The sequence below is a fragment of the Schistocerca americana genome, chromosome X (genome assembly GCF_021461395.2).
Source record: "Schistocerca americana isolate TAMUIC-IGC-003095 chromosome X, iqSchAmer2.1, whole genome shotgun sequence".
Lineage (NCBI taxonomy): Eukaryota > Metazoa > Arthropoda > Insecta > Orthoptera > Acrididae > Schistocerca > Schistocerca americana.
The window spans coordinates 652,899,340-653,426,975 of NC_060130.1; the positions used below are offsets into that span (position 1 = coordinate 652,899,340).

The window sequence follows — 527,636 nt, forward strand, 5'->3', positions numbered from 1 at the left end:
CAGGCTAGAAGTTGTTTTTGACAGGAGAATCAAATTTAGCACACTCCAATCCATGGGATATCATACACAAACATAGGTAATAGATAAAATGATACCAATGGCTATGCCTTAAAGGCTGTCACATTACTATGTCACTTGGAACATGGATCACATGACTACCAGATAAATTAAACAGATCAGAGATAAATCATAAAAAGGGCAAACAAATTATATGCCCCAAATATGTCTTCTTTTATGGATGACTCTTCTAGCAAGCAATGATTGGTAATATCATTAGTATAATCAATTATTCCTTCTGTCTGCATGTATTCTGCCTGTCACAATCCTGTAAATTCCTAATTTTTTTACACAAAATACTAATGATATATGAAACACACAAATCAAAAAGGAGGAAATCAATAAAAGCAGGTCCTTTATATCAATAGTATAAAAGCATATATTTACTTGTCATACACAATTTCTTTTTATAAATTTCTATGACAATAAAAAATACACTTGAATCAGTTCTGGAAAAGCTTATCACTAAACATGTGTCAATGCACATAAACTTTAGAAAAATGAGCTCCTTAAAGGGCTTTTCACTCATATTTCACATTTTCGAGTGTTTATCAACACACACAACAGATATTTCACATTAGTCCATTCTCTTGTTCTTACAAAATATTTCAAAAAGTCAACTGTTCTAATCAACACTTTCTTATGCAAGTATGTATGACAAAATACACTTACTTTCATGTGACAGGAATGAAGTAGTGTCTGATGTACATATAAATTGCACAAAACTTAGAAACACACTGATTTGTAACTCAAACACATTCTTAAATCATGTAAACTGATAAAGAGCAATAATCATAAAAATTAACCACATAAATGTGTAGCTAGATTTATTAACACAGAAAATACACACTGCAGTGTATTCTGATTTCTTCATCTTTTGGAAATATTACTATAACTGAGTATTTTGTATTGGATAACTCTCTCTTCACAATACACCACCTTCCATTACAGTATTCATTAGAATAACTTATTATTATGAAAATGTCATAATTACAGTTATGTACATTCAATATAATCTTATGTGTTGTGAAATGTGTGAGCATATGATTTTATAATTGTTGTACTAATAACTGACAATTTGGATTTGTAACACCTGCACTGTCCTATCAAATATAGTCACTACGAAATCATTGCGAATAATAGATGCAATAAAGAAAAGAAAGTTATACTGCTGTATTTCTTAAAGTAATACTACTATTATTTATAAATGATTGGGGGAGGGAGAGGAGAAGGGAGGGGGAGGCGGGAGGGGGGAGGGGGGGGGGGGAGGGAGAGAGAGAGAGAGAGAGAGAGAGAGAGAGAGAGAGAGAGGCGGGGGTGGGAAGGTGGGGGAGTGGACTATAAGAAACCAGTAAAAACATTAACAAGAATGCCACTAGGCACTGTGCAGAGAGGTATTCCAGTTAAACCACACATGAACATTTGTTTTTCCATATCTGAAAGCAGAAGCAATTATGAAGGAATGTAAAGAGCAAGTGTGCAGCATATTTTCCCTATATACTGATTCATAACAACATTGTATTCAGGTTGAGAAATGTATATGAAAGGCACGAAGATCAAAACCCATGTGTGTGAAGTGCAAAAGCAATTTTAAGGAAACAAATAATCTTGCAGAGTGGAGTATTTCTATGCGTAACAGTCTCTACAAGTGTACAAAAAGGCATTACAGAAGAAGCCAGATTGGCTGAACTTTTCTTGTATTTACACCAAGTCTGGACTAGAACACATAGGATATGACAAAACACTTCTAAGGGCATGCTATGCAAAATTAGAATGTGAGTGGTGATGTAATTGCAGAATAGTTGACACAGAACAATAGGAATGCTTTCTGAACTGAGTAACTACAACATTAGTGCATTTACGTAATATTGGAAAAGGAATTTAGTTTCCATAAATAAAAAAAGAACACTTTTGTTTAAAAAGACGTAATACTTATGATACCAGTTTCATTCAAAATGATACTCCAAATGCAGAAGAAAAACAAAAGATACTATCACACAGACGGCAGTCTGCAGGAATTGACAAAAAGTATTTAATTACTTACACAACAGAACACTAGTAATTGTCCTTTTTAATGAACTGCAGTGAACTAATCGAAAACAGTTGCACTGTTATTTATGATTCCTACATGACTGTACATATGTCATCGAATCATTCCAGCTAATATACAGTTTCTTCCACAGGGACATTGAAGGTGCAGCTGACAAAGCAAATTTTCATTATACCTAATCATACAACTACCCATCACAATGTGTTCGATACTATTCATGTTATTTCTCATCCAGTTATCCTTTCTCTATTTATTTGTCCCATGCTTGTTAAATATGTATTCACCTAACATCTCTTATACATCAATGTTTTAAATACAACAACTAAATTTTACATAACTTTCTCATCCAGTTATCCTTTCTCTATTTATTTGTCCCATGCTTGTTAAATATGTATTCACCTAACATCTCTTATACATCAATCCTTTAAATACAACAACTAAATTTCACATAACTTCAATCTCTTTCAATTAGCAAATACAGTAACACACAATGACATTAACTGCCATCACAAAAAAGAATGTTTCTTGCTACTGTTCGACTAGACCAGTATTTCATCGTTACACTATCATAAGATGCTCCCAGGATGAACTAAGAATTAGAACAACTGGCCACAGTAGACTTCATCCTACAAGTTAGGGGCAGAAATTCACATGGCGACAATAGTGGTAGATCTAAAAGTTATGGTAGAAGAAATTCATCTGGCAATCTTAGTGGTAGAATACAGTGCACAGCAGCTATAGACGCAGTTTCATTTTCAACCTAGCGTATGGTATCATGAAATAATTAAATCAGAGAAACAGCCTCTAATTATCTACTTTCATCAGTGCAGTAATTTTGAATTGAAAGTCAGAATAAAGTACAGCACTCACTATTGCTCACTCCACTCCGATTAGGTCACAATTCATAAGAACGTGTATCATTTATTAAATATACTAAAAACCTACAAGAATTTTTTGTGTGACAACTACTAGGTAAGGGGCATAAGATGAGGACAGGTAGAACAGGAAACACTGGAACTAAAGATTACATCACATACCAGAAACACAGCATACCCTGTGCAGAAGAGCAGCAAAATTTCACTGCCGTAGCCACTGCATCGTGAGTGAAATACAGATGACTCAAAAGAACCAATTCAGTAAAGCCAACTATACTTCATGGTGAAACTTATCTACATTGGAGACAAAAGAATGGCAACCCTCAACTGTTGCTTCAACCACACACAAATGACACAGAATAGTATGACTCAGCCCATACTTAAGTACAATAAATAATTGGAATTAAGAAAAAAGACCATATGCTCAACAAAATGTAAATGAAAACATATTTTTATCAGTTACTATCATCATGCAAGGACATAAATAATAAATTCATTAAATTCATGAAATTCATGCATCTAATACTACGCTACAGATATTTAAATGATATGTCACTTTCATGGCTTGTGTATCAGACATCTTTACTGTATTTATTTCCATATATGTGAGTGATGAGTGCATGTAGAAGGTTTGTGGTGGTTTTTTTGTTGTTGAAAGTAATAATGATATGCTGCTGAGGAGAGTGAAAGAAGTGTGAGGTCCCAGTTATGATACAATCCATCAGGCAGCACCAATGAAGTCACCATGTCCACATTCACCAATGGATGACAGTCAATGGTGTCACAGTCTGCTGATCAAGAATTGTACATCTCTCCTTGTGTAACAAATACAGACAATGAAAATTTCCTCCACCGCCAGGGTTCATACTGCCTACCTCGGGGTTCCATGCCACTACACTACTATGGATTATGCAAATGTGTTACAGAGGTGGGTTTACATATGGGAGACAAAACCTCTCTGCACAGATATGTTAGCTTAATGATTTATGAGACAACACTGACAGAAAGTAACCTACTAGCCCTTAAAATTAGTGAAAAGCTGTCAACATAAGAGATTCATATACCACAAAGATGTTCACTTAGCTGCCAATGTTAACAAAGTAATTTGTGTGTCACGACAAGGACACAGAGCTGCCTTCAGGCCTTCACCTTAAACTAATGGGAAAAAGTCTGTTAATGTAGAGATTCCTATTCCATCCACTTGAACAGCAGGTCATTATGGACCTTAAATGTGAATAGATCTATTACACTAACAATCCATATGGAAAGAGAGACATACTGACAAAGCTATTCATTGGCCCCAGAACTATGCTATACATTAAATGCTCACACATTATGTTAATACTCACATATTATGTTACATATGGATTCATATTTGGAGCTAAATTTAAGATTTAAAAGAAATCCAAAAGTATGAGCAGTAATGCTGCAAAACTGAACTAAAAGATTTTCAGGAACTGAAATAGAATTAGCTGCAGGAGTAGCGGAATATGAAACTTCATAATTTTTATGGCAAAAGAAGTTACAGGAGCAGTGACATGTGGAAAAGTTATCGGTAAATAACGTCCTTTTGAAGGAATTTGTGCATAGTTATGTAGGCTGACTTATTCCAGCATGAACTGCTAAGAGGGTTTAGTTCTACATTAAATACATAAATAATGTGAGCAGATATTTGGCCTTAACTATCTTTCACTAAATTAGTCAACCATTATGAATTTCTCACTGTTCAATAATTATTACTTCTATTCAATGTTCTGCACAGAAAACAAGAGAATTCATAAAGAGTTGAAAAACTACACATTACAATGATGTATCCAGCAAAGCAAAAGAAAATAAGATGAAGTATAAAGTTAGTACAAAAATATACCACACAATGATCTTACTAGGCTTTATACACTATGTTTATGTTGTATCAAAAAATACAAAGCAAAACACTGATTTCAACATATTCAAAGCACAGTCTACAATGATACCATTTCACTTTATAACATAATACTGAAAAAGAGGCAGTTATAATTATTACAAATAGCAAGAAATAATGGAAAGAAACATGGAATGGCACAAACTGAAGTTAGCTTATTAATGAAAATACCAGTCAAATGAAAATACCAGTCACTGATGTAAATACTGCACATATCAGTTAATCACAAAAAAGCATTCAACTAATACTGAGGTTGTAGGACTCTAAATGCAGAGGCATTAAATAAAAGTACATTTTTTAAAATTGTAAAACCACAATAAAAATGTATATAAACTACACAAACAGGGAGAAATCTGCTTTGAAAAGGCAAATTAGGACTTATCATCTTATTCATGACTCTCAATAATCAGTCAATCTATTGATGATTATCACAAGTACCATAAAATACACACAGCCTGTACCAAGACTGCTAAATAATTTACATGAAAAATATTCATCTGTACCCCTCTTGGACTATTTTGAAGTTGTTAAGTGACATCAATGAAAGATCTTATTGTCTGTAATCACTGTAATTATGAAGATTTAAAACTAGCAAGTGAAATTCATATGGCATTGCTGATATGGATATACCACAGAGCAGATTCACTCATCTCTGTATAGATAAATATGGCACACAGAATTAGGGTCATTGGTCCTTGTGAACCAATCCAACTGGGCTAACAAGGATGTTATAACAGGTTATTACTTCAGAGTAAATCTGAAATCATATTCAATATTTTACTAAGGCTGGATAAAGAATAACAAACTGAGTAATATTTGCTGCACAGAGAAGGGGAGACAGTTTAAGTAAAAGGAAACTGTTAGGCCAAAACTGGCTTTCAAGCTGCACAAAACTACTGCACTCTCTGTAACCAGTCAGTCAACCAATAGTTCACAGTGATAGCCTATAAAACAAATAATGAACTATTTACAGCACTAAAATGTTTGGAATGGCAATCCCACTGCTATGAATTTTGAGGAGATATGAGACTTGAAGATCAAAACATATGCTGCCAAGCAAAGTGGTAACTAAAAAAAAAGCATAAATGCATAAAAGTTCTGATTAAAACCATTAACGGGAATTGCAAGATGAGTGTGAGTGACTCTAAAGCAGCTTCTGCAATTAATTCAAGTCATTTCACAAAAGGGAAAAGAAAAGGAAAAAGGAAAAGAAAGACATATACAAAAGCAAAAAGGAAAAGAAAGACATATAGGACTTTTCTTCAAACATATACGGAAGCAATGCAAATGTCAATGCAGTTAAGCAGGCTGTTTTTCTAGTATCTTAATATCACTGTCCCAGAAATATTTAACTACAAAATAAAACAATACTTTTAATAAGCCTTCCCACGGATCACCACTGTCTCACAAAGATAATGAATGAAGCAATGTTTTCAGAAATGTAAGAGAAGTATGCACATATTTTACAAAGGCACTACTTTATACTTTCTGGAAATAACACAATACGAAATATCAGAAGCACAAATATAATTTCTATTTTTTCCCCTTATTTATTTGTAATAAATTTACAAGAATAAAAGAGGCTCAATGTCTGCAGATCCAAACAATATTCTCTAAAAAAAAAAAAAAAAGGGGGGGGTGGGGGGTGGGGATCAGATACCATTACAAGTCAGGACTGTACATCAAATTATTTAATGTCAGTATATGTATAGCTGCAACTGTGAATTGTCTAGTGTCAATCTGAAAATGCACACAAGCTTCAAAATTTGAGATCATTAATATATTTTTCAAAGCTCATGAAGCCATGATTGTACTTATTAATGTGGTTTAATATTACATCTTGGCAAGATTTACTCTCAGTGGAAGACTGAACTGAAGCACCTATGAAAACAGCAAAAGAACTCATTCAAATATATCCCATCCTTTTCACATTTTCTCACAAATACAACAGAAGCGGACTAGTTACTGCTTCGTTGTAAATTGCATAATACATAAAAAACCAATTTCTCAGTGTTTAGGCCACATTCATCTATGACAACTTTCAACTGAATAACACTTCACAAACATATCTCATTCAATATACACCAGACTGACCAACACTCACTGAAAATATGTGGAAACATCTTTTCCGTTTATAACAAAAACAGCAGGGTACTAGAAGTCAATCGTACATAATATTAGAGATGATTATTGAAACTGCAAGCCACAAGAGTTCATTCTTGAGACAATACAGGAGCTGCCATTATTGACTAATCTCATTAAAAGATAAACACAGAATGTTTTTTTGCAGTACTTAAGCAGCAACTGTATTTTGTGTACATCTTGCACCTCAGCAGAAGCATTCCCTGAATGATGTGGCAGATCCATTCTCAGCATTCAAATTCTGAGGCAGTGATAGCATTCAAATCCTTCATTAGACCTTCCAGATTAGCCATCTCTTGGTTTAGCTCTTCTGTACTGTAGGAAGGCTAGGGATAACACCACATCATTAGTAACAGTCTTAAGGAATTTCAACCTACAGTACTAACACTGATTAAAAATTCCTTATGTTTCTATGCAGTAAAAGTCAGTAAGTTATGCAAGCAAATTTTCAATATAATTAACTTTACACTGTTACCTAGTATACCAAAGAAATGGGCAAAAAGCATACTATGGATGCAACAAGAGCACATGTCATGATCAGACACCGATCAGTTCACAAATGAACAGTGTTGTTGAACACAAAATGTCACAAACAGTATCTTATATATTCTAATGTGTTATCCCAATTAGCCCATTCTTAACTAAATATACTGCATTTGAGTAAGAGATTTGGTTAGCTTCACAAAAATACCATTGTAGGTAACTCAAGTACACAATTCTATGAATTCTGAATCTGATACAGTAATAATTTGAGAACATAGAAGTGAAACCTGTTTGAGTTACACTTTAGTATTATGGAAATTCCATTCTGTCACATTTAAGCTTCTGTAACAGTGTGAATGACAACTTCATAGTGTGGAGAGATCTAAACCAAACATCATATGTTTCAAATACAAACACATTTAAACAAATCTGAACTGATGACAGAGAGACCAAATAGTTATCTACACTGCCTAAGGGGCGGGGGGGTTAAGCACTCATTGCACAACCCCCCCCCCCCCCCCCCCCCCCCCTGGACTGGATGTCCGCATGGATTCAGTTTTGAGATGGGTGTCATAAATCCATTGTATTCTCTTCTGAGGCAAGCTGGTTCACAAATGATCTAAGTGGTCCTTGATATACTGGAGGTGGAACAGAGTTGATGTCTGAGCTGATCCCATACTTGTTCTACCAGGGACAGATCTGAAAATCTTGCTGGCACCAGAGTATCTCAAAATCACATACACAGTACACAGACATATAGCCCATGTGTGGACAAACATAGTCCAGTTGAAAAATGGCACCATGACACTGTAGCATGAGGGGAACACAGAGGGTGCAGGTTGACATACTGTTATGCCATCAGAGTTTTGGTGCAGGTTGGCATACTGTTTGCCATCAGAGTTTCCTCAATCACTACCAGCTGTGACATGAAGTTATATCCAGGGGCTCCCCACACCATGATTCAAGAAATAACATTGTTGTAGGTTTCCAAAACAGTGGAAGAATGGGACCTCTCACCAGGCTGCTACCATACTCACTGACAATAGTCATTTGGAGTAGTGCACAACTGCAATTCATTGCTAACACAATGTGACATCATTTGTGAGTAGTCCATGTTTACTGGTCAGGGTACCACTCCAAATGAAGCCATTTGCATTGTGGAATTAATGGCAGCATACATGTGGGACAACTGCTGCTCATTTCTCACCAATGGTGCCAGATTACACATAATGTTGCAGAGAGTCCAGTAGTCATTCTTGGATGGCTAATATAGATGCTAAGGAGTTACGATGTGCTCAGTGCACAATAAACAGCGATCCTCCCTTGTGGTAGTCAGATGTGATAGACTGGAACATTGACAACACATATGCTTGCCTCACGTTCCACTGCAGTCCAACATTGGGCCACTGTCTCATCCAAATGTTCCACAAATCTGGATACTGCACGATTTGACACACTGGCCAAATGGAGACACACAATGATGCCCCTTTCAAACTCTGGCAGGTGCTGAAAACACTGTCTCACACAAGTATACGTCCTCTCTGCCTCTTTCACAGTGATCACTCAACACAAACACTGTTCTCACCTCTTATATAGCTTACCAGGCCTGGTAACAACACTAAACACAAACAAAACTAATGCTCTCTGGTGAGTGTTCTATTTGTTACAGAGGATTGCAACTCTAAACATTTATATACCCACCAATGGTGTGTACGTGTACAAAGTAATATGGACATCCAATGATGTCTTCTGGGTGTTTCACTTTTTTTGTGAGGTAATGTAAACATATCACTAGTTTGCAACATACATTACACTAAAACGGTTCTGTCATGCTATGGTGGAGTGTAGGCTGCTATGAAATTTCCTGATAGTTTACATTTTGACAACACTCAATAAATACAGCTCACTATTTCACAAACAGAAACTATAACTGTACTCTATTCAAACAACTGCATACAGGAAATGGATACCATGCAGTTTTTGGGATTAAAATTAGATCACAGCTGATTTGGAAAACCCACATTGTAGATTTAGTATGCAGTTTCCATCACTACAGCTTCACTAGCTGTTCTGTAATTTCAGAAGTAACAGGTTTTCATATGAAATACTTTGAAGCATTCTGATATATAGAGATGCATACTACTGTCAGGACACCAACAGCTTGTTTTCTTGCCACTAGTTTTGCAAGTAGTTTATTTCAAATTTCCCAAACAAATTTTACTAAGTTTAATTGGAAATTTTTCTGGGACATGTCTTCCTAGAAATTTACTATTGTCTGTTGGCATTGGGGACACTTTCTTGAGAGAGTGTTGTGCAATTCTGAATAAGTCTGTCACCAAGTTAGATGCAAAATTTATTGCAAAAGAAACATATGGAACAACAGTTTCTTCCATGACCTCATCTGTTTCCTCTGTAGCAAATGTAACATATTTGTGAAATGAATTATAAGAAACAGTCAAAACTACCATGTAGAAACACAAACCTAATGGTCCTATCAGCACACAAAGGATATACTACAACCATTCTGGGTTTACAACTGCCTCTTTCAAAGTCATTACAGCAACTGCAAACAGATGGAAGTATCTCATAACACATAACAACTGGAAATTTGTACATTGCTCTCATATGAAAGCAGCCTTGTTCTGTCTTATAACTAGATCCTATGTTGCGTAACACAGTGATCCGAGTAATTTCTGGGAGTTTCATTTGAAAGCTTTGTTGTAGCCCGAGCTGTGTTCTGGCTGGGTTTCCAAAGTGTTGTTATAATAGAAAGGAGTCCGATATGTGTGTAAATATGCAGAGCATATTAAATTTCTTGTGGGTATTATATTGGTGATTACATGTGAATTCAGGAAATTTCTGTTGCCCAACCTGATCTAGTTCATAGGAGATTAACTACTGAAGGATTTTTAAAACAAATCTATTTGGTTATGTTATAATTCATATTAGCACCATACCAGAGACTTGATCGGTAGGGTACTGCTCGTGAAAAGTAAGATCTGGGTTACACTCTCGCACAGTTTTAAGCTATTAGGAAATTTAACATATAACACTTCCTGGTGATATGTTTGATAATGAACACATGCAATGGACACACACTTGTCATGGAAACCATAGGAGAACAACATTATCTAATTTACCTGGATAGTGTTAGGATCTTCTACAGATGCCGTTCTCACTTTTGGCACCGAACCAACAGATGAAGCAGGGGTATTGGTTAAAATGCCTGCTTTTTTGTATGGACTTGATGACCCCTGTGGTCGCACTGCAGAAGAACAAGACACTAATATATAACATTACATTATGCTGACTCTTAGTCATAGCAGTTAATGATTTGCACATTTTGCTGATTCATCTAATACTTGTGAACTGAAGAAACCTTGACATTAATAGAAATAACAAATGAAATTATAGAAGCAAACCTAATAAATTATATGACACAATGAGATTTTAAAAGCACAGCAATTTTCAAAGAAACTAATGGATCAGACGTATTACATAACTTATTGCTGATAAGAATTCATGCAGACAGACATGGCAGTGAAAGCATCAAATCACCACGATCATAACTGATGCTGAGTAGTCTGATGACGTGCTCTGTGGTTACCCTTTCTGAAAATTATTTTATATCCCACTTTTGGGATAGACTTCTTTCTCACTCTCCTACATGATTAGTGTTATTTAGAGCTATTCTTTCTCATTCCATATCCATTTCTCAAGCAGATTCAGAAGGATGTAGGTTGCAGTACGTACTCGGAGATGAAGAAGCTTGCACAGGATAGAGTAGCATGGAGAGCTGCATCAAACCAGTCTCAGGACTGAAGACGACAACAACAACATCCATTTCTCTCTTTCTCCTGTCTAGTTTACTACAGCCTTACCTCTGTTCCTTAAACCTAACTTACCTATTCACAAACACTGACAACAATTTGAGTCACACAGGCCTAGGTGAGTAGCATACCTACAGTCTTCAGATGCCTCCATTACTTTACTCACAAAGCTAGGTGATACATGCTAAGGGCAAAAATCACTAAATTGATACATAAATCTTGGCATAATTCTTGCATGATTCATTATTGATAGCTGCTTTCAACTAATATTTCAGAAACAAAACTACAATTTTCTTTCTGGTCCTGATACCTACTAAGAATTCATCTAACGACACCAGACATTCAACAAACAACTTGCACAAAATTGTCCTTGGTGTACCTGAATTGAGTATTACAAAGAAGGTACATGAATTAGTCCTTTGTGTAAGCCTCTTGCTCTGTACTTAGTCCCTAGTACACTGCAATAAGCACCAGAGGGTGACACCATCCAGGCACTCCAGTCATGGCGTCACACCGAGTTCCACTCCATTTCCACCCAGGTGGCACTCACAATATGAGATGATTTCTGCTTCCACTACAAGGCTGTCAAAGCATTAGATTAATCTTCTGCTACTGAAATCAGCTGCCACAGCAGGCTTTGATATCTGGAACTAATTTCCTCGATGCAGATGCAGGATTATACTGCCGATCGCAGGATTGGTCATCCCGATCACATATAAGTTTACAGCAGTTCAGTTCCACTTCACATGCTGCACTAACTACACTGTAGGTCACTGTCTATTGAGGGTGCTGTTCATAATTTTTATTTCAACGGTTTCTTTAATTTTATTGCTTGACACTGTCAGAAAGAAGAGAAGCAATATAAAATACATTTTTTATATAGAAGGTGTCCCACGAAGAATAGTCAGTATTCAGGTATATGACAGGAATAAGCACTTAAAGCAAAAAACTTAATATGGACATACACCCTATTCTAAATGGTTTCTGAGCTAGAACACATTTAATGTACATTGTTATTTATTTTTTGGATTATTCAGTACACTGTCAGGTTTACGCATTTACAACAGTTAGTACACACTACAACATGTGTTATACAAAGTATCAAATAAAAAATACACATTTTTGACACATTCATGTCACATTACATCTATTGTACGGTTCACAAGAAATGTTCAAATTTCGCACCATCAACTTCAATGCATTCGTGCACTCTTGGAAGAATGTGTTGCTTCTCTGAATGCCTCTACATGTTTTCTAATGAGGCCAGCAGCAGCCATGATGAGAGCAAGCAGTTCATCTCGTGTATTCACCCTTTATTTGTACCCTTCAGACTTCATCCAATCCCATAAACAAAAATCTAATAGCATAGGGTCTGGTGACATTGGTGGCCAGTTAACTGTAACACCATACCCAATCCAGCGATTAGAGTAAGTGCGGTTGAGATGTTCCCTTACATGTCTGGTAAAACGTTGAGGGACTCTGTCATGCTGGAAGTACATTGCAGTCCATGTGGTCGAAGGAACATCCTCAAAATGCTTAACAAACAAATTTTACAAACAGTACAAGTGATTCCTTCCAGTCATTCATGGATCTAAAATGACTGGATCTATCAATGTGTTACCAATCATGCCACATCAAACATTGTTTGAAAAACGAACTTGGAAATTGGTTTACACAGTAGCATGTGAATTATCCTGCTACCATAATTGATTATTGTGTATCCACTGTTGATTCCATTCAAAGTAAACATGTATTCATCAGTGAATAGTATTAATGGAAGCAAATGATGATTGTCATTTAACCAGTGACAAAACTCAATTCACGAGGCATTGTTGCAAATGTGAAGACTGTGGACAAGCTGTATGTGAAATGTGTACAAGTTTTCCACATGTAATGTTTGTGATACACGTGCTCGTAGGACATTGATACCTGCAGAAAATCACTGAGTGCTGGCAGTAGGACTGTGCTGCACCATTCAATGTGTAGCTGTTCCTGCATAGGTTGTTAACTACACATTAAGAAGAAAAATGGAAACTTCTATGCATACCTATTACACACACAACGTGCTGAAGACACTGGTAAACACTCTATGATCAGAAATTAGACATGGTGGAAAGTACCGATATTAGTCTTTGACTGTAGTAAGAGCACTGCTGCTGAAGGCACCACAAGCACATGCCATATCTGCATACTCTTCATTAGCGCAAATGTACAGCATTTTAGCTAGAGCAATGCTTCTCTCTGATACACTCTCAATCCCTTGCACTGCTGCACTCAAAACACACCATAGAGAATGGTACATTCAATGGGCTAGTTTAATGGCAGGAAGATATTCCGAGGAGGTAGGCAGGACTAGAATAAAATGTCAGAGAGGTTGTGGGGTAGGACAAATACAGGCATGCCACTAGTCCAAAAACAAATGAGTGTTACTGTTGTATCCCTGAATACTGACCATTCCTCCTGGGGCACCCTATACAAATATAGCAGGAAAGTTCTGGTAGAATGTAAATTACAAATATAGTAGGCTGGTAGAATGCAAATTGCAAATATAGTAGGAAAGTTCTGGTAGAATGTAAATGTGTGTCTGCCTCAGTGAAGGGGGTGTGACACCATTGCCCAGGTAACACCAATGGTGAGCTGGCTTTCCCTACCACGCAGTCAGCAGTTTGGCTGCAAAAGTGTCCCTGTTGTCATGTTTATTGCATTGGAGTTGCATTAATAACAATAGTGCAGCATGTCTGAACATGAGATTCACAATAAATGAGGTTGTCCAAGGATGCATTCACTGGCTCCAATGACACTGAGCACAGGAAAGGGAATTCTGATCTGTGGACAAGGTCTCAAATTTATGCTCTCGGTGCTCATTTATTCTGAACTCAAGTGCAATAATGGTGGTCCAATTTTAGGTGTTACAACAGTGGTGGACAGAACACCTGCAGCACTTAACATTCATGGTCTACAGTGCTGAGAATTAGGGAGGAAATGGAAAGAAAGGAAAACGTGATTGACGAAGCACCGCCAGGTCACTCTTTACAAGAAACTCCAGGCGAGAAAAGAAGTTATGAGAGACAGGTAACCAAGATGAACATGTTCCAGCAGGATGCAATGCAAAGATACGTATGGTTATCATCAACATGAGGAATACCCTACTTCAAATAAACTTCTTTTCAGCCTTAAAGAAGCAGATATGTTCACTGGAAGTAGGTTGTCATTTCAAAATTGTCTTCACAAGCTCGGTTTCCAGCACAAAAAGTTTTTGTCTCAGACATTTATCATCCAGAGAGGTGACATAGGTGGCCTAGAGAGGCCAATATCTGCATACACTGAGAAATGTTTTATTCAAAGACATTTTGTTGCTGCGTGAGACGTGGGTTAATGCTTGTCACAAGTTTACAAAGGGGTGGATGGATCACAGAGCACAAGGAATGACAAAAGCACCAACATGCAAGGGTGGCATGATAATCAGCTTCCATGCTGGCTCTGCTTGCTGCGTCATTCCAAACTGTTTTTTGTTACTCCATACCAGGAAGCAAAGTGACTATCATGAGGAAATGAATGCCAAGGTTTTCATGGAGTAGTTTTTGTACTGTTCTGCTGTAAAATATTCCTCCAAATTGGACAATGGTAATGGACAATGTGCCATACAACTTGCTGTAATAGATAAAGCTTTGACAATGCAGTGGAAGAAAGAAGATATTTTGCTCTAGGGCAAAGAAATGTTCCATCAGAGAAAGTTGAACCTGGCATGAATAAGATGAAGTTAATGGAACTTGTAGTGCTTTACAAGCCAAAACTCCATGCTAGCAGGTCAACAAACTGGCTAACAATGAAGGGCATAATGTAACCAGGGTTCCACCATACCACAGTCATTTAAATCGACTGAGAATACATGGGCCCAGGTGAAAGGTAATGTGGCATAAAACAAAATAAGTTTACGACAAAAGAAGCCATTGCAAATGTTACTCCACAGGATTGGTCACGTGTTGTCACCAAAAAGGTAGTTGAGAAGACCTGTACTTTTGAAGGACTGCTGGACGAACAGACTGAAGAGATGGTAATTTCAGTCAGTGCCAGTACCAGTTCCAGATCCAAGGAAGAGAACAGAGATGGTTCTTCCCTTGGGGTCACTCCACTTATGCCGTAACTGTGAGTATGAATAAAAGATTCATTTATTTAACTACTCTGTTCAGTACTGTCATTTCTTGACTGTCAAAAAATATATAAAAATATATAAAATTAACATTTGTGTACCACAGTGGAATCTAATGAATGAGATATGTTGATTAAAAATATATTATATCAACAAAAGAGCAACAAAGTGCTTCTAAACCTATAAAAGTAAGGAAATAAGAATGGCATGACTAAGAAACAAACAGAAATATAATATAAATATAAAAATTAACTACACAGTTTGAAAAGATGTTAGAGGGAGATATGACACACGTATCATCAAAACTGATCTGGTAACTGTGCTCCAGAAAGCTTGTGGCATTTTAACCACTTGACATGGCTGGAAGCTCAAGAAAATTTTATTGAATGTTACTGCCATGAGACTCTGCATGCTTACATTAGAGGGACTTTTCAGTTAACTGTTTTCATAAAAAGATAATTAAACAACATTAATAACCTTATTATCTAAAATATATTAACAGGAAATAGTGTATATGTAATTACTACAGTTTGGAAAATTTGTCTTTGAAACCTTGAGCTTTAGGATATGTATAGATTTCACAAAGGAAGATGTCATATTGTAATAGTGGGTGGAAAGGCAATAGCACAGAGAGAGCACCATCAAAGGACACCTAGTAAAGATACCATCAGTATCAAGGAATATCTGCCCAACAAATATTTATTGCATTCAGTAACATTGTAATTCAATTTAATTCCTACAATAAACTCTAGAAATGTTATTGTTTGTACTGACATCTTCAGTTCAAAGACTAGTTTGATGCAGATTTCCACACTAATGAATCCTGCGCAGGTTTCTTCATCTCTGAAAACTACTGCAAACTACACTGACTTAAATGTGCTTACTGCAGTCAAAGTCTACAATTTTAGGCAACTGTTCCCACCATACCAAATTAACTACTCCTTCATGCCCCTGGAAATATCCTATCAACTTGTTCCATTTTACAGTCACATCTAAATTAGTTATCCGACCTATACCTATAATTCTCTTGTATGTACAGTTTACCATTCACGTTTCACTTTAATACTGTGTTACACACCACACAAATGTTTGCAAAACACGACATCTAAACACAATTCCTTCAGCATCACCTGATTTAACTAAACTACATTTTCTTACTCTTGTTTGACTTTAGATTTGTTCATTTTATAACCTCATTTTCAAGACACTGTCCATTCCGTACAAATGAAGTCCATCCTTTGCTATCTCTGACAGAATTACTATGTCATCAGTAAATGTTAACTATTTTATTTCTTTTTCCTGACATTTCCTTTTCCAAATTTCTCCTTGGTTGCCTTTATTGTTCACTAGTTAACTTTTTGCCCCCTGTATTTTATACCTAATAACTCTGATATGCCAAAGAGTGTGTATCAGCCAACACTGTTAAAAGCTTTTTCTAAATTTACAAATTCCCTAAACATACCTTGGTGCAAAAGGGGGTCCAATATTCAGGAACACACATTTTCAATAAATTGCTAGCAACCATTAAAAACTTGGTTTTGGATAAAGCACGGTTTAAACAAAGCTTGAAAGACTTTTTGATAGGCAACTCCTCCTACTCTACAGATGAATATCTTAACAGAGACCGTTAAGCCAGCTTAAGTAAAAATGTCCGTAATGGATAAGCATAATTAAGTAAAAATGTCTGTTAGATTTTGGTTTGACAGCACTTGGTCACAACAGTCAAGATTAGGTATTTTGTGTATAATAAATTTATTCATAGTGAATAACAATGTTTTATTCTGACAGCACGTTAATTCTGTAAATATTAGCTGTTCCAATTTATCACACTGTAATCACTTATTTCAACAATCTCCTCACAAATGATCAGGGTAGTAAGTATTATATTCAAATGTTTTATGTTTTTATGTTATACTTTCTGATATGTTCCACATCCACGAGAATTATCTCATTTTTTGGGTCTATGGAATGAAAACTGAATCTAATCTAATCTAATGAGGTTTGTCTTACTTCAATCTATCTTCTACAGTAGGCTGTGGGGTGAGTACTGCTTCACCTGTTTCTATATTTCTCCTGGAATCAAATTCCTCCAGGTCACCTTCTACAAACTGTTTCATTCTTCTGCAGATAATCTGTGTTAGCAACCACTACTTACTGAACTGACAATTGGTCATACACAAACTGTTCTGATACTGACTTCTTTGGTACTACATTCTTCTTGAAGTCTATGGGTATTTATTCCACATACCACTACAACAGTTTTGTCAAAGCTGGTTCTCCCAAGGGTTTTAGTAATACTGACGTAATAATGTCTTATCCAGGCACGTTTGGTCTTTCAGTGCTTTATCAAATTATTCTGGCAGTATCACTTCCTACAGGTTGTCTTTATCTACTTCTCTTCCTTTTCCATAACATTATTTTGAATTTTTTCCTTTATATAGCCCCTCTATACATTCCTTCCTCACTTCAGCTTTCCTTTCTTTGCTTACTACTAGCTAGTCAGCTGAGTTATAGATTTCATACAGCTCCTTATCTTTTCTCCAAATGTTTCTTTAACTTTCCTGTACACACCATCTATGTTTCTCATGGTCATGTATTCTTCTACAGCTTTTATTTCTACTCTGGCCATTCAAGTTTAGCCATTTTGTAGTTCTTGCCAATCTCATTTTTTAGATGTTTGTATCCTCTTTTGCCTGCTTCCTTTGTTGTATTTTTATATTTTATAATTTTATGAATTAAATTTAATATTGTGTGTTATCCAAGGATTTCTGCTGAGTCTTGTTCTTTTGGCTATTTAATCCTCCACTGCCATCTCCGTTTCACCTCTCCAAGCTACCCATTAATCTTCGATTGTATTTCTTTTGACCATTTTAATTATACTTGAGTAAATTTTTCACAGAGTTCTTACCACATCAGATGTGTCAGTATCGAGGTTTCAACAACTTCCTCCATTGTCACTGTCAGGAGACTTGATTTCAATTGGTTGTTAGTTATTTTAATTGGCCAAATTATGTCACAGAGGTGTCACAAAAACATGGAACTTCCGTATGCTAACATTATGTGTTGATGTCTATGACTAAAGAACATTGGTAGTTAAATGATTCGTTATAGGGCCAATGATTCAACAGATTTCTCCGTTGCCTTTCAGCTTCGTGCACATGTTTCCATGCACCACTAGCTGCTGTCTCAGTTGAAGTTGTTGCTACACATCCTGGACTCAACAGCTTCATACTAGTAGGCAGATGCAGCAGGAGACAACATTTCCATTTCATCGACCTTAATTTTATGTTTGTTCACATGCTGTTCAGCAACAACAGATTTGTCAAAATCATGATATTTAATGTGGCATCTCTGTACAGAGTTTTGAAATTGTTGATATCAACTGGCCAATGCAAATGCTACCACATTCACAAAGTATTTTATACATACCAAGAACACTGAGACCAAGGCAGTCTTTTACTGGGGACAGCATCTTACTTTCTTGTGTATTCAGAAAATGGAATGAATACTGTGTCTGCCCAGGTCTCTGCCTGTTTTATTTGTTGCAGTTCCAAAGACAGGAAGAGGAATGCTATGGGCTGATCATCATCTGATTATTGAGTATCTCTGTGTTTTTGTTTCTTATAGATGGTTAACTTAATATCTTGAGTGCTTTAGCTGGTCTTATGGTATTTGTTTCTTAGATTCCTGACCTCAGAGAAACAAAAACAAAGAGATACTAAAGTTCGCAGCTCGTGGTCTAGTGGCTAGTGTTGCCGCCTCTGGATCATGGGATCTCAGGTTCGATTCCCAGCCAGGTTGGAGATTTTCTCTGCCCGGGGATTGGGTGTTTGTGTTATCCTCATCATTTCATCATCATCATCATCATTGTTCATGACAGTGGCTCAATTGGACTGTGTAAAACAACTGGACTGTGTAAAAATTGGGACTTTGTATGTGCGCTGATGGCTGCGCAGTTGAGCTCCCCACAAACCAAACATCAAAGAGAGATACTAAATCACCAGAAGATGATCAGTCCATAGTATTCCTTCCTTCCTTTCCACAGATACTCCTATTATGTGCTACTACGTGGTTGCACCTATTGAGCAGTTACTTGTATCGTTGAGGAACGCAAGGCATCTCACCACATCAATGTCTATAGTTTGTTGGGGTACTATAAATATAATATCTAAATACTCTACAACAATAACTGACAACATTTTTATGGAGCTGTTTAATGACCACAGTCATATGACCTATAATCAATTACCTTTTATGACCTAGTGTTAATAGTAAACAAAACAGAAAATCTATCAAATCTGAGTACAAGGAATAATCTAAAAGCTGAGTGTTTTAGGAGATTGCTCAAAGAAATAAGCTAGAGAGTGTTTACCATACTCGTGTATGAATGGAAAGTACAGCACATTCACTTACAAAGATAACTTAATATCAAATCTCTTAAGAATTCTTCCTATTTTTCAAGATATGCTTCTGGGCGAAAGGTAGGAACGCCACCAATCTGCTTGTATCATGAAGGTCAAATCTGTAGAGCACAATGGATCCAATTGTTGGTGTAACGATTCTGCTTGAACACTGCTTTTAGATGATCCGGTTCTTGTGTCAAATTATCTGCATCTGAGATGGAATAAGCTCTTTTTACCAATGTACGTAGGACCCCTTTGTGTTGGTGCAATGGATGAGAACTTGATCCATGAAGATATCGGTCTATGTGCATGGGCTTACGATAAACACTGTGTCCTAATGTCCCATCATCTTTCCTGTAAACCAAGACATCTAAAAATGGAAGTTTTCCATCCTTTTCAATTTCCATCGTTAACTTAATATTGGGTTACAGACAGTTAAAATGATCTAGGAAATGATCCTAGCATCCCTCCCATATAACCATACTGTAAAAGTATAGTTGATATATCTCCAAAAACAAGTTGGTTTTAAGAATGCCTTCTTCAGTGCTGTGTTCTCAGAATCTTCCACAAACCAATTGGAGAATATAAGGGATAATGGACTCCCCATAGCCATTCTGTCAGTTTGTTCAAAGTATTTGTCATTAAATAAAAAATATGTTGACGCCAACACATGGTGACAAAGCTTAGTCGTTTCTTCATCCAATTTTTCACCTATTACGTGCAAAGGATCTTCAAGAGGAACTCTGGTAAAATGTGACAACATCAAAATTAATGAGCAAATCCATAAGACTGAGGCACAAAGACTTCAAATGCCGAATCAAAACCAGAGAATTCGAAATATGATGTCCACATTTTCTGACACAGAGGCTGAGAATGGATGCTAAATATTTGGTTGGCCAAGTTATAAGTAGAAGGACCCAAAATGCTAACAATAGGCCAAAGAGGAACCACTGCTTGTGTACCTTATGCAAATCATGTAATCTTGGCGGGACTGCAGTACCAGGTCGAACTTTTTTTAAGATCATCGTCAGATAATGAACTTTTCCTGAAAAATGAAAGTGTCTTGCAATCTCTATGTTCAGTTGACTCATTCTGTAACCTTTGATATGCAAAGTCTGCAAGTAAAAGATCCATTTTACCAAATAATACTCCCACAAAAGAAGAACCATTGCACTGTCCTTGTCCGCTGGTAGAATTACTAAATCCTGGTCTTCTCTGATGGATCAGACAGCGGTTCTTTCAAGCGAGGAGGTGTTACTTTGTGGGGTGGCACCTGACACAACGTATGTGAGACATCTTGCCCAACATCAACTAGATCCTTTGGAAAGCTGGACACTGCTTGTTTAACCGCAGAGATGAATTCAGTAATGGTAACATCCAGCATAGTAGCATTGTCCAGTTGTTGGGTTGTGAGATTAATCACATGTCGACAGGCGTCATCATCCGTTATTGTAGACTGAGAAGAAAGCCGATGAAACTTGGAAGACTGTCTACTTGATGGCATTTGCATGGACCCAGTCTGATGTTGCCCCAGCAAACTGTCAACCCATTCCCAGGATGCAGCAGACAGCAGTGCTGGTACCTCCAAATGCAAATAAAATAAATCCTTGCATATGAAATCTAGTGGTCTGCGTGTAAAATGAATGCACTCCCTGACTAAGACAAAACCAGCATGTTTCTTAATGTTGTTGGCCATTTTTGTCCCAATGTAATGAACAATTCTGACAAATTTAGGTATTACAACTTCATTCCAGCAACTTAGCAGAAAAGCGAGGGTGCTCAGCAACTTCCTCTTCTTTTTACAAAGTTTATCAAACTTCCTTACAAGTTGAAACATCTCCTCCCCATAGAGGCTCTTGATGTAGCTCTGTAAACTTTACCAGCGTAAAAATTGATGATATTCATATCGGGTCTCCATGCAAACACCATCAGCAGGCAATCTTTGAAGTTTCAATGGCTTTCTTCTCAGTCCCCAATAACAGACAATGACATCTGTCGACATGCTGCGATTAATCTCACAACCAAACAACTAGACGATGCTATGCAGGCAGTATTGGAAAGGGGGTTAAATTTTGTCCCTGCGCCCAGGAATGTTCCCATTACTGAATTTATCTCCGCAGCTGAGCAAGCGGTGGCATTGTTTCCCGAGGATATAAGTGACAAAGGTGGGCAAGAGGTATTGCATATGCTGTGTTCGGTTCCACCTTCATGAAGTAACATCTCCTTGCTTGAAAGAGTAGCGATATGGTCCATCAGAGAAGACCAAAATTTAATAACTCCACCAACGGACAAGGGCAATGCAAAAGTTCTTCTTTTGTGGGACGATTATTTGGGTAAAATGGATCTCTCACTAGCAGACTCAGTGTACTGAAAACCACAGAATGATCCGACCGAACATATAAAATGCATGGTGCTTTCATTTTTGAAGAAGAGTTCATTATCTGAAAATGTTCTTAACACACTCTGACCTGGTGCTGCAGTCCCATCGAGATTATATGGTTTGCCTAAGGTACACAAGCAAGGGGTTCCCCTACAGTCTATTGTTAGTAATGTGGATGCCACTACTTACAACTTGGCTGAATATTTAGCATCCATTCTGTCCTCACATTCCAAAATGTGAACATCATATTTCCAATTCTCTTGTTTTATTCAGCATTTGAAGTCTTTGTGTCTCAGTCTCATGGATTTGCTCTTTAGTTGTGATGTTGTATCACTTTTTACCAGAGTTTCTCTTGAAGATTCTTTGCACGTAATTGGTGAAAAATTGCATGAAGAAACGACTAAGCTTTGTCACCAGGTATTGACACTGATGTACTTTTTATTTACTGACAAATACTTTGAACAAACTGACAGAGTGGCAATGGGGAATCCATTATCCCTTATATTCTCCAATTTGTTTATGGAAGATTTTGAGAACACAGCACTGAAGACGGCATTCTTAAAACCAACTTGCTTTTGGAAATACGTCAACTATACTTTTATAGTATGGCTATATGGGAGGGATGCTTGGATCGTTTCCTAGATCATTTTAACTGTCTGCATCCCAATATTAAGATAATGATGGGAACTGAAAAGGATGGAAAACTTCCATTTTTAGATGTCTTGGTCTACAGGAGAGATGAAGGGACATTAGGACACAGTGTTTACCGTAAGCTCATGCACATGAGCGATATCTTCATGCATCAAGTTGTCATCCATTGTACGAACAAAAAGGTGTTATACATACATTGGTAAAAAGAATTTATGCCATCTCAGATGCAGATAGTTTGTCACAAGAACTGGATCATCTAAAAGCAGTGTTCAAGCAGAATTGTTATATCGACAATCACATTGGACTTTCGCAGGAACCAACAGAAGATACAAGGAAGTCAGTGGTGTTCCTACCTTTTCTGGGAACCACATCTTGAAAATTGGAAGAATTCTAAGGAGATTTGATATTAAAAGCATATTCCATATGCTAGCAAAGACCAGAGTGCTGCTTGGCTCAGTGAAGTATGATTTGGGTTTGAGAAAGCCCAGTGTCTACAAAACTCTGCCATTCCAGAAAAAGCCTATATTGGACAGAGGATTTGTATTGTCCAGGATTGATGCATGGAGCACCAGTGCCACATGCGTTTATTGCATCCAGAAAAATTTGTGGTTGCAGAAGACTGTCTTACTGAAGGACATAAAATGTTATATGATGAGACACAAGTGGTTGCCCCTGCATCACTTTATTGGGACTGTGTAGTGAAAGAAGCTATTGAAATCCAGCTATCTGACAATATTGTAAACAGATGTAAGGGGGTATCCCTTAAGTAAGAGTTGGTATCCTGTTTTGTTTGAAATTAAAAAACAATGGAAATTGTTTTGGTCGTCAAAAGGTGTCAGTCAATACTATTTGGTACTGATTTATCATTCCCACAAGTTTTCACCACCGGTGCGCTGTTGTGCTTTGCACTAGAGAGCAATTACAGTCGTGCATACATGGTGGGCCTGCAAATAATGTATAAAGGAGCCGCCGTTGTGGTTTGATTTCAGTTCCAGTGAGTTAGTGTGACACCTTACTCACCCAAAGATGGCGGCCCTGTGGACCACCGAAATACTGTGTCAAGATGAAGTTATGTTCCGGCTGGAGACCCAATACAAATATCATCTTGGCCATGAAAGTTTATGGATCCATCTCCCAGGTGGCATAAATATGACACAATTAAGCCCCTGAACAAGAATGCAATTAAAATTCTGTCCAGTTCTACTTTTGCCAGCATTCTTCGACATTTAGAAAACATTATGAATAAGATACATTAATTGTATTCACAGTTACTATGGACAACCATCAGCTGTATAATGGAATGACAACAATGAAAATTTCTGCTGGATTAGAAGCCAAACCCAGATTTCCCACTTATCTCAAGCGGTTGCCTTACCATTTGGCTATCTGAGCATGATTCATGGCCAGACCCAAACCTCCATATGTCGTCAACCATGTGTCTACATGGCTGCACGTCCAAAGGAACTTTGCATCGTATTTCTGAATAACACAAGCACTGCAATATCGTATTATGAATAAGAGGTTTTTTAATCATCAGATTTCAAATAACATACTGTCAGAGGAATTTGGATTTATAAAAGGTTCCAATATTGAGGTGGCTACAAACATACAGTGAGAATGTACTTAATTTATGAGATAGGCTATGAGTATTTTACAATATCTGTCAAATTACAACAGTTTTTTAACTGAAATGGTATATTATGGTGTCACAGGAATCTCCAAGAAATGGTCATATCTACCTAACAGGAACAAAGGGTGTCATCAAATAGAAAAGCTTAACTTTTCTAGGAACAGCTTTATATAAGAATGCTGAAAAGTAATTCCTCTGAATTTTTTTTGTGAAAAATCTTGAAGCTTTTAAAATAAAAGTGATGTTATTAATATTCTACCTCTTTATTCCTCATGTCCAAATATTTGCAGCCCTCTGCCACAAGAAGGCTCTGAATTACAGTGTACCATGGTGATGTGTAACGTTAATTTTGCAGAGTGCATGAGACAGAGCATGCCGTAATCGAGTTTCAAATTCAAAGAATTTGTCCATACATGGAGCACCTTCTCCTTCAGCACGACAACGTCAGACCACACTTGAGCACTGTGATATCTGCAACAACCCACCACTGTAATTGATCATCCTCCATAAAATTCCAACTTGACCCCATCTGATTTTCATCTGTTTCCAAAAGTTAAAGAACACCTTCAAGGACTTCACTTTGATAGAGATGAAGTGGTGCAAGCAGGGCTGAGGTCGTGGTTCCATTAATAAAGTCAAACATTCTCTAGTGATGGTATCAACAAAATGGTTTCTCGTTGGGAGAAATGTGTTTGTCACCAAGGTGACTTCGTTGAGAAATACATACGTAAGCATGAAGAATAAAGATATAGAATGTTAATAACGTTCGTTTTATTTAAAAAGCTCTAAGAGCTAATTCAGTGGCATTGCTTTTCAGCATGATCTCATATATATATACTGTCACGTTGAAACCACAATCAAGACCAAATCTGAAGGCAAAATGAAGTACAAAACTTAGCACTGAAAGCAAGTTTACTCCTGACATCAACGTATAGCCAGAACAAAACTGGCAAACAATGAGTATTCCAGGATGCTGGGATTTATACAAACATTGAATATACAAAGATTAAAAATGTAAGATATTTCAAAAACCTTCCAGAAATGATAAACACCAAATAAAAAATGATTGCTAGTGGTCGGGTTTGAGCTGTTGACCTGTGGCACACCAGCCAGCGACACTGTTCACTATGCCACACTGCGTGCACCACAGATTGTGGAATTGCTCCAAATCCTGGAGAAATGGTGACCCACTGCTGAAAAGTTCTCATTGGATCCTACTACGGCACCCAGGATCTAGATCTTGCCAATGGTCCTCTACATGACAGCATTGGTGGACCCTTAAATTCTGCTCATCTTGTCACATTGGCTTCACTACAACAGATATTGAAGGTAGCCACTCTGGTTGAAGTTTCACTATTATTGAGTGGGTCTTAAGCTTCCTTGAACCTCTCATCATTGATCTGCACTTCAGGACTGCATTAGAGCCTCATATGCAGGATAGGAAGAACCTCTCTGTACTTTTGACTTCTTCATGAAAAGTCATAATTCTTGACTTCATACACAATGTCTGACGGAGTGATGAAGAACATGGTACAGTCCAAAACAGCGCTTTAGTAACTTTTCCAATAGTCCTAGTTTCTGTAAAGACATAAAAATCAATATCAGGACTTCCAGACCGTATCTCACTGGCCTGGCCTGAGCTTGGCATTATTGTGTTCTCATCTTTCTTCTGGATGTTCAAGGTCTGTATGCAAGTCAGCTGCTTTGCTTCTTCAATCCTGAGTATCACCTGGTTGAAAAAGAAACAGTGTACCTATTGTCATTTTGGCCTCATAACCATAAAGCAGAAAGAACAGTGTGAAGCCTGTAGTGTCTTGTTTCACTGTGTGGTATGCAAATGTCACAACAGTCAGTATTGTATCCCAGTCTCACTGATAGACATTAACTTACGACCAGTCTACAGGTACCAAGATTGCAGTCAATAACTGGACTTCCCTTGTAGCAACACTGGCAGATGCACTGAAAGAAATCAATTTCCATGTGACTTAGGTCATGTGATCCGGCATCACAGTCACTCAGTCTACGAAGTGCAAAAAGTGTAGGTGTGTGGTTACTGAAGTGTCGACGTTAGCAATTTAACTTTTGTGGAGTTATGGCATGCAAATGTAGAAAGCTTACAATTTAGCAAGAGCTGATGATCATCCACAATGTCAAGTATAATCTTAACATAAATCTTTGAACACGGCAAAGAAATACAATTTAGCACTGTCTACAAGTGCAGTATATACCGCAGGGGTCTAGATCCGGTGAGTATGAGGGGGGGGGGATGACGATGACGACAATCAGTGTCATGCTGTTTTGGGCCAAAAACTGCTTTACGGAGAGAGCAGTGTGGGCCAGCGCATTGTCTAATGGAAGAACCAGTCACCTGTGTGCCAACGATCTGCCCTTTACTTACAGTTACTCTCCCTCAGGCTTTTCAAAACCTCCAAGTAGAATTCCTGGTTGTCGGTTTGGCCCAGGTGAATGAACTCCGCATGTACAACACCTCTGCAATCGAAGAAACAAATGAGCATTGTCTTGATGTTTGACTTCACTTGGCGAGCTTTTTTGGGACGAGGAGAGCCACTTTTCTTCCACTGGCTTCATTGCTGCTTTGTTTCAGGGTCGTATCCATAGCACCACAATTCATCACCAGTAATCACTTTAGAAAAAATTCAGAGTTCTCTTTGAGCTGATTTTGAAGCTCAAAACATGCCTGAAGTCAACGCGCCTTCTGCTCATCTGCAAGAAGGTGAGGGACAAATTTGGCTGCAACCCTTCTCATGTGCAAATCTTTGGATAAAATCCTCTGAATTGAACTCCATGATATTCCAGACATCTCACAGAGTTGATCAACGGTTTGGCGATGGTCTTCACAAATGAGGGCATTGCTTTCGTTAACGTTTTCATCACTTCTTGACGTTGAGGGGCATCCTGAATGGGGTTGGTCATCAATTGACATTTCTCCATTTTTTAAATGTGAAAACCACTCAAAGACTCTGGTTTTACTTAGGGCAGCATCCCCATAAGCAGTCTTAAGCATTACAATAGTTTTCACGGACTATTTCCCCAATAGGAAACAAAATTTCACAGCCATGCGTTGCTCACGACAATCTGCCATCACGTTTTCACCGTAATGGAAAAAGTTGTTTTACTAAAAAAAACTCTCACGGGCAAACCGATGCACTCACAGCGACACAACTTCACACACTGACTCAGGTGGCGTGACCGTGACGGACACCAGGCTGAACAATTGGTTCCCCCATTCTTCCTCCCCACCACACCCCAATATTCCCATTACTTTTGGGTACCCCCTTGTAATTCCTACATGCTTCCAAACATTAAAAAAGTTACTTTGTACTTATGAGTACATCAGCAGTCCTTGATGATGTCAGAAATATTTATGACTTTTTGAGGCATTTAGACGCCAAGATGGGTACAGCAGGAAGGGAATTTGTACTTATTATTGACCTATGCCCTGTACATCCCAAGAAACACAATTTATGAAGAAGATATGTTGTGTTCCTTACCCTGAACAGCACAAGTCATCTGCAGCCTCTGGACCTGGGCGTAACACACTCTGTTAAAGCCAAATACAGAGTAGAAATTGTGTAGAAAACAATTTCATTCTTTGAGACGAAGAAACCAATGAGACTCAGCAGTGGTCAGGCTATGAATGTTTGCTGCTGCTTGGAATTCTGTAATACAACAGACCATGTTGAATTGTTTCACAAAGGCTGGCTGTGGTAAATCAGTTACTGTTGAAGAATACATTGTTCTGAAAGAAGAATGCAGTAGAAAATTGATGTTTCAGAAAATGCAACATTCCAGGACACTGTTTGTTGTGAGGTTGGCATCATAATTTATATACCTGAGAGTGATGCAAGTGAAATACTTATGAAGGAATACAGGCAGAAGCTGGTAGTGCCATTGACAAAGAAAAAGAAGAAAATGAGTGTGCTGCATAAAGTTTTGCTACTGATGTGCAAGGAATTGATACTGTTAGGAATTTCTTTTCCTCTTTTAATGAAGAGTAATCCATTCTAACTTGAATCTATCAACTGGAGTGACAACTTATTTCACTAGAATACACTAGAAGGACGAAACAAGACTTCTTGATATAAAAAAAGAAATAATGTGTTCTGTAAAAAATTTAATAATTATATATTCACTTTGTTTAAATTTGTAGCACAGGATATCAGTAATTTTGTAACTAAATATCACTTATATCACCTAAATATGCTTAAATTATGATTCTGGGTCACTACTTCCATGTACTCTGGCAAAACACCCATTTAAGGAAAACCCCTACTTCAGGAAATGATATTTGAGTCTCCGAAGATTCGTTAAAAAGGGATGTCTTATTACAGCATTCTGTGAGGCCATTTGTCTGTGGCTGATAGGCAGCAGTCATTCTACGAGTAATGTCACAACATGAAATTATCTCTAAAACTAGTCTCGACGGGATAACTTTTTCACGACCAGAAATTATCAGACAGGGTGCTCTGTGCTTCAAAATGATATCTTCTACACGGAAATTTTGTAATCTCTGAAGCTTCAACAGTCAGAACAACTCTGGTGACAGCATTTTGGGTGAGATAGAGTAGAAATCCATTGATTCTCATTTGTCGACTTCGCAAACCTCCACATGAGATCAATTCCCATTTGGAGAAATGGTGCTGCTGTAGGCAGGATTGGTACTAGATGCCCCAGAGGTAGTTCTGGCGCATGCTTCCACTGTTGGCATTCGTTATGGTGGGTCACACAGTGCGTAATTGAAGGTAGAGATATGTCAGTGATACCTGCACCTGATTCTGCTTAGAGCATCGTAGAAATACTTTAGGATAGCTGACTGTAGATAACGTGGGATGATGAGCTATCATTTCCACTCTATTGGATCACAGTTCTTATTACATAAAGTTCCATTGATTAATTGGGAGACTCCTTTGGTCTGTTCCTCCTACTTTAAGATGTCAATGTTGTTCAGCAGTGTCAAATCTTCCCTCTGTTTAGCAGCAATATCATTTAATGAAGTGATGATTGATATTTCATCCATGTTGCTGTGTTGCATCAGAGGATTCCTTGAAAGGCAGTGGTATGTTTGTTTTTGTGTTCACTTTTGTATACCACTGTGACAGCGTATTCTTGAAGCCCCAGTGCCCATCTTGCCAGTCGACCCATCAGATCCTTCAGGTCAGTCGCCCAGCATACAGAAAGGTGGTCCAGCACAACAGTGAATGATCTGTCAAATAAATTTTATTATTCTCTTTCCAGGACCTTCCTAAATTTGTAATAGAAATGCCCCTATCCTATAATGGCTAGCATTCATGTGAAGTGCTTCTCGGTATTCTCTTCACACATGCTAGGACTGGAGAAGATGATATCACCTCCTTAACGACAGGGAAAGAGCTTTCCTGTGCCTTGTTCCAGAAAAAAAATTTGGTTTCTCCCTGCGGTGCTTCTTACAAGGGGTGTGCTTTGGTGCAGAAGTCCTTTATGAATCACTAGTTGTACGAGTACATTCCAAGAAAAACTTCTCACATCATGAATGTGTTGAGGCACTTGAAAATCTGTAGCTGCTCTTATTTTCTCTGGACAAGGATGGACTCCATCACTATTAACTAGGTGCCACAAGATTTTCATTTCTTGGGCAATGAAAAGGCACTTTTTTGGACTCAGGTGGGTTCTGCAATCGGAAAAAAGTTCAACATGGTCATCAGGCAGCTTAGATGTTCTCCAAATGCCATAAAAATGATTTTCATCTATGCAGCAAAGACTCATCATCCATTTAAGGTGTCAAAGCAGATTGTCCATCATACATCTGAAAGTGGATGGTGTATTACACAGGCCAAACAGCACAGATTTCAGCTCATGGAGGCCGTCACAAGGTATGAAGGTAGTCTTTTCCCCATCAGCTTTGTCAACCTCAATTTGCCAGTTCACAAATACTTTGCTCCTTTCAAGCATTCTAGGGTATCATCAATACATGGCAATGGGTATTTATCTTTTTAAGTGATTCTGTTCAGTTGACAGTAGCTGATGCAAAAAGTTGCATACCATCCTTCTTCATAACAAAAACCACAGGGCAGTACCGAGGACACACTGAAGGTTCAATGTCATCATACTGCAGCATTTCCTCCACTTCCTTCCAAATTCTATGTTGTTCTGGTGATTATACCGTATATACGCACTGAATAATTGGCGGATGATCCCCAGTGTTGATATGGTGTTTTACTTATGGCTGCTTGGTTTGTCTTTTCCCTAATGTGGATTTAAAAGCACCTGATAACTGTTGTAGAACAGCTTACACTCGCCAACATTGTTCCTTAGTCATGCCACATCTTACTTGTAATTCAATAGTAACTTCCTCCACTGCATTGCCTGCAGTGGTAGCATAGCACAATTCTTCGTCAATGGAAGTGAGCTGTACATCCTGGATTGGTTCAGTTGTTCCTATGAACATATCTTCAGGGATGATTTGCAGCTTCATCTACATCTATATTTATACTCCGCAAGCCACCCAACGGTGTGTGGCGGAGGGCACTTTACGTGCCACTGTCATTACCTCCCTTTCCTGTTCCAGTCGCGTATGGTTCGCAGGAAGAACGACTGTCTGAAAGCCTCCGTGCGCGCTCTAATCTCTCTAATTTTACATTCGTGATCTCCTCGGGAGGCATAAGTAGGGGGAAGCAATATATTCGATACCTCATCCAGAAATGCACCCTCTCGAAACCTGGCGAGCAAGCTACACCGCGATGCAGAGTGCCTCTCTTGCAGAGTCTGCCACTTGAGTTTGTTAAACATCTCCGTAATGCTATCACGGTTACCAAATAACCCTGTGACGAAACGTGCCGCTCTTCTTTGGATCTTCTCTATCTCCACCATCAACCCGATCTGGTACGGATCCCACACTGATGAGCAATACTCAAGTATAGGTCGAACGAGTGTTTTGTAAGCCACCTCCTTTGTTGATGGACTACATTTTCTAAGCACTCTCCCAATGAATCTCAACCTGGTACCCGCCTTACCAACAATTAATTTTATATGACCATTCCACTTCAAATCGTTCCGCATGCATACTCCCACATATTTTACAGAAGTAACTGCTACCAGTGTTTGTTCCGCTATCATATAATCATACAATAAAGGATCCTTCTTTCTATGTATTCGCAATACATTACATTTGTCTATGTTAAGGGTCAGTTGCCACTCCCTGCACCAAGTGCCTATCCGCTGCAGATCTTCCTGCATTTCGCTACAATTTTCTAATGCTGCAACTTCTCTGTATACTACAGCATCATCCGCAAAAAGCCGCATGGGACTTCCGACACTATCTACTAGGTCATTTATATATATTGTGAAAAGCAATGGTCCCATAACACTCCCCTGTGGCATGCCAGAGGTTACTTTAACGTCTGTAGACGTCTCTCCATTGATAACAACATGCTGTGTTCTGTTTGCTAAAAACTCTTCAATCCAGCCACACAGCTGGTCTGATATTCCGTAGGCTCTTACTTTGTTTATCAGGCGACAGTGCGGAACTGTATTGAACGCCTTCCGGAAGTCAAGAAAAATAGCATCTACCTGGGAGCCTGTATCTAATATTTTCTGGGTCTCACGAACAATTAAAGCGAGTTGGGTCTCACACAATCGCTGTTTCCGGAATCCATGTTGATTCCTACATAGTAGATTCTGGGTTTCCAAAAACGTCATGATACTCGAGCAAAAAACATGTTCTAAAATTCTACAACAGATCGACGTCAGAGATATATGTCTATAGTTTTGCGCATCTACTCGAGGACCCTTCTTGAAGACTGGGACTACCTGTGCACTTTTCCAATCATTTGGAACCTTCCGTTCCTCTAGAGACTTGCGGTACACGGCTGTTAGAAGGGGGGCAAGTTCTTTCGCGTACTCTGTGTAGAATCGAATTGGTATCCCGTCAGGTCCAGTGGACTTTCCTCTGTTGAGTGATTCCAGTTGCTTTTCTATTCCTTGGACACTTATTTCGATGTCAGCCATTTTTTCGTTTGTGCGAGGATTTAGAGAAGGAACTGCAGTGCGGTCTTCCTCTGTGAAACAGCTTTGGAAAAAGGTGTTTAGGCTTTCAGCTTTACGCGTGTCATCCTCTGTTTCAATGCCATCATCATCCCGGAGTGTCTGGATATGCTGTTTCGAGCCACTTACTGATTTAACGTAAGACCAGAACTTCCTAGGATTTTCTATCAAGTCGGTACATAGAATTTTACTTTTGAATTCATTGAACGCTTCACGCATAGCCCTCCTTACGCTAACTTTGACATCGTTTAGCTTCTGTTTGTCTGAGAGGTTTTGGCTGCGTTTAAACTTAGAGTGAAGCTCTCTTTGCTTTCGCAGTACTTTCCTAACTTTGTTGTTGTACCACGGTGGATTTTTCCCGTCCCTCACAGTTTTACTCGGCACGTACCTGTGTAAAACGCATTTTACGATTGCCTTGTACTTTCTCCATAAACACTCAACATTGTCAGTGTCGGAACAGAAATTTTCGTTTTGATCTGTTAGGTAGTCTGAAATCTGCCTTCTATTACTCTTGCTAAACAGATAAACCTTCCTCCCTTTTTTTATATTCCTACTAACTTCCATATTCAGGGACGCTGCAACGGCCTTATGATCACTGATTCCCTGTTCTGTACATACAGAGTCGAAAAGTTCGGGTCTGTTTGTTATCGGTAGGTCCAAGATGTTATCTCCACAAGTCGGTTCTCTGTTTAATTGCTTGAGGTAATTTTCGGATAGTGCACTCAGTATAATGTCACTCGATGCTCTGTCCCTACCACCCGTCCTAAACATCTGAGTGTCCCAGTCTATATCTGGTAAATTGAAATCTCCACGTAAGACTATAACATGCTGAGAAAATTTATGTGAAATGTATTCCAAATTTTCTCTCAGTTGTTCTGCCACTAATGCTGCTGAGTCGGGAGGTCGGTAAAAGGAGCCAATTATTAACCTAGCTCGGTTGTTGAGTGTAACCTCTACCCATAATAGTTCACAGGAACTATCCACTTCTATTTCACTACAGGATAAACTACTACTAACAGCGATGAACACTCCACCACCGGTTGCATGCAGTCTATCCTCTCTAAACACCGTCTGTACCTTTGTAAAAATTTCGGCAGAATTAATCTCTGGCTTCAACCAGCTTTCTGTACCTATAACCATTTCGGCTTCGGTGCTTTCTGTCAGTGCTTGAAGTTCCGGTGCTTTACCAACGCAGCTTTGACAGTTTACAATTACAATACCGATTGCTGGTTGGTCCCCGCATGTCCTGACTTTGCCCTGCACCCGTTGAGGCTGTTGCCCTTTCTGTACTTGCCCAAGGCCATCTAACCTAAAAAACCGCCCAGCCCACGCCACACAACCCCTGCTAACCGTGTAGCCGCTTGTTGCGTGTAGTGGACTCCTGACCTATCCAGCGGAACCCGAAACCCCACCACCCTATGGCGCAAGTCGAGGAATCTGCAGCCCACACGGTCGCAGAACCGTCTCAGCCTCTGATTCAGACCCTCCACTCGGCTCTGTACCAAAGGTCCGCAGTCAGTTCTGTCGACGATGCTGCAGATGGTGAGCTCTGCTTTCATCCCACTAGCGAGACTGGCAGTCTTCACCAAATCAGATAGCCGCCGGAAGCCAGAGAGGATTTCCTCGGATCCATAGCGACACACATCATTGGTGCCGACATGAGTGACCACCTGCAGATGGGTGCACCCTGTACCCTTCATGGCATCCGGAAGGACCCTTTCCACATCTGGAATGACTCCCCCCGGTATGCACACGGAGTGCACATTGGTTTTCTTCCCCTCTCTTGCTGCCATATCCCTAAGGGGCCCATTTACGCGCCTGACGTTGGAGCTCCCAACTACCAGTAAGCCCACCCTCTGCGACCGCCTGGATCTTGCAGACTGAGGGGCAACCTCTGGAACAGGACAAGCAGCCATGTCAGGCCGAAGATCAGTATCAGCCTGAGACAGAGCCTGAAACCGGTTCGTCAGACAAACTGGAGAGGCCTTCCGTTCAGCCCTCCGGAATGTCTTTCGCCCCCTGCCACACCTTGAGACGACCTCTCACTCTACCACAGGTGAGGGATCAGCCTCAATGCGGGCAGTATCCCGGGGAACCACAGTTGTAGTCCGATCGGGGGATGCGTGGGACGAGCTGGCCGTCCCCGACAAACCCCCATCCGGAACCCCACAGTGATGCCCATTGGCAACAGCCTCAAGCTGTGTGACCGAAGCCAACACTGCCTGAAGCTGGGAGCGAAGGGATGCCAACTCAGCCTGCATCCGAACACAGCAGTTGCAGTCCCTATCCATGCTAAAAACTGTTGTGCAAAGAACGTCTGAACTAATCTACAGAGAGCGCAAACAAATCGACACAAAATTAAAACGGTCATTAAAATACAAGATTGCCTAGTAAATGCAGTAATGCTGCTACTTGCGCACTGCTGACACACTGCTCGGCGGCGGAAGGAGACTACGCGATTTTACACTATTCAGGTACTAAAACGTGATGCTACAACTCTCAAATACTATAATACACCAGAAATTTATGAATTAAACAATGCAAGTACCAAAAACACGCAAAGAAATTAAGAATTAAACTATGTAACAAATGAGTGAGCTAGGAGTATACGACTTGCTGCTGCAGCTGCTTATCCAACGGCGGCAGGGAGCTTCTTGTGACAATTATTGATCAAAAGTTCCATGTTACCACCTGTAACATTTATGATCATAACTGGTATGTAGATATTCCTTGAAAGCCTGAGTAAGTTTGCAGTCGACAAAACATTCACAGTTCAGCTGAGCATCTTGACTGACAACTGGAACTCATCTCACTGACGACAGTGGGATAACAACATCTTCAATGGCAAACAACCACTCAGAGAAAACTTTCTTGTGTGTGCTTGTTGGTACAGTTTTGTCAATCTGGAGCTCTGATCTTCCAGACTTCAACTGCTTTTAATGCCTGCAAGAATTCCTACCTGAGAATAAACAAACATCTTTGTTGGTGCTTCACATTCGATGTTTGTTCTGTGCGCCGGTGAAGTTTCGAAACAATCTGGCAGATGGCAGAGCCATAGTACAGCGTCAAAATGGTGTCTAAATACGGCTCATGTCACAAGCCATGTGCTGTTATTGAATTCTTGTGTGCATAATAGGAAACCGCGATGAACATCCATAAACATTTGTGTGCAGTGCATGGCGACATTGCTGTTGATGGGAGTACAGTTGGGTGATGGGTAAAGAAAGTTACAGCCTCAGGAAATGCAGAAACAGAGCTCCACGACCAGCCACGCTCAGGACGTCCTGTCACAGCCACTGCTCCAGACATGGTGAATCATGCGGATGCCATTATTCATGCTGACCGGTGCATCACAACTTGGCAATTGGCTCCACAGTTGTCAGTCAGCATTGGAAGTGCGACTGCAGTGATCAAGACTCTCAGATATTCAAAGAGTTGCTCATGATGGGTTCAGTGGACCACAAGATTCAAAGAAAGACCATTTCATCTGAATTGTTGGAGCGATGGAGAGGCTTTTCTGTCATGGATCAATATGGGAGGCCAAAGCTGGGTGCATCACTTTGTGCCGGTAACAAAAGCAGTCCATGGAGTGGCATCATCCTCATACACCACAAAACAATAAAGTCAAGGTAACGTCCTCTGCCGGAAAAGCCATGGTGACAGTATTCTGGGATTGTGATGGCGTCATTCTCATGGATGTGATGTCAAGAGGGTAAACCATCAATTCGGAGGTATATGTGAAGACTATGAATAAACTCAAGAACCATTTCCAACGTGTTTGGTCGGACAAGGACCCAGCAGAAATCTTGCTCCAACGTGATAACGCATGCCCATACACAACTCTGAGAACCCGGGAACACATCACCTGATTGTGTCGGGCATCACTGCCTCATCCACTCTACAGTCCTGACCTGGCACCCTCGGACTTTCTTCACTTTGGGTTCTTAAGGATTCTCTATGTGGAACACATTTTGAAGATGACGAGAGTGTCGGTCATGCAGTGAAAACATGGCTACACCTACAGGACATGAGCTTTTACCAGCAAGGGATGCTTCATCCCACAGGTCAACTACAACCATCTGCAGGTGAAGCGCACATGAGAATGTTGTGAAGGTTGACACCTATTAGTGTAGTAGTCAAAAACTCGTCTGCCATCTCTACAGTAGCCAACAACATATCCAGGGTGTCTATAGTGAAACATACCAGCATGTTGCCCTGTCCCCCAAATGTTTCTTCTTCTACATGGCATAGGAGTTGGTTGTATTTGTGTTGGTTAAGTGCTGGGTTGTTGTTTGATGGCTTTAGCGTAAGCCTGAGTTGGCGAAGTCTATTCTTCCTGGCATGTTCAGCTGGTGGCAGAGACAGGTTCCAATACATCTCTTTGAGATTTTATATTACCTCCTGATGCATGGGGTTGACATTCTTGTGTACTCAACTCGACATTTCTGCCTGCAATACACTGCTCTACCTCCTCTTTTACTATCTGGCATATGTGAGAGGCAAGCTCATTGTGGCCTTCCGCAACAGCCATAGGCACCACATTCAGCAGCTGGACGTACCTTTTTCATCTGATTCTTTTCCTGTTGCATTTCCTCAATTTTGCTGACACCAATTGATCAATTCATCTGTCATTGTGACATCCTCCAGCATGATGACTTGGAACATTTCTTCTGTGACTCCTTCCATCATATGTGATGTTTTGTCAGCTACTGTCATATTCAGATTCACGATGACAATATGGGACTGTGTCATTTCTCCATGATGTTGGGCCATGTTCTTCAATAGTTGTTCTGCTAAGTGGACTTGCCACTGGGTCTTACCAAACATTTTCTGCAGTTAGGCCTGGAATTTGCCTGGGCTACTGAGCTTCTCTTCAATATTGCAAATGAGTGCTGGGCTTGGGTACTGACTAATATCTCCAGAAAACACAGATGTATGCCTGATTTGTAGCTCACCTTTTGCTGCTTTGGAATTCATCCATCCTCTCAATACACGGATCTTAGGAATGATGTACTGTTTGAATTCTGGTTCCCGTCCATGTAGACAATGGCTTTTATTTTGCCTAACAGGAGCCATGGTGATAGAGGTGTTTTGAAGAACCTGACATCTCCACCAAACAATGTCACATCAGAATGAGACTCAAGTCCAAAGAAAGGGTCATCAATGATGTACAACACTTGGCATTGAAAGCACATTAGTACTGAAACCCATGTAAAACCAGAACAGAACTGACATCTTGAATGGATAATGCAACTATTTATACAAACATCAAATATTCCAGAATACACAAACATAAGTATATACTCGATGCACCACAAAGGAGTTATGCAAAGTCGTCACAAACTGATATTCAATGGAAAATGCAAAATTGTAATCATTTAGTGGCCGATGGATGAATGTGTAATGCTGCAGCACAATTTCATTGTACTGGTGGCAAAAATAGTAAACAGGTGACATGTCGATACCACGATGTAAAATCTTTGCAAATTTCATTCTGTGCACTCAAATGGACGGTAGCTATGCCTCACAGACAGGCACATGAACAATATACACAGATGTCAGTATTTGAGACAGGAAGTGTATTTGGGCTCAAAGAAATTGGTTGGAGTAATTGGCAAATCACTCAACATTTGAATATGAGCAATGCCATTATTCGACAATGTTGGCAGGAATGGGTGAATCATGGTCAAACACAGCATCGATAAGAAAGTGGTCGACCTAGAGAGACGAAAGAACGTGAGGTTCAAGCAATCACCGGAGAGGCACTCAGAGCCCAGGGTTCATCATTATCAGTGACTTGATGTGCGACTGGTGGTTCAGTGACCACAAGGACTACTCATAGGTGACTCACAGAAAGGTGGCTGAGCCCACGGCACTCTTTGTGCTGACTACCATTGATCTCTGTACACCAACAAGCCCGTATGCAGTGGTGTTGGTGATATTCAGCCAGGAAGCTCATTGACTGGACAGGGTGTATATGCGGACAAGAAAAAAAAATTCCTGGATTTTTCCTGGATTTCCCGGTTAAAATTACACTTTGTCCTGGGTGAAAATACGCTTTTTCCGTGTTAAGTGACAGTATACTTTTCCTCGGAACTGTAAAACTTATCCATCCTTTGAAAGGTTATGGTTTTATACACCAGCGTAGAACTTCCTGGACCTTTAGGAAACCAAACTCAGTAAAAGAAAAACATGTTTTGGAAAGATCTTTGATGTGCAGCATCATGTATGCTGCATATTTTCATATTAAGAAAGTGTAAACTTAAATTCCACCAAATACCGCATGTTACTTTCTGAAGCATTGAAATCAAGATTACAATGCGCTTTTGTAGCCAGTCATAGCTCGTCACGTGATCTCGCCAGCCGATGACAGCAAATCATCTAGCGTAGGATATGTGATGATGTCAGCCAATAGCAATATCACTGTTAAGTAGTGCGTACACACAAATAGGAAAAGTTAATGGTTTAAATTAACATACACAGCGTTACTACAAGAAAAGAAAAGCTTTCACATATAATGTTGATTTTTTTTGCGCGTGTTACACTTTAAGGTACATCACACAAATGTGTCAGTAAAATTTTTTAATAAAGACATAAATGTCTGATTTTCTGAGCTCAAAATTTTCCTAAATGTACATCCTCAAAGACTTGATTTTTAAATGAGAGTAAAACGCTCCATGATTTAAGAAATTCATCGTATATTCTCGCACATAATTCATCTTGCATAAAAGGAAATTTACTTTGAAAGTAATGTTTTTCAAACAACCATTCACAATATTTTCCCGTGACCTGTTAGAAACAGGTTTGTTTCAGTAGTTGCCAGAGAGCGCCAGAAACAGGCGTCACCGCTTGCGCAGCTTTGATGCAGGAAGCCCGTATGTCCATAGGTGTAAAACATTAAAAGATCTTACACTATGTCATAAAAGAAACAAGACATCAGAGGATACTCCAAGAACACTGGAATTTCGTGAACCATACTACAATGCGTAATACGGCTTAAAGTGCACATCGTATGTCCAGATTCGGATGTAAATTTTCTTGAGTATCAGTACTGTATTATCTCATGTTCAGTTCTTTAATATAGCTTAATGCCATACGTGCTAGAAGATGAAAACATGCACTTTTGAAATGCAGCGAACCGTTGAAACTAGCCCACAGTAGGGAATTAAACACTTCGTTTCAAATAAATTGGCTACCCCAGCAGAAAATATTAATAAAAGCCAAATTTCTTTAGCAAACAGAAAAAAGTAACTTCATTGTTCTGCAAGGCAATTAATGCTTGACTGTCATAAAGGTGGAGATAAAACCTGAAACTAATAACATATTTTAGTCTTCCGTAATTATACGAACGTACTTTAATTCATTTGATAGCTCACGGCCATAGATATCCATTTTGTTTTCATTTAATTTAAGAGCAATAAATGAAGAGGAAAGAGCAAAATCACTGAACGTAAACACAGGTCACGTGGAGACTCCCCACTACAACTCAGACTTCTCCGTGGATCAGCCCCGGATCTACGATATTTCCGAACTGGGGCAATATTAGATAGTGGAGCCCAACCACACGTCTGTAGCCAGAAGCGGGAGAAGGTACTTCTCATACGCGACTCAACTGCACATGCACAAGAGACCGCCTGCAACTGCTCAAATGAATCTAAAGTAAACAGTTATGACGTCATGCTCATCGGAGGCAATTTGTTGTTAGGAAGCATTGCATAGTCTTCCCAAAGCCTTCGACACACTTTGCTCTTGGCAAACGCTTGTATGAGCACTGTGTTTTATTGTTGTATATGGCATATTCCTTTTGCGACTTAAGTTTTATTTTCGTTTTTTTTTCTCTTGTTCATGTTTTGTTGCTGCATTATTATTCTGCAGAAGCGGGATACAGTAATATCCTTTGTTAGAGTATTGGTTCTTACCCGTCAAAATCACAAAAATTTAACTGAAAGCTAAAACAATGAAAAATTCCCGGAATTCCGAAACATTCCCGGGTTTATCCCGGTTTTCTCCCGGATGAAAAAATTCCCGGGTTTTTCTCGGATCTCCTGGTTGTCCTGGGTCATATACACCCTGCTGGAGTACAATTGTCTGCAGTAAAAATCCCCCATTGAATTGAACCCTGATGACCAACAAAGGTGCGTCTGGAGATTCCTCAGATTGTGGCGGGATACGAATCTGGTAGTCACCCACCCAAGGCATGACAACCAACGATGATGATTTGGTGTGCCATTTTAGTTCATAGAAGGCCCCTTTGGTGTCGTCCATGGCACCCTTGCAGCACAGCAGTAGATTGACAATATTCTATGCTCTGTTTTGATGCCCTTCATGACAAGCCAACCTGGGCATACATTTCATCAGGATAATGCACACTGGCACACGCCAGGAGTTTCTACAGTTTGTCTTCATGCTTGCCAAACTCTGCCTTCACCAGCAAGGTCTTCAGATCTCTTCCAATTGGGAACGTTTGGAGCATTATGTGCAGGGCCCTTCCAACCAAATTCCATCCAATTGGCATGATATCCCTTAGAGGTGGACCAATGCGTTATTGACTTGCTCAATTTGTGAAGTTCTTTCTCTTGAATACTTCATCTAATTTATCTGAAACTGTGATCATTTGTTTGTCTGTACATATACCTCACATATACTGATTCTTTCGTAGTGCGTCGTGTAAATCCCCCCCCCCCCCCCCCCCCCAAAGAGTGTTCTTTACTGTACAATATTCTTCTTACTGATCAGGAGGCTCCCATTTGTTACTACAGCACTAATAATGCACCTGTTATCTCTCCTTGAGAACCATCCCGATGGTATCTCACACATCAGTTGATTTAATGGAATGGTTAGTGGAACCCATAAATGGTTTCCACAATCTCTTGCTGCTTTCCTCAATCATACAACAGTTACACACCAGAAATGCTGACCAGGTGGCCTGCCTTGCAACTTCCACAGGGCTACTAACCTGTTACTGAACACAGAATGATACTTGACATTCCACTAAGGCAAAGGTAGTCTCTGCAATTATTCAGAATACTTTGGCATTTAATACAATATTCTCAGTGAGAAAACACTGTCTTCCACTGTATTACAGGGACTTTTTTTCAGTCTACAGCATAGAAAGCTAAAGATGTCTTTCAGCGTTACAGGTTTTAGTTGCACTTGTCTTTATTTCCCCACCCCCTATCTTTATCTTAAGATGGACAAACAAACATAATGATGAGACTATTATTATAAGGACATACTATATAAAAAAAGCAATCAAACATACCATTATGAGTAATTTATGTATTTCTTCCTCTAAAATGCTTTGTTAAGACAGACTGAATTCTTTTGTCTGGCACAGGATTCAAAAATATTTTTCAGGTCTTTACAGAATTAGTTTCATAGATGAAATATGACTATTTTAAAACACAGCATTATAAGACATGCATAAAAGAAGACACATATAATATGTTGACTTAACCGTGTCAAATCATGGACTATTTTTCCTTACACAAACGTTTCTGAATCTAGTCAGTAGCATATAATGCAATTTCAGACTGCATCACCAAACATGAGCTTCACCAAAATATACTAACGAACGCAAAAAAGTGCACGAGTGCATGTCCCCCCCCCCCTCCCCCCTTCACACACACACACACACACACACACACACACACATCAGTATATGTGCAGACTCTTCCATCAGTAATCTGTTAAATAAGAGTAACTTAACTACTCAATAAACAATATAATTTACAGTAATCAAACAAATCTTACTAATATGTTTCTGTTGAGGTGTTGATGGTGCAGATTGTGGAGGGGGAGCAGGAACACTAAAGCTTTTCAGTGGATGACCCTGAAGCCTTTTCCCTATTGTACCTGAGCCACCAGGCTCCTGGGTGCTGGCTGCTGATTGCTGCAATCCCGCACTGTAATATCATACAACAGCTCTTTATTAATATGTACTGTACTGACAGGGAAACACTGGATTCAAAAGATGACAGTAATGTAACCAACCTGTATGGACCCTGCTGGTGTGAAGTTGATGGTTCATAGTTGCTCTGCATAGAATACGGATTTTCCGGAGACTGTGTTGCTGCAAAACCAGGTACATAAAACAATCATCAATTTTTCAAAACTACATTGTGAACAGCAGTTTATACTAACAAATATTGAGAAAACTTAACAAAAAAAAACCTATCCAAGAAAATTTGCATGAGCAAAGGAATTAATTGCAACAAAGAAATAAGACAGGATTTGCTTCTTAAAGAAAGAAAAGAAACTGAATCCTTAAACTAACAACCCTCAGAAACGTCCCTGCACAAAATCAGAAACCCAATACTTTTGCCACTTTTCAAATTATATTACGACCTATACCTGAAGCACTTATATAACTTATATGCTAATTATAGAGATGGCTTTCTTTACACAGAAAAAAGAAATGGTTTCAGTAGTGAGTGATAGTGGTTGTCAGGCCTGCAGAAATTACTACATACCTTTGGCACCAGAGGACTTGGTCCCACTGTCTGTTCTGTTATTTTACAGAATATACATGTCTGCTTCAGTTAGTATGAGAAATGTCTAGCATTCAAAGTTAATGACTTTAATATACACTGGTTTCCTTCAATTCAGACGCAATGACAAAACACCAATAACTTAGAAAAACAAAGTAACTGAAAGGTTGAGTATTTTGTTATCATGTTAGTGCTGCACAAAACCACATCAAACAACATTTTGAGTTAATATTATTTTGCGGTGTTTTAAGGAATATTGAGTGTGACACAATTTCAGCTTATTTCTGTGTCCATTTATTAAAAATTCCAATATTTGTATAGTATTTGATGCTATTTAATGAAAGGCTACATACATGCTATTTCAGTTCAATGACATGCAACAATGTGGGTTTTCTTTAGTTCTGGCAATTACATCACTATAGTATTGCTACTGCTCTCTTCAAGAATGCCATGACCAGAAAGACAGCACATATATGTGCAGTGTCTTCTGATGAGAAGGATAAGGAATCACACAAAAATGGTGAGTGGTTTTAATGTTTACAAAGCACAGCGATTGGAAGCTTGCATTGATGTTATCACCCTTATAAAATTTATGCCTGCTGCATATCAGATGTTCAATAAAAATCTTGAAACAGTAACTGAAAACACACTTAAATGTATTATAAAGGCTATCCATTGCATCACACACAACTAAAAATTAATGTCTAAAAGACATATGAGTCTTCCTATTTTGGCTATTTATACTCGGAATGTGCCTTGTCCTACTGAGGAACTCGATCATTATTTTTGAATAGGCTGATGATGGCCATGTGTGTGTGTGTGTGTGTGTGTGTGTGTGTGTGTGTGTGTGTGTGTGTGAGAGAGAGAGAGAGAGAGAGAGAGAGAGAGAGAGAGAGAGAGAGAGAGAGATTTAGAAGTTAACTTACCTCTAATTTCTGTTCATGAATTTCTCTCTGTCATAGAATGAGCTGTCAAAGATAAACAACTTTAAACTGCATTTGAAAACATTACTACTGCCTGTCATCACACATTTCTGTTTCTATGAGTAGACTGTCAAAGAGGTTTTATGACTGTGCAGGAGGAGGAGGAGATTAGTGTTTAACGTCCCGTCGACAACGAGGTCATTAGAGACGGAGCGCAAGCTCGGGTGAAGGAAGGATGGGGAAGGAAATCGGCCGTGCCCTTTCAAAGGAACCATCCCGGCATTTGCCTGAAGTGATTTAGGGAAATCACGGAAAACCTAAATCAGAATGGCCGGAGACGGGATTGAACCGTCATCCTCCCGAATGCGAGTCCAGTGTGCTAACCACTGCGCCACCTTGCTCGTAGACAGTCTACTCATATAAATAAAAATGTGTGACATGCAGTAGTAATGTTCTTCACTTCTTCCTGTATCCAAATAAATTGTACAGTGAAGGTAATTTTTCAAATGCTGTCTGTCTGTAATCATGTTCTCAATTGCTTACGCGGATGCTACAAAATGTACATATGTGAGCCCAAGCACAATTCTAAGATTTTTCTTTTTTGTGATGATTACTTCTTGCCAAATACAGAGTTGCATCAAAATATTATTTTGTAGGACATCAATGAATGAAAATATGAAAATCTGTTAAGTTACTGGTTTCAATAACACCAAGGTTGGCAATTATGCTACGGCAAATATAGTGTATTACATGGTTTTCCCAGTTTAAGTTTTTATCAATATGGATGTTCATGAGCTCTGAACTGTCTACGCAGTTCTTTCTTGAGAGAGAGAGAGAGAGAGAGAGAGAGAGAGAGAGAGAGAGAGAGAGAGAGGTGGGGGTGGAGGAGGGAGGGGGAGAGAGAGAGAGAGAGAGAGAGAGAGAGAGAGAGAGAGAATGAATCTCAAAGCTGAATGGAATGGTTCGGCACATGACATGAATGCAATGTTGCCTAATATTATTCTCGCCACTGTAGCAGCCGCGTAGTTCCGGACTGAAGCACCTAAAACCGCTTGGCTACTGCGACCAGCGGCTACTGCTCAATACATGTACCTCTCTCACCGCATGCCACAGAGAACAGCACCTGGCATGGGCCACTGGATACTCGATACTTGGAAAAAGATTGCCTAGACTGATGATGAGTGATACATGTTGCCACGTGCTAGGGGATGGGTATTACAAAAACCATATTTTACAGATTTTGTCTGAATTTAATCACTTTGGCAATATGCACTATTTTTTAAGAGGATAAATAACAGAAGACGCCACTATTTCTGTCAAAAAAAAAAAAAAAAAAAAAAAAAAAAAAAAAAAAAAAAAAAAAAAAAGAAAAGGAGCTTTATAAAAGACAATTCATGTGTAGCAGATATTTTTAATATTTTCTTTAAGAGATGAGAAAATCTGTGCAATTGCAGTAGCAAGATCAAAGCAGTAACATGGGTGGAGAGAACATTTAGTGGAAGTAACATCCCTCTCACCTAGGGCTGTCAGATGTCCTGGTTTTCTGGGATAGTACCAGTTTCACATTAAAGAAATTGGTGTCCAAAAAATTCTTTGGGATGGCAATTTGCCCTGGATTTTGGAATTCGGAGAAATATTCTCATACTGTCTATTTTTCATCCACATTCTTGCCTGGATCTATATTTCAACTCTGGCTGTTGAGCAAAATAACAAAAGGTTTTATAATCACAGGTGACAGAGTCCCTTAAGAATTACTGCATGGTAATGCTGCATAGTTTCCATTATTGTTGCTTAGCTTTGTTCAGTTTAAGCTTTGCAGCAACATGGTTCTCTGTTTCTCTGTCTGAGTCATATCGTGGTTAATTTGTTGTTAAAAGTGTTTGATTATCTCAAGTGAATTCAAGATGCCAGAGAGAAAGTGTTCATTCCAAGAAAAATATCTAGAAGAATGGTTCTTCAGAAAAGAAGAAGTCACTATGAAGCAGAATGTGTAATTTGTGTTGTTTTTCCAGAACACGTGGGAGAAAGATCAGATATTGAGGATCCTTTAGCTGGTGTAAAGCATAAATCAAATATGTACTCTGCATGCACTTTAAAAGTGGACAGCTAAACAGGACAAGTTAGTAACAGCAATGGAATTACTGATGTGCTACCATACCTTTAAACATCATATGTCTTTGAAATGAATGGACTGTACTTCTACGCCAAGTTCCAAACTTTTAAATGATTTTGAAGCAGCAAAAAATGTGATGTTGGGCAGAATAAAATCAACAGCAATTTTGAAAACAGTGTTAGCATGTGACACTGTCAGACAAATATGAGATGATCTTTCCAAGGACTGTTATTTTGGTATAGTTAAAGACGGTAGTAATCACAAGAGGAAATATTTCCATTAATTATTTCAATTCTTAAGTTTACATGAAGTGTCCTGGTTTGTCCCAGTTCCTGCTTCCCAAATTATGTCAATTTTTAGTCAGTTTAAGAGAAATGTCCCAGTTTGTCAGACAGAAATTATGGCAACTCTACTCTCACATCCCCTAACAAAATGAAAATAGTCCCTCAAATGAAAAAGTTCATATTGGGTTGTTAACATCTCCTACAGGGAATCCAAAAGGTATTGCTGTACAATATGTAATGTTCTTCATCAAATCTGTAGACATAAGTTAGTCACGATAATATCCCAGACAGATTAAAATATGCCATTGTTAAGCCTCTATAAGAATGGTTCCACATGGGTCAGTAATTATGGGTCAGTCTCTCTCCAAACATTGCTGTAGAAACTTTCTGAGAAGGTAATGTACTGAAGGCAGCTTGCATGAGTAATAAAAGGACACTTAGTCACAATTTTGATATCAAAAGAGCTGATTTGCTGATACAGCTACATAAGCATTTTACTAAACACATTTTTTTTAACGACAATATGTCACCAAATTGAATATTTGTGACTTATCCAAAGCTTTAGATTACATCAGTCTTAAATATTCGATTAGATAAGTTAATATTTGTATGAAGATAGAATGCTGCTCACCACATTAGAGTTATTCAGGAACATAATGGCATATAGAAAGACAGAAAAACACTTTAGGTTTCATATAAAGCCCTTCATCAGAGCACACACACACACACACACACACACACACACACACAGACACACACACACACACACAGACTGTGAGTCAGACTGCCAACAACTTGACTGCACTATTTCTAGCAAGATTCACGATTCAATATAAATTTAGATGATCTGCACACGGAAAAAGCAATGTCCTTTACATCCATACGAGGCGCAACCCAAAATATCTGAGAATTCCACTGTAAAAATGAGAAAACTACACCTATGTCCTAATTTTCTCCATCACATTCAAAGTAATCACCTCAGGCATGTATGCAATGATTCCAGCATTGTTCCCATTTTTGGAAGTGCTTCTGAAAGTCTGCAGGGTGAAGGATATTCAGGAGTCGTTATAATTCCCTTTGGATGTCTTCAATCGAAGTAAAATGTCACCCTTTCAACATGGTTTTCATCTTCGGGAATAGGAAGAAGTCACACAGGACTAGGTTGGGTGAGTAGGGAGAGTAGGGCACCATTGCCATATTGTTTTTGTCCAGGAATTTCTTCACAATGTGTGGGGTGTGAATGGGTACAATGTCATGGGGCACCAACCAGTCCTCCTTTTTCCACAACTCTGGCCATTTCCGCTAAATATTTTCTTTTAGTCACTTAAAAATTTCGCAGTACAACTGCCCATTGACTATCTGACCAGATGGAACAAAATTCTTTATGCACTATTCCCCAAATTAAAAAAAAAATATATACAATCAGCATTGACTTCATGTTGCAACAAACTTGTCGAGCTTTTTTCAGCCTTGGAAAAGATGGTGTTTTCCAGTGTGATGATTGCTGCTTCATTTCAAGGTCATAAACATAGACCCATGACTCATCACCTGTTATGACTCTGGATAAAAATTTTGGACATACTCAAACTCTCTGTTGCAGCTCAGTGTACATCTGAAGCCTGAGGTTTTGTTGGTTGATGCTGAGAATGTGAGGAACAAACTCTGCTGCAATTTGTCTCATGTTTAGTTCGTCGGCTAGACTTCAATGACATGTACCATACAACAACCTAAGACTGTTACAAACATTGTGACTTGTCTGTCTTCGGTCTTCGCGGATCATATCATGCACTTTCATGATCATTTCTGGTGTTGTGCTTGTTGACAGTTGACCCAGAATGTTTGTTATATCTTCCACAGATTCTCAGCCTGCATTGAAGTGCTTGAACCACTCAAATGTTCTTGACTGACTCACTGCACTCTCACCAAATGCCTCTGTCAGCATGCAGTGGCTTTCAGCTGCAGTTTTCTTCAACTTGAAACAGAATTTGATGCGCATGTTATCCATTTCACAACTCACAGAAGTGCTGAAACGCATTCTGGCATACACTGCTACAACCCCCAACTGCATGCACCAAAGTTGACGCAATTTTGTACCATTGTAGCTAAGACACATACCTCGAGACATCTAGATGTCATACTGATACTTGTTTAAAGAGTACAATGAATTTCTCGGATATTTTGGGTAGTACCTCGTATATTATGAATTATATGTTGATACCATAGATCAGGCTGCTCCAGCTAAAGTGCCCACCTGCAAGCAGCCAAGTGCCAGCAGGCAACAGTAGGCAACGTGAGCAGTCAGGCAGCTGGGCCACAGTCTGTGCAATCGTACTGTCCTGGCTGAGGTCTCACAGACAGGGGTGGCCAAGTAAGTCACGCGTGCACAGAAAGTGTACAATCGGCTCCCAAGAGTAATTACGGGTAAAGTTTAAACAGATAGTAAATAGTAGTCCAGGGAATTACGTGCCTAGTAAGTGGATTAAGGACAGAAAAGAATGACCATGCTTTAACAACAAAATTTGGAAAATGCTGACGAAGCAACAGAAAGGCTATTGCGCTCTTCAGTTCAAAAGAGAACGCACAAATGATGACAGGCAAAGGTTAGTACACATTCGTACATCTGTGAAAGATGTATGCGTGAAGCATCCAACAACTACAACTGTCACACTTTAGCAAAAGATGTTGCTGAGTACCTGAGAAAATTCTGGTCCTATGTAAAATCGCTAATCAGGTCTAAGGCTGCAATCCAGTTACTTGTTGACCAGTCTGACATGGCAGTTGAAGGTAGCAAAACAAAAGCCAATGTTTTACATTTCGCATTTAAGAAATCATTCATGCAGAAGAATCACACATACATACCGTCATTTGATCATTGAACAAACTCCTGTATGGACGACACAGTATCCCTGGTGTAGAGAAACAACTGAAAGAGTTGAAAATAAATGACACCAGGTCTAGATGGAATTTCAATTTAGTTTCACAAGGAGTACCCTAACAGCATTGGCTCCTTACTTAGCTTGCATTTACCGCAAATCTCTCACCCAGCGCAAAGTCCTAAATGACTGCAAGAAAATTAAGGTGACTCTTGTATATAAGAAGGGTAAAGGAACAGACCCACAGAATTATAGACCAATATCCCTATGTCACTTCGGTGCAGAATCCTTGAAAATATTCTCAGTTCGAATACAATAAACTTTTTTGAGAAGCTTCTGTCCATGAATCAGCATGGTTTTAGAAAGCACTGCTTGTGTGAAGCTCAGCTTGCTCTTTTCTCACGATATATGGTGAACTATGGATGAAGGGTAACAGGCAGATTTCATATAGAGTTCCGGAAAACATTTGACAGAGTGCCCCACTGTAGGCAGTTAATGAAGATACAAACATGATGAATAGGTTCCCAGATATGAGAGTGGCTCAAAGACTTCTTAAGTAATAGAGCCCGGTATGTTGTCCACAATGGTGGGTAATCATCAGAGACAAGCGTATGGTCAAATGTGCCCGTGGAAGTGTGATAGGATCATCATTATTTTCTACATACATAAATGATCTGGTGGACATGGTGGGCAGCTCTTTGCAAGTTGAGTAAAAATAAATGTCATGTGGCTAGGGCCTCTTGTCAGGTAGACGGTTCGCCAGGTGCAAGTCTTTCGATTTGATCCCACTTCCGTGTTGATGGGGATGAAATGATGATGATCAGGACAACACAACACCCAGTCCCTGAGCGGAGAAAATTTCCGACCCAGCTGGGAATCGAATCCGGGCCCTTAGGGTTGACATTCTGTTGCACTGACCACTCAGCTACCGGTGGCGAACTGCAAGTTGAGTGACTGCAGAAGGATACAAGATGACTTAGACAAAATTTATTGTTGGTGTGATGAAAGGCAGCTAGCTCTAAACATAGAAAAATGTAAGTTAATGGGGATGAGCAGGAAAAACAAACAAATTTGTAATATTCAGATACAGCATTAGTAATGTCTTGCTTGACACAGTCACGTCATTTAAATATCTAGGTGTAACGTTGCAAAGCACGATGAAATGGAACCAGCATTTGAGGATTACAGTAGGAAAGGTTTATTGGGAGAATTTTGGAAAAGCATGGTTCATCTTAAAGGAGACAGCATATAGGAAACTAGTGTGACCTCTTCTTGAGTACTGCTCTAGTATTTGGGATCCGCACCAGGTCAGATAAGGGAAGACATTGAAGCAACTCAAGAGGCAGGCTGTTAGAATTGTTACCAATAGGTGAACAATATGCAAATGTTAGAGATGCTTCAGGAACTCAAATGGGAATCCTTGGACAGAAGGCGATGTTCATATTCAGAAGCACTGTTGAAAAAAATTTAGTATGTGAAGCTGACTGCAGAATAATTCTACTGCGACCACCATACATTTTGCATAACGATCACAAAGATAAGGTACGACAAATTAGGGCTCATACAAAAGCATATAAACAGCTGATTTTCCATTACTCTATTTGTGAGTGGAACATGAAAGGAAAGGACTAGTACTGGTACAGGGTACCCTCCGCCACACACTGTACAGTGGCTTGTGGAGTACGTATGTAGATGAAGATGGAAGGTAGCCTACACAACCTATGTGGGCAAGCTGACGAGTGCTTGCGGGTGCCTGTGCCCATAAGGCAGCACTGGAATAGCCTGTCACAGATTATGTAACTTTGTTTCTAATTTGTTTTATTTGTGTCATTAGAGTATGTAAAACAATGGATCGTAGACACTGACTAAAGCTTTACAAGACAACTGAAACAAATTTTGATGTACTGGCTGTAACATGTGGAGTGCCACAAGTACAAAACACATTTTACAGTACTTTCTGCACTCAGTTTATCTCTAGTGTCACGAGATATACCCATGTTTCAATATCATTATTAAATGATGTGACAGAATAACAAATTTTACTCATGATATCAGATGAAGTAAATACGCCAATCTCAAGTGCCTTTGTTGGCATGGCACATAGTATAAACTTGTTCTCCAGAAGAGGAACTGATAATGAATTATAGTGAGAACACATGACACTCAGTAATGATAAGTTTGTAATGTAACAACACTACACCCAAACATATACAGATCACATTGTCTTTTCCTGTTAATGATATTTTATGTAAACATTTTTATTAGGTTGTGTACAGCACATTAGGAGTGCTATTTTTTGCATTAATTATTTCTGAATGCATTGTTTCTCAACTGTAAAAGAAATATTGTTAAAGTTGCATGATGAAACTTAACTGGTTATGAAATTGTATCTTAACTTGTATTGTACCTTACTGTAACCTCTGTACAAGCTGATTTTTCTGTGGGAAAAATACCATTACTTTCGAATGTGGAAAGTACTAATGCATCACATCTTGAAGCAAGCAGGCAAAGTATAACTATTACGCAATTACAAGTACTAAGTTGCCTTACATGGAAGAATATTGAGACAGGCAAGTCATTCTGAAGTTTGCTCCATAATAGTGATGATGAAAAGCCAGATCTAATATAGTGGAACAACTACACCCTGGAGACCACCAAATAGTTGTGTTGAGTTTGTGTATGGTTTGCTTTAGATGATTCCAAGACGCTACATTTGCTGACTGAATGTTCTATATAATATTTCAATTGTAATCAGATAAGATCATATATCACTGGATCATGCTTTTAGTTTATTTCCCATTTGTAAAAAGGACAAGCAGTTACTATTGCGAAAGTGTATCTGTAATTACAGCAGTATAGATTTTCTACATAATCCTCTCTTTTTCATGTTTAATCATTCTGAGTGTTCTGTTTAAGAAGTAACTTCATTTTTGTCGTAGTCTTTTCTTCTTCTTCTTCTTCTTCTTCTTCTTCTTCTGCAGTTCAAGTATTTATCTTTTGCCTGTTATGGCACTTGTCTTTTCCTTTGCCTTCTTAGGCTTCTTTGGTTAGCCATATTGTAAGTTCTGATCCTGTAAGGTAATCTGCCGCAGTTCATTCTGTCAAGATGTTCACTCCATTTTCTTCTGGCATCTTCAGTTTTGTTTCTTACATTAAATATGTTTAATTCCTTCCTAATGTCGTGTGTGTTTTTGAGGTTTACGGGCGCTAAACAGCGTGGTCATCAGCGCCCAAACGCATAAAAACAGGAACACATGCAGTGAAGGGACTAAGACGAACAGTGAACAAGGAGAACGGCTAAAAGACACAGACCTGACGCAGGTCCAAATCCTCATATACAGAGGCAAAACAAGAGGAGAAGGAACACACTAAAAAGGAAGGGAAACAAGGAAAAGAGAACAAAACCGAAGGGAAACAAGGAGGTAATCGTGACTGGCTGACCTCTTACCTAAAACCTGGGTGAGCCAGTCACCCAGCAGCACATTAAAACCCTCTCCCTAAAATCCGAGGCAACAAATTGGACAGGACACAAAACCGTAAGACCTTAACTACAGTCGTTGCGTCATCTTGTAAAATAGAGGGCAAATCCGGTGGCAAAGAAACCACCGCCCTCTGGTCAGAGAATAAAAGACAGTCAAGTAAAATGTGGCGGTCAGTAATCTGGACGCCACAAGCACTGCAGATTGGGGGGTCCTCCCGCCGGAGTAAAAAACCATGCGTTAAGGGACTGTGCCCGATGCGGAGGCGAGTGAGGAGAACCTCATCCCGCCTGCATGACTGGTAGGACGTACGCCATGGCCGCATGGTGGCCTTGACCAGACGCAGCTTATTTTCACCGACTGCCAGCCACTCCTCTTCCCACCGACGCAGAACGCGAAAACGCAGGAGGGAGGTAACAGCATGGAGGGGGACGGCACATGCAACAACATGGGGGAGGGAACATGCAACTTTGGCAGCCACATTCGCCAGTTCGTTTCCCCTAATACCCACGTGCCCCGGCACCCAGCAGAAGGAAACCACCTTCCCCTGCCGTTGCAGGTGGAGTAAGGCAACATGGATGTTCTGGACGACTGTATCCGCTGGGTACAAGTGTTGCATGGTCTGTAGGGCACTCAGGGAGTCAGAACAGATGAGGAATTTAAGACTGGGAACACATCTCATCTGCTCCAATGCCCGCAAGATCGCAAACAATTCGGCATCAAAGATGGTAAACGCTGCAGGAAGCCGTAACTTGACGACTCAATCAGGGAAAACAACAGCACAACCAACAGAGCCCCCCTGTTTAGAGCCATCCGTAAATACTGGTGCATGGTCGGGATGCTGGTTTAAAATATCATAAAATAAGGAGGTAAAAACAAACGCAGGAGTGCAGCTCCTCCTGTACTCCGGCAAGTCTAAAAGGACGCTGGGCCTCTGGAGCAACCAGGAAGGCAGGCGAGTAAAACCTTGTCGTTGGGGGGCCACACGCTCCACACCAAGGGACTCAAGCAAATGCTTGGCACGAATCCCAAATGTTCTCGTTGCCCTGGGACGACTGGAAAAGAGACGTTCCATAGGCAGTCGGGCAACGGTAGGGTACGCGGGGGAGGTAGGACAGGCAAGGAATTGACACACCCGTCGCACCATGAGGAGTTTCCGCCGGATGGCGAGCGGCGGTTCCCCTGCCTCAGCACACAGGCTGGGGATGGGACTAGTACGGAAGGCACCAGTGGCCAGCCTGATACCCTCATGGTGTACTGCGTCAAGAATCTTCAGATACGAAGGCCTTGCTGACCCATACACGGTGCAACCATAGTCAAGACGCGATCGGACAAAAGCCCTATAAAACTGCAGCAGACGCGCCCGATCTGCTCCCCAGGACCGATGGCTCAGACACTTCAAAATATTCAGTGCCTTCAGGGCCCGCACCTTGAGGTCTTTAAGGTGAGGCAACCACGACAACTTGGAATCAAAAGTGAGGCCCAGGAACCGCACAGTGCCGCTAAAAGGAAGAATGGTGTCCCTCAGACACAATTCAGGGGAGGTAAAAAGACGTCGAGAACGATTAAAATGAACACACACACATTTGTCTGCAGAAAAGGTACAACCCGTCTTCGCAGTCCATGCCTCTAATCGCTGTATCGTAAGCTGCAACTGCCGACTAGCAGTGACAAGACTGGAGGAAGAACAGAAAACAGCAAAATCGTCCACAAACAAGGAGCATTGGGCAGGACTCCGGATAGTGGACGTGATACTGTTAATGGCGACGGCAAAGAGGGTGACACTTAAAACACTTCCCTGAGGAACACCATTCTCCTGCACATACAAATCAGATAGCACATCACCAACCCTATATCGAAAGAGGAGGTGGGAAAGAAAGGACCGAATGAAGATGGGGAGACGGCCACGAAAGCCCCACTCATGGAGTTGATTGAGGATATGGCGGCGCCAAGTAGTGTCATACGCCTTATGAATGTCAAAGAATACACCTAGACAATGCTGGTTATGCAGGAAGGCCTGCTGGATGGCCGCCTCAAGCAGGGTCAAGTTGTCTATAGTTGAACGACATCTCTGAAAGCCACACTGAGAGGGGCTAAGGAGCTGCCTGGTCTCGAGCAGCCAAACCAGGCGACGGTTGACCATGCGTTCCAACGTCTTCCCGACACAGCTCGTCAAAGCAACACTTCGATAACTACTGGGATGCGTTCGGTCCTTCCCCGGCTTGAGGAGGGGAATCAAAATCTCCTCCCGCCACGAGTCAGGGTACGTGCCGGATAACCATATCATATTAAAACAATTCAGGAGAACTCCGTTGGAAGGCAGTAACAAGTACTGCAGCATGCTGTACCGGATTTGATCATGACCAGGCGCAGTATCATGAGCCACAGACAGCACCGAATCCAGTTCCCACATTGTGAAGGGGCAGTTGTAGGGTTCAGAATTAGGAGACCGGAAGTCCAAGTGACCCCTCTCGATGGCAGTGCGGTAGCAGCAGAAATCTGGATCACAGTTAATAGTGGTGGTAGATGCCGCAAAATGCATGGCCAGTGTCTGGGCAATGTCTCTCGGCGCCGTGAGAAGACTTCCCTGATGCAGCAATGCCGTGACAGGTAGTTGGCTGCGTTTCCCAGAAACCCTCCTGATGGCTTCTCATACTTTCGTAGAATTAGTGGAGTGGGAGATGGAATTCAAGAACGATTGCCATGACCGTCGTTTGCTTTCTTTAATCACGTGCCGCGCTTTGGCCCTTGCCACCCGAAAGGCCGCAAGATTGTCAGCTGAGGGACAGCACTTGAAGCGGCGCAGAGCTGCACGGCAGGCTCGGATGGCTGAGCGGCACTCAGTGGTCCACCAAGGGACAGGACGCCTCTTGGGATGACTGGATGACCGTGGGATTGACAATTCAGCAGCATGGGAGATCACGGCTGTAACATGGTCTACCCATTCGTGGACGCTGGCAAGGTGTTCCAAAACAGCCAGTTGGCTGAAAAGTGTCCAGTCAGCTCAGCAGAGGTGCCACCGGGGCGGCACTGGTAATGCCATAGCCTCATCCAGGAGGCGATCCAAAGGGGAAAGTGGTCACTAGAATGGAGGTCAGCAGCAACCTCCCACAGAGCAGAATCCGCGAGTGCTGGAGAGCAAAAGGAAAGGTCAATAGCTGATGATGACCCAGAAGCAGTACAGAAATGAGTGGGAGCACCAGAGTTGAGGATGCACAGTTCTTCAGACATCATGAGGCTTTCCAGAATGCGACCCCTGGGGCAAGTAGTCGAAGAGCCCCATAAGACATTATGAGAATTGAAGTCCCCCAGAAGAAGAAATGGGCGGGGGAGTTGGCTAATAAGGTCTGCGAGAACCTCAGAGTCTATCGCATCCTGAAGTGGTAAGTAAAGTGAACAGACTGCGAGCCTCCGACCCACAAGAAGGTCAACCGCAACTGCTTGCAAGTCTGTAACGAGAGGGAGCTCAGATGAGGGGTGCCTGTCACGGACAAAAACCGCAACACCACCCTTTGCCCTTTCTCCCGTCAGATCATCTTTCCGATATACGGTATAGCCCTGTAAAGAAGGAGCATCAGTGGCCCGAAAATGTGTCTCTTGGAGACATAAGCACAAAGGGCACTCTCGTGCAAGGAATTGTAATTCGGCCACATGCGTCCTGAACCCATTCAGGTTCCACTGTAATATGGGAGCCAGTGATCAGGGGGGCTGAACTCTCACCCTGCCTCTGTGCTTTGGAGGAGAGCCCGTACTGGCTGGAGATTTATTCCTGGGGCGAGAAGATCGCCCCCGGTCGACATCAATGTCCATCAGCTCCGATGACGACCCACGGGAGATGTCAGACAGTACGATGACCTCGTCATCGGACCGACCCTGACTAGTCTCCTCAGGTGGCAAAACCTTCACCTTCAGCGTCTTTGTCTTGGGGGGCTTAGAGTGCAGAGCCTTGTCAACAGTTGGAGCTTTACTCGTCTGGGCAGAAGGCGACATATGGGGAGAGGCAGGAAGTACCCCAATGTCAGCAACCACAGCCTTGTCCGACGTTGCAGGGAGAGCCGCAGGTTGCAAAACAACCGCAGCAGCACAAGTGCACTGGCAAACGCAAGTATTAGTGCTAACACTAGCAACCTCCGTTTGCGTAGCAACAGTGGCCATTTGTACCGGTTTTTTCAGAGCGGAAGCGAAGGATGTTGTAAACACAGGAGGTTGCATGGCCTTAAAGAGCTTCTTGGCCTCACCATAAGGGATACGCTTAGATGTTTTAATCTCCTGTATATTCCGTTCTTCAAGATAGATGGGGCAGACCCGGCTCCAGACAGGGTGACTCCCAGAGCAATTCACGCACTTCACAGGCGATGAACAATCGGCTCCGTCATGGGCAGGCTGACCACATTTACCACAAGTGGCCATCCCATTGCACCCCAAAGTAGTATGCCCAAAGCGCTGACATTTAAAACAGCGCATGGGGTTGGGGAAATATGGCCGTACTGGCAAACGTAAGAACCCTGCTTTAACATGTTCTGGGAGTCTCGGGCAACTGAACGTGAGAATAAACGAGTCGGATTTGACTAGGTCCCCATCAACTCGTTTCATAATATGCTGTACATCAACAATACCTTCAGCAGCCCACTCAGATTTTAACTCGTCGGTGGGGATATCCACGAAGTCCCTACATGTCACAACACCCTTACTGTAGTTCAACGTGGAATGGAGCTCAGTCTCGATAGCGTACTCTCCGAGACAGGTTGCTTTCTGAAGAGAAGCGACTTGACGGGAACTAGAAGTCTCAATCAACAGAGTACCATTGCGCAGTCGCTTAACAAATTTCAGTGTACCTGCAATTCCCTCAAGACCCTTGTGGATGTAAAAGGGAGAAACCCTCTCAAAGTTACCCTCCTTCCGTTTAATAATCAAAAAGACATTCTGATTATCAGCATGTGCTCTGTTACGACAGTCTGATAAATCTCGATCAACACTAGGCGCTAGAGGACTCACAGCATGAAGTCGCTTCTTCGACGGGGTGTGTTTTCCTACCAGTGGCCCACCCAAGCCACTGGTAGGGGGGAATGTAGAAGTCGAAGGGTCCATTGCGGTCCCACGAGCAGCTAAGGAACTAAGGGTCCGCTCGGCAGGTGCCCCAGAGGTTGCCCGCTTGCGACTGTTCCACCTCAACAGCCATGCATCTCATAGGCGCGGAGCACACCAGAAGATTGAGGGGTTTTTATAGAGGTTGGCCTTCCTCGCAATCCAGGCGGTCAAGCCAAGATTACCATTCCCCGCAACACACAACATTCCACCGCCGCGCCATACGGTGGTCGCTGAAGCATGTCCGGGGGTTACGGTGACAGGAGACTGGCGGCGCCGATCAGTCCCCAGCTCAGGACCCCGGGGTCGCCAAGCCCGTACTCAGCAAATGAATGCTGAGCCCCTGGAGGCCTTCCTAATGTAATTACTACTTCATTTGTCTCCTATGGTGCAGCAACTCACAGCCCTAAGAAATCTCATTTCAGCTGCCTGGAGCTTACTTTCTCATCATTTGGAAATAATCCACAAATCAGTTCCCTGGAGTAGTGTGGGGACAGCCATTACTTTATAAAACTTCATCTGTGTGTGTGTGTGTGTGTGTGTGTGTGTGTTTGTGTGGGTTTTTTTTCCTGTCTCGTTTCTGAAGTACATGTTTACTCCAAATTTTGCTACTTTCTCATCTGTATCTCTGTCATATTTGTATGTGATACCACATTACAGATTATTAAAATGACTGGCCTGTGATATTACTGTACTGATCACTGCTATTTTTCTTTTTATGAGGTCCCTTCCTATAAAAACCATTATTTTAATTTTCTTTGTGGTTACAGTTATATTATAGTCTTTGTTTGTTTTGCTTAGATATAAATTCCTTTCTGCAGGTCATTCTCTTTCTCTCTTAAAATTTTAAATTGTAAAATTGCCCGGGAGCACAGTTCAATTTCAACAATGTTAGCTATTTCTCAACATTACTGACACTAACATCCACATCACTCATCTCTGCAGTGGTGCAGAGAATTGGATCGCAACAGTAATTCTGGAGCCTCCTTTGTAAAGGAACATTCAAAAATGGAGTGAGAGATTATGTGTGTCTTTACATAGTTGCTGTCCAATGATACTACACAAAAACTTCCAGTACTAATGTTTGTTTTATTGAATGATATGTTAATCTGACCTATGTAAATAACTTTGTGAAGTAAAAGCCTTTGTAACTATTTTCATTTCATTAGCTGAGGTAAGAAATTCTGATTTGAGCATAACAGCATTAGGCATTTGTACAGGTTAGTTAATACATTCTTTGCGTGTTTCCCTTGCGTTATCTAGGCACTGACTCGTGTTTCAGTAACTGTTGTTCAACATCGATTAGAATGAACAGGGACTGTGGTTGCTGTGTTCGGATGAGGGCTGAGTTGGCATCCCTTCGCTCACAGCTGCAAGCGGTGCTGACTTCGATCGCGCAGCTTGAGGCTGTTCCCAATGGGCACCACTGTGGGGGGCCGGACTTGGGTATCACGGGGATGTCAACCTCGTCCCGTCTGTCCCCAGATCGGTCTGCTGCTGTGGTTGCCCCGGTTGCTGCCCGCAGTGGGGCTGAGCCCTCGCCTGTGGTTGATTGGGAGGTCGTTCCAAGGCGTGGCAGGCAGCGAAAGACGTCCCCGGAAGCTGATCAGAAAGCCTCCCCAGTGTGTCTGACAAACAGGTTTCAGGCACTGTCTCTGGCTGAGCCAGATGCAGCTGCCTGCCCTGTTTCAGAGGATGATTCTCAGTCTTCAAGGTCCGGGCAATCACAGAGGGTGGGCTTATTGGTAGTTGGGAGCTCCAATGTTAGGCACGTAATGGGGCCCCTTAGGGATACGGCGGCTAAGGGGGGGAAGAAATCCAGTGTGCACTCAGTGTGCATTCTGGGTGGAGTCATTCCTGATGTGGAAAGGGTCCTTCCGGATGCCATGAAGAGCACAGGGTGCAGCCAGCTGCAGGTGGTGGCACATGTCGGCACTAATGACGTGTGTCGCTTTGGATCTGAGGAAATTCTCTCTGGATTCCAGCGGCTATCTGATTTGGTGAAGGCTGCTGGTCTTGCTTACGAGATGAAGGCAGAGCTCACCATCTGCAGCATCGTTGACAGAACCGACTGCGGACCTTTGGTGCAGAGCCGGGTGGAGGGTCTGAATCAGAGACTCAGACGGTTTTGCGGCCGTGTTGGCTGCAGATTCCTTGACTTGCGCCATAGGGTGGTGGGGTTTCGGGTTCCGCTGAATAGGTCAGGAGTTCACTACATTCAGCTGGCGGCTACACGGGTAGCGGAGGCTGTGTGGCGTGGAATGGGCGGTTTTTTACGTTAGAAGGCCTCGGGAAAGTACAGGGTGGGCTGCAATCTCAAATTGTGCATGGCAAATACAGAACGTGCTTGGATCAAGGAACAGTCGGAATTGTAGTTGCAAGTTGTTGTAGTTGTGCTGGGAAAGTCCCTGAGCTTCAAGCGCTAATAGAAAGCACAGAAGCTGAAATCGTTATAGGTATAGAAAGCTGGCTAAAGCCTGAAATAAGTTCTGCAGAAATTTTTACGAAGTCTCAGACGGTGTTCAGGAAAGATAGATTAGGTAGAATTGGTGGTGGTGTGTTTGTGTCTGTCAGTAGTGGTTTATCTTGTAGTGAAGTCGAAGTAGATATTCCGTGCGAATTGGTATGGGTGGAGGTTATACTTAACAGCCGAACTAAGTTAATAATTGGCTCCTTCTACCGACCCCCAGACTCCGATGATATAGTTGTGGAACAGTTCAGAGAAAATTTGAATCTCGTAACAAATAAATACCCCACTCATACAGTTATAGTTGGTGGGGACTTCAACCTTCCCTCGATATGTTGGCAAAAATACTTGTTCAAAACCGGTGGTAGGCAGAAAACATCTTCTGAGATTGTCCTAAATGCTTTCTCCGAAAATTATTTCGAGCAGTTAGTCCACAAATCCATGCGAATTGTAAATGGTTGCGAAAACACACTTGATTTCTTAGCCACAAACAATCCAGAGCTAATAGAGAGCATCATAACTGATACAGGGATTAGTGATCACAAGGTCGTTGTAGCTAGGCTCAATACCGTTTCTTCCAAATCCGCCAGAAACAAGCGCAAAATAATTTTATTTAAAAAAGCGGATAAAGTGTCACTAGAAGCCTTCCTAAGAGACAATCTCCATTCCTTCCGAACTGACTTTGCAAATGTAGACGAGATGTGGCTCAAATTCAAAGATATAGTAGCAACAGCAATTGAGAGATTCATAGTTCATAAATTGGTAAGAGATGGAACTGATCCCCCGTGGTACACAAAACAGGTCCGAACTCTGTTGCAGCGAAGTTCAGAATGCGAAATCCCAAAGATTGGCTAAAATTTACAGACGCGCGAAATTTGGCACGGACTTCAATGCGAGATGCCTTTAATAGGTTCCACAATGAAACATTGTCTCGAAATTTGGTAGAAAATCCGAAGAAATTCTGGTCGTATGTATAGTACACAAGCGGAAAGATGCAGTCAATACCTTCGCTGCGCAGTGCCGATGGTACTGTTACCGATGACTGTGCCGCTAAAGCGGAGTTATTGAACGCAGTTTTCCGAAATTCCTTCACCAGGGAAGATGAATGGAATATTCCAGAATTTGAAACACGAACAGCTGCTAGCATGAGTTTCTTAGAAGTAGATACCTTAGGGGTTGCGAAGCAACTCAAATCGCTTGATACGGGCAAGTCTTCAGGTCCAGATTGTATACCGATTAGGTTTCTTTCAGATTACGCTGATACAATAGCTCCCTACTTAGCACTCATATACAACTGCTCGCTCACCGATAGATCTGTACCTACAGATTGGAAAATTGTGCAGGTCGCACCAGTGTTTAAGAAGGGTAGTAGGAGTAATCCATCTAACTACAGACCTGTATCATTGACGTCGGTTTGCAGTAGGGTTTTGGAGCATATACTGTATTCAAACATCATGAATCACCTCGAAGGGAACGATCTATTGATACGTAATCAGCATGGTTTCAGAAAACATCGTTCTTGTGCAACGCAGCTAGCTCTTTATTCGCATGAAGTAATGGCCGCTATCGACAGGGGATCTCAAGTTGATTCCGTATTTATAGATTTCCGGAAAGCTTTTGACACCGTTCCTCACAAGCGACTTCTAATCAAGCTGCGGGCCTATGGGGTATCGTCTCAGTTGTGCGACTGGATTCGTGATTTCCTGTCAGGAAGGTCGCAGTTCGTAGTAATAGACGGCAAATCATCGAGTAAAACTGAAGTGATATCAGGTGTTCCCCAGGGAAGCGTCCTGGGATCTCTGCTGTTCCTGATCTATATAAATGACCTGGGTGAGAATCTGAGCAGTTATCTTAGGTTGTTCGCAGATGATGCTGTAATTTACCGTCTAGTAAGGTCACCCGAAGACCAGTATCAGTTGCAAAGCGATTTAGAAAAGATTGCTGTATGGTGTGGCAGGTGGCAGTTGACGCTAAATAACGAAAAGTGTGAGGTGTTCCACATGAGTTCCAAAAGAAATCTGTTGGAATTCGATTACTCGATAAATAGTACAATTCTCAAGGCTGTCAATTCAACTAAGTACCTGGGTGTTAAAATTACGAACAACTTTAGTTGGAAAGACCACACAGATAATATTGTGGGGAAGGCAAGCCAAAGGTTGCGTTTCATTGGCAGGACACTTAGAAGATGCAACAAGTCCACTAAAGAGACAGCTTACACTACACTCGTTCGTCCTCTGTTAGAATATTGCTGCGCGGTGTGGGATCCTTACCAGGTGGGATTGACGGAGGACATCGAAAGGGTGCAAAAAAGGGCAGCTCGTTTTGTATTATCACGTAGTAGGGGAGAGAGTGTGGCAGATATGATACACGAATTGGGATGGAAGTCATTACAGCAAAGACGTTTTTCGTCGCGGCGAGATCTATTTACGAAATTTCAGTCAGAAACTTTCTCTTCCAAATGTGAAAATATTTTGTTGAGCCCAACCTACATAGGTAGGAATGATCATCAAAATAAAATAAGAGAAATCAGAGCTCGAACAGAAAGGTTTAGGTGTTCGTTTTTCCCGCGCGCTGTTCGGGAGTGGAATGGTAGAGAGATAGTATGATTGTGGTTCAACGAACCCTCTGCCAAGAACTTAAATGTGAATTGCAGAGTAGTCATGTAGATGTAGATGTAGATGTAGATAACACAACATAAGAAATGGACTAAAAATAACAAAGGCGCCATGTCACAAGTTTATTGTTAATATCACTAATTCAAATGTGGTAATTATAATAAATCTGATCTTTATAGAACATTGAGACCTTCAGCACAGATGACTACCTGACTGTAATTCTGCTCATTGTGCAGATCTATTTTGCTGCTAATGAACTCTGCACATCAAACCCACTCCTGTTTCGATGACATGACACTCACATAGTATATTTCAAAAAGTGATGTGCATCAGTTGAGTTTGTGGATCATATAAATACAGAATGAAAGTAAAATGTATGAGACGAAGAAAAAGGAAAACATATATACCTGACTGGTCAAGTGTAACATGAGCTCGAGAAATACTGTATTGAGTACGAGGATACTGTGGTCGGCTCACATCTGTAGCAACTGCTGGCTGCCCTGCAGCAGCACCACCACTGGCCACTGCAAAAATCACAGGTGAACTATTTAAACAGAGAAATTACTGAATTGTTACTTACAGATACTTCCAAATATTACTTGTACTAAAGGATGAGTTACAGTAAACAAGAATTGGTTTTGTCAATGGAACATGGCAGCAAACAGAAACAACATCTTCATTCAGCATAACAGATCTGAGAGGAAAAAACTAACTGTAAACACCTCTCCATAGATTCTAATGTTGGTTTCATATTATCAAAGGACTACGGTTTGAAGCCCACATGAAACTGTAGGCTCTGCTACAACTATCTAGGAAAATAGATTCAAAGGTCAGAGGAAGGCAAGGATATACATTCTGTAATACCACAGTTACTAGTAAAGCACTGTTGTGTCCAAACAAAACTTCAGGTTGAGGTCACCTTAACCTCATTATGAAAGCAACATACAAAGACCATCAATGCATCGGATATTATGAGAGCACATACTCACTAGTATTTTAAACTGCATAGTTGATATGGGTATTAAAAGTAAAGACAATAAATTTCTAGCTTGTGAGTATGTTTTTAGGATGCTCAACAGCGAGATTAATAATGATCTTGCTAAACTGCATGAGACATATGTGATTAAAAATCTGGGTAGTGTACCAATCGGAAATCTAAAATAACAACACAGGAAAGTTTTACTGGTCTATCACTCACATTTCAGTATTTCGCAGAGGGTTCATACAACTGCATTAAAACTATTTCTTGACTGCTCCATTCTTGAAGAGCATGTGCAAAAAATTAACTTAATCTTTCTGTATGAGCTCTAATTTCTATTATTTTATTATGATAGTCATTTCTCGTCATGCAGGTGGGACTCAAAAGGTTTGGCTCTCAGAGGAGAAAGCTGATGAATGAAATTTCATGATAAGATGTCGTTGCAGTGAAAAAGCTTCCGTTTGCATGAATGTCAGCCCATTACACTTATCATATCCAGAATACTCTTCTCTATTTCAAAGTAATACGAAATGAGCTGTGCTTCATTGAAATTTTTTGATCTCCTCTACCAATCTATTTTGTAAGGATCTCATATCACAAGGCAAAACCCCAGAAGAGGTCAGACAAGTGTAGTATTTGTTGGCAGTATCTTTAGTAGATTTGCTGCACCTTGTAACTGTTCTGCCAATAAAACACAATCTTTGATTCACTTTCCTCACAAAATTTTCTGTGTGATGGTAGCAATTTACATTGATTGTAATTGTAACCTGCAGGTATTCAGCTGTATCGACAACCTTTAAATTTGTATGATTTATCATGTGATCAATAATTAATATAATTTTTTGACTATTCATGTGATTGACTATACATTTTCTATTGATTAACGTCAACTGCCACTTTTTGCACCATACAGATACCTTGTCTAAATACTTTTGCAATTCATTTTGGTCTTATGATGACTTTACTAGGGAGTAAAGGACTAGGGACTGCGACCTTTCTGTTAGGAAATCACAAATCCAGTTGCACAAGTGATCTGATAATCCACTTGCACGTAATTTAATTCAAAGCCGTGTGTGACGAATTATGTCTAAAGCCTTCTGGAAATCTAAACATATCGAATCAACCTGAGACCCCTGTTGACAGCACTCTACTACTTCAGGGAATAAAGAGCCAGTAGTGTTTCACAAGAATGATATTTTCTGAATCCATGCTGGTTGTGTGTCAATACATCATGTTCTTCAAGGTATTTCATAATGCTGGAACACAGAGTACGTTACAAAATACTCCTACAAAACAATTTTAATGATATGAATCTACAACTCAGTAGATTACTTCTCTTCCCTTTCTTGTGTATTGATGCGACTGGTGGAACTTTCCAGTCTTTAGGTACAGATCTTCCATCAGTCAAACAGTTGCATATGTTTGTTCAAAATGGAGTTATTTCATCAGTAACTCCAAAAGGAAGCAATTAGTATACAATCTGGACTGGAAGACTTATCTTTATTAAGTGACAAATTGCTATGATATACTGAGAGTATCTACTACCAAATTACTCCTGATGGAAGCTGCTCGATTTGAATTCTGGAATATTGGTGGAAAATTTCGAAAAACTCTGCTTTAATGCCACTGTTGTCAGTAACATTACCATTACTACTGCACAATGAAGGCAGTGGTTGTATCTTGTTCCTGGTATACTTTACATACTAGTAGAATATCTTGGAATTATTTATCACATTTCAAGACAGTTTCCAAAATACTAAAAATACTCCATACCTCCAGATCTTGACCCCCCCCCCCCCTACAAACTGTCATATGGACACTCCTGACAGCAACTGTCTACTTCAATTTCACTACAAGATAAAATACTACTAATAACAATAATCAGACCACCACCAACCAGTTTTAATCTGTTCTTTCTGAATGCTGTTAGGTTGTTGGTAAAAACTTTGGTTGGACTGTAACCAGCATTCTCTACCTAATAAAATTTCTGCTTTAGTGTTTCCTATGAGTGCTTGGAGCTCTGATTCTTTCCCAACATAGCTACAACAATTTACAACCATAATATCTGTGTTTCCTAGGTCTGTCCCCTTCGAGTCCGCATCCCTGTTTATACTTTTCCCAGAGCCTCTAACCTAAAAAATTGCCCAATCCACTCCAAACAGCTCCTGTTACCCATGCAGCCACATGCAGTGTGTAAAGGTCCTTTGATATAGTAAGTGGATCCCAATAGCTCTCGTCCTCTGAAGCATGTCAAGGAATCTGCAGTCAACATGGTCACAGAACTGCCTGAGCCTCTGATTCAGACCCTACACTAGGTTTTGTACCAGCAGATCTGTCAAAGGTGCTGCAGATGTTAAGCTTCATTTTCATCTTGCACACATGACTGACTGTCGTTACTTCAGACCGCCACCAAAAAACCAGACTGAATCTCTTCTGATCTGAAGCAACATACATCACTGAGTACTGACATGAGCCACCACTTTCAGTTGGTTACATCTTTTGCTTATCATGGCATCAGAAAACATCCACTCCAAACCTGGGATGACTCCACCTGGTATCCACAATGAGTGCCGATGGATTTCTTTCTCTACTTGGCATCCGTGTCTCTAAGGGGGCTTAGTCACATGGCCAACACCAGAGTTCCCAACCATCATTAATCCCTACCCTCTGTGAATACCTGGACCTCACACACTGAGTGGATTTCTCTGAATCAGGACAAACAAATGCAGCTGGCACATGATCTCTATCAGCCACAAGCAGCAGGCCTTTTGATTGGTCTCCTGGAATGTCTTTTGCTGCCTGCCAAACCTTAAAACAACTTCCCACATGACCATGTGTGAGGTGTAATCTCAATATGGGCAGTAACCAGTCTGACCACAGCAGTGGAACTATCAGTGGATACACGGAATATGTTGGATGTCTCTTGGATCCCCACATCTGGCCATCCACAACAAAGGAATGTATGGAGGATAAGGAAACAGGAGGACAACTGGAGTACGCAGCTGGAATGTTCTAAACAAGCATAGTGGTAAGTTAATAAATCTTCTTTTGCAATTTATTGCAAACCTGAATTTTCATCATTCAGGTACACTTTTCTTCTACATGACTGAAGTTAAACTCACAAAAATTGGTACAGATATTTAGAATGACCTCCTCTACCTCCCTTGCCCAGTACTTCCTGAAACATTTATAAGATGATGATGATGTCCGTGATATTTGAGCTACATTTTAAAATATTTTTGTTGTAGTAAAACAAATTACTTGTCTTTTTTACAGATCAGCATCAGGGAAGGAAATTGGAGGCATAAAATACTTATGTGAATGTTGCCTTTACTCTGACTCTTTTTTCCAAGCTGTGAGCCTACAATACGTTTGCTCGCAACCCTAGCCAAAAAACGAGTGCCCCAAGGTGCCTGCGAGACCTCTATTTATACTTTTGTTAACAATTACCTGCAATGAAAATTACAATTTTATGTAAAATCACAATTAAAAGTTAAACCAAATATGAGATACACATTACTAAAAATTTACAATCACAGTGCTGAACAAGGTGAACCTATTTTCAACTTAGTTATGAGTTAATATAACATTTTCTGACTAATTATGTTACAGGTAACAATTAAATTTCTAAATTTGTTTATAACAAATCAACTAGTGCCTGAATTTTAGTGCTAACATATATCGGAGATTCAATTAACGTGCTTTATTTATATGTTCTATTTAATTTGCTGTAGTAATTTTATAATGATAAGTTTACTGGTACATCCTGACCATATGCTACATTTTTTTCGATTAGTTACAGTATTAATTTCACATTTATATTGTGTTTTTCACATAAGAACAATGTTAATCAGCAAAGAATCGTTTTAGAATTATATGTATGCTGAAATAGTGGTTATTTTTGTATGTAATTTGGAAACAGGTCACTTTACAATCATGCAATTAGAACTGGTGTTTATCTTTAATGCTCTCCGAGGGGTTCTCATAGGTAGCAATGAGATACAGCAATATTTCAGTACCCTCCGAAGAGTTTTGCCTAGCCTGATAGACGAAACTCTTCTCACAGAAATATTGGTGTGCTTGATGTGATACAGTACTAGCTGGACAAAATAACACAAACTGCATATATTTTAAAAGGTACAAAATTGAATCATGAAACTTTACAAACAGATAAATTTTCCAAATAGCTACAAACATATACATCAAGAAAACAAGAATTGGAAATATGAGATTACAAATAAATTTCCAAACTTTTACAAAATCAATATTTACATCAAATTTTCTGAATCAATGTTTTTACGAAACTATCACTTCTAGAGCGTCCTTGTTTTTGTCCCTCCTTCAAACCCTCAAACACAACTAAGCTAACAAATTACAAATTTGATTGAAGTGATTACGTTGCACTTTCAAAGTGTCCATATGACATGTTCTAGAATAATAGTATCATAGAAAAGACAGAAGAATAAAATTTATCCTAACAGTTTGCAATACCATAAAATATTTTACAAATCTTATCAAACATGAATATTCAAAATTATATTTGTATATTTATATTGTGACAGTATAGAAACTGTTCATTTATATCCAATCCGGGTTGCTGTCACAAGTATCTGAATATACTATGTATAGACAATATTTCTTGGCTTTGTACATCAAATGCAATAACGTTTCAAAATTTTTACCAGACATCCAGAAAGTCAGATCAAATTAACACTGAGAAACAGCTTTAAGATTTTATAAATTGTGACAAAATAAGTATTACGTCAATAAAATTCCTGAAAGTGGCAAGATACACTTAAGCAAGTGAAAATGTAATTGTGTTATAGTTAGCAACCTTGCAGTAAGGAGATTCTGTAAAAAAATCCAGAACTTTGTCACATGGCATCTTATATTTAATTTTGTCAAAGTCCTCAGTCTGTCTATTAAAGTTGTCATTTCCTACCCCTCAATACCAAACTAGTCTCCAGATTGTGTCTTGCGATATGTGAGTAGTGTAAAATAATAGTTTTTCAATGTGAGTTGTGCGCTATGCATTGTCATAGTTGTTCAAAATAACTCTCAAGTTTAATTTCACATCAGCATTTCCTTCAATCAAAATGTATAAGAGTTCTACTTCATGCGATTCAAATGATTCATTAGTTCCCTTATGTGTGACTGCACAGTACCATCATCATCACAATCCTCTCAATTAAATTAATCATCAAAACCATTAATAAATGAGGGTTGAATACCACCAACCACCTCAGCAGCATTGCATATCATATAACCTAAACCTATAATCATCATAATCTATGGGTGATGCCTCTGCATGCACATCTGCCTTAACTACTAAGTGTTCAACATCTGAAGTTACACTACTGAAATCACTACCTGTTTCATTATCTAACTCAGGTGTTATGTCCTCATTTTGGCTACCAATTTCTACTAATATAGATACTTCATTATCCTTACCTTCATCAGGAAACAAGCTAGTGATACCATACATATCATAAGTTCTGTCTACATCAGGTGTTAATGTGTCATCAATTAATGCTAAGTCATGTTCATTAAGTTCAAACTGTGGTCCTGCTTGAGTATGTGCATTATTCAGTTCACTCAATATGTGATCCCAAAAGTTTTGCTTATAACTAGTATCATCTAAGTGGTAGTCCCTATTTACATTACATTTACGATTGCTTTTCGGTTCTGTCTCTTTAACCTCCTATTTGCCTGGTTTGTGCCATAACTATTCACCTCAAATTGACAGGCTTCCAACGAGGTGGTTACCTGTTTCCCTGGTAGGAATTTCTGTTGTGAAGCTGGTTACTGTTTCTCTGTTCTTGATGGTTTTCGTGTCTGTTGTAACTACTGTTTTGGTTACCACACCAGTTATTATTTCTGTGTCCATTATATTGTTGTGACCCCCATTCCTATTGTGAGTGTTTATGAGGTTTTGATTGTACTGTCTGTCATCATTCTTCCATGCACGGTCAATTTTGTCTACATAATGTAAAAATTCGTCAACACTTGTCATCTGGTCCATATACAAGTCCCCACTGAAAACGGTGTGGTAGGCGCCGCTTCAGTGCGTCAATCTGTATCAGTTCATCAACAGGTTTGCTCAAATGTGACAATGTCCCTAATTGTTTTTCACAAAATTCTCGCATGCTAATTGCAAGACCTGTGTGACATTTGCTACCGTTAAGAAATTCGGATTTTATTCTTGCCTGTTTGTTTTCCAACCAAAATTTTGCCAAGAATTGGCGTTCAAAATCGGCAAAAGACGTAGTATTTGTATCAATGTTTTGGTTCGCCCATGTAAGGGCTTCACTATCCAAAAAACGTTTCGCAAATTTAACTTTAGGAGACTCTGGAATGTAAGGTTGGAAACTGTCTTTGCACTGATGCGCAAAGTCAACTGGATGCAATTTCGCATCACCTGGGTAACATTTTAAACTAACAATGTTGCAACTATGCACAAACATCTGACTTGAATCAAAATTGGACATTATATTATTTTGCAATTTTGAAACTTTAGAGCTGACTGTTTGCAGTTCTATTGTTACACTTTCTACTTTCTCGTCAATACGAGATATCTTATCAGAAACTACTTCAGAATTTAATTTCAATCTTTCCCCTACCAATTCTTTTTCTGAAACAATGAGTTCCTGCAACATTTTTAACTCATCTTTTCGGTTCACTAATTCATTTAAAACGACTACTTCCGTGTTTTTGACACGTTCGTTAACTAATTCAATGCTTTTGTTTGTTTCTTTAAATTCGGAGATTGTGAAAGCCTCCAAACAGTCAACTTTGGTTTCTACCCTTTCTATGTCACATGCAACAATTTGTACTTTGTTATTTGTTGCATTGATTTCTTCTCTCAATGATTTTAAATTTTGGTCCAGCTTTTCTGTGACCTCTTTAATGTTGCTACCTAATTGGTTATTTTGAGTTACCAATTGTTCTAGTTTATTATTCAACAACTGAGATATCTGATCAATTAAATTCGGTTGCTGATTTGCTCCCGAAAAACCACGAAAGGGCGAACAACTACTGCTCGCGGAGCAGATAACTGATCACAGAACAGAAAAGAAATTACAATCACTTAGTAATGGAAAGGTATTAGGAACCGATAAAATACCTGTAAGATTCTACAAAGAGCATGCAAAAGAACTCACTTCACTTCTAGCAGCAGTTTATCGCAGATCGCTGGATGAATAAAGGGTACCTAGCGACTGAAAAAAAAATGCAGGTAATTTCCACATTCAGCGTGAGCCAATCCTCACCAGCTACAACAATTGTGCATCACATGCCTAGCCTGTAAATCTGCCACCCCTCCCTCCTGCATTTCTACCCAGCAGACCAGCTGCCTCCCACCAAGCCACTAGTGACCCACCCCCAACCCCTCTCCCTGCCTCCTGACTATCTCTCTTCCAGTCCATCCCACCCAACAGGACCCGCACCACAAGCTAGCCCATCTGCCGAAATGCAGCAATGTGTGTGCAGATGTTTGTGTTTACTCTAGCTTGAAAAAGGATTGCTTCAAAAGCTGGCAAGTTTTCTTTGTTTTTGTGTGTGCCTGCCGTTGACTCAACGCCTGCTTTTCGGTGAGTGGTCCCCTTTAATCCGAAAGTATTTACATTCTACCAGAACTTTCCAACAAAATTACTGTAATATTTATTATACTCACATTCCCTGGAAGGCTGGCTGCTTGCTGTTATATTTATAGGTTTGGGTTTGATCACCCTCCTAGCTGTCGAAGTTTTTTCATCACTGTTTGGTCCAACTGGTGGTCATGAAACAAGCAGAAAGCAGTGATAGAGGCAAAAATACAGCTACATAGTGTTCAAATAACATAACATATTTCTGTAATACCATGAAGCCTGTAGTATGAGATATTCTGGTTGTCATCTTGTTCAACTTATATTACTTACTAATAAAATGCAGGCAATAACAAATGCAGAAACTTCATATTTTCCATTATGAGAAATAATTTTAATTATTGTACTGTAATTTCCTGTTTTAGCTGTGATTACACACACACACACACACACACACACACACACACACACACACACACACACACCTGACACGTACCACATCATTACGAAGTGTTGTATTCATGATCTATGGAACAAGTACTAATCTAATCTAATCTAATCACACACACACACACACACACACACACACACACACACACACACACAATTTTTCCCAACAATATAGCCTAAATGGGCCCCAGATGGGCCTAGAACTGAAAGAATTACTCAATGTGTCTTGAAAAAGAATAGAAGATCGAAAGCCGAGTTACAAAGTATGACTACCTGATTATGTAACTGTCTACAGGTCAATGCTTTCCGTATATGCTGAGTGATTGTTTTTACTAGTATGACATGTTTATGTTCTATGTCTACATTTGTATAAATAACTCAACAACACTCTGTCATAATCAGTTCGGTACTTGTACATCAAGGGTCATGCATCTTTCTGTTAGTGGGCAGTTAGATGCTGCAAAATTTCTTGGCACCTATTTGGGAAAAAAATTATACATGGCTTTGCCACACATTTACACACTTATTCACAGAAAAGTTGGTTTGTCTCAGTTCTTCATACACAACATAGCTGATATTTCTTCTGGGAGAGCTTGGATACACTGTAGGAAATCTCCTACTATAGTGAAATGATGCCGTCTTTCACTTCTCCAGTATGAGCCCTACAGATTTTATGTTTACAAGTCAGTGAGAAAAATCTTTATATCCACAGGCCACAATCAATAATATAAGTGTATATACTGCTGAAAAGTGAAAGTTTCATCCTGAAACAAAATCTTCAGCTACGGTCATGTCATTCTCTGCAAGCCTCTTTCACAGAGTTAAATATGACCAAGATACGTAAGAGTGTCACTGCAGAGTTTGCTTATATAAGGGAGATGTACCGACATCAAAATTTTAAAGCTGGGTTACATATGATGCTTGAATAACTCAGATGGTACAGAGTAGCAGCACAAAGAGGCCTTGGTAAGTATTCAGGTCCTGATGTGGTAAGACAGTATTAATCCATTGGTACCATTCATTTCACGGCATGCTCTACTCAAACTGATTAGTTGAGCCACACGTTTCTGACACAATTTTTCGACAATTGCAACAGTCACCTTTGTTTGCCACAATGAGCTGTGTGTTCAGCATCTGGGCTCCAACTAGTCTGTGAGATGTCCTTTGACACACGCTGATTTGAACTAGTAATTGATTGATTTTCAGTGTGGTCCCTTGTGACTTCTACTTCCATAGATATGGTTAATTCAGCTGGGTCTAACTTCTAGTGAGATTCTGTCTCTAATGACCTTGATGTCAACAGGGTGTTAAATGCTCATCTCCCTTCTTTCCTTCTAGTGAGATTACCACATTTACCCAAGAATAAGAGATGATGCCAAATATAAGATGATGCCAAGAATATGATGATGCCAAATATAAGACATCATCTTTTACTGAGTCTCCTTGTGAAAATTTTATTTTTAACATCTTCTGACTAATCTAAATCATAAACTGTTTTATTAATATAAAGTACCTGCCTAAAAAACTTAAACAGTATACCTATTCTAAACTTATGCCATTTATTGATTGTCTGCATTATGATAATGCAATGAGAAACAAAATCAACATAAAGAAATGGTTTAAATCAATTTTCACCTTCACTTCCTTTTTTGTTTACCAACTTAGTTAGTCATCTGTGGTATTGCTATTTTTTATCATATCATCATCATCATCATCATCATCATCACCACCACTGGTATACTCATCTGGGATGTTAGTTCCATCTAACCAATAAGAGGTGAGAAAAGAAGCAATGTATTTCTACATATGAGCAGTGATGATACATATAATCTTGATTGTCACACATATTTGGCTGTTTCTTGCTAGTACATTATGATTTCCAAAGTGGAGCCCCTACTAGCACAGCTTAAATTGCTGCGAGCGAAATGAGCATCAATAAAATTTATAATCTTTGTTGTCATAAATATTTGTCTGTTTCTCCAAATATATTGCAGTTACTGAGGTTGTGGTTACAGTGGAACTTGAGAACATAGCTGTCTTTTTCCAAATACATAGTGGATTTTATATCTACTCTGACATGAAAATGTGACAGTATTTCTTCTCGCTTCCGAACGTGTCGTCTGTCCTGTGCTCTCTCACTGACAATGTAGAACCAGTATCTGACACACCCCTTTTCATTCTCATCATACATCACAGTGAGCATTGACAACACTGCTGCATGAAATATGTAAGTACCCCAGTGGCCCATATCTAAACTTTCAGTGTCTCCAACAGAAATGTATACTATTGTAGAGTATTTGTGAAATTTTAAAGCAAATTCAATTCCCACTACAAGTGGATAAAGGCAAACTGCAGTTTAAATGTGGTAGATGTTCATAAAAACCAAAGTACACAGCACATATTTACGTGATTGGCAGTACAACGGAATTTGTTGCCCACTCACCACTCCCTTCACCACATTTAAACTAGTTGTCAGCCAAGCTGGTGTCACTGTTCCCTCTTCAACTCTTCCGAATCCTTCAAAACAAATCTTCACATGAAGCCAATTACCAAAGCTTCATCTGTAACTCTAAGACAACCCCTACAATAATCTATTACATGAACTAACCATGTTGATTTCAGTAGTAGTAGTAGTTTAATCTGCTAATGTAAGATGGCCCAGTATTTTTCTAATGACAAATTTGTGAAAAAACCTCATTTTATAATCAGGTAAATACAGTATATTATATTTAATGTCATATCTTTATGCTTTAGTTGAAGCCATCCCACCTCCTTTTGTTTGGTTTCCTGATGTTCTGAACTTCACAGACTCCTTATTTAAAGTCCCCATAAAACTGTGTCCATCAGTTTTTACTTATTTCTTTCTCAAAAATGTTTTGATCTTCAGCACTACCTTTAATAGTCTAAAGCAGCACAAAACTGCATAAATAGCCACTATATGAACACAATTTAATGTAAATGTTCCTGGTAATGAAGATGTCCCCTCAAAATATTTAATGCTGATGAAATAAAATTAAATATAAAAATTGCCACTGATTTAGCAAAAATTTTCATTCACCCATTAAAATACTGTTCTCCAAATGAAATCTCAAACTTCGACGTAGGCCTGAAAATTAATCTAATATGATTCACACTGGAAAACCCTGAAAGATTTCACATTTATACATGCATGAAGACAATGTATGGCATGAACTTTGTGATGGTCTGATAACTGCATGTTCTTGTTGATCACAGCTTGGCACTGCACTTGAGATCCATATAGATGGGAACCAATACCCTTTTAAACTTTTTTTTAAATTCTTTCACACAGTTCAGATTATTTAAATTTATGCTGGGAATTTACCTTTTCTGTTTCACTCCTTTTAATGTTACACTTCAGTATACATTGTATATCATCTTTTCTACTTATCTTTCATGCAGAATGCAATGTGTTCTATATAACTGCTGAAATCATGCTCCCAGCAGCTACTGCACAACTTTCTAGGATCAAAGATGAAATTACTACTAAACTGAAAATAAAAATAAATTTAACTCACAACTTTATTTACCTTAAAAATTATCATTATCTAGACAAGGTCATAAAATTATATCGATATATAAAACATCCATTTGTAAAAATATCTGTCGAGAAACGTTAGTAACGCTTGTCTTAATAAGTTTTTGATCTCTGTATAAAAGACGCTACTTTACAAGATCTAAAGTTATGAGCTCTAATGCGACAATGTCTAAATTGTTCTCTGTAGGCCATTCCAATATTGAACATTATCCTTAATTTCATTCCTTTATGGCATATGCGTTTCTCAGAATAATGTGTGCAATGTTTTTGACATTCCATACTCTCATGCTCCTACAGTACAGAGTGCAGAATCTTACAGTAAACTAATCTTTGCTCATTGTGAATCTGGAGCTGTGTGGACTTTATGATTCACCAGTATTACACTAATTTAAAGTAAAATATTTCCTATACATATGTCGTCGAATTAAATTAAATTAAATTCTGTTTATTCTTATGTCTGTGCTGTTGTTGTTGGGTCATTCCATGTCAAATTATGCAGGTGATGTCACCAATCATGTCAGAGTTTCATGAAACTTCACACATTTGCTTAGACTTATAACATAAGAGCGTGTGCAAAATCTTTTTCCTATCACAGTAAAACTTTTTTTTAATATTCAATTTTAAATGTAGTGATATTCTCATAACTGGACTCTGCAAGAATGTCAATGCAAAATGGCACTTATATACATAAATGCCCATAACCCAGGTGTTTATGAAGCTTTTGATTTGGAATTTTTTGCACAAGTTAAGAGAAGCACATACTTAACAGACATGTAATTATTTAAGCATTAAAGTTGCAAGGAACACTACAAAAAATTTAATATGTGCCTGCAGCAGCCACCAGAAAGATCGCGGGAGGCGCACATCGGCACAGTGCGTCACGGACGGTAGTTGCCGCAAGTAGAGTCCCATTCGCCAGAGAGCACGCGAGAATTCGGCCGCAACCTCTGCCGGCGGAACAACTACAACAACTCAGGCAGCACGGACCGTGCCGACAGTTCACATCGGGCATGCCTAGGAGACAGTTCCCGGTCTACACTATGTGAAGTGCGACGGAAAACTTGAACCGTGTTACTACACAATTGGCGACGATTTAGTGCGGGTTTTCGTTGAGCAGCAGACGAAGCTCATGGCAACCATGAAACAAGTGCTTCCGGCGTTGCTCTCCACGCAGTCTGCTCCAGCGCTGTTCCCCACTCCCTTTCCCCCATATGACGAGACAGCGGAGGATTGGGACGTATATGAACATCGCCTTTGGCAGCATTTCCAGGCGTATCATGTTGCCGATGTGGAGGTATGTCGTGCTCTTTTCTTGTCTTGGATATCTCCCTCGCTGTATCAAGTTTTGCGGCAGCTACCGCCGTTGCAGGAACCCTCGTCCTTGTCGCTTGACACATTGTGTTCATTGCTGTCTTCATATTATCACCGCCGCACGCATGTTGTGGCGGCTAGGGTCGAGTTCTATCAATGCAAGAAGCAGCCCCATCAGTCTTACCAGGCGTGGGCCGCTAGCCTGCACGATCTTAGTCGCAAGTGTCATTTTGTCACAGAGCAGTCGCGAAAGTAGTATTCCCACGTTATGGTGCGCGACATCATTGTTCGTTCGGCCCCTGATAGGGAAATCCGGCAACGGGCCCTGCAATTAGAAGACCTTTCCCTTGAGGAAGTCCTGTCCATTGCTCAGTCGTATGAAGTCTCTCACACCGCAGGTCAACAGTTGGAAGTGTGGTGTGAACTCGCGGCAGTTCAGGGCGGCGCGGCCGTGTCCACTGCGTACGGGGTGGACGACGTGCGAGTGGTACAATCCGGCCATTACGGCCGCACCCACACGGCGCGTAAACAGAGTTCCAGCCGCCAGCCCCTGTTACCGTCCTGTGCATCGTGCTATATACATTATGATCGGTCAGAGTGCCCCCAGCCTTGGGCCATTTATCGCAAATGTAGTAAAAAAGGACACAATGCTACAGTTCGCAGCTTAGCCTCAAAAGAATCAAAGGAAGCAGGTACAGAGGACATGGATGTTGACATTCAGGAAGTTTCATCGGGCCAGGTTCCCGACGCATCGGCACACAAACTCTTTATCGAGGTGTCGGTTCGGTTGCGGCGATTACAACTGCAAGTAGATACGGGCGCGGCAGATACTTTGTTGAATGCACAAACTTACTCCGACCTTGGGTCGCCCCCATTGGCACCAGTTTACCAGCGTTTCCGCGGTTATGGTAAACAGTTCATTCCCCTACTGGTCAATTCACTACCGACGTTATTTACAAATCAGTCACTCGGCCTCTTACTTTTATTGTTGTCAGTGATGCTAGCTCCGCTAACCTTTTTGGTTTGGATGCCTTTCAAGCCTTCGGTTTTTCTATCGCTGACACCATACAGTTGGTCTCCGAAGACGTTCCCTATCAATCATTGGAACCTTTGATCTCGGACTTTCCGGATATCTTTGAAGAGGGCCTGGGGCGTGTTTCAGAGTTTGAAGCTCACTTAACATTGAAGGCGTCGGCTCGCCCACGTTTTCTATGCGCGAGGCAGATCCCCTTGGCTCTCCGCATTCAGGTAAAAGAAGAGCTAGACCAGCTGATAGCCCTCACGGTCGTTCTTCCCATTTCTTCTAGTGAGTGGGCTTTGCCCCTCGTTATTGTCAGGAAACCTTCGGGAAAATTACGACTTTGTGGCGATTTCAAGGCCACCATTAATTCCCAATTGGTGGTGGACACCTATCCTTTGCCTCATGCTGACAAATTGTTCTCCGCCATGGCGGGAGGCCAATATATTTCGAAAATCGATCTTTCAGAGGCTTATCATCAGATACCACTTGATGAGGACTCCAAACGGCTGGCGGTCATCAACACCCTGTTTGGCCTTTACCAATACCAGCAGTTGGCCTTCGGAATATCCAGTGCCCCAGCGATATTCCAGCGTTATCTTGAGCACGTCACGTCGACAATCCCCCATTGTATTAATTACCTGGACGACATAATTGTCACAGGCCACAGCACGGAGGAACACTTGCACAACCTTCGCACCCTCTTTCTCAAATTCAGGTCCGTGGGCTTGCGTTGCAACCTGCGTAAGTCAAACTTCTTCCAACCGTCCATTGAGTATGTGGGCTACACCATCTCTCGGCGCGGCGTCCAGCCGCTAGGAAGTTTGGTCCAAGGTATCGTCGACCATCCGCGGCCTGCTTCACTGAAGGAGTTACAAGCTTTTTTAGGCAAGATTGCCTATTACCACCGGTTCATTCCCAGCGCTTCTACCATAGCCTGCCCCCCTGTACTGCCTTCTGCGCAAGGGTGTTCATTTGATTGGTCGCCTGCATGCGAGCGAGCGTTCACCTCGTTGAAGGGCCTCCTCACGTGAGCCCCGTGTTTGGCTATTTTTGACCCCCATATGCCATTGGTCCTGGGTACCGATGCTTCGCAGTATGGGGTGGGGGCGGTCCTGGCCCATTGCAACGCGGATGGTTCCGAGCAGCCACTGGCGTTTGCGTCTAAAACTCTTAGTCCCGCGCAGGCCCATTACTCCCAGGTGGAAAAAGAGGCTTTGGCCATTGTCTACGCTGTTACCATGTTTCACCCTTTCTTGTACGGCACGAAGTTTCAGTTAATCACTGACCATAAGCCGTTAATATCGTTATTTGGCCCCGCCTCTCAGATTCCGGATAGGGTGGCCCACAGACTACAGCGCTGGGCCTTGTTCCTCGCTAAGTACCATTATGACATTTTCACCCTACCGGACAGCATGCCAACACAGATGCTCTTTCCCATCTTCTGGTGGGCCCAGATCCTAAGTTCGATCGAGAGGAGATTATGTGTTTTCATTTGGATGTGGCGTCCCGCCAAGCGGTTGATGGCTTCCCAATCACTAGTTCTAGAGTCACCAGGGAAACTGCAGCTGACCCGGTTCTCCAGCAAGTAGTTCGCCTCATTCAGCAGGGGTGGTCATCCCGACCTCCAGGCCGGGCCTCGGACCCTCTTCGTAATTATTTTGTTCTACGAGACCGCCTCTGTGTCTTGGAAGGAGTTCTCCTTCTGGCTACCGATGATACAGCTCCTTGCGTGGTTGTTCCTGCAAGTTTGTGAAGGGAAGTCCTCACGTTATTACATGAGGGGCACTGGGGTGTTTCCCGTACTAAAACCTTGGCTTGCAGACATGTGTACTGGCCCTGTATTGACAGAGATATTGAGCACTTGGTGGCCGCCTGTTCCCAGTGTGCGAGCCAACAGGCATCTCCCAGGTCAGCATTCTCTTCATGGCCACCTGCAGCCCAGGCATGGGAACGTGTTCACATCGATTTGGCGGACCTGTTTCTCAATGGCTTATGGATCATTGTCATTGATGCTTATTCCCAATTCCCATATGTGGTTCTCTGCTCCTCAACCAATTCAGAAGTTGCAATCCAGGCACTCGCAAAAATCTTTTCTGTGGAAGGTCCGCCAGTCACCCTGGTCTCGGACAATGGACCTCAGTTCATTTCGCAGACCTTCCAGGATTTTTGTAGGCGCTTCGGTATTCGGCACGTTTGCTCTCCCCCCTTTCATCCACAATCGAATGGGGAAGCTGAGTGCATGGTGCACACATTTAAGACGCAGATGAAAAAGTATGTGCACAAATTTCCTGCAGAGGAGGTGTTGACGTTTTTCCTGACGGCATACCGGACCACACCAATGGGAGAATGCAGCCCCGCAAAGCTCCTCCACAGGCGCCAACCTAGGACTCTACTGCACCTCCTCCGGTCTGGTCCTCGCCAGTCTTCGCAAAACGGAGTACCCGGCTTTCCACCAGGTATGTCGGTCTGGGCACGTGGGTTTGGTCGCAATCGACGTTGGATACCGGCGGTGATCCTGCGCCGAAATGGCCGCCAGCTCTATACCTTGCAGGCGGGGGACCGGGAGGTATGGCGTCACCAAAATCAGCTACGTCCACGTTTGGGCACCCACCCTCCGACCACTAGGGCACTGGCTTCCCCATTGCCGGCACCCGTGTTGGTTTCTCAGGAGAAGCTACCGCCCCTCCCCCCTGTGATTCCGCCGCACTACGATGGTTCTCAGCCTTGGCAGCCTCCAGTAGCTCTAGCACCACCATCACCATCGTTCGAGATGCCCCAGTGAGAGCCGGCCCCCCTGGCAGGCCCAGTTTCTCAGGAGGCGGTTCATCTGTGGTCGTCCCTTCCCCATCGTCCCTGCCACTGGGTCTTGCCCCTCCCGAGGTGGACCAGGATCCGGTGTTCAACGGCTTGTCTCTCGTTCTGTGCCAGGCTCCGGTGGTGGTACGACGGGAACTCTGCATGTGGGTCACTTCCAGCTGTATTCGAAGGTTCCTGCCTTTCGATGGATGTGGAGGTCATCGCTCCTGCACAACACACCACCTTCCGACGCAGTGGATCACAATGGCTTGACCCCCCGAAGGAGAAGGAGTGCAGTAGCCACCAGAAAGATTGCGGGAGGCGCACATCGGCACAGCGCGTCACGGACGGTAGTTGCCGCAAGTAGAGTCCCGTCCACCAGAGGGCACGCGGGAATTCGGTCACGACCTCTGCCGGCGGAACAACAACAACAAGGGAACAACAACAAAAACTCAGGCAGCACGGGCCGTGCCGACAGTTCACATCGGGCATGCCTAGGAGATAATTCCCGGTCTATGCTATGTGAAGTGGAAAAATGTGAACCATGTTACTACAGTGCCACTTTACAATTTCCAGAAAAAGTATACACACATCGAAAAATGCTTATACCACATTTCTCCAACCTGGTGGGAACTTATAATTGGGCTTAAAAAATTCCCAAGACAGTACATATTATTAACAGGTTTTCTACGAATGGACACACAAATAAATCTGAAATCACAATACTTTGTGCTGTGATGGAAAAATAATTCTAATTAGGATCATCCATACCTGACACTCACTGCTCCAGAATTTCATGAAACTACTTCTAGTTGTTAGTTTCTGCATGGCAATAGTCAATGCAGAATTTCTCCACATACTTCATGTAGTTTGAGGTGGAAAAATTGAAATGTTTTACAAATGTAAATGCTGCAACTGAAGTTTGTCATTTGGATTGCATTACTTCAGGCAATAACAATAATAATAATAATAATAATAATAATAATAATAATAATATGAAGTATCTTATTTTCAACACATCACTGTCATATTTTCCCATATGTCACAGGCGGGATGCATCTTTATTGAGAAAAAATTAATAACTCTTCTTGACTTATGGGAATGCAGAAAATCAACTTAAGCTGTTGTGGTCCAGACAATTATATTTAAACATCCAAAACACTCTCCGACAGCTGATACAAGATTTATTTTTATCGAAACTCTGACACTTTTAAAAAAGAAAAAGAAGAAGAAGAAGAAGAAGAAGCACCCTGAGTTTTACTAGATATTGGATGTTCATTTAACATATATCACATCATTGTTCAGAAAATCATTCAAATCAGATTATGTAAACTGACACCCTATAGTAAGGCAGCCTCATTGTACAGAGCCAAGAGGTATAAACTTAATTGAAACATTTTCATTACACAGGTTAACTTTATTTATGGTGTCAAATTAGTACCTTTAAATGACAATTATTCTAGTCACACTAATGTTAATTTAAAATGTACATGTTCAGCAGTGAAGATCCCTGAAACTATCAAAGAAACTTCTTAAGAGCATCTCTGTATTTAATCCACTGTGACAAATTACATTCTGTTAACCTCGTATCTTTTTCATTAAAGTAATACATTCTTCCTAATTATGTTGATTGAGGTACACCACCAGCACATAAAATCTTTTCCAAGGGCACAAGACAAGAGTCTTCCTTCTCAGGCCAAAAGAATGACACTGCTGGTCCAGGCGAGTGGAGAAAAAGTAGTTCAATGTCTCCTTCTTCACCACAGACATTTCTGATGAAGGTAAAGTACCACCTGTCAGCATACACAGCTGCTACAACAGAATTTTGTTGAGGACAAGTATGTGTACATTGTGAGGCACTTTCACTGAATGAAAAAAATCAAAGAAGGCTTTTCAGAAGAAGATACTCTTCTAATCTCTAAAGAATCACCAGAAAGTGGTTTTTAATGGTGAAAATTCCTGGTTCCAGGTATTGCGCAGCTTGTCGAAAATCTATTCTTGAGGTTCTTGTGTAGGAAATCTACATTGACTTTCTCTTGGAAGTGTAAAAAACATCTGTCAGTATTAGCTTTACAGAAATCGTAAACACCAGATTGGTGTTCTTATTTGTGCATCATCTGCTAGTTGAGGACTAGCTTTTCTCAATATATGTTTTATAGTTCCTCCCAAACCATTGCACACAGATTTATCATGGCTAGTACCAAAAAAGGAATGCCCAGCCTCAATAGAAAAATCGGTTTTGTGCTCACACAAATTTTTAAAGCTTTTTCTATTCTTATATTGAGCAGCACAAACATCAGTGAAATAATGCACTTTCTTCAGGCTCTGCCAGCCACTTACCCATTTCTTTCTGGACAGCATATACAAATCCTACATCATGTTCCATATCATCACTTATAAAGCAGTGGTTCATTATTACCAATTTACTTTTTTCATTTACCACATAATTAGATTAGATTAGATTAGGATGGATTGTATAGCTGCTTCTTGTCCAGTGGTTACTCTGAATTTCATTCTGAATTACAAAACTGTAGTTTTTAGCAAAGTCCACTAACAGAATTGCTTTTTCAATAGTTTTGACTGATACTTAAATATAATTTAGTCGGGTTTAATTGCCAGTAATTTTGTAATCAGCAAGTCTATGTATTCAACAACAGTTGCAGACTGCTTTACCAATTCTGTCCGATGATCTGTGTTTATCCACTGGCTGAACTCAATTTCATCATCATCTTTGTAAGCTAATTCAGGGTGTATAGGCGGACCGGATTTCCCGGTTAAAAATACACTCTCTTCCGGGTGAAAACACACGCCTTCCATGTTAAGTGACAGTATATTTTCCCTTGAAACTGCAAAACTTATCAATCCTTTAAATGGCTATGGTTTTATACACGGGTGTAGAATTTCCCATCACTTTAGAAAATGAAACTAAAGGAAAATCTTTGATGTGCAGCAACATGTACGCTGTGTATTTTTGCATTACGAAAGTATGCATTGGAATTCCACCAAACACCACATGTTACTTTCCAAATCAATGAAATCGAGATTGAAATGGGCTTTTGTAAGCCAGTCATGTCACGTGATCTCGTCAGCCAACGACAGCGAATATTCAGAGCATAGGACACGTGATGTAGTCAGCCAACAGCAACATCACTGTTAAGTAGCACAAACACACAAACAGGGAAAGTTAATACTTTAAAATAATATACATAGTGTTGCTACAAGAAAAGCAAAGCTTTCACATATAATATTGGTCTCTAAGGTTAATAAGCTAAGCTTTCACATATTGTTGGGGATATGTGAACGAACATTTTCCAGCGTGCACAGCGGCGCACAAGGTATGATGTGCAGAGTGCATTAGACTCTGTGGAATATACATGTTCCGTGTTCACTGATGGGCAATGTAATATATTTGCACTCTCTAGCAACTGCTGAAATGAACCTATTTGATGTTTTTTTGGGCATGTTACACTTTAAGATATACCACACAAATGCGCCAGTAAAATTTTTAATAATGACATTGTCTGATCTTCAGGATTAGAAATTCTACTAAATGGCTCATCATCAAAGAGTTGATTTTTAAAATGAGTCAAATGCCCTGTGATTTAAGAAACTCACGGTACATTCTCGCACATAGTTCAACTTACGTAAAAGGATATTTACTTTGAAAGTATTGCTTTTCAAACCACCATTCGCAATATTTTCCCACAACCTGTTAGAAATAGGTTCATTTCAGCAGTTGCTAGAGAGTGCAGATAACAGGCTACACCGCACTTGCGCAGCTATCATGACATAGGAAGCCCATATGTACATACATGTAAAACATCGAATTTGAACCATACTAAAATGTGCACATTTAAAGTGCTTGCTTAAAGTGCACATTTGTATGTCCAGATTCCCACTGAAGTAGACCTCGGCCTCCTGTTAAGATTTTCAGTATTTTTTTTTATGTAAATTTTCTTGGAGCACCAGTACCGTATTATATCATGTTTGGTTCTTTATTACGGCATAATGCCATACGTGCTAGAAGATGAAAACGTGCACTTGAAATGCAGCGAACAGTTGAAACTAGCCATTACCGCGGAATTTAACATTTCATTTCAAATACATTGATTGCCTCTGCAAAAAAGGTTAATAAAAGCCAAATTTCTTTAGATAACAGACAAAAAGAACTTCATTGTTCTGCAAGGTGGTTAATGCTTGCCTGTCAGAAAGGTGGAAATAAAATAAAATCTGAAACTAATAACATATTTTAGCCTTCCGTAATTGTGAGACTGTGTCTTAATTCCCTCGATAGCTCCCGGCCACAGATATCTGTTTTGATTTCATTTGACATGAGAGTAAACGAAGGGGAAACAGAAAAATCACTAAATGTAAACACGGGTCACGTGGAGACTATAGCTCAGACTGCTCTGCGCATCATCCCCGGATCTACGATATTTGCTAACTGGGTCAATAATAAAAAAAATCGAATTTTCAAAAATATGTTCATCTTGTATTGCACATCTTTCTGAAAAGTCTGAAACATGAAACATATGTGTTCGAGGAAATGTAAGACATGTTATTTGGTCGTAAGTGTGCCAAAGTGCAGTGACACGCCTCTTCATACAGCATTCTTCTATCGCACGCCACTGTATTTCGCTCTGTGGAATTGAAACATGTATATTTTGTAATGGATGCCATCAAACTATATTCAGAACAGTGGAAATTGAAAAGTCCTGTGGTGCCTCTCCTGCTCCCACTCGCCCGGTTTGACAACCTGTCCCTCTCTTTTTTTTAAAAAAAACTCAATATTAATAGCAGATGGGATTATTTGTAATTGGGAGAACAAGAACTCTTAAGAAAATTTGTACTCTTTTTTTGCCTACTAGCTAATAACCTGCTGTTTTGTGTGACATAAAATTAAATATAGGATACATAAAACCAATAAAGACAAGAGACAAGCAAGAAAGTACACAATTCTTCAGTCCTTAGCTCCTGGCATTTTTTTCTCTCTAATCTTGCTACAGTTTTACATGGTGTGCTTTCCTTTCTGCAAAAGAATCTATTACCTCATCAAAGTTCATCAAATGTTTTGCTACATGAAAAATCAAAATGTCGTTATCTAATACAGAAAAAGCTGTTAATACAAATAATATACAAGACAGGTGTGGTTTCTCGATCTGATTACGTATATTTTGTCACTGTCTGCTAGATAAAACAAAATAGGCCTTTCTAATATTGCAGCAGTTTTCTAACACACATCAAATAAACGAGACTGTTTTGGCACAAATGGTCATTTTTATAACATGACAGAATATAATTCATGAAGCACCAATATGAAATGCCTATTAGGCCTTCTACAAGCAAAAAGCTTTATGTTAAGAAATAGTTTCACATTTCATTCCTACACACCATTTTCTCAAGTATGAGATAGAAAAGTATTATTACGAAACTTTTATATACATTTGGAACCGTCTTATTCTTCCATAATTTACATGATGTCCCCATTTCTTCTCCTTCCTCATTCTAACAAACAATCCTGTCATCACCAATTCTGTAGCTATTCCTGCCATTGTCAAAATTTGCTTTAACTTCACTAACCCTGCCATAATCACAGGTTTAGTTATACCGTGATTATTCTCCAGTTAGGCGTTGTTAAATGTTCGTACAACACTTCCAGAATAGAGCTGAAGTGACTGATAGCTGGGGCTGTACAACTGGTCCTTACTAGTGTAGCGACCTGGCCAAAAATATGTAATCTTGCTCACCTGTTATTTCTGTTAGTCGTTTATTTCCATTCTGGTAGTCTGAATCTATGGATTTCGCTAGTAATTATAACAATGCTGATCATTCACAAACCCAATCAACCACATAATCAGACAAAGATTGGCATTCATCCGTTCGGCTTTACTCTGCTCAGCTCGTATAGGCCCGTCCCCTTTTGTCTCCAGAAAGTTTATTTCTAGATGCGACGAGGATTCTCCTGACAGAGACATCACACACACTATTTACACATTCAAAAATCAACTTATGATTCATTCAGAAATCAGATTAAAATGTGTTCAAAACTGTTCAAAAAACAACAGGGATGCATTTCAAAATCATAAGAATAATCGATAGACCAACGTGCGCTGGATGCTAGGCACTTTGTGAAACAAGTTTTTCTTCGTCAAGAATATGAATTTGGCACCCCCTTTTCCCGGTAGCATCTAGCTACTTGCTGCGACTGCTTATAGAGCCAACAGCCACATTCCTGTAGCCAGAAGTGGGAGAATCTACAACTCAAACGCGACTCACCTGCCCATGCGCATGAGCCCACTCGTAACTGCTAAAACGAATCTAATGTAAACAGTTGTGACTTCACGCTCAATGGAGGCAATTTGTTGTTATGAAGCATTGCATAGTCTTCCTAAACCCTTCGATACATTTTCCTGTTGGTAGACGCTTGCATGAGCACTGTGTGTCATCGACGTATATGGCGCATTTCCTTTGCAGTTTATTTTCATTTTTTTCTCTCGTTTATGTTTTATTGTTGGAGTATTAGTCTGAAGTAGTGGGATACCGTAATATCCTTTGTTGGAGTTCGGTTCTTACCAGTCAATTTACAAAAATTTAACAGAAAACAAAAACAATGAAAAATTCCTGGAATTCTAAAAAATTCCTGGGTTTTTCCCAGTTTTCTCCCAGATGAAAAAATTCCCAGGTTTTTCCCAGTTTTTTTCCCAGATGAAAAAATTCCTGGGTTTTTCCCTGTTTTCTCCCGGATGAAAAAATTCCCCGGTTCTTCTCGGATCTCCCGGTTGTCCCAGGTCATATACACCCTGTAATTTCTGTTTTAATGATTCTGACAGTTTGTAACTTTCCTCTTTTTTGGTTTAGGAATTGATAAAATACCCATTTTTGTTTTCAGTTTCCTTGCTTGTCGAACCACGTACCCACTAACATTGAATTCTGACATTACGTTTTCTTTTGACCTAGAGGGTGGAGCTAAAGTTAAAATTTGAATTTTTTCAAGTACTCTTACACTAGACACTTTTTCTTTCATTAACAATATCATGGCATCAAAATATTTGGCTTTCTTAACAATTTCGTTATCAAATTTTTCTTCTATATGGTCAGAATCTTCAATATTGTAATCTAACATCTGGCACACTTTCTTTCCAAAACATGCTTCACTTTTTCTAGCTTCTTTTTGCCATATGAAGCCTTGGTGTGATTTGGAATGGAGTGAAGTTTTAATGGAGAGCACCCCAAATCATGTAAAGTTTTCTTTGCGTCCTCAGTACTTTGACTTTTTAGTACTGATTTGTGAAATGTCACCTCCAGGTCGACTGCATCACTTTCATTTCTATCACTGATGTCAGTTTTCTGTTCACAAATCTTACAACATGTTGTGCATAGTTTTTGGCCTGGTTTTACATAGACTCTTTTAGCACTTAATGTTTTGGACAAAGACAAGCAAACTGACTTCAAAGATTTCTTAACTATTTGCCTGTGTTTTTTGAAAGGATCACAACAAGCTCTTTGATGACTTTCAAAAACTTTTAAGTAATAGTATCTGTGATGTCCACATATAGTAGCACTTTCTTAATATTGTGGAAATCTTATATTGGATTACAGCAATATCAAATTTGATTGGTCTTCATTCAGCTCTTCTATTTTTCGTACAGTTATTACTAAGGTATAGGTTGTCAAATGACATGGTAATTTAGTAATTTTCCAACAGTGCATGAATTCACATTTTCCATTGCAATTAACTGAGCACTAATTCACTTAAAGCATATTTTATACATGTGGAATGATAGGGCCACACCACAAACAGATATGACCTGTCTCACAGAAAGACAAAGTGCAACTGAGGCCAAATAGACTAATTGTTGCATGCCAGTTATTCTCAACATTGAACTTCAGCAATTGTTGCATTGTTTTCATACCTACAAAGGTTTCAAACAAGCTACTGCTGTCTAAGAACACTTTTTTATCACTACGAGCAGTGATTGGCTGAACATATAAATCATATATATTACAGCCTTTCAAAAATTAATTACTTAATTAGTAAAATCAAAGGAAATAAATTTTCACACTTAAAGTTAGCTTGCCTGCCTACAATGAGTTATACTCAAATATGTTAATCTGATACCCTTGCATCTGAGGCAGTGAGACAGTGACTGGATGAACTTACTTGAAATTACCCTTTTCCATCGCAGCAATTTTGATTTCAATGTGTGTGTCAATTAGGAGAAGACCCACTAAAATTTTTTATTTTATTGGAAAGCCTAGAATTTAGGGGATTATTTAAGACCAAAATCAGATTACCATCAGGTTGGAGAAATGTGATATACGCATTTTTCCACACCATCGCAATTTTTTTTAAATCGAAAATTGAAATACATTGATATATTTTTTTAAAATTTTCTTTGTAACTTTACTGCTTCAGTAACTGGACATCTGTTAACTATATGCCTTACTTAATTTCTAAAAAATTCCAAATCAAAAGCTTCATAAACACCTGAGTTATGGGTGTGTATGTGCATGAGTACCATTCTGCATTGACATTCTTGCAGAGCCCAGTTATCAGAATATTACCACATTTAAAATTCAATAAAAAATAAAGTTGCAGTGTGAGACCAAAAAAAAAAAAAAAAATAATGCAGAAGTTCCTACATTACAAGTATAAGGAAATGTGCAAAGTTTTGTGAAAATCTGAGATAGAGGGTTACAAATCCTCGAATTATTGTGTGTTGGAATGACCCTGCATCTAAATAAAGCATGCATTTATAAGGAATCACTTAGTTATTCCATCCATTGAGTTGTGTTTAGTAACCCACCACGATCATTTTTCTTATTTTAAGTAGCAAGCCTTATAATTCAACTCGATATAACTGAATCACTATATGCCATTAAACTAACAGGATTTTGCAATATGGGCACACTAGACAAAATATAATGTAATACCACTTCTAACCTTGATAACGGCCTAAATTTGGCAAGAAAGAGTGTCCACAAGTTCTCTCAGCTATGCCATGTCCAGATGAAGCCACTCATTGATGGTTAGATCCCATAGAGCTACCAAATTATGGTAATGCTGATTGCTATGTTTCACCCACTGTTCCAAGTAGTACCAGACAGTTTCATTGGGATTAAGACTGGGTGATATAGCAGGCCAGTTGAGGTGTGATAGGGTGCATGATTGTTCATCAAACCGGGAATGTGTGCAGGTAAGTCCTGTGAATGGGGCTGTTATCATGGAAGATGGGTGTTTCCACAGCATACTCTCCATGGAGATACAGAAGAAGGGCAACACTCAAATCACTGGGAATGTCGAAAGAAATCCAGGTTCATGTGCATGGTAACCTGGATGACTGGACCGAAATTATGCTATGAGAAACATCCCCAAAACCTCACAAAAATCACTTCCAACTACAATTATACTCAAACTTTGAGTTAACACCTCATTAGACTGTCAGTCCATTGAATACCTTGCATCATCTGAATAATGGCCAAATCGTGATTTGTCAAACCACATTACACAACTCCAGTCAACTATTATAGAGCTTGTGTTGTTTGGTCCACTGAAGACCTGTTGCTTTATGTGCCGCTGTGAGAAATGGCCTTCACAAGGTACTCAATTGCACTCCACTGCTCACAGTTCCCTCCGCAATGTTCACTCGGAAACTGGCTGAGATGTACCTGCATTCACAGACAGCAGCAATTCCTGTTGAGTTTGAAATCGATTATCAGTGACAAGGTGTGACACACATCTCCAGTCCTAGTTGGTTAGAATCTTTTTGCTGTCACTATTCTTACAGCATGTGACTCAGCTGCAAGTGGTACGTCAGTCCCTGTAGACACACTGGACAGTCTGCACTGATATGTCAACAAATTGGGCAACTTCATTCATGGTGTAATCATGTGCATGTCTGAACACGATAGGTCCTTTATACAACCACCAATGTTAACCTACCTTACTGTGCTGATTCCATACTACTGACATGCACATACACATCAGTTCACAGCTGTGGATTATGTCAGCAGTGGAGGGTGTGTTTTGTTACACTAAACCTAATTTGAGTAAAGTTGGTTCAATGGTGCCAACCATTCTTTTGGATTGATTTCATTGCAAGTAACCTCATCAGACTGCATCAGTAACCACAAAGACTATTTCCTGTATGACACTAATCGTCCACTGGTCCTGTCATCTGATCTTAATGAACTCACAGTCTCGTATCACCCACATTTCCCATCTCATACATACTGCAATTGTGAGTAAAAAAGAAACACAAGACAGTACTGTACTTCAATAGGAGATTAATACCTATATATGGAGCAACATATGCTCTCTTATCAAGAGAGTTTGTAGCAGTACTTGGCTGATGGAACTTTGATTCCTGCTCTGGCTCATACTCCCGTGAACTTTGGGGCAAAGTTGCTACAGCAGCAGTCATCTCATTTGTTGCTGGTGATGACTGTGTTTTCTCCAGGGCTTTGAGTTCCATCTGATCATGGTGGATCCATAGGTCAGGGGGCTTTATATTTGTTTTTCCTGCTTTACTCTTTGTATTTCCTTTTATGTACCTAAAAGGAAAATGTTACAATGAATTATTTTTTCAATTATAAATGGAAAAGATTAAATGAGAGATACAAAAGAAACACCAACATATTTCATATTATGAACGTCATTCTTACCCTTTCTTGCTCCGCTCAGTATTCCTGCGTTTGCAACAGATAACAGCTAGTGCTGTAGTTACTGCCAGTCCTAAAAGAAGACTGCAGCCCACAATAATGTACATCATTGTGTTGGTGATTCCTGGGTTATCTACAACAACAGACCTTTTGTTTTACTGTCAAACAATTCCAAGCTTTTAAGTAACGTTCTGATATCTCCTACTTGATAAATGCTCACACATACACGGGGGTGAACAAAAATATGGAAACACCATAAACACAACACCTTACCATGCCTAATACAGTGCAGGAAAATTGTTGACATTCAAAACAGCTTACAATTGTCTCAGAATGGATAAATGCATGCCCTTTATGGATTTCACGAGAATCTGATACCATTCTTCTTATATACATGGCACTTGTTCAAAAGAACAAACACCATTTTGATCCTGCAGGTACTATGAGTTAACACACAAAGGAATCAAGGACATTAGCTGCCAGTGGGCATTGATTTATATCAATGGGGTAAGTAGAAAATCTGTGCAAGACTGGGATTCAAACTACGGCCTCTTGGTTACAAGGCAGATGGGCTCACCACTATGCCATCTGGACACTGTGGCCACCAAAACTGCACAGACAACCTTAGCACACCTCCCAACAGACCCAAATTCTCAACTTATACCACACACTGCTAATGAAGTGCTCATGCTCATTAACCTCATTACCAACGACATCTCGCCAATTCCTGTAAGAGTTCGAGCTTGGTGTGCATCTGCACTGAAGGGATCACTGGTCATCATTGCCTTCATTATATATTTTGTGTCTGTTCTTTCAGACATATCTCAAAGAACAGACACCATTTTGATCCTGCAGCCATTATGAATCACGACACATGATGATGGAGGTGAATAGCGATCTCTCACACTTCTCTCCAAAGTAGACCACAAAGGCTAATATTGAGATCTGGTGACTATGGTGGCCAGGGCAGATGCAATAATTCATCTTCATGCTCACAAAATCAATCCTGGATGATGTGAGCTGTGCAAAAGGCGGTCCTGCCACCTTGGAACACAACATAACCATTGTACCCTGGGAGGGAAATAATCAGCCAAAATGGTGACATAATTCTTGGTAGTATGCAAGCTTGCCGAGAACGCATGAGGATCATGGAATACCACCATATGGCTGCCCAACTTATCACCAAACCCCCACCATGTTTCATTCTTGGGACATAAACTCGGCCAGAAGTTGGAAACAATGTGAAACAAGACTCATTCAATCAAATGACTTTTTTCCATTGCTCTATAGTCCAGGTTTTACAGCTTGGGCACCACATTTTCTTGTTACAGGTGTTTATATCATTGATGAGTGTTATCAGAACTCCAGTTCACCCTGCAAGTCCTTGCTTATGGAGCTCTCCTTGTTTTGTTTTGGTGCTAACAGGGTCCATGATTGCAACAGTTAGTTCTGCAGTGACTTTTCTAGCTGCCATCCTATTATTTTTCATCACAATCCTCTTCTGTCAAGATTGCTGAACACTCACTTTCGTCTGCATCATGATTTATCTACTTTACATGGAATGTGACCGTGGTTGGTTGAAGACTTGAAGAAAACCTATACCAACAGCTGCAATTTTATTTAATAATTTTATTTAGTTACCAGCCTCATTGGCACCATCTTTAGCCCCCTATATGCATAGTTAAACAGATCATCTAATCATTTGTGCTATTATAGGGACCACTATTTCCAGCTGGTTTCCATAGACTACTTCTTAGTAGGCATAGACCTTTCACACATTTAATGACAACTCATTTGTCTTTAGAGGTGTGAAGAGTCCATGTCCACTGAGAAAACGTCCACAATAACCAGTTGGATATCGTGGTCCCTACAATAACACAAACGATTAAATGATTAGATGACCTACCTAGCCACATCTGTAGGAACCTGAAGATTGTGCCAATACAGCACCAAAACTGGTAGCTAAATGGCTCTGAGCACTATGGGACTCAACTTCTGAGGTCATCAGTCCCCTAGAACTTTGAACTACTTAAACCTAACTAACCTAAGGACATCACACACATCCATACCCGAGGCAGGATTCGAACCTGCGACCATAGCGGTCTCGCAGTTCCAGACTGTAGCGCCTACAACCGCACGGCCACTCCGGTCGGCAAGGTAGCTAAATAAAATTACAGCTGTTGGTATCTACCATCTTCAACACCCAGAACACTGTTCTGACCATGATTGACACTTCAACGTACTGGGGACATTGCACAGGTGCAGTTTGTCATCAAATACAACAGTGAAACCTGTAGGCTTGGCTAGCATCTGCATGTATGTTCAAGCATGCAATTCTCACAGTGTTTCCGTATTTTTGTCCAATCCCTGCATTTACAAAGTAAAACAGAGAAGAAAATTTCTTTTGAGCTAAATCGACAATAATACTAGTCAAATTTAATAGAACAATAATAAACACTGACACCTCTTGCATCAAGGTACATTAGGTCTTTTGTACATCCTGGTTCCCATAAATGGGGGGAAAAAAACAAAAGAGGAATTGGCCAGCAAGGAAATGAGAGGTTGTGGTATACATTTACTGACAGACACTGCAATTGTATATTAACTAATAATGACAGTCTTTCACAACTGAGCAGAGGCACTATAAGACAGAAATGGGGGGCAGGGGTGACGGATGGGGGTTGGAGCAGGGGTGAGAAAAAAGTGGGAGAGGGGGGTGAGACTCCTACCACACTATGGCAGAAGTAAAAATTTTAGGGATGGTGTCATTTTTCGGAAGCCTCTGCTGGGCCAGCAAGTGGTTCACAGATAACAAAGAGAGTAGCAGCATTGTTATCTGACTTCCCAAAGTATTGCTTTCCTGTCAACAATGGTAATATTATACTTGGCCTATTTGGTAAACTTTAAAGGAATAAGCTATGTGCTGATGCCCTCTCTTCACCATAACCAACACTACCACAGCGTTTATTGCAGTCCACTAAACTCAGATTTCTGAGGATGAGATTCAAATCACCATCTGTCATGCATATTTATGTATTAGATGTTTTCCCTGAATATTTGATTTTATCCATGATTAGGTGTGAGGCCATGGCTATATTCACCTTCAAAACTAAAATGCAGACTTTCAAATTTTGCCTTGTGGGCAGTTCAGCCTACATTTTGGTTTTCAAATTCACTAAATATTCCTTATGGAATATGAGATCTCTTTGAAACACACTATGTCTGACTACAAGCCTAGAAGTTCTTAAAAATGACTCTACGAACACAATCAAGACTACCCCAAAATTCCTCAGATTTTAACAAACAAGAAATGTGAGATCACTGTGACCATATTGTTTTCTGTGTAACCCCTTTGTCACACACAATTCACTCATGTTTGGGAATCACTGCAGACAGCACTGCCCAGATACCTAATGAGATCTATCAGCATATGACTGATTCACTCAAAGCTAATTTAACTGTTGTATGTGCTGCAAACTGCAGCAACTCTTCAAGTTAATTAACTGATCGTAATAATGAGACTTGACAGTGTAGAAGGTATACAGCCCTGATTATGCTTCCCAGAAACAGATATAAAGAGGATCTCTTTTTTGTGTGAACATAAAATAAAAAGCAGAAGCAAGTCATTTAGGAAATAAAAACAGTTTCCCTCCTGTATTTCCATTTTAATAATTTTTATACCAAAGATACAAGCAGAGTACTTTCTACAAGATATTGTTACCAAACACATCAACATGACTGGAGACTAATTTTTATCACATTTACATGATAATAAGTCCGTGAGATGAAAATTGTTCAAATATTTCTGCAATATAAAATTATTTGTAATGTGTAATAAAGAAACATACCTTCTTTCATAGCAAAATAATTAAATACTTTTATGTTCCCCATTGTGTACAGATTTATATGTTTGTGACAAGTGTGGTATTACCTCTTAAATGAAAATATGTTACAGATTTTTGACTTGTTTTTTGTTTAAGATTTGTGGTAAAATCATTAAAACATCTGTTTTTTAGTGAATAGGTATTATGTATTCTTGTTTTATGACATATTCCATATCCTTGAGCTTTTCCTCACAACAGGTCTAATCTAATCTACTTAAAATGAATTAACTGCAACTAAGATTTTTGTTTAAATGATTAACATAAACATAGTGTCTTAAATAAATAGATAAATGTGTAAATATGAAGTCAGTATCTAGACAAAGCAGTCAAGGAGCATGCACCCATTGCCTGTTCTAGAAGGATAATATGAATAATTCACATGCTAACACCCGGAAAAACTGATGGAAAAATTCAGTACACTGTTGTGCAGAATCTACAGCTGAGCATATCACAGTAGCAAAACATACATTTTTCTTTTTCATATTTATTTAGCATTCTATTGGAGGACGGAGGGGGGAGAGGGTGGGAGGAGGAGGAGGGAGGGAGCACAGAACAATTAAATACGGAACTGCAAAATTATTGAGTGAAAATTCTGAAAAAAATAATCATATGAACATACAATGTAATGATTTACTTGAATTTACATGTATTGATAATAATGAGCATTGAAATGGGAAATGTTCACTGTAGCCTCTTAGTAGAATCCATTCCTCAAGGGTCGGAAATGAACTGGGAAAACACTGAAAAACCCTAATCACATAGGCTGAATCGAGTTACCAAGCTCGTGTTCTCTTTACATGAATAAATGTCTTACTTCGAAATACGTTTTTTATGACTCACAATGGAGGGAGTCAGAAGCAAAAGGGTACAAGTGGCATTTACCAGAAAACTGAGACAAAAGCATTTAGAACATGGTAAGGCATATAAAATTATTGTGGCAAAGGGATACAAGTGAAACCCCACTCTGTGCTGCTACATGGCAAACAAAAAGAAAACTAGTTACAAGATGTCACAAAACAGTTACGTACTTGTAGGGTTATACTGATTTTTTTGTGATACACGGAGAAGAGGAAAGTGGCCCAGGTGGCATGAAATTTTTTCAATAATGGGATAATGCATTAAACAGTATTCTTTTTTATTTTGTTTCACTATTGTAAGTCACAAAAGATATGGTGCCCATGTAGCATTATATAATTGTTTTGTTTTGGCTCTAAATAGCAATTTCATGATAAATGAATTTATAATAACCAATAATAAAGCATTACAGAGAAAACATAAATCACATTCTATTGAGTTCACAATATTCAGGACGCAAAGGGCTACAAGTGCATACAGAATTTTACAAATTCCAACATGTGAACAGAAAATGCTACAAAGTATTTTTATGTCTAATATACGAAAAATTTAAATTCCATTTTGCAGTCTCAACATAATTCTGAAACCTTGTGAACTGTAACTTCAGTTTTCTCAAAACTACAAGAAGTGTATTTATACCCTTTTGCTTCTGACGACGTCAATTATAAAAACATAATCTAGCATGCCAAAATTACTAGTACTCACACATTACCAATATTTTCCTAGTGTAGTATACAACTCATTTAAACAAACTACATTGCTGTAAAAAAGATCAGTGGTCACAAAGCATTTCTGAAGGGAACAGGAGGAGATTTCTTAACATAAGACCTTTCCAGAAAAAAAGATTTGAATGGGGATTTAAGAACCCAAAATCTGTGACTAACAGACTTCCACTCTTCTGTATGCACACTGAAAATGTATTTTGTAGAGTGCAGCAGGAAACTTGTCTGGACAATAGTCAAGGACATGTGTCAACTTAAAGATTAAATTGTACAGGAAGACTGCAGCCCACCATAAAGTACATAATTTTGTTGGTGATTCCTTGGTTACCTACAACAAATGACCTTTCGCTTCACTGTCAAGTATTTCAACTTTTTAGGCAACATTCTCATATCTCCTGCCTGACACATGCACACTCATACACACAAACAAAAACAGAGAAGAAAATTTCATTTGAGTTAAATCAACATTTAAAATGACATTATGTAAATTCAACAGAACAATAATACACACTATCCTGGTTTCCATAAACAAGAGGAAAAAATGACAAAACCAACACAAGAAGAATTGGCCAGAAAGGAAATGAGAAGTGGTAGCACACATTTCCTGATAACTACATAGATTTTACTTACTTGTTCTGTATTAAATCTCAAATATGCCTATAGTGCCTCAGACTGAGGACGTGTGACATGGTTGAAAAAAGTTGCTGACCAACCAACTGACTGACACTGACACTAATATGACAGTCTTTCACAACTGAGCAGAGGCACCATATGACAGAAACAGGGGGACAAGTGTAGAGAGGGGTGAGAGAGGAAAAAGCTCATGTTGTCAACCTGCACCTAAAGACCTCATTACTGATGGGATGTCAAACTCTACTCTTCAATATTTCCTTCACATTGTTAACAAAATATCTCATTATGAGTAGATGTACTGTGATGTTACTGTAAGAATTCCCAGTTTGTTAAATAGAGGTTTACACAAGCCTCATGAATTACACAGTATTTGGTGCAGGCAGCTTTAATACATTACTACTAGAATTTGGCAACTTGGAACTAATAATAACAAAGTGCTTAGGCCTAACTCAGAAAGTCATGATAGCAGCTGGATGATAAAAATGTTGTTATTCACTTGGAAACTTATGCAATGGTAAGGCTTTCAAAGTATTAAAGTATAACAAAAATGTATCATTTGCCATGAACATACATGATAGTAGAGATTTATCAACATTAAGAACCATTCGGTAACAGTTACAAGAGCCATTATGTGATGTATTGGCATGGGTTGGAAAGTAAATTACGATGCAGGAAGAAAACACACGGTAGGGTAATGTGGTAGCTCGATGGAAGAGAGGTTAGAGTTTAAAAATTTGATATGAAACACTAGATTCACTGGACAAGAATGGGATAAGAAATTATGGATGTATTTATCGAAGGAATCAGCCTAACGTTTCCCTGATGCACTTTAAAGGGAACCACAAAAACCTAAATCAGAAACACTGGTCAGAGATTTGATCTTCACGTCTACATTTATATCTAAATCTACATAGTACTCTACAGAGTACCATACAGTGCATGGCGGAAGGTACCTAGAACCACTGCTAGTCATCCCCTTTCCTGTTACAGTATGAACTATTTTAATGAATGAAACTCCAGAGTTTTAACCAATATGGCTGGCTAAAATATGCCGAACTTAAGCCTCTTTACAAGAAGGGGGATAAAGAGATACCATAAAACTATAAACCAATTTCACTTTTGCCGGCTTTCTCAAAAAATATTTGAAAAGGTTGTGTTCAAGCATCTCCTTACACATCTGACTGCAAATAATATATTGTCCAAGTCACAGTTCGGATTTCTTAAGGGTCCTGATTAGAGAAAGCTATTTACACTTACAGTGAAAATGTACTCAATTCATTATCTAATAAATTAGAGGCTACTGGCATTTTCTGTGACTTGTCAAAAGCCTTTGACTGTGTGAACCACAGCATTCTCTTAAGTAAATTAGAATATTATGATGTCACCGGGAATGCTGCAAAATGGTTTGAGTCTTGTCTAACTAACAGGAAACAAATGATGTCATAGTGAAATACCTGTGCAGTAAGTAGTCAGCCTTCATCTGATTGGGAATTAATTAAATGTGGTGTTCCTCAAGGTACCATCTTGGGTCAACTGCTTTTTCTTGTGTACATTAATGACCTCTCATCTGTTACATTGCCAGACGCTAAGTTTGTTTTGTTTGCAGATGATACAAACATTGCATTAAGTAGCAAGTCAAGTACAGATTTAGAAATAGGTGCTAATCAAATTTTCACTATCATTAATAAATGGTTTAAAGCTAATTCACTGTCATCAAACCTTGAGAAGACCCACCATATGAAGTTCAGAACTTGTAAGAGATTTCCTTCCACCAGGTGTATAACATATGAAGACATGCAGATCAAAGACAGTGTTAAATTTCTGGGATTACAACTTGATAATAAATTCAGTTGGGAAGGGCATACCACAGAATTGCTTAAGCACCTAAACAAGTTTGTATTTGCAGTGAGAATGATGTCAGATGTAGGAGATATGCATATAAAAAACTTGCACACTTTGCTTACTTTCATTCTATTATGTTATACAGGATCAAATTTCTGGGGTAAATCATCAAACCAAGTGAAAGTTTTTAGCGTGCAAAAGCGCGTAATAAGAATCAGTTGTGGTGTAAATTTAAGAACATTATGTAGAAACCTGTTCAACCACTGCTTCTCAGTATATTTATTCCTTAATGAAATTTGTTGCAAGTAATATATCTGCATTTCCAACCAATAGCTTAATACGAGGGGCGTTTGAAAGGTCCACGCAAAGTCCGAGAGATGGCACCACCGGCGCGTATTGAGGTCATGTTTAGTTTTTTGGTCATTTTTAGTTAGTAGCAGCTATGAAAAGAACGCACACCAAGTTTCAGCCAAATGGTCTATTTCTTTGTGTTTGGCATTCGTGTGAATCAAGGAAGCTGAGTGATTGTCAAAAAATGGACAAAAAAGAATTTTGTGTGGTGATTAAACATTACTTTATGAAAGGCAAAAAGCCTCAGGAGACTAAAGAGAAGCTTGATAAACATTACGGTGACTCTGCACCTTCGATTAGAACAGTTTATGAGTGACTTCAAAATTTTCGGAGTGACCATATGGGCACAAGAAATGCTGAACTTTCTGGATGCCCTGTGGAGGTTACGACTCCAGAAATCATTGATAAAATCCATGATATGGTGATGCATGACAGAAGAGTTAAGGTGCATGAGATTGTTAGTGCTGTGGGCATCTCGAATGAACGGGTACATAATATTTTGCATAAACATTTGAACGTGAGAAAGCTATCCGCAAGATGGGTTCCGCAATTGCTCACACTTGACCAAAAACGGAATAATGTGAAGTGTTGCAAGAATGGTTTGCAGCTGTTCAGGAAGAATCCGCAGGACTTTAAGCATCATTTTATCACTGTGGATGAAACATGGATGCATATTATTCATCATTATTGGACTGTTTGGAAACCGAGCAGCAAGAAAAACGCTGGCAACTGGACCGCAAAAAGTCCTTTTCCATCACGACAATGCACCAGCACACACCTCGGCAGTTGTGGTCACAAATGAGGAGGTGATTCCTATTATTCGGAAGGGATCAACAAATTAGAACAGGGTTGGACGAACTGTATAAGTCTAAATGGAGACTATGTCAAAAAATAAAAAAGGTTTACCCCAAACACGTAAGCAGTTTTTATTTTTGCACGGACTTTTCAAACGCCCCTCGTACACAGTATCAGTACTCGGTATAAGAACAATCTACATAAAGACCTAAAATCACTTACCTTTGTCCAAAAAGTGGTCCAATAATCAACCATTAACAACTTGGTTTCAGATAAAGCACGGTTTACACAGAGTTTGAAAGACTTTTTGATAGGCAATTCCTTCTACTCTATAGGTGAATATCTTAACAGGGACTGTTACACCAGCTTAAGTAAAAATGTCTGTTAAGATTTCAGCTTTGACAGCACTTGGTCGCAACAGTCACAATTAGGATTTTGTGTATGATAAATTTATTAAAACCGCATTACAATGTTTCATTCTGACAGTGTATTAATTCTGTAAATATTAGCAGTTCCAGATTACTGTAATGTATTCACCTATTTTGACAATCTCCTGACAAATGACCAGTGTAGTAAGTATTATATTCAAATGTTTTATGTTTTTCATGTTATACTTTCTGACATGTTCCACACCCACGAGAATCATCTCATTTTTTGGGTCTATGGAATGAAATCTTAATCTAATCTAATCATATCTATGTCACATTGCTCAGTGTTGCTCAACTAATGAAGCCACTCCTTGACAAAAGCTCATTTACTGAAAATATAAAGAACTAATTGCACAGTCACTTCAAATATGAGCACATCTATTTTATCAACCTTATACATGACTGTTGAGGAACTCCACAATAAACAGAAATAGTTCTGTACACCAGTTGTAATGTTCAAAATTAATTGTGTTGACCTACTTCACTTGTAACAAAGTTACACTGCACACACAAAGTTACACTTCAAGTGAGCGTACACACACACACACACACACACACACACACACACACACGGTGTTAAAAAAAAAAAGTGTTGAATACTCTGAGAGATGGTAGTACTCATTGAAACAAGAAAAACAAGTCCAATAAACATGGATTCGGAAACACATACCTTCCAAGATAAACAAGTGTTTATAGAAAGGGCTGTGTGACGCTTCGTTGCAGATATTAGCATAGTCAATGGATTGGTGCTCCCTCAAACTTGTTGGCAGGGTATTATGATGTCTTACTCACCATTAGGTGATCTGCTGTCAGTTATGTGGTTTGAATCTTGTTGTAAGCTATGTTAGTTTTCGTTATGTTAGTGTGACCTATTGTACAGTACTGTCACCCCTGGGTACGCATCATAGTGTTTTACCTTCTTCCAAATGCAGATTCACTTACGTATGTACTGTTATTGCGCTGTTTGTACATATAAATTGTGTATCACATTTACATTTTCTGTCTTCCACCACTTGTTAGCCATTCACGGCAACTACTCGATACGTGAAATGGCAGATATGATATTCTGTTATGGTTTAGCAAGTGGATGTAGCTTGCGAGCCTTTGCCCTCTACGCTGAAAAATGCCCCCCCCCCCCCCCCCCCCCCCCCTCACCGATAAGCTGCTCAGCAGACATTTCCAGTGTCTGAGGGATGCACGTACCCTTGCAACCTGGGAAGAATGACACTGGAAGGCCCTGCACAGTCTGCATGCCTGTCATGGAGGATTGTGTGCTACATTCAGTGGAAGAAACCCCTGGGAACAGTGTGTGATGATTAGCAGCAGCAGAAGGGGTGTCTCACTCTCTTATCTGGGAGGTACTTCATGAACAATTGCTGTACCCATATCATCTACTGCGCATTCAGGCCCTAAGGTCACAGGATCATCATGGCAGAGGCGGTTCTGTCAATGGCTGTCACAGAAGTGTGCCGCAGATCCACTGTTCACATCCAGATTTTATTTATCAATGAGGCAGGGTTCACAAGACATGGTGTTGTGAATTCCCATAACCAGCATGTATGGGCAAGTGTAAATCCTCAAGTAATTCAGGAAAGAGGGCATCAACACCAATTCTCAATCAATAGACAGGCAGGAGTACTTGACAATAGATTAATATGGCCATACATGCCATCACAAAGGTTAACTAGGGTGCATTATCTGGATTTTCTCATTGATGTATAGGGTGCACAGTGAATCAAAATAGAATGAATTAATCAATAAATTAATTAAAAATGAGATTAATGTGTGAATGGATCTTCTGAATATATCTGTGTGCAACAGCAGCTGTGGTGAACAACTTATGAGGAAACGGACAGTTATATGTGTTGTTAACCTGTAACATTTAAGCAACCAGAGGCTGTAACCACATAAGATACACTGAGACAAATATTGTTTGAATCATGAGAAATAATACAGCACGCAGATCAGTGAGCTCTGACAATATACATTACTGACTTACCTATTCCAGTGGTAAATGTTACAACTGCAGAAAAAGGCCCGTATCCTTTATTATTACGCGCCTGTATCTTAAAATAATACGTTGTTTGTGGACTAAGATTCTTCACTGACGTCGTCATTTTATCACCAACAATTCCTTCTGCCACCCAATCACGATCATTCAATGTGTTATCAGAGGTATATAGAATAACATAGCCTAAAATAGAACAAAACATCAAATAAAAAATTTAGAAAATGAAAGAGAACACAATTAATTATAATTATTTTTGGTGATAGCTCTTAAGAGCCCAAGGGAATAAAACAGGCTTCAGTATCTCTGAGAACACTATAAAATAAGTGCTCTTGCCATTGTCAGGATACTGAGAGGTTTCAACTTGACTGTCACTCTAAAATTTGTAAAATCCTTACTGTAACAAGTTGTTCTCCCACAAGCTTGCAAGGCACATTCAAAACAGTCCAGCATAACAGAGTTCGAATTACAGTTCAATTCTGATCCCATTTTTTACTAGAGGATACATCACATTAATGTATATAGCACACCTTGAACCATTTATGATTATTATTAGAAAAGAAACACATATTATCATTACAGTATTTTAAATTTACAACATTTCTTCCTTCTGGCATTTGGTACTAACATCTTAACCAGACAGAGCAATGCATAAACAACAAGAATGTAAGCCAGACTGATATCCTAATAGCAGCTAGGCGAGATTTAACAGAGCAAATTACTAAATAAAACTGGCTAACATTTGCTCACTTAACTCTGTGCTGCTATCAGTTTGCACCCGTGACCATGTGATCGCACCTCTGGTGGCACTGAACAAATACTAAGTGTAGTACTTCAGATCCGCTATAGATATCCTTCACCAGCAGTGTCAGTTTTGGCGAATTGGGGCGTGTGGAGCGGCAGCAGCAAGTGGAGCGGCAGAACTCTCTGCTAATGGAGTGAGGACCATCCCCTCAGAGTTGACCTGTCAGGAAGATCAACCCACGTGGGGGAGGCGGCAGTGTGCCCAAGGAAAGGGGTTGCTCAGGGGCCATTGAGGTAAGGGATGGAGAATTTGGTTCTGCCTCCATGCATTCCCAAGCTGTGATCCTCTTACTTGGTCGTGTGCGAGTGTGGGTGGAGGTTGTACCTCAGCACAGGAGGTGGCAGGACAGAGCAAAAGAACCGGCTGGAGGCAACCCTCTTGTCCAGTATGTGGGTAACAGGTGGGGGAGATAAGAACAGGGTGCCTATTGCAACTATGCTCATGACAGGAGCTGGTTGCAGTAGTGGGTCAGGTGAAAATAACCCATCACAATGTCAAACAGCTGACGACCCCTGTGGCCCAGAATGAGGCCTTCAGTCCACCCCAGACACTGTCCAAATGTGTGTGTCCAGATACAAGAGCACCGAGTGTAAGTGGGCCTGTATGCAGGATAAGAATGCTGCATGGGATACAGGTGGTCTAAAATGGCGAGTCCAGACTGACCCCACTAATTGAGGTGGACCAATATGCTATCAGAGAGCTGTGTAATGCATTCTCGGTCAATGATGTCTGCAAGGCATTCTGCATTTGAGTCTCCAAGGTGCGGATCATCCACTCAGCTTCCATGTTGGAGGCATGGTAAGAAGGGGCAGTGGTCGGGTGGTTGATACCGTTGTTGCGACAGAAAGCCTTTTGCTGAGCAGACGTAAATTGGAAGATTTAAGATGCCCCTCAATGGAAAAAATACTCTCAAGGGCACTGATGGTAACAGAGGTGATGGTTGACAGCGACAAATGGAAGGTTCAAGAGGGCGTCCACTACCAGCAACAACATAGTGTCCTGAAATAGCCCTACAAAATAGATGTGGACATTCTCCTAAGGGTGTTCAAGATGGTGCCACAGCCAAAACTGTTGAGCAGAGGATGCCTCGTTGAGAGAGGCATGGCATGGCACGGCACGAATTGCACATGCACTCAATATCAGCATCGATGGTGGACTAGTAAATGTCCTGTCTGGCATTCACGCACATTTACATCTACATCTACATCTTCGTTGGTACTCCGCAATCTGCCTTACATCACTTGGCGGAGGGTATCCCATACCACTACTAGTCATTTCCATTCCTGTTCCACCCACACACAGAATGAGGAAAAAAAGACTATCTATATGCCTCTGTAAGAGCCCTAATTTCTTATATCTCATCTTCATGGTCCTTATGTGTTAGAGGCAACAGAATTGCTCTGCAGTCAACTCAAAATGCCTGTTTTCTAAATTTTCTTAAAAGTAATCCTCAAAAAGAATGTCGCCTTCCCTCCAGGGATTCCAATTTAAGTTCCCAAAGCATCTCCATAACACTTGTAACATTTGTTACCTACCAGTAACAAATGTAATGTCCCGCCTCTGGATTATTTTGATGTCGTCCTTTAATCTAACCTGGTACAGGTCCCAAACACACGAGCAGTACTCAAGAATGAGTCACACTAGCTTCCTTTATGCTATCTTCTATGCAAATGAACCACACTTTTCTAGAATTCTCCCAATAAACCCAAGCTACCATTCGCCCTTCCTACCACCCTCCTCACATGCTCGTTCCTTTTCATATCACTTTACAACATTATGCCCAGATATTTAAGAACATGACTGTGTCAAGCAGAGCACTACTAATGCAGTACGCAAACATAACGGGTTTGTTTGTCCTACTCATCTGCATTAACTTACATTTTTCTACATATAGTGCTAGCTGCTATTCATCGCACCAACTAGAAACTTTGTCTAAGTCATCTTGTATCCTGCTCAGCAAACAGCTCCACATTGCTGCCCACCCTGCCAGCCAAATTATTTATGTATATAGAGAACAATAGTGGTCCTATCACACTTCCCTGGGGCACTGCTGATGATACCCTTGTCCCTGATGAGCACTTGCTGTCGAGACCAACATATTGGGTTCTATAACTTAAGAAGTCTTTGAGCCACTCGCATATCTATGAACCTATTCCATGTACTCATACCTTCTTTAACAGCTTGCAATGGGGAACAATGTCAAATGCTTTCTGCAAATCTAGAAATGTGGAATCTGCCTACTGCCCTTCATCCATAGTTCACAATATACTGTGTGGGAAAAGGGCAAGCTGAGTTTCACACGAGCGATGCTTTCTAAAACCATGCTGATTCATGAACATGAGCTTCTTGGTCTCCAGAAAATTTATTATAATTGAACGGAAAATATGTTTAAGGATTCTGCAGTAAACCAATGTTAGGGATATTGGTCTGTAATTTTGTGGGTCCGTTCTTTTGCCTTTCTAACATATGAGTCATGTGCACTATACAAATAACAGTACTGTAAAATGGTGCCTCTCTCTTTGCATAGGCTACCCTCCAAAACAAGAAGATGAATTTTCATGGGGTTTTCACAGGTAATGTAAGCATAGCTTGTGGTGTTTACATTTGCAATGGTATGTCAATGAACCAATAGAGGTCAATGTTAGATTTTTTTTTACCTCAGTGACAGAATCAAGTAACGCAATCTTATCTTTATGAATACCAATTAATATTGAATTTAGTTTCCTATGATACATCGATTTACTGATTTTGCTTCGTGCTTAACAAAACTGCTTTGCTTCTTTCATGAGGTTAATTTATATTGGAATTTATTGACACAGCGATCCTGTAAGGGTTCCATTTTTACTGACTGAGGTACAGAGCCATAAATAGCAATGGTATGCAAAGACTCTTCTCTAACTTCCATTGCGAAGCACAGGCATATAGCTAGTCTCCCAACATGATGGATGGAGGAGATGACGGATGTGCGACCCAAAGGGAGGGCAGAATGACAACCTGGCAGTCAGAGTCCTTCGTGTCCAATTTCAAGACACCCTGTGTGGTGCTGAGTTGGTAGTACAGTGCAAAATAATTGCAAAAAACTGGGTTGGTCTGGTGAAATGCTCTGTCCACCTCTTTTGGACTGCCAACAAAATCTTGTGCAGGACTGGGTTGTGGCAGGATGCCAAGGTGACCTTGCAAGTTGTGAGTGGGAATTCATCCAAGGCTGTTTGGAGCTGTTGATCTGGGTTGGGGGTGGCGAGACGACAGTTTTCTGACGGTTAAATTCCACATTGGTCCCAAGAGGAAGGCAGGACACTGGCGTATTGGGCGGTGGGGTGAAAATGGATTTCATAATGGTATTCGCTTGAAAACAGTATCCAGCACTGCAGTTGCTACACATTCATATTCAAACTTAGACTGATGCCCAGACAATGGTTTGTGGTCAGTCAACAGGTGAAATTGCTGGCATACACACATACATGCAACTTCTTGACTCCGTAAATGATCGCTAAATCTCCTTCTCAATACGGTAATAGCTGAGCTGCTCAGCACTGAAAGTTTTGTAGGCAAAGCACTTAAGGTGCTCCAAACCACCTGACAAAACCGCCACAATCAGTAAACTGGGACATGCCTGTCGCCAGAGTCAACAGCAGACCAAGCATATAAGGCATCAGTCATGGAGCTACGTTGAGATTGTCCATAAGGTGCCGAAAAGCCTGTTGAAAGGCAGCCCATCATAATAATTTGATTACCTTCTTTCGCAGCTGATTGAGAGGGTGTGTGATCTGCGATACTTAGAGAATAAATTTGGCGTAATATGTTATTTTCGCTAGAAATGACTGCATCTGTTAAAGGTTGGTTGGTGTTGCCATCTTTATCATCATGTCGACATGGTCACATGTGGGCATAATATTTTCATAACTAAGAATGTGCCCCAGCTAGCTGATGACGAGGGCAAAGAAACTGTACTTTTCCAACTGGCAATGTAAACAATTTTTCTGGAGCAGCTTAATAAGGGATTCAAGATTCTTGCGGTGTTTTGCATGCAACCCCCGCCCCCTGTTATGGTAATATCGTCCAAATAGTTGACATAGTGCGGAATATCTTGAATCAACTGTTCCAAATACTTTTGAGAAATGTTGAATGCACTTGCAACCACAAACAGCAATCAATTATACCTGTACAAGCCAAACAGCATATTTAAAACTAGGAACTGCCAAGACAACTCATCCAGCTGCAGTTGGAAGTATACATATTTTAAATCAGTTTTCAAAAAATCGTGTCCTCCAGCTAATTTAGAGAACTCCTCTGGTCAATAGAGTGGGTACAGATCAATGTTAATCTGTGAATTAACCATAGACTTCAAGTTTACCACAAACACGTAACGACATGCTCGTAATATTAGGTTGTCTTCAATGATGGAAAGAATGCCATGTCCATTATATTACAGGCTTCCATGCCCATAATATTACAGTCAGGACTCCTCATTCAACTGTTAGCTCTCATGAGTAATATTAGTTGTCTTACAAATACAAGAAGGCACATAAATACTCCTACTATACATTTCTGCCACTGTGGTTCATGACAATGCAGTCTGGCAATTGAAACAATCAAACTAGTCACATGAATGGTAGATGTCACTATTAGCACATTGTGCACTCAAGGCAACAGTCCACTCAGTGATGCAAATATTCTTTGCATTCTTGAAGAATCAGAAAGGTTGTAGCAATTGTTTTGATGCTGATGACATGGATGAAGAGGCTACTTATTATTAATCTAATTCAGGAATCGAAAACAGTCAGCCTGGATGACATTTGAAAATTTATTGCAGGCATTTTGCATATAAGCATTAGTGAGTGACCATCTATTGCAGATCACTGGAGCACAAATGAAATATGTCATTTCAGTGTGGTATGTATGCAAAGTGAAGTTTTGTGTTTCTGGCTCTATCACACAAAAAAGAACTATCTGAAATATTCAGTCACTCTTATTTCAAAGTAAGAAAAATAGTTTCATGTTGTTTCTTGAGTCTGTACCAGGGAGTGAAATTATAATTCAAATTCCAGCACTGGATGAAGGAGATGGCGATAAAAAGCTAGATTTACAAAATTGACTGGCACTTGGGTTGGGGTTGGGTTGTTTGGGGAAGGAAACCAGACAGCGAGGTCATCGGTCTCATCGGATTAGGGAAGGATGGGGAAGGAAGTTGGCTGTGCCCTTTCAAAGGAACCATCCCGGCATTTGCCTGGAGCGATTTAGGGAAATCACGGAAAACCTAAATCAGGATGGCCGGATGCGGGATTGAACTGTCGTCCTCCCAGATGCGAGTCCAGTGTCTAACCAGACTGGCACTCAAAGTGTTAATGACCACCACAGGTGTTTTCCACCGACTGGTGGAAGCTGGGAGAAAACGGTTTGGTTCTGAAGCTTCGCGAGTTTTGCCTGAACAGCCTCTTCGGTACTGCAGAAGGTTTCAAAGAAATGTGAGCCATAAAGCTATCTGCCCATCACATCCTCGATTTGAAAGTCTCATAATACAATGTGCACAGGGCATCAAGATTACAGAAAGGCACTGTGGCTGACATTAAATTAACTTGGTCCTATACTGTAAATACAAAACAGGTATAGGTGTCTATGCCAAAAAAATTTGTAGCAGTATGGGAGTAAGTCAGCACGCATTAAATGTTTTTGTACTTAGCTGCCAGCAACAGCTCTTCGAGGAAAGGAATGGACCCTTGGTTGTAAGATAGGACACCATTCTGGGCCTGTCACCAGGGAGGCAAACTGAGCCAGCAATGTGTGTCCACATTGATTAAACTAAACGGCTGTGCCTGTGTCTAGTTGGAACTCCACAGACTGACCAAGCAGTGTAAAAGCCAAAGTGAGCTTGCATGGCAGCAAGGAGATCGCCAGTTCTGCAGCCGTGACTGTATGTACCACAGCTTTGTCTTCATATTGCCACTGAGTACATGGCTGGTTGGCAATCTGTTGACAGACGATGGCCACGTGACTGTGATTACCAACAGTTTGCTGCATGATGCGGGCATCAGCTTCTGTTATGCTCACTGCTGCATTCTGGACAGCACTGAAGGTTCTTCGACATGCATGATACGAATTGCAACACCAAGGAGGGACGGTGTTACTGAGCCACAAACATTACAAACACAGGTCATTCGATGCTGAGCAAGGAACAGAATCATTGACATATGTAAGTCTCTCATGAAATGTCAGTGATCTGGACTCCCCAGTGCTTGCGACAGTTACTAACAACTTGGGAAACCTGAGTGTAGGTTGTAAAAACCTGCTAGCTTTCGAGGCAGCTCCAAAAACTTAGCAATTTGAAGTACTTCACCAAGACTACGAGCAGGTTTAGCTAAAGCCTTTGTGGTGATCTCCCTGTGAGGGGTAAAGCATACAATCACATTTCAAATAAATGATTCTGCATAGGAGACTTTACCGTTGACATGTGAAATTGCACGTGTGTGAGACCCTGTACGTCAGCAGCACATGCTGCGTATGACTGTCCACATTGTTTATAAAGGTACCTTCACACTGAAAACCAACTCAGTTGACAACTGTTTTCAACTGGACGTTTGACTTAGTTTTCGCCTGTTGTCAACAGTTGTTTAAAGTCACGAATCTGGACAACTAGTTGAAGGAACTTTTGTCTGAGTTTGCAGTTTATGCTCAGTGAGCAAACACGTGGCAGGGTTGTGTGACTTGTGCATGCACATTTGCCATATCGTCTGCTGTGTTTCTTTGTTTGTCTGATGTGTTTCTTTCGACAATGGCAACTCACGAGCTCTCAACAGATCTAACAATTCAGTTTTTATTAGAAATTGAAATGAGAAAACCTCTACAGGATCCTTCTGATTCTGCATATAAAGACAGATATAAAAGGAAAGATTTGTTGAAAGGAGTTTCGGATAAAGTTGGTGTACCACTTGTGGAGTGTGAAAGGAAATGGACAAATATGAAAAAACAGTACAATCGTGCCCATTGCAAAATGGTCAAAACTAAAAGTGGGTCTGGGACAACTGAGATCTATGTTCCGAAATCAATATTTTACAAGCATATGAAGTTTTTGGAAGGCGTGAACAAGCCAGGAAGACAAATATTTACAATCGTAAGAAAAATGTCATTCATAGCGTAACAGAAGCTGTAAGACTTTTGGTTGGAAATTTTGTAATTACATCTGTATTTTTGCTGGAAATTAATTTATTTCTCTTGTCATATCATTTTGTCAACATCTGATACAAATTAGTTTGCAAATTAATAGCTTATATTGTTAATAACTAAAGCTATACAGGTTTTGTTCAGAAATTTTTAATGGCATTTGCCTTTTCACTCGATATTTATGTATGCGTATTTCTCTTGCCATTTCACTTTACCAACATCCAACACAAAGTAGATAACAAATTCGTTCTTTACATTCTTTGTGGTTCTTCCTGTGTTGCCTCCCTTTCTCTGAAGAAATTTATTTTGCGGAGACATCCTTCAACTGATATCTGAAACCCTGACTGTTTCTGGACCTTCCACATCAAAACTGCAAAGTGGTAAGTAAACTGTGGCACTTCCTTTAGTTCTTCTAAGAAAACTGTGCAAAGACACAGTTGCAGAAGTCACTAATGTTGCTTTTTCAGGACTTAAGTGCGTAATTGTTCTAAAACACTGAAAAACTGCTTACAATGTTCCAAAAAATATTCTCCACAATTCTTCTAGCGCGAGATATTTGGTAATTAAACATTCTTTATGGCTGCCTCTCTCTTGCCACCCTGCGTATGGTTTCATCATGTACTCTGAAAGAGCAAAAGCATCATCTCCCGCTATAACAAATGGCAGATCTTCACAGTCAGAATCCATTTCTATTGCTTTTTTGTAGCAAAAAATAAAAATGCCGAACATTTGTTTACAAGAGCTTGAAACTGTTGTCAACATTTTTCAACAGTTGTATGTCTGCCAAACTCACAGCAGTTGCAGTTTTGCCAAACTTACAACAGTTGCATGTTTTTGTTTGTTGGAGTTGGTTTTCAGTGTAAAGGTACCTTAATACTGATTAATCTGCAATCTAAACACAAAAAGCTGTGTCTGCTGACTGTGGTATTCGGTTAACAGAAAACACAGATGGCTGAAAGACAATTCACTACTATCTGAGGGTGGTTTCAATTTTTGCACCATTTCGTATAAACAACTACTCGAAGACAAAAACAAAGCACTTTGCTGCCTACCATAAATGTTGTAAGCAAAACGGTAGAGTTCAAAACAATGGAGGTAGGCTTCCCAGTTCTTCAACGACTCGTCAAATGCAGCATATAGTGGTGGGGTGTAGCTACAGCCATCGACTGATGTGGTCACTGCTACCGAGACACAGGCTGGAGAAGAGTGGCCTGCTGTACTTTGTGTCATTGCTTATAAGCCTCAAAATACTGGTGTTGTAGCTGCTGCTGCAGTGACAGCTGTTGCTGCTAATGTTACATAATGTTGGTGTCTCTAACACAGGAACCACAGGCAAACACGTCAGCATAAACACAATAGGATTAAAACTCATCACCACTAAAGTAACTGCCCTCGGCACGAATGCGTAATGTGGGAACAAAGCCAAAATTGTCCTGAGCAGAGCACTGTATAGACACCAGAACATAAGCCGGAAAGTCTACGTCCAAAGCAGGGTAGATATCCAAATAGCAGCTAGGCGAGACTTAACAGAGGTCATGTGGCGTACTAAAGGGGACTGGCCCACAGGCGCATGCTTAGATCTGTGCTGCTATTGGGTCCTCTCAAGTGACCCTGTGATTGCACCTCGGGTAGCAACTGACAGGTGCTAACTGTAGTGCCTCAGATCGACTATCAGTATCCTCTGTTAGTGAGTATATTAACCCTCTCCCCAAGTATAATGGAAAACCTAGCCTGAAGCAACAATTGTAAAATGCAACAGGGGCTACGTCTCACCCAAAACAAATTATGACACAGTGTCTTTAGATTTATATGCACAATCAAGGAGAGAGCGAGGTGAAAAAGCTTGCCGTATCTTGTGTGTTCAGAATTCCAGTTTAGTTATTCAGTTTTTCTATTAAAAGAATGCTCTTTCACCTGACTTGTTCATGAACACATAACATTTCTAATATATGCATGTCTTCTACAGTGATACCTTTTTTCCCAGCTTTATAAGTTTTCTAACACATCATCAATGATATACTGACAATAATCAATATTCTAATTAATGCCTTCCAACAGTTTCCATCGTTAGTTTATGATCATTTCTGTTTTCGATTTTTATTCTCTTCCAAGCAAATGAGATGGTTCTTAACAGTCTATCCTCAGTGTGGTCTACTTTGACAGACAACATGACATCATGTCAATACATAATTCATAGGTTGGCACCAGGCATTACACCACCAAAGGCAGCCATATAGCAATCATGTTCTTCAACGATGACTGTCCTACAGACACACTCCTCTCAACCAGTGCACACATCACTACTATTAAAGTGCATAAGAGGCCACCACAGCCTATCACCGGCCCCTTCTGTATCATGAACAATGCCTGCGAGTACTCAACCTCTCCCCATCACTGACTACAGTATAAAGGACTCAGCTATGAACATTGGCACTCTCTACAATACACTGTTTCAATCTCACTGCATTTGTGTTCAATTCACTGAGTTAAATAAACATTTTTTACATAATTGTTATTGTGTTGTTCATTGTCCATTTTAGAACCCACACATTGCAACATAATATAGCAATCAGTATTTGGAATTTGGTCCACTGATGGTAAGTATTGGGCAGCCAAAATATGTTCTTGAGTTAATTTTGCAAGACACTAAAAGAGGAGAGCAAAATAATAGTTTCCTTGTGAAAACATGTCCTGAAACAGTAGAACAAGCAGTTTAATCATGACAAGTTATAGCTATACATTGGTCATCTTCAGAATCTATAACAGAAACAGGAAGAATATCTTAAATTAAAATCTTAGAATTTTTCAAATATTGTCATTTATATTTATGAGTGACAAAAAGTGAAATTAAAAATACCCAATAATCATAGGTAGCACAAGGTGACCGCAGTGATCATGATGTGTCATGGTGCCGCCAATCTGGCAGACTACAATAATGAGCAGCATAGGGGGTAAATGTCAAATATGATGCTTCTGTGTGTCACTGGATACAACTCATGATCTTTAATCCTTTATAGTGAGAGCAATTCAAACAGCAACCCCTATATCAATGAAGTCTCACAGCTCAATAAACTGTTGCTCCTTTAGACAGCACTGCATGCCATATTTCAGTGGAATAATGCCAGGTCATGTGATGTGCCAACCTTGCAGGTCATCCTCAAAGGAAAAACAGTACCACTGATTTCCTGGCCCCACTTGTCATCTACTAAATACATCCGGGATTCTGTTGCTTTGCAACTTGTTTTTCATGCTTCTCCAACAACCACCATTGATGTTTTGTTGACATGTAAACAAATTTTATGGTGGGATATCTCTCAGGATATTTCCACACTTTGTTTGATTGCATGGTCAAAGTTTACAGGTCCCAGTTAAAGCATGCAGAAGGGCTTCATGCCCCACTGAATTCCCAAAGTTAGATATCAGGTACAATTCTACATTCCTTATCACTGGTGTATTGTCACATCTCTAATTTGCAGTATCAAGTTCATTTCAGTCACAAATATGCTTCTTGGTTTCCAAATTTTCACAAACATGACTGTAAAGTAAATCTACTCACCAAGTGGTGGTGCGAGAACACACACACACACACACACACACACACACACACACACACACACACACACAAAGGTTTAAGCTGTCGAAGCCAATGGCTCCTTCTTCTGGCAGAAGACCTGAAGGGGAAGGAAGAGGGGTGAAGAAAAAGGAGCAGAGAGGTTTAGAGGAAGGTGGAAAGGTCTACAGTTCAGAAAAGTCCCCCAAAACTCTGGGTCACGGGAGGATTACCAGACGGATTATTGTTGGGGGACTTCACTAGACGAGATTTGAAAACCTGAGAGCTTAAAAGTGGAAGACAGGGTAATATGCAACACAGAGATTACTACTAAAGCATTGTGCACAAGTCGATAAGAGTGAAAAGCTAAGTGCACTGTATGTAGTAGAGGTGGGAGAGGGACAGTGAAAAATAGTCAGAAAATGAAAGATGTGGAAAACTAAAATGGAGGGATGAAAGGGATAGTTACTGTGAAGAAATTTTGAGATGGAAAGAATTAACATAAATTAAGGCCGGGTGGATGGCGAGAATCAAGGATATGTTGTAGCAGTAGTTCCCACCTGCTGAGTTCTGAGAAACTGGTGTCTGGGGGAAGAATCCAGAAGGCACGTGTGGTGAAACAGACACCGAGGTTGTGACTGTCATGTTGTAAATCTTGTTTGTCATGTTGTAGAAAATGTTCTGCAACAGGATATTGTGTGTTGCTGGTGTACACCCTCTGCATATGCCCATTCATCCTGATTGATTGCTGGGTGGTGGTCATGGCGATGTAAAAGGCTGAACAGTGTTTACATAACAGCTGGTATATGACATGTCGTTTCACAGATGGCTCTCCCTTTGATACTATATGTTTTTCCAGTTACAGGGCTGGAATGGGTGGTGGTAGGAGGTGCATAGGGCAAGTCTTGCAGCAGGGACAGTCACAGAGGTGGGAGTTATAGGGTGGGGAGATGGGTAGAAAAGGAAGCACAGGGTCTGATAAGGATATTGCAGAGATTGGAAGGGCAACAAAAAGGTTTTCTGTGTGTGGTGCACAAAATCTCAGACAGAATGGATCTCATATTAGGGCATGATTTTAGGAAGTCATGGTCTTGTCAAAGTAGCTGATTAATACATTCAAGACCACGATAATACTGGGTGACAAGTGGTGTGGTCCAAAGTGATTTTTCGGAGGGATCAGCAATACGAGGATTGGTTGTGGTGGTCCGGGAAATCTGCTTTTCAACTAGGCTGTTGGGATAATTACATCCTGTGAAGGCTGAGGTGAGAGTGGTGGAGCACACATTTTTCTTACATGCCTTTGTAAATGAAATTGGAAGGAAACACTATTGAATGGTACAGATACTCCCTACAATGTATTTCTCAGTACTTGCAAAGGAGGGTTTTGACTTAAGAGGGTGAATGGACATACAATATCACATACCTGTTATTGGGCCATTTGACTGCTTTGGTGGCTGCCAGTTCAAATTCACAATTGTTGGATTGTCTTCAACAGGAACAACAGTCAGATCTCGAGGCTGAGAAGATGGTCTTTCTTCTTGCGTCATATTCATAACAACCATGCTCCATGGACTAGATCGTCGCCCCTATCAGGAAAGATTTATAAAGACTTTAAATATTTGATATATGGAATCTACATTGCTGGCCCCAACATTACAACACCAGAACTGTCACCTCTGGTAAAAACAATGGCTCTAACCAAGCTGGGCATCAAGTCATACCAAGCTCATATTAAGGATACAGATAAGTCATTCCACACTATTTCAGCTCTATGTTACAGTTCATCAATCTTATGGGTTGGCAAGTGTGTGTAAGTCTCCAGTAACAAACAACTAGATGTTTCCAAAGAGAGAGATCTGAGAAACATGCTGGCCACAGCAACAGTCAAAATCCCTCTGTACATATGTCAGTCAGGACAGCATGAGAAACATGCTGTTTTGTATTATCTTGTTAAAAGATAAAGTGACAGAGACCTCAAAGATAGGGCACAGCCATCAGCCCTAACACATTAGAAGTGTAACGACTGCTATCCAAATTCCAAGCTGTGTGAAACAGAGGTGATCATGTCATGTACCCATAGGCAATCCATATCATTACAACAGGAGCTAGGCCTGTATACTGACAATGAACACAGTCTGGCAACATTCATTCTGATCAGAGCCTCCACATATGGATATGTCCATTGTGAAGCTCCACATAGAACGAGGATAAATCTAAAAAGATTAAATGGTGCCACTTCTACTTCCAAAGTTGTCATTGGATCTGGCATTGTCAGTGCCTTCCTCTAACATCACTTCAAGTAAGGCGCAACAATGATTGCTGTGCTGACAGTCCATGGCACTCAAGACGTCATCATGGGTACCTGTCTCCCTGCAAAATAGGCCATTTTGTGAATCTTGGTATGTGACCATCTGTACAACAATCCCGCACAGATGAGTGAATAATATCTCTCTCTTCTCAGGTGCTAGTCATTGGGCTGTTGACATCTTGCATGATGTTGAGTGTGCTCCCCCCCCCCCCCCTCTCTAAATCCATCAATTATATATTCTCATGACAGTCTTGACATCCTTACAAATGTTAGTATAAATATCTTGAATGATAAACCACAGTCTCAATAGGCCATGACCCTGCCGCTGTTTAATTCTGACACATAGGGGTAAACAAGGCATAAACTGATTTTCTCGAAACAATTTTCTCAATGAGAAACCTAATGCATAATCTTTCCTTGTATGAAGAATGTAGATGGCATTACACTTATCTACCTTGTGAAGCTGCTCTGAAATGTTAGTCATTTGCATATCATATCACGTAGCACACTTTACATCAATTTGATGTCCGTTTCATGCCTCATGGTGTTACAATGTCAGAAATGCCAGCAATGTATGAGTGATACCACAGCAATGTATGAGTGATACCACAGCACTGTATGAGTGATACCAAATAACAAAGTACGGCAGTGACTACAAATAGAGAGGAATAATAAAAGGGAAACAGGTAGATAACAATTCTATCTCAGGTGTGGAGGTTGGAGAGGGGAAGGGGAGTAAAAGAAGACAGAGGGAAAGAAGTTGCACCACACTACTAAACTGAAGTTCAAAACAGGTAGTTCAGTTGCCCTAATTAAAAATGATTTTCTGCGTTTTTCACTGATGAATGAGTTTTTGTAAACACGTACCGCAAATTCTCTGTCTTTAGAAATAGCTGGCTTAGACACAAAAATTATTTTGTTAATATTGTATCCACAGAGAAAAGAGTAAGAGTGAAGTAAATTCAGTTTTCCAGAATTAATTTTCACTCTGCAGCAGACTGTGCACTGAATACAGTTTTTTTTTTTATTAATTTGTGTTTGTATTCAAACAGACTAAAAATGTGAAGGATGATTTCAATCATTCCCTAATTAAAAATGTGTGATCTAATGACGTTAAACGAGCGAATGGCCAAAAGTCTGTAAAAATACTTCTACTGCTAAATTGCAAAATCCATGCCACATACTGCATTTTAGCACATTTAAAGAGGTCATAAAAATATTAGGTAGATAAGCCATGACTTTTGGCATTTCGTGGTATATGCAAGGGATATCTGCACTGCTATCACTTCCTATGTACTGCAGTGTGAGTTTCTTCCACCCCTCACAGATGAAATAGGTTCATGGTATTGGGCATGTTATGCACAAAAAGCTCACTGGAAGACGAAACAGGAAGCAGAAAAAACAATGAAGGGCCATCATAATGCTCAAACAAGGTCATTTATGACATTTATAGATTAGATTTTAAAGTATGATGAACATTATTTTAGTACTTCACTTAAGAAAATCAGAGTTCTGGTGAATTTTCAGTTAACAAATACCACGACAGGACAAAAATTGACGACTAGATTTGATGTGGCGGTTAGAATTAATCAAGTCTATATGTGAGAAGAATGTCTTTAAAAAGGATGTATAAGATGTCAATATTTTTGTACATTTGCCACTGTATGTAAATGAGCTGACAACAAAAACTATTTATCTGGTGCAAATTTTCTAGGCTTTAGTAGGAGGAATGGATACTCCTTGCCATAATCCAAGCACTGGTGTTTTCTGGGTAATCTGATACTTACAAAACATTAGTAGCAGCACACAGCGAGCTGGAGGACAGCACAATTACTACGGTTAATTACATATCAGAAATAAGTTATAGTGTTTCAAAAAATTCAACAGTGCAACTGCAAAACCCAATAATTAAAAATCATGGCTGAAATAACAACAATACAAAACAGGATTGATTGAGGAATAAACCACACACACACACACACACACACACACACACACACACACACACACACACACAAACACACACACCTGCTAGCCCCTCAGTGCACCAGTGTAGTCCTTTCCCCTTCTATGTTTCTCTACTCTCCCCATGCCTGCAACACAGCTTACTGATGCTGCACCTAGCAGTCCACCATACTGTCCGCATCACATCCCTGCACACTATTACAGCATTTCCTCCGCACCCCTACCCTACTATCCCATACCCTCCCTACTCCACGCCTGTTCTCAAGCTCCACGCATACCTCAGCTGAGATCACTGCTCACCACAGTTGGACCTGCCTCAACTCCTGGAGACCATCAACAGTGCCGCTTGTGTGTGTATGTGTGGGAGGGAAGGGGGGACGCAAATGTATGTTTTCTATATCTGAAGATTTGAAGGAGGACTTTGTCTGATAGCTTAGTCTACTTTTAAATGTACTTTAAATGTGGCTGTCTACCACTCAAAAGTGCATCTCATACAGTCCAGAGCAATAAATAATGCAAATAACAATTTTCATATTGCTATGGAAGTCTACTAATGAAATACAACCAAGATGAAGAGACTACATAGATGTAACTTTACAATGGCTATCACTACAAGTTAGGGAAATCTCTACTTTTTCTTGAACTGGCTACTCTCACTTCTGAAGCAAAATAAAATGTATAATCACAAAATATGGCATAACTTAAAAGTCACAACATTAAATTATCACTACTGAACTACAGTGATACTGTAGTTAAGAGGATTCACACAAATGTAGTCCACAGGGGTATCCCAGGGGTACTTCCCATATTTACTGTAATTACCCATATCATGTAAGATAAGCTTTTGAAGTTAAATGTTAATGACAATCTATGGCTCAATGATAAACTACTGTGCTTACAATTTTGTGTCCACAGTTACTTACCTTGACCACCTTCACTGTGAATTCGTACTGCGTATTTGGTTTCAAATCATCTATCATTAGATTCAGGTCTGAAGAATTCAAGTACTTGTAACGAGGGTTAGGTGAATGATGTGAAGATGTGTATCTTACTACATAATACCTATTGTCAGTCACAAACTGTAAATGAAAAGTGCAACATTAACACAGCATTAAAAATTAAAGGGTTAAACATGTTTGTAAGTCACAAATTCAAATCTATATAAAATGTTTTAAGTTTAACATGCTTATAATTGAAGTGACTCAATAATATTTAATTGAAACAAATAAAATTGATGAGTTTTGTAGGTTTCTTGATTAAACAAAGAAATAATGAGGCAATGAGAAGTTTTGTGCTAATTAATCCCATGTAACTTTTTTGTAATCAATTTGGCATTGGTCAATACACATCATAAGTCATGCACAGTGTTCATCTGGTACCTCACTTTTGTATTTATTGCTACAATAGCCAATGCTTCACCAAAATACTGTCTATTCCACTTTAACAAAATCTATTTCCAGTGCAATCTAGTCTTGGAGTCCATGAAAATGTTGATTTTCTAAACCAGGAAAAAAGCTGCTAATAAAAATTATTAATGATGACAGGTGCTGACTACCACAAGATGATACACACCAAAAGAAATAAACAGAAAAGTGTAAAAATTGCCTGGTGTTCGTTTCATAAACTGAATACAGTTTTCAAAAACAAGCATAAATTTTGTCAAATTGAAATTTACAATCAGAGTGTATTAATAGTTTTGAATCAGAGCAGTGATACATGGCCTTCTAACACAAAAATGATTTAAAAAAAAGAGGGGTTGCTAAGTGTTCAATAGAGACACACGTTCGAAATTACAAGGGGAGAGAGGAAAACAGGCATCAAGGACCAGGCTAGAAAAGAAGATGTAATTACAACCATTATGAGATATAATTGCAGGTGGACAGGATTTGTAAACAGGCCAATGGATGATGGACAGACCAAAAAGTTCTTTGCCAGATTCTAGAAGACAAAGGAAGAGCAGGACTATGAACAAACAGGCGAGTAGATGACATTAAAAAAACACACTATCAATGTTACTGGGTATAACTGAAAACTGTAAAAAATGGAAAAGTTTAGAGAAGGCTTTTATCAAGCAGTGGTTACCAAATGATTGATGATGATTATGGTGACAATGAGGATCCAATATATATTATGGCCTAATGAAATAGTAATACCAGAGATTATTTTTTAAATAATTTAGTCATGGTTAAACCATAATCAAACCATTTTTGTTTTCAACCTTCAGAAAACTCCATTTTATCCCCAAGGGGGTCATTACCTTCAGGTTGGGAACCACTGGTCTTCATGAAGCTACGTTTCATGAAGCCACATTTCATGAACCATCACATGTAACCTAATTTATGTGTGAAAGACAGGCTGTCACATTACATTCACATTTATGGACCCCGAGAAGGTTATGTACAACTGTTACAATGGAAATTTTGAATTGTGAAACTTGAGGTGGACAAGTCAGAACGTACTTCAGCGCACTTAAAACTATTAATTATCGGTACTATAAAAATAGTTTAAGTCACTCTTAACTATTTTGCTAGAGCCACTGACCAGCTACAATCCGAAGAGTGCTCAGTTGATGGAAGAAAAGCTGTGAGTAATGTTACAATATTTTTTTTTAATGGACTGACAAGTTCACATCATTGCCACAATGATACTCTGATCAAACGCCGATGCCTGAAGATGGAGAGGTGGGGAGGGGGATGGAGGCTGGGTGATTTGGAGAGGAGCTTATATAACAGCTGAAAATAGTGACTACTGTAAAGCAACCCATATTCAACAATTCTGTGTATTGATCTATCCTTTCAGACAGAAGAGGTCTTCGTCGGTCCACAAAATCTTCCATGGCCAATCACTGTCCACTTCTATGCGAGCAAGAAATTCTAAAGTAAAGGTCTCTCTTGCAGGCAGGTCAACAGGAAGCAATTCGTGCACATCGGTAATTTTGAATGGATATCAAAGAAGGATGTTTCGTAGGATTTTAAGCACCATGCTCACGGGTATGTCCAACGTTCGGGCAATTTTCCATGCACTACACGTTTGCACACCACCACTCATTTCCTCCTGCATTTCTGTGGCCACTGCTTCCACTGACTTTGAATCAATTCTTTTCTTCTCTCTACCAGGTTGCACACCAAAAGACATCGTCTTTTCAAATTTCCGAATCATTTTCTCCAGACCCATTGGACCAACGGCTTTTTTGAGGCCCTTCAGTGTCCGGAACTTCTGCAGAGCGACGTGTACACAGTCATCATTCTTGCAATACAGCTTTACAAGCAGAACATGATCCTGCATTGAGAAAGTCATGGTGAACATCGCAGATGTGAAAGGAGGAAAAGCTGTGTACCCGGCGTGTTAATACCAACTTCAATAGGTCGTGCGCATGACTGGTGTTTTCGTTTACGTCTTCTGACACATACAGCACCAGCTATTGATCAATTTTCACACTATTTTTTTTTTCTTCTGCCATATGTTTTTCCCCTTCTCCGACAATATTTTGTTGCAATTTGATGACATTTTGACCAGTGGTGTTATTTATACAGTGTTTTCAAAGTTTAATTTTATTAATCACCCTGTACGTAGAGAGGGATATGTAGAAAAATGTCTGCTTCAAGTCACCCATTTTTAAAAGCATCCATGTGAGATCAAGAATCAACAGAACATTATTCCACTGCTTCACATAATTCTACTGACAGCAGCAGCAGCAGCAGCAGAAATGGAATGTTTTGAACATACCCCTTGTAGCCTTATGCATAGCTCATGTGACTGACATGTTTCCAAGTGCTTAAAGTAGCTATTTTATATGAATGAAGAGCCCCTGCAGATATGCAGCAAAAGTTATCCTCTTCTACAAGAAGAACCTTCAGGTTGATTCTATGAACATTGCCGACTAGAGATCAAATTTTGATCTTAGTTCTCCTTTTCCAAAGAAAGAAGACAGTATCCGACAGGCGTGAATACTATGGAATCTCCAGTTTAAAAATTCATGGATGCAAAACATAAGACACAAATTATTTACATTAAATGGAAAAAACTGGGAGGCTGACTTTGGGGTAGATCAGTTGGGTTCCAGAGAAGTATAGGAAGACATGAGGCAATGCTGTATCTATGACTTATCTTACAATATAGGCTGAAGGAAGGCAAACCTATATTTATAGCATTTGTAGATTTAGAGAAAGATGTTGACAATGTGAACTGGCCAACACGCTTTGAATGTTTAAGTTAGAAGCTATAAAATTCACGGAACTAGGCGTTGTTTACAATTTGTAGAGAAACCAGACTGCAAGTGCAAGAGTCGAAGAACACGAAAGGAAGCTACAGTTGAGGTTGTAGCCTATCCCCAAAATTATTCAGTCTGTGTGCTAAGAAAGCTGTAAAACAATCCAAGGAGAAATTTCGAAAGGGAATTACAGTTCACGGACAATAAATAAAAACTTTGTGGTTTGCTGATAACATTGTAATTCTTTCAGGGATGGCCAAGGACTTGGATGAGCAGCTGAGTGGGATGCATAGTTTCTTGGGAAGATGAGTGTCAAGAAAACAAGGGTATTGGAAAGTATTTGAATAAAATCAGATGATTTGAACAGTTCTCGGGTATCCAATCGGGTGGCGTCGTAATTTCTCCACAATATTTCGGCAGACGTACATGCTGCCATCTTCAGGTGGTTCCTGATGAATGCTGTGCTGTTCCTCTTGGCGCCCTATATATACTAGCCGTAACCCCCTCCACCGTTCCTCTCCTCGTGTCTCTGGTGAGGCCGGAGCAGCGGCTACTGGAGGTGGTGGGGGAAGTGGCACCTGGCTCTGAACTGGGGTCTGCAGTCTCCGTGCTGCCGCCATCGGGGGCGGTCCTCGATCTCTGGGACATCATCTTTCTCTCCAGGCTGAGTGCAGGGTTCCAAGCCTGACTAAGTTGAAGGCCGCTGTCTTTATTAATTAGATCATCCTGTAGTCGGATTTCGATGGCCTCTTTAGTAACGCAGTCCCAGAAGTAGGAGGATTGACACAGTATTTTTGTTTTTTCATAGTCCATAGTATGGTCAGTCTTTATACAATGGTCAGCCACGGCTGATTTAGTGGCCTGGCATAATTCAGTATGGCACTTGTGTTTGCGGCACCATTCTTCTACAGTGCAGACTGTCTCCCCAATGTATGATTTTCCGCACTGACAGGGAATTTGATAAACACCTGGTTTTCGAAGGCCTAGGTGATCTTTCACTGAACCCAGTAGAGTCAAGGTTTTTGCAGGGGGTCGAAATACACATTTCACATTGTGTTTCCCCAGGATTCTGCCGATTTTTCTTGAGGTGTTTCCGGCAAACGGAATGCACGCAAACGACACAAGAGTGCGGAAAATCATACATTGAGGAGACAGTCCACACTGTAGAAGAGCGGTGCCACAAACACAAGCGCCAAAACGCCATACTGAATTACGCCAGGCCACTAAATCAGCTGTGGCTGACCACTGTATAAAGACTGGCCATACTATGGACTACGAAAAAACAAAAACACTCTGTCAATCCTCCTACTTCTGGGACTGCGTTACTATGGGACTGCATTACTAAGGAGGCCATCGAAATCCGACTACAGGACGATCTAATTAATAAAGACAGCAGCCTTAAACTTAGTCAGGCTTGGAACCCTGCACTCAGCCTAGAGAGAAAGATGCAGTCCCAGAGATCGAGGACTGCCCCGGCCGGCAGCAGCAGGGAGACTGCAGACCCCAGCTCAGACCCAGGCGCCGCTTCCCCCACCACCTCCAGTAGCTGCTGCGCCAGCCGCACCAAAGACACCAGGAGAGGAACGGTGGATGGGGATAACGGCTAGTATATATAGGGCGCCGAGAGGAACAGCACAGCATTCGTCAGGAACCACCTGAAGATGGCAGCGTGTACGTCTGCTGAAATATTGTGGAGAAATTACAACGCTACCCGGTCAGATACCTGAGAACTGTTCAAATTGGAAATACGTCGGGAAAACTTCAGATCGCAAAATCAGATGATGCTGGGGGAAGTAGGAAACTAGATGCTAAAAGCAGTAGATGTATTTTGTATCTAGGTGGCAAAATAATTGATTATAGTTGAAGTAGGGGCAATATAAAACGTATACTGGTAACACCAAGAAAATCATTTCTGAAAAAGAGGAATTTGCTAATATCCAATTTAATGTAAGTGCTAGGAATTCCTTTCTGAAGTTATTTGTCTGGAGAGTAGCCTCGTATGGAAGTGAAACTTGGATGATAGGCAATTCAGACAAGAAGAAAATAGATTTGTCTTAAAATGTGGTGCTACAGAAGAATGCTGAAGATTAGATGAGCAGATCAAATAACAAATGAACTGGCGAAAAAAGAAGTACAGGACACATCCTTAGGCATCAAGGAATTGTTGATTTGGTAATGGAAGAAAGAGTGTGGGATAAAAATAGTAAACAGAGACCAAAGCTTAAATTTAGTATTCTGGTGCAAGTGGATGCAGCTATGCAGAGATGAAATGGTTTTTGCAGGATAGGCTAGCATGGGGAGCTGCATCAAACCAGTCTTCAGACTGACGACCACAACAACAACGGTTTAGAAGATGAAGCCAGTTTATGAACACATTATGTTGTATAACACTTCATTTGGATTATATTAGCAAGGTTCAGTGTTGATATGAATTAGCACGGTACACACTTGAGAACATTGCTAAGTCAGCTATCAACAAAATTATCATGCTTCTGCCGCAGATATTAATCATACATTGCAGATATACAGTATTAATTCTTAAATGTTTTGCGTTGTAAAGGTGGACCAAAATAAGTGAAAGAAACTTCTCAGGCCTCAAGAAACTTCTCCCAAAGCCAAAAAACACTGAAACATTTAGATGTCAGTAAAATAAACACAAAGAAACAATATAATTCTCAGCACTTCACAATCTTGAACACAGAATGCTGCTCACCACAGTGGTCTACAACAGAATGAGAACAGCATGTGGGATATTCAGGAGGTGGGGGAAAAAAAGGGTGTTGTCACAATTATGTTTATAGAGAATAAATGGGTGGACAACTGATAACCGACGGCTGCCTAGGTGGCAAAGCGAATTTGACAATAAACACAACCCAAAGAAGGCAGTGGCATTACATCTGTGTTTCAGAAATTTGCTAAGCATGATGAATACATACATATTACAGATCACTGGCGAAGGATACTGGAAGCTTTTTGTGCATACAAAAGTTTCAATAGTTCCCAGGTTTTCGAGACATTGTTCTTCAACACTAACGAAATTATCGACACAGAGAGTGGAGGAGATATACCATTCACATTGTCTGCTCAGCCCCGAACCCGTTGGCTGTACCACTATAGTCATTTACTAGGCATAATCATTTTGGAGGTGTATTCTTGCCATCCTCAAATTTCTGAGCCATGATGCAACTTGCCATTTTATTCTTTAACAAACATGGCCAAACATGAACGAAATGATAAAGGAGTAGGAGTCGGGGTGGGGGTGGGGGTGGGGGGAGGTTGGGGAAGAATAAGACTAAGAAGAAAGGGTTGACCTGGAACTGAACTCCAGCCTTTTGCAACCACAGCCCTGTATGTGGATGCTGAGTTAGTGAGAAACAGTTCAGTCATAAATTACCCAATAAACAAGACACTGTTCATTGAGTTTTATGTGCTTATTATTTATGTTCATCAATGCACGTGACCTTCTCATAGCAATTTAAGAACATTTGAGAGTTAAAAATTTAAGATGAATTGGGTAGCTACTGTTATTCAAGCCTAGAGAGCATTTCTGTAATAGGTGTTCAATCATTACTAGCTGCCTCTGAATACTGTATAGTTAACGGTTTACAATAATTAGTTCAAATTTCTCTTTCTCAGCCTGCCACTAAATGTCTATGAAATGCCTTTACGATTTTTCACATTAACGATGAGTTATCTACAAGAGCTTCTATGGGAGCAATTATTATTTGCAATCATTAATTACACTGCCAACATTCTTTTACCTTACAAATCGCTAGAAACATTTCGAACCTCAGCAGTCTGAGAATGTCAACAACAACTTCCTTATTATTTACTGCTTTCCATATTACATTTGTGCAAAACGAAATTTTTCTTTTCAGTGTCACTATGATTAAAGACTACAACTGAACATGGTCTGTGAAATGTTTTAGTGAAAGGTGATCCTAGTTTACAATGAAATAATCTTAGATTAACATTTGTACAACACATATTTACGAGTTAAGGTTGATCCAGGTTCATTTTCTGTGCTATTGCTTTATACAATATGACCCTAGAAGGATTTTTAATGTGGTGGTTTCAAATAGTAAAGAAATGAAATAAATGTAGATGAAATCATTTTTAAGACATACAATAATACAGGGGTGTTGCAGAACTTTGCTGGGTGAAAGCCTTATCCCGACCATTCTATGGTTTCCTAAATCATTTTGTGTGTTTGCCAGAGTAGAGCAGGCTGTGAATAATTTGTTGTATTCTTCAGTTTTACTAGCTATGTAGAAGTTACCTATGCTACTGACCATTCTCTAAGGTCAATGTCAGTAAAATTGAGCAGCAGCACCCAGGTAAACCTGTTATATATTTACTGCACATCTAAAGAAAATGTGACATACATTCCTTTTCAAGAGAAACTCTTTTAAAAATAGATTTATAGTTGATGTACAGGTGTTTCATCCAGTTACTAATGAGTTATATTTTCTCTACACTGAACACACCTATTTAATTTCAAAGCCTCCTTTTTGTATCTCTGTACTGAAATCACCTGAAGTGGTAATGTTACAGTTATCAAGCTTCTGACGCTGTTGTTCTGAGAAAAACACAGTACTAAACGACTTGTGCTGGCTACAGACTAAATGTATCTAGATGGTACAATGTGTAACTTTCTACACAGGTTGACATTTTTAATCCTAGGTCATAATTTTCCTGTTTCAGCATCCCAAAAATTCAGAAGATAAAATACTATTGGATGTTTGGTTCATTTCATATAATGAACACGGGTACAGAAGAGTGGTGGCTTATTTCCAGTCCAAAAAATTTCTGATCATATCACTGTTCTTGCACCAACTATGTTTCTGTATTTAGGTCATGATATATTAAATAACAACGCAAATGAAAAAAGGGGAAAAGGAAGAAAATTAGATAGTATACACAAACATAATGTTCACTCCTCAATGACACTGGCAAAAAGTAGGAGCAGAAAATTCAAGTTATGACTTGTACGGTGGTAATGGACTGTTGTATCCCACATTGTATTACAAGAGAAAAAATTTATTTTATTTGATACTAATCTGTACACTATCAATATTTGCTTTCAGAAGTCAGTGTCAACAGAGGAAGTTTATTTTTCAGCTGCCTCAGAATCTTAGTGTTTAGTGCGAGTAATGTCTGTGCCTGCATTCAATCAAAAGAATTTATTTTGAATTGTCCTAGGACAAAGATTGTACATCCAAATGCTAATAGAAGCAACATATTATTTCTTCCCACATACTTCTTTTGAAACAACCACAATGCGAAAATAAGATAAAATTGTGCTCGTACAGTGGCTCACCAGCAGGCATTCTCCCCACACCATGTGTGAATGGAACAGGAAAGGGCGGAAAAGACTGTGGTATCAGGAGTATCGTTAACGACAACCCGTAAGGCAGTTTGTCAAGTATAGATGTAGATGTACAGTAATTTTTGTCAGTTTATATTTCTTTCATGTGAATGGCGTTAGCTCAACAAAATGCTTTGTGTTTAGCCATTCAGATATGGTTGTTTGTCTGCATCAAAGTAAAGCAACATTTTTCCACTTCATTTTCAGCATTTCTGTTAACAGAAGCTACCTAATATTCCCATAAGCCTCTGTCTACATTTACATCTGCATTTATACTCCACAAGCCACCCAACGGTGTGCGGCGGAGGGCACTTTACTTGCCACTCTCATTACCTCCCTTTCCTATTCCAGTCGCGTATGGTTCACGGGATGAACGACTGCCGGAAAGCCTCCATGCGCACTCGAATCTCTCTAATTTTACATTCGTGATCTCCTCGAGAGGTATAAGTAAGGGGAAGCAATATATTCGATACACACCCTCTCGAAACCTGGACAGCAAGCTACACTGTGATGCAGAGCGCCTCTCTTGCAGAGTCTGCCACTTGAGTTTGCTAAACATCTCTGTAACACTGTCACGATTATCAAATAATCCTGTGACGAAACACGCTGCTCTTCTTTGGATCTTCTCTATCTCCTCTGTCAACCCGACCTGGTACGGATCCCACACTGATGAGTAATACTCAAGTATAGGTCGAACGAGTGATTTGCAAGCCACCTCCTTTGTTGATGGACTACATTTTCTAAGGACTCTCCCAATGAAACTCAACCTGGCACTCGCCTTACCAACAATTAATTTTATATGATCATTCCACTCCAGATCGTTCTGTATGCATACTCCCAGATATTTTACATAAGTAACTGCTACCAGTGTTTGTTCCGCTATCATATAATCATACAATAAAGGATCCTTCTTTCTATGTACTCGCAATACATTACTTTTGTCTATGTTAAGGGTCAGTTGCCACTCACTGCACCAAGTGCCTATCCACTGCGGATCTTCCTGCATTTCGCTGCAATTTTCTAATGCTGCAACTTCTCTGTATACTATAGTATCATCTGCGAAAAGCCGCATGGAACTCCCCACACTATCTATTAAGTCATTTATATATATTGTGAAAAGCAATGGTCCCATAACACTTCCCTGTGGCATGCCAGAGGTTGCTTTAACATCTGTAGACGTCTCTCCATTGAGAACAAAATGCTGTGTTCTGTTTGCTAAAAACTCTTCAATCCAGCCACACAGCTGGTCTGATATTCTGTAGGCTCTTACTCTGTTTATCAGGCGACAGTGCGGAACTGTATTGAATGCCTTCCAGAAGTCAAGGAAAACGGCATCTACCTGGGAGCCTGTATCTAATACTTCCTGGGTCTCATGAACAAATAAAGTGAGTTGGGTGTCACACAATCACTGTTTCCGGAATCCATGTTGATTCCTACAGAGTAGATCCTGGGTTTCCAGAAATGACATGATACACGAGCAAAAAACATGTTCTAAAATTCTACAACAGATCGACATCAGAGATACAGGCCTATAGTTTTGCTCATCTGCTCAACAGTCCTTCTTGAAAACTGGTACTACCTGTGCTCTTTTCCAATCATTTGGAACCTTCCATTCCTCCAGAGACTTGCGGTACATGGCTGTTAGAAGGGGGGCAGGTTCTTTCGTGTACTCTGTGTAGAATCGAATTGGTATCCCGTCAGGTCCAGTGGACGATCCTCTGTTGAGTGACTTCAGTTGCTTTTCTATTCCTTGGACACTTATTTCGATGTCAGCCATTTTTTCGTTTGTGCGAGGATTTAGAGAAGGAACTGCAGTGCGGTCTTTCTCTGTGAAACAGCTTTGGAAAAAGGTGTTTAGTATTTCAGCTTTACGCATGTCATCCTCTGTTTCAATGCCATTATCATCCCAGAGTGTCTAGATATGCTGTTTCGATCCACTTACTGATTTAACGTAAGACCAGAACTTCCTAGGATTTTCTGTCAAGTCGGTACATAGAATTTTACTTTTGAATTCACTCCTTATGCTAACTTTGACATTGTTTAGCTTCTGTTTGTCTGAGAGGTTTTGGCTGCGTTTAAATTTGCAGTGAAGCTCTCTTTGCTTTTGCAGTAGTTTCCCAACTTTGTTGTTGAACCACAGTGGGTTTTTCCCGTCCCTCACAGTTTTACTCAACACGTACCTGTCTAAAACACATTTTACTATTGCCTTGAACGTTTTTCATAAACACTCAACATTGTCAGTGTCGGAACAGAAATTTTCATTTTGATCTGTTAGGTAGTCTGAAATCTGCCTCCTATTACTCTTCCTAAACAGATAAACCTTCCACCCTTTTTTTATATTCCTATTTACTTCCATATTCAGGGATGCTGCAACGGCCTTATGATCACTGATTCCCTGTACTGCACTTACAGAGTCGAAAGGTTCGGGTCTGTTTGTTATCAGTAGGTCCAAGATGTTATCTCCACGAGTTGGTTCTCTGTTTAATTGCTTGAGGTAATTTTCGGATGGTGCACTCAGTATAATGTCACTCGATGCTCTGTCCCTACCACCCGTCCTAAACATCTGAGTGTCCCAGTCTATATCTGGTAAATTGAAATCTCCACCTAAGACTATAACATGCAGAGGAAATTTATGTGAAATGTATTCCATATTTTCCCTCAGTTGTTCTGCCACTTATGCTGCTGAGTTGGGAGGTTGGTAAAAGAAGCCAATTATTAACCTAGCTCGGTCCACTCATAATAATTCACAGGAACTATCCACTTATATTTAACTACAGGACAAACTGCTACTAACAGCGACAAACATGCCACCACCGGTTGCATGCAATCTACCCTTTCTAAACACTGTCTGTCATTGTCTTTAGAACTGGAAAACAATAAAAATGTTGACCACTTCACGGATGATCTCCATGAGCATTTTCCGCACAGAAAAGGTGTAGTAATATTCATTTGCATAAACATCCACTAGTATCATTTTATATAATATAGTCAATATATAGTTTTATATAACTCAGCATTACTATCTACATCACATATACTGATATTTCATCCTTGATAGCATCATTCAAACTGCTAGACATAATAATTCTTTTCTTGAGACTTCACACCTTTCTGACAAAGATATTCATGAAGTTTGAACATAGATCCCTCCTGCAAACTGATGAAGAAATGTAACCAACTGCTAACAGATAATGCAACAACACACTTATTGGATGTATCATATTTGGGGAACAGCAGGTGTGTAGCTCACCACATTGATACTCATGGTTTGCACATGTGACAGCAACATTAATGTTCTCCAAATAATTAGACATTAAATCAGATAGAGTCAGTAGAATTTAAAGATTGTTTGTTGATGACAGTTGGCTTTATGAAAATAATGTTATGGCTGATTGTAAAAAACTACAGACAGTATTTTTATTTGATTACTGAACAGTGAGAAACAAAAACAAAAGAATGGACCTGATAGTCTCAGATTAAAACATTTGTGAGGAAATTCTGCAGATTGTCACACTGTGTACCAAGGGGTAAAGCTACAACAGAATATAAAATGGAATGAACACAAGAAATTAGTAGTACCAAAGGCACATAGAAAGTTTACAACTGCCGAGAGAATTCCGGAAAAAGTACAGTGCATGTGTTAAGCAACCCACATACAAGATGAGTGCAACCTTATAGATTTGGGAATTTTATCAAGTTACCCAAACAGAAGCAACAAAATTAAAAGATTCTTTGCCAGGATTGGAAGAAATTATTATTGCTCATACAACTGGGTAAGAGAAATGCCCTTGGGTACTGCCTGCATCACATATCTCTTGTACAGATCATGAGAATAAGTTAAGAGACACTGTAGTACAGAGGCTGACAGTCAGCCATCTTCCTCTGATTCACTATAGAAACAGCCTAGGACAGGAAGTAACTAATAATAACATGAAATGAACTGTGCTACATACGGTAAATTGTAGAGTATGTGGACAAATATTAAAATGTTGTCTCAAACAAATTTACAAAAGTTATCTTATTAAATAAAAGTTGTAAGAAAGTTCTTGGAGAATGTAAATATCTTTGGATTAAGGGAGACCACTCACCGAAAAGCAGAACCATTAAGTTGTTGATAGGCACACACAAGAGAAGGAAAATTTGCTAGCTTTCAGAGTTATCCTTTGATGAGCTAAAGTAAAACAAACGCACAGTGCCAATGTTTCATTTCTTGGCAGGTGGAATGGTTGTAGGGGGGGGGGGGGGGGGGGGGGGAAGGGGTGAGGGGGGGGAGTAGTGTTGGGTGAGGTAGGGTGGGTAGAGGGAGATGGAAGACAAGGAGAGGGACTAGGGGGTGGGTGGCTAGTGGCTCAGAGGAAGGCACTCAGTTTACTGGTCAGGAATGCAGGTGGGAGGGATGGCACATTTATGGAACAAGCATGTAATGCACAATTGTTAGGACTGGTGGGGAGTGGCACACAATGAAGGTGATGTGGGAACGTGAACTGGGAGGAGGTGACAGGATGGGGGAAGGGGAAACTGTCAAGAGGAGGGTGTAGGGAAGGTGGGTTACCTGAGATTGAAGCCAGGTAGGAGCAGAGGGTGTATTGTAAGGATACCTCTCATCTGTGTAGTTCAGAGAAGCTGGTGGTGAAGGAGCCACATGGCCTGGTTTGTGAAGCAGCATTTGAAATTAAGCATGATAGGCTCAGCTGTGTGTTGTGCCACTAGGTGGTCAGCTTTGTTGTTGACAACAATTTGGCAATGGCCATTTATTCTGGTGGTTAGCTAGTTTGTATAGCTACCAGTCTCTACAATCTTGCATTACATGCCTAGTCCATATACTTGCCATCCCTCCTGCACTCCTAGCTGGCAAATCGACTGCCTCCCGACAAGCCGCTAGTCACCCACACCCAGTCCCTCTCCTTGCTTCCCAGCTCCCTCTCCGCCTGCCCACTCCACCTGACACTACCTCCACCAACCAGTCCAACTGTAGACAAATAAAACAATGGTGTGTGTGTGTGTGTGTGTGTGTGTGTGTGTGTGTGTGTGTGTGTGTGTGGTGTGTGTGTGAGAGAGAGAGAGAGAGAGAGAGAGAGAGAGAGAGAGAGAGAGAGAGAGAGAGAGAGGGTGGGAGGGAGGGAGGGAGAAAGAGAGAGAGAGAGAGAGAGAGAGAGAGAGAGAGAGAGAGAGAGAGAGAGAGAGAGAGAGAGAGGGGGGGGGGGGGGGGGGGAGAGATTGTTAGTCAAACTATACCTCCAAAAGCTAGCAAGGTTTTTTTTCTGTTGTTTGTGCCTATCGGCAACTGAATGTGCTGGATTTTCAGTGATTGGTCTCCTTTAGTCCAAAAGGATTTATCTTAACAGAAAGATAAAAAACTATCTACTACATGCTAAAATTGAGGTTGTGTGATGATTCCATCATAACATAATAATGAAACAGACCTGGTTTTTGGATAGTGTTGTATCTGTCCAGTAAACAACAACTGATCTAGAAGATAGAACAATAGCCATAAGCCCAACAGGAGGAACAAGTGGAGTGAGTGGTTCTGGGGCCATCTCTTCTCTTGTTCGCACAGATGTGTAAACAGGTCGACCATCTCCCATTTCATTGTAGGCTCTTAGGCTAATTACATACTCTGAGTTTGGGGCTGAAAAAAGAAACTACAATACAGACAATAATCTACAACAGAAATGGTATATGACAGTACTGAACAGAATACAATAAACCTACCTAGTTGTTCTATAACATAGTATCGTTGTTTGCCATCTAGAAGCTGTGTATATGCATCTGGGATTCCTTTTCCCCAGCCAATGGTATAACCACGTACCATAATATTCTGGTTACGTGGAGGGTTCCATGAGACAGTAATGCTATCTGTCATTGGTCTTGCTGTTGAAACAAAGAAATAATAGATAAAAGCTTTTTCCACTCTTTTAGAATAACATGATTTGTAATAACAGACACCATTTAAATTGTAAGGAATGTTTTATATAATACTTAATGGCTATTTCACAGAATTGTCCCGAAATTCAAAGAGCAGCCACTGTGTACCCAATCACAGCACTGATACATGAGCTAAAACCTCCACATTAAACATAAAAACAAAATTTTGGACACTGTTTGGGTGTATTTCTTCCTTACAAAAACAAACATCTTCAACATGTGTGCACTCTATTTAATTACTTCAGTTTTACTACTACAATTGTTTAACAAAGAGTCCCTGGAATTGCAGGATATTATAAATTATAATCTAAGGTAACAATATTAATTGTACAAAAATTACACACTGGACAAAGAAATGAAAAAATATGGAAGTAATTACTATGTGGTAAACATAATATATGAAAACCAAAGGTCATTATCTTAATAAACACTGTGAGGACCACTAACGGCTCCAACCCTGCAGTGATTTACAAGAGGCCTAGCTGCTCATATGCAGTAATAACAAATAAAAATTAAGTAAAAAGTAGCATTCAGCATAAGGACCTACTTTAACAATATCTTTGACATCAGAGTAAAAAGTAGACACTAAAATAATAAAGAGCACTAAACATTCACTACAATAAAAACTTAAGAAAAGCAATTTGTACACAATTTATCACCAATACTTTCAATAGCGAAAATACATTTAATACCAGTAGCCATTTATTTGATGTAATGACTTCTATGAAAGTAATTAAGGAAAAGATATATTACATTCAGTCACAGCAGACACTTTTTACACAACTATTAAATACTTTTCCTTGAAGCATACACAGACCCAAGGATTTGGATGCGTTAGATACAGGGTGCATCCGGAAAGTAATATGTTGCATTTTTTTGGTGACGTGACTATACAACACAGAGTGGTTGGAACTGTTGGGGAAGGGGCCCCCAGCAGTAGGTTACTTAACTGCCTCCATGCTCTTGGAAGGTTAGGATGGCTTCTTATGTGAACCTCTACATAGTGGCCGCTTCAAACGTATGATGGGAGAAAACTTTAGAGCAACGCTATGCAATTAAGTTTTGTGTGAAGCTCAAGAAGATGGTGCAGGTAGCTTTTGGAATATTTAAGGAAGCCTTCGGGGATGACTGCCTTTCCAGACTGCAGTCGAACAAGTGGCACAAAATGTTTAGAGGAGGTCAGGAGCAGGTCACTGACAAGGCCAGCACAGGACACTCGTGAACATCGTGAACAGATGACCATGTGACTCGTGTGCACCAGTTACTGAATTCACACTGTGAAATGAGTGTTCACCTGATGTCAGAATTAATGGACTTGCCAAAAACAATTGTTCATGAGATTGTATCAGATGACTGGGCGATGCAGAAGATTTGTGCATTATGAAAACTGCACAACGACAACATGCTGGCTCATACCACATTTGTTGTCATGGCCTACCTGATCCATATCGGTGTGAATACAGTGCCACAGCTGCCCTATAGTCTGAACATCGCTCTAATGGAATTTTCTTTTTTGTTTACTCGTTTCAATGAATTTTAAGTTATTAAACCTATCTCAGCAATACTTTCTGTTACTTTCCAGACAAACCTTGTATAAGAGGTAGATGCATAGCTAACAAATTTTCAGCATTCATTATGACTAACAAGAGACATATGCGCCACACAGTGTGTACTTTGAATAAAAATGATTAAAGGCTATAAGGCTATGCCAACCAAGTGAGAGGGGGGAGATAGGAGAAAGAAAGAGGAAAAGGAAAGAAGGAAGAGAATCTTCATAATAATATAATCTATAAGTGGCATCAAGAACAAAATAAGATTATTAAAACAAAACCATGTTTTCATTTCTGAGAACATCAACATTGGCAGAAAGAATAACAGTGAATAGAGAAAGAAAAATAAGGAAGAAAAGGCTAATAGTAGTAATGCATACAAGATACTGAGAAAGTAGAATAAGCGAAGAATGTCATTCTGAACTTAAAAAGTTATCACTGAGCATGAAATCAAATAGGTTTCCAGAGAAAGTTCCATATCCACAGTTGTTTACAATATAGATTACTGAGATAAGGTATCTTATGCACCTAACCACGAGTGTTTGTAGATGGTGCTTTTATCTACAGATGGTGGAATCCTAAGAAAATTCTTGTGAAATTCATGAGGATTTGAAATCAATAGTTTGTGCTATGACTAAGAGCTGTCACTTACTATTAATGAATACAAAAATAAAGTGGTTTTTGTTTTCACTATTGTTATGTTAAAAACACTTTCTGACATACAAATACAAATAACTCTTGGTTTAAACAATTTTTGGTTCCATTCACAATTTTGTGTTTTCCTTTCCTCACATATGTGCCATGAAGGAGCTGTGCATAGTTGTTCTATAAAGTTCATACACAGTATTCTTTGTAAATGCAAGCACATGCATTCAGTATTTTCAAAAATGTGGATATACTCTGTGCATTTGCTATCTGTAGCATTGCAAACTGCTGCAGTGCACTCTTCCGTCATCTTAAGTTGAAAAGTGTCTAGCAATCATACAAACAGTGTTTTATTTAGTTGCAACAATGGCCCTTATACAACGTGGAGATACTAATAAGCATTCTGGAATTAATAAATAGCAGCAGATACATAAAATGATGTAATATACAGCTAGTTTGCACTCACTAACAATGAGAACTATAAGATGAGAGGTCTTTGAATCTATTTTTAGTGGTGATACGAACCTTTGAGTCCCACAGGTGTGTCCGGTACTTGTGATTCATCCAGATCATTCTCAAATGTCTCAGTAGTGTGCCACTCAGTTGGTGGACTTGAACCATTTACGTTTAGAGCCCAAAGTCGCACCTGATATACAGACCGCCTGTCAAGATTTATTAGTGCATAGAGTCGCCTGTCACCAGGTGTTGTGACAGTGTCACCACGTTTGCGGTCTTTTTTACGATATCTCAACTTGTAACCTGTGATTATTCCATTCTGACTCTCTCTGGGAGGCGGTTCCCATCGTACTATAACACTCTGCAAAACAGAGAAATGTCATAACATTGATTAGCAAATGTGGCAGGAAGCCCATCAGCTTGTATCTATATGATTTTTCTAAGAAGAAGAAGAAGAAAACAACTACTTTCTAATACTATAAATCAGCAGATTTAGGAAAAGAAAAGAAAGAGAAATCCTTTTGGAACACGCCCCCACCCCTCAATGCAGACACAAACTATTTAGCAATGATTATTGCTACACAAGGTAATTAGTTTACAACCTAACATCCAATTGATGTCAGCATCTTAACTGTTGCAATAGGTTGCTGTATTTCACAAGGGATAACTTAATAGCTTATCAAACTATGTTTCTGATTTGACTTAGCACCTTACAAAGACACTGAAAGAGTCATACAGCACTTTAAAGGCATTTATACCTACACCCTTATATAATGCAAAGATATTTCATCTTCCAGAAAGTTTCTTATTTTCTCCTGCCAACTTTGCTAACACAGAACACTCAGTTTTGTTTCATTTCTTCCTTTACTAAGATACATGCAAAAGCAACACTGTTGTATTAACCCAGCTTCACAACTCTATTACACAATGCTACCTATATTTGATGCGTTACCTACTACAGCACACAGTACAAAAGAATGCTGACCAGTTACTTGTTTATGGATCCAAACATCAGATGGCACAAAATACAACAACATAGAAGCAAGAGCCGGAGGTGATACCGAGTCAGCAGTAACGTCCTGGGCCAGAGTAGTGTTGCAGATCCGTAGTGTAACTAACAGCAAAGTCCAAACAGCGAAGTGTATCTAAATTTTGCGTGCGACATGATATGATGGCACTGAATGTCGAGACAAATAATACTGACTGCAGGAGCCTAACACGGCATCTGAGTGGCAGTAGAGTTGGCCATGATGGAGCCAATCACAACCAGCAGCAGAACTTGCATCAAGGGTGCTTGGGACTCCTGAAAGGAGAGAGGCAATGTCTCAAAAGAGCAAGTGGATGCCAAAGCAAGAGATAACAGGGGCAGCATAACGAGCAGCGAGCCGATCCCACAAGTGGAATGTAACAGAGGGAAGAAAGGTTGACTCCACAACTAAGGGAGAGAAGAAAGCGATAAAAGCAGCGGACTAGGAGAGGACAAGACCTTATTGGCAACAGTCCTCGTTGATGGCAAAGGCTACAAAAGATTATTCGAGCCAATCAACGAAGGCAGATCACAGCTCTAAAGTGTAACTGAAAATGCAAAGTGTCTGAAGTCATCGTGTCCATGTTTGGTAAAGGGCCACAGCCGGGTGGGCGACCTGCTGAAGCAGAAGTGCAGCAGTAGGCCGTGGTGAAGGTCTGTCTGCCTGTTTCTGAATCAGTACCTCAGTCAGGAGCTCGTCAGTAAGTTTATGTCTTTCCATCTGCTGACCCATCAGCTGCGTCAGAACAGCTGCCAGGTGGTTTGTAAATGGTGACTGGAAAGGAGGGGAAACAAAAATGTACTGATTGCCATACAAAACATAGAAGACCAAGTTCCACTTTTCATAGAAACGTTCAAAGTCCAGGTGCCACTGCACTAAGGAATTCAAGGTCCTAGCACAGAATAAATGTTCACAGTTCTAAAAAGTGCACAAAAAATTGTCACAGGTTGGATGATAGAACACATGCAAAGTTCAAAGTGCCTGAAGCTGAGTCCGCACTCAGCAACTGTGAGGACCGTAGTCTGAAACACACAAAAGAGATGAAATCCCGAGAAGCATGAAGTCGGTACTGTGAAAAACATCGTGAAACCAATAATCCTCATCGTCAACTGCATCACACAATATGAAAGAATGCAGAACAGTTTCCTTTTATGGAGCCAAATGCCAAACAGCACAGAATACAACAACAACAGGGAAGCAATAACTCAAGGCGATCCTTAACCAGTAACAACATTCTAGACCAGCATAGCATTGCAGATCTGTAGCGTAACCAAGAATAAAGTTCAAACAGTTTAGTGTATCTGAACCTCACGCGCAATCCAGTACGATGGCAGTAATGTCAAGATGAAGAGTGACGACTCCAAAGATAGTCTTGCAATGTATATTTATTGTAGCATCACCACTAAAGACAGTAATAACACAAATAATAGTCCCTGATCAGAGGTATATATATCTCAAAGTCTAAAATCAAACAATGGAAAATCCTGGATGGAATGTAACAATATCATGAGAAGGAAAGTTGCTACTCACCATATAGCACAGATGCTGTGTCGCAGATAAGCACAACAAAAAGAGTTTCACACTTAAAGGTTTCGGTCAATGGCCTTTGTCAATAATAGACACTGTGTGTGTGTGTGTGTGTGTGTGTGTGTGTGTGTGTGAATTGTTGACAAAGGCCATTGACCGAAACCTGTAAGTGTGAAACTCTTTTTGTTGTGCCTATCTGCGACTCAGCATCTATGCTATATGGTGAGTAGCAACTTTCCTTCTCATAATATTGTTATAATACATGCAAATTATTTTCGTGACTCAGCTGAGAAACTAGGATCTATGAGTTCGCAGTTGCCAAGTGGTTCACAAAAGACAATACAATGCTAATTTTAAGTTAGTGGTGATCCACTTAAGAAGAAACCCCAAACAACAGTGCAGCAAGAAGAAAATTTGGTGTCACAAAAGTGAATGCGCACAGGTGGCACCAGATAAAGAATAAATTAAAGAAAACTGGTACAACAAGCCAAACTTTAAGCGGACTAAAGCACAGGAGGTTTCAAAGGTTTCGTGACTTGGAGGAAACATATGGTTCAATACATGAAAGAGAAACACCAGTAGGGCTTCTTAATTACTCAAGAAATTATCCAAATGAAGGCATTGGAGATAAAGAAGAATTTTCCAACTGCATGTGTCTCAGAATTCAAAGCAAGTATTTGCTGGTGTGTGTGATGATGATTAAGAGAGCATGGCTTACATTACAACACAGAACTATGTTAGCTCGGTGACTTCCCATGGTGTATGACAAAAAACTCGTTACATATTAGTATCACATATTCGATTTTAGGAAACAGCATGATTATTTGCTAGGTCGTATGGGCAATGCCAATCGGACACCTTCTTATTTTGATATGCTGTAAAATGTTACTGTTGATGTGAAGGGTATTAAAAGTGTTCTTATAAGGACTTATGGCAATGAAAAGGCCAGAATGAGAGTAATTCTGGGTGCATTAGTAGACGGAAGCCCCCCCCCCCCTCAATATGTGATTCTTTGCAGAAAACCAATACCAGAAGAAAAACTGTCTTGACTTTAGATGTCAACAACAGAGATGGATGACAAATGACCTGATACTAGCCTAGTTGAGGGTTCTTCTGAGCAAGGATACCACGCATTTTGTTGAACAGAAGAAAAATGTTGGTGCTAGATTTTTTCAAGGGACACCTCACCCAGGAAGTTAAGGATATGATAGCAAAGAACAACAAATGCCTGGTAATAATCACTGGTGCATGACCTCACAACTTCAAGTAATGGATGATGCTGTGAATAGACCTTACCTTTTCAGGTTCAGCCACAACAGTGTTACAGTGAGTGGCTCCTACAAGGAGATTATGCCCTCCCTCCAGGGGGAAGTTACAGAAACCATGAATATCCATGCTGGGCCTATGGAACCTTACCACTGGGGGTAGGACCTCAAGTGAATCTATTATGAAAGGATTCAAAAAGTGCTGCATGTCCAATGCTAAGGATCACTCAGAAGATGACTTACTATCAGGGTTGCCACAAGTTTCTCCAAGTGAAATTCCCTGATTTCCAGATAAGTTTCAGCATTTTTTCCTGACAAATTTTGAGATTCAAGGGTAAGTAAAGACATAAGTTCACAAAAAAATGTAAGGACTTTTGTATTTCTAAACGTATGAGCAAAAATCGTAAGTACTACCATCAACATCTTTTGTAATGAAGTGTTTTTACATGGAGAAAGCAAACCAAATGGTATATATGTTTCATTACAACCACTGATATTATTTTATTTCAATGGGAAAAACACATTTGGTAACAAAAATACACATTTTGTTGGAGCCGCAAGACAGATTTAAAATACATTCACAGCGTTCAGAAAAAAAACTCAGAAAAAAGTAGGCCTCTTGAAAGCAACGTATAAGGTGGGGAAGAGTTTTGTAAATCAACACTATAGGTGACCGCCAATAAAATATTGGTTCTACTATGTTCGTTATTGTCGGTTATTACCCACTGTGTTATGTGTATTATTCTATCAGTATTGTGTGATTTTTCTTTCAATGAATACATGTCACACAAACTACCAACAACAGCCACAATTTTCTTCTTCTTACCATCCATACTTACTAATATAGCAACTCCTTTCAAAGTGCCAAAATGTACTAGAACAAATAAAATGTTTATAAAACACCACACTGTACAATACACTTGTGCTGAGACGGTTGTAATTTCTGAAATCCATTGCCCGTGGCCTCTGGCCTGCTGAGGAGCACCACAGTCCTGGGTCCATGGATAAACCATGAAAATACACCGCATTATGCCACACACAGACAGACAAAGTCTGCGGGCAGATTGGTGAGACTAAATCCGACAGGCAGCGCTCTCACATTAGTGGGAAACTATGGGCTTCAGATTGGCAGGCCCAATCCATTACAGATATCCACAGAAATGGCCTGTGGTTTTCGTCCATCATGGAAGTCCACTAGTGTAGCCAGCTATTCACATGTCACAGGCACCATGTTCATGAAATGAGACCACAATGATCACGAGGATAGGTTTGCTGAGCCACAGACAGGCACATAAAAAAGACAATCACATTATCACAACTAAATTTTTGGCCATAGCCTTTGTCAGAACACTAGAGCTCATACACACTCATGCAATCACTCAGACTCGTGCACACATGACTGTTGTCTCCAGCCGCTGTGTCAACAATCTCTGAGAATCAGAACCAAACAAACCACTCCTCATGCCTCCCTGCCCCTCATCGGCAGTTGCTAGGCTAGCAGCAAGTAATGGTGGCAGCACTGACTGCAAGGTGAGGGGAGGGATGGGAAGGAGAGAAGCAGCAAGAATGAGAGAGTAGGTAAGCAGCACACACACTCAGCTGCGCCCAGCCAGCGGTGAGGCATAACATCTCAGCAAACAAACAATTTCCTGATTTTCAGAACTTGTGGTAACCCTGACTATGGGAGGAGTGTTAGGCAGGAAGAAATGTCAGTAGGTTTTCAAATGAAGATAGTGAGTAATACCAGTGATGAAGATGATGATTAAAACTACCAATAACACAGAGCTAGTGAGCAACACAGGGAGTGAAAATAAAAATTGAGGTAAACCTTCTTTTTCTTTATGTCTCCTTTTATTATCAAAATCTAAACAATCAATAAATGGCAGAAGTTTAGACTAAGTATAATGCCAACTTTTCAGTGACATACTTTAGATCCATAAAACAGTTACTAATTTTAATTAGTAGGACTATGTTAAAAATAAAAATTTTCTCAAGAGGCCTCTTACAAAAAGGGCGTCATGTTATGTTTAGGGTAGTCTTATACTTAGGCAAATATGGTTTATGAATGATAAAAATATAGGTAAAAACATCTGAACTTGTTTTGTAGACTTTAAAAGTGAACCATATGAACACACACAGTGGATCATAGAGAATCAAGCTTCAGGTGTTTCTTCAATCCAAAATGTTCACCTTCAACGATAAAAACACCATTAAGGGGGTAGGACGTCAAATGGACCGACTTGGAGCAGTAAAGGCACCACAGGACATTTTAATTTCCACTGTCTATACTTTTACAAAAAAATTCATAAAACTTTGTCAGCATGACCAGGAAGGATTCAGAATTCACACTCATAGCAGTGCAAGTTCGAAAACATAATGAAATAATTTTTTTTACATGTGAAATTTCATCATTTTTTTCACTCACTAATGGCAGTATTTGTTGCTATAGGTACACTTTTCTTCATAAGTAAGAGAGATTCTTTGATGAATTGTGCACAGCATACAAAACATACTTAAAGGTATATGAAACTCTAGAATTTTCGAAATCTATTAAAAACTGTGGTAAAAATTGAGGTAATTAACTATAAAATTTGTGTTTTTCCTAAACATGAAGTTTAAAATATAACAGTTCATACGTTTGTTCATAAATTAAATAAATTATAGAGTTTCATACACCTGTGAGTATGGTATGTATGATGTGCTAAATTCATCGAAGAATCTGTCTAACTTATGAAGAAAGTGTACATATAGCAACAAATGCAGCCATTAGTAAGTTAAAAAATGATGAAATTACACACGTAAAATTTTTTTATTTTGTTATGTTTTCGAACTTCCACTGCAATGAGTGTGAATCCGGAATCCTTCCTGGTGATGCTGACAAAGTTCTGTGAATTTATTTGTAAAAGTATAGACACTGGAAATTAAAATGTCCTGTGATGCCTCTCCTGCTCCAAGTCGGCTCGTTTGATGTCCTACCCCCCCTAACGCACTAATACATCACTGGATGATATGCCCCAGCATTGACAGACGTATATAGTCTGGTTCACAGAACAACTTTCGTGTTGAGGTCCTGTTTTCTATAGTTTTATTATACAATCTATCATTTCATACGTGTTAACCCGACACTACCCATGAAATATCATGACAATGTCAATGAGAAAGCAGAGGGGGAGCAGAGAGCGAGGGGGAGGGAAGATGGAGGAGGGTGGGAGGGGCGTGCTAGGGTGGGTGAGGTGGAATTGGGGCAGGAGAGGGAGTAGGGAGAGTGCATTGAAGAGGGGGTAGGGAGAGTGCGTTGGAGTGGGGGAGTGGAGAGGATAGGGGTAGGGGTAGGGAGGGTGACATGGAGTGCGGGATGGGAAGAGTGAGGAGGATAATGGGAGGGAGGGGAGAGAAGGTAGGGAGGGGAGGGTGAGGGGAGGGAAGCATAACCCACCTATGCCTATGGATACTGGCACTGTTAGCTGAGAAAAATCTTATCATCTTAGTGTAACCAAAACCGTCATAGTACAACAAACATATCATACAATATTATGAAAAGGAAAGTTGCTACTCGCCATATAGCAGAAGACAAGCACAAGAAGAAGACTGTCACAAATAAAGCTTTCGGTCAGTAAGGCTTTCATCAAAAATAGACCACACACACACACACACACACACACACACACACACACACACAAAACTGCAGTCTCAGGCAACTGAGGCCACACAGCAAGCAACAGCACCAGTGCATGATGGGAGTGGCGACTGGGTGAGGATAACGAGGAGGCTGGGGCGGGGAGGGGGAGGGACAGAATGGTGGGAGTGGCGGACAGTGAAGTGCTGCAGGTTACACAGAGAGCTGGCAAGAGGTAGATGGGGCGGGGGGTAGCAGAAACAGAGAGAACTAAAACGACTCAGTAGGATGGTGGAATGAGGGCTGTGTAGTGCTGGAATGGAAATAGGGAAGGGGCTGGATGGGTGAGGACAATGACTAAAAGTTGTGGCCAGGAGGATTATGGGAACATAGAATATATTGCAGGGAAAGTTCGCACCTGCGCAGTTCAGAACAGCTGATGGTGGTGGGCAGGATCCATATGGCACAGGCTGTGAAGCAGTCATTGAAATGTAGGATGTCATGTTTGGCAGCATGCTCGGCAACAGGGTGGTCCACTTATTACTTGGCCACAGTTTGTCTGTGGCCATTCATGTGGACAGACAGCCTGTTGGTTGTCATGCCCACATAGACTGCAGCTTAGCTTGTATATCACATGACTGGTTTCACAGGTAGCCCTGCCTTTGATGAGATAGGTGGTATTAGTGACAGGACTGGAGTAGGTGGTGACAGGAGGATGTATGGGACAGGTCTTGCATCTAGGCGTATGAGCCATGATGTAAGGGATTGGGAGCAGGGGTTGTGTAAGGATGGACGAGTATATTGTATAGGTTCGGTGGAGGGCGGAAAAGCACTGTAGGAGGGGTGGGAAGGATAGTGGGCAGGACATTTCTCATTTCAGGGCAGGACTAGAGGTAGTCGAAGCCCAGGCGGAGGATGTAATTCAGTTGCTCCTGTTCCGGGTGGTACTGAGTTACGAGGAGAATACTCCTCTGTGGCTGGACAGTGGCACTTTGGGAGGTGGTTGGAGACTGGAAAGATAAGGCATGGGAGATTTGCTTTGTACAAGGTTTGGAGAATAATTAGTCTGTGAACGCTTTAATGAGACCCTCGGTATATTTCGAAAGGGACTGCTTGTCACTGCAGATGCGATGATCATGGGTGGCTAAGCTGCATGAAAGGGATTTCTTGGCAGGTGGCAGCAGTCATCTGTTTTTGATGAAGGCCTCACTGGCCAAAAGCTTTATTTGTGACAGTTGTTTTCTTGTGCCTATCTGTTACTCAGCATCTCTGCTATATGGTGAGTAGCAACTTTCCTTTTCACAATAATGTTATGTTCCATCCTGGTTTTTCCATTGTTTGAAATACATCATACAATGTCATGAAGTACATTTTGAGAAAGAGCACAGACTGTGTTTGGACACCAGATTTCATTTTCATAAAATACAACAAGAATTTTACAACTTTACAGTGGAAAACTGGCACTAACTACAATTTTGGACAAAATTAATCCATATCATTCATGAGTAGACCAATGAGAGTCCGTACAAACAGCCATACACTGTGGTGGTGGCAGTGACAGCATTATTATTATTATTATTATTATTTTTGTTGTTGTTAGTAGTAGTAGTAGTAGTAGTAGTTGTTGTTGTTGTTGTTGTACCAGTTGTACTGCATTGGTTAGTAACACTAAGCAGAAAACACAAGACAAAGCTACCACAAGTAGTGAAGCTATAACACTTTTACAGTTCACTAGCAAATGCACACAACATAGCTGCTCTTCACAGAAATAACAATTAAATTTGAAATAAAAAAGTGGGTGAGAGAGAGAGAGAGAGAGAGAGAGAGAGAGAGAGACATACGGTAGAACTGCTTGCTTCCAGTGTGACGTTTTGGGGTGGCTCTGTTGGCACATCAGACAATGTCCTTGCTGTTTTCTCTTCTGTACTTGACCCTGGGCCATTCTGATTAACAGCAACAACCCAAACACTGTACTCGGTAAACTTATTGAGATCTGTCAGCTCATACTGCAAGTCTGGTGTAACAATGTGGTGCTCTTCTACCGAACCTTCCTGAAAGCATAACTGATTATGTCACAATAAATTTCATACATCATCTTATAAACATATTCATACATTATCCTATAGTAAAAGTGAGATGTTTTTTTAGCTCTTGTGGTCTAAATCTACAGATACACTCTGCAAATCACTGGAGAGTCCTTGGTGGACTTTACAAATGCACTGCCCATACCCAGAACTCTTCTAACAAATTTAGGTCTTCCATTTGCTTTACATACTACTTATTTCATGTGTTCACCAATTTTGTATCTCTTCTTAGTATTAACCCTAAAATATTTAAATGATGTTATGTACTCTACGAGTTTTCCACTAATTCTGCAATCTGATACTCTTTCTTTGTCATGGGCATTACCTTGCACTTACCATGTGCAGGAGGGATAGTCTGACTTTTAACTATCACCACAAAAAATAAAGTTAGTTAGTTAGTTTGTTTGTTTGAAATCCTAGTAAATACTGAAATCTCTATGCTAAAGTGCTGCAGCATGTTGGGGGGTGGAGGTGGTGGTGGTGGGGGGCGAGGGGGGGGGGGGGGGGGGGATCGCCCACTGATACACTGGAGTACCATGCAGTAATTGGTTTCCAGCAGCAACAAAAATATAGCTGTATTAGACCATTTCAGATGAATTATTTAGTGTCAGTGGGTGAGAGATCTGGAGAGTGTGCTGGCCAGGGCAACAGTCATACTCTCTCTGTATCAATTTATGTCAGCACAACTTGCGCAACACACACCCTTACATTGTCTTGCTGAAAGATACTGTCATGGATATCTCAAAGATAAGGCACAACCTCCAGCCTAAACACGCCAGAAATGCAGCAGCTGTTGTACAAACAATCAGCCATGTGAACAACAGAGCTACGTGACTGTGTGATGCACCCAACACCAATGCATACCATCACACCAGGTGTTGAACCTGCATGATAATAACAAATGCAATATGGCAACATTTGTTCTCCTTAAGAGCCTCCAAACAAAGATATATCGACCGTGATGCTGTACGTAACACTGGATCTAATGTGAAAACATGAAGAAGTGCCACTCCTGCTCATTGTTAGAGCATCTCTCTTGGCTGTTGTGTCAAGGGAAATAACAAAAATGGCCACTGTGTCGACTATCCATGACTCACCGTCACACTGTCCATGTGTATATATTTCCTAATACAAACAAGCCCACTTCCTGATGCATAATCTCAGAAACAAACAATGTTCATCTGTGATTTCTGAATGAGAAAACAACTGCACAATCTCTCCCTACATACAGAATGTAGATGGCATTACTCCCCGCCTAGTTTCTGGGGTTATGCTAAAACGCGTGTCAGTTGCATATTGAAGCACACATCATATTTCATGCCACTTTGATGGCTGTTATATGGCTCCTTCATGGTGTTGCGATTTTAATGGCCACCAGGATTTTTTTTTTAATAACAATTATTATCTTGACCAGCGTCACATACCTGAAAGTTCTTCTTGATGGGCTCTAAGGAACATGATGAAGGAAATCAAAAAATGACTTCTGAATAATGCTCATGACATATAATATTGACTCATGGCAATGACAGGAATTTAGACCACCAGGAAAGAAAAAATATCCTGTAGCAGAAATGGAGAGCTTGATCATATAAGGCCAAGCAGATGGCACACATAATGAGAAATCTATTTTCTTTGAAATGTTCACAATAGTAAGAAACTAGTTGCAGTGTCATAGTATTGCAGAAATGTTTATTGATCTTTAACTATGTACTTATGCTGCAACAAGTTTATTGAAAATCACACAACTCATTGGAAATGCTTGAGTAATTTAAAGCACTCCACCATCAGGTAAAATACAACAAAGAAAGAGTTATTGTGCAGTAGAAGAAGAAATTCAGATCAGTGTTGACTTAAATCCATCCTACTTTGAAGGCAAACACCCCTACCAAACATAACTAATAAGCAGTGGCAAACTAGGGGGAGGGGTGTACAGGGTGGGGTAGGGTGGAGCGAGGAGGAGTTGGGCAGGGGGAGGGGGAGGCAGGGCAGAGGTGGCAGCCCACTGAAGGCCTCTAGTCCTTTGGGGCCTCCAAATTTCGAGGGTCTTGGTATCAGAAGCCCCCTCCAGGACCATAACATTTATCATCAAATCCCAAACAAGGCCAAAACATGCAAATACACTTCTCGGGTTTGCTGATTGTATTGTATAATTCGTGCAATATTTTATCACTGCAATTGCTCAACATCATCAGGTGGTGGTAGCTGATGCTGTCACTGCCGCAAAGTGCAGCTGACAATAGTCGCGAGTCCAAATCTATCATTCCAGGAGCAGGCAATAAGCATGCGCAGGAAGATGCTCGTAGTCGGGAGGAAAGCAGTGCTCCTAGTGCCCCCTGCTGGGAGCCGCAGGAAGGCCATCCGAGTGCATGTGCTATGGGCAATGACTGTGCTGCCAGACGCTTCTGTGGTTAAAGGCTGAATTAAATCTCAGTAGTTCATTGCGTTGCATGATGAATCAGAAGTTCTTGTTTTCCCTGCTTTCCTTTAATGGCAGCCAATGCTGGATTCCAGGCAGTGCTTAGTTGAAAACCTGATTCCCTGTTGATAAGATTGTCCTCCGTACAGATATGTATGGCCTCCTTAACAACACAGTCCCAGAAAGATGACGCTGGGTATAAAATTTCAGTCTTTTCGTAAAACATACAGTGTTTTCTGCCTGGACAATGCTCTGCTACTGCAGATTTATCAGGTTGCCCCAGGCATGTATGACGATGGTGTTCGATGCAATGCTCTTGCACGGTTTGGCATGTCTGCCCAATATAAGATTTTCCACATTGGCATGGGATTTAATATGTTTTCCTAAGGCCAAGGTCATCTTTGACTGAGCACAATAAATTCCTCAATTTTGCTGGTGGCCTTTTGAGAATTCTTTTTTATTCTTCACGACATGCCGCCAAAATAGGGCAGGAACTCTGTTGCAGTGGGTACCTCCGCATCTCCATTTACATCCCTGCTTCGAATTTGCTTAATACGGAATGCATCGCGTATTTGCCTATCGGAATAGCCATTCTGTTGGAATATCATTCTTGGGTGTTGTAGCTTACCAGGTAGACTCTCGGTATCTGAGACTGCATGTGCTCTATACACCAAAGAGCGTAATACGCTACACCGTTACACAGGGTGATGACAACTTGCAGCCTGCAAATATAGCTCCGTATGAGTTGTTTGCTATAGATGCTACGTCCCAGTGTACCGTCAGCTCTTCTTCTGGCTACGATGTCCAGGAATGGTAAAACGCCATCCTTTTCCTCTTCCATTGTGAATTGTATATTGGGATGGAGCGAGTTCAGATGCTGGAGAAACACATGTAATGTCTCTATCCCATGGGGCCACACCACAAAAGTATTGTCTACATACCACCAGAAGCAGGAAGGTTTGAGACATGCCGACTGCAGTGCTTTTTCCTCAAAGTCTTCCTCAAAAAAGGTGGCCACCATGGGAGATGGAGGACTTCCCATGGCAACACCATCCACTTGTTCAAAATAAGTTGAGGTAAGCACATGTTTATATAATGCCACAATGTCTTTCTCAAACTGGCTGCTGATAAGCTCTAACAAGTCCTCCAGAGGTAGTTTTTTGTGGAGTGGCCCCACAGAAGTTTGTTTATAAACAATTATGAAGCAAATAATGACAACACTAACAAATAATCAAAGGTAAATAATGAACCATGTAATTTTAGGAACACGGTTGGCAAGAACAGTTCACTATATATATGTAGCATGTCACAGTCACATAGTAAAAGTGCAGAAATACTGTGCATGGAGTGGTTTCTGTGTTTCTCTGGCAACTGAACTCACTCCATGCCCATATACAATTCACAATGGAAGTGGAAAAGGATGGAATTTTACCATTCCTGGATGTCATAGTCAGAAGAAAATCAGATGGTACAATGGGACCTAACATTTATCGCAAATAAACTCATACAGAGCTATATTTGCAGGCCAGAAGTTGTCATCACCCTGTGCAACATGGTAGTGTCTTACGCTCTCTGCACATGTGATCTCAGATGCTGAGAGTCTACCTGGTGAACTACAACACCTAAGAACGGTATACGAGGCTGAGTCAAATGAAAACCTTAAATATTTTTTAAAATATTATGTATTGTGCAGAAGTGGTACACAGCTGTATCACTTTTCAACACAATCTCCCCCACACTCAATGCAAGTCCTCCAGTGCTTACAAAGTGCATACATTCCTTTAGAAAAAAATTCTTTTGGTAGTCCGCGCAACCACTCATGCACCGCGTGGCATACCTCTTCAACAGAACGGAACTTCTTTCCTCCCATTGCGTCTTTGAGTGGTACAAACATATGGAAATCACTTGGGGCAGGGTCTGTTGAGTGTGGTGGATGAGGAAGACACTCAAAATGCAGGTCTGTGATTGTTGCAACTGTTGTACAGGCAGTGTGGGGCCTTGCACTGTCATGTTGCAAAAGGACACCTGCTGACAGCAATCCATGTCGCTTTGATTTGATTGCAGGCCACCACAGATGATTTTTTAGATCTGTGTATGATGCACTGGTAACAGTGGTCCCTCTAGGCATGTAATGCTCCAAAATGATGCCTTTTTCGTCCCAAAAGAGAGTCAGCATAACCTTCTCTGCTGATGGTTCTGTTCGAAACTTCTTTGGTTTTGGTGATGAGGAATGACGCCATTCCTTGCTCGCTCTCTTCGTTTCCAGTTGGTGGAAGTGAACCCAGGTTCTGCCCCCAGTAATGATTCTTGCAAGGAAGCCATCATCTTCTCCTTCAAAGTGCCGAAGAAGTTCTTCACAAGCATCAACACATCGTTCTCTCATTTCATGAGTCAGCTGCTGGCTCCCATCTTGCAGACATTTTGTGAAACTGGAGCACGTCATGCACAATGTGATGTGCTGACCCATTACTGATCTGTAAACATGCTGCAATTTCATTCAGTTTCACTTGGCAGTTTTCCTTCACTATGGCTTCAACTGCTGCAATGGACGAGAAGGACCTTCCACTGAAGTCACACCATCTGCGAACTTCCTACTACATTGGTGGACTTGCTGCTGTGACAAACATACATCACTGTAATGAGCCTTCATTCATTGATGTGATGAATTTCAATAGGTTTCACACCTTCACTACGCAAAAACCGAATAACAGAACGCTGTTCTTCCCTGGTGCAAGTCGCAAGTGGGGTGGCCATCTTTATACTGATACTGTGACAGTACGTGTGCATCTGCACTATGCTGTCACCTACAGGCCATTCTGCACACTGTTTATAGCACGCTTACCAACTTACAGGATAACAGCGCAAATTTTGATTTGTTATTACAAATTTAAGGTTTTCATTTGACTCACCCTCGTGCCAACCGAATGGCTATTCTGATAGGCAAATATGCCATGCATTCCGTTCTAAGCAAATTCGAAGCAGAGATGTAAATGGAGATGCGGAGGCACCCACTGCAAAAGTGTTCTTGCCCGATTTTGGCAACATGTCTTCAAGAACAGAAAGAATCCTCAAAAGGCATGACATTATGTGGGTTTTTCGGACACCAGCAAAGTTGAGAAATTTATTGTGCGCAGTCAAAGACAAACTTGACCTTAGGAAATGATGTGTGTATGAAATCCCGTGCCAATGTGGAAAATCTTATATTGGGCAGACATGCCAAACCATGCAAGAATGTTGTGTTGAATATCATTATCATATATGCCTGGGGCAACCTGATATATTTGCAGTAACAGAGGATTGTCTGGACATGGGACACTGTATGTTTTACGAAAAGACTGAAATTTTACCCCTGGCGACATCTGTCTGGGACTGTGTTGTTAAGGAGGCCATACATATCCATTCGACAGACAATCTTATCAACAGGGATCCAGGTTTTCAACTGCCGTTAAATGAAAACACGGAAAACAAGAACTTCTGATTCATCACGCGACACAACACACTACTGAGATTTAATTCAGCCTTTAACCTTAGAAGCGTCTGGCAACGCAGTCATTGCCCACAGCACACATGCTCGGATGGCCTTTCTGTTCCTCCCAGCAGGCAGCACTTTGAGTGCCCCATTCCTTCAACTATGAGCGTCTTACCGCGCATGCGTGTTGCGTGCTCCCAGCACGATAAATTTCGACGACGATGTGTGATTATCATCAGTTGCACCTTGCAGCAGTGAGAGCAGCAGCTACCACCACCTGATGATATTGAGCAGTTGCATTGTTGAAATATTGTGCGAGTTACACAATACGACACAGTGGCAAATCTGAGAAGCGTATTTGCAACAAGCAAGGCATTAAAAGTCACAACAAGGCCAAAATATGTTCAATAAATAAGAGGCAGTTAGGTGTAGGAGGCCCCATATATATGCAAAATATAAACTTAGGTACCTATCTACCCATTATAAGGCCAGAGCATTTGTCAGTGTCAGTGTTCAGAATTGTTAGAACTTTTGTAAAACATTCCATGGAAGTTAAAAACTGTAGAATGATAATCAGTTGTTTGCTAAACAAAATTATTCTACATGAAACACTCTAGTTGTAGCACTGGAGAATCTGGTGGAAATTTATGATGAGTTTGAGAAGGAGCAGGTGCTGCAAGAAATAAAAAGGCATCGTAGGTATCTACATGCAATGAATATGAGTGTAGATGATGTTGCTAGGTGGACAGCCCAGGATATCCTTTAGTTTATAATTAAATGGGACTTCAGTGAATCATTACTCTGTACACCACTTACAAATCCAAAATTCTTGAAAATTTGTGTCTCAGTCACATTTTGCAAAAGTTTCTCTTAACTGAAACTAATAAAAAATTATCTTTGCTCTACAATGAATCTGGAACGACTACGCAATCTGTCCATTTTATCAACTGAAAAAAAAAGTTTCAAATTAAATAAATTTCAGGCATTATTGTGAATTTCAGTAAAAATAAAGGCACCAAAACATCTACTATAATAATATCAATAATAATTACTATCTTGTCCCAAGATCAGGAAAGTAACTCATATTATAATTGTACAAGCCTTGCTTCCAGACAAATAAGATCAAAGGTACTTTGCTTATTCTATTCTTTATTATTTCTTTGCTTTCTACCTGATGGTGGTTATGCTAAATGCTGATTTGTATTCTAAGTTTCTCACCAATAACTTTAAATATGTATATTACAATTACTAGAATGTAGAGTACAAAGATAATAAATAGTTTCTTTTTTCCTCGACCATTACATCTATATAATCATTTTTTACAAAATTTACACTACAGAAAGATCAAGTTCTAAGCAGATCAAGGGTCTCATTTAGTTTTGTTGCCCTGGACCTCAGACAGGTTTAGTCTGCCTCTGATGGTAAATACATAGATTTGCAGCATTGGTCTTGTGTATTTTGTCAGACATCTTACATGACACTTCTGGCAGAACATAACATATTTCTAGTAAACTGCTTACCCACTGTCACTGAGTTGATCAACTTTCATGAAACCTGTCACAGTATCAGGGCACAGCTCAGGGTCATAAAACAGTTGCATTCTTAATTGCATACTTATATACCACAACAAATAATTCTTTAGTAAAACACTTATTTGGTGCTGAGGTAGTATCAGCTTTGCATTTTAACCATTATTTTTGTAGTGGGGATTGCATCTCTCTCAGATATGAATATGGGCAAGAAGTTTGTTTATAAACAATTATGAAGCAAATAATGACAACACTGACAAATAATCAAAGGTAAATAATGAAGCATGTAATTTTAGGAACACGGTTGGCAAGAACAGTTCACTATATATATGTAGCATGTCACAGTCACATAATAAAAGTGCAGAAATACTACGCATGGAATGGTAGCATCTGTCCAAATGAACAAACTTATTTCTTTTGAACAACTGGTATGTACAGGATATAAAGTTGAAATGAATATCAATCAATACTGCTTATTTCAGAATTCCATATTACTGCACCTGCATGTAAAACATCTTGTAGTGCTGTACAAGCCCATTTGTCAGATCTGGTGGTTGCCATTGAACAAGAAGACTTGTAGGACTCGTTGCAATCACTGTTAGGCCCCTGGGAGGTCCTGGTACATGCACTTCAGCTTGAGTTTTCACTCTTAAAATATCTGAACTTGCACCAGGTCCATGCTCATTATATGCCACAACACGGAAATGGTATAATTTATCTGGCATCAGTCCAGGTATGTTGACTTCCTCAAGTCGTGATCGTGTTGTATTCATTATGCGTTCCCTGAAATTAAACTGTTTGTTGTATAACAATGTGACAGATAAATATTAATATGTTCACTGAAGAAATCTAAAACTTCTAACTGTACTTATGTTCACAATTTGAAATATGAATAATGGTAAAAGGCTCTCTAATAATGGTGCTGTGTCACAAATCCGGCTGAACATATAAAAATGATTTTTTCCTTGTTATGTGCTGCAATGTTGCATTTAAACAGGAATGCTCAACAGCCTAAGATAATGAACACAGTATCATAAAATGGAATTTTATTACAACATGTGTTTAATCTGCCATAATACTTCAAATCTTGTTTTGCTCCAATGGTCAATTTTATCTTAATACTAGCTGAGTATGCAGGATTGCCCAGGTATGTATTTATTCTATTTCTATTAGCCCATCTTGCTATTCTATGAAGCCTTGAATATGAAACATTAACAGTAGAGTAACTGATTTTGTCCATTCGATGTTTTCAATTCAGATTGCTCCCTGGACTGTTTGTGCATGCTTACTATGATTTTGTAGCACTCTGGACTTTTTGGCTAGCCATTCAGTTTGCAAACTCCACCACCGATTGACCTGTATGTTGCATCAGTCTCTGCGCTGCCGCCATTGTAACTGATCATATACTGTGTTCTATCTGTGCAGAGTATGATAGAAAACAAAAATAGGCACAATAAATTCAGCAACTGAGCTTTTTTAGTACTAGTAGTGTAATGTTCAATCAATGTCGATATAATTGCAAGCAAAACAATATTGATAGCAAGAGATACTATCGCCATTGATGATAAATAGTCATTTACTCTATATGAAAGAATCACAAGTCCTCACATCAATCTTAATATAAGGCAGATTAGCCAAATAAAACTCTGGGATAACAAGTTATTTTAAGAACAGATGCATCTAGCTCAGCATAGGAGCATTCTGTCATGCAAGATCAATGATGTTTTGCATCAGACACACTAATGATAATGCAACAAAATTATTTGTGGAATCAAAAGTAAGAAACAGAAACATTTATGCAAAAAAACCTGTAAATGGTGTTAGATCAGGAGCCATTAATAGCTTTCTTTGGCCACAAAATCCAGTTACCAGAAAAGAAGATTCACTTCAAGTGGCTCATTTTCTTAGCAGATACCATTAACAAATGCTTCATAAGCCAATGTGCTAATAAAGATGCCTTTATGTGGCTTTCTTTAGGTTCAGACACAGGTTTCAACAGGCACGAAGTGGCTTGTTTCCAGATACACTCCTGGAAATGGAAAAAAGAACACATTGACACCGGTGTGTCAGACCCACCATACTTGCTCCGGACACTGCGAGAGGGCTGTACAAGCAATGATCACACGCACGGCACAGCGGACACACCAGGAACCGCGGTGTTGGCCGTCGAATGGCGCTGGCTGCGCAGCATTTGTGCACCGCCGCCGTCAGTGTCAGCCAGTTTGCCGTGGCATACGGAGCTCCATCGCAGTCTTTAACACTGGTAGCATGCCGCGACAGCGTGTACGTGAACCGTATGTGCAGTTGACGGACTTTGAGCGAGGGCGTATAGTGGGAATGCGGGAGGCCGGGTGGACGTACCGCCGAATTGCTCAACACGTGGGGCGTGAGGTCTCCACAGTACATCGATGTTGTCGCCAGTGGTCGGCGGAAGGTGCACATGCCCGTCGACCTGGGACCGGACCGCAGCGACGCACGGATGCACGCCAAGACCGTAGGATCCTACGCAGTGCCGTAGGGGACCGCACCGCCACTTCCCAGCAAATTAGGGACACTGTTGCTCCTGGGGTCTCGGCGAGGACCATTCACAACCGTCTCCATGAAGCTGGGCTACGGTCCCGCACACCGTTAGGCCGTCTTCCGCTCACGCCCCAACATCGTGCAGCCCGCCTCCAGTGGTGTCGCGACAGGCGTGAATGGAGGGACGAATGGAGACGTGTCGTCTTCAGCGATGAGAGTCGCTTCTGCCTTGGTGCCAATGATGGTCGTATGCGTGTTTGGCGCCGTGCAGGTGAGCGCCACAATCAGGACTGCATACGACCGAGGCACACAGGGCCAACACCCGGCATCATGGTGTGGGGAGCGATCTCCTACACTGGCCGTACACCACTGGTGATCGTCGAGGGGACACTGAATAGTGCACGGTACATCCAAACCGTCATCGAACCCATCGTTCTACCATTCCTAGACCGGCAAGGGAACTTGCTGTTCCAACAGGACAATGCACGTCCGCATGTATCCCGTGCCACCCAACGTGCTCTAGAAGGTGTAAGTCAACTACCCTGGCCAGCAAGATCTCCGGATCTGTCCCCCATTGAGCATGTTTGGGACTGGATGAAGCGTCGTCTCACGCGGTCTGCACGTCCAGCACGAATGCTGGTCCAACTGAGGCGCCAGGTGGAAATGGCATGGCAAGCCGTTCCACAGGACTACATCCAGCATCTCTACGATCGTCTCCATGGGAGAATAGCAGCCTGCATTGCTGCGAAAGGTGCATATACACTGTACTAGTGCCGACATTGTGCATGCTCTGTTGCCTGTGTCTATGTGCCTGTGGTTCTGTCAGTGTGATCATGTGATGTATCTGACCCCAGGAATGTGTCAATAAAGTTTCCCCTTCCTGGGACAATGAATTCACGGTGTTCTTATTTCAATTTCCAGGAGTGTAGATAAGGAATTTTTATAATCAGTTAGTAATTTCCGTTAACTGCATCCCTTATTGGCAAAGTTTCGGACTGTATACTCCAGCATGTGGCATGTTATATTCCACATTGATATGCCATATCTCTTTATAATGACAATGGTCAGTTCGAACAGAACCCTGACAACATCTAAATTTCAATTTTGTCAGCATTTACTGGGACTCATTGTGATCGATGCATCAAATTAATTTCTTTATGTGGAGACCTTGTTGTCCACTACGGCTGAGACCACAACAACTGCCACAATGGAGATTTTTGTGATAAAGACTTACACCTCACTACTGTTTTTGTTAATGACCATCAGTTTACAGCCCAATATCTCGAAGATTTTTGTGGACAAAATGGCATGATCTATTAGTGTCTCCTAACAAAGATGCCTTTCTGTGGCTTTCTTTAGGTTCAGACACTGGTTGCAACATGCACGAAGTAGCTTGTTTCCAGATAGATAAGGAATTTTTGTAATCAATCAGTAATTTCCATTAACTACATCCCTTATTGCCACAGTTTGGACTGCATTCTCCAGCATGTGGCATGTTACATTCCACATTGACATGCATGTTTGACTACTAGCTAAGATTTTGTATGGTACCTTGGTTCCGGATAAGCCGCTTTCTTTGTCAACGTCACTTTGTATTAACATAACGCTGCAATGCGTGTTTGACATTATCATTGTCGGTGTTGGTGTCGCAGTGTTCCTCTGTATAAGTCTTTGAAGGCAGTAAACATTGACCTTAGTGGGCAGTTCAATAAGCAGCAGTTTATTGAAGGTCCATGTGTCTTCCGTGGACTGCTAATGCAATTTACCTGTGATGTCTCAGCTGTGTTTGGAGGTAGTACTTGGTTGACCTTGGCTGTTGTATGGGGCAGTTATGTGGATTGTGGTAGCCTTGAAGCTTTTCCTGATGCAAACATTCTGGTTTGGAAGACTTGGAGTATAACCGAGAGTACAGAACTACTAGCTAAGATTCTGTGTGGTACCTTGGTCCCAGATAATAACCCTAAATTTAGTGATAAGACAGTGAATCATGTACTCCTCTACAGGGCAGACAAAAAAGGGTACCGGTAGTGAAAGACAGCCACAAAGTAACACTGACTCTGTTTCTAAATTATGAAGATCCACAACAGTTGGTGAAAAAAAGTGTGATATAGATCCTACATGGACAATAGCACCATCCACTACAGCATTCCTGTGGCACTGGCTATAAGAGCCTATCCAGTGCCAGTCACACAGATATGGCTTGGCCACTTATCTTTGAGCATTTACACATAATCATTAACTTGGATGAACCCAAGCTACAGTATCCTACAACTATGCCACTATTATTTAATGGCCATCAGTTTCGTTTAACCCAAGCTACAGTATCCTACAACTGTGGCATTATTATTTAATGGCCATACAGGGTAGGTGCTTGCATATGCGGCTTCCTATGTGCAGCCAATAGCTGCTGCTGCTGCAAGCACCCCGTAAGTTATGGTCATTTCCAGCACTCACTAGTATGGCTTCAGGCTGATGTGCACAGTAGCACTCCACTGTCACCCTTCCTATGGGCCAATGGAAGTTGACTACATGCCACCACCAGCACCATGCTGCTGACTACTGAGAATACCAAAATGGAGCCTGCACTGAATTGTCATAAATTCCTCCCCTCCTCAACAAAGCCGGCCGGAGTGGCCGAGCGGTTAAAGGCGCTACAGTCTGGAACCGCACGACCACTACGGTCGTAGGTTCGAATCCTGCCTCGGGCATGGATGTGTGTGATGTCCTTAGGTTAGTTAGGTTTAAGTAGTTCTAAGTTCTAGGGGGCTTATGACCACAGCAGTTGAGTCCCATAGTGCTCAGAGCCATTTGAACCATTTCCTCAACAAATCAGGGAATGACTGAGGGAGGTAGTGTTTCCAAAACTACTGATAACATGTCAGTTGTTATAGCCATGATCTACTCAACACGAATGTAATTTCTGTGGCAGCATGCCTCCAGAGTGCCCAATGACACAAATCCACACAGTTACCCTGAGTCACCACGAGGACTCGTTATTATGTGACCAATGAAGCTCAAGAGACAGTTCAGTATATTACTCAGTTATTCTGCTACTGCCAAAATTATCTGTAATTTTGCACACCGACTTAGGCTGCACTGTAGATTGTGATATCATCAACACTATTACGATTATAGATTTGCAAGCCTTCTTCTATAAAGCGTAACTAGTGCTACGACAGCCTAGCTTTGATGCAAGAAACCCAACCCAGCTCTTATGCAAGAAACCCATGACTACAGATTTGGCTCTCTTCCTCTCAGCAACTGTGCCCACTGGTGTGATAGCATACAGCCTTTGCTACATGTCCATAACTTTCATTTGTACTACAACAGCTCCTATCCAATTGCATCGATCCTCTTCTGCAACACACCTAGAACATTCAATGCACAACAGCAAGTATGCAGTGCAAAGTCACAGACTCAGTCTTCTGAGTATTCTCATATTGTACTACAAATTAATTGCTGAACAATCATGTGAACTCAGTACTATGACAGCCAATCTGGGAACACAATTAAATGAAGATTCGATTTTCCACCTGCTGATCATTGCAAGTATTTGAAAAGGACACTCACCTCTGATCTCAATGCAATCCTATTCATAAAACTTATGACAAGGGTTTATTGTTTACCAATTTTGACACAAATCTTAGTGCTCTTAACTCCTGTGACTCTGAAATAATAGGTTACAGTCTATACATTTCACAAGAAATTAGATGTTTGGGATACCCAGTATTACTTTCACTAAAGAACAGTCACATTACTCTGTGCATTTTGCTGGGATGTTACAATGTACACTGTCCACATCACAATGCATTTCTATCTTTTGCTTTTAAATATCTATTGTAGTATGTCCACTGGATGGGGATTAGAACACATTGCACTACTTCACGAGTTGCCAAATCTTACAAAGCAATTAGAAAAAGCATCTCCCACATCAAAATGGACACAACTAACCTTCTAAGATAACAACAGAAACATTCTTGAACAATATAGGACAAAACTGAATGATTTTGCAATAGGAGATTCCTTCATCTGACAAGAGAGATTGAAGTATTGGGGAAAGTAAGGCTAGTCAGGAATTAAATTAGACAAGGAAGTCCAAAATCACCACAGGGGAATGATGGCACACAGTCCTGAGTGCTTCCACCTGCTTGATCAAGAAAAAACCTGTGCAGGAATACATCATCACTTTATAAACAGGTGTTCTGCCTGCACGTGGTCCTTAATACATCTCAGTCTAGTTATTAATTAGGAGCAGTAAGTGGCATAACTGATACACTCAAGACACATTTCCCACAGATTCTGAGGCCACGACTGTGCTTAACGGGGAGTAGCATCTCCTTTATCTTTTTAGGAGATCGGAAAATAGGTCTTACACCTTCTCTTCCCAGGACTCAGCCAATTTTGCTCGATGTAGTGCTGCAAAAAGGAAGGAATACAACTGGTGGCTCATCACATGAATGTTCAACATTTTCACATTTCTTTTTCTTGGAGAACACTCAATTCACATCATATGAACCATAGCCATTCTTTCAGAACATGTACTTCAGATGATTAATTTCAGAATCCAAGTAGTCCTCATCAGAGACAGTTTTTGCTAAGTGTACCAACATATTTAAAACTGGTCTCTTCTGGACCAAATGACGAAAACTCTGGGCATTAAGATATAAATCAGTGTACATCAGCTTGTGGTGCACTGAGTGGCTGAGATTTCCATTCGACTTTCATTGTACCAAAATATCTAAAATGGGCAGCCTTCCTTCTTTCTCTATCTCAACAGTGAACTTGATGTTTGAGTGCTCACTGTTCATGTGCTTAAGAAGCGCTCAAGAGCTTCTATACTGTGTGGCCAAGCCACAAATGTGTCATTCAACAATAAAACAAAGATGGACAAAGAGGAGCTAAATTTTGCCCATGTTCCTCAAAATGTTCCATAAAATAGTTGACTAGTGCTGGATACGATGGACAACCCATGGCCTTTCCATTTGTCATTTCATAAAATTTGCTGGCTCACAACAAGTAGGTGGTCATCATAACATGTCAGAAAAACTTTATCATTTCAGGAGGAAAATGCTCTGCCAACAGTTTCAACGCATCCCCCACAGCAACTTTTGCAAACAGTGAGACCACATGCACGCTGACTGAAATATCATTTGGACCAACGCTTATCTATTTAATTTTGTCAATGGGAGCTTTCGATGTGATGTTCGCAGCGGTCAGCCACCAGAGTCATTAACTTAGTTATATATTTGGCTAGCCTATAGGTTGGAGAATCAATAGCACTAACAACTGGTCTCAATAGAACACCTTCTTCATGGACTTTAGGTAATCTGTACAAAAGAAGATGCCTCAGAATCCCTGGGATTTATAACATCACTTGTGAGTGTGGAAGCAATTACATCAGTCAGCCCATCTGTACTGTTTTGACTGCTGTGCAGAATATCAATAGCATATTAAAAATCAAGAACTGGATAAATCTGCAGTTGCTGAGCAGAGTCTCATAAACAAACACAAAATACTGTTTGTTGAAACAAAAGTTTTGTCCCAGGCTCCTATATATAGGGATTCTGTAATTAAAGAGGCTCTAGACACAAGAATGTGTGAGAGGAACTTTAACAGTGGCAGTGGATATAATCTTAGCAGTGCATGGAAGCAAGCTCTCAATGCAAAGAAGAGACAGAGATATTCATCACAATGTTTTTGCTACTACGGGAGTGGTGGCACCCCCAGTACAGACACTGACATCATTTGCAACAGCATTGTGTAGTTACTGACCAATCAGAAACCAGCTAAGGGCTATATAATGCCACCACAGCAGCAGTTTAGACAACCAGTGGCACCTGACGAAGTCAATGGGGGTAATCATGAAAAGCTTGAGGTTTTACCCTGAACTAACATGGAAAGAAGTCCAAGAATGTGTTATATTTGGCACCACACAAGACTTTGTTCTCATAAAACTGAAAATACTCACTAATTCTCAGTAATTAGCAAACAGATTCTAATAATTTAAAGGATCATGTCACTCCACTGTCAGTTTTTTTTAAGTATTTACACATTCATATATGCTTTACTTCATCAGTTCCAATAATCTTTTCCTTTTCTTATTCCTGGTCTTATTCTGTCTCTTGATGGTATTGGCATATTGTTCTGAATTTGACTTTATTAGTTGTAGACGGTGGCCAGATGCCCTTCCTGTCAAAACTCCTTCACCCCCTCCTGGGGATGAGATTTGTGTACCCCATTTATCAGTATCTAGTGTTGACCCATGTGAAATTCTGAGAATATTTTCAAATTGTGTAGATGAAGCAGCACATAGGTACCAGCTTGGTATTCACCTAGTCAGATGTAGGAAATCCCCTAAAAACACATCCACGCTGGACAGCACACCAACCCTTGCCATTAATTTGCCAGGTAGATTCGATCCGGGACTGACACTCCTCCCTGAATCCCTAAAGGGGCATGCTAATGTGCAGTTATCTGGGAAGATTCATCAGTTCAAACAAACACTTTTTTCATGATATAATAATTCTTATTGTCAGATACAATCATATTTTTACCAATTTCAACTATTACACGCACATTAACTGAAGTGTTCAATGCTGCTCTGCCGGCTGACAACCAAACTGTCACCTTTTAACCTAACCTAGACTTGTGCTATGCAACACATCAGTTTGTCATCAAATATAAGATTTTGTATTCCCAATCGCTGACTTTGCCAAATCACTACCAAACTTTCATCTTTGAGCCTAACCTAAACTTTGTGCTGTGCTAAAGATCAGTACATCATCACAACCTACATTTCAAAAATTAGTATGGATGCAGAAGAAATAGTATCAGTGTTCTGTTTTCTTTCCATTTGCACATGTATGCATCACATGCCACATCATCATTATGTTATAGGACAAAACCAACAACCTGTTTTGGTAGGTTCTGCTGCTCCTCACAAGCAGTCAGATCTATGTGCTGCACAGAAGAACCATGTATTGTCACTATTATAATGCAAATTATCACCTATTCAAATTGACCAAGTATATGCATGTATTGAAGTTTTAAGACAATTACATAAATCATGTTCTTCTATTTCATTTTATTTTTTTAATTAAATAGATAATTAATTATTACACATGTAACAACATAGCTACATTTCAGACTACCGTTAGAAAAGTATTAAACATGAAGTCTTTTGCAAATCTGTACATCAAAAATTTAGTTAATTACTCACCTTTGTGATCCCTCACGCCGATAATAAACTGAGTATGCAAGAATTTCACCCCGAGCATTTGCAGGAGGTTTCCAGCTCAATGTAACAAATCGCGTGGAAACAATGACTGCTTCAAGGAATTGTGGAGCTGATGGAACATCTTGCACTGGTGCCCTTTCTTCATCTATGGGAGGGGCTGCTGAATGTGGGGATTGGGTGAAATTTGTTAGTACAACGTCAGAATGAGACAGAGAGTTGTCATGGAAATCCACTGTTAACATGCAAAACAATTGCAATAAACAGGAAAAAGGGTTGGATATGATGGTTACAAGTTTAACAGATAATTGATGGAAGAATTTGAGTTAATCGAAAAAAAGTTATTTTAAAGTTAGTAAGGAAAATGAAATTGATACAAAACAATTAAAAGTATGAAGTTTTTGTACAGGAAAGGAGAGTTAGTGAGGAAAATGCCCATGAAGATGGAAAGCAAAGAATGCAGGAAGGAGGGGAAACAAAAAGAAAAAAAATTAATCATTTGTTTATAGTTTCACGTAAAAATAAGTGTTTAAAATAAATCAGCAATATAGATTTTTAATATTATTTACATTTATATAATTTGTTATATAAGGAAAATATACAATACAATACAAATGAATAATGGTTTGGAAAGTAGGAAATAAGTCATACCTGACTGTGATACAGTTAACTGAGCAGCTGCTTGAATGTTTCCCGCAGGGTTTGATCCCATGCACTGGAAAATTCCTGCATCCATTGTCATCAGGCCAAGAATTTTGAGGTTGTAGCCATTAACCATATGAATGTATTCATTTGGCCATATCACATCACCATTCTTTTCCCAATGTACCTTAGGCTCTGGCTTGCCATACATTTTACACTCAAGTTCCAAATCTTGTTTCTCAGAAGCATGAGTATCAGCAGGCCGCTTCAGAAAATGTGGTGGAACTGACATAAAGGAGGTAATTCATTATACAAAACAACCTGGTATTTTACTGCTTTCCATTTATATTCAGTGTTAAATTCTCCATTTTCTGTGTACATCCTATGTAAGACTGAAAAATCTATAAAAATGTATCATTACCTTGGACCTCAAGGGTGGCTGCAGCATCTACAGAATCTGCTCCATTTTCAGCTCGGCACTGGTATGTTCCTTCATCTGCCTCCTGAACATTAGATATCTGAAGACTGCCCTGACCAATTTTTTGGAATCGGCTATCCAAATTCCTTCAACAACGGAAAAAAATATTAATACATGAGAAAAGTAATTTACAGAGCAAATGAAGGCTTAGGGAGAAAGAGAGTGGGGTGCGGTAAGACAAAAGTTTGCCATAACCATGAGAGAACTTAACTGCTAAAGTGTCTGTTAACAATTTGCTACCACACTTCAAAAACAGCATGATACTTCTTCCACATGCACGTGCACGCGCGCGCGCACACACACACACACACACACACACACAGGTCTATTCTAATGATGATGAAAAGCACAAATTAATACTGTCTAGATGTGACTAGAGAAATATTGAGCCAAATGAGGATAACAAGTATGAACGATTTGCAGGCGAACATGACCACAGAAGAGAGTCAGTAAGGTAATAACTTTCAATGCTTAAAAGATAGGAAAGGTAGTTAGTAAATAACACAAAATTATATAAAAGACTATGTATACTAGCCATGTAAATTGTGAACTATCATCCAGTGTTTTGATGGTCACTGTTATACTCTGCATCTGGAATGAAAGTCACTATTGCTGCTGCTGTGCATGCCTTGTTAAAATTACTGCTTTAAGTGGCAAAAGACACCACGAAGTCATCGTGGAAGAATGAAAGAGTGGGAGCCACCGCCCATGCCATTCTTTCCTCCAAATGCAGAGTTATAAAAATGACTTGATTGATCAAAATTTTGTCTTAGACCTGGACCTAAATTCAGATCCTTCACTTTTGTCAGAAATACCTAGTCCAACAAGATTTGCAGGTAAGCTTCCAAAAAGTTGGAAAGTAGGAAAAATATGTTAGTAGAATTTAACCTATGGTGAGTCATGACTGAACAGGTCATCTGGTCGGAGTACTACCAGAAAAGAAATGGGTATGTGTATCAGCCCCATATGTCAGCACACATTTGACTGCAGAGTGAAAGATTTATTCTGTAATGTCAGTATTGTCTATGCTTGTTGAAAATGACTTCAACTTTAAATGTCCAGGGGCAATCTATTTATGACCGTGTGAATTGTTTACATCTCTTCGACTGTTCACTTCAAATGCTGTTGAAAACACATGATTATGTCAATAGATCAACATCTAAAATTGCTCCATACAATTATTCAGTTTAGGAAAGGGGTACAAAAAGATTGTAAATTACAATTTCTGGCAACGTTAGTGCAAAGGTAAGTTGAAAAAATGCTGGAATACGGTAACTATCACAAATCTACTAACACTGATCTGTATTAGCATGCACTCAGCTGTCAATATTCTGCACAATGTGGATGTGCATTGCACATTATGGTCCAGAAAGTATGTGTTGTTTCCCAGTGAGTTTCAATACTAGGATGGTTTTGCAGCAAAACTTATATTCACAACAACAAATTAATCACACATTCCAACTGAAGCAAGTCTAGGCCACGGGAACACTGTGAAAGAACTGAGACTTCCACCATGTACCTTTCTGTTGCACTTTGAGGGTAACACACGTGTCCTTTGTGCCAAAATAGTACACAAGAAACTGGTGGACCCTATCAAAGACGACAACATTCTCTGAAAAGAAGTTGTATATGTGATTTGAATCCAATGTAGAATGTCAATACTGTCCAAACATTTAGAAAGTGCAGGAATAATGCTACAGACACTTACTCATAAAGCAGGGGGAGTAATAAAGAACATTACTTTACAAATGTGCATCATAAGATCTATACGAAGACAAAGATTGTACCGTTACAGGGAGTATGGATTCATACACAGCTGTCCCTTCGTCACAGCAGATTTCAATGAGTAAGGCAAGACTTTCCAATAGACACCCTGTCACAAAATAGTGGACAACCCATAAATTTTGAATCATGACCTGGGCAAAGTGATGCATAGTAGGTAGCAGCGGTGGTGGACAGTTAAGTGAGAGTCCCAGTTAATTGTTTCAATAAAATAGTGTGAAGCTCTCACCATGCGATCTGGTGGCAGATCTGAGAGCAATATCCTTTAATATACCTAATCAGGAGCACACTACCATATGCAAGTCCACTTACATGCAAGACTTTGACATTTTTTTTACAAGAATAAGCTGTCGCTTCTTTCTCATCCTAGAACTGTAACACTTCAGACTCTTTTAGCAGCTCTACCAAATTTACAGTACTTAGGACTGCTGCTGGGTCAAATTGCGTAGCTCAAAACATTTCAATGAGAAAAATGCCTCACACCTTCGAGGGATTGTGACACACAGAGAGCAGGACAACTCAGATCCTATCAGACTGGCTACAGAGAAGTATGTCAAGAGCCCTCTACAGACAACAGAGGTGAGCCCTTCTACCCACCAGCAGCATCACCAGTACTGCTATCAGGCATTCTTTTGGGTAGGAGCTAAAACAACATAGACTGCTATGTAAGTCCTACACTATGATGTGACAGAAATTCTTGTCAAGTTTGTCGTGATTTGATGGTAGAAAATGCAGGGTTGCAGGCTGTGCTTCATTGGAATTTAGAATGCTCACTTATGAAGTTCACATTAATATAAATATGTGTCATCTCCTTTACAATTCAGTCCAAGAATGTTGAAATGGCACAGGGATGGTATCACCTTTGACATAACTCAGCAAATTCCTCAGCTGTACAGGTGTATGAAACACACTTTTAATGTTGTGTCTATTAAATATTTTTCTAGATCCTGAAGATTTACTCAATTACAGTAAGAACGTCAAGATGATGGGTGCTCCCATTTCTTCAAAATTTTCTGTGTACTGGACTAGCTTCAGTTGGAATGTGTAGTGAATTTGTTTTTCTGAATAGTATTTTTGTACAAAAATCATAATTGCAAGTGTAAGCTGAACCATAAGAGATTTTGAACCAGAAAAATATATCTTCTCTGGACTAGAAGTACACAGTACAACACCAAAGTGTGGAGGGTGGTGACAACTCATAGTCTGCATATGTAGATTGGTGCAAATGCATTATCTGTGAATGCTAATATCAAGTGTTATGCTGTGTTTCCTTCATACAAAAATGTCCAAAAACAATGATGTGCAATCTTCTATTACCATCATTGTAACCTGAATAATAAAATTAAATTCAGATGCTGAAGAAACATGGTTAATATGTCTGCTTCATGAGGGCAGACCCCAAATGCCATCACATAGCACAGACATAAAAGCAAGATGGTTTTTAGGCTGCCAAGTATAGTGCTTTCTTTCCACTTGTTGAGCACCAATGGAGACAAAACACTTCCCATTCTAACCAAATGTACATGCTGAAAGTAATGGTTATTGAATAAAAAGTACATCAAAGGTAGTAGATGTTCAAAGAGTGCCACAATGTTCTCACAGACCTGTTACCAGTAAGTTATACAGAGTCATATAAAGTAACTCTTGTAAACAGAGACCAGGGTGTATGCACAGACAAGAGAGGAAAAAAGAATCTCAGATTTTCTGGTTAAAAAAACACTTTTTCATGGGTCAAAATACATTTTTTGTAGTGTGAAAATACACTTTTTCTGTGTTAAGTAACAGTATACTTTCCCTCAGAGCTGTAAAACTTTTTAATCTTTTGAATGCTAAAGGTTTTATAAACCAGCGTAGAACTTTCCAGCACTTTGAGAGACTAAACATAGCAAAAAACAATATGTTTTGGAAAGATCTTTCATGTGTAGTGACATGTTCACTGCACACTTTCTTATTACAAAAGTATAAATAGAAATTTCAACAATTACAGTACACTGGTTTCCGAAGCACTGAAATCAAGATTGAGATGTGCTTCTGTCAGCCAATCACAGCTAGTATCACGTGATCTCACCAGCCAATAACAGGTAATCAGAGCATAGGACACACGATGTAGTCAGCCAATAGCAACATTACAGTAAGTAGCAAAAACACACAAAGAGGAAAAAATAATGGTTTAAATATACATATATTATAGCTACAAGCAAAGCTAAGCTTTCACATATAATATTGGACCTTTTTTGCTTATGTTACCCTTTAAGATATATCAAACACAAATGTGCCAACAAAATTTTTAAAAAAATGACATAAATGGTTGGTCTTCTGGGCCTGAAATTTTTCTACGTGGCTGGTCCTCAAAGTTTTAAGTTTTGAATGACAGTCAAACATACTGTGATTTAAGAAATTCATTGCACATTCTCACACACAACATAATTCATCTTGTGTAAAAGGAAATTTATTTTGAAAGTAATGCTTCTCAAACACCATTTGCAATATTTTCCTGCAGCCCATTAGAAATAAATTCATATGAACAGTTACCAGAGAGAACCAGAAAACAGGTGTTACTGTGCGTGCGCATCCACAATGACTTAGGAAGCCCATGCTTGGCGTTTGCTCCACTCATACACCTTTTGTCGCATTTCTGTTTGAAATTTCGTGCATAGTGGGGCAGCATGTGACCACTGCACCATGTTCGGAGAGGACATATGGAGTTACTGTACTTAGAGCAATTGTTTTATCACATCACATCCAGATAAGAAATACAAAATAAGAAAGCAGTCCTTGGCATAATATTCATTTCAAAAGTAGACTCTACAACTCAAAGTACCCTAATGTTTTGCTATGTGGCGACATTAACATAGTTTTTTTTTTTTATTCATACTTTGCAATATTGTTATCTAGCATCCAATCAGGTTTAGATCCACACAGCACGGCAAAAAGCTAGGAAGAAGAAATAAAAGTTTCTTGCAAAAATAAAACAAAATAAAAAACAGTTGTTTGTATATGCTAAAACTAAAGACAGTAAGTTTTTCATTACTTTTTCTAATGGAGTAAGAAATTAACAAGGTTATCTCTGAAGCCAAAAAACATGTATAGCTGGCAGTTGATATTCTACTCCAGATGTAAGAATAAAGCCTTGTGCGGAATTACAATGATAAAACATAGTGTGCTGCCAGTCTATAATTTACTGAAGAATGGTGTTCTGTAAATTTAAGATGTAAGCACAAATTAAGAAATAATGTCAAGCCTAGAGGAGGGACCAGGCAAGTGTTGAAACACATCTTGTGATCGAGAAACATAGTGTTTCATGGAAGGCATATCTGTAATATATTTGAAACAAAACATTTTATTCAGTACTACTGACTAAATTCGATTACTTGGTCACCTCCAAGGGAACATTTACATATGTTCGCATGTATATACCATTAACAGATCTTAAATTACAGCATAAAAGAAACAGGACATAAGAATACTCCAAAAGCATCGTAATTTCAAAAACAATACTAAAATGCATAATTTGGCTAAAAGTGCACATTCATATGACGAGATTCACACTGAAGTAGACCTCTGCCTGATACTAAGCTTTACAGTGTGGTTTACAGGATGCCAATTTTCATGGAGTATCAGTAATGTATTATCTCATGTTTGATTCACTATTATGAAATTATGCCATACATACCAGAAGATGAAAGTGTGCATTTGAAATTCAGTGAACAATCAAAATTAGCCAATAACGTGGACTGAAACACCGTTTCAAACAAATTTGCTGCCTCTGCAGAACGGATTAATAAAAGCCAAATTTCTTTAGCAAACCAACAAAAATAACTTCATTGTGCAGCAAGACGATTAATGATTGCCAATAACGTGGAAATAAAATAAAATCAGAAAATTTAAATTAATTCTGTAATTATGTGACTTTATATTAACACACTTGATAGATCCCAGCCACAGAAATTCATTTTGTTTTCACTGGACGTGAGAGCTGCAAACAGAGACAATACTGCAAAATCACAAAATGTGAACACAGGTCACTTGGAGGCTACCCCCACTACAACTCAGATTGCTCTGTGCATGTGCAGCTCTGACAGCTTGGACGTGCAAGAAAAAAATTTTTGGACTAGCATCCAACTGCTTGCTGCTACTGCTTATACAGCTAACACACACACTTCAAGTAGCCAGAAGCAGGAGAAGGCACTGCTCATATGCAACTTCAGCTCTGCGCGTGCACATGACCCTGCTGGCAACCGATCAAACAAAAGTAATGTAAACAGTTGTGGCGTCAACTTCATCAAAAGCAGATTGTTGTTATGAAGTATTACATAGCTTTCATCCTAAAGCCTTTGACTCATATTGCTGTCAGCAGATGCTTGTGTGTGCACTGCATTTTGCTATAAGTTTCATTTTTGTGTTTTTTCTATCTTTTATGTTTTATTGCTTCAGTGTTATTCTGCAGTAATGGGCTAAAGTAAAATTCTTTGCTAGAAAATTAGTTCTCATAAGTAAAAATTACGAAAAGTTATCTGAAAACCAAACAAACGAAAAATTTCCAGAATTCTAAAAAATCTGAGTTTTTCCTAGATTTTCCAATTGTCCGAAGACGTAGACACTCTGAGAGACGCTACTTTGATATAAGAAAACAATGTGCTGCCTTAGCGAAATGTACTAGCTCATCATTTGGAACGAATACTCTCATATCTGCATCCAGAAAAGGGATTTGTAAAATAAAGCAACACACAAAATGGTAGCATCATACATACGACATATCAATAGCAATTCCATCCTTCAGCCAGACGATGGATGGATTAGGATTCCCAACTGCAGCACAGTCAAGAGTCACAGTGCTACCTGCGATAACAACAGATGGCCGGGGCAGTGCTACAAAAACAGGTGGTGTAACACCATGAATACCTGAAAAATAAAAAGACACAGCCTGTAAGAAATGATAGGCATAATATAAAACAAAACAAAAAATGTAGTGGTTTGAAACTACAAACTTTTCAACACACATTTTTTTTTCAAGGGTTTTCATTTTGTTATTCTCTTCTAAAGTACCATATTTACCTTACTATAAGACAACCCTGAATATAAGACAACCCTGAATATAAGACAACCCTGAATATAAGACAACCCTTGACTTTTTTTAAGAGACTTGTTGAGAAAATTTTATTTTTAACATAGTCTGACCAATCAATATTACAAACTGTTTTATTGGTGTACAGTATCAGCCTAAAAAAAGTTAATATTATACTTACGCCATTTACTGGTTGTCTACATTTTCATAATATAAGCATAAATATAACAAACAAAAAATGGTTTACATTAATTTTTATCTTCACTTCCTTTTTTGATTAATATCTAAACCAGCCATCTGTGGTATCACTATTTTCAATCGCCACCACCACCACCACTAGTATTGTTATATGGGATGGTAATTTCACCTAACCAATGGGAGGTGAGAAACAAGGCAACATATTTCTTTACACAAGCAGGAATTAAATTTATAATCTTGCTTTTGTCACCAGTTTTTGGCCGTTTCTTCCAAATATGTTGTAATTTCTGAGGTTGTGCTTATGGTGGAATCTAGTAATATAACTGTCTTTTTCCAAATACATGGTGGATTTTGCGTCTATATTCACATGAAAATGTGACAATATTCCATAATGTCGTCTGCCTACTACTCTCCCATTGACTGCATAGAACCACACGCTGACACCCATCATATCCCACTGCTGCACAAAACATTTAAGTACCGCACTGGTCCCTATCTAGACTTTTACCGTCTCCTATAGAAATCACTCCTAGTTCTCAGCCAAGCTGGTGTCACTGTTCCCCCTCCAATCGCATTCATCCTAGTTCTCAGACAAACAAGTGTCACTGTTCCCAGTCCAACCCCTCTGAATTCTTCAAAATAAATCTTCATGTGATCTCAATTGTCAAAGCTTCATCTGTAAATATATGACAATCCATATATTAATGTATTACACAATGTAAAAATTGTGACCTGAACAGCAATTGTTTAATCTGTGAATGTGAGAACAATTCTGCATTTTTTGAATGACAAATTTGGGGAAAAACCTCATCTTATAATTGGGTAAATATGGTAATTGCAGACGAGATTTCCTCAAATTTATTTTTTCAAGAATTTAAATTCGAATTTGGATACTTGCTGCAAATTTACTCCAAAGAACTATCATTAAAATGTTTATTTGGGAGACAATTAGCTTCAAGTGTTCCATTCTCATTGTCAAATGTCATGAAGAACAGTCATAGATCCACTATCAAAAAACATAACACAACATTTTAACATTGACATACAGAAACATCTGGAGCAGCATATGAAGTACACATGATTATTTAAGTTGACAGGACAGTGGGCGCAGCAACTGCACACTATTTAACCTGTGGCTCCATACCCATTAGTCACAGTGTACAACTGTGGTATCACGAGAAGACCTGCAGAGCCGCCAGCATCAACCATAGTGGTAAATGCTACAACATTTCTTTAAATTTCTTTTAATGCCACATATAGTAGCACTGTTTGTAACTCTGCTGTTCCTACCCTTACAGGACCTAAAAAATATGAGGAAGGCTTTAACATAAGCCAAAACCGGTAATAATAAACAATTATTGTGATCTTGGCTATTGTTTTAATCTTAATAACTACAGAGGAATAGTCAAAATGCAGTTCAGATGCCATGCAGTCAAGCACACTGGTTCTGTACACCAAGTGTCTGTAATGGATAGTTTGGTCCACTCAAAAGTCCATATTTATTATGAGTAACATTTTATAATTTCATTTCAGCTCATCTAAACAAAAGTGGCTTAGGAATGTGTCCACGCCTTTGCTGAAGTAACCATTCTAGCATTTGTATGAGAGACAAAAAATTAGCTTGCCTGCTTTTAAGGTGGTCATGGTGACCTACAGTGTTTACGCAAATCAACTTGTCTTCTCCCAGACACACACACAGGTGTGATTGGTCATAGGTTCAACTTTCTGTTGTCTGCCTATTGGTGCAACATGTTGGAGCTGGAAGTTTTCATCCTTCAGTGCATTAGCTGCCTGTTTGTGGATGAGCCACCTTATCACCTCAGTCTGCTACATCCACTGGTGCCACATTTCTGTTCTAAATGTTCAACACCAAGTTTGGAATTTCCAAAATAACCATTCATTTGCCCTGTTCCAAGAATGCCTACAACTACTCTGTGAATTTTCACTGTAAACCATGAAATACAATAAAATCTACAAGATCACATGTAACCATAAAATAATTTTACAGCAATTTCTGTTCCAACGAGCCCAACATACTCAAAAAAATGGACCTGAAGGAAGATGACAATTTTTGTTAACCAAGTTTTCATTTATTTTGCACAGAAGACTCAAGTATAGTATTCATCAGTTATCATTATTCTTGTCTGCAAAGTAATCAGTAGGAAGAATCTCCATGCCACTCCCAGAAACATGTCCAAACAGATGAAATTGACCCTTCTGATATCACTCATAACAAGTCACAACACAAAAGCTGTTAGGTTCTTTCTTTGTGGAGAAATTAGTTTCTGGATTTTCGTTTGGTTGGCAGTCAACAAATGAGGCACCCATCTTGCACCACACTTTCTTATAGATAATTCATCATGTAAAATACATCATACCATTTCCACTGACACGCCTACGGCATGAGTTATTTCATACACATTTAATAACCAATTGACCAATATCAAATTGTGCACCTTGTAGACATTTTCATTTGTGACTGCACTGCTTGGATGTTCTTCATGTGAATATCACCAGAAGAATTACAAAAACATTTGAATACTGCCACCTACTTCTTAACCATTGAAAATGAACAGAGAAAGTACAGTGTGGCTGTAACTGATGTAGTGAAATATAAACTCTGTTAAAAATTCACTACACTCTGGAGTGGTTAGTCTTTTGTTTCTGTATATCGTGTCTACTGCAATGTGACTGTAAGAATATACAGGGTGTTTCAAAAATGACCGGTATATTTGAAACGGCAATAAAAACTAAACGAGCAGTGATAGAAATACACCGTTTGTTGCAATATGCTTGCGACAACAGTACATTTTCAGGCAGATAAACTTTCGAAATTACATTAGTTACAATTTTCAACAACAGATGGCGCTGCGGTCTGGGAAACTCTATAGTACGATATTTTCCACATATCCACCATGCGTAGCAATAATATGGCGTAGTCTCTGAATGAAATTACCCGAAACCTTTGACAACGTGTCTGGCGGAATGGCTTCACATGCAGATGAGATGTACTGCTTCAGCTGTTCAATTGTTTCTGGATTCTGGCGGTACACCTGGTCTTTCAAGTGTCCCCACAGAAAGAAGTCACAGGGGTTCATGTCTGGCGAATAGGGAGCCCAATCCACGCCGCCTCCTGTATGTTTCGGATAGCCCAAAACAATCACACGATCATCGAAATATTCATTCAGGAAATTAAAGACGTCGGCCGTGGGATGTGGCCGGGCACCATCTTGCATAAACCACGAGGTGTTCGCAGTGTCGTCTAAGGCAGTTTGTACCGCCACAAATTCACGAAGAATGTCCAGATAGCGTGATGCAGTAATCATTTCAGATCTGAAAAATGGGCCAATGATTCCTTTGGAAGAAATGGCGACCCAGACCAGTACTTTTAGAGGATGCAGGGACGATGGGACTGCAACATGGGGCTTTTCGGTTCCCCATATGCGCCAGTTCTGTTTATTGACGAAGCCGCCCAGGTAAAAATAAGCTTCGTCAGTAAACCAAATGCTGCCCACATGCATATCGCCGTCATCAATCCCGTGCACTATATCGTTAGCGAATGTCTCTCGTGCAGCAATGGTAGCGGCGCTGAGGGGTTGCCGCGTTTGAATTTTGTATGGATAGAGGTGTAAACTCTGGCGCATGAGACGATACGTGGACGTTGGCGTCATTTGGACCGCAGCTGCAACACGGCGAACGGAAACCCGAGGCCGCTGTTGGATCACCTGCTGCACTAGCTACGCGTTGCCCTCTGTGGTTGCTGTACGCGGTCGCCCTACCTTTCCAGCACGTTCATCCGTCACGTTCCCAGTCCGTTGAAATTTTTCAAACAGATCCTTTATTGTATCGCTTTTCGGTCCTTTGGTTACATTAAACCTCCGTTGAAAACTTCGTCTTGTTGCAACAACACTGTGTTCTAGGCGGTGGAATTCCAACACCAGAAAAATCCTCTGTTCTAAGGAATAAACCATGTTGTCTACAGCACACTTGCACGTTGTGAACAGCACATGCTTACAGCAGAAAGACGATGTACAGAATGGCGTACCCACAGACTGCGTTGTCTTCTATATCTTTCACATCACTTGCAGCGCCATCTGTTGTTGAAAATTGTAACTACTGCAATTTCGAAAGTTTGTCTGCCTGAAAATGTACTGTTGTCCCAAGCATATTGCAACAAACGGTGTATTTCTATCGCTGCTCATTTAGTTTTTATTGCTGTTTCAAATATACCGGTCATTTTTGAAACACCCTGTACATGCATTCATTGTAGTTTTGTTTCATGTTGCTAAATAAATAGTTATTTTAACTGGAACCACAACTGGTGACCCCATGTCATGATCATTAACACTCAAAAAGCGCTGACATTATTGCGTTTCTCCCTGCATCAATTTAAATACACGATTCCATGACAAACAAAACCCAGGTGAAAATATCACGCATGGGCATGAAAATGCCAACTTTCTGGTGGAAAAATGAGGGAATATTGTTTTTGAAAGGGGCATCTCAATTTGTTACTTCAAATATAAGCAATGAAGTGACAAACTATCATTAAATTTTACAATCACTAGATAGCGAAGTTGCCTAGCTAATTTCAGATTTTATGCCCAAACTGTTACCCCATATACAGGCTTAAAAACATGCCTTACTTTGCTCAGAGAGATGCTTCCTTGAACACAATTAACAGAACTTTTTTAAAAACTATATTTCTTCAGCAACTACCAATCATGCGCATATTCTACCTGAGCAGCAAGTCAAGATGTAAGTCTCAATGTAATGGCTTCCATGGTTGGTAAAATCTTAGAGGTCATGGCACCCAGTTAGTTCATATATAGTGCTGGAACAGTTTCACCATAAGCTCAAGATGAAACACTTTCCCATCTGGAAAATCCATTTTCAGAACTAAACAGCCAGATTCAGAAGCTGCGGACTTGGACACAATCAAGAAACAGATCAAAATCACCGTGGCATACATAGAAACATACCGTGTTAGAATCATCATAAATTCAGGCAGAACATGTAGAAATGTGCACCACCGTGTTCATTTGTTTCTCAACAGTCCACCAATGCTCAGACAGTAAACTAGTATGTCTCCCTCTAGGTACAGAACAATCTGCAAAGGCTAAATCAGCTCGCCATCTGTTCATAACTCATTGCAACACAACTCTTCAATTTTTGATAGATTCCGGAGTGAATCTTTCGATACTGCCAGCAACAGTATTAGACAGCAAAAACATTCAAAAATAGCAAGTCTATACTGCAAATGGTTCTGTAACACACAAATATGGTGAACGTCTACTGAACTTCGAAACAGAAGATTTCCATGGCTATTTATTCTTGTAGATCATCACCAACCAATTACTGGTGCTGAATTTTTGAGCTATTACAATCTGTTGCAAAAAATTGTGTCACTAACAAGTTTTAATTGCTAGGACAGGCTCTTCGTTCATACATGCTGCCAGTTTAGTGTTTCTGATGGACTCACAGCACAAATATTGAGACTTTTTAAAGAGATATCCTAAAAATATTCAGAAACTTTCCTCCACTTATAACATTAGTAGTACTATTCTGTTTTTTTAGGGCTGGTGAATTTTTACAGACCATTGATACCATATACTGAAGAAATCCAACAAACTTTCTTTAACTAATGCAAGAATACCAAGGGGAAGGGTAGTCAGTCTATCACATGGACTGACACAGCAGAGAAATCATTCAAGAAACTAAACTTGCTCATCTCTCAACAGATTTTCCCTTAATTTTGGTGACTGATGCATCGGACTATACTATAAGTATTTCTTTATACCAAGTGCAAGAAGGAACACCTGAAACACTTCTTTTTTCTCCAGGTCTCTCACTGACACACAATGTAACTACAGTACTTACAATCACAAATGGTTGGAAGCATATTCAACAGTCAAACACCAGCCAACAGTACCACCTGGAATTTTTGTCAGTTCACCACAGATATTTTATACCTTTCCAGAGGAGGGAATGTTGCTGCTGATACATGTTCCAGAGTTGCAGACACCATGTTAACATCCAGAATTTCATATGCTATTGTTACATGACAGTTCAGAGTTACTTTGTTGATATTCATACAGTTAAACTCAGGTCATATGTTCCTCCATCCTATCAACAACAAGTCTTCCATGATGCAATACATGGCTTGAACTCATTCTAGCATCAAAGACACAGCAAACTGGATTTGACAGCATTTCATTTGGCCTCACTTGAAATGAGATGTACAGCTATGGGCAAAAACATGTATTTACTGCCAAATGTGTTGAAATCCATGTGCTGATATTTTATTGCCCTTAAAGCACGCATGTGTCCAAGAAATAAATGTGACTCTAAAATGATGTACACAAAGCTACTTACAGTAGATCATGCTCTGCAGGTAATAACAAGAGCTTCATAATATCAAGAAACAACATACAAAATCACCACATATCAATTTGTAGATTTCACAGCAGAAATTAGCCTTCAAAAAGTCATTCTCATTATTGTCTGGAAAGGGAAAAAAGGATTCTAACATTTCTGTAGCATCTACAGGTTGCGGACTAATATTGTACTGTCATCGACCTCTCACTGCCTAACTAAAACTGTCGTATCCAACTGTAGCCTCAAACTCAACACGTTTATGATGCTCTTATCAGACTATTAAAGCATGTATGTGCACACACCCATGCACGTGTGGCCCCCCCCCCCCCAATCCCCCCCCCCTCTCTCTCTCTCTCTCTCTCTCTCTCTCTCTCTCTCTCTCTCTCCCCCCTCCCCCCCCCCCCCCCCCCCTCCTGACCCTCAGACTGGTATAGAGTCAAACCACAAATTAACGAACCCACTTTTAAGGAAATCCTGCTTTTATAAATATTTCCATCAGTCCCAATTAAACTCCGCCCAGTTTTTACACAATTCCTAACATGTCCAAGTGAGTTTCTGATTCATTTCTGTCTCGCACAGTTATACTTTGTGTCATGTGGTGACAGTATCATGATAATTGAGTCTTTCAGTTGGTATGTGTGTAAATCAAATTTGATTGTAGTAATATCGAAAAATGCTTTGAACAAATTGGAAAACAATTTCCATCCTGCCTACCATGTGACTCTGGCCACATGATCTGATATAGCAGTCACTGGAGTTACAAAGAATGACCCATGAAGTGCTGTCTTTGTTACAGTTGAATTTAACAATTTTATACTTTTGTGGAGTTATGGCCCACAAATGTAGGAAGCTTATGACTGAGCAAAAGCTGATGACCATCCACAATGTCGATGACAATCACATCATAAAACTTTCGGACATGCTGAAGAAGTGCGATTTGGCTCATCATTGTAATGGGGCATTCTCAAAAACAAGAGTGTTGTTAAATGTTGAAGATAATGGTTCCTCTGGCTGCAAACAGATGACTATTTACCTGTCAACATTCAAAATGATATGGAAAATATTATTTTAAAATGGTTTCAAAGGCAGCATTCCTATTAGTAGAAGCATTCAACAAGAGAAAGCTCAGGAAACTGCCCTGAAGATCACTGTTGAAAATTCAGCACATCGAATGGCTAGTTAGAGCATTTTAAGGAATGTCATAATCTCTCATTTCCGAGTGTAAGTGGAGAGAGTGAGGCTGTGGGTACAGAAACTGTAAACCATTGAAAGAACTTTATACAGGGTGTGCAAGCAGACAAGAAAAACAAATTCCTGAGTTTCCAGATAAAAACATACTTTTTCCTGGGTGAAAATACTGTATATGCTGGGTGAAAGTATATTTTTTCCCATGGTAAGTGAGAATACACTTTCCTTTGGAGCTGTAAAACTTATCAATCCTTGAGTGTCAAAGGTTTTAGACATTGGCATAGGACTTTCCAGCACTTTAGGAAATGAAAATTGGCAAAAAAACAATGCACTTTGGAAAGACCTTTAATGCATGGCAACATGTACACTGCATATTTTGATATTACAAAAGTATAAATAGGAATTTCACCAAATACAGCACGATAGCTTCCGAAGCAGTGAAATCAAGGTTGCAATGTGCTTTTGTCAGCCATTCATAGCCAATATCACATGATCTCACCAGCAATGTCCAAATATTCAGAGCATAGGACAGATGACGTAGTCAGATAATAGGAACATCACTGTTAAGTAGCATGAACACACAAATACGAAAAGTTAATTATTTAAATTAATATGCATACAACATAGCTACAATAAAAGCTAAGCTTTCACATGTAATACTGGTTGTTGATTCCCCCCACTCCCCCCTTAAGGATGAAGTTTGACAATATCCTAAGAGCACAGATTAAATTTGAAGCAGCTGAAATTTCTGACAAGAACAGTTATAAATTTCACTTCTATACACTGAACATTTCATGGATTACCTAGATGAATACGTGTTCCCTCTAGCACTTAGACTTTTCCATAGAAAAGCCAACTGCAAGTGAAGCTGTTCAAGAACTCACCTCACACCTCCTTTTTTGAAGGATAATAATATGTTTTGCCACTGTTATTGCACAATTTGTAATCCATGAAAGAACTAAAATAAATATGAAAAACTAACCTGAAGCTTGGTCTTTTTTAGCATGTATTATGGTTTAAGATATATCAAACACAAATGTGCCAGTAAAATTTTAAAAAATGGCACAAATGGCTGGTCTTCCGTGCCCAAAATTTTTCCCTATGGCTGGTCTTCAAAGCATTAAGTTTTAAAGAGTGTGAAACCCTCCACGATTTCGGAAATTCCTTGCAGATCCTCTCGCATAACATAAGTCATCTTGTGTAAAAGGAATTTACTTTGAAAATAATGCTTCTCAAACCACCATTTGCAATATTTTCTGCGACCTGTTAGAAAGTTAAACATGTGTGACATCACGCTCATCAAAAATGGTTGGTTGTTAAAAACTGTGCGCTGACTGTGTTTTGTTATTGTAAATGGTGTATTTTCTTTGCAACTTAAGTTTTATTTTGGTGTTACTGTCTTGCTTATGTTTTTGATGCCGTATTAGTTTGCAGTAGCAGACTAAAATAAAGCTCTTTGTTAGAGTATCAGTTCTTACGAGCAAAAATTACAAAAATTTAACTGAAAAGTAAAACAATGAAAAATTCCCATAGTTTTCACAGATTTCCTAGTTGTCCCAGGTTTTATACAGCCCGTTACCTTGCCAGGATTAATTCACGGTTATGAGCCCAAAGACATTTTTAATGTAGCTGAAACTGGTGTTTCTTTACAGTTTACTTCCTTTGAAAGCTTATTTCATTAAGGGAGAAAAATGCCATGGAGGTAGAAAAAGTAATGAAAGAATAAGTTCACTATTGTGTGTAAATAAAGATGGAATGAGAAGTTGCCTCCATTGTTAACAGCGAAATTTTAAATCCTCAGGTGTATTAAAAACCTAAAGACACTACCTTGTACTTACAAGTACAACAGCAATGACATCGGAAATCGACACAAGATTTCTCAGCCCTTTAGATGCCAAAATGGGTTCAGCAGTAGGAAAATAGTACTTATGATTGACTGTCACCCTGTATACCCCAAGGAAACATTTCTGAGAAATATTAATGTTGTGTTTCTTGCACCAAACTACACAAGTCATCTGCAGACTTTGGACCTGGGCACAATACACTGTGTTAAAACCAAAGACATGGTAGCAGTTGTCCAGAAATCAATTACATTCCTTGAGAGGAAGGAAATGATTAGGCTTAACATTTTACAGGCCATATACATGTTTGCTGCTGCCTAGAACTGTGTGACACAACAGACTGTGTTAAACTGTTTTGCGAAGGCTGGTTGTGATACATCAGCTGCTGATGAAAAAGACATTGCTCCATGAGAAGAATGGAGTAGATTCACAGATGTTCATGAGATTGTGACATTCTAGGACTTTGTTTCTTGTGATGAAGATGATTTGACCTCCGCACCCAAGATGAATATGAGTGATACGTGAGAAATTCTAGTGAAGAAACACTGTTAGATAGGAGGTGGTGCTGATGGTGGTGGTGGTGGTGGTGGTGGTAGTGGTAGTGGTGGTGGTGGTGGTGGTGATGATGATGATGATGATGATGAATAAGAAGAGGAGGTGAAGGAAGACACTGCACCAAGTTTTGCAGCTGCTGAGCAAAGACCCGACACTGTCAGGAACTATCTTTCCTCTTCTAATGTAGACGAGTCAGTTGTAACAAACATCAACGAACTGGAGCAACTTCTGTCATTACAGTATGCTGGCAGAGGAAAACAAACAACTCTTCTTGATTAAAGAAAATAAAGACCATGTTATGCAAAACGTGTGATATGTATGTATGATGTATTTAAAATTGTAGCATATTACTGGTAAGTTGGTTACTAAACAGCTCTTATTCACCTAAACATGCTTGAATTATGATTTTTGCTCACTTCTTCCATGTACCTATGCAAAACCACCATTTAAGGAAAACCCCTATTTAAGGAAAAATAATTAGGTCCCCTGAGATTCATTAAAAGGTGTTTTACTGTAGCTACAAATGGAATTCACAAAAAATCAGTTACTTACAACTTTTGGCCCACTTACATGGTACTCACCTGCATTTTTATCAACTTTAAGAACTGCCTTTTCACTAATCTGATTTTGTCCTAACATTGTTACATTACACTGATAATTTCCTTCATCCAACAGTTGCACTTCATCTATTTCCAAAGCACCTGAAACAGAAAATGTGATCAGCCTTATTAACAGCTCACTATGAAAAGAAATCGTGATGTTCCCACTTTATTCTCATGACTAGCACTCCCAACACAAAACCAGAACATTATTATTATTTCTTTCTTTTCTCAGATGTTATGTCTGGTCAAAAATGGAAAGTGACGCGGACCTTGATCAAGCGTGACTTCCTTTTAACTGTACGGTATATGTTATACTGCATTTAGGAACTTTCGGGTAATTGAACAAGTATCAACAATTACAGATTTCTGTAGTTGTCTATATAAGTTTGGATGTAGCTGTATTGCTTTGATGTACTGGTGGATATTGTGTGGTATGACTCCTGTAGTTGATAGTATAATTGGTATAATGTCAACTTTATCCTGATGCCACATGTCCTTGACATCCTCAGCCAGTTGGATGTATTTTTCAATTTTTCCTCCTGTTTTCTTTTGTATATTTGTTGTATTGGGTATGGATATTTCGATTAGTTGTGTTAATTTCTTCTTTTTATTGGTGAGTATGATGTCATGTTTGTTATGTGGTGGTGTTTTATCTGTTATAATGGTTCTGTTCCAGTATAATTTGTATTCATCATTCTCCAGTACATTTTGTGGTGCATACTTGTATGTGGGAACGTGTTGTTTTATTAGTTTATATTGTATGGCAAGTTGTTGGTGAATTATTTTTGCTACATTGTCATGTCTTCCGGGGTATTCTGTATTTGCTAATATTGTACATCTGCTTGTGATGTGATCTACTGTTTCTATTTGTTGTTTGCAAAGTCTGCATTTATCTGTTGTGGTATTGGGATCTTTAATAATATGCTTGCTGTAATATCTGGTGTTTATTGTTTGATCCTGTATTGCAATCATGAATCCTTCCGTCTCACTGTACTTATTTATTTATTTATTTCTTGTTCCGTAGATCCAGTTAGTGAGTCAATCACAAGGATATGGAACTTTTCTTACCAATGTGTTGGATGCGTCTTGATTGATGTGTGGCTGTGTTAGATGATACGGGTGCTTGCCACGTAGTGTTTTCTTTTTCCAATTTACTTTCTTCGTATCTGTTGATGTTATGTGATCTAAAGGGTTGTAGAAGTGGTTATGAAGCTGCAGTGGTGTAGCCGATGTATTTATATGAGTGATTGCTTTGTGTATTTTGCTAGTTTCTGCTCGTTCTAGAAAGAATTTTCTTAAATTGTCTACCTGTCCATAATGTAGGTTTTTTATGTCGATGAATCCCCTTCCTCCTTCCTTTCTGCTTAATGTGAATCTTTCTGTTGCTGAATGTACAGGGTGCTATATTTGAAACGGCAATAAAAACTAAACGAGCAGCGATAGAAATACACCGTTTGTTGCAATATGCTTGGGACAACAGTACATTTTCAGGCGGACAAACTTTCGAAATTACAGTAGTTACAATTTTCAACAACAGATGGCGCTGCAAGTGATGTGAAAGATATAGAAGAGAACGCAGTCTGTGGGTGCGCCATTCTGTACGTCGTCTTTCTGCTGTAAGCATGTGCTGTTCACAACGTGCAAGTGTGCTGTAGACAACATGGTTTATTCCTTAGAACAGAGGATTTTTCTGGTGTTGGAATTCCACCGCCTAGAACACAGTGTTGTTGCAACAAGACGAAGTTTTCAACGGAGGTTTAATGTAACCAAAGGACCGAAAAGCGATACAATAAAGGATCTGTTTGAAAAATTTCAACGGACTGGGAACGTGACGGATGAACGTGCTGGAAAGGTAGGGCGACCGCGTACAGCAACCACAGAGGGCAACGCGTAGCTAGTGCAGCAGGTGATCCAACAGCGGCCTCGGGTTTCCGTTCGCCGTGTTGCAGCTGCGGTCCAAATGACGCCAACGTCCACGTATCGTCTCATGCGCCAGAGTTTACACCTCTATCCATACAAAATTCAAACGCGGCAACCCCTCAGCGCCGCTACCATTGCTGCACGAGAGACATTCGCTAACGATATAGTGCACAGGATTGATGACGGCGATATGCATGTGGGCAGCATTTGGTTTACTGACGACGCTTATTTTTACCTGGACGGCTTCGTCAATAAATAGAACTGGCGCATATGGGGAACCGAAAAGCCCCATGTTTCAGTCCCATCGTCCCTGCATCCTCTAAAAGTACTGGTCTGGGCCGCCATTTCTTCCAAAGGAATCATTGGCCCATTTTTCAGTTCCGAAATGATTACTGCATCACGCTATCTGGACATTCTTCGTGAATTTGTGGCGGTACAAACTGCCTTAGACGACACTGCGAACACCTCTTGGTTTATTCAAGATGGTGCCCGGCCACATCGCACGGCCGACGTCTTTAATTTCCTGAATGAATATTTCGATGATCGTGTGATTGCTTTGGGCTATCCGAAACATACAGGAGGCGGCGTGGATTGGCCTCCCTATTCGCCAGACATGAACCCCTGTGACTTCTTTCTGTGGGGACACTTGAAAGACCAGGTGTACCGCCAGAATCCAGAAACAATTGAACAGCTGAAGCAGTACATCTCATCTGCATGTGAAGCCATTCCGCCAGACACGTTGTCAAAGGTTTCGGGTAATTTCATTCAGAGACTACGCCATATTATTGCTACGCATGGTGGATATGTGGAAAATATCGTACTATAGAGTTTCCCAGACCGCAGCACCATCTGTTGTTGAAAATTGTAACTACTGTAATTTCGAAAGTTTGTCTGCCTGAAAATGTACTGTTGTCCCAAGCATATTGCAACAAACGGTGTATTTCAATCGCTGCTCGTTTAGTTTTTACTGCCGTTTCAAATATACCGGTCATTTTTGAAACACCCTGTATGTGATGTATTCTATATTTGTGGCATTGTGATCGTGTAAGTGTATTGAGTGCTTCTAGGTCTGTGTTACTCCATTTCACTACTCCAAATGAGTAGGTCAATATTGGTATACCATAAGTATTTATAGCTTTTGTCTTGTTTCTTGCTGTCAATTCTGTTTTCAGTATTTTTGTTAGTCTTTGTCTATTTTTTTCTTTTAGTTCTTCTTTAATATTTGTATTATCTATTCCTATTTTTTGTCTGTATCCTAGATATTTATAGGCATCTGTTTTTTCCATCGCTTCTATGCAGTCGCTGTGGTTATCCAATATGTAATCTTCTTGTTTAGTGTGTTTTCCCTTGACTATGCTATTTTTCTTACATTTGTCTGTTCCAAAAGCCATATTTATATCATTGCTGAATACTTCTGTTATCTTTAGTAATTGGTTGAGTTGTTGATTTGTTGCTGCCAGTAGTTTTAGATCATCCATGTATAGCAAATGTGTGATTTTGTGTGGGTATGTTCCAGTTATATTATATCCATAATTTGTATTATTTAGCATTTTGGATAGTGGGTTCAGTGCAAGACAGAACCAGAAAGGACTTAATGAGTCTACTTGGCATATTCCACGCTTAATCTGTATTGGCTGTGATGTGATATTACTTGAATTTGTTTGGATATTAAGTGTGGTTTTCCAATTTTTCATTACTATGTTTAGGAACTGTATCAATTTAGGATCTACTTTGTATATTTCCAATATTTGTAGTAACCATGAGTGGAGTACACTATCAAAAGCTTTTCGGTAATCGATGTATGCATAGTGTAGCGACCTTTGTTTAGTTTTAGCTTGATATGTCACCTCTGCATCTCTAATCAGTTGCTCTTTACATCCTCGTGCTCCTTTGCAACAGCCTTATTGTTCTTCATTTATAATTTTGTTCTGTGTTGTATGTGTCATTAATTTCTGTGTAATAATAATAATAATAATAATAATAATAATTATTATTATTATTATTATTATTATTATTATTATTATTATTATTATTACTATTATTATATCAATGGTAATATTACTGTTGTTTTATTATATTTAATATTGAAGGTCTCTAAGAGAAATAAAAATCATATCATGGAAAGTTGTCACAAAAACCAGCTATAATTTAATCATACATTTCTTAATTTAAAGACTGAAAAATTATCATTAGTAGGTATATAGAATGTGTTTCTTGCAGTTTTCCAGGTGGATAGAATATTCAATCATCTTTCGTGCATGGACAGCAATATTCCTTCTTCCAATATTTTTGTTGATAACTGCACAGTGATCTTCAAGCTGAGTCAGTGACTGACTTATAACCACATGACACAATGACATACTGTAGAGTAAATACATGCGTATCAGAAGTATGACAAATTTCTGTTGATGTGATTAAAATACACTGTGTTACGATATGAATTACTGATAATATAAAAGTGATTAAGTTTGCAAATCAGAGATTTTTTTGGGTGAACAGAAAGCCATGCACCACATTCCTATGATCACTTCAGAGATGTCAAAATAGTACACATAGTACAGAGTCACTTCATGAGTCAATTAAATGTGCTTCATGTGAAAACAAAGACTCAACGCAGAAACAAATAGTGCAATGGATGAAATCTGAACAGCTCATAAGTCAGTTTTGTGCACCAAACAGAAGGACAGAGCATGATCTATCAACAAAGTTGGTATCAATTTTGAGTGTAAAACATGAATGTGCAAATGTGGAAAAACTGTTTCATGGGATGATCTACAATTTTGTAAATTATGTGTTGCACAGGATAGATTAGCATGGACAGCTGCATCAAACCAGTCTCAAGACTGAAGACCACAACAACAATGTGTAAATGGCTTAAAACTGAACACACACACAGAGGCACTGCAACGACTTCCTTCCAACAAAAACGAAGACATCCCACCACCAGATAATAAATTGTGTTAGGTGTCCAGGTGGATCACTAATATTGACTAGGGGAACAAAAACAAAGCATGTTTGAAAGAAAATAACTATTCAGACAGGTTTCAAATGCTACAATTAACAGGGATTGACATATCTTCTGAAGAATGAACAGCTATATGCATAAACAAGAATAAGGATTATGCAACAGACTGGAGTGGTAGGATATCAAGATGATGTACTGCCATTCTTCATGACAGCTGAATTTACTTTCTCAACGGTGTACATGGCTTTGTGAAAAACCACCTTATGAAATACACCACATGCAACATAGAACGTCTTGTGCAGGGAATGACTGGAGATTTGTTCATCAATGGTGGGCCTGAAAGTTTTTGGATGAAAATTGCTTTCACTTTCTGGATTACTCACATTATGCACAAAAACAAATTTATGTAAGTAAAATGCCTACAGATTTTTCAGATGTTAGATTTGCCTTCTGAACCACCAAAATTTCAATAAATTAATTTCAGTTCAATCATGACAAGTTTTACAACTTCTGTGATTCCACTGGGCTATAATTCACTATATAGTCAAGCAAAATCATGTTACCTATATGAAAATGTGTCTGTTTCTTAATGTTCACTTCTCCTTTTTTCTACTAGGGTTGCTGATCCATCATAAAACAAAATTACTGTCAAACTTACCAGAAGGCAAAACGAGCATTCTTGTCTCATCCAAGAGGAGAGGCCGATTGTCTTTCAACCACATGACACTGACTTCCAAAGACACATCAACAAAACAGTTAAAAAAAGCTGTTTGCCCTGGAAACACAATTATGTCTTTTGGAGGTGTTGATATCTGCAGTTGTGCTAAAAGGAAGAGAAAAGAAAATGGTATATATCAAATGAAAATATAAGTACACATGATTACGAACTGTGATACAAGCACAAAATTTTATTCTACTGAATGTCTCCAGGTGAGGCTATATAATTAACATATCCTCTTATGTTTTATGCAAGATATCTTAGAATATACACAGCAACACACAACAACAATTTATACAATCACTTATACATTAGCAAACATGACTCTACTACTGTATCCTGTAACAGTAACAACAGTGAATAGCAACCTGGCCCAGCTTTGCACAGGTAACTACAGCCAGGTGACTTGTCAGACATAGTGGTAATAAACTGCATACACAAACCTTCCTCATGAATCAGCCTGCCTGTTAGTGAAAGCCATATCAAAACTCCTACAGTAGTTTCCGGAATTAGCTTTCACATACAGACAGAAAAACATGGTGAGGGACTTAAAATTGTAATATGTATAGATACGACAAAAGGTACAGCTCTTGATTTCTTGGCTCCAAGTAAGTGATAAGTTAAATGTTAATCATAATTTCGGAAATTGTACTGTTTTAATGGAATGATTGTTTAGTAACTGCAAGTATGTCTGTCCACTAAAGTAACTGTAAGTAGTAGAGTCCGTATGGCGAAACAGCATGAGCAGCACTTGGTACCCATCACTCACTATGGAAGCACACACAAATGTATGCAGACAGCAGTCAGGAGTGTCTCATACCAGTAAAATGCCTGGCTGCACTCACATTCTGGACCGGAAATTATCATCATGTGACTTAACCCACCTGACTTCAGAGAACTGGTTGTATGTGTTCTACCATCCTGAAAGTAGCTTCAAAGAAGCTAGGTTTGTCTACTCCCACTATGCTGGCTTATTCTCATCTTGTTTCCTATTTTACTTATGTTTTATGTGGTAAACTACTACTGCTACTACTACTAAGCTGTTGCTAAATTACCCTAGAATAAGGCCCATATTAAAGGTGGGAAAAGAAAGAAGGCATAATAGGTACTCTTAAATGTGTCCCCCCCCCCCCCCCCCACACACACACACACACACACACACACGCACACACGACATCCATATTTTAAGTAGCATCGAAGCTGATGCTATTTAAATTTTCCACCATAAACTAACTGACGGAATTAATAAACACGCTCAGACAGATGGCTAGTCATACACTTACATCTCAAACTAACATGGTTGGCACACACTCGGCAGATATAAAGAAAGCTATTAAAAGTGGTTTCATCCTTCATAAATTAGGAACCAGTGAAAGTGAAAAACAGTTATGTAAGTGAAAAACAGTTGTTTACATGCTACACTTTCTTCTCTTAAACTTTTCTCCTTTGTATTAGTCTTTGTGGAAACCATCCTGTACATTAACAGTATTCCAGTGGCAAAAGATAACAGCCCAAGCTATCAAAGAAATATTGAATATGTGATTGAATCATATACGGTAGGCCATGCTTCTCAATGATTTATGATATTAATTGTATTACCACAGAATGCTTAAAAAAAAACACTTATTCCAAAAGCAATAAAATTTGGGTGAGTCATTATCATAAAGACATGATGAACACATTTGATAATAATCGAGATTTCGGTTTTAGTTTGAATAAATCTTCATAGTTTTAACTTTGCTGGAATAAAATCATGTAATACATAGTACTTTTGTAAAATGACTTTTGAAAATGAGGTAAGTCTATTTTTAAAAAAAGTAAAAACCATCTAATAACATACAAAGACATCAGAGATTTATTTTTTAAATTTTATAATGTTTTAAAAATTGGAGCAAAATAGCCCCTGGAGTGAGTTACTTTGCTCCACTTAATATAAGCGTTACTTTATGACAGGACAACAGCTCGTGGCAATGTTAACCTCTTTAAAATTTATTATGTTTTCTTATAGGACCAACATTTATGTATTTTTTGGTATTAAAGGAACAAAAATAATGAACATTCAGGATAGTGCAACTTTTTATTTTATTTCAGATGTAAAAAAGTAACAAACATGAACAAAATTTAGTGTTGTTTTGTTATCAAAGAAAAGGTCAGTGTTTCATTAGGTATGTTGGTGTGTCAAAATGTCAGTGACTACACTAAGAAAATATTTTGCACGAATTCATCACTATCGACCAACTTTAGAATTGAGAAAATGCCTGTTTCACTTATCCATTTTGAGGTGTTTATACCTTCAACTATTAACCATTCTGAGGGGTTTATACCTTCAACTACATCATCTCATTTCTGAAAAACACATCTTTATTTACAGGCCATTTCCAGTTATCAAGAGATGGCATCCTACTTTTTATGGTTGCACTATCTTCATTAAAACTTTCAATAATACCATGCTAATGTTTATTTTCTCACTGTGTAAGACAAACACACCAATCTCCTTTCTGATTGGCTTCAGTTTTTCCTATGGTTTTGATAGGCTCTCTTCATTCTCTGTAGATGCTGCTAACACTTCCATTTGATTTCTTCTATACAGTACCCAATCTTTGTCTAAATTTAACCATGAATTTGTTGTTCTAATAAGTCTTCATCACTAGAATAATCATGCACTGGCTGTATTTTTCCTTGTCTTAAGTCATTTACTAGTATCTGGCACTGGTTTAGAAATCTTGTGACATTCCAAAGCAAGTGTTCCATTTCTTACGGATTCCAGGTCCTAGCTCCCATTTACATTTGCATCATACTATAACAACATTAATCTCTTAGTAGTAATCATTTTCAATGTAATAAGATTCATCCCAAGTTGAATCAGATATAAAACAAAGTACTGAAAATACTGTTGTGGTTTTCTAGTAGAAAATACCGCATTTAATTGACAACAATTACCTCAAAAATACAGCAGTACACATTTTGTTAGCAGAAAATATCCAAGATAGTGAGTCGCAGAATAACTCAAACATATAAGCTAGTAGAAACTGTCAACTATTGAACAGAATCAAAACCATTCAGAAATGTTTACTAGAATATGTACTAGGCAAGGCTGAATCTTCTGTCAGAGTTCAGAGTTGGAAAAATGTTAACCTCCTATGGGCAAAGTACCCCCACTTTATGGTAATACATTTCTCAATATTTAACGGACAATGACAATGAACTTGACCACATACGTTACAACAAATGTTGACTACTGACTAATTTTGTGTCTATTTCTACAATGGGGACATGTGTGTTACAAAAATAGCAATCACGCGCTTTCTGTATTTCAGACAAAAGTTCTTAAGCACAACTGTAATTAGCATAGTACTTTTCCCCTTTCATAGCAGGCAGTCATCTCTCTCTCTCTCTCTCTCTCTCTCTCTCTCTCTCTCTCTCTCTTACCCTCACACACACACACACACACACACACACACACACACATATTTATTGGCCAACTGACCGACCAATTTCATCCCAACTGACTGCACTCAGTGATTCAGCACATTCATGTTGTTGTGATTTGTTTATCTTAAGTTCAATGTGTTTATGTTCTACGAGATCCTGCTTGATTTTACACAGAAACAAAAATGGGGTTTGCCCTGGTTGTTTCAAAGGTAACAAGGCCAAAAATGGCCGAGAGAAGGAAGTGGGCAAAGAAGTGGCTAATGCAAGGAAAGAAATTCACCCACATTCTGTTACTTAAGCAGTTGGGATCTCACGATTTTCATAATTATCTAAGAAGGGATGAACCATGCATTTTGGAGCTGCTGGATATCATCAAACCATTCTTAATGAACAAAAATACAGTCATGAGAGAGGCTGTAAGCTGCAAGGAGAGGCTGTTAACTGCTTTATGATTTCTAGCAAGTGGCAGAAGTTAAGAGGACTTCAAATTCAGTGCTGTTGTATCCCTACAATTTTTAACTAAAATGATTTCTGAAACCTGTAACTTGATTTATAAATGACTGAGGAAATACACCTTGTTAGAACAAAATAAATAAAACAAAAGATGTTCACATAAATGTTATTAATTTATTTATGTATGTAGTATAAAAGATGAAATACAAGTTTAACAAAAATTCATTTCAAATTTGAACATGGAAGGCTACACATGGTAGCACACATTATCTAATAAATACAACAGACACATAAGAAAAGACGCACTTAGTAACTGTTTGACCTGTAAAAAATAAAAAATAAAAATAAATAAAAACCACATATTTTCTCTTCATTGCAGAGAGACTGGATATAGACTGGACTCTTCTTCCTAACACTTATAGCAATGAAGCAAATGTGTGTATTGAATTAACGGTCATTAAATGTCGGATGTTTCAGTTTTTAGAGTTCATTTCCGGCAAGTATCGGAAATAAAACTGAAAAACAGAAATACAGAAGGTCGACAGACTTTTATTTTCTCTATACGCCACACGAAGACGTTATGGATTCACTAAAAAAAATGAAAAAAGTGCTTCATTATAGGGTTGAGAACTGTAGAATCCCGCCCAAATAGGTCAGGTGTGCACTACACATCAGAGGCTGCCACTCAGGTAGCTGACTGTGTGTAGGGTGCACGCAAGGATTTTTTAGATTAGGCGACTCTCCATCCAATTCAGATACCAATAGCTGTAGAAAACGCAAAAGTATCAGCATAAGAGTGAAAGAAATGCATCCCACAGGGGAGAGTATTAAATGCCTCGTGGTAAACTGTCGAAACATTCGCAACAAAAGCACTTATGAAAAGCAGGGGATCTCACATAATACTATGTACAGAAGGCTGGTTGAAACATGAAATTGATAGAAGTGAGACTTTGGGGGAAAATTTAAGTGTATATGGAAAAGATAGGAAAATGGGAAATTGAAGTGTATTTGTCACAGTAGACAAGAAGCTCAAATCCACCGAGATAGAAACTGAAGCTGCATGTGGGACTGATTGGGCAAGACTCAGTATCACAGGTAGTTATAACACAATAATTGCATCTTTCTATCGCCCCCCATACTCACCTCCTGATGTAACCAAAAACTTTACAGAAAACCTTTAGTTCACTTGTACGTAAGATCCCCAATCATACTGTAATCTTTGGTAAAGACTTTAATCGTCCAAAAATTAATTCGAAAAATTATAGTTTTGTTAGTGGTGGGCATGATAATACATCCTGTGGAACTACTAGATGTCTTCTCTGAAAACTACTTAGAACAGACAGTTAGGAACTCCACTCATGATGGAAATATATTGGATTTAATGGCAACAAATATACATGACATCTTTGAGGATTTCCACATCAAAACTGGTATCAGTGACCATGGCACAGTTGTGACAACAATGAAAAACAAGCAGAAAGATATATATTTTTTGTAAACTAGATAAAAGAATCAGTAATGTCATATCTCACTGAAGAACTTGAAACTTTCAGCACAGATCAGGAGCACAAAGAGAAATGCTGGCTCAAGTTTAAAAAAATAGTTGACCAAGCACTGGAAAGATATGTACCCAGTAAGGCAGTTCATAATGGAAGAGAGCCTCCATGGAATACAGTCAGTGTAAAGAAACTTCTAAAGAAACAGAGATTACTGCATAATATATGTAAAACAAAGTGTAGGACCATAAATAGAGATATTCTGAATGAAACCTGTTTGACTGTGAAGAGAACAATGTGTGATGCCTTCAATGAATACTGCAGCAGAATACTGTCAAATGACATTTCCCAAAATCCAAACAAATTCTGGTCATATGTAAATGCTGTTAGTGGCACCAAAGTTAGTGTCCAGTCCCTAGTGAATGAGACAGGAACTGAACTTGAGGGTAGCGAAGCAAAAACTGAAATGCTTAACTCTCTTTTCAAATGCTCCTTTACAAAGTAAAACGCAGGAGAATTGCTCCCATCTTAACCTGATATCACTGAAAAGGTGAATGAAATAAGTATTAGTGTTGAGCAACAGCTGAAATCATTAAAATTGGACAAAGCTCCAGGCGTCGATGGAATCCTTGACACTCTGTACTGAATTTGTGGCTGAGTTATCGCCTCTTCTGACTATAATCTATCATAGATCCCTTGAACAAAAAACCATACCCAGTTCTTGGAAAAAGGCACAGGTTACACAAATCTACAAGGGGGGTAGTAGAAGTGACTACAGCCCAATATCCTTGACACTGATTTGTTGTAGAATCTTAGAACATATTATGAGCTCAAAGAGAATGTACCTTTAACAGAATGACCTCCTCAATGCCAACTAGCATGGATTTTGAAAACATCAATCATGTGAAACCCAACTCACACTTTTCTCACATGACATACTGAAAGCTTTGGATCACGGCAACCAGGTAGATGCAGTGTTTTTTGATTCCCGAAAAGCATTTGGCTCAGTACTGCACCTATGCTTATTGTCAAAAGTACGATCATAGTGGGGTATTAAGTGAAATTGGTGACTAGACTGAGAACGTTTTGGTAGGGAGGACAGAGCAGGTTATCTTGCATGTAGAAATTCGGATGTGCCCCAGGGAAGTGTGTTGGGACCCTTGCTATTCAAGTTGTATATTAATGACCTTGCAGACACTATTAATAGTAAAATCTGGCTTTTTGCAAATGATGCGGTTATCCATAATGAAATACTATCTGAGAGAAGTTGCATAAATATTCAGTCAGATCTTGATAAGGTTTCAACAATGGGGGGGAGGGGGGGGGGGGCGCAGAGATATTGAACATAAACAGAGAAGTGCAGCATGAATGGTCACAGGTTTGTTTTATCTGTGGAAGTGTGTCACAGAGATACTGAAGGAACAGAACTGGCAGACCCCTGAAGACAGACGTTAACTATCCCGATTGCACTACAACCTCCTACGTATCACTCACCTAGGGTTAATGAGGATAAGCTTAGAATAATTACTGCATGCACAGAGGCATTCAAACAATCATTCTTCCTGCACTGCATATGTGAAATGGAACAGGAAGAAACCCTAATAACTGGTCCAATGAGACCTACCCTCTGCCATGTACCTCACAGTGGTTTGAGGAGTACACAGGTAGATGAAGATTAATGACATGTCAAATAATGTCAAAAATGAAATTTTGGAAAGAAATCGTGACAGTCCTTCTTCTGCGATTCAACTTGACGGATCGTCTGATGTTGCCAACTTAGCCATTTTGTCACTTTTCATCCATTATACACTGAAGCGCCAAAGAAACTGGTATAGGCACGTGTATTCAAATAAAGAGATATGTAAACAAGCAGAACATGGCGCTGTGGTCGGCAACACATATATAAGACAACAAGTGTCTGGCGCATTCGTTAGATCGGTTACTGCTGCTTCAATGGCAGGTCATCAAGATTTGAGTGAGTTTGAACGTGGTGTTATAGTTGGTGCACGAGCAATGGGACACAGCATCTCCGAGGTAGCAATAAAGTGGCGATTTTCCCATACGACCATTTCACGAGTGTACCGTGAATATCAAGAATCCAGTAAAACATCAAATCTCTGACATTGCCTGGCCAAAGAAGATCCTGCAAGAACAGGACCAACGATGTCTGAAAAGAATACTTCAACGTGACGGAAGTGCAACCTCTCCACAAATTGCTGCAGATTTCAATGCTGGGCCACCAACAAGTGTCAGTGTGCGAACCACTCACTGAAACATCATCGATATGGTCTTTCAGAGCCAAAGGCCCACTCGTGTACCCTTGATGACTGCACGACACAAAGCTTTATGCCTTGTCTGGGCCTGTCAACACCGACATTAGACTGGTGATGACTGGAAACGTGTTGCCTGGTCAGACGAGTCTCGTTTCAAATTGTAAGGAGCAGATGGATGTGTATGGGTATGGAGACAACCTTATGAATCCATGGACCCTGCATGTCAGCAAGGGACTGTTCAAGCTGGTCGAGGCACTGTAATGGTGTGAGGCGTGTGTAGTTAGAGTGATATGGGACCCCTGATACGTATAGATAAGACTCGCGACACGTATGTAAGCATCCTATCTGATCACCTGAATCCATTCATGTCCAGCAAGACAATGCAACACCCCACATGCCCAGAACTGCTGCAGAGTGGTTCCAGGAACACTCTTCTAAGTTTAAATACTTCCACTGGCCATCAAACTCCCCAAACATGAATATTATTGAGCATACCTGGGATGCCTTGCAATGTGCTGTTCAGAAGAGATCTCCACCCCCTCATACCCTTACAGATTTGTGGACAGCCCTGCAGGATTCATGGTCTCAATTCCCTCCAGCATTACTTCAGACATTAGTCAAGTCCATGCCACATCATTGTTGTGGCACTTATGTGCACCTGCAGGGGGCCTCAACAATATTAGGTAGGTGCACCAGTACCAGTTTCTTTGGCTCTTCAGAGTGTTAATGGGGGGCCTGTGGAAGAGGAGCAACTATTCTGCAGACCCTTAAAAGAGAGAACTATGGGAGAAGATACATTTCAGTTAAGCAACAAATACTTTCACGAAAATTCAACAGACTGGACTCATTGCTTAAGCATTTGTTCAGATGGTGCAAAATCTATGACAGGCTGTTATGCTAGGTTTGTTGCCTAAAGTGAAATTGGTACCACTGAACATATCTTGGACACACTGTTGCATTCACAGATAGGCTCTTGTTTCTAAAAGCATGCCTGATGGATTGAAATCTGTGCTGGATAATGCAGTGAAAATAATTAATTTTATTAATGCTCGCCCTAAAAATTCCTGCATCTTTGCAGTGCTTTGAGAGGAAATAGGAATCATTATCTCACACTGAAGTTAGGTGGCTATCTCCAGGTAGAACTACTTCCAGGCTGTATGAGCATAAAGACGAAGTTTAGGAAAAACCTTGAGAGAATATTTCCCTGCTACGTCCAATAACAACAACTGCATTTGCAATCCCTTGAAAGAGTATCAAAAATAAGTGTGTATGTACGCTAACTAAGCTAAACTGGAGGGGACTCCATTGGCTGCTCTTTACATACAATCATGTCTTCATGATCTACATAATCACCAAATGAATGTACTACTGAGGTACGTACAGTATGGAAGGACTGTAGCAAATGAGACAGCCTGGAAGTAGTTCTACCTGGAGATAGCCACCTAACTTCAGCGTGAGATAATGATTCCTATTTCCTCTCAAAGAACTGCAAAGATGAAGGAATTTTTAGGGCAAGCATTAATAAAATTAATTATTTTCACTGCATTATCCAGCACAGATTTCAATCCATCAGGCATGCTTTTAGAAACAAGAGCCTATCTGTGAATGCAACATTAATAAATGCAACATTAATAAAGGCAACAAAGTTTTAGAATCCACATTAAGCGTAAATGAAAAAGAGTACCTTCTTGAAATTTCCATTGATTTTCACTTACAGAAAAGTTATAAATCTTTGTCATTAATCGGGTTTTGGTTAAGTTTAATGGAGTTTCCAGCATTATCGAATAAATCCATAACAGTTTTATTACCCATTTCCTCCACATATTTGTGCAAAACGTCAATTTCTTCATGTGACTATTTAAGAAATAAATACAGAGAAAGACTTTGTGCTGAAAGCAGTTTGGGACTTTGTTTAACTTCTGTGGTTCCTGACTTCAAAGCTCTGTGCTATGGAAAGCAGACACAACCTTCTCACTGAATTCCAAGCGACAGATTATTGCAACTAGGCCTATAGATCATGTAACTTTCAAGCTGTAACTAGAATAATTTCTGATTTTAACCATTAAGGGTTAAGTTAAAGTTATTAAACTTTTTGCTTGGAATTAAATTTTATGCATGTGTGCTGTATGTATGTTTAAAAGTCAGTGGTTCATCCAACCCAGATCATCATAGAAGCAGTTCATGAGTCGAAAAAGGTTGGGAACTGCTGCTCTAAATGAACAGACTCAGGAGACAAATTTTGTACCTCAAATGTGTCTCATTTGCTACAGTCCTTCCATACTGTATGTACCTCAGTAGTACATTCATTTGGTGATTATGTAGATCATGAAGACATGATTGTACGTAAAGAGCAGCCAATGTAGTCCCCTGCAGTTTAGCTTAGTTAGCGTACATACACACACATTTTTGATACTCACATAACATTTTGTAGAATATTGTTGTGATAATATAATTTGGAGTGCTCTGCCTCTTGTATTAGAGTAGCTATATTCACAAACATGGCTGAAAGCAAGTACAGTACAAACCCGGTTAACCAAACTAAAGGGAGGTAAGCAGTTGCGGATAGAAATTTTTTTCTGTTAAGCCGTGAACATCTAATACTTGTACAATATTTTGTTTTGTTAATACAATACAGATTTTTGAAAGGTTTTGAAGTGCTGAAAAACTACAATTTCTTGGTTTGTCATTTCTTGCAAGTTGTCCGCGACAATCCATTCATTCGTCTTGCACATATCCAAGTCTTTGCATCTGGAAATTCTTTTTAGCATTTCAGTCAAGTTTTCAAAATTTTCCAAGTCTTCTCTGTAAAGAGCATCATACAGTTTTCTCCAGAAATTTTGAAGAGTTTCTGCTTTCACATTATTCCACACTTGGGCAAACCAGTAAATTATTTGTTTCTTATTTACTGACTTCACAGATTGATTCATGTTTTTGTTTTGCATGTCACTATCTTGCAGGATGGTTCTCAAATATTGCACATGGCTGTGCCTTTTAAATGTCATTATTATGCCTTATCCAGTGACTGAATTGCACTGGTAACACAACACAAATCAACATGTTTTAACTCTTAATGATACATAGGTGCATTTCCAATAAGTTCACCTTTTTAAGGAATTTTTTTTAGTTAATATCTTTACAACTTTCAGTACTACTGATCACTAAAACATTTGGCAAAGCATTCAAGAAGTTTTTGGTCTCTATAAAAACCTGGTAATGTATTTCAGGAACACTCTTAAATCCTAGAGGCTTTTCACCTTTCTGATAAGTATTGAGGGTAGTCTATGTGCCAGAAGTGATTGATGCCAAAAGAATCATTTTCTGTTCTTTTTTCATTTTGTGTGCTGGGGCAGACAATTCTTTGAAGGAAGTTAAGGATCCCGTAGGCAACATCTTAAAATCATCTTCACATTAACACCTGTTTCATCAGCAATATAAATATGGTCCTTAGTGTAGCCCCAACTATAATCATCAAACTCGTTTTCCAAACATCAACTGCATCTGGATCTGCAGATAACTTGCTGCCACATATATTAAGTTACAGAATGCCACATCTATTTTTAAACCTGTCTAACCATCCAGAGCTGGAAAATTGAATTTTTTCATCGCTCACCAAACAACTAAGTTAACATTTTTGCTTTTTCTTCATTTATACGGCCACTGAAAGGCATACCTTTTTCTCATTGTCAGGTGAACCAAAGATATAAAGAGCTTCACCAACATTTTGAAAGTCGTTGAAAAGACGTGGAATGATAGTAAAGAGATAGTATCGACAGCAATTGAGATATATATACTACATAAATTAATAAGTGATGGTACTGATCCCCCCCATGGTACACAAAATGGGTCAGATTGCTGTTGCAGAGGCAATGAAAAAAGCATGCCAAATTTAAAAGAACGTAAAATCCCCAAGATTGGCAAAGTTTTGCAGAAGTTCGAAATATAGCATGTGCTTCAAATGCGAGATGCTTTTAATAATTTCCACAATGAAACTCTGTCTCGGAATCTGGCAGAAAATCTGAAGAGATTCTGTCATACATAAAACACACCAGTGGCAAGACGCAATCAATACCTTCACTGCGCAATAACAATGGTGAAGTCACTGATGCCAGTGCCACTAAAGCAGAGTTATTAAACACGGTTTTCCGAAACTCCTTCATCAAAGATGACAAAGTAAATATTCTTGAATTCCAATCAAGAACTGCCAAGGTGAAAGACATATGAGGGGTGACTGAAAAGTAATGCCTCCACCTTCATAAACTCTTCAACAGTTGGCAGCATTGGTATGTGGCAGGTACTGGCTTCTTCCTTAGCCTCTTCTCTACAACTCCAGTTGGCGGGAAGCCTTAGCATTGAATGGTTGTGTTGTTACAGTGTGAAGTATGGAACCCTGCACAGACTGTCAGTCAATGTGATTTAAGCAACATGCAGTCACTGAATTCTTGACAGCAGAAGGTGTCACCCAAAGGAGATTCACCAGAGAATGAAAGCAGTTTATGGTGATTGTGTTGATGTGAGTACTGTGCATTGTTGGGCGAGTAAGTTTAAAGATGTTGAGGTGGGAACATCTGATCTGCGTGGCAAACAAAGAGTTGGAAGTCCTGTGACAGCAACCACCGAGTTTCACAAGCGAAATGTTGACAGATTGATTCAGGATGATCGTCGTATCACTCAGCGAGAAATTGCAAGCACAATCGGCATTTCACAAGAATGTGTGGGTCACAATATTGCTTTGTTTGGCTATCAGAAGATCTGTGCATGATGAGTACCCCGGATGCTTCACGCGCCACCACAGCAGAACTTCAGAGACTGAATCTCACCACCGTACGGCATCCTCCAAGCAGTTCAGATTTAGCACCATCTGATTCTGATTTCCATCTGTTTCTGATAATGAAAGACAATCTGCGGGGACATCATTACGCTTCTGATGAAGACATTGAGAGAACTGTGAGACTGTGGTTGCGGAAACAGTGTGTCAACTTCTTGTGTGACGGCTTCAGAAAACTTGTTCAACGTTGGCAGAAATGTATCCAATTGGCTGGTGATTATGTGGACAAGTAAATATTGGTAATTAAAGATGACATTCTAAGGATTATTTCTGCATTTGATTTATTAAAATATACCCATCCAAACCCAGTTAACGAAGGTGGAGGCATTACTTTTCATTCAACCCTCTTAGAAGTAGACATCCTCGGTGTAGCAAAGCAGCTTAAATCACTTAATAAAGGCAAGGCCTCCAGGCCAGATTGTACACCAGTCAGGTTCCTCTCAGAGTATGCTGATACAATAGCTCCATATTTAGCAATTATATACAACTGCTCGCTCACGGAAAGATCCGTACCTAAAGAATGGAAAATTGCTCAAGTCACACCAATACACAAAAACGGAAGTAGGAGTAATGTGCTGAATTACAGGCCAATATCACTAATGTCGATTTGCAGTAGGGTTTTGGAACATATACTGTATTTGAACATTATGAAGTACCTCAAAGAAAACGATTTATCGACACACAGTCAGCACAGATTCAGAAAATATTGTTCTTGCAAAACACAACTAGCTCCTTATACTCATGACGTAATGAGTGCTATCGACAGGGGATGTCATTGATTCCATATCTTTAGATTTCCAGAAGGCTTTTGACACCATTCCTCACAAGTGTCTTTTAACCAAACTGCATGCCTATGGAATATCACCTCAGTTGTGCGACTGGATTTGTGATTTCCTGTCAGAAAGGTCACAGTTCGTAGTAACAGGTAACAGATGGAAAGTCATCGAGTAAAACAGAAGTAATATCCGGCGATCCCGAAGGAAGTGTTATAGGCCCTCTATTGTCCCTGATCTATATTAACGACATAGGAGACAATATGAGTAGCCCTCTTAGATTATTTGCAGATGATGCTGTCATTTACCGTCTTGTGAAGTCATTGGATGACCAAAACAAATTGCAAAATGATTTAGATAAGATATCTGTATGGTGCAAAAAGTGGCAATTGACCCTGAATAAAGAAAAGTGTGAAGTTATTCACATGAGTACTAAAAGAAATCCACTGAATTTCCATTGCGCAATAAATAACATAAATCTGAAGGCTGTAAATTAAACTGAATACTTAGGGATTACTATTACAAATAACATAAACTGAAACGATCACATAGATAACATTGTGGGTAGTGCAAACCAAAGACTGCGATTCATTGGCAGAACACTTACAAGGTGCAACAGATTTACTAAAGAGACTGCTTACACTACACTTGTCCGCCCATTCTTGAGTACTGCTGTGCAGTTTGGGATTCGCATCAAGTAGGACTGATAGATAACATCGAAAAAGTTCAAAGAAGGGCGGCTCGTTTTGTATTGTCGCTAAATCGGAGAGATTGCGCCACAGACATGATATGTGAATTGGAGTGGGAATCATGAAAACAAAAACTTTACTGTATGTACATGTGTATGTTGTATGTATGTATATATGTAACACGAGTTGGGTAATATTTACTGTCTGTCAATGCGAGGGGATCTTCTCATGAAATTTCAATCACTAGGTTTCTCCTCCGATTGCGAAAACATTCTGTTGGCACTCACCTACATAGGAAGAAAAGATCATCACAATAAAATAAGAGAAATCAGGGCTCGCACAGAAAAATTTAAGTGCTCGTTTTTCTCGTGCGTCGTTCTAGAGTGGAACAGTAGAGAGACAGCTTCAAGGTGGTTCACTGAACCCTCTGCCAGGCACTTAATTGTGAATTGCAGAGTAATCATGTAGATGTAGATGAGATGTTTTCCGGGTTGTTCTGTGAAGATTTTTTACAGCTTGCTCTAGAAAGTTAGACTTCACCCATTCAGAAACAACAGAAACACCAACTCCATAATTAGCAACAACAGTTTTCAATAAACTTCCTTTTTCAGTTTCTTTGACAGCAACTAATTTATCAGGAAAAGTAGTCACAACATAATCCCGCTTAGGTGGCATAGCACAAAAAACACATGTATAACAGAAGTAAACAACCACCTGAATGATCTACTGTAGAAAGTGTAGCTATATTTAGACTGGTGAATCGGTGGCTGGAGAAACAACTCAAGGTTGGGCACCATTCTCTTCCCACTAGCTATAGAACACTCTCACTTTCTAATTATTTCTGTGCAGCACAGTATTAATTTTTTGTTTTGCGATGTTTCGAGGTGTTTTGGATAAGCCAAGTTTTGGATGACCTGAGCTCAGTTAACCGGGCCTTTATTGTATGTATGTTGGGTAATATTTACTGTCTGTCAAATGTTTAAGTATTCGCTACTTGGGCATCAGTCATCATCAACATTACTGGTTGTGAAAAATCCATATTTCTAAAAAAAGTAATAGTTTTTGTGAGTGATACTGTTCAGTATAGAGCATCATGCAAGAAATGTGAGAATGTTAATTCAGAAAAGCTGACATAATGTCTGATAACTGTCCTCATTAGTAAGGTAATTTCTCAAATCCTTCATACATCCATCCCTTAAATTCTATTGCCTTTTTCTACTCCCATTCGCCTGATTTCAGTCAATACTTTGTTCTTGCCTTTTTACTTTATGATTTATTGGGACAGGGCAAAAACACAATTTTCACCGGCATTATGGGGATGAAATGGGTCATCTGGCCAGTTAATCATTTGACATATGATCATTTTAGCATTTTAATTAGAGTTATTTCTCAGGAACCCAGAGGTTATCATAATAATTATTACTATGTGGGGGGAGGATTTGCAGATACAACTAGTACAGGCAACAGATGCCACTGAAATGTTAAAATACTGTACTTACGTGCCAAAGTGAGTGATGCCTTTCGGCTAACAACTGATCCAACATGTGGGAGTGAAGCAATACACTGGTAGTTTCCCTGTAATTCATCATAGGCAGCTGATCCAATGTGCACTGACAATGACCCATTATCAAGCCGTGACCTTTAAACACAAAAGAATATCACAAGATCAGGAATATTAAGGACAAGAATTGATCTTGAGGTTAAAACACTAAATAGTCAGTTTTGCACCTCTGTTTATGAAGCTGTCTACATGCAGAAAAAGAGGGTAAAGGAAAGTGTATAGCTCTCCGAAGTAAAGAATGAAGAACGCAACAAGTCCTGGCTGGAATGTAACTATACATGACCACAATCACATGAAAATTAAAACATTATATTTAAGTCTAAAATACATTTTACATTATTCTAATGAAATGGTTAATTTTACGATATCTACCTTTCTCATGTAAAGAAATGATAAGTTATAAAAATGAAGAAAGTTTAAAATGATATTACAACAAGTGACCAGTTAATAACAGATAAATATCAGTAATAAGAGTGAGGAATGGTGTGTAAATATAATTAGTTCACATGCAAGAACTATTTGATGTTGGTGAACTCCTGAGCTCATGACCTGGGTTTCAACATGAAGAAGAGTCTGAAAGTCTTGCAGATGTAGTGTCATTCAAAGCACACTAAAGATTATTCAATACTTAAGTAAAGCAGTCATCAATCCGAAGATTGTATCAAACACCACAGTGCTTTACTTGGGCATGGGCCTGTAGAGGTGGTATGTTATTGTCTGCCTCTGACCTCTGAACTGATTTATCAAGCCAGTTATGGGGGACCCACAGTTTAACGTGGAGTTTGAACCATCTACATCTACATCTATACTCCGCGAGCCACCTTGCGGTGCGTGGCGGAGGGTACTTATTGTACCACTATCTGATCCCCCCTTCCCTGTTCCATTCACGAATTGTGCGTGGGAAGAACGACTGCTTGTAAGTCTCCGTATTTGCTCTAATTTCTCGGATCTTTTCGTTGTGATCATTACGCGAGATATATGTGGGCGGTAGTAATATGTTGCCCATCTCTTCCCGGAATGTGCTCTCTCGTAATTTCGATAATAAACCTCTCCGTATTGCGTAACGCCTTTCTTGAAGTGTCCGCCACTGGAGCTTGTTCAGCATCTCCGTAACGCTCTCGAGCTGACTAAATGTCCCCATGACGAATCGCGCTGCTTTTCGCTGGATCATGTCTATCTCTTCTATTAATCCAACCTGGTAAGGGTCCCATACTGATGAGCAATACTCAAGAATCGGACGAACAAGCGTTTTGTAAGCTACTTCTTTCGTCGATGAGTCACATTTTCTTAGAATTCTTCCTATGAATCTCAACCTGGCGCCTGCTTTTCCCACTATTTGATTTATGTGATCATTCCACTTCAGATCGCTCCGGATAGTAACTCCTAAGTATTTTACGGTCGTTACCGCTTCCAATGATTTACCACCTATGGCATAATCGTACTGGAATGGATTTCTGCCCCTATGTATGCGCATTATATTACATTTATCTACGTTTAGGGAAAGCTGCCAGCTGTCGCACCATGCATTAATCCTCTGCAGGGCCTCCTGGAGTACGTACGAGTCTTCTGATGTTGCTACTTTCTTGTAGACAACCGTGTCATCTGCAAATAGCCTCACGGAGCTACCGATGTTGTCAACTAAGTCATTTATGTATATTGTAAACAATAAAGGTCCTATCACGCTTCCCTGCGGTACTCCCGAAATTACCTCTACATCTGCAGATTTTGAACCGTTAAGAATGACATGTTGTGTTCTTTCTTCTAGGAAATCCTGAATCCAATCACAAACCTGGTCCGATATTCCGTAAGCTCGTATTTTTTTCACTAAACGTAAGTGCGGAACCGTATCAAATGCCTTCCTGAAGTCCAGGAATACGGCATCAATCTGCTCGCCAGTGTCTACGGCACTGTGAATTTCTTGGGCAAATAGGGCGAGCTGAGTTTCACATGATCTCTGTTTGCGGAATCCATGTTGGTTATGATGAAGGATATTTGTATTATCTAAGAACGTCATAATACGAGAACACAAAACATGTTCCATTATTCTACAACAGATTGACGTAAGCGAAATAGGCCTATAATTATTCGCATCTGATTTATGACCCTTCTTGAAAATGGGAACGACCTGCGCTTTCTTCCAGTCGCTAGGTACTTTACGTTCTTCCAGCGATCTACGATAAATTGCTGATAGAAAGGGGGCAAGTTCTTTAGCATAATCACTGTAGAATCTTAAGGGTATCTCGTCTGGTCCGGATGCTTTTCCGCTACTAAGTGATAGCAGTTGTTTTTCAATTCCGATATCGTTTATTTCAATATTTTCCATTTTGGCGTCCGTGCGACGGCTGAAGTCAGGGACCGTGTTACGATTTTCCGCAGTGAAACAGTTTCGGAACACTGAATTCAGTATTTCTGCCTTTCTTCGGTCGTCCTCTGTTTCGGTGCCATCGTGGTCAACGAGTGACTGAATAGGGGATTTAGATCCGCTTACCGATTTTACATATGACCAAAACTTTTTAGGGTTCTTGTTTAGATTGTTTGCCAATGTTTTATGTTCGAATTCGTTGAATGCTTCTCTCATTGCTCTCTTTACGCTCTTTTTCGCTTCGTTCAGCTTTTCCTTATCAGCTATGATTCGACTACTCTTAAACCTATGATGAAGCTTTCTTTGTTTCCGTAGTACCTTTCGTACATGATTGTTATACCACGGTGGATCTTTCCCCTCGCTTTGGACCTTAGTCGGTACGAACTTATCTAAGGCGTACTGGACGATTTTTCTGAATTTTTTCCATTTTTGTTCCACATCCTCTTCCTCAGAAATGAACGTTTGATGGTGGTCACTCAGATATTCTGCGATTTGTGCCCTATCACTCTTGTTAAGCAAATATATTTTCCTTCCTTTCTTGGCATTTCTTATTACACTTGTAGTCATTGATGCAACCACTGACTTATGATCACTGATACCCTCTTCTACATTCACGGAGTCGAAAAGTTCCGGTCTATTTGTTGCTATGAGGTCTAAAACGTTAGCTTCACGAGTTGGTTCTCTAACTATCTGCTCGAAGTAATTCTCGGACAAGGCAGTCAGGATAATGTCACAAGAGTCTCTGTCCCTGGCTCCAGTTCTGATTGTGTGACTATCCCATTCTATACCTGGTAGATTGAAGTCTCCCCCTATTACAATAGTATGATCACGAAACTTCTTCACGACGTTCTGCAGGTTCTCTCTGAGGCGCTCAACTACTACGGTTGCTGATGCAGGTGGTCTATAGAAGCATCCGACTATCATATCTGACCCACCTTTGATACTTAACTTAACCCAGATTATTTCACATTCGCATTCGCTAATAACTTCACTGGATATTATTGAATTCTTTACTGCTATAAATACTCCTCCACCATTGGCGTTTATCCTATCCTTGCGGTATATATTCCATTCTGTGTCTAGGATTTCGTTACTGTTCACTTCCGGTTTTAACCAACTTTCCGTTCCTAATACTATATGCGCACTATTTCCTTCAATAAGAGATACTAATTCAGGAACCTTGCCCTGGATACTCCTGCAGTTTACCAATATTACGTTAACTTTTCCTGTTTTTGGTCTCTGAGGACGGACGTTCTTTATCAACGATGATAATGTCCTCTCTGGTAAGCCGTCAGGTATTTTATCGTTTCGCCCAAGGGGGGGTCCCTCTAACCTAAAAAACCCCCGTGTGCACGCCACACGTACTCTGCTACCCTAGTAGCTGCTCACCATTTTTCATGTCAACAATCACTGTCGAGGTGAAAGAAGCAATAAGTCACAGATAAAAACCCTAGGACTGATCGGGGATCAAACCAGAGGTTTTTGGTTTTGTAGTCTGGTACTTACACACTGAGCCACACACTACTCAACACTAAGGACTAAAAGGAAATGCGACAAAACAGTCCCATACTCCAGACTCAAGAATTGTATCTCATCAGAGAAATAATTTAAAAAATCTGAAGCCCTTGGGTGGCGGAAGATTCATTATGATATGTGTAGGATTAACAATGTAGGTAAAGCAAAAGTTCAACAGACTGTCATTATATCTTAAATACAACAAGATTAAAACATTGTGGATGGCACCTAAGTAGGATTTGGGTGATAGCACTTAGTCAGGCACGAGTCTGGCATGTATTGTGCACAAAAATTTAACTGTCACTGTGGTTCATGTCCTTAGTTGAAAGTTATCTAGTTTGCAGAAGGTTGTGCTATTACCTAGTTACCAGATTCTAAAGTACCTGCACTTCACAGCATTAATTTGTGTGTTGCTTCCCTTTATTGTGTTTCATGTTACTTTTGGCAGTTACTTGTGTTTTTGCTAATCTGCTGTTGAAACAACTATAGCTTTGAAATAACTAAATTAGATGCCACATTTTCAATGCCCTAGAAGTTGTACTCGATGATTCTGATCCAAAAGGACAAGTGGATTTTTCTGATACTAATCCAGATTTCTATGCAGCTGAGTGCTCAGGAAAGTAACAAAGAGGAATAATGTATTCTCTAAATGAACATTTGCAAAATTATTTTGTTAGTAAACTACGTTATATTGGACTATGGGTAGGAAAATGACAATGTAGAGTATTTTGAGCTGCCACCATAACTGCCTACGAGACTGTAGTCAGCAGATGAGATACTTGGATGGTGTGCAGCTGATGACCCTCTTCTTATGGACCCTTTTCAGAAAATTGCCAGTGCAAAGGCATCACTTGACTTGAATTGACTTGTGCACAGATGAATTATTTCTCACATATACACCAATGGAGAGAAAAAAAGAAGAAGAAGAAGAAGAAGAAGAAGAAGTTAAAAATCAGTAGGCTGAATCAATAACAGTCCAGCAAAGAAGATAAAATAAGTCAAACTCCAACCGTGTTTGGGGAAAGAGCAGATGGCAAAATTTGACGATAATTACTTGTTTCTCATGGCAATATTTCGAAAGTGCCTTGTGAAGAAGGTAAAAATCAGTGACTATTGGTCAAAAGCATCAGTACTTCATAATCCCTTTCCTGCAAGTAATGCATATTGAGAAAGATTCAAAGAAATTTTATCAAAGTTGCACCACAATAAAAATGAGATGTCAGGGTTGCCACAAGTATCCCCAAGTGAAATTCCCTGATATTTCCCTGGTTTCCAGACAAGTTTTTGGATTTTTCCCTGACAAAGGTAAGTTAAGACGTAAGTTAACTATCTGTCTTTGCTGATATGGTACAAGAAACAATAGTCATTACGACCACTGATGTTATTTTATCTCAATAAAACAAAACACATTTGGCGACAAACATACGGATTTCCTTGGAGTCGCAAGACAGATTTAAAATACCTTCACTGATTTCAGAAATAACCTAAAAAAAAGTAGGCTCTTGAAAGAAGTGTATAAGGCTGGGAAGAAATGTCCAAACCAAGACTGTAAGTGACTGCCAATAAAATGTCGATTCTACTATGTTCTTTATTGTCGGTTATTACCCACTGTGTTATATCTATTACTTTTGCAGTAGCCACCTGAAAGGTCGCGGGAGGCGCACATCGGCACGGCGCATCACGGACAATAGTTGCTGCAAGTAAAGTCCCGTCCACCAGAGGGCACGCAAGAATTCGGCCGCGCCCTCTGCCGGCGGAACGACGACTCAGGCAGCACGGGCCATGCCCAGTAAGTTTGACATCGGGCATGCCTAGCAGACAGTTCCCGGTCTACACTATGTGAAGTGTGACGGACAACGTGAATCGTGTTAATACACAATTGGCGATGAGTAGGGTCGTTCTTTCGCGTATTGCGTCATTGTTCCAGTTTCGCAGCTTATCCACGGCATGGAGGATTTAGTGCGGGTTTTGGCCAAGCAGCAGAATGAGCTCATGGCAGCCATAACACAGGCGCTTCCGATGTTGCCCTCCACGCAGTCTACTCCAGCGCCGTTCCCTCCTCCCTTTCCCCAGTATGAAGAGAGGCGGAGGATTGGGACGCATATGAACATCGCCTTCGGTGGCATTTCCAGGCATTTCATGTTGCCGATGCAAAGGTATGTTGTGCTCTTTTCTTGTCTTGGATATCTCCCTCACTGTATCAATTTTTGCGGCAGCTAGCGCCGTTGCAGGAGTCCTCGTCCTTGTTTTCTGACGCATTGTGTTCATTGCTGTCTTCATATTATCACCGCCGCACTCATGTTGTGGGGGCTAGGGTTTAGTTCTACCAATGCAAGAAACACAAGAAACAGCCCCATCAGTCTTACCAGGCGTGGGCGTTGGAAGCGTGGTGCAACGTCGCGGCGGTTCAGGGCGACGTGGCCGCGTCCCCGTCCACTGCGTCCAGGGTGGACAACGTGAGAGCGGTACAATCCAGCTGTTACAACCGCTCCCGCACGGCGTGTAAACAGAGTTCCAGCCGCCGGCCCATTACCGTCCTGTGCGTCGTGCTATATACATCATGATCGGTCAGAGTGCCCGCAGCATTTGGCCGTTTGTCGCAAATGTAATAAAAAAGGACACATTGCTAAAGTTTGCTACTCAGCCTCAAAAGAATCAAAAGAATCAGGTACAGAGGACACCGACGTTGACATCCAGGAAGTTTCATCGGGCCAGGCTCCCGACGCATCGCCACACAACCTCTTTATCGAGGTGTCGGTTCGGTCGTGCCGACTACAACTGCAAGTAGATACGGGCGTGGCAGTTTCCTTGTTGAATGCACAAACTTACTCCGACCTTGGGTCGCCCCCGTTGGCGCCAGTTTACCGGCGTCTCCGCGGTTATGGTAAACAGGTCTTTCTCCTACTGGGTCAATTCACTACCGACATTACTTACAAATCAGTCACTCGGCCTCTTACTTTTATTGTTGCCAGTGATGCGAGTTCCGCTAACCTTTTTGGATTGGATGCCTTTCTAGCTTTCGGTTTTTCTATCGTAGACACCATACAGTTGGTCTCCGAAGACGTTCCCTATCAATCATTGGAATCTTTCACCTCTGACTTCAAGGATATCTTTGAGGAGGGTCTGGGGCGGGTTTCAGACTTTGAAGCTCACTTAACGTTGAAGGCGTCGGCTCGCCCGCATTTTCTACGCCCTCATGTAAAAGCAGAGCTGGACCGGCTGACAGCCCTCGGGGTCATTCTTCCCATTTCTTCTAGTCAGAGGGCTTTGCCCCTCGTTATTGTCAGGAAACCCTCAGGAAAATTACGTCTTTGTGGCGATTTCAAGGCCACCATTAATTCCAAATTGGTGGTGGACACCTATCCCTTGCCTCGTTCTGATGAATTGTTCTCCGACGTGGCGGGAGGCCAATATTTTTCGAAAATTGATCTTTCTGAGGCTTATCCTCAGATACCACTTGATGAGGACTCCAAACGGCTGGCGGTCATCAACACCCCATTTGGCCTTTACCAATAACAGCAGTTGGCCTTCGGAATATCCAGTGTCCCAACGATATTTCAGCGTTATCTTGAGCACGTCATGTCGACAATCCCTCATTGGATTAATTACCTGGACGACATAATTGTCACAGGCCACAACATGAAGGAACACTTGCACAACCTTCGAACCCTCTTTCTCAAATTCAGGTCTGTGGGCCTGCGTTGCAACCTGCATAAGTCAAACTTCTTCCAACCATCCATTGAGTATGTGGACTACACCATCTCTCGGCATGGCGTCCAGCTGCTAGGAAGTTTGGTCCAAGGTATCATCGACCTTCCGCGGTCCGCTTCGCTGAAGGAGTTACAAGCTTTTTTTGGCAAGATTGCCTATTACCACCGGTTCATTCCCAGGGCTTCCACCATAGCCCCCCCTCTGTACTGCCTTCTGCCCAAGGGTGTTCCTTTTGATTGGCCGCCTGCATGTGAGCGAGCGTTCACCTTGTTGAAGGGCCTCCTCACGTCAGCGCCTTGTTTGGCTACTTTTGACCCCCAATAAGCCGTTGGTCCTGGCTACAGATGCTTCGCAGTATGGGGTGGAGGTGGTCCTGGCCCATCGCAACGCGGATGGCTCCGAGCAGCCACTGGCGTTTGCGTCTAAAACTCTTAGTCCCGCACAGGCCCATTACTCCCAGGTGGAAAAAGAGGCTTTGGCTATTATCTACGCTGTTACCCAGTTTCACCCTTTCTTGTATGGCACGAAATTTCAGTTAATCACTGACCATAAGCCATTAATATCGTTATTTAGCTCCACCTCTCAGATTCCGGATAGGGCGGCCCACAGACTGCAGCGCTGGGCCTTGTTCCACTCTAAGTACCTTTATGACATTCATTTTTGCCATACCGGACAGCATGCCAATGCCGATGCTCTTTCCCGTCTTCCGGTGGGCCCAGATCCTAAGTTCGATCGGGAGGAGATTACGTGTTTTCCTTTGGATGTGGCGTCCCGCCAAGCGATTCATGGCTTCCTGATCACTAGTTCTAGAGTCGCCAGGGAAACGGCAGTTGACCTGGTTCTCCGGCAAGTAGTTCACCTCGTTCAGCAGGGGTGGTCGTCCCGACCTCCAGGCCGGGCCTCGGACCCTCTTTGTAATTATTTTGTTCTACGAGACCGCCTCTCAGTCTTGGAAGGAGTTCTCCTTCTGGTTACCGATGATACAGCTCTTCGCATGGTTGTTCCTGCAGGTTTGCGAAGGGAGGTCCTCACATTATTACATGGGGGGGGCACTGGGGTGTTTCCTGTACTAAAACCTTGGCTCACAGACACGTGTACTGGCCCGGTATTGACAGAGAAATTGAGCACTTGGTGGCCGCCTGTTCCCAGTGTACGAGCCAACAGGCGTCTCCCAGGTCAGCGTTCTCTTCATGGCCGCCTGCAACCCAGGCATGGGAACGTGTCCACATAGATTTTGCAGGCCCGTTTCTCAATGGCTTTTGGCTCATTGTCATTGATGCTTATTCCCGATTCCCATACGTGGTTCGCTGCTCCTCAACCACTTCAGAAGTTGCAATCCAGGCACTCGCAAAAATCTTTTCTGTGGAAGGTCTGCCAGTCACCCTGGTATCGGACAATGGACCTCAGTTTATTTCGCAGACCTTCCAGGAATTTTGTAGGCGCTTCGGTATTCGGCACGTTTGTTCTCCCATCTTTCATCCACAATCGAATGGGGAAGCCAAGCGCATGGTGCGCACATTTAAGACGCAGATGAAAAAGTATGTGCACGAATTTCCTGCGGAGGAGGCGTTGACGTTTTTCCTGACAGCATACCAGACCACATCGATGGGAGAACGCAGCCCCGCAGAGCTCCTCCACGGGCACCAACCTAGAACTCTGCTGCACCTCCTCTGGCCTGGTCCTTGCCAGTCTTCGCAAAACAGGGTACCTGGCTTTCCACCGGGTATGTCGGTCTGGGCACGTGCACACATGACCACTGTCTAAGGCCGCTGCATTTATAGTCACTGAGAACCAGATCCAAACAAATCACTCCTCATGCCTTTCATCGGTAGCTGCTAGGCTAGCAACAAGAAGTGGTGGCAGCACTGACTGCAAGCTGAGGGGATCAACAGAAAGGGGAGAAGCAGCAAGAATGAGTGAGTAGGGAAGCGGCACACGTACACAGCTGCACCCAGCCAGCGACAATGCACAATACCTCAGTAAACAAACCATTTCATCTACTGAGACAAAAACGAGATTTTTCCAGTGTTTTTCTTTTCTTTCTTTTTTTCCAAATTTCACTGACATTTCCCTGATGTGTTTGAAATTCCCTGGAGGAATTAGTAAGAAATAACTCCCTCATCTGAGAACATGCTTTAAATTTTATATTCATACATAACTGAAAACTTTCTCAGAGAATGTTCTTTTGCTCTGAGAACCTTCTCAGGAGAATTTTCTCATTTTTATTCATTCACTCCTATATCAAGAGGAATTGCATAATGGCAAGTGGATCTGCAAACTTGAAAAGTGCATCTACGGGTTGCATCAGCCCGGCAGCAGAAGGTGGAATGAAACACTCCACAAGTTCCTGCACAAACAAGGAATGCTGTAATCAGTAGCTGACACATGCATTTACTATAACCTACACCATGAACTCATAGCAACTGTATATGCAGATGACATAATGTTGTATGGTGAGAAAAGTGAAGTAGAGAAAATGAAATATCCTAGGCACTGGATTTGATATAAGAGACCTTGGAGTAGCGCGACATGTACAGTCAATTCAAGTTATGACACTAGATGGAACAGAGATTTTAGACCAAACAACATGTGCAAAAGGAATTCCAAATGGAAAACTGCAACTCTGTGGGAACTCCTCTTGTCATGAAAGTAAAGATATAAAATGTGTCTGATGAAGGCAAGCTCACGGAACAGGCTGCATCAGAATACAGAAATACAATTGGAAATCTTCAATACTTGGCAACAGGTACAAGGCCAGATTTAGCATATCAAGCGATTTATTTACACCAGTTCAGCAGCAATCTGAGGAGCCCAGACCTGCTGTCACAAGATTATTTTCACGGAACATTACATGATGCACTCACTTTCCACAAGACCAGTATGAAAATCGAACACAAGAGTCTTGACTCATGTGACAACATAGTGAGATTCGATAATAAAAGAGGAAGCTGAGAGTAGAATGAATAACAACAGTTTTAATAGAGACCACGGGTACACGCTACATAGAGGGTGGGAGCGGGCTTTGGATGCTAAAATGAAGCAATAACGGATGCTTAACACTTGTGGGGAGGCAGGAGCAGCAGTCTCAAATGTGTCACCCGCCCCTCGCGCCACCTGACGTCACTTGGTCCTGCGGCTGGCCGCAGCTGCTATGATCTGTCCAACTCACCTTCCACACCCACATCATTTTGGCCATCTCTGGTGCTAGTGACCATAATCATGACTATATAAGCAGAAAATCATGCCAGCCCCGCCAGTCAGTAGTTTTACTTCTGACAAAAGTGGCAGAGAGAGCCATCAAAAGCTCAAAAATTTTATTCGAATTGATTCGGCTTGAAATACCAACAAGATTTTATTCAGACATGCTGCCATGAAAGACTCCCAGGCATACTTTTAACTACTAAAAAATGGTGTCCACTGCAAATTCAGGTGAGACATAAATTCTGAGTGTCAAATGTGTGATGAAATATCAGTTCCAAATAATCTGTATAGAATTACAATATGACAGTAATAACTTACTGTTTTTGTGACAACCGTAAATATTTATTTAGGGTAATCTACATAGAGTCAGCCACACTCACCAGCCAAAAAATGATTTCTGTTTTCCAAATGGCTACACTGTGGACCAATTGATGCCCAATCAATTGCTTCAACACAAACGGATAGTGATGACAGTGATGATCTGCTAGAATGATAGATATGGAACTGTAGACTATTTCAAAACCTACTTATTTCAATGAGAAAAGTGTTTTGTGTTTCACTTTCTAATATGGGTAGTGAAACAAATTTCTGTGCAGCAGAGAACCTCTTCTTGGACAAATGAAGCATACTAGATTCGAACCTAGTCTATGATATCAGGACAATTCTTTAGAATCACCATGCTAACTGCTAACTGAGAATAATTTGGAGACTGTTTTGTTTTTGTCAAATTTTTAATTTTTTAGCTGGTAATATTCATGGCAGTGTTGACAAAGTTTTGTATGTCAATTTTAATTATGAAGTACATGATGTTATAAAAATAAACAGCTCTGTGATATTTCACTCAGAGACTGATAGTCATTACAAAGGCTGGTAGTTACTTTGTTCTTCCGTGAAACTTTTAACCATCTGCAAAATATTACTGTTTCTTATTCTTTTCATGGCTAAATTAATTAAACATATTACTGTAAAAATTGGAGTCCTGCTTTCGGAAGGGATACTGAGTCTGGCCTGGTTTCTAAATTTTGACCGTTGTTAATAGTTTCATAATTACTGTTAAGCGAGACATACATACCCCACTGGACTCAAGGAAGGATAAATGTTTCCCTAAACTCATCCCTCCACGAGTCTAGTGAGACGTATATGTCCCACTTAATTAACTTTTTTACTAGGAATTAGGATCTGCAATAAGAAGAAAGTAAGTGCTGTGTCATGCAAACAAGACACAGCCAGGAAAAAAACGCCACAGGCGCAAAGATGCAAGCTGGTGTCAGTGCCATAGAGACTCGCCACTTCTGTGAGTTCCACCAGTGTTACGGGCAGCACTGAAGCTGAAGATATCACCTTCGCCTCGGCCAACTGCCGACCAAGTACAATATGCCAATGACTGGACAACAATGCACAAAAGCCTACTCAAAAGACAGAACAGCAGCTCTCGCTCACTTGGTTATAGATCATCATCCATGGCTGACTTAGACAGGGAACATCATTTAGTGAACTCTTAGACGTGAAGAGACAGTTGTTGTAAATTACATTTGCTATGTACTTTGAAGTTTAGCTACGATTATTAGCACTTAGCCATTGTAGACCCTTTTTGTGTTGTATTACAAGCAGTGTTGCAGACTTTATTATTCAATGAGTCACAAGGACAAGTAAAACTTTTAACTCATTTGTGTGACTTTGTTACTAATTTGTTGGAGTGTTGTAGAACCTGTGTTGTCCTATCCTGATACCTCACTCCGGGGCATATCAATGTAATAGTGGCAGGAAAAATTGTCTTGGTGGTGTACTGCACCAGAAGCTGTTTCACGTACTCACAAACTCGGCCTACAGTAACAACAGTGGCAACTCAGCTCTCACAGCAGTAGCGACGAGGCCTTTACAAATCTGGCGATAAGGATTTACAAAAGTAAGTATACTTATTATATTAAGCAAATTAATTTATTTACAGCTTAACATTTTTATGAAATTTTTCAAAACATGATTGACAACATAGTAGTACTCTGCAGTGGCTACATATGAAATTAGTCCTTATCTCTTGCTTCCGAGTTCTGTATCACCCCTTTGTGCTCTTTGCTGGAAAATGTTTTCCAACTGCATATAAGTGCAGATCATCACCCATACAAAAGTGTGTGTATCTGCAATAAAATGGCAAGATGAGCCAGTTACAGTTTGTTAACTGCCCACCACCCAAAAGATATAAGATTCATCACAAGAATTATTGAGATGGGACAACTTCAGCTATATCCTGCCCGGTATCCGTAACAGACTACACATCTATCACAGGATCTGTAGACCACGTCCGACCAGCAGAGAGAAAGATAATTATGCTATTGGTTGTTGGTCACTCAACTGGTCACATCATTTTCCTTATGCTGCAACAGTAAACAGTTTCATAAGGTGGAACTGTAATAATGGGGGGAAATGTGACCAACTTTCTTTTCACCTTGCTCTTGTACGGCAGTTTTGGGAGAAATGTAAAGAGAAGGGGAAGGCAAATATTCATCACAAAAAAGAAACCAAGAATTTGTGGAGTTTTCCATTTCATATCAAGTCAAGGGAAGTAAAATAAGATTATCGCACCAAATAAAATATAAATGTAAAAGTTTAGACACAAATATGAACAAAAGGTACAAATAGAAATTCTCTACACACACTGGTCGTAAGGCAAAATTACTGAACAAATTTACACGTGTTTATTAATACAAATGTGCACACCTCGCTATATTTCTAATAGACAATATAAAAAAAGACAATAAATACCTTTGCTGAGTTATCTATTGCAAACAGGAAAAAAATTACATTAAACCGATAAAACACAATGCAGACAATGAAGAACTGAAACAATCAATTGATATCTTGTGCATTAGGTAACAAACAGTTGATACATTCAATGCTAGATCACAGCACCACACAGATGTGGGACTCTCATATTCCTGCGAGCTCTGGGAAATAAATTTGTAGGTGGGACACATATGTCCTGCTGGTTGTGAAAGGGTTACGACAAGCTTCTTTTCTCTTATGGAGCATAATAATTGTTTTATCCCTGATCTGTTTGTATGTCCAATGTATGTTTATAACAGATCCTCACTTGCGCTTGCATAATCAATACATATTATAAAAGTGTATGCCTGTTTGTATGTTGCATATCTGTTCCTAAACCACTAGTTCCATTTCAGCCAAACTTGGGAGGGAGGGAGGGAGGGAGGGACTAACAGAACTGGAATAAATACACATTCATGCAACACCAGGTACTCAGCTAATCTCAAATCGATTTATGCTTTCTTACTTTGGTGAGCAGTTGTAACATTGCAAGTTGGGGTGATGCTCCGTGGGACGAGACAGCATATCACATCATGTGCATTTTCTCATGTAACTATAGATTCAGGATGGCTGTTTTGCCATTGTAGTGTTCATTGTGTGTGAAATGAAGAAGAAGAAACAATTACTACTTGATGAAAGCATACTATGAGTGCTGAAAACGTGTTGTCCCCATCTCAAGGAGGAAAAAGTTGAAAACTGGACATTGCACAGAATAGCAACATTTGTATGGCCACACTTCCACCTACTAGAAATGGTGTTCACTGCAAATACAGGTGAGAGACAAATTTAGTGCATCAAATTTGTGATGAAATATGTTCCAGATAAGCTAGATAGAATTACAATTTAACAGTAATAGTGATATGTTGCGCATACAGGACTTTTTGAGAGAGGATTAATAGAAGAAACAGTACATCCATACAAAGCATGTCTCAGCACTGCCAGTTAGTTGGAGAAAAATGAGCTAGGGCACACCATGCTGGACTAAGATAAGCAGCAAACTGTCATCACTGTAAAGCAGTCTCTGTCTATTTTGACACAGAAGACATCACACACTAGCCCTGCTTCACACACACCAACACCAATCTAACTACATATTTTCTCACTGCACTAAGAGTAAAATGAAAACTTAACTGCTTTGTAAAAGAAGGAAAAAACATAAAAATTAAAAATTTACCTGTGTGTGTCTCCAATAAATGTCAAAGGCTGGTCACCGTTTGCTCTCCACTTGATTTCTGGCACCGCAGTCACATCTGAACTCTCAGCAGCACAATCAAGAATAGCTGTACCGTTCAAAACGACAACTGTGTCCTTTGGCTCTATTGTTAAACGAAGATCCGCTGCAAAAAAGAAAAACAATCTGGACACATTTTCATGTTGATGCACACTTTATTTCCTGCAGTTCCTTTATTAAAGAACCCAAATCAGGCAAGTTTATTGCTCTCACTACTCATATCTAATACTAGATTGTCTTATTAAACTGCTTAATATTTTACCAATCAAGGTTTTAACTTATCAGTTACTTCTTGGTTCTGAACTTTCTCTCCCTCAAATCACAGTAATATAGTGCATGATGATAGCGCCAAGACATAAGCTCACTGTTGTTCCAGTGAATGAAGGAAAAGACATCATATTACTCTAACACTGTATGTTTTGTCTTATGAGTCTGCAAAACTATAGTATCAGCATCACTGAATTTTTAAATCTCACCTATGATAACAATGGTGCTATATATACTTATTTTAAATGCCTGCACTGATGAGACAAAACAATATGACCAATGTTCACTGCAAGATTGAATGCCACTTGGTGGCACTGTGGGTACATAATGTGATAAATAAAGTATATACGCAGAGCAGAGACAAATGGGGAATCATTCTAGCAATGGTACCAGCTGAAAATGGGGAAGTTCACAGACACAAGCAATTTTGGCTGTTATGGTTTGGCATTTAAGAAGGAGCATTTCTTAAACAGTGAATCATTGGCAGTTCGCATGCTACTGTTGTGCGTATATATGAAGTGTGGTTGAAGTAAGGTGAAATCTCAAGTAGATGACGTGGTTCTGCTTGCCCTATGCCCCTCCCCTTGTAAAACAGTATAGGCAAGTGCCCAAAAATGGTGAAATAGTGAAGTTTCACTAAAAACACAAAAGTCAGTTATATATATTCTGACACAAGTGCCAGAACAGCCAGAAAAAGTGTTTACATCTGTTTCAAGATGGCACTTGGGTCTAACACCAACACTGATGTCTAAATAATGATTCATGTGCCAACACGCTGTTCTCTATTAGTGTCTTGGAGCCAAGCTGTATGAATTACTGACAACTGAAGCAGCTCTGTGGTTTGTTCTCAACAATAGCACATTGCTGAAGTAATTACTGCAGAGACATAATACACAATATAGCAAAATGGAAGGGAAAACTGCATGAAAATGGAAGAAGACAGGTGAAGGCAGTGCTCAAAGTGAAAGGAAGAAATTACACATCGAAGGAAAGGAATATACTCGAAAAGGCAATATTGTGATTCCAGCCGAAGAGGCTCCCAAGCACTAGGTAGGCCTTCACTATCATTTTAACATTTATTATAAGGTGTGGAATGAACATAAGTAATGTTCAAGAATTTCAATGCATTTAATTTATAATTGAAATGAACTTCTTATTGACAAAAATTATCATTCTTATTATGAGGTTACAGTTAACTGCTTGCATGGAATCATTTACTTACTTGCAAATACCTAGATATCCTGATTTAAAAATGTTATACCTAAGTGAAGACCTAACTGTTTTCAGTTTATTCAAGGAATTTCTAAAACAACATGTAGACACCAAAATCACATACCACTTCTATGCTAAAGTCTTTGAAGACAAATTCCCCACACTAAAATTTCAGCATTTGTCAAGCAACCCATGTTCTACACGCCACAATCTTAAAGACGATTTGAGGTGTGGCACCAATAATAAAGACACTAAACTGAAGTTAGAACTCCATTACTGATAATCAAAGAAAGCTATGGATTCCATGAAAGCTGACACAACCAAGAGCCGAGGGCCCAACTCTGAAGCATGTACAGCTGCAATGGATTTACAAGAAATCATTCATTAAGGCACAGTGAAATGTACTATTTACGGCCACTATCAAATTACAACTTTTGATTTCACATTGTGGTAATCAAACCAGTCACATGTTTCTCTGACACGAGGCATAGGTGGCAGGTGTGGGAATGAAATTGTTTCCCGTGTGTGCAAATCCTTTACACTGAAACTTACGTGTAAAAAACTGATAATATGGAGTGACAACTGCTGTGGGCAGAACAAAATAAAATGTTTCTTTGGGTTTACCTAACAGTAAAGAGTTACTTAAAGGAAATAGAACACAAGTTTCTGTGAAAGGACATCCTTTTACTTCTTGTGATTGTGACTTTGTTCACACTGAGAAAAGAAAGAGGCTAACTGCATGCGAAGTTCCAAAAGGTTCAGTTCACCTCATCACTGAAGCTAAGCATACAACACCATTCACAGTGCAGATTTTTACGACTAAGTCAGCTACTGAAAAATATATGAATTTCACCAACGTGCCACATTTCAAAAGGACAGTGGATCAGACTGACTGTTGAAGGCTAGGAGTACTGCAAGTTTGGTCGAATTTCAAAGCAACTGAAAAGCTCAAGGAATATTGCATCTTGATGAGCAATGTGCAGCCTTCTGATTTTCAACAGGTGCAGCTTGGAACACTACTCAGTGAACCTTGGTTGTCTGAAGAAAAGAGAAGTGATTTAGCTAAAGTGATCCCATTTGTAAAAGAGAAAATAAGTGGTTTTTTTGACAACCTTGTGAAATGAGTGAAAAATGGGCATGATGAATTTTGCATCATTATGTTAAAGCCACTGCACACACAACATTTCATTTTCTTCAAATTTTGTATCTTTTGTCTTAAACCTACTAACATAGAATAAAAACACATATATGACAAGAAATCATATATGACAAGAAACTTATCTAGTTTTTGTGTTTGTGTGGAGAGCCCCAAATTTTATACTGCTATTGTATAAGTGCTATACACATTTTGTTGATTATCTCTAAATCAGATTTTTTGTGCTTTACTCATTATTTCCTTACAAGCCACATTTGACAATACAGTCCCAGAAAGGCAGTTACAGGAGAGAGGATCTTCACATAATCACATATTCTACACAAGTGTTGTAATGAAAACACCAACCAAATGATCTATGTGACAAGCACAGTTAATATGAAAAAAAAACCTTTACAACAATTACAGCTGAATAGCATTACACTTGGGCAAAATCTCCATTTGATGAACTCCCATGCCCTAAGTTTAGCTCAGTTCACGTTTTTGCATGTTCCGTGGATCATATTCACAATAACTTGATTTGATGTGGAATGGTCAGTAAGTTTATACATAAAATAAATTTTCTAGGCAAGTGGTCAAATATCTTTATGGCTGTGTAGATTCGCTCCGTTTGGGGACTGGGTTTTGTGTAGTCCTAACATTTGTATCGTCATTACTGACAAGAAAATTGTCTCAAACACACTGTCACATCGTCTTCCCACTGCTGAGATGGCTGCATGGGCATGAACTGAAAGCCAATAAATTTAAGTACAATATCTACTTCACTCCTTTCTGTGCAAGAGAAAGGTTAAATTGTGGATCATGGAGGCTATTTTTGTTCATAGTGATATATTTATGAATGCTACAATTATTTTAAAAACTGTTCTTGGGTCTTCATCAGCCGTATTGTGAGGCTGCTGTTAGTACACCAAATTTTTTGAACAGTTGACTTCATGAAATTCTGGGATGGACACCGGGTATTATTCTTATAGCATGTTTTTATGCAACAAATACTGTGTGTCCAGGTGTGGATATGTACCAATTGTTTCATATGAAAGCAAAGAATAGAAGTGCACGAAGTAAGCTAATATTCTAATGCTTTCACCATCAAAATCACCTACAGATGGAGCAAATATAATGGAATCTACTAACGTTTGAGGAGATCTGTATATGAGATTCTAATTCAAGTTCTGGTCAATAAGCACACACACAAATTTGGAAAAATCACCACAAATTTGGAAAAATCAGTTTCACACATATCTGCTCCCTCATGCTGTATTGTTTTTGGCAAGTACCATCATCAATCTTGTCTTTTGCAGAACTGAGTAATTTGTGTTTTTTTGTAAGTTACAGTCATTTACTGCTGTGTCAGGTGTTGTGGCACTGTTGGGCTTGATTACAATGAGTCCATCATCTACTTTACTAATGAAGACAGTCATTTATACAGGGTATCTGACCATTCAGTCAGGTAGGCCAGATAGGAAATGTGGCCCTATCAACTGATCACCTACAGGATCTGCCCAAACATTATGGAAAATCTCCACTGATGTGGCTTCTCAGTGGTAGTGTGTGGGTTCTCTTAAGCCTAAATGTGTATGTAGTAGATGTTCATAATACTGCCTCAGGTAAAGCATGAGTTGTCTGCAAATAACAAAGGCATGAGGAAATGTGGATCATTCTCACATTGTGTAAGGATCCACTGGCAGATGATAACATGAGGTGGAAAGTCAATTGAAGCCAAGGATGATACATTTCGCATATGATATGGGTACAACTGTCCCTCATGTAATATCTGCCATATGGTGGAGGGTGAAATACATATTGCTGCAGCAGTCCTTCTGGTACTTGTGCCCAGGATATCCATTTGCAATTTTCATTCCTCCATTCATAGCCCACCTGCATGTTGGGTTTATTTATAAACAAGTCTCTCATAGGAACTGATGGGCACTAACACATACTCTGCTGCTTGGCCGTCATCTCTGTTGACACACTTCATGATACAACTGTGCTGCCTCCAACACACACACATTAAAATGACCATGTATGACATGGATGTCAGCCATTTCTTCATTTGAAAACGTGTATGGAGCCATGGCAACCACTTCAAATGGTGCGTGTGCGCACTGTACTTGCTGTTCACAGTAGAAAATTGTACACGGAACACAAGGCCGTGTTTATGCTGCAGCCTTGCTGCTCATGTATTGCCAGCACAGCCCAAAGCTTCAGCTGTGATTAGTCGCTTCAGCTTTCCTCTTCACTTCACATCAATGAAAGTAATATACTCAACTAACTGAGAGTGATGAGTCAGCAGTGAAGCTGCAGCATAAACAGACCCTTCGACTTTAACAGTGTTGTAACATGACTGCACTTGTGCATATGTTGTATTGGGAAAACCATTGGTTTCCAGACCTATGTTTATTGGGTTATTTGCTTGTTTCGTTGTCCTCTGCTTGTTACTTTTGTCTGTAACTATAACAGTCAAACACTCTGCATATAGCAAGAACAGCAGCAGTCCTGGAGTTGAACTACAGGGTACACCAGTAGTAGTTTGTCTCCACTCATCAAGAGGGCTACATGAGCTAATTAACTAGCATGACACTTTACTTCCTATCAGTTAATACAAATTGAATCACTTATTTACAATACCTCAGAAGATATAAATTTTAAGTTTCTTTGAAAGAATGTTGTGATTTGCATAGTCCAATGCCTGTGATAGACCAAAAAAACTTACAGCAGATGAAATCTTGTTATTCAAATACAGGGTGTATATAAAGTTCAGGAACACTTACAGTTATTTATTGCACAGAAACCAAACATTCTACAGATATCACGCATACGTCATTTTGAAGAGAAACCCTGAAAGTTATTTTTCCACATATAGTGCCATAGCGTGGTTTGGTAATTTGCTGACAGTCAGCACTAGTAGCAAACATGCCGAGTTCAAGTGCAGAGCGAGCTTTCTGTGTGTTAGAGTTAAACAAAAATAAGTGTGCTACAGCTGTTCAATGGGTGTTTAGAACCAAGTACGGTAAGAAGCCATCAACGAGGAAGGTCATTTACCACTGTCACAAAAAATTCATTATGATGGGTTGCTTGTGCCCGGCAAAGACAAGCACGCATCCCAGTGTGAGTAACGTGAATGTGGAGCGCATACGAGAGACATTCATAAGGAGCTCAAAGAAACTGGTGCGCCGTGCATCCCATGAACCCAAAATGGCTCCAATGACAGTGTGGAAAGTCCTGCGACAGAAGCTAGCTAGTGCAGAAGCTCAATGACGATGACAAAGACAAGCGTTTTGAGGCGTTTTTTTTTTTTTTGCAACAACTGATGAGGATGGGGATGGCATTGTTGATTGATTAATTTTTAGCGATGAAGCCACTTTCCACACTAATGGGAAAGTGAACAGGCATTATTGTTGAATCGGGAGTACAAAGCATCCATATGAATGCATTGAATTTAAGCGTGACTCCCCAAAGGTAAATGTTTTTTGTGCCTTGTCACATTGCAAACCGTGCAGGCCATTCTTCTTTGCCGAGAGCACTGACACTGGATATTCCTACTTGCACATGTTGCAGCATTGGCTGATGCCTCAAATGCAATCGGACTCTCCATTCATCTTTCAGCAGGATGGGGCTCCACCCCATTTTCATCGTAAAGTTCGTGGGTACCTGAACACGGAGCTGCTGCATCGATGGATTGGCTGTGCTACAGAAGGGGACAGCTGTTTCATGAAATGGCCTCCCCGATCACCATATCTCACTCTGTGTCACTTTTTTCTGTGGGGTAGCTCTGGTATATGTACCGCCTCTACCACATGATGTAGCAGATCTCCGGGAGAGAATACAGGAAGCGACTGCCACAGTCGACGATGCCACGATGCGATGGGTATGGCAAGAATTCAGTTCCCATATTGATGTCCGATGGGTCACTCGTGGTTCATATATCAAATGTTTGTAAAGGAAAACATTCTGAGTTTCTCTTCAAAATGCAATGCATATGACACCTGTACAACGTTTAGTTCTTGTGCAATAAATAATTGAATGTGTTCCTGGACTTTATGTACACCCCTTATTTTACTACACAGTCTGTGAAATGGTAGATAGCATATTCAGTAGAGAGACCCTTTGGGTAGCCAACTTGTCACGGACTTAGAATATTATATTTATCAAATGTGCTCAATCATTCTCAAATATATTATCTTTCCGGAAGCTTTTTGAGACAGAAGTTATGAAACAGGTCAAGAGTTATTAATATCTGTCGTAACATCTTTATCAAACAGGGTCTAACAGTGGCATACATTAGCAAATCTGGAAAGGTATCTAAATGCATTAAATATATGGCTCAGTACAGTAGACAGAACAGAAAAAACATGCTTTTAATGTTTTACTTGAAATATTACCAAATGGTTAAGAATTTTTGCTTTTAAGAGGATTATTTATTTTGCTGATTTCAATGGAAGAAGTTGAATCTATAGGATTAATAAACACGAAAGATAACAGGCAACAGTAGTGCGAACAACACAGATATCACAGCTACAGCACTGTCGTGTCTGCTGAACGTGTGTAGTGTGGGGAATTTTGCCAAGAACTTTCCAACAAGAGGAGGAGAAACTGATTTGGAAATATAATAAGTGCCAACACAATATGTTGCCAATGCTCTTAAAATCAAAACTGTCAATGCATAAGACTCAGAAACTAAGTATATCAATAACAGAGTAAAATAAGTTAGTTTGTTATAAACAAAAAACATAAATACTAATCTTGTCTGGCAAGGCAAATCATCCACAAAGAAACAGTTAAAGTTCTGCAATTATCGGTACAAGAATAAAATTTGAGTGTATGTTTATTGTATGAAAAGTTGGAAATTAGTGTTGTAAAATATGACACTTGAATAATGCAGTGTGGAAATTGTAGCAGTAAATAAAGTAAGTGTCTTGACTATCGTGCATCGATTCCAGTGACATGATAATCTAATAAATAGTAAGAAAGTGAATTTTATAAAAATTATGAATTAAATGAAAGAACATTTAAATATTTGTGCTAATTGATTTTCAACAGATATATTTCAAATGTTAAGAATAAATGAGTGTGATAAAATGTGGTTGACTGCAGATGTACTTTTGACTAGAGTAGTTGGTGACCAAGATGAGAGCATGGAGGGGTTTTCAGGGTCTTTGTCAGTGGATGCCTATCTGGAAAGATCACTTAGGTGGCAAAGTGCTGGGTAAGGTATTTTCGGGAGTTAATGTTTTAACATTTAAACCGAGAGTTAGAGATTTGAATGCTTTAATTTACTGGTTGAGATATAAGTAGTTGGTTTTCTTTTTTGTGCACAATATAATGTTTTTATATTAGTGTACATAATTTGCCTGCAAACTGCTCTACATGCACTGCTAGACATATGACCAACTTAATTTGTTCTTGGTAAGATAATGTGGACCCGATTCCAGTAGTTTTTTGATATCATCAGATCTCACCTATTTCATTTTTCATGTTGGAAACTCAAGGTTGGAATATCAATAACATTAGCAAAGGGATAGATTGCTACTCACCACAGGGATGACCCATCATCTTTACAGTGAGTAACAGTCTATTCTTTTCCTAATATTATTCATTTTATACCTTCGTATCAATGCATCCTGTGCTGAACCAGTGCTCAAAGTAATCTGATCTGGTGTGAATAAATCAAGTGTACTTGAAAAGTGTGATTTCACATTTGTCAGAATCAGGCAAGAGAGTGATTTGTTTGAAAGTGTATGCCACTCGCCTGGTGTGTTGCAACTACTGCCATTTACTCCACAGCTGGGTGACTACTTAGAAATAATGGGTGACCACGTCACTCTATGATACATTAAAAATCTCACACCCAATATTTAGGGAAGAATTCTGGACATCACAAAGAATGCTTAAATACAAACCACACTCGCCTCATTATTAGTTAAGACAGAAAGCAGCAGGTCCTGTGGCAGACTCAAATCAGGTCTCCCTGCCCTCTCAATTTATAGCTCTTTAAAAAGACTAGTAATTTATCAAAATATTAAAATTACCATTTCCTTCAAAATCCCATGATCTCAGTCTATCTATAATGCATTTCCTACGAATGTCCCACATTAATTCTTTTTTGTGGGTGAGGGCACTAAACAGCGAGGTGATCAGCACCCTTAAATGAATGACATAAAGACAAATGTTGTGAAAATCTATTAAAAAAATAATAACAAATTGGAAAACCAAGTTGCATTCACACACAAGAATTGAAAAGACAATCACAATAAGGCGAGCATCAGCAAAGCCCTCAATAAAAGTCTGACGAAACTAGTTAAAATCAAGGTTAAAACATCAGTCCAGACACAGTTAAAAAAGGGACAGGTGACTGTGGCTGGATGACTACTTAGAAATAATCAGTGCCCAAGTCACTCTATGTCACATTAAAATCTCACATCCAATATTTTGGGAAGAATCCCAGACATCACACAGGATGTTAAAACACGAACCACACTTGCCTCATAGTCAATTAAGATAGAAGGCAGGTCCTTTGGGAGACCTAGATTAGCCCTCACATCATCATATAAAACACACTCAATTAAAACAAATCTTACTGACAACTGTGTCGGTAACACACTGGTTACCGATGATTTAGGGAAATCACGGAACACCTAAATCACAATGGCCAGACATGGGCTTGAACTGTCACCCTCCCGAATGCAAGTCCAGTGTGTTAAGCACAGCACCACCTTGCTCGGTAACAGCAAAACATTATGCGTACTAAATGAAAACTGCTCTAAGAGCCCTATCCTGAGGACAATGCAGGTGTAACATGAGAGAGTAGCCAATAAAATCCACCGGCTTAGACCTATCCACTAAACAGTAATAAAATCTGAGTGGCGATGTAAAATCTCCTTAAACTGAATTTTAAAAACACAGCCTGGTGTCCAATTCTTCCTGTAAGCAGCCAGTTCAAAAATTAACCTACACCTGTGCAGTAGCCAGAGGGATACCATATTCTACCACTAATTTTGGACCTTAACGACCCCTTAATGACCCCCCCCCCTCCCCCCAACTTGCAGTAAATCAAGGCTCTCCCTTGCACAGATACCAAATAGCCTCAATGCCTGTGGGCAGTGAGGGAATGGTTGTGGTGGCTGTGCAACAAAGATGGATGTTAATGATTTTGGAAAGAACAAAGCCCTTTACGCTTGGCTTACATACAATAGACAGTGGAGGCTCACCAGCCTCTGCACACAAGCTAGCAACTTGACTCGTGGAATAAGCCCTGCTGACAACCTAATACCACCATGATGAATCACATCCAGCATTTTGAGGTTGGAAAGACTTGCTGATCCATAAACCTGGAATCCATATTCAAGCTAGGGCCACACAAAGGCCTTATAAAGTTGAAGCAGATGTGCCCTGTCAGCTCCCCAAAACCTACGACTGATGCATCCAACCTTGAGACATCTAAGTTTTAGTTCCTTAAGATGTGGCACCCACGTTAGCTTCTCATCAAAAGTGCAGCCAGTCTTTTCCTTAAAACTGAGGTCAGAATCCCCCGTTTTAAAATGTGTAAATTAAAAAGAGAGCAGGGGCAATTCAAATCAACACAAACAGTTCTCCAAAGAGAATTTAAAACCTGTAGTGTTAGAGCATTCCTCCTAATGCCTGATCATCAAATGCAATTGCTAAATAGTCACTGCAAGGTTGAAGGACACACAGAAGATGGAGAAGTCGTCCACAAACAAGGAACACAGTACAGGACACCGTACTGCAGACACAATACTGCTGATCGCAATGGCGAATGCCGTGACACTTGTAATGACCCCTCGTGGGACACCATTCTCCTGCTTAAAATCGTCGTACAAGACATTTCAAATCTTGTATCAAAAATACCTGTCGGGGAGGAAGGACCATGTGAAAGTGAGTACGTGTTGACAGAACGCCTACTGATAGAACTGCAGCAAATTATTATGCCTTCAGGTAGTATTGTACACGTGTTTCTTATGGACAAAAGCTTTTCGAATTGCTACTTTTGAGAAGGGTAAGGTTATAAAGTGTGGAGTGATACCTCCTGAACCTGCACTAGGAGTGACTTAGTAGGGACCTGGTTACAAGAACCCACACTAGGCACTGGTTGACCTTACTCTCCAAGTGTCTTTCCTACACAGCTTGACCAATTAATGCTATGATAACTACCTGGGTTAGTCCTATCCTCCTCTGGTTTTAAAACTGGGATTAAAATATCTTTTTCCCACAATTTAGGAAAGTCTCCTGTCACGGAAATTTCATTAAAACACAGAAGGAAGACCTTCCTTTGGGCGCGGGTCAAACTGTTTCAGCATACAATGATGTGACAAGAGTCATAGGACACCTCGTGATATCTTGTCGGACCTCCTCTTTCCTGGTGTAGTGCAGCAACAAGTTGTTGGGAGGCCCTGCAAAAATAATGAGCCAGTCTGGTTCTATAGCCATCCATAAATGCAAAAGCGTTGCTCATGCAGGATTTTGCACACAAACTCACCTCTCGATTATGTCCCATAAATGTTCGATGGGATTCACGTCGGGCAATCTGGGTGGCCAAATCATTCACTCAAACTATCAAGAATGTTCTTCAAACTAATCAAAACTATTGTGGCCTGGTGACGTTGTGAGCTGTTATCCACAAAAAATCCATCGTCGCTTGGGAACATGAAGTTCATGAATGGTTGCCAATGGTCTCCAAGTAACCCAACGTAACATTTCCAGTCAATGATCAGTTGAGTTGGATCAGAGGACCCAGTCCATTCCATGTAAACACAGCCTACACCATTGCGGAGCCACCACTTCCTTGTTGACAACTTGGGTCCACGGCTTCATCGAGTCTGGGCCACAACTGAAACCAGGACTCATCTGATCACGCCACAGTTTTCCAGGCATCTAAGGTCCAACTGATATGGTCACAAGCCCAGGAGACATGCTCCAGGTGGTGATGTGCTGTTATCAAAGGCATTCGTGTCAGTCACCTGCTGTCACAGCTCATTAATGCCCAATTTCACTGCACTGTCTTAATGGATACATTCATTGTATGTCCCACGCTGATTTCTACAATTATTTCACACAATGTTGCTTGTCTGTTAGTACTGACAACTATGCAAACACCACTGCTCTCGGTCGTATTGTCCGTGGTGAGAGGTAATGCTTGAAATATGGTATTCTCAGCACACTCTTGACACTGTGGATTTCAGAATATTGAATTCCCTGAAGATTTCTGAAATGGAATGTCCCTTGCGTCTAGCTCCAACTACCATTCAGCATTCAAAGTTTGTTAATCCCCACTGTGTGGCCATAATCACATCAAAAACCTTGTCATGTGAATCACCTGAGTATAAATGACAGCTCTGCCAATGCACTGCCCTTTTATATCTTGTGTAGATGATACTACCACCATCCATGTATGTACATATTACTGTCCCATGACTTTTGTCACCTCAGCACAGTATCACGAGCTACGGACAATGCAGAATCCAACTCCCACAGACTGGAAGGCTGGTTGTATTCCTCAATGTTGGTGGAATGGAAATCAAAACCAACCCTCTCCTGTGACTTCAGATATTGATGGAAAGCTGGATCCTGGCTAGAATGGGTCATAACAGTCCTATATGATTGAGTCATTGTCTAAACAATGTCTCTTGGTGATGTTAAGAGACACTCTTGCCCCCATAAAGCTGCAATTGACAGTTGTGCAATCCGCCTTGAGATCCTCCAGATGACTTTCCATAGTTTACTTGTGTATGTAGACCTATTCTACTACGATGGTCGTGTTTGCAAGGGTAGGGAAAGGGGGAGAGGGCAGAAAGAGTCCTCTATGGCCGTAGACAAGCCAGTAGCGGTATTAAAATTCGTAGCTTGAGCCATGTTCATTAACAAGATGTCTATAATTCATGTCAGATCCTCAAGGATCCAACCCCTCCAGTTAAGTGGTGTTAGAATGCCATAGTGCACTATGTGCATTTTAAAGTCTCCAAAGCAGAAAGTGACAGGGTAGTTCATCAAGAAGTTGTGTGAGGACCTCATGGTCAACAGGCTCCTGGGGTAGTAGGTAAGCAGGGCACACCATGACAGCAATATGGTCCACCATTCATATAGCGACCACTTGTAGTGCTGTGGTTATGGGCACAGGTGAGGAGTGGAATGTGTCCTTGGATAACACTGCTACCCCACCATTCTCCCTGTCACAAGTAAAGGTCATCTTTTCTGTAGAGGTGATAACTGACTCTTGCCAAGTCCTATGCTTATTCTCCTCACTTTTGCCCGCACCATTTGAAAGGCTGCAAGATTTGCATCTATAGGTCACCAATTGATTCTTCCCAAAGCAGACCTCCTGTCCCTGACTGCAGAATGACATACATCATTCTACCAAAGGATAGGCTACCTCCTACGTGCTCCTGCTGACCTCAGGATGGATGCACCAGTGGTATGGTGGATCATGGCTCTAATGTAATCCATCCAGTCCTGGACGTCGTCACACTGCTTGAAAACAACTAACCGCCTGTAAAGCATCCAGTTAGCCTTTCTGTACAACCATCTCGGCCACTTCCTTTCAGGATCTTCTCCATCGGACAGATGGATCCAAATATGGTAGTGGTCACTACTACGATGGTCGTGTTTGCAAGGGTAGGGAAAGGGGGAGAGGGCAGAAAGAGTCCTCTATGGCCGTAGACAAGCCAGTAGCGGTATTAAAATTCGTAGCTTGAGCCATGTTCATTAACAAGATGTCTATAATTCATGTCAGATCCTCAAGGATCCAACCCCTCCAGTTAAGTGGTGTTAGAATGCCATAGTGCACTATGTGCATTTTAAAGTCTCCAAAGCAGAAAGTGACAGGGTAGTTCATCAAGAAGTTGTGTGAGGACCTCATGGTCAACAGGCTCCTGGGGTAGTAGGTAAGCAGGGCACACCATGACAGCAATATGGTCCACCATTCATATAGCGACCACTTGTAGTGCTGTGGTTATGGGCACAGGTGAGGAGTGGAATGTGTCCTTGGATAACACTGCTACCCCACCATTCTCCCTGTCACAAGTAAAGGTCATCTTTTCTGTAGAGGTGATAACTGACTCTTGCCAAGTCCTATGCTTATTCTCCTCACTTTTGCCCGCACCATTTGAAAGGCTGCAAGATTTGCATCTATAGGTCACCAATTGATTCTTCCCAAAGCAGACCTCCTGTCCCTGACTGCAGAATGACATACATCATTCTACCAAAGGATAGGCTACCTCCTACGTGCTCCTGCTGACCTCAGGATGGATGCACCAGTGGTATGGTGGATCATGGCTCTAATGTAATCCATCCAGTCCTGGACGTCGTCACACTGCTTGAAAACAACTAACCGCCTGTAAAGCATCCAGTTAGCCTTTCTGTACAACCATCTCGGCCACTTCCTTTCAGGATCTTCTCCATCGGACAGATGGATCCAAATATGGTAGTGGTCACTACTACGATGGTCGTGTTTGCAAGGGTAGGGAAAGGGGGAGAGGGCAGAAAGAGTCCTCTATGGCCGTAGACAAGCCAGTAGCGGTATTAAAATTCGTAGCTTGAGCCATGTTCATTAACAAGATGTCTATAATTCATGTCAGATCCTCAAGGATCCAACCCCTCCAGTTAAGTGGTGTTAGAATGCCATAGTGCACTATGTGCATTTTAAAGTCTCCAAAGCAGAAAGTGACAGGGTAGTTCATCAAGAAGTTGTGTGAGGACCTCATGGTCAACAGGCTCCTGGGGTAGTAGGTAAGCAGGGCACACCATGACAGCAATATGGTCCACCATTCATATAGCGACCACTTGTAGTGCTGTGGTTATGGGCACAGGTGAGGAGTGGAATGTGTCCTTGGATAACACTGCTACCCCACCATTCTCCCTGTCACAAGTAAAGGTCATCTTTTCTGTAGAGGTGATAACCTTCAAGTAAAGGTAAGTAAGTGTGTTTAAAATGAGTCTAAGAGATTGAGGTAGAAAGGTCTGTCCTGTACACAAAGTCTCAATTCCTCCAGAAGAGTCATGTACCAATTAATATTCCATTGGAGCATGGGAGCCATTACAGTGGAGTGGTTTTGATTTACTCCCATATGTGCACTGTGATTTTGAGGCATTTGTAGAACAAGAGGGAGTGGAGGGGCTGCCTTGGTCCAGTGATATGGCATCAAAATCCATTATGTTCTCCTCATCAGTCAGCTGTGCCAGAATGACGTCTGATGGCACCCAGCACAGCTTTTGATCTGAATGCCATGACCCTTTCCTGCTCCCTTTCTGAGGACGATAAGGAACTGAGACACTGACTGGCACTCTGCTTTTGGAGTGCCTTCTCAATGTTCACTGCAAAATGTTCTTGGTCTCTTCTGTCATAGCTGCCTGGATTGCTGCACCTTTATTCTCTTTGTTTTGGTACGTACAGGTACAAGTACAGGCACTGGTGGTGGTGGTGGTGGTGTGCTGTACGTCATCTGGGTCGAAGTGTCCACCTTGGGAACAGGTTTCTGCACCATGGAAGCATACGAAGTGGCAAACACAGGGTTTATTTTTGCCTTATATTCTTTTCTGGCTTCTGTGTAGGGGATCTGCTCGGTCACCTTTATTTGTTGAATTTTGCGTTACTCAGCAAAAACAGGGCAGTCTTGGCTCCAGACTGGGTGGCTCCCAGAGCAGTTCATGCATATCGCTGGAGATGGGCAGTCAGTCCCAGATTCATGGGCTGCCTCTTCACACTTCCCACAGGTCACTTCACCTCCACAACATGGAATGCCAAATCAGTGGCATTTGTAGCACCGCGTAGGGTTAGGTAAATAAGGCCTGAGTAAAAGTCAGAGGAACCCTGTCATAATAGGTTCAGGCAGCATTGGAGAACTGAAGGTCACAATGAAGGTGAGACTCTTCACAATTTCTCTGTTATACCTTTGTGTCCTTTGTTCCACATCCACTATACCCTGTGATGCCTGTTCTTTTTTAAGTTCTGAGAAGTCTATGTCCACAATATCACAGCATGTAACCACACGTTGCTTGATTTGGGTGAGTTATACAACTCAACAATTATGTAATAGTCATCCAGTTTTTTTTTTTTTTTTTTTTTTTTTTTTTTTTTTTTTTTTTTACTAACTCCCACGTGCTTTGCCCTGTTGACGCCACCCAACACGGAACCACATCATAACCACTTAATAGACTCTATAAGGTACCAGCAAACCCTTCTAAGCCTTTATGAATAAAGAAGAGGGGACACTTTTTCAAATGTTCCCTTCTTCTGCTTTATCACTACAAAGACATTCTGATTTATGATTCCTTGAGCCCCATTACTAAATAAATTTGATTATCAGGACTAGCTTCCGCATTTGTTTAGATGAGTGGGCATGCGTACTCCAAACGGTACACCTATCATGCTGGAAGTTGATAAGTTTAAGTTCGAGGGTTCCATCTCGGTCCCACAAGCAGGTAGGTAAGTAGGGTCCACTTACACAAGGGCCTGAGTCAGCCTTACACAACTGAGGTGCAGCAAGTCCCTAGAGGTCGAGCGCTAATGACTGTACTATCTAAATAGCCATGCTTCTCATTGACATGCAGCATACCTTAAGATTGAGGGTTTGTTTTAGAGAGGTTTTTGCTGTCATCAGAACCCTGACGGTTAAGCTGAGATCTCCAGGTCCCTTTGACATACAGTATTCAACCACCACACCACGTGGTGGTCACTGGAGCATGCCCAGAGGTTACGGTGACAAAGAGGGTTGGCGGCACTCACCAGTCCACATCTCAGGAACCCTGGGGTCATCAAGCCTGTACCCAGAAAATGAATGCTGGGCCCCGGAAGGCTTTACAGGAACAGCTAAATACCAGCTCTGATAGTCTGATAAGACTTGCTCCACATACCCTAGCTAGACTAAAGCAGTAATTATTTTAACTAGAATCTCAGAGTTCTGTAAGATGTTTTGGTGACTTATGCCTAATAACCTTGAAAGATTTTCCCATGGATTCCCAGAGTAGTTATCTGTGTACAGGAGTGAATTAACTTTTTTTTAATTAATTTTTACCGAAAGAATCAGACAACCTAAAACTCTCAGCTAAATAAGCTGTCCAGCGAAGTTCTATATTACGCAGAGCAGTTAACATTGCTACAACCGTGACGTCATAGACGACTTTTTATGATCATTCAAAATCAAAGCTGCTGTCACGAAACAGTCTCATTTAATATGGGATACTCTTGCTTTATTCTTCTCTCTCTTTGTCAACAATTCACACACACACACACACACACACACACACACACACACACACACACACACAGTCACTTAAGTAATTTATCCCATTTGCAGAACTCTTACTTTCCTTCACTGAACAACAAAATCAGTAAGAGTTTATATAGCAATTATAATACTGAACATCAGTTTTTGAAATGACTAAAATTAAATGCTTCAATACACTAACAGATCCTCCAGCAGTAATTCAAGGATGTATCAAGTTATATGTAAAAATGACAGCTTTGGTTTACAAGAGAGGAGGAACTTTAACTAAGGCCCATTCCCTTGCTGTCATCGTTCTCAAAAATAATAGAAGCAATTATGAATCACATATTAATGAATTGCTTGAATAAATACAACTTTCTAAGTGACTATGCTTGGTTTCTGAAGTAGCGGAAGTACAGAATCAGCCCCAACAGAATTCACAAAAGTGGTACCTGATGCTCTTGACAAGGATGAGTGTGTCACTGACATATTCTTAGACTTTTCAACGGCTTTTGACACTGTTAACCATAAGATTCTCTTAAATATGATAAAATCATTAGGAATAGGAGGTGTAACTGATGACTGGTTCTGATCATGTGTAGCAGATTGGATAAAAACGGGAGTGAGAACAAAAACATTATGTAAAGCTACACTTTTAGTGCAAAATCAGCACAAAAATACAGGGACTTATCTCTGGCACACTTCCCGTGAGACCCACATTTCCAACTTATTGTCCACACACTATATTTGTAGCGCCCCTGCTCACTACCCTCTGTGTCCTCGATGGCTCAGTCGAATAGAGCATCTGCCATGTAAGCAAGAGATCCTGAGTTCGAGTTCTGGTCAAGGCACACATTTTCAACTATCACTGTTGATATTTATCAACATCTGTCAGCAACTACAAAGGTCTGGATTTCACTATAATTTCATTCTTTGAGAGCTGCAAGATCACTAATGGTGTCTGTTCTTTCGGACACCACATTCATATAGATGGGGCTTACCGGTCAATGACCATCTGTAGTGCTGATGCACTCACATTGCTCAAACTTTTACGGGATTTGGTAGATTGACTGCCATGAGTAATGAATACAGTGAACAGGGGCACTACAAATGTAGTGTGTTGACAATAAGTTGGGAATGTGGGTCTAATAAGAAATGTGCCAGAAATAAGTCCCTGCAGTCACACTATCCCCTGTGTCCTTGATGGCTCAGTCGGATAGAGTGTCTGCCATGTAAGCAGGAAAACACGGGTTCGGGTCCCGGTCAGGGCACACATTTGCAACTGTCCCCACTAATATTTATCAACGACTGTAAGCAGCTACAAAGGTCTGGATTTCACTCTCTGAGAAAAGTTGCATGGAAACAAGAGACTTTGAGGTCCCCCATAAAAAAATTGATGAATATCTCCTACACAAAGGAATCCACCATGTTCAAGTCCACAGAGGGCAAACATCACCCAGACCACTATTTAACAAGAACTGAAGTGATGTTTACCCCGTAGAAACTACATCAGAAAAAAGAATACCTACAAAAATTCAACACACGCAAAATCAGAGATCTCAACCTCAAAGAAGAATGGGAAAAACCTCATACAAAATGCCAAACATTTAATGTCACTGAAAAAGAACTCCATACATCCCTTGTGGGATTCCAAATGTGAAAAACTGCTGGAAGAATTCAAAGAAGCTTCTCTTAAGTGTAACAGTAAAAAATAATCAACACTTTTATGAAAGCAGGTACAAACGACAAAACTAATCAGACAAATCAAGAGGAAACACATGACGGAACAACTGGACTTCACTAAACAAAATTCTTCTTTCCTGAACTCAACTGATCCAAAGCCCCCCCCCCCCCTCCCCTCCTTTACAAGACTCCACAGGGAAAGCTATACTTAAACATACACTGAACCCCACCACCCTCACAAGAAGAGTGTCACAAGATATCCTCAAACTCAAAAATAACAGAGCTCAGAGAGATGATGATATCACTGCAGAACTGCTTAAAAATCTTGAACTAAATTTCCTCAGAGAACTCTCACAAATCATGACAAAGATTTGGCAGACAAAAAAACTCCCAAAAGACTGGAAATGTACACCCCCCCCCCCCCCAAAAATTCAGCAACTGCACAAAACTGGTGCCAAAATAAGTTACATACAAAATTCTGTCAGCCTGCCTGCTCCAGCAAGTTCAGGAGCAACTCGATCACAAAATTGGTGAATACCAAGCTGGTTTTGGCACTGGTTGAATTTGTACAGAATAAATATTACATGTAAAAGTGACAGTAAAATACAAAGCACTCAGGAACAACCCAATCATATGCTCCTTTCTGTACTTCAAGAAGGCACACGATTCAATCGCTCATCAACCCCTCTTTATCATTCCCAAAGAACAAGGACTTGATCTGAAAACCCTAATTCTCATGAAACACTCACCAAACAAAACTTCCAAAGTGAAATCTCTGGGTGAGGTATCAGGACCGTTTTTGATACTGGTGTTCAGTGCAAAGACAGTCTGACTCCTGTCATCTGTAATCTGGTTTTGGACAAAGTCATCTGAGAGTGGGAAAAATAACTTAAAAATCAAAACTGTCGGTAAACCATACTACTTGGAAGACCTAAAACTAACATCCAACTTTCTTGCCAAGATTTCACAGACAGCGAGACAACAGTTATCAAACAGACAGAAACTTTCCTGGAATGCAATGAGAGAGTTGGACTCCAAATATCCTTCCAAAAAAACCAAAATACATTTACTTAAAACATCCTACTCAAAAACTAATTACAAAATATGGACAAATCAAGTGTATTTCAGCAAAATCCTTGAACCTACAGGGAGAGAAAATGGCACAAAAATTTGCATGCAAGAACTTAGGGGAGCTTATGGTAAAACCTACATCTGCTGCAACAAAAACTGTGTGCCCATTCACAAGAACATCAAATTGCAAAACACAGTCAAGCTTTTACAGTAGTGAAACGGTTATACTCCAGAGAAAAGATGATATGGAAGATTTCTTCAAAGAAGAAAGCAAAATTCTGAGAAAGATCTTGGCCTCAAACAAACAGAAGATATATATATAAGAGTAGAATTGCGGTGTAGTGGTTATGATACTAAACTATTGCACGGAGGGTCGCGAGTTCAAAACTCACCTGGACTGTAGAATTTTAATTTCTATATTTGGTTCGAGTACATTCTAGAAGTATCCACAAATGTCAAGAATCATTGTACTGGAATGTTCTGTAGCTGTACGTATACTGTGTGTGTTCTGGTCAGAGGCAGTTCGCTCCGCACTCTTGTATGTGCAAGTGCTGAATAAACCTTCGTTAAGTGAAGTTAGTGTTCGTCATTCCGCTACTTACACCTTCTTCTACGTGACAATATATTCAATCTCACAGCAGACATCAGCAATAAAAACTGAAATTTTATAGACATACTCACAGACTCCCAACAAGATTTGCAAAACTGTGACGTACATAAAAAACTCAAAGCCGTATCCAGGATCCAGAGGGTCAAACAGGATTTCGAAAAGGGAGATATAAATCCATCAATCATTTTCCACAGAAACTCATACACATACTAAAATTAGCAAATAGGAAGTACTGCCTGTGAATGAGGTCACCAAAAGACCAGTGACAAACTGGATTGAAGAATAAATAAGAATCTGTTGTTTACTAACATTCTTAGGGTGGAGACAAGCAATCTATGAAAATGTTAAACATTTAAGATTTTTTATATAAACTCCTTTAATGGTCCAGATTACAATTTTTAACAATCACTGATTACTAGTTTTGGTTGAGCAAGCAGCCATCTTCAGATCAAGCAATAAAATGAGTGCAGTGTCTAGCCACAAGAGCAATGCGCAGATTTCTTCTTCTTCTTCTAGTAGTAGTGTTTGTGGGGAAAGCAGAAGTTGAAGAAGAAGAAGAAGAAATCTGCTCATTGCTCCAAATTCGGCGCACATCACTGTTGTTGACTGATACTCTGTTACAGCTATAAGTTTCTTCACTGTCCTGTATTGTGTACATTAACACACGTTGCTACTAGTAGTATAATGTTACCATACAATACGTATGACATTCTTATGTGTTTGAATATGGAAGGTTTGTCTCCATGAACTTACAGTGGCGTAATGGTGCACTGTGTCACAGTTGCTATTACTGAGTTGTGCCCCCCCCCCCCCCCCCCCGGTCTATAAAATGCAAAACTTTTTCTGTGGTCACTTTCGTCCATAAGCATAAGTTATATTGATGACAACGTGGGGGCATCCAATCTTGTGATTTATTTTATTTATTGATCTGAAGACAGCTGATTCTCAGCTGATAATGGTAACCATTGATCATTAAAATATTGCAAACTGGACTATTAAAGCATTTTATATAAAACACTTTAACATTTAACATTTTCATAGATTGCTTGTCTCTATCCTGACCAAGCCAGGAAACAACTCAAACACAACCTGTCAGGCGAATGGAGATTCCAAACAACTCTTGAAGTTTAGACAGAAAATTGCCAAAGAACAGATTAAATCAGTTTTCATAAAAAATGTTTGGATTTGCATATCATACCAAACTACACAAGGGTTAAGATAGGCAACAGATCTAAGATGGATCAAATAATGAAAGCAAAAAAATGAGGGTTGAAATTATAAATGTGCAACTTCTATAAAAGTACAGATGTATTGTGTAAAGAAGCTGTACAAGTAGAATCTCAACTGAAAAATGTATTACCCCAGGACCAATTAGGACAACTGACACAGAAAATTTGAGAACCATGTTCTTAAGATGTTGCACATAAAGCTTGGGGATGAAAAAAAGCAACTGTCGCCAAAGTGGATAATGGCAATACAGCTATGTGAGACCTGAGTTTCTCCTGGCGTATACAACTTTCAAATAACTTCCGGGAATTCAGCCAGGTAACACTTTCAGCGACCGCTGAAAGTGTTACCTGGCTGAATTCCCGGAAGTTATTTGAAAAAAAAATACAGCTATGGTGATCTATGATGTAGATTATATAAAGAAAACTGAAATTTTCTTCTCGCCCAATGGTATCAGTGAAGTTCAGAAAGATCCAATGAAAAGTATTCACAGCAATCTCAAATGAAAGATAGATAATACTCTATTCCTTCTCACAGAGAGGGGAGAAGGGGGAGGATCAGCTAAAATGATGAATCCACATATCCCATGCCAAAGACCACTGGTAAAAATACACAAACGAGAAAAAAATGACATATCCTATAATTAACAATATCTCTTCACCTAACTGTAAACTTAACAAATACTAGGCCCACACAAAGAACTTCGTGGTGCATATGTTTTCAGAAATTCCGCTACTGTTAAAAAAGTTATGAGCTTGCTAGTGTATAACATCACAATACCAAATGATGCTGACGAAAGCAGATCACTCACTTGGTGTCGTCTGTTAGCGCCAGATGAAGTGTCTCAGAAAGTCTAAGGTTTCACCATACGGTGGCCTAGTCCAGTAGGATGTGGACCACCGTCAGATGGGCACCACATTGGCAGTGAGGAGGTTTTTCACAACGTAGGATGTGGCCATTGATCAGCCAAGTGTGGCCAATACAAAGTTGACACAGAACAGAAGATTCCCCGCATGAAACATGAAGGGAAGACTGCCACATTGTCCTCATCCCCTTCATTGCTCATAGATTGTTCGAGGAAACCAGCGCACATTAATCAGTGTTCCAAGTCTCCAACAGTTGACGACATATAGTCGACCGAAGGTCTGGTTCTGGTACCCATATCTCCAAAATCTGCATCCTGGTGGCCACCTGGTCAACATGTTCAAACCCAGGGATCCCAACATGACTTGGAGTTCAGACAAAGATAACCAACTGCCCAGCTTCATGGAGGCCAAGGAGGAGATTTTGGATAGTTATGATAACTGGATGTCAAAGATAGCATTGGTCAATAGTGTGAGATCTACTCAGGGAGTGATTGTAGAGAAAGAAAATTTTGCCAGTGCAAGAACAAATGTGACTGGTCTCGAGCAACTGCCACCAATTCTGTGGTGATACACTACATCCATTAGGCAGGGAGCTTTGTTCATTGCATCTTGCATGTGTGTAGGCAAAGCTGGTTCATCGACTAACCACAGAGCAGTCAGTGTATACCACTTCCGAACCCAGAAATGCATCACGGACTGCTAGGAACAGGCGGCAAAAAAGCATGACATCAACAGTCTTTTGGTCCACAGGACAAGCCGAGACAAATCTGAGGATGGGGTACACACTGTGTGGGTATAGGCGATTGCTCCCTCACAATAAGTGGACATGGGGCAAGCTGGAGTTTAGGGCGATCATGACTCCAGTCATGGGTCTCTGTTGTCAGAGGTGGATCTCCCTATCAGGAAAAAGGACACAGTAGTTCGGATGCTCAGGGGAGCAGCAAATGTGTATTGCACAGTTCAGTAGCAGCAGTTGGCACCTGATCTTCAGTGGGGGGACCACAACTTCCACAAGTAGTCTGTTCACAGGGCTGGTCCAAAAAGCACCTGTCACAAGTCTCATCCAACAATGTAATATCGGATCTACAATGCTGAAGGTGATACTGAGCCATATATCTGACTCCTACAATCACGACGGTACAGGATAAGAGCTCTGTGAAGTGCAAAAGTGTACAGTGGTCTGCACCCCACTTGGTGTTACAGAGGCAGCGAAGAGTATTAAGGTGTGACGAGCAGGTTCGCTTTGAAGACCAGTCTCGAAATGTGATAAGACTCCACCACACTGAGCAATTGGACACTGAGGTAGAGTTCTCATTGTTGATGGACAGTACAATGGCAACAAAAGTTAACAACACACATCTTGGTTGCTGAAAACTGGAAGCCATGGGTGATAGCCCATGACTGCGCCTTTCATACGACACCCTGCAGTTGACATACAGCAACATCCACAGTGGAGGAGCAACAATAAATGCAGAAATCTTCACCACACAGGGAGGGTGACACTGTATACCCCACAGCTACAGCTAGACCACTGATAGCCACTAGAAATATGAGGACACTCAATACAGAGCATGCAGGATCTATTGTCCTGTGTATTGAGGGTACTGTGGAAAGTACCAACTTGAACCTGGAAAGTAAGGCATGACAAGAAGTTCCAGACAAAAATCAAGAGCACAACCCCGAGGCCCCATTCATGTAGGGTAACGAGGATGTGATGATACCATGTGGTGTCATGAGCTTTTGCAAGTCAAAGAAGAAAGCAATAAGGAGTCGATGCCAGACAAAAGTGGACAGGATAGCATACTCCAGCCAGAGCAAATTGTCAGCAGTAGAATGACTTTGGCAAAAACTGCCCTGACACGGGGTCAAAAGACACCGAGACTCAAGGTACCAATGCAGCCATTGGCTCAACACAAGTCCGAGAAACTTGCAGAGAATATTAGTGAGACTAATTGGGCAATAGCTGTCTATCTAAAGAGGATGTTTCGCCAATTTCAGTGGTGGTGGTCACAGATTCTCACAACTTAGATCGGAACTCACACTAGCTTTGAAACGGTTGAAAATGGTGATGACATGATGTTAGCAATCTACCAATAGGTGTCCAAACATTTGACTGTGGGTGCTGTTTGGTTCTGAAATTGTGCCAGGGCAAAGGACTAAATCCCCACTCTCGAAATGGAGCATTATATGGCTCAGGGTGATGAGTAGTAAAAGATAAGTGAATCAATTTCACCCACTTTTTGAGGACACGAAATGCAGGCCGATAATTCTCAGACAAAGAGGCTCAAGCATAATGCAGAGCAAAATGTTCAGCGGCAGGATCTGGGTCAGTGTAGACAACACCATCCACAGTAACACCGAATACACCTGTGGAGGACTGGTGTCCATAGAGGTGTCAAACCTTTGTCCAAACCTGCGAAGGAGGGGTACACTATCCAACGATAGTAACATACCATTCCCAGCATTTTTGTTCCTGTCCTTTATTAAGTAGCGCACACTGGCACAGAGCCGTTCAAAGGCAATGAGGTTCTCTACTGATGGATGTCACTTATGGCGTTGGAGAGTCAGTCTGTAATCTCTAATGGCCACATTTATTTCCAAAGTCCACCAAGGCACTATCTTCTGAGAAAGGGGGGGGGGGGGGGGGGGGATATCCCAAGGAAGAGGGGATCGGAAGAGGGGGTCATTAAGTCTGCTTCCAACAAAATCAAACAGCAAAGGCAACCCAGTCAGCATTGTTGAAAGCCCATATGGGTGGATGCCCAGGCTAGTGATGCTGGGGGAGGGACAGGAAAACTGGAAAATGATGACTGTCACACAGGTCATTATGGACTCTCCAATGGATGGAAGGAAGAAGACCAAGACTGAAAATGGAAAGAGCAATTGCCAAATAAGATCCATATGCCACACCAAAGTGTGTGGAGGGCACCAGTATTCAAGAGACAAAGATCGAGCTCTGCATGCAAAGTTCCAATAGCTTTACTGCAGCCAGTGGCCGCCGTTCCACCCAACAAAGGGCTGAGGGCACTGAAGTCACCTAAAATGAGGAAGTGTGGGGGGAGCTGAGAAATCAGTGCAAACAACGCGATCTGAGACACTTCACATTATAGATGGTAAAGTCTAGAGACATCAAAATGGTTCAAATGGATCTGAGCACTATGGGACTTAACTGCTGAGGTCCTCAGTCCCCTAGAACTTAGAACTACTTAAACCTAACTAATCTAAGGACATCACACACATCCATGCCCGAGGCAGGATTCGAACCTGCGACCGTAGCGGTTGCGCGGTTCCAGACTGTAGCGTCTAGAACCGCTCGGCCACTCTGGCCGGCCCTGAGACATCCTCACAAGAACAGCCACAGCCTTTGAGTTTGTATCGAGCGGCATGTGATCACTGTAGACACAAGTCCAAAACCTATGTGCAAACTCCACCAACACTGTCACAGTCACCTCGATTCTTAAAATAGCACAGATAGCCAAGCAGGGTAGAGGTTCAGAGTGCCAGGAACCAGGTATCTGGAGGAAAACGCGGAAATGCATGAGAAACATTGTCGCTCAGCTAGGTGGTGGAAGAACCCACTACAGTTCCACTGGAGGATCACACTATCGGTATCAGTGGCAGCTTGTGAGTATACATGCTGGGTGCTCACAAACTTTTAGATAAATTTGAGAGTGTGACTGTATAACAGTTTTGCTTATCAACAAGTTTATACAACTACAGCCACTGCCAGTAATAATAATAATAATAATAATAATAAGTTGCACCTGACAGAAGAAAGAACTGTTTTTGCGTAATTTTGTTGTTTTGTAAATAATTAAGTACAGTTTAGGGCAATAACAAAATAATAGGGCTATAACAAAATAATGTGTAAGCTTTCGCAACTCTCCATTTTGCATTTTTGTGTAAGTGGGAGTTTTCGTGTTTTCCCTTTTTTTTGGACAAATGTATAAGATCCCTAGCACACGTATTAGTTCATGAAATTACTTCTAGGGTGAAAATCAGATACTCTTACACTGCATCCACACAACAACTTGTGCTAACTGTACACTTCCTTGTTAAATGTTTCCTTACAGTCACAATTATTTGATTTAGTCACTCTCTCAATCAAAACATCTATTCTCGGAGGTCCTGGTTCATTTGCGGCTAACTTTTCCTGGTACTTTACTTTTCTGTTCCCAGAGTGAGATTTTCATTCAGCAGAGGAGTGTGCGCTGATATGAAACTTCCTAGCAGATTAAAGCTCTGTGCCCAACTGAGGCTCAATCTTGGGACCTTTGCCTTTCATGGGCAAGTGTTGTACCAAGAAAGTTACCCCAGCACGACTCGTGACCTCTCCTCACAGCTTTACTTTTCTGTTAGCATTTAAAATAGATTCAACATAATTCACGTTCACACTGAATACGAAAGCCAATTCTCGCACAGTAAACAACCAACTCAAAACACAAAGAGCCGTTTGTGGAAATGATTAAACTCAAGTAGTAATGTCTACCAACATAGTCACTTGAATAGAATACAAATGAGGCACTGAGATCTATAAGGGCCTAAAGCACATCGCCGTCGACCCCACATTTACATGAATACCAGAGAAATCAGTGATACACCTTTTCGTAAAATTTCATATATGAAATGTGAGCCTACAGCACAGATAAACCTGACTCACCATAAGTTCAACAGATTTCAGAAACATGAATAGATGCTACAATCTCACTATCTACAGTCATGTGGCCCGCATCTCGTGGTCGTGCGGTAGCGTTCTCGCTTCCCACGCCCGGGTTCCCGGGTTCGATTCCCGGCGGGGTTAGGGATTTTCTCTGCCTCGTGATGGTTGGGTGTTGTGTGCTGTCCTTAGGTTAGTTAGGTTTAAGTAGTTCTAAGTTCTAGGGGACTGATGACCATCGATGTTAAGTCCCATAGTGCTCAGAGCCATTTGAACCATTTTTTTACAGTCATGTGCTTTAGGCCCTTATGGTTCTCAATGCCTCAAATGCATTATTGTATGATAAAATTCATAACTTAGTATACTATAACTCATTCAGAAACCCATAAAAAAAGTTTACTGTCAGTACAGCTTTAACATATACTGACATTCAATTTAATTTTACTACAGTATATAGTGAGCAAATTAGCATATCTGACAAGTGTGCTATGATGTAGCAGCATTTACACTGAGAGAGTGGGGATAAATGTCCACAGCAGTGTGCTACAACTTGGTGGCACTGACATATTTTTAGTTGAGTGGCAAAGGCTAGCTGTGTACATCCTGAACTGTGCACATAGTTTATCAAATCCGTATGTATTTGCCTTATAAGTAATTACGCCAAGCGAGTTGCGCAAGTGCAAAAGTTCCTGAAACGTGCACAACTGAAGGTGTGCTCATGGCCCTGACGCCAAGTTTCACACAGCGTAGGAGAGCAGCAGCGTGGTAAATTGAAATGCCATATCTTTCAGATTGCAGCATCTATGTTGCGTTTAACAGCATTCAAAGAAAATAACCAATAAATCCACAAAGTGTCGAAAGTTAGGGTGTTTACGTGCTCTTACACAGCAGCCACCACTGATTGTATCCTGTGGGGGATGCACAAGAGCCAAGGAGGCAGGTCGTGCCCCAGAGTCACCTAGTGCAAATACACTCCTGGAAATGGAAAAAAGAACACATTGACACCGGTGTGTCAGACCCACCATACTAGCTCCGGACACTGCGAGAGGGCTGTACAAGCAATGATCACACGCACGGCACAGCGGACACACCAGGAACCGCGGTGTTGGCCGTCGAATGGCGCTAGCTGCGCAGCATTTGTGCACCGCCGCCGTCAGTGTCAGCCAGTTTGCCGTGGCATACGGAGCTCCATCGCAGTCTTTAACACTGGTAGCATGCCGCGACAGCGTGGACGTGAACCGTATGTGCAGTTGACGGACTTTGAGCGAGGGCGTATAGTGGGCATGCGGGAGGCCGGGTGGACGTACCGCCGAATTGCTCAACACGTGGGGCGTGAGGTCTCCACAGTACATCAATGTTGTCGCCAGTGGTCGGCGGAAGGTGCACGTGCCTGTCGACCTGGGACTGGACCGCAGCGACGCACGGATGCACGGCAAGACCGTAGGATCCTACGCAGTGCCGTAGGGGACGCACCGCCACTTCCCAGCAAATTAGGGACACTGTTGCTCCTGGGGTATCGGCGAGGACCATTCGCAACCATCTCCATGAAGCTGGGCTACGGTCCCGCACACCGTTAGGCCGTCTTCCGCTCACGCCCCAACATCGTGCAGCCCGCCTCCAGTGGTGTCGCGACAGGTGTGAATGGAGGGACGAATGGAGACGTGTCGTCTTCAGCGATGAGAGTCGCTTCTGCCTTGGTGCCAATGATGGTCGTATGCGTGTTTGGCGCCGTGCAGGTGAGCGCCACAATCAGGACTGCATACGACCGAGGCACACAGGGCCAACACCCGGCATCATGGTGTGGGGAGCGATCTCCTACACTGGCCGTACACCACTGGTGATCGTCGAGGGAACACTGAATAGTGCACGGTACATCCAAACCGTCATCGAACCCATCGTTCTACCATTCCTAGACCGGCAAGGGAACTTGCTGTTCCAACAGGACAATGCACGTCCGCATGTATCCCGTGCCACCCAACGTGCTCTAGAAGGTGTAAGTCAACTACCCTGGCCAGCAAGATCTCCGGATCTGTCCCCCATTGAGCATGTTTGGGACTGGATGAAGCGTCGTCTCACGCGGTCTGCACGTCCAGCACGAACGCTGGTCCAACTGAGGCGCCAGGTGGAAATGGCATGGCAAGCCGTTCCACAGGACTACATCCAGCATCTCTACGATCGTCTCCATGGGAGAATAGCAGCCTGCATTGCTGCGAAAGGTGGATATACACTGTACTAGTGCCGACATTGTGCATGCTCTGTTGCCTGTGTCTATGTGCCTGTGGTTCTGTCAGTGTGATCATGTGATGTATCTGACCCCAGGAATGTGTCAATAAAGTTTCCCCTTCCTGGGACAATGAATTCACGGTGTTCTTTTTTCCATTTCCAGGAGTGTATATGACATCCATACACATTAGTTCTGAATCTGGTCATGTGGGGGGATCTAGTGCCAAAGGTGCCACCAGGAACTCTGCCAGGGGTACTGAGGTGGAACACACAGAGTCCAGTCCCTCTTTTCCTCACATGATTTTGATATCCACAAGAGCTTGTCTGCCCAAGTTTCAGGAACAGAGGAGGAATGCAAAGCTCTACAACCAGCAATCTGCTCCTCTTTTAGTTGCTGGCTGGTATCCAGTTACCGATCAGCAAAATCCTGGGAGGGGAGCACGCCAAGGGACCCCTTCCTCGTGTGACATGCCAGAGGAGAGTGTTGGGTTTCCAGCTGGGTGTTGGGGATCGACATCTCCTGTGGGTCAGCACTCCCAAAGTGGGTATGGGGGAAACAGTAGGAGGGCCCTAACCACCACAATAAGGGGTGTAGTTGAGCAGCTCCAAGGGTGATGTAGAAGCCACAAAGGGTAAGTGTACCATTGCTTCAAAAGATGACATCCTTGAAGTTGTAGCAAACATCACTGTCATATGTATGGGATACAAATGATCATATTTCTTCCTGGCCTCCTGATAAATGAGTCAGTGAAGAAGAGTCTTGTACTATTTGATTTTGTTTTCTCTTTGGAAGACAGTGCAGTCTGGTGACCAGGGGCCTGGTGATCTCCGCAGCTGATGCAGAGGGGGACACACAAAGAGCGAATGTGTGCAACTGACAGTCACAATTCCTAATCCTACAGATGGAGCTGGTGTTACAACACAAAGACATGTGCCTGAATCTCAGACATTTTCTGAAGCACCGTGTGGGAGGGAGAACATAGAGTTTCACATTGCAAAGATACAATATCACCTTGACTTTTTCAGGCAATGAGTCGCCTTCAACGGCCAAGATGAAGGCTCCAGTATAAAGCTTTCGTGTCCTTTGATCCCCGCTGGACACAACGGATGAAATGCACACCCCATTGCTCTAAACTGGCATGTAACTCATCATCAGTCTGTAAAAGGAAGTCACGGTGGAAGATAATACCTTGTACCATAATGAGGCTGATATCAGGAGGACGGAGGGTGATGGTTACAGGAAGGTCACCCACCTTGTTACGGGTAAGAAGTACCCACAACTGAAAGGTGTATGCCGTTTCAATCAGAAGAGAACCATTTTTTATTTCTAAAATCACTGTACTTCCCCAAACCCATCCTCAAGGTGTTCAACAAAGAATAACAGCTTTGTGATGAAAAAGGAATCTTCATCAATTCTAGAGTAAACTAAGTATTTTGGGGAGTATTTCTCCCTTTCTCTCTTAGCTCTATATTTCTCCCACAATGTACCCAAGGAATGAAACATTGTGGGCTCATGTGTCTCCACATTGTAGTAGTCCTTTCCTTCAGAAGATACTCTTCGGGTCGTGAGGCCAAAAGTGGAAGAAAGTTTGATCCACTGCATTTGCAAATCATCCATCTTACTGCCACTCACTCCACTCAGGGGCTCTCCCCATGGGCACCACCCAGCCACAGCAATGACAATCTGGCTGGTTAATCGCTATCTGGAGACCACGTTCTTCAGCCATGACAAGCACATACTCCTTGGCATACGCAGAAAGTTTCCAGCTTAGTTGTGAATAGTGCGATTCTTGCGTGCTCAGGGGTCTACCACCATGCAGGTACATCCTTCTTCAGTTAAAGATTACAAAACAATCCTATGAAGACTCCAATTTAAAAAATTCCAGATAAGTCACCATGTCATTATTACCAACATGCCATGTACCAAGAAAATTTTCATTGAAACTGAATATACTCAACTCATACTGTAAGAAGTCATCACTCAGTAATTAAGTTTAAATGTCATATTCAATCAGTATAGGCTACTGGAATCAAGATGATGCAGAGGATGGAGCATTAGAGCGTGAAAAATAGCAAAACTGGTTTGCGATGTTAACTGGGGACAGTAAGATTCTATCAGTGTGAAAAAGATGTTAGTAATTTGTTGAGTGATCTTTTCTCTATGCTAGTTGCACCTTAAGCTCTTTGTTTTGAACTTATTATGTTGGAAATAATGTATTAAATTACATAGCTACCATTACATTTGAAGTATGAAAAATGACTGGGCACAGGAAAATCAGCTTTTAATAAATAGTAAAAAATACCACTGCACTTAGATTTTACAACGGTCTGAACCAGGACATTCACAACCAATTTTTCTCTATCAATGATGAACCAGTTTGTAACAGCACAGAAATGAAATTCTTAGGATTATGGCTGCAAAGCAATGTAAAACGCAATAAGCATATAGAATATTTTAATGGATAATTGAACATGAGCTGCTACCTTCTTTGCAGATTAAAACCTTACTGTGCTGAGAAAGTGGTAAAGAGTGCATATCCTGCATATCACCTTAATCTTGGGATCACATTTTTGAAAACTCTAAAGCAACTATCAGTACATTCGAATTGCACATAATGGCCATTAGAACTGTGTTTTGATGCAAACTACTAAGAGACTTATGTTAAGCACTATGTAAGATCTCTGGTATTCCTCCCTTGACATGTATCTACATTATAGGAACTGTTAAATTCTTTAAAATATATGGAACAGATAAGAGCAATAAGTGCAAAACAACTGTGATATTCACAATAACTTTACCAGACAAAACAAAAACTTATATATGACCAAAAAAAGAACATCACTGGGCCAAAAGGTACTTTTCACATGGGAGTTAAACTTTACTACAATCTTCCCGAAAACATAAAAGCAGATAATCAGCTCAAAATGTTTGGATAATATTTGATAAAATTATATTTAGAGCACCACTGCTTTTACTCCACTGAAGAATATTTAAATGTAATGAGTGTATTATATAAATATTTAAATGTGTGAAGTGTATTATTTGTAATTTTAAATATGTATAGATACACATAAATGACTAGTACAAGTAACAATTAAAAGTACAAAAAACCATACATATAACAATAGTGACAATATAGCCTTACCCTGCTTAAAGGTAATGGCTACAGCTCTTTTGTATAAAAACTTACACAATATGGATGTGATTTAAAAAAATACAATTATGCATCAAACCACACTGCCAACAGACCTCAAGAAATTAAAATTGTTGAATGAAAGAATTTAAAGTTACTTAGTTTCCACTATTCTCTTTGAAGAGGACAACCTCTACTTCCCCTCCCCCCAGAAAGTTACTTGAGCATCACCTACATATAGATTCTTCATGACACTGTACAGTGTACTACACGGCAAGGATGCTTAGCATTACTATCCTGGTTTCCTGTGCCATTCACAGATTTTAGGTAAAAAAGTGTAAGAGTGTGTGTGTGTGTGTGTGTGTGTGTGTGTGTATATAATTCCCATGACTACCAAATAAATCCAGCACTAATAAAACAACTTTGTACGAACTTTTTCAATTTCTTCAATCATTTGATCATCATAAGAAAGGCTGACAGACAAGTAATATTCATACTAGGTGTAAATGTGCATCATATAATACTATCTACTCAAACAGGGTGCAGGTGCCCAACATCTTCCCACAGTTTCACTGTGATTTCCCTTCCATACCAAAATGTTCATTCCACTTGATATAGTTGTGAACATTCACACCCATTTATTTGACTCATGTCACTGGCCAAAGCGATTTATCAGTGAGGCTGTAGCCAAATAATGTTGGGGTGGTTTCCATACTTACAATAACTATGTCAAATTTACATTATGTTGTGAATTCCATAACAGTTCTTTTAAGAGATTGTTCCTCTGTCCAACATATTATCAATGACACACAATCTTGAAGACCCAGATAAACATGATGTTCTAGATCATTTATACATCCAACAAATACCAACATTCTGCTAGAGTGTGATTGAACCCCTCTGAAATCTTGATTGTAATGACACACTGGCCTACTGCGTAGCCAGAGGTCTAGGTTAGCTTGAAAGGTTGATTGTGAGTTGGCAAAGCCAAGAAATCTGAATGCCAAATAAAGATTGTGGTAACAGATTGACCTGTAGCATAACCTAGTAATTATGTTTGAGCAACATTTATATGTTCTTTTCATCATGAAAACAGAAAGCACTACACAAATTCAGAAAATGTATATTAAATAATGGGCAAGTCTCTGACAAGTATTTTCTGGCACATTATAGACAAACATAATAGATAAACTGCAAAAACTGTGAGTCACAGTCTACTACACAGCTTTTACCCCAATGCCCACAGTTATATTTCTTTCTGATGCTGACACTCCATCAGAAAGTGATAATGAGCTCTACTTGCAATTAAATACTGACCTAGCCACATGTTTGACTGTAATTCAACAAACACTCATCACATTTATTAAACAGTTTGGTATAACTCTACACAAAGCCTTCGCCAGGTTAATAAAGATGACTTTTCACTTTCTGAAGATTTATGCGACTGAATATTCCATCTGGGTACAATTACAGTAGAATTGTTGCATTTTGTACAATTACTTTATATTTCCCAGTTTTCCAAAGAAATCTTATTGTTAGTTTGAAAACACCATAAGAATGAAATATGCACAAGGTTCGAACATCATGAAAATATTAACGTTATGCTTTGGAAACTCAAATGGGAGTCACTGGATGGAAGGTGACATTATTTTCAAGAAACAAATATCGGGAAAATTTAGAGAACTATGGAGGCATATACACAGTCATTTCTCTCTGGCTTTATTTGCGAGTGGAACAGGAAAGGAAATCACAGAAGTGATACAGGCCTACTTCAAATAAAAAGAATGGCAAACTGCCTGGTATAGTAAACATGTTTGACTTTTCAGTACCATATATTTGGCAAGAATGAGAGCTTACTACATTTGATTGTTTGCACATAATTGCAGGCCTAGTACTTATGTCTCGAGCATCTCAGATTAATTTTTCAACTGAATGTGAAAAGCACACTTTGCTTTAGTGTAGGTGCCATACTACAAAACTGTACGAGAATGTTGTACCACCTCCATAAACACTGTGACAATAGTCCACTGCAATTACCATATATAGGTCTGCTTTATGCAATCGCATCTGGGTGAACAAATCTGATCACTGCATAAGGGTACATGGTAAAGCTGTTGTCAAACTGAAGTTGTCTGAATACCACAATGCCTCACAAAGTAAAGTCTTATTGCAGTGGCAGGTCAAGGACTTCCTCCACCATTTGAAATGACCGCCGCAGCCAGCTATAGGGATGTCTACTAACCACGACGCTACATGGGTTTCCATGTAAACAAACACTGGTAGCGGTGACAGATGCGGTTACTTAAGCACAATTTAATTTTAACTGAATCTGTTCTTACGCTCATTTAGGAAGAAAAGGAAGAACATGGATTCGATTCCATTCCTACTCCAAGGCACGCGATATATTTTTTGTAGAGCACTTGTATGCTATTAACGAATACAAAAAGAGCAGGAACAACCTAGTGAACTGCCAGGTGAAAAACAGCGGACTATAATCGTCAACATCGTATGCAACGGTTTGTAATTGACATGGCCAAGAATTTACTTTGCGAACTGTACATCTACCTTCGACTTTACGTATTGTTTAAATGCAGCACTGTTAGTGTCACTTATACGGGTCTTAATCACAAGACAAAAATACTGGGCACTTTTAGGACCTTGGAACGCCATAATATACAAGTTTTTATTTTACACTTGACAGTGTATTAACAATTCAACTTCACAAACATCAAATGTTAAACGAAGTACATAACATGTAGATTAATATTTCAAAAACGGAATACATTGCTATTATGTTTGGATCTTTCCTGGTAGCCCAAATCAGACGTGGCACTGGAAAGTAAATCTGCCTGAAATCAAACGACAAACGTACAAAGATTAATCATTCTTTATCGCTTACCTGCATACGTTAGCGACGAGGGACCGAACTCTACCATGCCTGTCCATATTTTCATGACTATTATTATCTTCACTAGCCACCTCATTGTGGTTAAAGACGTTCACGGCAGTAAGGTGGCATTTAGATAATATTGCATACAACGCGACAGCTCTCATTTGTAAACAATTTCAAAATTCCACAATTTGAATAGGGGTAAACAGCGTCCATTGCACTCGACTACTATTTCACACTTCAGTTTCCACACTCTCACTTCGTACATTGTATTCATATGCTTTCAGCTTTGTTCACGAGTACATTTAAAAAAAAAACTAAAATGAACACACATATTTTCTTTTCCCCTGCCACAAACAATAACTAAATAATACAAACGTCAACATTACAGAACCCGCACAACACACTCTTTGATTACTGCAACAACCGAAGCAAGCGCAATCTATGGTCACAGAGATAAACTAGATACTCTCACACCTAAACATCTCTGGTATTCGTAGAGCTTAGTTTAAATAAAGCCCGATCCACACGCAACGATGTGTCTGCGCAGACATCGGCGCAGATTTCTGTACATGCAAAAGATCGCTGCAAATGTGGTGTGTTCACACGACACAAACCCCAATCTACTACTCGCCCGCCATCTGTCGGTGTAGAAAAGAAATATCAGTGGCAAACGACTACGCTCACCGTAAACGTCATAAATTTAATTCAGTTATTTTGAAATATGGAAATGGAGGAAGTTCTGTTGTGGTCTGTGTTCGCAGCTTGTGTTGCAAAAAACATTCACACCAACCGCAGGAAACAGAGAAAGCGGTCAAAATGGTGTAGACAGTGGCTGCTAAAGCGAAAGCAGTTTTCTCACGTACATTTAGTGCGAGAGTTGCAGGGCGAACCTGTTTTGTTTTACATTACGTGGTGTTCCATTTTCTGGCACATTGACACCCCAATTTCATGTCCTGCTTGGTCTTGGCATTTCTTGATCACTAAGAAAGCCAAGCAGATCAAAATACCATAACATTGGCTGGCATACTTGATCTACTCTTACACCAGATCTTCTAGATTTCTGAACTTTGGATAACTCTTTTCGGTAAACAGTTCGCTGACAGACTTAATTTACTTGACTTGCCTTCATGGATCATCCTTCAGGAGAGCGTAAATAGCTTCAAATGTGTTGGGTATTATTTTACTCGACGCTCGTTTCGATATTGCAGTTGAAAATTCCAAATCCTTGTAGCTCCTTCCTGTTGCTAGGAATCTTAATGTTACCGCCAGCCGTTCATGAGAAGAAATTGCCCTTCTCATACAAGTATTTTTTCTCATAATATGAGGGGTTACAAGCTTTAAGAGATAATTATAAGTTTCGACATCCATCCGCAAATAATTTCGCCAGTTCGGAACGAATTTTTTTTTAATTACCGTTTCTCTGTTTGCCGAGGCGTCAACTGCCCGCAATATTTCAATTAAAGCATTGTATGCTGCTGTCTTTTTGTCTCGGTCACTATATTCTTTACTTTTAATCTTCCACAAACATGGGTGGTTTCTATATATTTCAATGAATTCACTTACAAACTCTCGAGAACACTGACGAGTATCAGCCATTTTAATGCCCTGTGCGCACAAATCCAAACACTAGACTGAGTAAACAACTGTTTCGCGCCAAACCACATCTGCACAGACAAGTTGGAGCGTGTGTACAGGAGATGTGGTTTGAACCCACAGATTTGAGAGGTTTCGCTCAAACCTCCAACTCCAACTTCCAAGTTTGCACACACCTCAGGTTGGTGCAAATCTTCTGTCCACACACAACGATCTGTCTGCGCAGATGTGATGTGCGCAGGCATTTGCACAGACAGATCGTTGCGTGTGGACGGGCCTTAACGGGAGGATACACCATACTCTATGCAGTACACCACAGAGTATAAATATCTATGGAGTGAGCATTCGGATGCAAACAACGAGAATTATGTCTGCAACATCTTCTGCAGCTCAAGTCGTGTGATTTTGGGACGGGGCTTTGTAGCCCGTATAGAGCTTAGCTTATTTTGAGAGTTACTATTTCGCTGCTATAGACAGATCACCTTCAAAAGCACTGTGAAACTGTGTATGCCTTTTTAAGAAGTCTTAACAATTTGATACCAGGAACTAATGTTGGCTAAAGATGTGAAGAGCTATGGTACTGTGCTTTTCGCTGTAGTATCATAGGTCAGATTCGGCCTAAGAAGTGACAGCTAACAATGTTTTTTTTATCTTTCCTATTGCTTTTATTTATATTGTCGAGTCTCTGTTCTAATTAACTACGTTACAATGACGCCGTAGATGGTGCCGAAGTTTGACGAAAAAACAACACAGCTGAACTATGAAATTGGTACATTAAATACAGTAAGCAATTTGTACCACATGTTTGTGCATTATTATTATTATCATCACTGCTTCTTTATTTAACCTTCTGCTCTTTGTCTACTATAACATTTTTTCGCCATATCATCAGAAAAGTAAAAGAATATGCTACGCACAAAAAATAAAAAATACAAGATCAGTCCTCTAATTTTGGAGTAATAAAAGAAGTGACACCCAATAATATTTTTTGAGGTTTTCTATTGCACTGATTCATTTCGTCGAATCTGTTCTAATTAATTACTTTCCAGTGACACTGTAGATACTTATACAGGGTGTTAAAAAAGGTACGGCCAAACTTTCAAGAAACATTCCTCACACACAAAGAAAGAAAATGCGTTATGTGGACATGTGTCTGGAAACGCTTACTTTCCATGTTAGAGCTCATTTTATTACTTCTCTTCAAATCACATTAATCATGGAATGGAAACACACAGCGACAGAATGTACCAGCGTGTCTTCAAACACTTTGTTACAGGAAATGTTCAAAATGTCCTCCGTTAGCGAGGATACATGCATCCACCCTCCGCCGCATGGAATCCCTGATGCGCTGATACAGCCCTGGAGAATGGCGTATTGTATCACAGCCGTCCACAATGCGAGCACGAAGAGCCTCTACATTTGGTACCAGGGTTGCGTAGACAAGAGCTTTCAAATGCCCCCATAAATGAAAGTCAAGAGGGTTGAGGTCAGGAGAGCGTGGAGGCCATGGAATTGGTCCGCCTCTATCCATCCATCGGTCACCGAACCTGTTGTTGAGAAGCGTACGAACACTTCGACTGAAATGTGCAGGAGCTCCATCGTGCATGAATCACATGTTGTGTCGTATTTGTAAAGGCACATGTTCTAGCAGCACAGGTAGGATATCCCGTATGAAATCATGATAACGTGCTCCATTGAGCGTAGGTGGACAAAACTAAAATGAGCTTTAACATGGAAATTAAGCGTTTCCGGACACATGTTCACATAACGCATTTTCTTTATTTGTGTGTGAGGAATGTTTCCTGAAAGTTTGGCCATACCTTTTTGTAACACCCTGTATACAGACATGAGTTTGAGAACCTGTGTAAACTGGAGGGTATTATTCAGAATGCCATGCAAAAACTTTAGCGGCCTACGAACATAGCATCAGTATCTACACACTGACTCGCTGTTTACTGAGACACACTTGCAAAATATCTAGAACTTGTCTCGTAAACACATGCCCATAAAATAGCAGAAATTATCCTTGCCACACAAGACTTTAGAATACCACATCTCGATGTTTTTCAAAGTGCCTCATGTCAATATGACATTTACAATTAATCGTGTTTGTACATATCTACAAGAAATAACTGATCCTCCTTTCATACTTCTCTTCACATCCGTAGCAACGACAATGCTACAGCATACCTGTTACTAAAACTCAAACTTACAAAAAACGTATATAAAACAAGCCAAATACGTGTAATATTCTAGTTTCGCTATTATCACAAATTGTAAACAAGCAGCGTCGTCCCACAACCATGTGACTAGCCCTGTTTGATGTTGAAAACATGCGCAATAGACTATGCTTACATGCTGTATGGGGCACACTCATGCCCGCACTATCATTATTTACTGTCTGGAGAACACCTGTTCCTTGGGACAGCACAGTCAAATACCTAGGCAATACCATCGATCGCCGCCTCACTTGGAAGCAACATATTGACAATCTTTTCTAAGCGACCACAGGAAGACTACAGGATCTATATCTGTTCCTGGACCTTCAGACCATGCTTCTACCTTAGCTGAGCACTGCAATCTACCTGACGCTCTTTTGTCCAATTTTTGAATTTGCAGCGATTGCATGGGGCAATGTGGCAGACATGCACTTCAGTCGTCTGCAGAAGTGTTAGATTCATACCCTCTGCCTGGGCCTGTGTACCTGTCGCGACACTTCCCAACCGATGACATTTTGCGAGTCAATGAATTACCTCCCCTTCATGAATGGTTCCCCCAAACTGCATGCCTCCTCTGCAAGAAGACTGTGCAGTCAACCAAACTGCATATGCATGCCCTTAGCACCCAAGGATAGCGATTCAGTTCCACATGTTAGCAACATCTCCTGAAAAACTGATAAACTGTCAGAATGGGATGATAAGAAGTCATTTCTGCAGAACATCACTGAAGACAACTAGACCCATAGGACACTAAATTACTCTATATCCAATTTGCTCATCAGCAGCAACCAGCACCGTTTTAGGAAACAGTGGTCATGCGAGACACAGCTGGCCCTCTTTGTGCATGATATCCAACAGGCTCTAGATACCGGTTCCCATGTTGATGCCATATTCCTCGACTTTCGAAATTCGTTCGACTCACTTCCGCACTGTCACTTTCTCCAAAAAGTGCACATTTACGGTCTATCCAATCACATATGCTGTTGGATAGATAGTTTTCTAACAGACAGAGAGCAGGATGTCGTCCTGAATGGAGAGACTTGAACAGAAACAAGCGTAACATCAGGTGTGCCTCAGGGCAGAGTAATAGGTCCGCTGCTTTTTACGATCTAATAAACGATCTGGTTGATGGTACTGACAACGGCATTAGACTGTTTTCCAATGTTGCTGTTGTCTACAGGAAAATAGTAGCACAGGAAAGTTGCGAACAAATCAATGAGGATTTGCAGAAAATAAATCTGTGGTGTAATGACTGGCAGTTATTTCTCAATATTAGTAAGTGTAACCTACTGCATATAACAAAGCAGAAATCCCCATTAATGTACGAGTACAAAATAAATGCCCAGTCTTTGGAAGAGGTAACATACGTCAAGTATCTGGGTGTGACTACTCGAAATGATCTCAAATGGAATGATCAGACTACACAAGTAACAGGTAAGGCGAACTCTATATTGCGGTTTACTGGTAGAATCCTGAAGCGATGCAGTCATTCAACAAAGGAAATTGCTTACTTCATCCAGTCTTAAGAGTATTGTTTGTCTGTATTGGACCCTTACCAGTTGAGTCTGATTCAAGGGATTGAGAAGATCCAAAGAAGAGTGGCAAGATTCGTGACTGGTACATTTAGGCATTGCGAGAGTGTTACAGATCTCATAGAAAGTTTGAAGTAAGACACACTTGCAGATAGACGACACGCTAAATGGAAGGGGCTGCTCACTAAATTCCAAAATCCAATCTTCACCAAGGATATAGAGCATATATTATTACCATGAACTTTCAAATCGCGCAATAATCACCATTCAAAGATGAGGGAAATTAGAGCTCGTACTGAGGCATTCAGACAGTCGTGTTTCCCTTGGCGCGAATAGTGACCTCCAGCACATAACACTTGGTGACTAGCGGAGTATATATGTAGATGTAGAAATCACAGCTGTGCCACAGTCTGTCATGAGAAGCAATCCCACAGTTTGCAGTGCATGCACCATACATACAGGAAACATATACAGCCAGTCATGTACAGTATTATTTTTGAATAGCATGTTCAAATTTTTGCTTTTTCTAAGAATAACAACTCATATTTCATTTCTGTTTGTTTTTTAATACCGTTATCAGCTGCATTACATTTTTGAGCTGCCTGTCAATGAAATCAAATGTAGTCACCTTGCTGATGAATTTCCTGTGTAGTAGTGACAGGAGCTGATGATGCCAATTGACAAATCATCTATTGCATTACTTCTAGAATGCAGTTTTGAGAAGAATAAGAACTGAAGCTTTGGAGATGAGACATGCTGGAATACCTAAGTACGGATAGCATTGTAGACTAAGGATATGACTGTTGTTTATATATTAATTAGACTCACAGTTTTGATCTTCAATAAGTATTTTTTCCAAACAGTGCTCCACAGTTATTAAGAAATATTTAGTTCCTCATACTGACTTCTTACAATCAATCAACAGTGCTATTTTCCTGTTGTCCATGAACAACCTAAGTGTGAGTTTGATTTTATGTGATGAATGATCTATATATACCACACTGTTACTTCAGTTTCTGTTGCCTATTCACTGTTCCACAACATATACTTACTTCAAATAATTGCAACTGTTTCGAGTAATTTATATATTTGAGAATATAGCATTACTGTATGTTGGTCATCAATGGGCAGTGTGAAATGGGTCCAAAATACAACAGTTCCGCAAAACTTCAATGTATTTAAATAACAGCATCATGGAACCGTAAAACCTGTCACAATGCATATTTACTAACAGATGGTCAGTTTTGGTTAAGCAACTTGAAGATTGTCACTTGACTAAATCTGGTCATCTGTATGTAAACAAACATTACAACAGATTTTGGTGCTTCAATGATGCTGTCCTATGAGTGTCAAATGACTTATGAAAGTTTAGGAAGATGGAATATACACTCCTGGAAACTGAAATAAGAACACCGTGAATTCATTGTCCCAGGAAGGGGAAACTTTATTGACACATTCCTGGGGTCAGATACATCACATGATCACACTGACAGAACCACAGGCACATAGACACAGGCAACAGAGCATGCACAATGTCGGCACTAGTACAGTGTATATCCACCTTTCGCAGCAATGCAGGCTGCTATTCTCCCATGGAGACGATCGTAGAGATGCTGGATGTAGTCCTGTGGAACGGCTTGCCATGCCATTTCCACCCGGCGCCTCAGTTGGACCAGCGTTCGTGCTGGACGTGCAGACCGCGTGAGACGACGATTCATCCAGTCCCAAACATGCTCAATGGGGGACAGATCCGGAGATCTTGCTGGCCAGGGTAGTTGACTTACACCTTCTAGAGCACGTTGGGTGGCATGGGATACATGCGGACGTGCATTGTCCTGTTGGAACAGCTAGTTCCCTTGTCGGTCTAGGAATGGTAGAACGATGGGTTCGATGACGGTTTGGATGTACCGTGCACTATTCAGTGTCCCCTCGACGATCACCAGTGGTGTACGGCCAGTGTAGGAGATCGCTCCCCACACCATGATGCCGGGTGTTGGCCCTGTGTGCCTCGGTCGTATGCAGTCCTGATTGTGGCGCTCACCTGCACGGCGCCAAACACGCATACGATCATCATTGGCACCAAGGCAGAAGCGACTCTCATCGCTGAAGACGACACGTCTCCATTCGTCCCTCCATTCACGCCTGTCGCGACACCACTGGAGGCGGGCTGCACGATGTTGGGGCGTGAGCGGAAGACGGCCTAACGGTGTGCGGGACCGTAGCCCAGCTTCATGGAGACGGTTGCGAATGGTCCTCGCCGATACCCCAGGAGCAACAGTGTCCCTAATTTGCTGGGAAGTGGCGGTGCGGTCCCCTACGGCACTGCGTAGGATCCTACGGTCTTGGCGTGCACCCGTGCGTCGCTGCGGTCCGGTCCCAGGTCGACGGGCACGTGCACCTTCCGCCGACCACTGGCGACAACATCGATGTACTGTGGAGACCTCACGCCCCACGTGTTGAGCAATTCGGCGGTACGTCCACTCGGCCTCCCGCATGCCCACTATACGCCCTCGCTCAAAGTCCGTCAACTGCACATACGGTTCACGTCCACGCTGTCGCGGCATGCTACCAGTGTTAAAGACTGCGATGGAGCTCCGTATGCCACGGCAAACTGGCTGACACTGACGGCGGCGGTGCACAAATGCTGCGCAGCTAGCGCCATTCGACGGCCAACACCGCGGTCCCTGTTGTGTCCGCTGTGCCGTGCGTGTGATCATTGCTTGTACAGCCCTCTCGCAGTGTCCGGAGCAAGTATGGTGGGTCTGACACACCGGTGTCAATGTGTTCTTTTTTCCATTTCCAGGAGTGTATTTGTTTGTCAGCATCTACAATCTTTGTGAAGAAAGAGAACAGTATTCCAGATGAATAGTTTTTCATGAACCTCTGCAGATTTGTTGACAGAAGCTTATTTCCTTGCAGGTGTTTATTATGGTCATACTAACGATGTACTCCACCATCCTGCGATGGACATATATTATATATACTTGTCTGTAAGTCTGTGAACTTGTAAATAGTGGTAACCTCTGTTCCTCCCTTGACAAACTGGGCTATTCATTGGTGTAATTGGTTGTAAAATCTGAGCTAGGAAAAGGGATACTTCCACTGCATATAAAATGTAAAGGTTAATGCAAATTCAATATTGTCTTATGGTGTTGTTCACTTTGAGCAGCTTCAAATGTTTTCAGTATCACAAATGCTTATTTCAATAGCTCCCTGTTGTGAATTTGTCCAATTGTCAAGTATCAACATGTGGAAATGCATTTTTAAACCCAAGATTTAATATTTCGAATTTTTGTTTGCAGTTTTCTGTATCAACACCCAGTATCCACAAGTGACTGGACTGAACTTTTTGATTTGTTCATCGACTTTACATAGGACCAGAGCCTCATGTGGTTTCTCAGCAGATCTATTGTCAAAATCTGTGTGACTTGTAAGCTTCAAACATGGCCCATCATACATTTGAACGTGTTGCTATTATTTTTTAGCATACACCATCTTTTCAATCAAGTCTGTATCAACCTCTCTTCCCTCTGTATTTTCCTAATGTTTTCATTAAGTCAAACTATGTCTTCTTTAGTTTTTATTACTTTACTTTGTATATACTTATGCCTACCTCGATTCACTATGTGTTAGATCTTTGACCATAATTCTAGTCCATATGCCACATTTGAAGTAAAGTGTCAAAACGTCTTCTTGATTACCAATTATCATAGAGAGGCAGCACCATAACGACACTGAAGCAAACTGAACAAACCTCTACCATTTGCAAACATACTGGTCGTACGGGAATGTGGATGTGGTCTGGATGACGAAATAAAATACAATTTCTCTCATCAGCTCGCCTAAAATCAAAGTTCTAAACTGTTCAAAAGTTATATACCAGCTTGGAGCCCCCACATGCCATTGCACAGAAAGATTTATCCACACATTACACAGCACAAACACTTCAATGGGCCCCATAAATGTGGTTGGACTTACAAGTTTGGCTACATTTCGTCTATGGGGCGCAACTCGCATTCATCACAATGTACCCAACGTTCCACAAAAGTATTTAATATAAATGCAGGTAAGATTTGCTATGCAATAATCATATAAGCACTCACATACTTTTTAAAGTTTCACAAATTCGAGTTTATTTCCAATAAGAACATAGAAAAATCGAAAGTCATAGTTCACAATAAATTAATTTCATAACCTGACCGATTTTCTTAAGATCTTGGAGGCGGTTTAATAAACGAGAATATGAGTTATCTTTAGAAAACTGTTAAAGCTCCACAGTATCTCAAAACTATAAATTCCACAATGGCTACACACTTAAACTCTCTAAGTGCAGCTTGCATTACATGCAACACGAAAGTAGGAACTCTGAAAAACTCACATACACCAACTAGTGGCTATTTCGCTGCTTCTCGAAACACAGACTAACACAACCTGACCATCTCCAATGGCGCCCAGACATAGACTCTGTCCAAAATGCCATTGTTCGTCCAGGAAACTTAGGTCAAGCACTACTGAAGTCAGTTAAACTACTTAACAATAATTTTAAACTTATTCACACGTATGATACATCAGATCACATGGAAATTTTACGAGGAATATTATGCTGTTATCAGTTTTCTTTTATCTGCCATACTTTAATTATGAACAATAATTTATATGGTTTTCTTCTATTTTTGGATTTATAAATGTACGTATTAACAAATAATTTAAATCACACATTAAATAATTTCCTATATATCTTAAGTTTACAGCACTGCCATTAGTTTTAATGTGCCTCTTTATTTAGTAAGAAAAGCTGTTTTTAATAGCATGAAATCTAATTGTCGTCCTCTCATTTAAATGTTTGAATAATTTCAGTAAATCTACACTCACAGTCCAATACAGTTCTATGAGATGTATCCATAGACACGTCGTTTGCTGCAATTGCGTAATGTGTTGTCGAGATATTCACTTTTACGGATAAGGTATTATTTATAACACTTAACTTACAACAACTGATAAACTAATGCGGATATCGGAGGCGCGTCTTCACACGCCTAATCGTGCATCTTTTCCGCTTCAAATCAGCCTGCTGGCTCTTCAGTGACACACATGGTTCAATATTTTTGGGAAAGATTTAATGTTTCACTGGACGCGAAAAGCGGCAATGTGAAACAAAAAGCCCAATGAACGGGGTTTCCCGGTCACACGGTCACTTTGGCGGCCGGTAGAAGTCCAGAGATAATCCCAGCTGTGGAGCATAGTGTGAAACTGGCCCCCCAAGTGCTCCTGTCAAGCTGATTTCAGCTGTCAACACGGATATGACCCGATCTTAGCCGCCGCCTGTGCGTCCTGTCACGGGTTTGTGACTGAATAGAGTGTCAGTTCCCTTTACAATAGGCTGTCGTGTTAAACATTTTTTATGCTGTCAAAACCAATGGGTATAATACAGGACACAGGTAGCTAATGTGTCAAATAACTACGTAATAACACCCAACAATTAATGTTTATCGGTTATAGCCAGATGGGAAACTACCCCTGATTATAGTGGATGAACACTTGATATACATCGTCTTTCATCAGTGACTATAACACATATATTCAAACACTCCAGTCCCAGACGATCTGCTGCGAGACATTCAGAATAAGAAGACATGGTAAGGAAAATTCAGTTCAAGATCAGTCTCCAAGTGGTCTAATACACCGTTTATATGTAAGACACATCCAATAGAGAAAAACTCCAAAATCAGTTCGACATATGTGTAACCTAGAAGTACCGGAGAAAAGAGGTAAGTGAAAAAGTTTGCGTATACCAGGTGTCTCTCCTAAGAGTCGTCAGGCGTATTTCCTCTGGTATTTCGCCAGGTATTTGCAATTTCATTTTTGCATTGTGTAGCTGCAGTCAACTCAAATAATTACTGCTGGTTATGTTTTCCATATGACATGCAGTGTCAATAGAAAGTGTTGCTTTGTTTCCCATTACTAACAAAATTATTTTTAAAACGGAATTTTAAGTACCCATTCAATAGAGCACTTCAAAATTAGTCTAGACCGATATTAATTTTATCGAATAAATATTAACACCGACAATAAAAAACAACGAATGAAGACCAACCCAGCAGCAACTCAGTAATGCTGCAAGTTTGGCAGCTGCAGTCAGCACGGACCAGGACATTGCTGTCGCTACTGGAGTACTGGCTGTTATTTCTGTTTTATACTCTGTCTGTGAACTCATGAGCGAGTAGCGCTTTTTGTGGGCGAGTGGCCTTTCCTAGAAGAATCCTGCAAGTGGCCTATATAGGTGCACAAACTCAGTTGCCTGTTACCTGTCTGTATTGTATTCAATTGTATTTATTGGTCCTGTTGTCTACAAAGCAGTTTATGCATAAGATATTGGACAAGTCAGGTTATGAGTATACAGCTGACAGTCATATCTAGGCAAGCTTATTTAAGGTTACAATTATACACTGTATACATAGGTAGTTCTATAACACACTTAATAAGTTTAAATTTTCTTCAGTGGAGTAAAAGCTGTGATGCTGTAAATATCATTTTAAAGATTTTCCAAAGGCATTGATCTCAGTAATAGCTATTATGTTTTCAGGAAGTTTGTTATAAAGCTTAACTCCCATGTAAAAAGTACCTTTTTGGCACAGAGCTTTCTGATTTGGGTTATATGTAAGTCACTGTTTCGTCTGGTGAATTGATCATGTATATCACAGTTTTTTGTAGTCTGCAGTCCTTACCTATTACATTTATTTTAAAGAATAAAAGGGTTTCCATAATGTATACACATGGTAATGGAGGAATACCAGATCCCTTAAACACAGGTTTACAAGAGTCTCTAGGCTTGCACCCGAACAAGATTCTAATGGGAATTTTCTGTAGTTCAAAAGTGCTATTGCCTGTATTAGAGTTTCTCCAGAAGGTGACCCCATATCAAAGACAAGAATGGAAGTAGGCATGATATGCATGCACTACTGTTTTCTCACTACAGTATGACTTTACTGAGCAAATAAGGTAACATGTTTTGCACAGTTCTGCACTGAGACATTCAATATGCTTAATCCAACTGACGTTGCTCTGCAGTCAGAGTGCTAAGAATTTGGTTTCAGTACTGTTACCAACTAGTTCATCATTGGCAGAGACCAATGGGATAAACATGTCCTTCTTAGGACCATTGTGCAACTTTAGTGCAATGTATTTTTACTGTCTATTACAATCTGATTATTCTGTGTTCAGTTGCTAAGTTGTTTTGTGACCATGTTTGCTGACTGCTGTAACTGTTCATTGCTGTCTCCTTTAAAAGAATTGTGATGTCATCTGCAAATATGATTTTTTAAATGTACAACAACATTTAAGTTTAGATCATTTATGTACAGAAGGGGTAACATACTGATCCTTGGGGTAAACCACATTTAATTTGTTTATAGTCAGATAAGTGTTTGGATACAGTTTTTAGATCGATATTTGTGTGCTTGATGCACACTGTCTGCTTACGCTTAGTCAGGAAGGAACTGATACAGTTGTTGGACAGACCTCGAGTACCATATCTTTCAAGCTTTGCTAGCAGGCTTTTATGATCCACTATGTCAAAAGCCTTTGACAAGTCAATAAATACACCTATTAATTCCTATCATTTTGTCCATCAGGTTTAGGATGTAACTAATGCACTCATAAATAGCAGTTGTCGTTGACCTTTTATTTCTGAATCCATGTTGCTCATTACATAGAATGTGGTATTTATTTATAAATTTCATAAGTCTGTCATAACTTTTTCTAATACTTGAGAGATGCAGGGGGAAATTGTGATGGGTCTGTATTTATGTATATTATCTTTCTCACCTTTTTTTATATATTGAATAACTTTTGATGTTTCCAATACATCAGGAATAGTACCTGCCTGAAGTGAGCAGTCTCATAAGTGAGTGAGTATTGATGGATTCTTCTTTAATATTGTTGCAGGTATACCATCAATGCCTCCAGAGTTGGAATTTTGTAGTCCTTTCATTGCTTTGGCTACTTCATCTTGTGAAACAGAACTGATGTACATTGATCCTCTACATGCACTTATTTTATATTCATTTGTGTGGGTGCACTTATGTAAGTTTGATAGTAACACATTATCAGCAACACCTCTGAAAACATTGTTAAATGAGTTGGCTTCTTCTAAGAGGTTTGTTACTCTTTTTTTGTGATAGTGTTATATTTTTGCAAGATTGTCTGTATTCTACAGATTCATTCTTATAACACTCCACATAGCCTTTGATTTATTAGCTGAATTATAAATCTATTCATCATTATTCATTATTTTTGGTGCTTTTATTGCTTTTCTTTATATTTTGGAGTAGTATTATAGTCTGCTTGTACTTCAGGTGAGGAATTTTTTGAGTTACATATTTCATGAAATAATTTGTTATTCTGGTATAAAACCCTTATTCCCCTTGTAATCCAGCTATTTGTTCTAGAGTTCCCCCATATGGCTACAGTTTTCTGTGGGAATGCAATTTGGAAGAAATGGTTTAGTGTATCAATGAAGGTGTTGAATTTCTCATTTATATTGCTCATTTTGTACAGTTCTGACCATTTATCTTTCTATACTAAGCTGTTGAAGTAGTTTATATTATCCTGATTACAACTCCTACATCAGGTTCTTAAAGACATGCTGCTAATAATAATGCCTTTTACTTTAATACTTAATATTTTAGCAAGACGGTCACTAAACCCTGCATTGAAAATTTTTAATGAAGTGTTGTGTAAACTCTTCTTGACTAGAAATTGATCTAGAGCTGTTTAGCAAGTTCCTGTTACTCGGGTAGCAGCATTTACTTCAGCCTATAAATAATAGGAAGTTGCAAGGTTTAAAACGGTTTATCTATTTCCAGTATTTGTGATGAAATCAATATTGAAGTCACCACAGATTATCCACTTACAATCCATTTTCTTTACTTTATTTAGCAGTGACTCCATTTTCTTTAAGAAGAGTTCAAAATTTCCAGATGGTGATCAGTAAACTGTAGCAATAACCAGTTTGAACTGAATAATTTTTTATAGCTGCAATTTCATAATACTTTTTGACATTTGTTCTAGTTAAGTCACGTAAGATAACAAAATCTATATTTTCCTTTATGTAGATTGGCATCCCACCCTGCTTACTGTTTTTCCTGCAGGAGTAAGAAGCCAAAATGAATTTGTTTATTTTCTTATTCTGGATTAATTCTGGGTTAATCCAGTGCTCATAAATGAGTAACACTGAGATATCTTTAAGTTCATCTGTTAACAGAATGTTAATTTCATCAATCTTATTATGCAGGGATTGCACACTACGGTGACAACATCACATACCTTGAGTTTAAATTAGGGTCGTCAGTAGTGTTGTATTTTCGTTCTTCTTTCTTGTTCATTTTGTTTTCCTCTTTGTTGTTTGAAGGATGTACAGGGAGCTGATACATTGTTCTATTCCTTAAAAGTGTTTCTTTAATTGTTTCACTAACACGATTGCAAACAAACTTTTTCCCTTCATAGTTCAAATGCAAATCATGCTTCATATGCAGATTTCAATGGAGCTTATATCCAGTACTGGTGCATCGCACTTAGCGTATTGTGAACACAGCTTCCTTATTTTTATGTTTGTTTTCCTAATTTCTTTGTTTACACACGACCTATAAATTAGATTGTACCTATGAGGCGGTGTGGCAACTACTGTGTTTCTTCATTTGTTAGCTTGTAAAAAATTCTGCAGCGTTTTCATGCAAACCTCTGCTTCATTTTTTGGCACACCGTTTGATCCTATTATACAGATGATGAAGTCATAATCCTGCATTAATTTCGCCTGAAAGTTAGTGTCTACAATATTTTTACATCCCTGGTGGTGTAGTTCAGTGGACAGTGATTTACGTCGGTTCTGGTCGTGGGACCTTAATTACTAGCGCCAGTCAGTTTACTTTGTGTACTTATTGACATACTTAGGTTTCCAGAAGCGACGGATAATCACACTGTATTGCAAGAAAATGTGCAGAATATGAAGAAGAGGAGATATATGAGAAGTAACGAGCCTTCGGTAGTCTGTAATGTAATTACAGCTTGTGTTAAAGAGGCAACATAAAAAGAACTGTTGGCTAGCATTACCAGTCCCAATAAAAGGGCTGCAAGTTATACAAACGTCAGCCTCGTCACAATAGGACGCATCAAAAAGGAAGGTGAAAATAAACCACATGGTTTACTGGAATCACCACGAAGGAAAATTAAGAATTTTTGGGAGGAAACCACTCATTACAGAAAGTTTTACGAAATCGTTTATTTGACAAACGATGGAAGAATTTTGTATACATATCGAAAAATTGTGTAGATATTTCGAAAATTACTTGCTGTTGTAAAACAAAAAAAAAACATTTTTCTTGGCAGAATGATGCTCTATACAAGACACGGCGTGAAATGGGATTTACCTGGAAAAGATCTAGTAGTAAAATAAAGATTCTGGTAGAGAGAACGGATCTAATTGACTGGCGATGTAAATACTTGATCCAAGTGAGGAAATTGAGAGAGCAAGGCACAAACTTCTTTATATTGATGGAACTTGGGTGGACAACAACAGTACTTACAGAAAATGCTGGGAGGGTCCTGGTATTGATCCTATCATGGACAATGTTTGGAAGAATTGGATTATTGTAGTCAATATTGGATCTAAAGTTGTGTTTTCACCCAACGCACAGTTGATTTATGAAGTGGGATGTGCAACAGAGGACTACCAGGGCCAGGTGAATTACGAAAAATTTTCAAATTGGATCGGAACTGAAGAAATTCCTAATCTGCCACCCAACTGTGTTATTGTTACGGACAATGCTTGATATCGCAATAAAGAACTTAACAAAGTTCCTCAAATAAAAGGGAACTGATTAAGTGGTTATTAAGAAATATGGTGGATGCTGATTTGTCAAAGAGAAAAACAGAATTATTTGACTGAATTATACAGCATAAGCCGAAAAACGAAGTATTTGAAATTAATTAAATACCTTAAGCTCATGGCCTCACTGTGCTGCTGTTTCTACCATATAACTGTGATCTAAATTCAATTGAAATGGCGTTGACAAAACTCAAAAATTTCGTCACAGGAAGAAATAGTCTTGGAGATATTTGCATAGCGAAGCTACTGCCGTTAGTGAAAGAAGATATGTAGCAATTTTCTGAGTTTTCATTTTTCATTTCAAACTAAATTTTGCAGTAACCGAGAAAAAGACATATATCTCTTTTGTCGCAATTATTTCAGGTTTTAAAACTACAACTCAAGACGACTGGAGCACATACTGCCTCCACGTAGAGAAACTTGAAAACGAGTACTGGGTTAAGGATGGCATTATTGAAGATATACTAGAGGCCATAGTTACTAATGTAGAAAGTGATGATGATGATGTTGTTGTTGTTAATGATGATGATAATGACGATAATCACAGTGACATGTTTTAATGATGACATACAAAACATGTAAATAGGCAATGAAAATTTAAAAAAAAATATGTTTGTATGTTTTCAAATTTGACTATGTTTATACACTCTTGTTTGGGTAGAACTGTACTACATGGTAGTAAAAGTACTAAACAGTTTTCCAGAATAAATCCAGTCAAATGCAGCCCAAAGAAATAAATATCTTAATCACTATTTGTACAAAATCAGCAACAATTTAAGGACTTTTTTAATAAAATTAATTACTTTTTCGGTAATACTGTGTGAGTCAGTCACAGAAGAAGAATGTAATTCAGTCACATAAAAACTTTGCTGTTTATGGAACAGGAGTGTTTGATTGTATTCTCTCGCTAAATCTCTGTCTTGTTTACTATTCGGCTGATTCTAAGATATATTTCTTAAAAAATGCACGTGATAGCTGTGCTAAATACAGCTGCAATTTTCTTCGAAAAAGGTACACTGGTTGTCAAATTCTATGTTAAAAGCTTGAAATACAGGTGCATTAAAATATTAAGGGAATTTTTATTTTTGGAAAGAACTTTATTTGTTATTCTTCAAAATATTCCCCATTAGATATTATTCAATTATGCCAGTGCTCTTTCCAATTACCGAAACATTACTGGAACTTTATCTTCGAGATAGTTTTTAGCTCTCTCAATGATACGTTTTTAATCTCACCTGTGATTGAAAAATGGCTGATCTTTAGGGTTTTATGTATTTTTGGGAACATAAAGAAGGCACATGGGGTGAATATGGAGACTGGAGCATCATTGCAGTGTTGTTTTTTATTAAAAAATCACGAACAGCAATCGTTCCGCCACAAATGCAGACTTTTATTAGGATTGCTTCACGCAAACGACGTTGAACTTGTAAGTAGTACTCCTTATTGTACTTTCCACGTTGTAGCAATAGCTCATAGTATACTTTAATGTTAAAATCGAAGACCACTGTGAGCATACCCGCACGACCTTAATATCTGTCCGCACTTGAGCTTTTTTCGGTCTTGGCGATCCAGGATTCTTCCACTTGGACGACTGACCCTTAGTTTCAAAGTTCCATTCCCTATCCAGACAACCAGACTTAGGTTTTCCGTCATTTTCCTAAACTGGTTATGCAAACGCCAGGATGGTTCCTTTGAAAGGGCACATCCGATTTCCTTCCCTATCCTTGACACAGTGCGGACTTGTGCTCCATCTCTAATGACCTCAATGTCAATTGGATTTTAAACCCTAATCTTCCTTTTTATTCTTCCTTAGTTTCAACTTCATACCTGTCAACTCGTCCCTACTGTAACTCAATGTCAACAGTTCGTTATCGCTGTTGACCTTATCTAGTGACTCCTGAGAAACTTTTAATCGCCACTGCTTTTTTTTCCAAACTCAACAGTTTGGGAACAAATTTACCCGAAACATCCGAAACAATTACGTGGCATGAGCCAACTGATACGCCAACATCATCACCGACTTCTCTGATAGCAACCTGGCGATCTTTCATAGCATTTCTCTCACTTTTGTCACAATTTCATCGGTTGATGTGCTTGGACGTCTAGGGAGCACGTTATTTTCAACGTCCTCACATGTGAACCTTGGTTTTACTCATGGCAGACTCATCAAAAGCAACATTTAACATTTTTAAAAGTTCGATGGACTTTATTCCATTCTTATACCAAAATTTAACACAAATTCTCTAACCTATTTTTATACAAAATAAATGATACTACTTAATAGAAATATAAGGTGAGAACAAGCCTTAAATTCTACGGAATAATTGCATCAGATAAGATTTAAAATTCTATCTACGTCTATATGGTTACTTTGCAATTCACACTTAAGTGCCTGGCAGAGGGTTCATCGAACCATTTTCATACTACTTCTCTACCATTCCACTCTCCAATGGTGCGTGGGAAAAAGAGACACCTAAATCTTCCCGTTCGAGCTCCGATTTCTCTTATTTTATTATGATGATCATTTCTCCCTACGTAGGTGGGTGTCAACAAAATATTTTAGCATTCGGAAGAGAAAGTTGGTGATTGAAATTTCGTAAATATATCTCGCCGCAAAGAAAACCGCCTTTGTTTCAGTGACTGCCACCCCAACTCACGTATCATGTCAGCGACGCTTTCACCACTACTGTGCGATAACACGAAACGTGCTGCCCTTCTTTGCACTTTTTCGATGTCCTCCGTTAATCCTACCTGGTAAGGATCCCTTACCGAGCAACAATATTCCAGCAAAGGACGGAAAAGTCTAATGTAGGCTGTCTCTTTAGTGGGTTTGTCGCATCTTCTAACTTGTAAGTGTTCTGCCAACAAAGTGTAGTCCTTGTTTCGCCTTCCCCACAATATTATCCATGAGGTCTTTCCAATTTAAGTTGCTCATAATTGTAAATCCTAGGTATTTAGTCGAATTGACAGGCCTTAGATTTTTGCGATTTATCGTATACCCAAAACTTCCTCGCTCATTTATATAAATCAGGAACAGCAGAGGGCCTGTGAGACTACCTTGCGGAACGCCAGATATCACTTTTGTTCTACTCGTCTGTCACTATGAACTGTGACCTCTCTGAGAGGAAATCACGATTCCAGTCACACAACTGAGACGATACTCCGTATGCACGCAGTTTGATTAATAGTCGTTTGTGAGGAACGGTATCAAAAGCCTTCTGGAAATCTAGGAATATGGAATCGATTTGAGATCCCTTGTCAACAACACTCATTACTCCATGGGAATAAAGAGCTAGCTGTGTTTCACAAGAACGATATTTTCTGAATCCGTGTTGGTTATGTAACAATAAGTCATTTTCTTCAAGGTGATTCATAATGTTCGAGTACAGTATATCCTCCAAAATCCTACAGCAAATTCAGGTCAGTGATATGGGTCTGTAATTCAATGGGTTACTCCTATTTTCTTCCTTGAATATTGGTGTGACCTGTGCTACTTTCCAGTCATTAGGAACATACCTTTCGTCAAGTGAGCAGTTGTATATGATTGCTAAGAAAGGCGCTATTGTGCCTGCATACTCTGAAAGGAACCTGATTGATATACCATCTGGACCGGAAGACTGGCCTTTCTTAAGTGATTTGAGTTGTTTCGCAACACCTAAAATATCTACTTTTATGTCACTCATGCTAACAGCTGTTCTGGTTTCGAATTCTGGAATATTTACTTCGTTTTCTTTCGTGAAAGTTCAAATGGCTCTGAGCATTGTGGGACTTAACATCTATGGTCATCAGTCCCCTAGAACTTAGAACTACTTAAACCTAACTAACCTAAGGACATCACACAACACCCAGTCATCACGAGGCAGAGAAAATCCCTGACCCCACCAGGAATCGAACCCGGGAACCCGGGCGCGGGAAGCGACAACGCTACCGCACGACCACGAGCTGCGGACCTTTCGTGAAAGAACTACGGAAAACCGTATTTAGTAACTCCGCTTTAGTGACATCATCATCGGTGACATTTCCATCGCTATCGCGCAGTGACGGTATTGAGAGTTTTTTGCCACTGGTGTACTTTACATACGATCAGAATCTCTTCGGGTTTTCTACCACATTATGAGACAATGTTTCATTGTGGCAACTATTAAAAGCATCTCGCATTGACGTCCGCACTAAGTTTCGAGCTTCCTTGAAACTTAGCCAGTCTTGGAGATTTTGCGTTCTTCTGAATTTGGCACGCTTTTTTCATGCTTCTGCAACAGTGTTCTGACGTGTTTTGTGTACCATGGGGGATCAGTCCCATCTATTATCAACTTATGCGGTATGAGTCTATCTATTGCTGTCGATACGGTATCTTTGTATTTGAGACATATCTGGTCTACACTTACATAATTAGCTTGGAAGGAATGGAAACTCTCTCTTAGGACGACTTCAAGCGAATTTTTATCTGCTGTTTTAAATAAGTATAATTTGCCTTTATTTTTAGTGGTTTTAGTTGATATTGTTTTAAGCTTCGCTACAATGACCTTGTTTTCACTAATCCCTGTATCCGTCATGACGCTCTCTATTAGATCAGGATTATTTGTGGCTAAGAGGTGTGTTTTCGCAACCATTTACGATTCGTGTGGGCTCATGAACTAATTGTTCAATGTAATTCGCAGAGAAAGCATTTAGTACAATTTCGGAAGATGTTTTCTGTCTTCCAACGGCTTTGAACATGTATTTTCGCCAACAAATCGAGGGTAGATTGAAGTCCCCACCAATTATAACTGAATGAGTGGGGTGCTTATTTGTAATGAGATTCATGTTTTCTTTGAACCGTTCAGCTATTATGTCATCTGAGTCGGGGGGTCGGTAGAAGGAGCCAATTATTATTTTGGTATGGCTGTTGAGTATAACCTCTACCCATAGTAATTGGCAGGAACTATCTATTTCAATTTCGCTACAAGATAAACTGCTACCAACAGACCCAAACACACCACAAACTTCTTTATTTAACCAATCCTTTCTGAACACGGTTTGCGCCTCTCTAAAAATTTCGACAGAATTTATCTCCAGGTTTAGCCAGCTTTCTGTTTCTATAACGATTTCAGCTTCAGTGCTTTCTATCAGCGCTTGAAGCTCTGGTACTTTTGCAGCACAGCTACGACAACTCACAACTACATTACCGACTGTTGTTTGGTCGATTCTGGTCGTTTCTTTGTTCTGTCCCTTTGAGACTGGAGCCCTTTTTGATCTTTCCCGAGACTGACTAACTAAAAAACCGCACAGTCCACGCCACGCAGCCCCTGCTACCCGTGTAGCCGCCTCCTGTGTGTAGTGGACACCTGACCTATTTAGCGGAACCCGAAACCCCACCACCCTATGGCACAAGTCGAGGAACCTGCAGCCTACACAGCCATCTGAGCCTCCGATTCAGGCCCTCCACTCGGCTCTGTACCAAAGGCCCGCAATCGGTCCTGTCGACGATGCTACAGATGGTGAGCTCTGCCTTCATCTCGTTAGCAAGATTGGCAGTCTTCACCAACTCAGACAGCCGCCGGAAGCCGGAGAGAATCTCTTCTGTTCCATAGCGACACACGTCATTGGTGCCGACATGAGCCACCACCTGCAGCTGGCTGCAACCTGTACCCTTCATGGCATCCGGAAGGACACTTTCCACATCTTGGATGACTCCCACCAGTATGCACACGGAATGCACACTGGCTTTCTTCCCATCCTTATCTGCCATATCCCTAAGGGTCTCCATCATCCGGCTAACGCTGGAGCTCCAAATGACAAGCAATCCCACCCTCTGTGCTTGTCCGGACCTCTCAGGAAGACGGCTACAGCCGCAACATGCGAGGCCACCCTTGCTGGCTCAGAAGTACTTTCAGCAATGGGCAGTACCTCAAACCAGTCACGGTGGCGTAAGGGTACAGCCTTGCGGCCAGCACCAACTTTCGCCTTCCGCCCAGGGATTCGTGACCCCACCACAGTTCGCCAATCACCGTCAGGCAAGTGTCGACCGTCAGGGACGTTCGAATCTGAGGGCGCAGTGGCATCAGAGATCCTAGGTGGTTCTACAGCTTCCAGAGGCGCCAAAGCGCTCACCTCGGGTGTCCCAATGTCACTGCGGCCCAGGGCAACAGCCTGGAGCCCGTCGACCACGGCCAACACAGCCTCCAGCTGTTTATGGACGGTGGCCAATTCCCCTGAATCCGTACACAACAGGTGCAGCCCCTATCAGTCCCCAACATTTTTTTTCCTCTCTTTTATCTCACAATCCGTCAAAACAAATAGATAACTGATGACTACGCGAATTTACACTGTACAGGTACTAAAACGCGGTGCTACAAGTCTAAAATACTATAATACGGCCGAAATTTGTGAATTAAACTATGCAAGTACCCCAAAACACGCAATGAAACTAAGAATTAAACTGTAAAACAAATGAGTGGGCTAAGAGTGCGACTTGCTGCTGCTTATCCAACGGCGGCAGGGGGCTCTATCGGGATACATCCAGCGTTTTTGAGCCACTTTGGTGCTGGCTCGATATCGAGTGCGATAGCTCGATTTGGTTTTACGCGTGTTATTAGTCGCCTAAAGGTGGCAGCGGCCGGTCAGGTGGCGTCGCCGTGAGTTTTGGAGAGGTTTCTTCTAGCGGTGAGTTGAGGCGCTCACATGGAGTCAACCGGCAAGCGAAACATAGAAGTTCTTCCCCTTGACTGTGACTGCTTGACGGCAGCAGTCAGAGTCTATCTGTGGAGTTGCGTGCAGAGTCCGCAAGGAATGACGGCACAGCTGTGGTCACGCTGATGTCTTTATCTTCTAGGCGTAAGGGGGAAACCTCATTCTCACTCAGCTGTAGGCAGCCTGTGTATCCTCGTGCCCAGCATCACTTGTGAGTTTACGGGACACTATGGCGCCTTGGTAGGGCTGAGTCATTTGTTGGATATTGAACGTACTTAGTTATTTTGGAATGAGGTGTGACCTGGTACATTCTGCAGTATGGTGCCTGCAGATGAGGCAGTCGTTTGCGGAAACTGTAGCATCAAACCGCTGGACGCATCATTTGGCAGGGTGCTGTATGGGAAAGGTGAGTATTGCATGTGTTCCCTTGAAAACGAGCTGTTTGCCTGAGCCATTTTCTGCACTTGTTATTGCCCTAAGGATTCACCTCGAATATCATTTGTATATTTTATTGTGGTTTTAGCAGTGTCTGATAGCCATTTGCTCTCTGCTCATCTTCTAAGCTGAACACTAATCTTATCATGAACTGTAAGTTGTGGAATTCCTTTTTTAATTCTTTGTGAACTGTTGTGCACTAGAACAAGTATGTAATCTGTTTGCTATGAATCATTTGTCTGCTGTGGTGTAGCAACAGAGTTACTGAGTTTGCTGCAAAGTTTACCTTGGTTAAATTCATTAAATTGAAGTAGGTCAGTGATATTTAAATGTTCTTAAAGAGTTATTTATCTACAGTTAAGATTACAAGTCTTAAATTTTGCTTGTTACTGAGTTTATTTTCGGTTTCCTGCTTTAACGATTTTTTTAAATTATCTGGAGCACAGTAAAAAAGTGTACTTGTTGCTGAGATTTTTATGGTTCATTGTTTTAAAAATTTATTAAATTACATAGAGCTAATTAAAAATGTTTACTTGTAGCTGTGTCCTTTTAAGATTCCTGTTTTAAAGATTTTTTAAATTATCTAGAGCAAAACTTAAAGGTTTCATTATTTAAGGTCTTGTTGGTCATTTGTTAAAAATAATCCCTAGAATTTCACTATCTCGGTTGTTTGTGGCTGATTATGGCTGGCCTTAAGATTTTAAACTGTGTATACTTTACAATGTACCTTCCCTCTGTTTTAATTATGCTTTAAACATTCAAAGGTCCAATTAGAGAATCTGTTCCCTGAGGGTCGGAACTGCTTCACTGTAATATGAAATTTGATGTCTTCTACCTGTTATGAAATACTAAATTTGGTAATTGCCCTAGACGCTTATCGCTCAACCTAAATCCGCACTCCATACCAGTTTTACGAGGCGATAGGAGACGAACATGCATTCAGATAAACTGGCATTCGGTTCTATATTTGTAGTAGATATATGAATCCTGACTCCTGTGCCTCTGTTAATATTGTTTACCCTATAATGTTGCATTTCGGAAGAAGGCAATCGTCTTTTGTATTCCGTATAGTGTTAATGCATTTATTTAAAAATGAATGCTGCCTGGACGGTATCTGTACACTGAGTCCTACATATTTAAAGTGGTCGCCCCGACAGAGCAGGTACAACTTTGTGAAACACCCTGTAAAAGTACCTTATGAAGCACTGGGTGGCACAGTGGGGACTCGCACGCTCGCTCACGAGTTTACCGACAGACTACGCTATCCCTGTTAATACATAACGATAAAACAAATATCGCACTGCACTAATACAAGAGCGCTCTATTGAATGGCCATGTAAAATTATGATTTATGAATTCTTTTATTTGTGATTGGAAACAAGCCGAAGCCTTCTGTCGCCACGGGGCATCGCATGAAAGACGTGATGAGCAGTATCTGTTTGGCTGACTCCAGCTTCAAGAAGCAAAATCGAAACTGCAGATATCCGCTGAAACACCAGAGAAAATGTGCCTGACGAATCTTAGGCGAGACACTCCATACATAAATTGTATTTAATATTTGGCTAAATTTGTTTTTGAATTTGAAATAAATGAAATAAACTGTGTGTTACATGCATCAAATATGTAAACTCTGACTCACAGATCAGGTACTTTACTATCTAACCGACCCAGCTAGTCGAATACACAATTAAGTTGTTGGATGGTCGTAACTGATACTTAAGTCACTGACTAAATAAACTAACTTCCTCCTGAAATAGGTTATCATTTGCTCATTATATAGATCCAAAATTTGCAATAATGAATACCCATGTGCAAAAGCATTTCAATATTATTTCATGGAGTGATTTGCACTTATTACTTTGTATACAAATTGATACTACGATAATCTGAAACTATAATTTACGAGGTGCATTCAAGTTCTAAGGTTGTTTCGGTTTGTTGTCACACGATGTTCTGCCTTCATTAAACTGTCGCACCCATGAATGCACTTTCGACATATCCATAACTCCATCACCACATGTCTCCTTCAACTGTCGATGAATTTCAATTGGTTTCACACCACGCAAATTCAGAAAACGAATGATTGCACACTGTTCAAGTAAGGAAAACGTCGCCATTTTAAGTATTTAAAATAGTTCTCATTCTCGCCGCTGGCAGTAAAATTCCATCTGCCGTACGGTGCTGCCATCTCTGGGACGTATTGACAATGAACGCGGCCTCATTTTAAAACAATGCGCATGTTTCTATCTCTTTCCAGTCCGGAGAAAAAAAAATCAGAGGCCTTAGAACTTGAATGCACCTCGTAAAACAAGTAACTATCTGTGTAGCAGACCCATAGAGATGATGATCTTGCTGTCAACCATTCAGATTTATGGGAGGCATTTGATTTTCCATAGTACCTAATTGATTTACCAGACTTCAGTTTCCCAACACCCGATTTTTCTTCATTCAGCTTTGAGCATTCAGCACAACAGCACCAGCAACGCACTGGTGATATATCGCAACAGGACATAAAAGAACTCTACTTCCAGGGCTGTAAGTATCCACATTGTAACCATCGATTGTGGTTACGATGGCATACCTCACCCATTAGGGTGATGTTGTTCTCGTTTCTGTATAATCTAAGAGTGGGTGGGAGTAAGTGTGTGATCGTGGGCATGTCCTCTAGTGAAGAGTTCAACAGTGTGATAGCGTTTGGAAATGCTCACTCTAGCAGTATGAAGGTTGTTCTTTCAGTATATGACTGGTGGATGTTATGTGAGACTTTGTCAAATGTGGCTTCTCTAATCAACAATCAAACGTCCTGCACTGTGTTACTTGGTTTTCATGTGTGTTGAGGACTATCCAAAAACAGTTAAAAGGTACAACAATGAGAATAGTGTATTTTCAGGAATCAATGTTTAGGAACTTGATGTGTGCTAGTTGTGCCATCCAGTATGCTATGAATGATTGGCTCAGATGGTGGGAGTATATCTACAGACTTTTGGTATTCTCTGGTAAAGCTCGTTAATGGATACACTTTGGAGGACATTTCCACTGAAAATTTCGATATATGCTTTGAATCTGTGAGCAGTATGTATGGCGCATCGCCAGTACCTGAAATGCATGTATACCTGCATGTTTTCATTTATCTACAGAGTGTGTATATATTTATTGATGTGTATGGCAACTGTAAATTTGTATGTTTCTGATTCGAGAATAAAATAAATTAATCTACAGTGTTATCTGAAATAAGGAAAAAAAAGATTTTTTCTACCTCTTATAGACTGTTCTACTTTATTTCAAGTATGAAAAGATGCATATCTGTTTTAGCTCGTTGAGTAGTGTACTTTCACTAAAAAAGAGAAAGAGTGACACCAGTACCAAGTAGCTAAGCTATAGCTGCTGGGCATTTTTACATGCAGTGGAACTACCCAAATAGGTGTGTTGTAGAGTTTTGTTTGTAATTAAAGGTGATCAAGAGGGTTATATATCTGATAACAGAATAATTTGATTTATTCTTCAGCTATATAGACATATCCAATATTTTCTTTTGTACAGAGAGATGCATAATACTGACTAAAAAACAGAGAGACACATTTTCCTTTGGTAGATGCTTTAACGATTAGAAACAATCCAATACAAGAGATCACAAAATACAGAAATACATTTTTTCTTTGGTAATTAATGACCATAATTTTTTTACACTCGTACATCTCCCATGGCGGTTTAAAAGACATTCTTCGATACAGACATTTTTACAGTTATCATTCTTTTTGAAGTAGCTGTTTCAATACACACTCTTTTTAATGCAGCTATTTCTTCTCTGATAATATAGGGTATCTATAGATGGGAAATGAATGAAAATAAAATATTTACACTGACATGACAGAAGTCATTGGATAGCGATATGCACATTACAGGTGGCATTAATATCACATACACAATTGTAAAAGGGCAGTGCCTTGGTGAAGATGTCATTTGTACTGAGGTGATTCACGCGAAGAAGTTTTCGACGTGATTATGGTCGCCCAATGGGAATCAACAGACTTTGTATGTGAAATGGTAGGTGAAGTTTTGTATGTGGAAGGGTAGGTGAAGTTGGATGGGTGGGACATTCCATTTCAGCAACCATTAGGGAATTCAGTATTCAGAGATACACTATGTCAAGAGTGTGCCAAGAATACTACATTTCAGGCATTTCCTCTCACTACAGAAAACACAGTAGCTGACAGCCTTCACATAATGACAAAGAACAGCGGCGTTTGCATAGAGTCGTCAGTGCCAACAGACTAGCTACCCTGTGTGAAACAACAGCAGAATCAATGTGGGATGTTCAATGAATGTACCCGTTAGGACAATGTGGCTTTAATGGATTATGGCAGCGGTCGAGTGCCTTTGCTAAAAGCATGACATCACCTGCAGCGCCTCTCCTGGGCTCGTTATTATATCGATTGGACCCTAGATGACTAGAAAACCTTGCCTGGTCAGATGAGTCCCGATTTCAGTTGGTAAGAGCTGATGGTAGTGCAGACCCCACGAAGCCATGGACCCAAGCTGTCAACGAGGCACTGTGCAAACTTGTGTGATGGTTCCATAATAGTGTGGGCTTTACATGGAATGGACTGAGTGCTCTGGTCCAACTGAACCGACGATTCACTGGAAATGGATCTGTTCGGCTACTTGGAGACCGTTTTAGCCATTCGTGGGCTTAAGGTTCCCAAACAGTGATGGAGTATTTATGGATGGCAATGTGCCATGTCACCAGGCCACAGTTGTTCATGATTGATTTGAAGAACATTCTGGACAGTTCGAGCAAATGATTTGACTATCCAGATCGCCCGACAGGAATCCCATCGAACATTTCTGGGACGTAATCAAGAGGTCAGTTCATGCAATTATGGACGGCAATAAAGGCGGCATGGCTCAATATTTCTGCAGGGGTCTTCCAACGACTTATTAAGACCGTGTCACGTTGAGTTGCTGCACTACACCAGCAAAAGGAGGTCCGACACGAAATTAAGAGGTATCCGATGACTTTTGTCACATCAGTGTATAATACTGGGTCAGCTAGCAGCAGGTGAAGAAAACTATGTACAATACACACACACACATACACACACACACACACAAATAAATTGTGTCGTCACTGGGTGGCAAATGTTACTCTTAGGTAGGTATACATTTAGAGTTTAAGACACACAAAGTCCGCAATCTGCAACCCAGTCTCCTCACCTTTCATCAGGCCGATAACCTGGTTGTGGGGTGTAATATCATAAGGATTATTGGCCACATATCCAGACGTGTTGAATGCGCCTGGGTGCCATCCTATTATTTCATATGGACCACAGCTTTCAACCAGTAGATGAAACTGTCTGTATCCATACAAAGTAATTCTGGATTAGTGAAGTCTGGTTTTGCAAAGTAACAGTGAAATCGGTACACGCAGCATTTGGAAAGGTGCAGTATGTACATACCAACATAAACAGGTTTTTTGAACCGTACCAAAATCTTAGCCATCTCAAGAGCAGCTAATTCTTGATTTACGATTGTGGTCTGTTTAAAATTTGGTTTGATGATATGATTTTGTGCACCATAACGCGCCTCCCAGTAGTAAACTACACGAATTTCACGGTGGTTTCTTAAATTATCCATTTCTTTCCAGACTAGCATTATTCATTAATTTTAAAAAAATCTTTTACAAAGTCACATGTTTTAAGAGCCCTCTGTTTGGCATTAACATCAATATGCTCTTTCAACCAGCATGACTGCTTGAAGGACATATTGCAGGTGACTAACCAGTTTCATTCCCAAACAGAGACACTGTTGGAGGTTTCTGTTGTGGATCATGAGATAATCTATCTCTGTTTACCCCCCTCCCCAGTGCCATAATCATCTTGGGGTTGGAACTGTTGCATGGGACTAGGCGCTCTGGACAAAAGTGCAAAACACTATGAACGTCATGCAAACTAATAGAATATACCAGGTCATATCCTTCACCGCAATCCACTGCTACACCAATGAAATCATCTTATCTGACGATTTCCTCACCGGACAACCACTGAAACCCTCCAACAGGAAGAGATTGTTAAATGGCGAGAGCACACAGTTTGTTAACATCAAGGTACGTGATGTATCTCACATCCTCACATGCTTTGAACCGCCCACCCATTCACAGGTTATTTGCCTTGGTGTGCCTGTGGGTATATGGGCAATTCTAACGAGAATTTTGTGTTTGAAAAGAGCGGCATGTCTACATTGGTCAATAATTCGATTCTCACAAATTTCCATTTTAAGAATGAGTCCCATGAAAGCCCTGGTGCGATGTAATAGAATATAGGATACAGTGTGTATGTGGCCATGCAATCACTCCAGAATTTCTCACAAAATATGCACAGGCAGTCGTACATCTGTGTCAATATTAGCTTTGTATACTCCCCTAAATCAGAAATGTTGAATCCCTGGCAAACATTCACCACATCCTCATAATCTGCATCTGTTACGGGATTGCCTGTAGGGTTACTGGTGAATGAGGCTATATCAGACAATGTGGTTTTGCTGAGTCTCACTGTCAAATCCAGGTATTCGCAAGGGAAACCCCCATCTTCATCAAGAGCTGCATCATCAGAATATGCACCTCTAGCGAGGTGCATGTCCCCCTGACACAGTGTCTCAGCAAATTTCTGAAGCAGCACTTGCACAAAACATAATGAGTCCAGCAACCACAAGCTAATATTTGGCCTCATCCGATTGGAGAGTTAAAAGTATCTGCCAATGCCTTCCAGGACTCTAACTCGATTGTTGGGAAGCCAAAATCACCCAAGGGCCCAATAATGAAGTGATCTTCACACCCACTCAAATTGTGGAACAAAATGGAAACGTATTATGATACTTGGTAGTTTGATTTGCATGCATTGTGTGCTGCACTGCAGAACTTACCCAATAGATGACAGTGGTTTCTTGATGGAGTTACCGCTTTTCTGTCCAACAGCAGCCCAAAATATGAAGGTTGACAGCATTCTCCCACGCTACGGTCAAAGGAATATTGGTGATATAAATGCTATTAACATGCCACGAAAGTTGTTCAAGACCGGGAAGCAACCATCTTACAGAATTTTCCCTGATGTATGATTTGAAATTACTGAAATTTTAGTAATACGATCATCCAGTTCGATATGTCGCCACATGTTGTTCATGTCGTTCTGTGAGGGTTGTATGGGAGGCAGTGGGGTCGCCCTCATAGCATGCCACTGTAGTGAGTAGGCTCTCGAAATCAGCTTATACTATAAAGGGGCAACGCTTCTGGTGGTGGAAATTCTTAAACTTTAACTTGTTTTCCTCAATGGGCAGTTCCACACATACTGATTCCTGGCTAGGGGAAACTATCAGATATTCTACTAAACATTCGCTCTTAGTAAAAGAGTTGAGGATTCTAGAGAAATAATGCTGTTTATGATTATGTTTACTCTTTTGAGAGGAAAGTAAGTGGAACATGTTCTTGACCCATAAGTAGTGTTGCTTCTCCCCCCTGGAAGAATAACATGAAAGCTACACTTTCCTCATGCTGCCCAGCTATTTTGGAAAAGTAAATATGTCTGGCAACTTTATGCCTTGCTCTTTTCTTTCCTGTATATCATGTTCATCTTCTTCTGGCTTGCTTTAATCTTTTTTCAGGTCATAAACGTGAACTGAAATATGTGGGTTCTACCACTGGAATTAAGACATGTCTTGAAGTTTAAAGGGAAAACTGATGCTGTCAAAGTTATAAAGTCTACATACATTGTCTGTCACGGCGTCTGAGGCGTCTTGTCACGGTTAGCGCTGCTTCCCCCTCTTTCCCGTCGGAGGCTCGAGTCATCCCTTGGGCATGGGTGTGTGTGTTGTCCTTTGCGTAAGTTAGTTTACGTTAGATTAAGCAGTGTGTAAGCCTAGGGACAGATGACCTCAGCAGTTTGGTCCCACAGTAACTTACCACAAATTTGCAAAAATTTCCAAAATGGCAAACTGAGAGCTCAACTGACGCAAATTACTGACATTGTACCAGTCCTCAGGAAAATGGGGTGGTTGGATGCACGAGGATACATATTTGAAACAGTGTTTGGAACGACGGATAACAGACATATTCAGGAGCTGAATAACACAATTAGGCATGAGCAAACGATGGTAGGCACTACCAAAACCATAGTGGAGATGCGTACCTCGCCATTGTCTAATTTAGAACAGAGAGTTCTGAACAACATCAAAATGGTACGTGAGTTAACCACTGAGTTAGTCCAGTACACCGGGGATACAATGAAAACAATAAACAATGATTTGGAGGAAATACAAAATGACTGAGCCGGCCGATGTGGCCGAGCGGTTCTAGGCCCTTCAGTCCGGAACCGCGCTGCTTCTACGGTCGCAGGTTCGAATCCTGCCTCGGGCATGGATGTGTGTGATGTCCTTAGGTTAGTTAGGTTTAAGTAGTTCTAAGACTAGGGGATTGATGACCTCAGATGTTAAGTCCCATAGTGCTTAGAGCCATTTGAACCATTTTGAACAAAATGACTGAGCTTACGAAACACCAAACTAGCAATAGCCAGACGGGAGTTAGCAGACAGATTAAACGATGCGAGAATGGGAGCGGGATCATTACAAGAAGCAGTCTCGCATACGGTAAACAGACAATTGAGTTCAGTATTATTACCAGCACAATTCCTGATAGGATTGCTTGCGCCTAGCAGAAAAGGAAATTCCCGCAGAACTAAAACACGCGACAGAGGTGTCGGAAAAGAACTTAGCGATGTCTTACCACATAGCAGCCATGGAAGTGAATACAGACAAAGTCGTCTGTACCGGTCCGACTACCAATGCTAGTGATGATTCCGCAGTATCTGTGTTATACGGTTCATCCTTACCCTGTAAAATGGGGATCCATGGGTAAATATGTACAAATAAAGACGTGAGAGGTGTTAATAATTTCGAAGAATGGGGAAGCTCACGTTCTTATATCACTAGGGACGGGTACGACTGTTCTCCAATTATCCCACTCTGGGTTGTATTGGTCATAGAAACCGTTGGAAGTACTGCCAAAGCAAAATCTAACATACCTTAACAACACATTGCATGCTGATCTCATACACTCTTTAGGTAGACTAATAGCATGTCAATAAGGCAAAATATCCATGAGATAAAGGTTTCAACATATTCAACGGTATAAAGATAATCGCCGCTTAAATGCGATAACCATAAGCATTATGACCACTGGTCTTGCCGGGTTCTGATGGTGTTCTACTTTTGTGTCGGACGTAGAAGCATTCATTCTCCAGACCTACCGATACATCGGACACCTGTCGAGTGGTTTACAGTCACAACCTGAGAAACTTAGACTAAGCAAACTGTAAATTTGTTACACCTTGTAAAGAGGAGAATAGGACTTACGTAGCTCATCTTCGAAAATGGTTCAAGAAACGAGAATTAGGAATAATGGTACAGGAATAGGGAGACCCATGTTAGTCAACTGAAAAAAAAAACCAAATAGTGCAATGGGCACAATATACAAATATGTTTGTAAATCTGTGAGATTGTTGCAGAGAATAATAAAAGGCGAAATTCACGAACTGTTTGGAACAGGTGAGCAGTATGTTACGCCGCAGAATATTTTCGTTGTACATGCTTAAAATTTGTAAACTTCCACCTGGTGAGCTCAGAAAAGAGAAGGCTAATTCTGGCCCCGTGTGCCAGTCGGAATGTCAACAGGACACACTGCCGATGTAACAGATGTCAGGGCGCCAGTCGAGCTTTGCTACACAACCACCGAGTGAGGGAAGCAGAAACGCAAACGCCACAGTCCTATTTAACAAGATAGTGTGAAGTAACACATCGTAACTTCAGCGTCATAGCGACACTGAAATAATGAAATGTTGCAGAAAAACCCGAGCTCGGCAACCCAGAATAAGTATTGAATTACCACAGTGAGGCAAGGATTGCTAACGGGACCAGTAAATGAGGGCAAATTCGATCATATACCCAGAGCCACCGCCTCATACGTGCAGGCTCGGCACTTCAAAAAACGAGGCTTTCAGAGCTCAAAGACACATCCGGTCATGCTGCCAGTCTGGATGTGTTGCTAGAACCACAGAGAATGTTGGTCTATTGAACTTCAGTGAAACCATGAAAAGCTGATCGATGATAATCTGCCTGCTACCCCCTTACTGACTTCAACACCGAGAGGCAGCCAACCTGATGCATACCACAGCCGTGGTCTGCCATTGCTGCCTATTGGGACATCTAGATGGTGAGAAGACTGGTGCGTGGCCAGCCCTCCTCCACTGTGGGTCAACCGGGGATAATCCGCAAGCTGTCATCGCCACAACGTCTAGGAGCGGCACGTTCATGAAGCCTCTAATCTCAACATCACTGATAAGGACTTTCAGTGTCAGGTTACATGCTTGAGCGACTTATAATCACGGTAACACCCACACCCCTTCCCCTCGGGAATCACTGGTACCTGATCAAGGTCACCCTGGGGAACCCCCACACCCTCCACTCATCGCCCTCTCCACACCCTCACCGCTGGACTATGAGACTCAAGCACCCCACCCCATCCACATCCTTTTTAACTGTGGCACTTCACTGGGTGGCTTCATTCTGGAAGTGGACAGCATAAGGAGAGAATCAGGCTACGTCTATTTGATAATATCAGTTTATTGTAATTATGTTAAGTCATGTCACTTGAGGTCTAATTGATAATAACCATTTAATATTACGTGATTTTCGTCATTCGAGGCACCAGCAGAAACCACATACAGGCAGATATGTAGTCGCTCTGATTTTTTTGTATTTTCCCTATCTTCCATAATTTTATGTATTTTTCCACATTTTTACCGTTTTTACAAAATTTTACGTATTGTATCCAATTACGTGAGTTCTTCTCACAGCTCCCATCACGTAAACATCGCATCGCATCGTGTAACGTCATGACGTCACCTCAGCATCTTCTCGAAGTCGTGATGCTCTCAGTCAACCACAACGCAGCATGTGTTCAAAAGTATCCGAATTATTTGTCATTGCTAAGCCATCACCACATTACTAGTGTGGGTTTAATGTCATAGTGTATGTGTTAGAAATGAACATGTACCTCTATTGGTAGAAATAAGGACACCACGGCATATTATGCGAAGTGGCTGTATATTTTAACGTAATTTATGGTTTAGGACACTATGACAATGAAATGTATGGCTAAATTAATGACTTCGCGATACATTATGCAGCGGAAAAATTTTTCCAGTAAGGTTGAAGACCCAAAAATGTTCATTACAAAACAAGACACTGTTTCTAAATTTGATTCTTGCAAGTTATTAGAGGTTTTTTCAGATGGAAGAAAATGTTAATCCATCTACATCTACATCTACATGGTTACTCTGCAATTCACACTTAAGTGCCTGGCAGAGGGTTCATCGAACCTTTTTCATACTACTTCTCTACCATTCCATTGTCGAATGGCGTGTGGGAAAAAGGAACATCTAAATCTTTCCGTTCGAGCTCTAATTTCTCTTATTTTATTATGATGATCATTTCTCCCTGCGTAGGTGGGTGTCAACAAAATATTTTCGCATTCGGAAGAGAAAGTTGGTGATTGAAATTCCGTAAATATATCTCGCCGCAAAAAGAACCGCCTTTGTTTCACTGACTGCCACCCCAACTCGCGTATTACATCAGAGATACCCTCACCCCTATTGGATGATAACACGAAAGGAGCTGCCCTTCTCTGCACTTTTTCGATGTCCTCAGTCAATCCTACCTGGTAAGGATCCAACACCGCGCAGCAATATTCCAGCAGAGGATGGACAAGTGTAATGTAGGCTGTCTGTTTAGTGGGTTTGTCGCATCTTCTAAGTGTTCTGCCAACAAAGCGCAGTTTTTGTTTCGCTTTCCCCACAATATTATCTATGTGGTCTTTCCAATTTAAGTTGCTCGTAATTGTAACTCCTAGGTATTTAGTCGAATTGACAGCCCCTAGATTTGTGCGATTTATCGTATACCAAAATTTATCGGATTTCTTTCAGTACTCATATGGATGACCTCGCACTTTCCTTTGTTTAGTGTCAATTGCCACTTTTCGCACCATACAGAAATTCTCTCTAGATCATTTTATAATTGGAATTGAACGTCTGTTGATTTTACTAGACGGTAAATTACAACGTCCAAAATGGTTCAAATGGCTCTGAGCACTATGGGACTTAACATCTGAGGTTATCAGTTCCCTAGACCTTAGAACTACTAAACCCTAACCGACCTAAGGACATCACACACATCCATGCCCGAGGCAGGATTCGAACCTGCGACGGTAGCGGTCGCGCGGTTCCAGACTGAAGCGCCTAGAACCGCTCGGCCACAGCGGCCGGCAATTACAGCGTCATCTGCAAACAATCTAAGGGGGCTGCTCAGATTATCACCTAGATCATTTGTGTAAATCAGGAACAGCAGAGGGCCTATGACATTACCTTGTGGAACGCCAGATATCACTTCTGTTCTACTCGATGATTTACCGTCTATCACTACGAACTGTGACCTCTCTGAGAGGAAGTCGCGATTCCAGTCACACAACTGAGACGATATTCCATGTGCACGCAGTTTGATTAATAGTCGCTTGTGAGGAACGGTATCAAAAGCCTTCTGGAAATCTAGGAATATGGAATCGATCTGAGATCTCTTGTGAACAACACTCATTACTTCATGGGAATAAAGAGCTAGCTGTGTTTCACAAGAACGATATTTTCTGAATCCGTGTTGGTTATGTATCAATAAGTCATTTTCTTCAAGGTGATTCATAATGTTCGAGTACAGTATATCCTCCAAAATCCTACTGTAAATTGAGGTCAGTGATATGGGTCTGTAATTCAATGGGTTACTCCTATTTCCTTCCTTGAATATTGGTGTGACCTTTGCTACTTTCCAGTCATTGGGAACATACCTTTCGTCAAGTGAGCAGTTGTATATGATTGCTAAGAAAGGCGCTATTGTGTCTGCATACTCTGAAAGGAACCTGATTGGTATACCACCTGGACCGGAAGACTGGCCTTTCTTAAGTGATTTGAGTTGCTTCGCAACTCCTCGCTATCGCGCAGTGACGGTATTGACAGTTTTTTGCCACTGGTGTACTTTACATACGATCAGAATCTCTTCGGGTTTTCTACTATATTATGAGACAATGTTTCATTGTGGCAACTATTAAAAGCATCTCGCACTGACGTCCGCACGAAGTTTCGAGCTTCCGTGAAACTTAGCCAGTCTTTGGGATTTTGCGTTCTTCTGAATTTGGCACGCTTTTTTCATGCTTCTGCAACAGTGTTCTGACGTGTTTTGTGTACCATGGTGGATCAGTCCCGTCTCTTATTAACTTACTTATACGGTATGAGTCTACCTATTGCTGTCGATACAGTATCTTTGTATTTGAGCCATATCTGGTCTACTCTTTGCGTTTATTTTTAATGGTTTTTGGTTGATATGGTTTTGAGACTCGCTACAGTGACCCTGTTTTCACCAATCCCTGTATCCGTCATGACGTGGCTAAGAGGTGTGTTTTCGCAACCATTTACAATTCGTGTGGGCTCATGAACTAATTGTTCAAAGTAATTCTCAGAGAAAGCATTTAGTACAATTTCGGAAGATATTTTTTGTCTTCCAACGGCTTTGAACATCTATTTTCGCCCACAAATCGAGGGTAGATTGAAGTCCCCGCCAATTATAACTGAATGAGTGGGTTACTTATTTGTAATGAGATTCAAGTTTTCTTCGAACCGTTCAGCTATTATATCATCTGAGTCGGGGGGTCGGTAGAAGGAGCAAATTATTATTTTGGTACAGCTGTTGAGTATAACCTCTACCCATAATAATTCGCATGAACAATCTATTTCAACTTCACTACAAGATAAACTGCTACCAACAGACCCAAACACACCACGACCTACTTTATTTAACCAATCCTTTCTGAACACGGTTTGCGCCTCTGTAAAAATTTTGGCAGAATTTATCTCCAGGTTTAGCCAGCTTTCTGTTCCTATAACGATTTCAGCTTCAGTGCCTTCTAACAGCGCTTGAAGCTCTGGTACGTTTCCAGCACAGCTACGACAATTTACAACTACAATACCGACTGTTGCTTGATCGATTCTCGTCGTTTCTTTGCCCTGTCTCCTTTGAGACTGGAGCCCTTTTTGATCTTTCCCGAGACTGTCTAACCTAAAAAACCGCCCAGTCCACGCCATACAGCCTCTGCTACCCGTGTAGAGGCCTCCTGTGTGTAGTGGACACCTGATCTATTTAGCGGAATTGGAAACCCCACCACCCTATGGCGCAAGTCGAGGAACCTGCAGCCTACACGGTCGAAGAACCGTTTGAGCCTCTTATTCAAGCCCTTCACTCGGCTCTGTACCAAAGGCCCGCAATCGGTCCTGTCGACGATGCTACAGATGGTGAGCTCTGCCTTCATCTCGTTAGCAAGATTGGCTGTCTTCACCAACTCAGACAGCCGCCGGAAACCAGAGAGAATCTCTTCTGTTCCATAGCGACACACGTCATTGGTGCCGACATAAGCCACCACCTGCAGCTGGCTGCACCCTGTACCCTTCATGGCATCCGGAAGGACCCTTTCCACATCTTGGATGACTCCCACCAGTATGCACACGGAGTGCACACTGGCTTTCTTCCCGTCCTTAGCTGCCATATCCCTAAGGGTCTCCATCATCCGGCTAACGCTGGAGCTCCAAATGACAAGCAATCCCACCCTCTGTGCTTGTCCGGACCTCTCAGGAAGACGGCCACAGCCGCAACAGGCGAGGCCACCCTTGCTGGCTCAGAAGTACTTTCAGCAGTGGGCAGTACCTCAAACCAGTCACGGAAGCGTAAGGGAACAGCCTTGCGGCCAGCACCAACTTTCGCCTTCCGCCCAGGGATTCGTGACCCCACCACAGTTCGCCAATCACCGTCAGGCAAGTGTCGAACGGCAGGGACGTCTGAATCTGAGGGCGCAGTGGCATCAGAGATCCCAGGCGATGCTACAGGTTGCAGGGGCGCCTAAGCGCTCTCCTCGGGTGTCTCATTGTCACCGTGGCGCAGGGCAACAGCCTGGAGCCCGTCGATCACGGCCAACACAGCTCCCAGCTGTTTACGGGTGGTGGCCAATTCCCCCTGAATCCGTACAGAACAGGCACAGTCCCTGTCTATCCCTAACATTTTTTCCCCTCTCTTTTATCTCACAAGTCGTTCAAAACAAACAGATGACTGACGATTACGTGAATTTACACTATACGGGTACTAAAACGCGATGCTACAACTCTCAAATACTATAATACGGCCGAAATTTGTGAATTAAACTATGCAAGTACCCAAAAAACACGCAAAGAAATTAAGAATTAAAGTATAAGACAAATAAGTGAGCTAAGAGTGCGACTTGCTGCTGGCTGCTGCTTATCCAACGTCGGCAGGGAGCCTCTAGGTGAATTATGTACGTCCATCTGCGCGGTGATGTTAGCGTTGCGTGAACACCTACCAGAAATGCTACAGTTCGATATATAAACTCCTGCTAAGTCGTCCTATGTTACTAGTGTGTGTGTTAAAACGAGCTCGCTCTGATATTCGTATAAATAATAATGTCACGGCATACTTCAGTAAATATTAACAAAATGTATGACACTAGTGTATGATGTCATAAGAAAATTCTGTATGCACCCCTCCTCCTCGAGCAGTTGCCAATGAATTCCTGGCCGTGTACGAGAGAGCTCCACATGACTGCGTAACGTTATGCGAGACCATCTCCTCAGGAATGGTATAGAAATTTGCGTTATTTACACAATAGGTATGTGTAATCGTCTGTGACGGGCAGGAGAGGGAGAGGGCAGCCCCTCACAGCAATCGAGTCGCAACTCGCCGACGCCTACACGTTCAACAGCGGAAATCAGTGGGCGACTTTGTAGGTAAACGATGCTAACAGTTTAAGCGCCAAGCACTCCCCTCCCCTTCCCATTTCTCTCTGGACCAATAAGAAACAAGCACCCCCTCCTACCCCAACAATCCCGTTTTTAATATCATGGACCATGCATGGGTAGCATCTTTCATGTTCTGTGCACCGCAAAGAGTGGATCATTACGAAGAACCAGCAACAGTAGGGATCAGCCGGAGCTCCCAGGTGGAACACAGACAAGTAACATGATATAAACTACTGCATTGTTACTACAGAGTGTTTGACATTGCCAGAAGACACGTAAAAAATTCTAGTAGGAGAGCTACCAATCCTTCTGTCTCCATCACATTGGTAAGATTAGTTTGGAGTTTCCTTCAGACTGTGGCAGAAGTGTTCCAGTGTAACGAAACTGTTATAGTCCCCCCTAAAAGTGAACCATAATGTGCAAGTGGAAAAAATTCACCAACAAAATATAATTCTGTGAGCACAATGACGGTGGGCAAAATCCGCCGGTTTACGCAGGTAGAATAAAAAGACATGAAACTTGAAATGAACTCTCGCAATATGAGTGTAGGATGTCACTATACGCTTCGTAAACAGATATGGAGAATGCATATACTAGTCCCCTTCGGCGAAAATGAGACTGAGCAACGGCCACTGCGCAGAAAAAATAAACCATTTCTACATAATAAGTCATCGAGTCACAGAGTTCACGAGACCTTCCTCGCTCTACGAGAATATGCTACCTTAGAAGAGAAATTTGTTAACATCGAGTATTGATTTAAGTGTCAGGAAGTCGTTTATGAAAGTATTTGTATGGAGTGTAGCCATGTATGGAAGTGAAACATGGACGATAAGTAGTTTAGCCAAGAAGAGAAAGAAGCTTTCGAAATGTGGTGCTACAGAAGAATGCTGAAGATGAGATGGGTAAATCACATAACAAATGAGGAGGTATTGAATAGAATTGGGGAGAAGAGGAATTTGTGGCACAACTTGACTAGAAGAGGGGATCGGTTAGTAGGACATGTTCTGAGGCATCAAGGGATCACCAATTTAGTACTGGAGGGGAGCGTGGAGGGTAAAAATCGTAGAGGGAGACCAAGAGATGAATACACTAAGCAGATTCAGAAGGATGTAGGCTGTAGTAGGTACTGGGAGATGAAGAAGCTTGCACAGCATAGAGTAGCAAGGACAGCTGCATCAAACCAGTCTCAGGACTGAAGACCACAACAACAACAACAGAGAGCTACAGATTTCACGCACAGTTTGTCGATAAGCCGATTCTCCAAGGACGTACACACAAATGCAATTAAGCTTCCGCAAACAGGAGTTAATTTGCGAATGACACACACGCAATGACTGCTGAAAAAATGTTGTGCACATACCTGACAACAGTTGAATCACCATCGTTTCATCTTGATTCCTGCGATCAACTCGAGTGAATGCTACCATCTCTCTGAAAACTGCAACGCGTCTGTACTTAGCTAGCACACACGCAGCCGCTAGAGCATGGGAGTACCGCCAGCTCGCTGGCGCCAGGTAACCATGGGAAATCACCCTAAACATCAGAGGAATCCCGCCCTGTGTGTCGTTCGCGGTAATAGTCGAATTCCATTTCTCCAGCCTGCGAATCTCCATCGCACCATCGAGATTACAGAGGCTGCTCTGGGACCAGTAGAAAACAATAGCTGAAAACTGCCTATGCACAAGCGGTGGCATCTCTGTTATGATCAACCAATATGGTTCATAAGGTCGCTAATCATACTTCGTTGCCTCTGAAAATGCTGTAACACACTCCTTACTAACTTAGTAGAGGACTTTACCAAAAAACCCGTAAAGCACCATGACGTCAGAACTTCCGGCCCCCACTCGCGCGCACAGAGCCAGCGCGCCTTATCAGTGTTGCGCAATCTTGATTTTCCAGCAACATGGGCCTAGTAATACTAGGGCCCGTGTTGCCCGGCAGCCTCGCTCAGCGGCTAAGTCCGCTTCAAGGTCACACGATTTACACAGCAGCATAAGGCAAATTCACACAGCCATGAAAAAAACCCACCCACCTCCCCAGGGGTCGTAACCCCTGCAACCCACACAAGAAAAAGATGCTTCAGTAGCTGATAAGATATTTTTTTAGGATAAGGATCTTTATTAGGAATGGTAATACAAAGTGATATCTCCTTGTACAAGAATATATTTAGTTAAAACACCAGACAGTTTGCACCAAACATTTATCTTCTCATCTGCATTAATCTGTTGGATTTATCACCTATAGGATCGATCAACACGCTAATATTAAAACTGAACAATAGTCTTTTCGTGAAAACACTACTGAGAGCTGACATTCACAGCAGCCGTAAATACGCAACCTATAGTTCAAACAAGTACTAACAAACATGATGAACCTGTGTGCAAGCATATGTCTGAAATTTGTTCAGAAATATATGTGTGTTAACACTGGACTGGCATACAGCTCTATACAAGTAAGCTATAACAAAGAGTTATCGACCACATCTATTAATCAAATTGCTCTGAGCACCATGGGACTTAACTGCTGCGGTCATCAGTCCCCTAGAACTTAGAACTACTCAAACCTAACTAACCTAAGGACATCACATACATCCATGCCCGAGGCAGGATTCGAACCCGCGACCGTAGCGGTCGCGCGGTTCCAGACTGTAGCGCCTAGAACTGCTAGGCCACTCCGGCCGGCATCTATTAATCGAACCTGGTATTGGCCTCAAACTGAGGATAAAATTCCATAATGCGTTTTATTGGCAGAACACTTAGAGGATGCAAGAGATCTACTGAATAGACTTCCCACACTACGCTTGTCCGTCCTCTTTTGGAGTACTGCTGCGCTGTGTGCGATCCTTACCAGATAAGATTAACGGAGTACGTCGAGAATGTTCAAAGAAGGGTAGCACGTTTTGTATTATCGAGAAATAGGGGAGAGAGTGTCACAGACATGATACAGGATTTGGGATGGACATCATTAAAACAAAGGCGTTTCTCGTTGCGGGGAATCTTCTCACGAAATTTCAATCATCAACTTTCTCCTCCGAATGAGAAAATATTTTTTTGCCGCCGACCTACAAATGGAGAAACGACCATCATAATAAAATCAGGTAAATCAGAGATCACACCGAAATATGTAAATGTTAGTTTTATCCTAGCGCTGTTCGAGAGTGGGACAAAAGAGAATTAATGTGAACCCTCTGCCAGGCACTTAAATGTGATCTGCAGAATATCCATGTAGACATAGATGTAGATAAGGCTGCTGGCCAACCTTCGTAGTAGTCAATGTTATGTTTCTTGTGGAAATGCTGTAACACAACCTGGAAGGTGTCTCAGACTGACGAAGAAATCCTGTATTTTGTCGTATCACACTGCGAAAATCCTATACATGTAATGCATCCGACAAACAATTATTGACTGGATGAGTAATCATAGGCATTTATTTAAAATACCATACTGACATTAGCGCTTCGTGTTGGAACCATAACACATCTGGGAAGCCTATTTTTTTGCCAGCCATAACTGCGAGTGCACAGTGTAACTTGTGTTCCCAATCTTGGTTCTGTGGGAAGTATGCAGTGTCAATATCGTGGCTGATGACATGGTTTCAGTCGTCTGAGTAACATTGAATTCCGTCACTGGATCGCCTAAAAAACAACCAGTTATTGGTCCTGAAACTTCCTGGCAGATTAAAACTGTGTGCCCGACCGAGACTCGTACTCGGGACCTTTGCCTTTCGCGCGCAAGTGCTCTATCAACTGAGCTACCGAAGCACGACTCACGCACGGTACTCACAGCTTTACTTCTGCCAGTACCTCGTCTCCTACCTTCCAAACTTTACAGAAGCTCTCCTGCGAACCTTGCAGAACTAGCACTCCTGAAAGAAAGGATACTGCGGAGACATGGCTTAGCCACAGCCTGGGGGATGTTTCCAGAATGAGATTTTCACTCTGCAGCGGAGTGTGCGCTGATATGAAACTTCCTGGCAGATTAAAACTGTGCGCCCGACCGAGACTCGAACTCGGGACCTTTGCCTTTCGCGGGCAAGTGCTCGCAGGAGAGCTTCTGTAAAGTTTGGAAGGTAGGAGACGAGGTACTGGCAGAAGTAAAGCTGTGAGTACCGGGCGTGCGTCGTGCTTCGGTAGCTCAGTTGGTAGAGCACTTGCCCACGAAAGGCAAAGGTCCCGAGTTCGAGTCTCGGTCGGGCACACAGTTTTAATCTGCCAGGAAGTTTCATATCAGCATACACTCCGCTGCAGAGTGAAAATCTCGTTCTGGAAGTTATTGGTCCTGATTGCCTGGAACATATGTCAACAATATTTATTTTAGTTCTCCAGAAGATGCTGGTTTAACTCCCGTGTCTGTCAGTAATCGTAAATGTATAAGACAAGCATTGGAATGCGTGTTGGAGTAGCAGTATGATCAGAATGACCACCACCAGCAAATGCTTTTCTTACTGATGATCATTATTCATACTGGTATACATCCGGCCATGTGTGATCTTTTGGTCGTACCTTCTAAACGTGACTCAACTTGCAATAGAATTACACGATTTTGTGTGTGCTACAACATCGATACCCCAGCACCATGTGTGGAACGTGGGTCCAGCAACTACAGGCAACGCGCATACTGTTACTCTGCACACCAAGAAAAGGCATACTATGACACCTCTGCTGGTGACCACTTTCGCCAAATCACAGTGCCAGCAGACCAGGACGAGGAGAAAGGCGGACCCCATGCAGCGAACGCCCAAGACGCGGACATAGGAGTCATTCTACAGCAACACAGAAGGTAGACAGGAGGATGCCTCCGCCTCGCTGAAGAATGGACACCTTGCGAAGATCCTTGTAAACAATGAGAAGCGTGCCGAAAACTGATGAACTCCTGCAGCAAATGAACGAAGCGTATACAAAAAAGCACCGAGAGTGCGCACGTAAAGGCGTGTGAATCTTCTGCCTGAGAGCAGCCGTTTTTATCTGCCTCAAAAAGTGAGAACGTGTCCAGAATTCAATCAACCCACACGCACTGGGAGGAAGTGCAAACACAAAGTGCCAAAAATTCACACAGAGAGACAATGGAGATGAAAGAACTACAGCAGAAGTCAGCCTGCTTAAAAAGATGTTGTCTGAAACGGAGGGACTTCGCATATAAATTACGAATGCCAGCAGATTCCTAGACGAAGCACAAACGTCAGGCTGTCAAGGCCTTGCACAGAGAGAGCTGTTACAAAGAACTGCTGTATGACTGCTTTCACTGCAACATAGAAATGTAGAGGAACATCGAAACAACGTGCGGCCAAAGCTGGAAACAGCCTTGACAGTGAAAGCGTGAGGAAGACGCCAATTCTCGACTCGCACAGCAGCTCACGTAAGATAAGAAAGTTGCACCCTGCACAGGGAGGCGTGGTCATGAAACGGCGATCACTAATTTGGAGGCAATGCAGATTTAGTCCGCTAATGACAACGTCGAGAGGATGGATATTCCGAGAAGCAGTTGAGCTTAGAGCTGGATGAAGACGGGGAAAAAAAAAAAAAAAAAAAAAAAAAAAAAAAAAAAAAAAAAAAAAAAAAAAAGCAGTCTGTGAGACAGCGCGGAAGCAGAGGACATGGGCGATCCATCGCCTCCATCCGCCTTCCAACACCGGGATTTCTCGGCTTCGGCCACGTAACACAAGGCGAGTAGTCAACGCGGAGACCGTATCTGCGCCTTGCTGTAAAGCCGCGGGTCGCTGATGAAAGTTACCAAATCCCCGCCGCTGCTACGTGGAGACACGCCGTCCCGGCACAGCGCCTGCCGCCGTCATCACCACGAGATAAATGACGATGAAAAATGGTGAGGTGATTCATTCCCCCCTCATTCCCCTTAATAACTGCGTCGTGTCCATGCCTAGTCAAACAAGCACTGAGATTTGTAATTTTTTGTTTTTGTTGTAGTTGACGGAAAGTCATCGAGTAAAGCAGAAGTGATTTCTTAAGTTCTACAAGGTAGTGTTATAGGCCCTTTGCTGTTCCTTATCTATATAAACGATTTTGGAGACAATCTGAGCAACCGTCTTAGATTGTTTGCAGATGACGCTGTCGTTTGTCGACTAATAAAGTCATCAGAAGATCAAAACAAATTGCAAAACGATTTAGAAAAGATATCTGAATGGTGTGAAAATTGGCAATTGACCCTAAATTTTGAAAAGTGTGAGGTCATCCACATAAGTGCTAAAAGGAATTCGTTAAACTTAGGTTACATGATAAATTAGTCTAATCTAAAAGCCGTAAATTCAACTAAATACCTAGGTATTACAATTACAAACAACTTAAATTGGAAGGAACACATAAAAAAATGTTGTGAGGAAGGCTAACCAAAGACTGCGTTTTATTGGCAGGACACTAAGAAAATGAAACAGATCTACTAAGGAGACTGCCTACACTAAGCTTGTCCGTCAATTTTTAAAATACTGCTGCACAGTGCCGGCCGCGGTGGTCTAGCGGTTCTAGGCGCTCAGTCTGGAGCCGCGCGACTGCTACGGTCGCAGGTTCGAATCCTGCCTCGGGCATGGATGTGTGTGATGTCCTTAGGTTAGTTAAGTTTAAGTAGTTCTAAGTTCTAGGGGACTGATGACCATAGATGTTAAGTCCCATAGTGCTCTCAGAGCCATTTGAACCATTTTTGCTGCACAGTGTGGGATCCTTACCAGATAGGACTGACGGAGTACATCGAAAAAGTTCAGAGAAGGGCAGCACGTTTTGTATTATCGCGAAATATGGGAGAGAGTGTCACAGAAATGATACAGGATTCGGGCTGGACATCATTTAAAAAAAGGCGTTTTTCGTTGCGATGGAATCTTCTCACGAAATTCCAATCACCAACTTTCTCCTCCGAATGCGAAAATATTTTGTTGACACCGACCTTCATAGGGAGAAATGATCACCACGATAAAATAAGGGAAATCAGTGCTCGTACGGAAAGATATAAGTGTTCGTTCTTTCCGCGTGCTATACGAGATTGGAACAATAGAGAATTGTGAAGGTGGTTCGATGAAGCCTGTGCCAGGCACTTAAATGTGATTTGCAGAGTATCCATGTAGATGTAGATGTTTTATGTGTAAAATTACTGAAATAAATGCAGTCAATTCACCTTTTATTTATCTAAAAGCCTGTTCCATTCGCTTATTAATCCCTTAATCTCATAATTATTTGCTGGATGTATTCTAATCTCTATTTTCAACTACAGTTTTTAAGAAAGTTATTCTGTGATGTCTTAACAGATGTCCTACCATCCTGTCCCTTCTTGTCAGTGTTTTCCATATCCTTTCCTCTCCGATTCTCTGGAGGATCTCCTCAGTTCTCACCTTATCCGACCATTTAGTTTTCAAAATTCTTATGTGGCACCACATCCCAAGAAGTTGCCAAAAAAGATAATGAATTATTGGTCGGCTGGAAAGAGAGAATTTTGCAGACCTCGTAAAAGATGGTTGGGTGGATAATTAGAGACCGCAAAAGGTGAATACAACACCTAACACCTACTTTCTTTTTGATGTCAATTATTGCCGTCCAGTTTATGGTGATCTCATTGTTCATTTACACGTCATTTCATGTCAGAGAGGAGAATTTCACAGTTCACTACATTTCATTCTCATGTTTTTGCCAGTGTGCGAATGTCTAGAGTTTTAGACAGGACTTAGAAAAATTAACGTTCCTTACCTTTAATAGACTATGCTAACTTCTTTGTGTGTGATGTCAGGCGCAGGGATGATGTGTTTGAGTGTGCTGACTGTGTTTCACACGAGCAGTAGCAAGTACACATAGCTGTAGCTCGTGTACATTGACGTGACAAAAGTTGTGGGACTCCTCCTGATATCCTGTCGGACCTCCTTTCGTCCGGCACAGTGCAGCAACTCGATGTGGCACGAATTCATTAAGTCGTTGAAGTCCTCTGCAGCCCTGCTGCCTCTATAGCAGTCCATAATTGTGAAAGTGCTGCCGGCACAGGATTTTCTGCACGAATTGAACTCCCGATTATGGCCCATAAATGTTCGCTGGGATTCAAGTCGGACGATCTGGGTGGCCATATCATTCGCTCGAATTGTCTGGAGTGTTCTACAAACCAATCACGAACAAATGTGGCCAGGTAACAGGATGCATTGCCATCCATAAAACTTCCACTGTTGGTTGGGAACATGATGTTTGTCTATGGCTGCAAATGGTCTTTGAGGTAGCTGAACATAACTATTTCCAGTCAATTATCGGTTCAGTTGAACAGAGGACCCCGTCCATTCCATGCAAACACAGCCCACATCGATATGGAGGCACTGCCAGCTTGCACAGTACCTTGTTAACAGACCGGGGCCATGGCTTCTTAGGGTCTGCGCCACACTCAAACCCTACCATCTGCTCTTACCAACTGAAATCGAGGCCCATATGACCAGGTCATATGGTCACGAGACCAAGAGAGGCGCTGCAGGCGAAGTCGTCTGCCCATTAACACCAAATTTCGCCGCACTTCTAACGGATACATTCGTCGTACGTCCCACATTGATTTCTGCGGTTATTTCGGGCGAGTTATATTGTCTGTTAGCTCTGGCAACTTTACGCGAACGCCGCTGCTCTCGGTCGTTAAGTGAAGGTCGTTGGCCAGTAACCTGAAGTAATGCCTGAAATTTGGTGTTATCGGCACACTCTTGACATTGTGAATCTCGGGATATTGAATTCCCAAAAGATTTCCGAAATGGAATGTCCCATGCGTCTAACTTCAACTACCATTCTGCGTTCAGAGTCTGTTAATTACCGTCGTGTGGCCATAATCACATCGGCAATGTTTTCACACGAATCACCTGAGCACAAATGACAGCTCCGCCAGTGTATTGCCCTTTTGTGCCTTGTATATGCGATTCTGCCACGCTCTGTATATGTGCATATCGCTATCTCATAACTTTGTTTTAGTTTCGGTTCCCACAACCTCCCCCGTATTTTATGGTGGAGTTTTAGAATGTGTAGTTTGTTGTTGCGAATATTCTGTTCCACGTTTTCATTGTTCTGGTTGCGACCAGCGAGGTGATCAGCATGGTATTGTCGGTCTCAGTTTGTTCTTTGGCGCATTTTTTGCACGTTTTTCTACATAACTAAGGTCTGGCAGATTGATGAATGTGGAAACTGTCAGGCCAATGGAGGAAAATTTGGGTGTGAGTAACGGAACTCGAGGTACGCCTGTGAGGAGTACACCAATTCAGCGTACACTAAAAACCACGAGGTCATTTAAGGAAAGTTCGAGGGTGAACGAGAAAACACAACGTACGTCTGTAGGGGATACGCAAAGTCAGAGTCCACTGGATAGAATTCTCGCGTGTTAGTAAACCACACATCTCAGTTAATCGCCAAGAGAGAGAAGAATAAAACACGATTTGAAAAACGGGAAGCTGAGCTAAGACTTTGCAGCCAGAATATTGATGGACAGATCGCTGAAGTTGGGGGCGAATTGGGGACGGAAACCAAAAATATACAGACGGAGGTCATTAACGGCCAGGACGAGGTGAGACAAGCGTGTGAAAAGAAGGTAGACAACCTAGAAACGTGGGTAAACGCGAAGGTAACTGACATATCTGTGCACTTTGACGACGAAAGTAAATCGTGCAGGGAAACACAAACGAGAGTGTCAGCCCTCGAGCAAGAAGTGTCTGTAATACGATAGGAGACTATCCTTGTAACACAGGTCACGCCAGCGAATTTGCAGGCCGCATTCCCGATGCATGGTGTGGACATACCACTGCCTAAGTTCGATCGAACGCGCTGTACCAATCTGCATGCGAAAGGAGTCGGGGGGGGGGGGGGGATGAAATGCCTTATTTGTTGCACGGCAGGCGCTCGAACAGGAGGAGGCTGTCTGGTTTGACGTAACAATTTGTGAGAACAGTAGTTACAAGGATTTCTGCACCAAATTCTGGCAACGTACTGGAACCTGGTCGCACATGCATGTGCAAAGACAAGAATATATCGGGGACAGTATGTGCCACAGTCACGCCAATCCATGGCCGCATACGCTGCTCACTTTGTCATTCTGGCGGGTCACTTGGACGACAAAATGACAGATAAGAAATGCACGCACATTTTACTGCTCACGTAGAACGTACACTCGTGGGGGCATTGTCGGCGGAACAGTTCTTTTATAGTTTAACGTCTTTAGATGACACTGAAAAGAAGGAGAAACAAAGAACGGCACACGCTAGGACAAAAAATAGGGCGCCACAAGGGTTGGTGCCGCGTAATGATAGGCAGAAATGGCACAATAACGGAAGAAGGAGAGAAGAAGGGAATCGGTGAGAGTGAGATAGAAGCCATGGTCCACACGAGGGAGAGCAGGGCAGAACGAAGTGACACACTACAGACGCCACGTGAATCGCGTGCAAGTATCGCGTATTGAGAGAGAGTGAGGGAGTAGTGCATGAGATCGCACAAGTAAATTATCAGAGACAATGAGATATCGTCGGGGACACCTCAGTACAGAAGGGAATCACATACGCAATAGGTAGTACTGGCAATCAAGTGCAATACAACACTGGCCAGTAGTATGGTGACACAGAGCTGACCCGAAAAGCAGAAAATCGGTGTCCCCTCATTGAGATAATCATGGATGGAATTAAGACGAGAACATGTCTGGATTCCGAGTCAGGAGTGACTGTAAAAGAAATCTCAATAAATCCCGGTTTTTGGGCGAAAATGAAGAAGGTAGATGAACAGGTCTTGGTGTCGCTAAGCAAAGGAATAAGTGGCTTCCAGGTGAGCCGTCATCTGTGGGTTGTCACTCGATTTTATAACTGGTAATGACATACTCTCGAGTAGATTGGTGGTCATGGATTGGACCACTAAAATCGTGGACAGTTTGTTCAAAGATCCGTTCGCGTGGGGTGCAGAGAGCATTAAGGGCACTATTAATTTAGTAAAATGTAAGAAAGTCGAGGAAATTTTCATTGGTGGGCCACGGGAACTAAAATGTGATTTATTAGAGGGAACATGGGTTCCAGATGAAGTCAATTTGAAGTCGTTATGAGGATTTTCCATACACAGTCGACAAAGAGAATCTGATGGACATGATGTGACTGCTCGTAGGTTAGAGACCCTCGCACATTTATTTTTATGATTTAGAGAACCAGAGACCGTTAACGAGTTCGCTCCCGTGACACCCAGAGCCGCCCACGCGAATACAGCAGATACGCTCCAAAAGGAATCTAACACAGAGAGAGAGACCAAAGTCAGATGCCGTGACAACAGTAGCGCCGAGACAATGACACAGGTTGAAGGTGAAGCCCCTACAGCAACTGAGAAGTCCATATGGAGCGGAGAATTGAAGGAGATTGCAGAGTGGCTAAGAAGCATTGTGGGGTGTACCACGAAAAGTACGAGTGCCGTATACGTCCATTCTCCAGCAGTAGAAGGTAATATTGTTCCGCCCACGGTCGAAAAATGTGCAAAAGTCAGACGGTTTTCTGAGGACCGTAAGTGTTTTCATGCGTCGCAGTGGCGAAATAAATTTATCACGTCTCACTCAGAAACAAGAGGCATGGTAGATGGCACCCTGTGCACAGGCAATCAACCAGAAGTGGATGTAGAAAACCGAGAGGCTGATCCGAGTGGAATACCTAGAGAGCGTATTCACGATAACCCTCGGCTGAGCCGGGAACAGAGACAGGAGGTGGAGAAAACAATCACGGAATTCAGCGATACATTCTAGTTCCTACCCAGAGGATTTCGGGGAGCGGTCCGTAAAGCGTACTCAGTGGCTTGGAAGCACCGAAAAAGCTACCAGGGAAGAAATACTGGTGATGGAGGCAGCGGGATTCATATCGTGGACCGCAATGGAAGGTGTAAATTCGCTCGCGATTGTGCCTAAGAAGGACAGATCACTCTGTTACTTCCTCGATGCGAGGGCGTTAAATGATCGCACTGAGGCAGACGGAACAAGGCCAGAACCTATCCAGGACGTACTACACCAATTCGCTGGAAAAATTTGGCTGTCGACCTTTGAAATTACAGCCAGTTTCAGTCAAGATGAACTCGATCCATCCTGTTGAAAGTACACTGCCTACATAATCGAGAGGAAACAATGCGTGTACAACTGAGTACCATTCGAGCTTAAGGACTCAAGTTTGGCATTTGTGAGGGCCCTGAATAGTATTATCACACCAGAGACAAGGAAATTCTTTGTTGCCTACACCGACGATATGACTGTCGCGTCTGTAACATTTGGAGAATACATGGGCCACATAAATCACTTGCTGGCGGTACTCCAATGATATGGCGTAATGTTCAAGTCGGACAAAGCAAATCTGTGAACAGATAGAGTGGTATATATCAGGTTCGAGATCTCGCCAGAAGATATGCGTTCGGAAGAGTACAAATTAATGGAAATCACGAAAATGTAACGGCTGTCCTGCGTACGGGAAGTACGACAGTTTTTGGAGTTGATTTCATTTTACAGGGGCCACATTGTCAACTTTGCGCACATGTTGAGCTCCCTATGCACCCTGTTGAAGAGGGGCAAGAGGTGGTGCTGGAGAAACGAGGAGGAAAATGCATTCGAGAAGGTAATGATTGTATGCCATGACAGTATTTGTTTGGCATACCCTGACTTCTCAGCACCTTTCCAACTCTTCACAGATACAAGTGCGGATGTCTATAATAGGAAGACAATAATAGGAATGTGGACATTGTAGCCACATATGGATGGAAGCTACTGTACGCAGAGAGACCGTATTTCACTATCAAACTAGAAATGCTGGCCATTTTCTATGCGACAAAACAGCTTACGAGTTACTTGCTCAGCCGGGAAACTCGATTATATATAGACCATCACGCTCTAGCGTTCCTAAGAACTGTGAGATACATGAGTAACAGAGTGATGTGTTGAGCTCTGTCAATGCAATAAAACGCTCCAGTAATCGCATATTGCCAGGTTAAACATAACAAATTTGCAGGCTAGTTCAGCCGAAATCCTTCGCGGAAGGACGGCGATGATCACATCGAGCGAGAAAATAATGAGGTTGTAATGGCAATGTCACAGTAATGGGACCAGGTGTGCATCCGACAGTATAAGAGTTAGCAGCAGCACAGGACCAACAGCCAGAAATCCGCAGAGTAAAAGACTTTCTGCCATACGGCTTTGGTGGAGAGGATGTGCGAATGTGCACGTTCGAGCGGAGGGTATGTTTTCGGTGATATGTGAAAGAACGAAGGTGTAAAATAGGGTTGACGCACTTTTGGAGGATTAATAGAGCACTATCATCAGCACCTTGGCCATTGCAAAGCGACGGAGAGGAGTGGAAACATGCCATTCTCAGATGGAAGGTTGCAGTGAAAGCTAGGAAATGTGAGATGTGGCAACAAGTAAGACAACCGAACGTGATTGTACGAAGTGAAAAGCATGCCATCACGCCAGAAGCACAAAATGACCTGGTCTGAGGAAGGGACAGTTCGGGCGGCAGTTTATTTTCGTTGTCGAGGACGCATTTACTAACCACGTCACGCTTTATGCCGCAAACGACACTTGCCATCCTTGTCCATCTGTATAGCAGATTTGATGTTGGGATGGACATCGCTAATGTGATCGACGAACTGCAGCAGTGTATTTTCGTCTTGACACCATATCAAGAAGGTGTCGTCAACATACCGTAGGAAGCAAGGCGGACGCATCGTCACTAAGTTCAGAGCCTACTCCTCAAAGTGCTCCATGAACAAATTCGTGACTGTCGCAACCAGTGGTGATCCCATAGGTGTGCCGTCCGTCATCTGTTAATATATATAATGAAACAACTTGACGATCGTAGGTGGAAACTGTTGGACCAAAAAATTCAACTTGCCTTGTACCGGCACCCTCGTAAAAAAGTGACGCTGCATGCTGTTGTGACGCCACCTCTGGATATAAAACACACCCTCGATCTTTTGGCCCTGCAGTTTCTACATGGGTCCATCAAGTTGTTCTGTTATGTCCTAATGACAACACAATTTTTATGCTTTGACGAATACTGTGATCTAAGGAATGGCACGGCGATGGGTTTACTACCGTCTCTGGCGGTCGCAAATTTGTTTGTGGAGCACTTTGGGAAGCAGGCTCTCTACTCTGCGGCGTTGCATCTTTCTTGATTCCTACAGTACACTGATGGCAAGTTTCTGATATGTCCTCATGGTGAAAATACACTGTATCAATACGTCGATCATACGTACGGTGTCCATCCTAGCATTAAATTTACTACCGAAATGGACACGGATGACAAGCTACCATTCTTCGACGTTTTAACTGAGTGGAACACTGGAGACCTACCCCATCATTCTGTGTACTGGAAACAAATGTACACTGCTATGTACTTTAACGCCAATAGTTCTAACCACCCGGTACACAATAAAGCGGTCCTGAACACTTTAGTACACAAATAAAACATTAATTCTGGCAGAGAGCACCCACAGTCTTAATTGCAGCATTTGAGAGGCATGTTCAGAGAGAATGGTAACAGCAAGGGAACCACTGCAAGTGCGTTCAGATGCCACCAGCAAAGGATGCATTGTGGACTGGCAGAAGAGGCCAAGTTGGCGGCATTCCTGCCATACTGTGGCAACAAGGAGCAATTTAGGACGTGTGCTACAGAGACATGGGCTCAAACCAGTGTTACGGCCCAGTCCCAAAATTCACTGAAGAGCCAAAGGAACTGGTACACTTGCCTGATATCGTTTAGGGCCCCCGCGAGCATGCAGAAGTGCCGCAATGCGAGGTAGCATGGACTAAACTAATGTCTGAAGTAGTGCTGGAGGGAACTGACACCACGAATCCTGCAAGGCTGTCCGTAATTCCGTAAGAGTACGAGGAGGTGGAGATCTCTTCTGAACAGCACATTGCAAGACATCCCAGATATGCTGAATAATGTTCATGTATGGGTTGTGTTTAAACTCAGAATAATGTTCCTGGAGGCACTCTGTAGCAATTCTGTAGGTGTGGGGTGAAGCATTGTCTTCTTGGAATACCCAAGTCCATCAGAATGGGCAATGTACATCAATGGGTGCAGGTAATCAGACAGGATGCTTACGTATGCGTCCCCTGTCACAGTTGTATCTAGATGTATCAGGGGTCCTATATCACTCCAACTGCAAATTCCCCACACCATTACAGAGCCTCCACCAGGTTGAACAGTCCCCTGCTAACATACAGGTTCCATGGATTCATGAGGTTGTCTCCAAACCCATACACGCCCATCCACTCAATACAATTTGAAACAAGACTCATCCGACCAGGCAACATGTTTCCAGACATCAACAGTTCAATGTCAGTGTTGATGGGCCCAGGCGAGGTTCAAATGGCTCTGAGCAGTATGGGACTTAACATGTCAGGTCATCAGTCCCCTAGAACTTAGAACTACTTTAGCCTAACTAATCTAAGGACATCAGACACATCCATGCCTGAGGCAGGATTCAAACCTGCAACGCTGGCACAGGCGAGACGTAAGGCTATGTGTTGTGCAGTCATCAACGGTATACGAGTGGGTGTTCAGCTCTGAAAGCCCATTCCGATGATGTTTCGTTGAAAGGTTCACATGCTGACACTTGTTGATGGCCCAGGATTGAAATCTGCAGCAATCTGCAGAACGTAGCCTTTCCGTCTAGTTGAACTATTCCCTTCAGTCGTCGTTGATCTCATTCTTGCAGGATCTTTTTACGGCCGCTGCGATGTCAGAGATTTGATGTTTTACTGGATTCCTGATATTCACAGTACACTTGTGAAATGGTGGTACAGTGAAATCCCCACTTCATCGCTACCTCGGGGACGCTGTGTCCCATTGCTTGTGCGCCAATTATAAGATCACATTGCAACTCATTTAAATCTTATTAACCTGCCATTGTAGCAGCAGTAGCCGATCTAACAACTGCGCCAGACACTTGTCTTATATAGGCATTGCCGACGCAGCACCATATTCTGCCTGTTTACGTATCTCTGTATTTGAATACGCATGCCTATACCAGTTTCTTTGGGGCTTTAATGTATAAGGCACGTTGCACCCTGTTAAAAACGACATAGTTCTCCAAGCGTCCAGCGTGAATGGTTTCTTGTGACTGCAGTACCCTCTCACCATGTATAAGTCGAACAATTCGCACATTTGCAGATCGTTGTACTGAGCACATGTGACAAATTAAACAAAGGTCATAGCCGAGAACTGCCTGGAAAACGGACAAAAAAAGGACAAACTGAAGAGACGAGAGTCTTGTCCCATGTATCATCAAACTGGGATTCCATTATAATTCAGCCAACCGAGATTAGAATAAACAGCAACAATTTTAACAGAGACCAAGAATGTACACGTACTGGGGCATCGAAGTGGGCATTGAATATCGAGCAAAAGCAATGACAGATGCTCAACGCTTGTGTGGTTTCAAGTGAGGAGATTGCCCTTCTGCATACTTAATGTCACTGGTCCTTCGGAAGACCGGAGCTGCTGTGAGCTACGCAACTCATCTTCTGTGCACGTGATACTACGACCTGCTCTTATTGGTTCCAGATGCTGCTATCGTTCCCATATAAGTGGTAAAGCGTGCCAGCCCCAGCAGTCAGTGGTTTTATTTTACCCAAAATGACACTGGCAGTGAAGCCTATGGACTCTGAGGACACACAGAGCCACCAGGTTTGTCAGTTGTTTGTTATTGTGAATTTGTTGTTTACAGCAAAGGAGAAGTTGACAAATGAGTGATCTATGATTTTCAAACTTGTGTTTCATCTATCACCAGAGCTATGGGATATGAAAAGTAATGTATACAAATATCACCATCTGAGTAATTATTTTAATAAAAGACATTTTTTAATATACCACATTTTTAAATTGGACTAAAAAATATAAAACAATTTCCTGTAGATTCATACAGATTTTCAAACTCATGGATATAGTCTTGAACATTTGTGATGTTAACTTTTAATAGCTATGAAAATACTTGTAAGATTTACAACAGATAATGGTAAGGAGGTGAACTACTCATAGAACAGTTATGTATTGCACGTGCCCCACCTTTTATCTTACAAGCAGTTTCATCTGTATCTATTAAAAATTCACATTCACTAGTTTTCAGGACAATCTATATGGTGTTAGGTAGTTGTAATAGTCTAGGAGAAATTGTTTTATCCTTTTCAGTCCGCTTTAAAAACACTGTATATTAAAAATTGAGTCTTATGTAAATAATTATTACTTGCTTTTTAGTTTTATGTGTGTGAAATTTTTCAGTCGATTTCTAATATTTTGAAGAGAACCCTGCAGACACATGTAGTAAATTTCAGGTTTATTTCAGATTCCCATCACCTGCTATGTATAGCTCCCAAAAATATCGCGAAGGTATTAATTAGAGAGATTCTAGCTTACATGGGGGCTTGCCAGCAATCCTTTTCCTGCAACTGCAACAGGAAAAGAGACACAAAAACGAGTTAAAACAGCACTGCCATCCGGTTTTGCGCTTGTTGAAAGTTTCGTGTCTCTATCACTTCGAGTAGTCAGCTTAAAATCAATTCAAAATTTTTATCGCTCAGTTACACAGACAGACAAGAAACTGACATAACAAAAACGCGTTAAAAAAGGTCAGCTGGCAAACCATGGCCGATGAGGTTCTAATCACACTGGATTTTGTTGTGAACTTTATCACGTGTGTTTCTGTGTGCTGGTGAACAAAAAGAAAATATAAAAAAAACTGTATTCTAATCTCCAAACTTACCATAATGAAATATTTTCATCCTACCAAACCACTACATACTTCTGGTAACTAGAGGCTTACACTATATGATCAAAAGTATCCAGACACCCACAAAAACATACGTTTTTCATATTAGGTGCATTGTGCTGCCACCTCCTGCCAGGTACTCCATATCAGGGATCTCAGTAGTCATTAGACATCGTGAGAGGGAGAATGGGGTGCTCCACAGAACTCACGGACTTCGAGTGTGGTCAGGCGATTGGGTGCCACTTGTCTCATACGTCTGTACGTGTGATTTCCACAGTAGATACATTTTGTAGCTTACGGCACACTAACACGATAAAATAATTCGGTATTTTATAAGTAAAACAAATGAATTTTAACATTTAAATTAAAAATTCAGTATATTTAATTAAATAAACCGATTATAAAATTTTATCTAAATACTCATTCTTTACAATAACACAACTAAATACAATAAACAACTGATTTCTTACTACAATATTTTATTTGCAGCACGATTGTAGCAAAATAACATGGATTAGTTAATAAAGGTAAGTTATTCTTTCAAAAAAATCACATTGTAAATGTAAGTAAATTAATTAAAATGTATTAGTTAACAAAAGTAAATTATATTAAATTTTCAGTTTTAATTTTTCCTATTTTTCTTAAAATGTTTCAGAAATGTATATAAGCATGAACTTAACACTTTTATAATTTTTTTAAGTTTTTCATTCATTTATTTAGAAGCAAGTGTCAATAATTAAAAATTTTCGGTAAGTAATCTATGTTGTGCACAATAAGTAAGATTCTTTTTCTCATACATAATTACATAAGCAGGTGTATCATTTGCAATTTTATTATTAAAAGTTGCATATTGTTACATATTTGTTTTTTGTGTAGTTATAACATTTTTCTATGTGTCATATTGATTACAACAATTGGACACAAAAATCGGATAATAAGTTATAGAACAAATTGGATTAATATCAATATCATATTTTAGTAAAGTAATTCTTTTAAAATCAAGAAATGCATCACATGCTTTTAGAAAATTATTTGGTGTATTAATATTCCACATTTCTTGAGGAAAAACTTCATTTTTACTATTTTCGAAATATATATTCTATAGTTTAACATGATCAAATAATGATGAATCAACTAATTGATTATTTTTACGATATGTCTAAAATACTAAAAAACAAAATATGGCATGTCAAATTCAGTAGAGATATAGAAATTTGTTATATCTAGTTCAATACTATTTCTACTAGATAGACCAGCAGTTTCTTCTGTCTGAAGTTCATAAAAAGAAATAGGAAATTTTAGATTCTTAAAAATATTTTCACATTGTTCAAGTTCATAATTTGGTTCATATTTAACAAGTGGTACACGAATTCCTATAGATTCTATAATAATCTTTTATTTCAAAACCAGCATCATTTTTTATGAAACAAATGCAGAATTGAATCTTCAGAAAATGAACTATGTGTAAAAACTACAGTTAAGTTTCCTTCAAACATAATTCCTTTATAATCATTAAAAAATCCACCAAGCATTGACAAAGATAAAGTACTTCAACTATTTTTCCTGTATTAAGAATATATCCTGATAAACTTATTTTGTCAGTAACAGATGAAGTTGAATGTAGTGAAACTGTTGATGAAATAATAGGATGTTCAATTCTAGATAATATGTCATTCCCTTTTTTATTGTCATAAAGTCAAACAATTTAGTTACATAATTATTATTAATTTTTTGTTTGATTTTGCATCATAAGTTGGATAATCTGTACCATGATTTCCAATAATAAAAAAATTCATGTATAATTCTGCATGATTTGGATGAACCCATCCTCAACAAAATTTATTTCAATTTCTGTATCTTTGTCAGTAAAATTTAAATTATTATTAGATTTTTCCCTAACAGGAAATGAACAAAACTGATATGTTTCAAATTAGTTTATGATTGTGTTAGCAATTATTTATTTATGAAGGAAAAAATTCATTAAGATAATTTTAAAATAACTGTTACAGTAGCACCATTAAAGTCAATTAAATTATCATTTTCATCAGTTATAGTAACTTCTAAAATTTGAATTGTATAAAAAATAGGAACATTTACAGGATAATTTGGTACCTAAATTATCGATCCGCCAAACTCTGCATTATTCATAATTGAAGCAGTAGTATTGGATCCTTTAAGAAAATAATCATTAAATTTTACATACTTCCAACAGCAAGATTAAAATTTATATATCTTTAATTCAAAACTATTATTTTAGGAATATCTTTAGCTACAGCTTTTTTATTAGCTTGAACAATTTTATTATTAAAACCAAATAAACTTCCAATACTATCTGCTCATCTGCTTTAATGTGTATATTAGTTTTTTTCAAATTTATAATTTTTTTTAAATTTTTAAAACTATACTAACCTACAGTAATTTCTATTGTTTCTCCATAACAATAAAGTTCATTATATGTTGTTGTAAAATTTGGCGTTAAAAAAAGTTGAATAAAAACCAACTAATGAAACATTAGTGTAATTATCACATATTCGAACAGTTAACGTTTATAGAAAATTTACACAAAGTTTACATAATCTGTTCATTTACTACTGTAAAATTGTTAATAAATGAAAAAATATTAAGAAATGAAAAAATATAAATAAATGAACAAAATATTAATAAGTGAACAACACAAATTAAGAACCTAAAGCAAGAATTCCAGAAAAAAATTTAAAAGACAGATATGGTAAACTTCTACCAAATTCTATAAGATATACAGTAACTGGACCAAGTGGTTGTGTAAAAACATTATTAATTTTTAATTATTATATTTTAGCTCCAGGATGGTTAATTGGAATAAAATTAATCATTTTTATATTTATTCAAAAGGTTTAAAACATCCAAAATATCAAGAATTTATAGAACAATGTAAAAAAATTGAACATAAAATTAATGAGAACATTGTTAGTTTTATTGAAAATAATGAAAAAATTATTCCATTAAATGAATGTGAAGGCAATTCAATTTGATGATATTATTCTAGAAAATCAAGATATCGTATAAGAATATTTTACTAGCGGTAGACACAAAGATGTAGATTGCTTTATTTAGTACAACCTTATTCAAAAATACCATAACACTTGGCTAGAGACAATTTACATTGGTAAAATAATTATTGACAAGATGATTTAAATCATATTTATCAAGAATTTGTAGTGGAGATTTAAAGTTATGTAATTTTTATAAAAATGTTGAGTAAATGTTGGAATGATGAATTTGGTTTTTAACAATATATATGTCTAGAAAACTAAATGAAGGTAAGTTTAGATATAAAATACATTTCTTAACAACATAAACATTAAACATTAACTTTAACACTAAACATAAATATTAATATTAACATAAATGGAAATATAAATACAATTAATGTTTTTCATTAATAAATGTTTGAAAAAGGATGATGAATAATTGTTAAACAAGCTAAACTAAATATAAAGAAAGCTGAAGAACTAAAAGAAAAATTTAAACTTGGAAACAGCAACAAAGAACAGAATATCAGAAATAGAAAAAAGGAGGATCAACCTGTTACTGATGTTATTCAAAAAGAAAAACAAGGTATTAAAGGTTTAGGTGATAATGTCTTAAAACCAATTGAGGAAAATAGAGAAGTTGAAAAACAAATGATTCCATATCATCATATAGATTTATGAAAAATTAAAAAATTAATACATTGGTCTGATGATATTGCTGAAAAAGACGATTACACATTACGTGAATCAGAAATTATAGATGTATATAATAAATATGAAGAAGAAAGAGAATCAAGTATTTGTCAAAATGAAACTAAAAAAATAAATGTTAGCGAAAGAACGTTAAAGTATATTAATCAGAATGAAGATAAAGTATTTGGTTTAAAACCTGTTGGTATGTTTAAATGTTGGTAATTTACCTGTAGAATTTAATGGTGATAAATTAAAGATTGGTGGAAAAACATATGAAGCACAGATGGATTAATGAGACTTTAAACTGAAAATCAAATTACCGTAGATGATTTAAATGAAAAGTTAATGGTGAAGATTTACCACTATATGCAGATATATTATATAATTCATGAGCATTGTATTCTGATAATAATCCAAATAAATAAGGTCAAAGAGAGGAAAAAAATTTAATTACTTGATAAAACCAATTGTTTATAATTATTTTCCAGACTTAAGAAGAAAATCAACTATAGAGTCTTCAGAACTAAGTTTCCTGTAAACCAAAAAATAGGTGAAAGTGTAGTTAAAAAACATACAGATAAAACAATTGAATATGTTTGGTTGAATGATGTTAGACAATTAATTGTTAGATTAGCAGTAATTCTTGGTGAAGAATTAGCTGGAAATAATAATAATCATAATGATAAAGATAGTATTTCACAAATGTTAATAAATAAATTTAGAGAATTTATAATTAATAATCCAAAGGAAATTCCATATTTGGATGGATTTTTGGATAATCTTACACATCCATTTTAAAAAAGTGATACATATGGAAAAGGATTAGTAAACAGTTTAATTAAACAATTATTATTTTAAATGCGTCTACCACGTTATAATTATTGTGGCCTAGGTACAAAATTACAAGAGAAGTTAGCTAAAGGTGATAAAGGTATAAATGTATTAGATGAACCTTGAAAAAAAATATGATATTGCTTATAGACATAATAAAGATATAGAAAAAAGGCATATAGCTGATACAGAACATCAGTTAGCTGCAAAAGAGCGTATGCAAATGATGCTTCATTTTGTGAAAAAGTTGCAGCAACTAATGATTCAGGAATAATGTATGAAAAAGAAAATTAGGTATGGAAATCAATGTTAATATTGATGAAAATGGTTGAGGATTATAAAAGTCTTTAAACTATATAAAAATCTATGTACATTCTTAAGCTATATAAAATTTTTTATGCATTTGTAAACTGTATAATAAATCGTTATAAATTTCTAACTATATACAAAAATCTTTACTAAATTTTTAACTATATAAATAGAGAACTTTACAATTGATTGTACTTTGTTAACTAGTGATAAAACTAAACCAAAGTCAATTAAATTAAAGTTAAATAATGAACAATTAAATGCAATAGAACCATTTTAACACAGATGTTCAAAACAGTAAATATGAAAAGAAAGTAGTTGGAAATTTACTTGTTACAATAGCTATTCCATTTGTTAAAAAATTATTGAATATTTAGCAAAAAAGGAAGATGACAAGGGATTAACACAACATGCAGGTGGATTTTTACAAATATTATTAGGTTCATTACCTTATTTAGCGACAATTGGTTCATTAGCTGGTGGATCTGCAACAATTGCAAATACAGTATTAAACCAAAAGAAAAATTATAAAGAATTAGAAGAACACAAAAGACATTACCTAGAGACGGAAAAAAAGTTACTAATGGAATAAAGAAAACAAAAAAATTTAAAAAGTAATTAATAAATATCCTAAAAATATCCTAAAATCCTATAAATATCCTAAAAATAATAATTAAGTAATTTTGATATGGAAAAACTAACTAAACAATTAAAAATTAAACACTTTTGTGGTCAATTCATGACTGATGAATTAGTAAATAAACCATTACAAACTGAATATGCTAAAGTAAATTTAGATACATCTGATAATCCTGGTACTCATTACATTTGTTATTACAAAAATGATAAAAAAGTGTTTTTGATTCATTTAGTGGTAATATACCGAAACAATTACTTAACTATTTAGGAAGAAATGAACTATACTACAATGCAGACAGAATACAAAATGTTGATGAAGTAATAACTGGTCATTTATGTTTATTCATTTTAAAATTGCTATGTGTGGATTAAAATTTTAATGAGATTTTAAATTTAATAAATGGTCATTTTTGGAAATAAGACATATCCATATTAGCAAACTGAACAAGTAGTTAATACAGCTACATTCAATTTAGAAAAAATAGAAAATATTATTAAACAACTTCAGTCATCAATAGATCCAACGATAATTATAGCAAATAATCAATTACAAAATATTATTAAACAACGTCAAATATCGATACATCTAAGATTAAAATTCAATTAAAAATTTCAAAAAGAATTTCAAACAGTATTTAAAATAACTAAATACTATATTGCTTTTAAAAATAGAAGACTTGTTAAACAAAATGCACAAATAGACACAAAAGATGTAGTTAACAAACATTATTTTGGTAGTTCATTATCAAATTTTCTTACAAAACCAGAATACACAAGCATTTTAACACAGTTTAATAACTATGTTAATAATGAAGATTATAACAATTTTCTTTTGCATTTAAAGCAAAGGAACGGAGTTATGGATGGAATTATGCAACATTATAATAAAGAAATAAACAATACGAAAAATAGTCATTTTAATGGATTAGTTACAACTGATTCAGTAGATATTTACACTAATTCATTATAATTACATATGAAAAAAAGCTTAGTTAAGAAACTATGTGATGATCTAGAAGTATTGAAAACATTATATTAATTTCAACTTTTTAATTTATATAAATTTTTTATATATAAATGGCGAATCATACTTCACATGACTGTCACATTTATTGTTTAAAGTGTAAAAAGTTGACAGAAACAAATAATTCACATTAAATAACAACTAAAAATGGAAGACAAGGAATTGAAAATATTTGTAAAATTTGTAAATCTAAAAAAAGTAAATTTTTAAAAAATTTTTTGTAGATGGTGAAGATTTAAATAATATTCATGAAAATATAATTAATGAATTACATACCACCAATTAGAAAGAATTTTAAAAGAAGCAATGTTGATCATTTTGTATAGATGATTTAAGAGAATCAGGTCTAGTAGAAATGGATTCAGGTATCCAGAATGAGGTTCTCACTCTGCAGCAGAGAGTGTGCTAATAAGAAACTTCCTGGTAGATTAAACTGTTTGCCAGACTGAGACTCAAACTCGGGACTTGGATTCAGTTAATTTAAAAGGAATTTTGAAATAAATAAAAGTTATAAATATTTTTAACAATAACGAATGTTTTTTTTTTCAAAATATTCATTTGCTGTTCCTATTTATAACAAAAAAGCTAAAAATATAGTTGATGCTTTTCAAAAAATTTTAATAGTTAGAAAACCAAATAATTTACAAACAGATTAATGGAAAAGAATTCTATAACAGATGATCATAATGACGAACTTACTTGTTTCTTCTTGTATAATTCATTTACACAATGCACAAAATTAAGATGTAGTAAACTTAAATCACAAATAAATGTTACTGTTTCATGTTTGGTGATTTGATGTGATACAAGTCTAGATAAATTTTTTATATAACAATAGTGTAAATTATTATTTTTCATTAAATAGAGTTACATGTTTTTCCATTCTAGATTTTGTAATTTTTAATGGCTACACTTGATATTTTTCATCTTCATCATCAAATGAAGAAACATTTATGGCTGCATTACTTAAATTTTATATTTTTGGAATATGATCAACTAATGCTGGAAATTCAATATTTTCAACTTTTTTATCACGATCAAGTCCAACATTTTTATATTTTGTTATTCTCTCAGCATCTTTATCCACATGAAACAAAGGTGCTTTTATAGCCCATAGAAAAACATTTTTCATCACTATTTTTTACACTAACACAAGCTTTATGTTATTATTATTTTAGGTGAATCATTATAAGATATTGCTTTTAGTGGAATTTATTTATTAATTGCTAGCTGTAAACCTATAATTCTATTTAATGACCATCCTGAGCCATGAGCTTGAAAATTAGATGTTTTTTCTAAAATATCTCTTTTCCTGTGTTTAAATTTTTAACAAAAATGTTTTGTGTTATAATAGTATAGCTTCGTGTTTGTTGTCTAAACTCTTGAACTTTTTCATTTATACCACTTGTTTGCAGTTTAAATTCACAATATAAATTTAAATTTATCTTTAAAACATGATGTACTTTCAAATAGTTTTTAACAATTTTAAAACTTTTTCTTTTTATTTAAGTTAAGAAATGATTAGGATCAAGTATCTATGCTCTTATCTAAATTGATAGTTTGTAATCTGTCTTCAAATGCTTTATCAACTGAGTAATCTTTAATTTTTTTCTATCTCTTGGTTTCAGTTTTAGAAATATATTTGTAGAAAATGTTTTATCTTCTTTAGTTAGAGAAACCTCATAAATATCACAATATGGTAACTTATTCCAAACATTATCACTTACTTCTAATGTATAGTTTTTAATAATATTTGTATGATTTTTCACTTATTTCAGGTATATAAATTTTAACAATATTTCTACAATTTTAACGTACTTCTATTATATAATTTTTGTGACATTCACTTACTTCAGCAACAGCTGTACCAGGCTTAGTAATGCATTCATGTGTATAATTTTTAATAATATTAATATTATTTTCAATTACTTAACATGCATAATTTCTAAGAATATGTGGAAGATTTCTAACAATAATTGAACGATTACTAATTATAAATGTAATTAAATCAGCTTTACATATATTTCAATATCCTTGCAAACTATTTATACTACAAAATTTTTTATTTATACTACAAAAGTTTGGCGACAGTAAATTGTTGTATTTGTTGAGCAGCACTGTAACTTTCCATTTGCTCTTTTATTTATTCCAAAAAAATTCATTACATTTGTAAAAAAAACTTTTTTAATTAAATGATAATTATTTAATAGTTACATAAGGAATATTATTTTATACATACTTAATAAAAAAGAGAATTAGTTTATTATTTAGTTTAAGAATTAGTTTTTAAACATTGGTCAGTCATAGTTAAAAATAAAAAGATTTAGTTTTTAAAAGAATACGTTTACTATTTAATTTAACAATCAATTAGTATACTATTTAGTTTAACACTTAATTAGTTTATTACTTAGTTTAACAATCAGTTAATTTTAGTAGTTAATTTAATTAATAATAAAGATTATTATTTAAAAAATAATGAATCATAAAGTTAAAGCTTTCTTATTCTTATTATATTCTAAAGTACATTTCTTACATTTATTATTACGTTTATCTTAATGTTAAGGATGTATGTAAAAAGAATAAAATCTTTAATTTCTTGACAACTTTTACTTTTTTGTTGATGTAGTTGTTTCTTCAGTTACAACTTCTTCATTATTCATTGTAGAAGTAGATTTCTCTTCATTATCCATTGTTAATAATATTTTTGTATGTTCTTCACTTGCATTTCGTCGTAAATGTTGTTTGAAATAATATTTAGCAACACTTTTCAACACATGGACAAGGAATTCGATTTTTATTGTAATTTTGCACATGATATTTATTTATACATGATCTACATATAGTTCTATAACAATCTTTTGTAAATTTTTATAAAGTAAAGTTATCAATTGATTTCGCTGTATTATAATATTTACAAAATTTTCACAGAAGATTCTTGTTCCATTTGCTCCATTTATACACAAAACAATTTATTAGATTTTTGAAAAAGTAAATTTTTGTAATTGTTTTAATTTTAATATTTAATTTACTACTAATACAACCATACAATGTTGCTTCATTATGACCACCATAATTTGTTGTTGCATATATTGCTCAGCAAATATAACATAAATATCAATTATACCATCTTGAGCATCAGATATAGCATTAATGTCAGTTATTTCAATTTTCTGGAACTTTATTTTTAATAATAGTTCTACAAAGTGGATAGTATTCTTTTTCCTTTAACCATTTATCAATACATTTCATAAGAATAATATGATTGCAACTTGTTTTAACAAGCTGATTATTATTTTCATCATATAAACAAATATGACAATCAATATCTTCTTCAGATACCTCAATTAGTTCGTAAGTTTCTTTTTGTATAGTTTGCATTTCTTTTAAGTTCTCCATTTATAAGAAATAATTTTTATTAGATTTATAAAAAAAATGAAAAAGAATAATTTTCAATGAATCAGTTATAAGTTCAAAATTACCTGCTACAAAACAATTTTTTAAAATTATGTTAAATACAAACTACAAATTTATTTTTGTGAAACTAATAAAATTGTTTCTATATAAATGGAAACTACTTTAATCAAGAATCTCAACAATCTAAGTATTTCTAAAGAAATTAAAAAAGTAAATGAGCTAGAGCTAAGTGTTTTATATAATATTATGAACTGTTAAGGTTTAGCACTTGACAGAGACCTTAATGTCATGGTGGGGAAACAAAAGTATGGTGATGTAAAAAGTTTTGGTCATACACTGCTTGGGTGTGTTAAAGCAAAAAAACAAAACAAAAACTATATATCAAACTACATATGAAAGAACAACACAGGAATCCTCTCTTGTGATTGATAGTCTGTGGGATATGGTCCTCCTACAGTATGGGCAACAAAACCTTACACAGGTCTGTGCAAGTGACTTCCCTCACTGGCCACCTGCTCTAGTGGACCGATACATGTATATTTAATATGCTAAATGTCAACACACAGATGGTATCTGTTTTCGACTCATCAGAAGAGAGAGACATAGTAATATGTTATAGAGTTCTCCACTGGGTGGCATTAATGAAGTTTTCATTTTTTGTAGCTTTAGTCCATGGCATGTTATATAAATAAAGAGGGGGGAGCATGTGGGAGAGAGAGAGAGAGAGAGAGAGAGAGAGAGACAGGAGAGAGAGAGAGAGAGAGAGAGAGACTGTGGTAATTATAGGAATATGATAAAAGACATCAGGACATGTAGAGGGTGATATTAATAGAGCATCATACAATATCGATGAATTGTAGGTGTTACACTTCTCAATTTCTTTGTGTCGTCTCCATATACTCTGCATGGTTGCAAATTTCCTCCTGTATGTTAGTGTGCTCTTTTTCTCGTTGTGATAGCTCTCTATCTAGTCAGTGATGGGTGGAGGACAAGACAGCGTTCTAACTAATGGAACAGTGGTGTCGGAACATGATGGAATTTCGAGAGAATTAGCAGGGGTCTGTGACTTGGCTGGGCATATCTCTTACTCGTAGAAATCATGTGGATTCAAATGTTATATATCGCAAACTGGAAGATTTGTGAGAATACTACAGGTAAGCGATACTCTGACGTAAGAGAAGAGTTCTGCTTCTCCTATGTGTTGACGGCATACATATTACAATCTCTGACATACATCTCATGAAGTGACTACAATGAGAAAATTAAGAGCTAATATGAATATTTTTCCCAAGAGAGAGCAGAAGCTCTGCCTTTTGTTTTCTCAATAAATAATAGACAACATTTTTCCGTGTGCTTTGTGTGTCTATAAATGGATGGAATGACATCATAATATGTAGGCTAAATTTACTTTTACAGCTATACGCTTACTTCGCAAGAAGTCACACAGAGTGTGTCGGAGGGTATCCGGTACACTACTAGTCATTCCCTTTCTTATTTCACTCGCAAATAGAGCGAGGAAAAACCACTGCCTGTATGCCTCTTTTTGAGTGGTAATTTCTCATATCTTATCTTCATGTTCCTTATGCAAAATGTATGCTGGCAGCAGTAGGATCCTTCTGTGGTCAGCTTTAAATATTGGTTCTCAATAGTGATTTTCAAATTAAATCATCTTCATTCCAGGGATTCTCATTTTTAGCTATCTGGGGAGTGTAATCCGACAGCTCGAAAAAAAAAAAATTACTCGCCATACAAAGTGACTCTCAAGATCACTTTAATTAATTAGCCTTTCAACTTAATATCAATGACATGCTACCATGTGGGTAGAGGCGAGGGCTAGAGTACACTGATATTATTTGGAAGTTGGAATGATAATCAGCGAGATCTTTTAACGAAATTTTAATCTCCCACCTACACAGAGAGATGACCCATCGTAATAAAATCATTTATATTACAGAATTTATAGTGTGATACATAAGATAAAACTGATATTTACAATTTCTCTGTGCTGTTACCTTAAAAGACCTCGTATGTGATGGAGCACTTAATTACTTTAAGAGAGTTCGAAAGTGAGGAAGCATCCTGTGATAGTGATAGATTTTAGCACTTTGTCACAAGCCAAAAATTAGTTCAATATTCTAGGCTTGTGATGCAGGACATAGTAGATATTTAGCTGATTAGAATAGATATTTTTACTTAATGAGAGAATATTTTCAGAAAATATAACTTACGCCAAATTGATACAGGATTTTCACTAGTTATGATACTTTAGCGATGTGAAAACGACGTGTGTGTTGTGTGAGAAGATTCAATATGATAGGTGTTTGCGCTGGACGCTTATTACCCTAAGTAAAATGATCAGCTGATTGCTTGGTGACAGTCTCTCCAACCTCTGAGCGTTTGGTAGTGCTGGTATGTGGGTCCCGGGTGATGGGCATGCAGCTGCAGGTATGACCGATGTGTGTGTGGCCCCCATGAGACAATGCGAAGTCCCTGCCGGCAGCGTAGCCACAGCTCTCAGCAGTTGGCAGGTGGTGCACTCTGCACGTCCATGGGCACCACATGAACACCAACACACATTCCATCCACGCTTAGTTAACAGATATGCTCAGACTGACAACTGAACAAAACTACTTTCAGTTTGAGGAAGAATATTATCTACAAACTGATGGACTGCCCATGGGATCCCCAATATCAGGAACACTAGCAAACATTTTCATCAGTCACCTTGAAAATCAGATATTTGATAAGATAACCACAAATGAAAGTGTCAAAATCATATATTGGTACAGATACGTGGATGACATTATTTGTCTGGTAGACGAACCAAGTGAAAAAATAGATGAACTCCATTCAGAATTAAACAAAGCTCATAAGAACATAAAATTCACACTTGAAAAAGAAAAAGAAAATCAAATAAATTTTCTTGACATTACAATTAAAAAAGAAAATGGAAAACATACATTTAACATCTTTAGAAAACCAACAGCCATGGACACAATAATACATTCCACATCCAACCACCCCCAAAGCCAGAAACTTGCAGCACTAAGACACATGTTACATCGATTAAACAGAATCCCACTCAGCAAGAGAAACTATGAACAAGAAATGAACACGATCATACAAATACCTAGGAACAACGGGTATGACACACATGTGGTACACAGGCTCAATCAAAAAATAAAAACACAAATAAAAAACAAACACAACATTTCCACGATACAAAAGAACTCACAAGCTGAAAACTTACAAACACACTCAACAAACACACACAATGACAACATCACACAGAAAAGAACCAGATGGTACACCATGACCTACACACATAAACTAACACACAGAGTTGCAAACATCCTAAAGAGACAGGGCTTCAAAATAGCATATAAGCCTGGGCAAACCCTTCAATCACACCTAAGCCAGCCAGCTACCAAGAGGGACAAATTCCAACAATCAGGAATATATAAACTTGAATGTCAAAGTTGTGATGCAGTATACATAGGCATGACATGCAGGAATTTTGAAACAAGATACAAAGAACATATCAGATGTTGGAAGTATGAAACAAACCATTCCACATTTGCAGAGCATTTAAAACACTACAACCATCATCCTACAAACATGGAACAAGAAATGAAAATAATGAGAATAAGCAACCATGACAAACATCTTATACAAATGCAAGAAAACTTCCACATCCAGAAAGCCATAGCAGAAAACAAACATGTGATAAATGAACAAACACACATCAGCACAGGCTCCCTACTACACTTAATAAAGGAAATGATAACTTATATATATATATAAGTTATCATTTCCTTTATTAAGTGTAGTAGGGAGCCTGTGCTGATGTGTGTTTGTTCATATATATATATATATATATATATATATATATAACACCAAAATACACACACACACACACACACACACACACACACACACACACACACAGAGAGAGAGAGAGAGACCGCCCCCCCACCAAAAAAAAATAAAAAAATAACGTAACACCAAAATACAGACAGACACACACACATGGCACAAAAAAATATATATCACACCAAAACACACACACACACATGCACAGGACAAAAATAAATAAATAAATACAATAAAATAAAATTAAATTAAATTAATACCACACCAAAAAACACTCACACACACACAAACACACACACAAATGCATACACGAACAGACCACAGATACTTCAATAGTTACACTCATAAGTTTGGCAGTAATATTCGATCTTTGGCAAAAACATTTGACAGTCGGCAACAGAAACCAAAACATTGCATAAAAACAAACGTTCAGTGCATAGTGCTGTGGAATGTGGAAAAACAGCAAATTGGCGCTCATAGGAAGAACAACAACACCAAAAATGCAACAGGAGCGTAATATGTAAGAAACTCTCTACGCAACCTGTAAGTACAGTTCAAAACATTACTACTTAATAGGAAATACCAACTACCAGAACTGTTTATAACCTATAGGCACAGTGACAAAAATGTAAATAAAATAGCTAACATATGTACATATTCCAGGCCACTGATGATTCCTTGCAGAAAATAAAGGCGAAACGCGTATGGCACTAAAATTGTGTTTTATTCAGTTGCTGTCAGATGGTCCATAAGTGAAATTTATCAATATACCGTAGCAAAAGATTCAACCTATGAAAACTGAATTTTATAAATAAATGGTATATCCTGTGCCATGTGATTGATATTGACTTCAATTTGCTATCATGAGATCGTTCCTCTCCATCACAGACTGAATCTTTTCACCACAAATTTCCAGATGGGATGGGAGTGGCGGATAGGAGAGGAGGGCTGAAGGATTAATCAATTAGTTTGATATCAAAATTGTGTTTTTTATCGCCGAGGGGAGTGGAGAAAGATTGGGGAGGGATGGAGGAGGAGGAGGAGGGGGAGGGGTCGAGGGTTTCTCAGAAGGATGGATTATCCACAGGAGGTCATAATTCAACCATCAAGAGGTCATAAACCACTTAGCAGAACAATAGGTTAGGGGAGTTGGAGGGGTAGGTGTTACATGAATTCTATTGAGCATAACAATGGGTTAAGATCATAAATCAATCAATGGTCACAATTTAATTGATTTGCATATCAAATAGATTTCAAAACTATTCCAGAACATAGTTTGCGTCACTACTGGCACTCCCTGCCAAGGTAATGTTAGATATGAAATCTTCTGATGAAATAGTGCACAAAAACATATAAACAGTGCTACGACTATTACTTCTAATAGAGTAGTATCGATAACAAGATTAACAGTGCTTGTGAAGTGCTTCTATGAACATACGAGACATGGTCTGATCATGTTACAGATAGTGTGTTTTTCGATAACTTAAGAGCATTGAACATTGCATGGTAGTGACTAGTTTTTAATTTTATTTTCAAACAACTTTTGTTGGAAACATTGGTTGGGTAAGTTGTGTGCACCCATTACACACAAGTAAATTCATATAGTTTTCATCAGTTTCGATAAGTCACACATGGCCAACCATGTTGCTCGAATCCAAAGAGAGCCATTAGCACAATCAGAGAGCAGCATATTTGAATGTATCGATATTTGACTCTGAGAAGTTATAGATCCAGTTGCAAGACACAGTTGATCACGCAATTGTAAGAATGTGGAACCTATCGCTTCTCAATTTGAAGGAAGTCAAAGTCATGAAAAAAGATAGTGTCAACTGCATTCGAATGAAATTTCAAAAGGTATCGTTTCTCAAATTACACAGATGCAACTGAGCTTGACAAGGCAAACATGAGGTCACAGTCTGATAGCGGTGATAAAAGGATGGTGCCCCGGGTACAAGTGAGCACTGACACAGAGAAATATGGGTCCTGCCGCAAACTTGTGACGTCGCACTAGTCGGCTTGTCTGTCAAACTTCGGGAACCCTTAGCACCGTACAGGGTCACAGGAAGCCAATACGCAACTTAAAAAGTACTCACTGAAGGTCTTAACTTTGTCGTATGCCGTCGAGAGCTTGCATGCATTTAAACTTGCAGTCAAGAATTCTTAAATTCGCCTGAAATAATTATCGCTCTCCACCAGAAAAGGGCTATTGGCAGACATAAAAGCTGCCGCCTAATGTGCTGTCACATAGGCAACACAGCCTGTTTTTCTAGTGGGCCTCGTGACACAGTGACGTGACATAATGGTCCGCTATCTGACATCCCATCAGTAACCACTTTCAGTTGACTACACAAGAGTATGACCCCAGCGACCTTGGACGAGGCAGTAGCCGACTGGTGTTTAGAAGGGGACTTCCTCCAAGCAAGGTTACTGCAGTTGTAAGCATATATAGACAAGTGAAAATACGCAGTAGTGGGCTTCTCACTAGGGGTATTTGACGTTATGTCACTGCGTCAGTGCTCGTGTGTGCCTGTGGCAGTATGCGTTTATCCCCAAGAGTGTGACGTCATTTCTGCCTTGTCAAGCTTCGTTTGCATCTTTATAATTTGAGAATAGATACCTTATGATGTTGCATTCAAATGCTATGACAGGATCTTTTTCCGAGACTTTGACTTTCTTCAGATCAAGGACCGATAGGTTTCATGTTCTTACACTTGTATGTAGAGATGGGGGATCCGCTCCTGAACTAATTCATAGAGTTGAATCTTTCAAAGGAGTGAACAACCAGTGATTCAGGAAAAAAGAACGGTAGCTCCAAACGTTTCCCACAGCAGAGAGAGAGAGAGAGAGAGAGAGAGAGAGAGAGAGAGAGAGAGAGAGTCGGAGCAGACCAGTGGGGCCTCTGCTGGTCAGAGCACACTGCACGCCACACAACACAGCCAGCGCCGGCCTCTACCCTGCTTCTGCCTTGGCTGCCTGCATTGTGCAGTGCCCCATTGGATTTTGTGTTTCACATATGCCATGCCCTCTCTGTGCTTCCTCTGCCCCGTGCAGTGTCTGGCGCACCTTAACTTAGCATAGCACTCCGTCGGCGATCGTTCCAGTCGCACGTCCTGCCCTCTGGGCAGTTGATGCGAGCAACAGGACAGAGAGCCTCCTAGCGGAGAACATAAGAACAATTTGCAACAACCTGCTCGCAAGAGAACGGACGATTTGTCTCCGAGCGGGTGAGTGGTGGCCGTTCACCGCTCCCCCCACCCTCGGAACTCGCCCGCTCAACGCTCACCCCACCGTTCTCGACTCTAGCCAGAGCGTTGAGCAAAGCAACTCAGGTGTCACTCTGGTCTCTGCGGTCTTAGCTCACGCAGTAATACAGCTCGCAGCTCGACCTGCTTGACTCAGCGCCTCTGCATCGGAGTTCGTCTCTACTAGATATTGTTCTTTGTAGTAATACCGTTATGTATATTACATAATTATGTTATGTATACATCATTTGTTTTTATTTTATTTTTATTTGTTTAAACTGATCAGATTAGGTTCCTGACGGCTCCTCTTACTATAGGATTTTTTATTATGGTCACTCGAATTTACACTTTAATTACGAGCGAACCGATAAACGTATAGCAAAAGTGATACACCAATATTTTCCTTGTTTTATTCTGCGGAAGGCTATATGCAGCACTTTGGTCTTACAGTCAAATGTATATATTTTTTTCTTATTGTAGTACGGATTTTGCGATTTTAGGCGTCTTCGGAAGGAAATGGTCACTTTAAAAATATACGGCTTGCGATGTATTTGTACGAGGTTAATGAAATTTTAATACATTATAGCCAAATATATTGTTAATGTAAATCTCAAGTTACATTTTCCGATCACCCAAAAACCCACGATAGTGCAAAATAAATCAATAATCAAAAACTTTGTCATATCGTGGAAACTTCAATAAACAATACAAAATTCTTACTCATTATCTGTGTTACTTCAAAATAGGATCAAATAAGATCAAAATACAGGTATAGTACTGGAATAAACCAAGTTTAAAGGGCAATGTGCCTTCCATTTATTTTCTGATGTGAATGAGTGGTGAGTCATGAAAAAGAGCTGTATAAAATATTCTCGGTATTCTTGCCACGTCAGTTCTGGATAAAATCTCGAGCTTTCGACGATTACCTCCATCGTCATCGTCAGGAGCTGACTGTCTCTACTGCTGCTATGGTAGCCTCTATATAGCCCGAAGACGGCTTCTGATTGGTCGGATTCTGATTGGTCGGCGATTACGTGCTGCTGTCTCAGACGGTGTCACTGTGTGCGCCGGTGGCGCCACCGCTTCCGTTTAAACGTAAACCTTGGAAGGAACGTCTCTGCTGCTTCTCTGCATCAAGCGCTCGTTTCCACGCACAGCTCAGATGGTATCCGCTATCGCGGTTAAAGTTCTTTTGGCTCATTCTGATTTCAACAGCCTCCTTAATAACAGAATCCCAGTACGTGGAGGCATGGGACAGAATTTTAGTTTCATCGAACAATATTTTGTGTTTGTTCGTGAGGCTGTGCTCCGCAATTGCCGATTTCTCAAGCTCTCTATTTTTAATGTGGCGTTGGTGTTCTGCACAGCGGTCGGAAACGGTACGAATAGTCTGACCTATATAATTGCTTCCACACTCACAGGGTATATTATAAACACCGGGGACCCTGAGGTCGAGATTATCCTTAACAGGGCGCATCATCTCCTTAATTTTCTTAGGAGGACGAAAAATCGGTCTAATACCCCGTCTACGCAGGACTCTTCCTATTTTGCTGGAAATTGCGCCACAAAAAGGAAGAACCGCAATCGGTGTTTCATCCTGTGAGGTTGCAGCATTATCACGTTTCCTTCTTTTGGAGAACGCTGCCTTTATATCGCGTGCACTATAGCCGTTCTTTCGGAACACGTTCTTTAGGTGATTAATCTCGAACCTTAAGTGGTCCTCGTCAGAAACAGTTTTGGCTCTATATACCAACGTGTTCAAAACGGCTCTCTTCTGAGCAGGGTGATGGAAACTCTGTGCGTTAAGATATAAATCGGTATGCGTCGGCTTACGGTATACAGAGTGGCCAAGACGCCCGTCCGTCTGTCGTTGTACTAAAACGTCTAAGAAAGGCAGTCTCCCTTCCTTCTCCATCTCGACAGTGAACTGGATGTTCGAATGGATGCTGTTCATGTGTTCAATGAATTCTTTAAGAGCTTCTTCGCCGTGTGGCCAGATCATAAATGTATCGTCAACGTAACGATAAAATAAGGACGGACGGAGGGGAGCCGAATTTAGTGCACGTTCTTCAAAATTCTCCATAAAAAAGTTAGCCAATGATGGAGACAACGGAGAGCCCATTGCCATGCCGTCTGTCATTTCATAAAATTTATTACCATACAAGAAGTAGGTGGTCGTCATCACGTGCCGGAACAATTTTATAGTTTCAGGAGGAAAGAGATCCACCAGCATTTTCAAAGTGTCCTCCACAGGAACTTTTGTGAACAGCGACACCACATCCAGGCTGACTAAAATGTCATTAGGACCAACTCTAATATCTTTGATTTTCTCAATGAACATCTGGGAGTTTTTGATGTGATGTTCACACCGGCCAACTATCAGTGGAGTAGAACAGGCTGTGCGGCATCTTGCACAGGACGACGCCGACGAAGTGAGACTTGTTACCAGTCGCTTTTTGGCCTCAGCTAAGCCTCCCAGGTCTAATATTAGTAGAGAGGAGAGGGAGGGGCTCCGTTTACTTCAGAAGGATGAAGATCTTGTCATATTACCAGCTGACAAAGGAAATACCACCGTGGTCCTTAATACTACCGAATATCATAGAAAAATGACTTCACTGTTGGAGGACAGTACGTATAAGTGTCTTAAACGGGACCCAACTTTGACGTACAGCAGAAAAACCATGAAGTTACTGAAGAATTCCGGGCTTCCAGACGATATTACAAAAAATCTCAGAGTCCGAGCTCCTCGACCGCCTAGGTTGTACGGACTACCGAAGCTCCATAAGGATAATGTTCCCATGAGACCTATTGTCAGTGCAATTGGTTCTCCTACTTATAAGCTGGCCAAATACTTAACAAAGTTGATGACTCCTATAGTTGGCCGGTGTGAACATCACATCAAAAACTCCCAGATGTTCATTGAGAAAATCAAAGATATTAGAGTTGGTCCTAATGACATTTTAGTCAGCCTGGATGTGGTGTCGCTGTTCACAAAAGTTCCTGTGGAGGACACTTTGAAAATGCTGGTGGATCTCTTTCCTCCTGAAACTATAAAATTGTTCCGGCACGTGATGACGACCACCTACTTCTTGTATGGTAATAAATTTTATGAAATGACAGACGGCATGGCAATGGGCTCTCCGTTGTCTCCATCATTGGCTAACTTTTTTATGGAGAATTTTGAAGAACGTGCACTAAATTCGGCTCCCCTCCGTCCGTCCTTATTTTATCGTTACGTTGACGATACATTTATGATCTGGCCACACGGCGAAGAAGCTCTTAAAGAATTCATTGAACACATGAACAGCATCCATTTGAACATCCAGTTCACTGTCGAGATGGAGAAGGAAGGGAGACTGCCTTTCTTAGACGTTTTAGTACAACGACAGACGGACGGGCGTCTTGGCCACTCTGTATACCGTAAGCCGACGCATACCGATTTATATCTTAACGCACAGAGTTTCCATCACCCTGCTCAGAAGAGAGCCGTTTTGAACACGTTGGTATATAGAGCCAAAACTGTTTCTGACGAGGACCACTTAAGGTTCGAGATTAATCACCTAAAGAACGTGTTCCGAAAGAACGGCTATAGTGCACGCGATATAAAGGCAGCGTTCTCCAAAAGAAGGAAACGTGATAATGCTGCAACCTCACAGGATGAAACACCGATTGCGGTTCTTCCTTTTTGTGGCGCAATTTCCAGCAAAATAGGAAGAGTCCTGCGTAGACGGGGTATTAGACCGATTTTTCGTCCTCCTAAGAAAATTAAGGAGATGATGCGCCCTGTTAAGGATAATCTCGACCTCAGGGTCCCCGGTGTTTATAATATACCCTGTGAGTGTGGAAGCAATTATATAGGTCAGACTATTCGTACCGTTTCCGACCGCTGTGCAGAACACCAACGCCACATTAAAAATAGAGAGCTTGAGAAATCGGCAATTGCGGAGCACAGCCTCACGAACAAACACAAAATATTGTTCGATGAAACTAAAATTCTGTCCCATGCCTCCACGTACTGGGATTCTGTTATTAAGGAGGCTGTTGAAATCAGAATGAGCCAAAAGAACTTTAACCGCGATAGCGGATACCATCTGAGCTGTGCGTGGAAACGAGCGCTTGATGCAGAGAAGCAGCAGAGACGTTCCTTCCAAGGTTTACGTTTAAACGGAAGCGGTGGCGCCACCGGCGCACACAGTGACACCGTCTGAGACAGCAGCACGTAATCGCCGACCAATCAGAATCCGACCAATCAGAAGCCGTCTTCGGGCTATATAGAGGCTACCATAGCAGCAGTAGAGACAGTCAGCTCCTGACGATGACGATGGAGGTAATCGTCGAAAGCTCGAGATTTTATCCAGAACTGACGTGGCAAGAATACCGAGAATATTTTATACATAAGTGCCGCCGCGAAAAACTTCGTTCTCATGAAAAAGAGCTAGTTCATTTCAGGGAGTGAACAGTTCTGATTCGATCTCTGAAAAGAACAGTTTTGCCCATCTCTACTTGTATGATCAACGGTTCCTACTAATTCGATTCACAACTTCTCTGAGTCAGGTATCGATACGTTTAAAGATGCCGCTCTGTGACTGTAACATCGTTTTTCTGGATTCAAGTGTACTGATTGGCAGGGTGTGACCTATCAAAACTCATGAAAACTATGCATTCACTTGTATGTTATGGGTGCACACTAATTATCCGACTAATGTTTCCAGTATAAGTTGTTTGAAAATAAATTTAAAAAATAGTTCAGTTCACTTTCAATGGTTTTAAGCTGTCCACAACCAGAATACTGATAACATGATCAGATCATGTGCCTAAGATGCACTCGAAGCCCTTCATAAGCATTGTTAATGTTGTTATTCGATACTACTATATTACAGATATTAGTCGTAGCACTGTTTATAAGTTTTCATGCATTATTTAATCAGAACATTTCAACTCTAACAGACACTGAGGAGACAAAACTCGTGGGAGTTTGCGGAGTATGGATGTAGATGTAGATGTATCACATGCACAAGGTACAAAAGAGCAGTGCATTCACAGAGCTGTCATTTGTACTCAAGTGCGTCATGTGAAAAGATTTCCGACCTGGTTATGCCTTCACAAGGGGAATTAATAGACTTTGAATGTAGAATGGTAGTTGGAGCTAGATGCATAGGATATTCGTTAGGGAATTCAGTATTCTGAGATCCACAGTGTCAAGAGTGCATTTGCATTTTAAGCATTACCTGTCACCAAGGACAACATAGTGGCTGACGGTCTCCACTTAACAGCCGAGAACAGTGGCCTTTGCATAGAGTTGTCAATTTCATGGGTAGGGTGTGGGTGATAATTATCCTATTGGAACAACATATCACCTTCCTGTTGCAAGAACAACAAAAGAATGGGAATAATTACATACTGCACAAACTGAAGACTGCTTATCATCACATCCAGAAACACAAAAGATGAACGAGAATTGTAGTGTATCGCTTCCCAGACCATAAGGCCTGGGCTGGGGCCCGTGTGTCTCGGACGAATGCACTCTACAAGAATCGCTCAATGGCTCCAAGTCATATGTGCAAACGACCATCACTTACATGTAGGCAGAATCTGCTTTCATCGCTGAAGATCATAGCCCGCCATTCCATCTTCCAAGCGATCTTCTGATGGCATCAGTCGAGCCATGCACGTCGATGCTGTGGCGTGAGTGGAATATGGCTAGAGGTGTACATGCTCGTAGTCCCACTGCTAATAACATTTGGCAACAGTTCGTGTTGACACGCCTGGGCTCACAAGCCCTGATATCTGTACTGTGGTAGCGATCTACTATTGCTGCCCTTATAATACGACGATCCTGGCGGGCGTCCGTGCTGCAAGGATGTTCAGAAGCTCGTCTACTGTGTGAGAATGTTCACATGAGCACTAATACCAGCATCATTGCACAACTGACGCCGCACATTACAACTTGTGTGGCAATTCTTCAAACGGACCATTTTGCCACTCTGAAGGTCATAATTTGATTGCTTTCAGACTAGCTCAGTTGGCTGTAGGGAGCATGAGTGTGTATCCGTGCATGGTTGCCTACTTGCTTCACATGTTAGCACCACATCGAGCCTTCTGGCTGTGAGCATTCACCATGAAAGGGTAGACACAGAGGGTGCACTGGTAGCTATGCCACTATTATATACGTTGGTGGATGACGTTGAAACCATTAGCAGTACATCTGCTATCACCCAGGGGGCATATACTGTCATCTGACCAAATTCAACATCGTCTTTCCAGGCGTACTATTTTATTCTAGCAGTGTAGTTGCTCCATCACAATCCGACCATTCTGGACCACTAGCATGTGGTCCACTGAGGCAACAAGTTTTCATACCAGGGTAGTGTTCAGATAAGTCAGGTATACTCTAGGAATAATTTCTAAAGAAAGTTCAGGTAGGTAGAGTCGTGAATAGGTGGATTTTAATGTTGTGGTTCTGGTAAAATGAAAATGATCATATGGCACTATTGCCCAGGATATTCCATTTGGTTTCGGCCGCCAAGTGCAAGTCTTATTTCATTCGGCACCACATTGGGCGACTTGCGGCCGATGATGAGGACAACACAACATCCAGTCCACAAGCAGAGAAAATCTCCGACACGGTCGTAAATCGAACCTGGGCCCAGTGAATGTGAGGCAAGCACGTTACCACCCAGGCGGGTGGACTGTGGTTTTGGTAATTGTGATAGAGAGCCAAAATGAGGGATCAGACATGTCACAACAGATACCGCTAATTATTAGACCTTGTCCTTGTAGCTCTAACCACTGTGTGTTACTTAAGTGTCCTTAGTTGTAGCACATGCAAATGATAATTACTGGGTCTGCCACTGAGAAGAGGCAATGTGAACCCATCCCCCAGAAGTATTCAGTTTTATTGCAACCGCTTCCTGAGGACACAGACACATGGGCTTATCTGTGCAGTACAGCAAAGAACCTGGGACATACGTATCATGTTTTCCGGGGATATTGCGACTCTCTCGGCCTGACACTGTAGCAGTTGTGTGGTGGAAAATAGTGCATGGGACTCTTTGTTGGGCGTAACTAGTACTATGTTATGCAACCTCAATCGTACAAACTTCTTTAGAGTCCTCCATACTACTGGGTGGTTGTGGACAACATGGCACTAGAACCAGCACTCTTTACATGAAATAGAAAATACATTATATAGATACACTCTTACCATAGTAATATATTATCAGGTGGTATTATTATAGCTCTTCGAAAATCTGATTTACATTTCTATCCATCAAGTTCTCATTAACAAATACAAAACTACTGTCTTCAAAGACTCTACCAAGAAGGAAAACTGAAAATCCAATACTTATCACTAGAGACCGGATTATATGCATCAGAAAAACCTTAAAATATGCATGCAAATATACATTAAAAATGCTTAAAAATCCATTAAAAGTGTCGAAATATGCAAGATCAAATAATAAAAAAACACTGTACTTACTACATGGATTATATCTCAAAGTCGAACCTGTGCATATCAGTTACGAGGAAGAGCGCCGGCCACGTGAAAAATCGGTACATTTAGAACGCTGATATTTTCTGAGTATTTTCTGATATAAGTTAAGAAGGGGGCCTTTCTGGGAGTATTTTCTAAAAATTTGCAAAATGGGACGCACACTGTGTTTCGAGAATTGTTTCTTCTTTGCTGTTGTTGTTGGTAACAAGCGGATGCGATGCGAGTGAGTCGCAGCGATACGATCGATTTGTACATGACCAACTTCGAGATATATCGCACGCAGAGGGGCAAACTCAAAAACTCTGTAATATTTTATTCAAACAACAACATGCAGTCATGAATTTTTTAAGCAACAACATGCAATCATGATTTTTTTCTGAACAGCATTAACTTTTAATTAATATTATTGAACCAAAGCATAATTTACAATTTATTTTACATTTTTCTACTATTGCAAACATAAACGACTAAGTACTGTTCCAATTGTTCGGTAGTAAGGTTGTGTCTTTGATCACTCAAAACATTTTTATAAGCAGAATAGAACCGTTCTACATCGACTGAGGTAAATGAGCAATATTGAATTTGGGTGCTTTGTTGGCACTTATTGTTTCTAATAAAAGTTCACCTGCCAATTAATAAAACTATCAATTTGGCACAAGGGTTCAAAGCCTGTGTTATTGATTAAAATGTTTTCAAACATTTGTTTAAGTTTCCTTGGGAATACCTCTGGAAACGAGGAGTTCACTAGAATAATTTTATTCATTAACTGAATAGATTCATTCAGCGTCAAACCCTGAGTTTCAAGCTTTCTCATAGCTGCAGTTATATGGAAAAAATGAGTGCTAATCACAGCAATGTCTTTTTTAATATCGGAATCATTGAAAAGCTTCCTTGCACTGGCAAACTGCCAAAGCCTCTGCACTATCGAAGTCGTTTACTAACCCTCTAATGGCCCCGAAATGTTCATTGTAAAGCAACACAGCTTTGATCCACGTACCACAACGAGTTACCACTAGTTCGGAGGGAAGGGCACATTTGGTAGTTTTTCTTTGTAGGTCTTGATGCGATCATGAACCTTGAGAAATACTTTCTTTGTGGATGAAAACAGTTTATTTACATTCACAAACGTGGAACGTACTTCTTCAGCAAGCAATGTTTTCCATGAGCAAAGCAAGTCACATGAATCAAACTGGGATAAAATACTCGGAGGGCTTTTCCTGCTTTGATAATATAGGAAGAAGCATCTGAAATAAACACAAAAACCCCTTTATCTGCAGAATATTCTGGAAATATTTTTCTAATACCCTCATTCACAAATCTGGCGATCGTAGAATGATTTACTTTTTCAAGTTCTTTACAGGCCGCTAAATAGGGAGAAGAAGGTTCTGCTTTTAAAGCACCTACAATTACATTTGCAATGTAACGGTCACAAGTGTCTGCAGTTTCGTCAACTGATATCCAGATAGTGTAGTCCTTGAGTTCACTGCGTATTTATTCCAGAACATTTACGTAAACTGCCGGACTGTAATTTTTACGCAATGTTGATTCATTTGATATATTTTGATTTAAGCAATATTTGTGCAGGAAGCCTTTGAGGACAGGATTTGTAAGTTTGTGAAGAGGAATATTGCTTGCAATGAATGCTTCCCATAGATCCATGTCAAACCGATTTTTTGGTTACCTTTGGACAAATCCCTGCTACTTCAACTTGCTGTTGTCGGAATTGTCGTGGTCCTCTCTTCTGTATTCCTGCGACTTGTCTTGACATGCTGGTCTTTTTTTTTGCACGAAACGTTTTTCTCGCAGACTCGGCAATATAAAACGATTCCGCCAATGTAAACGTTCCACGATGGTCAGCTATCCACGAAACGACGTTTCTTTTTTCGGGAGGCATGGCGCACAACACCTTACACACTACACGTCATAAACACGTTCAACTGTGTACAAGTAAATAGAAAGCTAAACTGAAACAATGAACGTGCGACTAAAAGCTTGCGTAGTTTAATTTAATTGTTGCCGATGCGTACGGTATGACAGCGGAGGGGATTAACCGGGGGCTCGGGCGCAGGGGCATTGACTCGCTGTGCCTGTTCCTGTTCCCCTTCTCTAATGATTTCGCTAGGCAGTGGCATCTCGGTTAGCGATTGCACGCAGTTCTAGGTCGCGATCAATCTCAAAACTAGATCGAACTAGAGATCGGCCGTCTAAATTTTTAAAATAGTGTAAACATTGAACGAAAATATGCATCGTTACTGGTTTTTAGTTACAATATGCAACAACCGATGAAAATGAGTCAAATATGCAACATGAAAGATGCATATAATCCGGTCTCTACTTATCACACAAACCCTAGGTTTTCCTTGTCGCCATTTACTACACCATGATCAAAAGTATCCGAACATCTGGCTGAAAATTACTTACAAATTTGTGGCGCCCTCCATCGGTAATGCTGGAATCCCGTATGGTGTTGACCCACCCTTAGTCTTGATGACAGCTTCCACTTTCGCAGGCATTCTTCACGGAATGCTGCACAAAGGAAAGGTATCGATGTCGGACGGTGAGGCCTGGCACGAAGTCAGCGTTCCGAAAGATCCCAAAGGTGTTCTATAGGATTCAGGTCAGGACTCTGTGCAGGCCAGTCCATTACAGGGGTGTTATTGTCGTGTACCCACTCCGCCACAGGCCGTGCATTATGAGCAGGTGTTCGCTCGTGTTGAAAGATGCAATCGCCATCCCCGAATTGCTCTGCAACAGTGGGAAACAAGAAGGTGCTTAAAACATCAGTGTAGGCCTGTGCTGTGGTAGTGCCACGCAAAACAAGGGGTGCTAGCCCCCTCTATGAAAAACACAACCACACTATAACACCACTGCCTCCGAATTTTACTGTTGGCACTACACACGCTGGCAGATGACGTTCACCGGGCATTCGCCATACCCACACCCTGCCATCGGATCGCCACATTGTGTACTGTGATTCGTTACTCCACAAAACGTTTTTCCACTGTTCAATCGTTAAATGTTTACGCTCCTTACACCAAGCGAGGCGTCATTTGGCATTTACAGCCGCTCAACCATGAAATCCAAGTTTTTTCATCTCCGTCATAGTACTTGCAGTGGATCCTGATGCAGTTTGGAATTCCTGTGTGATGGTCTGGAAAGATTTCTGCCTATTACACATTACGACCCTCTTCAACTGTCGGCGGTCTCTGTCAGTCAACAGACGAGGTCGGTCTGTATGTTTTTGTGCTATAAGTGTCCCTTCACGTTTAACTTCACTATCACATCGGAAACAGGGATGTTTAAGAGTGTGGAAATCTCGCGTACAGACGTATGGCACAAGTGACAACCAATCAATCACCTGACCACGTTCGAAGTTCGTCAGTTCCGCAGAGAGCCCCGTTCTACTCTTTAAAGATGTCTAATGACTACTGAGGTAGTTGATATGGAGTTCCTGGCAGTAGGTGGCAGCACAATGCACCTAATATGAAAAACGTATTTTTTGGGGGTATCCGGATACTTTTGATCACATAGTGTACATAGTAGTGACTTTGATATCACGTATATTTCAGACACTGGAAAGGTTCCTTAAACATCAGCTTCATACTATGTGTCTCCTTTTGACACGGTGTCTGTTCACAGCACCACAACTTTCCTTCAGTTACATCTGCGGATCCACACCCTCTATGAAGCAGATATTGAACTACTATAGGACTGCCTGCCATATACAATCATGGGCCTGTCTGAACACCTCGCCTTGTAAACTTCCTGACTCGACTGCGTGTCATCCACTCTTCGTTTGCACAATTCTCCATTGTCAGCATAGAACTGAGCTTCTGGTTCAAACTGCTGACAGTCTTGATCAGTGGTCCTAGCCATCTTTCACTCTTCTGCAGAAATGCCACGATATTCCACTTCACATACCTTATGACTCAATCTGTCCGTGTTACCAAGTTTTCCCTGTGCAGTGCATCACTTCAAAATCAAATTCACTAAGCCTTACAGCCCATCAGGTCAATCAGCTAGCTGGATCTCTAATGGTCATCAGGTATTTAAATACTGTGAAATCTTTTATAATTTTGAAGTGCCTACCACATACATAACAACAAAAATACATGACACTAAAAAGCAGATTGAGCATCTCCTTTTCTGTGGCTGAGAAATTCTTTTCTGCCTTGTTTAGTTGCCTAGAAGTACAGGCTATCAGCTGTTCTGCTTTGTCTATTTCCTAACTTCATACACACCCTAAGGTGTAGCTGGTAACGATCAGAAGATATGATTTTTTGTGATAATTCTGGAAACTAAGGATGGAACCAGCAGTCAATAAGCCCTTTAATCACACAAAGGCTGCTTTGCTATCCGGAGTCCATTGAAACGTTATTACCTTCTTTAACAGAGGTTTCAGCGGTCTTGCTAGTACGGCAAATTTCTCCACTAAATTCCTATAATAATTAGCCAAACTTGAAAGGAGAGCTTTTCGTGTAATAGGAGTAGTAAATTCCTGCATTGCTTGTGCGAGCCACAGGTCTGTTCGCACGCCATTCTGGTCAATAACATGGCCCAAGTGATGAACTTTATTCAATGTGAAATGACAGTTTTCTAAACTAAGTGTCAGCTGTGCTATACGTAATCGACTAAACAAGTCCCATAAACATACCACTTGCTCTTGGATGTCCTTAGAAAATGCTGGAATGTCAGCTGAGTTTACCATACATCTTTTCAATTTCAATGTTGGAATGTCGCCAACATTTTCTCCAATGCAAATGACATTCAACAGTACTGGCAATGATTGAATGGAATCATAAATTTGGTATCTGGTCTGTCCTCTGGTGCTCCCTCTAACTGATGGTACCCACATCACAAATCCGTGGTCGTAGAAAACGCGATTTCCCAAGGTTATACAAAGTTTTTGTTGTGTTTGGCATTCGGTATGCATCTGTGACCATACGTTGAAATAAATATCCGTAGTCACAACAGAATCAATGTATCTTTTGCCAACATGAGCTTTTCTCTGGTACAATTATTACTGGTGGCCCCCACATGCTGGTACTTTCTTCTATTATCCCGCCACGGAGTTGTTGATTTATAAATGCCTCCACTACTAGTGGGAAGTGATGTATAACTTAGTATGGTTTGCTGTACAGTTTGTTTCCAGTGAGAACCCTATGCTGTACTATCGGTCTAGCTGATAACGGCCCCGGAGGGTTACACATCACATGTTTCACTAACAACTTTTCCATCTCCTCCCTACCATTACCTTCTTCACACAGCGTGGCTAAACTGACAGCCTGTCCCTGCTTAGAGCATTTTATATCGAAATCCCTATCAAACTCTTCCTCCTCCAACAGTTCTATGTTGACTATCATTGCACCAAGTGATACCTTCACTTCTATTGCACCAAAATTATCCATGTTGATGGGCACTACACACCATCCGTCAAGTTCTTGGTCAAATGATAAACTATGGCACACAAAATGGTATACTTTCTCCTCCAGTTCCTTATTTTCCCTGAAGGGTTCAACTATACACGAAGTATTAACCTGCAAATCTGCTCCTACGTCTACTCAGACTATCTTCCCTGTCCTTTTGGTATTTTATTCCTCAAATCGATTCTAAGGGACTGTGCACACAGTTCAGGTGGCTTCCCCAGCATCTTCAGTTGAATCCAAACGGATCACTGTCTCGTCCAGCTCCACTACGCACGGTTCAAGATCGACTTCGGCGTGATATTTATTCAGAAAATCTACTTCGACACAAGCCTCGAAGTCCTTCCCTCCCACTCGGAAGTTCATCACTGCCAAAGGTAGTAAATAAATACTACCCCCATCTACGCCATATAGTCAGCAATGAGATAGGTTTAAATCCCTTACACCAAGTACTAATCTGACTTGCTATGGGTACCTGTGATTCTATATACAGTAAAAATTTACAAATCATTCCTCTTACACAGTCGGTCAAACAATAATCTGCCTCTGATTCTGCACGTGGGTGTCCTGTGATCACATTTACTGGGAATGCCACACAGTGGCTGCACCGTTTCGCTTCTCATTTAACGCCACGATGCAAGCTCTAACCTGCCACCACCTTCCCTGTGCCTCTAGAAACCTGCATTGACAGTCCTATTCTGAATGTCCAGTTCGCTTACACTTCCCACTCTCAGGTTTTCTACAAATTTGCTGAAGATGGCCAGGCTGGCCACATCAGTAGGAGACGATCTCTGCATTATAAACTACCCTGTTTTCCCTACTTCCGGTCACCACATCTACACTGATAAGCCAAAACATTATGACAACTGTCCACCGGGACGTTGGATGCCGCGTTGAATGCTGGTGGCGTCGTGGGCACATGACATGGTAATAAAACTATGTAAGCAGAGCAAACATGGACGGGGGATCACTCTAGCGAAGATATGGGCTGCAAATGGGGAAATCCATTGAGGTATGTGACTTCGACAAAGGGCAGATTTTTATTACGCAGAGCCTGTGAACGAGTATCTTGAAAACGGTGAAGCTGGTCGAATGTTCAAGAGCTACTGTCGTGAGCGTTTACGGAAAGAGGTAGGACAGTGAAATTTCCATTAGACGTCAAATGGTCGGACGTCCACGGCTCTTCACAGAACGTGAGATTTGGAGGCTTGTCTGCTCTGTAAAGTAGAGTAAATTGTGATCTGTGGCATCTCTGCCGAAAGAGCACAATGCTGGTGCACGCAGAAGTGTTTCGGAGCACCCCGTTCATTGTACATTATTGAACACGGAGCGCCGCAGCAGACGACCCATACGTGTTCACATGTTGACCCAAGAACATCGTCAATTACGACTGCGGTGGGACCATCGGGATTCGACCGTCGATCAAGGCAAACGTGTCGGCTCTTCAGATGAATCACATTTTTGCTACATTACGTCGATGGTCGTCTCCACAAACGCCGTCATCGAGGAGAACTGCGGTTTGAAACGTGCAACGCGCAACGGATGCAGGCTCGTAGGAGAGATATTATGCTATGGGAGACAATCTCCTGCGCTTGCATAGGACCTGCAGTAGTAATCGAAGACGCCCTGACAGCTGCGAACCGCCAGCATCCCTTCATGCCTGAGTCTTTCCCGACGATAGCGTCATATTTACATCTACATTTATACTCCGCAAGCCACCGAACGGTGTGTGGCGGAGGGCACTTTACGTGCCACTGTCATTACCTCCCTTTCCTGTTCCTGTCGCGTATGGTTCGCGGGAAGAACAACTGTCTGAAAGCCTCCGTGAGCACTCGAATCTCTCTAATTTTACATTCGTGGTCTCCTCGGGAGGTACAAGTAGGGGGAAACAATATATTCGACACCTCATCCAGAAACGCACCCTCTCGAAACCTGGCGAGCAAGCTACACCGCGATGCAGAGCGCCTCTTTTGCAGAGTCTGCCACTTGAGTTTGCTAAACATCTCCGTAACGCTATCACGGTTACCAAATAACCCTGTGACGAAACGCGCCGCTCTTCTTTGGATCTTCTCTATCTCCTCCGTCAACCCGATCTGGTACGGATCCCACACTGATGAGCAACACTCAAGTATAGGTCGAACGAGTGTTTTGTAAGCCACCTCCTTTGTTGATGGACTACATTTTCTAAGGACTGTCCCAATGAATCTCAACCTGGTACCCGCCTTACCGACAGTTAATTTTATATGATCATTCCACTTCAAATCGTTCCGCACGCATACTCCCAGATATTTTACAGAAGTAACTGCTACCAGTGTTTGTTCCGCTATCATATAATCATACAATAAAGGATCCTTCTTTCTATGTATTCGCAATACATTACATTTGTCTATTTTTAGGGTCAGTTACCACTCCCTGCACCAAGTGCCTATCCGCTGCAGATCTTCCTGCATTTCGCTACAATTTTCTAATGCTGCAACTTCTCTGTATACTACAGCATCATCCGCGAAAAGCCGCATGGAACTTCCGACACTATCTACTAGGTCATTTATATATATTGTGAAAAGCAATGGCCCCATAACACTCCCCTGTGGCACGCCAGAGGTTACTTTAACGTCTGTAGACGTCTCTCCATTGATAACGACATGCTGTGTTCTGTTTGCTAAAAACTCTTCAATCCAGTCACACAGCTGGTCTGATATTTCGTAGGCTCTTACTTTGTTTATCAGGCGACAGTGCGGAACTGTATTGAACGCCTTCCGGAAGTCGAGGAAAATGGCATCTACCTGTGAGCCTGTATGTAATATTTTCTGGGTCTCATGAACAAATAAAGCGAGTTGGGTCTCACACGATCGCTGTTTCCGGAATCCATGTTGATTCCTACAGAGTAGATTCTGGGTTTCCAGAAATGACATGATACGCGAGCAAAAAACATGTTCTAAAATTCTACAACAGATCGACGTCAGAGATATAGGTCTATAGTTTTGTGCATCTGCTCGACGACCCTTCTTGAAGACTGGGACTACCTGTGCTCTTTTCCAATCATTTGGTACCTTCCGTTCCTCTAGAGACTTGCGGTACATGGCTGTTAGAAGGGGGACAAGTTCTTTCGTGTACTCTGTGTAGAATCGAATTGGTATCCCGTCAGGTCCAGTGGACTTCCCTCTGTTGAGTGATTCCAGTTGCTTTTCTATTCCTTGGACACTTATTTCGATGTCAGCCATTTTTTTCGTTTGTGCGAGGATTTAGAGAAGGAACTGCAGTGCGGTCTTCCTCTGTGAAACAGCTTTGGAAAAAGGTGTTTAGTATTTCAGCTTTACGCGTGTCATCCTCTGTTTCAATGCCATCATCATCCCGGAGTGTCTAGATATGCTGTTTCGAGCCACTTACTGATTTAACCTAAGACCAGAACTTCCTAGGATTTTCTGTCAAGTCGGTACATAGAATTTTACTTTCCAATTCACTGAACGCTTCACGCATAGCCCTCCTTACGCTATCTTTGACATCGTTTAGCTTCTGTTTGTCTGAGATCTTCTGTTTGTCTGAGAGGTTTTGGCTGCGTTTACACTTGGAGTGAAGCTCTCTTTGCTTTCGCAGTAGTTTCCTAACTTTGTTGTTGAACCACGGTGGGTTTATCCCGTCCCTCACAGTTTTACTCGGCACGAACCTGTGTAACACGCATTCTACGATTGCCTTGAACTTTTTCCATAAACACTCAATATTGTCAGTGTCTGTTAAGAATTGATGTAATAATCATCGATGCTGTCGATTCTTCGCAATAGCGGCCGGCTGCTGCGCGTCGCTCAGGCAGCATCTCTGGACGCAGCGAGGGCGATATGGTATATCGCTGCAGTCGCGCATGCTCGCATGTGATAGACGCTCTCATATCATCTAGAACACAATTTGTTTTGGTTTTACCACATCATACACGTATATTATCGTGACCACCAGATGTTATCATTGATTTATCACGCAGGACGCTCAGCACCAGTAAGGGCGAACGTACCCCGTGCGTTTTGACACAGCACCGCAGGCTACCTGTGCTGTCTCAAATGTGCTATCAACAGCGGGTAGCACCTCGTACCTGTTGCTAAGATGTAAGGGGGCAGCCGTATATCAAGTTCCCACTTCCGTTCCGCCTAAAGATATCCCAATCCACCATTGTCTGGCACACACTTTCAAGTGAAGACAGACTAATGAGAAGTCGCATATCAGAAGACGCAGTGACCACCGGGTTTCAAGGAAATCTGACGGCACCAAAGATGTTCCAGCATTGGCCACTGGCTACACAATGTCGTTGCAACTTAGTGGGTCTGAAGCCTGTCATCCGTGACCAACGCAGCTTACAGCTGGTTCGAAACAGCGATCAGTTCTCCTTGTCTCTGCACACAAAAAGCACAGTGTATAAGAGTTGCGATGCAGTCACATCTAAAATCCACAGTGATGGTTCAAATGGCTCTGAGCACTATAGGACTTAACATCTATGGTCATCAGTCCCCTGGAACTTAGAACTACTTAAACCTAACTAACCTAAGGACAGCACACCACACCCAGTCATCACGCGGCAGAGAAAATCCCTGACCCCGCCGGGAATCGAACCCGGATACCCGGGCGTGGGAAGCGAGAACGCTACCGCACGACCACGAGCTGCCGGCCGCGGTGGTCTAGCGGTTCAGGCGCTCAGTCCGGAACCGCTGGACTGCTACGGTCGCAGGTTCGAATCCTGCCTCGGGCATGGATGTGTGTGATGTCCTTTGGTTAGTTAGGTTTAAGTAGTTCTAAGTTCTAGGGGACTGATGACCACAGATGTTAAGTCCCATAGTGCTCAGAGCCATTTGAACCATTTGATTTGACCACGAACTGCGGACTCCACAGTGATACAATAACGGTTATTTTGTATTTATTTCAGTTACAGGCCACGATATTTTACATCAGGTTATTAATTTCGGTCTATCATGACCATCTTCAGACCAACAAAACAATAAGATAGAGGCATCTTGGTGTAGAAAGTGTATCAAACTTAGAAGTAAGTTTTTTTCATTATTGACATTTCCTTCCCAAATGTGGGGACAGGATCCCAGCAGTGGTGTAGCAGCTCCTAAACCTACATATTATGAGACACAGAAGTGGTATTAAGAACATAGAAAGGTGAAAAAGGATGACATTATTAAAATGGTGTGATGTTGATGATGAATGGCGAGCTGCTCAGAGGTGATGAGTTGCAGAGTATAATGCTGATGTTGTGTCTTACTTGATAACCAGCTACAGATAATGGGTAAGTGGGAAGAGATCATGGCGGAGAGTGGAGGGAGGATGAAAATAGGGACTGACATTGGAGCTGTAGAGAAGGAGAAAAAGTTGCTGTGTATGGTTTTGTGAGGATTATGCTGAAGTGAGAGGTCTAGTTATGTTGTGTCATGGGTGTGTGTGCTATGGGGTTGAGTGGGAAGATACTAGGCGAGGGTGCCTACTCAGGAAAATAAGTGGGAGCAGTTTTGGGAGTATGTGGCAACGGTAAGTAAATGAAATACGGAACAGGCAGCCTTGACGAAGGATATGTGGATGCTCAAATGAGTGGGTAGTTTGAAGGATATGGGTAATGAGGCGTATAATGTCTTCAGCAGTGGGAGTAGGACACAGTTTTTTTTTTTTTTTTTTTTTTTTTTTTTTTTTTACTGGTGGGTTAATAGGGCTGACTGGAACACTCACTTCAGGTTGGGTTGGATTTCGTTCATCTTCACACTTACAGGAGTAGAGAATGAGAGCATGTGGATGGGTTTTCGCAGTTAGGAGTTAAATGGTCGTTGTAGGTGAGGCATTTGTGTCAACAGTAGCTTCAGGCTTGGGATCAGGAGGGTTGTATTTTGTTTTTACGGTGATATATGTTGACTCAACTCTGAAGGAGGTAATCTATGGTAGATAGGTCTTTTAAGAAGATTTACATGAGGAATGTGAAACCTGAGGGGTGGTGAATTCGGAGAGCTTTTCGAATTTGCGAGTCGGGATTGAAATTTAGCTCCTGGTCGACTTCTCCCACTGTAATTTTGGCCTCAACCCCCTTGATCATGGCAGTGAGAGTCGACAGCAATGGAGGGAGCAGGTTAGTGTTGTCGGGACATGGTGGGATACGTGGAAGCAGAGACCAAAAGTTATGGCAGGAAGTCTGGGTAGCAGGTTGGTGTGTAAATAAAAATTAGATGACTTGATAACTGTAGAATCATTATGGGTTAAGAGTTGTAATATATTGTGGTTTGGAAGGTGATTTTTTTATTTCGAGGAATAGGGTTGTAGGATTGAGAAATCTAACGTTCAGACATAATAGATTAAAGAAAATGTTGGAGGAAATGTTTGAGATAAGACGGAGTGGAGTATATAGATTTTGAGTGTTGGGCTGCTGAGGAGGTTTTTGAGTTTCAGGGATGGGTGGAGTGTCTGTGCTAGGTGTTAGTGGGGATCATTTGGGGGTGGTTTGTGTGAAGATATTGATTAGAGAGTGAGATAATTTTGTACATGGCTCCTTTTCATACCTGGGTGGAGTTGAAGATGACGCAGATGAGGCTGGTGTAGTCACAGCTGCTGCATATGAAGCTGGTACAGGTTTGGTTATAGCAGTTGTGGCGGCTAATTCTGTTTCTGGACCCAGACGTAGTGATGGTGGTAGTGGCAATAGAGAAGCAGTAAGGGCTGTTGATGCTGCTGACAGGTGCAGTTCTAGTGAAGATGGTGGTGGCGGCGGCGGTGGCGGCAGAGGCGGTGGCACTGGAAATGCAGAGCACACTGCCGTTAAAAATGATATACAACTAGTGAACGAAATTAAGAATGTCACATTTCAAATACGGCGGTTTTGGCATCTTTACAAATCAAAAATCTTTACGCTAATGGTTCCGTGAAGGAAACCATTGTCATTATTAGTTATAACTTACTTAAGCATGGCTAGCTTAGTACTGTAGAAGCAATAGAGTTGATCGAACTTTTGGAAAATGCACTACCATATAGTTATGTCGGTTTCAGTTATAAAATTTATTGGCAAATTGATGGGCTGGGTATGGGAATTGTCTTTCCTCTAAAAATGCACTACCATATAGTTATGTCGGTTTCAGTTATAAAATTTATTGGCAAATTGATGGGCTGGGTATGGGAATTGTCTTTCCTCTACGACGACTGGTATTTTCGTGACTGATCTGGAATTTAGATTTTTCAAATATTTCCACAAGTAAAACGAAAGATCATCTACTACAAGCTTTATGTGGACGATATTCCATTACGCATGTCGAAAAATTATCGCATCTGATAGGCAATATTCAGTCAAAAGTGGAATATACAAGAGGCGATCAAAAAGTTTCCATTCGAAGGCCGTACACTCCGTAATCGGTATGCCAGTCAGGCAAAGTGGCCTTGAGCATTGATGCAATCATCCCACCGACGCACGATGTTGAAGATACCTATTTAGTAAAACATGGTGGCCTGCTGCGTGAAGAAGTCTTAACTGCGTGCTGCACATGTCCGTCCGATGGGGATCGTCGACCCATCAAAGTCTCTTGTAAGGGACCGAAGGCGTGATGGAAATGTCGTGTGACTAGGTTGGTTGGTTGGTTGGTTGGTTGGTTTGGGGAAGGAGACCAGACAGCGTGGTCATCGGTCTCATCGGATTAGGGAAGGATGGGGAAGGAAGTCGGTCGTGCCCTTTCAGAGGAACCATCCCGGCATTTGCCTGGACTGATTTAGGGAAATCACGGAAAACCTAAATCAGGATGGCCGCGTCAGGGCCTCCCGTCAGGTAGACCGTTCGCCGGGTGCAAGTCTTTCGATTTGACGCCACTTCGGCGACTTGCGCGTCGATGGGGATGAAATGATGATGATTAGGACAACATAACACCCAGTCCCCGAGCGGAGAAAATCTCCGACCCAGCCGGGAATCGAACCCGGGCCCTTAGGATTGACATTCTGTCCCACTGACCACTCAGCTACCGGAGGCGGACCGAAGGCGTGATAATCGCATGGGGAAAGATCAGAACTATAAGGCGGGTGCCCCAGTGTCTCTCACTTGAGTTGGCGTAACTTGTGTTCAACGACATTTTCAATATAGAGACGTGCATTATCATGAAGCAGCAGCACCCCTTGTGGTGGGGTGGTTTTCGACAGACATTCTTCGTTCTCCGACGGATGCCTATCGGTATTTGTCCTTCGGCAGCAAAGAAGAAGAATAACAGCACATTGGTCCTGTTTGGACGCATTTCGTAATTACGTCACCACAGCTCACGTTTCCGCATTTACCGCATCCACGTTGGAAAGACACTAATGCCACACTAATCCCTTGTCTACATGTCGGTGCTTCTACATTGAAGCACCAAAGAAACTGGTGTAGGCATGGGAATTCAAATACAGAGATATGTAAACAGGCAGAATACTGCGCTGCGGTCGGCAACGCCTATATAAGACAACAAGTGTCTGGCGCAGTTGTTACGGCGCTTACTGCTGCTACAATTGCATGTTATCAAGATTTGAACATAGTGTCATAGGCGGCGCACGAGCGATGGTACACAGCATCTCCAAGGTAGCAATGAAGTGGGGATTTTCCCGTTCCACCATTTCATGAGTGTACCGTGAATATCAGGAATCCAGTAAAACATCAAATCTCCGACATCGCTGAGGCCGGATGAAGATCCTGTAAGAACGGGGCCAACGACGACTGAAGACAATCGTTCTACGTAATATAAGTGCAATCCTTCCGGAAATAGCTGCAGATTTCAATGCTAGGCCATCACCAAGTGTCATTTAACGAAACATCATCGATATGGGCTTTCGGAGCCGAAAGCCCACTCGTGTAACCAAGATGACTGTGTCACACAAAGCTTTACGCCTCGCCTGGACCCGTCAACACCGACATTGGAATATTGATGACTGGAAACATGTTGCCTGGTCAGACGAGTCTCGTTTCAAATTGTGTCGAGAGGATGGACGTGTACGAGTATGGAGACAACCTCATGAATCCATGGACCCTGCATGTCAGCAGGGTGATGTTCAAGCTGGTGGAGGCTCTCTAATGGTGTGGGGCGTGTGCAGTTGGACTGACATGGGACCCCTCATATGTCTAGATACGACTCTGACAGGTGACACGTATGTAAGCATCCTGTCTGATCACCTGGATCCATTCATATTCATTGTGTATTCCGACGGACTTGGGCAATTCCAGCAGGACAATGCGACACCCCAAACGTCCAGAATTGCTACAGAGTGGCTCCAGGAACACTCTTCTGAGGTTAAACACTTCCGCTGTCCAGCAAACTACCCAGACATAAACATTATTGAGCATATCTGGGATGCCTAGAAACGTGCTGTTCAGAAGAGAACTCCATCCCCTCGTATTCTTACGGATTTATGGACAGCCCTGCAGGATTCATGGTGTCAACACGCTCCAGCTCTACTTCAGACATTAGTCGAGTCCATGTCACGTCATGTTGCGGCACTTCTGCTCGCTCGCGTGAGCCCTACACGATATTAAGCAGGTGTACGAGTTTCTTTGGCTCTTCAGTGTATAACCCGCATCGGAGTCTCTTTATTTCGCATATACGTTGTAACAACACCCTCAAACGGAAACCTTTTGATCGCCCCTTATACTACAGAACTGGAAGAGGGCGGTTCTATTAATAGAGCTCACTACCGCATTGCATTCGATGTCAGTTGTGAGCAGACTGCGTTAAGTAGTGGACCTCTGGTCGTAGTATGTGAACGTTGTTGTGTGTCAAACCGCGATGGAGCAACATCCCTGAATCAAGTGTTCATGACATTCTACAGAAGACACTGAAGAAGAGAAATGTGTGTGCCAAGTTTTTCCCCACACCTTGATTCCAGAACAAAGACAACGACGTGAAGACGCCTGCCACGAATTGATTCAAATGCAAAACGCGGACAATTCTATTCTGAAAAAAAAGAAAAACATCACCGGTGACGAACCTACGACAAAACGACGAAGAGTAGAGATGCACACGAAGGGCCACCGCTTTGACAACATAACCGACATGAAATCCAATGTGACCCGCGAGTCGAACAGAAACACAAAGAAAAATTTTTATGACTGTTTAGCATGATTGTATGAAAGTTCTGCGCGTTGTACGCAAGTGGGAGGAGACTATGTAGACCACATGAAGCATTAATACCGCCATCTCAACTTTTCTCTATTTTTGTTAACTTTGTCTCGATATCTTTTAGACTGACTGGGCTACAGTGAGAGTTCCCGTTGTACTGTGGATGGAGATGGGTGAAATGATTGCTAGCACACATACGTACGATATGTTATTTATTTCATTTTATCTTTACGATATTTACGGAGGGCATGAAATGTATTCACAGTTGTGATTATGCTCAACCATCAGGTGTGTAATGGAATGACGACAATGGAAATTTGTGCTGGGCCGGGACTCGAACGTGGATTTCCCGCTTTTTGGGAGTGATCGCCTTATCACTTTTTCCCATTAAGCATCCGAGCAAGTCTGACAAGCAGACCCAAACTTCCATATGTTGTGTACTAAGTGTCTACAAGCTGCACTCGTATATCCACTATGTATATTCCTGTACAGGAGAGACATTTTTAATTGAAAGTCGCTTGCCCGGTATCGGAGGGCAAATACGATATTGCCATGAGTGTTTTGTCCAGAAATATGATGCAGTGTTCCTTCACTTTGCCAGCTGTCTTTATCGATCCATCCATTCCAGAACCGATCTGTTGCTGCTTAGCTTTTTTGGCTCGTAGCTGCTCACACTGATGGTGCCCACCGTCCTTAGCTGCAATATTTAAAGTGCAAAGAACACAATTAGACTTGCATTTCACACGAGTTCTTGTCTCCCATTTTGTTTATAATTATCAGTCTTAGGATCTTCCACGATTCAGGCAGCAAACTCACTCGCAGTGCTCTGCTTAGTAGATAATTTGTGATCTGTGAAGCTAGTTGTAGAAGAACTTGTGCGAAGACGCAATTTTGTTAGATGATTTCCCTTTCTTAAAGTTGGCCGACACCACCACAATCTCCTTTGGTGCATTGCGATAAGTTATCGTATCGGTATTATAATAATCATGATTTAGGGTCTCTGGTCTGAGCATGTTTGTAGTGAGTATACGCAATTTTTTGCAGCGACATTCATGGTTCGTGAATTTCTTGCCGCATCATATTTGTATGTAATCTCAAGACTTCGACGACATCCTCTCTCTTCATTGTCAAACCACATAATACTTCAGTAACTAAGTTACCACACGGTCTATAGACAACTCATGACAATGACAACAGAGGATTTCTTCGAAAGCTTTGAGGTTATGTACAGTCTTAGACATAAAAACTGACCGCCGGCCGGCCGTGACAGAGACTAAGTCCGAGTCGTTCACTTAAGGTGGCCAATAAAACTGGCCGCCCCTGACAACTCTATAAGTCCGGTCATCTGCACAATCTGGCAACACTGTAAGATGCGGAAGTGTTAGGAGGAAGTGTTGACTGCTTCCGAGGTGTACTCGGGTTGTGTGAGCCCGTGGTCTACTGCCAGCATGGTAGCTCAGCGTGTTCGGTCAGAGGGTTAACTGCCCTCTGTAATAAAAAAACTGAGTTAATCGATCAACAACGAACTTCAACGGATGTCTTACGACGTCCGCCCCCAGCAGATGCAACGAACAAACACGAACAAAATGAGATTTAAAAAAAAAAAAAAAGTGTTAATCGTCGTGCATTCTAAACTTATAGTCACCTGTTCGCGTCCACCTGCATTTTTTTTTTTTTACTACATTTCGGCCCTCGTCTAAAGTTATGAGTCTGATTGAACATCAAACATAATTCGCTTGACATTCTACCCACCAGCAATAACAAGTATTCCAGAAACAATTCCGCAGGACAGTTCGTGGCTGCGTCGTGATCATAACAGCTTACGCTCTAGCGTTTCCTCGCGCTGCAGAGGCTACCGGCCACCGGCCAGACGCCACCCGCCGCCTGAAATCCGGCCCCGCCCACGTGAACGCGGCGCGACGCTGTCAGTGTATGTATTAACTGTCATTTTCGAATTTAAAGTTCTAGTTATCATTTTGCAGTTATGCAACTGTGTGTGGCGCGAGTGCTTTTGGGAAAAATACGCCAGAATAAAGATATTCTTGTTTCAACAAAGATCGTTCTGGCATGAATGATTTTCCACATTAAGGAAGTCTCGACTACTGATATATGTGATAGATAACCATTCACCATAATGCGACATTTTCATTCAACAGGCGAAGCTCAGAAGTCTGGCGTAGGACTCTAATTCGAAACAACAAAAATCATGGAGTGACTATTATTGAACGTCATCAGGTCGCTCATTGAGCATTCGTAGGCAGTACTGTTATTGGTGACGTGTTATGAAGCCTTTATCGTTAACTTCCTCACAAGAAATGAAAGGCTGAGCCCCACCAAAAGACGTAAACTCGATCAAAGAGTAGTGTGAACATAATATTTTACATCTGATAGCTCCAAAAGTGTGTTTTGGGCTACGAATTCTGCCCCAAGGGGTGTGTGCAACACAGCTGGAATTTGTTGCCAACAACTGAGAGACCTTTCGGTCGCACTGTAAGAAAATCGAGCAACACAACTACATCACCTGTGCTACTGCATGATAACGCGCTCTGTGGATTTGAGAAACAAAACTATCCATGAGATTGATAGGAAAGTCGTGTCACAGGCACTTGTATTGATAGGGAAGTCCTCTCTCAAGCACTTGTCCTTCTCGTCATATATTCGTAAAATTGTACCTTTCCCGCTCTTGATTGATCAACCGTCAAGGCAATTCATTTCTAGACGAAAATACTCTTAAAACTACACTGGTCTAATGACATTGTCAGAACCAGTGGGTTTCTACGGGCGTAGAATTTGTAAACAACATTAGCACTGTCAAACTGTTTTAGATATCGTGAACGAAAATTCTGCTCCTGATTAATTTTTCTTTGACGATTACTGATGCGTTTAGTAAACTAATGGAAAATGCAATTAAAATATTCACTGTACTAATACAAATTAAATTCAGCTTACTACAGTAACATCACGAAGGCAGTCTATCTTAATAAAACATTAAGTGTCTATAAGACGATAGAGCCTATTTTAACACGAACTAGTAAGATATTACGGACATTTAACTTCGAAAAGGTCTGTATTTACCTCATTTCGTGTATCATTCGCAATTATTATGAAAATGTGTCATTTCATAGATAAAATTATGTATTCACAACAACAAAAAATATGTCGGCAGAAAACAAAAGTGGCATTATGAATTTGACAGTACCGTAAGGTTTTCGTTCTGACACTAAGGGTTACTGGAAGTAGCAAGACGAATTTTGCTGAAGTGCTGTCTTACGATTCCCTTATTGAGTTTGTATCTGCCTGCTTGTAGCTCTGCTACAAAAGATTTAAAAATCTGGCTTTCAGCGAGTCTCCAAAGGCAAACGAAAGCAGCCTGAACCTGGTAGCCAAGCTTTTTACCTGGGAGCTGGTTTTTTTTTTTTTTTTTTTAAGTGGGGAGACTTCCTTTTGAGGTTGAATTGTTGGCAAATGTCAGTCAGACGTGTGCCATTGGTCTAAGCGTTTCTGTGGGTTGAATTTGTACCAATGATTTTTCTAGAGGTTTTTTCTGTCCCAAATAGAGAGTTGAAGTCTCCCATTAGTATTTTCACGTCATCTTGGTGAATTTTGCTCATAGTATTTTCCAGTGTGTTCCAGAATTTTTCGACATTTTCCGTGTTTTTCTTATTTTCGGTGTTGGTGGGGGCATGTGCATTGATGAGTGTATATTTTTTACCGGGGCTCTAAATGAGCATAGTCGTAAATCGCATGTTGATGGGCCGGCCGCGGTGGCCGAGCGGTTCTAGGCGTTTCAGTCCGGAACCGCGCGACTGCTACGGTCGCAGGTTCGAATCCTGCCTCGGGCATGGATGTGTGTGATGTCCTTAGGTTAATTAGGTTTAAATAGTTCTAAGTCTAGGGGACTGATGACCTCCACTGTTAAGTCCCATTGTGCTCAGAGCCGTTTGACCCATTTGATTGTTGATGGGTGTGATTTCTTTGACAGAGCTGATGATAGATCTGTGTTCTAGAAATGCAATGCCGAAGATAGGTACGCCTTACGCTACCTATTGTTGTATTTGCTCTTGAAGATTCAATGGTTTCCGTAACGCAAGGTTTCTGCTTCTAGGGAAATTTACCAAAGATCTTCGATATTCTCTGCCATGCTAACCTGGACTCCACAGAATCCGAAAATCCAACTGCCACCTGTCGAGAGGCGGGTTGTGTTCCACCAGGGGTAAAGTTGACTTTTCTTGCATAGTTCATGTTTGCTTGTGTCTCATTGGTTTGGCCTGGGTGATTCCAGGACCGGACAGGGCCATAGGGTGTTGAAACCTTTGCAACCAAATATTTTCAGCCGAGCTCACTGAGCTAACAGACGGTGACCACAGTACCGGTGATTTTCACTCAGACGTGTCTGGATTTTCGGTTCAACGGATTGAGTAGCCGTTCAGGATTTTCCCTATCCGCCACACAGGAGGAGGAGGAGGATATTACCGTTTAACGTCCCGTCGACAACGAGGTCATTAGAGACGGAGCACAAGCTCGGATTAGGGAAGGATGGGGAAGGAAATCGGCCGTGCCCTTTCTAAGGAACCATCCCGGCATTGGCCTGAAGCGATTTAGGGAAATCACGGAAAACCTAAATCAGGATGGCCGGACGCGGGATTGAACCGTCGTCCTCCCGAATGCGAGTCCAGTGTGCTAACCACTGCGCCACCTCGCTCGGTCCACACAGGACTATTATTGTCATTATGTTATTAGCAAATTCGATATGGTGTATCTTCGAACCACTGAAATAGATGTGTATTGTTCGATTCAGTATGTCCATCACATAACTATGGGCTATAATTACATTACATTGCTGCTATTAGACATATTTCTCACTTTATCTTAGACAGTTGCTACCTGTTACTCCATCATAGGAATTTATGTGCGCAGCATTGTTGCAATACAGTCGTTCAAATTATACGGCTTCTGTAATTCCATTTCGATACCTGATCGTTCTAATCGGATTCAGCCAGTCAGTCTTAATGTGGATATCCGACTACGACTCTCATCATATGGCAGGCTGGGTAAACCACATTCTTAACCGCACTGTTGAATATAGATCACTTATCTATGACAGGGACTGTATTCTTAAACACTGTGGAAAATAATAATCCAATGTGCTTATTACAAACACGCTATTGAAATATATGAACTAACGAAATAACAGTTTATTTACAGGAGCAAAGCTCCATCCATCATAGCAGAGCAGTGCGAGATTGGTTTCAGGGATGAGAGAGGATAAAGCTGTTGCCGTTTGTTCCACGATCACCGAAGATCAGCCAGATAGAGAATATGTGGGCAGAAGTAACAAGGTCATTGCCATGTGGACCTACAAATGCAAGCGACCTTTGGACGAATATAGAAAACGTATGGTGGGAAGTAAACCATCACACTACACTGTCGACAACTTAATGAAATCAGTGCCCCTACGCCTGCGAGAAATCTTACGTAATGATCGTTGGTGGGTTGGTTACTAAAAGTATACTTGTCCACAAAACCCATGTGGACAATTATCTGATAATCGGCCAAGCTTTGCTTTGTCGCAGCTCTTTAGCATAAAAGTCCATTTACTTGCAGTCTCCTCCTTACAATTCTTGCAATGCAAGGTAATTGAAAAATCTCATCCACTCGACGCCAACTGAGGAATTGACTGGTGCATGTGTTGTTCAACACACAGTAGTTGTCACCCTCACTGGAATCAATGGCTGTTTGTGCGTGCGTGCGTCCGTGTGTGTTGTGTGTGTGTGTGTGTGTGTGTGTGTGTGTGTGTGTGTGTGTGTGTTGTGTGTGTGTATGTGTTTTCGTGTTCACGCACAATATGAATCAATACTGCTAACATTAGAGAGACAACCAACAATAAATATTGCATCAAATATGACAGTAAAGTATTTTAATGCGATGGGAAGCTACAAACTGAATATTTACCCAACCCACGTCCTGCGTATTACGTTAAGTAAGATGTATTAACTCCATAGCATCGTTAACAGAGACAGTGCGCTCTTGTTGTCGAGGCTCACAAGTACAGCGATTAGCAGTGCCCAATGCCGCCGCGCTTTGTTTATGTTGGCTGACCGTGGACACCGGCAGACGCTTCGCCATAGACAGAAAGAAATCACGTTGGCTCTGACTGCAGTGAGCGAATATCACTGCCTGCGTGTTCTTATAGTAACCAACGTGAGACTCTACTCAGAGGTGCCATGGAGCAATTGCAAAGGGTATCATGTCATTAGTCATCTGAATATTAACCAGTGATGAAATGTCCACTCTATTTGAATCCCACGAAAATAGGAACCTTCTCACAAAGGAATGTGAGGTGGTATCAAAATTTATCCAACATACAAAAATTAACTGCAGGGCTTTCATGTATGCAGTAGTAGCACACAAGGAAATATTATGTCTTGCAAGCGTATATTTCATTTCCTCTTCTCATATCAACGCCCTTGTTTTAGTATGAAGTGAGAAAATAAACACGAAAAACTAAAGTTCCTGAGAAGCATATAAGTCATTACCTCTTCTCATATCATAACTTTTGTTTTAGTATGAAGTAAAAAAATAAATAGTTTAGGGTTCTGAAGCATAATATGACACCAGATTCTTATCGTAGGCGCTATTGGAAACGCAAAAACAGGGAGCTGTCCATTCTTTTGTCCAACAGTCTGTTCCCTTTCATGCATTACTCTGGCTAGGAGATTTTTATTTATGGACTTGTGGGCATCAAGTTCTTCCGCAGAATAAGCCTTATGTTATGGTGCTAATTACGGTACGGAAAAAATGCGACAAAGACGAGTTCCCCTAAAGCAGTGAGGATATTTGCACATGTCTGTATTCAGCAATGACTGCCAGCTGCCACAATACTTCACAGAATCCATGCGGCAGGCAACACAACTGTGCGTGCGCTTCAGACTTCATACAGTAAGACGTCAGGAGATGGATGGAAATGTCAAATTAACATCGCTTTCCGAGTCGTATTCAATCCAGGGAATGAGGTGTTATTAAGGTAGTTGAGCGTTCTAGCAATTACACTTTTATAGTTCCAATATGAGTATTCCAATAGCCAAAAGAACCCGTTAGTGTGAAACCATCTGGAACTGCATTAATATCAAACTGTAAGAACTTGAGACAATACATGGACTCTTCTCTTCGCTGGGTGACCTATTACTGTTATTTAGGATTCTCTCCGTCCTAGTAGTAATACAAATGGAACTTCAGAGGCGCTTTCCGCTATTCTTGACAAACATCAGCAACTTGTAATCACTGCGAGTTACAACTGCGTGATGATAATAGTTCAGGTTGTCAGTAGTTTTGGTAGTGTTATGCTGTCAAACTGCTTACAGTAATGTTAATGTTGGCGCACATAATTTAGGGCTGACTACCTGCTTAAAATGGTTCAAATGGCTCTGACCGCTATAGGACTTAACTTCTGAGGTCATCAGTCCCCTTGAACTTAGAACTACTTAAAGCTAACTAACCTAAGGACATCAGACACATCCATGCCCGAGACAGGATTCGAACCTGCGACTGTAGCAGTCACGCGGTTCCAGACTGTAGAGCAGGGCCGCACAAGGTGCATGCACCGGTGTATCGCACAGTGCAGAGTGCAGAAGACGGCTGCGCTATGTTGACGACGGTGCAGACCCCCCACTCCTCGGCTTTGCGCAACAGCGCTGCCTCTCACTTCCTTAGCTTGTGTCGCTCGCGCCGCCTGCCTCGACCTGTTTCATAGCTTATACCCTGTTGCCTTCGTCATTGCCAAATACTAATGTACACTAGGTGGAGAGCTTAGTTTGGTGTACCGGTACAAAAGAGATGTATACAATAACTGTAATGGTAACAATTTTAAATTTGGTTTCAACACAAATGTATCTTCCTATTTGCTCTTTATTTTATTTCCAATTATGTTACTAAGATCTGGAACAAGAGATTGGCTGACAGCAATTCGGAGAGAATTTTTTAAATTACAATTAGAAATACTCGCACCCAGTCTAGTTTTTGTACAATACAAAACAGAAAAAAACCTTTCACACACACAAGTGGAACCAAACATAGAAATAATCTTTGCTGCTTCTCTGTGTAACTTGGAAAATTTTTCCTTCGGCAAATTCTGGTAGAATTGGAGCAAACCTTTTGTATTGTAAAACACATCCTTTCGGTGAACATCGCTTTGCAAATAAATTAGTTCGAAATGTAAATCTGAAGGCGCACTTTCAATATCCATCGAAAAAGGTTTCACAAAAACATCGAGAACTGGCTGCAGGTAGGTAATTTCCTGAAACAATAACAAAACCAATGTTAATAAATGAAAGTAATGTAAGCCGTTGTTTCGAAGTACTAAACGCGGTGGTCTCGCGGTTCTAGGCGCTCAGTCCGGAACCGCGCGACTGCTACGGTCGCAGGTTCGAATCCTGCCTCGGGCATGGATGTGTATGATGTGCTTACGTTAGTTAGGTTTAAGTAGTTCTAAGTTCTAGGGGACTGATGACCACAGATGTTAAGTCCCACAGTGCTCAGAGCCATTTGAACCATTTTTTGAAGTACTAAAATGCGATAGATTTTAGTAAACATGTAATGTGTACTATTGGTTTTAATTTAATGTTACACTTGCATATGTAACGCAGTCTCCTTTATTTAGCTGTATGTCATATACCGGCACATTACCTGGAATCGGTCGTTAAACGCATTTTCACGGGATTTTAGCACCTCGACGTATTTTTCAAAGCGCGCTCCTTCCTGCACAGATGCTGTCAAACAAAAACATAATACCGTTTTGATTAGAGCGGTTATAAAAATCAGGCTGTTTTAATAAAGGTACAATTTATATCTCGCTTACCTAGTTCAGGAAAGTTTTGCGTATTTTTCTCTGAAATGTTGTTTTTGAGGAGCTTCAGTTTATACCGGAAAGCGTTTGCTTTGCTGATCATATCGTTGATGAGATTGTTTTCTTTTTGGAGTTTCAGACTTAAATCATTTAGGAGAGCCATAATGTCAGCTAAAAATCCTAAATCAGCTACCCATTCAGGGTCATGAAAAAGTGGTCCGGACGTCCTTTGCTCTCCAAAAACTGAGCCACAGTGTGGCGTAGTCGAAAAATTCGGGAAATCACTTTCCCTTTGCTCAGCCAGCGCACCTCAGCGTGGTAGGGAATATCTGGATACTCCTCTTCAAAGGAAATCAAAAATTCTTTGAATTGATGATGAGTGAGTCCATGGGAACGAATGTAGTTCACGATACGCACCACTACCTTCATCACATCTTGAAGACCGATAACTTTCGCACAAAGAGCCTCTTGGTGTGCAAAACAATGAACGGAAGGTAAATTCGGCATGTTAAGTTTTTTCCGCAGTAGGCCAATTAACCCTTTTGCTTTACCGCACGTTGCTGGTGCCACGTCTGTGGTTACGGAAAACAGCTTTTCCCAAGGGAGTCCTATTCCTTCAGCTGCCATTTCAACAGCTGCTAAAATATCCGCCCCTGTAACAGTGTCCTTCAACGAAATCATATCCAGGAGCTCTTCCGTTACATGTAGGTCGTCGTCCACGCCACGCAAAAATATTGCTAACTGAGCCATGTCGTTAATATCCGTGGACTCATAAAGTGCGATGGAGTACGCTAGGAGGTTTTCAATTTTGGCTGCCAGTTGTTCATGCAAATTCTCAGCAATGTCGTTGATTCTCCGATGTATTGTCGTTCTGGAAAGTGGTATTCTGCTGTACGCGGGAGCTAATGTGGGATTCATTGTCTCTACTACGTCCAACATAATGTTTTTTATTAATGGCCCGTCCACAAATGGCCTCCCAGCTCTTGCTAAACGTAGAGCAACTTTGTAACTAGCTCTGAGAGTCCTTTCGCAACACCCCTCATCTTGTTCACCCTAAAGTAGAGAAAAAAATATATGTTAGCAATAATTTATGTGAAAACGAAAATTAAGGAATCTAAACAAATGTTATTTCGTTTCGCATGACCTTTAACAAAAATATACATGCTAAAGTACTTGCCACAAACCTCGTATGTAGATACAGAATTCTCTTCTGCAAGAGTTTGCAACTTCCGTAATTCTTCCTCTCTGGTATCCCCTGTTATATCACTATACTTTCCTGAATGCAATTTGCCGTAGTACTTTGAATAGACGATTTTCTGACACACGTAATTAGTGTACCGCAGATCAGACATTTGGCTTTATCGTCACAACGCACAAAAAAGTAGGAGGGTTCCCATTCCGGTTTAAATTGACTTTCGGCAATTTTCCCTTTTTTTGGAGCACATGGTTCCATTATTCCGGTAATTGTCTTGCGCTTACGTATTCCAATGTTGACTAAGCCGTCTGGCAGCGCATTCGGCAGCGCACAGCGTCGGCCTCACCTAGCAAGCCGAGTTGAGGCGAAGTATGCCGAGTTGAACCGATGCACTGTGCAGGCACTCGCTGCACCTCGCTTTGCACGCGTGCGGTTTTCCGTGTTTGTGCGGCCCTGCTGTAGAGCCTAGAACCGCTCGGCCACCTGGGCGGCATACTTGTATACTGACCATTCGTTATTTGACTAAATATGAACTACAATCTGATTCGCATATATAAGACATGGGTTAGTCCCGGCACAAAGCAATGACTAAGGGTCTGATGCCGTTGAAGTTCCGTTACATTGATGGCAAGACAAATGTTCGCATATCTCCTCTGTTTCCTCAAAAAACAATTGCATCTTAAATATCGAAGGATCGACGTCCACACTGTCACAGCGCGTTGAAATAGAGCAACGACGGCAGATGAAAATTTGTGAAGACTGGGCTTCGAACCTCGACCTCGTGGTTACTAGACAGACGTGCTGATCACTGCATTATTATTATTTTTTTTTTTTAAGTTTGAGAAGTGTTTCAGCACCAGGAAGGCAGAGGAAAAGAGGGCAGGGGTCGAAGATCCGAGGCCTCGCCACAATGCTTCCCCCATACCTGTCACTGAGCAGCTGCATTATTCCCATGTATTCCATGTTTGCACCAATATATTCCTTTAATTTGAAGTAGTAATTAAGGTAAAATAAACCACAGTTGCCGCCTCCAATGGTGTGCGCTCCTTCTAGAACATAACTTAAATGGTTCAAATGGCTCTGAGCACTATGGGACTCAACTGCTGAGGTCATTAGTCCCCTAGAACTTAGAACTAGTGAAACCTAACTAACCTAAGGACATCACACACATCCATGCCCGAGGCAGGATTCGAACCTGCGACCGTAGCGGTCTCGCGGTTCCAGACTGCAGCGCCAGAACCGCGCGGCCACTTCGGCCGGCAGAACATAACTTAGAACAGTGAAAAGGGTGACGGCAAAATACATAACAAAAGGGCCATTCAGAAATATATTCACAATTTAGGTTATTATGCACTGGATGCATATGAGGTCTTTAAGGAAGCCATATATTTTTCAACAAATGAAAAAACATTACGGAGCCTGAGGGGTTATGCCAAATTAGAACAGTTCTGATTTTAGAACCAACGTAAAAGAATATTCCCGGAATAAAAAAGTGAAAGAATAGTATTCTGCTTCTAATCATAAAAACTGTTCCCCTATTTGTAGCCCACATAAAGCAATAGATAAAAAAAATTGAAACCATTCCTTATATTTGTTATTCTTCTTCAGCTTAAAATGTTCTTCTGCAATGTAAAACATGTACTCTTCTAAGTTTTGCTTGTTACGACGTAAAACACAAACGGTCGCAGAAGCCACGAATAACTATTTTTCTTTGCGGGCGGGTAACATTTCCAGTCGGGTTGTAAAGCTTCAGTAATCGGTATATGACTTTCTGTGGTTTTGTTGATAGTGCTAGTTTCTTCCTAGTCCAGTTCCAAATTATGATTCTATTTTCGCATAAGAAGATGTACGCTACAGCTTCTACAAGCCTACGGTTGTCGCAGTATGGACATGGTCTCAATTTGATTTTCCGTAATCGTTCCGCTGTGGGTATGGTTTCCTTTACAACGTCGCACCATACGGCACTGACTCTAGTTGGCAGAATTTTATTGTTGATTTTTTTTCTGACGTTCCTCCAGCTTTTTGTAGGTTAATTTACCGGAATTGGTTTGTGAAGACGATGTCTGGTAATATAATAATCACAGACGGTGCTAGTGTTGGTTTGTGCTGGTGGAAGTCTTATACAACTCCAATCGCCATGGTACTTTCGGACGTAATCTAGGCTGGCATTCTACAGTAGCAGGAGCGTTCCTATCCCCAGGATCTAACGAGAGGAACAGAAGTTTCGTGATGTCTGTCTTAGTGGCATGTATTTGTTTAAAAGCACGTCTTTAATTCCGAGTCCTCCGGTTTGCCTCTGCCATGTCGCAGTGTGGAAGGATACTTTGAAGATATTTTGTTTCCACACATACCAAGAGACTACAGCTAATATTTTATGTGCAGTGACCTGCGGCATCGGTAAGACTGCTGCGACATGATATATTTTGCTAAGTATGTATGTATTTATAAACTGAACTTTCTGCAGCCGGTCCAACGATCGCAAGTCATGGTATTTCAACAAGGTTCCGATGACATTAAGTTTCCGTTCCCAATTGTTCGTGGCCATGCGCTTGGGATTCGCCCTTAACCACAGTCCGAGTTGGAGTTTCTCTTCAGTGCGCGCCTATTGCACTATTGTAAGTACCGAGATATAGTATTTTGGATTTAACATTTTGTAAATTTGTTGTAAGAACTCATGAGACCAAGCTGCTTAAGTCATCCGTCCCTGAGCTTACACACTACTTAATCCAACTTACGCTATGGACAACACACACACACACACACACACACACGTTTCTCGTCGGGCGCGAATTCCCATCTTTGCCGCATACCACATGCGCGGTACCCCCCCCCCCCCTCCCCCAACGGCAGGATAGGAGGTGGTAGTATAAACAAATTGCAGAAAAAATCCCATATAACATGTGTCCAATTTTTATTGCGTAGTTATAGCTGGGTTCAACGCATTTTCGTTTCGTATGTTGGTCCTTACGGCACCCAGTTGTCTACACTTCCTTGAAAATGAGCTTCCAGCGTTATTGGAAGAGGTTCATTTGGCTACAAGGATGCGTATGTTCCTCCAGCATGACGGGGCTCCTACACATTCTAGCCGTCATGTGACACAGTATCCAAACCTAACATTTCCCGGAAGATGGATCACTAGATATGTTCACTTTTCTCGGCCTTCAAGGTTGCCGGACCTTATCTCTTTGGACCCCCCACATGAACCATGGACCTTGCCGTTGGTGGGGAGGCTTGCGTGCCTCAGCGATACAGATAACCGTACCGTAGGTGCAACCACAACGGGGGGGGGGGTATCTGTTGAGAGGCCAGACAAACGCGTGGTTCCTGAAGAGGGGCAGCAGCCAGTAGTTGCAGGGGCAACAGTCTGGATGATTGACTGATCTGGCCTTGTAACACTAACCAAAACAGCCTTGCTGTGCTGGTACTGCGAACGGTTGAAAGCAAGGGGAAACTACAGCCGTAATTTTACCCGAGGACATGCAGCTTTGCTGTATGGTTAATGATGATGGCGTCCTCTTGGGTAAAATGTTCCGGAGGTAAAATAGTCCCCCATTCGGATCTTGGGGCGGGGACTACTCAAGAGGACGTCATTGTCAGGAGAAAGAAAACTGGCGTTCTACGGATCGGAGCGTGGAATGTCAGATCCCTTAATCGGGCAGGTAGGTTAGAAAATTTAAAAAGGGAAATGGATAGGTTAAAGTTAGATATAGTGGGAATTAGTGAAGTTCGGTGCCAGGAGGAACAAGACTTTTGGTCAGGTGAATACAGGATTATAAATACAAAATCAAATAGGTGTAATGCAGGAGTAGGTTTAATAATGAATAAAAAAATAGGAATGCGGGTAAGCTACAACAAACAGCATAGTGAACGCATTATTGTGGCCAAGATAGACACGAAGCCCACGCCTACTACAGTAGTACAAGTTTATATGCCAACTAGCTCTGCAGATGACGAAGAAATTGAAGAAATATATGACGAAATAAAAGAAATAATTCAGATAGTGAAGGGAGACGAAAATTTAATAGTCATGGGTGACTGGAATTCGGTAGTAGGGAAAGGAAGAGAAGGAAACGTAGTAGGTGAATATGGATTGGGGCTAAGAAATGAAAGAGGAAGCTGCCTGGTAGAATTTTGCACAGAGCACAACTCAATCATAGCTAACACTTGGTTCAAGAATCACAAAAGAAGATTGTATACATTGAAGAATCCTGAAGATACTGGCAGATTTCAGATAGATTATATAATGGTAAAACAGAGATTTAGGAACCAGGTTTTAAATTGTAAGACATTTCCAGGGGCAGATGTGGACTCTGACCACAATCTATTGGTTACGAACTGTAGATTAAAACTGAAGAAACTGCAAAAAGGTGGGAATTTAAGGAGGTGGGACCTGGATAAAATGACTAAACCAGAGGTTGTACATAGTTTCAAGGAGAGCATAAGGGAACAAATGGCAGGAATGGGGGAAAGAAATACAGTAGAGGAAGAATGGGTAGCTTTGAGGGATGAAGTAGTGAAGGCAGCAGAGGATCAAGTAGGTAAAAAGACGAGGGCTACTAGAAATCCTTGGGTAACAGAAGAAATATTGAATTTAATTGATGAAAGGAGAAAATATAAAAATGCAGTAAATGAAGCAGGCAAAAAGAAATACAAACGTCTCAAAAATGAGATCGACAGGAAGTGCAAAATGGCTAAGCAGTGATGGCTAGAGGGCAAATGTAAGGATGTAGAGGCTTATCTCACTAGGGGTAAGATAGATACTGCCTACAGGAAAATTAAAGAGACCTTTGGAGAAAATAGAACCACTTGTATGAATATTAAGAGCTCAGATGGAAACCCAGTTCTAAGTAAAGAAGGGAAAGCAGAAAGGTGGAAGGAGTATATAGAGGGTCTATACAAGGACGATGTACTTGAGGACAATATTATGGAAATGGAAGAGGATATAGATGAAGATGAAATGGGAGATATGATACTGCGTGAAGAGTTTGACAGAGCACTGAAAAACCTGAGTCGAAACAAGGCCCCGGGAGTAGACAACATTCCATTAGAGCTATTGGTGGCCTTGGGAGAGCCAGTCCTGACAAAACTCTACCATCTGATGAGCAAGATGTATGAGACAGGCGAAATTCCCTCAGACTTCAAGAAAAATATAATAATTCCAATCCCAAAGAAAGCAGGTATCGACAGATGTGAAAATTACCGAACTATCAGTTTAATAAGTCACGGCTGCAAAATACTAACGCGAATTCTTTACAGACGAATGGAAAAACTAGTAGAAGCCGGCCTAATGGAAGATCAGTTTGGATTCCATAGAAATATTGGAACACGTGAGGCAATTCTGACCCTACGACTTATCTTAGAAGCTAGATTAAGGAAGGCAAACCTACGTTTCTAGCATTTGTAGACTTAGAGAAAGCTTTTGACAGTGTTGACTGGAATACTCTCTTTCAAATTCTGAAGGTGGCAGGGGTAAAATATAGGGAGCGAAAGGCTATTTACAATTTGTATAGAAACCAAATGGCAGTTATAAGAGTTGAGGGGCATGAAAGGGAATTAGTGGTTGGGAAAGGAGTGAGACAGGGTTGTAGCCTCTCCCCAATGTTATTCAATCTGTATATTGAGCAAGCAGTGAAGGAAACAAAAGAAAAATTCGGAGTAGGTATTAAAATCCATGGAGAAGAAATAAAAACTTTGAGGTTCGCCGATGACATTGTAATTCTGTCAGAGACAGCAAAGGACTTGGAAGAGCAGTTGAACGGAATTGATAGTGTCTTGAAAGGAGGATATAAGATGAACATCAACAAAAGCAAAACGAGGATAGTGGAATGTAGTCGAATTAAGTCGGGTGATGCTGAGGGAATTAGATTAAGAAATGAGACACTTAAAGCAGTAAAGGAGTTTTGCTATTTGGGGAGCAAAATAACTGATGATGGTCGAAGTAGAGAGGATATAAAATGTAGACTGGCAATGGCAAGGAAAGCGTTTCTGAAAAAGAAAAATTTGTTAACATCGAGTATAGATTTAAGTGTCAGGAAGTCGTTTCTGAAAGTATTTGTATGGAGTGTAGCCATGTATGGAAGTGAAACAGGGACGATAAATATTTTGGACAAGAAGAGAATAGAAGCTTTCGAAATGTGGTGCTACAGAAGAATGCTGAAAATTAGGTGGGTAGATCACATAACTAATGAGGAGGTGTTGAATAGGATTGGGGAGAAGAGAAGTTTGTGTCACAACTTGACTATAAGAAGGGATCGGTTGGTAGGACATGTTCTGAGGCATCAAGGGATCACCAATTTAGTATTGGAGGGCAGCGTGGAGGGTAAAAATCGTAGAGGGAGACCAAGAGATGAATACACCAATCAGATTCAGAAGGATGTAGGTTGCAGTAGGTTCTGGGAGATGAAGAAGCTTGCACAGGATAGAGTAGCATGGAGAGCTGCATCAAACCAGTCTCAGGACAGAAGACCACAACAACAACAACAACATCTCTTTGGATGTTTGCCTGCAGGGATGGTTAAAGGCGAAGTCTACAAAGAAAAAGTAAACCCAAGAGCCGATTTGATCGTTCGGATCATGAATAGTGTAGTCCTCACAAAAGAACGCAAAGACGACCTCACAAGAGCTACACGTGGTGTTATCAAGAGAAGTCAAATATGCATTGAAGTTGGTGTGGGAATTTTTGAATATCACCTTTGAACGTCATCATTTGCCTTTGCTTTGAGTCTGTTAGGGTTACGTACTAACAGCTGTATCTCTGTACTCAATAAAAGGTGGACGCATTTATATGGAATTTTTTATGCAATTCGTTTGTATTACCACCTGCTAAAATATCTACTATTCCTCCTGAAACACCCTGTATATGGATATATGTGTGTTGTCTGTTCTTTCGGACATGTCCGAAAGAAAAGACACTACGAATCCGGATTCGAACCTGGTCATGCACAAATTTTCATCTGAAGCCGTTGTTCTATTTTAATGTCCATGACAGCCTGGACATCTGTCCATCAATCTTTAATTGCTTGACAAGGCTGTCTATTTCGATTCGTAGTGTCGGTTCTTTCTGAAATCTCCGAAAGAACAGACACACACACACACACACACACACACACACACACACACACACACACACACACACACTTTTATCTTAAGTGTCATTGGGAAAATGTTTGACAAATCAGTGATAGTGCCGGACTGGAGCTGCATCAACCTACTCATTTCACTAGATATAGTTGTAATTTTCTGAACAATTCCTGTTTAAAAAGTGACAGCGACAGTGTCTCTCAGCGTTTACTTTGTCGGAAACCTGCTTCTTTCCGTCCTAGCCTATACTATAGCAATGAGTGATTGCTCACATTCTTGATACCTCACTGGACGTGCTACTGCAACTGTAGCCAAAGATTCAAATCCCGCTGGAAAAGTATGTTTCAAGTCAGATGGTTTTGCTCCTCCCCTACTGTAATTTGAAAACGATCACAACGAAATTAAGTATAGGTATCCTATAAAACCCTTGAGTTCATACTGCAGTGCTGTGAAGATGAAAAAAGTGGTTCTTCACAATTATCAGATGACACATGGAATTTGTCAGGCTCCACTAATTATGATTGCATTATTAACTGTTGGTTCACAGGCGCTTTTCTGGCGCTTATTGTAACTGTTATTTGAATGTTAGAGCTGGAAGAATAGAAACATCAAATTTTCGCCATATGGAATGTTAGAATTCACCTTAAGTCTTTATGTTTCGAGCAAAGGCAGATTATCCGTCAGGAAAGCTGACAACAGTAAACCAGGCCATGCTTGTCTTCTGGGGGATATGCCAATGACAGTGATCTCAATAACAATATTGTACAGCAAATATACATTGCCAAATCAACCACTGGAGAAGCGCCAAAATTGTGAATCGCGTCTGGTGAATACGCTTTCAAGGTTTCGGCACGATTAAGACAGTAAAACACAAATAATCGTCGCCGTTATTAATTTATGACATTTAGTTTGCATTCAGTGCATCGATGTATTCTAAGTAATTGCACTCTAGCCCCTAAAAATAGTTACAGAAATGCGAATAAGACTCATTGACATATAATGAGGACCTTGCGGCCCTTGTCACCCGCAACTTTGAGACGAAGCTATAGTCACTTCCGAGGACACTCACAGAACACATCAGCTGGTATTCTTCCTGGCAGTATAACTGAAACTTGGCAACAGCGCAGAATATGTTTGGCAACTCTGTTACTGACGAGTTACTTCCTTGATGGCACAGAACTATCCTGCTAAATTCACTTGATATTATCGTGTCATTTCAATTGAATACCGTGAGTGTTTTTCTCTTGAGATGTGACATAAGATCAGTTAATGCTTTTGAGTCAACGAAAGTGGTTCCACACGGGAAATACAACTACTCTCGTCTCTTATGCCATAGCGGCTACTGAGGCAATAAGTACGTCAACTGGCCGCACCTGTTCGCTAGCTCCTAGGTAATTAGAGCCTCTGGTAGCTCAGTTGGTAGAGCGGTGGACTGTAGTGGAGGATTCACAGTTACAGGAGCGCCGTGGTCTCCTGGTTAGCGAGAGCAGCTACAGAACGAGAGGTCCTAGGTTCAAGTCTTCCCTCGAGTGAAAATTTCAGCCGGCACGGTAGCTCAGCGTGTTCGGTCAGAGGGTTAGCTGCCCTCTGCAATACAAAAACTGAGTGAATGGATCAATAACGAACATCAAAGGGCGTCAGGTGACGTCCGCCATGAACAATGGAAACGAACAATAACGAACAAAATGAGAGTACAAAAAAAAAAGGTAACGTGCTTGCCTGTCAGGTGCACGCTGCCTTTGTTCGCCTTTCGAGACTCGTTGAAAGCCAGATTTTTTAAATTCTCTTGTAGCAGAACTACAAGCAGGCAGATACAAATTCAATGAGGGAATCGTAAGACAACGCTCTAGCAAAATTCGTCTTGCTACTTTTAGTAACCCTTAGTGTCAAAGCGAAAACCTTACCGTACAGCCAAACTCATAATGCCACTTATGTTTTCCGCCGACATATTTTTTGTTGTTGCGAATATGTAATTTTATCTATGAACTGTCACATTTTCATAATACTTGCGAAGCAAATCATGTGACCTAACACTTCACCAACTTGTTGGGAAGGTGGAAAAAACACTACCCTTTCTGGATGCTCTCTGTGTCTTCCTGGATGTCGAGGGGGTTCTAGTATTACGACCTTCGAGTAAGTGGTTAGAGATGCAGAACCTAGTGGTGAATGAACTCATTGATGAGCTGAATGCGAGAGACTACTCTTGAATAGAATAAGTAGACGATTTATTCATAGTACGACTCAGAAAATTTGCTAGTACTGTTAAACCTATGTGCACTGAACATTGTGAAAAAGTATTTAAAGACGAGCCCCACGAAAATTGGTGTAGAATTATTTATGGGGAAGCATGTCCAGCACACATACTGAAAAATTATGTTTCTCGATGAAACTTTAGAGAGAGTTGTAGTGTATCTAGAGGTAGCCCTGGATGGAAAACTATTATGAAACCTCACATAAAGAATATGTTCCACAGTGAAAGATAATCTTATAAGCACTAAAAGCTGCTGTAGGATAAACTGGGGGCTAAACCCAGTACGTACTGGATATACACCTCTGCAAAAAGACCAATGATAATTCATTGGCCTATAATATGAACAAAGTCGAACAGAAGGTGGCTGCTAGGGAGCCTAACAAAGTGCAGAGACTGCCCTGCTTTCACAAACAGATGGCATTAGCAAGACATCCACTCTGGAGATGGATATTATGATAGACATGCCTCCATTACACCTATGGCTTAAAATGGAGGCAGTTGCAGGGACATAAAGGCTAAAAATTGGAAATAACTGGATATAGTTAGAATATACGGAATCCCAAATCAGTATGGCGATGGCTGGGGAAATGCCGACTAAGTATACAATAACTTCTAGCTGTTTCAATAAATCTTGCCATGTAACAGTTGGAGGCAGGGAGCAGTGGAAGAATGAACCACTACACCCTGCAGGAGCCATAATATAGTGGTTTACTGACAAGCCGAAATCAGATGAAAGTACTGGGTCTGGTGTACTGCCTAGAATCTCTTTAGGGAAGATGGCCACAGTATTACACGGTATCTTCTATCGGCATGTGCACGGAGGAGAATTAGAGTAGAGCCTACAAAAATCGTAGCATCTACTTTTATTCAGACAGCCAAGCAGCTCTGAAATCTCTATCAGCCCCTGCAACTAGATCGAAGGTAGTTGCAGGATGCCAGAGGCATTTTCTTTCGGACATGTCCGAAAGAACAGACACCACACATATATCCATATACAGGGTGTTTCACGAGGAATAGTAGATATTTTAGCAGGTGGTAGTACAGACGAATTGCATAAAAAAATTCCAAATAAATGCGTCCACTTTTTATTGAGTACACAGATACAGTTGTTAGTACGTAACCCTAACAGACTCAAAAGCAAAGGCAAATCCGTTCAAAGTTGATTTTCAAAAATTCCCACACCAACTTCAATGCATATTTGAGTTCTCTTGATAACCCCACGCGTAGCTCTTGTGAGGTCGTCTTTGCGTTCTTTTATGAGGACTACACTATTCATGATCCGAACGATCAAATCGGCTCTTGGGTTTACTTCTTCTTCGTAGACTTCACCTTTAACCATCCCCGCAGGCAAAAATCCAAAGAGATAAGGTCCGGGGGCCTTGAAGGCCAGAAAAGTGCCCATATCTACTGATCCATCTTCCGGCAAATGTTAGGTTTGGATACTGTGTCACCTGACGGATAGAATGTGCAGGAGCCCCGTCATGCTGGAGGAACATACGCATCCTTGTAGCCAAATGAACCTCTTCCAATAACGCTGGAAGTTCATTTTCAAGGAAGTGTAGACAACTGGGTCCTGTAAGGACCAACATACGAAACGAAAATGCATTGAACCCAACTATATGCACGCAATAAAAATTGGACACGTGCTATATGGCATTTTTTCTGCAATTTGTCGATACTACCATCTCCTACAAGATTTTCTATTCCTCCTGAAACATCCAGTATAATTACTCAGGTCTCGACAGGTCATCGAACGTTTTAGTCCGAGACGCCCGTCATCGCCCGAAACCACGCGGGAATACAGTGTGGCCGCGAGAGAGTGGAATAATGGACCGGGGGAATTCGCGTCTGACGAGGAGCGTGTGTAGATAGGTGCTGCAGAGAGGTTGGCTGCTGTGTCCCGATTGTACCCACCGTCGGGGGTTCGAGTCCTCCCTCCGGCATAGGTGTGTGTTGTCCATAGAGTAAGTCGGTTTAAGTTAGATTAAGTATTGTGTAAGCTTAGGGACAGATAACCTATGCAGCTTGGTCTCATAAGTTCTTACCAATAATTTACAATATTGTAAATCCAAAATACTGCATCTCGGTTCTTACAACATTGCAATAGGTGCACACTGGGTAGATGTAACTGAAAAGAGACTCCAACTCGGATTGTTGTTAAGGGCAAATCCCAAGCGCATGGCCACGAACAATTGGGAGCGGACACTTAATGTCATCGGAACCTTGTTGAAGGACCATGACTTGCGATCGTTAGACCGACTGCAGAAAGTTCAGTTTATAAATACATACATACTTAGCAAAATATATCATGTCGCAGCAGTCTCACCGATACCGCAGGTCACTGCACATAAAATATTAGCTGTAGCCTCTTGGTATGTGTGGAAACAAAATATCTTCAAAAGTTTCCTTCCACACAGCGACTTTGCAGAGGCAAACCGGAGGACTTGGAATTAAAACACTAGCACCGTCTGCGACTATTATATTACCAGACATCGTCTTCACAAACCAATTCCGGTAAATTAACCTACAAAAAGCTGGAGGAACGTCAGGAAAAATATCAACAATAAAATTCTACCAACTAGAGTCAGTGCCGTATGGTGCGACGTTGTAAACGAAACTATACCCTCAGCGGAACGATTATGTAAAATCAGATTGAGACCATCTCCATACTGCGACAATTGTCGCCTTGTAGATACTGTAGCGCACATCTTCTTATGTGAAAATAGAATCATAATTTGGAACTGGACTAGGAAGAAATTAGCACTATCAACAGAACCGCAGAGTCATATACCGATTACTGAAGCTTTACAACCCGACTGGAAATGTTACCCGCCCGCAAAGAAAAATAGTTATTCGTGGCTTCTGCGACCGTTTGTGTTTTACGTCGTAACAAGCAAAACTTAGAAGAGTACATGTTTTACATTGCAGAAGAACATTTTAAGCTGTAGAAGAATAACAAATATAAGGAATGGTTTCAATTTTTTTATCTATTGCTTTATGTGGGCTACAATTAGGGGGACATTTTTTATGATTAGAAGAAGAATACTATTCTTTTTTTATTCCTGAAATATTCTTTTACGTTGGTTCTAATATTAGAACTATTCTAATTTGGTAAAATCCCACATGTTTTTTCATTTGTTGAAAAATATACGGCTTCCTTACAGACCTCATACGCATCCAGTGCATAATAATCTAAATTGTGAATATATTTTTGAATGACACGTTTGTTATGTATTTTTCCGTCACCCTGTTCACTGTTATACGTAATGTTCTACAAGGAATGCACCCCACTGGAGGCAACAACTGTAATTTATTTTACCTTAATTACTACATCAAATTAAAAGGCCGGCCGCGGTGGTCTCGCGGTTCTAAGCGCCTAGTCCGGAGCCGCGCGACTGCTACGGTCGCAGGTTCGAAAATGGTTCAAATGGCTCTGAGCACTATGGGACTCAACTGCTGTGGTCATAAGTCCCTTAGAACTTAGAACTACTTAAACCTAACTAACCTAAGGACAGCACACAACACCCAGCCATCACGAGGCAGAGAAAATCCCTGACCTCGCCGGGAATCGAACCCGGGAACCCGGGCGTGGGAAGCGATAACGCTACCGCACGACCACGAGATGCGGGCGGTCGCAGGTTCGAATCCTGCCTCGGGCATGGATGTGTGTGATGTCCTTAGGTTAGTTAGGTTTAAGTAATTCTAAGTTCTAGGGGACTGATGACCACAGATGTTAAGTCCCATAGTGCTCAGGGCCATTTGAACCATTTTTCAAGTAAACAAGTATTTACGAACAGTAGAAGCAGGATTGTAGCGAAAAGATCACTTAACCAAATGCAACATAGGGTACCTGTGTAATGAGTAATCCCAGCTGCATAGCTGAGGGTAGTATCTATTAAGCAATTCATTGCAGAATTAATGTAATAGCCGAACGTTGACATCTGTAGTCATGCTGTTTTATTAGCAGCTCGCGAATGGTGTACTATGTTCGTAAAATTGTATTACTCAAGCTGAGGCCAAATAAAGAGAAGCGACGACACCACAACACTATCTTTACTTAAGTAGGTAGCCGCCGGCCGGGGTGACCGAGCGGTTCTTGACGCTACAGTCTGGAACCGCGCAACCGCTGCGATGGCAGGTTCGAATTCTGCCTCGAGGACGAATGTCTCTGATGTCCTTAGGTTAGTTAGCTTTAAGTAGTTCTAAGTTCAAGGGGACTGATGACCTCAGAAGTTAAGTCCTATAGCGGTCAGAGCCATTTGAACCATTTTTAAGCAGGTAGTCAGCCCTAAATTATGTGCGCCACAATTAACGTTACTGTAAGCAGTTTGACAGCATAACACTACCAAAACTACTGACAACCTGAACTATTATCATCACGCAGTTGTAACTCGCAGTGATTACAAGTTGCTGATGTTTGTCAAGAATAGCGGAAAGCGCCTCTGAAGTTCCATTTGTATTACTACTAGGACGGAGAGAATCCTAAATAACAGTAATAGGTCACCCAGCGAAGAGAAGAGTCCATGTATTGTCTCAAGTTCTTACAGTTTGATATTAATGCAGTTCCAGATGGTTTCACACTAACGGGTTCTTTTGGCTATTGGAATACTCATATTGGAACTATAAAAGTGTAATTGCTAGAACGCTCAACTACCTTAATAACACCTCATTCCCTGGATTGAATACGACTCGGAAAGCGATGTTAATTTGACATTTCCATCCATCTCCTGACGTCTTACTGTATGAAGTCTGAAGCGCACGCACAGTTGTGTTGCCTGCCGCATGGATTCTGTGAAGTATTGAGGCAGCTGGCAGTCATTGCTGAATACAGACATGTGCAAATATCCTCACTGCTTTAGGGGAACTCGTCTTTGTCGCATTTTTTCCATACCGTAATTAACACAATAACATAAGGCTTATTCTGCGGAAGAACTTGATGCCCACAAGTCCTTAAATAAGAATCTCCAAGCCAGAGTAATGCATGAAAGGGAACAGACTGTTGGACAAAAGAATGGACAGCTCCCTGTTTTTGCGTTTCCAATAGCGCCTACGATAAGAATCTGGTGTCATATTATGCTTCAGAACCCTAAACTATTTATTTTTTTACTTCATACTAAAACAAAAGTTATGATATGAGAAGAGGTAATGACTTATATGCTTCTCAGGAACTTTAGTTTTTCGTGTTTATTTTCTCACTTCATACTAAAACAAGGGCGTTGATACGAGAAGAGGAAATGAAATATACGCTTGCAAGACATAATATTTCCTTGTGTGCTACTACTGCATACATGAAAGCCCTGCAGTTAATTTTTGTATGTTGGATAAATTTTGATACCACCTCACATTCCTTTGTGAGAAGGTTCCTATTTTCGTGGGATTCAAATAGAGTGGACATTTCATCACTGGTTAATATTCAGATGACTAATGACATGATACCCTTTGCAATTGCTCCATGGCACCTCTGAGTAGAGTCTCACGTTGGTTACTATAAGAACACGCAGGCAGTGATATTCGCTCACTGCAGTCAGAGCCAACGTGATTTCTTTCTGTCTATGGCGAAGCGTCTGTCGGTGTCCACGCTCAGCCAACATAAACAAAGCGCGGCGGCATTGGGCACTGCTAATCGCTGTACCTGTGAGCCTCGACAACAAGAGCGCACTGTCTCTGTTAACGATGCTATGGAGTTAATACATCTTACTTAACGTAATACGCAGGACGTGGGTTGGGTAAATATTCAGTTTGTAGCTTCCCATCGCATTAAAATACTTTACTGTCATATTTGACGCAATATTTATTGTTGGTTGCCTCTCTAATGTTAGCAGTATTGATTCATATTGTGCGTGAACACGAAAACACACACACACACAACACACACACACACACACACACACGCACGCACACACACGGACGCACGCACGCACAAACAGCCATTGATTCCAGTGACGGTGACAACTACTGTGTGTTGAACAACACATGCACCAGTCAATTCCTCAGTTGGCGTCGAGTGGATGAGGTTTTTCAATTATCTTGCATTGCAAGAATTGTAAGGAGGAGACTGCAAGTAAATGGACTTTTATGCTAAAGAGCTGCGACAAAGCAAAGCTTGGCCGATTATCAGATAATTGTCCACATCGGTTTTGTGGACGAGTATACTTTTAGTAACCAACCCACCAACGATCATTACGTAAGATTTCTCGCAGGCGTAGGGGCACTGATTTCATTAAGGTGTCGACAGTGTAGTGTGATGGTTTACTTCCCACCATACGTTTTCTATATTCGTCCAAAGGTTGCTTGCATTTGTAGGTCCACATAGCAATGACCTTGTTACTTCTGCCCACATATTCTCTATCTGGCTGATCTTCGGTGATCGTGGAACAAACGGCAACAGCTTTATCCTCTCTCATCCCTGAAACCAATCTCGCACTGCTCTGCTATGATGGATGGGGCTTTGCTCCTGTAAATAAACTGTTATCTCGTTAGTTCATATATTTAAATAGCGTGTTTGTAATAAGCACATTGGATTATTATTTTCCACAGTGTTTAAGAATACAGTCCCTGTCATAGATAAGTGATCTAGATTCAACAGTCAGGTTAAGAATGTGGTTTACCCAGCCTACCATATGATGAGAGTCGTAGTCGGATATCCACATTAAGACTGACTGGCTGAATCCGATTAGAACGATCAGGTATCGAAATGGAATTACAGAAGCCGTATATTGTGAACGCCTGTATTGCAACAATGCTGCGCACATAAATTCCTATGATGGGGTAAAAAGCAGCAACTGTCTAAAATAAAGTGAGAAATATGTCTAATAGCAGCAATGTAATGTAATTATAGCCCATAGTTATGTGATGGACATACTGAATCGAACAATACACATCTATTTCAGTGGTTTGAAGTTACACCATATCGAATTTGCTAATAACATAATGACAATAATAGTCCTGTGTGGCGGATAGGGGAAACCCTCCCCCACATGTGGAGGGGGGGGGGGGGGTACCGAGGAAATTAAATACTTGGGGTGAACAAAATACTAACACAATCCTGAACGGCTACTCAATCCGTTGAACCGAAAATCCAGACACGTCTGAGTGAAAATCACCGGTACTCTGGTTACCGTCTGTTAGCTCAGTGAGCTCGGCTGAAAATATTTGGTTGCAAAGGCTTCAACAGCCTATGGCCCTGTCCGGTCCTGGAATCACCCAGGCCAAACCAATGAGACACAAGCAAACATGAACTATGCAAGAAAAGTCAACTTTACCCTTGGTGGTACACAACCCGCCTAGCGACAGGCGGCAGTTGGATTTTCGGATTCCGGGGAGTCCAGGTTAATGGCAGAGAATATCGAGGATCTCTGGTAAATTTCCCTACAAGCAGAAAACACGCAATTGAAAGCTAAACATCGATACATTGATCCAAACACGAAAACTAAATATTCTCACATAAGAAATCGACCGACAAAAAATTCTAATCCTTGCTCTTCAAGAACCACGACTAACTGACAATATAACCTTGCATTACGGAAACCATTGAATCTTCAAGAGCAAATACAACAATAGGTAGCGTAAGGCGTACCTATCTTCGGCATTGCATTTCTCGAACACAGATCTATCATCAACTCTGTCAAAGAAATCACACCCATCAACAATCAAATGGGTCAAACGGCTCTGAGCACAATGGGACTTAACAGTGGAGGTCATCAGTCCCCTAGACTTAGAACTATTTAAACCTAATTAACCTAAGGACATCACACACATCCATGCCCGAGGCAGGATTCGAACCTGCGACCGTAGCAGTCGCGCGGTTCCGGACTGAAACGCCTAGAACCGCTCGGCCACCGCGGCCGGCCCATCAACATCCGATTTACGACTATGCTCATTTAGAGCCCCGGTAAAAAATATACACTCATCAATGCACATGCCCCCACCAACACCGAAAATAAGAAAAACACCGAAAATGTCGAAAAATTCTGGAACACACTCGAAAATACTATGAGCAAAATTCACCAAGATGACGTGAAAATACTAATGGGAGACTTCAACTCTCTATTTGGGACAGAAAAAACCTCTAGAAAAATCATTGGTACAAATTCAACATACCGAAACGCTTAGACCAATGGCACATATCTGACAGACATTTGCCAACAATTCAACCTCAGAAGGAAGTCTCCCCACTTTAGGAAAAAACCAGTTACCAGGTAACATGCTTGGCTACAAGGTGCAAGCCGCTTTCGTTCGGCTTTCGAGACTCGCTGAAAGCCAGAGCCGGCCGTCGTGACCGTGCGGTTCTAGGCTCTACAGTCAGGAACTGCGCGACCGTACGTCGCAGTTTCGAGTCCTGCCTCGGCCATGGATGTGTGTGATGTCCTTAGGTTAGTTAGGTTTTAACCAGTGTGTTTTCATAATATTTTCGTCTAGAAATGAATTGCCTTGACGGTTGATCAATCAAGAGCGGGAAAGGTACAATTTTACGAACATATGACGAGAAGGACAAGTGCTTGAGAGAGGACTTCCCTATCAAAACAAGTGCCTGTGACACGACTTTCCTATCAATCTCCTGGATAGTTTTGTTTCTCAAATCAACAGAGCGCGTTATCATGCAGTAGCACAGGTGATGTAGTTGTGTTGCTCAATTTCTTACAGTGCGACCAAAAGGTCTCTCAGTTGTTGGCAACAAATTCCAGCTGTGTTGCACACACCCCTTGGGGCAGAATTCGTAGCCCAAAACACACTTTTGGAGCTATCAGATGTAAAATATTATGTTCACACTACTCTTTGATCGAGTTTACGTCTTTTGGTGGGGCTCAGCCTTTCATTTCTTGTGAGGAAGTTAACGATAAAGGCTTCATAACACGTCACCAATAACAGTACTGCCTACGAATGCTCAATGAGCGACCTGATGACGTTCAATAATAGTCACTCCGTGATTTTTGTTGTTTCGAATTCGAGTCCAACGCCAGACTTCTGAGCTTTGCCTGTTGAATGAAAATGTCGCATTATGGTGAATGGTAATCTATCACATATATCAGTAGTCGAGACTTCCTTAATGTGGAATATCATTCATGCCAGAACGATCTTTGTTGAAACAAGAATATCTTTATTCTGGCGTATTTTTCCCAAAAGCACTCGCGCCACACACAGTTGCATAGCTGCAAAATGATAACTAGAACTTTAAATTCGAAAATGACAGTTAATACATACACTGACAGCGTCGCGCCGCGTTCACGTGGGCGGCGCCGGATTTCAGGCGGCGGGTGGCGTCTGGCCGGTGGCCGGTAGCCGCTGCAGCGCGAGGAAACGCTAGAACGTAAGCTGTTATGATCACGACGCAGCCACGAACTGTCCTGCGGAATTGTTTCTGGAATACTTGTTATTGCTGGTGGGTAGAATGTCAAGCGAATTATGTTTGATGTTCAATCAGACTCATAACTTTAGACGAGGGCCGAAATGTAGTAAAAAAAAAAAAATACAGGTGGACGCGAACAGGTGACTATAAGTTTAGAATGCACGACGATTACCACTTTTTTTTTTTTTTTTTTTTTTTTTTTTAAAATCTCATTTTGTTCGTGTTTGTTCGTTGCATCTGCTCGGGGCGGACGTCGTAAGACATCCGTTTAAGTTCGTTGTTGATCGATTAACTCAGTTTTTTTATTACAGAGGGCAGTTAACCCTCTGACCGAACCCACTGAGCTACCATGCTGGCAGTAGACCACGGGCTCACACAACCCGAGTACACCTCGGAAGTAGTCAACACTTCCTCCTAACACTTCCGCATCTTACAGTGTTGCCAGATTGTGCAGATGACCGGACTTATAGAGTTGTCAGGGGCGGCCAGTTTTATTGGCCACCTTAAGTGAACGACTCGGACTTAGGCTCTGTCGCGGCCGGCCGGCGGTCAGTTTTTATGTCTAAGACTGTACATACGCGGCAAGAAATCCGTGAACCATTTGTCGAGATTTGCATTGAGTCATAGCTTCAGTGTCATCGGGAAGGATTTGATGCAACAGATTATACGCTGCGTATATCCACAGCATTGACAAACCTAAAGGCAATGTGATCCCCAATTAGGAATTTGAAATGTCTGTTCCAAATATAAAATGTAACGAAGTGCATAGACGCTCCCCGTAATCTTTCCTTGTTTGGAAGACGAGTCTTTTGAAGGATAACATTCCTCCATTTTTCCGCATTGTTCTAGTTCCTGTTAACTATCCAGTATCATAACTGCTCATTGGTACCGTCTTCTAGCAATCTTCGTTTGGTTTTTTAGTATTATCAACTCGAGCATAGCTACTGTATATGTCGACTAAAGGCAAAATGTCTCGTAATCAGGATTTCAGAAACAACAATCGACCTATGAGCCATTGCTCCAACTAACTGTTGCAACTAATGAATATGTTGTGTCAATTAAAAATTTAACTTACGCCATGTCAGCATTTCCTGCTATTCTCAAATAGTCGCCTTAAACATTAGCTACCAAATGGTTCAAATGTCTCTAAGCACTATGGGACTTAACAGCTGTGGTCATCAGTCCCCTAGACTTAGAACTACTTAAACCTAACTAACCTGAAGACAACACACATCCATGCCCTAGGCAGGATTCGAACCTGCGACCGTAGCAGCAGCGCGGTTCCGAACCAAGCGTCTAGAACCGCTCCGCCGCAGCGGCCTGCTCATTAGCTACAACACAGCTCCAAGCTCGACTCAAACTTTCAGTCACGATGTTTCCGCCTATGATTTCCGAACACTGAAACCAGAACTTCTCCTTGGTGCAGGTGGGAACAGCTTCACTCAAGTGGCGGAGTCGATATTGTAACCAAAGCAATAAACATTGGACGCTGCACACCCGATGTTTCCCTTCGATGGTGAGCGTATATTTGACGGTGTGTGGCACGATAAAATTCTGTGTACAATACTAACTATCCACCTTCCCCACAGGACAATATGAGTTATAATGTCCCTATAAAAAGGTACGCGTTACAGATCCGTGTAAAGAATACAGTGTTTTCAATGGCTCTGAGCACTATGGGACTTAACATCTATGGTCATCAGTCCCCTAGAACTTAGAACTACTTAAACCTAACTAACCTAAGGACATCACACAACACCCAGTCATCACGAGGCAGAGAAAATCCCTGACCCCGCCGGGAATCGAACCCGGGAACCCGAGCGTGGGAAGCGAGAATGCTACCGCACGACCACGAGCTGCGGACATACAGTGTTTTGACTCTCCAAGTTGAATTAATGAGATTCAGCATGTAATCGAGAAAAGGTTTGCAATTATATTTAAAGTTTGTTGGAGGTCACTGAGTGCTCTCATTACCAAATACTAGACGAGTATATTCGGCGAAATTTGCGTTCCGTTTTAAGCAAAAGCTTGTTTTACACGTATATGAATATTTGTGACGTCATATCTTCTGAAAAATGGTTCAAACGGCTCTGAGCACTATGGGATTTAACGTCTGAGGTCATCAGCCCCTAGAACTTAGAACTACTTAAACCTAACTAACCTAAGGACATCACACACATCCATGTCCGAGGCACGACTCGAACCTGCGACCGTAGCGGTCGAGTGGTTCCAGACTGAAGCGCCTAGAACCGATCGCCGACACTGGCCAGCTCATATCTTCTGAACCAGGTGTCGCACAATCATATAATTTTGCAGGTACATTCAGTGCTACGTGTGGATACTGTCTATGAAATGTGTTGTGAATATACTTAGTAGCAAGGAAGAAATAAACTGAAATGTCGTGCCCGATACGGCAGGTTTACCACAAGGGCAGCGAAAATGCAGAAGGCGATAAACTTTTTCTTTGTTTCATCATCTTGTGAACAGTATGTCTGAAATTATGTGAAAATTTTGTTGCAAGTCAGTAAGTGCTCCCATTCTCAAATAATGAGTGAATATAGTCTGGGTATTTGCGCGCGGCGAGTTACGCTCCCTCAAGACATACACAGTGAGTCCAAAAAGTATTTATCTAGCTGTAATTTTTTTAAAAAAGCTAAGTTTATTTCACTTGAAAGGAAGGGAGCATAAAATGTGAAAATCCAGTCATATGCAGCGAACCGTGGTACGTTATTTTTATTGATGGACAAGGAAATAAATCCATAGTTATAGCAAATTTGACAAAATGGAGAATTTATTCAAGGGCTACTTCAAAAAATATTCAGCCACTCTTACTTTTTTTAATTTACAATCTGAAAATATGATACCAACTATAAAAAATTAATATTTAGTGGGGTTTCCCTTTGCAGCTGCTACTGCTTGTAGTCGTCTGGGCATCGACTTGACCAAGTTTGCTGTCATAGAGGCTCGAATTTTGTCCCATTCGTCTTGAAGTGCCTCTTTTAGGTCTCTCTTGATAGAAATGTGTCTTCTCCTGATGCTATGTTCTACACCTACATCTACGTCCATACTCCGCAAACCGCCTGACGGTGTGTGGCGGAGGGTACCTTGAGTGCCTCTATCGGTTCTCCCTTCTATTCCAGTCTTGTATTGTTCGTGGAAAGACGGATTGTCGGTATGCCTCTGTGTGGGCTCTAATCTCTCTGATTTTATCCTCATGGTCTCTTCGCGAGATATACGGAGGAGGGAGCAATATACTGCTAGACTCCTCGGTGAAGGTATGTTCTCGAAACTTCAACAAAAGCCCGTACCGAGCTACTGAGCGTCTCTCCTGCAGTCTTCCACTGGAGTTCATCTACCATATCCGTACCGCTTTTGCGATTACTGAATGATCCTGTAACGAAGCGCGCTTCTCTCCATTCTATCTTCTCTATCTCTTCTACCAACCCTATCTGGTACGGATCCCGCACTGGTGAGCAGTATTCAAGCAGTGGGCGAGCAAGTTTACTGTAACCTACTTCCTTTGTTTTCGGATTACATTTTCTTAGGATTCTTCCAATGAATTTCGGTCTGGCATCTGCTTTACCGACGATCAACTTTATATGATCATTCCATTTTAAATCACTCATAATGCGTACTTCCAGATAACAGTTCTACAAAAAAAAACCTTTTTTCCTATTTCTGATAAAAAACATTGTGATTCTAGTTGTATTTTGAGTGCTGAATTGAAAACTGTTTTTGGTTTTTTCTGTCAGGGATAGTTTATGAGTAATCGCATTTTTATTTCTCTTTTCAGTTTCTGATGTAGTGCAGCAAACGTGAGGTGAAATTCGACAAACAAATGCACATCTTTATGATGTTATAAGTTCATCACATTAATGGAGGGTGGGATCTAACATATAACACAGTAACCTTTGTGTATACACTTTGAAGCAATTATTTGACATTAGAAATTACAGAAAATTGAGAAACAGTGAGGCTCTGCCTTGTAATGCACATAACTTTTTTCTCTTGTATTGTGAATCTTTCTTCTCTCGAATGATATTCCAGCAATAATCTGCTAACATAGAAGGTACCCACTTCCCTTCATAGCGCCTTTCTATGGTAGAAATGTCTCTATGGAATCTTTCCCCATGTTCATCTGATACGTCACTACAACTCTCTGTGAAGTAGTCCAGATGAGAGTTTATCATATGTACCTTCAAAGACATATTGCACCCCAAATCCTGATATGCTTTGATCACATCCTTCACCATTGCTTTGTAGTTAGTAGCTCTTCTTCTTCCGAGGAAGTTTTCCGACACCATCTTGAAACAGTCCCATGCGGTTTTTTCTTTATCAGTTAAACATGCTTCAAAATTTGCACCTTTCTGCAGCTCCCTGACTTGTGGGCCCACAAATACACCTTCCTTTATTTTTACAGCTGAAAGACGGGGGAATTTGGTAGCTAGATATGCAGACCCACAGCCTGTTGGATCCATGGCCTTCACGAATTGTTTCATCAGGCCAAGTTTGATGTGAAGCGGTGGAAGTAGTATATATTCAGGAGCTACCAGACTTTCACGTTGTACATTCTTTTCGCCAACTTTCCATCTTCGCCTAGGCCATTTCTTTTTCATGTAGTGAGAATTTCGGTCTCGACTATCCCACTCGCAAAGAAAACAGGCATACTTTGTGTAGCCTTGTTGCATTCCAAGTGCCATAGCAATTACCTTGAAATCTGCACATATTTTCCATTTGTGTTCATTGTATTTTAATGAATTTAGCATCCTTTGTACGAATTCGTAATTCTCTTTTGCCAAACTAGCGTAAGTTACTGGAACAGAGGGTATTTTATTTCCGTTATGGAGCAAAACACCCTTCAGACTTGTTTTCGATGCACCTATGAATAGTCTCCACTCCTGTGAAATATAAGTGAAGTTCAGCACTTTCATCAGGCCAGCAACGTCATTGCAAAATGTCAGTGCTTCTTCAGTTGAAAAATAAGAAATAAAGGCATGTTCTCTGTGTCTGAACACACTGATTTTAGTACTTTGGTGCAGTAGATTACACTCTTGTAATCTTGAAGCAAGCAGCTGCGCCTTTTGTTTACTTAGTCCTAGATCACGTACTAAATCATTTAAATCTGCCTGTGTTAGTAAATGTGGCGATAACTCACTTGTGCAGTGATATAAAGTATCATCATCTGTGATTTCTTCAGTACTACTTATTTCACTGTCACTCGGAATTTGACCTCGAGCTCTTGAAGGTACTGGAAGGTTGTCGGAATGCTGCATTGGCATTCTCGCTGAAGGCACATCTGGGTAAACAATGTGCCTCTTCGACTTTTTGTTTGTAAAACCCTGAATTTTTGTTAGACAGAAATAACAATCAGTAACATGGTCCTTAGGCTCCCTCCACATCATGGGAACAGCAAACAATGCCACATTCTCTTTACCTTTCCACCACTGAATTAGTTTGCAGTAACATGTAGCACAACAGAAATGTAGTACCTATTCTTTATCTTTGTCTCCTACCTCTACTCCAAAGTAATGTTTGTATGCTTTCTTTACGACTGAAGAAATTTTCTTCCTATTTCTGGCAAAAGTGAACTTCCCACAGATGTAGCAGAAGTTGTCCGGCTTACATCGACATCCACGACGATGTGGCATTTCTACAAATTTAAAAATACCACTTTGGTAATACACCTGTATTAAATTAATAGTAGGGAACTAGAGGAACGCTGCTGAGTAAAAACAAGCAGTCGTTTTACCTTCAGCACCAGGCTCAATCAGTTTACACACAGGAACTAAAAAATTCAACCGTGCTCGGAAATATGACAGACAGTTACTTGCCAGCCAAAACACCCACTCGTTAAGACTGACACAAATTACGGCTAACACCACTGTTGTAAACTCGATGCACCTGCCCTAGGAGGCGTGAAGCTTTACTGCCGAGGCAGCGACCGGCTGTCGCCGTTCGAGTTAATGAGATGTTTCAGGTGGTCTTAATGACATAGGTGTGGCGGGGGATAACCTAATGATGTCTGATTCTTCCCACCTGCTGCTGCACAAGAAATTATCACGTCCTATCACTACTGGATGCGGCAACATACCCGTATTTCTCTATAACGTCTCTGTGTTTGCCATGAATTGTGAATATACATATATATACATATTACATAAAAAGTATCACTGACAACGATATTTTGTTTACGTATTTCAATTTCCCACGGTAATATGGTATAGAAGCACATACTTTAATATCAGAAATAGAACCCATGTCGAACAGTGTAATTTATGAAATTAACTGCTTCCAGTTGCTGACGTGCTATATTGTAGCTAAATGATGTGGGATCTTTCTTTTTATGTATTCGCAGCACATTACACTTGTCTACATTGAGATTCAATTGACATTCCCTGCAGCATGCGTCAATTCGCTGCAGATCCTCCCGCATTTCAGTACAATTTTCCATTGTTACAACCTCTCGATACACCACAGCATCATCCGCAAAAAGCCTCAGTGAACTTCCGATCTTATCCACAAGGTCATTTATGTATATTGTGAATAGCAACGGTCCTACGACACCCCCTTGCGGCACACCTGAAATCACTCTTACTTCAGAAGACTTCTCTCCATTGAGAATGACATGCTGCATTCTGTTATCTAGGAACTCTTCAATCCAATCACACAATCACTGGACTCGCATTCGGGAGGACGACGGTTCAATCCCGCGTCCGGCCATCCTGATTTAGGTTTTCCGTGATTTCCCTAAATCGCTCCAGGCAAATGCCGGGATGGTTCCTTTGAAAGGGCACGGCCGACTTCCTTCCCCGTCCTTCCCTAATCCGATGAGACCGATGACCTCGATGTTTGGTCTCCTTCCCCAAACAACCCAACCCCAACCCAATCACACAATTGGTCTGATAGTGCATATGCTCTAATTTTGTTCATTAAACAACTGTGGGGAACTGTATCGAACGCCTTGCAGAAGTCAAGAAACACGGCATCTACCTGGGAACCCGTGTCTATGGCCCTCTGAGTCTCGTGGACGAATAGCGCGAGCTGGGTTTCACACGATCGTCTTTTTCGAAACCCATGCTGATTCCTACAGAGTAGATTTCTAGTCTCCAGGAAAGTCATTATACTCGAACATAATACGTGTTCCAAAATTCTACAACTGATCGACGTTGGAGATATAGGTCTATAGTTCTGCACATCTGTTCGGCGTCGCGTCTTGAAAACGGGGATGACCTGTGCCCTTTTCCAATCCTTTGGAACGCTACGCTCCTCTAGAGACCTACGGTACACCGCTGCAAGAAGGGGGGCAAGTTCCTTCGCGTACTCTGTGTAAAGGTCCAGCGGCCTTTCCTCTTTTGAGCGATTTTAATTGTTTCTCTATCCCTCTGTCGTCTATTTCGATATCTAGCGTTTTCCATCTGTGCGACTATCTAGAGAAGAAACTACAGAGCAGTCTACCTCTGTGAAACAGCTTTGGAAAAAGACATTTAGTATTTCGGCCTCTAGTCTGTAATCCTCTGTTTCAGTACCATTTTGGTCACAGAGTGTCTGGAAATTTTGTTTTCATCCACCTACCGCTTTGACATAAGACCAAAATTTCTTAGGATGTTCTGCCAAGTCAGTACATAGAACTTTACTTTCGAATTCATTGAACGCCTCTCGCATAGCCCTCCTAACACTATATTTCGCTTAGCGTAATTTTTGTTTGTCTGCAAGGCTTTGGCTATATTTATGTTTGCTGTGAAGTTCCCTTTGCTTCCGCAGCAGTTTTCTAACTCGGTTGTTGTACCACGGTGGCTCTTTTCCATCTCTTACGATCTTCCAGTACTTTCCAAAGGTGTTCAATAGGATTAATGTCTGGGCTCTGAGGAAGGGTGTTAAGTTGTCTTGGGACATTGTGCAGGAGCCACAGCCTTGCATTTAGAGCCGTATGCTTTGGGTCGTTATCTTGCTGAAAAATGTTATTTCGTTGCATATCTAATTTTTCAGATTGTCCTTTAAAATGTTGATGTACATATGCTGTTCCATTGCACCTTCTAAGAAATGTAATTTTCCAACGGCTGCAGCACTCATCCAGCGCCACACCATCAGGGAGCCACCACTGTGTTTAACCGTTGGCACAAGACTGTGTGGCAACATCTCCGCATTCTTCTTACGCCACACCATTCGCCTGCCATCCGACCCGAATACGTTGTATTTACTCTCATCAGAAAATATTACTCTGTTCGATAAGTCTTCCTTTTTGAATCTATGTTCCATCGCAAAATGAAGACGCTTCTTCCGACTCTGTTCACTGATCCAAAATTTCTTGCACGTTACCCGGCCGTGATACCCGTACGGTTTGAAGGTATTTCTGATTGTGTTGGCACATACCTTCTTTCCCCTAGACTCTAGCTCCCCAGTCAACTTAGGAGTGCTGATTTTAGGTTTCTTCTTCATTCCCCTCTTGATTAATCTCACGTCTGCATCAGTCAAAGTGCGAGGGCGTCCGGTACGTGGTTGGTTTCTTAATGATTTTGTTGCGCAAAATCGATCTATTATCGGCTGAACCTTCGATCTCGGTCTACCGACTACTTAAGCAATCTCGTAGGAAGATTTGCACTCATTATGTAAGCGCAGGATAAGTTTTCTTTCGATCAGCGTCGTCTCACTACCCTTACGGCGCATGGCGCTAACTGCACTGTATTGGCGCCGTTCAGAAGCACAACAGGCGATAGAGTGGGACCGCACACGGTTGACTTCTGTGTGCCGTGGGTCAGCGTTATAGTTTAATAGTAGCGCGCAGAATTTAGGCATGGTCAGATGGTGGACGAATACTTTATGAACTAGTTCTTTTATTACATTTTCTATTTTGTCAACCTTGCTGTCGATTTCGATGTACTGCTTTCCTTGCTTTTCAAGAAAAACGACTTACCAAGGTACTTCTTACGTGACTGGCTCACTATGTGCAGTTTATAACTGCAATTATTGTCTTACTGTACTGAACCTTTAACATCAGATTGAAAGATACCTCGTGTGGGAGGGAGAAAGAGGGTTTGAATTTTATTTAGATTCTAAAAATGAAACGCAAGGAGTGCTCTTCAACATATAAGTGGTTTATTCAGTGAAACTGCATTAAACGGCACATGTAATAATTATTGAAATTTTATCAAATTCATTTAACAATAACTCACAAATTATTCAAATAATGATAAACAAAAATAAAAAAAATTTGGTCGCCAGATAATGTAGAAAGTATCAAAAAGAAAAAGAAAAAACGACAAATAGAATTGAATTGACACCAAGAGCTCACAACAAGTGAATTATATAAGGTGCCTGCCCTGGTATTTGCCTTTTAACATGAGCATTGTATAACTTCATTCTAATTTAATATATAAATAAATTACGCGAGACGGGTTGACTTGGTGTATTAAATGAGGAAGGAATAAAAAAAAAAAAAGCAGCTGAACATATAAATCTCTTAATGGGCAAACGGCGAATACTGTGCCTTGCGTCTGTATGAGCATCTAACACATTGCAAAGAAATTGAAGAAAGCGAAAGAAGAATGCGCAGCTAGGTACGCGGGCGTTTTCTGTATTACCATGTTCATAGCGTGGTCGGCGTGGCGGTGGAGTCGGCTGATTGCGTGCGGTTGCATCAAGACTCTGCCGGCGTCGTAGTTGATAGCGTCTAAGATGCCCTACACTGAAAATAGTGACCGAAACCTGCTACTGGAAGTTATCTTTACTGGATGACGGTATGCGTCCATCTGCAACTGCAAACCTAAGTGAAATTGCATTAAACAAAGCTCAAAACTGTTCTAACAGTACTACCGTCATCGGACATGTAGTAAATCAAAATGATACTGAGTTAAGCTCTTGATAGCGCGCACAGTGAGTGAAGCTCGCCTACTTGGATCTAACAAACTTTGCTCTCTACACTGTTTGCGACGAATGCAAAGTGCATTGTCTCATGACAAGCGATAAGAGAATCGTTGCGACTTATCGGAAGCAGTCAAGAGTGAACTCCTGCCTCCTTAGAAGCAAAATTGGGAATGCCAAACACCAGTGCGGTCCTCGCACCTGGAGAGAAAGGACCACTCCCCTCCAGAGTCTTGCCTCCACCCTTCCGCAAATTACGTACCTCGTACTATTTTTCAAAGCCAACGTTAGATTCTTGCCAATGAAGAAGTCCCTTTCAAAATTTCCTCCCTCCTTGCCGTCGCATTCCGCGAGGAAAAGAGAGCCATACTCTGTGTGAGACAGAGTATACAAATAAACCAAGACTTCTCCCTTTGAGTATTGCCGCTACGTCCCCAGGTGTTCTGCTCGCGGGAAACGGCCAAAATTCCCCGGGCCACTTGAGATTCTGTTGCTATTGCTATTGCTGTTGCTGTTCAACTCGCCGCTCTGTCCGTATTACCTAGAATCGTGGCAAAGCTGTTTTTCGCTCTGAGTTTGTAGTTTCCGCTGCCTCGGGCACACGTGCGAATGTCCACGGCTTCCCTTGGCAGCGTGTTGATGTGTGTAGGTCTTCGCCTGTCGCTAATCCTCTGGGGGCCTGCCCTCTGTGAAGCGTGCCGACATAGGCGCGCGACCGCCGCTCGGCCGTGGGCGCCCTACCTGTGTCCACCTGGTCGCCGGGCTTCCCAGCTAGGAACGCATCAGAAGAATTCCTTTCATGCACAAAGTGCACCAAGTTTGCAAAGAGAAGAATGATAGCCCTTTACCAATGCTTAATGACACAATAATTCACCTCCATCACACTTCATATATTGGAATGAACTAATGACTGATTTTAAAAGCAATTATCTCCTTTAATTATAAACATGAAAATCTCTGACGCTTTTCAAGATTATATTTCTTAGTGATTATATTAAGTCAGCATTTAAAATTTTTAAATTTGGTCACTATTTATATGACTTACTTAAATTCAAACTTTTCTTCCCGCTGGAAGCCATTGGCTAGGCAACCTGGAACTACGACTGGGTTTGGCACCCTAGGATAGTCGTTTAGTGGTACACTGAGGTGACAAATGTCATGGGATAGTGGTATACACATACACGGATGATGCTAGCATCACGTACACAAGGTAGAAAAGGGCGGTGCATTGGCGGAGCTATCATTTGTACACAGGCGATACATGTAGAAACGTTTACGACGTTATTATGGCCGCACGACGGGAATTAATAGACTTTGAACGCGGATGGTAGTTGGAGCTGGACGCTTGAGACATTCCATTTCGGAAATCGTTGGGGAATTAAATTTACCACGATCCACAGTGTTAAGAGTGTGCCGAGAATACCCCATGTCAACTATTACCTCTCACCACGGACAACGCAGCAGCGACAGCCTTCACTCAACGACCGAGAGCAATGACGTTTGCGTAAAGGTTTCAATGCTAACAGACAAGCAACGCGGCGTGAAATAACCGCAGAAATCAATCTGGGACATACGACAAACGTATCCATTAGGACACTGCGGAGAAATTCGGCGTTAATGGGCTATGGCAGAGACGACCGACGCGAGTGCCCTTGCTAACAGCACAACATCGCCTTCAGCGCCTCTCCTGGGCTCGTGACCATATCGGTTGGAGCCCAGACGACTGGAAAACCGTGGCCTGGTCAGATCAAAATAACGGTTCAAATGGCTCTGAGCACTATGGGACTTAACTTCTGAGGTCATCAGTCCCCTAGAACTTAGAACTACTTAAACATAACTAATCTAAGGACATCACACACATCCATGCCCGAGGCAGGATTCGAACCTGCGACCGTAGCGGTCGCGCGGTTCCAGACTATAGCGCCTAGAACCGCTCGGCCACCCCGGCCGGCCTGGTCAGATCAGGCCCGATATAGTTGGTAAGAACTGATGGTAGGGTTCGAGTGTGGCACACCTCCAACGAAGCCTTGAAAGTGCACGGGCGATTTCATTCCACATACTTCCCCAAGCTGAATTTTTGCTTCGTTTCTAACGATCTCGTTATCGACGGGATGCTAAGTTTTAATCTTCCTTCCTTCCCAACAATATTACTGTAAATATCTCACTCTCCACAAACCATCACTGGGGCGAACAGAAGAAAACTTTCTCTCTCAGTGTATCATACGTTAACAGGTAGCCTTTCTCGAAGATTAAACGCTGTAATAAAAGTAGAAGGAAACCTTACACGCTATCGGCTGCATGGCTATAGTCTTTGGAATGATCAGCAAAGGGTATCAAGATCGTTTTGGTCGCACTGACTTTATATTGTCGTAAAAGTAACGTACGAGCATATCTCACCAATGAAAGAATGACAAGTTCAGAAAGCAAAAAGCAGTACAAAATTCAAAACCTCACAATAACTGCATTAGATACAGAATAACAGCTCTTCAGTGACTAATGAAGTGCAAAGACCAATTATTCCGTATTAAAACACTTATAATGTTGGTAGAAGCTTTGTTACAGGTAGAAGAGAAATAGTTGTATCGTCACTGCAAAAAATGCCTGTCAGAAAATTACAGCGACATTATTCCAACATTCGACCAATGTCGTGAAAAAAAAAAAAAAAAATCTGCTACCTAGTGGTCGCCCGTGGTGTACAATACCATCTCATGAGTTCTCTTCACAAATTATCGCTCTAAGTACTAGAGACCACAAACAAATCGAGTACCATGTGATTCTTGAAGTTTTCCCGGCGGACATAATGTTCCATCATCTTTCGGGCGTGCACCCGGGACAGCGACAATTCTTCTTGCGATATTTCGTCTAGAAACTTCCCAGCCATCTTCAAGGCGAGTCGGAGACTGAGTTCATAGCGTTTGCGCGTGCCTATTTATACGGAGAGTCACGTGATACACAGCTGCTGAGGATTAAAAGCGCATACGTCAAAGCTATCAAAGTCGCCACTACTGGCTAGTCATAGATAAGATGTATATAGCAAAGATAAACATATAAGCGCAGAGTGCAAACAAAATAGTGCTGCTGCGAATCCACCGTGCTTGTAAATAAACAATTAATCTTTAAAAGTGGTAACATCTGTCGGAAGTGAAGATGCAGAAATTCTTTCCGAACGAAGGTGTGAAATAAGCGGTTTCCAAGCATTGTCAAGATGAAATCCTTCGTCACGGTTTAGCAGGTTGTCGGCTAGTTGTATTTCTACAGCTTCCTTAACAACTGAGTCCCAGAAAGATGAAGCAGCAGTTAAAATCTTAACATCTTTATAATCTTAATGATCATATAAAATTAATTGTTGGTAAGGCGGGTACCAGGTTGAGTTTCATTGGGAGAGTGCTTAGAAAATGTAGTCCATCAACAAAGGAGGTGGCTTACAAAACACTCGTTCGACCTATACTTGAGTATTGCTCGTCAGTGTGGGATCCGTACCAGGTCGGGTTGACGGAGGAGATAGAAAAGATCCAAAGAAGAGCGGCGCGTTTCGTCACCGGGTTATTTGGTAACCGTGATAGCGTTACGGAGATGTTTAATAAACTCAAGTGGCAGACTCTGCAAGAGAGGCGCTCTGCATCGCGGTGTAGCTTGCTGTCCAGGTTTCGAGAGGGTGCGTTTCTGGATGAGGTATCGAATATATTGCTTCCCCCTACTTATACCTCCCGAGGAGATCACGAATGTAAAATTAGAGAGATTAGAGCGCGCACGGAGGCTTTCAGACAGTCGTTCTTCCCGCGAACCATAAGCGACTGGAACAGGAAAGGGAGGTAATGACAGTGGCACGTAAAGTGCCCTCCGCCACACACCGTTGGGTGGCTTGCGGAGTATCAATGTAGATGTAGATGTAGATCCATGGCATGGCCAGTAGAAATGCAATGTTCGGCAACTGCTTGGAAACCGCTTATTTCACACCTTCGTTCGGAAAGAATTTCTGCATCTTCACTTCCGACAGATGTTACCACTTTTAAAGATTAATTATTTATTTACAAGCACGGTGGATTCGCAGCAGCACTATTTTGTTTGCACTCTGCGCTTATATGTTTATCTTTGCTATATACATCTTATCTATGACTAGCGCAGTAGTGGCGACTTTGATATCTTTGACGCATGCGCTTTTAATCCTCAGCAGCTTTGTATCACGTGACTCTCCGTATAAATATGCACGCGCAAACGCGCCCTGTGGAAATTTACTGCCTCACCAACACAGTTAGACCGCAATAGACCGGTGATGCTGTATTGTAACATATCACCCCGGACTACAAGTCCATTTTTTTTAAAAAAAAAATAAGCTATGAACTCAGTCTCCGACTCGCCTTGAAGATGGCTGGGAGGTTTCTAGCCGAAGTATCGCAAGAAGAATTGTCGCTGTCCCGAGTGCACGCCCAAAAGATGATGGAACAAATCGAGTACCAGTCTAATGTTTCCATTTGCATACTTCAGAAATCAATGAGCCACTGTTACATCTGTCCTGTAACTGCGTCCTTCTTTCTCAACATAGTTCCTCGAGTATGAGAAGTCTGAGAATGGTGGCACTGTGGTCGCTTCCTGGCGTCGACACGTTCTCGCTTACGGAAGCGTGGTGGAGTATAAGGCTACTTGTGACTTAATATGACTGATATTGGGGATCATATGGCCTCTAATGTAGCTGAATAAAGATTAAATATTCAACTTAATTTACAACAGCCTCCAAAAAAGTTTTATACCCACACACAATAAGTAGCCCAACGAAAGTCCAACAGAGATGTGTGCTTCCTTTTTGGAGATATACAGGAGCGCTATGTCGGCCCACACAGTACATAACCACCGGATGTATTCGGCCTCTAGATGTCCATTACATACAACAACACAAAACTTTCAGCAGAAGAAGGTGAGCAGGTAATACCTGGAGTGTAATCTGGAACAATGGCAGCTGGTTCTCTTTACAATTTCTACTAGACTTTCTACAATTTCATGTCATCTAGAGCCTCACCTTCCATATCTATGAGGGTCACAAGCTTTACCAGGGTCAGAAAATCTTCTTTTGTTCGACTCACCCTAAAAGTTGAAGACCTTCATGCTTCACTGCCGGTAGGAATTCGCCAGTTGGATACTAATGTGTGCACCTGCTTTAGAATGCAGCTTCGAACACAAAATTTGTGCTATGTGCTAATGACACAACATAATAGGCCAAAAAAATTGTTGCAAATATTTTTTGCTGTACATGCTCCTGACACATTCAGGAAAGAATAAAGAAATTAATTAATTAATTATAACACGTTATCAGCAATTTACACAACCTGACAACAAAATCGAAATACGTAGAAGGCACTGTTTAATGTTAAAGTAATATTATACTGTATACATACACACCATTGGCAGGTATGTAAATGACTGCAGTTGTAATTCTCTGTGACAGGTACAACAGCTACCAGAGCACATTGCATTAGTGTTGCTCATGTTTAATGTTGTGGCGAGTTGAGGGCGTACTGTTTATCGGAAGTGTACAGATTGCTGAGGTGCTGTAAGGAGTGTAAAGCACACTGGCTGCTGCTCTCTGTACACTGTGATGTGTCCACATGTCGCAGCATCTGTGTTTCACTAAGCAGAAAAGCATACTGTCGATGAGTTCATGCTGAGACGCTCTGAACAGATCACCTGTGGTAGAGCATAGTGTAAATATGTAACTAGCAGATTTATTAAGATAACAAGCACAGCAATGCATGAAGTAAGGCTTAGTTTTAAGAACTTAGAGCTTCATATGCCACCACCAAGACGCACACTTGTATAAACATATTATAGGTATAGGCAGTGAATGTTCATTATAGTAATTTATTGGAGAACCACGCTCTGCCTACGCAGCACCACAGGCTCTGGTAGACGTTGCTTGGTGTGTCTGCTAGAAAATTTATTATATACAATGCAGGACCATGCTCTGCCTGTATCAGTGTACTCTGGTGGACGTTGTCTACCACAAAATTTATTGTATATAAAGCACAGAAATCTGTTGTGGCTGTATCAGTGCCAACAGTGTGGAGCAGGATCTGCTCCAGCAGACGTTGTGTGGTACAAATAGTTATCACATAGCGCACAGTACTCTAGTTTGTATGTCTCAGCGGCAGCTGTCTCTGCTCTCACAGACACACTTCATCTGGTACAATAGTTTTTATACAGTACAAGGCCCACTCTGCAGAGAAGGTCAATCCTCTCTAGTGGAATAATGTGTGTGTGTGTGTGTGTGTGTGTGTGTATGAAGAAAAATTCAGCTGGCAGCAACGTCACTGACTCATGCTCTGATAGGTCTAGAAAATAAGACCTCAGCGTCCTCTGCTCTATTGGTTGAAGATATGGCGGTGGAGGAGCCCAATTGGTCAGATCTGATCCCATCACAGACGCTATCTGCCCCTGCCAGTGAAATATTAACAGATCACACTGTAGGACCAGACTTCAGTTCTATTCAGACAGCCACCAGAACCCCTTGGAGTGATGAAGCGTTAGCTATCCACTTGTTCCTCCTCTGATGGGATGAGAGGCAAGTGAGCTCGCATTGATGGCAGTATGTAATATGAACGTTATGTATCTACACTACTGGCCATTAAAATTGCTACACCAAGAAGAAATGCAGATGATAAACGGGTATTCATTGGACAAATATATTATACTATAATTGACATATGATTACATTTTCACGCAATTTGGTTGCATAGATCCTGAGAAATCAGTACCCAGAACACCCACCTCTGGCCATAATAACGGCCTTTATACGCCAGGGTATTGAGTCAAACAGAGCTTGGATGGCGTGTACAGGTACACCTGTCCATGCAGCTTCAACACGATACCACAGTTCATCAAGAGTAGTGACAGGCGTATTGTGACGAGCCAGTTGCTCGGCCACCTTTGGACCAGACGTTTTCAGTTGGTGAGAGATCTGGAGAATGTGCTGGCCAGGGCAGCAGTCGAACATTTTCTGTATCCAGAAAGGCCCGTACAAGACCTGCAACATGCGGCCGTGCATTATCCTGCTGAAATGTAGCGGTTCGCAGGGATCGAATGAAGGGTAGAGCCACGGGTCGTAACACATCTGAAATGAATCGTCCACTGTTCAAAGTGCCGTCAGTGCGAACAAGAGGTGACCGAGACGTGTAACCAATGGCACCCTATACCATCAAGCCGGGTGATACGCCAGTATGGCGATGACGAATACACGCTTCCAATGTGCGTTCACCGCGATGTCGCCAAACACGGACACGACAATCTTGGTGCTGTAAACAGAACCTGGATTCATCCGAAAAAATGACGTTTTGCCATTCGTGCACCCAGGTTCGTCGTTGACTGCACCATCGCAGGCGCTCCTGTCTGTGATGCAGCGTCAAGGGTAACCGCAGCCATGGTCTCCGAGCTGATACTCCATGCTGCTGCAGACGTGTCGAACTGTTCGTGCAGATGGTTATTGTCTTGCAAACGTCCCCATCTGTTGACTCAGGCCGGCCGAAGTGGCCGCGCGGTTCTGGCGCTGCAGTCTGGAACCGCGAGACCGCAACGGTCGCAGGTTCGAATCCTGCCTCGGGCATGGATGTGTGTGATGTCCTCAGGTTAGTTAGGTTTAACTAGTTCTAAGTTCTAGGGGACTAATGACCTCAGCAGTTGAGTCCCATAGTGCTCAGAGCCATTTTTGTTGACTCAGGGATCGAGACGTGGCTGCACGATCCGTTACAGCCATGCAGATAAGATGCCTGTCATCTCGACTGCTAGTGATACGAGGCCTTTGGGATCCAGCATGGCGTTCTGTATTACCCTCCTGAACCCACCGATTCCATAGTCTGCTAAGTGTCATTGGATCTCGACCAACGCGAGCAGCAATGTCGCGATACGATAAACCGCAATCGCGATAGGCTACAATCCGACCTTTATCAAAGTCGGAAACGTGATGGTACGCATTTCTCCTCCTTACACGAGACATCACAACAACGTTTCACCAGGCAACGCCGGTCAACTGCTGATTGTGTATGAGAAATCGGTTGGAAACTTTCCTCATGTCAGCACGTTGTAGGTGTCGCCACCGGTGCCAACCTTGTGTGAATGCTCTGAAAAGCTAATCATTTGCATATCACAGCATCTTCTTCCTGTCGATTAAATTTCGCGTCTGTAGCACGTCATCTTCGTGGCGTAGCAATTTTAATGGCCAGTAGTGAACGTATTTGTCCATTTTTTCATGTTGTTGCTGTATAGCCGTCATCTAATTATGATGATTTTTCTGTTCTTGTAGATGGTAATAGTGTACTGTCGCTGTTAATGGGAAACGATGCTCGTTTTCCTGGTCTCTGACTCTACTGATTGGGGAGCAAGCTGGTTTGGACTTGTGCCTCCAGAACTGCTATCTTGTGTGTGACTTTGTTTCCTTGTAGATTTTTTCAGTGAATTACCCAGGTTGAGCCCAGCCCTCTGGCTGTGCACTCCCAGGGTATGGTCGCCCCGCTAACTGATCTCTGGGGTGTTATGCAGTGTGCTTCTCCACAACATGGTGTGTGTTAACACGATCTTCCCTCTTTTCTTTTTCTTCTGTATTTGAATTTTTCTTATGCATGGTACTTATACAATATTCTCTGTTTTCTGTTGCAGAAATACCTTGTCTAGATTATGTTTTTATGTTGTGGAGTTCATGGCGCTATTTTCAGCTCTGAGTTTCCAGGTCTGGACTCAGATTGTGAATGAGTGTATATGTATGTAGCGATACGTTTCCTTCTACAATTATTATTATTTTTCTTATCACTATGTCTGCATGCTTTGCTTACAAGTTCTTCATCTTCTTTCTACATGCTATTGATACGAAAAAGGAGCTATCGTCCATTGTCTCACAATCATGGGCGCCCATTTATGATGAATGCATTTGTATGTAGCAGTAATTCATTCTTATTCTATGGTAATAATAATTCATGTCTATTTACATGCATTACTTATAGGATGGTGTTCTTGTTTCTAGATGCTATCAATAACAAGGTAGCTATGGGAGAAGGGTTGAGAGTGCTGATTGAAGCTGGGCAGATATGTGAGTAGTGTTTCTTCTTCTTCGGCAATAATTTTTCACACTTACATGTAGCGCATATGAGATGTTTCTTTGTTTGTAGGTGTACTCAGTAACACCAACAGGCTGTGCAGTAATAATAATAATGACGATGATTATCTTGAGATGCCGCTACAAGGTGGTCCACATATGGATGATAAGGGCTACATTTGATGCAGATGAATGAAATAATTATTATTGACATTAGATTCTTGATCCCGAAATTGTTAAATATACAGAATACTTATCATTGTCATTTCTCTTGCAGAATATTTGAGGAGGACTTCACGAGGCAGACCTGAGGTGGTGGCAGCAACAACACTGCCCCCCAACCCATCGGTGACGTGCCCAGAAGCGTCACCATGTGCAGGCCTGTCATGGCACACTCCCTGTATGGAATGTCATCTGCAGCACCAGCATCCTGCCCAGGGCCGTCAATGATGCACTCACCATGTGTGTGACCATCATGAGTACTTGCAGATATTTTCGAGAAATTCCGCCATGTATGCATGACCACATACACTCTGGCTCCTGCATTCTGTAACATGTGAGGGCTTTCATGGGATGCAATGTTGGACAGGACACATGTCAACATTGAATGATTGACCAATGTCGACATGCTGCTCTTTTTCGAATGTGGGATTCGCTGGAGATTTTGCCGGTGTGTGCTTAGGCACACAAAGGTGAATAACCCACAAGTGGGTGGACAGCTCAAAGCATCTGCGCATGACAGTTAGATCATGTACCTTGATGGTACATGGATATGCTATGCAACTATAACTGCCCGTTGGAGAGTTTTGATGGCTACTGGGTGAGGAAATCCGCAGATTAGATAATATCATTGGTGTGGCAGCAGATTCTGGTAAAGGATATGTCATGGAGCCTGAACCACCACATCCTGCTAGTTTGCATGATCCACACAGTGATTTGCTGTTATGTCCAGGGAGCCTAGTCGCATGCAACAGTTCCATCCCAACCTCATGATGATGCTGGGGCGAAAGCAGAGGTACAAAACTTGTTTATGCTGGAATGTGTATATTGGAGCTTTCCAAAGTCCACAGGTATCGATTTCACTAAGTGTTTGTGAAGCCAAACTTCGCCCATAGTCATTTTATGTAATTTCTAGTCAATGCTATGTATCTCTGTACAAAAGAAAGGAAAACATTATTATATCTCTAGTAAATAAACCAGAAATAATCAAATATATATATAACACTCTCGTGATCCTTTTGTGTACAAAAAACTCTATCATGTATTTGGATAATTCCACTGCATGCAAAACTGCATAGCCATTGGTAGCTTATAGTAATTGAAGTTCTCTCGTTCTTTCTAAGTGCAAGTACGCTACTGACCAAGCTATAATGACACTTGAAATAAAGAACAAAAAAATTTATATGGGCTATTTATTTTCACTTTTCATTTCTCATAACATTGTGGGTAATATGAACATACATATGTAAGTATGCATGCATTTCTTTGTCTACATCAGCTAGCACTGACGCACCATGCATGCTGTGTTGTACAGGTGGTTGATCAGTCAGAACTTGTGAGTGGGCATTCAGGGCTGACGTTAAATGATAACTTGGTTATTAGATCAAATAAAGAGAGTATATTTCAGTGTATGGGAAACACAGGGGAATTAAGGTAGGAAGTTATCAGGTGTTGGCCAATCTAGGTGGACAAACAAATTAAAGAAAGTGGACAGTGTGAGAGTAGGTGTTTCATGTTAAGATCTGTTGGTGGCTGGTCATGGAGTGCAGAACTAGAGGTTCTGTTTCCCAAGAAAGATGTTTGTTCTACTCAAGGTCTGGACCATAAAGAAACAAATGCGTCTGAGTTCTGCTTTCCAGAACCATCCAGCATCCACACTCAGGGCCTGCGTCCCCCATACACTATTATCTAAGACGATGGTGTGAGTTTTCTAGCAACCTAAGTACAGGGCTGAAGGTGTCTGTTGTCAGCAGCTTTAACTGGATAGAACTGCATCGTTTCTGAAAGGCAGGTAGTGTGTATCAAGTAGGCACAACCGAAGTTACTCTGGGAGAAACTTTGTAATGACTTGAATGGGACTTTTAAAACAAAAAAATATTTTTTAAATCATTTACCTAAATTTTCCTTGACTGGCTGCCAGCTTGTATATTCCTTCCGCCTCACATTGTGTACAGAAAGGCGTTATCCACTCCCCAGAAAGACATTTTGCCCTAGTAGGGGCCTCATATACTATGGGAGGGACCTATTACAACATTTCATTCAATGTGAGTTGGAGGGGAAATACATCTAGTCATGTTTATCTAATTTCATGAGATAAGTAAATAATAAATATTAAATGTTCAAATTTTGCGCAGAGATGTCATATGATTAGTAAATCAGATACCCAGGACTGTAAAGGAATGGTCACAGTACAATAATGGAATGAATTTTGATGAATCAACAAATTTCTTTTAATAGTTTATGGTTTATAGTGCTAAACACAGTGTATTAAATGTGTAGATACTGGCTGAACTTAATGAGCACTGATCTTTTAAAGGTTTACAGGTAGCCATAGAAAAGTTTAGGTATTTGTGTTGTCTGTCAAATATTAATCTCGATGGTGCATAGCAGAACTAATACCAAAATATAAAATGTATCAACAGTGTTACAGAATACTTAATTCTGTAAAAACCTATGTATTTGGATGATAAAATATGTCAGCTCAATGCAAAACATAAACACCTGACTTGTAACAGAACTGGATTAAGCACTTTTGAAAAGGGGTGATAACAAAGGTAAAATGTTGCTATATCCTTTGTGTATTAGTTACAGGTAATAGTTGCACCAGCTACCACAGACTACAACAAATTAAGGCAATTTCAATAAAATGCAGAATTCAGTTAACAAGTCCCAGAGATAGTGTACTATATAACACATGAAAACGTTATCTACATTAACACAAGTTAAAAATACAGAAGTACAAAATCTTTTCTTATATTACGCACCACATATCTATTCAAAACAATAAAAAATTTCTAATTGCTGGATAGAAGCAGGTGGTATATTTCAATAGAATTCCATGAATTTATACTCTACTGTAATATCAGTGAAGTATATTACTAATGAAATAACAACTTATGAAAGGTAGTAGATTATTCCATGTGAAATTTTAAGATTACGAAGAGAGTGCAAAATAGGTCCCAAAGTAAACACAGTTCACTTCAGCAGAGTGAAGACTTTGTAATGAATTAGGAATACAATGTAGGAACACAAGAACATGACCGATAGAGTATACAACACAGCACATAGTGATGTTGAACAAATTTAGGTACAATAGGAAAATATGAACTGGAAATTTATTTGTGGGTTAATACTGGCACATTCAACTGGGATTCAGGAATTAGACCCTCCCCACATGCAACTGGACTGTGCGCAAAAACACATGCCTAAACTGCTGACTTCGTTAAGGACATGTCCTTCTGCCACGTGGACCTGTTACGAGGGTAGCAGAACCAAGCTAAATCTAGCAGAAAATGTCGGTCACATAGGGACCTCTTGGAAATTTGTTATAACTTGATATGGTTGACAACAGCGTCATTTTAAGTGGGGGACATAGAAAACTATCATCTGTTGCCTCACCTAATAATCATTTTATCAGAATAGAGGTCTAATTAAATTAGCCTTTGACCTAGATAGGGTGATACTTTCTGCAGCTTGATTAATTGTTAGAAATGAGGTTCTACAAGACCTTAATGCTTTTAAAATGAAACAATCTTCTCAGTATTTAATTCTAACAAACAAAATGTTGGATAATCAAAATAGGAATAGGGAACTAGTATTGAAAGTACAAAACATCCTAAAACTTGTCAACATGTTATCACAGTTAAGACAATAGAAATCACTAAAGAGTGTGGTACCAATAATAATAGTAAAAATTATAATAATCTAAGTACCAGTATGGAAATGTTGTTGAGGACAGCTTGCCTTTGGGGCTAGCATTTTTATACACCGTGCAACCATTGAAGAACTACCACTGTAATAGATGATTACAATAAAGCTAAAGAATTAAATAATTAAGTCATAGAATACATAAGTATTTGTTGTTATTCCCATGCACTAAACAATAGTTATTAATGAGTAGGTGTCACTTAATCAATATTTTTCACAAGTTACCGCTCAAAACACGACACAGTTTAGTCCAATTGGAAAATGAGGATCTAATTTAGCTCAGATATTTGTGGAGTGAGAACTTCTGAGTCATCATAGAGTTTCGACTTGTTGTCATTACTTACAGAAAATGCATACTCCTCTGAATGGTTATTGAATCCCAGAACCGCAAAATAAAATCATCAACATGTGTCACCTCATTACATCACAGTTATAAAAAGAACTTAAACCAAAAGTGCTTGAGGGTACAGATTTGTGTGCTCTCTATCCCATCAAAACCATGATAGCACTCTAGGTCCCTTTTGCAGGAAAACCCGTAATCAGTTACTAATTCCCATTAATCTGAGGAGACAAAATGTGAAAACTCATCAGGAATAAATCTCGCCACAACGCATTGTATATCTGCGCAAGATCTAGTGTTCAGGATAACACACAGTCATTAATATTTCCCAATAGTGTTACTCAACCACATTGTTCTAAAAGCCTGTTACAATAATTATTAATAAACTGACCTCTATAACTAACATTAAAATTAGAAGAACTAAAGGACAAAACCAGAACAACAGTTTTTGGATCATCAGTTGAAAATGGGGATCGGTTGCAACATTATTTTTTCCTCTAAGATAACGCAGTCAAAGAAAAATGTCTTCTCGAAAGCAGCTCTTAGAATTTACACTTTTCATATTGTCGCGGGACCTTCACGTGGCTTCAAATAAGCTAGTCACTCGGAATCCTCAATTAGCATTGTGCCTGTTACAAAACTAGTCCGATACATCAGGAAAGTACAGAATATAAGTTACTGACATGGAGGAACACAACGCAAAACTCTAGACAAGATATATTAAATGTGCGTCCACAACAACAAAAACGACTAAAATATTCTCGTCCTATTCATAAAATTTCACGCAAAGGCAGGGAAAGAATGCACTGAGTCTTTAATCAGTTCATTAAATACAAAAAGGTTCATGGCTAGAACGCAGTTTGGTGCGACAAATGCGCATGCATGTAAACAACTCCCGACTGACTGATGCGTCGCGTCCACGTGAGACATCGGTACGAAGGCAGGGAAGGGGAGATGGGCGTTCGTGACGTCGACCAACCGTAATGGCGGCTCAAACGCGTAAGGAGTAGGAGGGGCATAGCACTGCTCGGTACTGGAGGTATGTGCTTTACGGATGCGAACGGCGGGGGCAAAGGGGAGTGAACGCGGTATCGAAAAAGGAGGGACTGGCAGGAAGAGGAGAAGGAATGTCTCGCTGTTACTCAGGGTCTGTTGCGAGAGGCGGGGAGGTGAGATCTATAGAGCGTAGAGGAGTGGAGAGGTGAAAGGGGGAACCCGCGTCGAGGGGGAGATGTTCCAGCGGTACGACGCTAAGCCCGCGTAAAAACAGAGTATGCTGTCTGGCAGCAGGGTAAACACCAATAAAAAACAACACAGAGAGAGACCACATTAGAACATGAACGGATCGTAGCTTTTGGATGGCAACAAACAAGGCTTAAGAAGGCTTACTTCAGTTCGTTAGTACAGTACTTGTATTAATTTGAAACAGAAATAGGACGACAGGCATATCTCTGTGTTGACTTTCACGAAGCACAAAATTCAGAAGACTCTGGCCAAGTCATCTTATGAATTCGCTATGCACATAAAAAACACAAGAGTCGCTTCAAGACGACGAAAATTTCGATACGTGAGGATCGGGGTAGAATAAGGAGTATTGCAGTAAAGCTTCGGATGAAAATTACGCTGGTTAAGAGAGAAGAGCGGGAAGACAGTGCTTACCACTTTACTGGACACAGATCAGGCACAAAGAGAGACTGGAGGGAAACAGTCAGCTCAGTGGACATAGGAATTAAAAAGTGCTATTATTTTTTACCCTTATGATTGGCGCCTTGAAAGAAACTATCGGTAATAAATGCTTCTGAACCGACTATGGATTTAGTTCGTCTGCAGAGCAGTGGGACATTAGTTACAGAAGTTAAGATTAAAATTCGGTTTATAACGGTCCATTGAGCAATGAAAGACGAATAGAACAGACATATCAAAACGAGGCTGCGCATTCTATATTTGATAACAAAACGAAACACTCAACAATACATACTTGTAAAAAGTAGCATTGCAGAAAAACTTTAGTAAGGTTAACTTAACGCATTCTTTCGAAAGACAAAGGAATAGTTTCTTACAAAGTTCAACACTGTTTACACTCATTTAAAACTTATACCGTACGAAAACTTGACTTAATTACTGCAGGCAAGACAAAAAGGGGAAAAAGTGGTAGCAAGTCTGCGTGGCTGGTTTATCGCTCACACATGTGCCGGTTCACGAGACTGTACCTTGCTTTATCTGCTTATAGCAAGCGTTCACAGGTGACAAAGGCTGAAACTTAAACCACTCTAAAAAAAACATTGCTGTCTCAACTGGAAACTCGCTGCGCTGTAAAATGAATCACAGTTAACGGTTCTCTCCTGACCTCTGGGGGCGACAGCACAAAATGCACCGTTTAACATCACTCGATCACCTCCACATTATCGAAAAAGGTATCCTTAGCTTCCACCACAAAACATTATCTGCACAACAGAAAGAACAACACGTAAAACAACTGACACAGGAACTCGAGACCGCACATAATTACCGTCAACCACATTAACCACAGGACCTCTTTACTGCTCACAAATAATATTAATAAAAAGAACCTCATATCAACAAAACTACGCTGTTCTCTGGGGGATAACAGCCGAATGTCATCATATCCTAACTTAACGAGTTACAGGGGTAGAAAAGATCAATTCTTCATCATTCATTATAACTCTGTCTGGTACATCACTTAAAACATCGTAGATATGTGCATTGAGCTAACCAGTTACAAGCAACTGCCACTTGTGATTGATAAAAGGCATGGGCAGAAAAAGCATACAAAGTGGAGATAAAAAAATGCAGTGTGTTGCAGAAAGAAGAGAAAGGGAAAATGGAGACAGTTCAGTGCTTTCATTCCCCAATTTCGTTCAGCATCCCCGCGGTTTCGGCAACACAAGTGCTAATCGTGTAATGACGACTGTGTACGCGCTTGGGGGCTCAAGGTCGCCTAGTCCCAAACAGTACAAAAATGGTTAGAATCTAATTATCTGCCGCTTTTCTTACAAGGTTTCGACGCAGATTTCGCGTCTGCGCCTGCTCTTGCAAGAAAAACACATTTCCATTGACGTACAGGAATCTAGTGCGCCAATTATTTCAGCAACCTTGCAGACGCGGTTTTCGATCGAAGGGCTTTGTCTGGTCCCTAAGAGGTAAGTGGCTACTCTCGTCGGGGCGCAGGAACATTACTTATAGAAAAGATGGAAGAAAATAGGATGGATCATTGGACGAAAACGAAACAGAAGAAAATGCCATGAACGGCTGGGAGGCGCTGTGGTTGCTAGACGCATTTTGCTAGCTGCAAATCCCTAGAGATTAGCTGAAAACTCTCAGAAGTATACCTACAGAGCCTTTTCTCATCACAACAAATAAGCATGAAATTAAATGAGTGACAGTGAAGTAAACAGCGCTCATCTGAACTCAAGTAGTACAACTGAAACACATATTGAAAGAAAATAGGGGAATTACTTTCACTCGAAACATTACTAGGTAAAGATACTTCCCAGTAAACTGTAATAACTAAATAAACCACGAAACTTACACCTATACTACATAGTTCTAATTTTTACGGGAAACTATCTAAACAAGCAGCGGCAGGAATCGTGTATGAAACCGCAATCTAGTACAGAAACACAAAAACTCAGTCCTGAATTTGAAGTTCTAGGCACATAAAGCACTAGTCTTGAGCTCCCAGACGGGAAAATTTCCATAAGGAGAGTAGTTTGCTCTGAAGGCGGCACTTTGCGTTGATATGTCGAGTAGATGAGGGCAGGAAGCGACGGTGTGGCGCGCGGGGGCGGCGGTAGGTGTGGCAACTGAGGGCTGTGCGCACGCGATACCCGCGTAGCAGCTGCATGGGCGCCGGGGGTGGCTGGCTGCACGACAGCGAAGTAGGCGCCCCGGCTAGGACCTCATGGAGACGGCAGCAGGGGGCTGTCCCGCGGCGCATATGGGCGGTGCCGCTGGGTGGCGCAGCCGCAGTGCGTGGCCAGCCACGCTGACTCAGTAGACGGGCGGCGCATGTGGGCGACACAGCTGAGCGACATGCAGCTATCGGGCCGAGGCAGCGGCAGGGAAGCCGTGCCGACCTTGCTCAGTACCCGTGCGCTTGGTGAGACCACGGGAGCGGAGAGCACGTATCGCGCGTTTTTGCACTTCCTGTGCAGGCGGATGACTCACTACAGCTGCGGCGCAGGGGTGTCCACAGTCAACTACTCCCAGTGCGGCGCCAGCACGCTGGACTTTGTTCCCGTTGCATTGGAACAGCGTCCGGCAGGCAGCATAGCTGGCGCGCTGTGGGACCCGGACTAGGTTTGCAGCGCAATAAATGTGGGAAATACTCACCGTCCACACAACATCAAACGTGAACCGAAAGCAAGCGTCCGCCCTCTGGACCACTTCTGACACCAATGTACAGGCCGTCGAGAGGTCAGGACCTGTGAGTGGTCGTCCAGGGTTGACGTTCAATGATAGAACAGGAAATTATGTCAAATAAAGAGTATATATTTCAGTGTACGGGAAACATGGGACGCGCCTAGGGAAGGAAGTTACCAGGAGTCGGCCAGTCTAGAACGACGTACAAACTAAATAAATTGGGAAACGGGAGGGAAGGTGGTTCCTGTTAAGATCTGCTGATGGCTGGTCATGAAGCACAGAGCCAGAAGCTCTGTCTCCTAAGAAAGACGTCTGTTCTACTCGAGGTCTGGATCACAAGAGAGAGGCGAATGAGTTCTGTTCTCCAGAACCATCCAACGTCCACACACGTGACCTGCCTCCCAAGCGCGCTACTGACAAAACTGATGGCATGAATTCGATAGCAACAACAGCGGAGAGCTGAAGGCGTCTCTTTTCAGCAGCGTTGATCGAATAGAACTGCCTCGGTTCTGAGAAGCAGACAGCTTGTGTCAAGTAGGCACAGTTACTCTGGGAGACAACTTATAAGGAACAGAGAGAAGTGTCGCAGTGGTTAGCACATTGGACTCATTCTAGAGGACAACACTTCAAACCCGCGTACGACCATTATGATTTAACTTTCCCCTGATATCCCTAAATCGCTACAGACAAATACCGGGATGGTTCCTTTGAAAGGACACGGCCGATTTCCTTCGCCATCCTTCCATAATCCGAGCTTGTGCTCCGTCTTTAATGCTCTCGTTGTCGATGGGACGTTAAACACTAATTGCCTCTTCCACTTGTAAGGACTAGACTGGAGCCTTTGAAATAATTTTTTTTAACCAGTTCCCTAAATACTCCTTGACTGTTTGCCACGTTGTACAGCGTACAGTATCACAACTCATATCAAAAATTTTAGTGAAAACATCATCAGACGTGTTCTCGTTAGTCAGCTTTGAAAGAGCATACCACATGTTGCTGAAACATCCGTACACATAATCCCACCACCTGACACAGTCATTCACTGCGCTGACAGAACAAGCACAAACTAAGATTCTGAATGTTGTTTCCTGTAAGTGAGTGTACTCTAACATATCCTCATTGTTGTAAACTTTGTTATTGAATAATCATTGCACACTGTGTGAGAGCCCAGTAACATGGGGAGAGGTGGTGGTGTTTGGTCGTTCAAAAGAGAAGCCACATTTGAGAAATTGTCACGCAACTGCCACAGCTCATATGATGAAAGCATAAGATTCTTGTCGCTAAAATGAGGATTTTCAAACGCTACTAGAGCACTGAACTCAAGGCGAAAGGGCATACACACAACAATACGCTTACTCCTACTCGCATTTGGACTGTACATAACTGTTAATAGAAACACTTTAATACATGAGGTGTGCCACTGTAACGACGTGGGTGGTTGTGCCAATGTCGGTGATAACGGGAACTCACGGTCATAGAACAGTTCTTCATGTTGTCCTGCAATACGCCGTCGGTAGACCACTGCTGCTGCTGTGCTGCAGGCTCAAAGTTGAACAAAAGATGCAGTAGAAACATGAAGTCTGAGAATTCAGGTAAGTGCTGTGAATAACTGAACAGCTCTCATAAATCTGCAATGGTGATCCCGTGTCCCACCACACAGCTGTTACGAAAATTAGCAGCCTGCTGACACAGTGCGGTGTGGACAAAAGCTCTCCTGCGTTTGGTTAAACATCCCTATCCTACCGCACATGCACTTGGCTATAATTGTTTATAATAAAAACATGGCAGAATAATAAATATAAATCATTCAATTTTTGAAACATTAAATATGTTAATTGTAAACATAATACCAGTGGGCTAATTCCACCTTCTTGAATTGCGACATCATGTATGTGGGGGGAAGGGGGGGGAGAGGGAGTGTTGGGTATTATAATTACATACGCCATTCTTAAGTGGGCTAGTTCCATGCACCACCTTGCTCACAGTTGGCAGAGACTCCCTCAAGCTGCCGTTGGAGACTCACTGAGGTGGATGGAGCAGCCCACCTCAAGTGAGCTAGGTGTGAGGTGGCTGCTGGCATGGCTGCAATGGAGATCTTGGCACATGGGCTACAGGCGCATGCCACAACTGTTGGAATAAATAAATAAAACACTGACCCACATTTCTATCCTATCATACTACACAGCAACTGTTTAAACATCACAGCATCCATGCAGGCTGTCCCAGTAAGCTGTGATGTCACTTAGAACAACTGGCCTAGTTCCACTGCTCTGGGAAAAAATGCCAACCATGCAAGTTGGGCCAGCAGGTTATCTCGCCATTTTAAACTTTCGATAAATGGGCTATTTGAGTTTCTCACCACTTTAAGCTCAACACAAGCGAGCTAGTTCTGCCATCTTGCATTGTGACATCAGAAGAGTGTGTGTGTGGGGGGTGGGGGTAGGGGGAGGTGGGGGGGGGGGGTTAGTACCTGACAATGCTGCATGACATCATTGATTGATGTCACTGAATGACGTCAGTAGAAATCTCGTAACAATGCAGGTTATACCTGTATCTTCCTCTCTATTAACACTCTGTTAAAGGTAACTACATCATCTTTGGTAAGTCTCTGATTACAGCTAATATTACCCATTAAACAGCGCATGATTTGTGCGTAAGCTGCAACCAGTCGTTTTATAATGTTTTCAAAAGTTTTTATTGGGCAATTATCCAGCTTTCGAGACACTGGAGCCTTAGCATAAGAGGACGGATGTGACGGGAACTTAATACACTGTCCAGTCACATTAATGTTACCGCATGTCAAAGCCTGAATAATCACCTTTTGCAGCACGCACCATTGGGAGACGTGCAGGGAGAGAGTCAATGAGGTTCTGGAAGGTACCGACAGGGATGTGGAGACATGCTGACTCCAGTGCCGGTAAGTTTCTCAGTTGAAGATCCATGGCACAAACAGACCGATCAAGGTGGTCCGACAGATTCTCGACTAGGCTTTAATCCGGGGGCTTTCGTAGTCAAGGGAGTACAGAAAACTCATCCTGCTGCTCTCTGAATCACGCATGCACACTGCGAGCTGTGTAACACTTTGCGTTGTGCTGCTGGTAGATGCCGTCATGCCGAGGTAAAACAAATTGCATTTAGGGGTTTACATGGTCCCCAAGGACAGTAACGTACGTGTATTGATCCATTTTGCCATCCGTAATGACGAAACCCTTCAGCGAATGCCAGGAAAACATTCCCCAGATCATAATGCCCCCTCCTTCTTTGCTTTTAGATGTTTCACATGGTATATGCCAACGGCCATTTGTCCAATGGAGCATAAAATGTGATTCATCTGAAAAGGCCACCTGTCGCCACTCAATGAACGTTCAGTTGCGGTACTGGCGTGCAAATTCAAGCCTTCATCGCCGATGAACAGCAGTCAGCATGGGTGCATGAACCAGGCACCTGCCATGGAGGCCCATAGGCAGCAACATTCACTGAACGGTCGTTGAGGAGACACTGTTGGCAGCCCCTTGGTTTATGTGGGCGGTCAGTTGCTCAACAATTGCACGTCTATTGGCTCGTACATATCCTCGCAGTCATCGTTCACCCCTGTCATATACGACCGTCGTGCACCCCTGTTGCCTCGGCGAGCGTTTTGGATAGCGTCATTTTGCCGTACACAGTATATTTTAACCGCAGCGGAAAGCAAAAAGTTTACAGACGTAACCGTTTCAGAGATGCTTCCATTCCTGGCCCGAAAGCCAATGATCATGTCCTTTTGAACGTCCGCTAAATCGCATTACGACAACAACTGCAGTGTTGTCCACATCCCCCTGACATGCTTTATATACCCTCCACTGCTAGTGCTGCCACCTGCCGTATGTTTGTGGTTATCGCACATCGACGCCGAATATAGGCGGTGATCACATTAACGTGACTGGACCACGTATTTTGTACCAGGTACAGCTAGATGCTGGGATTATGGCGACGTCATGTATTCCAGGAACCTATGAGTGTGGCACACACCATCAGAAGCCGGCCTGGGTGGCCGAGCGGTTCTAGGCGCTACAGTCTGGAACCGCGCGACCGCTACGGTCGCAGGTTCGAATCCTGCCTCGGGCATGGATGTGTGTGATGTCCTTAGGTTAGTTAGGTATGCTTTGTTCTAAGTCTAGGGGACTGATGACCTCAGATGTTAAGTCCCATAGTGCTTAGAGCCATTTGAACCATTTTGTAATAAACATTCTACATCTATACTCGACAAGCCACCTGACACTGAGTGCCGCGCGGGATTAGCCGAGCGGTCTCAGGCGCTGCAGTCATGGACTGCATGCATGCAGTCATGGACTGCATGGACTGCGCTGTTCCGTTTGTAAATGGTGCGTGTAAACAGTGACTGTCGGTAGACCACTGTATTAGCTCTAATTTATCGAATTTTGCAGTTGTCATTTCGCGAGAAGTTTGTGGGAGGAAGCAATATGTTGTCCAGTTCTTGCCGAAACATACTCCCAAGGAATTTCAGTAGTAAACCTCTCTGTGATGGACTTCTTCTAGCGTCTTGAGCATCTCCGTGACGTTCTCGCACTGACAATAAACGATCCCGAAGTCAAACGTGTCGCTCTCCGTTCCATCTTGTCTGTCTCGCGAAATCTTGTTGGGTAACGTTAAATGGGTGGTACTCGATGAAGATTGCAACAGTCATACTGCTTCTGTCGCATATCTCGCGTAGGCACTAAGAAAAATAGCTAAAACGGGTTGGTGCACGGAACAGGTTATACAGGCAGCAGCTTACCCCTGCTCCTTAATGGGAAGAGAAATGGTTACTTTAAAAAAAAAAAAAAAGTTCAAATGTGTGTGAAATCTTATGTGACTTAGCTGGTAAGGTCATCAGTCCCTAAGCTTACACTCTACTGAACCTAAATTATCCCAAGGACAAACACACACACCCGTGCCCGAGAGAAATGGTTACTACTGGCACGAAGTATCCACCTCCACACAATGTATGCATATCACGAATATTTTTTTAAAAAAGGAACACTTGTAAGTGCTCAGCACGTAGCTACATTTATAAAATAATTTGTAGAATGAATATTCCACACCGTTACGATTTATCGTGCAAATGATCCATGGGACATGAAGCCACATGTCTGTCGGAAAGTCTTTGCTGGCGAATGGAAAATGACTGCTTTTCAGAAGACAAAAGATGTGTTTTGTTCATCTATCCCTTAACATAATTTGTTTTGTTTAGTCATTCTTGAAGAAACATATTCCTCTTTGTCATAGAGGCATTGTTAATCGCTAGTAAATTAGCACAGGGCAAACAATAGGTTAAGTTCGTTTGCAGTGATAAGCGCAATAAGTACGCAGTTGTGACCTTTAATGCCTTCAGAAATACCACAGAAAGATGGTTCAAACAGTTGCATCTTCCTGAGAAGTATATCTTGTCATACCGATGCCGAATACCAATTATAATGAACACATATACGAAAGGACGACATGGAAATGCTTACGGATGGATAAAAGACAAACATATACAAACAACAGTGGGCGCTATTTACTTGGTTGGCTAATTCGGGTTAGGGGACCAAACAGCGAGGTCATCGGCCCCATCGGGTTAGGGAAGGATGGGGAAGGTAGGCGGCCGGACATTTTTAAAGTAACCGAACCATCCCGGCATTTACCTGAAGCGATTTAGGGAAATCACGGAAAACCAAAATCAGGATGGCCGGACGCAGGTTTAAACCGTCGTCGTCGTCGTCCCTAATGCGAGTACAGTGTGCTAACCACTGCACCACCTCGCTCGGTCGCTATTTAGTCATTAGCATTAGCAGCAGATTGTTATGACTGTAAATTCGGTACAAATGACTTCGCAATTTTAGTTACGCAATCATCTCGGTCAGAAAGATTAGCCGTTATTAATAAAAGTAAAGTCAAGCTGTTATCTTCTGTGAGCTGTACTGTCAAATCAGTATCTCGGTAGCATCACGTAATAATCAATCACTCACGTCAAGTCATATTAAGTTTTCTTGGCGACTGCAACTGCAGTTTACGTCATCTGTCCCTCGGAGCTTCGCTTGCCTTCGTAATCGTTCGGCACTGTCATCCGAAGTAAGCTCCAGTAGCTGAAAGCAAGTGCGCATGAATTTTATTTTGGTCTGCTGTTTACAAATCTGGAGGGAGGGGCTGTTCGTATGTCAGGCTGATAGTGCAGATTACAATGCTTAAATATTGGTGTTCCGTGTGGAAGTGAACGAGTCCGAACAAGAACGATGAGCCGCGTGAGAAGGTAAACGTAGAAACTACATCTTCGTATTCATTAACAGCAATGAAATGTAGCGAATGGGTGCAACTGTATGTGGATGGACACGATTATATAGTCACCAAACAGTATTTGATATTGCTGCACACCTCCCAAATTAATATCTTAGAGTGATTTCTTTCATATTAGACGCTGTAAAGGTCAAGGGAAGGATGTCATGTTCGTGATTCTTAAAAGTTTTCTAAGCATAAAAATTTATGCTGCCAGTTCGATCATGTTAACTGTCAAAAGGCGGTAAACACATTGAACTAACTAATTCTCCCCAGGTAGATGAATGACTACACATAACGTTAACTACATAGATTTTAGGCAATTTTTTTCAGTTATGGGAGGCCAAACGTGTTACTGTGAGCGAACTTCAGCATCCTTCCACATAATTGAATGCTGTCATACGCGAATGTGCATAGGTGGGAAATGTAGGGTGAAATAGTCGAGAAAAACGTCTCGGACATTCCGGCAAATGCTAACGGGTTCCAAGACTTATACAGTAAATATCACAGTGCAATGTAATATGGTTGGTGATTTATTGGTCATATGAATCGTCGATAGAATAGGTGCGTTTGGAAGAAGCTTCATTAAATAATCTTTATATGCAAATATGAATGGCCATTCCCCTCCTAATTGCAATGGCAGCAGTCTTAAAGGCATTTAATGATTAATGATTAGATGCAATATAAATGTATTTTAACTGGATGCTTATTGTAGGTACACGCAATATAGAAGCAATTATAAGAAAATCAGTTGTCAGCAAACACAACTAAAGTTATTTAATTATTTTTTGTATGACAAAAATTATTCCCTTGCTTGTATATTATTAAAAGTATATGACAACGACTAATGCATATAAAAGTTTTATATCCCTGGAATGCTTGATTCACTCAAAGATTGAACAAAAACTTTAATTTTAGAAAATTAAAGGCGAATGATTAGGGTCCACAAAACCGCCATCTGTCCATTACTTTAATTTCTGAAATTTTTGTGTTTTGACCCGTGAGGGTACATTAGTTCAGAATAACCAAAAGTTGAATGCTAAGTTATAGCAGAGACTTTCCTATGGAACTATTAACTATTTGCAATGAATTATCAAAGGAATGTAAGAAACTGAGGATAGCAGATGCAGATGAAAGTATTAAAGTAACCACACTTTTTGTGTAGATGTATCACTGAAAAGACTATCGCCTACTGCTGACTGCTTACTCTATATCTATCAAGTAAAGACAGCAGCAACTTCTTGGATAAAAGAAATGATTAACATGGAAAGCTGAGCATGTAACTGCCACAGTAGTGCTGTAGACAACACACACACACACAAACCAGTTGCACTGCAATCTGTTTGCTTCTTATGTACATAGCAGTCATTTATATATTTGAGACTTGGAAAGAAGTTAGTGTTGTCAGAGTGAAAAGGCAGCTGAGATAACCAACTTGGCTTATTGTTACTTGGCTTATTGGTATCTGAGCATTACAAACACACTAAGTACAAATGAAACCACTCCATTATAGACAGTAATTGTGTATCCACTGAACATGGTGCTTGTAAATGGAAAAGTGTGGCAGTATCTCTAATCTCCATTCTGGGAGGAGACTACCAAAGGGAGATGACAATGAGCAAAAGACTGAAAAACAACAAAAGGGTACGAGCAGGAGTGTGGAATGTTAGAAGTCTGACTCTGATAGGAAAGCTAGAAAACTGTAAGATGAAGTGGAAGGACTCAATCTAGATGCAGTAGGGGTTAGTGAAGTGAAACAGAAAGAAGATAAGGATTTTTGGTCTGCCGAGTCTGGAATATGGTTACCATACATCTGGGATTAGCCCAGAGTGGCCTGGTTTTTTTTTAGTGCTGTCTGGGGTTGCAAAAGTGTCCAGGATTTGAGAATTCTATGACTGAGGAGGATTTCTTTTTTAAATTTTAGCCCTATATGTTCAACATGTCTTTTTAAACATTCTCTTATGGCTGTCCCACTCATCCAACCATAGAGCATGTGCTGATGTTGGTGGGGAGATGTGGCCTCCATTTCTGCCACAATTTTATGCTAACTGTTAGTTATTTGGCAACGCAACAGGGGCAATGTGTGTGTTTTCATAAGTGAAGTAACTTGTCTAAATATTTTTGATCATTTTTATCTCTATTCGTTTTTTGTCTTGTATTAAGCAATGGGCAAAAGGAAGTGTGTGTTCAGTGTTAACTTGCAACAGATATGTAAATTTTTTAAATAGTGTAATGACAGTAACAATGAAGATGTTTATTGCACACTATGTACTGAAGAGATTTCTGATGCACATAAAGGAAAGGGTGATATTAAGGACCATATGAAAACAGCTAAATATAGGTGTGCTGTTAATACTACTACTGCACCAGACAAGTTTTTTTTTTTTTTTTTTTAAGTCAAGAATGGGAACTGTGATGACGAGTGTACTGCTAGAGAGACTACATTTTCATACCACACTCGTAGACATAAATTTGATAGCAAAATGCCAAACTGCACATAAAAACTTGGTTAAAAAGTTATGAGAGTCAAAATTTTCATTTGTTGGAACCAAACCTGAGGCAGTTATTGTTAACATTACTTCTCCATTTATATTTGGTGAGGTGTTGCATTCAATCCTTCAAAAACATTAATTATGTAACAGTAATGATGGAGAGCTCAAATAAAAGTGGAGTAAAACTTGTTCAGATTGTAGTAAGATATTTCAGTCAGAAGGAGGGAATTCAGTTGGCTTTGAATTTTCATCCTTGCAGGTGAAACTTCTCAAATTTTAACTCTGCATCTTTCGCAGATTGTGAAAAAGTACAAACCTGAAGAAAAAAATTGTTTGTAACACAAACAGTGATTTGGGTAGTGTGAAGGGAGAGGGAATGAAAATGTGTTCAGAAGTGTTAAAAGCGTTTATAGATACCTATTGTAGGAATTGGGTGCTAAGCCCACATTGTACCATTTCTGAAAAAAAAGTCTAGTGAAAAATACAACTGAGTAAAAATAAGTCTTAATAGTGTATTGAAACATTAAACTTGAAAGTAATTTCAAAAGTGGGACAGAGAGCAAGTTACTGTGAACTGTTATTTTCTCAGCAACTGTGGTATGTATGTTAGAATCAAGTTCAGTCATCAGTTGCACAGTTAGGAAATTTGTTTTGCTTTACTGGCTTCAACAGATTAATCGGTCATCTTCAATGGCTTGATATTAGTTGGTTGGTTAGTCAGTTAGTTTCATGTTCCGTGGATCATTTTGCACAATAAATTGTAATGATGTGGAACAACTCATTTTACGTTCATATGGCAAATTAATTTGTACATGTGGTTACATTCAGAACATTTCTAAGGGTTTTTTATATAGTAGCAGATATCAGTATATTATTCAGAGGCAGAATGCCATGATATGCTGAAAAAATACAAAGTGTATGTGATAATTAAGCAGCAGTCAAATGAAAATGAGACAGATGGAAAAAAGTAAGTAAATTGTTTATTGTTTCAAAAGTAATCACCATAATTGTCAACACATTCTAGACGGTCAGCACTTTCATGGAAAAATGTTTGCAGTTTCTTAAGAACCATGATTGTACCCAGGCATGCCCCTCTTTCAAAGCAAGTCAACAGCCATGAAAGTCTTTCTTCAGGGCTCCAAAACTATGGAAATGGCATGGAAGAGAGAACTGGGCTGTATGGAGGATGTTTAAGTGATTCACAGCCAAGAATATGCAGTGTAGTTAAAAGCCTGTGCAACATGTGGGAAGAACGACGTATTGCCAAGGTTGTTTAGAGTATGGTGCAGAAGTTTCACTGGGAAGCCCTTACACATCCTCCGTGCAGTGTTTCAGATGAAGTGCACACCTTGGTACAATCATTGTTCTGCAGGCAACTGCAAACATTTTTTCATGAAGCATTGACCATAGTGTCTAACATCTATTAAAAGTTAAAGAAATTACTTTTGAAATAATAACAGTTTACTTACTTTTTCCATATGTCTCATTTTCATTTGACTGTCTCTTATACATAGTAAAGTATGGACATAAATTTGAGTCATTCACTGCACACTATCATCTGTGTTTATAATAGTCACATACAGTATTCATCACATCATGAAATTATGCTTCTGTAAAGCAGATACTGACATCTGCTAAACCAGTAGTATGTTTCTGAAGATAACAGAGTAATATGCTGAAACTGGTAAAACAAAATAAATTTCCTACTTATGCAACTATGATAATTTTATTCTGAAACAATGGTGCAGTGATAAATGCCAAAGTCAGAAGCAAAACATGAGAAGATAGAGTATATGATATACTGTATGATTGCAAACCATCGATGAAGAGCAACAGGCGGATTCCATATTCCTATATTTCCAAAAAGCGTTTGACATGGTGCCATTCTACAGACTGTTAATGAAGGTATGAGCATATGGAGTAGGTTCCAGATAAGTTTGTAGCTCGAAGACTTCTTAACTAACGGAACACAGTATGTTGTCCTTGGCAGTGTGTGTTCATCAGAGTATCATCAGGGGTGCCCAAGGGAAGTATGATAGGGACCGATGTTATTTTCTGAATATACTGTGCAACAAAATTACAGAATCACTTTCTTGAAATCCTTACACTCAGGCTCAGTGACGCTTTAAACAGCAAGGTGTCAACAAATGTGGCAAAAAAAGCCACAGCTCAGAAGTTCATGTAAGCTTTAAGGTGGGTTAATGGTGTCACAGCGGCACCGAATTGCACCAAAATTCTGCCAAATGCCACAGTGGATGTGTCACACAATAGGTAGGTTGTCACACCCTGTCCTACCCATGTTTCACCCTTCTTTTACTGTCTCTATGATAGAGGTCAGAACCATGACAACCAGCATTGAATTCATGCAGTTTTTGTATAGGTGGCCGAGGGAAAAATTTCAGACACAACACTGCTCAGAATCGACATGAAAAGGCCTCAGGGGTGGCATAAAGAGCATCAGTGAAACCACCTCTTACCTTGGGGCATTGATTCTCACACATTTTGCTGTCAAAAATGACAGAGTGCAGTATGATGAGCAACAGGATGACCTTCTTGACAACATTTGACACTGCTTCCACCTCCTCGGCATTTCAGCCCTAATCTGAGGACAGCATAGGGCTGCAACCCCATTGAACATGATCCGATCTCTCTGGAGTGTAATGTGACTATTTTTGCTCTGGTATGGGGTAGAACCACTAGCAACTTTTCAAAAACCATTTTATGAAATTTGAATGTGATCCAAAGAAACAAAGGAATTATATGTGCCAGTGTGAATGGAACAAGATTTCTGATAGGAAGAAATAGCATACCAGTTATGCTAAAAAACAATTTTTAACACAACAGTGTGCTATTCATTTCTTCACATTGGCATTCTTCAAAAACAGTCGCTGAAAATGATTAACAAAAATGTAAGTGATAAGACTGGTCTGAAGGTGTAAATCATGATTCTCTCTCAAAAAAGCTTAAAATTAATGAAATCAGCTTATAATGCTTTGGATAACACTCAAGAAACGGCTTGCAGAGAGGTTTCTGAGCAACTCAGACAGTGTTGGAAAGAGAAAAAGTAATTCCTGCATGGGGAGAAATTACGGATGGCGTGCCATAGGATTCAGTTTTGGATCCTCTTGTATTCCTTATATACGATTGGGATCCCATATTGATTTACATTTTATTTATTCCCACCAACATGGTGCGGCATACATGCTTTCTGTGGAAGGAGGGTGTTAACAGTGGAAGTTCACAGGCAATTGATGGCAGTGTGTGGACAGAGTGCCCTGTCCCGAAAAACTGAGCAGCTGGGTGGATGGATGGAAAAGTGACTGCCCATCAACGGAGAAAGGAATCATTTCTGGGAGGAAAGAGACTGTGGTAACACCAGTCAACATTTCATAAATGGAAAAGCCTATTCAGGTGAATAAGTGCACCACATTTACAGAACTGGAGCTGGCCACAGGACTTACCAGAAGCACTCAGCACCACATAGTTCACAAACACCTTAATCTTGGGAAGGTGTCTGCCAGGTGGGTGCCTAAATTCCTGAATGCAGCACAAACGCAACAACGCAAGGACATATGCAGCAATCTCCTTCAACACCATAGCTATGATCTAGTACATTTCATGTCCAAACACGTGACACAATGATACTTGGCTCCGCTACCATGAGGCAGAGACTAAATCCCTATCAGTCTTTTGGGACACAGGTGGAATCCTCCTCATTCACTGGCTGGAACCAGGGACCACTATCACAGCATGGCATATGTAGAGACACTTCTGAGGTTGCACCATGCAATTCAAAACAAACATCCAGGAGACTGAGCAAAGGATTGCTGTTGCAGAATGACAGCTGCTGTCCCCATAATATTCGGACAACCACAGCTACTACTGCTTACATGGAGTTCCAGGTATTGCCATCCACTCTATTTTCCTGACTTGGTCGCTTCCAATTACCAACTATATGGGTCTGGAAAAAAAAAAAAAAAAAAAAAAAAAAACCTTTGCCCAGACATTTCGCATACGTCCAAGAACCATGAGCACCTGTCCTGCAGAGAGAGAGAGAGAGAGAGAGAGAGAGAGAGAGAGAGAGAGAGAAAGAGACCCCAAAATTGTGCTTTGAGAAGGGCGTACATAAATTACCACATTGGTGGTGCAAGTGTGTGCAGTTTAATGGAGGCTATGTTGAGAAAGAGGATGTGTCTGTCAAGGCATAGGGGTTGTTAGTGAGTGTAAATCAATATGGATTGCCCCTTGCATGTTAATGACCTTTTCACTGTGATAAAAGTTTTATAATTAATCCTATTCGAGACAGCAACAAAATGCACTTTCAACGTTTTTCAAAGAATTGAGTGATTTCCACTCTTAATTGGGAAAAATATAGTATAATCAGTTACATACAACAAATGTAATAACAGTTGATAAATGTAACACAAGAACATGAATCTGTGAATACAGAAGGCTTCATGAATTTTGTCTGTTTGAAAAAGAGACTGTATCATGGACATACCACTCTGATGCTTAGTAGAGGAGTAGCGGTTTACAGAGATATTGTTGGTATGTGTATTGGGCTGCAATTCCATGGAAAACTAATCTCTACTAGAGAATGTCTAATCTAATACTGAACTTGATAACAACAGTGTTTAAATTGGTTATAAGCCAGTAATTGCTACCATCTGTGAAAGGAATACCTTACACTAGTGACAAAGACAACGATTTAATTCTTCAAGATGGCAGTGCTGGGCTATGCATGGGCCATCTTATGAAGTAAATCTTCAACAACAAACAGTTCAGTACACGGAGTAATAAGTCTGATTCTCTGAGAAGCAGCCTTCCTGCAAGTCTTTTGTACTGATTTCTTTCTGTTCTGTCTTAGGCATTTGGCTGTGCAATATCACTTCATGTTTAACTACAGGAAGCAAGGAGCATGTTAGATAGATCATGCAACTCTGATGAGTCTTCCAAATGGGGGTAAATAACTTCTGACTATCCACAGGGTTCAACTCTGGGACCATTCTTGTTCTTGCTGTATACAAATGGCCTATTTTACACTGTTAAATAAGAAATAGTGCCTGTTGCTAGTGACGGAAGCATCATAATTAAGCTTCAGCAACACAACAAGTAATAAACAAAATGTTCAAAAGTATTATTGATTGATCCACAGTAAATGTTTTGTCACTTAATTTAGAAAAAAACACAGGTCATTCAGTTCTGTACAGTGTGGACACAAGTGTCATCTGTTAGTTATACAAATGGGGATTTCGTAGGTCATCTTCACATCTTTCTGTGGTCCTTTCTTGTCGAAATTTAATGTAGGGATAGAATCAGGAATGCTGTCTTCGAAAGAGCTCTCAAGTTAAAGCTATTCCTCAGGAAGCCTGTTAAACATGTCTTTGTTCGAATTGAGGAGTCCTGTGAAGTGATCCTTGTTTGTGAATGATTTTTGCATTTGCAGTTTCACTTCTAGTCCCACATTATCTTCTCATCGATTACAGTTGACACTAAAGAAATTAGAAGAATGGTCTGCTACAGCAGGTTTTAATTTCTCCCCTGAGAAACTGTGTATATTAAGGTTTAATTGTGATCATTCTGTTTTTAACTCGCATCTGAAGTTGTAGGGTACTGTTTTATTGACTCTGTGAGGTTGCTGTGTCTCATAGTTGACATAATACTGACTTGGCTCTCAGATTTAAGGGAATTGAAAATAAGAGCCCTTACAGCACTTGGCATCACAAAGTGTTTGGTGCAGACAGATCATCCTTGCTGCAAATTTATGAGTTTCATACGCTCTCGTCTAGACATGGTTGCACGCTCTGTGGTGACTCAGTGCAACCATCATATTTAAAAATTCGAGCTAAAGTTGCTTCCGACATCACTGGATTTTTCTGGAACTATTAATATGTGTGCAACCTTGAAATTTTACAAAAATCACTGCTATATAAGCAAAGTGGCAATTAATGACTCTAGGTGTATCATGAATAAACATACAGACGCACGACTGTAGCTAAGCACTGCCCTGGATGTTGTTGAAACCCAGTATAATTTTAGACTCGACAAAACTGCAGTAAACTATTCGCTCCAGACTATGTTTCTAAGAACATATTTTTATTACAGTTTTAAATGAGCACAATGTAATTTTAAGGTAGTTTATACTGATGTGTCCAAACAGCAGCACACTACTAGTTGTAATGTCATTTCTGCCAATCGTGTCCTGTCCTCAGAATCTCTCGGCCCAGTGAGTTTAATGTATTTCATGCTGAAGTATATGCTACTCTAAAATCTGTGGATTTGATGTGATGTGATCAGGGGTTGAAATCCCTGATCCATTCAAAATCACTCATTGCTCTGTAGACCATCCAGCACTGTATCCAGTAGATGGACAGGGTAAGAAGGTGTCATTTCGCTTTAACCTGGTCACCTGGGAATGACTTAGATGATACTGCAGCCAATGGGGCCTGCACCCTACCAAATGTAGTCCAATATCCTACCCCTCTTTGTGCTGTAATGTCACTGCCAAGAAGGTCCATAATGCATCTATGAGAGGAAGAGTGGCAAGGTGTTATGAATAACATGTTGAAATCAACAAAAGGGACTAAAAGGTCATATCACATCTCCTTACAGCCAGTTAGAAGTGATGAAGTCTAATAACATATATTTGAACAGCACACAGCTCTCCCTGATGTGTGGCTTCCTTCTCAGATGTAATGCATGTGGCATAATGATTATAGTTTGCCACATTTTAACTGAGTGTAGTTTATATCATGAGAAGTACTGAAGCTGGCTTATTGGCAGCCCTCCCTTTAATTTTCAGTGACAATGGGATGAATATGGCACGAGTTTTAAGATTTTTTAATTTGTCTGACCTTCTACCTAAGGCAATATGCAGGATATTTTTGGATTTGCAGAAAATGGTGGTCTCTGTAAGTGATCAGCCAACCACCATTTATGGACTTACTTTATCATGACTTTTCCGGTCTGGTAATAATATTTTAACAGTATTGTCTTGTGATACAGACAGTGTTAACTTTGGACTGTTAAGAATGGCTGTGTCTGCTAATAAATGTGATCTTCTCTGGCTTTTGGTATTTCTGCATTTTATTTACATTGAGGACATTTATCTGATATAGTATTTGGAAGGGCACTGATAACCCTGATGTTAAATGCACTGAACAATAATAATTCTCTACACGGCAAGATTGATTATGGTAATCATCAATAACAATGTAGCCTGGTGTAAGAAAATATTTAAAACTGTTCAAATTTCCTGGATGTGCATATTAACCAGAACCTGAATTGGAAATCATGTGCTATAAATCTTCTCAAATGTTTGAGTTCAGCAATATTTGCTCTAAGTGTAGTTGCTGATTTTGGTGATAAAAGCATCACAAAATGAGTTTATTTTGCATAATTTCATTTTCTGATGTCATATGTAATAATAATCTGACTACTAGTAGGAACAAAGTGTTCATTGCAAAGAAGTGTGTTTTAAGTGTTTTGTACTGTAAGACACAATGAAGCAAAGTTTATTCTTTTTCCACATGCAAGTGAACAATAATTGACAACATAGGCACAAACATAGAAACAATCCAGGTACTGGTACAAGCAGTTGCTGACAATAAGTATGAACGTAATATGAGGGTGAGTGCCTGTTGCACTGAGCTTGTAAAGAGGAGGGCTCTGGTAGATGGCGTGGCGGATGCCGTGCCTTGTGCACAAATCATGTGGCCCACTGCAGGTAGCCTCTGGTGGTGGCCAAGCCCGTTAGCACAATATTCAAAGTGTAGAGCACCAGTGTCCTATTACATACAAGGTTATAGCACCCTTTCACCTTGTGGAATGGGTGCTCAGCCAATGTGGGCATTGGGGCGAATGTTGAAACGTTCACAGCATCTGTGGTGAATGCCTCAGACAATGACAGTGGAAGCAGAAGAATATTCTGGACCAGAACAGATGAGTAGGATGAGAAGTGGGGCGGCCATGGACACACGTGGCGGCTGCTCCCCCGTGTAGTACCGTAATCAGTTACAAAGGCACTGGTAGCATCTTGACGTCTCATTCTTCGACATGATGGAACTGTGCTGATGGTGAAGGCACTGGTGATGGAATAGCCAGCGGCAATGAATCCTCATGGGAAGGTCCAGAAGCAGGCTTCAGTACCTGGACCCAGAAGGAGAGGCAGGAGGTAGTGACATCCACTAGGAGGGCAGGCCCTCCCCTGCAGCAGAGATGCCCTGTGAGGCCAGGGCAGGTGCTGAGGGAGGAGGCACAAGGCAGATCTGCAACCGTAGCCATGGTGCAAGGACACAGATGGTCATGGTGGTGTGCCACTGATCATACAGGGGCAGCAGCTGTGGACTGTGGCCTGAATCCACTTCTGTTGGTGGCCAAACCCTCAAACCCAGATTTTGGAACCAACAGCGAACAGTGATGAGGGCTGTGCCATCAGGCGTTGGTGGGGCAGCATGAGCAGGTACAGGAAGGTGCATGGCTGTCTACCAAGGAGCATCTTGGCTGGACTCCAGGAGGGTGCATGGCTGTCGACCAAGGAGCATCTTGGCTGTACTCCAGGAGGGGTGCATGGCTTCGACCAAGGAGCATCTTGGCCAGACTCCAATCCTCCATCAGCGTGAACCTGTAAGAACTCGAGAATTGTGTCGCGGCACCATCCGTGGAGGAGTCTGCGGACGAGACATTCCACCTCACCATTAGATTGGGGGTGTATAGGAGGAGCAGTCACAAGTGTACAAGGCAATCCTTCAATAGAAAAAAATTGAAGGGGGGCTGAATTATAGTTGCACCTGATGTCAAAGGACAGAGAATAGTGTAAGGAAATTTAGAGAAAGTGTTGACTGCCAGCAACCAGGAAGAATTTAGGAAGGGTCCAACAAAATCAACACAGATGGGTACCTTGTGGATGCTGTGGGGTGGGCTGCAGAGAGAGCATCGCCTGCAGCACTGCTGTTGGGCAGCAAACTGAGAGAAGGCTGTGACAAGATGTACACTGTCACCATCAATGCTGGGCTGAAAGACCAATGACATGGTATGTGACACCTACCCAAATTCCACGATTGAGCTAAAGCACATGGCCAGGATCACAACCCTAGGTGACAGCCCATCTGTAGCTAGGAGAACAACGCCGTCAAATACTGAAAGGCAGTGATGGTGGGCAAAATAGTTAAAAAAAGGATCAGAAGCCCTGCCTGAAGGCCTGTCTGGCCAACCATGCTGAACGAGGTGAACAATGTAACACAAAACTGTATTGGCAGTGACAGCAGCTGCGATCCAGGAGCCTGTAACAGGAAACCCTTCCACTGTATGTTGCATCTATATAACTAAGTGAAAACAATGGATTTCTTCCTGATTAGAAGTAGGATATGGTCCACTCGGAAGCCGAGATTGCACATAAGCATTGGCATGGTGTGCAGTAGGCCGAAAATGTATTTCATAGTTGCAGTGAGGCAGAAACGAGGTCTAACACTGGAGGCGATGTGCTGCTTTATGAGGCAATAAAGCAGGAGGATTAAACAATGAAACCAAGTGCTTGTGGTCAGTAATGAGCTGGAACTTAGACCCATACAAGAACATATGAAACTTATTGAGAGCGTAGATGATAACAAGCACTTCCTTTTCAACTTTAGAGTAATGCTGCTGAACGGAGTTTAGTATTTTTGATGCATCAGCTATCAGGCATTGGGAACCAGCCCCATATTGATGTGAGAGAATGGCCATGAGTCCATACTGAGAGGTGCCTGTAACCAAAACCAGGTGGTGGCCAGGATGGAAAGCAGCCAAACAAGGGACAGAGTATAACCAGCTTCCACTAAAAAAGAAAGTTCTTGTGGAGCACCTTGTAGATGGGATAGGTCAACGCAGCCACACCCGGAATAAATGTGATATTAAGCAATTTAACCTCAAAACACTTTGAGTTCTTTGACATTTTAGGGGAGAACTGTGACCACGACAAGATGACATAAAGGCTTACCACCATCCTTAGAAACCTCAAAACCCAAATACACAATGCCTGGCTGAAAAAAGTTTCATTTCAACTTTGCAGTATGTAAGACCGTGAACAATGAGCATAGGTTATGTAAATGCAATTCTGTGGATGCACCCGTCACGATGATGTTGGTAAACCCCTGAACGGACATTGTCAGTTTTTCCAAAAAATGCTGAAAAATCGCCAGGATGCTAGTCACACTAAATGGGAGGCGCTGATACTGGTACAACCCAAAGGGTGTGTTAATCACAAGGAGCCATTTAGTGTTCTCATCCGATGGAACCTGTAAGTAGGCTTCAAATATATCAGTTTTGGAAAAAACTTGTCCCCAGAGAGTTAAGCCAATAACTCATCTGGACAGGGCAAAGGGTGGGTGTCAATGATAAATTGAGCGTTTAGACCACTCGCTCGATGCAACATTCTGTATAACCTCCAAGAACACCATCCTGCCTGATTCAGATTTCACTTAATCACACAAAACTATCGGAATAGGGTGCGTATGGAGAAAGCGCAGTTACGCTGTAGGTTTCAGTGTAATGTGGGCCACAAAATTAGTGGCACAACTTAACCCATCTGATAAACTTGGAACACAGAGAATCTAACTGCTGGTTAGGGACCTTGTCAGAAACCAGGTACACTGTATCTGAAATGGAAAAACCAAAAGCACTGAAAGTATACAAACTGAACAAATTTATGGTATGAGCATCATCCACTACCGAAAAAGTCAAGGAATGAGCCAGATATTTATACGTAATTGGAGCCACAAACTGCCCCAAAACTGGAGTATGGTGCTTGTTGTAACTCACCAAATGTCAAGTAACCAGAGACAAAACCACATAAATTTTTGAGTTCAGTAGTTACGGCTGCACCTGTATCCACCTTTAGGCTGAGCACATTGTCCATCACTCATACTTCAGTAAACGGTTTGGTCTGAGTTATAACCACTGGAGACACACAACTAAGATAGATGTCAATGTCCACAGGAAGGGGCTGGGAATGACTCGGACACAATATGCCCTTTTTTCCGATCGTTATTTCAAGTCACCCAGTGCTTAAGGGCCTGTGGTTCTGTCATCTCGCACTAAACAGTATGGGCAAGATGAGAGCACAAAGTGCTGCCATTGCTGTGGTTATTGTGGGACACACAGCAGTCCTGTGCAGTGAAGAAGCTATGTTTGCACCACCTGAGCACTGACAAATGCTCAATGGCCAGGAACAGGAACCGCTGCGGTGATGTTGCATCAAGCCTCAGTCTGATCACCAGCAGCATGAGATACCTCAAAAGATTGAGCAATATTTAACACTTTGGCAAAAGCTGGATTCTCACACTGTAGTATGTGTTGACGCACCTTTTTGTCAGGAGCCAACCGCATGATGGCGCCACAACCATAGAATCAGCATACATATCCCACCTGCAGGTCCGGGGATTAGAATAGGCCCAAGGTATTCCTGCCCTTTGGCAGGAGACATGAACTTAGGTCATGAAGTGCTCTTCGGTCCTATGAGTTCTGTAGGACCAAACTGAGGAGCAAATCTCTAAGGTCATAGAATATGTCAGTACATGAAATTAAATTACAACATAGAAGTAATAACAGATAAAAATAAATGTTCATGAACCTGGAAAAAGTCAGTCCATAAGTTTAAGTAAACGCTATCTGCAATACAATAAGAATCAGCTTAATTTTTCAAGGAACTCTTCGACAGAATAGAAGGAGTGACCCATGAGAAAACTCTTCAGTTTCGATTTGAAAGCACATGGATTACTGTTAAGATTTTCGAATTTGAGAGGCAGCTTATTGAAAATGGATACAGCAGTATACTGCACACCTTTTTGCACAAGAGTTAAGGAAGTCTGATCCAAATGCAGGTTTGATTTTTGCCGAGTATTAACCCAGTGAAAGCTCCTTATTCTTGGCAATAAAATAATATTGGTAACAAGAAATGACAATAAGGAATATACATATTCAGAGACCAATGTCAAAATACCCAGACTCACGAACAGAGGTCGACAAGAGGTTCGTGAACTCAAACCACTTATTACCTGAACCGCCCGTTTCTGAGCCAAAAATATCCTTTTAGAATGGGAAGAGTTACCCCAAAATACAATACCATATGACATAAGTGAATGAAAATAAGCAAATTAGACTAATTTTCGTCTCGAACGATCACTCACTCCTGATATGGTTTGAATAGTAAAAATTGCAGTATTAAGTCTGAACAAGATCCTGAATGTGAGCTTTCCACGATAGCTTACTATCTATCTGAACACCTAGAAATTTGAACTGTCCAGTTTCACTGATCATATGCCTGTTCTGTGAAATTAAAACATCAGGTTTTGTTGAATTGTGTGTTAGAAACTGTAAAAAAAATGAGTCTTACTGTGATTTACCGTTAGTTTATTTTTTACAAGCCATGAACTTAGGTCATGAAGTGCTCTATTTGAAACGGGGCCATTGTTGGACACAACATCCTTTACTACCAAGCTAGTGTCATCAGCAAACAGAAATATTTTAGAGTTACCCGTAATACTAGAGGGTGTATCATTTATATAAATAAGGGACAGGAGTGGCCCCAACACTGATCCCTGGGGCATCCCTCACTTGACAGTACCGCTCTCAGACCCCACATCACAGCCGTTATCAACATTGTGAATAATGACCTTTTGCTGCCTGTTGCTAAAGTAAGAAGTGAACCAATTGTGAGCTACGCCCCGTATTCTGTAATGGTCCAACTTCTGGAGCAATATTTTGTGATCAACACAATCAAATGCCTTAGTTAAATCAAAAAATATGCCAAGCATTCGAAACCTTTTGTTTAGCCCATCCAGTACCTCACAGAGAAAAGAGAATATAGCATTTTCAGTTGTTAAACGACTTCTAAAGCCGAACTGTACATTTGATAGCAAATCGTGTGATATAAAACGATCAATTATACTTACATACACAGTCTTTTCAATAACTTTTTCGAACACTGATGGCATACAAATAGGTCTAAAATTGTCTACATTATCCCTTTCTATAAAGCGGCTTTACTAATGAGTACTTTAATCGCTCAGGAAACTGACCATTCCTAAAGGAAAAATAACAAATATGGCTAAATACATGGCTAACATGTGCAGCACGGTACTTTAATATTCTGCTAAACACTCCATCATTACCATCAGAGTCCTTAGTCTTCAATGATTTAATTTTTGACTCAATCTCCCTCTTGTCTGTATCACAGAGGAGTATTTCAGACATTAATCTCGGAAAGGCATTTGCCAAGAAAGTTATATGATTCCCCATAAAAACCAATTTTTTTTTAATTCACCAGCAATGCTCAGAAAATGGTTGTTAAATAATGTACATGTATCTGATTTATAAGTAACAGAAACATTTTTACTGTGAACTGACATTATATTGTCTACCTTGTGCTGCTGACCAGAAACTTGCTTCACAACTGACCATATGGTTTTAATTTTATCCTGTGAATTAGCTATTCTATTTGCACACCACATACTCTTTGTTTCCCTAATAACATTTTTAAGCACCTTACAATACTGTAGCTTGATTGTGAGTTCAGGTCCCATTCTATGGTTTGACCTGCCACTTTCAAAATTCTACAGAAGTACAGGCCATATGGGTAAGGACACTTTCCCGGATATGACATCATCTTCTGTTGTCTCCTGTCCTCTTTCGCCTCCATGACAATATTGGATCTCTCTGCACCCAATATCGAGCATGGTACCCAGTCCATTGTGGTGGGGCCGTCATGTACCCATTTGGTGGTAGCCCCCTGACAACACAGGGATCACATTACTGATGCCTGAGCTGTAAACTCCCCATATATGCCAAGGAGTACATGACTGTCTTCCTGGGGGATCAGAACTCCCGGCAATGGCCATCATGCCAGTTGGCCTTTGCTGCGGCTGGGTGACGTCCGTGGGGAGAGCCCCTGATCGGAGTGGGTGGCATCACAGCGGATGCCCCACAGTGAAGCGGACTAAGCCATCTCTTGCTGGTGACTGTACGAGACCAGCAGTCTCTAAGGAGGGCAAGATAGAATACAACACCGACAGGTATAACCCTAAATAGTTTCCCTCCCTCGCTGCACCATGGGAGGAATGTAGGGCTACAGAATGGAGAGAGCCATATTCGCCTCAGTTTCTATTCTGTAGTAGAACCGATGGTGACTTTTTTTTACTGATGAAGCCTCAGTTTTTTTGCTGAACATCTTGAGGATAAGTTTGGAGAAGTGACAGCGCTGTCCAAGATGCGAAACAGTGTAGTCTTGATTCAGACAGCATCCCCAGCCCAGTCCCGAGCGTTACTCGCCTGTGACAAGCTATGTGATCTTCCTGTTTCTGTCACTCCCCATAAAATCCTCAACATGGTCCAGGGGATTATTTCCCACCGTGACCTCCTCTTGCAGTCTGACGACAAGCTCTGCACCAATTTAGAACGATGGAGTGTTCATTTCATCCGGCGCATTTACAGGAGACCCAAAGACAACAGGGTTGCTACCGGTGCCTTCATCTTGGCCTTTGAGTGTGATTCATTGCCTGAAAATGTCAAGGTGATGGTTTACCGCTGTGATGTTAAACCATACGTCCTTCCCCCCAGGCGGTGCTTTAAGTGACGGAAGTTCAGGCACATCTTCCCGCTGCACATCCAGGGCCACATGTCAAGACTGTGGACGTCCATTGCAGATAGATACTCCATGTGCACCACCCACACTCGCATCAACTGTGGAGAGGACTACTCCCCCTGCTCGCCAGACTGCCCCGTACTCCAAAAGGAGCGGAAAGTTATGGAATACAAGACCCTGGACTGGTTGACTTACACAGAGGATAAACATAAATTCGAAAGATTACACCCCATTCAGTCAACGTCAACATATTCTGCAGCTACATTACTGTCGCCGTCCCAAGTGCCACTGGTTCCTCACTCTGTGCCATGAACAGTGGACCCTCTGGGCCACCAGAATACATCTGCCCCCTTGGTGGTAGGGGGGCAAATCTTCCTCTATTGCTCCCAAAGCACCTACTTTGGGAGCAAGGCCCTTCCCAAAGGCAGGGGACATCGGTCCTCTCCTCTCCTCTCTACCAGAGAAGCAACAGCCTCCTCCGGCTTCTCTTGTGCAGAAGGGGTCCCTTGGGTCCCGCTCTTCACAGGTATCCACTAATGCCACAGCTGACACTTGCCAGTGGCTCAAGGAGCCAAAAGCTGCTGGACGAAGAGCTTCATGGTCTTCCTCCATGCCTGAAGCTGCTTTGGAGAAATCTTCCCAGCAAGCCTCTAAAGAGAAGCGAGAGAGCAAGCAAATTAAGAAGTCTGCTTAGAAAGAGGACCCTCTGGTGGCTCCAACACCACCACTCCCTATCAATTCTGCATCTGAGGAGGCATGGAGATCTTAGCGTCCCTTGTGGATGTGGATCTCACTCATGCCTCATCAGGGTGTATACGGGGACAAGGAAAAAAATTTCCCGGATTTCTCCCGGATATCTTGTTTAAAAAATATGCTTTTTCCCGGGCGAAAATACACTTTTTCTGTGCTAAGTGACCGTAGATTTTTCCTCGGAACTGTAAAACTTATCAATCCTTTGAATGGTTAACGTTTTATACAATCGCGTAGAACTTCCCGGAAAAAAAAGAAAAGACGGGGCAGAGAAGTTTTGTAGAGACTTTTAATTAAAAAAAGGAGAGAAGTTTTGGAAAGACCTTTGATTTGCAGCAACATATACGCTGCATATTTTCGTATTATGAAAGTATAAATTCGAATTGCACCAAACACTGCGCGTTAGTTCCGGAGCGTTGAAACTGAGGTTGTGATGTCCTTCTGTGAGCGAGTCATATCTCAAGCCACGAGATTTCGCCAGCCGATGACAGCAGCTATTCAAAACATAGGACACCTGTTATAGTAAGCCAATAGCAAGATCTCTGGTTACATAGCGCAAACACGCATGAGGAAAAGTTAACGGTTTACATTAATGTACACAGTACCGTACATCTACAACAAAAGCTAAGTTTTCACATATAATTTTGGTCTCTAAGATTAACACGCTAGAACAGAAGCTAATCTTTCACATGTAATATTGATTTTTTTTTGCGCATGTTATACTTTAAGATACATAACACGAATGTGCCAGTAAATTTAAAATTCTGACATATATGTCTCGGCTCGAAATTCTTGTAAGTGGCTGGTCCTCAAACTGTTCAGTTTCGAATGCTCTGTGATTTAGATATCCATCCCACTTTCTCACACGTAACAAAATTCATGTTGCGTAAAAAGAAATTTTCTTTGAAAGTAACACTTTTATAACCACCGTTCGCAATACTATCCGGAGACTGTTAGAAATAGGTTCGATTTACCAGTTGCCAGAGAGCGCCAGGAAACAGACATTATTGTGCGTGTGCAACTGTAGTGGTGTAGGAAGCCCGCATGTTCGTGTGTATAAAGCACTAACAGAGCTTACATTACACCATAAAAGAAACAGGGCATCAGAGGATACTCCAAAGAGCATCAGAATTTCGTAAACCACACTAAAATGCATAATTTGGCTTGAAGTGCAAATTGGCTTTTTCCAGATTCACAATGAAGCAGGTCCCATCTGATATTAAGCTTTACAGTGTGGTTTTTGGGATGTAAATTTTCTTGGAGTACCAGTACTCTGCGATCTCATTTTAGGTTCTTTATTATGGCATAATGCCATATATGGAAGAAGGTGATGACGTGCACTTGAAATTCAGCGAACAGTTGGAACTAGGCAATACTGTAAAATGAAACACTTCGTTTCAAATAAAATGATTGCCTCAGCGGAAAGATTAATAAAGCCAAATTTCTTTAGAAAAACTTGCAAAAATAACTTCACTGTTCTGCAAGGCGATTAATGCTTGACTGCTACTAACTTGGAAATAAAATCAAATCAGAAAACAAATTAATAATATATTTTTACCCTCCGTAATTATGTGAATGTATTTTAATTCACTTGATAGCTCCCGGCCACAGAAATCCGTTTGTTTTCACATGACGTGGGAGCTGTACACGAAGAGAAGCAGCGAAATCACTTAACGTACACACGGGTCACGTGGAGGTTAACCCCCTCCCCACTACAACTCAGACAACTCTGTGCAAGCGTGAATCTGGCAGCTAGGGCGCCGGAGAAAAATTTTTCTTGTTTGCATCTGGCTGCTTGCTGCTACTACCGATACAGCTAACAGCCAAACTTCAAGTAGCGGGAGAAGGTACTGCTTATACGCGAGTCAAATGCACATGTGCAACAGACCGCTGGCAATTGGTCAAACGAACCTAATGTGAACAGTTGTGACATCATGCTCATAGCAAGCAGTTTATTGTTATGAAGAATTAGTCTGTGCCCTACGGCCTTTGAAATATTTTTGCTATTTGCAGACGCTTGTGCGTGCACGGTGTTTTGTTGTTGTAAATTGCACATTTCCTTTGCCACTAAAGTTTTATTTTTTTTCCCTCTCGTTTATATTTTATTGCTGCAGTATCATTCTCCAGTAGCAGGTTACAATAACATTCTTTGCTAGAGAATCAATTCAGCAGTCAAAATTGCAAAAATTTAACTGAAAGCTAAAACAATGAAAAATTCCTGGAATTTCGAAAAATTCCCGGGTTTTTCCTGGATTTCCCGGTTGTCCCGGGTCATATACACCATCCACCACAGAAATGGCTACAAATACTCAGTTGCAGGCAGCAGGTGATCCTGAAGCATAATCTGCCTCCTTGCGCGCTTCATGCCTTCCCACCTTCATGATGACGTCATCCTCCAGTTGAATTGCGGCGGTTTTTTCCACCACCTGGCTGAGCTATGGCAACTGTTAAGCTTTACACCTGCTTTCTGCATTGCCCTGGTTCCCGGCAATGCGGATCCCTGCCCTCTGTGGCTATAAGGGATATTACAGGAACCATAGCGACTATAATAGAGTGTCAGGTGGAGTTTGTGTCTATGTCCTGAACTCAGTATGCAGTGAACCTGTGCCACCCTTCAAACCCCTCTTGAAGCTGTGGCTGTCAGGATAAGGACGACGCAGGAAATAACTGTCTGCAATGTATACCTTCCTCCAGATGGTGCAGTACCCCTGAACGCATTGGCTGCACTGATTGATCAACTCCCTAAACCTTTCCTACTTTTGGGAGATTTTAATGCTCATAACCCCTTGTGGGGTGACACCGTCCTTACTGGCCGAGGCAGAGATGTTGAAATTATACTGTCACAACTCAACCTCTGCCTCCTAAATACTGGGGCCGCCACACATTTCAGTGTGGCACAAGGCACATATTCGGCCACTGATCTCTCGGTTTGCAGTCCTGACCTTCTCCCATCTATCCACTGTAGAGCACATGATGACCTGTGTGGTAGAGACCACTTCCCCATCTTCCTGTCACTGCTCTGGCGTCAGGCCCACGGACACATGCCCACACGGGCTTTAAACAAGGTGGACTGGGAAACTTTCACCTCTGCTGTCACCACTGAATCTCCCCCCCCCCCCCCCCCCCCCCCCCAAGGTAACATCAATGTGGTGGTTGAGCAGGTAACTACAACAATCGTTTCTGCAGCGAAAACGGGGTCCCTCATTCTTTAGGGCGCTCCCGGCGAAGTGCCTTGGTGGTTGCCGGAAGTCGTTGAGGCAATTGAGGAGTGTTGGCGAGCTCTATAGCAGCATAAGTGGCACCCTTCTCCGGAGCACCCCATAGCCTTTGAACAGGTCTGAGCCCACGTTCGCCAGGTTATCAAAAGGCGGAAACAGGAGTGTGGGGAGAGGTACGTGTCGACCATTGGGTGCCATATGTCATCTTCCCAAGTCTGGGCAAAAATCAAACGAGTTTTTGGGTACCAGACCCCAACAGGTGTTCCTGGTGTTAACATAAATGACGTGTTACCTACCGACACAAACAGGATTGTTGAGCACTTTTCTGAGAGCTATGCTTGGGCCTCTGCATCGAAGAATTACCCCCCCCCCCCCCCCTCAAGCCTTTCACACTCTCAAACAGCAGACGGAAGAGAAAGTCCTCTCGTTCACTACACGCCACAGTGAACCCTATAACGCCCCAATTACAGAGTGGGAGCTCCTCAGTGCCCTTGCACAGTGTCCCGACACAGCTCCTGGGCCAGACCGGATCCACAGTCAGATGATTAAACATCTCTCGTCTGACTACAAGTAACATCTCCTCGTGATCTTCAACCGGATCTGGTGTGATGGCATCTTTCCATCGCACTGACGGGAGAGCACCATCATACCAGTGCTCAAACCTGGCAAAAACCCACTTGATGTGGGTAGCTATTGGCCCATCAGACTCATCAATGTTCTTTGGAAGCTGCTGGAAATTATGGTGTGTCGGCGGTTGGGTTGAGTCCTGGAGTCAAGTGGCCTACTGTCTCTGTGCCAGGGCGGCTTCCACCTGGGTCACTCTACCACTGATAATCTTATGTCCCTCGAGTCTGCCATCCAAACAGCTTTTTCCAGACACCAACACCTTGTTGCCATCTTTTTTGATTTACGAAAAGCATATGACACCACCTGGCAACATCATATCCTTGACACATTATACAAGTGAGGTATCCGAAGCCCGCTCCCGATTTTTATCCAGAATTTCCTGTCGCTTCGTACTTTCCGTGGCCAAGTTGGTGCCTCCCATAGATCACCCCCCCCCCCCCCCCCCCATATCCAGGAGAATGGAGTCCTGCAGGGCTCTGTATTGAGAGTGTATCTCTATTTTTAGTGGCCATTAACGGTCCAGCAGCAGCTGTAGGGCCATCCATTTCACCCTTTCTGTATGCAGATGACTTCTGCATTTCGTACTGCTCCACCAGTACTGGTGTTGCTGAATGGTGCGTACAGGAAGCCATCCACAAGGTGCAGTCATGGGCTTTAGCCCACGGCTTTCAGTTTTCAGCCGCAAAGTTGTGTGTTATGCACTTCTGTCACTGCCGTACTGTTCATCCAGAACCAGAACTTTACCTTACTGATGATCCCCTTACTGCAGTGGAGACGTAATTGATTTTTAAGACTGGTTTTTGACACCTGATTGACTTGGCTTCCTCACCTTCATCAGCTTAAGCAGAAGTGCTGGCAGCACTTCAATGCCCTCTGCTGCCTGAGCAACACCAAATGGGTTGCTCTACGCTGCTGCAGCTATACAGAGCCCATGTTCAATCCCGCCTTGACTATGGGAGTCTGGTTTATGGTTTGGCGGCACCCTCAGCATTGCGTTTACTCAACCCAGTGCACCACTGTGGCATTCAACTAGTGACGGAAGCTTTTAGGACGAGTCCAGTGACCAGCATCGTTGCGGAGGCTGGAGTTCCTACAGTGCGCGTCAGGTGTGCACAACTGCTCGCCAGTTAACTTGCTCACGTTCGTAGTTCTCCTGCGCATCCGAATTACTGTATCCTTTTCCCACCCACGGTGGTTCATCTCCCGCATCAGCGGTCCACGTCAGGGCTTACAATTGCAGTTTGTGGCCGATCCCTCCTATCTGAACTGGAGTCCTTGCCTTTACCACCTATACTTGAGGTACATTCGCGTACACTTCCATAGTGTACACCTAGGGCGCGGCTTCGCTTGGACCTTTCACATGGCCCACAGGACTCAGTTCACCCGCGGCTCTCTGCTGTCACTTCATCTCGATTCTTGACAGGTACCGTGGTCATCAAGTGATTTGCACTGACGGCTCGATGGCTGATGGTCACGTCAGTTTCATGTATATCCATGGAGGACATACTGAACAGCATTCCTTGCCTGATGGCTGTAGTGATTTTACTGCAGAGCTGGTGTCTGTATCTCGTGCTCTTGAGCACATCTGTTCATGCCCTGGGGAGTCATTTCTTCTGTGTACCGATTCCTTGAGCAGCCTACAAGCTATCGACTAGTGCTACCCTCGTCATCCTATGCTAGTGACCATCCAGGGGTCCATCTATGCCCTGGAACAGTCCGGTCATTCAGTGGTGTTTGTGTGGACCCCAGGACACGTCGGAATCCCAGGCAATGAACTTGCTGACAGGCTGGCCAAACAGGCTACGTGGAAACTGCTTATGGAGATCGCCATTCCAATAACTGACCTGCATTCATTTTTACCTTGCCACGTTTTTCGGCTTTGGGAGATGGAATGGCATAGTCTCAGTACACACAACAAACAGTGTGCTATTAAGGAGACTATGAATGTGTGGCAGTCCTCCATGCGGCCCTCTCGCAGGGACTCTGTGGTTCTCTGCCAGCTCCACATTGGCCACACTTGGGGCACTCACAGCTACCTCCTGTGCCATGAAGACCCGCCTCAGTGTCGATGAGGAGCCCAGTTGACAGTGGCCCATATTCTGGTGCACTGTCCCACTTTGACTGCTGTGCAATGAAATCTTCAGTTACCGGACTCATTGTTGCTAATTTTATCTGACATCGCCTCATTGGCTGATTTAGTTTCACGTTTTATTTGTGAGGGTGGTTTTTATCATTTGATCTAAATTTTAGTGCATGTCCTTTGTCCCTCTGTGTTCTCCACCCTAGTGCTTTTAGGGTGGAGGTTTCAACCCTTTAACTGCTCAGGACGTGTTAATGTGTGAGCCTTTGTACCTGTCCCTGTGTGCTCTGAACGTATTTACGCGTGCCACCAGTCCTTCTACCTGGTACTCTGAACGTGTCTACGCATAGAGACGTTCAGAGTACCAGGTAGAAGGATTGGTGGTGCGCATAAACACGTTCAGGGCTCACAGGGACAGGTACAAAGGCGCACGCGTTAACACGTCCAGAGCAGTTATAGGGTTAATGTGTTGCAGAGTGGCTGGCTTCTCCTTTTTATTCTCATGGTCAGCCAGCCATGGTAATCTGTTTTGTCATTTTAATCTCTTCTGCAGTAGCCACCAGAAAGATCGCGGGAGGCGCACATCGGCACGGCGCGTCACGGACAGTAGTTGCTGCAAGTAAAGTCCCGTCCACCAGAGGGCACGCGAGAATTTGGCCACGCCCTCTGCCGGCGGAACAACAGCAACTCAGGCAGCACCGGCCGTGCACAGTCAGTTCACATCGGGCATGCCTAGCAGACAGTTCCCGGTCTACACTATGTGAAGTGCGACAGAAAACATGAATCGTGTTCCAACATCTTCTATCTGTTTCATGCATTTCTGTGGTTTTCTTCTCCTCTTTTTTCCATTTTAAGTGCTTGTTGCCCTTCTGTCGTTCTTGTGGTTTTTCCTTTATCTCCATTTTTTTGTCGTCGGTCTTGCTTGTTTTATTCTCACCCTTGTGGTATTGTTTTATTTGGAACAAGGGACCGATGACCTAGCTGTTTGGTCTGTTTCCCCCTCTTTTAAACCAACCAACCAATCAGTATACATATCAAGACAACCATCAGTAACAAACTGTGGTGTGTGTGTGTGTGTGTGTGTGTGTGTGTGTGTGTGTGTGTGTGTGTGTGTGGGGGGGGGGGGGGGGGGGGGTGATAACTGGATAGCAACTCAGGTTCCTGGATTCGGCCTAACTGACAAATATGAGGAGAAATCCAAGAAACGAACAAAGTCTTACACATTTGCTTCAGTGATACCAAAAGCAAGAAGTGTTGCTGAAGTCGCTTCCCATAAACGCCCCAGTCTTTGACCACATTATTGTAAAGGGGGGAAAGGCAGTAGGTATGCCAATGGTGTGGAAACCTGCCTAGTCAGTGTTTACAACAAATTGGTGATAGCAACTTTAAGACTCTGCTGCTGCTGCTGCTCAAGGAGAGATTGGAGCACTGCCTCCATGGACAGAAGAATTGAAGGAACAAGCAGACTGAGCGTGCAAAAGTGAACACCGCACTCGTCACCAGTTCTTTCATACTGTAAGACACAAAAATAGCACTGTCACAATGAACCAAAGTTTATTCTTCTTCAAAACACAAGCAAACAGAAGTTGAGAATACAGAAACAAATGTAGAAACAATCCAGGTACTGACACAAGCAGTTGCTGACAATAAGTATAAACACAATATAAGGGCAAGTGCCTGTTGTACTGCACTTATAAGGAGGAAGGCTCCAGTAGGCAGCACAGCAGATGCTGTGCTGTGTGTACAAGTCATGTGGCCGGCCCACGCAGGTACTGTTGGCGAATATTCAAAGAACGAGTGCCGGCGGCCTGGTGCCATGGCATGTATCCAAGTATTACATAGCAATAATGATAATATCTGGTGTCTGTTCTCATGCTTCATGTAGGCAGCTGTTTAAAGAAATTAGGTGCACTATAAACTGGCCTTATGAACTATTAGGCATTATTTGAAAATAATAATAGCATTCATAAGTATAACACTAAGAACAGAAATTGCTTCAAGGATTCACATTTATTAAAGTTTGTTCTAGATTAAGATTCAAACAAAAAATCCAGTTATGTAAATAGCCAGCATGTAGCCTTGTTTTCACATACAAAATGTATGATATTTGTGACCTTACTGACATGTTCCACATCAGGGTGGGATGTCACAAATATTATCCAGACAGTGCAGAAAAACTAAAATTGTTTGAGATGCTCTTGGGAGGCATGCTATTGCTTGCAGCCCTTTTGCCTAGGTTCTCGCTGTGTGCCAAGTGGATTTGTGGGATAAGTACCTTTCACTTCCTGTGGAGTTTTTCAGCACAATCAGCATACATCATTTTATCTACTGCATTTCTGCTCAGGGTAATAACAATGTCTGTTACTCGTGCTATACCAAAATGGCATGCAAGTTTCATACATTTCAAAGACATTTTATGTCAAAACACAAATTTTTATTTGGGACTGTGATTTCAACGTTTTATTGATGTGATGTGATGTCTAATACTCTTTAGCTATTTTTCATTATTTTCAATTCACCTTTTTGCCAAAATATTAGTGTGATATTTGTTTAATTAACCTAGTGGAAACCAGTGTATCATTCAATGAATAAAATTTGTAACTTAACATGTAAATCAAGTCTGTTTAGTGTTACTGGTCAGTTATTTTCACTTAAACAAGATAAATACAACACAAGTTTATATGTGTGTTTCAGTTGTAAACTCTTGGTGGTGGGTGCAGGATCAGCGGGCTGTGCAACAGCTGCCATGTTTGGCAGATTACTGCCAAAACATAGTGTTGTACTGCTTGATGCTGCCAAAGTAGGTAACATCTGCATACCTTTTGAAAGTATAAACAGTTCTGCATAGTGTAACTTTGGAGAGCCAGCAGGGTTTTGATTAAGGTAGTGTTGGAATGCACTAATAGTTTAGACCAAATACAGGAACATTATTATTAACACTTTTTGTCCGCCCCCGGTAGCTGAGTGGTCAGCGTGACAGACTGTCAATCCTAAGGGCCCGGGTTCGATTCTCGGCTGGGCCGGAGATTTTCTCCGCTCAGGGACTGGGCATTGTGTTGTCCTAATCATCATCATTTCATCCCCATTGACGCACAAGTTGCCGAAGTGGCGTCAAATCGAAATACTTGCACCCGACGGGAGGCCCTTGTCACATGCCGCCATTATTATTATTATTATTATTATTATTATTATTATTATTATAACTCAGGCCGATGGAGAATTGTTTCAGACAGCAGCAGATATTTATTGACACTTATCTGTATTAAGATTTAGATCAAAAGGGTAATTGGTTCTCAACATTTAGTGACTTCCTCTTTGTCTGAACTGACCCTTTTTTATTTACTGAACAGTGGTAATATGGCAAGCTACTGGAGACCATACAAACTGTAGTCACTGCATACTAATAATAAAAATTTTGGATTTAATACTGCAGAATACAGGAGGACATTTCTTTCCATCTAGTGATTCATGGACAAACCAACATTTCATGTATCTAATGTCTGATTACAAGAAAGTTGAAATGACAGAAACGAATTGTTCTGTGTAGTCAAAAAATGAAAATATAAAATATTAAGCCATTTATTTAGAAAAAAACTATGGATGAGGTCAGGTGGCTGAAGAGGTTACTGCTCTTGCATTCAGGAGGATGACAGTTCAAATTCAAGTCCAATCATCCAAATTTAGGTTGTCCTCAATTTCCCTAAATCACTCCATGCCAATGTTGGGATTCTTTGAAAGGACATGGTTGATTTCCTTCCACATCCTTGACCCCTCCAGGAGGCCCACAGGTGTTATGTGGCTACATGTATGGCGCACACACTATTACAGCTTTTCTTCTCCCCTGGGCTGCATTCCCTTTCCCATGTACCCTCTTTTCCTATCCTAGCTCCCATCCCTCTTGTTGCCCCCTCTTTCTTCCTTGGTGTTTCCTTTAGATGACCCAGCTATTTCCTCGGTTCTGCTACTCCTTTACAGTCTTGTCTCATGTTTCCACTCACCGTTTTTCTTCGGTTTTTTCTGGGGCCCCTTGGGGTTTTACCTCGCTTTCTAAATTGTTTCAGTAGCATGAGCCATTTGAGGAAGCATTACCCCCCCCCCCCTGCCCCCCCCCCCCCCCAGCACAGCAGCCAGTGCATGTGGCGGGGCTGTTATGCACTCATCTGGCTGAGTTCCCTAACAACACAGGGATCACACTTCTGATGCCTGATCTGTCACTGACTTCTGTATGCCTAAGATTGGTTGCTCATCGTTTTGGGGCACCGGGAGTCCTGGCAACAATTACCATTCCAGGCAGCCCTTGCTGCAGCTGGGTAGCACCCACGGGGTGAGTCACTGATTGGAGTGGGTGGTACCACGTCCTGTTTTTGCTTCCTCAGCCTTCCCCTCGATGGCCACCCCCTGGGAGGAGGGCCAAGAACACTGGCTTGGGCGAAAACCCTTGCCTCTTACTTGGTTTGTTCCAAGACAGATGGGGAAACTTTCACCACTACTAAACTGCTCTTTATTTGTAGAACACATTGAAGATAAGAATAGTTAAGTTGACTCCCCTAGTAATATGCAATCTGGTTCCCTTCTGAGTGAAACCTCTTCTGCCAGTCAATCAGCTTCACTTTGTGCCTGTGAGCTCTTAAGAGAAATGACATCGTGGAGAGTATTAATCCTCACCAGTCCTTTAATATGACACAGGGCATTATTTTCCACAGGGACCACCTCATTCAATCTGATGATGAACTCAGGACTCAACTGGCATGGTGGGGCATTCATTTTGTCTAGCAAGCCCAGAGAGGTCCTAAGGACAATCGTGTTGATACCAGCACTTTCATCAAGGCTTTTCAGGGGGATAACCTTCCGGAAAAAGTGGACACCACAAAATTGCTGTGGCTGGTAAAGACCACCATTGTGCCCTCCTGTGCTACAAACGGCATCCATCTTACAACCACTTCCTGGCCTTCAAACAGTTTCATGTCTGTGTCCACTATCTTCTTAAACATCAGAAAAAGATTTGTTGAGAATGAAATGTTGCCACCATAAGGCCGCACACTCCCTCTTCACGTGTATGGACAAAGATTAGGCACATTTCTGGCCATTGTCATCCTACAGGTGCCCCAAGAATTTCACTGAATGGTGTTATCCTCACCACCCCGGACCACGGAGCATTTTGCTTGGCGGTTCACCCAGGCCTTAGCATCAGTCCACTATCAACTTGCATTGCATCTCTCAAACACTGTCTGGAGCGATTCCCTGTGTCTTCCATTTCCTGTCACCTGGAGCCTTGTAATGGTCCATTTAGCAAATGGGAAATTCACCAGCACCCTTGCTCTCTGTCCCGATACGGCTCCAGAACTGGACTGGGTGCACAATAAAATGCTTAAACATCTATTGGTGGCTAACCAATCCCACAACTTGCCCTTTTTAACTTTCTCTTAAGCGAGGGGGAATTCCCTTCCCAATGGCGAGAAAGTGTCATTATTCCAGTTTTGAAGTTGGGTAAACTGCCTGGCTGATCATTTTAACCAATGTTCTTTGCAAGTTACTTGAATGCAATGGGAATCAAAGGCTGTATTGGGTCCTCAAATCCTGGGACCTGTTCTCTTCAACACAGGCTGGTTTTCACCAAGGCCACCCAGTATGCTGTCCGAATGACTTTTGCCTGTCGTCAAGACCTTGTTGCAATCTTCTTCAATCTGCATAAATACCACATGGCATCACCACATCCTCACCACCTTATATGAGTGGGGCCTCGGTGGCCCGCTCTGGATTTTTATCCGGAACTTTATTTCATGTCGCACTTTTCAGGTACACGTTGGCACCTCCAGTAGCAGCTCGATCTGCAGTAGAATGGTGTTCCACAGAGTTCTGTTTTAATACCTTAATGGCCAGTCCCTCAATGTGGTGAACTCTCATTTTTTGGGACTGGGCTTTGATGCCTGGTTGACACAGTTTCCCCATCTTCGTCAACTAAAGCAGATATGTGGTCGCATCTCAGTGCTCTTTGATGCTTCAGCAACACTGATTGGGGCAAGGGCTACTCTACTCTGCTATGGCTCTACAAGCCGTCGGTCCAGTCCTGTCTGTGTTAAGAGTGTCTCTCATAGGACTTGGCATCACCTTGGATGTTATAGATGTTGGACCCAGTACACAATTGTGGGGCACTAGTTGCAACTTGTGCTGCCTTTCATACTAGTCCTGTGATCCAGCCTCCTAGCAGAGGCAGGGGTTCTCACCATTGTGGGCTATGTGCCAACAATAGTTGATTGCTTATGTGTTGTGCATGTGCTACTCCCCAGAGCACCCAAACTACCATCTCCTCTTTCCAGATACAGAGATCCACCTTACGCAATGGTGGTCCAGGTCCGGGGCTACGATTGCCATCCACATCTGGTCCCTTTTCTCAGAACTCCACCTTTCCCCTCTACCGCCTCTTCTCCAGGCACACTTGTATACACCTCCATGTTGCATCCCTCATCTACAGCTCTGTCTTGACCTATCACAAGGTCCGAATGAGTCGGCTCAGCCTGAAGCCTTCCATTGCCAATTCTTCTCCATTCTCCACACATTTCAGGATTCAGAAGTAGTCTACACTGATGGCCCAATTGTTGCCGGTCACACTGGCTTTGCTTACATTCATGCGGGATTTAATGAATTCTGCTCCTTGCTGAATGGCTGCTGTGTTTTCACTGCAGCATTGGTAGCCATCTCTCATGCTTTTTAACATATCTGTTCCTGCACTGGTGAGTCCTCCCTCATATGCAGTGACTCTTTGAGCAGTTAACAAGATCTTGACCAGTGCTACCCATGCCATCCCTTAATCCTGACTATTCAGGATTCCCTTTTTGCCTTCAAACAATGCGGACAGTCAGTGGTCTGTCTGGACCCAGGGTCATGTTGGGATCCCAGGGAATGAACTCACGGACAGGCTGGCCAAATTGCCTACTGGCAAACTGCCCTTTGAGTTTGCTATTCTGGAACCATACCTTTGATCAGTATTATGCCTTCAAGTTCTAAAGATTTGGAATGGAATATTCTGACTTCACTGAACAAACAACGAGCAATAAAGGAGACCACAAATTTGTGAAAGTCCTTCATGTAGGCCTCTTGCAAGGACTCCATCATTGTTTGCCAACTCTGCATTGACCATACTCGGCTGACTCATGGTCATCTCCTCCATTGCATGGATCTGCCCCACTGTTCTTGTTGTGCCCCTTTGATGGTGGTCCACATTTTACTGGACTGTCCTAACCTAGCTGTCCTGTGGTTGACTCTTAATCTTCCTGACTCACTATCCTCGGTGTTAGCAGACAAAGTCTCAGCAGCTCACCTGGTTTTATGGTTTATTCATGAAGAGCATTTTTATCACTCTCTCTCTAAAGGAGGGAAACTCAAACTTGTCAGCCCATTGAGGGATTGGCAGGATGCCCTGTTGCCTCCTCTGCGTTGACCAAGCAGTGGCTGGCTGGGCTTAGTGGTCTGACCTTTCCCTTGCCCTACCTATTCTTTTGCTTTTGTTCCCCATTTTCATGTGTTCTGTCTGACTTGACGTTCTTCCTCTGTTTCTCTCACCCAGTCCATGTCACTAGTCTGTTCTGGGTATTGTCAAGTGGGGTGCCTCTGGTAAGGGGCTGGTGTATGTCCCCTATCACGCTTTCTGTCTTTGAGGACCTCCAGCTGCTCCCTAGATGGGGCACCTCACGTGCCTTTCTTCCTTTCCCCCCTTTTCTTCTTCCTTGTTCCTTTCTCTAGGCTTCATTGGCCTTCAGTAGACCTTGGGGTTTTCTTTCCTTGGGTGTCACACACTACGCCCTTCTTTGCTGTGTAGTTTTGTTGACTTGCCTGTTCCTAGGAGAGATGACCGGGTAGTTGGGTCCTTTTGGTCACTAAACCAACCAATCCTCCTTGAAACAATCAGAGTTTGTGCTCCATCTCTAATAACGTCATTGTCAACAGTACATTAAACCCTAATCTTCCTTCTTTACATCCTTCCTAAGAGGTTACAGATGATGGTGAAGGCCTAGTTGTCTTCAGATAGTGTTGGAAACTGGAGCGGGACCCTCACTTCAGTGTGTTGTCATTTAATCATCTTGAACATAAGTAAATCAACTGTTTGAATCCAGATATGAAAAGCCTGCTGGTGTGTGCTTGACAGGAAAGATATGACCATAAACTTCCCCCAAAGAAGTGATGAAAAATATTTTCATGATCGCTTTCATTTTCAATTAGTATGAGAACAGGAACAGCAGACGTTACTTGCATTTAATTTTTACTTGTTTACTTTTATCATATAAGATTTAGTTAACTGAAAATTCTGAAAGAGACCACATTTGGCAGGATAGTTACCAGCTTAGGGGAACTAATAATAATAATAAGAAGAAGAAGAATAACCAGAACAAGCACAAATAGAACACGAAGTGACACACATGTTAGATATAGAAGAAAAATTTCAGCTGACATATATAGAATACAAAGACACAAATACAGACATTAGACCATTCTTGCATAGACCGCCAAATAACCCACAAGTTGAAACAACAATAAAAACTATCAACACAATCATACACAACAAAATAAATGAAAATACAACTATGGAAGAGTTACAGCTACTGGTTTATATAGGAGGACTCACTACACTAAATATACACACTAGGCAGAGATCAGAACCAACCAACACACAGAAGAAACCCACAAAACCAGCATGGCAACACAGGCTACAGATCAGAATAGAAAAAGTGAGAAAAGACATTGGACAGCTAACACAATTTATAAGAAATGAAATGTCAGAAAAAAAACGAAAAAGGTTAGGTAAAATCTCACAACAAGTAGCGATAGAGCAATTAGATGAAAAGAAGCAGAAATTACAAGCATTGGCCAAACGACTTAGAAGATACAAAAAAAGTGAAAATAGAAGGAAACAAAACCAAACATTCAACACAAACCAAAAGAAATTTTACCAGACAATAGATAACACACACATTAAAATAGACAATCCACCAAACATAACAGACATGGAACACTTCTGGAGCAACATATGGTCAAACCCGGTACAACATAACAGGCATGCACGGTGGATACAAGCAGAAACAGACACATACAAGATGATACCACAAATGCCTGAAGTGATAATTTTGCAACATGAAGTCACCCAAGCAATTAATTCTACCCACAATTGGAAAGCCCCTGGAAAAGATAAAATAGCAAATTTCTGGCTAAAGAAATTCACCTCAACACATTCACATCTAACTAAATTATTTAACAGTTACATTGCAGACCCAAACACATTCCCTGATACACTTACACATGGAATAACTTATCTGAAACCTAAAGATCAAGCAGACACAGCAAACCCAGCTAAATATCGCTCCATAACATGCCTACCAACAATATACAAAATATTAACTTCAGTCACTACACAGAAATTAATGACACATACAACACAGAACAAAATTATAAATGAAGAACAAAAAGGCTGTTGCAAAGGAGCACGAGGATGTAAAGAGCAACTGATTAGAGATGCAGAGGTGACATATCAAGCTAAAACTAAACAAAGGTCGCTAAACTATGCATACATTGATTACCGAAAAGCTTTTGATAGTGTACCCCACTCATGGTTACTACAAATATTGGAAATATACAAAGTAGATCCTAAATTGATACAGTTCCTAAACATAGTAATGAAAAATTGGAAAACCACACTTAATATCCAAACAAATTCAAATAATATCACATCATAGCCTATACAGATTAAGCGTGGAATATACCAAGGAGGCTCATCAAGTCCTTTCTGGTTCTGCCTTGCTCTGAACCCACTATCCAACATGCTAAATAATACAAATTATGGATAAAATATTACTGGAACATACCCACACAAAATCACACATTTGCTATACATGGATGATCTAAAACAACTGGTAGCAACAAATCAACAACTCAACCAATTACTAAAGATAACAGAAGTATTCAGCAATGATATAAATATGGCTTTTGGAACAGACAAATGTAAGAAAAATAGCATAGTCAAGGGAAAACACTCTAAACAAGAAGATTACATATTGGATAACCACAGCGACTGCATAGAAGCGATGGGAAAAACAGATGCCTATAAATATCTAGGATACAGACAAAAAAATAGGAATAAATAATACAAATATTAAAGAAGAACTAAAAGAAAAATATAGACAAAGACTAGCAAAAATACTGAAAACAGAATTGACAGCAAGAAACAAGACAAAAGCTATAAATACTTATGCTATACCAATATTGACCTACTCATTTGGAGTAGTGAAATGGAGTAACACAGACCTAGAAGCACTCAATACACTTACACGATCACAATGCCACAAATATAGAATACATCACATACATTCAGCAGCTGAAAGATTCACATTAAGCAGAAAGGAAGGAGGAAGGGGATTTATCGACATAAAAAACCTACATTATGGACAGATAGACAATTTAAGAAAATTCTTTATAGAACGAGCAGAAACTAGCAAAATACACAAAGCAATCACTCATATAAATACATCGGCTACACCACTGCAATTTAATAACCACTTCTACAACCCTTTAGATCACATAACATCAACAGATACGAAGAAAGTAAATTGGAAAAAGAAAACACTACATGGCAAGCACCCGTATCATCTAACACAGCCACACATCGATCAAGATGCATCCAACACATGGCTAAGAAAAGGCAATATATACAGTGAGATGGAAGGATTCATGATAGCAATACAGGATCAAACAATAAACACCAGATATTACAGCAAGCATATTATTAAAGATCCCAATACCACAACAGATAAATGCAGACTTTGCAAACAACAAATAGAGACAGTAGATCACATCACAAGCGGATGTACAATACTAGCAAATACAGAATACCCCAGAAGACATGACAATGTAGCAAAAATAATACATCAACACCTTGCCTTACAACATAAACTTATAAAACAACATGTTCCCACATACAAATATGCACCACAAAATGTACTGGACAACGATGAATACAAATTATACTGGAACAGAACCATTATAACAGATAAAACACCACCACATAACAAACCTGACATCATACTCACCAATAAAAAGAAGAAATTAACACAACTAATCGAAATATCCATACCCAATACAACAAATATACAAAAGAAAACAGGAGAAAAAATTGAAAAATACATCCAACTGGCTGAGGAAGTCAAGGACATGTGGCATCAGGATAAAGTTGACATTATACCAATTATACTATCAACTACAGGAGTCATACCACACAACATCCACCAGTACATCAATGCAATACAGCTACATCCAAACTTATATATACAACTACAGAAATCTGTAATTATTGACACTTGTTCAATTACCCAAAAGTTCCTAAATGCAATGTAACATATACCGTACAGTTAAAAGGAAGTCACACTTGATCAAGGTCCGCGTCACCTTCCATTTTTAACCAGACATAACGTCTGAGACAAGAAAGAAATAATAATAATATGGTATGATTGGCTGGAATGCACTTGAGAGGGCTCTTCAGCCATCTGGTGCAAGCCTCTCAATTGGACACCACTTTGGTGACTTGCATGCCCCTAACCTGCCCCAATAATCCAACAGGGAAAGGGGACTTACAGTTTTATGTGGAATCCAAACCATGTGTCATTCCTGGCATATCTTTAGTCATTGAGAGGTGGAGACTAATCTAAAGGCAGACCAAAACATTTTGAGGTCTGACTGGGAGAGTTCGTATACTAATGAATTTACTGCAAGTTTCAGGCAGCTGTAAAAGCATGGGATTTTGTAAGACATTTGTTATTAAAGTTTGCTATGATTTCTGTGAGCATGATATGTATTCTGTGAAGTTATTAGCCCACAAGAGTCGGTACTCATCCAAAACAGCCACAGGGGGAGGGGAAACTGAACTCAGAAATATAATAGCTTCAAGGAACTGAAGGAGACACTCCAGTATATAACTTCATTATAGTGCTTGTAGTTTCCTTGATGCTCAGAGAAGTTTCGCATTCACGGGAGAATGAATGGATAAAAGTGACAGTTAATAAAATAATATATTACGTAACTCAGTAATGTTGATTTATCTTTGTAAATGCATGACTGACTGGTAAAGTAGTTTATGAACAGGTTTCAGGTAAACGACGTAAGCGAATTATTGTACTTGTCGAATCCACTTAATTTCAGCTGTCCAAGTTATCATTTGTGAAGAGCATTATTACCATAGTAAAGTAGAACTATCAATTGTACACTTAGCATATCATCTTAACAAGTATATGGTAGTTGATATTGTGTGTCCTATTTCTGCAAAGCAAAGCTCCATATTTTGACACAGATGAGTCAGTCGGAGCCGACCAACCACCATGGCATCTGCTGCTGATGCTGTCAGTGGGTGCAGTACGGAAGGACATGAGATCAGCACACCACTCTCCTGGTTGGTTTTCTTGACCATGGAGCCACTACATCTCAGTTGAAATTTTCATGCACCCTGCTCCAGTCCTTCCACCAAGGAAAAATCCCTTGCAGTGCCAAGAATCAAACCCATGCCCCCCCTTTTTTTACATGCATACAAAATAACAACCTTACCATTCTTTCACAAATTTAAAAGGTGATACTGTATATAGGAAAATTGTTTTAGGGATACATGAAGAGTTACAGAGAATATTTTACTATTTGAATCCCTGTACTTATCATCATCAGTGCTGCTAACTGTTCTCATTCAGGTGAACAAATGTTGATGTTTGTTGCAGGAGCATTATTACCAACCCATGTTCACTCTCATTGGAGGCGGCCTGAAAAATTTCAAGCAGTGTGTACGACCTATGAATGAAGCAGTTCCTAAAAATGTAACATGGGCTCAAGACAGTGTTGAGTCATTTCATCCTGACAAAGATTGTGTGCGTACTGCACAAGGAGATGAAATATCTTATGATTTCATGGTGGTAGCAGTTGGCATAAGGCCAAATTATGACAAGGTGGGTAGACATTATAACAGAATTATAGAAATGGAATGTTTCATTGTTCACTACTTAGGGAATTTACTGACACAGTTTTTTGAATTATGAACTTGTAACCCAAAAAACACAGTTGTTATCATATTTTAAACCGTTGTGCCAGTGAGAATTGAAAGACGGGCTAGAAAATTAATCCCAAGCTCTACTTTTCAGGGATAGTCCTCTACCAGTCGAGATATCTCAGCACGCTTCATAATTCGATCCACTGTTTGCCCGCCCACCGACCACTTTTGTGAAAGGGCTGCAACTTGTTCCTTGTTGTAAATATGGTTCTCAGGTGAGACGTCAGATGTCGTCGTCAAAAATTCCACAATATTTCATCAGTGCAACTGACCCATATCTTCAGGTGCGACGAACATCCTGCTCAGGCTGTGACTGAAGCCTCCTATTTATGACAATCAGAGAAGAAACTGTGCAGCCATGAACACATCAAATTTTGGAGACCAATAGCACAGATATGCAGACTCATAGTGAGAGGGACAACTACACCACCTGTCGCTCGATGATAAATGAGTCAGCATCCCTCATATGACCCACCGTTTTTTTTGTGTTCACTGTGATTTTAACATGGCCAGTGCTGGATCCCGTGCTGTGCTAAGTTGGTATCCCATGTCTCTGTCAAGCTGTGAACTTCTACTGCTTCTTTAATAATGCTGTCCCAGTACAAAGATGATGATGACAGAATTTCAGTGTTTTGTATTCCATACAGTGTCTTGTACTGAGGCAATGCCCAGCCACTGCAGATTTCTCTGGCTGGTCCAGACATGGGTGTCATTGATGTTCGACACACCTATCCTCTATGTTGGAACAAGTTTATCCAATGCATGACATCCTGCAGTTACAAGGAACCTCATAGACACCAAGCCTTCTTAAACCAAGATCATCTTTCACTGAGCCTAAAAGAGCTCCGAGTTTCGTTGGTGGACAAAAGACGCATTTAACTTTGTTTCTCCAATAATCTTCCCATTTTCGAAGAAATTCCACCGACATATGGCAAAAAGACCTTTCCCCTTTGTTTATCACTTTTTTCTAGCTTGTCATTTTCTCTAACATGTGCCGGAAATAAGGGACGATGAATTTCCTATTCAGAATATCCATTCTCTAAAAATATGGCACAGAGGTGGCGTAGCTCATCAGACAAGCTGTTAGAATTCGATATGGCTCGTGCTGTGTGGACCAACATCCTAAGTCTGTGTGTGTAAGTTTATGGTACACAGTGTGACCCAAGCTACCATCCTCTTTTCTCTGCACCATGTCAAGGAACGGTAATTCAGCATTTTCCTCCATCTCAATCATGAACTTGATGTTTGAATGACGAGAATTTAGGTGTTGCAAAAATGAATCTAGCGACGCAGTGCCAAGGGACCAGATGACAAAGGTGTCATCCATATATCACCAAAAGCATATTGGATTCAACTCCACTGACTGGATGGCTCTTTCCTTGAAATTTTCCATAAAAAGACTGACCACAATGGGTGAGCTTGTGCACTAACTCTAATGACTTAATTGTTGCTGGAAAATGGAGCTTTAAGCTTGCTTCCTTTTTTTCCATATTTTCCAGTCTGTGGGCTATGAAAACAGAGCTTGACTTACAATTATGGTCTCGTAGTGACACTCTGGCATGAAGGTTAACAGTCATGAAAGTTTTACTATGGAATAAGACGTTAATTCATGAATATTAACTTGTTATGTTTCAGGGCTCTAGCCACCAACACACTAATTAAAATATTATTAATCTTAACTTTGTTTTTAGTTTTTTTCTACTGAATTTGTGATATTTTTGTGGGAGTCACAGCATTACAGTAATAATCAATGTATAGCTAAACTGTTAATAATTTTAGACACTATGAAACATTGGCAAAGCACTGAGAAAAAGCCCAAACATTATCGGAATATTATGTAGCCCATGAAGCAGAGGGACGTCGCAGTTGCTCTTGTAAGAAATAGCTATACAAGCATCAATGGGTTCCAGAAAATGTTTTACTGATTCACAGTAGTATTCCATTTCATAGGTAATATACAGGATGTCATTCAAGATTTATTACATTTATGATTTGGTTTCACCCTTGAAATATGTACTGAATTTTTTCTTTTGGTTTTGTAGATTGAAGGACTGAAAGACGCTCTTGACTGCAAGGGAAGTGGGGTGTGCACTATTTATTCTCCTGTGTATGTGCAAAAGACCTTTGAAGAATTAAAGGTATTCAAAGGAGGTAATATGATTTTTACTCAGCCATCAACACCAATTAAATGTGCAGGTGCACCACAGAAAATAATGCATCTTGCAGAAGAACACTTGCGAAAGGTTAGTATGTAACTGTGAATAAGAAAAAAATTGAATTTTGCATTCAGATGAATTTGTATCCACAATATATAGACCTTGTAGGAATTCAAAACTTTGTGCAACACATGGCACATGCTCATGGGGTATTGGATGTGAATCATCATCCTCCTCCTCCTCCACCTTCTCTTCGAAAGTATAATTTCTGAATTAAAAGGGACTCATGCCACACCGTAGCAAGAGGTCACAATTATGATCCATGTAAAATGCAAATATATGTCTATATGTGATGTCTGTTCTTTTGGAAATGTCTGAAAGAACAAACATAACACATATATAATTCAGGCGAGGACGACCAATGACCTCTCCAGTGCGGATACACACCAGGCTCGAACTCTTATGGGAATAGGCGAAATACCACAAATAATGAGAGTAATGGGCAAGGGCACTACATTAGTGGTGTGTAATTAGAAGTGTGTAGATCAGTTGAGAATTTGGTCCGACAGGAGTTGTGCTTGGGTAGTCTGTACAGTTGCAATGACCACTGTGTGCAGATGGCTTAGTCATCACAGCATCTTCCTAGTAAGCAGGAGGCATGGGTTCGAATCACAGTTCGGCACAAAATTCAAACTTTCTCCATTGATTTATATCAATGCCCACTTGCAGCCAATGTTGGTAATTCCTTTGCATCTTAAATAAATATGTATTGAAAAATCACTTCGACAAATACTGAGGCTTTGAAATCTCTAAAAACATGTTGTAATGGCACTCCAGTCTGCAATACAGAAGATTGGCAAGCAGCACTGCATTAATACTTAAGATGAATATCCTGTAGGGATGCATGAATTATTCGAACAGCTCTGATCATATGTTGTGGTCATTGGCATCCCCAGAACTTTTCCCAAGGGGGAGGGGTGGGGGGTTGGGGCATACAGGCATTAGCAGCCATGTTGAAGGCAGATGAGCTAGTGTTGGTAGGACAGTGGAGTAGTTGAAACCTGCCATGGAGGGTGCATATATTATGTTGTATGGGCCGACCCATTGACAAAAGTGTTTACTTGAGAGCAACGGTAAGCAGAGCAGGTTGGTGGTCATGCAGAGTTGAACTGTCACGGACCTCGCATTGCAAATTGTGCCAAGTGCTGTCGTGTGCACCCACACCAGCTGTGTGCCAAGTATATTGCCATATGCATATATACTTGGGTTCAGATTCTCTGCTTCCCATAGACCAATTCACATGAAGAGTTCGTTCCTCTCACAGGATCCTGTTCCCAGTTGTTACTGAGCCATTGTCAGCCTGTGAAGTACTGGTGTTTACTATGTTTATTAACAGTGTTTTCACACCTTCTGCACATACTAAACAGAGTTTGTGGCATTTAGCTCCAGGATCATATTGTTTTGAAGATAATCATGCTACTTTTCGTGTGTTCCAAGTAATGCTTGTAACCCATTTCTTTGCTAATTTTCTGAAGGAATGCAGAGTTTTTGCTTTCACCTTAATAAATTTCTTTGATACATTCATTTTTATGTTTACAACTTTGTACATGTCAGGTAGCGTCAATCTGTTTGCTCATCGCTTTTCATGACTTTATTGTCTGCAATTTTTCACTTTTCCCAAATTAAAACACTGGATTTTGCAGAATTTTATGATGCTGTTGTTTTTATTTACTGCATTAATTCACATACGAAAAAAACACACTTTGAGTAACAGATAGTGACATCAACTTATACTGATGATCAGTGAGGCTATGACTGTTCAACCAATACATGTAGATAACAGTAATTTGAGCTTTTGCGGAGGGTGATTAGTTATACTGTTTTTGCCTTGTGATAAACTTTTAAGATTTAAAATTAATCAGGTTGTTCTAGATAAATCTAGTGGTTATCGATTGTATCCTATTTTATCAGTCTTTGAGCACATCATGCCACTACAAAGAAGCTGTTTGGGACCAGCAGTAATTAATTGAATTTTGTAAAATTTTCAGGCAGACAGTATCTGCTGTATTCCTATTTCTGCTCTTATATTTTTCATTATATAAATGACATAGTGTAGAGTTGTAGGTTTGTCATCTCGACTCAGCTTGTTGCTATTAACTCACGGTATACATTATGGTGTATGCTTCCCTAGCTGAGCAGTCAGCATTGCTGAGTGCCATGCAGAGAACCTGGGTCCTACTCCTTTTATTACCAAGGATTTTTCCTTTGTGGGATGTCAATTGATGAGCTACTTGGCTGAGTAGTATCAACTCCAGGTTCAAATACCTGACAAGAGCAAGAAGAGCAGTAACTCGTCCATTGATGACTTTGCTGGAGGATGACATGGTTATTTGGTACCGATAGGCCTGCCAAGGATTGTGGATAGGGTTCTCTCTCTCTCTCTCTCTCTCTCTCTCTCACACACACACACACACACACACACACACACACACACACACACACAAGAAATCTCCCAGCCATATAGTTCATTTTACTGGAAGACTTCAACTTCTATGGTTTTCTTAAATTTCTTATCACAAATGCTCAGATCATTTCTTTTAAAATGACAAAGTTGATTCATTCGCCATCCTTTTATGACTGAAGCTTTTATTCTGTCTTTTACTGATGTCTTTGGTATGACAGCATTATATATCTTAAATCATCTTTTCACATTGTAATCAGATATTCTAACCGGAAACTCTAGTACTGTTACGAGAGTTGCATTACTCTTCACAGAGGGAACATGTATCGTGTCAGTGACTTGCACTTAATTAATAAAGGGGAAAGAAAAATAATGTTTATTATTACAAATGATTCCTTGGTTCTTTGTTGATTAGAAGCCAGTTAATACATTTTATGATATTATGAGCTTGCTACTGCATTTAATCTGCAACAAATCTCTCAAACCACTTTTCAGTGCATTTTGAATAATGATTATCAAAAACATATATTCTCATAGTTGTCTGAATCACCAAGCAGTTAACAGATGGAACATCACTGACAAATTACCAATTTCTGTACATAAGAAATATTTGTTAACTTTGTATAAACACTCATCCTAAGGTGTCAGATTCCATGTCTCACTAATAAAAATAAACTAGTATTACAATAAATCAGATTTTTCCTTTATGCACTGTGATATTTAGAACTCTCAGTATAACATGCTGAGACATGTTTTAAATGGATTTTGTGGTGTGCGTACTGTAAGACCTTCGGTACACACACCATCAGATTATTTGACTTGTCGCTCTAACGAAGTAGGCGAGTGTCAGCAATATGTCTCGTGGTCTTATTGTGGCGTGTTTATCTTCTGCCGTTAGGTCAGACGATAGAAATGCCACTTGCATGCTTAGAGTAGCAGATTGACGGTGACCAACTTTAAACAGAACTTGATTAATTTTCACACACATTTATTAAAATAATAAAGATCATAGATATTACATAACTTGATTCTGGATGCTGTTTACAACTGACAATCTGAAGTTCCTTTGGTCTTGGTACGTTAATCTTGTTCTCACATATCTCTGATACTGGACAAAGTGTCTATTCATTTATCTTCATGGCCATGTACAGGAATATGGTAATCTTATTAGGTGCAGACTGAAACTTGACAATAGACTGGCACAGACAAATGCAGACTGACCAATCGGAGGTCTGTACACTCGTTATAATACCTCGAGTGTTCCGGTATCACTGCGCGAGTGTGATCCGTGAGGAGAAAAGGTTCTACGTTAGCAGCGTCTCATTGGTTGCGTTACATATTAATACGTGGATCGGCGGAAGTAGAATTAGGTCCATCTCTAAGACAGCGCCATCTCGTAGTGCGGAGACAGACGAGCGCTGTGCTTGCGCTGTTGCGCTTAGCGGGGCGCGCTCTAGTGGGAAAGTTGTGTACACGCTGACTATGCGGAACTATGTACACAACAGATTTAAACTTATGTCAACACTATAGTAGCTAGGAACAGTAGCTTTCTTCCCTAGGTAACAGTCAACCATTGCTACAAGCCTGTGTGATTGAGATACATAGAGAAACTTGAAGAGGCTTTGTCAAAGATAAAAGAAGCCAGCACGATGAAAGAAGTGCATATCTCAAACAATATTAATTGTGCACGAGTTGCGATCAGAAGCAACCTGCATTGCTCAGCTTGCCAGAACAGCACTAAGCTTGGAATTTCCAACAGAATGGGTAGCCAGAGTTTACACATTGATCTACATCATAACTGGTACCGAAAATTCTCGTGATCAAATAAAAAGAAGCTCGTGAAAATGTTTATACTAAAACTTTGAATACCATTGAAAATGATGCTAATTTCTTGGAAAGAGGTGATGACATGCCAGATATTGATTTTTCACTTACCATACAGAAACTAAGTGCCAATCCGTGTGTTCCAAGGACCAAACTCCACTGAGAGTAAAAAAACCTCAAAAGAGCAAATCAAGATTCAAAGCAGTGATGATGATTTTTTTTATCGATATTTGTGGAATTGTGTATCTTCAATGGGTTCCTGAAGTTCAAACTGTTAATCAACATTACTACTTTGAGGTTCTTTCTCAATTCCATGAGGAAAGAAGATAGAAAGACCCAAATTGTGGAAGAAAAAGTTATGGATTTGCATCAAGATGATGCACTGGCTCATACTGCATTGTCTGTTAATAGGTTTCTAGCAAAGTACAGCATCCGAGTGTTGGACCATCCACCTTATTCACCTGACTCAGTACCATGTGATTTTTATCAATTCCCCCATGTCAAATCTGTATTAAAAAGAACAAAATTTCAGTAAATTGAAGAAGTGAAAGAAAAAGTGGCATGCTTCATACTTCCAGCATTGTTTCCATCAATGGAAAATTTGCATGGAGTATTGTAGGAACAGAGGAGGGAATTATATTGATGGTGACCATAACTAAATATGTATGTTTTTGAAATAAATTTTTATGCAGTAGCCACATATTTTATAGCCACACCTCGTATTCTGTGCCATATTTTTAATGCCTCAGTTCAACAAGGCATTGTTCCTGACAGACTCAAGTATTCCACTGCCAAGCCCTTAAAGAAGAAGGGTGATAAACTGAGCTCAATGACTACCGCCCTGTTTCATTATTAATAGTTTTCTCTAAAATTTTAGAAAAACTAATGCATGGTAGAATTACTTACCAACTCATGAGGAACAGTTAGCAGCAGGAGCCTATTTCACTTTCATAAGGGCAGTTAAACAGATGAAGCAGTATTTTCAATTGCAGATAAAGTCCCTGAGTCTTTAACCCTTTGAGTCACACAAATACTTTTGGACTCGATATGCACTGAAATTTGATCTTATCCTTCTTTATTGCATTACGGGAGCACACTACAAATTTTTAATTTTTTCACTATGAAACCACTGGATGCAAGGGGTTGTTCAATGTCTTTCAAAAATTCACTAATTTTTAATTTTCAATATTTTGTTACACTAATGTTGCTTTTTCTTTCATACATATTTTTCATAAACTGATGTCCCAATTTTTTTTTTGTTTTTTTTTTTTTTTTTTTTTTTTTGTTTTTTTTTTTGTTTAATGCAAAAATTTCAAAGTACATTACATACAAAACTTGTTTTCTACTTTTCATGATACTCCAAAAAACAGTTTTTTTTTATCTGTTAGGCACAATCTGACATCACATACTTTGCATGACCATCTGGTCCTATGAGGCTTCTTTTTTGAACTACAATTTGCACAGCATTTCGATTTGCTATGAACAGGAATATGTGGTTCACTGGATTGTCTTTTGTCCACAGAGACTTTCATTCTAAATGTCTTCATGGCCAGGAAATTGCTTTCCTTTTCCTGCCAGGAGAAATGCTGCCTTGCACAAACAGACCCTCAACCACTAGTATCTTAAAATCTTTTAATTTCAGTGGAAAAATATTCTGTGCCATCACCTGTTGCTTTTCCTGTCTAATTCATAAGTTGATTTGAGCACATCTGCTTTGTCAAACATAACCCATTGAAATATTGTAGTCACATATGACTTTTGTGACATTTTATTGCTTCCTGAGAGCCATCTTTTTTTCTTCAGTTCACTGTGGCTTCCTGGTTTGGATTATGGAAGTTTGAGAGAAAAAGTACAGGTCTTTTATCCATCCATGTAGTGCAGGTTACTCCCTCCCAGCTCCTCCACTCTGATTCCCCACAAGTATAACGTTTATCAGATTTAAAATATTTTGGCAAGTATTTCCTGACACTTTTAATTGTGCCACAGGCATATATTTTATCTAATAGAAGGTTTTTGAACAATGGTACTGATGTAAAATAGTTGCCTATGTAGATTTCATAACCCTGACCTACCGGTGATTTCGTCAAATGAGTAACTACTCTCCCACCTAGGTTCTTTTCTACCTGGGTTACATTTTTCCCTGTGTAGATTTGAAACTCACAAATATACCCTGTTTCGTCTGCCCTTGCCCACACTTTATAAGCCCTTTTTATGGGTTTCTGTGGCATATACATTTTCATAAATGACTGCCCTTTGAACTTAATCATTGACTCGTCAATGCTTTGTTTCTTAGATGGATTGTAACAATTTTTGTAGGTTGTGAGGAGAGAATTCAGCAATGGTCATAGCTTATATAGTTTGTCATAATCTGCTGATCCCTCTGTGGTTGTTTTTCATTGTCATTTACATGTAAATTAGAAAGGAGCCACACAAATCTATTCAATGGCATTCTTTGGGCAATGTATTCTTCCTGCAATGCTGGGAAAGATGACCAGTAATCCCTAAAACTAGGTTGTGCTTTTACACCCATAAGTAAATTAATACCTAAAAGACTTTCATCTCATCTATATTTGTTGGGTGAGGATTGATGCCACCACCCTTTTGCATAGCATATAAATTTGTCTGATACATTATTTCCTCCAATGTCTGATTCGTTAAAAATTCAAGGAAAAAGTCAACTGGGGAAGAAAGGTTATCGAAATTGGGTGAAGACCCAGTTTCGTCCACAAAATTTACATGATCATAATCACCGAACTCACATGCCCACTTTGTTTCTGTAAAGTCTTGGGTGGAAGGAAGAATTTCACTGACATCAGCTGGAGCTTCAGAAACTTCTTTCTCAACTGCTAAAGAAGGAAGGAGCGTGGGGGGGAGGGGCGCGGGTGCTTCCTGTCCAAGGGCTTGAGTAATACCCTCCAGATTACCATCTTCATCCGCTTCAGATTCTGACAGTTCTGACAAATCGCTTGGAATATCCTCAAAAAGTAGGTTGTAGACGATAGCCTCAGCTAATTTCGCCAAGGCGTATCTTTTATCTATCTAAATAGAGGTAAAAGTTAAATAACTTACTGTATATAAGAATAGAAGCTTTGTATGGTAAAGGTATCATATTAGCATAGTGGTTTCACAGTGAAACCACCAACATTTGTGCTTCTCATTGTTTCAAATAATGTGGTATATTCAAACTTTAGGCATATATTCAATCTAGAACATATGTCGTAGTGTGTATAAAAATTTGACATACATTGAATGAAGTACAGCATCTGAATAACACAAAACAGCGTGTCTGAATAACAATATGTCGCACTTGCAAGAAAAACATGCGCTGAATGCTGGTTCCCGCTCGCACCGTTGCTCTCTCAAGATTTTTTGAGTCAGTTCATTGAAAATCCGCTAGAGTGCACCACAAACAAGGATGAGATGGTGGTTTCAGTGAGTCACCTATGCCGCAAAGGGATACAATGCAGCAAAAAGTGGTTTTGCAGTGAAACCACTGTGACACAAAGGGTTAAAGAAAAAATGATAGCAACTAGTGTCTTCTATGACTTGCCAAAAGCTTATGTCCGTCACCATGTTCTCATGCAGAAAAAAACCCAAAGTAATTGGAATAAGGGGTATTGCAGGTAATTGGCTAAAATCATATCCTCAGGACAGAAAACAAAAGGTAATTTTAAATAGCTCACATTGGGTGTGGGATACCTGTGCTCAATCTGAATAGACTCCTACCAGTTGTGGTGTGCCTCAAGCCTCAGTTCTAAGGTCACTGTTGTTTTTATCTTTATACATGGCCTACCTTTGTGTGAAAGCCTGCCTTATAAATTTACTTTATTTGCTGATTATTCAACCATTTCCAATAATGAACTATCAGATGACTGTTTTAAGGAGTCTACAAACAACCTGCTCTTTGAAGTGGTTCAGTGCAAACAGTCTTCCACTAAATTCAAGTAAGACCAGTTTTATTCAGTTCTGTACAAAAACTAAAAATGAGAGAGAAATAATTGTATTATATGGAAATCAGTCAACACAAAGAATGGATGTGTAAATTCCATGGAGTGCATATTGAAAGTAAAATGAACTGGTCATCTCATATCCAACCCTAAAAAAGACTGAGCTTAGCTACATATGCTATCAGAGTGATCTCTTCAACTGGAGACTTAAATACTAATAAGTCCATATACTTTGTACATTTTCACACCATTGTGTGTTATGGAATTATATTCTAGGGGAATTCAGCCTTGATAAAGAAAATTTCTGTGTCCAAAAAAAGGGCTATTACAATTATGTGCAGTTTGGTACACCCCACCCCCCCCGACATCCAGCCTTTCCAGAAAGCTTCAAATAATGACCACTGCATTCCAATACATCATAGTCACTTGCATGTTTTGTAATCAAGAAACCCTGCTTATGACTTTAACAGAAACCATTATAGCTCTGAAACAAGAGGAAAAGAAAGTCTGCATTATGAAATTAAGAACCTAACAGTGGTGCAAAGAGGTGCAAATGGTCTGGCACCAAAATTTTTTTAACTTTCTCCCAGAAGAAATCAGATGTTATAGATGATGTGGCTCTATTTAAAGCTAAATTAAAGAAATATTTATCAGGTATGTCCACGTACTGATGAGAAGAGTTTAATGCATAAAAAGGAGACTTGTATTTAGAAATAACTAAATAATTGCCTATAATAAATTATTCAACTGTACTACATGATTTACCTTATTTTTTTATCAGATGGTTTTCTTTTATAGACGTGCAATACCTTTAATTTTTGTGCATATGTATTTTTGCCCTTTCTCAAATTATGACATATAGAATTGTAGTACTGCTATCTGTTTTTGTAAATATTTATAAGAGGCTTATGGTACATGTAATTTACCTACTGTTTTTTAATTTTCTAAAAACAAAAATCAATAACTATCTTTGTATTTGACTCGTTCCACATCTTAGATGATGTACTCACAATTTGAGATCAATGGAACGTGAAATAAAGAAATAAAATAACCAGGGATCATAGGGTCCTACTTTTTGAAATGCTGTTGGCAGTGCTCTGACAGTCACACCACATAAATATGCAGACACGTTGGACAATTTTTTTTTTTTTTTTTGTTCCACAACCTACACAGTGCAAATTAAGAAGGGACCTAAATTTTTTTACAGATTGGGGCAGTATTCTACACAGCAAAAGTAAGCATTGATATTGTCAGCAGTTTTTTTCCCATTACATGCAGAACAGTAGTGGTTCAAATAACTATCTAGTAATCATCTTGTTAGATTATCTGTGATTTTCCTACGTTGTTATTTTTCTTCGTTCCATTTCACATCATCTTTTAAAATGTGGATAACATATCCATTCATCAGTCATCACAATGTGCAGTTTTTTTTCTTATGAGGTTATGTGAAGAGAAAATGTGCAACAAAATAAGCCACTAATGTACAACTGAAGCACTGAAAACAGATTTGCAGGAACTGGTTCATATCCTATGCTGTATTGTTCTTTAAGATAATGGGAAAAAATCTGATTAACATGGTTGTAAAGCAAGATAACTTTTTCAAAATTGTTCTTTGTTAATCCCTCCCACCCACACTCCCTCTACTCTTCATTTATAGCACATAAATAAATAATTCCACAGTATGCATAGTATTGCTTTGATTATTAGTTTTCTCTTTTTAAGATATGTGTGGTATATTATTTTCCAGTGCAACATTAGAGACAAAGCAGAAATCAGCTTTATAACTGGCCTTCCAGTCTTATTTTCAGTTAAAAAATATGAGGAGGCATTGAAAGACCTTGCCAGTCAAAAGTCTATACACACAGTATTTGAGAAAGATGTTAAATCAATAAATCTTGGCACTAAGGAAGTTACTGTGCAAAGTACAAAAAACACTGAAGAAATATCAAAATATAAGGTAAGTTCTCAGAGACCTAATTTTAGATTGTGCATAATTGATGTTGGGGATAGTAATAATAGTAGGCATTGAATATTTCTGTCTGGCTTTGGTTAACTATAATTCTGTATGCTGTGTGGAAATATTTATTTATTTCATTTTTATTCATGTTGACATCTGTATTGGTAACAAAATGTCATAGAATACATTATAACATACAAAGAACTTATTGAAAGAAAACAAAACAAAGTTATTATATTACAGACCCTTCAAAAGTAAAACAGACAAAAGAATCCTAACAAATACACCATATCCGGGGGTTGAATAGTTTAAGACATACTTAGTTCTGTAATAGAAGTGAAGCCTGTGAACAACATATTAATAACAATTTCCCTGAAATGACCAAACAAAGTGTACATCATAATTAATGCTCACATGCTGATCAATGGAGAAAATAAAACAAACCCAGATAAAATAAATAAGTCATGGAAAGGTGATAGTAAATATAAAATTTCACAAAATTACGTGAAAATTCTTATGGGCAACAGTTAGAGAAAGAGAGAGAGAGAAAGTCAGGAAAACGATTGGGGGCTTCTCTGCAAACAAATGTAAACTAATAGTAAAACTGTAGTGTCTGAACAAGCTAATATCCAAAACTACTAGATGAATTTTCATTAGGTTTTCACATGTAATATAAACACTGTTTGGAGCAACATATAGGCTTTATTTCATAAAAATTGGATCACAGAAAAAAGATAGCATAATTTAAAGTTTTTGCCAAATGTGAAAGTAAGTCTGGTTCGTTTTTCACAACTAACAGATTTTGATGAAATTTGGTATGGAGGCAGCTTGAACTCTGAGGAAGAACACAGGCTATGTTAGGAAGTAAACAAAGAAAAATAACTGACCTGTAAGAGGGTGAAGTTAGGAATAAAACAACTTTATTTACCTCAGTGAAAAACCATGTTAAAAATGTCAATATTTTGTCCATAAAGGACAGCATTATGAGGACTGTGACTGTTTATAAATACTTTAACTCCATATTACAGTATGGGATCATATTCTGGGGGAACTCACCCTGATGCAATCTGAGATGTAATGAATCATGCAGGCAACATTTCAAGAAACTTGGCATTATGACATTGCCATCTGTTTATATTTACAGTACTATATCATTTGTAAAAACTACCTATTTATGCAAAGACAGCCCATTAATATTAAATGAACACATTCATAAATACAAAACAAGACAGCAGTCTGACCTATGAACATTTCAGTCAGCAACTTGTTACCAAAAAAGTGTCCTACATGTTGGGATACAGATGTATAATAACCTACCAGCTGAAATTAAAGAGAAAAGGCAGAAATACCAAGAGTTTTCACAGATAAATTAAAAAAGTCTTTTGGAGCAAAACTTTTCCAAGTAAATGATTTTTTTCAAACAGGTAATAAATGTTAAATTTCTTAATAATCAATCACTTAGGCCTGATTACAGTGCACATTTCCTTCAAATATGCACAAGTGAAAGTACAATGTAATGTCTATTGCCTTCTTGTAATATTGAACAAACTTTCATGAAACAATTAAAATTCTAACAATATAACAGTAAAAATGTATGCTGATTTGTCCAATATAATATGCGCAAATTGTACAATATTTTCTGCATTGATCACTTATTTATTTTTGCCACTACACTTTTCAATGGTTCACACCATCATGTACTAGTGGAGAATTGTTTATTTACATAGCTGGTGTTGGTGAAGACTAGACACCTTTTTACAGTAGCAGACCAAGGGAAATGTGTGTTGTGTTACATCACATTGTAGACATAATGTACAGTGGAGATGATATACAACAGGCAGCAGTATGCACACTTTTTATGATCCTGCCACCCCTTAAAAGACACAACATAATCTATATTGCCTTGATTTGCTGCTGTGAAAAGGCATAAGTACTCTTCACCAACACCAGCTATGTAAATAAATGATTCTCCCTCTGAAGATGATGGTGTGAACCATCAAAATGCTTAGTGGCAAAATAAATAAGTGACTGATGCAGAAAGCGGTTTTATTTGAATTTATCTACAGTCTCAGCCCTCATAATGCCGTCCTTTATGGATGAGATATTCATTTCTATTCCAAGGGAGACAATGAAAGGAGTTAGTGAGAAAATGTGGATAGATATCAAAATTAAAATACGATAGGGAAAGAAAGATTTGCTAGACATATGACAATACAACAGTCATCTAATACTAAACTAAACTCCATCTGAACAGGCCTTGGATGGCCCAACGGTACTGATCGGCCTCCATGTCATCCTCAGCCCACAGGCATCACTGGATGTGGATATGGAGGGGCATGTGGTCAGCACACCGGTCTCCCGGCCGTATATCAGTTTACGACACCGGAGCAGTCACTTCTCAATCAAGTAGCTCCTCAGTTTGCCTCACAAGGGCTGTGTGCACCCCTCTTGCCAACAGTGCTCAGCAGACCAGATGGTCACCCATCAAAGTGCTACCCCAGCCTGACAGCGGTGATCTGAAGGGAACTGGTGTTACCACTGCAGCAAGGCCGTTGGTGTCATCTAGTACTAGGAAATAAAATACCAAGCTTTGTCTTAAAAAAGCTTATATTTTAGTGGACTGTAAATTTCACTTCTGCTTTCTGAAAGGTCAAAGTATGGACCTCAAAACCATTGCAGTTGTCAGTGAAACATTAAATAGAACAAAATCTAAGGTAAAGTTCAGGGGAGAAGTTTCAGAAAATTTTGAAATTGAAGCAGGAGTGAAATAAAGGTGACACTCTCTCTCCATTACTTTTCAAGTGCCTTAAATAAAGTAATCAAAGAGTGACAAAAACCGAAACCTATCAAATCAGAAAGAACATATATTAGGATAGACTGCTTAGCTTTTGCAGACAATCTGGTAATTCAATGTCAGGACAGTAAAACAGCATAAAAACAAATAAATATTTTAAAGAAACAGCAGAAAGATTATAACTCCAAATGTCATTTAAAAGAAACAAAAGTATATCAACTACCTGGCACCCAAACTTCTAAAGACTAAATACGAGGAAATTTAGAGTAATATTAATGTGAAACAATTCAGGAAACTGCCATAGAAAAGGTTGGTTAATGCACTCATCATAACTAAATGGAAACAGCATTCAGGCTTACAAAAGACATTTATAACAAAAAATGCATCTCAATATACATCAAACTGAGAACTTACAACATAGTCATCAAACCAGGGTATCTTTATGAGACTGAAACATTAATTTTAAACAGAAGGAGGAAATTCAAAAGAGAGAACAAAAAGTAATTGGGAAAAATTTTGTGTCCAAATTATACTGAATAAGTAACATACAGACTAAGAGCAAATAAATAAACTGAAAAGTCTACCATCGTGTATTCAGATATGAATAAATGGAGGCTAAAATTCAATGGGCATATTAAAAGAATGGAGGCAATCAGACTAACTACACAGGTTGTGGAATTCTACAAAACCTGCAGTAAAGCTAAAAACAAATGATAAAATAGATTGATGCAGTCCCATCTGCAGATTTTTTTTCCAGGGAGGGGTAAGGCTCTAAAATTGCCATTTTTGATATAAATGAATTATTCAGTTTCAAGACATTTCGTGCCATAAGATGCAAATTTTATAGGTGAACAAAAACTTATATCACAGAGAACGAAGGTTATCCACTACTGAGTGAATAAAAACTCTGTATTCAAGATTCTGGTGTGTGTGTAGGGGGGTGGGGGATGAGGGTAAGGATAAGGGTTGGCACTACCCTTGGGGATGCTTATGGGTGCTGTCAAAGGAGACCTGAAAGATGCAGGGATAACACAACTTGATACACCAGACAGAAAAAAAGTAGGCTTCCATTCATTTAAAATGACCATTGAATTTTAGCCTCCATTTTTTCATGGCTGAATACCTGATGGTAGACTTTTCAGTTTCTTTATTTGCTCTTGGTCTGTATGTTACTTGTTCAGTATAATTTGGACACAAACAAGAACACACAGTATAGTTGAGAAACTGAGTGGTCAATAGGTACATAAACAAAACTGAACATGTGGCTAAGTGTGCCTGTGTATTGGGCAAAAAAGTGGAATAAGCAGATTATATGCTGCATTGTGTAACAGAATATGGTCCAATGGTGAAGAAGTATTGGATTTCTTCTCAACGTTAACCCAAAAATTCAACTGGCTGTTCAGAAAGTGAGTAATGACCAGCTTAATTTCCTGCATGTATTAGTAATCTATCATGTGGGTGGAGCTTAGAGCCATAAGGAGTACAGAAAAGTAACACAGAATGAAACTACCATGAAGAATCCAACCATTGTCCAACACAGAAGAGAGGTATAATTAAAACCTTTGTGAATAGAGCAAATAAAATATGTAAGCTGGTTTATTTAAAAGAGCAGGTCAGCTACATATAGTCTGCTTTTGAGAAAACTAGTTACTCTAATAAGGAGGGGAACAAACTGTACAGCCAATAAGGAGTATTTCTAGAACTGATGAGGTACAACAGCCACAAATAGTTACTTTTGCCTCATAAACAAGAATGGCACACCTTGAGGTTAAAATGATTTTTGAGGCCCAAAAAAAAAAAAAAAAAAAATTTGCAGAATTGTATGCACTGAAGGTCAAGCATATACTGTAACCATGACAAGAAGTATTTATGCTTGTTTAGGCAAACACAAGAGAGACTACTGCTTTGCAAAGACTGATAAGTAGGCCGTAGAGGAACATGCTTTATGGGGTAGAGAAGTAAAATTTCTTGATCAGTGTGTGGGTGCAACACAGTGCCAAATACAGTCATAGAGCTAAGACGTTTGCAGTCCTGTTGGCTTGAATGCAAAATAATGTGAAACTGAAGAGACAAGGATTGCTTTGGTTCAGTCCTAGGCTGTCATGTCAGGTCTACTGGCCAATTTGAGGTTGGTTTTGGGAGATTTCCCACATTCTTCCAGTCGGATCTTGGTCCTGAGTTGTGTGTTCCATCTAGTCTGAAACATGTTACTTTCAAAATGCATTGTATTCAACTTTAAACAATGGAAAGACCAGGCTGGAATAACAGCATATATGAAGTCTTCACGGGTTGTCAGCTGAGTAGCATCGTCGTCTCGTAGCGTGCTACGAGACGACGATGCTACTCAGCTGACAACCTGTGAAGACTTCATATATTAAATTTGCCGAGAAAGCCTGCACTCACATGGAATAACAGCAGTATGGAAAGACAAATGGCTACTAATCACATAAAGGAGGCAATGAGTTACAGACACGCACAATGAAAAGACTGCTAAACTTTTAAACTTTTGGACAAAAAGGTCCTTCTGAAATAGGGTGTGATTATGTGTTTGTGGTTTCTATTGTTGAAGGACGATTTTTTTGTCTGAAAGCTTAAAACTTCATTCAGTTTTAGTTATGCTAGGCACCATTAGAAATAGGAAACATGAAAGTCATGCAACAAATTCATTAACTTGATCAGATGTTAAGTTTGATAAGCAAAGTGCAATGGAAGTCATCAAAGTTAGATAAGTGTGTTTTGAAAGTTTATTTCTTTTTTTTCTTTTTTTCCCCCACTTCGTGTTTTGTTGATATCTAACAAGATTTTCTCAGCCATTCTGAATTTGTTTATTTCAGATTTTATAATTTCAGCATCAACCCAACACAAATTCAATATAATATTTTCTACCTATATTTCATAAGTCATTATTTACCCTGGATGTAATCACAGGATATAATGTGGAATATCAAAAGATTGCATACACCATTGAAATATGCAAATCATTTAGGTATCAAAGTAACATTCCTTAAAAATTGGAGAAATTTGCTTTGTGTTGTCACTTCCTGTCAAAATTAGTGCTTAGGGCACAACATGTTTCCAGACTCACCAAATCAGTTATATAAAAAAAAATGGCAATTTTAAAATTTGGACCCCCTTTTCTGCAGACACATATGTTAAATACCACAATAACTTTATCAGAATTTTACTAAAAAAAATATGAATGCTAACTTTCACAGAGAAGGGAATTCTGATGATAGACTACTTGTAATGGAAAATTATGCCACCTGTTGGAGACAGCTCTATACCTATTTGGCATCATGTGACAAACAACCATCTCTAGCCTTACAAGGAACCAGCTCTACCAGCAGCACCAATACTTTGTTTCTTTGGAAGTGGACTGACTGTGGTGGGGGTAGTATCAGGTGGGGTGAGTAGAGGGAGAGGGAGGCAGGAGACAAAGAGATGGACTTGGGGGTAGGTGGCTGCGGCTCGGAGGGAGGCAGACAGTTGTCCAGCTAGGAAGTGGGGGTGGCAGGTGTATGGGCTAGGCATGTAATGCACAATTGTAGGGGCTGGTGGGGAGTGGCGCCTGCTGAAGGTGATTTATGGATGTGAATTGGGAGGGGTTGACAGGATGGAGCAATGAGAAACAGTTGGTTGGAGGGTGCAGGGACAGTGGGTTACCTGAGATAGAGACCAGGACGATTGTTGGTGTGGAGGATGTGTTGTAAGGATACCTCCCATCTGTGTAGTTCAGAGAAGCTGGTAGCAGAGGGAAGGATCCAGATGACCCAGGTGGTGATGCAGCTTACATATTGTGCCCCCAGGTGGACAACTTTGTTCTTGGCAACAGTTTGGTAGTGGCAATTCATCCTGGTGGATAGCAGGTTGGTAGTCATGCCGACATAAAAGGCTTTGCAGTGTTTGCAGCATAGTTGATATACTACATGACTGCTTTTACACGTGACTCGGCCTATGATGGGATAGAATAAACCTATGACTGGACTGGAGTAAGAGGTGCTGAGTGGGTGGATTGGGCAGGTCTCACACCTTTGTCTCCCACAGAGTTATGATCCTTGTGGCAAGAGGTTGGGAGTGGGAGTGGCATAGGAATGGACTAGGATGTTGTGTAAGTTGGGTGGGCAATGGTACACCACTTTAGGAGGGGTGGGAAGGATCTTGGATAGTATATCCCTCATTTCAGGGCCAGATGAGAAGTAATCAAAGCCCTGGCAAAGGATATGGTTCAGTTGTTCCAGCACAGGGTGGTACTGGGTGACAAGGGGAGTGCCCCTTTGTAGATGATTCTTGGGGGGTGGAGGGAGGACTAGGGTTGTGTGAGAATATGGCATGGGAAATGTGTTTGTGGACTAGGTTTGGGGGTACTTTTTGTCTGTGAATGCCTTCACAAGGCCTTCCACATACTGGGCAAGGATGTTCTCATCACTGCAAATGCGCTGTCCACGAGTGGCCAGGTTGTATGGAGCCTAGTCCACAAACCAATTTCTCATTCTGCATCCTCACACCCCCCCAATTCTCCCGCCACCTCCTAGAATCAGCTACAAAGGAACACCCACCTTGCTACCCTGTATCACCCGGGATTGGAACAAGTGAACTATATTCTTTGCCAAGGCTTCAGCTGTCTCTCATCTGGCTGTGAAATGAGGGACATCCTACCCAAGCTCCTTCCCAGCCCCACTAAAATGGTGTCCCGTTGCCCTTCCAACCTACACAACAATCTTGTCCATTCATATGCCAGCCCCATATGCCAACCCCTTGCCAATGTGCAACATCTGCCCAGTCCACCCAACCAGCACCACCTACTCCATCCTGTCAGAGGATTATTGTATCCCATCAGAGGCCTGGCCACCTGTGAAAGCAACCATGTCATATACCAACAATGTTGTAAACACTGCATGGCCTTTTATGTCAGCATGACTATCAACCAGCTGTCCACCAGGATGAATGACAGCTGCCAAACTCTTGCCAAGAACAAAGTTAACCACTTGGTGGCACAACATGTAGCTAAGCACAGCATGCTCAATTTCAATGGCTGCTACACAACTCTGCCCATCTGGATCCTTCCCTCCACCACTAGCCTCTCTGAGCTACACAGATATGGGAGTTAGCCTTACAAAACATCCTCCGCACCCATAATTGCCCTGGCCTCAATCTCGGGTAACCCACTGTCCCCACACCCTCCACTCAACAGTTCTGCTTCCTCCATACTCTCATCCCCTCCCAATTTCCGCTCCCGAGTCGCCATCAGTGCACGATGGTCCCCACTGGCACCTACCATCGTGCATTACATGTCTAACCCATATACCTGCCATACTCCCACCCACATTCCTATCCGGCAAACCAACTGCCTCCCTGCAAGCTGCTAGCCATCCATCCCCAGTCCTTCTTCTTGTCTCACACTCCCTCTGCTCACCCCAGCCCACCTGACACTATCACCACACAACCAGTCCACCTGCCGAAACACGGGCACTATTAGCCCAGCTGGCACCATGTAGGGGCAGAGGCAGGTGTGTGTGTGTGTGTGTGTGTGTGTGTGTGTGTGTGTGTGTGAGAGAGAGAGAGAGAGAGAGAGAGAGAGAGAGAGAGAGAGAGAGAGAGAGTGTGCATGCAGTATTTTAGATGCATAATGCATTTACTGGCTCTTGTCATGTTGGGCTGCTATTGTATGAATACCTTGCTGCTTGTTAACACATCCCTTTCCATTGAGTAACTTGAGGTATGTATTTTCAGTTTGACTTCTTGCATGTAGTACCACCACACCAGACACCACATGCTTTAAGAGGAAACAAAGAGTTAGCTGATTCTGATGGTTATTTGACTGTTAACAAATACACTCTTCAGCATGACGTCTTCAAAAATGTATTTGGAATAGGTGACTGTGCTAATCTTCCTACATCAAAGACAGCTGCAGCTATTGGTAAGTGATTTGAGAAGTAACATCCATATTTGACATTATGTATCAGATGCTCAGGCTATGTAATCAGAGGTTGTGTTGTTAGTTCCACTACTACTACTACTACTACTACTACTACTATTTATTTATTTTTATTATTATTATTATTAATCTTTCATCTCAATTTTAAAAACACTAAATATTCATTGCCTTGAAAAAAATGTTGAGGCAGTGAAAAGTAAAATAGAAATTTGTTGAATGAGTATGCAAAGTTATCATACTCGTAATCATTTTTGATAGCATGCTCAAAATCACTCCCTGAATTGAATGAGTGTCATGTATTTTTCATAAGTATTTTATTTCCAATAACTCCAGAAAAGATATTTGAGGCTATTGGTGAAAATGGAAAAAAGTAAGCATATTTCCTGTCAGTGACTTGATATTAGTTTTGTGAGAAAACAATAATTGTGGTTTTATTTTCAATGTAGGAATGTGCAGTTGCTAAAAACTGCAATTGAATATTGTTGTGCAGTAGTCTGTTGGAATTTTGATGGCAGAGAGTCCTAGTAATGACAAGAAAGACTGTTGTGCATACAGCTCGCTTTTATTACGCTTTTCAGGGGAGTAAAACACAGGAAAATGTAAAATGTGGGACATAACGTTTTAAGCTGCAAAAGTTATGTATAGGATACCCCCTAGCACTTTAGGTATGATATATGTACATAATAGGCATCGAAAAACTTGTCAGGGGCTTGTTTATTATCTAATAAAGGTTTATTACATAGTAAAAACCACTGATGGAAGTGGAACTGGCAACTTGTCTGGGAAGTAGGAATTTCACTCAATTCCATGTCATAATTGACGCTTTTGACAGCCTGCAGCTGTCATTCATTATTTAAATAATGAAATCCTGCACTAGTTACATATTTTTTCATGCTTAGCATGACGCATTTCGAGAATTTATTCTCATTGTCAAGTGTAAATGTGGACATAAGTATTTTGTGTGGTGTTTGTATATGCTTTATTCTGCGTCATCTGCACTGTAATCATCTTTTTGAGGTTATCAGGTACTGTGCCTCATCAGTTATGTAGAAGACCACACACACACACACACACAAATTATCACTCACATTGTTTGCGTAAATGCATACATAAATACTGCACTTGACAACAAGAATAAATTCTCGAAACACATTTTGCTCAGCATGAATAAAATAGGTAACCGGCACTGTGTTTAAACAAAAAGTTCAATGAAGGTGTCACAATGATCACAACAATCACGAAACTGTGTTTGCACAGTAGAGACAGTTTGGAAATGGTTGTGATTGGTCATGATATCTTCATGTGAACAAACCTAGTTACTCCTATCAGCCACCACGCCAAGTAGAGCTTGGCAGCAGTGGGAGATACGGCACCAATTGTTCCAACTTGCGTGTTTACCATTTCAAATCCACTGAATAGAGTGCCCTGGTGTCAAGAAACTTAACCGTGTAAGATTTGTAAACACTACTGGACAGCCAACATCATTTTTTCTCCACAAACATTTTTTCGTAATCACAGGAAAATTATAAGTATGTTGATCCAAAATCGGGTGAAAATTAACATTGTGGGCAAAGGAAATTTGATGGGACTGATTAAAAATGTTGTATACGGCAGAAAAACGTTAATTCTGGGAACATAAAAGTGGTGTTATACTGTATTAAAGTTCCACTCATATTTCCTTGAAAATAGACTAGGAAATGCAGACATTCAGTAAAGACTTCAGAGTCAAAGATTTATCCACTGTTGTACTCAATCTCTTTTGTGAAAAGTATTTTCAGTCATTAGACAAATGTTAGATTTCTTGGCAGTAGTCTTTAGCATTTCAAGTCACTGGAAGCAGAAGCAGGAAAAGATAAAAAAGTGATGTTGTAGCGATTGGTGTTGAAAGAAAAGTTAAGAAATTTGGGGAAGTATTTCTATTTAGCAAGTGTGACAGGAAACTGTTTGACAATTACCCACGCCGTCAGTAGCTAACGCTTGCTCACATGTGCAAACAACAAATATGTTCACTACTCTATTTAAAAATTTCAGCATAATGGTAGAACCATACCAATGATATGAAAACTACAGGGATTTCCAACCATGATATGATTTGTGAATGACCTAAGTACAGACCTATTCTACTGCAGGAGAATAACAAACGTTTTGTGTCATTTGCCAATACTTGTTGCTGCATCAGGTGACACTGCCAGTGTATAGTGATGAATGATTTCCTAGGAACAAGATAGAGTTTGAAGGGAGTGAATTGATAGCCTTGATTAAGACAGTTTGTATGAGAGTGTAAATGCTACAGCAGTTGTGAGTCTGTAGAAAATGGGACATATGTAGCAAAGGAAGCCAAACAAGTCAAACACTGCAGTCTGTCAAGTAGTACAGCAATATCGGTATAGAAAGATTAAACACAATATGCACAGCACAGTGTGTACACAGTTATTTGTACTGGACAGTCCAGATGACAAATCAGTGTTAGTGTGGGTTCATTGTTATAAACAGTAATGTGCCAGTTGTTTTATTTTTATATTGTATTTGTTACCAGATGTTCTACATGAAATCAACAACTACTATAAGTGAGAAATTTCTGGTGTAGTACCCCTAGTTGAATATTCTTGCATGTACAATAAACACCGTTGAGCGTGTGTGTGTGTGTGTGTGTGTGTGTGTGTGTGTGTGTGTAAAAGGGATAGGGAAACTGCATCAGAACTTCTGACAGTGCCAGTTCTAGGTAGTTACCAAAATCTGTACAAATGTTAGCCTCAGATGACTGTCACTATAAACAGTTAACTGTAATGTTCATTGTTTCTTACCTCAAACTGCAGCAGGTCTGATAAAGCAGCCAAAATTGATTCATCTCCATCTCCATTCGTAACAGTACATGACAGGCCTCTTTTAAAGATTACCGAGTTTCTTACTCAAAACTGATTAACCATGTACATAACTGAACCAACACTGATTCTACATTTTAAAAATATGTTTGCCAATAGTAGTAGCTTTCCAGTGATTCAGCATGAAGTAACTCAAGTTTCTTGTGAGTATGGATGTACTCAGACGAATGCATTATAACGCAAGATTTGTATTTAACACACCTTTTCTATGTGCTATTAAAGTACTGGTGCTTCTAAGGCTTAACTAAGCAGTTTGACTGTATGCTGGTCAGAATAACAGATTTGGACTTTCCTACTACCATGGAAAGTAAACGAAGATGTTTGAAGTGTGCCCTTACCTGGATAGCACTCTCACAGAATTGAAGCATAGTGTTGCAAAGTATGTACAGATACCGATGATTTGGCTATGTCCCTAAGGAGGACATATTTTGAATTGGGAACATCTGCTTTAACTGAGAATGGACACAGCTTATGGGGATATCATGGCACCAACTGATTTTCCATATCTTAAGTACTGGATGATCAGTTTATGGACAGAAATCTGCATTGATGCACTAGGTTTAATAAACATAGACATATTAAAATTTAGCTTTTTCAGTGAGAACCAATCAGCATTACTCTCAATACTGTGTTCATGTTACTTTTGATGAGTATTTGAAGCATAGTGTATGACAGTTTCATCAGTGCTTGGAACAAAATGTGTGATGTAACTTTTCAAGGTGGGGTGGCTTGCATGCATCAACAATACAGAAAGAAATACTGTAGGTGCAAACACAGGTGGGTGATCTGTGGAGAGACCAAACTAACCCTTTGTGAACAGTGAAATGGGAGGGTAGGAATATAGTAGAAGACAAATGTGTAGTTTTGAGAGATGCAATAGAGAAGGCAGCAGAGGCTAATATAGGTAAAAATGCAAGGCATAGTGGAAACCCCTGGATAACACACAGAATATTGCATTTAATTGATGAAAATATAAAACATAAAAATGCAGCAAATTAAGTTCAAAATGGCTAAGCATAGGCTTAGCATTTTTTTTTCTAACCCAGGACATATTTTTGAAATTACTTAAAAGTTTTAAATGTTTACTGAAATGCTACACTTTGTTTATTCAGTTATATTTTTAACTAGACATGATGTTGGACAAGTTTGTGCTAACCATTGTTGCTGTTGCATGATTGTTTTCTCCAAAGAATGCAACAATGTATCAGGTATAAATGACAAAATAATGTAAAGAATAACTGACTCAGTCTTGATTCTAGCAGATGAAAATTTTGGAGTATATATAATTATTTTAATCGGTTTAAGATGTGCAGTCTGATGTTTTAAAACAGATTGTGTGTCTAGCAATGTGGTATGAAAATGTAGCCTTTTTTAATAGCAGACCCCTAAATCACTGTTATTCCCTTCTTTAGCTGTAAAAAATCATCTTATGTTTGATGAAGCAATTGCATAAATACCACTCCTGTGTTAAGCTGTCTTTAATAGCACCCTTTCCTTTATGTGTGCAACAATTCTCCAGTTAATTGTGTGCAATGAACACATTCATTGTTCCTGTCACTACAAACTTCCAAAAATGTGTATTCCTGTTGCAGGTTAACATTATACATACACTTTCTTTTGCCCTTAGCTACATGATGATGCAAAAAAAAAAAACAAATAAAGGTCAAATGATCAAAAAGTGTAGACAAGTTACGTGAAAAGTTGTGGTGGAACCGGTAGCCACACCTCACCTTCGACATCAGTGCTTGCTTCAAGGTCAGCTGAGAGACAGCTGTAAGAGAATGTTCAAAAATGCACTATTGAACATATAGGTCTAAAATTTTAAAAAAGTCCTACCCAGTCATAAAATTTTCAAACCCTGGACAGCACTAAAAAAACCACGACTGTCCGGGCTAATCCTGGGTGTATGGTAAGGCTAGCTAAGCAGGAATGGCTAGAGGGCAAATGCAAGATGGTAGAAGCATCCATAATTAGGTGCAGTATAGATGCCACCTATTGGAAAATTAGAGGCCTTTGCGGAAAAGGGGCAACTGTATGAATATCAAGAGCTTGGATGGGGCACTAATAGGCAAAGAATGGATAACTGAAAGGTGGAAGGACATAGAGCAGGCTGTTACAACTTGCATGTCCTCTGGGATGAGCCGGGTGAGCACAGGCACAGGTGAGCATGGATGGACAATTAGCTGATGTGCAGCTGTCTTGTACCCAGGGTTCAGCATAATCAATTGTGCCCCACTGGCTGAATGCCGCAGGCAGGGTTGGCCAAGCAGCTCATATATGTGCAGAATGTGTGCAATACAGCTGACTGGTGGGTAGCCTAAACCCTACACTACATGCATCTGCCCATAAGCATGATGGGTGAACACAGGCACCTTTGCCCCATGGGGCAGCAATGGAACAGCTTATTAGAGGATCTATATATGGGCAACAAACTTGAGAAAAATATTATCGAAAGAGAAAAGGAACTAGGTGAATAAGAAATGGGAGATGTGATAATGCAAGAAGAATTTAATGGAGGATTGAAAGACCATAGTGGAAACAAGGCCACTGGAGTATATGATGTTCCCTCAGAATTACTGAGATCCTTGAGAGCCATGTCAAAATTATTCGACCTGGTGTGCAAAATAAAGGAGACAAGCAAAACACCCCCAGACTTCATGAACAATGTAATTATAACAGTCCGAAAGAAGGCAGGTGCTAACAGTTGAGAATGCTACTGAACCATTAATTTAATAAATCATGGCTACAAAATATTGACACAAATTATTTACAGAATATTGCAAACTCTGGCAGGAGCTGACCTTGAGGAAGATAAGTTTTGGTTGCGAAGCAATGTTGACCCTACAACTTACCTTAGAAGACAGGCTGAAAAAAGACAAACTACATTTGCAGCATTTATACATTTAGTGAAAGCCTTTAAGAATGTTGACTAGCTTCCAAATGTTGAAAGTATCAGGGATAAAATATGGATAACAAAGGGTCATTTACAACTTGTACTGAAACCAAACTGCAATTGTAAGAGTCAAAGGGCATAAAAGGGAAGCTGTAGTTCAGAAAAGAGTGAGATGGGGTTATAGATTTTCCCCCATGTTACTTAATCTGTATATTGAGCAAGCTGAAGGAAACCAATAAGAAATTTTGAAAGGGAATCAAAGTTCAGGGAGAAGAAATAAAAACTTAAAGATCTGTCACTTACATTGTAGTTCTGATAGACACAGCAAATGGCTTCGTAGAGCAGTGGAACGGATTGGATAGTGTCCTGAAAAAGAGATTTTAAGATGAACATTAACAAAAGTTAACGGAGGCAATGGAATATGGTCTAATTAAATCAGGTAATGCATAGGGTGTAAGATTAGGAACTGACACACTAAAAGTAGTATGTGAGTTTAGCGATTTGGGCAGCATAATAACTGAAGTAGAGAGGCTATAAAATGTAATTGCACTAAAGGTATTTCTGAAAAATAAGACTTTGATAACGTCTAATATAAATTTAAGGGTTGGGAAATATTTTCTAGAGGTACGTCTGGAGTGTAGCTTTGTATGGAAATGAAACATGGACATCAAGCAGTGCAGACAAGAAGAAATTAAAAGGTTTTAAAATGGGGTGCAGTAGAGGAATGCAGATTATTAGATCGGTAGATCGAATGACAAATGATGAGGTATTGACTCAAACTGAGGAAAAAGGAATTTATGGCACTCTTTGACTAAAAGAAAGGAACAGTTTGTAATGATCCCCTTTACATAACCAGCTTTCGTGAAAATATGCTTGACCGTGTTCGCGTGAGTAAAAATTTGGCGAGACTATCGGAAGGAAAATGTACACACATTAGTGAGGGAGAGATTTACAAGATGTTATCTCTGAGGACAACTTATTCAGCCTATTCTAATTTCAGTTAAATTAGTTCAGCTATCAAAAATTGTGCAGTCATTCAAGTATTTGTTCAAACGAAATGGGGTACCACGAGACTCTGGATATAAAACAATAAACTTTACCAATACTTTTGGAATAAATGGTGAAAAGTCGTCAGTCCAATTGAGCACTAAGTAATTAAAATTGCGAACAGCAACGATAAGGAATAATTTGAATACGTACGGCAACAGAAGGCTACACACCGTTTGCAGAAAAGCCACGAAATAATGAAAAAGAATTTCAGTTGTTGCCACACTCGTTATTAAACGCAATGAAATTAATTAGGAATAAATAAATCGCAGTATGCTAAATAGTTACGTAACCTCACAGTAGCGTTTACTCACTTTTGCTAGCTTGGAATTGGCAATGAAACTCGAAAGAAAACTTTACTTTAGAGTTATTCAAATAAAAGAACTACCCCCGAATGTCAGCACAACTGGAACGCCGAAATACGAACCAGGCCAACACGCAAAACAGCATTACAGGTTCAAGTAAAATTAACAAGTATGAATGATTATTTTCTTCTAATTAAAATCTTTAGTTTTAAGTGCCAGGAAGTAATTTACTTTCAGATAATTGAATCTGCAAGAATAACTTTCTATTTAAACAATATGCATCCATCTCAACAGTGAAGTTTTGATGCGCATTAAAAATACTTTTACTTTTGTTTTCAAAATTATTAAAAAATATAGAAACGGTGGCACTGAAATTAATTTTCTATACATTTCTGTCCGTTCAAACAAACGAGACACTGTTTCAACAATGAGAATGGACATGGGACTTACTTGGTAACAATGATTTGGGGTAATTATTAGGTTAAAATTTCTTTTGCAGTAATTATTATTAAAACTAAAAGTTCACCAATATTTCTGGATAATTTCATTGTAGTTCTAAAAAAAACTTGAACTAAGTGGAACAGTCTTACGGTTGTTCGTTGTTGAAGAGATGAAATCGTAGCCGTCGTCGACAATGCTGCATACAAAATTTGCGAACGCAGATTTACTTAGGAGTGACCATTTGCGGAGCAAGATCTTCATGTGAATGGAGCTACATTTTCATCTGCCCACGCTTGTCAATTACTATCGTGCTGCTAAGTACAACTTTTGCTCACACTGACTTCGCACACAACTCGCTCATTGGATTATTCCGGAGCCCGCGGCTGAGTGCTTGTGTATCGCGCGCGTTAGGACGTCACTCCACTCGCATCCAGAGACGCTCCTAGAACAGCGCATTTTTACTCTTTGATACATATCCGTAACATTTTCCTAACCAGCATTAACCCAGTATAAATTGCAGTTATCTACATTATTATTTACACGTATCAATAAACATTCTTTACACATACAAATGTCTTTTAGGTTTACAAGAAAATCGAAATATAATAATATACAAAGCGAAAAAAATTAAATGCGTACATCTGCATTAAGGTGTATTAACAGTTGACGGAACGTCACCGTCGCGACAAAAGATTAGCCTCTTCAGTTCAACTTCATCAAATGGTGGCATTCACACACGCCGTCAACATAACGTTATCGACACACGTCAGGGTTTCTCGGGAAGAATGTTTGGACGGGCTGTTAACGGAGTCACGTGATATTTCCATGTTGCTGCCGTTAAGTAGCACCTCCATATTTGGTTTGTTTAGTTCAGCAAAATGGTCCATGTAGACATACAAACGATCAGTTTCTGCCGTGGTGATATTTGACGCCGTAATCTTGAACTTTTCTCCGTAATTTTTATTTGTGTCTTGCTTAACAGGTAGTTGTTAAGACATTCTGAAATATTTGAATACCTGCCGGCAAAAACGTTGTAACCCTCAAAATAAAATTGTACAGGAGGCGCGAAAAACCAGTACCTATGCAACAGGTTTACGAACGGCAGAAATAGCATTCACAATCACTTGAAATGAGTCCATTACTGATTAATGTGTACAAGTTGTGGCAGTACGTGACCTGAAAAGCAAGATATTACAGATTTTCGTTCAGCCTCCATGCAAAAACGTAACTCTAACGAGAGTAGCACACTTTTGTGGGTTACAACGTTTATACCACAGATATTATTTGACCTCTAATACTGTTTATTGGTTATATTCCGATTAGGCGTTAATACAATTTGCATTATACAATGTCGGAACTTTTAGGTGTTTGACTGAAGGTGGAAATATTCTTACAAAAGAAGGGTTTGCAGTGATAATCGTTCACATTTTATTTCACAAGAATATAACGAAACAGAATCAATACTGTACATGCAGTTTAAACGAAACGTTATTAATAGTTCCTACCGTGTAACACGATTATTCACGGCACACAAGACGTATTGTTGCAAACGTACGTTTTGCGTGACCGACCATGACACTGTCATTTACTTTAGGTTCTCATAAAAGTCTCGGTATTTTTCAGCAATAAATCTACACATGTCAAGCAGATTAGCTTTCATTTCCACAGAGACAGGCAATGGCTCACCATAAAGACTAGGTAGGCTATTCAAGGTAAACACCACCGGCGGAACTGTAATAGTATTTTTACCCCTGGAGCGTTTTGCTAAGTTTGCTGAGTACCAAGGCTGCAAGTAGTTATGGCTCTTGCGGCACTGAGGTACTGTTGGGGAGTCTGAAGATATCTTCATCTAAACATAATCCGTTATTTTGCATTTTGGATCTTTGCGGACATGCTTTTAAAAACCGCTGAAATGAATAAAATCCTCCTGCTCCATGTAACAAACCAGAAACGAGTTATTTGGTTGTGCAGCAGCTATTACCTGAACCCATTCAAATGGTTCATACGCAGAGTAGTTCTTATTTCTCTCAATTAATGCGAAATCCCTGTCACGAGGCAAAAAGCTGTGTCCTGTGATAAACTTTTGCTCCACAGAGGTGAAATATTTCATGTTCAGAAGATATTGATACAAAACAGTAGTTTTCCAGTTATTATTGTGTCCTGTACATCGATCTGACCACACCACTAAGGTTCTTTCTTCACACGGGTTTAATACTGAAAATGTAGATGTTACGTACTGCAGAAGGCACGAAGTAATTTCCGCTGATCCCCGCTTAGCAACAGTTTCAAGCCATACATACATCCACACCTTATTGTCACCAACGTTCTGTATTGCCTGATTGTAGGTTGACAGCTGACGTTGATAGAAAACCGCAGAATGGGCAAGGGTAGAACAATATGGCACCTATTGTCTGTGCATATCACAAAATAGGTTTCGTTTGCTTTAGCTTTTTTGCTGTATCCTTCTCCAGCACTGAATACACTGCTTCCGCATGTAAATGGTGCAGTTTGCTTTTTCTTCGTCGGTTTTCTTTCTCTCTGTTTAATTTTTACTGTTAAATAACTGCAAGAACAGTCTGTCACAATACCCACATGAATCCGAACGTGGTACTCCAAAGCGAAAATTATATTGCCCCCTGAAAATCTCTGTAAGCTCTTTCACTGCACTGTACTGTCGGACTATCGTCTTTAAAGAGTCGGCAAAGTTTAGAAATATTCAAATCGGGTCTCAGGCAGAGCTTTTCATTCTTATGTCTTGAGTAGTGGCTTTCTTGTCTTGGTAGCTCCTCAATGTGGTTTCTTGTCACGTCCTTCAAGCTGTCCTGCAGCTTATTTGGACGATTCACATGCTTACCAGTTCTGTCCTCCAACGGCACGCCACATTTCATCTTCCCTTGGAGCATTTGTACACGTCTAGCTGTAATGCTATATACCATGCACAACGTTTTTTGACATACCTGAATTTTTTCTGCTCCTCTTCTTAAAAAGTACGTGAATGTACAGTGTCTGCGCGAAATGGTCTCCTCAGTCTCCCTACGTTTGATGTCTACTGTTTCAATGCGCGACGAAGCCAAATGTCTGGTTTGTGCATTATAATCTAAAGCGTAGAATTCCTGAAACAGCTGTCTGTTGTCCTCCATTTTTCGCGTTTTACAATGGTATCTACATTTGCAGGTAGCAATCTATAAAGAGAGCACGATGTAATGATAAGTATAGTTAACCACATTAATGTCAAAGGTAAAGGCTATGACAGCGCATTACAATATAATGTTTGCGAATGCCGTATGGAATCTCCCATTTCACAGAAATATTGTGTTAGATTGGCATACAACGTTTATGCACCCACCTGTTCGGAAGGGATTTTCCCAGGTACTGGTTTGCTATTGTGGGCCAAATATGGTTGCCCCGAATTCCGTTTGTGTTTCTTCGCATTCCTCTTCCATTCACTATACTTAATTTTCCGGCGCCGGCCAAAGTGGCCGTGCGGTTCTAGGCGCTGCAGTCTGGAATCGCGAGACCGCTACGGTCGCAGGTTCGAATCCTGCCTCGGGCATGGATGTGTGTGTTTTGTCCTTCAGTTAGTTAGGTTTACCTAGTTCAAAGTTCTAGGTTCTAGGGGACTAATGACCTCCGAAGTTGAGTTCCATAGTGCTCAGAGCCATTTGAACCGTTTCCGGCCCCTGTGTATATCTTCGCACATGCTCTGACTTAAAGTGATACAACGTTCCGGCTCCATGTTTACAATGTTTCTGCATCCGAGCGCCTCGCGACGAATAGGAAACAAACGAAAAATGGCGCGTAATGTACATGTTTGCCAACATAACTTCACACACACCTTACTCGTGGCACATACAACGTTTATACGTGACAAACCAGTTTCTTAGAAAAGTGAGGGTTACAACGTTTTTGCCAGCAGGTATTCGTTGAGTCCTCCTCTCAGCTCTTTTTAAAGAGAGTGGAACTACAGTCTTATGTGGTGGAACTCTCCTTCACAGTCTCGACTTTTGAAATAGCGCCTCTGGTGTGTATTTTATGTACCAGCTGTAACGTAATGTCACGACGTTAATTCGACGTTGAAGTGCCGTGCAGTGTGAATACTCAGGAATTCCTGTGACCGTGGACGCTCAAAAACGTGACGGTGACGTTCCTACAAGTGTGAATCCGCCTTTAACGTTTTACACGTTGATAGGACATACCCTGAGGTATCAAGGAATTTTAAATCAGGTAACGGAATGAAGTGAGGAGGGTAAAATTTGTTGGGCGAAACCAACGCTAAGTTAAGCAGTTTCAAATGGGTGTAGGTTGCAGTGTGTATGGGATAGATTAGCATGAAGGGGTGCATCAAACCTGTCTGTGGACTGAATACTACTACTACTACTTTAAAATTGCTTTATAGTTGACGTCTGTCACTTGGCGCTGCTACATTGGCTACCTTTCAGTTAAAGGTGACTCGTAAATGCGACGGATCAGTTCACAAGTGCAGAAATGCTGTTCATGTAACACAGAGGGCTGTTGGATGCTGATGCCATCAGATATGGCGGGAACGCGACATGTTCTGTCCACTGATGATTTGAAACGACTAATGACTGAAATGCGGCAGATGAAGCGTTTTGTAGCCTTGAATTTACACTCGTGCCCGAACCTAACCACAGCCTTGTGATGTGCAATGTATCCGAGAAAACGGCGGTCAGCAACCTGCGACAAAACTATTAATTACGCTCGCTTTGCTGACGGCGATTAAAGTTGTACTGTACGTGGAAACCCGAGACACAAAAAATTCAGTTTCAGCGCTAAATACGAACAGTAACATCTCGCTTTTGCTACACGAGTTGACGCGATACCGACCGATGATCAGTCCTGGTTGGAACTCACTTACCATTTGTAGGCGACGCAGGCAGATTCCAAACTAAAAAAAGGATGAAAAGAAGAAAAATAAGAGCAAGTGAATGTCATTACGATGATGAAAATGATACGACAGAAGATTAAAAATAGAAAAATATATTTGAACCTACAATTGAAGATAATAGTAATATTGATAAAGATTTTTAAAATGTAAAAAAATATATTACTACCCGATGGCATTCGAACCCAGAACCTGCTGCGTCTCCAACACCAACTTTACCACAGCGCTGCAGAAGACCATGTATATTACATCATCATATTTTTTCATCTATAGAACCAGTTGCAACGATGATTTTTCTGCCTTGTTTCACGCCATGTCGTATTAAGTTCGTCTACAGTAAGCCGATCTCTGTGATGATGGTAATTGAATATGTGAAGACCAATCAAGTCTTGTGGGGAAGAATCCGTTTGTGTTTGGCTAAAGTGCGCGTCATTTATGTTGGCGGCCAAGTTTAAGTTCGTTCTGCGCATCTGACGTCACAAAACACAATCAGCCAATTAACAGAGAACGACGTTGCCACATCTCGACTGCAGTGCAGAGCATGGACGAGTGTCTTCAGTTTTAGAAACGTTCAGTCATAAATAAAGTAATAGAACAAAAGCAATGTCTTGATAGCAGACATTCTTTTATAGAAAGTTTGGAAAAAGCATTCTTTATACCAATTGCTTCATATTCTAGCAATAAGACTCCTAATTCAGGCGATAGCAAGGAAAGCTGTTTGTATCCTCTCACGAACCGCTTTTTCGCAATAAAGAACAGCGGTAATTGTTTATTTCCTATTGTACTTCGACGAAGCGTGAGTAATTCATAGTCATACCAACAGTGTTTGTCAGTATTTTGCGTGACGTTTTATAGTCCTCATGGTGTTATGTAGTCAGACGAGGTGCGTTAGCGTAACGGTTAAGGTGTTACCGGCACGGTAGCTCAGCGTGTTCGGCCAGAGGGTTAGCTGCCCTCTGTAATAAAAAAACTGAGTTAATGGATTAACGACGAACTGAAACGGGTGTCTTGCTACTTCCGCCCCGAGCAGATGCAACGAGCTACAACGAACAAAAACGAGATTAAAAAAAAAAAAAAAAAAAAAAAAAAGGGTTTTGGGCTGCTACGCGAAAGGTCATGAATTCAAACCTTTCGCGGTGCTTAATATTTTCATTATTGAAAAACAATATCGAAGTGCCTTACTTCACGAATTATATTCATTTGAATGCAATTTTTTGAAATTTCTAGTGCTTTGTCTCTTCATTAACCCTTTCGCTGCTGCAGACACTTGCTCCCCGCATTCCGCGCTGTGCGCGATTTTGTCATCACTGCACTGCTCGCCTGTGCAGACACATGGTGTTCCCACTGCTTTGACGCACTTATCATTCGATTTCACAAAAACTATTTGGCCCAAAAATTTGATTTTTACACGTCTTCTTGGCTGATACCTTCCCCCCCATAAATGACTTAATTTTGTTTCGATGTTCAACGCAGTTATTATGCAGCATTAAATGTAGTAAACCACTGCACGAAATTTTGAAGAGTTTGCAGAGGTAGAAAGTCCATAGCGTATACTTTCCGTATGGTCGATTTTAGTTGCCACAATGTTGAGAATGAAATGTGGACAAGATACCTAAATTTCATATAAAATTTACTGTATAACAATATCTCATTTAATTTAAGTACGACATAGGTGTCGTATGTAATATTGAGAAATATTCCGTCTTTCGCGACTGTAATAAAAGTATTATCTACACCGGACGCGTTTGGCTTTATTTTAAAGCACTTCAATAAAGGAAAGGTATGGCACATACACAATGGTACTCATCCTCTCTTTCTTATTTTTGTTCCACAGTCGCAGTTTTACCATTGGTACTGAAATATATTCCTCTTCTGCAACTGTAATAAGGGACTTGTTTAGACCAGACGCGTTTCTCTCTTTTAGAGCATCTTCAGTGGACAGTATTTTGTCTCCTCCATTGCCAAGTCACCTTTCGTAGTTTTGTGCTACGGTAACACAATATTCAACGTTTGTGTTGGCAGATCAGTGTTTTAGCAAATAAATGATGTTTGTGTGTGCCACACACAAAAATTATATTTGACATAGCTCAGAGCACTTCACTGATAGACGGTATGTTTTTGTAAGTTTTGTTTAATGTATTTTGTCTACTTCCTTTTGATTGATTGAAGTGCTTTAAAATAAAGCCAAACGTGCTCAGTGTAAATAAAACTTTTGTTACAGTCGCGAAAGACAGAATATTTCTCAATATTACATACGACACCTATGTCGTACTTAAATGAGCTATTGTGATACGGTAAATTTTATATGAAATTTAGGTATCTTGTGCACATTTCATTCTCAACATTGTGGCAACTAAAATCGACCATACGGTAAGTATACTCTATGGACTTTTACCTCTGCAAACTCTTCAAAATTTCATGCAATGGTTTACTATATTTAATGCTGCATAATAACTGCATTGAACATCGAAACAAAATTAAGTCATTTATGGGGGGAAGGTATCAGTCAAGAAGATGTGTAAAAATCTAATTTTTGGGCCAAATAGTTTTTGTGGGATCGATTGATAAGAGTGTCAAAGCAGTCGGAACACAATGTGTCTGCACAGGCGAGCAGTGCAGTGACAAAATCGCGCACAGCGCGGAATGCAGGGAGCACGTCTTTGTAGCAGCGAAAGGGTTAATGCGACCGTGGTGGCTTTATTTCAAGAACTGCGCGCTCCCCCCTACAAGTAAGCTTGCGAACTATGCTATACTATGGCGCTGCTTCTATTGGCGCGTGCATCGTGTGCAACTGGCAACGCAGCAATCTCCCGCGTCTGGGCGGGCATGCGCGAGCCGCCAAGATAAAAGAATTGAACTATAGTAGAGAGTACGAAATGTGACTTGCCGTTGGGGACAGCTCGGCTCGAAACGAGACCAACCAATAGAATTTCAAGGTAGCTAGAGCCAATAGGATTGCTTCGCTTTGGATGAACCTGGCGTGAACAACTTTATCTTTGGTGTTTACATGTCATCTTCAATAACATGGACTGCATACGTGCCAATCTTTTGAGATAGTTATTGGTTTTCTCATTTATAACTGAAATTTGGCATTAATTTTAACAATAAATAGTCTTGTCATGTTGCCTTTTCACATGTAGATGTACAGTTAACGTAGTTACTGCGAAATTCCTTATGTTAGTATGATAGTTACCGTTTTTACATGCGGCCAAGTGAAACGTGCTGACAACTCCTTTTACGAGCAGCAAAATTACGCATCATCAGTAAATACCTGTTTTCCTTGCACTGACAGTTTTTTAGTGGTACGATTACTTAGGAGAGGAAGACAAAATACCTGTTTGGCAACAGCTTTTTGACGATTTTTCAACTATACTAGTGAAATGTTTCGTTACTTTTTTATTAGAAGTGCAATGGTGTATTTTGTCACTCCTGTTATTTTTGTGAAAAAAATGGGAGGTAAACATAACGTGGTTCATATTGTCAATGTTGTTGTGGTCTTCAGTCCTGAGATTGGTTTGATGCAGCTCTCCACACTAATCTATCCTGTGCAAGCCCCTTCATCTCCCAGTACCTACTGCAACCTACATCCTTCTGAATCTGTTTAGTGTATTCATCTCTTGGTCTCCCTCTACGATTTTTACCCTCCAATGCTAAATTTGTGATCCCTTGATGCCTCAGGACATGTCCTACCAACCGATCCCTTCTTCTAGTCAAGTTGTGCCACAAACTTCTCTTCTCCCCAATCCTATTCAATACCTCCTCATTAGTTACGTGATCCACCCACCTAATCTTCAACATTCTTCTGTCAATATGCGTGTGCTTATTGTGCTGGAACATTCACGCATTGTTTAGATCCACTGATATTTTTGTAACTTGTAGCACTTAGTTTAATGAATATCTGTCTTGACGAACTTTGTTGCTTGCTACAATTATGTGTTTATTTTGTCATTAAATGATCATTTTCTTATAACAAAAAAATCGCAGTGTATATGCCGCGAAAAAATCACATAAAGCCGGTAGAAAAATAATTTGTAACATTGCAATGTAAAATTCCTTTGAACGTTTCAGTTTAGTTTCATGTGGATATATTCAAAGCCATCCACTTCTGCAACTTTTTCGATATCCCTCTAGATTGGTAATAAAGTTATTCCTGTGACAAACTTAACTCATTATGGGGTCGACAGAAGCGTCCGATTCCACCCGTCGGCTTTGACCCGTGACATAAGGGTGTTGTGTGTGACGTTATGACGGTGCGGAGTTTGATTTGAGTGTGGCAGTCTCCAGTTCTGTTTTATCTTATTTTATTTACTTTTCTGATCTGTTCGTTCTATCTCGTGAGATTTTTTTTTTTTTTTTTTTTGTAATTTAAAAACACTTATTACTTATTTTAATTATCTGTTTCCTCGAATTTCTGTTTTAGTTTATTATATGTATCTTTCTGATCAGTTCGTTCTATCCCGTGAGATTTTTTTTTTTAAAAGACAAAAAACACTAATCAGCTACTGAAGTATCTTTATCTTCTATGGGTTGCAGGGGTTATGACCCCTGGGGAGGTGGGTGGGTATTCACGCATGGCTGTCTTCACTTACACGTTGTAGCTACGCAAGGCGTCTAAATTTGTTTGTATTTAGTTTGCCCCCCACCCAAAGCACCCCATTTCCCGCACTTGTCCCGTTAGTGTCATTAGGCTTCTTGTGGAAAGTGTGTGTGTGTGTGTTTTTGTTTCCGCCATATTTGTGACGTTATGGGTCAAAGCAGACTGGTGGGATCGGACGCTTCCGTATTTCCCTCATTATGTTGTATGCAGTGTCAGCACGTATACAAGAAACAATTTTTTACACAACAGAGAATGGACTTTGAGGTTTAGGTGTTCGACTCTGGTTTGTTCCGTAATTTTCGCACTTTAGACATGTTTTTATTCTCATTATATTTGGGCCTAGTGAAAGTGGTTAAGATTTTACACATAAAGGGTGTAAAGCAAAGTTGTCCCGTTCCCTAACTGTAGCTTCACACACATGTACTGCATGTAATATTTAGTGGCTTTTGTTCTGTAAGTGTTACAATGAGTGCAGCAAACTGACTGGGATATGGCATGTTCCATGGTAGCTTAACATAAGTAGGGTCGAGGCACCACTGACGGCCCGATTAAGGACAATTGCTATACAAATTAGTTTACAGATTACTTCAGTAATCCTATAGTTTCAAATTCTGTGGGGAGCGAGTGTTCTAAATTATATAACAAAAGCAAACGAAAATATTGAAAATGAAATGGCACATTTCCCCAATTTTTACCATGTTAAACCTCACAATGGCCAGACATTTCCTTGCTTTTGGCTGCTAGCTATTATAATGAAACTGAGGCTTTACATAATTTCAGAATCTATTTGCAGAAAAGTAATTTATTCTTTGTACAAACATCAGGGTGGCCAACAAATTTGAATTTTCAAATTCAATGTTGTCATGTATTATATTTACTGTATGGGTTTAGGCATACATACTACACTGGAAAGAACAAATTGCTTGTTTTAAAAATATGTCCGATATGAACCATGTCAAGATGTACACCACATACAGCATGACTGACCAAGTGGAGTGATCATCTGAAGGATAGTGCACATCAAAATGTCACATGGTTGCATTTATGCAACACTGTCTGTTTGTTTAAGCCAGACATATTAGGGTCAACTGAAGGGTTAAATGGCCAGTACATGAAAATAGTGACACGGAACAGAGAGATTAAAAATCCAGTCACATCTCATGGATTAATGATGGTAGAATGTTACAGTTAATCTTGAAAGAAAACTTGAAGTTTCTCGTTGAATTTTGTTAAGGTATTCATAATCTTACATTGATTTGTTTACAAAAAAAATTCCTTTTGCAGCAAATTGTCATTACACCTACACTATGCAATATGAAGTTACAGAACTGTGTATTAGCTATATTTGAATAAACTGTGGTGACTCATCAATGATTACTTGGTGATGTGACAGTTTGAATGTTTGTCAGGAAAGCTGATTTTTCATCCCATCAAGTCTGTTGAGACAAGTGATAAAGTGTGTGTAACAGGTACAACATACACCCTGCATATCCCTGCCCATCTGCATTAGCTACCCTGCATGTTTGACTTTGACCGGCCATTCTGTAGCACACTTACCAATGTATACTTTCTCAAACATCAATTTCTGACATAATTTTAGGTGCTTCAGCTGACTCTTTTGTTTTCAGTGATTGTAACACATTAATTTTAGATTTCATTCCTTTTCTGGATAATTTTTGTCCTTGTTGTTTTTCAGTTTCACTTAGTTGCTTCTTTTGTCATCTATGTACAAGCAACTTGCATTACACATAGACAGAATTAAACTTCTGTTGATTTTAAAATTGTCAACACTGTGCAAGCATTATGAGCAAGAATACTTTTCACTCTAACTCTCAACAATACACTCAGAAACTTCCTGACAGATTAAAACTGTGTGACAGACCAAGACTCGAACTTGGGCAAGTGCTCTCGTATCTGAACTACCCGTGTACGACTCAAACCCCAACCTCATTTCTGCCAGTACATCACTGCCTACTCAAGTTTGAGTCTAGCTCTGGTACACATTCTCAATCTGACAGGAAGTTTCATATCAGCGCACACGCTGCTACAGAGTGAGCATCAATTCTGGAAATACATTCAGTTTATTGAAAAACCTCTTTCTACAACAGCATTTCCAGGCAAAAGTACTGACATTTTAAGAAATTCTACAAAATTACAACATTCTTTTGTGGCAATGTAATGAGGTTCATCCAACCAAGTTTCACTTATTTTGAAAAATGCCAATTTTTTTCTTTTTGAATATGAGCATTGTTACAAATATTGACAAATTGTTGTTTGACACAAACACAAATTTTCACCAGAAAGAGAATTTAAAGTCATAATGTCAATCTTTATACAGCTGTTTCTTGATTTAATGCTGCTGATGGGTCCAAACATGAAATGGCATGAGTAGGTTTATATTTCAGTGGTTCGCCTTCAAGTAGCTTTTGTATTATACCAATAATACAGGAATACATTTCTTCTTTTAGCCTCAAGATGTCAGTCAGTCAAGTCCTTAACTTTCTTTTGGTACCTTTGCAGTGAAATCCAGAATACACAAAGCATTGTGCAGTGATCAGATTCTTAATATTCTTCATGTCAGCCTACACGAGGGATTTTCCGATTATGCAAAATGTCTGAACTGACAACTTGCTGCATTAATCAGGTGGTACAAGTGAACAACTCATTACACAAAAAATAAGCCATAGGTACATCAGTTAGAAAATCACATAAAATGTTTTGAAAGAATGTGCTGTCAGTGAAAAAAATGACCTAAGAATTTGTCTCCAACTGTTAAGATAGAGTTTTCAAACACTCTGAATCAGGTAAGAGTTTAATTTTAAGCCAATTGAGAAATATAAGTTCTTAGATGTGGGAGAATTTTAAAGCTAGTTGGGCCACATTTTCAATCCATTTTGTGCCACAGAATTGCAAAGGAAAACCTGAAGACACTATATATTCTGTATATTAACACCTTCGCGTAGGCAAATCGTGAAACACACAATACAAGGCTCTGAAAATGGTGGTCTTTCCTAATTTGTTTGTGACACTCCAGTTTTAAAAGTGCAATGAACTATATGCGGGTTACAACCACCTAACTGCAAGAGTTTCATGTTACCAGAAATTTATTTTACTTCATTATTCAAAAACTTCCAAGCTGGAAAATTTTAGAAATATTCTGCAAATTAAAAGGTCCTTTCAAAGCATAGGCTCTTTGGCATTGAATAAAGACAGAATCGAAGTATCAGGTCGAGATCATTTCAAATCCCAAAAACTAACATGGATGTCCATTTGTTCGTTGTTTTATTTTTGTATGACGTCGGTGCTGTATACAGTCTGACATATGTGTGGCCGTTGGCCACATAATTTTATGAAGCTGCTCACATTTGTTGAGTGAAACTACTCAAAATAAGGAAAAATTACATGTAACTTGTGGCTGGTCTACAATTTCAATATCCAACAGTCGCTGGTTCCCTGCAGATGATGATGCTTTTGCTAACATGAAATTGCGTTCACAGCTTACACTGCCAATGCAGTCACTCATACGAATTGTCTCTCATTATTACCTGTTACTTGGCACACTTAAACATTGCAACACGTAAGATACACCAGGGTCATCAGGACACATTTACATTTTGAGTATGTTATGGGAAAAAATTAAACAGTTGATTGGAATTTAAATATTAAATTTTTAATTAGGATTTATTAGTACAATTTTAAGACTATATTCATAATTTGTCACCATATCTTATAGACTTTATGAAGTAATACAGTGACGTACAAAACATACAGAACATGAAAAAAAACAGTTTTCAAATATTCTACACATCAGCTACAAATATTAAGATACACAATTGAAACTTCATATATAAACAGAAAATAGATTTTACATCAAAATTATAAACCAAAAGAAAAGATTAAATTCAGTACAAAAGTTTCTGCAGGCATAATTTACAAGAAAATTTTACTGTAACTTTTTTAGCTAAATGTACAGCAATTATAAAAATATTTCACAGTATCATGAATTGCAATAAAAACAATGGAACTTCCAAACGCAATGGTGCTCGACATCTGGCACATGATTTAGTTTATCTGTGAGTTTCCTGGCATCACAGGTTGCTGAAACATCAAATCGAGGGCAAAATAATAGACATTTCGAGGGTATAGTTTCTCCAAAATTCAGTCTACCAGTGCCGTTTATAGCATACAACCAATCCAGTTCTTCACACACTTATCTAAAAGCCCCCCAAAAATAACAAAAACCAACAATTATCTTGGTTTACGTATTGTCAGTTACTTTTGAGACAGAATTTTGCTTTACTTATCTGGCAATGATGTAGTCTTTTTTCAATGGTTCTGAGTACTATCTCCGAAATAATTTCATTGTTGAAAAGCAGTTCCCAAAATGAAAGTGTCCTTTTGTTTAGCTGTATGCAATGTCAAAAGGCTACGTAGTAGGCAACATAGTGTTAAGTACTTGAACAAGGTGAAACAGATCAATATAGAGAATCTGCCCTCTTAGCATATTGTAGTACAAAAATAGTATCTAGAAATAACGGTGCGCAAATATTTTATCTGTTGCTAATTTGACATGTCCTGACCTCTTCTATAAAGCTTTTAAGTATACCAACATTTCCATTCAGACAATGGATCCAAATCACACCATATCTCTTCTGCCAGGTATTATTTCCAATCCACAACAGCACAAAGAGGTAAAATAAAGATTAGCATAGTGTAAAATACATTGTGTAGTTCTATTTCTTTCTCAGTGAAAACAAACAAATTGTGCTTAATTTTGAATGATACATCCTTAAATAATATGCTTGAACATGTTGCTGAATATAATTGATTTATTTAGTATGTGCTTAAACATTACTACTATTAACTACTTACTTGTATGGGACACGGCAGGTGACAATTTTTGTGAAGTCATACAATGTACACTTTCATGGCCAGCATTTTCTTGAGTCAAGATTTCCAGGTTAAAAGGCCAAGGTTGATGTATAAAATTACTTCTTCCTGACGTTTCATCTCTAACTGCGGGAGACATCTTCCGAGGTAGAATGGAAGTTACCATTGTACCTCTGAAGATGTCTCCCGCACTTGAAGTAGTAGTTTTATACACTGACCACAGCCTTTCAACCCATAAACTGTAGCTCAAGAATTCTTGTAAGGTTAGTATTATCTGATGGAAACTATAAATAAGTTGTTACCATGAACAGTGCAGTGAGCTTATTCAGTTTCAAAAGTTACCTGTCTAAGAGAAATCAGCATAAGACATGAGACTCATTGCACCTCAAATGCACAGAAAACCAGAATTTAAATACTGATCATCCTGATCTGGAAATGTAATACTGTCAAGTATAACCTATGGATGTTTGTTAACTTTGCAGGTGAGACTAACAGGGGATGGGATGATGGTTTACACTATATGTTGCGAAGGAAAAAAAGACACCATTTTATTTTATCCAACTGTCAACATTCCACAGCAATCAGTCGAGCAATAGAAGTTTGTCAGTTCCAGATGGGTTAATCTCAGTTTTTACTTTAGTGATTTATTTGTTTTTAAAGATCACATTTATTGACATATTTTTGGCAGTAAATAAAATACTTAAAAGTCACTGCCCAGTTTGGTGCTCTCCTGACATGCACTGGGCACAGACACACAATGGTAGCACTAGTACATTATGTGTATCGAAAGTGTAATCAAGTATATTTCACAAGCCAGTGGTGAAAACTGCAAACAGTTTGGAACTAGTAAGGAATGTTGGCCTAAGACTTTATTAATTTTAGACACAATTAACGATTAGTAAAGATTATTGTGGCACAATGTGTAACGTCACATGACATTTACAGGCCAAATGTAACTAATCCTATTACAAAACAGTAGTTATGCTTCAATATGGAACAATAAGTGGGCAGTGGATAATATGTGTTCAAAACAATGAACAATTTGTGAGTTCCTTCTCAAGTACTGGAAATACCATAAGAAATTGTGTGAAAAGATAATCCTAGACTACAGGATTCAAGGACAACCACATTAATGGAACTTTGGATTAGAAATTTAGGTAATACAGTTGCTCTGAAAATCACAGTAGAGATGAGATGCACAGAAGCCTCAACGTAACCAATACTAAGAACAAAAAGTTCGGCCCAAATACGATCAAGTGCGCACACTACCAAATAATTATTTGTAGGACATACTGAGAATCTGTCAACTTGACACACTCATCCTCACGAATACTACAGTGTCTATTGGTGGCCACTGTCATACCAGGAAGCTTGGTGTAATCTTATGGCACTTTAATTCTCCGACGCGTCACAGGACAAGTAACTTATTAACTTATTGCTGCACATTAGCTGGTGCACTCATGCTCCTTGTGGCATGACAATGAGGAAACAAGAAGATACCACATTTATATGGGTTAAACTTTACTTATGGTTTAGGCGCCCTCGTGCGGTGATGTTGGCAACGACCGTGCAGTGCTGGAAATTATTCTCTAATACTTCATTTCGTGTAAGCACTTTTTCTAAATGTTCGCTTTACTAGGATAATTAATTTACTGAGCAGACGCGGGTACATGCAAGAATGCGTCAACCATAGAGTAGGAACAGGATTAATTAGTTATTTCATCGTTGGTCGCTGTTGACATCAGCACAGCACGCCACCTGAACCGCAAGTAAAATTTTACCATTATATGTAACTGACAGGGTGAAACGGCTATCAACGAAACAGGCATCCGAAGTTAGGAGGAAAAATCCCTAAATTCTCAAAAGAAGCATTCTGGCTATTAGTCTGGAGGGAGTTCCAAAAATAGTGAAAAAACGAACCTGTGTTGTTAGATTAGGAATTGACTGTCACACCAACAAATGGAAGTCTAGTATGTTAAGAACTGCACATCCACACTCTCATTGGAAAACTTTGTCTCATCACATACAGTACGAGCCTGTTACACTCCTGAACACAGAACAAAGAGATAATCAATGAATAAACTACCATATTATCTGTTGCGAACCTGCATGTGAAGATTACATATATATCCTGAACACAGAACAGAGAGATAATCAATGCATAAAGTAACTACCATATTATCTGTTGTGAACCTGCATGTGAAGATTATATATATATCCTGAACACAGAACAAAGAGATAATCAATGCATAAAGTAACTACCATATCCCCCAACAATCAATCCTCATGTAAGGTCTACTAATAGCATTTAAAGAGTTCACTGCATACCTTTGCAGCTAGCAGAACTAAACTTTGATTATTTTGGCTAAAAATATCTTGGCTAACTGTGTTGAAATAATTTTTTTTTAAAACCTTTCCAAACAGCAAAAATGTTGCAAGCACATATCAGGTGCTGAAAAGTGGTCTGAAGGGGAAAAAAATTTCAAAAACTAATGTTTATAATTTGTGAGGGCAGTAGGAAGCCATTAAACTAGCATTATGTCATTTAGCTACTCACAAGTTTCAAATATTAGCAATTAACACATTCGCTGTTGGCTTATGCATGTGCTATTAACTTGTAATAAGTGTCAATTGCAGAATATGTTAAGCATTGAATCAAGAGTAAACAGAATATTGTGTTGCTGGTCACCGCATCAACTTACAGAGACAGTCTTCACAAAGAATACATTTTTAGGCATCTGAGCGGCATGGGAGAGAATTATGGAGAAAAACACTGATACAAAGTGAGTTCACAATCTTGCCTATATACCGTATGGCACATTCCATCTATCACATCCATGCTGTCTCACAACCAACCTGTGTTTTAAAAATCTATTTATAGTGAGTCATAACTTGAATGAAAATTATAAAAATGTCGGGTATTTTCTATGTTGACAACTTCATTTACTTCAAGCTAAAAGATTGTTCAACTAATCAAACTTTTGAAATTATACACTAAAGGCCGAAGATGTCAATATCTAGTGGTGGTTATATCATACTGAGTGCTGACTACCACACTGCACTGTCTTATTTAGCCTTTTCATTTGGTGTTTACTGCATCTGACACTTTCTCCTCAGTGAGCAAGGTAAGATTCTCTGAACTCAAGTTTAGTGAGGAGTAAAATAAAGTGTGTATGATATTATTATAAGGAAGACTATGGAGTGAAATTTAGCCTCATTTAAAAACTACTGCTAAATATAATTCTTGGTGTAACTAGCATGTAATGTCCATTAAGGATGTAAACTGTAGTGTTTCTTATGGATTAAGGTGAAAGAGTTTACATCCTATCTGCAGTGATTCAAAACTTACAGCATTTTTTAATTTTCCTAGTGAAGTGTACTTCATGTGTGAGGTGTACTGGGACACGTGAACAAATCACCAGTGCAGACAACATGATTCACAACAAGGATGTATGTGAGTGATCCTGATACACTTTAATTCGTAACCAAGACAATTGCCTATGCCTGTAATGTGAAATATTGGCCATAATATCATCAATGCAGAAAGAACGTATCACACTATTATATAGCTATATTTGTACTAATATATTTTGTGAAGAAAAACCAGTCTGACAAGTGGTAAAAAAATTTCAATTAAACAAAAGGACACTTGTCTTTTGTATAAATCAGAAATGAAATATCATAAGGAAGGTTGTAGTTGACCAGCAAAATTTCAGATCAGAAAGGATCCACAAATACTGCCTGAATTTATAATACCATTCCATAGCCGTGTTGCAGAACATGCGCTGTAGTAAGGGAAGGCACTGATACCATCTTATCCTGCTCTGTCACTGGTTTAAATGTGGGAGAAAAGCACCTGCAATCAGCATTTAAAACCAAATTGCTATAAATAACTTACAAGGGACTATGGCATAAAGCTGGAATAACATTTTATAATAAAGAGATGCACTAATGCCTGAATTCATAGAAAATCACCATTTGTTGAGCTGTGTAGCAACACACGTACTGTACCGATGGATGGATGTGGTACCACCACAGCCTGTTTTGGTATTGGTTGAATTGTGGAAGTTGAGCCTGCAGGCAGAAATGCAAACTAAGTTACAGTAAGTAATTTATAAGGAGCTGTGACAAAAATGAACAATGGCATAACACAGAGGTACACTAATATCTTGATTCATAGTACTCACTATTCCTCGGGCTGTGTTTCAGCACATACGATGTAGCGAGAGACGGACTAGATACCACCTCAGCCTGTTTTGATATTGGCTGAATCATGGGAGTTGAGCCTGCAAGCAGAATTGCAAACCGGATTGCTGTAACTTACGAGGAACTAGGGCATAAAACTAGAATGATATTTTATAACAAAAAGGTACATTAACACCTGGATTTATAATACTCACGATTCGTCGGGCTGTGCTGTAGGGCACATGCTGTAATGGGGAATGGACCTGCTACACCCTCTGTACTTTTTATTGTTGGTTGCTTTTGAACAGCTGAACCTGTAAACAGTATATTATATTAGACTGCTGACATTAACAGATAATAGAGCACTGGTTAAATTTTACTTACAGCTCAGGCGGCGTGGTGCTGTGATACTGGCAATGACCGTTTATTTATTGTGTATATTTTGTTTCTTGTGAATACTTGTTCTAAATGTTTGCTTTACAAGGATAATTAAATTACTGAGCAAACAAGGGTACATACGAGAACCTGACAACTAGAGAACAGGAACAGCATTAATTATTTACTTCATAATTGATCATTGCCATCAGCAGCACACTATGTCACTTGTCATACGTAGAATTTTACCAGACTGCTTCATTACAAGCATTTTTTGCTGCAGGGATGTACGTTGTTGGGTGGGGAAGGGGCGGGGGCACTAGTAACATACCTTTTTCCACAAGTGCATCTTCTTTGTCTGCCAGTAGAGATAATTTGATCAAACTGGATTCTTCTGAATTTGGTAGCACCAGGGATGCATTATTACCCCTTTTGTTTTTCTTTGTAGAGTACAGTCTACGTTGAGGTAAAATCCTTTGTGCTTGTTTCCTTTCTATATGCAGCGGTGCCTGTTTTTGCTGCAACATTCCGACAGCTACAGTTGCCTTTAGTGATGATAACATTTTTTAGCAGTTTCCAAGTCATTTGAGGTCAGTTCAGATACAATACCAGAAAACTCTGCGATAAGTTCCCTTCTTTGGACTGACAAAGGTACAGAATCATTAACACTTTTTTTCGTTACCTCCGCTAGTATTTCTGTTTTCTCGTCTACAACAGAAATATCTTCACTCTCAATAAGTGTAACTTCACTATTTCTTAGGTGTTTAGAAGGTTGCTGCTTTAACTGAATCTGGCAAACACTATGTATGTGCTTGCACATATTCCATTTGATGGTATAGTCAATACATGTACAAGAATACCTATGAACGCAAGCCCTGCATTTAATGCACATCAATCTGCAGTTGCACTGAAAGTCATTATCATATACAAAATAATCTGTTGACCTTGAAGAAGAACGCACTTTCCAACCAGAAAACTCCATAGTAATGAAGTCCTCCTTAATATTATTCCCTGATTTATGCCGAAGGCGAATGTCCTTAAGTTTACTCGTCAGTTTACCTTTATTTAGCACAATAAGCCTGTCAAACAGCTTGTGCTTCACAAATGACATCAATGCAAAAATAGCTTTGTCTAAACGCTTGACACATTTACTACCTAGATATATATATTTAATAGTGCGATGCATTCTTTCTATATGCATGTTGGTATTGATTCCAGCATTCAATCTATGGCAATATGCCCAACAATTTGCATTCCCAACATAGTTGTCTCGGAAGTATGTGCCAAATTGAACTGTATCAGGATCACATTCCAATCTCTCTAGCACAATATTTAACATCTGATCAAATGAATCTACATCCTGCTCATGCATCAAAGTTCTGATTTGCTTGTATACTTCACCTTGTTTTTCTACACCTTGAATCTTACATTTGATATTCTTCCTCCAACATCTATCAACATGCCATGTACAATAAAGTCGCATAGATGGAGCTGCCATGACATCATTCCATGCAATAAAGAAAGACTCTGCCAAATCCGACATAAAAACATTTAGCGAAATTGATCCAACCTGCCTCTTTATGTGCTGGAAAAATATGGACAGCATCTGGGAGTCATTCCTGTTAGATATTAGAAACGCGCATGGAAACCCTTGTCTCAGATCGTCTAGCACTAGTAGAGTTATAAGTTCAAAATTATATCCATTAAGACCATGTGTCCCATCAACACAAACGCAGTCGTTCCCATATTTCTTTAATATCTCGCCTTGAGCATTGTTCATAATTATCAATGCAAAATCAGAGCGCTTTAATTGTGGGTACGAATCAAGGACTACATCCTGTGGTTTATAGAAAAGCACACAAGGACCGTCTCCACCATTTACTTCATTTACCCATGCTTTTACACTTATTGCATCATTATGGTGTCTTATTGACTTGAAGGACAAATTATAAGACTGATCTATATTATGTAGATCCTGTCTCGTAATCAAATGTATCCTTTCCAAGTTCGAATCTACAACTGTATCTCGAATTTTGCCTAATATGACAGAGAATGGTATGCCACTTGCTATATCTGCAGCAATACTTTCCCTTTCTCTTTTTGTTAGTTGGAGATGACATAACTCGGATTTGTGGCCAACATGGGTTGAAACATATTTCACACAGCAGGTTCCATTCTTTTTCATATCTACTCTCATCTTAGCAGGGCACAGTGCATCAATCTTACTACTACCTTGCAATTTAAGACATCGCACGTTTTTTTCCTCTAGAGACAAACTTCCCAGACCGGTGACAAATATAAGAAACAACTTCTGAATCAACCTTAGCATGGGAACCACGACGTTTGACGAACTTTGAGAGCGTTGTCTGCTCAGTTTCCTCCTTCCACTTCTGAAATTCATCAGCGGTGCTAAAATGTAATATTTCACATTTCACATCTACTTAATGTGCCGACCGTAAATGTTCAAACAGGCACTTTTCAGAAGTACTTCTTTCATTACACAGGGCGCACACAAACAATTTTTTCTGCTCTATTTGCAGTCCATGAACCTCAAACAGGTGTCTATTCAAATTTCCTTTTTTAGGATCGACCTTATCGCACACATGACACTGAAAAATCATGTTGCACACAAAAATTTCACTGCTTACACGGACAACTCCACAGCACAAAGTAACAGTAAGTGCAAAATACACTTATTCCATACGTATCTGCTGACAAAACCGCACGTGTGCGTAACTTTCGAAAGAGAAAAATGTCTGCGCCACGGCTCTTTCGAAACGAGCAATCCTATTGGATATCGCTACCCTGAAATGCTATTGGTTATTTTCGTTTCGAGCCGAGCTCTCCCTAAAGGTTTCTCGAAATGTGCATCATTTAGTTGCCATCATTTTGTGTGTATTAATCATGTGTGATGAACTCGAAATAAAAGCCTGGACCCAGGATTCGGGATCCAGACACAACAAGAATAAACGGCAGACAAGCAATTGGAAAAGAATTAACCGTTTGTTGTGGCGATTTGTCAACGGCGAACAGCTCGAGCGACGAGCATGATGCCGAGCGCTCCGATTGGAGGAAGACACTCCCAACATCTGACTTGTCGAGTAATTTTAATCAGGCTATACTACTCCTTTGTATGGAATGTATATTGGCAGGAGACGAGTGAGCTTTATTATTATTGTTTATTATTATCATCATCATCATCATCATCATCATTATCAATTTTATGGCCCGCACTGGACCACTCCAGTCAGTTATACAAAGATTCACACAAGTTTTTGTATTCAGTTATACAGTGATTATTATAGTTTCTTATCTAAAGGGTATTTTGTCCTTCTGTTTGCCCAATATTTCTTTATTCTTTTAGATATTTTCTTCCTTTCTTTATCTGAGATCAATCTTCCTGTAGCCCATGTATTGATCTTTGTAGTCTGGTTTGTGTGTCTTGCAGTTTTTCTTTAATGTCATCTAATGTTGTTTGGAGTTCTCTTTATCGTTCTTAGTTTTTATGATCTATTTAATACTGCTTTTTCTATTCTACAGTTTTTCTATTATTCAATGAGAGGGCTTTACCATGTTTAAGAATAGCTTCAGTTATGAGGTTTGAAGTGTTTCACATTTTTTTGAGAGAAATCAGTTTCAAGTGGTTCTTATTTGCTAAACACATTTCACTAATGAGTACTATCGGAAATACAGAAGCGTCCGATCCCACCCGACTGCTTTGACCCATGACATCACAAATATGGCGGAAACGACCATAAACCACGATTCCAATATGGCGCATATAAAGTCGTTACGTACATATTATAAACACGAAAACACATCGAAAAACAAACACCACACGTTTCACAAGAAGCCTAATGACACTAACGGGGCAAGCGCGGGAAATTGGGGGTTTTTGGGTGGGGACATACCAAATATAAACAAATTTAGACACCCACCCCCATACAAAACCACGCAAAACGACGAAAAAAACCGACAACACAAAACTCCGCAAATTCCACTAAACACAATATCATCTGGAATAGGACACTTCCCTTGACCTATATAGCTCAACAGCAGCTCCTGATCCCATAAATTGGGATCGAAAACTTCCCCTGACCTATATAGCTCAACAGCAGCTCCTGATCCCATAAATTGGGATTGAAAACTTCCCCTGACCTATATAGCTCAACAGCAACTCGCGATCCCATAAATTGGGATCGAACATTTCCCAAACAGCTGTAAAAACTTTATCAGCTTCAACGCGGTATTTCTCATAATTGCTCGCAGACGCACGCTATTAATTTTATCCTTCATATGCATTCCTGAACAGAAACAACAACCGATTAATTTACTTAAATTACCACACGACCTACAGTGAACAACACTAAATTAACCTCCACACAAAACCACTAAATCGTTAACTCACTGAAACGAATTCCACTACAAACACAGCCAACACTTGAACAATTCTGTATAATGAGCAACACCAAACTGAGCCCATTACACCACACAAACGAAAGCCCTGAACATACCACCAGAGGGCACAACAAACCACAAGAGGACGACATCTACAAACACGCCACACTCACAAACCAAAGTCCGCGCCGTCATGACGTCACACACAACAACACCCTTACGTCACGGGTCAAAGACGACGGGTGGGATCGGACACTTCTGTCGACCCGCTTATTATTTCACTCACAACTCAGTTTCAAGTATCACTTTAAAAAGTCTTATTACCTATGTCATAAGGCAATTGCAAGAAATAGGGCTAAAGGTAGTTTGTACAGTTTGTGAGCAGGGTGCAATCAACCAGAGAGCACTGAAGAAACTCTGCTGTGAGAAATCTACTGAGTCCAGTCCATTTCATTTTGTAGTCAGAGATGAACCTATTGCAGTCATTTATGATGTCCCACATCTATTAAAAAATACTAGAAATGCTCTGCTAGGAAATAAAATACAGTTTGGGCTTAAAAAAGAGGCCAATTTTGAATATATTCACAGGGCTTTTCTTCTGGATCAGCAGAAGATGTTTAAGACATTGCCAAAACTACATAGGAATCATTTTGAATTAAAGGATTCTTTTACTAAAATGAAAGTCAAGGTATCTGCAGCTCAGTTTAGTCATACAGTTGCTGCAGTAACTGAAACTTATGTGGGATTTAATATCTTACCTGCTGAGGCAATATACACTGCAGAATTTGTTGACAAGATGGATTGTTTATTTGATTCACTGAACAGTTCCTATTGTTATCCACAAGATGGCAAGTCTTACAAGTATGTCCTCTCTGCAGAGTCCCCACATATTGAAATGTGGCACAGTCTGTTAAGGGAAATGGAAAATTGGAAAGTGTTGGAGCTAAGCACGGGGAGAGATAAGACAAATATGTTCAGTTTCATAAGTTGATGGCAAACTACAATAAGATCACTGATATTCATTTGGAACAGATTAAAAAAAATGGCTTTAATTTTTTAAGCATGAGGGCTTTCAATCAAGACCCAGTGGAGAATGTATTTTGTTGTGTGAGGCAGCATGGTGTTGGAAACACCAACCCAACTTGCTTTCAGTTCAAAGCAGCATTGAAAACAGTTATAGTCAATAACATGTCCTTACCTACAAAGTCACTAGGTAATTGTGAGGATGATAGATGCATGCCATTAAGCAATTTAAGGCAGCTAGTGATGAAAACTTTCTTTACTCCACAACACACCATTCCATTATAGATCAAAGTGCTTTATATTGTGCCCTTGCTGATAATGAAGCTGCTGCTGGTAGTGGTGGGGCTGATGTAAGAAATGACAGACAAGCACTTGCATATGTAGCTGGTTACATTCTACGAAAGATGGGTGTAACACCTTGGAAACCAACTGTAGTGACTGTAAAACAACTCCGTTCTCACCAACACCCACAGAGCATCATTTATTTACAAGTTTTAAAGAATATGATGCTTTAAACCCAAAATTATTGTATGACAGCTTACTGTCGTTTGTAGCAAATGTTCATAGTCAGTTGTATGCATTCTTAGATAAATGTGGACACCAGGAACAATTGGAGAATACATTCTATTCACTGTTTAAGTTTCCAGAGGAAATAACATTTTGCAAGGCCCATTTTTCTGAACAGTATATTTGAAGACAATGTGTACCTCTATTGATTTACACGTATATGAAGGAATGGAAACACACCATCAGTAATAAAAGACTTGATATTGTTCAAGACAAATTCAGTAAACGGTTTAAAGCTTTATAACAGTTAAAAGAAAATTTTTCTTGTGTGCTTGAGAAATAAAAAGTGAGTTTTGTTTTCATTTCACTGTTTTTATCCACCTTTCCTGCTTAGTATTCATGTTTTCTTTTTTGTGCTGAAGCATTTACAGTAGGCCTAGTAAGATGCAGGAACCTTTTTAAGAAATTAATGGTCAGTAGTGCAAGTTTACTGGGCAGTTACTCAGAACTTATAGTTCTGAAACATAGTTGCAACAAATTTTAGAGTTCTTCATTAATTAATATTGTGATAAATACCACTTTAACTGCTGCTTATTCTCTTAATAATAGGCATTTTTTCTCCATTGATCCAGCAGCTTGTATGACGTAAAAATTATGACATTATTCAGGAATATTTGTAGTTCAGTTTAGCCGCTACAATGTTATTTTTCTTTCGCTTCAATTATTTACACTACAAGCTTGTTTCGACTTACTCTCAGTTTCAAGTGTTGCATCTAGTTCTTATGACCCATAAAACATGCTAGAGCTTTTACATGTTGATACATAACAATATAATCATGTCAATTTAAAAGTCTATTTTTGACGTTTGCGCCTGTCAGTTGCTGCTCCTACCATGTTCTCTTGTCTGTCAGACGCAAACGTCAAAAATAGACTGCAAATATAACTGAATAAGTTTCTCTCTGCTGTAGTAAAGTGTGCTATAGCTGTGTTTCAATTATTTTAATACGGAAGCGTCCGAGCCCGCCCGTCTCCTTTGACCCATGACGTCACAAAAATGGCAGAAACGACCATAAACCACGATTCCAATATGGCGCATATAAAGTCGGTACGTACACATTATGAGGACGAAAATACATCGAAAAACAAACACACTTTCCACAGAAATCCTAATGACACTAACGGGACAAGCGTGGGAAATGGGGTGTTTTTGGATGGGGGCAAACTAAATATAAACAAATTTAGACACCCACCCCCATACAAAACCACACAAAACAACGAAAAAAACCGACTTCACAAATCTCCCCAAATACCACTAAACACAATATTTTCTGGAATCGGACACTTCCCTTGACCTATATAGCTCAACAGCAGCTCCCGATCCCATAAATTAGGATCAAACACTTCCCTTGGCCTATATAGCTCACAAACATCTCCTGATACCAATATCAACATACACAGCCACACATTGTAATCGAACACTTCCCTTGACCTGCGCACTGTTAATTTTATCCATCATATCCATTCCTGAACAAAAACAACAACCGATTAATTTTACTAAAATTACCACATGATGTACAGCGAACAACACTAAATTAACCTTCACACAAAATCGTTAACTCACTGAAATGAATTCCACTACAAACACAGCCGACACTCGAACAATTCTGGATAATGAGCAAAAGCAAACTGAGCCCATTACATCACACCAAATGAAAACCCAGAACATACCACCAGAGAGCACAACAAACCACAACACGACGACATCTACAAACACGCCACACTCACAAACCAAACTCCGCGCCGTCATGATGTCACACACAACACCCTTACGTCACGGGTCAAAGCCGACGCGTGAGATTGGACGCTTATGTGACCCGTACTATCTACTATCAAGCATCTGTTAAATGTCACTATTCCTGGCATGTGTCTTAAGGCAACAGTCACCATATGTAATGGGCAGTGCCAACAGTACTCTTAGAGGTTCCTTAAGTTGATAGTGTTAGCCATAAGATGATAACATTAGACACTGATTAGTGCTACCCTTTGTACATTGCTCAGAAATCCAGGACGACACACTGGAAACTGACATTTATATAAAGCAAATGCACTTCAGTATTCACAATTAGACAAAAATGTAATCATCTGAATACAAACTCAACTGACTGCTACTTTAGAAAAGTGGTGTGTTTCCAGAATGAGTATCTTAGTCTGCAGGTGAGTGTGTGCTGTTTTGGAACTACCTGACAAATTAAAGCTGTGAGCCAGACTGAGATCCGATTCGAGATCCTTGTCTTTTGTGAACAGTATCTTCCTGAATTTTTCTCATGAAAAGGTTTTGGGTTCAGGTCCTGGTGTGGCACACAGTGTTCATCTTTTTGGGGGATTCATGAGGCATGTGTGCTGTTCGTTATAAACAATTATAGTAAAATATTGAGAAAGAGAACTGAGACGTTATATGAAATAGACTGCATTTAGGGTAAAAAAACTATCAAAATTTATTGTATTATGATCTTTAATAATACAGTTCAAGAATTTATGGATGGAAATTTGGAAATCATGTTTCTCACACCTTATTCTTAAATATAGTTGGGAATAATGGGTGATGGTGGGATCAAGTTAATTCTGCTGCAAACACACATCACTTTGTCATTTCAGAATCAGTTAGTGTGTTTTCCTACTTGCAGCTGCACAGACAGGAGTGTTGTATAAAAACTTGAAACAAGTTATGGAAGGAAATAAATCAAAATTAGCGGAGTATGATGGGTATACATCATGTCCTCTTGTTACTGGCCAAAGAAAATGTATCCTGGCAGAATTTGATTATGATCGCAATCCATTGGAGACCTTTCCAGTTGACCAAGGAAAAGAAAGGATGTTGTTCTACTGGATGAAAGCACATGTGTTGCCTCCTGTTTATTGGAGCATGATGCTGAGGTAAGTGTATTTTTCAGTTGGTGAGAAACTGATTTGTATCTTAAACACTCTCTCTCTCTCTCTCTCTCTCTCTCTCTCTCTCTCTCTCTCTCTGTGTGTGTGTGTGTGTGTGTGTGTGTGTGTGTGTCATCTGCAGAAAGTATTGCTCCCACTTTTCTCATCATGGTGACAGAAGAAAATATTCTGTAACTTTGAACTGAAACTTTTAGTAAAGCTTGCATATGAGTCAGATGCTTTACCTTTTCTTTCTGCATATTTTTTACTAACTGCCCAGCAGCAGATTTTCTATTTGTTGCTGCACAAATACAGGTCAAAACAGGTGTCATATGAAATTGGGGGAGGATTTCTGTGCTTATTCCATAAGGTTTTAGGATTGCAAGCAGATGACATCAACATCTTATACTCAATACACCAGGAAAACTTCAGGAATAATGATACCTATGGTATTTATGTACCACTGTTAGTCAAATTTTTACTCATAATTCCTGTGACATATTATGGCAGCACATTATCTTCCTATAAAGAAGATGAATAAAACAGTTACTTTATCCCCCACCCAGTCCAACACCATCTCTTCCGAAGTATATTAACTGTTCTTACAACACATCCTTCGATAATGCAATCCTCTTATTCTCAATCTCCACAAACTTATGTCCCACACATATCTTGACACCTGTCCACGTTGACCCATTAATCTATAATCACACTTTCCTCTCTCCACCCTGCAGTTTCCCTTTTCCTCTGTCTCCCTTCCCCCCCCCCCCCCCCCCCCCTCCATTTTATCATATATCACAAGCAATTCCCCTGCCAGCATCACAAAATGCTCATCAGTGCCACATTACTATCCGCTTTCCTTGCTGCTTCTCTCCCCCATCATTTTCTTCACCTCTTATCTTTCCACCCAACACCACTCCTCAATGCTGGGACAGTGGTAGGGACTATAACTGCTAGATCAATTATGCTTCTATGAACATGCGGGGCTGTAGCCGTCCTGGAGCTGCTGTATATTGTTATTTAAACATATTTACTGTTGGTGCAAATGGAAAATACTTAACAGTAAGATCAGCATTTAATGTCTCAGCTGTGACACAGTCATCAGAAAATGAGCACAAGCTCAGATAGAATAAGGAAAGGAAAACAAATAAGCCATGTCAAAAGGGGGGGGGGGGGGGGGGAGAGAGAGAGAGAGAGAGAGAGAGAGAGAGAGAGAGAGAGAGAGAGAGAGAGAGAGAGAGAGCTTAACTTACCTTTCACATGTGCATTGTTTGTGGGAATCCATAGACAGACAGACAGAGACTGAGTATTTTACTGTGTGTTAAAGAAATGATAGGCACATGGGAATTGTGTTTGCAAGGGCATGAGAAAGGAGAAATTTGATTCAGGATGCAAAGAGGCAACAGAATTTTTGAACAGTGCAGATACTGTTTGAGAAGTATTGTGTGTCAGTCACTGCACTGCATTGCATCAAGTAGTAACAAATTTAAACAAAAAATACAATATTTTACTCAAAGTGTGTGTTTGACTTTTTTGTAGAATCTCTCTATACTGTATGTATTTGTTTTAAAATGTGGTTAGGCTACTGTTCATTTTAAAAAGCAGCAGCATAAATTAGACTTACGTTCAGTAATATTATTTTTCATTGTGGTATCAAATAAGAGCTAATTACTGTTTCAATGTGCTTTGGTTATTATTATTATTACAATATTATTATTACTACTACTACTTTATGCTCCTTTGCAAGTTACTTTTTTGCAGTGTAGCAACAGTCCTGTGGTTCACACCACTCTCTGAAATGAAGATTCATTTTCATACCTATGTCAGTCTATGCGATTGTATATTGTGGTGAAAAAACTTAGCAATGAAGCTGAGCCGTGAAATGAATACTTTATATTTTCTTTACATTCATTTGAATGTAAAACATAAAGATATTAATTGTGCTTGAATGTGAGCAGAATCAAAGTATGAGGACTTAGGAAAATAGGCAAGAATCGGCTCATTTGACCCCCTGTCAAAACGTAACTGGAGATTAAACATTGATTATAATGCTGTGTCAAGGGAGTAACAGTTACATCTCTAATGCTATTCCACCAGTTATAAAATTTTGTGGTGACATCAGGGGAAAAGAAAATATGGGTGATATGGAATGCTACAGTACGGCTGGATGCAATACTTGTGTTTAAGTTGCCTTATAGAGGAAGTACACAGCATTGCACTACAGCTTTAGTTATGGATTGTTTTTGAAGATGAGATGAGATGATCTGATGCATCTGGATTGAATATTGCTGAGAAGCAAACTTCGATGGCTGTATGTGCCCTGAATATCACCAGCCACATCAATAATATATAAGAAGTCATTTCTATTGTAATATTTTTTTTCTTGTGGTACATTAAGAAGGGAGATGTAGTAAATGTGAGATTTATGAGAAAATTGCATGAAAGAAATTCCATGTTTGACAATGACAATCTTTTACAGCAAAAATAATTTCAAGGAAGTAGCAGGAGATAATATTGTTGCTAACAAACAAGCACAGAAAATCATTGTCATACGTAGCACAAGGCAGTAATATCATCCTGGTATAGTAGTTCGTAGTTTAGTCACAGTTCAAATATTGGGCTAAAAATCAAAATAAATAAAAGGTGTTATGTTTTATGCCAAACTTGAAAACATTAATAGGTATTTATTGAGTTGGTGTATAAGTTTGTAGCGTTTTTCCACAAGTTAAATAAACACAACAGATACATATAACAGAGACTTGCTTCATTAATAATATGTGATCCTTCAATATTTACAACAGTCTGCCAATGGTGGAGTAACTTCTCGATTCCGTAACTGTTGAAATCATGAGGGTTTTGAGATGATGAACTCATCTAGTCGTGTTCGGAGTGCATTTTCGTACAGAGAGGAAGTTCCTCAAAGGTTGTTCAATAGTGTGGAAAAAGGGAAAATCTGAGGGCACAAGAGCAGGTGAACAAGGTGGATGTTCAATGACTTCTCACCCCAACTCCTGTACAGTGTTTTTTATCAGTCTAATAGAATGTGGGTGGGCATTATTGTAGAGTAGCAGTCTTCTTGATAGTTTTTCTTGGGTTGCATCTGCAATGCTTCAGCTGTGAGGGTTACATTTTGGGGAAAGCAATTTGTAGTACATCATACCATCACTGTTCCTCCAGAAGCATAATATTACCTTTTGTGGATGCGCGCAGGTCTTTGCACAGAGTGTTGCTGCTTTCTTTGCGCTCGACCATTCCTTTCTTTTCCTTATGTTAGCATAGACACCATTTCTTGTCACCAGTAATGATACAGGATAGGAATGGTCAGTGTTGTTCACAAGCCAGTAGAGATGCACATCCACTGATTTTTGTAATTTTGGCTCAGAGCATGTGGTACCCGCACACCTGATTTTTGAACCTTCTCCATTGCATGCAAATGTCACACAATGGTGGAATCATCACAGTTTATCACATTTGTCAGTTCTCGAGTACACTGATGTGGATCATTGTGGATTAATGCGTTTAAACGATCTACATCTACATCTACATCTATACTCCGCGAGCCACCTTACGGTGTGTGGCGGAGGGTACTTATTGTACCACTATCTGATCCCCCCTTCCCTGTTCCATTCACGAATTGTGCGTGGGAAGAACGACTGCTTGTAAGTCTCCGTATTTGCTCTAATTTCTCGGATCTTTTCGTTGTGATCATTACGCGAGATATATGTGGGCGGTAGTAATATGTTGCCCATCTCTTCCCGGAGTGTGCTCTCTCGTAATTTCGATAATAAACCTCTCCGTATTGCGTAACGCCTTTCTTGAAGTGTCCGCCACTGGAGCTTGTTCAGCATCTCCGTAACGCTCTCGCGCTGACTAAATGTCCCCATGACGAATCGCGCTGCTTTTCGCTGGATCATGTCTATCTCTTCTATTAATCCAACCTGGTAAGGGTCCCATACTGATGAGCAATACTCAAGAATCGGACGAACAAGCGTTTTGTAAGCTACTTCTTTCGTCGATGAGTCACATTTTCTTAGAATTCTTCCTATGAATCTCAACCTGGCGCCTGCTTTTCCCACTATTTGTTTTATGTGATCATTCCACTTCAGATCGCTCCGGATAGTAACTCCTAAGTATTTTACGGTCGTTACCGCTTCCAATGATTTACCACCTATGGCATAATCGTACTGGAATGGATTTCTGCCCCTATGTATGCGCATTATATTACATTTATCTACGTTTAGGGAAAGCTGCCAGCTGTCGCACCATGCATTAATCCTCTGCAGGTCCTCCTGGAGTACGTACGAGTCTTCTGATGTTGCTACTTTCTTGTAGACAACCGTGTCATCTGCAAATAGCCTCACGGAGCTACCGATGTTGTCAACTAAGTCATTTATGTATATTGTAAACAATAAAGGTCCTATCACGCTTCCCTGCGGTACTCCCGAAATTACCTCTACATCTGCAGATTTTGAACCGTTAAGAATGACATGTTGTGTTCTTTCTTCTAGGAAATCCTGAATCCAATCACAAACCTGGTCCGATATTCCGTAAGCTCGTATTTTTTTCACTAAACGTAAGTGCGGAACCGTATCAAATGCCTTCCTGAAGTCCAGGAATACGGCATCAATCTGCTCGCCAGTGTCTACGGCACTGTGAATTTCTTGGGCAAATAGGGCGAGCTGAGTTTCACATGATCTCTGTTTGCGGAATCCATGTTGGTTATGATGAAGGAGATTTGTATTATCTAAGAACGTCATAATACGAGAACACAAAACATGTTCCATTATTCTACAAACGATTGACGTAAGCGAAATAGGCCTATAATTATTCGCATCTGATTTATGACCCTTCTTGAAAATGGGAACGACCTGCGCTTTCTTCCAGTCGCTAGGTACTTTACGTTCTTCCAGCGATCTACGATAAATTGCTGATAGAAAGGGGGCAAGTTCTTTAGCATAATCACTGTAGAATCTTAAGGGTATCTCGTCTGGTCCGGATGCTTTTCCGCTACTAAGTGATAGCAGTTGTTTTTCAATTCCGATATCGTTTATTTCAATATTTTCCATTTTGGCGTCCGTGCGACGGCTGAAGTCAGGGACCGTGTTACGATTTTCCGCAGTGAAACAGTTTCGGAACACTGAATTCAGTATTTCTGCCTTTCTTCGGTCGTCCTCTGTTTCGGTTCCATCGTGGTCAACGAGTGACTGAATAGGGGATTTAGATCCGCTTACCGATTTTACATATGACCAAAACTTTTTAGGGTTCTTGTTTAGATTGTTTGCCAATGTTTTATGTTCGAATTCGTTGAATGCTTCTCTCATTGCTCTCTTTACGCTCTTTTTCGCTTCGTTCAGCTTTTCCTTATCAGCTATGATTCGACTACTCTTAAACCTATGATGAAGCTTTCTTTGTTTCCGTAGTACCTTTCGTACATGATTGTTATACCACGGTGGATCTTTCCCCTCGCTTTGGACCTTAGTCGGTACGAACTTATCTAAGGCGTACTGGACGATGTTTCTGAATTTTTTCCATTTTTGTTCCACATCCTCTTACTCAGAAATGAACGTTTGATGGTGGTCACTCAGATATTCTGCGATTTGTGCCCTATCACTCTTGTTAAGCAAATATATTTTCCTTCCTTTCTTGGCATTTCTTATTACACTTGTAGTCATTGATGCAACCACTGACTTATGATCACTGATACCCTCTTCTACATTCACGGAGTCGAAAAGTTCCGGTCTATTTGTTGCTATGAGGTCTAAAACGTTAGCTTCACGAGTTGGTTCTCTAACTATCTGCTCGAAGTAATTCTCGGACAAGGCAGTCAGGATAATGTCACAAGAGTCTCTGTCCCTGGCTCCAGTTCTGATTGTGTGACTATCCCATTCTATACCTGGTAGATTGAAGTCTCCCCCTATTACAATAGTATGATCACGAAACTTCTTCACGACGTTCTGCAGGTTCTCTCTGAGGCGCTCAACTACTACGGTTGCTGATGCAGGTGGTCTATAGAAGCATCCGACTATCATATCTGACCCACCTTTGATACTTAACTTAACCCAGATTATTTCACATTCGCATTCGCTAATAACTTCACTGGATATTATTGAATTCTTTACTGCTATAAATACTCCTCCACCATTGGCGTTTATCCTATCCTTGCGGTATATATTCCATTCTGTGTCTAGGATTTCGTTACTAAATTCCATCAAATTCCAAAGGTCTCCCTGAGTGTGGAGTCACTAATTTCAAAACAATCTTTCTTAAAATGAGAAAACCATTTTCTTGCTATGCTGTGTCCAATAGAACAATACCCGTACATGGTGCAAATTTTTCTGGCTGCCTCAGCTTCTGTCACCTCTCGTTGAACTTGAACAGAAGAGGTCATAAATAAGAGGTCATAAATATTCAGATTACTCCACTTGGCACTCCATTTTCTAGTGCCCACAGCTCCACTAACTAGCTCTAATGACAATATGTAACTCAATAGCAATAGTGAACTATAAATAAAAAATGACAATAGAAAAATAAACCCATAGTAAACGAAATATCAGCAAAAAAAAAAACCACCACCACCTACAAACGTATGCACAAACCTAATAGTTGGTTCTGCAAGGATCACCCAGAACTTAAGTTTGCCTTTACCCTTTTTTTAAAAAAAAAGTTACATGAAAAACTTTGTTTGCAGCAGGTACAGCAGTGTTTGAGCTATTTTTTTTGCGGAGTTACCACCAGAATTGATACACTTGTCGTACTGTAGAAGTCGGCTGCCTGGGAATGGACCCAGCTTATGACAGTCATCTTCAGCTGTTCATTATTTTGAAAATGATGACTGGAGGACAGAGATATCTTGAGGTGCAAGAGAATATGGACGCTGCTGGGAGCTAATTCAGGACTGTATTGTGACTGATCAGACAGCTCCCAGATGAACTCCTAAGAACAGTTTTTGTGAGCCAATCCATACATAATACTGGCACTGAGCATGCCACACCTCTTGTTTTGAATGCTCTGTCAAAATTTCCACAGCAGTGGTCAGTATTCCCTGATTCACCTCTGGGTTGGAATTCAATGAGCAGAACACCCTTCATGTTCTAGGACACCAATGCCATTCTCATGAGGCAGACTTATACAATACAGGAATACAAAAGTCGCATTTGGGCAGTTCAGAATTGTATTAGAGAAATTTACCCTGAAGAGTGAAATTTGTAAATGGTTGCCATGGAATAATGCTTGGATTGCTGTTTGCTAAAATTTTATTTTGAATTGTGCTTTACAGCACAATGTGTTCATGAATATCAGTGTAATCTCTTAAACTGAGAGAAGTGGAAGCTGTTCTGTGTTTTATTGCCATAGATAACATATGTCTTATAAACATGTTTATTTTCCACCCTTTCTTCAAAGTTGTGCAAAGATTACTGCATGAATTAAATTGCTGATAAGATAAATCATAAAACATTAAAATGTTATAACTTTTTTCCAGGGGTTATTGGCATGGACCAGCATTACTGAGAAAGATTCTGCACTTGGGCTGAAAGGTTATTTACAAAGTCTCCCTTGATTTTTTAATGGTGGTGAAATGAAACCTACTTACGTATAACTTAACAAGTGTTTCTAAGCATGTAAATAGTGTACATAAACAAATGAGAAATATTTTAAATATGGAGAAATAAAATAAATTTATATTATTCATTATTTGTTTCAAATTGAGAATCAAAGTATAACAATAACCAGTGTTGAAATACAAACTCAGTTCACTCTCCTGTCTGCACCTACAATGATGCATTATTTTTATTCCAACAAAGAAAGCATGTAAAGTCTGTAAAAATTCAAAAAATGTATTGCACTTCTGTTGGATCTTAAGTTTCCCAGCATATGATTATTTTGAAATGTTCAGCCAGGTAGCATCATCCAAGTAGTGTGTTTAATATTGTCACAAACCCTGCCCCCTTGAAAAAAGAAGGAAATCTAACTTTGGTTTCTTTATATATGTTGTGTTTCTATTGGACTTCAATAGATTCGGCTACATTTGGTGGAGCTGTTCTTTATGTACTTAAAATTTTTGTACATACATATTTGCCAGATACCTACACCAAAGTCAGATGGTGCAGGAAAACATTCTCTCCCAGCAGAATCTCAACTATACTGGTACATAGAAATTTTGCCTTGTTCTTTACACACTTAAAGTAAATGAGCAGAAAATAATTAAAAAAAGAGCAAATATAAATATTTTTATGAAAGGTTGGAGAGGTCTTCGACAATGAGTAAAGAGAATAAATATTGGGCTATGTGCCATATTTTTATTATTCTCTTTTAAAGTAGATATGTTGACCATCAAATAAATTGGTAATGAACAGAATAGAAAATGTAATAGAAAAATATGAGAGAGTCAAGAATTTATTTTGTTTCACAACATATGAGGTCTGTTCAAAAAATTCTGTAACATTCATAATTTCGCGCCAATGGTGTGTTGGAGCGAAATGTGACTGGCATCACTGCACACGCCTGTCTCCCATGTGTAACTGCCGGAAGTTTCATTGTTGTAGGTCTGTTTGTTAGTTATTGTTCACTGCAGTATTGAGTAGAACATTGTGTTGCACAGTTTGCGAATTTTGAGGTGGCAGAGTTAGAGGAGCAATGCGTCTGCATTAAATTTTGGGTGAAACTCAAGAAAACCTATGATGAAAGACACCTATGGTGATCAGAGCTTAAGCCGTACTCTTGTGTTACAAATGGTTCACACGGTTTAAAAATGGCTGGCAATAAATAAAAGATGACCCTTGTTCAAGACGTCCTTTGATAGTTTTCTTTGACTTTGAAGTATTAGTTCACCATGAATTTCATGCCACAGTGACGAATTGTTAATCAATGGTACTATTGGGAAGTGTTGCGACGCCTGCATGAAAATGTGGGAAGGAAACGGCCTAAAATGTGATGAGACAATTTATGGCTCTGCATCATGATAATGCTTCTGCACGTTCATCCTTGTTCATGTGTGACTATAACACAAAAAATGAAATCACTGTGCTGCCTCATCCTCCGTTCTCCCCGGATCTGGCCCATGTGGACTTTGGAAATAAAAAAGTTGAAAACCCCATTAAATGGATGAGGATTTGCAGCGACAGATGAGATAAAAGAAAATTCGCAGACGGTGCTTCGTGCCTTCAGCTAGAGGCGTACCAAGACATCTTCCGTAAGTGGGAACGGCTTTGGGAGTGGTGTATCAATTGTGGAGCAAAGTATTTAGGAGACCATGCACAATAAGTAAAAGGTGTGCAAAGTTCTGCAATTTTTTGAACAGACTTCTTATAATGTTGCAAAGAGTGCAGGTCCAAGACCGAGGAATAAGTGGAAGTAGAATAACATAGGCAGATTTAGATAATGTACTCGGATGGATTAACAAAAAGAGTACCATGTGTGAAGTTACAAATTTATTTGCTCTTTTTTAAGTTGTGTCTTGTACTATGAAAAAATTGCACAGGTAACATGGAGAGTTTTGTAATTTATATTCAAATCTTCATTCCTTATTTCTTTACTATCATAACTGAAAGCAGAAAGTGCTCAGAACATTTCCCACAATCAAATCAGAATAGGAATTCTCAGAAGGTTGAAAGAAGTAGTTACAAGTGAACTTCTGAATCTTTTAAGGTTGCCCTCACCAAAAAGAGCAGAGGGCAAGGAGTCAAATTGAAAAGGGGGAGAAAACCTCCCATTTACAAGAAAGGAAGCAGAGAGAACTGGCTTTAAACTAGCAGGAATCTTATGTGGCCTATTTCACTGTTGGCGAGGAAGACACAAATTTGGATTATCAGACTCATGGTTGAATGCACATCTAAAAGGACAAGTCCAATCTGAAACTTACATGATCATTCAACAGTAAAATAAAAATGACAATGTCCTACACCTCTTTCTTAAATTTCTAATCACTGTCAATATAGGTCCTGCCAATGGACTGAAAAAAAAAACACCTCTCTGCTATTGGAAGCAGACCTGAACACCTTTCACAACTGCCACCAAAACAATTTCCACACTTTACATAATTAGTCATCCATTGCACTAGATTTTGCTTCGCAGTCTGTCCTGATGGGCTGCCACACTTGTGACTACTGGGGAACCCAATGGGCTTGTCAGTTGCCAGGTCAGCCATATAGGTTAATGAATTCAAATGGTTCAAATGGCTCTGAGCACTATGCGAATTAACTTCTGAGGTCATCAGTCGCCTAGAACTTAGAACTAATTAAACCTAACTAACCTAAGGACATCACACACATCCATGCCCAAGGCAGGATTCGAACCTGCGACCATAGCGATCGCTCGGTTCCACACTGTAGTGCCTAGAACCGCACGGCCACTCTGGCCGGCATTAATGAATTAACAGACCATTGACTCTCCAGCACATTATGGGTGGTTTACTAATTGCATTAACCTACTGTTATGCTTCAGTAATGCCCAGCATTTATCTATGATGTGCACTTGTTTTCGAACAAAAAATTTAAGCTATTATATATATCATTTGCAGCAGAAGTAAAAGTTTTTCTTTTTTGAGTAAACCACCATGTACTTAAAGCAAAAGCCTGCTCTGTTTTACTGACAGCTCTATCTTTGCTGTACATTTTTTTTAAAAACTGAGGCAACACTGAATACTATGGGCAGTTCCATAATGGTAACTTTTCTCTTTGGATTTATTTCATATACTTGTTATTGGAAAAAAACACTTCTAGTGTTCAGAACTGCATTGATGAATCATAAACTTGAATGGCAGTTACAAAATTGAAAGTGCTGTCCATACATTAGCTTTTGACAATTTCACATATTAAGAACAAGTGCCATTCTAGTTATGTTTTATATCTATAAGTTGGAGAAACATTTCTCCATTTTTTTGCTGTAACTGCTCTGTAAATATGTTACCAATTAAGTAAATAATAGTTACCACTTAAAAAAAAGTTGCATATATGGTGGTCTAGTGAGGTGTCCCAAAGTGTTGCACTTAAGTTGCTAGATTGACAGATGAAACAGGATGAGACACAACTCTTCATGATGATCTCTCTCACATTGAAAGTTACCATGACTTTGTTTGAATTACAGAAGAAGACGTGTCGAGGTGAACCATATCTGGAGTACAGGTACCTATCACATGAGTGTAATGTCATTATTTATCTATAACGTCAGTTTCTTAGAAAGAATTTCTAATTGTATATGAAGAAAAGAAGACCTTTGAACTGTCTGTACCAAATTTTTCAGTGAAGTCATTTTTCTTGCACCACTGCAACAAATAAAATGCTAACAACTGGGCACAGCACAAGCGATCTTGTAGAAACTGTAAAACATGATCATCATACAACACCAAACTGAATGTGGATAATTCACAGATCTCTACATGCAGTGTTGCTATCCGATGCCTGTCCTTTGTCCAGGGGAGAAAGAGAAGGTGATAGGTCTTACATTTCTATCATACTTGCCATAATTTGTAAATTGTTAAGTGAGCATGAACAGTTTTCAGATCAATACAGTAATTTAGAAATTTTTGTCTTTAATTAGATTGTATTTTAATCCATTTTTCACTTATTTTAGAGTTACAGTTTTTGAGAATTTAATTTAAAATGGAATCCTTTGCTTACTGTCTTAAAAATGCATTACTGGAATGAACCTTTAAAATGAAAATACAAACAAATAGACAAAAGAAAATCTATGTATCATGTGACGGCAAAAATTCAAGGGTTATTTAAAATACAAAGCTACAAAACATAAAAATATTTCTGAAGAGTGAGATTTTCATATTGACTTGAGACTCAGGTAGAACACATGTTAGACACTTTTCCAATGTTGTGCAGGTCATTCCCTTGATCTCACACCGATGTCATCATGGCCTCACTGTTTTCAGCAACAATCTTTCCACCCAATTAGTTCTAGATCTATGGCAACACTTGAAAGTAATATGGTATTATATACACTAATGAGCCAAAACATTTAGATCATCTGCTTAATAACATGTTGGTCTACCTTCTGAACAGAATACAAAAGTGATTCTGTGTGACATGGATTCAACCAGCCCTTTGTAGGTTTCCAGACGCATGTGCACCAGATGTCTATGCACAGGTCACGCAGTTCCTGTAAATAATGGGCTAGCGGTTTATGGGCACGTGGAGTGAGCATCTGATACTGTTACAGATGTACTCCATTGGGTTTGGATCAGCCAAATTTGGTGGCAAAGACATCAACATGATTTTATTACCATACACCACAAACCAGTGTAGCACAATTCTGGCTTCGTGAAACAGATAGTTATCCTTCTTGGAAGGCCAGCACTGTCGGGGAAAACATGAAGCATGAGGGGATGCAGGTGGTCTGTAAGAATGATCACATTGTCCACAGATGGCGTGGTGCCTTTATTACTACATGTCCTTTGGATTCCCAGGTGGATGTACCCCATAGTACAATATTGCCACCATCATCTTGCATCTAAGGCAGAATGCATACTTCAAGCAGCAGTTTGCCTGGGTGACCGCGTATCCCTACTTGACTATTGACCTGCTGTAACAAGAAACATGATTCTTCCAACCAGGCGACACATTTCCATTCACCCACTGTCTATTCTCAATGATCCTGTGCCCACTTGCAGCTACATGTGGAACATGTAGGGCTCACTTGCTGTGGAGCCTGATGTTTATCAATGTGGACTGATCAGTGTGCTCCAAAGACTTGTGACTGCACCAGCATTGATTCTGTTGTCAATTTGCCAGAAACTGTCATTTATCCTGCTTTACAAAGTGGGAAAGCCTCTGACCTTCACATTCTGTCATGAGGTGTGGCCATCCAACATCTTGTTGTCTATTCGTGGTTTCACTGTTCTTCAACTACTTTCCTCAATCACTCACAACAGTAGCACATGAACAGTTGAGCAGCTTTGCTATTTCAGATGGATATTCATTGGCCTTCAGTCATAACAATCTGCTGTTTACCAAAGTCATTTGTGTTAATGGATTTCCCCATCTATGGTCTATATTGTCACTAGAATGATTCCCTATTCATCTCTGCTCTGCTTATATACTTTTGTTACTGCATCACACATCTGCAATGCCCTCAGGTGGCATTCGACCTTGTGGTGGGCAGTGGTCATAATGTGTTGGCTCTGCAATGTTTAGTTGCTTGATACATGCATCAAAGCTTTATTGCCACTTGCTCTTAATTCAGCCTGTCTACAGCTGTTTCAAGTTCTAAATTTTTTGACTCTTCAGGGAACGGTTTATTAACTTCACTGCTGAACTAAAACTGTGTTCAGGACTGGGACTCAAAACCAGCTCCTTAGCTTTCACAGACAGTCCTCCTGTTATAAATCATTACCTGACCTCACAACTTTAATTTTAACAATAAGCCTCCCTCCCCCCAATCTCTCGAAATTTCACAGGAGCTTTCCTGCAGTCCTGCTGGAGAGTGCTCTTGTTGAGTTTGGAAAATCGGAGGAATTCACTGGCAGTATTGAAGATGTGATAGCACAGTCAGCAAGAGTATTGCTCATGAAAGGCAAAGGCCCAGTTTAAGTCTCTGTCCAGCGCACAGTTTTGATCTGTAAAGAACTTTCACAACAGTGCATACTCCAGTGCGGAGTCAAAGGTTCATTCAAGTTCACTATTGTCTGAATGACTGTTGACTTAGATATTTTTCCATCTTTCACAACCACCCAACACACTTTCGTCTGTGTTGTGTCTTAGCAGATGATGTTTCTCCACTTTCCCTGTATGCAGTATACATCTTCGACATGGTGCCTCTTGAAGCACACTTCAGCTACCTTGGTTACAAAAGCACCCACCACATGAGCACAACAATTTGCCCACATTCGAATTCACTTGGCTCCAACAACTACACAGAACACTGTTCTGGCCATGACTGACACTTGCAACAGGTTTCATTCATGATCAAATACGACAGCACCGCTTGCAGGCTTGGCCAGTATCTGCATTTATGTTCATACAAGCATTTCTGTGGTATTTCCTTAGTTTTGCCCAACCCCTGTATTTCACACTTCTTATTTGAAATCACCTTTTGAGCTCAAAAGTGCTTCAATAAAGGCATGACAAATTGTGGCACATAACGCATGTAGTAGGGGAAATGGCAGTGCAGGTATTGAGCAAGAAGATTGCGCAGGAGTCTAATTTAAGGGTGTTACAATAGGGGAAAGAAGGTACCATGTTCTAGGTATCACCCCCTACTTTATCACTGATACTGTAAGGAAAGTTCTGGCAGAAAGTGAATAGTTTAGGTGTAAAGGAGACAACTCACCAAATAGAAGAATAGTTGAGGCTTTGGTAGGCACAAATAAAATGGGGAAAAAGTAGTATTTTTGTGTGCCTGTCAACAAATTGACGCTTTTACTATTCAGTGAGTTGTCTGCTTTATTCCTGAATTATCAAATTTATCAATAACTTAGCATAGTTCGTATCTTTCCAAATGAAGGATATTCTCTCTCTCTCTCTCTCTCTCTCTGGTATAGAAGAACCTGGGTTCAGTTCCCAGTACCTCCTCAGATTTTTTTCTGAGGTAGGGGGGTCTGGAACAGGATATAAACAGTCTTGTGAGGCTGAAAGAGGACCTTCTTAAGTAGAGAAGCTGCAGCAGCATCATGCTTCGTCTACTGGAAATAACAGTGTGTGAAGTGTACAAATTAGTATTATATTTTTTAATTATTGAACCAGGTAGCACACTGCCTTTGCTCTAAAGTTGACAAGACATCTCTTAGTTTGAGTGCTCTAAGCCCTTTCTTGTAATCATTATGATCCTACAATAAGTGTGGCAATTTTGCAACAATCCTAAGGCAATGAGACCATGTGCATTCTAAACAGAGGATTCCCTAGAGAAATTATGTGGTGCAGACATACCAGTTTTGAAACAGGGTTGGAATGAGTATGCTCCTTGGACACTTATCAGCTTTCAGATTAACTTTAGATATGGTAAGTTATGAAAAGTTCCGCATGTTGCCTAGAATTATTAAACAGGTATTAATGACAGTTAGGCTCAGTACCACAAACACAGATGTGTTTGTCATTGCATGTAAGCAGGGTTACAGACTTGGGAGGAGGAGGTCACATACCGATGGGTATTAGTACACAAGGAAATAATGTGAAATGAGACAACTGACAATAATGCAAAAACAGTCTGCCAGGAAAACATTTCTGCACACTGTAATGTTCCTCCTGAAGGTTGTGTACAATAAGTAATACGTAGGATAATGGTGAACCAAACATTGTGGTCGTTAGAGTTAAACAGTTCAGTCATGGCCAACCTCTGTATTTGAGGAAGACAAAGTGTTGAATATCTGCTGTACTTTTGGGTTAATTTTCTGCACCACCTTCAATTTTATATAAAGCTTCTGGATTGTCAGAAGGCTTTACCTTTATTTGAATTGATGCTAGAATGAGCATAAAATAAATTTCAAGGCAGCTGGTTAATTTTATGTTTTGCATAATCAATTGCTCATGTGTACTATATTAAGACATATCTAGATTTACCCGTTTATAATTTAAGCATTATGATACTTGTGAGCCAAATTTATGGGTTTAGGTATATAAAAATATCCATGTAACACTTTACCAATTGTTTTGGTGTAAATTTAGTGTATTTTAACTATGTATGTCTCCATGTAACAAAAATGCACTCATTCCTCCAAATCAAGACTTTATACATCAAGATTCATGTTCTACTTACAGTAAAATAATTTCTTATATCCTGCAAATCAATGCAAAGCACATGACCAGGAATACATTCACTTGTAACATACACTCATGGTTCTTCTGCTTCCATTTTTGAATGTAATGATTGGCACCTCACATTCACTCTACTAGACTGTTATATCCTTGTTCCTTCTGATTCAACACCTGTCCACCTTTGTTAGACATTATGTTTTTGTTTTTTTAATCTTTTTTGTGCTAGGAATATACATTTGTTGCTCAGTAGAGTACGTGGGTGTCAGAGGCTTGATGTTCAGTGCTCTGTGATTCTGAGTCCATATTAAGCTTACTAGCTACCACCATGTTTTGATAAATTTATCTTCCCAATGGGAAGACTTACACAGAACAATGGATACTATTTCAATAATACACAAGAGACAGGTTGTATTAATCTACACCCACACCAAGCATAAACATAATTGTAAAACTAAATTACAGCAGTGATTGTAGAGAAACTGAATCATCATACAATGATACATAAAGAGAAGATGAAGCAAACACACATTAAGACAAGATAACACATACATAGTTACAAAATTACGTAATTATGTAGAATAATATTAGAGACAGAAATACAAACACAGCTACATAGAAACTTTCAAATAAAGAAAACGCTGTTCAGAAAAGTGCAACTCTGTGACCCCATTCAGAGATGTGTCTTCCTGGCAAGTCCCATACAGTACTAATGGTAATAACTATCATAGTTATAACAACAATAACTAAAATATTACAGGCTGTGAAGATGGTTTTATAACTGTTTTTATTCAGGAGGGAAGACTTCACATCCAATCTTCAGCTGTATCTCTGTACAGTTTCCACTTCTTGGTGTGGAAGATATACATCTTGGATATCCATTGTAGTGGACTGATGGGAATGCAGCCTTTTATTACAACAAAAATAACTAAAAGAGCCTCAGGCTCCATAGATGATTTTGTCATGGTTGATAAAAGACTGTGTTCTCACCAATCAACTATTTTATATACCATGCTAAGAAATGGGAACTGTGCACAGGTACATATGAAGATGAGACATGAAGACTCGAAATTGATCACGGAATAAAAAGTTATAAAACTGTCTTTGTAGCCTGAGGCTATTTTAGTTATTGATGTTATAATAAATGGCTACATTCCCACCAGTCCACTATGACAGATATTCAACACTTTAATCATTGTCTTTGAAGTGTATTTCATAACTATCTGTAAACAGTGATGGGCTATTGAGGGCCACTTAAAAAAAGTACTTAATTTAGGAAATCAACCCTTAATATACAAATTATATGTAAGATGTGTAATGTCAAGCCGGGGGGGGGGGGGGGGGGGGAGGGAGGGGGGGGGGGAGGGAGGGGGGGGATGATGATATGTGCTTCGAGCAATCTGGAGGCTTTCTCTTACAATCATTGATTGTGGTGGGCAACTATTTTTAATGCTTTCCTATCCTTCTTTTATTCTCTTCTACATTACTAATGTTTGTACTTTACACCCTCCATTTCCTTTAACAAATTTGCAATTTCAATTTTGTCTAATTTTCTTTTTAACTAATTATTATTACTTTGATATTTCTTTGCTGAAAACAATACTTGCTTGAATAATGGAAATTTTTGTTGTTGTTTTTGACGAGTTTATAAAGTTCTCTGTAACTGCATTATAAATAAATAAATAAATATAGTTAGAGTTTATTTGATCAAATTAGCCAGGCAATACAAGGAATTACTTATAAATTGCAAAGTTTATTCATTATAACACAACTAGCTGGCAGCCTAATCAAGTGTTCCTTAAAATTCATGAATAAATAATTGAAGAGTTGAGTCTTCAATATACAGTAGAAGTCCAATAGTCCAGAATGGTGCCAGATTGACAAAAATGCTGGACTACTGGTCAGTACTTCTTACAAGCTATACAGTGAAATCAGCTGTAACACGACGTTCAGCAGTAAAATGTTGAGTAGCAGAATCACTTGGTTAATAACTTTAGCTCAAAATTAGGCCAGTACCAAATTTGTATTCAACACATTTAGTTTACATACATGTACTGTACAATATTTTAGTGTGACTTATTCAAGATTTTTATACCTCTTTGTTTTAGAGATAATTTCTAATGATGTGTAAATCAATAAGTTGAGAGGCATTATATTCAGCAAAAGCAATGAATTTATTTAGGACGCTATGGCTTCTGCCCAGGTGATTCTCTCTTTTTCTTTCACGTCACTCTCTTAAAGTCTGTGTATAGGTTGAGGGTGTACTATACTTTGGATATTGTTCATCAGTTAGCTCCTGCTTGATAACTTCACTGCAATCCACTTGTTGCCACTCCACAACTTCCTTTTCAGATACATTTTCCAAAGAATTGTTGTTGGTTACATTTCTTACCACATCCAAAACTTCAGACACTGATTCAGGATGTTGTTTTTCTTCAGCAGTCTGTGGTGTTAGATGAAATTTAGGATCTGCAGTTGACCAAAGTTTTCTCCAGCACTGTTGTAAAGTAGCTTTTTGTACTGGAGCCCACGACAGTGTGGCAGCATGGATGACATTTTGTACATTCAACTTTTTTTGAAAGGCAGTTACATCACATCCAGTGTTTATCAGGCTGTGAATGAAAGAGCTCCTATAAAAACATTTAAATTTCTAGATTATCCTTTGACCCATTGGTTAAATCGGTAACATAACATTAGGTGGAAGAAGTGTAGCAAATATGTTTCCAGTAACTAACTCAGCTACTGATGGATGTGCTTTACAGTTACCCAAAAGAAGGATGGCAGTGCTGTCTTCTGGTAGACCATGGTTTTTTAAGCTTTCATTGACTTGTGGAACAAAATGATGGAAAACTCACTTTTTGAAAAGTGTTGCGGTCATCCACACATTTCAATGAGTGTCATAATGAACAGGCAAGTACATGACATTGTTAAATGCCTGAGGCTTTCCGCATTAGCCAATTACAAAATGAGTTATTCAGTGGCTTGCAGACGCATTAGCACATATCAAAACTGTCAATCTTTCTTTAATTCCTGTAGCTGCCTTTTCACCTCTCTGGCTAGAGTAGATGTTGGTAAGCACCGTCACAGTAAGCCTGTTTCGTTGGCATTGTAAATCTGATTTATTTATTTAATTATTTATATACACGTCTAGTTCCATAGTACCAGACTGAGGAGCAAATCTCCAAGGTCATGGAACGTGTCAGTACATGAAATTACAACATAAAAGTAATAACAGATAAAAATAAGATGTGTATGAATCCAAAAAAAAAGTCAAGCCATTAGATTATTATCTGTGATTATTTCTTCAAACTTGTCTTTGTATTTTTCTGCTAAGACTTGGTCTGTTGAAACTGTTTCTCCAGTTACATGAAATCCTCGAATCCCATGACGAAACTTAATAAAAGTTTCAGAGCCAACCATCAGCAAAACTGCATTCACTTTCTGCAAAACCTCAATCTTGTCCAAATTTCTCTGCCTTTTTAATAACCATTGGACCTGTTACACACTTTTCTTTGGAGTGTACTGCAATGAACCATTGGTACAATATGCTGTCTAATTATTCGCATTGTTATTGACTGAGAAGCCACTTTCATTAGTTCATCTTTATAGTTGATGAACCAATATTAAATTCAGCCATCAAAATACTTCTGTTCTCACCTTTCTCCAGTTTCTGGTTGATGGTCAGAGCAATGTGCTTACATTCCTCTCCTGATTTATAACTTGAAAAAAGTTTGTTTCAAAAACATTTGTCATTGCTTAAATGTCAATAAAACTTCCACAAGTCACTTTGATATCTACATTCAGATACAGATCCCAGTTCACAAGAAAAAATTACGAAAACCACTTTCAACCAAAACAATGAACTGAACCTGTGTGGTGACAGCCGAGATCAGCTGAAAAGTCTGAACACTTCCAATTGTGTCTAACAGTAGCATAGTGGACACTTCAGAGTGGTTCCAGGCCTGGGATTCTGTGGACCATCAGATGTTTTTGACTATTGGCAGTTTACTGTGTACCAACACACTTAAGAGCTGCTCTATGGCTTCACACATGGAATATTTCCAAGTTGCAATGTAAACTGGACTTGCAAAATAATCTGTCATGAAGTTTATACTACACAACCATTCGCTGCCTAGAAAGCAAGTTAAACACAAATTTTACAATCTCTCATTTTGAAGACCAAGATCTTCATTTTTTAGAGTCTAAACACCCTATCCCTAAAGTTTTTCTTGTCCTGCATCTCGACATCCAAGTCAAGCTTGCTATGCTTCCCCTACTACTTCTTTTAGCTTGCTTTCCTTTGGCTGTCCCTCTCATTTCTTCCCTACTTACTGCTCCTTAATAATAATACAGCTTTTGAATCAATTGGTCACAATTAATAAAAAGAATTTCACAAAAAGTCTTGCTCAAATATGAAACACAGTGTATCTAAATGAATTACTTCTCATAAATTATTATGTTATCATAAAATTACTATTGCTAACCCAATACATAATCAACCAGCACATTTTCAATATTAAGTAAGGAAACGGGAAGTAAGAAATAAAGGGACCAGTTTTGCATACTACGGCATGTGCATCGAACATTTGTAAATTTGCTTTTGAGGAAATCCCACCTCAGTCTGTAGTAATAAAAGAAGCTCCTGTGTACCAGTGAAGAGAGGCAGATAGTTATGTAGATAGACTCTCCCACATTTGGCTAAGCTCAGCTGCCTACTTGGTCAAGCCGCTAAGTATCTTTTGCACTCTAAATTGGATACCAGAGCGTATTTTCCAGAATAGCACCCCCTTCTGCATTTTGAGCTGGAAATGCACACAGAAATTTCCCATCCTCCAGTATTTCTAAAGAAAAAGACCATAAAAGTTTTATGAGCCAGTCTGTCAGCTCAAAGCTTAAGTTTGTTCACATCTGGTAGGTCTCCAATGACCATCTGCATGGCTTGGAATGTCTGTCCAAATTAGTCAAACATGTTAACTTCTCAGAGCTGGGGTTCACATCATGTACATGATGATGTGGACATCTTTGACTGTGACATTGTTTATCTATGCAACCCACTATTGCCATTTCTGCCATATGGCCACTACCAAGTGTTATAACTGTACTTTGGCACATGCCAAAACATAAAAAACACTGGCTATGTCATTGTCACATCTCACTCAAAACGTGGATTTGATGATGTGTACATTTCTGATATTTTTTTGGTATTTGCTAAAGCAAAGTTACACCACTTGGTAATGGCTGAAAGTGCAACAGCAGAGTATACAAAATAATAATAATTTTATTGTCAAATGTGACCATGATGTCATTTACAAGACTCAGAACATATATAGTTCTCAACAATGAAAGTTTTAGGTCAAGTCAAGCCAGATGCAGGCATACTGTAATCTCTCAAGCTGTGCTAGCAGGAGGCAACTAAATTGAAGCTTCAGAGTGAGGTAGGAGCTTACCACAGCCAACTGAATCATTGTTAGTAAAGCACTGTGGTGTTCAAACAAATATTACGATAGGAGCAGCTGTACCTCTGCATTCCAGATCTGACCTAATCATCCAACCCTTAGTTTAATTACTTAGATATGAACAACTTGGCAGAATTTAAATGTGACGATTTGCGAAATACAAATTATGCTCGAGTCAAGTACATGAAAAATCCGACATGAATGTGAACTAATACCACAATTTGGTTATATTTATAGAAGAAACCTAACTACTGAG

The 527,636-nt window shown here is 40.3% G+C and overlaps 3 protein-coding genes across 4 annotated transcripts; 1 reads left to right on the forward strand and 2 right to left on the reverse strand.

Moving 5' to 3' along the window:
• Positions 1 to 6,549: 6,549 nt before the first annotated feature.
• Positions 6,550 to 253,671, reverse strand: LOC124554758 (neogenin). Its single transcript, XM_047128409.1, has 25 exons — positions 253,335 to 253,671; positions 218,063 to 218,225; positions 203,218 to 203,357; positions 187,718 to 187,882; positions 182,154 to 182,273; positions 171,099 to 171,249; positions 164,509 to 164,651; positions 164,097 to 164,372; positions 163,431 to 163,680; positions 154,192 to 154,474; positions 146,035 to 146,244; positions 136,827 to 137,118; positions 133,894 to 134,052; positions 133,605 to 133,810; positions 119,527 to 119,682; positions 115,754 to 115,916; positions 102,809 to 103,003; positions 91,303 to 91,432; positions 90,932 to 91,191; positions 71,593 to 71,688; positions 63,349 to 63,465; positions 42,606 to 42,684; positions 42,366 to 42,517; positions 10,669 to 10,793; positions 6,550 to 7,371 (listed from the first exon to the last, which is right to left on the reverse strand). The coding sequence occupies exons 1-25, from the start codon at positions 253,417 to 253,419 to the stop codon at positions 7,273 to 7,275; spliced, it is 4,215 nt and encodes a 1,404-aa protein (XP_046984365.1). The 5' UTR covers positions 253,420 to 253,671; the 3' UTR covers positions 6,550 to 7,272.
• Positions 253,672 to 412,715: 159,044 nt separating this feature from the next.
• LOC124556737 (sulfide:quinone oxidoreductase, mitochondrial) lies at positions 412,716 to 513,921 on the forward strand. Its single transcript, XM_047130736.1, has 8 exons — positions 412,716 to 412,911; positions 439,410 to 439,515; positions 449,459 to 449,683; positions 451,827 to 452,027; positions 461,920 to 462,129; positions 470,654 to 470,840; positions 505,989 to 506,238; positions 513,713 to 513,921. Exons 1-8 carry the CDS (start codon positions 412,895 to 412,897, stop codon positions 513,762 to 513,764), a joined length of 1,248 nt encoding a protein of 415 aa, XP_046986692.1. The 5' UTR covers positions 412,716 to 412,894; the 3' UTR covers positions 513,765 to 513,921.
• LOC124556738 lies at positions 491,805 to 498,677 on the reverse strand. Of its 2 annotated transcripts, none has more exons than XM_047130738.1 (6): positions 497,708 to 498,677; positions 497,217 to 497,315; positions 497,004 to 497,102; positions 496,792 to 496,890; positions 496,573 to 496,672; positions 491,805 to 492,024 (listed from the first exon to the last, which is right to left on the reverse strand). In XM_047130738.1, exons 1-5 carry the CDS (start codon positions 497,937 to 497,939, stop codon positions 496,644 to 496,646), a joined length of 558 nt encoding a protein of 185 aa, XP_046986694.1. In that variant the 5' UTR covers positions 497,940 to 498,677; the 3' UTR covers positions 491,805 to 492,024; positions 496,573 to 496,643. The 2 variants fall into 2 exon arrangements, with proteins under 2 accessions (XP_046986694.1, XP_046986693.1); XM_047130737.1 differs by having other exon boundaries at positions 497,004 to 497,114.
• Positions 513,922 to 527,636: the final 13,715 nt, after the last annotated feature.

Bases quoted from the DNA above. Each gene is read 5' to 3' on its own strand.
- LOC124554758 (XM_047128409.1), bottom strand. From the start codon at position 253,419: ATGAGGTGGCTAGTGAAGATAATAATAGTCATGAAAATATGGACAGGC. The intron at 163,681-164,096 runs GTATGACTTATT...GCATGTTAACAG, and splicing joins GTTAACTGTATCACAGTCAG to TGGATTTCCATGACAACTCT. The intron at 115,917-119,526 runs GTAAGTAACTGT...CTTTCCTGATAG, and splicing joins TCACAGTGAAGGTGGTCAAG to GGGCGACGATCTAGTCCATG.
- LOC124556737 (XM_047130736.1), top strand. The intron at 439,516-449,458 runs GTAGGTAACATC...TGTTTGTTGCAG, and splicing joins TACTGCTTGATGCTGCCAAA to GAGCATTATTACCAACCCAT. The intron at 506,239-513,712 runs GTAAGTGTATTT...ACTTTTTTCCAG, and splicing joins TATTGGAGCATGATGCTGAG to GGGTTATTGGCATGGACCAG.
- LOC124556738 (XM_047130737.1), bottom strand. From the start codon at position 497,939: ATGTTATCATCACTAAAGGCAACTGTAGCTGTCGGAATGTTGCAGCAA. The intron at 496,891-497,003 runs GTGAGTACTATG...TTCTGCCTGCAG, and splicing joins GAAACACAGCCCGAGGAATA to GCTCAACTTCCACAATTCAA. The intron at 496,673-496,791 runs GTGATTTTCTAT...TGCTGATTGCAG, and splicing joins GCTACACAGCTCAACAAATG to GTGCTTTTCTCCCACATTTA.